The following is a 561643-nucleotide window of genomic DNA, read 5'->3' on the forward strand; positions in this document are numbered from 1 at the left end:
CATGGGCGGCGGCAAAGTGGAAGCCTTAAGGACCGCAATACGCCTTAGGGTGTTGCGTCCTTTTCCTAGTCTGCACCCAAACACACTGATCTGCCCCCCCCCCCCCCCCCCCGCCCACTGATCGCCCACAGCACCCCTCAGACCCCCCCCCCCCTGCCCACCCCCCAGACCCCTGTTTGCACCCAATCACCCTCCTAATAACCCATCAATCACTCCCTGTCACTATCTGTCAACGCTATTTTTTTTTATCCCCCCCTGCCCCCTCCTGATCACCCCCCACCCCTCAGATTCTCCCCAGGACCCCCCCCCCCCCCCAGACCCCCCCCCCCCCCCTGTGTACTGTATGCATCTATCCCCCCTGATAACCTGTCAATCACCCCCTGTCACTGCCACCCAACAATCAGCCCCTAACCTGCCCCTTGCGGGCAATCTGATCACCCACCGACACCAATAGATTGCCCGCAGATCCGACATCAGATCACCTCCCAAATCCATTGTTTACATCTATTCTCTCCTCTAAACACCCACTAATTGCCCATCAATCACCCCCTATCACCACCTGTCACTTTTACCTATCAGATCAGACCCTAATCTGCCCCTTGCGGGCACCCAATCACCCGCCAACACGCTCAGATTGCCCTCTGACCCCCCCTTATCAATTCACCAGTGCATTAATTACATCTGTTCTTCCCTGTAATAACCCACTGATCACCTGTCAATCACCTGCCAATCACCTATCACCCATCAATCACCCCCTGTCACTGCCACCCATCAATCAGCCCCTGTCACTGCCACCCATCAATCACCCCCTGTCACTGCCACCCATCAATCAGTCCCTAACCTGCCCTTTGCGGGCAATCTGATCACCCACCCACACCATCCGATCGCCTGCAGACCCGCAGTCAGATCACCTCCCAAGTGCATTGCATCTGTTCTCTCCTCTAAACACCCACTAATTACCCATCAATCACCCCCTGTCACTGCTACCCATCAGATTAGACCCCCATCTGCCCCTAGGGCACCCAATCACCCGCCCACACCCTCAGACCCCAGCCCTGATCACCTCGCCATTGCATTACTTGCATCTATTCCCCCCACTAATCACACCTTGAGACACCCATCAATCACCTCCTGTCACTACCTGTCACCCCCTAGCACACCTACCCATCAGATCAGGCCCTAATTTGCCCCGTGTGGGCTCCTGATCACTCGGCCAAACCCTCAGATCCCCCTCAGACCCCCTTCCGATCACCTCCCCAGTGCATTGATTGCATCTATTTTCCCCTCTAACCACCCCCAGAGACACCCATCAATCACCTCCTGTCACCCCCCTAGCACTCCTATCCATCAGATCAGGCCCAATACAACCTGTCATCTAAAAGGCCACCCTGCTTATGACCGGTTCCACAAAATTCGGCCCCTCATAGACCACCTGTCATCAAAATTTGCAGATGCTTATACCCCTGAACAGTCATTTTGAGACATTTGGTTTCCAGACTCCTCACGGTTTTGGGCCCGTAAAATGCCAGGGCGGTATAGGAACCCCACAAGTGACCCCATTTTAGAAAAAAGACACCCCAAGGTATTCTGTTAGGTGTATGACGAGTTCATAGAAGATTTTATTTTTTTGTCAAAAGTTAGCGGAAATTGATTTTTATTGGGTTTTTTTCACAAAGTGTCATTTTTCACTAACTTGTGACTAAAAGTAAAATCTTCTATGACCTCGCCATACACCTAATGGAATACCTTGGGGTGTCTTCTTTCTAAAATGGGGTCACTTGTGGGGTTCCTATACTGCCCTGGCATTTTAGGGGCCCTAAACCGTGAGGAGTAGTCTAGAAAACAAATGCCTCAAAATGACCTGTGAATAGGACGTTGGGCCCCTTAGCGCACCTAGGATGCAAAAAAAAGTGTCACACATGTGGTATTGCCGTACTCAGGAGAAGTAGTATAATGTGTTTTGGGGTGTATTTTTACACATACCCATGCTGGGTGGGAGAAATCTCTCTGTAAATGGACAATTGTGTGTAAAAAAAAAATAAAAAATCAAACAATTGTCATGTACAGAGATATTTCTACCACCCAGCATGGGTATGTGTAAAAATACACCCCAAAACACATTATACTTCTTCTCCTGAGTACGGCGGTACCACATGTGTGGCACTTTTTTACACCCTAAGTGCGCTAAGGGGCCCAAAGTCCAATGAGTACCATTAGGATTTCACAGGTCATTTTGCGACATTTGGTTTCAAGACTACTCCTCACGGTTTAGGGCCCCTAAAATGCCAGGGCAGTATAGGAACCCCACAAATGACCCCATTCTAGAAAGGAGACACCCAAAGGTATTCCATTAGGTGTATGGCGAGGTCATAGAAGATTTTATTTTTTGTCACAAGTTAGCGGAATATGACACTTTGTGAAGAAAAACAATTCAAATCAATTTCCGCTAACTTGTGGCAAAAATAAAATCTTCTATGAACTCACCATACTCCTAACGGAATACCTTGGGGTGTCTTCTTTGTAAAATGGGGTCATTAGTGGGGTTCCTATACTGCCCTGGCATTTTAGGGGCCCTAAACCGTGAGGAGTAGTCTTGAAACAAAAATGACCTGTGAAATCCTAAAGGTACTCATTGAACTTTGGGCCCTTTAGCGCAGTTAGGGTGCAAAAAAGTGCCACACATGTGGTATTGCCGTACTCGGGAGAAGTAGTATAATGTGTTTTGGGGTGTATTTTTACACATACCCATGCTGGGTGGGAGAAATACTTCTGTAAATGACAATCTTTTGATTTTTTTTTTTTTTACACACAATTGTCCATTTACAGAGTTATTTCTCCCACCCAGCATGGGTATGTGTAAAAATACACCCCAAAACACATTGTACTACTTCTCCCGAGTACGGCGATACCACGTGTGGCACTTTTTTGCACCCTAACTGCGCTAAAGGGCCCAAAGTCCAATGAGTACCTTTAGGATTTCACAGGTCATTTTGCGGAATGTGATTTCCAGACTACTACTCATGGTTTAGGGCCCCTAAAATGCCAGGGCAGTATAGGAACCCCACAAATGACCCCATTTTAGAAAGAAGACACCCCAAGGTATTCCGTTAGGAGTATGATGAGTTCATAGAAGTTTTTATTTTTTTGTCACAAGTTAGCGGAAATTGATTTTAATTGTTTTTTTTTTTTCACAAAGTGTCATGTTCCGCTAACTTGTGACAAAAAATAAAATCTTTTATGAACTCGCCATACTCCTAACGGAATACCTTGGGGTGTCTTCTTTCTAAAATGGGGTCATTTGTGGGGTTCCTATACTGCCCTGGCATTTTAGGGGCCCTAAACCATGAGGAGTAGTCTTGAAACCAAATGTCGCAAAATGACCTGTGAAATCCTAAAGGTACTCATTGGACTTTGGGCCCTTTAGCGCAGTTAGGGTGCAAAAAAGTGCCACACGTGGTATCGCCGTACTCAGGAGAAGTAGTATAATGTGTTTTGTGGTGTATTTTTACACATACCCATGCTGGGTGGGAGAAATAACTCTGTAAATGGACAATTGTGTGTAAAAAAAAAAAAAAAAATGAAAACATTGTCATTTACAGAGATATTTCTCCCACCCAGCATGGGTATGTGTAAAAATACACCCCAAAACACATTATAGTACTTCTACTGAGTATGGCAATACCACATGTGTGGCACTTTTTTGCAGCCTAACTGCGCTAAGGGGTCCAAAGTCCAATGAGCACCTTTAGGCTTTACAGGGGTGCTTACAATTTAGCACCCCTCAAAATGCCAGGACAGTGAACACACCCCACAGTAGACACTTCAAGGTATTCAGAGAGGGGCATGGTGAGTCCGTGGCAGATTTCATTTTTTTTTTTTTTTTTGTCGCAAGTTAGCAGAAATGGAAACTTTTTTTTTTTTTTTTTTTTTGTGACAGTGTCATTTTCCGCTTACTTGTGACAAAAAATAATATCTTCTATGAACTCACTATGCCTCTCAGTGAATACTTTGGGATGTCTTCTTTCCAAAATGGGGTCATTTGGGGGGTATTTATACTATCCTGGAATTCTAGCCCCTCATGAAACATGACAGGGGGTCAGAAAAGTCATAGATGCTTGAAAATGGGAAAATTCACTTTTTGCACCATAGTTTGTAAACGCTATAACTTTTACCCAAACCAATAAATATACACTGAATGGTTTTTTTTTTTTTTTTTAATCAAAAACATGTTTGTCCACATTTTTCGCGCTGCATGTATACAGAAATTTTACTTTATTTGAAAAATGTCAGCACAGAAAGTTAAAAAAATCATTTTTTGCCAAAATTCATGTCTTTTTTGATGAATATAATAAAAGTAAAAATCGCAGGAGCAATCAAATAGCACCAAAAGAAAGCTTTATTAGTGACAAGAAAAGGAGCCCAGAAGGTAGTCATTAAAGTTAGCCTAGGAGTAATACACTTATGAGATAAACAAATGTATTTATCCTCCTACTTTTTAAAATGACTTGTTAGATATCTCATGCTTTTATTTTATATTTAAACATTTTGTTTTTGTCTCTGCTTAATGGCAGCCTATTACATGAACTTTTTCTATCTTCCCCTGCCCTCAGAAGTTGTATTCTGCCAGGAAAACTTTTTATGGCTGCAATTTGCTTATCAGTGAGGTTTACTATATTCCTGAAGGTACAGACAAGACAGAAGCTGTCACTTGCATACCTGAAAATTAACTCTTTCAGGCAAAAAATAATAAAAAGAACAAATACAGCCTAGTTTTTAACCTGCTCCCGATCGGCGATGGGAGTGTGGCACTCACAGGACCGCGTAACGCTAAAAGGCGTTCTCACTCCTCTTGAGATTAGCAGGGAACGAGCACTCGCATGAGCGCACGTTTCCTGCAGACAACACGGGGGCCGCCCCGATCAGCCTGCCAGTCAGCGATCGGAAGCTGGCAGGCTGATTTAATGAAAATAAAGGTAAAAAAAAAAATGTACAGTGCTGCGGTCTGTACATCGCTGTACAGAGAATGGCACTGTCCCTCTGATGGGCTCACAGTCTAATCCCTATCATAGGCATATGCCTATGTATTTAAAGGGATACTTAAGTCAATACAAAAAAATGATTTTTACTCACCTGGGGCATCCTTCAGCCCCCTGAAGCTGTATGGTGCCCTCGCAGCTTCGCTCCGATCCTCCTGTCCCCGCCGGCGGCTGATATAGCGGCTGGGAACGTGGAGAATCACTCGCGTTCCCAGCCTGTCGGCGGCTGTTGCCGAACCCGGAAGTAGCCGCCGGCGGGGACAGGAGGATCGGAGCGAGAATGCGAGGGCACCATACAGCTTCAGGGGGCTGAGGGATGCCCCAGGTGAGTAAAAATCATTTTTTTATATTGACTTACGTATCCCTTTAAGGTATAGTGTATGGGTCATAGTGTAGGGCCCATTTAGGGGGAGGGTGATTAAAAATGGCAAAAGAAGGCTTATTAAAACAAAAAAAATCGCTCCAGCATTCAGATACCTCCAAATGAAATCCCTGTTAGTGACAAGAAAAGGAGGTAAAATTCATTTGGGTATAAAGTTGCATGGCCGAGCAGTAAACTGTTCAAGTTGTGAAGTGCCGTATTGTAAAAGAAAACGCCTGGTCGCTAGGGGGTATAAACCTCTGGTTCTCAAGATTAAACATATGCAAGTACAGTACAAAACATATCTCATGTCACATGTTGCCTCAGGTACACTTTAAGAATCTGAGAGTTATCCATTTACTTTTAGTGTCCTTGCCTTGTAACTTACTATCCCTGTCTAACAGAGAGAAACTCCGACCAAAAATTGAACTTTAACCCAATCAGTAGCTGATACCCCCTTTTACATGTGAAATCTATTCCTTTTTACAAATAGACCATCAGGGGGCGCTGTATGACTGATATTGTGGTGAAACCCCTCCCAGAAGAAACCCCTCCCACAACAAAAGTACGTACTTTTTTTGGCAGTTTCCTGTCTGTGAACCTGCCAAAAACCGAGGTCATTAAAAGCGATACAGAATATACAGCTATTATAGTGGATTGAAATGCATCAAAAAGAAGCTTAGCCAAGTCTCAAGAAGGAATGACATAACTGAGATAGAAAGCAAACCTCAACACATTTTTTAAGAATATTTTTTTTTAAGCTTGTAGCAAGAATAATAACAATTAGCTCCAACAGGGAGCAACCATTAAAGAAAAGAATGATCCCAACAAATAAGAAAAACAGATATTAAAGATACAGGATGATACAAAGTAACTATTTAGACATCTAAGGGATATATCCATAATTATCTACATAGTACCTTCAGTGAGCCAAAAATGTAGTGGACATTGGTCATGGGGTGAGGGCATCTGCTGTAACCATGTTTATATCCCAAAAGTCCCAGATCTTCTCAAATACAGTGTTATTTTTAGTTGCTGTAAGATAATCCATCTGTCTTATGAATTCTATCTTAGCTCTGACTTTATCTATAGTGGGGAGGTTCTCGGATTTCCATAGTGCAACTATTGATAATCTAGCCGTCACTAGGATGGTGTTTGCCGTTTTTTGAGTTGCAACTCTGGTATTAGAAAGAGGAGATCCCAGGACAAGGACCCAAGGATCTAAAGGTATTTCTTTGCGGATCGTCTTATGAATTAAATCTCTAACATTTTTCCAAAAGGATCTAAGTTTTGGACAAAACCAGAATATATGTTCTATTGTACCAATACCCCCACAACCTCTCCAACACTTCTCGGAAACTTCTGGGTAGCATTTATGGAGAAATGCAGGAGTACGGTACCAGCAAAAAAGTATCTTATAGATGTTCTCTTTTATGGTGATACACATGGACGTTCTACGTGCATTTTCCCAGATCTTCAACCATTGTGAGAGGTGTAATTCTTTTGAAAAAGCTTTTTCCCAGTAAATCATATATCTATGTCTGGGAGATGTTTCAAGATTGGGTATATTTATAGTATCGTAAAGAATTGTGGTCAGTCCTTTCTGTCTATCTGTATTGGTTGTGAGAAGCTCAAAAGTAGTCAAGGGCTTCAAGGATAATGACCTGGATATTGAGGTAGCAAAATACCTTATTTGCAAGTAATCAAACAATCTGTCAGGAGGTATCGAGTACGAGTGGACCAACTCATTAAAAGGAATAAAGTGTAGACCTGTGGATGAGCATAAATCTTTAAAAGCAATAATGCCATGATCGTCCATCTCAACTGAAATTGAGTAGAGAGGGATCGAGAGAATTCAGGGACTACTACAAGCGAATCCAATGCGATTTCACCTTCACTAATCAATCTGACCAGTGTTGTGTCTCCATGCTCTGAATGCAAAAATCAATTGAATGATATGTGTAAAGTAGCCGATTCCTGTCCGATCAACCGATATCTTGCATCCTGCTAGATCGAGTAAGCTGGTCGATTCGACATAGCAGCCACTTTTAATCGATTGGGAATTCTGGAACACACTTGATTCCTTCTTGATTCGATAAAATAATCGAATGGTGGAGCGTACTGCAAAATCGCTAGATGTATGGGCACCTTTAGTGAGGCTGTCCTAAGGAAGATAGAGCAAAGGATCACAGGGACAATTAGATCTTAGAAAAGGCCACAAAACAACTGCTTCATGTGACATTTGTCATTACTACTTTCTTTTGGAAGGATATTAAATCGTAACCACTCTTACAGTAAAGAACCCTTTTTCTAAACAGGTGCTAAAATCTCCTTTCCTCCATGTGCAGTTTGTCCTTTTCGTCCTTTGTACAGACCTAGGAATAAATGCTCATCTACTTTTACATTGCACTTTGATGTAGTTAGGTAGAAGGGTCACCAAGCAAAATAAGCTTGTTTTGTGTGTTGTTGTAGTATGTGAGGCCTTATAACCCCTTAGTTACGTTAGTTGCTCCTTTCTGTACTTTGCCCTTTCCAGTAGTAAGCTGCCTAAAACTGTATCCCATACTCCAGTTGTAGCCCTCAAATGATTCATACAGTGTAAGCAGGATACTAGTATTTCATGTCTTTATTGTGTATTTTCTGCATCTCAGAATTGTATACACGTTCGCTACTGCTTGACTTTGAATACAGTTGCTTAACTTTATTTAAGAGGAACTCCAGTGAAAATAATTTAATGAAAAGTGTTTCATTTTTACAATAATTATGTATAAATGATTTAGTCAGTGTTTGCCCGTTGTAAAATCTTTCCTCTCCCCGATGTACATTCTGACATTTTATCATTACTGCTGGAAGGTGATGTCAGTGGAAGGAGATGTTGCTTGCTTTTTTGGCAGTTGGAAACTGCTGTAAACAACTATTTCACACAATTCAATGAGGTTCACAGACAGGAAACTGTCAGGACCATGGTCCTGACATCACACCGTGGGAGGGGATTCACCACAATATTAGCCATACAGATCCCCCTGATGATCAGTTTGAGAAAAGGAAGAGCTTTCTCATGGGAAAGGGGGTATTAGCTACTGATTGGGATGAAGTTCAATTCTTGGTTACGGTTTCTCTTTAACTCATGTTCCCAGGTCTGATACTCCCAATGGTAATCCTATTTCGTTTATATATTGATATGCCACAGGCATGGCCAACATGCGTGACCTTACATTTATCAAAGTTAAATTAATTTTGCAATTTGCCTGCATATTAAGCCATGCTGTCAAGATTTGTTTGTAGTATGCTACATCCTACTGAGTGATGGTAAGCCTACATAATATTGTCATCTGCGAAGATGGAAAAAGTACTTTGTATTCCATCTTTTGGGTCATAAATAATTGACCTGGTTCTGAGCCTTGTGGTACCCTACAAGGCCCAATGTTGTTTATGTAAAATTAAATTCTTGTGGGGTATTATATTTTGTAAAGCGTCTCTTTGGATAACTCCAGTGTACAAGTAATGTTTAGCTTACAGGTTTATAGTTTGCCATTTCTGTTTTTTTTTTTTTTTTTTTTGTTACACTAGTTTACTCAATAGCCCTGCCACTGAATTCCCTGGGGGGAGGAGAGGGGTTTGCTGTCATTCCTTTTCAATTGTATAGCCTTTTTATCAGCTCAGAGATAAATAAACCATGTTATATAAGATTGTGTAGGGAAGAGAGTGCAGAGACTTCTTTTTACCTCATGAGGAATCAAGTGGTATCTAGGTATCGATGCCATCTGGGCGTGGTGCCTTTATCTATCTTGATTTTATTTACTAGTGATGTATGGGCAACAACTAACAGACAGAGCTCGATCGAAGATTTGATTGGAGAGAGATCTTTTGGCTTCCTGTAAACCGCTGGCCAATTCCTGATTGATTTTAGCATTAAATATCTCAAATTTGCAGCTTCATGGTGTGGCCTCCACCACTGTCCCCCTGCAAATGTTAATATGCCTATTTATTGTAATCTCTCCAGCTCCCGAGACAGCTCTCAATCTCTGTCGTCTCTGAGTGCTACAGTCACACGCAGTCACCACGTGGTACCACATCCATGCCTGCCCATGGTGAAGCAGCAGACAAGACCAGGAGTCGCCGAAGCTGAAGCAAGTGAGATTTCAAACGTTCAGGCATTGGGGGCCTGCACATTTACATTTGGGGGGACAGAATCTGGAGGTCCATTGCTTTCGTCAATCATGATATTGCACACAATTACCGCAGTGCACCTGATCTATCACGTCGGACTGAGATTTTTTAGCATGTTTGATTGATACATTATACCGATTTCAGCCTGAAATTGGTCGAAACATCGATCGGGCATGCTTGTTGCAGTACCGAATTTTTATTTATTTAGATTTTTCTTTTCTCCATCTGATTTGATAAAATTATCAAATTAGATGGTCGATCGGGCTACAGTGTCAGTAGATGTATTAAATTTAGTCATCTTCCCTACAGAGAAATCTTGGAGTATTGAACTTTTTATCTGTTCTCTGCGCTCAAAAGAGTTTCTCAACCACATGCCTTTAATCGGCTATGAGTGAGAGTAATGCTGGGAATACACGTTTCGTTTTTGCCTTCGTTTAAACCTTCGTTTTGATTGTGCCTTTTGTCCTTTTCGATCCCGAAATAATCGACCGTACGGTTAATATCACCACCCACAATTTCGTTTTTTTTTTTCGATTCTGATGGTTTCGTTTTTCCAATGATCGAAGGCTGCAAAGAAACGAAACGTAGTACAGGGACGGACGGCATAAACGAATATATAATCGATCTGAACAGCCATCAAGCCTACCAATGGCTCGATTAGATTGATAAAGAGAGATAATATCAAACATGTTCGATCACTAGTCGTTCGTTTTTGGGGTCTATTAATCGAAACTATAATGAGATTATGACTATTTTCACATACGTTTTCAACACTCGATTCGTTTACCGAACGAATCGAAGGCTAAAACGAAGGCAAAAACGAAACGTGTATTCCCAGCATTAAGGTGCCAATATATTACCGGTACTCGCTTCTCCTGCTCAATCAACCATTTCGTTTTGATCCTTCTATCAGATTGGAGAAGAATCAATTGTGTTTCTTACTTCTTGAGGAGGTGCTTGATCAGATAGGAGACATGAGGAGGACTCTGCTGAAGGCTTACAATCTAGAAAGAGAGGTAGCGACATCAGAGTTCAGCGTTCAGCTGTGGGTTTAGAGCACCAGTGAGAGGGGGTAGGCCAGTGTGAAAAGGTGCATTTTGAGGGCCTTTTTAAATGGATCCTAAACTGAGAGGGATATGGATGTTTCCTTTTAAACCATACCGGTTGCCTGGCAGTCCTGCTGATCTCTTTGGTTGCAGTAGTGGCTGAATCACAGACCTGAAACAAGTATGCAACTAATCCAGTCTGACTTCAGTCAGATCACCTGATCTGCATGCTTGTTCAGGGGTTGTGGCTAAAAGTATTAGAGACACGGGATCAACAGGAGAGTCAGGCAACTGGTATTATTTTAAAAGGAAAAATCCATATCCTTCAGTTTAGGTTCCCTTTAAAGATGTTGAAGGACGGTGTGACCCTAATGGGGGAAAGTAGGGAGCTCCATAGTGTTGGAGCAGCTCTTGAGAAGTCCTGGAGGCATGCATGGGACTGGGTGATGCAAAGGATGGTCAGGCAAAGTTCTTTGGAGTGAGCGGCTAAGTGTGTACTTCTGAGTAAGATTGGAAATGTAGGTCAGGTAGGTTTTGTGGACAGATTTGTAGGCCAGACACAGTATCTTGAATCTGATTCTGGACTGGATAGGAAGCCAAAAAAAAAACTCATTCTTATTTTCTACAAGACTCTCTTGAAGACATCTTACAGTGTTTTTTTTCACAATGGCAATATCTTCATACCTGATCAAAAGCTCTGTGACTTTTCCATTTGTCAAAAAAATCTTGAGCCATAATGTCTGTTTATTCTGTTGTTAGTGACTCATGGTTTAGATAACTGTGCTTCAGTTTTTGAGTAAAAAGAATCTCTTTATCAGATAAAACACGCTTCTGTTTATCTTAAAAAGATTATCAGAATTTATAGCGTTCAGGCGCAGCACTGTGGGTTTCATGCGTTCCGGCTCTTGCATAAATGTGCATGGCACCCAAACAGCACCCCAAGGACTTAAAGAGGAGCTGTCAGCTATACTATCTAAAAACACACACACGCTTTTTTTTTTTTTTTTTTTTGCTCTATGTACATAACATATGTATTGCACTGTCCACGTCTTGATTACAATGAGTTTTATATAGTAAATAAAGAGGGAACTGTTTCAGGCATTTGCCATTTTGGAACGCCTGTGTCTAAAGCCAATCCTAATGTCATTTCCTCCCTTACTTTGGGAGGAGGGCGGCCAATGCAAACACAGGCAGTCTTCAGACACTCCCACTCAGCTCTGCAATAGAAAGTGCATTGTCATTGTGTGACTCAGTAGCTTGAGAAGCATGAGAAATATTGGCAATCAGAGAGGAACAGAGGTGTGGGCAGAGCTGGCGCTACCATCAAGGCGAGGGGGGCAATTGGCCTCAGAGCCCAGGGGGGCCCCCCAAGCCTGACTCGCCTTCACAATTTAAAATGTTAATTTCTCTGGCTGGGCTGCCAGGTACCGCGGTCGTTGGCTGAGCAGGCAGGGGAAGGAGAAAAGGCCTCCCTGAGTGCTCCAGCCCCCCCCCCCCCCTCCCCAATATGCAGAGTGATGCCAGCGGAAGCAAAACTCACCTGTCTGCATAAGCGTACGGAGAAAATTTTCCGGGGCGGGGGGCAAAAATGGGGGGTCATAGTCATGTGCGCCGAGCCGGAGAATGGGCGTGGACATGATCAGCGGATTGAGGGTGTTTACTGTTGCCCTGGGTGTGTGCGTGTTGCTCAGTTAGAGGCGGAAGTCGCAGAGCTAAATAAGCATCTCGCAACACTGAGAAGCATACACAACATGGAGAAGAGCTTGGATCTCACGATCCAGACACTGGATGGAACCGTTGAAGATGAGGAGGGTGGAGTACAGCCGGACCAAGAAGCAGAGGCAGCCGCTAGTTGGGTCACAGTTAGAAGGGGTAGGGGAAAAAGTGGCAGGGAGGCTAGTCCCGAGTTGTCCCTCACTAATAAGTATGCTTGTTTGCGTAATATTGGGGAGGATGATTCAGGAGTAGCAATGCTGCAGCAGGATGTGCTCCTTAGCAACCAAGGGGCAGACTGCTGTAACGAGAAAGGGAATAGGAGTGCAGCTAAGGCTAGACAGGTACTGGTGGTAGGGGATTCAATTATTAGGCGCACAGATAGGGTAATCTGTCGAAGAAACCGCGAATGCCGTACAGTCTGTTGCCTCCCGGGTGCTCGGGTTCGGCATGTAGCGGAAAGAATTGACAGATTACTGGGTGGGGCTGGGGAAGACCCGGCTGTCATGGTACACATTGGCACCAATGACAAAGTTAGTGGGAGATGGAAGGTCCTCAAAAATGATTTTCAGGTACTTGGAGATAAACTTAAAGCAAGGACCTCCAAGGTGGTGTTTTCTGAAATACTGCCAGTGCCACGTGCTACATCTGAGAGACAGAGGGAGCTTAGGGAGTTAAATAAGTGGCTGAGAAATTTGGTGTAGGAAGGAAGGGTTTGGGTTCCTGGAGAACTGGGCAGACTTTGCAGTCGGCTACAGGTTCTACAGCAGGGATGGGCTGCACCTTAATGGGGAGGGTGCAGCTGCATTGGGGGAGAAGATGGCTAAACGGTTGGAGGAGATTTTAAACTAGGATCTGGGGGGAGGCGGGAGGATAAAGTCTCAATACGTAGACAAGATGAGGTAAAAAGACAGTGGGAACCTATCATTATGGAGGGTGGAGAGGGGGGTGGGGACAGTGTAAAGATTAAGGAGGTTGGTAAAAATTCAAGTAGCCAATTTCATGTAAACAAAATTGGTAAATGTGGTGGTAAAAATATAAAGTGCATGGTAACCAATGCTCGGAGCCTTGCAAATAAAATAGACGAACTAGAGTTCATTCTGAATGACAAAGGCTATGACATTGTGGGAATAACCGAGACATGGATGGATGAAAGCCATGACTGGATAGCTAATTTAAAAGGATACAATGTGTTTAGGAGGGATAGAACAGGGAAAAAAGGTGGAGGGGTTTGTCTCTTTGTTAAGAATTCTCTTACAGCTGTCCTCAACGATGAGATGGAGGAAGATTGCGAAGATGTGGAGTCCGTTTGGGTAAATATTCATGGTGGAAATAAAAGTTGCCAATTGCTTATTGGGGTATGCTACAGGCCACCTCTTATTAATGAAGCTGCAGAACTGCGATTACTACAGCAGATTGAAAAAGCTGCAGGTAAAAATGAGGTCATAATTATGGGCGACTTCAACTTTCCAGACATTGACTGGAGTATTGAGGCTACCCATTCTGGTAAAAGCAGCAGATTTCTGGCAGCACTACAGGACAATTACTTGACTCAAATGGTAACTGAACCAACTAGGGGGAATGCGTTACTGGATCTGATCATTTCTAATAGACCAGATAATGTATCAAATGTGCAGGTTCAAGAACATTTGGGAAATAGTGATCACAACATGATAACGTTTGAGCTGGTGACTGATAGGCCACGGGGCAGCGGGACCACTAAAACTATGAACTTTAGAAAAGCAAAGTTCACTCAAATTAGGCAGGCACTAAGTTTGGTGAACTGGGATAATGTACTACAAGGGGAAGACACTGAAGGGAAATGGCAAGCTTTTAAACTTATACTCAATCAATACTGTAGTATGTATATCCCATATGGAAACAAAATGTCTAGGAATAAAAAAAGGCCTCTATGGATGAATAGAAAGGTTAAAGATAAAATGAAGAGGAAAAAGAATGCCTATAAGGTCTTAAAACAGGAGGGGACAGAGGCTGCACTAAGCAATTATAAGGAGTGCAATAAAAATTGTAAAAAAGAAATTAGGCAGGCAAAGATTGAAGCTGAAAAACAAATCGCTAAGGATATCAAATCTAACCCAAAAAAGTTTTACAAGTACATTAACTCTAAAAAAAGAAAGGTTGACTGTATAGGACTCCTAAAGGATGAGGATGGGAACTCAATGGTGGATGACCAAGGTAAGGCAGAGTTATTAAATGCTTTCTTTGCTTCTGTCTTCACAAAAGAAACAGCACTGTTGCAAACTACAGAGGCGGAAGAGTCTCAATCTTCTAACTGTAATATTAAATACTTAACGCAGGAAGAAGTGAAGGCAAGACTAAATAAATTAAAAATAGACAAGGCACCGGGCCCGGATGGCATGCATCCTCGGGTCCTAAGGGAATTAAGTTCAGTTATAGATAAACCCCTTTATCTTATCTTTTGTGACTCTCTTGCAACTGGCAGAGTCCCAGTGGATTGGCGTACAGCCCACGTTTTCCCATTATTTAAGAAGGGCAAAAAATCTGATCCAGGAAATTATAGACCTGTAAGCTTAACATCAGTTGTATGCAAACTATTTGAGGGGTTACTAAGAGATACTATACATGACTTCATAGTAGAAAATAATCTTATTTCTCAGCATCAACATGGGTTTACTAAAGACAGGTCCTGTTTGACTAACATGCTCAGCTTTTATGAGGTAGTGAATGCTAATATGGATATTGGGAATGCTGTAGATGTGATATACTTGGACTTTGCAAAGGCCTTCGACACTGTTCCCCACAAAAGTCTGGTGCAAAAGTTGAGGATGCAAGGACTGGGGAAGAGTCTGTGTTCATGGATAGGGAACTGGCTAATGGACAGAAAACAAAGAGTTGTGGTCAATGGATCATACTCAAAATGGGAGACTGTTAGCAGTGGGGTCCCACAGGGGTCTGTTCTGGGTCCAGTGCTCTTCAATTTATTTATTAATGACCTAGTAGATGCAGTAGTGAGCAATGTTGCTATTTTTGCAGATGATACAAAATTGTGCAGAATCATTAACTCTCAGGAAGATAGTGTCATATTGCAACAGGATCTGGATAGGATGGCTATATGGGCACATACATGGCAGATGAAATTCAATGTTGACAAATGTAAGGTCATGCATTTTGGACGTACTAATGGTCTAGCACCATACAAAATAAATGGGATACAGTTGGGGACATCAAACTTGGAGAAGGACTTAGGAGTACTCATTGACAACAAGTTAAATAATCGTACTCAATGCCAAGCAGCTGCAGCTAAAGCTAACAAAATTTTGGGATGCATTAAAAGGGAAATAAAAACTCGAGATGCTAGCATAATATTGCCCCTGTTTAACTCTCTAGTAAGGCCACATCTGGAATATGGAATTCAGTTCTGGGCACCACATTACAAAAAAGATATTGCAGTTTTAGAGCAGGTGCAGAGACGAGCAACAAAATTGATGCGTGGGATGGAAGGTCTCACTTATCGAGAAAGGTTAGATAAACTGGGTTTATTTAGTCTAGAGAAAAGACGCCTTAGAGGGGATCTAATTAACATGTATAAATACATCAGAGGGCAATATAATAGCTTGGCGGGTGAGCTTTTTGTCCCTAGGCCTTCTCAAAGGACTAGAGGACATGATCTGCGCATGGAGGAAAAACGTTTTAGCCATTTATTTAGGAAAGGGTTCTTTACAGTAAGAGTGATTAAGATGTGGAATGCATTGCCACAGGAAGTCGTTATGGCAAACTCTATACCTGCATTTAAAGGGGGCTTAGATGCTTTCCTTGCGTTGAAAGACATGCATGGCTACAATTACTAGGTAATGCCTAATGATGTTGATCCAGGGATTTTATCTGATTGCCATCCGGAGTCGGGAAGGAATTTTTCCCTTTAGGGGCTAATTGGACCATGCCTTGTAAGGGTTTTTTCGCCTTCCTCTGGATCAACAGGGATATGTGAGGGAGCAGGCTGGTGTTGTACTTTATACTGGTTGAACTCGATGGACGTATGTCTTTTTTCAACCAAAATAACTATGTAACTATGTAACTATGAACCATGATGTGGGTGTGGTCACAGGTGGAGCCAAACTTACATGAACTTGGCAATGGCGGGACATTAGACTAGGGCTATGGTAGGGATTAGATTGTGAGTGCCTCTGACACAGGTGCCCCCCAGTTTAGTTAGTGACAGGGAAACTTAAGCCATGCCCCCTGTGTGGCATTAAGCCACACCCCAGATTTTGCAGGAATGGTGCCAGTGGGTGGGAGAAGGTGACAATGGGCAGGAGGGGGGTGCCAGTGGGTAGGAGGACGGTGCCCGTGTGTGGGGAGGGCAATAGAAAGGCAGAGAGAGAGCGCGCAACTGCAGAGAGACATAGCCAAGAGGAAGAGTGACAGTTGAGAGTCAGAGAGAGAGACAGCAAAGCGAGAGAGAGAAGAAAGACAGAGAGGGACAGCAGGGAGGCAGAGAGAGAGAGCAAGAGAGAGAAAGAGACAACAGAAAGAGAGACAGCAGAAAGAGAGAGAGAGAAACGGCAGAAAGGCAGAGAGAGAGACAGCAGAAATGCAGATGGAGACAGCAGAGAGAGAGAGAGGGGGGGGGGGAGAGGGCACAGAGAGGGAAAGAGAAACAGCAGAAAGGTGGAGAGAGAGAGACAGCAGAAAGGCACAGAGAGAGAGACAGCATAGAAGCAGAGAGAGAGCACAGAAAGGGAGAGAGAAATAGACAGCATAGACACAAAGAGCGAGCGGAGAAAGAGAGACAGCAGAGAGAGAGCGTGCAGAAAGTCAGAGAGAGAGAAAGGCAATGCTAAATGTATTTAGTCCTGCCAATAAAGCTTTTTTGGATTTGGAGAGAGAGACAGCAGAAAGGCAGAGATAGAGAGAGACAGCAGAGAGAGAGAGAGAGTTGAGAGGCAGAGAAAGAGAGACAGCAGAAAGGCAGAGAGAGTATAGTTGCCCCCAGTATAGCTAGTATAGTTGCCCCCAGTATAGCTAGTATAGTTGCCCCAGTATTAGTATAGTTGCCCCCAGTGTAGGTAGTATAGTCACCCCCAGTAGAGCTAGTATAGTTGCCCTGTATTAATATAGTTGCCCCCAGTGTAGGTAGTATAGGCGCCCCCAGTATAGCATAGTTGCCCCCAGTATGGGGGAAGCTTGGAAGGAGGGACAGCGAGGGGGGCCAGACCCCCCCCCCCCCCCCACCTCCCTCACCTTGGTCCCCTCCTTCTGGTGCTCCCCCCCCCCCCCTCCAAATTAGCAGCGGCAAACAGAATCGAGTATCAGCGGGCGAAGAGGAACTGCCCACCTTCTTCCTGCATTCCAGGTGATGGCGCGCAACGTCATCATCATGTGACACTGGTTTCCGACTTCTCTGCCGCTCACTGTGCTTCCGTTAATCAGGAAGCACAGAGCAGTGTAGAAGGCGGTGACCAGTGTCACGTGACGATGGCGCTGCGTACCATCGCCTGGAACGCAGGAAAAGTGAGTAATTCCTCTCTGCCCGCTTCTGTTTGCCGTTGCTAATTTGGAGGGGGGAAGCGCCAGAAGGAGGAGACCCAGGTGAGTGAGGTGGGGGGGGGGTCTGGCCCCCCTCCCAGCTGTTGTTTCCACTGCCCTTCCTTTTGTGTTGCTTCCTCTTCCTGCGGGTTTGAGTGGCTAGGGCGGGGGGCAGCAGCTGGCCAGGGGGGGGCGCATGTCCCATTTTGCCCACTGTGCGGATGCCCATGCCTGTCAGCACAGTCGGGAACTTCTGCAAGTCTTCTCCTCCTCCCACAGTTTCGTGTCTCCTTTCTGCTGCCCCCTAGTGGAACCTGTTATTACTGCACTACTGAAGGAGTCAGGGAGGAGATGTGGACTGTGGGAGAAGACTTGCAGAAGTTTCTGGCAGCGCTGAGAGGTATGCTTTATCACTTCCGATGCCATCACGCTGCATATTGGGGGGACTACCTAAAACAGGGGGACAGCTGGCTATCTGAACTAGGGTAAGGCTACCTAATACTTTTGGGCACATCTAGTACTGGGGGAGGCTTGTGGGCACATTTTGCCATATGTACTGTAGGGGACTATGTAATCCTTGGGAGTGCATCTGGCTATAATGGGGGGAGGTTTTCCAGTCCTGGGGACACATCTTATTATATACACTGGGGGGCTGCCTAATACTGAAGACACATCAATCTATACTGGTGGGGGGGCTACCTAATCTATGACCCACATCTAGCTATCTATACCTGGGGTGGAGCAATCTACGGCAGTAGAGTGATTGGGGGGGAGGGGGTCAGGGGGGCCCCCAAATTACTTTTGTCCCGGGGCCCCATAGGAGCTTCGACCGGCCCTGGGTGTGGGAGAGGAAAACAGGAGGGAAAGAGGCTTCCGCCAATCAGGCTGCAGTCTGAGAGAATAGTAAAGAAGCATAGAAAAAAAGACAACCCAGCATGCCCTGCAATTTCCTTTGTGCGGCAAGGTACCAAATAGGAGCCAGGTAAAGTGGGGAATGATCTTTTATCAACAACAAAAGTAAGAGTGATTTTTTTTTTTTTTCACTTTTGGATTGCCTGGTTAGCATCATTATTACTTGTTTACCAGATTAAAATGATTTTATGCCTGACAGTTATGCTTTAAGGTACTCATACATCCAGCGATTTTGGCAGCCGATTGACCAATAGACATATCTCTCTCTGGTCGAATCTGATCAGAGAAAGATCTGTTGTCCGTCATAAACTGCAGGCCGATTCCCGATCTCTATCAGCATGAAATCTTTTGGCAATCTGCATCATGACATCACCTCACTGCACCCAGCCGCTGTCTCTCTAATAATATATATGCCCCCTACATTAATACTTTACCATCTGGCACTGCGTCCGGACCCCATGCGCAATGCATTGGCAACCACCTGGGGCACAAATCCGGAAGAGTGCGGTCACAGCGGCGGATGGCGGCAGGTAAAGTATTAATGCAGGGGTACATGTACATTAGCGGGAACGTCTAGGTGTTTCAATCATGTTCCTCATTCACGATTACCGCACGCTGTCATCACCGTGCACCCAATCAAGCAGGTCGGCTTGAGATTTTCCAGCATATGCAATAGATACATGCGACCACTTTTGGACCAAAATTGGTTGCATCTTCAATCGTGCAGGTTTTTGGCTACACCAATTTTCATCCAAATCGATAATTATCAAATCGGATGGTCGATCAGCCGCCAAAACCGCGGATGTATGGCCACCGTTTCTATTGCTGTGACAATTTGCCCTGCCTCTCTACTGGTGGCTTGGTGGCTGCATTGCTCGTAGTATTATTATTATACATTTTTATTTATTTATATAGCGCCAACATCTTCTGGAGCGCTGTACATAGTACAAAACAAATATTGGGGAACAAACCTACATGAGAAATTCAAGACACTGTATAGTCATGACATTCAATAGTAGAAATACAAATACATACATAGTTAATGTGTAGTTTGAGATATCTCTAAAGTTGATACATGTTCATATGGTAAATTACAACAGTATGAGAAACACTAGGAGGAGGTCCCTGCCCTTGCGAGTTGACAATCTAGAGGGTAGTGGGGAGGAAACAATAGGGAAGGAAACACAGGGGTTAATGGGTGAGGCAGTGAACCTTTAGTGCTACCTATAGCAAATTATAAGCTTGTCTGAACAGGTGTGTTTTCAGAGTGGGTTTGAGGGTTTCCAGATTTGGAGCATGACGAACAGGTTGTGGGAGAGAGTTCCAAAGGAGAGGGACAGCCCCTGAGAAGTCCTGGATGCGAGAGTGAGAGGAGGTGACCAGTGTCTGGGCGGAGAGGAATCTGGAGATTAAAGAGGAAATGTATGGAGGTGACAGCTTGTGTAGAGCTTTGTATGCAAGCATGAGAAGTTTAAACTGGATCCTTTGGGCAACTGGTAACCAATGGAGGGATTGGCAGAGAGGGGCTGCCTCAGAGGATCTGGAAGAGAGGTGGATGAGACGGGCAGCAGAGTTTAGCAGGTATTGGAGAGGTGCCAGTCTGCTTTGCTGGACCAGTTGTGGGCTAGTGCGCATGCACTCCTGTATCTTACTCCCATGGCCAGGAGCCCAACCCGGCATTGCGCAAAACGTTCCCGGCCATGGGAATGAGATGGAGGAGAATTACAGCTAATCAGGTAAGTAATGAATAGTTCCCGTCCAGCTCCTCTCTAACGACCTCACCTGGGTGACGATGGGATGTGGGAGGAGTTTGGACAGCATTCAGACTGTTGTGTTCTTAAAGCAGAATATAACCCTGCATTTCAACTTTGCTCTAAAACATTATTTACAGCATATTATATGCAAAAAGCATTTTTTTTTTTTTTACTAGACCAGCATTGGAAGGTTTAAACACAGAGGTTTAAAGTTTTTCGTAGAGAGATATGCAGAAGTTCAGATTGTTACATTCTATTTAGTTAAATGTATCTATTGATAAATGTTACACACTCTTTGGCTGTCCTCCAAGCTCCTTCTCAGTCAGAGAGAGTGAGTCACATTCAACACTTAGATACATTTATGTAAACAAAATGTATCTATGTCAGCTTCCAATGGGTCTGCAGAAATCTCCAGGAACTTTAAAGCTCTGTGTAACCCTTCCAATGCTGGTCTAGTAAAAAAAAAATGCTGGTTGCATATAATATACTGTAAATAATGTTTTAGAGCAAAGTTGAAATGCAGGGTTATATTCCGCTTTAAATAAATAGCATTCATCTTTGACGCAGGAAAACAGTTTTGCAAATCCATCAAAGCCAGATAGTAAAAAAATGGTTTATGTGCAATACACAACACTTTATGCCTTGTCATCCCCAAATCACCATATTGTTCACGTAATATACATTAAAACACGTGCATGAGTTTCAATGAGTTTCAGTATATCTATACTGATAGATTTGTAGGTTTAGTTTAACTATTAGGAATTGAGGTCTGAATTAAAAGAAAAAAAAATTACAAGCATTACTTGTAGTTTAAACCAATCCCATATGTGATGAGAAATCACTGAAATATTTGGTTTGAGGTAAGTTCCCTCTCTATCACTGGCTTCAGTCCTGCCAAATGAATGCCAGTAGCATGTGTTAATTTCAGAATAAAAAGGCTTGCTGCCAATGCTGCAGTATTTAGAAGTGCTGACTTTGCTGGTGAACAAGTCCAAATTGGCAGCTACAAAGGCAGGGAGAAGTTCATGCTTGCTTTAAATCTGAACAGCTATTATATCCAATTGTGTGCTGTCACACAGCCAAAATATCATCCTTACATCTCCCACCCATCGTCTTCAGTTACAATATATTTTTTTAATCAGCATGTAAAAATTCATATTCATGTTTAAAAGAAAAACAAATGTATTTGTATTTTATTAAACATATTTATATAGGAATTAAAGGATAAGTAAACTTGTGTGTCTGTACCTTTGCTCCCTTCCTTTTTACCTTCCACCAGAGATCAGCAACAAATGAAATAGACCTTAGTCAGTCCATCCATTGTGATTGCTGTGATATAGATGGAGAAACTGACATCATGGCCACTGCAGTTTAAGGCCATCTAACCCAACGTGTTTAATTTTGCTGAATTTTTGATACAATAACATTTGTACAGTACGGTTTGCAGTGTATTCGATTTATTCAATGCCATGCTTAGCAAAATATATTTGTGCTATGGGTGTAATAGTTTCTCATAATAATGATATGTAAGGAATTCTCCCTCAATTCTTCCATTGTCAAAACGGTAGGGTCGTGATTATCTAGCATAGGCGGAGATTGCCTGATGCCAGATATGTGTCATTTCCTGTTGCTTCAGAGTTCAAGCAACTGGGGTCCTTCCTCTAAAGGCACGTACACACGCCATACTGTAGCAAAGAATGGGTCCGTCTGACCCTCCCGCTGGGCGGACTTTCCGCCGACAGCAGCACATGTGGACACGCTGCCGGCAGACTGATGAGACTGTTTCTGAAAGATCCGCTGAGTCCTGGTTAATCGGGACTCTACTGTATATTAATAATGTATAGAAAAGGAATCACCTTTTGCTCAAGCTATAGCTTCTGTTTTAAGATTGTTAGCTGGCAGACCTCCAGTAATGCATCTTAAAATGTTATAGCCTGAATGTACTCAGCCCAGCAAGAGGAGAACATGTCTAACAGCATATTGTAATGTTATAGCCAAACTTACAAAATCAGTGTCAGCACAAGGTCAATTCACACTTCTACCTAGTGGTAACATGGGATATAGTAGAATGTAATACATTATACCTAAATTTATGCTAATTATCCTGATAAGATGACTCCATCAATAGATACTGCAGGACCCGCATACAACGCGCTGGAGTCAATCCCCTGAGTACGGCCCATCAGGTCAGGGCCAATCAAATCACCCCTGATCCGCCTGGCCAATCCCGTTCCTCAAGCGTGTGTTAGAACACGGCCACTCGCTCACACGTAACTCTCCGCAATGGATCGCAGCGCTAGAGGGCGCATAACCATCGTAGGAGTGGCATGACATTATCAGAGGGAGGCCAATGGGCTAAACCAGGGGTTTCTTAAACTTGGTGCCGCGGCACCCTGGTGCGCACCAAGCACCTCCCAGGGGTGCCTTGGCATTCATCCTCATCATCTGTGCGTTGCCATCAGGTAATGCAACCACATATTGATATACAATGTGGCTGCATAAACTTCCAGTTAACCTTTGTGTTTAAGTTGGACATCAGAGGATAGGTAAGGAAATGTTTGTCCTGCTAAAGGGGGTTACTTACAATCTGGAGTGGGTGCTGCCTAAAAAGGGTTATAACAGCATTTTAGTAGTTGTTGTTGCCAAGGGGTGCCTTGAAAAAATTTTAAAGTCATCAAGGGCGCCCTCACCCAAAAAAGTGTGAGAACCACTGGGCTAAGCTCAATGTAGGGGAGGAGCCCTCAACCCCCCTGTGCCTCCCCAAGCAGTGAAATAACATCGCCCTCAAGCCACTCCGCCAATCCTCAAGCGTGCAATAGATCACATCCACACGTACTGCTCCTGATTGGAGCGCAGCGCTATAGAGTGCAATGTAACTATGTGAGCGGTATAGCATCATCGGAAGACAGACCAATAAGCAGGAGCCAATGTATAAACATAGAGGAAAATAGACATAATAGCATGTAAAAAAAAAAGAGAGGCTGATAGGCGACACAGGGGGTATGAGGATATAAACAAATTAATATGCAAAGTGATTTGTGCAAAACAATTCTCCTTCTACCTGGTCCGCTGTCAGTTTACAATTAAAAGTAAGAATCTAAAATAAAGACAGAACATAGCATAAGTAGATAAACATAGAAGCATGTAGTACCAAACAACAATCAGCCACTGCCGACAGTCGACATAGGAAACTATACACAAAAACGAAGGTCGTATTTCCTATTCAGATCACCAACCCCATATGTCCCCAATTTTTGGATCCAAACGGCTTCCCTTTTCAATAGGGCACAATCCCTATCACATCCTCTCCAATAACTAGGTATACCATCTATAGCTGTGATCCTCATCTGTGAAATGAATGCCTGTGCACATGAAAATGCTCCGCCACAGCTACAGTACCGTTTTTTCCCCTTTCCCTGATCGGGGTCCCTTCCCTCGTCTTTCTAATTATCCTGGTTTCAGCATCATAAACCCTTCCTATATGTATATATTGCTGTATATTGGTATGTACTGTACCTTCAGCCTCCGTGTGATATTTATCCTATGCTATTTAGTTAGCAGTCTTCTCCCCCAGAGAACTCTAGGAAACCAGGGACTATATTAACCACTTGAGGACCACAGTCTTTCTACCCCTTAAGGACCAGAGCCTTTTTCTCCATTCAGACCACTGCAGCTTTCACGGTTTATTGCTCAGTCATACAACCTACCACCTAAATGATTTTTACCTCCTTTTCTTGCCACTAATACAGCTTTCTTTTGGTGCTATTTGATTGCTTCTGCGAGTTTTAGTTTTTATTATATTCATCAAAAAAGACATGAATTGTGTCAAAAAATGACTTTTTTAACTTTCTGTGCTGACATTTTTCAAATAAAGTAAAATTTCCTATACATTTGAGCGCGAAAGTTATTCTGCTACATCTCTTTGATAAAAAAAAAAAACATTCAGTGTATATTTATTGGATTGGGTAAAAGTTATAGCGTTTACAAACTATGGTGCCAAAAGTGAATTTTCCCATTTTGAAGCATCACTGACTTTTTCGACCACCTGTCATGTTTCATGAGGTGCTAAAATTCCAGGATAGTATAAATACCCCCCAAATGACCCCATTTTGGAAAGAAGACATCCCAAAGTATTCACTGAGAGGCATGGTGAGTTCATAGAAGATTTTATTTTTTGTCACAAGTTAGCGGAAAATTACAGTTCGTGACAAAAATAAAAATGGAAAAAAGTTTCCATTTCTTCTAACTTGCGACAAAAAAAAATGAAATCTGCCACGGACTCACTATGCTTCTCTCTGAATACCTTGAAGGGTCTACTTTCCAAAATGGGGTCATTTGTGGTGTGTGTTTACTGTCCTGGCATTTTGGGGGGTGCTAAATTGTAAGCACCCCTGTAAAGCCTAAAGGTGCTCATTGGACTTTGGGCCCCTTAGCGCAGTTAGGCTGCAAAAAAGTGCCACACATGTGGTATTACCGTACTCAGGAGAAGTAGTATAATGTGTTTTGGGGTATATTTTTACACATACCCATGCTGGGTGGGAGAAATATCTCTGTAAATGACAATTTTTAGATTTTTTTTTTTTACACACAATTGTCCATTTACAGAGATATTTCTCCCACTCAGCATGGGTATGTGTAAAAATACACCCCAAAACACATTATACTACTTCTTCTGAGGACGAAGGTACCACATGTGTGGCACCTTTTTGCACCCTAACTGCGCTAAGGGGCCCAAAGTCCAATGAGTACCTTTACGATTTCACAGGTCATTTTGCGACATTTGGTTTCAAGACTACTCCTCACGGTTTAGGGCCCCTAAAATGCCAGGGCAGTATAGGAACCCCACAAGTGACCCCATTTTAGAAAGAAGACACCCCAAGGTATTCCGTTAGGTGTATGGTGAGTTCATAGAAGATTTTATTTTTTGTCACAAGTTAGTGAAAAATGACACTTTGGGAAAAAACTATAAAAATCAATTTCCGCTAACTTTTGACAAAACATAAAATCTTCTATGAACTCGTCATACATCTAACAGAATACCTTGGGGTGTCTTTTTTCTAAAAAGGGGTCACTTGTGGGGTTCCTATACTGCCCTGGCATTTTACGGGCCCAAAACCGTGAGTAGTCTGGAAACCAAGTGTCTCAAAATGACTGTTCAGGGGTATAAGCATCTGCAAATTTTGATGACAGGTGGTCTATGAGGGGGCGAATTTTGTGGAACCGGTCATAAGCAGGGTGGCCTTTTAGATGACAGGTTGTATTGGGCCTGATCTGATGGATAGGAGTGCTAGGGGGGGTGACAGGAGGTGATTGATGGGTGTCTCAGGGGGGGTGGTTAGAGCGGAAAATAGATGCAATCAATGCACTGGGGAGGTGATCGGAAGGGGGTCTGAGGGGGATCTGAGGGTTTGGCCGAGTGATCAGGAGCCCACACGGGGCAAATTAGGGCCTGATCTGATGGGTAGGTGTGCTAGGGGGTGACAAGTGGTGACAGGAGGTGATTGATGGGTGTCTCAAGGTGTGATTAGTGGGGGGAATAGATGCAAGCAATGCACTGGTGAGGTGATCAGGGCTGGGGTCTGAGGGTGTGGGCGGGTTATTGGGTGCCCTAGGGGCACATAGGGGTCTAATCTGATGGGTAGCAGTGACAGGGGGTGATTGATGGGTAATTAGTGGGTGTTTAGAGAACAGATGTAAACAATGAACTTGGGAGGTGATCTGACGACAGGTTTGCGGGTGATGTAATGGTGTGGGTGGGTGATCAGATTACCCGCAAGGGGCAGGTTAGGGGCTGATTGATGGGTGGCAGTGACAGGGGGTTATTGATGAGTGATAGGTGATTGACAGGTGATCAGTGGGTTATTACAGGGAAGAACAGAAATAATTAATGCACTGGCGAATTGATAAGGGGGGGGGGGGGGGGGTCTGAGGGCAATCTGAGCGTGTGGGTGGGTGATTGGGTGCCCGCAAGGGGCAGATTAGGGTCTGATCTGATAGGTAACAGTGACAGGTGGTGATAGGGGTGATTGATGGGTAATTAGTGGGTGTTTAGAGAAGAGAACAGATGTAAACAATACACTTGGGAGGTGATTTGACGGCGGGTTTGCGGGCAATCTAATGGTGTGGGTGGGTGATCAGATTGCCCGCAAGGGGCAGGTTAGGGGCTTATTGATGGGTGGCAGTGACAGGGGTTGATTGATGGGTGATAGGTGATTGGCAGGTGATTGACAGATGATCAGTGGGTTATTACAGGGAAGAACAGATGTAATTAATGCACTGGCGAATTGATAAGGGGGGGTCTGAGGGCAATCTGAGCGTGTGGGCGGGTGATTGGGTGCCCGCAAGGGGCAGATTAGGGTCTGATCTGATAGGTAACAGTGATAGGGGGTGATTGACGGGTAATTAGTGGGTGTTTAGAGAAGAGAACAGATGTAAACAATACACTTGGGAGGTGATTTGACGGCGGGTTTGCGGGCGATCTAATGGTGTGGGTGGGTGATCAGATTGCCCGCAAGGGGCAGGTTAGGGGCTGATTGATGTGTGGCAGTGACAGGGGGTGATTGATGGGTGATTGACAGGTGATCAGGGGGGATAGATGCATACAGTACACAGGGGGGGGGGGTCTGGGGAGAATCTGAGGGGTGGGGGGGTGATCAGGAGTCCCCAGGGGGCAGTTTAGGGAATTTTTAAAAACAATAGCGTTGACAGATAGTGACAGGGAGTGATTGATGGGTGATTAGGGGGGTGATTGGGTGCAAACAGTGGTCTGGGGGGTGGGCAGGGGGGGGTCTGAGGGGTGCTGTGGGCGATCAGGGGGAAGGGGTGGGCAGATCAGTGTGTATGGGTGCAGACTAGGGTGGCTGCAGCCTGCCCTGGTGGTCCCTCGGACACTGGGACCACCAGGGCAGGAGGCAGCCTGTATAATACACTTTGTATACATTACAAAGTGTATTATACACTTTGTAGCGGCGATCACGGGGTTAACAACCCGCTGGCGCTTCCGAACGGCCGGCGGGTTGTCGTCGCGGGTGGGCGGAGCCAGTTGCTTTAATGACGCAATCGCTCCCCCGGCATGCCGAAAGGACGCAACGCCCTTGGGCGTATTGCGGTCCTTTCGGCGTCCACTTTGCCGCCGCCCATCGGCTGTGGGCGGTCGGCAAGTGGTTAAATTCACTTTTTCTCCTAGGAGATATTTTTTAATCTTCTGTTTAAAATGACTTTTCAGCTCTCTACAATTGAAAAGTAGCAACATTTTCTTGCTTGCTGGTGGCTTAAAAGGCATTGTATTGATGAGATGTAAAAATATCACCCAGACGAAAAACCAAACGGCTGCCTCTGTAACAATTTTCCGTGCAGTTTTTGCGTTCACGTGTATGTGTGTACACATGCTGATGTCAAAAGTACTGGAAAGAAAAGAGGCGGGGGCATCTGCTTCTACGTCAGCTCCTCATGGTGCCCCACCCCACCAGTACTTGCCAGGTTGTGCTCCCCAGACCTAGAACTTCTACTCGTGAACTGCAGGCCAGCATACTTACCACGGAAGTTCTCCTCCTATGTCCTTGTCGGAGTGTATATTCCCCCTGATGCGGACGCCAAATCTGCCCTGAATACCCTAAGTGACACCATCTCGCAGTGGGAAATATCCCTTCCAGACTCACTGTTCATAGTCATGGGAGACTTCAACAGGGCAAATCTTCGACAAGAGCTGCCACGCTACCATCAGCATGTTGCTTGCCCTACCAGAGGCCTGAACACCCTCGATCATTGCTTCACGCCACTGAAGAATGCCTACAAGGCTATCCCTGGAGCGCCCCTTGGCTCCTCTGACCATTGCCTTGTTCATCTCATCCCCACCTACCGGAGGCTCCTGGAATCGGCAAAACCGGCCGTGAAGTCCTCCAAGGTATGGTCAAGTGAGGCCAAGCTCCACCTTCAAGCCTGCTTTCATTGCACAGACTGGGAGTCCCTGGCTGCGTCAGACCTGGACGAGTGGGCGGTCTAACATCACCTCATACATCAGCTTCTGTGAGGCCTCCTGCGTCCCAACCAAATCCTTCAAGGTCTACCCGAATAACAAACCGTGGTTCTCCCAACAGGCTACGGCTACTGCGGAAACATAAAGAGGCGGCCCACAAGGCGGGAAACCAGGAGGAATTCAGGAAGGCAAGGAACGCTCTGAAGCGAGAGCTGAGGGCCGCAAAAAAGGAGTTTGCTGTGAGAATGAAGCAGAACCTGCGCTCGAACAACTCACGAGCTGTTTGGCAAGGGCTCAAGGCCGCCACCAACTACAAGCCTCCCCCGCAACATGCTACACCCAGCCCTGAATTAGCTGAGGAACTAAGCAAATTCTACTACAGGTTTGAAAGGCGGGCCGAGCCTGGGAGCCACCCACCACCTCCCTCCCCCCTCCCTGCCCCCATGCACAGTGACCCAAGTGAGGACCCACTCTCTCTGGAAGTGAGGGAGGCAGACGTTCGGAACCTCCTGTCCACGCAAAGTGCCAGGAAAGCCTCAGGACCCGACGGCGTGTCCCCAGCCTGTCTCAAAACCTGTTCGGAGCAACTCGCCCCCATCCTCTCTGCCATCTTCAGCAGGTCACTGACAGAGGGCAGAGTCCCTGCTTGCTTCAAGAGGTCCACCATCATTCCGGTTCCTAAGAAACAAGGCATCTCCGACCTCAACAACTACAGGCCTGTGGCCCTGACGTCCGTTATCACGAAGTCCCTAGAGAGAGTGGTCTTATCCACCCTCAAGCTATCCACCTTGCCCCTACTAGACCCACTCCAGTTCGCCTACAGGGCAAATAGGTCCACAGATGATGCTCTGAACATCTGTCTGGAATACGTCTACAACCATCTAGACAGGAAGGATGCGTAAGCCAGAGTACTGCTATTAGACTTCAGCTCGGCATTTAACACTATATGCCCACGCACCCTCCAGAATGTTCTGGCCACAGTTGGGGTCCACTCAACCCTACGCCTATGGATCACTGAGTTTCTCTCCAACAGATCCCAAGTTGTCAGGCTGGGGGACATCTACTCACGAGAAGTGATAACCAACATAGGGGCACCCCAGGGCTGTGTCCTGTCCCCGCTGCTCTTCTCCCTTTACACAAATGAGTGCAGATCCACGGTAGACTCTGTCAAAGTCATAAAATTTGCGGATGACACCACCATTGTTGGCCTCGTCACCAAGGACAACATCCAGGATTACCAGCAGCAGGTGGAAAGACTATGTCACTGGTGCAAGGAGAACAGCCTGGTGCTCAACTCGGCCAAAACCGTCGAACTTATAATTGACTTCAGGAAGTCTGCCCCTACCCCACCTCCCATCTACATTAATGGCACCGAGGTGGCCAGAGTGCCCTGCTGGGCACCACCATCTCCAGCGATCTTAGTTGGAGGGCGAACATCACGTCAACCCTACGGAAATCCCAGCAGAGACTCTTCTTCCTCCGCCAACTGTGGAAGTTCGTCATGGCGCAGGACATTCTAACATGCTTCTACACTGCCACCATTGAATCGATTCTCTGCTCCGCCATCTTGGTCTGGTATGCGGGAGCCACCGCCAGTGACAGGCACAAACTACAGAGGATCATCAAGTCGGCGGAGAGAATCGTTGGGAGACCCCTGCCCCCACTTGACCACCTGTATAACACAAGATTGCGAGCCAGGGCTCTGAGGATTGCAGGTGACCTCTCCCACCCAGGCCACTGTTTTTTCACCCCGCTTCCACTGGGTAGGAGACTCCGGGCCATCCCCACCAAGACCACCAGACACAAGAACTCTTTCTTCCCTATGGCCGTTAGCCTCCTGAACTCCCTTAGCATTCTACCACCCCCTATCAGCGCCCTTCCACCTGCATAGGAGCGGTAGACTTCAGCAGTGTGCCTTTGAAAGATGATTACAGAGCCATATGTATATCTGATGCTGAGTGTGTATTTGTGTATGTTTACTGTTATTTTATTTTACTGTTATTTTCCCGCCTTTCTCCCTATGTACTGCTCCTATGTACTGCTCCATTGTGCCAAACCCAATTCCGGGCCTGACCCAGTCATGCTTGGCGAAATAAAGTGATTCTGATTCTGATTCTGAATGGCGATGGGAAAAAAAAATAGCTTACGCATGCAAATTCGCATTAAAAAAACACCTGCGAATGCGCATAGGCATGCAAATCTGCAAGCTTTTTTTTCTCTATGCGGATTCACAAAATATAGTGGAAATGGGCCCTAAATCTGGCTAAAATGTGCTTCCAGCTTTCTGTGACGTTTCCCTTGGATAGCAGTGATTTCATTGTTACTGTCTGAGTTAGGATTGTTATGCTAAGGAGTGTTTATGTTTAACATTCCCTTTCAACTTCTTTTACTGTATTCATTTGTCAATAAGTCATGTATGCTCATGTTTAATTGTCATTTTATTTGCATAAAATGTTTGTAAGGACACCAAACTTAGAAAACAATGTTTGGTGGCCCTGTTGTAACCTGCATAGATCATTTTGCTGCGTACGTGCCTAAGCTAAAGAAGTTCAATTGTGTAACAACTGTATAAAATGTGTGAAGACTATTTTTTTAGCATCACTTTGCTTTATAAAGATTCTTATGGTCAACTATGTATCATAGACACAGAATGCTGTTGGACTGACTATCATTCCAAAGCTCCATTTTAACCCTAGTGATGTGCCTGCTGCTATCTGTCACTAATTTCTCAGCACCAACCTCCCCCCAAATCCTTTGCAAGGTCATCAAGTGATGAAGTTTTGGAGAAGTCTTGCTGAAGGATCTAGTATATTTAATATTTTTCTTTCATTTCCCTGTCAAGCTCTGCTTTTGAGGACTGTCTGCAGGTGCATCCCCTGCCACTGTCTTGGAATCAGCTCCTGTCCATGTGAAATTTATGGCATGCACACCACACTGAGATCCTCTTCACAGAAACATTCACCAATCCAAACATCTCCCTCCAATTTGCCATGGAAAAGATAGTTGAAAAAATTTCAAGTAGGCAAACAGGGTGAGCGCTGTTACATATTTTTACTGTTTCATAAAAAGGTGCTACGAGAATAGCATTCTTCAAGCATAGGCGCTTTGCAACTGGTATCAGGTAGAGGCACCACATCCCACATGTGCATACAGAGGATAAAGAGGGGTTGTTGAGAAACTGCCACTGTTTTAGGGGTGATATAATGGCTGCATACTGATTGCTCTTGTTATGGGGGTGTATAGGAAGGTTGTTTGTTTGTTGTTGTTTTTTTGCTTGTTTGTTTGTTTTTCTAATTGTTATCAATTTTTAGTCACCATTAACTTTTTGTCAGCATCGCACCTCAGGGCAGATTCAGTAACTCGCAGTAAAATTGACGTGCACACACCACACGTAAAGCATACTGCCATTTGCGCAAACTGCATAATGTATTTAGCAAACAGTGTAACCCAAGTTATATGCATAACGTCCACATTGCTTGTATAATGTGCGTTACGCTATATGTGTCACTGTCACGCACATTGTACAAACAACGAGTGTGTTATGTGAATATGTAACATGAGTTGATCTTTTTGTGTAGCCCTGTGCGATTTGCATAAACTCTGGTAAACTTTTTGTGCACTGTGTGCCCATGTGCATATTGCCACTGTTTAGTTGAATCTGCCCTGTGTTTTTTAATTGAGAGTTTAAGTAGCAAAAGTTTTTTTTTTAGCAGCGTCTTAATAAAAAGAAAAAAGAAATGCACTGGTAGGCTCAGCAACACCAAAAGACCTGGAAGACCACGGAAAGAAAACTGGTTGATGACCAAAAAATTATTTCCTTAGTGAAGAAAACACCCTTCACAACAGTTGGCCAGATGAAAAACACTCTCCGTGTGTGTGTGTGTGTGTGTGTGTGTGTGTGTGTGTGTGTGTGTGTGTGTGTGTGTGTGTGTGTCAACAATCAAGAAAATACTTCACCAGAGTGAAAACAGAAGGTTTACCACAAGATGTAGACTATGATACATGCAGGGCCGGTCCTAGACTTTCTGCTGCCTGAGGCAAACTTCTGAGCATGCGCCCCCCCCCCCCCCCACACACACACACACACACACACACACACTTGGAAGGAGCACACAGCACAATTTTCACCCTTAGTATAGGTAGTTAGGAGGTAGTTAGGTAGCCAGGTATAGGTGCCCCCTGTATAGGGTAGCCAGGTATAGTGTCAAGTAGGTGCTAGTCGGGGGGCCTGAAGTGATATTTAAATAGTGGCTGACTAGGTGGAGGGTGGCTGCCCTGGAACAGGGCCAGGGATGGTGGCCTGGCTGCCATGGGGGCTGGTGGATCTGAGTCGGTGGCAGAGCTGACAGTGGTCGCAATGGTAGTGCGGCTGAGAGTGGTCGGAGCTGGTGGTGGCCATGATGTCCTGCGACAGAGAGAGGGTAAGAGAGAGAAAGAGGGAGGGAGGGAGAGAGACAGAGAGAAAGGGGAAGAGGGGGAGAGAGAGAGACAGAGAAAAAGAGAGGGAGAAAGAGAGAGAGGGAGAGAGGGGGGAGAGAGACAGAGATACAGAGAGAGGGAGGGAGAGACAGAGGGGGGTAGAGAGACAGAGGGGTGGATAGACAGATGTGGTGGGGTAGAGAGACAGAGGGGGTGGGGTAGAGAGACAGGGGAAGGTAGAGAGACAGGGGGGGGGGGGTAGAGAGACAGAGAGGGGGGGGTAGAGAGACAGAGGGGGGGGATAGAGAGACAGAGGGGGGGGATAGAGAGACAGAGGAAGAGAGGGGGGATAGAGAGAGAGAGAGAGACAGAAAGGGGGGATAGAGAGAGGGGGGGGGAAGAGAGGGTGAGAGACAGAAAGGGGGAAAGAGAGGGGGGATAGAGAGAGAGGGGGGGTAGAGAGAGAGGGGGGGATAGAGAGAGGGAGAGACAGAAAGGGGGATAGAGGGGGGGATAGAGAGAGAGAGAGAGAGAGCGAGAGAGAGAGAGAGCGCAAGGGAGAGACACAAAGGGGGAAAGAGAGGGGGGAGAGAGAGAGAGAGAGAGAGAGAGACAGAAAGGGGGAAAGAGAGGGGGATAGATAGAGGGAGGATAGAGAGAGTGGGGGGGGGGGGGGGGAGAGAGAAAGAAAGAACGAAAACAAACAAACACACACACACACACACACACACACACACACAGACACAGTGAAAGAACTAAGGGAGACATCACAAATCACACACACCTCCTCCCCCGACACTTGCCCGGACTCTCTGCAGTCTGCTGGCTTAGCTGCATCCTTTGATCTTCCGAGATTGCTTCCTGCTGGCTCTGGCCTCAATCCCTCCTTGCCCCACGCAGCTCACTTCTCTTCCAGCGGCATGCTCTAGTCCCCCTTAACCCCCGGCCCGAGCTCCATTCAAACACTGCTGGGGGCGGAGCTACAGCGGCTGAAACAGTGACTGAGGCTCCAGCAGCAGCAAGACAGCAAAGGTTATAGTCAGCGGTGGTGATGGCAGGCAGGGGGCAGCGGGCAACCATCTCGCTCTGGCGAGCAGGGGGCAGCGGCAGGTCATCATACTGGCAGTGCTCTTCAAGACGGGCGGCAGGCAGCGTGACTCCAATCGCTTCCGGATTCTGCCTTCGTCGGGCACACCATCATCGTGATGACAGCTTAGCCAAACAAGGACTCACTCAGAGGCTGCATCTAGGGTGGTGGGCTGAAGTTCACAGCCTAGAAGGTCCCAGGGGTCCAGTCCAATACAGGCGGCAAATGCCAGACGCACTCACTTCCTGTTTCTGCCCGGTGCCGCCCCCCCACATCTGCCGCCTGAGGAACCTGCCTCACTCCGCCTCATGGGCGGGCCGGCCCTGGATACATGCACTACATGATACATACGTAGACATATGACTATGGTAGGCATTAAAGTGTGAGCCCCTCTGAGAGACAGTAACAAGACAATATATACTCTGCACAGCACTGCATAATATAATCAGTGCTATATAAATACTTAAATTAAATAGAGCCATTGGTGAGCCTCAAACGGGAAGGCCAGATTAGAGTTTGTCAAAAAACATCTAAAAAAACCTTCACAGTCCTGGAACAACATTCTATGGACAGATAAGACCAAGGTCAACTTGTACCAGAGTGATGGGAAGAGAAGAGTATGGAGAAGGAAAGGTACTGCTTATGATCCTAAGCATACAACCTCAACAGTGAAGCATGGTGGTGGTAGTGTCATGGCATGGGCATGTATGGCTGCCAGTGGAACTGGTTCTCTTGTGTTTACTGATGTGACTGCTGACAAAAGCAGCAGGATTAATTCAAAAGTGTTTCGGGCAATAGTATCTGCTCATATTCAGCAAAATGCTTCAGAACTCATCGGATGGCGCTTCACAGTGCAGATGGACAATGACCTAAAGCATACTGCAAAAGCAACCAAAGAGCTTTTGAAGGAAAAGAAGGGGAATGTTATGCAATGGCCAAGTCAGTCACCTGACTTGAATCCGATTGAGCATGCATTTCACTTGCTGAAGACAAAACTGAAGGGAAAATGCCCCAAGAATAAGTAGGAAACAGTGGCGTATCTACCGCCCCTGCAGCCCCTGCGAGCGCAGTAGGGCCCGGGGGACTAAGGGGCCCGGCGGCTGCCTGTTTATATGGGTCAGCACGCAGTCACTTGCCTTTGCTTTGACGCAGCCACACAGGGCGCACAGTGATAGTCGCAGAGGCAAAGCAGCATGCTCGGTTCTGCTTCCTCTAATCACCGCTGACTTGTCACATTTACTGCCCCCCCCCCCCGCAGCACGTGGTGGTTCAGGGAGAAGAAAGATGCAGGCAAAGCTGAGACTGGAGGGAGACAGAGGAGAGAGGGCTGCCTGCAGTCGGACTCCCATGTGTAAGTATCACAGCAAGTTATTACTTCCTGCTAACTGCTGTTGGAGCTGATGGCTTCTCTTCTCTGAACTCGGCTGGGTGCTTCTAGGATAGCGCTCTCATGTCTGAGGCAGAGATCAGTGAAGAGTACACATGACTTCTCCAGGGAGGCTGCTGACCGGAGTTTCTTATCTCATGCACTCTGGTGTCAGATGTCGCAACTGGAAGACAGTCTGTGCGGGGTGAGCAGAGGGATATCATGGGCAAAGCTATGCATCATCCCTGCACCCCACAGTATAGTGTAAAATAAGGAAACGTTAAAGTGATGTGACAATAGTCTTAATGTGTAACCTGTCCCCCCAACCCACCAACATTAATTATTTCTGACACCTAACCCTGACTTTGTTAGCGCCCATTCACAAAGATGGTTCTCGGGCTGTAAATTTCAGCCATGGCGTTCGTTGTTAAGTGCTACCACCGTTTTGCGTCGGGTTTATGCAAAAGCAATACATATTTGCTCCTATTTTTGCGTTGTCTGCTCCAGTGCTTATCTGATCCTGGAAGCAAAATATTGCCCCAGGATCAGTTTTCCATGTCCACCTGCCAGGGAGGGGGGGAAATGCCACACTCCACTGAAAGTCGCTAAATGCTTTTATGCAAGCATGCAGAAAAGCATTTAGACGAGAAGTCGACAGAAGCCAGTGTGAACTAGTCCTTAAAGTATACCAGAGATCAGTCATACTTACCGTTTTATACATACCTGGGGCTTCCTCCACCCCCATAAGCCTGGACCACTCCCACGCCGCTGTCCTCCGCTGCCCACAGCTTCGGTACTGGGTCCCGTTAGTTCGCCCAGTCTGCGCAAGAGGAAGTGCGCTCTTTACATATCTCTCCGGCGGCCGCTGGAGAGGTACGTAGAGGGCGCACTTCTCTTGCACAAGACTGGGCCGCGACTGAACTATTGAGACCCGATACCGGAGCTGGAGGCAGCCGAGGATGGCGGCGTAGGAGCGATCCATGCTCATGGGGCTGGAGGAAGCCCCAGGTATGTATAAAACGGTAAGTATGACTGATCTCTGGTTTCCTTTAATACGTGACCATAATTACCTCTCCTCACCTATAATTCACCCCCCCCCCCAAGAAAAAAGGGCAGGCAGGCTTTGACGCTGCCACTCTCCCCCAGCACACACGATTTAGCAGAGCAGTGGCATATAATACTTTACCTGATTCCACCAGCGGGAGAGGTTCTCTCCTTTACAGTGTAGGTCACTGCATTATATAATGAAAATATAATGCAGTGACCTTTATTATATATAATATGCGGGTGGGGGGGCCCATCCAAAAATTTTGCAGGGGGGCCCAGTGATATCTAGTTACGCCCCTGGTAGGAAATGAAGACAGATGCAGTAGAGGCCTGGCACAGCATCCCCAGGGATGAAACCCAGCGTCTGGTGATGTCTGTGCGTTCCAGACTTAAAGAGAACCAGAGATGAAGCACCCTCATGTATTTTATTACATTTATCAGTGGGAACATGACAGTAAACACCTACCCTGCTTTTAGTTTCATTGTTATCTGCTTAATTAGTCTATTAGCAACTGTGATAAGAATCCACCGACTATTCAGTCGAGGTTTGACCTGGAATCATTATAGCTGAGTCACTCTTCTGTGGAGTCCTTTCAAGCCCAAGCCTCCCCCCTCCTGGCTTAGATCTTCTGCTTTGCATACTGAGAGCTGTGATGACTGGGAGGGGCTGCTGCTCCTGAGAGAGAAGCTCTGTGGCTGTAATATGATCTCAAATCAAATCAAAGATAGCTTTATTGGCATGACCAAGATTCATACAGGTATTGCCAAAGCAAGGGGAAAAAGGGGGACATGGGAGGGGGTGGGGTAGGGGGACAATGGCTAAGCAGTCTGTGGACATTTTTAGGTTTACAGTTCCGTTATGCTCCTCTCAGTCTGTGGCATGCTGTGACATAGCGTGCAGCTATTCTCACTGTGGATTCCTCTTCTCCCAGTAGGATATATGTTTTTCTCTCATCTTCTAGTGTGAGAAAGTCTGGGAATAGTTCCGACAATTTCTTAAAGTAAGTGTCCCTGGTTGCAGTATATTTGGGGCAGTGCAGCAGGAAGTGGCTTTCATCCTCAAGGGTCTTCTGCTCACAGTGTTGGCATAGTCTCTCCTCCCTGGGTTTGTACGTCTGTCTGTGTCTCCCAGACTCTATTTCGAGGTTGTGAGCACTCAATCTGTAGACACTCAGGATTTTTCTCTCTTGAGAGTTTTGCAGCTTTTCCAGGTATGGGGCCATTTTATATTCTCTTTGTAGAGACTGGTATATGGTTAGCTTTTGTGACTGTTTTATTTCACTCCTCCATTTTTCCACATAGTCTTCTTTGCTCTTAGCTGTGGTGTGTTTTATCTGGACTTTTGTTATGACCTGTGGGCCGGGGGTTGGAGGGAGTATAGAGCTGACCACGACTTTCAGTGCACACGGCTTTTCTTGGTCTTCATTGTGCAGCATGGCTTTGTAGTGGGGTGAGTCAGGGCTGCTGCTCTGTAGGTGGGCCCAGAAGGACAACACTCTCTTCTGTATCTCAAGCAGTAATGGGAATCTCCCCAGCTCAGCTCGGCAGGCATTGTTTGAGGTACTCCGATGGACATGGAGAAGGTGTTTGCAGAACTCAAGGTGGAATATTTCTGTTGGGCTGGATTCCCATTTTGATTGGTCTGGGTAGGTGGTGGGGCCCCATACTTCACTTCCATACAGTAGGATTGGGGTGATGACACTGTCAAAAACCTTCAGCCAGACCTTTACTGGTGGTTTGAGGTGGTACAGTTCTTTCCTGATGGCATAGAATGTTCTGCATGCTTTGGCTTTTAGGGCCTCCATGGCTGACTTAAGGCTTCCTGATTGGTTGATTTCCAGACCAAGGTAGGTATATTTATCGGTTCTGCTGATTTCACAGTCATTGAGTATAAAGGATGGGCTCTGGGCTGACCTGTTTTTCCTCTGGAACACCATGGTTTTGGTTTTCTTTAGATTAATGGGGAGTGCCCATGTTGTGCTAAATTTCTCCAGGATTTCTAGGCTGTCTTGTAGACCTTCTTTAGTTGGTGATAGCAGTAAGAGGTCATCTGCATACAGTAAGAATTTTACTGTTGTGTCATGCAGGGTGAGTCCTGGTGCTGGTGAAGCCTCTAGGGCTGAGGCTAATTTGTTGATGTATATGTTGAAAAGTGTTGGACTCAGGCTGCAACCCTGTCTTACCCCCCGACCCTGTAGGAAAAAGGTGTTCTTTTCCCATTTACTTTCACACTGCACTTGTTCCCAGTGTATGAGCTCTTTATGACATCATATGTTTTCCCTCCTACTCCGCTCTCTAGGAGTCTCAGGAACAAACCTGGATGCCACACTGAGTCAAAAGCCTTGTGCTCTGTGTGCACTAGATTCTCATAGGAATGAAACTGCAGTTATTATCAGTGACACTTCCTACAGGCAGATCATACCAAAATGAAAGCACATAGATGAAAGGCTGCATTTAGCCTAGATAGCAGCATAGTGTCATATAGCCTAGACAGCACATCCAGAACAACTCATATAACCCGGAAGGAGAAGGGATATGAGCCGGCGGCCATATTTGATTTTTCCTGGAGCAATAATGGATAAAAAACACTAAAAAAGGCACACCAGAGCGGCAAAATTATCAGGTAGAGCATTTATTCTTTACAAGCTATCAACTGATATGTTTATTTTGTGTGAAACGTTCATCTCTGGTTCCCTTTAAGGCTGTAATTGACTGCAGATTTGCAACCAAGTATTACAAAGTTAAAGTTTGATTTATGATTATTATTCTGTCCTATTACTTTTGCTCTCTTAACAAGTGGGAGGTCCATATGCAAACTGTTGTAATTCCTACACTGTTCACCTGATTTTGATGTAAATACCCTCAAATTAAAGCTGGCAGTCTTTGGTTAAAGCAAATTGTGTTGTGGTTGTGTATGGAGCCAAAAATGTTAGAATTGTGTTGATGTCCCAATATTTATGAACCGGGTTGTATATATAATTTTCTATTGGGGCAATTTGATTGCAGGAGGCCTTTAAAAATGTCCATTCCAAAGTATTGATGGTATAGGAGGTATACTAGTTGCAGTTGCTGAGGGCATCAGCCCCAGTGTGCTGGGAATGTACTAGCTGATTGGATATTTTGATATACAGTACACTTTGCAGACATACTAGTCATGCTGTTATTTGCTACTCTTTTATCTTTCTCCTCCTGTTTCCCTCCCCCCATCCCTCCTCCTGTTTCCCCCCCATTCCCTTTAGATTGTAAGCTTGCAAGGGCAGGGCTCTCTCCCCCTTTTGTGTCTTGGTAACCATTATACATTTTATTCATCATGATAATTTTATCACTGTCATTACCAATTCTATAATTTGTATTTTGTATCATTCTTTGTATTTTGTCACTAATTATATATCTTGTATATTGGTGTACACCATTGTCTGTATTATTATGTACCCCATGTTTGTTTCCTACTTTGTACAGCGGCACGGAATATGTTGGCGCTTTATAAATCAATAATAATAATAATATGTGATATGATACTTTATTGTGACTGTATGCTTTTTCTTGAGCAATAATTTGATGTGGCAACAGTTTCTGTGTACATTTTGTTGGAATGTTTTCATACTCTGTACATTGCAGTTGTGCTAGCTGTATAGATCACTATATTTTAAAGAAGCAGTGTAGTGACATATAATAGAATGCAGTAAATTATTCAGGAAACTCACTTTTATGCTAATGTTTCCTGGTCTCAGATTAAGAGACACTTACTATATTTACTGCTGTATATTGGAATGCAGCTCCACCTTTCCACCTAAGTCACAACTGGGTACACTAACTTTGGATCTGTTTGCAACTCCATAGAGTGTAAAAGGATGCCACTTCTTGTCCCTTCATTAGTCTCACCTGACAGAGGGATATGATTATTTTACCATGTCTTGGCCCAAGAATTTCCTATGGGCCTTACCCCCCCCCCCCCCCCCCCCCCCCAAAAAAAAAATATTATTTGCCAGAGCAGGTGTGGGTTGTGGTCGCAAAAGCAAGAGCGTTTCCTACACCTTAGTGACCCAGTACTGCATTGAGTCTAGCTGAATTTTCATTGAGAGGTGCCTTTTTGCCCACAATCACTGAAACAGAGCCTATTCATACACCCAAAAATGTTTTGCTTAAAGCGGACCTGAGATGAAAAAACTAACTATAACAAGTAACTTGTCTGTATAGCTTATCTAAAGTTTAGATGGTTTACACAGCAAATCTAGCTGCAAACAGCTTTAATAGAATGTGATTCTTTCTTCCTGTGATATGACAGCAGCCATGTTGTTTGTAAACATTACACAGAGGCAGGCTTATCTGCATCTTGAGCAAAAAAAAAAACCTAATCCCTCCTCCCTCCTCCCCTCTGCCTCTGAAACCTCTGGCTAGTAATACCTCCCCCTCCTCCTGCCCAGACTGAGCTCCCATGAGCCCTTGCTACTGTCTGAAAGTGCCTTGGCTCTCTGAAAACCTGTGGGCGTGGCTTGTTTAGTTTATAGCAAATTAGAGTATTAAAACAAAAACAAAAAAGTATTTGGATTGAGGAATGCCCTATAAACAATAGGAAAGGAACACAATTATGCAATGAGTAAAAGTTCATCTCGGATCCACTTTAACAACATTGGTATGCAAGGGAATTCCTGAGAAAGAAGGGGTGCTTAGATAAAGTATTCAACACTTTCATGCATAACAGCAACTGGCAAACAGACATTTATCCAAAATACAGAAAGGTCTGTTATTGGTGCAAAGAAAGGAACATACCCATTTTTTGATGCACCAGTGGTCCTTCACTTTCTTCAAGATTTTGACATCCAAGAAAGGGAGATTGCGCTCCAAATGGCACCAACAAATCACCAGGGGCTCGCAGCTACAAAGTCACCGTCTCTTTGATACACCAATTTCAGCCAAACACACTGCGCTCCTCAATCGTGTTACCCCCACTACAGAGGTTACACTGATCAACCCTGGAAAAAATTCAAAAGCTGCACATAGTGCTGAATAACTTTGAGTAAGGGTCAAGGGTCATCTTACTCAAACGTTATTCAGCACTATGTGCGGCTTTTGATTTTTTTCCAGGGTTGATCAGTGTAACCTCTGTAGTGGGGGTCACGTGATCAAGATTTTGACAGGTATCTATCTGTCAGTTCTATAAAGTTTCATATCTTTTCTGTCAGTTTTTCTCCCCCTGTTTAAAAAACACCTAATAACATATTTAAACTGACACTGAAGTGAAAAAAAACGTATAACATAATAAATTGTGTGTGTAGTACGGATAATTAATAGAACATTAGTCGCAAAGAAAATAGTCTCATATTTTTATTTTCAGTTATATAGCTTTTTTTTTTATAACATTGCATCATTCTCTAATATTTTCAGTTTACAAAATACACTCTGCTTTTTAAATGATGAAACAGAGCAGAGGTAATGAACTTTTGAATGTCCTGGCAAAAAAACCTTAAAAGAAAATATCAAACCAAGTGTTATAAAATGACAATGTACAAATAATGTCTAAGCAGCTGTGTGAACATTTTTTTTCTACTTTTCATGTTAAATATCAGAGGCAACAGCTGTAATTCACTGTGTGGAGGATTTAGCTCTATTGGGACAAATCATTCTTAAAGGGAAGGTCCAAGCAAAAAAAAAAAAATGAGTTTCACTTACCTGGGGCTTCTACCAGCCCCATGCAGCCATCCTGTGCCCTCGTAGTCACTCACTGCTGCTCCAGTCCCCCGCTGGCAGCTTTCTGACCTCGGAGGTCAGGGCCGAATTGCGTACATTTTTACACATTCCCGCTAGTGCAGGAACATTAACACATACATTTTTACGCGTTAGTGGTGCAACGCATACATTTTTGTTCCTGCACTAGCTGGAATGCGTAAAAATGTATGCAATGTGGCCCTGACCTCCGAGGTCAGAAAGCTGCCAGCGGGGGACTGGAGCAGCAGTGAGTGACTACGAGGGCGCAGGATGGCTACATGGGGCTGGTAGAAGCCCCAGGTAAGTGAAACTCATTTTTTTTTTTTTGCTTGGACCTTCCCTTTAACCACCCTGGCGTTCTGATTAAATCGCCAGGGTGGCTGCGGGAGGGTTTTTTTTAGATAAAAAAAAAACTATTTCATGCAGCCAACTGAAAGTTGGCTGCATGAAAGCCCACTAGAGGGCGCTCCGGAGGCGATCTTCCGATCGCCTCCGGCGGCAAGAGATAACACGGAAGGCCGCAATGAGCGGCCCTCCGTGTTTCGCTTCCCTCGTCGCCATGGCGACGAGCGGAGTGACGTCATTGACGTCAGCCGACGTCTTGACGTCAGCCGCCTCCGATCCAGCCCTTAGCGCTGGCCGGAACTGTTTGTTCCGGCTACGCTGGGCTCGGGCGGCTGGGGGGACCCTCTTTCGCCGCTGCACGCGGCGGATCGCTGCGCTGCAGCGGCGATCAGGCAGCACACGCGGCTGGCAAAGTGCCGGCTGCGTGTGCTGCTTTTTATTTGGTGCAAATCGGCCCAGCAGGGCCTGAGCTGCAGCCTCTGGCGGTGTTGGACGAGCTGAGCTCGTCCAGACCGCTCAGCAGGTTAAAAGGGGTGTCTGCTTCAATGCAAGCCAGTATTGTGTTTTTGCATATCAGCCCACAGAGTATTTTTCTCTGAAAGCAAAAAAAGTATGAACAGCTGTGGTGTTACAGACAATTGCAAATGTTTATAACAAGTTACATTTCCTTCAGTCAGAGACATAGGACTTTCTCACACACACACAGGATTTACAGATGCACTGTGAGGGAATTCCCCATCTCCTCATGGCTCACTCTGCGATCAGATTAGAGCACATTGCCGTCAGTTTAGAGTGAAAGGAATTTGATACAGTAAACAAGAAATAAAAATCTGAAATGTATACATTATTATTTACCAGCACTTCAGGAACTCTCTCAATCCCAGGTTAAAAAAAAAACATGTTAATCAATGGTGTTCCTTTAAACAAACAAGAAACAGTGAGAGACAGGTTGAGATACTGTAAGTGCTTCAGAAAACAGCACTGTAGCCAACCAAGTTGGGTTAGAGAGCTAAGGGAAGCTCTTTTGCATATAACTAAAGTGATGTTTCTTAAAGGAAACCAGAGACAACCTGTAATAAAAATATTATACATTCTTTGGGGCTCCCTCCAGCCCCATGCGCACGAATCACTCCCACGCCGCCGTCCTTAGCCTTCTGTATCGCCAGTACTAGATTCCGTAACCTCGGCCAGTCACGGCCAGTCTGTGCAAGAGAAGTGCGCCCTCTACGTATCTCTCCAGCAGTCGCCGGAGAGATGCGTAGAGGGTGCACTTTGTCTGTACTACGCATACAAATCATTATCTTAAGTTTATTTTCACTTCAGATTATGTGTTTCTGCCAAGAGACTAAAGGGACCCATACACTGGTCGATTTCAGCCATTGATCGATCAATCGATTATATAGAATCAGTCAATCAGAAATCGATCCTATCAAATCTATCGATCGATTTGCAGCCGATGTCGATCAATTTGATGGATTTGATCTATCTGACAGGATGGAAAATCTAGGTCGATCTGCTGCTGGTAGCAGATCCATGGCCCATAGAGTTGCATTGGATCTAATGGTCCAATAATGCATTTAGATAGATTTCCAAGAGTATGAGACTTACAAGAGGTCTTTATTAAAGATTCATTTATGTGCAGTATGCTCAGGCCTTCACAGGTCTTAGAACATTATAAACTCTTGTTTCTGTGAACATCAAATAAAATAATGGAGAAAAGGCATTTGACTGCATAGACACTAAGGGCTCATTGACACCTAGGGCATTTTGAGGTTTTTTTGAGCGCCGGCGATTTTAAAATCGCTAGTGCAATTAATCCTTATGGGATAGTTCATATCAGCACACTTTGTCTGCTTTCCGCTCAGCAAAGCGCTGCATGTACCATTTGTAGGACGTTTTTGCTACAATGGAAGGTATAGGAAAAGCGCAAAAAGCTCACAAAATCGCTTTGTGCGGCGATTGCGTTCGCACTTTTAAGAATAAATACATTGTATTTATTCTTTTCCGGGTCAAAGAGTTCACTTCCTGACTTGCAACCGGAAGTGAAAAAATAGAATCGCTCTGCAAAAGCGCTTTGAAAAGCAATGTACACTAAATCATAGTGCGCAGGTAAGTGCCGGGTGGGGGAAAAAATTACAAAATCGCAAAACGCCCGTTTTGATTTTAGATGTGAACAAAGCCTAAATGGTCAGTTATCGCTGGTTACCTTTTATTTTGAAAGGACACAGGGGTGGAGAAGAGTCTCATTTTTTAAGTCTGCTTGATGGACCAAAGTGGTTCCAAGCCCCTAGCATCCCCTAACACTGGATGAAGAAAACAATCCATACAGGTTACAAGTCAATGGTACTATCTGGGGATAAAGTCAGTCCTGTATGCTGTCCTGAAATATTTTCTGGAAACACCATGACTGGTGAAGCTAAGTAGGTCTATAGTAATGAAATATGCTCTTTATTTTTGCACTGAAGTTAACTTTTTAAGTGTAAGACTTGGATCACAGTGGGGCGTTGTAGTGAGATGTAACAGCCACATTGTAACATAGAATGTCACACTGCTATGCAACACCTATGAGACATTCACAGTGCAGCCGGTGCAGTCTAAAGGTGGCCACACACGATACAATAAAATGATCCAATTTTACGGTAATTCTATAAAAACGATCGGATCTCCCGAAAAAATTGAAAGCTTTTTTTTCATTTGACTGAAAAATCCGATCGGATTTCCCGTTTTCTTCGATTTTTATCTATCCGGAATGCCAGATATTTTCTGTAATCTTTCTAAAGATTGTATGGTGTGTGTTAGATTGCTAATTTATTAATATACACACCCTAGCAATTTTTTCAGAGTATCCAATCATTTTTATCATAATTGGGGGAAAATTGAACATAGGTGTGTGGTACATTGGTCATATTTTTGAAATGTTACAATCAGTCAGAAAAATGTATTGCAATTCTTAAATTGAACAGATATTTAAAAAATTGTATGGTGTGTGGCCACCTTTTAAGGCCTCTTGCACACTACATGTGATTCCATTTTTATCTGATCCGATTTTTGATTCTGATTAAAAAAATGTACTGCATGCTGCTACGTTTTTTTAATCGGGATCAAAAATCGGACGCATAAAAAAATCGGAATCGCATGTGTGCAAGAGGCCTAACATTGTGCGGCATCTCAATGCATTGCATGCAGTGCGTTACCGCAAAACGTGGGTGTTAACAGTGTCAGTGAAGCATACTTTTCATTGACTTTATGCTTCCCAGTATGCCATGCAATGGGCGGATGATGTTCGGTGTGACCTTTGCATTCTGTTGTGTTCCTGCTTTTAAAGGGAATGTCCACTGTGAACCTAGCCTAAGCTGTTCCTACTGCTATTGGTTATGAATCAGTTGTCTGGTGCTTTCATGGAAATGATATAATCCTCCAATCTAGCCAATTTATCTCTATGGGGACCTTGGTAGGGGACCACCACAGTTTTATTTTTGATGAAATATTTATTTCAGTAAAACATATTTTTGGTTGTATTTTTTAATGGACTGAGTTATGCAGTCAGGCAGTCAGACACCATCCTGTCACCACAACACAAAATGTTTTTCAAATTACAGCCCAAAGAGCTATTTACATTTCTGCAGTGTGTGCAAGCAAGAGCTCACTTAGTCTGTGGTAACAATATAATTATGGTAGGTTAATCTCTTGTATTTCTCAGATACAAGCAGAATCATTGTGAAAATCCTTGCATGGATAAACGGATATACAAAAGTATTGTACCATAACTTTGCCTAGTTCTATAAAGACAAGAGTTTGCTTTCTTTATTTAATCAATATTGTGTACTCATAATGAAACTACTAAAGGCCAGGATTTTTGTATGTCAACAAATATACAGTATATGAGATTCCCTTTTTAAATGTGTTGTCATGTGTTGGCCAATAATTGGAAGTACAGTGGGGTGGTGCTCTGTGTCCTATGCTCTACTGTAAAGAGGCACTACCTCAAACGCATGAATGGGATGCAGGCCAACGGGGGCATGGCTAGGCTCCTAAGAGATCCGGGGCACTTTTGGGCACTCCAGCTGGAAAATGGGTGTAGCCACGCACAAGAATTTGGGTGTGGTCATGGGTGGAGCCAAATTTACATGAACGTAACAGTGGTCTAAGTAGGCCTGCCCCTCTCCATTAATACAAAAAAACAAAAACAAAATGCAGCATATCACATAAATAGGCAGTGTCACTTAAACATAACTAGGCAGAGTTACCTGGCTTTTTTGCTGGCTGGTCTGGCTTTCTGCTGGGCGGGCTGGCCTGCTTCCAGGTTATCTGGCAGTAGCCCATAGCATTCCCTGACCTTCTAGTGTACCCCCATCCCATGCTCCCACAGGTCTCTCATTGAGGCACCACAACTCTCAGCATGCCTCCATAGTACAGCTCCCTGCATGTCCTTTATAAAGGCATCACAGCGCCCAGCATGGCACCACAGCACCCAGTATGCCCATATCGAGGCACCATAGCACTCAGCATACCCCAATTGATCCACAATAGCTCCCAGCATGCCCACCATTGAGGCACCACAGCTGACTCTTCCTGGGGGACATCCAGGGCACGTGCCACTGATCTTTGGGGCTAGCAACGCCCCTGCAGTCCAACCTGCCTGTCTGTTAATTGTATATTACTCTTATAGGCCCATATGCAATTCACTTTTTCACCTGAGTTTCTCCGAGGTCAGTGATCTGCAAACTTGGCTTTCCAGCTGTTAAGGAACCACAAGTCCCAGTGTCCACAATGCTTTGCAGGAGTCTGACAGCCACAGTCATGATTCATAAAGGCAAATGCATTGTGGAACTTGTAGTTCCTTAACAGCTGGAGAGCCAAGTTTGCAGATGACTGTCCTAGGTGATATATTCACAACTTGTCATAAAATGCCTTTTAGGCCACCAGCAAGCAAGAAAATACTCAAAATAAATTTGATAGTGCTTGTTCACCAACTTTTGGGTACTTTTTCAATTGTAAAAATGCTGAAAATTGAGTTTAAAGAGAAGATGAAAATTATCTCCTAAGAGAAAACTCAGGTGAAAAAATGAATTGCATATGGCTCATAGGGTCATATGCAATTCACTTTTTCACCTGAGTTTTCTCCTAGGAGATAATTTTCATCTTCTTTTTAAATTACATTTTCAGCATTTTGGAATTGAAAAAGTACCTAAAAGTTGTTGAAAAAGCACTATCAAATTTATTTTGGTTATTTTCTTGCTTGCTGGTGGCCTAAAAGGCATGTTATGACAAGTTGAGAAAATATCACCTAGGAGAAAACTTGGGAGAAAAAGTGAATTGCATATGGGCCATAGAGTTTTAAGAAACTGTCTTGAATGCACTCTTCAGTGACATCACTCCTCTAGTTTTAGTACTTTAATAATCACCAATTTCAAACCCTAAGACTTGTAGAAAAGTTTATATAGTTCAAGTCAGTGATGCTGTTTGATGAATTCCTTGAAAGTCTTACTAATACACAATTAGCAAATCTGTATTTTTCATAAATGTCTGGTCAACAAAGTCAAGGGAGGAGTGGTGGTGGACATAGCACACTATAGCAAAACTGGGTCCTGGTCTTCTACATGAGACAGATATCAATGACATGCAAATAATACCAGCAATAGACTGATATTACTAGTGGCAGGCAAATATCAACAACATGCAGACATTAATAATTGCAGATGATTGTAATGACATACAGACATTACTACTGAAAGGTAAGCCCCATCTCGGATCAAATTCGATTGATCAATTAAATCCAACATGTCCGATCGGGATTCGTTCGGTAGTGTGATCGATTTGTCATTGTTTTGCAATGACATTCAACCACACTATCGAATCGAATCCCGATCAGACATGTCAGATTTAAACGATCAATCGAATTCGATCCGATCGAATCGCACAACGAATTGTATCATGTAGATGGGGCTTTGGATGTCAACAAAAGACAGATTCCACCAAAAGGCAGAATCTCTAGTGAAGATTCCCCAGGTTGCACTCCAACCTGACACTCTTTCTGTCAGTAGATAATCTAAAGGCTCTAATGCTGGGAGTACATTATAAGTTTTTTCAGCAGATAGATGGTTCAATAGATAATTTCCAACATGTCCGATCTTATTTTCGATCATTTTTCTGATCAATTTCTCATTGAATGGAAATTGATAAGAAAATCGATCGGAAAAATCGATTGAAAATAAGATCAGACAGTAAATCGACTGAAAAATCTCATTGTGTGTTCCCAGCATTACACACGTCCAAACAATCTACCTAACCATCATCTAAACATAGGCCTTAATTCACCAAGCTTTATCAAACACTTTATCAAATGTTTGATACATTACCTCATGGGTAAAATCTAATTTTGAATTTACTAAGGTGTCATAGATTTATTGAACATTTTATCAATAAAACATTCGATAAATACAGTGGGATGCGAAAGTTTGGGCGACCTTGTTAATCGTCATGATTTTCCTGTATAAATGGTTGGTTGTTACGATAAAAAATGTCAGTTAAATATATCATATAGGAGACACACACAGTGATATTTGAGAAGTGAAATGAATTTTATTGGATTTACAGAAAGTGTGTAATAATTGTTTAAACAAAATTAGGCAGGTGCATACATTTGGGCACTGTTGTCATTTTATTTATTCCAAAACCTTTAGAACGAGTTATTGGAACTCAAATTGGCTTGGTAAGCTCAGTGACCCCTGACCTACATACACAGGCGAATCCAATTATGAGAAAGAGTATTTAAGGGGGTCAATTGTAAGTTTCCCTCCTCTTTTAATTTTCTCTGAAGAGTAATAACATGGGGGGTCTCAAAACAACTGTCCAGGAATCAGTGACAAAGCTAAAGCGGCACAGGGGCTGGATCTTTCAACAAGACAACGACCTTAAACCCTGCTCAAAATCTACTAAGACATTCATGCAGAGGAACAAGTACGACGTTCAGTAATGGCCATCTCAGTCCCCAGACCTGAATAGAATTGAAAATCTGCGCGTGAGTTAAAGAGAGCTGTCCATGCTCGGAAGCCATCAAACCTGAATGAACTAGAGATGTTTTGTAAAGAGGAATGGTCCAAAATAATTTCAACCAGTTATTGGTACCTGCAGGAATCGTTCAGAGGCTGTAATTTCTGCAAAAGGAAGATCTACTAAATATTAATTTTATTTCTTTTTTTGTGGTGCCCACATTTATGCACCCGCCTATTTTTGTTTAAACAATTATTGCACACTTTCTGTACATCCAATAAACTTCATTTCACTTCTCAAATATCACTGTGTGTGTGTCTACTATATGATATATTTAACTGACATTTTTTATCGCAACCACAAACGATTTACACAGGAAAATCATGACGATTAACAAGGTTGCCCAAACTTTAGCATCCCAATTCAAAATTAGATTTATCCATGGGGTAACTTATCAAACGTTCAATAAAGTGTTTGATAAAGCTTAGTGAATTGAGGCCTTTGTCTGTTGGAAGACAGTTGGGCGTGTGTACAGCTGGCAGACAAGACGACCAACTGATAACAGATGGTTTGCCAGATCCATCCAGTGGATCAACCTGCACAGTTATCTTGCAGGTTGGCCACATGTATACAAGTAGTTTGAACATATTTGTTTTTGAATGCAGACACGCTGTGCAGTTTGTCATTTAGCTTGCAGATATAGTATTAAAGTGAGTTGGTTGTTTAGTTGGTATAATTGGCTAGTGCCGGAATTTAAAAATTACGATACAAACAATTTAATTCGGGCGTAGGCAATAGCCCAAACTCGAATTACACATCCAAGTGAATAGTTAGGTTGTTGGTAGGAGAATAGCTTAGAAAGAGAGCGGAGTTAAGCTAAATCAGGGAGAGCCGTCTTTTGGCTTCACTATGCACCGGAACTTGCCTCCACCTTTTTGATATGTACACCAGACCGGGCTTCATGCCACCAACCAGGCCTGAGGGCTCGTTTCCACTATAGCGAATCCGCATGCGGGCACTGCATGCGGATTCGCATACTTAATGTTAGTGGATGGGGCTGTTTCCACCTGTGCGGCGGCGGCGGCGTTTTTCGGTGCGGGGAAAATCTGCACAACAGGGTCGTGCAAATTCGCGTGCGGCAGGAATGCGGGCGAATCGCCGCTAATGTATTCAATAGGGAAATCGCATGCGGCTTTGTCATGCGGATTTCCCCGCGATTTCGCATGCGATTTCGCATGAAAGCCAATGGAACTTAACACAGGCAGTGACATGGTTAAATTCGCATGGCTCCTTGCCATGCGAAATCGCATGCGAAATCGCGGGTAAATCTGCATGCGGAAACGCAGCCGCATGCGATTTCTTCGGCGGTGGAATCCAGGCGATTCCGCGCCGCTACAGTGGAAACGAGCCCTAAGGGAAACCAGCAACGGCTATACAGTCTTTTTAACTCCTATCTGTATAATTGTACTTTTTGAGTCTTCATCTCATATCTCAAATTTTAACTTGCCATCTTTTCAGGTTTACTTTCCTAATTAAACAATAATGTGCCCTCCTCTCCTCACTCCTTGTATTGTGAATATTGAACTACCTGGTAGTGCAATTTTTTTTTTTAGAGTTGGTTCACAGGCTGGCTGCAGGCGGCTCATTTCCTAATAGCCAAATGCTTTTCTGCTACTGTACAGAAAACCACTGGACATTGTTTGCTATTATGGTAGAGAACAGAGGCGCCAAAAGGATAAAAACAATATTTAAAAGTTTTAAAATTATTGCTTAGGAGGCAGTGGTGGACTCACCTCCCACAAGCAGACACAACAACTGTGTATTCACAAAAGGGACATTTATTGGTATACTCCAAATAAGGTTGCAACGCGTTTCGCAGGTCAAACCCGCTTCATCAGGCAATTACAGGAAGGAGCACACAACAGCAGTATGTCCAGATAGCACCTGGCGCCTCAGTCTGAACTGAGGCACCAGGTGCTATCTGGACATACTGCTGTTGTGTGCTCCTTCCTGTAATTGCCTGATGAAGCGGGTTTGACCTGCGAAACGCGTTGCAACCTTATTTGGAGTATACCAATAAATGTCCCTTTTGTGAATACACAGTTGTTGTGTCTGCTTGTGGGAGGTGAGTCCACCACTGCCTCCTAAGCAATAATTTTAAAACTTTTAAATATTGTTTTTATCCTTTTGGCGCCTCTGTTCTCTACCATAATACTGATTGTATCCACCTTTGGTGGAGGGGGATACCCCTTCTTGTTTTTCAAGCCTACAGAGAGCGACTTCTTATTCCTGAGTGAGGACAGGCTAATCTCCTCACCTGCCTACACAGTGGTTGCCTGGAGGTAACCCTGGTTTGTGAGTATACAATTCATACTCTTTCTAATTATCCAATTACCTTGACATACTACACCATATCGGGCTCTCGGTTCTCTCTTCTTCATTGTTTGCTATTGATTAATTGTTGTGATAGACAGTAACCATTAACACTGTTGACACCAGAAGCTGCATGTAGCGTTTAGGAAATTCTGACTAGATGACGGCAATTGACAGTAAATGATGTGAGATGAATGCTCCCATCCATCTCGATAAGCAACACGGCAGATCCCGAGCAATAGACGACAAGGATGGATGCCCTTGAAAAAGGGGAAATTGACTTGTATTGTTTATTTGTGTATGCTTTTTTTTATCTAACATATAGTAGACTGCTAGTGATCTGATCGCTGATATTTTACTGTACATTAACCGCTTCCTGACAACGCTAGTTGAAATCTTCACCCTGCTTGGGATCTGTTACCCCTGCCAGGGCATAGATTTCCCCGCCAAATGCTTCCGTTGCTTCTCACTGTTTGCACCACTCTCCCGCCGCTGCTGCTCACTCTCCCTGCTTTCGGTATGACAGCAGAGCTCCATCCGCCGGGCAGGAGCCGATCTCTCACAATGCAATGCTATCGCGTTTCCTTGTATGTGTGCAGCTTGCATGCAGATTTAAGGCAAATCGTATGCAGCTTGAAATTGTACAAGAAGTGAAAATCATTGGCCCTATTCCAAATTGTATTCAATTTGCTGGTGAGCCAGAATCATTAGCATCTCACTGATCATCTCTAGTGCTAATTGTGGTCAGTATATGTGCCAACAGTGCTCAGCAGACATACTGTACATGCCAAAATGGCGCTGGAAAGTTTGGGGCGCAGGGCAAAGCCAAAAAGTGTCTCACCCTGCTTCGGCAAAAGTCCCAGTGTCATTAACTATTCTTCCCCTCCATGACCCCATGGATTCAGGGGAAAGACGTAATTCGGCTGCCGGCTATTGCTGGTGGACGAATTATGCAGCACATGGTGCATCCAAATTCCCCTGCACCGTTTTGTGCTGTCTCGGCTCAGCAAACCTCTCCAATTTATTTCCATGAAATTTTAAGCTGGAGCACTAAGAAATTGTTTAGTCTTCTTGATTTATCTTCATTTCCCAGCACATGTAATACTGGACGGTGTTGTGGCGTTCCCAGAATCCTGTGTTTGGATAAGAAGCAGATCTGCACTGAAACGTGTCTTTTCTGAAAGCATGACTCATCAGAAAACCCCCAGCAGCAGGGGGGAAATCAATGGCATGAACTGTATCTTCTACATACAGAAAATAAGCCCTAGTCTCTACACTTCATTGCAGCAAAGAAGATATTGGTTTAGCCTGAGAGGAAGAAAAGACAAACTTTCATGTATTTGAGTTATACATTTTTATGTCCCAAGCACTGACTTGGCCATCTGTAAGAAAATTACTTTTCAATCTGGTCAGTTCTAAGAGTTGTACCCATCTGATTAGATATGTCCTATGGGCATAACTAGAAGTGGCTGGGCCCCATAGCAAATTTTTCTCTTGGGCCCCTCCACCACCAGCGGCTCCTCCCAGGGGGGATTGCTTTGGCGCCCTAAAGGAGGAGGGTAGGAAAGGAGGATGCCACTTGGGAGGAGGGGCGAGGAGGGTGCCACTGGGTGTCAGGAAGATGCCAATGGGTTGGGAAGGAGGGTACCACTAGGTGGGGAGGTGGGTGCTACTATGTGGGAGGAGGAGAAGGTGCAACTGTGTGTGCCAGTGGGTGGGGAGAATAGTGCTACTGGGTGGGGGGAGAGGAGGGCGCCACTGAATGGGGAGGAGGATGCCACTGGGTGGGGAGGAGGGGAGAGCAGGGTGCAATTGTGTGTGGTGGGGAGGGTGTCACTGGGTAGGGGGAGAGGAGGGTGCCATTGGGGTTGGGAAGAGAGGAGGGGAGGGTGCCACTCCGTGGGAAGGATTGGAGAGGAGGGTGCCACTAGGTGGAGAGGAGGGGTGAGGAGGGTGCCACTGGGGTGGGAAGGAGGGTGCCACTGAGTGGGGAGGAGGGGAGAGGAGGGTGCCACTGAGTGGGGAGGAGGGGAGAGGAGGGTGCCACTGGGTGGGGAGGAGAAGGTGACACTGGGTGGGCACTATATTGCCTTTCTCCTGTGCAGGTGAATAATCTAGTGATGCAGGGAGGGTGTCGACATTTTCCCCCCCTCCTTCCCTCTCCATGGGCTCCCCCCTGCAGAGTACAGGAGCAGCTGTGTGGTCATCTCTCACCTGCTGCATGCATCCCAGCTGCCACCTCCTCTCTACTTCTCTCTTTTTCCTGTTGGGAAACAGGAAATAGAGAGGAGCCGATGGCTGGGACGTTTATATTTTGTTCTTTTTGCCAACAAGGTGGTCGTTTTCTCAGTAGTACAGAGCAGTATGCCATTGACATCCATCCTGTGAAATGAGATTTGAGAATTGTTGAGAATTCCTCATTGTTCTTTTTAATTTAGAAGGAAATTTTACTTTCACTTTCATAATATATTTGTCATACATACAGATGGGTGCCACAACAGTCTTTTTGCAGTTATTAAAAATCATCTTTCCACCTCAATCTGGAGACAGCTAAAGGCTGGTACACACTTTCAATTATGATTGACAATCATTGACCCAATTATATGTTCCTGTGGTATGAGTGTTTACCTACACAATTTGCTCATAGTATTCAATATCTGTTGTCCCTCATACTACATAGAGAGGGTAACATAATTGAAAGTGTGTACCAGGCTTTAGTATGCATATAGACATCCAATTTGTATTAACCAATCTCACCATCTCCATCTAGTGCTATGACCAACAGATTTTGAATACTATGAACAAATTGTGTAGGTAAGCTCTGGTACAATATAAAAGTGGTAAAATCGGCCAATCATTGTCCAATCAAAATTGGATGTGTGTATTAATTTCCAATTTTGTCCCCATTGAGATTTCCTCTCACTTGCTGTCCTTTGTGATACCTGTAAGAGTGTCTGAAGTGTCTGAATTTCTCCCCAACAGGACCTAAAAAGCAATATAAATCCTACAGCAGTTCAATCGTTTTCCTGCTGTCTGCATGCCTAACAATGTTTCTATAGAATAAAGCATTGTTGGGAAGTTGTTTTAATTGTGAGATGGGCTAAAAGTTGGAGTTCTCTTTTAGCTGTCTAATTTCTTTGTAAGCAAAACAGCCCCATAGAAGCAATGACAACAAGGTCAAGCCGTGATAAGGCTTAGCAAATACGCAAATGACAACCTTTCCTCTTTCCCTTATGTTTGTAAGAAAAAAAGTATTTGAAAGCAGCCCAAGACATACAAAGCACAATTTATTCTATCCGCTGAGAGCAAGTCACATGTCTGTGGCAAACAATTCTAGCTCAGTGCAGAGAGATGTACTCATTAGATATTATACACTCAATTATAAACCATGGGGTCAACAGGAGTTCAAGGCTATATTTGTGACCATATAAAAGACACATCAGATATTTGAAATTCACCTAATAGACATTTTTGCAGGATAGGTATAAATAAAACAAGGTGACGTACCTACTACGTATATCTAATGCTGGGAATACACGGGTCGATTTTGCCGCTTGATTCCGCGCCAGTTTGTTTTCCGCGCTCTATTCTGCAGGCGATTCTCTTATCTTCCATTCGTTTTTGTTATCTTTCCCATTGTTCCCCATGCAGAATCGAGTGCGGAAACGATCGGGCATGTCGGAAATGATCTATCGAGCCATCTATATGGCGCAGGATCTTACCGTGTATTCCCAGCTTAAAATGGGATTCGAGATGGTAACTCTCTGTAAAAACAGAACAATTTCAAAAGTAACATTTTGTGGTCTGATATATTTCTAGTTGTCCAGTTTATTTGGAGTATCCAATAAAATTGTTTTGACTGAAAAATCCACAGTCGTATGTTCTGCTTGGAGGAGGTAAGTCCACTACTACCTCCTCTATTACCAAGATGGGTTTTTAAGTTCTTTTAGTGTTTTTTATCCTGTTGGCGCCTCTGTTATCCTATTATCTACATCAAGTCCACTCTTGGTGGAGGGTTGTACCCTTCCTTCTTCTAGTACAGAGAGCGACTCAGGACAATGTCCCTACCTGCTTTGACAGTGGTTGCCTAATTGGTAACCCTGGTTTGTGAGTATTAAATTAATATTATTACTCTTCCAATTATACATTACCAGTACATACTACACTATATTGGGCTCTTGGTGTTCTCTCTTTCTCTCATCCTTTGCAAGTCTTTGAATATTGTCCAGCATAACCAGGCTACATGTAGTGAATATGAAAAGTTCGCATGCAAACTCTGATATCTGCATAACAGAAAAAAAGTATTTGGTAGCATGTAGAGTTGAGCCGAAATTTTAGTAATTTCGCATTACTAAAATTACGCATGCGAAATTTGCGATTACGATGCGAAATTACGGTAGCGTAATTGCCATTAAAATCGTAATTGAAAATACCGTAAGCGTAATTTTCAACGCGTAATTTCGCGTTTCGTTCATGCCGTAATTTCGCATTAAACGCTACCGTAATTTCGCGTTAAACCGTAACGCTCCGTATAATATAAAAAAGCCGCCGACTTTAAGGGTTAATAGCAAAGCCCCCTTAAATGCTAAGAGCCTCAAATTTGGAGAATATATTAAGGAGATCAGGAGGAATAAGAGGAACAATTTTTTTTCAAAAAGACCTTATAGTTTTTGAGAAAATCGATGTTAAAGTTTCAAAGGAAAAATGTAAACATTTAAAAACCCGCCGACTTTAACGGTTAATAGCAAAGCCTGCTTAAAGTTTAGGAACACCAAATTCCCAGGGTATATTAAGGGGATCAGTGGGAATAAGAGGAAAAATTTTTTTTTTCAAAAAGACCTTATAGTTTTTGAGAAAATCGATTTTTAAGTTTCAAGGGCGAAAATGTCTTTTAAATGCGGAAAATGTCAGTTTTTTTTGCACGGGTAACAATAGTGTAGTATTTTCATAGATTCCCCCAAGTGAGTTTTACTTACTTCGTTCTGAGTGTGGGAAATATAAAAAAAAAACGACGTGGGGTCCCCCCTCCCAGACCTCTTTAACCCCTTGTCCCCCATGCAGGCTGGGATAGCCAGAATGCGGAGCACCGGCCGCGTGGGGCTCCGCACCCTGACTATACCAGCCCGCATGGTCCATGGATTGGGGGGTCTCGGAAGGGGAGGGGCAGCCAAGCTTTCCCCTCCCCCTCCGAGCCCTTGTCCAATCCAAGGACAAGGGGCTCTTCTCCACCTCCGATGGGCGGTGGAGGTGGAGGCCGCGATTTCCTGGGGGGGAGGTTCATGGTGGAATCTGGGAGTCCCCTTTAAAAAGTGAGATTCCTGCAAATTGCAATGATAGTCTATGAGATCTGCAGATCATCATACACACCTGATTTAACTGACATTTATCTGCAGATCAAGCAATCATCTGCAGATTTGAAAATCCATCCTGGTGGATCTGATCTGCAGATGAATGTCAGTTAAATCATGTGTGTATGATGATCTGCAGATCTCATAGACTATCATTGCAATTTGCAGGAATGGATTTTTGGCAGGAACAGATCTTTTGCAGATACTGATCTTTTGTGTCTGTACAGCATCTGTGTGTGCAGCATCTTGCAAAGATTTTTTTCTGATGTGGAGTTCAGCTCCATAGAAAAGACTGTGTAGAGTATGGCTCTTATACTACAGGAAGGGTGGTAAGATTGGTCTGTGATCTATCATTTTCAAAAGACTATGGTCTGATGTGTGTATGTGGCCTTAGAATTATCTGCAATTATATGGTTATTGATTGCCATCCTCACCTGGGCCATATCAGATCATAGTTAGGGTAGCTGAAAGACATGAATATATGCGTGTGACTGCAGTTGCAGTCACCACCAGGGCCACCATCAGGTGTGTGCAGGTAGTACTCTTGTACTTTGTACAAGGTGGGGAGGCACAAAGTTTTACCTTATATGGAGGAGCCAATAGTGGAGCTGAAGTGTACCTTATGTGGGCCTACAATATTTCCTTTGACTCTAATGGCAGCACTGCATGCATGCAGGCACCTTCCACAGCAGGAACTTTTTCACTTTTTCAAATACATCTAGGAAAGCTTGGGTTTATTAAAGAATAAGGTTCTCTCTGTAGGTACATGCATCCTATATAATAATCTACCTGTGTCCGTGCTTTTAGGCCAGCGCATATGTGCGGCATGTGTGCAGACTATAGACAGCACAGGAGTATGGGTGCAGGGGGTGGGCGTGTGCATTGCAGCATGCATGCGCATCGAGCCCGTTGTGTTGTACGGACGTGTATGTGTAGCAGCCGCATACGCGTAGTGGCCGTGCACATGCCCGCTGACCATGCGGGCGATGTTGCATCGGCGGAGGTGAGGGGGGGAGGGGGTTGTGAGGGGCTTAGCAGCCAAGGGCCTAAGGTCTAGTGTAATTATAATCACACTGCTGCTAATTTTCTTACTTCTAGGCACCTGTGATAACGCTAATGTAACCCAAGTGAGGGCTGAACTATTTTGACTATTTTCACAATCAGTGAACACTTCCTGTAAAAGTTAAATTGCGCACACACAATAAATATATAATTAAAAAATAATAAAATGAATCCTTTCCAAAAGCCTCCTTCCCCCCAAACACTTATTTTAAAAAAGGGTCCCTAAGGCAACTATTTATTTATGTATTTTCTTACATGTATGTCATGAGGGTATATTACTGTTATTTTACTATGTAAGGGCTTGTAATTATGGAATGGACAGAAAGAAAAAAAAACAGAAAAAGTACACCTATATTTCCAAATAAAATATTGTTGCCATATATTTTTATAGGGACATAATTTAAATGGTACAAAAACCGTGACAAATGGGCAAATAAAATATGTGGGTTGTAATTATGGGAGCATGTTTTATTTTAATACTATAATGGCTGAAAACTGAGAAAGAATGATTTTTTTTCCATTTCTTTTTGTATTATTCCTGTTAAAATCCATTTAGAATAAAATAATTTTTAGCAAAATGTACTACCCAAAGAAAGCCTAATTGGTGGTGAAAAAAACAAGGTATAGAACATTTTGTTGTGATAAGTGGTTATAAAGTTATTGGTGAATAAAAGGGAAGAGCGCTGACAGGTGAAAATCGCTTTGATCCATTAGGGTAAAAACCCCTTGAGGTGCGTACACACATGCGACTATAGTCGTTTGAAACTATCGTTCCCCGATCGTTTCAAACGACGATCGTTTAAAAAAAAGCAACCAACGATCATTAAGTCTAACGACGGACGAGCTAGATCGTTAAAAACGAACTATCTAACTTGGCGGATTTTTTCCAACGACGATCGTTTGCAAAAGTAGCACATCGTTGGAAACGGTCGTTCGTACTAGGCTTGACATGCGCATTTCGCTATTTCTCCATGAAACTTCTCATTTTTATGCGCAAGCGCAATAGTTGCTTTACGTGATGTACCGTTCGTTGTAACGATCAGATCGTTACACACATTTAAAAACTAACTTTACTTAGGTCGTTCTTTCATCAATTAAAAGTTTGTTCGTCGTTCACAACGAACGATCGTTGTAGCATGTGTGTACGTAGCATTGGGGGTGAAGTGGTTAAAGGCTGCAGCCTACCTGAGTATTGTTGCTGACCATGTCCATCCCTTTATGACTTGATAACCGCAGAGTACCAGTCTTCTACTTTTCTTATGGCTACATCCAACAGGATAGTGCAGAATGTCATAAAAGCTCACATAATCTCAAACCAATTTCTTGAACATGACAATGATATCACTGTATGTGTTGGAGTGGGATATTCACATCATAGATGTGCAGTCGGTAAATCTGCAGCAACTGCATGTCATTATGGTCCAAAATCTCTGAGGAATGCGTCCAAAATCTTGTTGAATCCATGCCATGAAGAAGTAAAGCAGGTCTATAAGCTTAATGGGGTTCAACCCGATACTAGCAAGGTGTGCCTAATAAAGTGTAGTGCATTCTACGATTTATATTTGCATGGACCTGAAGCAGTTTATCAGCAACTGGTTAGATGGCTGTCTGATCTGGATCATATTAACAGACAGGTCCAGGAGCTTAACAACGGCTACCCAGGCCCTCAAGCGAACTACGAAACTACCATTCTCCAGCTCCCAATTACATAGCATTAATTTTCCTTGGGTGATTGTATTCAGACTGTGAATCTTTATGCATTTTCCTTTCATTTTTCCTGTCTGCTCTATTTTGTGTCTTTTCTAAGTCTCACTTTTGTCCCAAGGATAGTTATAATTCAAGCACTACAGCCTCAAAATTTTACAATCTTTCTTGCTTTATTTTATGTGTATTTGAGTTCTAAGAAAGCCATATACCCATGTACCCTTTACAAGCCTGTGAATATTTTTAGCGTCTTTTCCTAATTTGACCACAACTTCCCAAAATAACAGTTGGCAGTCCTAGCTGGTAATTTTCTTGTCTGACTTGAAAACGTGGTGTATATGTAGGTGTGAGGTTTTGCTTCTCATGGCAGCTAGCTAAAGTCTAAAATATCATATTTAGGTAAATTATTGTACTGCATTACATACCAGAATCATAAAAAGAACGAAGTAAAAAAAACTTTAGTTCCCATGTATTTCAGGATTTAAAGCCTTCATTGTGCTTTTTAATGCATATTGATTTGCATTAATTAGTACTGAACAACATCTAGTACATTGTGCATCTGCATTCTTTGCATTAAGAATATTTTAACCCTTTCCAATACTGTGTCGGACTATGTCTGACAAGGTCTTTTTCCAGCATAGGTCCAATGTCAGATATAATCCACCATAGGAAAAATGGCTGTCGCTTGAGGGTGCTATTGCTGGATAAAACCCAGCACAATGTCAGCCCCTTTAGAGCAAAGAGTTGGGTGCATTTGGGCTAATTACTAAAGGCAGGAACGTCATTTCCAGATCTAGTCCTGCATAGCCTAGTGTCACCCGCAGCACACAGGCTGGCTCCAGGTCTGTAGTGTGAAAGGGCTTAAAGGTGAAAAAACACAGCCACCACTGCTACAATCCATTATTATGTCTTCAGCTCATAAGCAGACAAATAAAATGACTGGGTGAAATATATGGCAAATAAGGATTGGTGTTGGTAATTGTAAAGTTATGCAATTGGAACATAAGGATATACAGCTGAGCGGTTACATTAAGTAAATGGACTCTGTGTCTTTGGTCTTTGTAGGCAGGGCAGCCATTGGGGGGGGGGGGGGGGAACTGACACTGCAGTGAGGGGCCCAGGGGGCCCTGTGCCCCCCCCCCCCCCAAAAGCTCTGGAAGGGCCACATGTGCTGGCTGCAGGCCTGTGGCTCACTAACCAGCACACCACGTTCCAGCACTGAGAGAAGATTGACATCAGCACTTGAATGTGGAGAGCAGATGAGTGAGCCCGCTACTGGCTACGGACTACCTATACTGGGCCACCACCTATACCTGGCTACCTATACTGGGGCTGTAACCACCTATACCTAGCTACCTATACTGGGGCACCACCTATATCTGGCTACCTATACTGGGGCACCACCTATACTTGGTTACCTATACGGAGGGCACTACCTGTACCTGGCTACCTATACTGAAGCGCCTATAGCTTGCTACCTATACTGGGGGCACCTGTACCTGGCTAACCTATACTGGTGCACCACCCATACCAGGCTACCTGTACCGGAGCAACACCTATAGTTGAATACCTATTCTGGGGGACACCACCTATAGCTGGCTACTTATACTGGCTACCTATACTGGGGGCACATATGCCTGGATATCTATACTGGGGGCACTTATACCTGGCTAGGGCAGGGGGACGAGCTGAGACAGAAGAGGACAAGAGGCAACACAGGGGGACAAAAGAGGCACAGGGAGAAAAGAGATGAGACGGGAACATGAGGTCACACAGAGGGACACCAAAGAGGCACAAACTGAGGTGAGACAGAGGGGGACAAAAGAGGTACAGGAAGAAAAGAGGGTTTACAAAAGAGAATGGATAAAGGATAAGAACGGACCTTCAAGTCCCTATCTCATTTGTTAACCGGGGACAACCTGTATTTTGCTAGTATTTGGCTCCACCCACAGCATGCCATGGCCACGCCCACTTTTTTGCTGCATGTCGCCATGCACATTTTTTGCCGCAGCGCATTTCACGCACAGATACGAGAGTGGGGTGGCTAGTGGGCGGGCAAAGCAACCAGTGGGTGGGTCCAGGGAGGGGGGCCAGGCCTGATAATGTGTGAGGGGCCCCAAAATTTCTGATGGCTGCCCTGTTTGTAGGTTACAGATTCAGTAATAGCATGCAGTGCTGATCCGCAGCTACTGAAGTTGGAAAGATTTTTCTTTGTTTCCCAAAAAAAGTTAGAATTCTGAGTTAAATGTAAATAAAACAGAGTGCAATGTTTTGCAAATATTTTAAACCTTATAATTACATTTCAAATAGCATCCCAACATTTTTTGGGGGGAACTTTGTTGTATTATTCAAGGGGGTGAGATGGAATTTTTCTCTTAGACAAAGCATTAGTGGGACCACACTTTATTAATGGGCAACTAGTAATCAGCTTCAAAATGCATCACACTAAAATGTCTTTTAAATGTCCTTGTTTTGACTGTATGGAATCTTAATAGAAAATCCTCTACAAATGTAATGATGCAGCTTGAATTTTATGATTTTATTGGGTTCCGGTTTTGTTTAGTGCTGCAGAATGATGCAAGCCTCAAAAAAAGCATTGTTGAATTTCCCATCAGAGCTTCCCATTGGTTCACTGAACTTACAGGCACTGCCGTAAGTTCTGGTAAAAACACTGTCATTTTATTCTGAGAACTCAAACCTAGGCAGCAATAGGTAAACAAAGGTTTACTTTAGGACTTCAAAGTACAACTCTTACTACCAAAACCAATAATGGTTGAAAAACATTGGGATGCCATTCATAATCATCTACAAAACAGTGAGGGTCCTTTTACACTATGGTGTTTCGGTAAGCTTTTTTTTACCGCAAGAGGCCACTATATTAATGAAAGTCTATGGAGACTTTTATGGCACAAAGTGGTGCAACAACAGTAAACGTAAACTGTGCGTTACCGCATGATCCATGCCTACCACACAAATTATGCTCTAATGCAAGTCTATAGCGAAGCAGTCAAGTGTAAACCACGGGCAAGGTGTGGCACAGTGCTCATGCGTGGACTGAAGGGAATCCCTGTGACATACTTCCTGTCCAGAAGGGAGTACATCACCTACCGGGGTGGCTTTTGCATATGACCCTGTCTGCGCACTCTGTCGCAGGGTCATATGAAGTAAGGATTCATGGGGTGTGGTGTTTCTGTGTCAGGCTCCCCTACCGTGGGATCATTGCACCGCACATGTGTAAAGGCAGCCTCAAATGCCATTGATTCAAACTATTCAAACTCTGTACGCACCCCTACATAACACAATCTATGTACAGGAGTACCTGAAAGTGAGGATCACATGTATACAGTAAGGCTTAGTTCACACCAAAAATTGAAAATCACTAGTGCTTAGCTCTTGCAATTTTGCAAAGCCATTTTCAGAACGATTTTTGAATGAATGTGCATTTTTACACATTCATACAAGCTTAATTGCTCCAAAAAAATGCTACATGTAACGCATTAGCGAGTTTAAAGGAAAGGTCCAGGCAGATTAAAAAAACAAAATCCACTTACCTGGGGATTCCTCCAGCCCCTGGCAGCCATTCTGTGCCCTCGCCGCAGCTCCAGAGGCTCCCGGTGTCCTCTTCTGCAGAAGCCAACCTCGCCAGGTCGGCTTCCTGGTCGGCTTCTTGTGCATTCCACCGCATAGGTCACATGGTCTGGCAAACGTCATCAGGATTGTACTGCGCAGACGCAGAACTTGGCGAGGTGGGGGCTTCTGCAGCTGAGGACACTGGGAGGCACAGGCGAGGGCACAGGACTGTTGCCAGAGGCTGCAGGAAGCCCCAGGTAAGTGGATTTTGTTGTTTTTTTATGAGTTAAATTAGCCAATCACTTTTTAAATTAAAGCATTTGAGAAGCGCTCAAAAGTGCTCTTGATGCGAACCAGCACTTATTCTCTACTACAATGTGCAATGAACTGTATAGCAAATTAATACAGCTGCCAAACTTAAGTACGTAACTTAACTAAATAATAGTTATCGTAAGCAATATATTATAAACATATATACATTTCTATAGATTAATGTAGTAGTATTATCTCTAAAAAACAATTATTAATAATTGAAGATATTTTATTATATGTATTGCGCAGTCCTAGTGAATTCGGTTATCTTGATAAACTGGATGAGTTGCTTGTTGTGTGTTTATTACCGCAGTAGGCTATAATTTGTCGTGCATGGGGCATGGGGATTCTTCCGTACCATTATGCTCCCTTCAGACTTGTAACTGCAGCAACACAGTGTTTATGTGAACAACTTGCCAGTCATCGTGACACATCTGGGCTGATGTTAGCAGCTGCATCTTGCTCGTCTATAGGACATTATAATCTCTTATTGTTATTATATTTACTCTTCTTATCTTACACATAAAAGTCCAAGATCAGGCACACTTTTATGTAAACCATGGAATACACCATAATAAAGGGGTTAGGTTAAAGAGGAACAAAAAAAAGGTTGCTTATTGCAGGAAGAGGAAGGTGATGATAAACATAGGTTTTATAAACACCAGGGTGTGGGAGTTAAATGCTGTATCCCAGTTATCCAGAACTCAACTAACCAGAAGTCTCAACCAACCTTTCGGCAGTACTCATAGTGGCCAACTTTTTAGGCTTTTTGTAATCTATACTGTGATAAAAGACTAGATTCCATGGTCCTCACAAGGTTAATATACTTTCAATTACTGTATTAATAACAATGAATTAATAACAATAACAGTAATTACCCACTTAAGGACCACAGGCTTACACTCCCCTAGTGACCAGGCAATTATTTACATTAAATGCTCTGCAGCTTTAACAGCTCGCTGCAGAGCCATACATCTTAGCACACAAATAGATCTTACCTGCTTTTATTTACACTTATAGGCCTTCCTTATTGTGATGTCTGATCGCTGCTGCGATCATTCGTTTTAAAAAAAATGTTTTTAAAAAAGCCTTTAAAAAAAATAAAATACTATAGTTAACCCTCCCTCCTCCCCGCCTAAATTGGCCCTAGGCAGCGATCGTATATCTTCCCCTCCTCTTATAGGTATCAGCCTATGAAAGGGGCTGGCAAGCTGTTCACGAAGCTCCACATGCGCGCGCTTGTTCCCTGCTAATCTCCGCCCCCAAGACTTGATGACAATCAGCGTTAGATGGTCCTGGGGTAGCCACCCTGCGGCCGCCAATCGGCGTTAGGTGGTCATAAGGGGGTTAACGTTCAGTCTCCAGCAACCAGAAAGCACACTTATCCGGCATCAGCCAACTCCCATGGGTGCCGGATAATGGGGACTTTGCTGTAGTACATTTTCACCTATTTTTTGGTACTTTTTCAGTTGCAAAGTGCTGAAAAGTTATTTTAAATAAAAGATGAAAAATTATATCTTTCTCCTGAGTTTTCTCCTAGGAAATAATTTTTCATCTTCGATTTATAATAATAACTTTTTAGCGCTTTGCAAGGAAAAAGTACCAAAAAGTAGGTAAAAAAGGTACGATCAACATTATCAACCCGAAAGGAGGAAATGCTGTAGTCATGTGACTGTGAATTGGAACACAGGGTGGGATGCGCCGTGGGACGGATTAAAGCAGAAGGCTCCTGGGTAAGGTTAACCCTTCCGCACCATCACTGCTCATCACTGTGTGAGTCACATGGGCCACGGCCAGTCGCAGCGGCTCTCCCCGACGTGACGTAGGCATGTGATGACAGCGCAGTGACCGAAGCAGTCGGGGGGTATGGTCATCGGAGCCCCCAAGTTACTTTTGCCTCAAGGCCCCATTAGAGCTAGAACCAGCCCTGTTTTAATGATCAGTTTGGGGGCATGAATGCTGCACAGACATGCTTTTCAGCTGGCTAAGAGCTGCCTATATTAAGAGGTGAGACAACTGAACATAAGTGAGTGGTTTCTGGGGCTGCCCTGGGTAAACAAAAACACAATGGGGCATATTCACTAAATAGAGGTAAAATTGCCATGGGCAGGCCAGGCAGCCTTACTTATGCCAATTGGGCAGTAACGCAATATGTGTTTTCTAAGTAATGTGCGCTTTACTAGTATACCACATGGTACGTAACTGGTGTAAGTAATAGTGAAATCGCTGTGCGCTTTGTACGCACTGTAATTTTACCTCTATTTAATGAATATGCCCCAAACTGCTCATTTCTCTATGTTGTTTAATGACCCAGTGTGGGAGTCGAAATCCTAAGGGGGAACCATCGTCAAGTTTCGTTCAGGGCATTGTGAAACCTAAGGCCGGTCCTGCATACAATCAAACTGAAAGACGGTTTGCCATTATTCGCTGCAAAGCAGAATAACATTCTCGGCCAACCTGATCTCTCGCCGATGCATTGAGGTGGATCAGGACCGCTGTACACCTGCTAGAAACATCTATCTAGCCTGTGTACAAGGCCAAGCCCTGGGCCGCCCATGAGGCAAGGTGAGGCAGGTTCCTCAGGTGGTGGAAGTGAGGGTGCGGTGCCTCCCGGCTGTAGGTTAGGGGGGCACCGAGCTGGAGGGGATAGCAGCCAGGAAGGGGGAGCAGCAGGCAGAGCAGTCACCTGGGGTTCCCACATCCGTGCTCCTCCTCTAGCTATTTGCTCAGTAATTTCCATCAGCCAGGCAGTGGGGAGAGCAGACTCACCTACTTCCTGGATCCACTGCTGCATTCCACCACTCGCGTCACTTCCTGCAATGCCGCCCACTGTAGTACAGCACGAATGGGGGAGCCCCAGGTGAGGGGGGGGGGGCACCGTCCCCGCCGCTGTGCCCGCTGCTCCCCCTTCCTGGCTGCTACCCCCTTACAGGCTACCTATACTTGGGGGCAATTATACTACCTATGGTGGAGGGGGGCAGCATCCTCACAAGTTTGCCTCAGACGACAAAAAGTCTAGAACCAGCCCTTACAAGGCCTAAACCTTATTGTATGATTCTGTGTTATGAGGTAAAGTTTATAGGACCACTAACATCTTGCAATTTCCCCCAGGTTCACAGACTTACACACCTGCATTCTTTAGTAGCTGAATAAGAAGCAGAATTCTTGAGTTAGGCCTCTTTTCCATGGACAGCTGATAGGCAGTGAAATGCCTCTCAAACTCTCACAACTGCTTGCTGCTGCCTGGCAAATGCTTGTTCAGCAAACAGTTTAACTGTTCATGGAAAAAAGGCCTTAGAAAAAATATACATTCATGTGTCCTGAGGGACTCAATATGCATAGACTATAAGAAAAGTCATTGAAGAACTGGGTGACAACATTGCTCGGCAGAAACAGGATTATACATGCTCAGTCAGTTCATATCCAGGCTCCAGTTAATTACTGCTGTGGTGTTTGTGGTGTGTGTATGTATAATAGAGCGATGGATTCTTATATGTTTATGCTAAAACAGTGAGAACTCTAGCCACTGTCTCTAGTCACAGGGATCGATCCAGTCCTCTGAAGGAGATTAATATTGTATGTGGCATGAAGAACATGCATAATTTCATCTACTAATGTATACTGTACACTAGGAGCCAGCTGCATTATCCTTGTTATTTTGCATGCTTTAAAGAGACTCTGTAACAACATTTTCAGCCTTATTTCTTCTATCCTATAAGTTCCTATACCTGTTCTAATGTGGTCTGGATTACTGCAGCCTTTTCTAGTTGCACTGTCTCTGTAATATATCTAATCTTTTTTTTGTCAAGCTTTGTCGACCCAGGGAGGAATGGGCTGCCTCTGTTGTAATGAATACAAGTTAAGCATGCCCCCTGCAGGTTCTGTGTGCTTTGTTTATTTGTGAGGCTGAATGTGGAAGGGAGCTGCCTGTCACATGCTGAGAAACTGTGAGTCTCCCACACTGGAGTGCAGATAATTCACTATGTAATAAAAACTTATAGTATACAAGCGGCGGAAATGGCAAAGAGGGATCCAGGAGATCACAGTGACTAGATTTGTACAATAAAAAACATACCAATCAGACAGTAAAGATTCTCTTTAACAACTATCATTTAAAACATTGTAAAATGTAAAATACATACAGTATAAATGTACATTTCTCCCAGAAATTACCTTCGTTCCTATGTCTCTGTCCCTTACAGTAGGCAGTGAAAATCTAACAGATCTCTCGGACTAGTCCATTTTCTCATGGGGGATGCTCAGTTATTTATTTACAAAAGCACTTACTGAACTGCAGTTGCTTAGTCCAACTGCTGCAATAGTGTGCAAACGAGAGGGGAAGCTGGCTGACATCTCTGTATAGATCCTTTCCAGACAGTGCTTTTGTAAACAATAAAGATAATACTCCTCAAAGGTCATGACTGGTCCAGAATATGTCACTTTTTACGAACTACTGTAAGTGACAACAACATAGGGAAACGTAAATTATAGTCTATTTTACCCTGGGAGCAATGTACAATCTATATATATTTTACATTTCATGATAGTGGTCCTTTAAGAAGTTTCCTCGGTACTTATCCGTTAGCCGGGCGCATCCTCTAGGTGGCGACAAAACTCCACCAGAGTTACATCTTTCCCTACTATCCATGTCGGCCTGGAGGGGGAATAGTAATTAGCGCCACCTACCGGATGCGCCCGGCTAACGGATAAGTACCGTTTCCTCTTTTTTTACTGTAAAAGTTATTCTTGGGATTTTCTTAACAGCCTCCCCCCCCCCTCTCCCCCCCCCCCCCCACTATGATTATAATATAGCGATAACAGTTAATAAGCAATTGTGTAAATACATTACTGTACTAGTAGTGAAAAGCTTGCCTCTTTGGTTTTTCGCTTTTCTTTGGAGGTTGGGAGTTGCATTTTAGGCTGACTCTCTCACCTGTCACACATTTTCCAGTTGTATTGAGTCTTGATTGTAATGAACAGTTGTGTGAGATTTTGTTCCTTTTTTTGATATTCTCATACAAGTCTGTGTATTCTCCTCTGACATCAACAAGGCATTTTCCTCCACACAACTGCCACTGAGGGCTGGGACTGACTACGGGCATGCAAAGCGCCTGCGATTTGCATAATCGCGGAAGCGCCGTGATTTCTCAGAGCGACTGCAAATTGGCCACCACTATAGCCACTGGTGTGATCGCTCTGAAATCGCTACCAAACTGCTGCAATCAAATGCTGGTAGAGGGACCACCCCCATCAGGATCCACTAGCAAAGCGTTTTGCTGAATGCCAGCGATCGACAAGTTCTGCCAGAGCGCACCTAGTGGCTCCCAGCCCTAGCTGGATATTTTCTTTTTTTTTTTTTCAGACCATTTTCTGTAATTCTCAGAAGATGGTTGTACATGAAAATCCCAATACATTAGCAGTTTCTGAAATACTCAATCCAGTCCTTCTGGTGCTAACAACCATGTCATGTCCCCTTTGTACCCCATTCTAATGCTTAGCAACTTGTCTGAACCACGTGTAGATGCCTAATTGCATTGAGTTGCTGCCTTATTATTGGCCGATTAGCTATTTGTGTTAAGCTTTTGAACAGGTGTACCTAATAAAATGGCCAGTGATTGTATAAAGACATTGAGGCTAGAATCACAGTGGGACGTTGCGTTTTGATGCAACGTTAATGTCGCAATGCAAACTTACAACGCAACGCACCCAAAAAGTCGCTACGCAGCGTTGCCAACGCGTACAGCAGACACAGTAGAAAATACAGGCAATGAAAAGTATGCTTCCAAGTCATTACTGTGCAAACAGTCCAACGCAGCTAATGACGTGTATAACGCATTGCATGCAGTACCTTCACTTACTGTGCAGTAAAATGCCTCAAACTCTCACAACTGCTCACTGCTGCCTGGTAACTGCTTGTTTCTGCCTGGTAACTGCTCACTGCCGCCTGGTAACTGCTCACTGCTGCCTGGTAACTGCTCGCTGAGCACACAGTTCAACCTACCGTGGAAAATAGCCCTTATTTAAACAAAAATATATTAAAAAGTAAGTCAAGGTCAACTGATTTTGATCAAGGGATTGCTCAAATAATTTCATTTCCTAAGGCCTCTTTTCTACGATAGGCAGTGAAATGCCTCTCAAACTCTCACAACTGCCTGCTGCTGCCTGATAACTGCTCGCTGCTGCCTAGTAACTGCTTGTTGCTGCCTGGTATCTAGCAGTTACTAGGCTCACTGCTGCCTAGTAACTGCTTGCTGAGCACACAGTTTAGCAGTCAGTGGAAAAAAGGCCTCATTTAGGTGGGAGTGCATAGGCAAACGCAGGGGGGGATTACAGCTGCCCAGAATACCCCAGCAGACCGGGGCCGGTGCAGTGTCTGGGAACAGGCACAAGTTGAGACACCAGAATATCTGCAGGCATCCTGCAGCTAACAGCACTGCCCCCTATCTTTCCTTGCTACAGTTGACTTTGGATGGAGCAGCAGGGTGTGTACAGAGCATGGAGCAGCAGTGTATGCACAGAGCATGGAGCAGCAGTGTATGCACAGCGCATGGAGCAGCAGCGTGTGTACAGAGCATGGAGCAGCAGTGTGTGTACAGAGCATGGAGTAGCAGTGTGTACAGAGCATGGAGCTGCAGCGTGTGTACAGAGCATGGAGCAGCAGCGTGTGTACAGAGCATGGAGCAGCAGCGTGTGTACAGAGCATGGAGCAGCAGCGTGTGTACAGAGCATGGAGCAGCAGCGTGTGTATAGAGCATGGAGCAGCAGCGTGTGTACAGAGCATGGAGCAGCAGCGTGTGTACAGAGCATGAAGCAGCAGCGTGTGTACAGAGCATGGAGCAGCAGCGTGTGTACAGAGCATGGAGCAGCAGTGTGTGTACAGAGCATGGAGCAGCAGCGTATGATCAGAGCATGGAGCAGCAGCGTGTGTACAGAGCATGGAGTAGCAGCGTGTGTACAGAGCATGGAGTAGCAGCGTGTGTACAGAGCATGGAGTAGCAGCGTGTGTACAGAGCATGGAGCAGCTCTGGGGAACTTAGAGTGCTTCACTTTCCCCTTCATTACCAACGTCGGCTGTCCTCATTATCATCTGTATCCAAACTGCTCCTGATCGATCCTGTTGTCGATCGGGAGCAGATCAGACATTTAGGTAATAATTGTCAGATCCTGTCTGTGGGACAGGAAATTGCATTATGTGTACCCATCATGATGTCTTACCATATTACTATACTGTATTGTGCGTGGCTGAGGGAGACCTTTCAGGAAACCCCCCTGTTGAAAATCCTGGGTTTGCCCATGGAGTGGTGGGCAAATAAGCATGCAACATCTAATTTACATGCTTGTTCAGGGTCTATGGCTAAAAGTATTAGAAGCAGAGGATCAGTAGGACAGCCAGGCAACTGGTATTGCATAAAAAGAAATAAATAGCAGCCTTCATATACCTCTCACTTTATTTGTCCTTTAAAGGGAACCTGAGGTGAGAATGATATGGAGGCAACCATGTTTATGTCCTTGTAAACAATGCCAGTTGCCTGGCAGTCCTAGCATATGTAGCGTCTGAGTCAAAACCCTGGAACAAGCAAATGGCTAATCCAGTAAAACATGAGTCAGCTGAGTATGCTTGTTCAGGGCCTATAGTAAAACGTATTAGAGAAGTGGCAGGTAAGTGAAAAATGCTCACTTTTGTAAATATATGATTATATTGCTATATAAATGAAGGCGCAATCTGGGCACATCTATAAAGGTCAGCTGAACGGGTAATCTTCTGAATTAGTAGCATCCCTATGTATTTCTGAGGACAAGCAAATCCATACTGCCCAATCTGCCCATGCCTGTCCACATTTGTGCATGACCAGAATGGGCAGGTGAGAAGTTCCAATGATTACTCAAGAGCTAGCCACATCGGAGATGGATTTGGCTAATGTGTTATATAAACATTTGTTTGTGTGGTTTTTTCGCAGGCTGTACAGAATAGATGTGACACTGACCACACAGGAACGATTGGCGGTAATTGCCTTCTTCTCTTCATGCAGCTGGTGAGTAATTACCAATGGATTGTCTATACCAGGGGTGCCCAATAGGTTGATTGGATTGGACTACTGGATAGATCACAATACCGATTAGCAAGAATACCAAAGTCGCATCAGACACCGAGTAATACCACCAAAATGGAGCGAGTGAGAGGATCAATGGCCTGTCAGTGCTGCCAGGATATCCCCCAGGCTTTGTCACACAGTTGCTTCTCTATGACACCCTCCAGTAATGTCTCTCATTACATGTGCTGCTGGAAGGGTCATAAAGATGAGACTGTGCGACAGAGCTGAAGAGGAATCCTGGCTGTGCAGACTGGCACATCTGTCTATGCTGGGGGGATGATAATACTGTGGGGACATTGGTTATGCTTGGGTGGAGTGCTGTTAATACTGGGGGCACATCTGTCTATGTTGGGGGGTGGGGGTTAGTAGGAGAATACTGGTTGCACATCTGTCTATGCTGTGGAGGGGGCTGATAATACTGGAGGCACATTTGTCTATGCTGGGGAGAAGGGCTGCTAACACTAGGAGCACATCTGTCTTTGCTGGGGAGAGGGGCTTCCATTGCTGGGGGAACATGTGGCTGTCTATGCTGGGGATGGGGACTGATAATACTGGGGGCACATCTGTCTATACTGGGTAGGGGGCCTGCTAATACTGGGGGGACATCTGTCTATGCTGTAGAGGGGGGCTGATAATATTGGTTGCGCATCTGTTAATGCTCGGGAGGGGGGCTGATAATATTGGTTGCACATCTGTTAATGCTCGGGAGGGGGGCTGTTAATACTAGGAGCACATCTGTCTATGCTGGGGAGGGGGCACTACTGGCTACTTTGCTGGGAATTAGGGTTACCTATGTGGTGGATATCTTTTTTTTCTTGGGCGGGGGGGGGGGGGGGGGGGGTAGGTATATCACTTCGACTCATTTTTTAAAGAGACACTGTCAAAGTGAAAAACTTCCCCTGGGGGGTACTTATCTCGGGAGGGCAAAGCCTCGATAGGCTTCCAGGGGCTTTGCCCTCCTGAGATAAGTACCCCCCCGGGGGAAGTCTACCTTCGTCCCACGGCAGTGGCGGCCCTGGCCACCTGAAACCACAGCCGACAAGGAAAGTCGGTGGCGCAGGCGCAGCAGCGGCTCCTCAATGGGCTTAGCCGGATATTTCCATCTGAGGCCGAGCGGAGGGTCGCTACTGCACCTGTGTTGGAGCCAAGAAGTTAACTATTTACATGCCCGCCATAAGAATCAGAATCGCTTTTATTTCGCCAAGCACGACTGGGTCGTGCCCGGAATTGGGCTTGGCACAACAGATGCAGGGCATATACATAGAACATAAGAGACATCAGGACATAGAACATAGTAGACAACATTCCATTGCACAAACATAACCATAAACCACATAACATAACCATAAACTACAAGCTTCCCTCACTTCATCGCCTAAAACATAACCATAAACCAGTGTTTTCCATAACCGGGTGAATTACATGCCTAAAGTCAGCATGGAGGAGCAGGGGCAGCCTAAGGGGGGAGAGCATGAGCAGAGTTTATCGCGTTCAGCAAATTTACCACTGAGGGGAAGAAGCTGTTTTTGTGTCTCGTGGTCTTTGTAGCGATGGACCGATATCTCCGGTACCTCCGCCCCACGGGGAGCTGACTGAAAAACTGGTGGCCAGGGTGGGAGGGATCGTTTGCAATCTTCATTGCTCTGGAGCGTAGTCTGGCCTGATAGAGGGAGTCCAGGGCAGGAAGTTGGTTCCCGATGATCCTTTCCGCTGACCTGATGACCCTCTGTAGTTTGCGTCTGTCGCTATCGGTGGAGCCAGCATACCAGACAAGGATGGAGGAGCAGAGGACAGATTCAATGGTTGCGGTATAGAAGTTCCTCAGGAGTTTTTGGGACATGCCGAACTTCCTCAGTTGGCGGAGTAAGTAGAGCCTCTGCTGGGCTTTTCTCTGGGTGGAGACAGTGTTTGCCTTCCACTTCAGGGTATTGGAGATGGTGGTGCCCAGAAGGCGTACACAAGGCACTCTTTCCACCACCATCCCTCCAGTGTGCAGTGGAGGCGGGGTGGAGGCGTGCTTCCTAAAGTCAATGATAGCCTCAACAGTTTTTGCATTGTTGAGGACCAGCTTGTTCTCCCTGCACCAGTGGCAAATCCTGTCCACCTGCTGGCGGTATTCCTGCTCGTCATTGTTGGAGATCAGGCCGACTATGGTGGTGTCATCAGCAAATTTTATTACCTTGACAGAATTTGCCGAGGATCTGCAATTGTTTGTGCACAGGGAGAACAGGTATGGTGACAAGACGCAGCCTTGTGGGGCCCCTATGTTGGTGATCTTTGGCTGCGAGGTGATGGAGCCCAGCTTGACAACCTGCGATCTGTTTGTGAGGAAGTCATTGATCCACAGTTGAAGAGTGCTAGTGCTGGCACCATGGGATGGAGGAGGACGGGGGGGGGGGGGGGGAAGCCTTAATAGGATCCAGAGGCTTACCCCTTCTGAGGTAAGTACCACCCAGGGGACATTTTTAACTTTACAAATTTGGGCACCGCTCATTTATACATACCTGTGACAGAAAAAAAAGTAATCTGTAGTACAACTGGAAAAGGTGGCTGTAATACAATGCAGGAGCTCCCCCTGATGGTGAAAAGTGGAAAGAACGCTTCTATCATTTGTAGTTGGTTTTGTTTGTATAAGCTCAGATAAATGGTTATACTGTGTATACTGGCAGTGTCAAGCCAGTATTGAAAAACAAAGCAAATGCATATTATTAATCAGAGATACTTTCAAGCAACCTGTATGAGATTTACCAATGTGTCTGCTGCAGAAAAAGTAACAAACACACTTTGGATGATTGTTGCCTGAAATAACTGTTGACTGATTTGAAAGAATCGGTATACAGAGATGCTGCTAAGTCCTTGGGGGATGAGCCTGTTTCATTGTGCAGAGAGGAAAATATTAGGGCCTGTTTCCACTATTGCGAAAATCGGGCTGAATCCGCAGTTTCCCCGCAGGCAAATTGCACAGGGAAACTCTGCCATAGGTAATAATACTCCCGCCAGCCAAATCATTTGCCCTTGTGATTCGGCTACCATTGCAGCATTTATCTGTGCAGGTGGCAGCGATTCCCATAGCCGTGCATGGCACAGCTTCTGGGATTCATCTGCGTACTCACAGACCAGGAAGTGCCGCTGCAGGTCTCGCAACCGTACGCAGCGGCTAGTGGAAACAGGCCCTTAGGCAGAGGCATCATTCTGCAGGAGCTTAACCACTTCCCGACCGCCGTATGTACAATTGGCGGCCGGGAAGTGCACCCCGCAAGGACCGCCGTATTGACAATTGGCGGCGGTCCTTGTAGGGGCATGGGCGGAGCGATCGCGTCATCAGTGACGCGATCCTCCGCCTCCGCCTGGCGCCGCTCACCCGCCGCAACATCCCGCCGGCCATACGGAAGCGCCGGCGGGATGTTAACCCCGCGATCGCCGCATACAAAGTGTATAATACACTTTGTAATGTTTACAAAGTGTATTATACAGGCTGCCTCCTGCCCTGGTGGTCCCAGTGTCCGAGGGACCACCAGGGCAGGCTGCAGCCACCCTAGTCTGCACCAAGCACACTGATTTTTCCCCCCCCCCTGCCCCAGATCGCCCACAGCACCCATCAGACCCCCCCCTGCCCACCCCCCAGACCCCTGTTTGCACCCAATCACCCCCCTAATCACCCATCAATCACTCCCTGTCACTATCTGTCAACGCTATTTTTTTTTTTATCCCCCACCCTGCTCCCTGCCCCCTCCTGATCACCCCCCACCCCTCAGATTCTCCCCAGACCCCCCCCCCCCCAGACCACCCCCCCTGTTTACTGTATGCATCTATCCCCCTGATCACCTGTCAATCACCTGTCAATCACCTGTCAATCACCTGTCAATCACCCATCAATCACCCGTCAATCACCCCCTGTCACTGCCACCCATCAGCCAGCCCCTAACCTGCCCCTTGCGGGCAATCTGATCACCCCCCCACACCAATAGATCGCCCGCAGATCCGACATCAGATCACCTCCCAAATCCATTGTTTACATCTATTCTCTCCTCTAAACACACACTAATTACCCATCAATCACCCATCAATCACCCCCTATCACCACCTGTCACTTTTACCTATCAGATCAGACCCTAATCTGCCCCTTGCGGGCACCCAATCACCCGCCCACACGCTCAGATTGCCCTCTGACCCCCCCTTATCAATTCACCAGTGCATTAATTACATCTGTTCTTCCCTGTAATAACCCACTGATCACCTGTCAATCACCTGCCAATCACCTATCACCCATCAATCACCCCCTGTCACTGCCACCCATCAATCAGCCCCTAACCTGCCCCTTGCGGGCAATCTGATCACCCACCCACACCATTAGATCGCCCGCAAACCCGCCGTCAGATTACCTCCCAAATGTATTGTTTACATCTGTTATCTTCTCTAAACACCCACTAATTACCCATCAATCACCCATCAATCACCCCCTATCACCACCTGTCACTGTTACCTATCAGATCAGACCCTAATCTGCCCCTTGCGGGCACCCAATCACCCGCCCACACGCTCAGATTGCCCTCAGACCCCCCCCTTATCAATTCGCCAGTGCATTAATTACATCTGTCCTTCCCTGTAATAACCCACTGACCACCTGTCAATCACCTGCCAATCACCTATCACCCATCAATCACCCCGTCACTGCCACCCAACAATCAGCCCCTAACCTGCCCCTTGCGGGCAATCTGATCACCCACCCACACCAATAGATCGCCCGCAGATCCGACATCAGATCACCACCCAAGCGCAGCGTTTACATCTATTCTCTCCTCTAAACACCCACTAATTACCCATCAATCACCCCCTATCACCACCTGTCACTGTTACCCATCAGATCAGACCCTAATCTGCCCCTTGCGGGCACCCAATCGCCCGCCTACACGCTCAGATTGCCCTCAGACCCCCCCTTATCAATTCGCCAGTGCAATATTTACATCTGTTCTCCCCTGTAATAACCCACTGATTACCTGTCAATCACCTATCAATCACCCATCAATCACCCCCTGTCACTGCCACCCATCAATCACCCCCTGTCACTTCCACCCATCAACCACCCGCTGTCACTGCCACCCATCAATCAGCCCCTAACCTGCCCCTTGCGGGCAAACTGATCACCCACCCACACCAATAGATCGCCCGCAGATCCGACATCAGATCACCACCCAAGCGCAGTGTTTCCATCTATTCTCTACCCTAAACACCCACTAATTACCCATCAATCACCCCCTGTCACTGCTACCTATCAGATTAGACCCCTATCTGCCCCTAGGGCACTCAATCACCCGCCCACACCCTCAGAATGCCCTCAGACCCCAGCCCTGATCACCTCGCCAGTGCATTGCTTGCATCTATTCCCCCCTCTAATCACACCTTGAGACACCCATCAATCACCTCCTGTCACCCCCTAGCACACCTACCCATCAGATCAGGCCCCAATTTGCCCCGTGTGGGCTCCTGATCACTCGGCCAATCCCTCAGATCCCCCTCAGACCCCCTTCCGATCACCTCCCCAGTGCATTGATTGCATCTATTTTCCCCTCTAACCACCCCCTGAGACACCCATCAATCACCTCCTGTCACCCCCCTAGCACTCCTATCCATCAGATCAGGCCCAATACAACCTGTCATCTAAAAGGCCACCCTGCTTATGACCGGTTCCACAAAATTCGCCCCCTCATAGACCACCTGTCATCAAAATTTGCAGATGCTTATACCCCTGAACAGTCATTTTGAGACATTTGGTTTCCAGACTACTCACGGTTTTGGGCCTGTAAAATGCCAGGGCGGTATAGGAACCCCACAAGTGACCCTATTTTAGAAAAAAAGACACCCCAAGGTATTCTGTTAGGTGTATGACGAGTTCATAGAAGATTTTATTTTTGTCAAAAGTTAGCGGAAATTAATTTTTATTGGTTTTTTTTCACAAAGTCATTTTTCACTAACTTGTGACAAAAAATAAAATCTTCTATGAACTCGCCATACACCTAACGGAATACCTTGGGGTGTCTTCTTTCTAAAATGGGGTCACTTGTGGGGTTCCTATACTGCCCTGGCATTTTAGGGGCCCTAAACCGCGAGGAGTAGTCTAGAAAACAAATGCTTCAAAATGACCTGTGAATAGGACGTTGGGCCCCTTAGCGCACCTAGGCTGCAAAAATTGTCACACATGTGGTACCGCTGTACTCAGGAAAAGTAGTATAATGTGTTTTGGGGTGTATTTTTACACATACCCATGCTGGATGGGAGAAATTTCTATGTAAATGGACAATTGTGTGTAAAAAAATCAAACAATTGTCATTTACAGAGATATTTCTCCCACTTAGCATGGGTATGTGTAAAAATACACCCCAAAACGCATTATACTACTTCTCCTGAGTACGGCGGTACCACATGTGTGACACTTTTTTACACCCTAAGTACGCTAAGGGGCCCAAAGTCCAATGAGTACCTTTAGGATTTCACAGGTCATTTTGCGACATTTGGTTTCAAGACTACTCCTCACGGTTTAGGGCCCCTAAAATGCCAGGGCAGTATAGGAACCCCACAAATGACCCCATTCTAGAAAGAAGACACCCAAAGGTATTCCGTACGGAGTATGGTGAGTTCATAGAAGATTTTATTTTTTGTCACAAGTTAGCGGAAAATGACACTTTGTGAAAAAAAACTATTAAAATCAATTTCCGCTAACTTGTGACAAAAAAATAAAAACTTCTATGAACTCACCATACTCCTAACGGAATACCTTGGGGTGTCTTCTTTCTAAAATGGGGTCATTAGTGGGGTTCCTATACTGCCCTGGCATTTTAGGGGCCCTAAACCGTGAGGAGTAGTCTTGAAACAAAAATGACCTGTGAAATCCTAAAGGTACTCATTGCACTTTGGGCCCCTTAGTGCAGTTAGGGTGCAAAAAAGTGCCACACATGTGGTATCGCCGTACTCGGGAGAAGTAGTATAATGTGTTTTGGGGTGTATTTTTACACATACCCATGCTGGGTGGGAGAAATACCTCTGTAAATGACAATCTTTTGATTTTTTTACACACAATTGTCCATTTACAGAGGTATTTCTCCCACCCAGCATGGGTATGTGTAAAAATACACCCCAAAACACATTGTACTACTTCTCCTGAGTACGGCGATACCACATGTGTGGCACTTTTTTGCACCCTAACTGCGCTAAAGGGCCCAAAGTCCAATGAGTACCTTTAGAATTTCACAGGTCATTTTGAGAAATTTCGTTTCAAGACTACTCCTCACGGTTTAGGGCCCCTAAAATGCCAGGGCAGTATAGGAACCCCACAAATGACCCCATTTTAGAAAGAAGACACCCCAAGGTATTCCGTTAGGAGTATGGTGAGTTCATAGAAGATTTTATTTTTTGTCAAAAGTTAGTGGAAAATGACACTTTGTGAAAAAACACAATTAAAATCAATTTCCGCTAACTTTTGACAAAAAAATAAAATCTTCTATGAACTCACTATACTCCTAACGGAATACCTTGGGGTGTCTTCTTTCTAAAATGGGGTCATTTGTGGGGTTCCTATACTGCCCTGGCATTTTAGGGGCCCTAAACCGTGAGGAGTAGTCTTGAAACGAAATTTCTCAAAATGACCTGTGAAATTCTAAAGGTACTCATTGGACTTTGGGCCCTTTAGCGCAGTTAGGGTGCAAAAAAGTGCCACACATGTGGTATCGCCGTACTCAGGAGAAGTAGTATAATGTGTTTTGTGGTGTATTTTTACACATACCCATGCTGAGTGGGAGAAAGATCTCTGTAAATGGACAATTGTGTGTAAAAAAAATTAACAAATTGTCATTTACAGAGATATTTCTCCCACCCAGCATGGGTATGTGTAAAAATACACCCCAAAACACATTATACTACTTCTCCTGAGTACGGCAATACCACATGTGTGGCACTTTTTTGCACCCTAACTGCGCTAAGGGGTCCAAAGTCCAATGAGCACCTTCAGGCTTTACAGGGGTGCTTACAATTTAGCACCCCCCAAAATGTCAGGACAGTAAACACACCCCACAAATGACCCCATTTTGGAAAGTAGACACTTCAAGGTATTCAGAGAGGAGCATGGTGAGTCCGTGGCAGATTTCATTTTTTTTTGTCGCAAGTTAGAAGAAATGGAAACTTTTTTTTTTTTTTTTTTTTTTTCACAAAGTGTCATTTTCCGCTTACTTGTGACAAAAAATAATATCTTCTATGAACTCACTATGCCTCTCAGTGAATACTTTGGGATGTCTTCTTTCCAAAATGGGGTCATTTGGGGGGTATTTATACTATCCTGGAATTCTAGCCCCTCATGAAACATGACAGAGGGTCAGAAAAGTCAGAGATGCTTGAAAATGGGAAAATTCACTTTTTGCACCATAGTTTGTAAACGCTATAACTTTTACCCAAACCAATAAATATACACTGAATGGGTTTTTTTTTATCAAAAACATGTTTGTCCACATTTTTCGCGCTGCATGTATACAGAAATTTTACTTTATTTGAAAACTGTCAGCACAGAAAGTTAAAAAAATCATTTTTTTGCCAAAATTCATGTCTTTTTTGCTGAATATAATAAAAAGTAAAAATCGCAGGAGCAATCAAATAGCACTAAAAGAAAGCTTTATTAGTGACAAGAAAAGGAGCCAAAATTCATTTAGGTGGTAGGTTGTATGAGCGAGCAATAAACCGTGAAAGCTGCAGTGGTCTGAATGGAAAAAAAGTGGCCGGTCCTTAAGGGGTAGAAAGCCCTAGGTCCTCAAGTGGTTAAATAGACATTCCCACAAGAACATTAGACGTTAGATATTGTAACCAGCACTTTGCATCACCAAATTACCAACTCAGCAATGGGGATACACCTGCACACATTCTAGACGTTAGCTCTGATGAATTATCATTTCAGGTGACCAAAATCTGCAATATGTACATAACTTAAGACTGCATTGTATAAAACCTGTCCTACCTCCTTACAGACTAGTTTTGTGAAACTATTTTGCAGAGAAAGAGAAATGGGACTGGTTTTGGACGATGCTGAATAATAACATCTGCTTCTAGGAGGCCTCCTAGAAGTATTTTATTATTATTAGTATTATTTAGTATTTATATAGCGCCAACATATTACGCAGCGCTGTACAGTGTATATATATATATATATATATATATATATATATATATATATATCTCTTATCCCTAACTGTCCCTCGAAGGAGCTCACAATCTAATCCCTACCATTGCCATATATCTATATTATCTAGTGTAAGTACTGTAGTCTAAGTACTGTAGTCTAGGGCCAATTTTTAGGGGGAGCCAATTAACGTATCCGTATGTTTTTGGAATGTGGGAGGAAACCGGAGTGCCCGGAGGAAACCCACGCAGACACGGAGAGAACATACAAAATCTTTGCAGATAGTGCCCTGGCTGGGATTCGAACCAGGGACCCAGCGCTGCAAGACGAGAGAGCTAACCACTACGCCACCGTGCTGCACTGAAGTAGCAGGGCAGCTGCGAGCATGTAGGGCTGTCTCCCTACATGGTGCAGGCTCTCTTCTCTCTGGATAAGTGGTGACCTTCACCTGGCTCTTTCATTCCTTTGCAGCAGCACTTTATATCTCTAGCACCTTTACTGAATACCAGGAGCTCAATGCAGAGTATAGCGCGCAACGGGCGCTTTTACTCACCTCCCGGGGGATCCAGACGTCGGTAGCCCTTCTCCTTCCTGTTCTCTGAGGCTCTGAATCACTCTGGTGAGATCTCAGTAATTGATCTCACTACAGAGTTACAGCGCCACCCAGAGGATGGAGGTAAAATTGCAGCACTGGAGCCCGGGGAGGTGAGTGAGAGCAGAGGCTGCTGCAGAGACTCTGGTGGCATGATTTTTTTTCCTGATTTTAGGGTCTGAAAGGTTTTAAAAAGACCCTAAAATCTAGAAATAATCATACCACTAGGGAAGTTAAACCATCAGCAAACAAGAAAATTCTCAGAATAATTTTTAGGTGCTTTTTCATCCACTTTTTGACACCTTTTCAGATGCAAAGTGCTGAAAAGTGGTTTTAAAAATAATTAGAGAAATTATCTTTATGCAAAAAGGATGCCGGGGAAATTTGGGCGCCCAAAGACCCGATAGTAGAATATCTGTAGATTTTACCTAGGTTTTACTACCTAGGTAGGAGTGCAGAATTATTAGGCAAATGAGTATTTTGACCACATCATCCTCTTTATGCAGGTTGTCTTACTGCAAGCTGTATAGGCTCGAAAGCCTACTACCAATTAAGCATTAGGTGATGTGCATCTCTGTAATGAGAAGGGGTGTGGTCTAATGACATCAACACCCTATATCAGGTGTGCATAATTATTAGGCACCTTCCTTTCCTTTGGCAAAATGGGTCAAAAGAAGGACTTGACAGGCTCAGAAAAGTCAAAAATAGTGAGATATCTTGCAGAGGGATGCAGCACTCTTAAAATTGCAAAGCTTCTGAAGCGTGATCATCGAACAATCAAGCATTTCATTCAAAATAGTCAACAGGGACGCAAGAAGCGTGTGGAAAAACCAAGGCGCAAAATAACTGCCCATGAACTGAGAAAAGTCAAGCGTGCAGCTGCCAAGATGCCACTTGCCACCAGTTTGGCCATATTTCAGAGCTGCAACATCACTGGAGTGCCCAAAAGCACAAGGTGTGCAATACTCAGAGACATGGCCAAGGTAAGAAAGGCTGAAAGACGATCACCACTGAACAAAACACACAAGCTGAAACGTCAAGACTGGGCCAAGAAATCTCTCAAGACTGATTTTTCTAAGGTTTTATGGACTGATGAAATGAGAGTGAGCCTTGATGGGCCAGATGGATTGGTAAAGGGCAGAGAGCTCCAGTCCGACTCAGACGCCAGCAAGGTGGAGATGGAGTACTGGTTTGGGCTGGTATCATCAAAGATGAGCTTGTGGGGCCTTTTCGGGTTGAGGATGGAGTCAAGCTCAACTCCCAGTCCTACTGCCAGTTTCTGGAAGACACCTTCTTCAAGCAGTGGTACAGGAAGAAGTCTGCATCCTTCAAGAAAAACATGATTTTCATGCAGGACAATGCTCCATGACACGCGTCCAAGTACTCCACAGCGTGGCTGGCAAGAAAGGGTATAAAAGAAGAAAAACTGATGACATGGCCTCCTTGTTCACCAGATCTGAACCCCATTGAGAACCTGTGGTCTATCATAAAACGTGAGATTTACAAAGAGGGAAAACAGTACACCTCTCTGAACAGTGTCTGGGAGGCTGTGGTTGCTGCTGCACGCAATGATGACGGTGAACAGATCAAAACACTGACAGAATCCATGGATGGCAGGCTTTTGAGTGTCCTTGCAAAGAAAGGTGGCTATATTGGTCACTAATTTGTTTTTGTTTTGTTTTTGAATGTCAGAAATGTATATTTGTGAATGTTGAGATGTTATATTGGTTTCACTGGTAAAAATTAATAATTGAAATGGGTATATATTTGTTTTTTGTTAAGTTGCCTAATAATTATGCACAGTAATAGTCACCTGCACACACAGATATCCCCCTAAAATAGCTAAAGCTAAAAACAAACTAAAAACTACTTTCAAAAATATTCAGCTTTGATATTAATGAGTTTTTTGGGTTCATTGAGAACATGGTTGTTGTTCAATAATACAATTATTCCTCAAAAATACAACTTGCCTAATAATTCTGCACTCCCTGTATAGCTAAACATAACCCTATTCTCACACTGTACTCTCCCTCTACCGATGCCTAATCTTAACCACCCCCCCACATATTTTTCAGGCCCTGCCATAGGCACCCACTGGAATACTGGAATCCCAATAAACATTGCGTGATATTTATCGGGCACCCCAATTTCCCCTCATTGCCGGTATTTCAATGAGCGCCTGTGGCCGCCACTAGCAGGGCTCCCAGATTTCCTATCACCAGAGAAAAAGTGAACTGCATATGGGCCCATATGTCACTAATGGAGTTGTCAGTGAGGTAAAGTTCAGTCACATCTTCTGAGTTTACAATCAATGGGAGGAGACATTTTCCTTTACAAAACTAGAACCATTGTAATGTAATCTCATTTGATCTTGAAATCATTATTTCGTCTGAACAGTATGATTGAGCAACAGGTTTTCTCCCCTCCTGACAGAGACTCTGCGACAATATGACAGCCCTTTCTCCCGGGCTGGTCTGATGGACGACTGGTGACAAGCTGTTTCTGACCCATTTGGCTCCCCAGGAGAGGTAACCTTTGTCATCCCCACATACATACACATAGTAACAAAGTGATTCTATTGGCAGGCTGGAAGTGATAGGTAGATTCTATTAGCAGTCTGATAATAATCATTTTATTAGCATCAAGAAGTGATAGGTTGATTGTAGTGGCCAGCAGGTAGTGATAGGAAGATTGTACTGACCAGCAGGTAGTGATAGGAAGATTGTACTGACCAGCAGGTAGTGATAGGAAGATTGTACTGACCAGCAGATAGTGACAGGTAGATCATAGTGGCCAGCAGATAGTGATAGGGAGATTGTAGTGGCCAGCAGGTAGTGACAGGTAGATAGTGGCCAGCAGGTAGTGATAGGGAGATTGCACTGACCAGTAGATAGTGGCCAGCAGGTAGTGATAGGGAGATTGTACTGACCAGCAGGTAGTAATAGGGAGATTGTACTGACCAGCAGGTAGTAATAGGGAGATTGAAGTGGCCAGCAGGTAGTGATAGGAAGCTTGTATGTAGTGGCCAGCAGGTAGTGATAGGTTGGTTGTAGTTTTCAGTAGGTAGTGATAGGTAAATTGTAGTGGCCAGCAGGAAGTGATAGGAAGACTGTAGTGTCCAGCAGATAGTGATAGGAAGATTTAGTGACCAGCAGATAAGGAGAGGTAGATCATAGTGGCCAGCAGGTAGTGATAGGGAGATTGTAGTGGCCAACAGGTAGTAATAGGTAGGTTGTAGTTTTCAGTAGGTAGTGATAGGTAGGTTGCAGTGGCCAGCAGGTAGTGATAGGTAGGTTGTAGTTTTCAGTAGGCAGTGGTAGGTAGGTTGTAGTGGCCAGCAGGTAGTGATAGGTAGGTTGTAGTTTTCAGTAGGCAGTGTTAGGTAGGTTGTAGTGGCCAGCAGGTAGTGATAGGTAGGTTGTAGTTTTCAGTAGGCAGTGGTAGGTAGGTTGTAGTGGCCAGCAGGTAGTGATAGGTAGGTTGTAGTTTTCAGTAGGCAGTGGTAGGTAGGTTGTAGTGGCCAGCAGGTAGTGATAGGTAGGTTGTAGTTTTCAGTAGGCAGTGGTAGGTAGGTTGTAGTGGCCAGCAGGTAGTGATAGGTAGGTTGTAGTTTTCAGTAGGCAGTGTTAGGTAGGTTGTAGTGGCCAGCAGGTAGTGATAGGTAGGTTGTAGTTTTCAGTAGGCAGTGGTAGGTAGGTTGTAGTGGCCAGCAGGTAGTGATAGGTAGGTTGTAGTTTTCAGTAGGCAGTGGTAGGTAGGTTGTAGTGGCCAGCAGGTAGTGATAGGTAGGTTGTAGTTTTCAGTAGGCAGTGGTAGGTAGGTTGTAGTGGCCAGCAGGTAGTGATAGGTAGGTTGTAGTTTTCAGTAGGCAGTGTTAGGTAGGTTGTAGTGGCCAGCAGGTAGTGATAGGTAGGTTGTAGTTTTCAGTAGGCAGTGGTAGGTAGGTTGTAGTGGCCAGCAGGTAGTGATAGGTAGGTTGTAGTTTTCAGTAGGCAGTGGTAGGTAGGTTGTAGTGGCCAGCAGGTAGTGATAGGTAGGTTGTAGTTTTCAGTAGGCAGTGGTAGGTAGGTTGTAGTGGCCAGCAGGTAGTGATAGGTAGGTTGTAGTTTTCAGTAGGCAGTGTTAGGTAGGTTGTAGTGGCCAGCAGGTAGTGATAGGTAGGTTGTAGTTTTCAGTAGGCAGTGGTAGGTAGGTTGTAGTGGCCAGCAGGTAGTGATAGGTAGGTTGTAGTTTTCAGTAGGCAGTGGTAGGTAGGTTGTAGTGGCCAGCAGGTAGTGATAGGTAGGTTGTAGTTTTCAGTAGGCAGTGGTAGGTAGGTTGTAGTGGCCAGCAGGTAGTGATAGGTAGGTTGTAGTTTTCAGTAGGCAGTGGTAGGTAGGTTGTAGTGGCCAGCAGGTAGTGATAGGTAGGTTGTAGTTTTCAGTAGGCAGTGGTAGGTAGGTTGTAGTGGCCAGCAGGTAGTGATAGGTAGGTTGTAGTTTTCAGTAGGCAGTGTTAGGTAGGTTGTAGTGGCCAGCAGGTAGTGATAGGTAGGTTGTAGTTTTCAGTAGGCAGTGGTAGGTAGGTTGTAGTGGCCAGCAGGTAGTGATAGGTAGGTTGTAGTTTTCAGTAGGCAGTGGTAGGTAGGTTGTAGTGGCCAGCAGGTAGTGATAGGTAGGTTGTAGTTTTCAGTAGGCAGTGGTAGGTAGGTTGTAGTGGCCAGCAGGTAGTGATAGGTAGGTTGTAGTTTTCAGTAGGCAGTGGTAGGTAGGTTGTAGTGGCCAGCAGGTAGTGATAGGTAGGTTGTAGTTTTCAGTAGGCAGTGTTAGGTAGGTTGTAGTGGCCAGCAGGTAGTGATAGGTAGGTTGTAGTTTTCAGTAGGCAGTGGTAGGTAGGTTGTAGTGGCCAGCAGGTAGTGATAGGTAGGTTGTAGTTTTCAGTAGGCAGTGGTAGGTAGGTTGTAGTGGCCAGCAGGTAGTGATAGGTAGGTTGTAGTTTTCAGTAGGCAGTGTTAGGTAGGTTGTAGTGGCCAGCAGGTAGTGATAGGTAGGTTGTAGTTTTCAGTAGGCAGTGGTAGGTAGGTTGTAGTGGCCAGCAGGTAGTGATAGGTAGGTTGTAGTTTTCAGTAGGCAGTGGTAGGTAGGTTGTAGTGGCCAGCAGGTAGTGATAGGTAGGTTGTAGTTTTCAGTAGGCAGTGTTAGGTAGGTTGTAGTGGCCAGCAGGTAGTGATAGGTAGGTTGTAGTTTTCAGTAGGCAGTGGTAGGTAGGTTGTAGTGGCCAGCAGGTAGTGATAGGTAGGTTGTAGTTTTCAGTAGGCAGTGGTAGGTAGGTTGTAGTGGCCAGCAGGTAGTGATAGGTAGGTTGTAGTTTTCAGTAGGCAGTGTTAGGTAGGTTGTAGTGGCCAGCAGGTAGTGATAGGTAGGTTGTAGTTTTCAGTAGGCAGTGGTAGGTAGGTTGTAGTGGCCAGCAGGTAGTGATAGGTAGGTTGTAGTTTTCAGTAGGCAGTGGTAGGTAGGTTGTAGTGGCCAGCAGGTAGTGATAGGTAGGTTGTAGTTTTCAGTAGGCAGTGGGCTCTATTTACAAAACTTCTCATAAATGACTTATCACCTAATTGATAAAAAATAACCAGCACATTTATAAGCAAAATAATCACTCAAAGTAAGTTGATCCTGATTAACTTCATTTAAATATTACTTTTCTTACCTTATCTATATTATATTTTTGCTCTTTGAGAGCTTAGAAATGTAACATAGATAAGGTTTTGAAAACAGAGAAAGACAGGTGAACAATCTTTGTGAATCATGCCCAATGACAGTTAAGGTGGCCATACACTGGTCGAACTTCTGAACTTCCTGTCCAGGGGAAGTTTAAACAGTAGAGGTCGCTCTACTGTTTAAACTTCCTTCCGGGACAGGAAGTTCTGTGTAGCTCTGGAGCCCGAAGCGGAGAAGAAGACCAGGGGACTCGCGCTGGCTGGAGCAGGTAATGTATTACCGCTGTATTGCGTCAGTCGTTGGGCATTTGAACGCCGCTAACGACGCACTCCCGACCCGCCGGCAACAGAGAAAAATCTTCCGCACGTATGGGTCGACGGGAACCATTGATTTCGGACGGAAATTGATCGTTCTGTCAGCGGTGTGCGCGGCGATTTCACAGCCGTTTCGATCACTGTGATCGAAACGGCTGTATATCGGTGGGAAAATCGTTAGGTGTATGGGCCCCTTTAGATCATAGTGGCCAGCAGGTAGTGATAGGTAGGTTGTAGTGGCCAGCAGGTAGTGTTAGGAAGACTGTAATGGCCAGCAGATAGTGATAGGAGGATTGTAATGACCAGCGCTCAGTGAAAAGACGGAGCTCAAATTACTTTTATAACACTGTCATTCGGCCGCCAGCTGAATTACATAATTCCCCACTATCCATGGCAGCCTGGAGGGGGAACAGTAATTAGCTCAGCCAGCACTTGTGCAGGAGCAGGGTGAGACGCTTATCGGCTTTACCCTGCACCCCAAATTTCCCTGTGGCTATCTCATAGGTATGCATATAGATAGTGCCCTTGCCCAGATATAAAACTGGTAGCCAGTGATGCAAGGCAAGTTTGCTACTATTTTTTCTTGAAAGTAAGAAACATGAATTTCATTAAACATAGTGTGCAGTTTTTCATTCTGTATCTTGCTGCAGTATAAGAACTTGTAGGTTTTTTTTGTCTTTTAACATGTTCACAGAAGGTTGTTCCAGCTCAGTGGCCTGTCAAGTTGACAGTAAATGCTATGGAAACCATTTTGGGAGGATACATATTACCACTGGCAGTGCTATAACAAAGTGGAAACTAGTTATGACAGAAAACTGGTCGAGATGTGGCTTTCATACAAAGCAACCAGAGTTCTTACCATCCTTGGGATTATTTCATCATTGGTAAGTTTCCCAAAACTTTGTTATGCTCACAGTTATTGTACTATAATATGTTGGTGAGTAAAATGAACTGACACACAAGCACCATTGTACAGTTTTTGCATAGAAACAAGATCGAAAGCCCCATCTACACCATACAATTTTTTGTCCGATTCGATTCATTGATTCGATTCAATCCCACATGTCCGATCGGGATTCGATTCAACTCAATTTGCCATTGCAAAACAATGGCAAATTGAATCGAATCGAATCCCGATCGGACATGTTGGATTGAATTGAATCAATTAATTGAATCGAATCGGACAAAAAATTGTATGGTGTAGATGGGGCTTAAGTCTCAATACAGGTCTCTGACTGAGCAATACAGTATTTGTGCAAACCACCAGTCCTTAGTAGTGCCAGAGACTGTGTATTGAAAATAATTAGACAGTGATAAGATCATAATGATTACAAACGTTCAGTAAATAGTAATTAGACATGCAATGTCACATATCTCTCTCTAATCAAAGAAGCGCATGAAGTTTCATGGGGCTGAACATTGCATACATAAGTTTTGTTCTTTTATTTTTTTGTCATTCTAAAGTTAACTGGAAATATATATTGTATATATATTCCAAAGCAGTCAATCTAGTCAGCTCATACAGGGTTGGTGTATTGATTGGCAGTAGTAAAGTAGTCCTAGCTCAGGAATCAGTGTGGGTGGGTTCTGCCAGGAGAAAAAAAAACAACTATTGTCAGGATAGCTTAGAGGAGGACGAAGACACTGCTGTGGGCTTGTTTCATACTCCGGAAACAACGAAAGTGAATCCAAGGAGAGAGGATTCCCCTCACTACGCGGTCACTTTAAAGATTGCTGGTCAGACATATTCATCTCCATGAATATGAATTTACCATCTGTCAGCTGCCTGTGTGAAAGGGGCCTCAAAGCTTTTCCGATATTGTAGTAGTTGTGGCTCTATCCTGGGTAGGAGAGGGTGCACTTCCTCAAGCAGGCACACCACACCCGTAACACAAAGTGGCACTTGAGAACTGTAGAAAGAGGCACACTACCGGCTACAGCATGTGTTTAACATGCAATGTCTAACGCACTACATTTTTCAGGCATTGCCCTGCTGAATTATCTCAAATACCTTATGTTTTAGAGGGAACCTGAAGTGAGAGGTATATGGAGGCTGCCATATTTGTTTTCTTTGCAGCTCCTTTTACACTTACTGTATCTACTGCATCATCCCGCATTACGCTTCCCCGCCACATGGGCCATGCAAGTCTATAAAGACTTGCACACACTTAAAGGGGAACTGAAGTAAGAGGTATACGGAGGCTGCCATATTTATTTCTTTTTAATCAATACCAGTTGCCTGGCAGCCCTGCTGGTCTATTTCTCTGCAGTAGTATCTGAATAACACCAGAAACAAACATGCAGCTAGTCTTGTCAGATCTGACTTTAAAGTCTGAAACACCTGATCTGCTGCATGCTTGTTCAGGAGCTATGGCTAATAGTATTAGAGGCAGAGGATTAGCAGGGCTGCCAGGCAACTGGTATTGCTTAACCACTTCAGCCTACAGCGTTGAAAATCTTAAGCATCCGAGCAATGTTCACCTCCCATTCATTCGCCAATAACTTTATCGTTACTTATCACAATTAATTGATCTATATCTTGTTTTTTCCGCCACTAATTAGGCTTTCTTTGGGTAGTACATTTTGCTAAGAGCCACTTTACTGTAAATGCATTTTAACAGGAAGATTAAGATAGAAATGGAAAAAAATCATTATTCCTCAGTTTTTGGCCAATATAGTTTAAAATTAATACATGCTACAGTAATTAAAACCCATGCATTTTATGTGCCCATTTGTCCCGCTTATTACACCATTTAAATTACGTCCCTATCACAATTTATGGCGCCGATATTTTATTTAGAAATAAAGGTGCATTTTTTCAATTTGCGTCCATCACTATTTATAAGCTTATAATTTTAAAAAAATTAATAAGATACTCTCTTGACATGTATATTTAAAAAGTTCAGACCCTTAGGTAACTATTTATGTAGTTTGCTTTTTTTTTATTGTAATTTTTTTTATTTTTTTTTAAATACAAAGATGTATTTGGGTAATTTTAGTTTGGGAGGTAAATGGCTAATTTTAGATGTAATATAATGTATTTTTTTATTTAATTTAGGTATGTGGGTGCAGTTTACTATTTGGCCACAAGATGGCCACATTCAAAAAATTCCTAGATGCGAACGATCTCGCATCTAGGAACTATAAGAAGAAGGTGATGTTTCCTGGGGGCAGAAATACCGCGCTCTCTGATGAGAAAGCGTCGGCATTTCTGCCGGAGACTTAGATCGGTGAATGGGAATTATATTCCCATTCACTGATCGGGGGGGGGGCAGCGGGAGGCAGCGGGAGCGCGCGCCCGATCGCGCGCACCACACGGCTGCAGCAGCAGTGCCCATCTGGACGGATATATCCGTCCAGATAGGGCGAAGTGGTTAAAAGGAAATAAACATGGCAGCCTCCATATACCTCTCTCTTCAGTTCCCCATTAAAGGGAGTCTGAAACGATTAAAAACAACAACAGATATACACCTAAGAAGAGGGAAGGCTCTCTGGGTCCTATAGAATCTTCCCATTCCTCTCCTGGTCCTCTTTTTCCACCACTGGCTCCTCCATTAGTAGTCTCCAACCGATGGGTCAGAAACCACTCTCTGCCACTGCGGTAGGCTTCAGAAGTCTTCATGAACACTCATGCTCCCGAAGACTTCTGAAGCTTGCCGCGGCAGGAGATTTGAACGGAGGAGCCTGTGGTGGAACGAGAGGACCAGGAGAGGAATGGAAATAGGATTGGATGAATGAAGCACTAAGTGTAAATGACGGCAGCACAGTGTGATGCGGCGGACCAATGGGAATCCCAGTGATGTGCCCAGCAGGGAGTACATCACTGAGCACGGGGTGGCGCTATGCATATTACCCTGTCACCCCATAGTGGTGCAGGGGTCATATGAAGGCTGGTTTCGTGTAAAACCAACCTGTTGCTTGGCAGTTCTGCTGACCTGCTTGGCTGCAGTAGTGTCTTAATCAAACAACTAAAACAGGGATGCAGCTAATCTTGTCAGATTTTTGTCAAACAACTTATCAGCATGCTTGTTCAGAGTCTACGGCATAAAGTATTAGAGGCAGATGATCAGCAGGACAGCCAGGCAACTGGTATTGTTTAAATTGAAATAAATGTCAGCCTCTAAATCTTTCTCACTTCAGGTTCCCTTTAAAGGTGTGTACACACCTATGATGGATGATATCGGCTGCCTTAGCCGACTAGTCGTGTGTGTATGAGGCTTAAAGGATACCTGAGGTGACATGTGACATGATGAAATCATGTGTATGTGTAGTGCCTAGCACACAAATAACTATGCTGTGTTCCTTTTTTACATCACGTGTGTAAGTGGCAGTTTCTGCCCGAGTCAGGACTGGGTCAGACTACAGTGTGACCCTCACTGATAAGAAATTACAACTATTAAACACTTTCCTAGTAGAAAATGGCTTCTGAGAGCAGGAAAGAGATAAAGGGTCAATAGTTCATAGATTTTAGCTCTGACATACTTCAATGAATGTGTCATTGAGCAAAAACAAAAAAACAGTAAAAACTTGAAAAGTAGATTTAAATATAAAATAAAACTGTGGAATATCTTAAAAGGTCATTTTTAGGAGAAGGAAGATAGATACAATTGTTTATTTCATTCGTTTATTTTCACCTATGGTGTCCTTTAAAGCAGACCTGAACTCAGAACATCCTCTCTGCTCTAAAAGATAAGCAACAGCACAATAACCTTTAAAGAAAAACATTTCTTTGTTACAGCTGATACAAATCCTGCAATAAATCTGCACTGTTTCTACTTTCTGATTCATGGAAGCCGACATTTTGTTAACATCCTGTGTTTACAAATGATCTGCTGTGGCGGTCATGTGACACAGGGGAGAGATCAGATTACAACTAGTGATTAGACACAAATGAGGGGGAATTAAACAGGCTAAACTTGGTAAATACATACAGGGTGCATTTCTCTGTCTTCATTCTGTCCTGTGCAAGAGTTCAGGTCCACTTTTAGAAGGCAAATTACACTCATTGTTAAATCCACTGTTTTTTTTCTCTAGTCAATGTTACCTTTCAGATAAAGCCGCACTTACTTATTCAGGACTTTGTTCTACAGTATCTGCTGTGGCCCATGCAGACTTTTCTGGATAATTCCTATGACAGTCATTCATCTTACTCCCACAATCCACCACTTGTCACAGAGCAAACACAGGTAATCCAGTTCATTCCCTTTAATTTGGTACAATAAGGGTTTTAAAAGTTTAGTACTCATTAAATTTTAGCATTGCAATGTTATGATTAAATAATAACATATGGAGTAAAATAAATGAGGGGTCTATATATAGAACTGTAATATTATTTAGCAACATTACTGGTCCTCTTATGTTCTCTCAGAGGCTACAGGAGGCAGTTCTTACTGCCCAGTAACTGCGAACCTCAGGCTAAAAAGAGCCTCTGGATCGTGCAGAGCAAACTTTTTGGACCAAGGGCCTTATCACCGGTCTTGAGATAGCTAAGGGGCCAAACTAGTAAAATGTAACTTTTTTTTTTCTGATTGCCCCTAGGCACACAGTATGTCTATTATAGTTTTGTCAAATAAAATATAGTATATTCTGGCGTATAAAACTACTTTTTAACCCTTGAAAATCTTCTGAAGTCAGGGGTCGTCTTATACGCCGGGTGTCATTGATGCCGGGTGATACGCCCTAACCTGTTACTGCCTCTCAGATCTCGCTGCTGAGGACTGTAGTGAAGCGGTGCAGGCGCACATGTACGAGATCTGAGAGGCAGAGAAGGAGGCAGGAATAGGATACAAAGGCAGGCCAGAAGGGTGAAAGAGGCGTGTTTTATAGGCACAGCATGATCTATTCTTGATAGACAGGTAGCACTGACCAATCCAACCAGTCAATCGCCTATATACTAGGTTCCACATACAGTACAGCACCAGTATCTGTTCATACCAGTATATGTTTTTTTTAATGTTTATTTGGTGTGCGTTGGAAGAGGGGTAGTCTTAAACAGTGAGTATATCTCAAACTATATTTTACCTGGAAAAGTTGGGGGGGGGGGGGGGGGTCATCTTATACGCCGGACTATACGGTATATCTATGGAAAATAAACCATATTACATGTGTGCTGTCAATATGACCCCTTCAGTGAGCAGGTGAAAAAAAGTCAATTTTTTTACACTAACTGTAACAGCGCCATTGTTTGTTTGCATAACCATTTCACAGCAGGGACCCTCTGAAAATATTCCACAAGCTGGGACAACACTAAATGCCTTTCAGTTGTGACGCGTGCATTTGTTCCAAACTATGCACTTTTTCTACCATGATTCCCAACACAAACAACTGGGTCCCCTGCATGAAATCGCAAAGTATCTGTGATTATCATAGGCTGTCAGCAAATGCTGGAGGCCTGTGGTGGTTGACGCGCACATTAACTTCTTGCCGACCGTGTCACACCGATGGGTGTGGATGCGGCGGCAGCCCCAGGACTGTCTAACGCCGATTGGCGTAAGGTCCTTGGGGTCTGTTTTGCACACGCTGATGCTTCCCAGCGGCGATCGCAAAAGACGCGAAACAGCCATCTGTTTAGTTAGTACAGCGCTGCAATCCATGGCAGTGCTGTAATAAAAAAAAAAAATTACATTTTTATTATAAAAATAAAGAAATAAAATTGACAAAAAAAAAAACATTGGGGGAGCGATCAGATCCCATCAGCAGAAAGCTCTATTGGTGGGGAGAAAAGTGGGGGGGGAATCACTTGTGTGCTGACATGTGCAGCCCTGCAGCGAGGCCTTAAAGCTGCAGTGGCCTATTTCTTGAGAAATGGCCTGGTCTTTAGGGGGGGTCTAATGCTACGTACACACATGCGACAACGATCGTTCGTCGAGAACGACGAACAAACTTTTAATTGATAGAAGAACGACCTAAGTAAAGTTAGTTTTAAAAGGTGTGTAACGATCTGATCGTTAGAACGAACGTTACATCACGTAAAGCAACTATTGCGCCTGCGCATAAAAATGAGAAGTTCCATGGAGAAATAGTGAAATGCGCATGTCAAGCCTAGTACGACCGACCGTTTCCAACGATGTACTACTTTTGCAAACGATCGTCGTTGGTTAAAATCCGCCGAGACAGAACTTTCTTTTGTAGCGATTTGGCTTGTTCGTCGTTTGCCTTAATAGTCGGTGGTTCGTTTTTTGTAACGGTCGTTGGTAAAGATCGGGGAACGATCGTTACAAACGACTATAGTCGCATGTGTGTACGCACCTTTACACTGCAGTCCTTAAGTGGTTACAGCATGCACCACACAGGAAAAATCATCCACGGACTCGCAATGCAAGTGTGGTCCCAGCCTAAAAATGATTACTGTTACTGTCTGTAACAGTGATCATTCGCTAAAAACAGGCACAGATTGGCTCAGGAAACATGTTCCCTTGCTCCAATCAGTGCTGCCTAGGGAGTCATCAGGAGTGTGCGTGTATGCATGCACAAGAGCGTATGCGCACACACATGCACCAGCAAGAGCATGTGCACGCAAAGGATTGCCATTACAATTGCACATATACACCCGTGCGATCCTGCGCAGCAGCGAAGCTACAATGATGTAAGACTTGCGTCCTTGCATGGATTGGGGTAAGAAAAGACATGAGTCTCACGTCTTATTTCAGTAAGGGCTGTTTCACACTGGGGAGTTGATTGCGCTGCGTTTGCTGATCGCCAAGGATCGGGAAACCGCTAATGCAGTGTCTTCTTTTGGGAGCTTTCACACTGCAGCATTGCAATAGGAGCTGCATTCATAAAAGCAATACAGAATTTTAGGAACAATCATGCTACAATTCTCATTGTAGTGAAAGTTTTACCCACTGCAGACTTTGCATAAAAATTGCAATTACTAAAACTTTAGCAATTGCATTTTGTGTGGGTGTGTGTGGGGTTATTTTGCTGAAAAATTGCAATCGCCAAGTTCTACACAGCTCTGCTGTGCTCTCTTCATTTGCCCCTCCCTGTGGTTTCTCAGAGTGTGGCTCAGAGTTACTGCTCCACACGACTTAATAAGCACTGGCAATTTTAGTAATTATTGCATAGTGGAGGGCAAGGTCCATGACAGAAAGTAGAACTTAGAAATAGCCAGCAATGACATGTTCTATGTTTATTCACTCCAAGTGTATTGTATTGGTAATTTGTTGAAGTTTTGTCACCTAAATAATATGTATATTTTTTAATACAAGATGATTAATGGACAAGTAAATAATAAACACAACATTGTGGAGAAGGATTTCGTAAATGGAAACATGGATGACACGTGTCCAGTATTTCAGTTGATAAATAAGACGGCATCCAAACAGGTTTCCTGCAAGAGGGTGGACTTTGCTCCTGGATCCTGTCGCATAATGAAAACCATTTTTAAAGAAAAGCCGGCAGACTGCAGACATCAGCAAACTCACATTATCTGTCAAATCAAGGTAGGAGTTGCTTTTTATTTATTTATTTTGATACAGTTTCTAGAGTTTTCAACTTATATTGACAGATGTGAAAGATGGCTTTAAGTGTTAATTAACTTTTCAGTTTATAAATTTAAAGGAAAATATGAAATTTGAACATTTTGTTAACCTTCCTCAAAGCCTGAATGTTTACTGTTGCATCTAATAATTGCAGTTTATAACAGCTAAGTAACAGTTTAAAAAAAAAAAGTTAAACCCCAAAACAGTTTAGAGCATACATGCCAAAATACAGCCCTCAGAGCCATTACATTTGGCCCTCAAGCGGTTTCCCCGCTTTGCATTATGTTTGGCCCCCTCAAGACCACCAGGGAAGCTACGGTATATTGGAGGTGAAGCCCTAGAACACCAGGGAAGCCATATAAGGGGAAAGCACTAAACACTAGGGAACTGTATAGGGGAGGGTGAAGGCCTCTAGACACCAGGGAAATGTATAGGAGTTGGAGGGTGGCCATTAGACACCTGGGAACTTCAAGGGAGGAAAGTGGCCAGTAGACATTGAGGTTGGCCTCTAACTAGGTGACCGTGTACAATTTTGGCCCACTTTGTATTTGAGTTTGACACCCCTGGTTTAGAGGGAATCTTGAGCCGAAGCTGGGGTTCAAAGAGAGATATTTACCTAAAGAGAGGAAAGCCTCAGCATTTCTAAGGAGGCTTCCTTCCGTGCGCTGATGTCCCCCCTTAGTCAGCGCGGCTCCCCTCCACATCGGGGACGTACTTCTCTCCTGTTACGAGTGCGGACGTGCAGTAGCTGTGTGAGCGCTGCCGCACCACCCACAGTTGATTGTTTGCTTTCAGTTGCATGACAAAGCACAGAAATGCTCCATTAACAGTTGCTCGTATGCTTAACTACCCAAAATGATTACACGTGATCACTGGTGGAAGCCAATTACCTTGGTGTACAATGAAGAAGGCGATTAGTTACACATGACTGAGTTTACAAATATTTTTAGGAGAGGGTGATTATACAGTAATTCATCTTTGTAATTCAGTTTTTCTCTGAACTGCAGGTGTTAAATATTTCACTGGGTTGTATTGCATTTAATAAATACAAGTGTAAAAATATTGTGCATGCCTCTATTTCAGGCTGCAAAATAACAAATGTGAATATTTTGAAAGTGTCTTGTTTACTCACTGAACCTGCACAAGACCAGTGTTACCTAAAGCACTAAGTGCTTCATTTAAGCTTACGAAGAAAGCAGTGGAAATTTACAATGTCAAACTGAACAGCAAGCCGTGGGAAATACACACAAGTGTTTGATAGCAGTGCATTTACTTCCTGTCAACTGCTCTCATGGAACTGCAGGGCAAGTGCAGGCAGCTGCAAGCATTTGGTATTGGCAGGGGGTGGCAACCATTTACCACAAGTACATATAAGCAGCTAGACATTACATTAGTAGGTTTTCTGCTAGGTTGTATTGACACCATTTCTACGACTAACGCGGACGTATGGTATCAAACGTTGTCTCTCAATTATATCACCTAGCAGATTTTGCTTGTTCCCTGGTTGATCATGGCTGAACCGCAAACCCGACACCTACGTGAAGTAACCCTTAAACTATGTGCCTCCTTAGATTATATATGCTGCAATAACTGGGACACATAGGCAAATAAAATGTGTGGGTTTTAATTATCGTAGCATGTATTATTTTAAAACTATAGCTGGGTCCCTGGTTCGAATCCCAGCCAGGGCACTATCTGCAAAGAGTTTGTATGTTCTCTCCGTGTCTGCGTGGGTTTCCTCCGGGCACTCCGGTTTCCTCCCACATTCCAAAAACATACAGATAAGTTAATTGGCTCCCCCTAAAAATTAGCCCTAGACTACAGTACTTACACTACATAATATAGACATATGGCAATGGTAGGGATTAGATTGTGAGCTCCTTTGAGGGACAGTTAGTGACAAGACAATATATATAAACTGTACAGCGCTGCGTAATATGTCGGCGCTATATAAATACTAAATAATAATAATAATAATAACTATAATGGCCGAAACTGAGAATTAATAAACTTTTTCCATTTTCCCCCCTTTGTTCATTTCTCCTTAAATTGTGTTGCTTAGCTTTCAAATCCAAAGAAGCCATATGCATCCTGTCATCATGAGATCTGCAAAAAGCTTTCTGTTGTATCGGTTGGACTATACATGGCTGATCTAGGTGTCTACAAGTGGCATAAACTAAACTCAACTGGAGAACTTGAAACATTCATTAATTCTGAGCTGCTTAAAGATTACAAAACCAACTATCCAAACAACGGATTCTGTGTAATTCAGTGCATCACCAGCAGAGGAATATCTGCATCACAGCTCCTCATCTTACCACCTACAGTGCACCTCGGCCGCACACAAATGAGGACAACGCACAGGAAGAGGCCATTATTAAACGTTAATATCTTGTTACTAGATTCTGTGTCCAGGCACCATTTCTATAGATCTTTACCAAAAACCATACAAGAGTTTAGATACCTGAATAAACAGCACTTTAGCAGAGGACATGTTTTTGACTTTGAACTCTTTCAGGGGATAAAAAGTCAGACGCTGGAATCCCTACAAGCTCTTTTTGAAGGGTACAAACATTTCCCATCCTCATTTCATACTTTCAAAATGCCTCATAAGACTGTAGAGCTAAATGAAACCCTTAATAAATTCAAGGCGTATGGCTATGAGACACTTTATGTGGAAGATATGTGTTGGCGTTTTGGATGGGGGCTTGTTAAAGAACAAGGGGCATTGAATGTGACTGCGTCGTTCCCAGAGAGAGTAAAGCAGTTTAATAAAGCTGTTCGGAGAGCTGGAATTGATAGGGTAGATGTTACTCACAGTAGCTGTATAATCCTTCAGAAAAACAAAGTAAAAAATAATTTCCATGGACCGGGCTCCATCTGTTACAATGGCATCCACCAGCACACCTATCTTCTCCAATACATGGAGTACTTCATAAGTCGCTTCTCAGCTTTAGCCAGACCCACCTTTACCTTCATAATGTTGGACACAGCCCACGAGGACACTGGGATCAGGATAAAGCAAATGGACGAGGATCTAAGTAGGCATGTATCTTTTCTGGCACAACAAGCTAATACAGTATCCTTCATACTTTCAGACCATGGAAATACTTACGGTCGGTTTCTTTTAGCATCACCTGAATCTTATGTGGAAATATTCCATCCCTCCTTTTTTATGATTGTACCAGATTCTGCATCCAAAATCCTGGGATATGCAAAGATGAAGACATTGTATAGAAACCAACACAGGCTGGTCAGCCTCATTGATGTACATTATACTTTAAAAGGCCTCCTCCCTTCTGTTAAGAAGTTTAATGTTAAACCTCAAAAATACAACGTGAACTTTGATGGACTTTTGAGCCCTATATCGGCATCTAGAAAATGCAGTGACATACCAAGGCTACACCCCAACCTCTGCATCTGCCAGGGCTCCTATACACTGGAGGCAAACTCCTCCTATTACGCCTTATTTGCCGAGTTTGCTCTTAGCTCTCTCAACAGACGAATTGTGGAACAGCAGAAAGAGGACAGAAGTATCTGTCAGACACTCTTAGGCACGAGATTTGGTAATGTAAAAATAAGCACTGACAATGGTGCTGGAAGCACTACTATCTTATTGGACATTTATGTTAAATCATCATACAATAACCAACATAATGAGGAGACGTTTGCAGTTACAATGCTTTTTGATTCAATGCCTCACCGGGAGGGCATCCTTTTTTTAGGCTACCATAGACTAACACCTTTCAGTATATACCAGTCATGTGCAGACCCTAATGTTGACCTACAGCTATGCATTTGTGAAAGGCATCAAGCACTTGCAAAGGCCGAAAATCCAAATCAAGTTCCCGAGATGGTGCTATGGACTAAGACTTCTACTGCCCCTGTCCATAAACCATGTCTGTTTTTGAATACAAGAAACTACACTGCAGGTGTGGTACTAACCATTTCCAATACATGTTTGGATAGGAAATACAATATTGTTTTTAATTTCCAGAGTATTAACCTGTTCTCTTCTAGCAAGATGCCTGTGAAACTAAATATTGGGCAAATAATAGAACATTTGCTTGTGATTGGAATTAGAAAAAAAGTGGATGTACCGTGGAGGTATAAATATACTTTGAAATTCAGATTAGTCAATAGCCAGCACTAAGGGCCCATTGAGCAATGGAGACCGGTACAATGCATCTCACATGGGCCCTTATCCAATTCACTACTTCTCCTTAGTTTTCTCCCAGGAAATACATTTCTATCATATCTAAAAATAACTTTTCAGCACCTAGTCATTTAAAAACTACATGGGTTTATGGTCTGCTTGAAGTGTACTAGAGCTGAATAAAAGAAAAAAGATTTATACATACCTGAAGCTTCTTCCAGCCCCATCCGCTCGGATCGCTCATGCGCCACCGTCCACCTCTGTCTGCAGCTCTGGTACCGGGTCCCATCACTTCTGTCAGTCACGGCCAGTCTGACGTAAGAGAAGTGCGTTCTTTGTGTATCCCTTCTGCAGCTGCTGGAGAGATACGTAGAGGGCGCACTTCTCCTGCACAGACTGGCTGCGGCTAGAGGAAGTTACGGGACCCGGTACCGCAGCTGCAGACAAAGGTGAACGGTGGTGTGGGAGCGATCCGAGCGGATGGGGCTGGAAGAAGCCCCAGGTATGTATAAAATCTTTTTCTTTTTTAGCTCTGGTTCTCTTTAAGATGCATGCATCCATGGTTGTGTACAATTTAATGGATATGAAGAAGAGCACATCTCCACAGCTGCAGCATTCTGTTAGTTGTTTTACAACTCATTCAAATATGCATGAGCTGTGCACAAACCCATTGGTTAATATGTTTCTGCATTGCATTCACACCACACATAGCGCGTATGAGCCCTTTAATGATGTAAGAGCAGTGCCAGAGCACACAGCAATGAACAGCTACAATCATTTACACAATTATACAGGGCATAATCCCTGGTACAGTATACTGTCATCTTACTGACATCATTGTAGATTAACGCTGGGTAGACACGTTACGTTTTTTCCTGCGATAGATGGATCAGATAGATAAAATCTGTAATGTCCGATATTGCTCCCGATCGTTTCCTCGCTCCATTTCTCATAGTGGTGAATGGAAAAAGATAAGAAAAACGAATGAAGATAAGAAAATCGAGCGCAAAATCGAGCGTGCAATCGTGCCAAAAAAACGATCGGGAGGCTACATTGCACGAAAAAACGTAAAGTGTGTACCCAGCGTAAGTCCCAAAGCAAGTGGCTTCAGGCCAAATACAATATGCTCCATTAACAGCACAAAGCAGAATAGGACGAATCAGAATCAGATAGGATAATGCTGCTTTACAACATGTTATACACTAACACAGGGGTCCCCAACCTTTTCCGGCCCGGGGACCACTTACTGATCAAATTTTTCTCCGGGGCCCGGGAGGGGGGGGGGGGTGGTGGTGATATTGCGCGCGCGACCTAGTGGACAGTGTCATGCGCAGCGGGTTACGGGGGGAGGGGCTGGGGTGCGGCGGCATAGCTAGCATAGTTGCCTCAGTATAGGGAGTTTAGTTGCCCCAGTATGGCTAGTATAGTTACCCCAGTGTAGCTAGTATAGTGCCCCAGTATAGCTAGTATTGTGACCAGTATAGCTAGTATAGTCCCAGTATGGGTCGGTAGTGCCCTAGTATAGCGCCCAGTATAGCTAATATAGTGTCCAGTATGGGTAGGTAGTGCCCCAGTATAGCTAGTAAAGTGCCCAGTATAGTGCCCTAGTATGGCTAGTAAAGTGCCCAGCATGGCTAGGCTAGTATCGTTACCCCAGTATAGCTAATATAGTGCCCCAGTATGGCTAGTATGGTTACCCCAGTATGGCTAGTATAGTGCCCAGCATGGCTTGTACAGTGCCCAAGCATGGCTAGTACAGTGCCCAAGCATGGCTAGTACAGTGCCCCAGCGTGGCAAGTATAGTGTCCCAGCATGGCTAGTATAGTGTCCCAGCATGGCTAGTATAGTGTCCCAGCATGGCTAGTATAGTGTCCCAGCATGGCTAGTATAGTGTCCCAGCATGGCTAGTATAGTGTCCCAGCATGGCTAGTATAGTGCCCCAGCATGGCTAGTATAGTGTCCCAGCATGGCTAGTATAGTGTCCCAGTATGGCTAGTATGGTTACCCCAGTATGGCTAGTACAGTGCCCAAGCATGGCTAGTACAGTGCCCCAGCGTGGCAAGTATAGTGTCCCAGCATGGCTAGTATAGTGTCCCAGCATGGCTAGTATAGTGTCCCAGCATGGCTAGTATAGTGTCCCAGCATGGCTAGTATAGTGTCCCAGCATGGCTAGTATAGTGTCCCAGCATGGCTAGTATAGTGCCCCAGCATGGCTAGTATAGTGCCCCAGCATGGCTAGTATAGTGTCCCAGCATGGCTAGTATAGTGTCCCAGCATGGCTAGTATAGTGTCCCAGCATGGCTAGTATAGTGTCCCAGCATGGCTAGTATAGTGCCCCAGCATGGCTAGTATAGTGCCCCAGCATGGCTAGTATAGTGCCCCAGCATGGCTAGTATAGTGTCCCAGCATGGCTAGTATAGTGTCCCAGCATGGCTAGTATAGTGTCCCAGCATGGCTAGTATAGTGTTCCAGCATGGCTAGTATAGTGCCCAGCTATAGCTAGTATAGTGCCCAGTATGCGTAGGTGGTGCCCCCGCTTCTGTTACCTTATGAGCGGGCGGGCGGCCGCTTCCGGATTCCCCCATGCGCCGCTCTCCTTCATGCATACAGTACTATCTCCTCCTATAACAGCAGCGCGTCTTGTGTCTGCTGTAAGGAGGGAAGGAAGCGGTGGGAACCGCTGCCCCTCCTCCTTCCCTCCTTACAGCAGACGCAAGACGCGCTGCTGTTATAGGAGGAGATAGTAGAGATGCGAAGTTCGGATCTTTTCAATGATCCGGATGATTCGAATCGGATCGATGAAAAGATCCGGATCTTTGATCCGAATTTCGGATCATTTTACAAGAGAAGCATTCGGGGGTGAAATGACTAGCAGGACAGGAGAAGGGGAGGGGGGTGGACACACAGAGAAGGGGAGAAGATGGACAGAGGGCAGGGAGTGGACAGAGAAGGGAGGAGGGACGAGCAGAGAGCAGAAATGTTTGTTTGCACGCAATACCCACATGCTGCAATCATATTTCACCTATATGTTCATCTGTATACTCCCAACTCCCATTCCCCAAAGCATTCCCAGAAGTAAAGTGCAGCTGTTTAGAAGCAGTGCATTAGGAGCATATTGCACAGCAATTACAGTGCCTGCCCTGTCCTAGCCCAGCATGCTGCCTGTAACGTTACTGAGCTGTGCCAAAAGTTTCCAATGTGTTCACTGTGCACAACTACGGAACAGACAGCCTATAATGAGCAGCACATTTCAGCCAGTATGTGTGCTCTACACATATCTGGCAGTGGCATCCATGTCCCCTCTCTCTCATCTACCTGTGGCTGTGCAAGGCTGCCTCCCCTTCAACAGAGCGATCCATCTCTGCTCTGCTTCCAGGACCCCGCTGCCCGCTGAGAGGGGGCGTGTCGCTCCTGGCCCCGCCCCCTTTTCGATCCGAATCACTCATTTTGAGGATTCGACTCGGTGGTTGGGGACCCCTGCACTAACATATAGCCCATGCCTGACAGAGCCTGCCCACATTCTGCTCTAGCATCCTGACCTGACCCAAACCTCTGATGTTCATTACAAATGTTACTTTTACCTAGATGAGATCAGCAGCACCACTACATGCAAGTTTGAAATCAGGAATAAGTATGTCTATAAAGGTGCCCACACATTAGTCAACACTAGCCATTCTCCTTCACTAATCGATCACACATGTTGCCGTTTTTGTGTTTTTCTGTACCGGTGATTATGCATGAGCTGAAAAATTCTGTGTCGATCAAAATTATGTGAACCTCAGCTGAGGTTCCTTTACAATTGACCAATATTTCCATCCTGCTTGATCAAGAAATGTTGTTGAAGCAGAATGAAACACAGCATTTCTTCTTTGCTCTAAAATATTATTTACAGCATACAGTATAATATACTAACAATTTTTTTTAGTAAAACAGCATTCAAAGGGTTAAATCATAGGAGTGACTTTTTCTCCTGCAGGGGCAGCTGCATCGAACTGGTGATAACCTTATCTTGTGTTTACATTCTTCACAACATTTTCTGACTGTGCAGAAACTTGTGCTAATGAGTCCTGAACTGAAACACTATTCACAAATCATTACTGGGTGCATTTACAATAGAAATACAACAGTTATGAATAAAATGCACCAGCAGCTTTCAAAGTAAATAAACTGAACTTTGGGAACTTACAATTTCTAAATGAATAATAATACTAGTGCACAAAAGCAAATATGATAATTGTTTGGGTTATAAAAAGTAGGAAAACACATTTTTATACTGTAGAATATTTTGGCAGAGTTTAAAACCTCTTTAATTCGAGCAGCCATCGGCCAAGTGCATTGATCGAGCATAATGGAATACGTTCAAATCTTCTCAAATTGGGACGTAAAAATTGAGTAATATATGAGCACCTTAAAGGACAATTGAAGTAAAAAGAATATGGAGGCTGCCATATGTATTTCCTTTTAAATAATACCAGTTGCCTGGCAGCTTTGCTGATCTATTTGGCTGCAGTAGTGTCTGAATAACACCAGAAACAAGCATGCAGCTAGTCTTATCAGATCTGACAATAATGTCAGAAACACCTGATCTGCTGCATGCTTGTTCAGGGTCTATATCTAAAAGTATTAATGGCAGAGGATTAGCAGGACAGCCCGGCAAATGGCATTGCTTAAAAGGAAAATATGGCAGCCTCCCTCTAGCTTCAATTGTCCTTTCCGTGTCAACTTTGGCAGCTTCCAAAGTTTTAATACCCAAAGTGAAGCACAAATTCATCAATATTTGATCGCGTTCATTTTATTTACAGACTGGAGAATAAACATGCTGATTTATACAGTTAGGCACATTGTAACATTTCCATGAAAAAGTATATAAATAGTACATAAAACTCTATATAAGTAAACATTATGAAATGTACGTTATAATTACAATAAACTTACTACTATTTGGTCTATAGAAATTATTTATTTTTAAATACTGCTTTCAAGTATTATCTAGAAAACTAGCTTTTATTTCTTTGAAAATACTTGAAAATTTTTTTACTAGCAAATGTACATGCATACCATGTTAAGAAACATGTATACCGTGGTAAAACATATGATATTAAAATACTGTCTTTACAGTCTTTATACCCGCCCAGAAAATAAAAAAAAGCAGTTTATGTAACTGCAATTGGCATCCACTGGAGCTGAGAGCGGACAAGCTCAACATAAGTAAGCTACTAAAATGCAGCTCTTGTTGTTTAAACATTATTAACTGGAATATAAACAGTCCTGCATCAGGGCTTCAATCACCGGAGAGATCACTGGACTCTAGGAGACCGATCCTCTATGGTGCTCTTCTGCTTGCAGTCGTTTTAGAATATACAGAATTACTTGATAGCAGAAAACATATTGCTCCTGTAACAGAAACAAAAAAATAATTAATGCAGATGTTTTTGTGAAGGGCATCAATGTTGTTCTGTGAGGTTCTGCTTGTTAAAGAGGTGAGCTAACCACTTGAGGACCACAGTGGAAAACCCCCCCTAAAGACCAGGCTAATTTTTGTGAAAATGGCCTCTGCAGCTTTAAGGCCAAGCTGCAGGGCCGCACAGCACAGCACACAAGTGATTCCCCCCTCCTTTTCTCCCCACCAACAGAGCTCTCTGTTGGTGGAGTCAGATCGCCCCCCGGATGTTTGTTTGTTTATTTTTAACTAAATGGTTTTTTTTAATAAATGTTATTTTTTTTTATTTTGATATTTTACCCCCTCTCTCCCCCCGCCAGCCAATCCACATGATCAGCTGTCATAGGCTTCAGCCGATGACAGCCGAGACACAGGAGGGGACAGCGCTGCTGCTGATCGCAGCGCTGTACTATGTAATTAGCAATCGCCGCTCGGAGACTGAAGGTGGGGCGGAGCTTCGCCCCCCAAACCAAGGATGTGCGCAATCTCCTGCAAACTACAGCCCCAGGACTTGCAATCACCGCTCGGAGACTGAAGGTGGGGCGGAGCTCCGCCCCTGAGCCGGAGATGCGCGCAATCTCCTGCAAACTACAGCCCCAGGCGTTAGGTGGTCCTGGGGCTGCCACCACGGCCACGCCCATTGGTGTTAGGCAGTCCCCAGGTAGTTAAAAGAAACCCCAGGTCAGAGGTATATGGTGGCTGCCATATTTATTTCCTTTTAAACAATACCAGTTGCCTGACAGTCCTGCTAATATTTCTAGTCAGTAGTGTCTGAATCACACACCTGAAACAAGCATGCAGCTAATTTGGTCAGATTTTTGTCAGAAACATCTGATCTGCATGCTTGTTCATGGTCTATTGGTAAAGTATTAGAAGCAGTGGATCAGCAGGACAGCATGCATTGTTTAAAAATAAATAAATATGTCAGCCTCCATAGGTCGCTCCAGCTCAGATTCCCTTTACGGTACAGTAGATCTTGTGCAAGAAAATGAGCTTCTAAATAAGTCAGGATGCTAAATACACCTATATCAATGATCTCAACAATGTACCAGCTATGCTGATGTGAAGAGCTAATCTGACCACTTTCTGTTTACAGTAGGATGGCTGGGATGATTTTAGCTAACCTTGTACAAAAGGCAGTGATTAAAAAGTGATATGTCAATTCACTAAGGCTGTTACCACACTGAAAACTAAAATTAGACTAGTGAGGTAAATTACCGACTTTTGAAGTAAATATAGGTTTCTGTTTTCTAGTGTGACAGAATACATAAATATTGTCTTTCTGAAGTCGGCAGTCTCTGATAATGTTAAGCTACAATACTCATGTGATATTTATTACATACGGTAAACTTAGCAGAGGGAGTCTAATGCTGGGAATACACAATGAGATCTTTCGGCAGACAGGATGGCTCGATAGATACCGGTACATTTCTGGCAAGTCCGATTTGATTTCGATTGATTTTCTGATCACTTCTCTACAAATCGATCAAAAACATGATCAAAAATCAGATTGGCACCGTCAGAAATTATCTATTGAGCCATCTATCTGGCGAAAAAAACATTGTGTATTCCCAGCATAAAGATGCTCACTAATAATAGTTTTTGTGAACGATTCTTTACTGTGACCAGATCTATTCGAATTGTAAATAAAAAAAAAAAAGTCAGCAGTTGATTATGATAGATAAAATAGAAATCATATGGTGGATTGTAAATCACCAGTTTATAGATCTGCCTGATGAATTTGTATGATCATATCTGGTTTCATGGAAAATAAAACTGTACCCTTGTTGGATAAATAAATCATTTCCAACGATTATTTAAAATGGAGAAAATGGATGAGCTAATAAGAACACTGAGGAGGAAAGGGGGGATAACAGAAAACACAAGCAGACATTTTCATCTATAATATCGGAGTTCTGGCTGCTGATATTAAAATGTATATAGTATAAAACTAATATGCTTGATCTCTTGCACACTTTTGGTTTAATGAAGGGAATGTCAGGTTTATTTTAAACACCTCAATCCTGGTTTCTGAATGTTTCCTTGTAGTCCTTGTCCTATCACACGAAGCAGCACAGTGGAGCACGCTTACTTGCTTCCAGCACTGGCTTTCCATGTTCTCTCCTCTTTGTCTCAGCCACTTGATGTGCAGGGGATCTCCATCTGGCACAGGCACGGGCACACACACACACACACACACACACACACACACACACACACACACACACACACACACACACACACACACTTATGCAGCATAGCAAGTGGCAGTATTGAAAAGGAGAGGAAGTGCTGGAAGCAGGTAAAAGTGTTCTGTACTCCACACATTGACAAGGGGTGCTAGAGAGAAAAAAGTAACATGGGGAAGTGGGGCAGGCTCCCCTAAATTCCACAGTTCCCCCTGGGTATACATTGGTGTGCGTTATTGCATTACGAAATAACACATACACTTTCAACAGGTGTGATCCCTCCTTAACAATACGGTAGCATCACTGCGGTTTATTTGGAGCATAATAAACTGCTGAAGGAGAATACAGACCAAAAAAGTGGAAGCACCCTGTAGTGATGTACAATACTTGTTTAGACTTTTATAAAGGAAGGTCTTATCGTGTGTTAAGCAAATGAGTGATATATTAGTTGCTGTCTCAGCCACAGGAGTGTAGTACTCAGAACTGCTTCTTAATGATAAATTTTGAATTTTCCAAAGTCATTATTTGATACTTACATTTCAAAAATCTGCTAAATTGTATTCAATGGTTTTTCCATGCTGAATTGTTTTGGACCCCAGAAATTATTTTAAAATGCTAGCAACAGTGAGATTTACAGCCAGCACCCACCAGAAGGATAGCATACTACTGCGTGGCAATCTCTGCCACTTGCTGCTTTTATCTTAGGGACAGCAGTAGTGAGAAATGTGTGTTAGAACTTGTAGTTACATCCAGCTGCCAGAAATGATGTCATGCTGTCCCTATGGGTTCTCTGTTAGGCTGAGCACACATAATAGAGGGCTTTAGCTGAGGGTGAAGCCTTGTGGTCTAGTGGGAGGCTGCAGATACTGTAACTACTGCCAGGCACTGGGGCTCTCAAGAGGTAAAAGCACCACAAGCTGAATAGTCAGTGCTCACATAGTGATATCAGAAAGTAATCTGCACTAACATTTTTGCCTTGCTTTACATGCAACATTCTCTTTAAAGGCAATGTAAACTAGTGTTTTCATATTTGATGTAGAGTTAAAGGAATGTTTTAAGAGTACATTATTATTTTAGCCAGTAAATGAGAAATACACAGTCCCCTACTTACAAACAACTCGAATTACATTTCAGAAACACAAAGTTGTCTTCATGTACAAACTAAACAATACATTTTTTTATGATGTATTTTTGTTGTTACATGTTCTAGTATTGTATAAACCAGCCTTTCTCAACCTTTTTACTCTGGAGGAAGCCTGCAAATACTTTTTGGATCCCAAGGAACCACTGCATTTATTTTGCAGGAGGCATGGTCTTTAAAAGCTGGTGTGGCTTTTTCTGTCACTACTCCCTATTACAGTGTCCTTCATTATAATGTCTCCTTAGGCTAGTGCTTTTTAGTAATGTTCTCATTATTCTTCTTCTGAATTTGATACTTCTTTTTACAGTACCCCCTATTATAGTGTTCTCTCTATCACACCTAACCCAACGATGGAGAAACATGCGAAGGAATCCCTGCAATGTACTCAAGGAACCTTGGTTGAGAAAGCCTAGTATAAACTGTTATAATTAGTATAAAACACATTAAAAGCACATTAAAAATAATGTACAGTATAAACAGTTTATACTCCGGACCCCAAAAACATAGTTTACACTGTACTTTATTTGTCAAAATCCAATGTTGTCCAACATTGTTGTAAATCATTTATCCTTGTTTCACCAGACTTAAAGAGACTCCGTAACAAAAATTGCATCCTGTTTTTTATCATCCTACAAGTTCCAAAAGCTATTCTAATGTGTTCTGGCTTACTGCAGCACTTTGTAATGTCACAGTCTCTGTAATAAATCAACTTGTCTCTCTCTTGTCAGACTTGTCAGCCTGTGTCTGGAAGGCTGCCAAGTTCTTCAGTGTTGTGGTTCTGCTATGAACTCCCCTTTCCAAGCCCCTATATGCACACTGCCTGTGTGTTATTTAGATTAGAGCAGCTTCTCTCTTCTCTCTTATCTTTTACAAGCTGGATAAATCGTCCTCTGAGCTGGCTGGGCTTTCACATAGTGAGGAATTACAGACAAGGGCAAAGCTGTTTGCAGGAAGAAAAGAGCAGCCTGAAACTTCAGTGCATGAGAGATGCAGGAGGAAAGACACACACAAATGATCTCTTGAGATTCAAAAGGAAAGCTGTATATAGCCTGCTTGCGTATGGATGTATTTTCTATGTGTGGACATACTGTACATCAACCTACTTCCTGTTTTGGTGGCCATTTTGTTTGTTTATAAACAAACTTTTTAAAACTGTTTTTAACCACTTTTAATGCGGCGGGGAGCGGCGAAATTGTGACAGAGGGTAATAGGAGATGTCCCCTAACGCACTGGTATGTTTACTTTTGTGCGATTTTAACAATACAGATTCTCTTTAACACAGGACTAAATTTACAAGGTAATTCAACTTACAGTCTCGTGGAATGGAACCTGTGTGCAAGTAGGGGATCAACAGTATTATAAAGGAATGTTTCTTTTTGACATAATTGTGTGCATTCAGGGGACAGCTCCAGACCACCAGAGTGCCCACAACCTCTGCCTTGCACTCTATACCAATGTGAGAGGCTGGATTTATGGTCTCATCAAGATGTGGTATAGGAGTATGGTCACATGGGGAGAGGGCGGGGCTAAGCTGGACACTAATAGCCACCACATCTACAAAAAACACACACACATTTGGCCACCCCAAGCATCCACAAATGTGTACAAAAATTCACATCTGAATGTAAATAGATTCTGTGCATTGTTGTTTTAACACTTTACTTTACCTCAGTCTGTATCATTCCATGTCTATGAAGCCTCATTGTTCGAACCAGGTCTGATATATTAATCTAAGAAAATAAAGACATAAAAAATGTCAATCAAAAATGCTGTCTACTGACCATCACAATTTCATTTCTTTTTCTAATAAAAGGCTTGCTGTTGAGCAAGAACCTTTGCATGCTTAGCGTATACTGTATTACAAGCAAAATGAAAACAAGCCCTCCAGTTTAAAGTGCAAATATATTATTGACTGATTTAGCATTTCAACTTATGAAAAATAAAAAAATCAATTTATAATGTTTTTTTCTTTTTTCTGTTCTGTTATCCTTAAACTAAGGTTAAAGCAAACCTGTGGTGTGAGAAATGATTCCCAGGCTGTTGTGGTGCGTTCTTTGTAGAGGAATGAGGGTGTGAGACAGCATACATTGAAAAAGGGCGATGCAGAAATTTGGGCACTAGGTGAAGCCACTAGTAGAATATCGTTAAAATTACCAGTATTCTACTATTGCGCTCTGGCTAATACAGACAGTAGAATATCAGTAAAAATTACCGATATTCTATCATCACTTTACCTAACCCTCTTCACACACTAACCCACCCCTCTACCCGCTCCTAACACTAGCCTAAACTCCCAACCGATCGCTCTGCCAATATCTGCGTTGGTGGGTTGAATGGGAGCTTTTCCATGCCTTCTCCGGAGTCCTAACTGGGAGGGTTGAGAAGCAGCAACCCAGTCATAATTCCTCCCCTCAGCCCGAGAAAAACAAACATCTGTCAAAAACAGAGGAAGATGCTATTACAGACCAAATGACTAATTACAGTATTTACAGATTTTTTTTTTAATATCTCAGACTTATAACGTCACATTTGTGGATATCAGGGAGTGCGTAATGAAAGCTGAGGGTGAAGGTGGAGATGGACTTAAAGTCCTGGGGAATACCTCCTATTTTAGACATAACCCAAATCCCATTGTATTTTTTACCGATACTCACCTCTAAATCTCTACTGATTAGTCCCAGCAGAACGTCTATACATATGAGTGTGCCTGAGCGGCCGATGCCTGCACTGCAGTGAGTGATGATGGGGCCACTCTTGTAGATGTGCCTCATGTAGGAGATGAAGGTGAGGAGCTGCTTTGGGTCAGTGGGTGTGTCATGATCTGGCCATGCAGTAAAGTTCAGGTGAGCTATATGTCGTACTTCTCCCCTCTGCAATAAAATGATAAAGGTATTTCATTAACTCAAAGCAGACATTTCAAACATTTGTTTACTTCAGCACAGATGAACATTCACTAATCAATGTCATAATATTTAAACAGCCAGTAGTTCACAATGGCATCTAGCAACCCTTACATTGTGTACAAAAGTAAATGGTTGATTTACACTTTCATTATGGAAGGGCGTGACAGTAAGAATGGATGATCAGCACAAAGTCTAACCATGAGACACGAATGTAAGGCTAAAGAACACAGCAGTACCACAGCATATGCTGCAAGAAAACAGATCAATACAGTACAGCTTCTATGTGTAAGACACATATACAGAACAGAGAGTCTTCAAATTATACTTTCTTTGGGTTGAATGAGCTGTAAAGCATACCTGAACTGACCCAAAAAAACAAAAACAAAACAAAAACGCTTTGGCAGAGAATAGTAACCGTGCCTGCACAGAACGCTCCCAGCCATGTCTGCCGTGCACAGCTGTTCGGGAGCGTAATCAAAAAGGTGCTCAGATGGAACAGAGCATGTGATGTTATTGCAACTGAGCCTAGACCCAGATTTTTAAAAATAGTGAAAGCTGCATTATGGAGATGAGGCAAAAAAAATAAAATCTGAGGGGCCACAAAGATTATGGGTGGTGAGGGTGTTTCGGGGATGGCTGTAAGTCCCAGGTAAGGGTAAATCGGGGTTTTTTGTTTTCAAAAAAGCAGCTCAAAACTGGTTTTAAAGAGTCAATATACTTATAGTTAGGCATGTTTACCCAAATCTGGTACTTAAAGCAGACCGGAACTGAGAACTTCCTCTCTGCTCTGCAGTGTGTCTACTTAGTACATTTATGGAAGCAGACATATTGTTAACCCTCCTGGCAGTAACCCCGCACTTTGTTAGCTGCGTGTGCACTCCGATCGCCGCCGCTCTGTGCCGATTAGCCCCCCCAGATCCCGTGCGCTGCCTGGCCAATCAGTGCCAGGCAGCACTATGGGGTGGATCGGGACTCCCTTTTGACGTCACGATGTCTGTGACGTCATCCCGCCCGTCGCAGGGGAAGCCCTAATGGAAATCCCGTTCAGAACGGGATTTCCGGACGGGCTTGATCGCCGGAGGCGATCGAAGAGGGTGGGGGGGATGCCACTGCACAGCGGCTGTATATGATTTAAAAAAAAAATTAAAAATAAACTGCTGCGCTGCCCCCTGGCGGTTTTAAATAGACCGCCAGGAGGGTTAACATCCTGTGTTTACCAATTAGCTGCTCTGCCGTGGCAGAGGGGATTTCGGAGCTGCCACAGATGAGGGTGAATTAGACAGGCTAAACTCTCTAAATACATGCAGCGTGCATTTCTCTGTTTTTTTTTCTGTCCTGTGCAAGAGTTCAGGTCCACTTTAAAGGGGTTCTGTTGAGCTTTAAAAAACAAAAACTGCCACTTACCTGGAGCTTCTATTGGCCCCCTGCAGCTGGAATGTCCCGCGCCGTCCTCTTCTGATGTGCCGTTCCCCGACGCCAGCACCGGTGTAATTATTCACTAAATGAATTCTTCACTCCCGCGCGCGTCAGCGGGAGCTTACTGCGCAGTACAGGAAACTGTACTACGCCTGCGCAGTAAGCTCTCGCTGACTCGCGCAGGAGCAAGCTTGCGCCACACTTCTATTTGTCTAGTTAGTCGAATAATTACACCGGTGCCGGCAGCGGGGAACAGCGCATCGGAAGAGGACAGCGCAGTACATTCCAGCTGCAGGGGGCAGATAGAAGCCCCAGGTAAGTGGCAGTTTTTGTTTTTAAAAGCTCAACAGAACCCCTTTAATAAAAATGTTTAAGAAGCACATTTGTTAACCAAGACACGCTGTAACTAGCTTACTATCAGTATAAGTACAGATCAAGAGCTAATGCTGTACATACTGGTAGTGATATGCAAGTATCTCAAAAGGGGCATAAAATCAATAATACAAGTGCAGTGAATTACATATCAGGTCTGGTTTTTAGCACTTTTAACTTAGGTGCGAGCAGGCTGACACTTTAAAAATGTGTCCACAAACCTGAAGCAGCTCAACTAAAGGCAATAACAGCTAGTTCTGCAAGAAAGGCTAGTGCTTGGCTCAGCATCATCATGCCGTTTAGACTGCAGGAGGGAAGAGGCTGTGCAGAGCGCTACTGACCAGACACTAAAAATTGGTGAACAAAATAACTGACCTGAATATCTTGCAACTCCAAGATCCGTAGCACGAAACTTTCCAGTTGTTGCGTTTTCACCAACGTCAAATGCAGTTCATTATTAATCCGTGAAGGTCTATCTGGTTCGCTGGGCCAGTATCTCTGACACTTTATCTTCCCACCTTCCACTTCCTGGGTCATCATGGCAATCACAGATGAATTCTGTTCCCATACCATTTGCCAGAAATCTGGAACTGTACTGGGGAGAGGTCCTTGGCATGCAATGTAAGTGAATTCATCACTGCCAACAGGCATCTTGATAAAGCTTGCATTGATGTAGCCATCCTCTGCTCCAAGAGGCACCCTAGTGGTATCATCTAGAACAACACACGAAAGCAATAAAATCATTCAGCCAATAAATGTGTGTCTCTGGTATATATGTATCATACGCAAATATACATGATTATTATGTATTCATATTTTTCTGGCATTTACCACAGCGTTTTGTAGCGTACATAGTCAGGTAACTAACTCTCAGAGAGAGGGGGGAGAGCAACACACAGAGAACATCGTATCCTGACTCGATTTTGCACCAGAATGCTATCCGCTACGTTCCTGTGCCGCCCATGCATGCTACATATACATATTAACACTTTGAGCACCAAAACCCCTCACAATGACTTGTTACAGACAGCAATAAAAATTCTGCTGCTAACATTGAATACAGGAAATAATAGTTTAGAATAATTGTAATGATTTGATTATGCTGTTCAACAATGACAAGCATATCCTCCCTGAAAAGTACAATCACTATACTTACACCATATGTAGCAGCAATACTTTGTGAGGTCTCAGATACTCGTCTGACACTTGTGTGATCATTAGAAATATCAAAAACTGACCAAATCAAGGTCCTTTCCATTCTGATCTCAATACTGATCACTTTTGGTCAGTTCACGAAAACAATCAAATAGACTGCTCAACTGAACTAAAAAAAATAATCCAGGTTTGCCCAATTTAACTCAGGCGTACAAGTCCATAAATGTCCTCAGACACTTGGATTTCTATATGACTAATATGAGTATTGTTATTTCACTGATTTATAAATGGTAAACATAAATAATAGCTAATAGAGCATGTAATTAAGATAAAGAACTAAAAATAGCAGGAACCTACATGGTAGTATGTTCTTGTAGCGATTTTTCTTTTTGTTATCTCTGGTTTGTCCAATGAGGCATTCATCAACTGGCTTTAGATCCTGAAGATTCTGCAGAAACACAATGACAGTTACTACAAGTGGACAGTACAACATAACTACAGTATATAGCAGCTGTTACTTCATGAGTGCACAACAAGTATAGCTAGCAATACCTCATACAATCGTGATTGTACAATATAGTCCTATTTTACCAAAGTAAGTATTATGTAAACTGACAAGTATTCTTTTGATAAGCCTCCATACAACAAATATGTGGTAAGCTTGGGAAACATTATACAATCAAGACTATATAGTGTATGGGCAATAAAATAAAATCAAAGATCACACTATTGTGTGCAGTTTCCATTTTCAGTCATTTTACAGAGCATGTGTCAAGTTACACACCTTGTATGATCTCTAACTGGCAATGTAGCTACAAGACAAAAGTCATACAGCTGCATACTGGGGACTTACAGTATATACCTTATGAGTAAATGTTTCCTTTTATAATTTTATTTTTACATCTGTTCCTTGGTGTGACAAGATGTTCAAAGTATTCCTTAAAGTGGACCAGAACTCTTGCACAGAACAGAAGGAAAACATAAATGCACTCTGTATGTATTTAGAGAGTTTAGCCTGTCTAATTCCCCCTTATCTGTATCTAATCACAAGTTGTAGTTTGATCTCTCCCGTGTCACATGACTGCCGTGGTAGAGATGGCAGGTAAGCTCATTTGAAAGCACAGAATGTTAACAATATGTCTGCTTCTATGAATCAGGAATTAGAAACAGTGCAGATTTAGTTTAGGATTTGTATCAGCTGTAACAAAGAAATGTTTTTTGTTTAAAGGTTAATGTGCTGTTGCATATTTTTTTTAAACAAAGAGGGTGTTTTGAGTTCAGGTCCGCGTTAAATAAATTTTGTAAACAGAAAATTTGGATTGTTTTGCACAAATTATGCTGTTTTCAGGACATATTCATTTTTATTACTGTTGAGTCTGTGTGAAACCCTACAGGACTGACTCATTGTTTGAACTTGATATGACTATTGTGAAAACACTGGGGTAGATTTATGAAAACCGATGCAAGTAAAACGAGCAAAACTGGTGCACCAGTTTTGATAAATCTGCCCCACTCTGCTCTCAGGGAAATTCTGAAGCAGACATAGCCTGGTAGTGTATTTTCTAAATGCAAAATAGCAGCACATTCTGCAGCTTGCAAGCAACATGAAATGGTGTTGTGCATTGATAAAACAGTTATTTAGGAAGGTATCACAAGGCAGAGATGAGATGTGGAGGAAAGTTTAGTTCAGGTTTGTGTTAAGCCTCATCTAGCAAAGGATACGAAGAAGACTATTAAGCTCTGACATAGAAAAAAGACTGTGCACTGTTCTATATTTGTAACCTAGTTAATTAATAAGCCAACTCATGGTTTCCAAAGTATTATAAGGCAGTGAAGAGTAACCACTCAAAAGCAGTCATCGTGCAATAAAAGCAACAACAGAATGTACCGTATCTTTGGACAACAACACACTTTGGGATAAATATCAGAAATGCAACTTTTTTTTTTTTTTATTCCACCTTGAAGTGGAACTTCAGGTTAGAATATATATATATATATATATATATATATATATATATACATATATATATATATATATATATATATATATATATATATATATATATATATATATATATATATATATATATATACATATATACATATATATATATACATATATACATACATATACATACATACACACACACACGCACACACACAATACAGTACAGACCAAAAGTTTGGACACACCTTCTCATTCATAGAGTTTTCTTAATTTTGATTAGACTATGAACATTGTAGATTCACACTGAAGGCATCCAAACTATGAATTAACACATGCGGAAGTATCGTACATAACCAAAAAGTGTGAAACCTAAAAATATGTAATATTCCAGGTTCTTCAAAGTAGCCACCTTTTGCTTTGATTACTGCTTTGCACACTCTTGGCATTATCTTGATGAGCTTCAAGAGGTAGTCACCTGCAATGGTTTTCACTTCACCGGTGTGCCCTGTCAGGTTTAATAAGTGGGATTTCTTGCCTTATAAATGGGGTTGGGACCATCAGTTGCGTTGTGAAGAAGTCAGGTGGATACACAGCTGATAGTCCTACTAAATAGACTGTTAGAATTAGGGCGTTAGGAGGACCTGTCACTTTTCTGTTAGCTGGTAATGCATAAAGCTCTGCTCCCACACTCAGCACCTCACCCCAGGAGTGGGCCCTCTTAGTCTGCAGGTCGTGGGGCTTGTGTCCCTGCACTAGACAGTTAAACCATAGGGGCAAGGCTTAGATTAGTACAAGCTGTGGTCTGACTCTTTACAATTAGGATACTTCTGGCCTCATGATAGTGACAATGTATCACAGGGAATCCTAGTTAGGAGAGAGGTCCATCAAGCCTCACAATAGTCATCCAATAGTGCAAAACTTCCACACGGCTCAACCCTTGCAGGATAATCAACTTTTTTTAATTGAATGTACTGTAAATGCAGTAATACAGCATAGTAACCAGCACAATGTTTTGGGCCTTGTGCACTTCATCAAGTACTTGAACACAAAGCCCAAAACATTGTGCAAGTTACTATGCTATATTACGGCATATACATTCAATAAAAAGTTGGATATGTATCCTGCAAGGGTTGAGTACTGTGTGAAAGTTTTGCACTACAATCTGTGATCCCCATGGTCACTGGATCTAAGGTGTGCCTAAACTGACTTCAGTATAACATATGCAAGGGTTCCAGATGTCTAATATTAGCCCGGTTACTTTGACATGATAGGTTTATTTTTAATTAACTAGTCTTCAGCAAAAGAGGATTTCCTCCATAAAAAATATTGAAAAGATAAGAAGATGATAACTTGAGGCACACCGTGCACACAGCCATATTTACCTCTAGAAATCAATCCTGAAAATCCGCTTACATAAAGTTCCCATACTAATCTCTAAGCTTAGCTGTTCATACTGGCTGTATAGAGCCTTACCTCAAACTCCTTGGCAGGAGCACCCTGGTCAAGCATGCTTCTTATCTGACGTATAACCATCTTTAGGTTGATTCCTGAATAGCGGCCTGTAGGCTGCACTTTGACAAGCGGAAGAGATGAGAGTCTCTCATTTGAAATACTGAAGGATTCTGTAATTAAAAGAAAAAGACAAAGATAATGTTCATAGGTTTACAACAGACATTCTTGTACCCACATTTCTGAAATGCTGTGATCCTGAGGGGATAGTAAAACTACTATCTTCAGGCCCTGACTGGCAATACCATAATAAACTCCAAATGAAATTCTGTTTGTTCTACAGACTGAATGTAATAAAGGGAACCTTATTTAAAACAAACACATGATGTACCCAGGCCTGGATTAACCTCACTGGAGCCTAAAGGCACAGATGTCTGGCACCCTAGGCTTCATGAACCTACAGACCCACGTCCAACCGCACCACAAGTGTGCTAGCTGACCTAGCTGTCACTTCTCCCTTACTTCCCTTGCCAGTCATTAGTAGTTACAGGTATCCCTTAGTATTAGGTAGCCAGAAGTAACCTCAATATTAAGTAGCTAGAGGTGTCCCCAGTATTAGTTTCAAATAGTTTTATTGACAAAAGTGGTGTCCCCAGTATTAGGTAGCCAGAGGTACCCTCAGTATTAAATAGCTACAGGTACCCCTTAGTATTCGGTAGCTAGAGATGCCCCTGACTGAATGGAGATCTCGTCAGTGGAATGCCAAGAGAAGGGTGAGTAACCTCTCATGAACTCTGGGTTAGGAAGGAGGGAGCGAGGTGCTTGGGGAGGGGAGTGAGCCACCTTTCTATCATTAGGCACGTGCCTACAGTGCCTTATGATAAAATCCATCCCTGGATGTACCTACAAATGATTACATACTTACCTCTCCACCATTTTCTTCTAACAACGATCCCTTCCAGTTCTGACAAGATTTTGTCAGAACTGAAATATATCATTTGCTGTCAGTTATAACTGAAAGGACAACTAATGTGCAAGATAATGTCAATGTTTCCCTCAAGTGGGAGATATTATAATTCAACAATGTGCTGACCTGGAAGCTGTAACAAGGTCATTGCCATTTTTACGGAGGATGGAGAATTCCATCAATCAGAGTGGACAAACCGGACACGGGAGAGGAGAAAAAGATTGAAGAGTAGACTACGGGAAGTAAGTATGACCTGTGTATGCTTGTTTTGAATTTTAATTTTCAGTTCAGGTTTGGTTTAAGTAAAATAATTATAATAGAACAAATCTCTAGTTGTAATGTGTGATTTTTATTTGAAAATAAGTGTCCTAATTATACATTGGTGATAGACACCTCCTGGCATTGCAGCGAATCACACATTAAACTTCAGCCAAATTAAGAAAGGACAAAGGTTATTTCGCAATATATATCATTACCAACTGGCCAAATGGGATCACTTGGCTGAGCAAGGACAGTGTAGAAGAATATCACACCGCGGTGACAGATTCATCTGTGCCAGATGCGCCATTGTATGAAAGAACGCGCACAAAGGCGTACTGCGGAGTACCCTTCAGCAGCCCCCCTCACATTCGTTGTTTCTACATCACAGGGGCACTGGGTCAGGAAACAGGACCATCATAGAGCCATAACTGTCACAGACATTCAACATGCCAGGTCCACAGAAACACAGGGCTATATTGTCCTCTGATTCAACTCCGATATATATAATTCCATGTTGTGACATAATTTGAGGAATATTTTAGTGCAGCATGGCCGCACTGGGGCGGCGCTCACAGTGATTAACCACTTAAGGACTGCAGTCATAAAACCCCTTAAGGACCAGAGCCTTTTTTTTCCATTCGGACCACTGCAGCTTTCACGGTTTATTGCTCAGTCATACAACCTACCACCTAAATGAATTTTACCTCCTTTTCTTGTCACTAATACAGCTTTCTTTTGGTGCTATTTGATTGCTGCTGCGAGTTTTACTTTTTATTATATTAATCAAAAAAGACATGAATTTTGTCAAAAAAATGACTTTTTTAACTTTCTGTGCTGACATTTTTCAAATAAAGTAAAATTTCCTATACATTTGAGCGCGAAAGTTATTCTGCTACATGTCTTTGATAAAAAAAAAAAAACATTCAGTGTATATTTATTGGATTGGGTAAAAGTTATAGCGTTTACAAACTATGGTGCAAAAAGTGAATTTTCCCATTTTCAAGCATCTCTGACTTTTCTGCGCACCTGTCAGGTTTCATGAGGGGCTAAAATTCCAGGATAGTACAAATACCCCCCAAATGACCCCATTTTGGAAAGAAGACATCCCAAAGTATTCAGTGAGAGGCATGGTGAGTTCATTGAAGATTTTATTTTTTGTCACAAGTTAGCGGAAAATGACACTTTGTGACAGAAAAAAAAAAAAAAAAACGTTTCCATTTCTTCTAACTTGCGACAAAAAAAAAATGAAATCTGCCACGGACTCACTATGCTCCTCTCTGAATACCTTGAAGTGTCTACTTTCCAAAATGGGGTCATTTGTGGGGTGTGTTCACTGTCCTGGCATTTTGGGGGGTGCCTAATTGTAAGCACCCCTGTAAAGCCTAAAGATGCTCATTGGACTTTGGGCCCCTTAGCGCAGTTAGGCTGCAAAAAAGTGCCACACATGTGGTATTGCCGTACTCAGGAGAAGTAGTATAATGTGTTTTGGGGTGTATTTTTACACATACCCATGCTGGGTGGGAGAAATATCTCCGTAAATGACAATTTTTTTATTTTTTTTTACACACAATTGTCAATTTATAGAGATATTTCTCCCACTCAGCATGGGTATGTGGAAAAATACACCCCAAAACACATTATACTACTTCTCCTGAGTACGGCGATACCACATGTGTGGCACTTTTTTGCACCCTAACTGCGCTAAGGGGCCCAAAGTCCAATGAGTACCTTTAGGATTTCACAGGTCATTTTGAGAAATTTCGTTTCAAGACTGCTCCTCACGGTTTAGGGCCCCTAAAATGCCAGGACAGTATAGGAATCCCACAAATGACCCCATTTTAGAAAGAAGACACCCCAAGGTATTCCATTAGGAGTATGGTGAGTTCATAGAAGATTTTTTTTTTTTTGTCACAAGTTAGCGGAAATTGATTTTAATTGTTTTTTTTCACAAAGTGTCATTTTCCGCTAACTTGTGACAAAAATAAAATCTTCTATGAACTCACCATACTCCTAACGGAATACCTTGGGGTGTCTTCTTTCTAAAATGGGGTCATTTGTGGGGTTCCTATACTGCCCTGGCATTTTAGGGGCCCTAAACCGTGAGGAGTAGTCTTGAAACCAAATGTCGCAAAATGACCTGTGAAATCCTAAAGGTACTCATTGGACTTTGGGCCCCTTAGCGCACTTAGGGTGCAAAAAAGTGCCACACATGTGGTACCGCCGTACTCAGGAGAAGTAGTATAATGTGTTTTGGGGTGTATTTTTACACATACAGATGCTAGGTGGGAGAAATATCTCTGTAAATGACAATTATTTGATTTGTTTTACACACAATTGTCCATTTACAGAGAGATTTCTACCACCCAGCATGGGTATGTATAAAAATACACCCCAAAACACATTATACTACTTCTTCTGAGTACGGCGATACCACATGTGTGACACTTTTTTGCAACCTAGGTGCGCTAAGGGGCCTAACGTCCTATTCACAGGTCATTTTGAGGCATTTGGATTCTAGACTACTCCTCACGGTTTAGGGCCCCTAAAATGCCAGGGCAGTATAGGAACCCCACAAGTGACCCCATTTTAGAAAGAAGACACCCCAAGGTATTCCGTTAGGGGTATGGTGAGTTCATAGAAGATTTTATTTTTTGTCACAAGTTAGTGAAAAATGACACTTTGTGAAAAAAACAATAAAAATCCAATTTCCGCTAACTTTTGACAAAAAATAAAATCTTCTATGAACTCATCATACACCTAACAGAATACCTTGGGGTGTCTTCTTTCTAGAATGGGGTCATTTGTGGGGTTCCAATACGGCCCTGGCATTTTAGGGGCCCTAAACCGTGAGGAGTAGTCTTGAACCCAAATGTCTCAAAATGACCTGTGAAATCCTAAAGGTACTCATTGGACTTTGGGCCCCTTAGCACAGTTAGGCTGCAAAAAAGTCACACATGTGGTATCGCCGTACTCAGAAGAAGTAGTATAATGTGTTTTGTGGTGTATTTTTACATATAACCATGCTGGGTGGGAGAAAAATCTCTGTAAATGACACATTTTTGATTTTTTTTTTACACACAATTGTCCATTTACAGAGAGATTTCTCCCACCCAGCATGGGTATGTGTAAAAATACACCACAAAACACATTATACTACTTCTCCTGAGTATGGCGATACTACATGTGTGACACTTTTTTGCAGCCTAGGTGCGCTAAGGGGCCCAACGTCCTATTCACAGGTCATTTTGAGGCATTTGTTTTCTAGACTACTCCCCACGGTTTAGGGCCCCTAAAATGCCAGGGCAGTATAGGAACCCCACAAGTGACCCCATTTTAGAAAGAAGACACCCCAAGGTATTCCGTTAGGGGTATGGTGAGTTCATAGAAGATTTAATTTTTTGTCACAAGTTAGTGAAAAATGACACTTTGTGAAAAAAACAATAAAAATCCAATTTCCGCTAACTTTTGACAAAAAATAAAACCTTCTATGAACTCATCATACACCTAACAGAATACCTTGGGGTGTCTTCTTTCTAAAATGGGGTCACTTGTGGGGTTCCTATACTGCCCTGGCATTTTACGGGCCCAAAACTGTGAGTAGTCTGGAAACCAAATCTCTCAAAATGACTGTTCAGGGGTATAAGCATCTGCAAATTTTGATGACAGGTGGTCTATGAGGGGGCAAATTTTGTGGAAATGGTCATAAGCAGGGTGGCCTCTTAGATGACAGGATGTATTGGGCCTGATCTGATGGATAGGAGTGCTAGGGGGGTGACAGGAGGTGATTGATGGGTGTCTCAGGGGGCGGTTAGAGGGGAAAATAGATGCAATCAATGCACTGGGGAGGTGATCGGAAGGGGGTCTGAGGGGGATCTGAGGGTTTGGCCGAGTGATCAGGAGCCCACACGGGGCAAATTAGGGCCTGATCTGATGGGTAGGTGTGCTAGGGGGTGACAGGAGGTGATTTATGGGTGTCTCAAGGTGTGATTAGAGGGGGGAATAGATGCAAGCAATGCACTAGCGAGGTGATCAGGGCTGGGGTCTGAGGGCGTTCTGAGGTGTGGGCGGGTGATTGGGTGCCCGCAAGGGGCAGATTAGGGTCTAATCTGATGGGTAACAGTGACAGGTGGTGATAGGGGGTGATTGATGGGTAATTAGTGGGTGTTTAGAGGAGAGAAGAGATGTAAACACTGCACTTGGGAGGTGATCTGATGTCGGATCTGCGGGCGATCTATTGGTGTGGGTGGGTGATCAGATTGCCCGCAAGGGGCAGGTTAGGGGCTGATTGATGGGTGGCAGTGACAGGGGGTGATTGATGGGTGGCAGTGACAGGGGGTGATTGATTGGTGATTGACAGGTGATCAGTGGGTTATTACAGGGAATAACAGATGTAAATATTGCACTGGCGAATTGATAAGGCGGGGGTCTGAGGGCAATCTGAGCGTGTGGGCGGGTGATTGGGTGCCCGCAAGGGGCAGATTAGGGTCTAATCTGATGGCTAACAGTGACAGGTGGTGATAGGGGGTGATTGATGGGTAATTAGTGGGTGTTTAGAGGAGAGAAGAGATGTAAACACTGCACTTGGGAGGTGATCTGATGTCGGATCTGCGGGCGATCTATTGGTGTGGGTGGGTGATCAGATTGCCCGCAAGGGGCAGGTTAGGGGCTGATTGATGGGTGGCAGTGACAGGGGGTGATTGATGGGTGGCAATGACAGGGGGTGATTGATGGGTGATTGACAGGTGATCAGTGGGTTATTACAGGGAATAACAGATGTAAATATTGCACTGGCGAATTAATAAGGCGGGGGTCTGAGGGCAATCTGAGCGTGTGGGCGGGTGATTGGGTGCCCGCAAGGGTCTAATCTGATGGGTAACAGTGACAGGTGGTGATAGGGGGTGATTGATGGGTGATTGTTTTTTAATTAGTGGGTGTTTAGAGGAGAGAATAGATGTAAACAATGGATTTGGGAGGTGATCTGATGTCGGATCTGCGGGCGATCTATTGGTGTGGGTGGGTGATCAGATTGCCCGCAAGGGGCAGGTTAGGGGCTGATTGATGGGTGGCAGTGACAGGGGGTGATTGATGGGTGGCAGTGACAGGGGGTGATTGACAGGTGATCAGTGGGTTATTACAGGGAAGAACGGATGTAAATAATGCACTGGCGAATCGATAAGGGGGGGTTTGAGGGCAATCTGAGCGTGTGGGCGGGTGATTGGGTGCCCGCAAGGGTCTAATCTGATGGGTAAAAGTGACAGGTGGTGATAGGGGGTGATTGATGGGTGATTAGTGGGTGTTTAGAGGAGAGAATAGATGTAAACAATGGATTTGGGAGGTGATCTGATGTCGGATCTGCGGGCGATCTATTGGTGTGGGTGGGTGATCAGATTGCCCGCAAGGGGCAGGTTAGGGGCTGATTGATGGGTGGCAGTGACAGGGGGTGATTGACAGGTGATCAGGGGGGATAGATGCATACAGTACACAGGGGGGGGGGAGGGTCTGGGGGGGTCTGGGGAGAATCTGAGGGGTGGGGGGTGATCAGGAGGGAGCAGGGGGCAGTTTATGGACTAAAAAAAAAAATAGCGTTGACAGATAGTGACAGGGAGTGATTGATGGGTGATTAGGGGGGTGATTGTGTGCAAACGGTGGTCTGGGGGGTGGGCAGGGGGGGGTCTGAGGGGTACTGTGGGCGATCAGGGGGCAGGGGGGGGCAGATCAGTGTGTTTGGGTGCAGACTAGGGTGGCTGCAGCCTGCCCTGGTGGTCCCTCGGACACTGGGACCACCAGGGCAGGAGGCAGCCTGTATAATACACTTTGTAAACATTACAAAGCGTATTATACGCTTCCTATCCGGCGATCGTCGGGTTAACAACCCGCCGGCGCTTCCGATTGGCCGGCGGGTTGACGTCGCGGGTGGGCGGAGCCTATTGCCGGCGGATGCGTGCGCATCCCAGCGCGCGATCCCCGGCCAGAGAGTGCCCCAGGACCTGACGCCAATCTGCGTTACGTGGTCCTGGGGCTGCCACTTTGCCGCCGCCAATATGAAGTAGGCGGTCGGCAAGTGGTTAATACGCAAAGGTGGATACACCTTTGAAATTGTTAATGACTCTTCAAGCTGGTCCACAGCCTGAGATATCAATCCCCTAGACAGGGAAGCTGGTAAACCAGGAATGATTGGTACCCACGATTTCAGCACATTATGACAGAGCATAAAATGTTGGTTACATAAAGTGCCGAACATCCATGGAGTTGCTTCTCCCCAAGGCAAGGGATCATCTCTCCTTACAAGATCCACTCACAGTAAATAGAGGGTTAAATATGTGGATACAAAGGCTGTCGAGAGTCCTTGCTTGCCTATCCATATACCATCAAGGATTTGGGTTTTAATCTTTGGATGATTACCCACAAAGTTATATATTCTGTTTGGATTTACAAACTCCAAAGGACATGGTAATTCTAAATACTGCTCAGACTGTATCCAGTTGTTTTCACTTTTGATCCCTATTATTTTACTACTAGTAACGTTGGCCTGTTTAAAAAACGGGCTAAGTCTGTCGGCACTCCTCCAGGCGCCCGCCCGCCGCTCATGCACACGCCCGCCCCTTCTAAGCCCCGTCCTCCCTCCACTCTACACAGTCTCTGCGACCCTCCCTGCACGGAACACACACACACACACATGAAGTCAGGCACAGGGACGCAGAGACACTTGCATATTATTATAGAGGATATCCAACAGTTCATTGCTAGATACTTTGACATTTTTCTGTACTCAGTTTTATGCATTATTATAAAATAAACTATTAAAAATCGTTTGTCAAAGTGCTTATTCTGAATAACTCCACAAAGAGTCCTGCTTTTCGGAGAGAAAGTTACCATAACTGTTTTTATTGATATTGTTATATCTTGCTATCTATAGAAAGGGTGTTGAAATAACTCTTCTCCTACAGGACTAGCTAGAGTTAGATTTGCGTATTCGTACACTAATGCAAATTGGTGGTAGCTTACCTGATCTCTAAATTAAATAGAATATTGTATCGATTGTACATACAATCGACATTGTATTGTGTGTGGACTCACCAACTAATCAAAAAGGGTACTTTGCCTGCAGTGGTGAATGCCTTCAGAATTCCCTCAGGGTCTGAGGCTGAATGGTTAATTTCGGTGAAGAGAACAGGAACTGGAGGGTGATGTCACAACCCCCAAATTGAAAACTGAAGAACATGAATTGTGGGTGGATGGGGGGCTGACCAAAAGTCAGCCTCCTGAGTTCCAGGAGAAGTATTTTTAGCATCAAAGATGCAAATATATTGTATATATTAGAAATCAAGCCCACTTCATGTATAAGTCAATCTTTTACATTTTGACCCCTTAAATTAAAGTACTCAACCCTTGCAGGATACATATCCAACTTTTTATTGAATGTATAAGCCTGCTCTCTTCAGCAGAGAGCCAACAAAGCACATCTGTACAGGGATCCCTGGAAATCGGTCACCTGAAGTGATACAAAACAATTTGGAGCAACAGAAATCAATGTTTTCTCTGAAATAGTATTTACATAATGATCTTTACCTAGCAGATCCTTGTGTACTAGCTGCACACAGTTGTCATTGCTTGTTGCTTCGATTTCTTGTCTCCCTATGTATTGGCGACCAAGCAGTCTAGAAAGAAACAAAAATATAATGCAAGTTCCTTAATTGTGAAAAATCATTAAAGTTGAACTCCAGTTCAGTGTGAGCAGAGCTTATTTAATATTTTATTTTGTGTATGAGATCCGTGGTTACCTTATGGCAAATAACCTGTCAACTTTAGCAGCCATTTCCTATAGCGTCAATTTCCAGAGCTGCAGGGTTCTTAGGGAACTGCCTGTGCCCTTCTAAATTGGAACTTTGAGGGCTTGTTCACACTATGGGCTTGATTCAGAAAAGGGTGCTAAGTGTTAGCACGCCAGTGAAAAGCCACTTTGCATGTGCTAACATGCTTTGCACGTGCTAACTAGGGTGCTAAGTAGTTAGCACATGCGAACTACTTAGCACCGTAGTTAGCACATGTAAACTACTTAGCACCGTAGTTAGCACATGTAAACTACTTAGCACTCTAGTTTTTTTTTTTAAAAAGCAGTGTTCATTCAACAACTAACTTTTCCAACAGTCTGTAAAACAGTCTGACATCAATTATTAAATCCAACAAAGTATATAGCTTCAGCATCAATTATCACTGTGGAAGATGAGAGGTATTGTTAACAATAATATAATGATCGTCACATAATATTTAAAGCTCAGATTGAATTTAAATTTCCAAATATTCTATCTTTTACAAGATCATAATTAGCAAGACCAGGGGTATCTAACCATGGAGCTTAGCACCCTAGTTAGCACGGTGCTAATAGTAGTTTGCATGTGTTTAACTATGGTGCTAAGTAGTTTTGTATGTGCTAACTACTTAGCACTCTAGTTAGCACACCCAAAGCCTTTAGGCGTGCTAACTGGGTTAGCACCGTTTACTGAATCGAGCCCTATGAGCGTTTCTGATTTTTTTTTTTAAGCGCTGGTGAAGCTCAGGGAAAAGCATTCTATAAATCGCTCAGTGCTTGCAATAGTACTGGCGATTTACAATGTGAACAAGGCCTAAAAGCTGGAAAATGCTAAGTCAAGTGGCAGAAGACCCACCAACAGAATGTATGGTTAACACCTTTTACTTTTAAGCCAACATAATTAAATGCAGAACCCTTATTTGACATAAACCTTTATCATGTAGGCACTCTACATAAGGTGGAGACAAGATGTACTGCTAGAGCAAGACATTTATTGGGATGATTTTTTGGCAACTGGGGGACAGTGAGGAGCAGAGCACAAGTGAAGCTGCAGACCAAACCCAATGTAAATCCATGTAACTACTGGTGGGCGTTTTGGCACCTATGGTGTAGCAGGAGTCAACTGATGGGAAGAACAATGGTTTTGGCCGTTGCTCGAGAGTGAAGTGTACAAGTATGGACATGGGCAGTGGCCTCTCCAATAAAACTGCATTGTCATCTGAACAGGAAATGGAGCTTGAAGAGCCAGCAGCCAGGCATTTTAACTTTATGAAAGCATGGGAGGCCGAACTAGGGCTTTCTAAATATTTCCTTATGGAACAAAGTTTTAACAAAAAAAATAATAATTTCCTAATGAAATCCAATAAAATGTTCCTTTTAAAGGTGGCCAAACACATATTAATCAGATTAGCTGACATTTGCTAGATTTGGCAGTTCTAATGAAATCTAGTAAGTATTAATTATGTTTTGGAACATGAACATTCCAATAATTTCTCATGACAAAGAAAGCGTGTATGGACTACATGAAAGGAATCTTTATTGTTCTACATGCAGTGCTTTCATTTTATTGATACTATTCACAGTTGCATAGCCCTGCTTAGTCATTACAGTTCTATAAGAACTGGAGTATGATTTTCCTAAAAGACCGGGGCTCTATATTTATCAATATATAGGTTTTACCTTACCTCTCATTCCTGTTGCTGTAAGGTCCCATACCATTCATTTTAACTGGCTACAAATAAAGAAGTGCCCTGGTTATTAACGTGGAATATAAAAATGTACATTCATATTAGCAATTTTACATTTCGCCAGCATACCACCCGTTTGGTTAGATATTCCTTACATCTAGCCCAAAATATTGGCAGCAAACCTATCTATGCTCTGTTTGTTGTATGTGTGCATTTGGGGTAATAAGTAGAAAAATACACTCTAAGGTCTTAATAATGAAAAATAGAATTTTAATTACATCAGAATTACTCCCTCCGCTGACACTTCTCTCTCTGGCCCTTATTCAATTCACCTTTCCGCCAAAGTTTTCTCCTAGGCGATCATTTTGCATCCTTTGTTTAAAAGAACTTTTCAGCACTCTGCAATTGAAAAAGTATCTAAAAGTAGGTGAACAATTGCAGTCAAAATTATTCTGAGTATTTTTTTTGCTTGCTGGTGGCTTAAAAGGCATTTTATTGATAAGGTGTGGAAAGATGACCTAGGAGAAAACTTAGGAGAAAAAGGTAATTTAATAAGGGCTTCTCTTTCTAAAAAAAATAATAATAAATAAATAAATAAATAAAAAAAAGATATGTGCCATACCCCATGTCCTGCCTACTTAGGCATCAGTAATGATGTCACTTCAATAAGGCAGGTAGACAGATGTTTAGACAATTATTAAATTGCAGAATATGGACCAAAATTAGGTCACAAAGGTATCATAGTGGTGGCTGGATAGTGTAATGGTTAAGGGCTCTGCCTCTGACGTAGGAGACCTGGGTTCGGTAAGGAGTTCTTTGGGCGAGACTCCCTAACACTGCTACTGCCTACTGAGTGCACTCTAGTGGCTGCCTCACAAGCGCTTTGAGTCCGACAGAAGAAAAGCGCAATACAAAAAAAAGGAATTATTATTATTATTAATTATTATACCATCAACAGCGATTTATTTACATTTTTCCAACTGCAGGTGCACGCATACAACAGGGATAACAGGACTGCAATTTTTAGACAGTTATTTTGCTAGCCTTTTACCAACCCTTTCTATGACGCACTCGTTGTTGGAAAACGTTGATAACAGGTAACAGGATTACTAGCCAATCGGAGCATTCCATTAGTAAGAGAGGTTCTGATTGGGGTCACCAAAATCTCAGGGATTCTGTCTATCAGCTCCCACACTGCACACAGTAGCACACAAGATGCTGGGATGTTAAGACACATCTTGGCACAAGGATCTTGCCGTGAGTATCTCTATTTGTAAAGTAAAATGCATTTTACAACTATTTCACTAAAATGTGCAATGTTTCACTACGATGTGTTTTTAACGTTGAGACAAATTTCTGTGTCCTGATGAAAAAATAAGTAAACCAATAAAACATTCTTGCTTTAATGAACTCATAAATCCTGTATTGTAATCACATATCTGCGTAAGAGGTTCCAGAACGGAATAATGACATTGTGTATACCTCTGGAGAGTCATCCGGCAATGACGAACCATCACAATCTGTGTCCTCTGCTTTCTCATCCAGGTCTTCCTCATTTGCATCCTCTGTGTAACAAGAATATATGAGAAATCTGCTGTTGGAAGCACAGTCGACTGCAAAGATATATTGAAATGTATGGCTATTCAGAGAAATCAGAGTTCTAAAAATTACATAAATTACGGATGTCAGGGGTCCTGATGTAGGTGGAAACTAAGCAATGTTTTTTTTAAAAAGGTTTCAGTGGCACACCACCTGATTCTTGAATGTAATGTTCCATCATTAAATGATGGGAGGGAAAGATTAAAGCCTGCCAAAAGGCTACTGGCTTCAGTATACAACAGAGACACGTGTACAAGTACCTAAGTAGTGTTCTTCTGAAAGTGCATTCTGACGGCTCAACTGTAAAAGATTCTGCGTTTGTTCATGAACAACATCAAGCAAAGACTGAATGACATCATTCTGATCCTCTTCATCATCGTCATAGTTTTGGTTGTCTCTTGCAAGAAACTCAGGGTCTAATAAAAGGAAAGTGTAAAAATATCAGAAATCTAATGCCACTGGTTGCATGCTTGCACATTCTTTTGCTAAGCAAATTAGGTAAATAAAATTTGGTCTGTATGGGGTTTCTAGTTCCCCCCACAATGCAAAATAATAATAGAATAACACCTATAATATAAACAACATCAGATTGCCACTTTTTTGCTCTCCACTTTCAAAATCTTAATGCCTCTATTATAAAGACACATTTATAAAAGTTCAATCAAATGTTGTTACCTGATGATTAGTCCTTTGTGTGCAATAGCATAATTCACCAAAGACAGCTTTCAGAAGCCCTATTCACTTGAACAGAATAGTGTAGTTGCAGGGGTGGCACACCTTACCCTTAAAGAAAGTGGGTGTTGCGACCTGAGGTGCCAAGCCAAGCCACCAAGAAATCTTGCAGTCAATTGTAAATTCAGGTTAGCACACCAGTCTTGTGAATGCAATAATCCTTTTTATTGCTCCATCAGCACATATCATGACAATTGTTTCGGAGCCACTGAGGGTCCCCCTTCTTCAGAAAGTGCACTTTCAGTGACCTCGTAACAATTGTGATAATATGTGCTGATGGAGCAATAAAAATAACTATTGCATTCACAAGACTGGTGTGCTAACCTGGATTTACAATTGACTCACTCTCAAGTTGCAGCATGAAGCTAACTGAGTTTATTTGCAGCACTTAAAGTAAACCAGTGCCGAGTTAATAGGAATAATCAATACTTACCCAAGGCTTCCTCCAGCCCCGTAAGCACGTGCGAGCCCCTCGCAGTCCTCCCGTGGTCTGCCGTTCAGCCACGATCAGCCCCGGTAACAGGCTCAGTCGCGTCAAGTCGTGGCCTTCTGCGCATGTGCGGGAGGTCCGCGCATGTGCAGAAGGCCACAACTTACCGGGGCTGATTGCGGCTGAACGGCAGACCACGGTAGGACGGCGAAGGACTCACGTGCTTATGGAGCTGGAGGAAGCTCCGGGTAAGTATTGATTATTCCTATTAACTCAGTTCTGGTACACTTTAATAATTTTTCAGGTGTAGATCTGTAGAAAACTAGCAAACAGGATGCTTCAAACAAACATCACCGTTCTCCATTCTTGTATATGTTACGGCCAGAACCCGAAGTTTGGCCACTTCTAGTTCTGGCCGGCCACTTCGGGTTCTGGCCGGCCAATGTGCGAAGTGGCCGCTGCGCTGCGGATAATGTTAGAAACGGATTGATTCCTGCGACATTAATGTATCTTCTGGCCGCAGCGCAGCGGCCAAACGTATAACCACTTAGTTAATTTGTTGCCATTAAGCCGGCGGCAATGTAACAATTCAAGCCGCCGGCTTTTTATCTGCCTCTCTCTCTCTCTCCTCTTATGGCCAGCCGGCGGGGGACACGCATGTCCCCGAGAGTCGTTCGTCGCAGCAGGAGCAGCAGAGCGGGGAGGCTGCAGACATTGCTTCTGCCAGCACCCACTCTGCAAGAACGGCAGGCTACCCTGCCGCGACGAACGACTCGGGGGGGACACTCGTGTCCCCGCCGGCTGCCCATAGGAGAGCGAGAGAGGCGGGGGGAGGAGAGAGGGCGGGGGGGGGGGGGGGAAGGAGAGAGAGGCAGAGAAAAATCCGGCGGCTTGAATTGTTACATTGCCGCCGGCTTAATTGCAACAAATTACCTAAGTGGTTATACGTTTGGCCGCTGCGCTGCGGCCAGAAGATACATTAATGTCGTAGGAATCAATCCGTTTCTAACATTGGCCGCGGCGCAGCGGCCACTTCGCACATTGGCCGGCCAGAACCTGAAGTGGCCGGCCAGAACTAGAAGTGGCCAAACTTCGGGTTCTGGCCGTAACATATACAACATTCTCCACTTACAAAGTAAAGAATGCAATTTAGTGAGCAATAAGGTGGCAATCATACAGATGACAACTTTATTCAAGGGTCATCCAGAAAGTAACAGCCGTTTGCTTTTATCTGCAACACAAGGTATTTTTTCTGTGTAATTAAACGTATCTCTGTCAGGTTAACCTCATCTCTCCCTGCACGACTTGTCACTTGACTGCAGAACCCCATCAGCATTAACATGAACCCCCATCAGCTCCTGCTACCCAGAAATTAGCAGAAACTTACACATTTGGAGATAAGGTATTGTATGATACAAAGATAATAGAACTTGGCTTCAAATTGATGCAAAAGCAGCAGGATATAATCTCCAAGGAATTGTATGCGCTTGTTGCTGTTACTGCTTTTGGGGTGTTGTGTCCTTCATTCACAATTCTGGTCAGTTTGGGCAGGAGTGGTGTACATGTTAAATGATGCCAACCGGTAAACCTCTCTTATGCTGGGGATACACGGTATGTTTCTGTACCATGTATCGACCAGCTGATCCGGCCAGCTGATAATATTCAGCTGGCCTGATCAAGCCGCTCGACCCCCGCCAGCTCAATTCCCGCCGGCGGACAATGGCAGGCAATCGAGCAGCTGATAAGGAGTGCCAGCGGGGACGAGCGGCAATCGATCCACGTGGACGAGCAGTGACGCGGCGGGAGTTGATCCGGCGGCTAATCGCCCGCCGGATCGACCCGTGTATTGCTAGCTTAAGGAATACCTATTACTATGCTGATGTGATTAACTCCACTTACCTAAGTTTCCATTACATTTGTCTAAATTGGACGTGTCTTTTGGCATAAGCTCCCGGGCTACTTCAATGTGCAGACGTCCCTTTGCATTTCGCAGACAGGACACTGCTTTACTGTGTGTAGCTCCATGCAGGTTCTCCCCATTTACCTGTAAAGCAAATACGCTGTTAGTGAATGAGGTTGTAGGGCTTATTCATACCATACCAACCTGCCATCAGTGTAACCTTGCACTGGCCACAACCAGCCCAGTATAGCAAAAAGCCCTCTGCTAAGAAGCCCTTCATTGCATGCAAAGCACTACATGGTGAAAATGCAGCATGAAATAACTGGGGCTAAAGCACTAAGGCTGGAGAACAGCAGAGGAACTAACATTTCTGCTAATATGTGCTAAATATTTCACATTTCCACTGGGACATATCACAATGTAATAAGGATTACGAAAAGGTTAGTTAATTCGAATTTGCACCATTGCAGTCACATAAAAGCACCTGACACACATTTTTAATAAACGTAATCAGGCATTACTGACAAAAAAATGGTCCTCACTGGAGGTGCTACACATGACTGCAATACAGTAGTACATCCAGGGGCGTAATCAAGGGGGAGCAGCCACTGCGACCGCAGGAGGGGCCAGAGGTGTGGGAGGGTCCCAACTGCTAATCTTCCCTTTCTCTGATACTCCAGATCAGGTGGTGTTGTGACTACACATATTGTAGCTGTGAAGATGCTGATGGCCACACTTGTTTTATGACACTTGTATGATAAACCCCCATGTTGTGAGGGTCACCGAGGGAGGCAATTTAAGGGTTGTGAATATTCAGAGGGGGGGGGGGGGCATCACAGTGTTACTGGTGGGCCCCATAATTTGTAGCTATGCCCCTGATACATCTGTTCATTTACTAACATTACAGGAAGCCAGCTATGTTCTGATATGAACCATGTGAAGGCTTGCACTCTTCTGTAACCTAACAAGCTATGAAAAACCCAGCTGAGCTTTATAGAAAGGTACTTCGGTTTTCCAGTGATCTCCATGGATTTCCAGTCTTAGGAATCAACACCAGTGGCCCTGGTGTGCAGCAAATGCTCTGCTTTCATTCTTACACCTAGTGAAGATGTCTGGTGTCTATGCCGCTATGCTATAGGGATCGATTAGCATTATAGAGAACCACAGCAAGCAGAACAATGCAAACACACAAAGACAAAAAACAAGCAGTCATTTTTTAAGCATAGCGCTTCAAGGGCACACAGTTAGTAGCTTTATAAAGTGTCTCAAAAAGATCTCCAGAAAGTATCACCACTGCTATAAAGGAGGTTCCTTGTGTGACAGAAGAAAAAAAAGAGCCCCTTTTGTGACAAATCTCCCCAACTATATCCACATTTATCAGATATCTCTGGCAAGAAAAATCACAGAGGCAAAGTAATATTATCCAAAGGCATGGTGTCACTAACCACTGACAAAAAGGGAACACATCTAAACCATGTTGGTTCAGTGAGCTAGAATTGAATTAGTTCTCGTATGCTACAAAGGCTAATGCTGGGAATACACGTTAAGTTTTTACTTTAGATAGATGGGTTCGATAGATAAATTCCAACCTGTTGGATCTGGTCGATTCTACTTTCGTTTCGATTCTCCTCATTCAAGTGAATGTAATTGATAAGAAAAGATAAGGAATCGAGAGGTGAATCGAGCAGTGAATCGAGAGTAGAATCGATCGAAAGCGAAAACGACGGCAAAAACGAACGCAAAAACGCATCGTGTATTCCCAGCATAACACTTTAATTAGGCCACATGGCCACTGTGAGAGAGCAGCAGAATTCTGGGAGGGTGAAAGGTAGGATAGCAGAATAGAGGCTGTGGCAGCAGAATTCTGACCACACAAAAAAAAAAGTGACTCCTCCTAGGCAATAAAGAAGGCAAGGCCAAGGGAATAAGCCTTACAGCCACTGAGGTAAAGGTACTTGCAGGTAAGGATGTAGTTTACAAGGCTGTAGATAGACAATGTAGTTGGATTATCCTACTTCAGGTGAAAATAAAAACTGCATAGACCTAAAACAGTGAAATCATAACTTGGCATTTAAATCTATTTGCTGGAACTATGAAGAAGTTTGCTATTGACTACTGGAAGCTTATAGCCATTAGCAGGATGTTGAAGGTATAGGCAAGCATACTAATTCTAAAAAAGAGAAAGTGGGGGGAAAACAGGACTTCAGAATGGTTACCTTAAGCACTTTGTCTCCAACCTGTAAGCTCCCCTCTATGTCAGCTACACCCCCAGGGCTGATGGATTTCACAAATATACCATATTCACCTCCTACTAGGGAAAATCCCAGTTCTCCAGAGGCAGGCTTTTCCAAAGCAACATGAACTATGCCAGCCTTTAAGGGCACACAGAAACATAAGCAGGTTTAGATTATGGTACTTACTATACAGTTGTAGTCAAGTCTAGCGTTATTTACATGATCTGAATAAAGGCAGCAAACTGATTATGCTGACTCTAGTAAGCCACTATGTTTTCAATTAACAAAGCCTTACCCCATGCAGTAATAAATAAAACATTTTGTGAAATGTCAATTCCCAAAGGTTGTTACCGCATGGGAAACTAAAATTACCAACTTGTGGGTGAATACCTGATAAATGTCAATTCACAAAGAATAGAGCATGCGGTAAGACAAGTGAGATGTTCGGTATTTTACCTCCAGTCTGGAGCTGTCGGTAGGATAATAAACAGCTACTTGGAAAGGTTATAGAAGGGAGGAAACTGAGCAGAGGAAAGGGAAAAACTAATTCAACTATTTAGGAAAATAAGAATGTTAATAAAAACATATTCCCCTAATTTCACAATTATGTAGTAATTAAAAATGGTTTAAAAGATACTAATGGTTTCCAGCTTATACAAATGTTATGTTAATTTTATGCACCTTGGACTTAGACCTTACTTGTCAGTATGATAATAAAACAATGCTATCTCTATCACATCTTTCATCCATTTTCCATGCACTGGAGTAATGAATCAGATACAGAATCAAATATCATGATTCCTTTAAATATTGAATGAAATACCACAGAATTTCTTAAAAAATACAGAATGAAATACTGCATGAGGTAAAAAATCCTAGTGAATAGTCATGCACTTTTTCGGTAAATTACCAAACTATTACCACATGTGTTAAAATCTTCGTGAATTCGGGAAAAACACCAAATGCGGTATTTTACAGACTTTTTTTTAATTTATTTCTTTTTAAATAACAAGTCTTACCGAATTGATGCCTACATATAAAGGTAATGAGTGTGGATCTTAACTACTACTGCTGTAACTGGCCCAGGTGATGTGGGCCCATAACCTATATATTTCCCAGTGTGCAAACTGATGGCTACACAAACGCATCAAATTTACTTGACATATCCTGCACCATCCAACAACCCACAAAGAAATCCAAGGATAATGTGGTAAACACAAACACACCAAGCATAATACTGATTTGTAGTTTGTATAACAACTAAAGCTGCATCATACGACTCTGAAAGGATTTGATTTATACAACGTGTGTTATTATGAAGCAAGTATAGCATAAAGCAGCTACCTCTGTAGGATATACATCAGAGTTGTCTTCTATTCGCCTGAACCGCTCACCACCAGGATAGCCTACAAGCAATAAAACAACAAGTCTATTGGGACATATACAAGGATTATGTAAAACATTTATACTTTCATTGTTGCCAGTTTCTTTAGTGCTGAACTGCATTAAGTGTTGTTCTCTAGGCAGGCCTCACAAGAAAGGAGACAAGGGAGTACGGTGATCCAAAGCCCAGATCTAGGAGGGGACCCAAAATCATCAAACATTTAAAGTGGCATGAAACTCTGACATAACATTCAATAAAAATGTGTTTTCTACTTTTTATTATTCATACAATTATATTTGCTTTTGTTCACAAGTAATATTGTCTGTCTACAAATTACAAGCTTCCAAAGTGTAGTTTTTCTTGCCCTGAAATCTGGCATTGCATTTTATTCCAACTGCTTTTTATTATATATTAAAATCTTCTAATGAGTTGTTCTGAACCGTATGTGTGCCTGAAGCAGAGACAGCTTCTCAGAAAGTGTTTTTTACTTGTTACATTCAAATGTATCAACATTGGAATGTAAATAAAGATACTGTTATCTCCAGTTTGGATGCGGATTTGAAGCTGAATAGCAGGACAAAGTGCTTTGTTTAACCATTTCAGTGACGTTCTGCTAAAACATTTGCTGGGAAAGCAGCTTTAAAGCTGTGAGGAATCTTTTAGACCAAAGTAGAAATGCTGACTTTCAGATCACTTTAAGAAGTAATTCTCATTGAGAGAACTCTGTTAATCGGAGGGCAGACTTCACTGCACAGCAAACATCTCTGGTAGAATGCAGGACTGTGGGCGTTCTCTGTTCTTTATTTTCACTTACATATAAGAAGCATACTGTACGCATGTAAGATATGATGGTTTCTATTGCACACAGAAAAGGTAACAAGGGTATTGCCAGGCATTATGCCAGACTTACCATTGACTTTGATCTTTGTATTTGAGTGGTTTTTATTTCTTTGAACTACAGGATTTCCATCTCTAGATAAAAAATAGAATTTGAGAAAATAAATATTGCTAAAACATATTGTGAACAAAGAAAAACCTTCATTACCCAAACTAATTCAAAATGAGATTAATTTAGCGATCGCTCCTGTATTCCTGTCTACCACCTCTCTAGCTATTCCAGATCACATCGTTCTGCCTGTCCTCTCAGATTTAAACAATACATGTATTTATATTCTATTTAAATAAAATACCACAGACCTACATCATTTTTTTACAAATGATATTGTTAGGCAGGGCTTCAGAATAATAAAAATAGTATATCGTACATATTGCCTGGCTTGTTCCTTTCCGCAATTCCACATTTACTACAATGATAAGTTATGAGCTGCTAATTTCTGTGTCCATATAATACTTTGGTGTGGCAATTTGTGCTGTTAATAGCATGCAAATAGTACCTTTTAATTAGTATACTCTAAATAAGACACAGTGTATGATTTGTGAATTTTGCCACATGAGAATCCTTTGAAATCAAGTAAACTAGTTCATTCAGTGACAACCACACTTGTGTCATTTATTATTTATTTATTTATTGTATTTATAAAGTGCCAACATATTACGCAGCGCTGTCATGGAGAGGATTGTATGCAGTTCACACCCTCCTCGATCATGTGGTGTTTGTTTAAATTTCACAGCTGAACCTATTCTGCAATAATAAAATAAAGCATATTTACCAAAATCAGTGCAAGGAAAGTTGGAGCAAAACTGTTGCAAAGGTGGAGCCGTTGCTGAGAGCAACCAGTCAGAATCCTTTGGCATCTACTACACTTCCACTCCACTTTTGCTCCAATTTTCCTTCCATTGGTTCTCATAAAGTTGCCCTGCTGTACATACAAATAACCTGCTGTACATACAAATAACAGAAAAATGCCCATGAGAACACACAAATCGTGTTACCTACCTATATTAGTATCCCAAGATGATAAGCGTAAAATGAAAGGTTACAGACAGTAGTTCATTACCTTGTGACCTTTAAAACAACAACAGGATGAGCTGCTTCAAGGGCACGTTTTGCTTCATCTAGTGTCATGTTTAAGCTGCTTTCTCCATTGATATAGTGGATGATGTCTAAAGGTTTAAGGCTTCCTTCTTGATCAGCAACTGATCCTGGTTTAATACTGTCTATGTAAATAACCTGTGAGGGGCAATTGGGGCCTCCAGATAAAGACAAACCTGTATTAAAGAAAAAATAGACTTTTTAAATGACATAAGATAGAAAACATATGGGAATAGGAGTAAACCATAGATCTTGATTTGTAAATCTTACCTAGATTGCCTTTGTGGCATGTCAGAGTCACATCAGACAGGAGATGAGCAGGCACTTGAGGCTTGGGAATCTCCAAGACCCGGCCAAGCACCAAACGGACAGTTTTAGGTGCAGCTCTCAGTAGATTTACTGCTTCTGTATGGCTCACGTTTGATACATCCACGTCATTAACCTGCAGCAGCATACAGACATGACATGAGCTAACATTTGTAAAGTGTTTTTATTCCTTTGGACTTAACATGCATGGGCAAGTTAGGAGAGCTGCAGCCTTTCAGAGAGCATTGGTAAGCTGTGCTTGTGTGTAACCCAGTCAAGATCTGCTATCCCTGACATAGGCCAGGGTCATCTCCTAATGCAAGAATCCAACTAAGCTAACAGTATGTGTATGCAAGATAGTATCCAAATTGTGAATTAATACCCAAATTCTAGCCACTGCCTTACATCGCCGTCTATTCCCACTGCTAAAACAGCAAGAAGAGTATAATCACAAAAAAACATCAAATCACAAAAGCATAAAATCAGGGCACTTTCTTATTAAGACATCCATACTGCTCACTAGTACAGTACAGATGTACGAAAGCAGAAAATCCAGCAGTCGCCATATACTAACTTTAATAAGTCTATCGCCAGGTCTCAGTCGTCCATCACTCTTGGCGGGGTCTTGGATGATGTCATGAACATAGCAGCCAACACAGTCATTGGCTTTGGTCACTGTAAAGCCCAGGCTCCCTTTTTCTGATTTAGTAAGAGTTACATGCAGCTCCACCTCCTAATAAAACATGAAAAGTTGGTCACATTATTATTATGAATTAAATTAGAACTTTTAACTAGAACTTTCCATTCCAATCATTCACATTTCTTCGTATAAAAAGTTGTATAACAAAATTACATTCGTGATCCAATCTGGAAAGCATTAAGTCTTGCACCCTATTAAATAAAAAACAGCTTTAGCATGTAGAGTAATGGTAAGTTTACTCTGTATCAGTTGTGCAACAAGACAATAGATCTCCAAGGATGATCTAATTACAGGACAAATGCCTGACCATGCACAAGAACAGATGCTTTATATCCATATTTTGGTGCAGAGCTGCGCCAATTATTTGGGCGCTACAATAGGCTGTAATGAGGATTACGGCTATAGCCGCACTCCGTGACTAATTTGAGTGCCGGCAATTGCAGGAGAGCAAATTAGAAAAAAAAAAACTAGGCAATTTGCCCGCCGGCAATAGCCGGTGCCCGAATTACGTCCCCCATCCAAGTTGCTGGAATTCGGGGGAATAGCATTAACGCCACCCCAGACTTTTAGCAGGAGCAGGATGAGTCGTCTTCCGGCTTCACTCTACGCCGAAATTTGGCTGGCTCCCTCTACTACAGTATATCTATGTCCTCTGTGACGTCATCTAAGCCACAAGGAGGCAGATATAAGTCTTGTAGCTGAAGCACAGCTGTGCAGGATTGGGTTTGCTTCTGTGCACACCTCCGGCTCTATCTGCTTCAGCACTAATTGGTGAAAGCAAATATATGTTCCCTGAGACAATAAGCTTGATTTTTACCAATAAAAATACTTTTGTTTTCTCAGTTCATAGTGAAAAATACACACTGTAGCATTATTTCAGAATCAAATATCCTCACCATAAATTGTGACAGGAGCGTAATTTGTGTGATAAACAGTAGAAATAGCCAAACAAAATTTGTGTTTTTTATCTACAATAGCGCTTTTTATTTTTAAACTGTAATTGGTAAAACTGAGAATAATGAGTTTTTTCTATTTTTTTTCTCTTTTTCCTATTAAATGCATAGAAAATAAAATTGTTTGAGGGAAAAAATGTCATTCAATAAAAGCCTAGTAATTTAGGTGTCATAAGTAGGGATAACGTTATTGCTGATTAAATAGGGACATAGCTAAAATGTCAAAACTGCTCTGGTCCATAAGGGGAAAACAAGGTCTGGATGTCAAGTGGTTAAATGTATGCTTTGTATTGGCTGCAGGCATATACACGACTGCCACAGGCCTTATCTTGAGGAAGTAACAGCGCTAGCCTAGGAAATGCAACTAGAGTGATCACTAAATTGCCCTAAGCAAAAACCTTTTTCTTCTGGTTTTGGATGTTTTCTTCTTTCAGATTATTTCCCTCAGTCCTCATGTTCACATAATTCTGTACCAATAAAATCCAGGGTTACCCACTTCCTGCTTATCACTACTGAAGGGGGGTCTCAAAATTTTCCTAAAGAGTTATCAAATGAATGACAGTCAACAACTCCTAAGCAGGTTCTGAGGAGAAACTGCAACTGCTCAGCGGGTGTCACGCTTGCAAAAACACAGAGCTAAAACTCTGAAAAGTGGTCATAGCTTTTCCACTATACTCAAGATGAAAACATTTTGCAGGAGTTTCGTTGAAAATCTGCCATTCCCGATCGATCCCTTCTTTAGGGCCCTTTTACACTTATTGCAGTCCGTCACTTCATGTGACGCAAAGCGCGCTGCATCTTGTCGCAGAAGTAGTGATATTGCTAAGGGGCTATTACATTGAGCACGTGCTGGTCCCGTTGTGACGAAGCAAGAGTAACTGTGTATCGTGCACGTTTCACCCGGAAGTGATGCATACTTTCATTGGAAAGTATGCCTCACTTTATGGTCGCACCGCAGCATTAATGTGCAGTGTAAATTTTTGGGATTGTGGACAGGAAGCTGTGATAAAGCAGCAACTGAGATATTCTATGATTAACAGAATGAATACGAGTCAACGTTGTTCATCCTTCCATGTTTGTAGAATTATGCTGTAGCAATTCAAAGGAAAAGGCTACTAGCTATGCTTCTGTCTTCAGATTTAGGGCTGGTTCACACTTTATGCACTTTCGGGGCGCTTACTGATCAGTGTTAGTCCTATTACTGCACATTGCACAGTCCTATTACAATGATACCCTATTTTGGGTGATCCCACTGCAGCATTGGGAATTGTATAAATAATTGCAGTTGCACTGCATGCCGCATTTTTGGAGTGATTTCACTTTGAAGGAATGTGCAAAATTAAAACCCTCCCTCAAAAGTGCTTGGAAAATCAGACTGCAAAATTGCAATCAATTTGCAGTGTGAACCAGGCCTTAGCGAGACAGAAGAAGTGACAACTTACTGGCTCATAATCCTCCAGGTCTTTTAGCCCCAGACTTTTGAACGATGAGTCACCAAGCAATGACTTGGAATCCAGCTGGTAAGCATCAGAAGGCAAAAACTGAGGGACGTTGTCACTGGGACTGGGGGTTACATCCAGCGATACAGGAGATGGGGGATTACTGGAAATCAAAAATAAACACCCTCATTAAGAAATACAGAAACTTTATAAAATATAAGACCTTGAAAAACAGGAAGAGGAATCAACGTTTTCAAATAAGTCCTTACAGAGGCACTGTAGTAACATATAGTACAATTTAGTCAATTATTCAGAACACCCATTTTTATGGTAATTTTCCTAGTTTCAGCATCACAAACACATTCTTTACCATATATATTGCTCTAAATTGAATGTAGCCCTGCTGTCCCAGTGATGTTAAGTTTAGCCGAGGCTGATGAGCTATGCGGAATTCAAGCCCACCCAGCATACTGGGAAACCAGGTATATTTTGTACAGGCTTCAACACTCAGTAACCAAATATTCAGCAGAGATCACATAATAGGACTAAATAGGTTGCTATCTGTTATAGTTTTGAAATGTAAATTGGGGAGAGGAAAGATTTTACAATGGGCAAACACTGACTAAATAATAAATGAATATGGTAAAATGTAAGCAATTTTAATCAATCTGTTATTTTCACTACAGTTCCTCTTTAAGTAGTATTGGCACCCTGGCAACTGAGAACCTAAGTGATGAAGGGGAAAATGTGACCTTACAAATTACTACATACAAAGGCCCATCATTTTTGTGCCTACCACTGATCCTTTATGTTAGGTACGGTTTTGGTACTGTAACAAGACTACATGTGCAAACGGACCAGAAAAGTGTGACTAAAACTCTGTGATGTTTCGTCTAAGGGTCGGTCCACACTTCTCCCGTTCCAGATTGAATCCGTGTCAAATGGATCAGTTTTTCTGAAAAACTGATCCATTTGACACAAATCTGATCTGGCTGGTAGGGTACGTTCTGCACACGCATCGATATTTACGCATCGCTGCTCACCTCTCGCCACTACCGCTCGTCCCACCGCTTGGTTCCTTCCACAGCCTGGAGGCCAGCAGAGGCGTGGCTTTCCAAAGGCTGCAACAGGCCAATTCTGCCTAGCAACAGGGAGAATTTTAATTGGTTCAACATGAACCAATGAGAATTCTCTCTGTTGCTGAGGATTCCCATTGGTCTATTGGAACCCAAGGGAGAATCCGCATGCTTCTGTTTGCCTCCGGACTCTTCGGAATGGATTGAGCGGCGGTGATGGATAGCCGGATGCGAGAGTATGATGTCCCTATGGGATGCGGCCGAAACAGGCGATGCAGATGTGGTGACTAGCCTAGTGAGAGCGGACAGTGTCTGTTCTCATAGGCTTGAATTGGACACGTTTTCCTGTCCAGTCTGGGAAAAAGTGCAAAATCTGGACTCTCCACAACGTTTTCTTTCCGTGCAGCACAGATCCGTGTGCGATCCGTGTTTCTACACGAGTGGAAGCGGGTCCTATTTTTAATAGGATCCGTATCCTCCGTTTCTGCAGAACTTTAAAAACGTATCCCACGGATACGTTTTTAAAACAAGTGTGTACCAGCCGTAAATGACGTGTGGGTTATTTATACTGACTTGCCAAATACTGCTTCAATGTCACACAGCTTACCTGTCATCAAATTGTGGCTTGTATGGTGTCTGTTCTGGTGTGTAGAAGCTGGAGCGCACGGTTTCTTCTTGGAGATCAGAGATATCACCCTGACCATGGAGTGGCACTCCTGAGGGAGTTTGGTACACTGTAGCATTCCAGGCTTGCATCTCTTCCTGTATTGGTATAAAGTCTTCTTCACCAGTTCCACTGCTGTCACTATAGCTGTCTCTCCTAGAAGGGTTCTTCAGTCTCCGAGCACTTATATCTGTCACCTCTTCATTCTCATCAGAGCTGTCACCTCGTTTATGTGACAAGTGATCCGTGCTACCCAAGCCACTTTGCTTCTCTTCAGGTAAAGTCTTCTGTGGGGTATTTAGTGGTGTCTAGAAGAATTAAGATGAACAATAAGATTAATATAAATACTGTTTTAGTAAGCATCAACATCAGGTGATGAAGACAGCCCCATCTACTTCTAAGGTGGTCAGCAGAAGTGCCAAGCAGTGCGCAGCACTGCCAGGGGGAACTTTCTTATGTTCACAAATATGGAAGAATTATTACATTTTAGTGTTGTTAATTTTTACTGCTAGATATATGTTCAGGTGGCCACACAAGTTATGATTTTTCTGTTCGATTTTACCACAATTCAATGAAAACAATAGGTTATAAAGAAAAATAGAATTTTTAAAAAATATTTGACTGAGAAATCTGATTGAATTTCCAGCTTGTTTTCAATTCTTTTGAAGCTCAACACACACCATACAATCTTGGTTGTACAGATTTACCAAATATATGTAGTAGATGGGCCAACAAATTCAAAATACCTTGAATGATTAATTGGATAAGCTCTTATACTACATGAAAGTGGTAAGATTGAACAACCAAGATTGTATGGTGTGCGTTGAGCCTTAGATTGATTTTTCTTAGTCTATTCAGACCAGCTTTACTAAGAACTTTATGATGTGTGATAGATTGTCAAATTGTATTCAACCTGAATAAATTGTATGTAAGTATTCAGTACATACCAAATTGTGTTTATTGTTTGTACAAACAACAAAAAGATGAAATTATGAAAGTGTGTATATAAAAAAAAAAATGTCTCGCTCCATCCACCATTGTCGTGTTGCACCACAGACTGTCCAGTAGTTGGTGGATGCTTTAGTCCAGGTCTGGGAGGAGACCCCTCAGGAGACGATCTGCCACCTCATCAGGAGCCTGCCCAGGCATTGTAGGGAAGTCATATAGGCACGTGGAGGCCACACACACTACTGAGCCTCATTTAGTCTTGTTTTAAGGAGATTACATCAAAGTTGGATCAGCCTGTAGTGTTTTTTTCCACTTTAATTTTGAGTCTGACTCCAAATCCAGACCTCCATGGGTCGATACATTTGATTTCCATTGATAATTTTTAAATGATTTTGTCAGTGCCCTTAACTATGTAAAATAAGTATTTAATAAGAATATTTCATTCATTCAAATCTAGGGTGCCTTATTTTTGTGTTCCCTTTATTTTTTTGAGTAGCATATAATGAAATATAAGGCTATGTTAACATTGGGAGTTGCATTCCCTGTGATAGCGAAAATGTAACCACGTGTTATCCATGCATTGCATATGGGGGCATATTATTACAGTGCCAGCAGTTAGGCGCAGGGCGAGCCAAATGACGGCCCTCCCTGCTGCTGCTTAGCTCCCCAGTGGCGTTAAATACTGTTCCCCCTTTGAGTTGTAGCAACTCGGAGGGAGATGTAATTCGGGGTCTGGCAACCACCAGAGCCCTGAATTACCGTTACACGGGGCGTGCAGCATAACATTGCTATAATGGTGCCCAGCTTCGGCGCTGGAATTAACTCATCCATTGCATACAGTCAATGTATGATTCATTGTCCCCGCTAACATGCGACTTTTGGGGTAATGCACTGCATGTTGTGCATTAGGTTGCCGCACACCGTTATACCACACTAATCGCACTGTGAGGGTTGCATCGGTGGTGCACTGCAGTGAGGAAAGCTGTGTTACAATGGGATCATTACTCTTCACTGCTATGCTCCAGTGTCAATGTAGTCTAACTGTATTGTACTTGGTTTATATGTTAATTCAATATATAGAAATTGATAGATATACAGAGATGTTACATTTGAAAATATTAAGAATCAAAATTATTAAAAGTTGAGTAAGATAAAGGTTTTCAATCCAACCAACTATTGAGCGGTTTACAAAAATTTTCCTGAAATTGCAGCAATATTGATCACACCTGTGTGTTAAAATGCACAATTTCTTCAAGACCTCCATACTAAAAACTAAAGGTTTCCACACAGGTTACATTTTTTTTCCTGATTTGACCAATCTTATTGTACAGACCTGGCCAAAAGTTTTGAGACTGTCAAAAATATTGGAAATTAGAAAAGTTGGTGCTTAAGTTTTTATAATAGCACTTTGCATATACTCCAGAATGTTATGAAGATCAGATGAACTGCATAGTCCTTTGCCATGACAATTAAATGAATCCCCAAAAAACCTTTCCACTGCATTTCATTGCTGTCATTAAAGGACCTGCTGAGATCATTTCAGTAATCGTCTTGTTAACTCAGGTGAGAATGTTGACAAGCACAAGGCTGGAGATCATTATGTCAGGCTGATTGGGTTAGAATGGCAGACTTGACATGTTAAAAGGAGGGTGATGCTTGAAATCATTGATCTTCCATTGTTAACCATGGTGACCAGCAAAGAAGCGCATGCAACCATCATTGCATTGCATAAAAATGGCTTCACAGGCATGGATATTGTGGCTACTAAGATTGCACCTAAATCAACAATTCATAGGATCATCAAGAAATTCAAGGAAAGAGGTTCAATTCTTGTTAAGAAGGCTTCAAGGCGTCCAAGAAAGTCCAGCAGGATCGTCTCCTAAAGAGGATTCAACTGCAGGATCGGAGTGCAACCAGTGCAGAGGTTGCTCGGGCATGGCAGCAGGCAGGTGTGAGCGCATCTGCATGCACAGTGACGTGAAGACTTCTGGAAGATGGCCTGATGTCAAGAAGGGCAGCAAAGAAGCCACTTCTCTCCACAAAAAACATCAGGGACAGATTGATCTCCTGCAGAAAGTAAGGTGAATGGACTGCTGAGGACTGGGGCAAAGTCATATTCTCTGATGAAGCCCCTTTCCAATTGTTTGGGGCATCTGGAAAAAGGCTGGAGAAGAAAAGGTGAGCGCTACCATCAGTCCTGTGTCATGCCAACAGTAAAGCATTTAGAGACCATTCATGTGGGGGGTTGCTTCTCATCCAGGGGAGTGGGCTCACTAACAATATTGCCAAAAAACACAGCCATGAATAAAGAATGGTACAAAAACACCCTCCAACAGCAACTTCTTCCAACAATCCAACAACAGTTTGGTGAAGAACAATGCATTTTCCAGCACGATGGAGCACCGTGTGATAAGGCAAAATTGATAACTGAGTGACTCGGGGACCAAAACGTTGAAATGTTGGGTCCATGGCCTGGAAACTCCCCAGATCTTAATCCCATTGAGAATGTGTTGTCATTCTTCAAGAGGCGGGTAGATAAACAAAAACTAATTCTGAGAAACTCAAAGAAGTGATTATGAAAGAATTGGTTGCCATCAGTCAGGATTTGGCCCAGAAGTTGATTGAAAGCATGCCCAGTCGAATTGCAGAGGTCCTGAAAAAGAAGGGCCAACACTGCAAATACTGACTCTTTGCATAAATCTCATGTAATTGTCAATAAAAGCCTTTGAAGCGTATGAAGTGCTTATAATTATATTTCAGTACATCACATAAACAACTGAAACAAAGATCTAAAAGCAGTTTAGCAGCACACTTTGTGAAAAATAATATTTTTGACAGTATCAAAACTTTTGGCAGGACTGTACAATCAGATTGGTAAAATCAGGAACAAAATGTAACCTGTGTGACAACCTTTAGTTATTAGTAAAAAGAAGCCTTGAAACATATGGCAAAGCCCCAAGCATAACTCTCTTCTTACCAGCATCACAGAACTGATTTCTGGCAGTACACCAGTTGGTGGTCTGCACATCAGGAGAGTAACTTCTGGAGAGGATCCCCTCAGAGCTGACACCACTTCCTGAAGGAAAAAGTAGAAAGACATCAATAGTTTGCATTTGCTGCCCAGCAGGTAACTGTTAAGAGCTGAGCACTCTGTATGCGTTTTCCAATGCTGACGTACAGCGATGGTCTGTCAGGGACACATTATAACCATTTCACATATACATACATTATAACCATTTCACATGCAGCTTACCTGCTGTGTACGTCCTTTCAGCGAGGCTCCATTCACCTTCAGAATAACATCACCAACATTTATTTTGCCACACTCAGAAGCAGGCTGGCCTGGGAACAGCTTCTTCACTCGGACTACGCTTAACCCACCCTGGCCTTGAACGAGGTTTTCTTCCCGGGAAAAGCTAAACCCCAGTCCAGAGCTGTTCTTCACTAATTTCACCTCATACGTGTTGTCTGGAACAATAAAAAAGTAATATTCTCACAAAGCCAGCTGCTAGCCAGATGCTTAGTTAATATAAAATCAAGATGAAAGACAGGGACAAAATACAACTAAATTCCACGTATCCAACAGTATATGCAAATGTGTATCTGAAACAAAAGGTCCATATTTCTGGATGAGCAATATTAAAAGGAACCTGAAGCAAGAGGTATATGGAGGCTGCCATATTTATTTTCTTTTAAACAACACCAGTTGCCTGTCTGTCTTCCTTATCTTTCTGGCATCAGCAGTGTCTGAATCACACACCTGAAACAAGCATGCAGCTAATCCAGTCAGAGACATCTGATTTGCATACTTGTTCAGGGTCTATGACTACAAGGATTAAGGTAGCCATACACTGGTCGATTTGCCATCAGATCCGACCAACAGATAGATCGCTCTCTGATCGAATCTGATCAGAGAGGGATCGTATGGCTGCCTTTACTGCAAACAGATTGTGAACCGATTTCAGCCTGAAACCGTTCACAATCTGTGGTGGTGGTGCTGCCGCCGCTCCCCCTGCCCGCATACATTACCTGCTCCGGCCGGCGCGACACCAGTCCCCAGGTCTCCGCTGTCTTCTCCGCTCTGGTATGGTCTCCGGGTCCGGCATGCTTCACTTCTTCCTGCCCGGCAGGAAGTTTAAACAGTAGAGCGCCCTCTACTGTTTAAACTTCCTGCCGGGCTAGAAGAAGTGAAGCATGCCGGACCCGGAGACCAGACCAGAGCGGAGACGGAGCAGCAGTGACCGGGGTGAGTCGCGCCGGCGGAGCAGGTAATGTATTGCCACTCTATTGCGTCGGTCCTCGGGCACTCGAACGCCGCTAGCGACGCGCTCCCTACCCGCGGGCGATCAACGGTAATTTCCCGCACGGAGCGATCGACGGGATCGATCTATTTCGGGACGCGTGAACGATGTGACAGCAGATTCGATCCCAGTGATCAAATCTGCTGTCGATCAACGGGGAATTGGCCTAGTGTATGGCCAGCTTTAGAGGCAGAAGATAAACAAGACAGCCAGGCATCTGGTATTGTCTATAATCAAATAAATATGGCAGCCTCCATATCCGTCTTACTTCAGATGTTCCCTTTAAAGCACACCGAACACAAAATGAAAAGTCTTTATTTCACATATAGTTGCTGGAAAAAAGAAAAAAAAACACTGCTCTGTGTTTCTGTGCTTATTTAGCCAGATCAAAATGTCTAATTAGTTCTCATCAGCAACTGTGATTAGACTGCAGGAGCTCTGCTGCAACATTTTCCCCATACAGTAAACACTGATGCTTAACCGTTTCAGTGCTCCCTGCAACGTGAAACCAAGTTCAAAATTCAGGTCTTTTTACGATTTCCATAAATTGTGATGATTTTTTTCCCCATAAAGGTTATTCATGCTGTGGCTTATCTTTTATGGCAGAGAAGAAGTTCTGAGTTTAGTTCCAATTTAAGGCAATAAAGGAAAATGGATACTGTAATTTGCTTATATAACAGCCAGGGCTGGAGAACAGAGCAGAACATTGATTGATCTAGCAAACTTGAAATGGATTTTTAACAAAGAAATATAGATGGTAAAAATACACAAACTTTGCCTAGATTGCAAACTTTTCCCACCTCAGTGCAGATATATATATTTTGTCACTACTCAATCACTGCTTCCTCATGTTCTCCTGCTTTGGTAAATCATGCCTTAGTCTTTTAAATTAGTAGCAAAGCCTTTTCAGTTTTTTGGAGACAGCAGAGAAGAGATGCAAACTGAATCAAGTTTATTTTGAGGCATGTGCTCACACTAGAGAGATTACCTTTGCTTTCTGTTGCCTGTGACATGTGAAGAAGTGAAGTCCAATGGCAACATAGACAATAATAACAATGCTGTTTAGTAGTGTTGGGAGGAATTTCTAAGCTTTATATTAGGTTTCCAATGCCTGCATAACATTGGAAAGACTAGTTCACTATCTGCTACCACTGATTCCACAGGACGTCAGGGGAAATTTCCCAAAACAGGGGTAGCAATAACTTCCTACAAGAGGTTCTAACACTTAAAACCTTCAAAAACTACAACAAAACATTTTGTCTGGAGTTCTGCTTTAAGACTACAATAACATACCTCTCGCAGCGTTAAGCAAGTTTTTCATAACATTCATTTAGAATGTTAAGTCTGTGTGTGTGTATATGATGTGGTTTCGTAACACTTTCAGAATTTGTAAATAACAATTGTCAATGACCACTAGAGGGCAACAAAGCACACACCACAGTTAATTTCAAAACCACAAGTTTCATAGAAGACACAGCCCAAATAATGGAGAAAACAGCCTAGCAGAACTGCCAGTATTTCCACTAACTTGACTTTGTAACACTAAGTTGATTCTTTTCAGACATATCTAAAAATATTACAATTACAACAATCTTGTGTCAATTTATGCTCCAATATAAACCCCTGGTCTACATTTGTAAACATTCTGGTAATTCATTTAGACCACCAAATATGGGCCCCCTGGACACAGCATAGGCTGGTGAATGGGAACACGTAAACTAGGCACAATCTGGGGTTTAGATGGGAAGAGAATGGGTGTAGATTGGAGGGGGGAGAGTCTATAGAGTGAAGGGCAGACTGTGACGCACAATAGGGGGGTGATGATTGGATGTGGGGGAGGGGTGTCTATAGAGTGTAGGGCAGACTGGATTGGGAAGCACAGAATTTAGGTGGTTAAACGCAGCCATACATATAGGATTTATTTTAAAATACATGACTCACCAACAAACACAGTGTAATGTAAATGTACTAAAATTTAAGACACTCTTCATGGTTTTGTTTTTGTCTTTTTTACTAGTGTTGTCCGGATCATGAACGATTCGGATCTTTGATCCGAATCTATTTTGTGAGTCGAATCATCAAAATGAGTGATTCGGAGCGCAAAGGGGGCGGGGCCAGGAGAGACACCCCCCCCCCCTCAGCGGGCAGCGGGGTCCTGGAAGCAGAGCAGAGATGGATCGCTCTGTTGAAGGGGAGGCAGCCTTGCACAGCCACAGGTAGATGAGAGAGAGGGGACATGGGTGCCACTGCCAGATATGTGTAGAGCACACATACTGGCTGAAATGTGCTGCTCATTAAAGGCTGTCTGTTCCAGTTGTGTACAGTGAACACATTGGAAACTTTTGGCACAGCTCAGTAACGTTACAGGTAGCATGCTGGGCTAGGACAGGGCAGGCACTGTAATTGCTGTGCAATATGATCCTCCTGCACTGCTCTAAACAGCTGCACTTTACTTCTGGGAATGCTTTGGGGAATGGGAGTTGGGAGTATACAGATGAACATATAGGTGAAATATATCTAAAGCATATTACTACAGCATGTGGGTATTGCGTGCAAACAAACATTTCTGCTCTCTGCTCGTCCCTCCTCCCTTCTCTGTCCACTCCCTGCCCTCTGTCCATCTTCTCCCCTTCTCTCTGTGTGTCCACCCCCCTCCCCTTCTCCTGTCCTGCTAGTCATTTCACCCCCGAATGCTTCCCTTGTAAAATGGTCCGAGATTCGGATCAAAGATCCGGATCTTTTCAATGATCCGATTTGAACTTCGCATCTCTATTTTTTACTGGTTTTTGGGAGTGTTCTGATTGTCTGTGTTATCCAGTCTTCACAGCTGGACACACCTCTCTGTATCCTCCCCTCTCCCAACTGATGGTTGCACATGGCACAGGCAGTAAAACTGCACAGATATTGGCGTTAGCAGGGGACAGTGGGGTTTGGCACAAGGAAATTATTAATTTGTAAATTATTATTCTTATTATTGATTTATAAAGCGCCAACATATGGCACTGTACAAAGTAGGAAAACAACAAGGGGTACATAATGATACAGACAATGATATACATCAAATAGGGACACTGGTACAAAATACAGAGCTGGTGATTACAATGACAGATGTAACATGATGAATAAAATGTATAACAGAGTGCAAGCTATGAAAAGAATAACAAATTCCAAAACACAAAAGGGTGAGAGAGCCCTGCCCTTGCAAATGCAATCTAAAGGGATAGGGGTGGAAAAAGAGGTGGGGTAGTATAAAATAATCATATGCCTTGAGGCAGTATTTAGGTTATCTAGTAAGGACTGCAATTTGGCCAGAGGTCAAAGGGAAAATTACCTAAAGTAGAGCATATGCTTGTCGGAAAAAGGATTTTGTAGGGAGCATTTAAAGTGAACTGAGCACCTTTTTTTAGCACTCAGGACAGTTCTATAGCACATGAAAAATGCATGCCAACAATCTGTTTCATTATAAAAACAAACTTTCATTTTACCTTGTATTTTACATTCAAAGTAGTTATATTAGCCTGTTTCAGCAGGCCTGCCCGTCCGTCCCCGGAACAAAGATTTCAGGCAGCTAATTGTTTTATTCAGCTAATTGCCAAGAAGTAAACAATACCCTTTCATCAACAAAGGGGGTGGGTAATTAGGACTGTGTCTTCAAAGACATTGTGTGTGTCAAGATAGATAGCATCTCTGACTTTTGTAAATAAGGAATGTGAGAAGGGGAGGGGGGAACATGGCAGCTTCTATGCCAGGAGAAATTCCAGTGAAAGAGAATGTGCTCAGTTCCCTTTAAAGATTTCAGAGACACGTGAGAAGTCTTGTATATGTGAATGCGAGGAGGTAATTCTAGAGGCGGACAAAAGAAGCTCATGTGCAGATCTGAAATTGCGGATGGGTTAGTATCTGAAAACTAGTGAGGAGATGTATGGGGGAGAGAGATTGTGAAGAGCTTTGTAGGTTAGGGTTAAGAGTTTAAAATGGATCCTCTCGGTAATTGGCAGCCAATGAAGAGCTTGACAGAGAGGAGCAGCAGAGGAAGACCGAGAAGAGAGATGAATGAGACGAGCAGCCGAGTTCAGTACAGATTAGAGTGCTGCCAGTCTGTTAGTTGGTAGTCCACCAAGCAATAAATTACAATAGTCCAAGTGAGATATAATAAGAGCATGTACTATCATTTTAGTAGTGTCCTGAGTAAGAAAAGGTCAGATGCAGGATATGTTTTTGAGTTGGAGAAGACAGGAGCTGGTTGAGGAGTGAGCGTGAGGCAGGCATGGGCTTTCGAGTAGTAAACTACTCAAATTCGGAATTCAAATGAAGTCTAATGACTGCACGTGTGACCGCGGGATGGGGGGTTTACTTACCCAGAAGTCTGCGGGACGTCTGCGTTTCATTACGTGTCATAGGTGTAATGGAACGCAGCCATCCCGAATACTTCTGGGTAAGTTAACCCCCCCATCCCATGGTCTCATGTGAAGTCATTAGACTTCATTTGAATTCCAAATTCAAGTAGTTTATGTAATGATCCGCTCAGCTGGCTGCACAGGCAGACAGCTGTTTGACCATTCCTTATGTCTGAGAGATGCAGGTCTCTGGAAAAGAGACCTGGCTTCATCTTGCAACTTTCAGAGTTGCTTTGCTGAGGGATTTGCATACATGCAAATTGCCCAGCTGTCTCGTTTGAGGGCTGGCAGTATAAAAGCCTTCTGCTGACCAGAAGGCTTTGCTGGTCATAACGGTTTGTTAAATACACTCCTGGAGTGTCAGCCTTCCCTGTTGGATTGTTATAGGTATCTTAGAGTAATTCTGGGGACTGCACTAGGCAGCTCCTCTAGTGTAGTTAGCCTGCTTATCTGTTTTGTCTATGTTGCCTCTCTGCTGTGATTGTCCTGTCGCCAACGGTGGTCAATAGGAAATCGTTCTGTCTGTGGGTGCTAACCAGTGCACTGGTTGCTACTGGTAGCCCCTTCTGTTTCATCTGTCTTACTTGGATCGCACCAGCCTCTAGCGGTAGCGGCTGTGGATCCTTCTGATCTGCTTTCTTGGAGTATAGCTGGAGCAGCAGTCGCCACCGGCTATCTCATCTGCCTGTCTTGCTTGGATCGCACTAGCCCCTAGCGGTAGTGGCTGTGGATCCTTTTGATCTGTGTTCCTGTCCCTGAACCCGGATCGCACTTGCTCTGGCGGTAAGAGCAGTGGACCTTTCCTATCCTGTCCCTGAACTTGGATCACACTCGCTCTGGCGGAAAGAGCAGTGGATCTTTCCTATCCTGTTTCCCGGTCGTCTGTCTGTCTTGTCTGATACGAACGCTTGCTGTAGGCTAGGTGAGGTAACCGTTAAGCAAGCGCTCGCGTTCTCTGTTTCGTGTTTGGGTGGCGGGGGTTAGTTAGGCGTGCTTGTCTCTGTTGCGCTTAACGTGTGGAGATCGCACTGTAAACGTGTTCGCTGTTGCGAATGAGTGCGGTGTTCGCGTTTAGTTAGCGCTTGTTATTTTCCTTATCTTCTCATTGTATGAATTGCTGTGCCTTTGCTACTCTCGTGCCCTGTCTTGCTTTAGCCTTGTGTCACCTCTGGCAATCGCCTCTCTCGCGATTGCGTTCCTACTTCGTATCTGCTGTTGTGTGTCCACCGTCGCAGGTTGGTGACTAGATTGGTGCACACACATACATTCCTCCTCTGTGCTTATTCTGTCTTGTGTCACTGTTAGCAATCGCCATCTCTTGCGATTGCCTTCTCACCTGATCTTCATGGTTGTGTGTTCATCGTCGCTGGGTGGCGACTAGATTGGTGGACAAACATACACTCTGTCGCTTTACTCTCTTTCTTTAAGGGCTATCTTGCCCTGCGTTCTTCCCTTCGTACAATCCCTATCTGGCGTCTGTGGCAGGGCAGAGGATCTGTTCCTCTGCACTTCACAGCTCCATCTGCCGACAGGAATTTCCCTCTACAGGTGCGTTGCACCTTTTGCTGGGTTCTCTCAAATTATACGCTTGTGGAGGATTTCCACAGTGTCAGCGGCAGCGCGCGTCCTGTGCGCTGACCACAGAGAGAATTCCACAATCGTTACAGTTTACTACTCGAATGTTCATGCCTGATGTGAGGAATAAATGAGAGAGAAGAATCAAATATTACTCCTCCTAAGCACCGTGCTTTGTGAACTGAAGTTATAGAACATTCATTGTTCTATAATTTATCATTATATCAGGCAGAGAGGTGGACAGACATGGTGGAAAGATTATTAGTTCTGTTCCATTCATATTAAGTTTTAAGAAAAAAAGAGGACATGAAAGAGGATATAGAGGACAGGCAGTTGGGACCACGTGTAAGGAGGGAGTTAAGGTCTGGTGCCGATTGGTACAGTTGTGTAACATCTGCATATAAGTGGTATTGAAAGCCAAATGAGATGATTAAGTTACCAAGTCCATGCATGTAGATGGAGAAGAGGAGGGGATCGAGGACAGAACCTTGAGCCTTGGAATTGGTTACTTTTGGCTATGAGGATCTATCACTGTCTCACATGGGAGCAAAAGCAGTAGCATAAGGATGACTTTTGGATTACAAGTTTATGTTGTTAGTGGTTCATTATACTGCTGCATTCTTTACTACAACATTTGCAATATACTGCATTCTATGGAAATATACATATTTTAGTGTTACTAAATGTTAATTGCAAATTTATTACACTTTTTTCTTTCACGCTTGCACTTTTTTTGCGTTGAATTTCACTTTACAAAAGCAATGAAATGGCGAACAGGGTCTTCCAATGGTGCAGACTATAAAGCTGAAGTGGAGAGAAGACAGAGAAGGTGGCAGGCGGACCCCTTGACATGCACTAAGAGGCACCTGCCTAGGTTGCCTGGTGAATGATCCTGGCTGCTCTGCCTCAGGTCCAAGGGCCCCAGTGCAATCGCAACCTCTGCATCCCTTATTGCTACGCCACTGGTGATGTCCTATGTGCAGTGGCTTAGCTAAGGAGCTGTGGGCCCTGATGCAGGTTTTACATTGGGCCCCCCCCCCCCAAGCACTCTATACATAACAATTGATACGGTGCACCAAAACCTGCCAATGACAACTACAGTGTCAGAGGTGCAAGAAGGGAATGGGGAACAGCTTGTTAATGATTACCACTATTCAATGTATCCATAGAAGTGATTATTATGAGTACAGGACCAATAAAGAGCTAATATTACACTTGAGGGAGGGCCACAAGGGCCCTGATGCAGTTGTTACCTCTGCACCCCCTATTGCTACACTACTGCCTAAGTGATTGCCCTGTACTGACATTGGCAGCTATCATTCTCAGATTGTGCTTTTGGAAGGATCTTTGAAATATATAAACTTACCATTAGTAACAAAACTGTATTCTTGTGGTCCAGAAGCCTTTTTGTCTGACTGTTTGTTACCCTCAGCTTGACTGGGTGTTGTGCTCTGAGGAGTGACTGGAGCATGGGCTTTACCTGACGGTAGCTGGCCTTTCTCCAGCAGCAGCGTTACCACCTGCAGAAATAAACAATGTGCAACTTGGATCAAACAATACAAAAGCACATTTTCAAGTCCAAGCAAGTGCTGATTAATATTCATTTTATTTTAAATACAATTAATTGCATAAACTGTTCTTATACATTTTCTATAGCCTCACTGTAGCTGAAAGACAACATTGTCAGTGCCAACATCCTGGTTCAGTCAGGCTTAATTTACTACACTATCATCCTAAGGAATCTCAGGCAATAGGAACAGATGGAGAACACAGGCGACCTCACAAATGTGACAATGCTCATTTAAATGCCAATAAGCATTTGACTTTGTAACACTAAGTTGATTCTTTTCAGACATATCTAAAAATATTACAATTACAACAATCTTGTGTCAATTTATGCTCCAATATAAACCCATGGTCTACATTTGTAAACATTCTGGTAATTTATTTAGACCACCAAATATAGGAAATTACTTATATTCAGTAACAGAATCAGCTTGCAGCTGGTGTGGCATATTGGCAATACCCAGTTGCAAAGATACCCAGATGCACTCTAGGACAGGTTTTCTCAACTCAGTCCTCATGTACCTCCCAACAGTGCATGTTTTGTGAAAATCCACAGAGGTAGTTAGTGAGCTCTGCTGAGTTTGTGGTGCTGTTAGGGATACGTGAGGACTGAGTTAGGAAACCCTACTCTAAGAATATTTCCATCCCATCTACTTAGCCTAACCTTCACCTAACCACTTTCCTATGCATAATCTTCTCTCTTTTCTTCGTCCATACTAAGGAACCCTGAAGTAAGAGGGATATGGAGACTGCCATATTTCTTTCTTTTTAAGCAATGCACATTGTCTGGCTGCCCCGTTAATCCTCTGTCTCTAATACTTTTAGCCATAGACCCTGAACAAGCATGTAGATCAGGTGCTCTGACTGAAGTCTGACAAGATTAGCTGCATGCTTGTTTCGGGTGTGTGATTCAGACACTGCTGTCTAGAAAGATGAGCAGCAGGACTGCCAGGCAACTGGTATTGTTTCAAAGGAAATAAACATGGCTGCCTCCATATCCCTCTCACTTCAGGTTCCCTTTAACCCTATGCAAAACCATTCCTTGCAGCTATCATTCCTTTCCCAATAGCCTTGACCTTTGTTAATATCCCAAAACCCTAACTACCCATTCTGCTTTAACCTTCCCCAACTCTAATCTTCCCTTTGTGGTGATACTTAATCTCCTGTTGTAGCATTAACCCCATCTTCCTTAAAATTCAACCCTATACTTATCATAAGTTAGACCCTGGTCCCTTGCTGTCCTACACTTAGCATTGGCTTCTCTCACTAGCATGGCCCTCCCCCACCAGTGACCTGGTTTCTGCCTATCAGTGCAGCCTTATTTATAGCATCCACAACCCAATATGTTGTTGACCAGTAAAAGCTGACTAGGAAGAAATCATTTGTTCCTACACCATGATAATACGATTTGCATTGTATATAATGTAACTGTGGATATGGAAGAATAACACGCTTGCAAATAAAGCCCTCATCGAACGTTTAAAATCTGGCCAGCTTGGTTGCCAATCTCATGTCTGTTGGCGCCCAAGAATTCTCCCAAATGAAGACTTTTCAGGAAGCTGGTGATATATGTGCCGTCTCTCTCTCTAGTACAAGCAGGAAGACTTGCTTGTATATGCAGCCCCCAATGTATGCCCTGCAGGGATGGGGGATGGGCCACAATTAGCAATCTGAGTTCTACATTTAATTAATGAGGCATGCAAGAGCATTTGCACTAGAAAGAGCCCCTCAGCTATGCACAATGCTAAAAGACAGACATATATATTATTAGACACAATTATCTGACTTACACTGATATTAGCATTTAAAGTGATACAATATGGGTGGATTTTTTCTTGGCTCTACCTAAAAAGGTATTCACTAGCCTTAGAGTATATTTACAGTATAAGATGAAACTTCCCTCGGTCTCTGTAAGTACATGTATGAAGATATACAGAGGTATAATTAAACAAATCACCCAACACTGCAATTCATGTTCAAGGCCTTGTGCTATATCAAGATATACCAACCTAACGAAACCCATTTTTGCCCAGTACACTTGCTTAGCTTAATCTGTGTAGAAAAAGAAAATTGTTTGAAAATCTTACCTGGCCAGTATTTCGTAAGGTCTCCACGGCTTGTTTATGCGTGGCGCCTTCCAGGCTGGTTCCATTAACAGAAAGAACGCGGTCACCTTGGTTAGAGACAAACAAGTTGTAATGCCCTGGTAATTACATACTACATCAAAATCCATGCATTCCTGCATCCTAAGGATTGTAAGCAGCTAAAGAGTTAAAGCTGAACTCCAAGCAAACCTCTACAAACAGGTGAAATATTTAAATGTGTAATGCTTCACCAGCAAAATAATTTATAATTGAAGTCATTTACTCAGATGACACCATTGTTTCCTAATTTGGCTTTCCTGGTCTTGACTAGTCAGTCAGTGATATTCCTGCATTGTGCAGTAAGCAGACAATGACAGAGGGAGATCTGTGGTATCCCCCACCAATGTAGAAAAAGGCACTCCACAGGCTTCAAACTTGCGTTTGTGTTTATTGAGCAAGACACACTACATGTTACGAGTCAACTGACACTTGAGGAAGGGTCAGTTGACTCGTAACATGTAGTGTGTCTTGCTCAATAAACACAAACGCAAGTTTGAAGCCTGTGGAGTGCCTTTTTCTACATTGGTGGAGTATACGTTTGGCAGGAGTGGTGGACCTGCAGAGAAAGAGCACCGGTATTTGCTACCTACATCAGGTTAGCTGGATCTGAGCACCAAGGAGATCTGTGGTATGCCTGGTACACACCATGCAATTTTCCGTCAGACAGATGGGTCGAATCGATCATTTCCGACAGGTCCGATTTGATTTCCGATCGTTTTTATGATTGATTTTCGGATCACTTCTATACAAAATCAATCAGAGAAATGATCAGACATCAGATCGGACCAGTTGAAAATAATCGATTTGATCCATCTATTTAATGGGAAATTGCATGGTGTGTACCAGGCATTAGGAAGTAGTGAGGGTAGCCTGACAGGCTATTTTACGTAGAAGGAAGTGTGGAATATGAGAATGGCTGAACATAAGTATAAATTGTTTTTTAAAGGAAACCTGAGACAAAAGGAAAAAAAAAAAGAAACATACCTGGGGCTTCCTCCAGCCCTCTTCAGGCTGATCGCTCCCCCACCATCCTACTGGGCTGCCTGGATTCTTCGCTAGCTACCCCGGTAATTCCACCAGTTGAGGCGTACTGCACATGCGCAGCCTGGCTGCGTGCACCCCAATACACTCCCATCATAGCAGGCGCAGGTGCAGAATGCTCCTGGCCATAGGAGCATGAAGGGGTGGCGCTCTTTGCCGAACTGCGCCTGTGCCAAGTTTCCTGACCCACCTAGCGGAGGATCGCAGTGGCCTGGGATGACAGGGAGGAAACTATTAACCTAAAGGGAAGGAGGCTGTAGGAAGCCCCAGATGGGTATATTTTTTATCCTTTTGTCTCAAGTACACTTTAAATAAAAATGAACTGTATAGTTAAAGGGCAACTGTCCGGAGAGGGATATGGTAGCCATATTTATTTCCTTTTAAACAATGGAAATTGCCTGGCTGTCCTGCTGATCCGCTGCTTCTAATACTTTAAGCCATAGACCCTGAACAAGCATGCAGTTTGGATGTTTGACTTAAATTTGACTGCATTTGCCACACACTTGATTTAGAAACTGCTGATGCATGAAAGATTAGCAGGATAAAAGGCAACTGGAACAGTTAGAAAGAAAAATAATGGAGCCTTCATATGTCTATCAGGGCAGTTGTCCTTTGATTGTGTTACTGGAGTTCTTCTTTAGTGAGTCACATGTGGCACGATGAGATAAACATGAGTATGTACAGTCCCAATCCTATATAGAACTGGAAGTATTACGTTTAATGTTTTTCTCACAATGGATAAGGAAATAGGTATGTTAAAGACACTCTCTCTTCAGTGGACTGCAGACTACAGTGCAACTCTCGGTTGATAAATAATTACAGCCATAAATCTTTTGCCTGGAAGTGAAAGCACCTGATTGCAGGGAATAGATAAAAATGGTCAATAGTTCCAGGCTGTTGCTCTTGAACACCTAAAGTAACCATACACATCAATTTTCCAGTTTGATTACAAGCAGATTCAATTACACTAATTGGACTTTCCAGGGGAAAAGATTTTTGCTAGATTAAATCGATTGATTTTCTGCTGATTTTGACCTAAATTAAAATCAATCAAAACTACCGACTGGACATGAGAAAAAAATTCTGACAAACATAGGTGGGCAAGCATTGGTGATCAGTGGGCCATAGCACCGCATTGCATCAAACACTGCAATGCAATTCTGGAGTTTTATTGATTTTCAATAGATTTCCTGTTGAAATCCACTGGCTATCAATGTGCTGTGGTCAATCCACTACTCTACTCTGATTCTGGATTGCAGAGGGACCTTTTGTTTAGACAAAAAGATCAGGTGGCACTTGATATGTATATGTCTAACTGAAAAGATTGTCATTCAGCTGAGACAATAAAACCATTAAACATATGTGACATCACACACTAGCGCCCACGTATATGCCAACGACGACGTATGGGGACTGGGGATGGAGCTAGTGGGGGACGTGGACAGGTAAAGTATACTGCACCAGGCACATCTTACATTAGGGGGGACAGTGCGGGAGGTGGCGGATGCGACGTCACAAGGCAGATTTCCAAGATTTAAAGTGTACCTGAGATATCTATATAAAAAGATTCTATACTCACCCAGGGCTTCCTCCAGCCCCATGAGCACTGATGCGTACCTCACTGTCCTCCCCAGTGCCTCTGTTCTCCTGGTAATCTCGCTCAGTCGTACCAGTCTGCTCTTCTGTGCATGCACAAAGGAGCTGACTGGTGCAGCTGAGCCAGATTACAGGGGCTGATACCACGGTAACGGAGGCACTCGGGGGGACAGTGAGGGGTGCATTGGTGCACCTGGGGCTGGAGGAAGCCCCAGGTGAGTTAAAACATTTTTTTTATTTGGAATCTCAGGTTTACGTTAATGCTGAAATCGATGGGGAATCGGCCTGAAGTGTATGGGCAGCCGACAGATCTCTCTCTAATCAGATTCAACCATAGAAAAAACAGGACTGCACAAACTCAACCTCGTCGTGTAGCCTGCAAACTGCAAAGCAGGAATGACGTCACAAAGGTATCAAATCAGTAAAAAATGTAAATCATGTGTCATCACTCAGCAGGCTGCAAAAATATGACAAACTTTATTGTTGGAAAAAACACACACTGGGATAAGCCCCGCCCACCTACGCGTTGCGCCCGCCTTCTACGGGCTTCAACTGGGTGTACATGGTTACAGTGAGGCACTTCCCCTTGTAACCAGCTACACCCAGTTGAAGCCCGTAGAAGGCGGGCGCAACGCGTAGGTGGGCGGGGCTTCAACCCGCATTTTGAACTGGAGCTACCCGGAGTGTCCATAGCCGGTTACACCCTTGGCATTGCATGCGTGCCGCTGGAGTCCTGCCGACCGGAGACCTCTCTTAACAGATTGAGGTCCGGCAAGGGAGTGAAGATTCCTGCTGTGCGCACAGCTACGTCCAGAGGAGAATATAGGGAAGAAGAGTGGTGAGTCCCGCGATGCGGGTGAAGACTATCACTAATCCCTTGTTGTTATCTCAGGAGCCATTGGTGGTTACCCTGGTCTAGTAGTCTGACACTTTCCGGACAGCCTGCATCTCCGCTCCGCTTGCTTCTTTCCCTGCAGGGTAGAACCTTGTCCTGGTACCGGTACCCCTGTATGGATGGATGGTTGAGTGAGTGTGTGTGCGGCTTGTCTGGGCACGGAGCGCTCCAGTTGTTTTAATTGGTTTTATGGCTTATCCCAGTGTGTGTTTTTTCCAACAATAAAGTTTGTCATATTTTTGCAGCCTGCTGAGTGATGACACATGATTTACATTTTTTACTAATCAGATTCAACCAGAGACAGACCTTTCCTTTGGTCGATCTGCTCATATATCGGCTGATGTATGGGCACCTATATACATGGTATGCAATATGACTAAAGTACAAGTGCACTGACAAATTAATGATTCCAGAAACATACCCTTTTGTATTCTGCCATCAGATTCAGCTGAACCTTTAGGTATGACAGCTTTGACATAGATTCCTCCATGTTTTACACTGGTATTTACGCCACCCTAGGTCAAAAACACAAAGACATTAGCATGGACAGCAATGTGCAGTTTCCGGTGGATCACACATCACATGCAGTATTCCACAATGCTGTCTCAGAACACCAAAACCACCTTCAAAAGGCCTCAGCTCTTACCTGTATAGTGAGATCCAGAATGTCTGTGCCCATGTTCTGAAAGGTGGTTTTCAAAAGTTTTTATAAAATGATTATTAACATTAATTACCATAGTTCTGCACTGAAAAAAAGTCATCAAACCAATGTTCTTATTACCGTATCTTTGCAAATTCAAAATGTTGAAGTACAAATTAAAAATTGTAATGATAGCTGCTATCCATCATGTGTGGCGTGATGAAGGAGTGAGTGCAGGACCATTGCTGTCTTATTGAGATACAAAACTCCTGCAATTTAGTGTTGGCTTGTTTTTAGTAGGGTGGGATGGCTGAGGGTCTTTGGGGGAATCTATGTGGCATTGCCAACTCAAAGTTTGTTTTGAATTGCTGACTGAGCACCAGTACTTTAAAATACTGCAGTTCTCTGGAATTTTTGTACAGCAGTTCCCACACAGCAAGGAGGTTCAGCCAAGAGGCCATAGGATGGTGCACTCCCTACATTTTCTAATTTGTAATACTCATAACTACATTTCCTTTTTTTCTATTATTACTTAATTTCAGTAAATAGATAACATAAGGGCAAGAGCTATGGGACAAAAAGGGTTAGGGTTATATGGGGTTGTAGGTTTACTGGGCCCCAGGTGGTGGCACCAAAATGACATGGCCACTATGACTGACACAAAAATAGAGGTGCCCTGATCATAATTTGACAAGATCATTAGGATGGACCCAACTGCTGGCCGTAAGATGCAATCAATGTAATACAACCTTCCTTGATAAAAACAAACCAGAGCAGGTTCTGAGATAGCATAAAAAATCCTAAAAGGTCCTACCATACGTTTTAACGACCGCTTAACACAGGATGGCGGCCGCAGAGTGGCTTCCTCGTTCCTCGATTACGCCATATGGCGTGATCTTGCGAGTAGAGAGATTTAGAGGGACCGAGCGCCCAATGAGTAAACACAGGGGCCCACATCTATCCGCCTGCCAGCCACGATCGGAGCTGACAGGCTGCTACTTACACGATAATTGATTAAAAAAAAAAACATGTGTACAGCACTGCCATCTAGAGCAGTGCTGTAAAAAGAACAGCCATGTCAGTTAACTGTCCCTCTGAGCAGCTCACAGTCTAATCTCATACATAGGTATATGCCTATGTATGTATAGTGTAATTATAGTTGTCTTGAACTAATTTGGGGGGGAAGGGGAATAAAAGAAATAGTTTTTTTTTTAATATCTTTCATAAATATGAAAAAAAAAATCCAAATCGCAGCAGCAATCAGATACTTCCACAAGAAAGCTCTATTTGTGAGAAGAAAAGGAGTTAAAATTCATTTGGGTGCTAAGTTGTATGACTGGGCAATAAACTGTTAAAATTGTGAATGCTGAATTGTAAAAAAAATGGCCTAGTCACTAGGGGGTATAAACCAGCTGATCCTACTTAGGGGAGGACTTATGGTAGGATCAGCTTTTTTTTTTATACTAATAATTTTGGCAGCATTTGAAAAGATGCGAGTGTGACAGTCTGACAATACTTTGGGGCACAGTCAGCAATAACTTGGAGGTTTCATACATCCCGAATACAGGAGAAGATAGGTGCTAAGCAGCTGATGTATGTAAAATAGAACAAGGAAGTCTCTGGAGCACAGGCTCAGTCAAAGTGTCAATAACGCTTCCTACTGAGGAACATATAAAACACTGCAACTTGAGGATAATTTAAGATTTTGTCCAATATGTCTTGCTCCAATTTTAATACATCAACTGGTCTCTTCAATCAATGGTCACTGACGTTTTTAGGTCTTTTTTGTTGCTCACATTAAATTTTCTTTAATATAAGACAGGCCCTCATCCATGTGCAGAGTAACAGAATGAGCCAAGGATCCCCCTCTTCACTTTTTCTCTTGTTACTGCTCTCTGTGTTCCATCAGTAACTGAGAGAGCAGCAGCAGTGAGCAGATAAATGCTGGCTGATAGAAGTCCTGCTAAGTGGAAGGGACTAAATGAAGTGGAGGATCTCTGTCCACAGATTAGGATCTGTGACACTCTAAAACAATATAATACAAATAAAAGTAGGGGTGGCAAAATATCACAATTTTCAATATAGTGTTATTTAAAGGGTCAGTACATCTAAAGCACAAGCTGGCTTATACATCCCTTCTATGGATATTATTTAGATACAGAATTATCTTTGCAATCATGATATTAGCATTTTTGTTCTAGTTTAAAAGGGTGATTTGTAGTTTTGGATAGTGAGGACTTTTACTGCTGTATGTGTTCCTGTCTTGGTGAGTTTCCCTGGCTTCCTGTCCTTCAACAGTTATTTTAACTGCACCACAGTAAGAGGGGTATATCAAAAAAGTGGTGCCAGGGAGATTTGGGTGCAGGTTAAAGCCGCTGGAATAATATGAGCAATGCTGGCAATATTCTACTATTGGCCACGGGATAATTGTGATAAAAGGATATCGGTGATTCTACTGATCTTTTGCTACTGCTTTACCTAACCTTCCTCTCACACTAACCCCTTCCCCATCTACTCCTAACCTGCTGCTATCTAAATCTAACACTAACCTACTTCCACTAACCTTCCCCCATCTACTCCTAACCCTAACCTGCTGCTATCTAAATCTAACACTAACCTACTTCCCACTAACCCTTCACCCCATCTACTCCTAACCCTAACCTGACGCTATCTAAATCTAACACTAACCTACTTCCACTAACCCTTCCCCCATCTACTCCTAACCTGCTGCTATCTAAATTTAACACTAACCTACTTCCACTAACCCTTCCCCCATCTACTCCTAACCTGCTGCTATCTAAATCTAACACTAACCTACTTCCACTAACCTTCCCCCATCTACTCCTAACCCTAACCTGCTGCTATCTAAATCTAACACTAACCTACTTCCCACTTACCCTTCACCCCATCTACTCCTAACCCTAACCTGACGCTATCTAAATCTAACATTAACCTACTTCCACTAACCCTTCCCCCATCTACTCCTAACCCTAACCTGCTGCTATCTAAATCTAACACTAACCTACTTCCCACTCACCCTTCACCCCATCTACTCCTAACCCTAATCTGACGCTATCTAAATCTAACACTAACCTACTTCCCACTAACCCTTCACCCCATCTACTCCTAACCCTAACCTGACGCTATCTCGTCGGGAGAAAAAGTGAAGAAAAGAGAGAGCGAGTTTGCAGCAGTATTGTAATCCTTGAATTCCTTATATTCTATATATCCAGCATAGTTTTTTTTTTAATCTCATCGGTCACTTGATATCTGATCATTGTCAATTTGTTATCTGATTTACTCATTATCCCTTAGTTGTTATACAGTTTAACTATGCTCTCATAACCCCCTTTAAGCTGACAAAGTCAAAGTACATAAAACATGTAGTATTGTGCTAGTAATGTATTGTTGCTTCACTTACCTGGTTTCATCTGTTGGAGGTAAGCCAACAACTACTGTATATACTCGCGTATAGGCTGAGGTACTCACTTTTCCATCAGAAACCAGGACAAAGTGATTGACTCGCATTTAAGCCCCTCCATAGTAGTCAGATGTGCCCTCAGTACAAGTCAGCTCCCATCCCCATAGCCAGATGTGCCCCAAGGATGATACAGCTGTGTCTCAAGAAGCCACTAGATGGCGTCACAGATATGAGGCACAGTGATTGCCACACAGAAAGAATACCCAATCATTGCACCGGTGAAACGTTGCTTGCATGCTCCGCCCCACAATCCAGGGGACACAGGTAGTCTTGAGCAGCGCACTCTGCACACTATGTTGCAGGGGATGGGGAGCACGGACAAGGCAGGGAGCGAGCTGGCAAGAGCAGGATCACTAGTGCACGAGCCTTACGATCCTCTCTCAGTAACAAAACCTGCTCCACTAAATCACATATAAGCCGAGGGGGCAACTTCTTAAGCACCTTAGTTGTGCTGAAAAATTAGGTTAATATTGTATGTGAGCATACTGTATAAGGTACATTGAATTGTAATGATTTTCACCACTTTACAAATATTGTGTGCCTCTGTTTTATTCATTGTGCTAGGTACACATGATGCAATTTTCTGACAGATTTACTGTCAGATCGATCATTTCCAACATGTCCAATCTGATTTCTGATCGATTTTCCATAGACGTGAACGGAAAATCAATTGGAAATCAGATCAGATATGTTGGAAATAATCGATCTGACAGTAGATCTGTTAGGCATGTTGGAGGCACAACTTTCATGGATTTTTTGGACTTCTTATATGTTTGTGGTTACCCAAATAGGGATGCAGGGCCGGCTTTAGGGGGGGGCGAGAGGGGGCAGAGCCCCCTCAAACAGACTCGTTGCCCCCTCAAATCAGAGCGGCTCTCGCTCTGCCGCTGCGGCCGCTTCCTGGTCCTGCGTGGAGCGCAGAGCGGTCATGTGATCAGTCACATGACCGCTTCTTCCTCCGACGGCTCTCCGAGACGAGTCTCGGCTGTGACGCAGGCAGTGTGGCGACATTAAGAGCCGCCCCGCATAGAGGAGGAGTCGACTCTCTCAGAGAAAGAGGAATTCTCCTCCTCTGAGAGAGTCGACTCCTCCTCTATGCAGGGCGGCCTCTTAAGGTCCCGCTCCCGCCACTGTGCCTGCGTCAGAGCTAGCTGAGACTCCTCTCGGAGAGCAGCACTCGGCAAACTTTTTCAGCCAGCATATTTGTCCGCCCGCCTTCTGCTACCCGCCGCCATCTGACTGCCACCCGCCTCTCCAGACACTGGCTGTGGCAGTGTGGCTGCGCAGTGTGCTGTGCCAATTGCATTGGCATTTGGCAAAATCGATCAGAGTGCTGCAGGTCTGGTGTGCTGTGCCAGTTCAGTTGCCAGTGACCAGTCCAATAGTCAGCCTGGCTGGCAAATCCGATAATTGCCTCATTTAAGGTCAATCAGTGTCACTGCCAGAGTGCACTGCAGCCTTTCTGGCAAATCAATAGTTCAGAGTGCCTCATTTATTTTGTGTGCGTTCTTTGCCATCTGCTGCCACCTCAGGCCCTCTGCACAGCACTGTAATTGTGCTAAAAATAAAAAACACGCAGCATATTAGCATTTGAAGAAAATTATTTCTGACTGTGTTACACCTGAGAACATTTTTTTCAATAATCTGCAGTGCGTGGCAGAACTGTATTTGTGGTTAAAAAAACACGCAATATCAGTATATTAGCATTTGACGAAAAATATTTCTGTGTTTACACCTGAGAACATTTTTTTGATAACCTGCAGTGCGCAGAACTGTATTTGTGGTAAAAAACACCACGCAATATCAGTATATTAGCATTTGACGAAAAATATTTCTGTGTTTACACCTGAGAACATTTTTTTGATAATCTGCAGTGCGCAGAACTGTATTTGTGGTAAAAAACACCACGCAATACCAGTATATTAGCATTTGACGAAAAATATTTCTGTGTTTACACCTGAGAACATTTTTTTGATAATCTGCAGTGCGCAGAACTGTATTTGTGGTAAAAAACACCACGCAATACCAGTATATTAGCATTTGACGAAAAATATTTCTGTGTTTACACCTGAGAACATTTTTTTGATAATCTGCAGTGCGCAGAACTGTATTTGTGGTAAAAAAAACACCACGCAATATCAGTATATTAGCATTTGACGAAAAATATTTCTGTGTTACACCTGAGAACATTTTTTTGATAATCTGCAGTGCGCAGAACTGTATTTGTGGTAAAAAACACCACGCAATATCAGTATATTAGCATTTGACGAAAAATATTTCTGTGTTTACACCTGAGAACATTTTTTTGATAACCTGCAGTGCGCAGAACTGTATTTGTGGTAAAAAACACCACGCAATATCAGTATATTAGCATTTGACGAAAAATATTTCTGTGTTTACACCTGAGAACATTTTTTTGATAATCTGCAGTGCGCAGAACTGTATTTGTGGTAAAAAACACCACGCAATACCAGTATATTAGCATTTGACGAAAAATATTTCTGTGTTTACACCTGAGAACATTTTTTTGATAATCTGCAGTGCGCAGAACTGTATTTGTGGTAAAAAAAACACCACGCAATATCAGTATATTAGCATTTGACGAAAAATATTTCTGTGTTACACCTGAGAACATTTTTTTGATAATCTGCAGTGCGCAGAACTGTATTTGTGGTAAAAAACACCACGCAATACCAGTATATTAGCATTTGACGAAAAATATTTAATGACAGTCATTGAAGGTTTGTCCAAACTTTTGGTCTGTGCTGTAAATTTTTGGGGGATACACTACAGCAGAGCTCAAACTTCCCCGGCAGACCTTTAACACCACTGTAAGGTCATGACATGTATATTTGGCCCCACCCATGACCACGCCCACGGTCTGTTGCATGACCACGCCCCTGCAAATTTCTGTCTGCCCCCTCATATGTGCCTGTCTAGAGCCGGCCCTGTAGGGATGTGTCATTTTACTCACTTATCTACACAGCAGCTACCTCAGAGATATCCCTGCTTTATTTAACTCTGTAATTCTTCTTTTGTTTTGAATACTACACTAGACTGTCTTTCTGTGTTTTTGTGTCTTTTTGGGAATTTCCTCAATATTCAGATATTAGAGGTTATAATCATTGTCAAGTAACATCTCAGGCCACACCCTATCATGTCTGAGAATATGAGGAAATAGCGGATACATGTATTGCATATACCAGTGATGAGTGGAATCTAAAATTCTGCTGAGCTATTAAAAGTTCTCTAGTCAATATTATTTTGTAAAAAAAAAAAAAACACAACTTGTGCTTGTAGGTTTACTGGTCCTTTAAAATAAAACAAAAAAATAATTTATACTCAGAGGAGCAGGACGCACACAAATATAAGTAACAAAGTAAGATGCTATAAAAGAAAAAACAATTAGTCTAAAGGTGGCCGCGCACACCATACAATATTTAACATTCCTTTTCAATTCAAGATTTACAATCAATTTTCTGATTGATTGTAACATTTTAAAGATCTGAGCAATGTACCACACATGCAAGTTAAAATTTTCCTCAATTATGAGGAAAAAAAAAAAAAGATTGGAAACTCAGAATTTTTTTTTCTGTACAAACAATTGTTTTTATTGAATTGATGTAAAATCAGATCATTTTATTGTATCGTGTGTGGCCACCTTTAGATGGATATGTATGTAGATCATTCCGATGATAAGAAAAGTTAGTGTGTTAGCAGTTTGTCATCAGTCACATACTGAAAGGCACAAGTCTCTGGGAAAACTAATAGACAGATGGACAAAAGAAGGCTCTCTGAAGTGCAGGTATGAAAGGAATGTCTGTGCCACAAAAGGCTTCATTATACCAAATGATCGATAACAAAGATAACCCAACAAGGAAACAAGATATGAAACAGCTTAAGAGCAAATAAAGGCAACAAAACAGTAGCAATCCAAAGATTGCCTAACAAATACTCAGGCTAGTTGCTGGGAAACGTATAAGCTGAAAACGCACACATCCTGAATTTAAAGCACACATTTCTGTAGCAGAAGTTTTTCAGCTACAAATAAGCAGAGCACATGAAAAGGAAAGGATTTGCTGTAAAATTCTTCGACCAACACAGTACATACTAGACGTAACTTTATCATATATAGGAATTAAGGAATATGATGAGACTCTCAAGCTAAAAATATAATAAACTGGTTTCTGGATTTTTTTCACTCCCATATAATGTTTCGTACTTGCATACCAAGGAAAAAGACAAACAAACCAAAACTATAACAACTATGTATGTATCTGGCGATGTATGGGCAGATTGACTAAGAGACAGATCTCTCTCTGATCGAATCAGATTGGAGAGATCTGTTGGCTGCCCATACACCACAGGCCGATTCCTGATCGATTTCAGCATGGAATCTCTTGGGAATCTGCCTCATGATGCCACATCCCCCCCAGTTGCCTCCTTTCTCCCAAATGTTAATGCTCTCTCCCCCCCCCCCCCCTTTGGTGCCCATGCATTGTAATTTCACCTGTTTCGGCTGTTGCCACTGTCCAGCTGCTCCCGGTCTCCTCCGTTAACTCCTCTGAGCGCCGCATGGAACCACCACATTGTGAAGATTATATCACCTGGCATGTGTGTGAGGTCACAAACACAGGTGCTTGGCGGCACTTGGGGGCAACAGAGGACAAGACTGGGAGGCTCCACAGATGGAGCAGGTAAAATTTACACTGCACAGATAACGGGAGGGTGGGAATCACATTTAAATTTGTGGGACAGTGGCTGGGGGTCTGTCTTCAGAATATCATACGCCGTTACCAATTTGTACCTGACTGACCACGTCAGAACAAGATTTTCCAGCTTGTACAATCAACACATTTGACTAATTTCAGCCCAGAATCGGTCGATTCATTGATCAGCCATGCTTGCTGTGGCACCGATTTTAAACTGTTGAATCAGATGCTCAATCGAGCTGTAATATTGCTAAATGTATCAGATGCTCAATCAGGCATTAATATTGCTAAATGTATGGCCACCTTAACTCTAGACAAATCTGCTTACACTGTTGTGAACCTACCCCAATGTGCACATTGCTTATCAAAGTTGATAAGGAAGCGCGAAGGTAGCCATACATCTAGCAATGATAGGCAGATTCGACCAGGAGACAAATCTCTATCTAATCCAATCTGATTAGAGAGAGATCTGTCGGCTACCCACACACTGCAGGCCGATTCCCAATCAATTTCAGCATGAAATCTCTTAGGACATCTTGCAGCATGTCCGACCGATTAACGTGACCAATTTGGGCCCGAAATTGGTTGCATCGCTGATTTACATCTAATTACGATTACAATAATCAAATCAGATGGTCGATCAGAAGCCAAGTCATCTGATCTATGGCCACCTTTAGCTGCTACACATTTTTGAACAGTACTGACTAAAATAAGCCTGAGGTATTAAGCAGGCAGGATATTTAACAAGAATGCTGAGGCCATTATCTAAATTAGGTGACACAGATCAATAGTTCAATGGCAATAACAACAACGGAGTTGGCTTATGCAATTGATCAGTGACTGAATCTGTGTATACAGTCATAACCTACTTGATTGTGTGCACATAATTGCTCTGTCATGAAACTAATGTCTATATCTTGTTACCTCCTGTGCCAATGTAGACTCCGTTTGTCCAGTTAATAATTTGTGTTAAAACAGTGTGAACATAAAGTAATGGCAAAATAACTTAAGTGGACTGATGACAATACATGTTAACTAGTACACTGCATGCAGAAGCAAAAAAAGCAAAAGAAAAACACAAAACCTTGTCAAACAGTACCGTGACACTTATTCCCAAGCTGTCATCCTTCTTGCCCAGCACAACTGTGAAGACATCTCCAGGTTTGAGGGGTGACATCTTACTAGTATAAAGTTTCTGAGCTGGCACTATTAAACTTGATTCCTTTGTAGAACAATAGAAATGAAATAGGATTAATTACAATGAAGACATCTAAAAATATATACCATATCTACTACAGTAAATGTTCAGAACCTTTTTGGCCATCCTTGGTTCTTGGCTATTTGAAGAAGTAGCCTCATCCATATCAGAGTCTCCTCTGTCAGAGTAATCTGTGGAGTCACTAAGACCTAATCGCTTCCCTCTTCCTTTTCGGTTCTCTGCTTGCACTTTTTTCCTGTCATTGGACTTCATGTTGACTAGGGGAGAGCTTTTGGCAGACTGTGACAGAGGTATTGTCTGCTCCTTTGAGAGATTCCTCATAAGTCCATTGATGTGACTGTTGGACAGACTTGCACTCTCTGTTCGAGAGTCCTGAGAGCTCAAACTTCCTTCTCGTTTCCCAGCAGAAACTCCAGATGAACTTCCTGAAAGAAGTCTTCCATGACCTTGGAGCTTTCTGTGCTCTTCTGAAGAAGACTCAGCTTCATTGTCTTGACTGGAAGAGGGTCCACGAAGTAAGCTTTTTGATGCATTAAATTGTTCTGCAAAAAAATACAGGGTCACCATTATGGATATGGACATTATATCTCTATAGAGTGTGTATCATTTATGAAATGTCAATTATATTACCACTTTATTTCCTCTAATGCTTTTGTGCTGTGGTTGGGTTATGTCAATAACTATGTCCTGACTTCCGTTGTCCTTTATTACTTACCCACAAAACACAGGTATTATATACATTATTTACAATACAAAAATAAAACAGTAATCCCCAAGTATGAAATATGATGCTAATGCTTTGTAGGTGTTTTTACTCTTCTATGTCAATAGTGGTAGTTGTGGGCTACTGGGCTATACGAGAGTGTCCCCATAAGTGTCGTCGGCCCTCCACCCCTCGTGGGCAATGGACTAATTTGCTGGAAGTAGCCACTAGGTCGCATTCTTGTATAAACAAATAGGTTAAAAAGCGCTGCATACAAAATTACAAAACTCCATAAAATTCCGCTAATCAGTACATAAATCCGCCAATTATATGGCCACACAAAGTTCATCTGAAGCTGAAATTACTAGCCAATTATGTGGCAACACAAAGTTCATCTGGAACTGAAATTGCTAGGGTTCACTCCCCCCTTCAGGTCCCCACTCACTGGATATGGCGGCCTATTTGGGCCCGTCAAGCATCTGAGGTATTGGCCACCTCACAGCCTCTCGATCCAATGTCCATCTTTCGTGTGTGGGCTAGATGTCATCAGCTCCAGTGCAACCCGGTACCAATATTAGCACCATGTGGCTGCCCCCGGCTCACACAACATTCTTCTGCACGCTCAGCTCCGCCTCCCTCCACCAGCCAGTGTGATGACAACCTGCGCGGCTCTGCCTCCCGAGTCCTCTGGCCTTCCGATTCGCGATTTCCGATTATTCCGATTAGCAATTTCAGCTTCAGATGAACTTTATGTGTGGCCATATAATTGGCGGATTTATGTACTGATTAGCGGAATTTTATGGAGTTTTGTAATTTTGTATGCAGCGCTTTTTAACCTACTTGTTTATACGATTGAATAGCTTGCACACAGCTGGGTAGCGCTCTACTTGTGATTTAACTATTTTATAAGGATATTGATGCCCATTAATGGTAATTAGTGGTTGAGCGCTTATCTATTTGTTTAAATTGGTCGCATTCTTAGACACCACTAGTGACAGGAAAGAACAGGTGGCACTGCATAGGCAAGGAAGAGGTAAGCTCAAATAGGAATTTCAGATGGTAGCATAGTCAAAGCTCAGGCTGAGATGAGAACTGGCAGCAGACAGATATAATTGGAGCACAAGCAGAGGCTGATGCAGGCAGCTTAAAAGCATAACTGGGTACTGGGTACAAAGTCAGGGAAGGCAGCAGACGTGGCGCAAACAGTAACAATCCAGGGTCAGGGCTGGCAGCAGACTATGTTGAAGAGATCACCAGCTGATGACAATAACAAGGCATATAGATCAGAGAGTCGTCAAGGAGGCCAGGTCAAACAAGTGATCAGGACTTTAACTGGCTGGCAGGATTAGCACACTAAGCTGACAGAATAAACAGCTCTGGGCACGAATCAAGGAAAAATTTGAGTTTTGGTGCATACTTTGTCATGCTTACATCTGAATTCACACATGCAACCTTTACAGACTGGTGTATGCGTGTGCCAGGAATGCTGGCATCAGTACCAGTAAGAAGAGTACTGGTGAGGGTGTGCTCATAAAGATGAAGTTGCTGGAACCAAGGAGAGTGGTGTGGGAGGCAGCTATTTTCCTAAAAGGTCCTTACCTGCGGGTATCAACATGTCATTCATGTGAAAAAAAACAAACAATTTTGGTATATTTGATTAGATTTATTAACCAGCTCGCGTTTTGATAAATCTCACTTGGGGAAGCTAGACTGAGCATTTTTGATTTTCCATATGTACATCAGTAAAAATTACCACATTTATTTAATATCAACATGCATACCTTGTAAATGTTTTTCCTTTGGTTGTGAGACCAGGAGTGTGACATCTTCCGGTGAGCTCTGAAGAATGTTTAATGCTGCCTGATGACTGACACCCTCTAAACTCACGCTATTTACTGATATAAGACGATCTCCTATACAGAAAAACAAACAAATTAGAAACTAGTCCACAAGATGGGTATTTCACTTCCTAATCAATTGTTCATTATTTTGAAACACCCACAAACAAAAACTGATTTGTGTTCATCTTGCAGGAACTTCAAGTAACATTAAAACAATACATAGACACAGAAAATTTGTATTGCGCTTTTCTCCTGGCGGATTCAAAGCGTCAGAGCTGCAGCCTCTAGGGCGCGCTCTATATGCAGTAGCAGTGTTAGGGAGTCTTGCACTAGATCTCCTCACTGGATAGGTTTTGCCCGGTTATCAAATACTTATTTCACTCAGTGCAGATAAATCAATTGTTTACTTTATACATTTTCTGATTTTTTTTAAAATGCTCTCTTTCTCCATTACAACAAAACTACTGTAAAAATTACAAACTTAATTTTGTTTTAAGAGGGCTAGCTTACAAATTTTAGAAGGGGAATAAATAATTCTTTCCCCCACTGTTGCTGTGCCTTTTTGCCTCTGCTCTCCTATCAAACTGTATTTATTATTATTTAGTATTTATATAGCGTCGACATCTTCCGCAGCGCTGTATAGAGCATATAGTCTTGTCACTAACTGTCCCTCAGAGGGGCTCACAATCTAGTCATATATATATGTATGTCTGTATTGTGTAGTGTATGTATGGTAATCTAGGGCCAATTTTAGGAGGAAGCCAATTAACTTATTTGTATTTTTTGGGGATGTGGTAGGAAACCAGAGTGCCCAGAGGAAACCCACACAGAGACGGGGAGAACATACAAACTCCTTGCAGATGTTGACCTGGCTGGGATTCGAACCAGGGACCCAGCGATGCAAGGCGAGAGCGCTAACCACTATGCCACCGTGCTGCATTTAAGCATAAAAAAGGAGCATGTAAAGGAGGGGGCTGGGGGTGCAAGGCGAGAGCGCTAACCACTATGCCACCGTGCTGCATTTAAGCATAAAAAAGGAGCATGTAAAGGAGGGGGCTGGGGGTTGATCATGGGAGTACATGTGCTCAAACTATTTGTGTGCTTAATCATGGCAGGGGCAGCCATCAAATTTTGGAATGGTGATGTCGCTAACAGGCAAGGCAAGGGCATGCTTACTTGTAGGGGCGTTGCTAGGATCCTAAGAGATCTGGGGCACTTTTAGGCACGCCAGCTGGAAAATGGATGTGCACACGCAACAGAGTGTGGGTGTGGCCATGGGTGGAGTCACATTTACATAAACTTAGCAGCAGTCTAAGTAGGCCTGCCCAGCAAAATGTTAGATGAAGCAACCCTCTCCATTAATACAAGGGGAAAACAAAAACAAAAATGCAGCATATCACATACATAGGCAGTCATTTAAACATGGCTAGGTAGTGTTATCTGCCAGGTAATCTGTCAGTCCCCCCCATAATCTTCCCTGAGCTTTTAATGGACATTCCCCCATGCTCCCATGGGCCTCCCACTGAGGCACCACAACTCCCAGCCTGACCCCATAAAGGCATCACAGCACTTAGTATGGCACCACAGCACCCAGTATGGCCACATAGAGGCACCACAGCACCCAGCATAATCCCGACCGATGCACCACAGTTCCCAGTTTGTCCGCCATTGAGCCACCACAGCAGACTTTGCCTTGGGGACATCCAGGGCACCCCAGAATAGATCCAGGGCACGTGCCGCTGATCTTTGGGGCTAGCAATGCCCTTGCTTCCCTGTAAGTCACTTGGAGTTTCTATTTCTCAGTCTTTAACACAGGCTAGGTATAGTGCTACACCTTGTTCACGCCTTCATCACATGAACCTGCATGCCCACCATGCAGGTTTTCCACATAAAAACTTACACTGCCTAGTACAGAATACTGCCACAGGGCTGTTAACAAGCCAACCCCACCATTGCCACATGACTCCAATCCTTTGCTCACTCTACTGTCTACCTATAAAGTGGAGATTCCTCTTCAAAACTGGCATGCGAACATTCAAATCTCTACACAACCTAGGCTCTGGATACCTGAAGGTTTGTTGCAACTGTATCACACCAACAACCTCAGACCATCTAGATCTTACAACTTGACCACCGCCAAAGTCCAACTCAAAACCTTTGGAGACGGAGCCTTCTGCCATGCTGCCCCTACCCTTTGGAACACATTGCCACACCCAATCACGACAGCTCCAATCATGGAGGTGTTTAGTTCAAAATCAGAAAGCCACCTGTTTACTCTGGAATTTTCCCCCGTAACACCTCACAAACCGCAACTATGTACTTATCTGAGACAAACATATGCGCTTTGGGTCCTATGGGAGAGAAACACTTTACAAATGTTTTGTTGTTGACACACACTGAATTATTTTAGTGTGCTGGACCATTAAGTTCCACTCAGAGATCTGGGGGCCCCAGGACAAGAATTCTCCCCCGTGGGAACATACAGCAGAAACAACCTTACAGAAGTTACAACAGTCATTCCTACCTGGTTTCAAACGCCCATCCACGTCTGCAGGTCCACCTGGTGTAATTGAGCTAATAAATATGCCAAGGTCTAGTTTTCCTGTTGTCTCTCCACCCATAATCTGGAAACCTGAGTTAAACATGAATAACAGTGAGAAAGTCAATGAGCCAAAGGTGAAACCAGAGGCAAGATTCATCAAACAACACTATGCTGAGAGGGGGTATGATTGTAATTACCGTATTTTTCAGACTATAAGATGCTCCTGACCATAAGACGCACCAAGGGAAAAAATATATATACTAAACCTGGTGCATCCATGGTGAAGGGGCATCTTGTGGATTATGCCCCCTTGTACCTCTTGTGTCTCCCTGTGTCCTCTGTCTCTCTTGTGTCCTCCTCTATGCCCCTTTGTGTCCCCATGTGTCACCCTCTGCATGGGCACAGTACAGGGAGTCCCCAACATTGCAGCAGGTTAGAGGTTCCTATTGGCAGGCATTTACAAGTCAGGAACCCCCTGCATTTGGACTATAAGACGCAGTGACTTCCCCCTCCTCACTTTTGACTTATAGTCCAAAAAATACAGTATGTATTATTCAGTGCTACAAATATCGTAAGTTAGCACTATCAATTCACATTGCAATACAATTTTGCAGTATAATGCTGGGCATATATATACTAGATGTGATGAATAATATTGACCTGCTATTGATAATTTATCACATTCCTACAGTGACCAGTTAGATATTAAATCCAATCTCAACAGAAACCTTACTGAATACTTCTCTCCCTGCCACAGTCACAATCTTTGTACTTTTCACTGCAGCACAAATCTATAGAGCTCTGCTCTTGTGCTGTTCAGCTTGTTTTGAGCATTTTTTTAAGCTTAGTGGGAGCGGTAAAGGTATTTTATCAATGAAATGTGACACTATCTCTCACTGGTTCAGAGTTTTTGTCTCTACCATCCATCTCTACCCAGACGATCCCGTACTAACAAACATGTTCAATTCTGGGAAGTGGTTTGTAAGTTAAGTCATGTACTATACATACTGGTATGTATGAATAAATTATTTACTTTTGAACCTTTCCTCTGGATGTGGGCACTCAGTATAAACAATGTTTTTTTTTCAGTTGTTTTCAATGTGCTGTAATGGTTTTTAAAAAGTTCTTTACACAGCTAAGTGAAATCTGCACCGTTTGCAGCCTCTTACCTCTGACAGAACATATATTCTATTTCAATAGTGCTAAGGGTTAATGACCAGTGCTCCCCTTGCACTAGTAATGGTAAAATCGCCGTGAGCTCCCAGCGCATGCCAACTTTACCATGAGTCAGGTCTTTTCAGGGCCTGCTCAGCACCGTGCAGTGCCTGGGCGTCACCATAGACCATAATATTAATTACGGCTACAGCGGGGCAGGCAGAATTGCTACAAAGTCACTGTAAACCGAGTGCCAGCAATAGCTGGACCCCAAACTACATTTCCAAAAGGACAAATTAGGCAATCAGAGGAATATATTTTTGTTATTCCCCTAGATTATCTAGCGCAGGGAAAGCAGTTTGTCGGCTTCTCCATGTGCCCAAATTACAGCTGGCCAGAACATACAGTACATACACACGTTACTGCATCCGACTCAAAGAGAGCAATGAATAGAACTTACTTTAAAGAGTAGGACAAAACCAAACAAAGCAAGGTACCACACTCTGCAATGAATGATATGGATCCAACTGCCTTAAATTGATATTTCTCTATATATAATAGGTGCATACAGTAGGTACAGTAGGTGACCTAATACCCTTCCTCCCGTTGCAGCTACTAGCATTATAATGCTAGTTGGTTCTTTTTTTTTGCTTTATAATGTATTCAGTTAGCCAGTAAATGGTGTCATCTTTATTCAAAGCTTTCAGTATACTCCATGGGGCAGATTTATCAAGATCCGTGCAGGGAAAATTGTGGCCCAGTTAGAGGAAAAGTGAGGCAGCTGCTATGAGCGACCAATCAGGAGCCTTATTCTATGATTGCGCACCAGTTTGCATTTATTCTGCTCCAAATTTTCCATGCACTCATTTTTATACATTTGCCCCGTAAGAAGCTTTTGAGAAGCGCAATAATCTGTATTAAAGAAGAAAAACACTTGCTAACTCACCAAGGTCATACTTGGGGTCCTTCTTTAACTTTACCAGAGTGATCTCCCTCTCAGGTGTAGATGCAACCATTGTACTGTGTAGGGTATCTAAGGACAGAGTTAATAAAAAAAAGAAATGTTCAGAAAATAGAAGGAATAACCAGAAAAGCACTGAAGATCTTTCATGACGTACATTCAAACTAATTATGAAAGTATTTTTGTACAGTTAATTAGCCTTCATCTTAAAGCCCGCTTTGTTTTCATTCTCTATATATTTTCCTTTATTGTTTCCTTTACGTACACAAAAACATGCATAAATATGTAAAAAATGGAAACATCTTCATTAAAAATGTAAATGTCTCTTGTGCTGTATGAGTTTTTGCTCAACACTGCTAAATAAGGAAAAACAGACTTCTCTGTGGTTTGTCTTGAAAAGCAACCTTTCAGCAAGAGTGGTACAGGACTGCATGATGCTATCCATCAGCATTGCACAATACTTCAAAACAAACAACTGCATCATAAATTAGACCCGCACTCATTTACAGAAAACATATTGCATTATTGTATTTATCACAAAGTATTCATTAAATAACTTACGAGGCACTTACCAAAAATGCAGTGTATCTGTATTACTTAAAGGGGCACTATAGCGAAAAATGGTAACATTTAAAATATGTGCAAACAAATAAGAAGTACGTTTTTTCCAGAGTAAAATGAGCCATAAATTACATTCTCCTATGTTGCTGTCACTTGCAGTAGGTAGTACAAATCTGATGTGACAGAAGCGACAGGTTTTGGACTAGTCCATCTCTTCATATGGGATTCTCAGCAAGGCTTTTATTCTTTATAAAGATATTCCCTAAAAAGGATTTAAGCAATGATGCTGGCCACCTACCTACTCGCTGCACAGTTTTTTGGCAGTTGGACAGAGCAACTGCCATTCACCAAGGGCTTTTGAAAATAAATAAATCTCTGAGAATCCCCCCATGAAGAGATGGACTAATCCAAAACCTGTCGCTTCTGTCAGATTTCTACTACCTACTGTAAGTGACAGCAACATAGGAGAAAAGTAATTTATGGCTCATTTTACTCTGGAAAAAACATACTTCTTATTTGTTTATAAGAAAAAGACACCGAGAGCCCAATATGGTGTAGTATGCTCAGGACAATAGTGGATAATGTAATGTGAGAAGGTTATACTCAGTAAGTCCACCACTGCCTCCCCAGCATATTTTAAAACTTTTAATTGTTGTTTTTATTCTGCTGGCGCCTCTGTTCATCAAAGTCATCTTATTTGTTTATGTTTGCACATATTTTAAATGTACAATTTTTCGCCATGGTGCCCCTTTAATTTACCTCTTTATCTAAGATACAGGCATGTGAGCCCCCAGTATGTACATTATAAGTTGTTACACTGTGTTTATATACATAGGAAACTTGCGCCACTGTTTGTGCTGGCCGTGAAAAGTTTGTCCGAATTTTCCCCCTCAGTTTCTACAGTGTGGATTTACTCTGTACAGTACACTCATAATTACCCCTTTATTCATGTGCTGCTGGTAACATGTCCAAGCACCGAGTATGGAGAATAGACAGCAGCCAACTCATTTTTGCAGCACAAACAGTGCACAAGATACACTTATACACAGAATAAATGTAAAATCAGCAATGAAAGTAGTACATTGAAAGTACACTGCATTATTTACCCGGGCTTCATTTAAATTTATTGTAAGCTATACAAGTACACTAAAAACCTGTTCTCAGAATGGAAAGATTCTTTGGAGAAATCCTTGATGCTTGGACAAATTGAGGGTAAAAGAAGAAGACGGCAGAGGCAAAGATGGACAGACAGTATATGTGAAACTATGAACATGCCTATGCAATAACTGAAAGAAGCAGTGACTGACAGAAATCTCTGGCGTGCAAAAGAACATATGTTCACAAAGAGTTAGAGTCGATTAAACGAATGAAGAGAGAAAGGCCTGTTCACACAGTCAGCATGGCTGAGCATTGCGTAGTGCTCAGTATAACTGAAGGCTACAGTGGAGCACAGAATAGTGTAGCCTAATTAAAAACAATTGTAAAGGGTCACCCGTTTCCCCACCTCAAAATGGGCCCAGATGCATTTCCTATTTAATTACTGCACTGCATTGTGCGCAATGCGAATAGCACCCACTTAGTGATGAGGGAAGAGCAGGCAGGTGTTGGAAAGAGACACGCTCAGCGGTTTTTACTTCAGCATCTGTACAAGTCCTTACACTTTATTGTTTTTATGTTTGACAATACAAATTTAAAGTGCACTTCATGTTAGACGGAGCTGGAGGAAAAGAAATGTGTTGCACAAGAAAAGAAATGACCTGTAGACAGAAAGGGGAAACATTTGTCTGTACAGAGAGAGAGAGAGAGAGAGAGAGAGAGAGAGAGAGAGAGAGAGAGAGAGAGAGAGAGAGAGAGAGAGAGAGACACACAGAGAGAATGTGGAGAGGAGGAATGTTTTGCAAAGAGGGGAAGAAAAGGAATTGAACCCCTTTCCCCTGCAGAAAGTTCCCTTAATAAAGTTTACAGATTTCATATTGCCATGCTGATTGCACACCATAGCCCTTATCCAGTTCACTTTTTTGCCTAAGTTTTGTCCTGGGAGATAGTTTTTCACCTTCTAAAATTTTTATTTTTTTTCCTGTTTAAAATAACTTTTAAGTACTCTGAAATTGAAAAAGTACCAAAATGTAGGTGAAAAAGTTCAGTGAAAATGACCAGTATGCTCTGTATTTTCTTGCTTGCTGGTGGCTTTAAGGGCATTTTATTAACAAGGTGTGAAACTACCAGCATAGAGAAAACTTAGGAGAAAAAGTGAATTGCATAATGACCCATGTGGGGTGCCTCAAAGCAGACTGCATTGCATTCAAGTGTCTACAAACCCTAATATATATGAATAGAACTGCAATATTTTCTTAGGAAGAAGAGTCATGTTGCTGGTGAACCAGTCCTTTCCCCCTATACCTTCACTGCAATGTATTTTAGCTTCTATAAATGGCTGATAGCTACATAAATGCTATGTATATGTATAGACAGTTGTTTCAGAACATGGGAAGGGGATCCCTCACTTGTGGCCAGTGTATCCCCTCCACTACTCAGGCTTGTAAGTATTAGATTTCTCTAATTTGTATTATTGGCTAGATATTGAAGTGCACCTCCATTCACAGGACTGGAACAGCGGGCATGGGTGGGTAATTACCATACCAAAAAGAGAGGAGTTGGAGGGGCACATCCTGCAGTTTTACACTGTGTGTTATTAATAGGAGGAAACTTTCCTAGCAGCTGTATACGCTGATATTGGAAATCTGTCACAACTGCTCTTTTAGGGTGAAACAAAGTTTAAGTTTTATGTTTACCCCTTTTGCCTTTTTCATGGAAAGGGCACATTTGCAGATGGTCCTGGAACATGACTGGGCAAAATGTTTTAACTTTAGTGCCTCCCATACTCCTCCTAGAAGGGTCGGAATTTAGTTTAAGTCTGTAAAAAGACTCCTAAATACCTGTATCTTGGTGGCTGTGTCATGGCAGACCCTGCATAGCGGAATATTGGGAGAGTAGGTATTGCTGAGCTGCTCACCGCACCTTCCAATCAAAATGCAGGAGGATGTCGTGGCTGAACTATCAACTTAAGCCCCTTCCTATTAGGAGCCAGTGAAAAGGCTGGTGCTGACAGCATGAAGGGAACAATTTGGATGGACAAACTGTGAGTGTGCCTGAGAGAGCCTGTCCATCATTAGATTAAGCTACAGAAGCACCACAGGAATAGTTAAGATTTGTGCTGCAAACAAATGCGGCAGCAGAAGAGAAGGATTAGACTAAAAACACTTTTTGCCAGAAAGCAGCTTAAACTACTGTTCTTCTGAGGCAAAACGTAGTCCTAATGCATGACAAAACACCAGGTGAAGGATGCAAACATGTGGTATGTGTATATAATGCTGAGCTGACAGCTTAAAACTCAGTTCCAAGGGTTAGTCACCAGTGTCAACTGTGTGTAGAACTACAGTCAATTGTTCTCCTACACATTCCTGTAAGTTCTAAATAGAAACTCCTATTTACAGTATTTATTTTCTTAAAAGGGAGGGGGCCCGGAAAGGGTTAATAGTTTTTGTTTCATTCTCCTGCAGCGTTCAGTCACTGAGCTGTGCTAGTGAGCTCTATACGTTGTCAGTTGTTGTTCTGTCTATGAATGCAGAAGACTGAAAATAAAGTTTGGTGCTTACAGATTGAACTGGATGTTATATTATTATGCAACAAGGTTACTTCCACAATTGCTTAAAGTGACCACATAGGAACACTGTGACTTTCACACAAAGCACGTTACTTTGCGCCACAGGCAGGATAGCCATTTAGTGAATGAGGCGGTCAGAAACAGGTTTTTACCTGTGTGCTATGCCAGACTCTAGTTACAGTAAGTTTGTTGCCACTCACTGGATTAGTCAGGTGTTTGAAATGAGTAAAGGTGCATACATGTATCCAATTTTGATTGGCCAATCACTGACCAATTTTACCACTGAAGGCCAACAGAGTTTAAATACTATGAACAGATGGTGTAAGTAAGCTCTCATAACACATGGAAGTAGTAAAATTGGCCAGTCACTGGCCAATCAAAATTGGATGTGTGTATCAGGCTTATATTTTGGAGATGCTAAATTGGATGCAAAGTAAAATGGAAAGATTATTTTCATTAATAATATTACATTACAGGATGGATGTTATTATCAATAACAGTAGAATTCCCCTTTATTTCAGACTGACACTTTGGGAAGTGTATTTAAACTCATAAGAAAGGCTAAGTATTAACTGTAATGCATGTATAGCTTAATAGTGAGGCAGGTGGTGGTGTGGATTCCTGCAAAAATGTGACCTTGTAGACTGGTCATACAGTCCGGCATCCAGCAGCCATGCCTAGTTTACTTCTACAGAACAGTAGTGCTCATTGTGCTAGATAGAGTGAGCCTCAGATGAGCGCTAAAAACACCAAAGGTCTGCACATTGCTTTCCAAGCTGACTTCAACTGTTATGACCCTCGAGACCAAACTGTGACTGTACTTCCAGCAAAAAACAAAACTAGCATTTTACACACAAACTTTCCAAAGGCAAGTATAGTGTTCTGGAGCAGAGCTGTGCTTACAAATTAATCTAAAGCGCCTACAGATTTGAGGGACCCATGATTTGTTCATTCTAGAATGGATTGGGCTATCATTTTCTGCTTGCATGTTCTCTTCTGAGTGTGAGGGCCAAGGGAAACCTATCAAATGATGAAACACTACAAAAACAAATGAACATAAAGGGCCTGATTCACAAAGCTTTTCTGTTAAATTGTCTCACCTTTCTTATTAACTCACTCTCTCCTTAAAGGACTTAACTCACGATTTAACTCTCCTTAACTGACTTAAATCATGGTTTAGCTCTCCTTAACAGACTTAATTAATTGTATAACTCTCCTTAACTAACTTAAAGGGAACCTAAACTGAAAAAGTATACCAGTTGCCTGACTCTCCTGCTGATCTTGCGTCTCTAATACTTTTAGCCACAGCCCCTCAACAAGCATGCAGATCAGGTGCTCTGACTGAAGTCAGACTGGATTAGCTGCATGCTTGTTACAGGTGTGTGATTCAGCCACTACTGCAGATAAAGAGATCAGAAGGACTGACATGCAACTGGTATTGTGTAAAAGGAAACATTCATATCCCCATTCCCTTTAGACTGTAAGCTCGCAAGGGCAGGGTTCTCTCCCCCCTTTTGTGTCTTGGTAACCATTATACATTTTATTCATCATGTTAATTTTATCACTGTCATTACCAATTCCATAATTTGTTTTTATATCATTCTTTGTATTTTGTCACTAATTATGTATCTTGTATTTTGGTGTACTCCATTGTCTGTATCATCATGTACCCCATGTTTGTTTCTTACTTTGTACAGCGCCACGGAATATGTTGGCGCTTTATAAATCAATAATAATAATAATAATATCCCTCTCAGTTAAGGTTCCCTTTAATTCATGGTTTAGCTCTCCATCTATTTATCTCATGAATTCTCTCTCCTTATTTCTTTATCTCCTGCATTAGCACTACTTACAGTTTAGGTGAAAAATAAGTAACCTTTGTGAATCAACCTCAATGCGTGCTATAGTTACAGGTTATGAATCAAGTGGATGATAAGTCAGTATTAGGAGCATTTGTAGACTGCTGCTGACAGAAATGTACACCGGCAACTCACTGGTGTGAGACTTAACCTTATCGACGGACACAAGGAGCCATGGAAAGATGGATTGGCAAAGTAGCGGGAGGGTCTACAGCTGTTTCACCCTGTCACAATGCAGTACTGCATCATGACAATGTGAACCAGCTGTAGGCCCTCTCACTGCCTGGTCAATCCCTCTATTTTACAGGCTAGGTCAGTTACGATTGGGAAAAATTTGGGGTGAGGATAGGATTAAAGTGGACCTGAACTCTTGCACAGGACACAAGGAAAACAGGAAGAAATGCATCCTATGTGTTTTTAGAGAGAAGAGCCTGTCTAATCCCTCCTCATCTGTAAATAATCAAAAGAGTAATTTGATCTCTCAGCTGTGTCCGCACAGAAATTCTTCAGTCCTTGGCAATTACAGCTAACATTCAAACACAGGATGTTAACCGTTTGTCTGCTTCCATGAAAGCAGGAAGTAGACACACTGCAAATTTATTGAAGAAGTTCTGTAAGCTCTAACAAAGAAATGCTTTTCTTTAAAGGTTATTGTACTGTTGCTTATCTTTTAGAGCATAGAGGAAGTTCTGAGTTCAGGTCCACTTTAACTAGAGTCCGGAAGATAGATTAGAGATAGCCATCATACAAAGAAGGAAGGTTATGGTTAGGCAGAGGAGAGGGAATATTAGTGTTCTTGTACTTGAGTGTGCTTAAATTGTCTCAAAATGGTGCCCTAATCAATACAACAATATATGTGAACACCAATATGAAAACACTTTAAGCACCCTTTCTATTATACAAATGTATATTTTTTATATGAAATACTTCAGGTGGTATCCTGTAGTATCTAGCACCAAGATATTTAAAGCAGGCCCATCAAGTCCTGTAAAGCGAAAAGTGATGGTATTGTCATGGTTTTCCAGCACATTCTACAGATCCGCCATCAGATTTTGAGCTGGGTAATTTGTACGCCAACAAAAATGTGATTCATCTGTCCGGGCCACTTTTTTCCACTGCTCCATGGTCCAGCACTCATATGTCTGTTTGCAAAAGACAACCTCTGGATATAAGGCTGACCACATGCACTCAACTTCTTTGACTAGGACGAGGCCTGATCTGAGTGGAACTTGGCCTGATACTGCTGAATGGTCCTGGCCACCGTGCTGCAGATCCGTTTCAGGGTGTAGATCTTTGTCTAGCCTAGGCCATCTTTTTGTACAGCAATAAGTCTTCTTTTAAGATCCTCAGAGTTCTCTTGCCATGAGGTGCTTTGTTGAACGTTCAGTTACCAGTATGAGAGAGTGTGAGCGTGATAACACCAAGTTTAATACACCTGCGACCTAACACTAACCTCTGTCATGACTTCGGGAGGGAAAGAATTTTGACATTCTTCACTTTTGTTGCCAGCGGTTTAGACATTAACCCTTCTGGCGGTATAAAAAAATCCGCCAGGAGGCAGCGCAGCAGTTTTTTTTTGTTTTTGTTTTTATTATATCATGTAGCGAGCCCAGGGCTTGCTACATGATAGCCGTTGCTCAGCGGCATCCCCTCGCCCGCTTCGATCGCCTTCGGCGATCTCCGATCAGGAAATCCCGTTCAAAGAACAGGATTTCCTGGAGGGCTTCCCCTTGGCGACGGGGCGGGATGACGTCACCGACTTCGGGACGTCATTGGGGGTCCCGAACCACCCCTCAGCGCTGCCTGGCACTGATTGGCCAGGTAGTGCACGGGGTCTGGGGGGGCCGCACGGCGCGACGGATAGCGTCGATCGAGCGTGGGGCGGCGGCGATCGGTGTGCTGACGCAGCTAGCAAAGTGCTAGCTGTGTTCAGCAAAAAAAAAAAAAAATTTAAACAAATCGGCTTAGCAGGGCCGGAGAAAACCTCCTGCGCGGCTTACCCCGAACTACGTTCGGGGTTACCGCCAAGGAGGTTAATAGCTGTGTGTTGAGTTATTTTGATGGGACAGCAATGTTATACAAGCTGTACACGGACTACTTCAGTGTTGTCCCATGACAAGATAAAATATATACAAAAATGTGAGCGCTGTGGCCACTTTTGTGAGGTACTGTATACATTTTTATAATGACCTGAAGCAGAGCGCATGAAAGAATCAATAACAGTCCAAGAACAGGAGTACAGTTTGGCTCAGTGCCATCATGCTGTTCACATTGCCACGAGCTGTGCATAGACAAAGGGCTCTGAGTAGACCTCAGCCTGTAGCCATCGTGCTTTAACCTCCCTGGCAGTAAGCCCGACCTGCACTCGGGCTAGCCGCCGGAGAGGAGCACATGGCCCCCGGAGTTTGTTTTTTTTTAATATAAAATTTGATCTAACTGCTTAAGCTAGCACTTTGCTAGCTAATGATGCCCCCCCAAGTCCCTCCGCTCTCCCCTGATCACCGCCGTTATACGTACCCCCCAGGGATCCCACGATGGTGCAGCCTCCCAATCAGCTCCAGGCTTCGCTATGGGGAGGATCGGGACTGCGCATGATGTCCGATCATCGCCATAGCGATGACTGAAGTTAAAGGGTGAAGATGCGGCTCTCGCGGGATCGCGAACAGGTAAAGATTGCCGGTGGCGATCAGGGGGATCAGAGCGGTGCCAGGGGACTTGGGGGCCACAGTTAACTAGCAAAGGGCTAGCTTAAGCAGTTAGATCAAATTTTATTTAAAAAAATCCTCCCACGGACGGAGAATCTGATACTGCGTATCACCAGGGAGGTGAAGAAACAGCTGATGTACTAATACCTTGGGCTTTGAGTAGCAACTCCCATTTAGTGTCAATGAGCATTGTCGTACTTCTTGATAAGCTAATGAAATGTTCTTTAAAACCAACTAAGAAACCAATCTATAGATGACCAGCCGTTTATGTTTTTGGATTAGAGAATGTGTGAAATAACTGCATGAAGTCACATTTGAAGTACAACCACCATTGAGCTAGGTCTTGCACAGATAAACAGAAGATTGCTTAGCTAAAGATGGAAATGATTAACAGTGAAAATTGTAATCTGTGATCCATCAGGAATCAAAACGTGTTTGAGAAGAAATAGTAAAGCCACAAGAATGTTAACAACTGCACACAGAACATTTTTATATTCCAGAGAGAGTCTGAGAATGGCCCCCATAAGTCGTGATCTCGCCTATTCCGTCACTTTGATATGTCCATACAGAACGACAAATGGTTCCCAGTACAGGTGGGCGCTTCCACCGACATTCTTTTTATACAGTCATGAAAGGCAGAAGTTCAGTATATTCTACTAGTGTTTTCATTTAATTTTACTACCTGACAGGAAATAAACTCATCTGCGCAATTCTGGAAGGTTTCACACTCATGTTCAGCTTACAGGAAAAATAAATATTCCTGGGGTTGATAGGAAGTGCTGATCTTGACACTTCTAGGATTTCACCTAGTGGAGCTGGTCTTGAAAGCGGATAACAGCCAGTTGGGCTGTGCAGCACATGTTACTCTGTTACATGTTAAAGGGGTTATTTAAAGGCCACAAATTTAATGTATGTGGAAATGGAACAAAAATAATCCGCTGAGCTCTATAATCAAAATAAAGTTGACATTCCATAAATCTATGTCTCAAATGAGCCTATAGATGTGGCTTGGTTGCTAAAGTTAACTAAACACAAAAACTAAAGTATAGGAGCAACTAACCGTGCATTGATCACATTACTAACTTGTACTTCATTAAGTCAAAAGTACGGTACTTAATTTTTGAATTTGGTTGCTTTCAGCTCTAAAGCAGATGTCTTGGTAATAATTCACAATGAAAGAATATATGGTGAGATAAGTTAAAAAAATGCATTTATTAGCAATGCATAATGTTTTTGCATTCCACCTCTATGGCTTTTGCAATAAAAATATTCAAATTGTCTGGTTTGGTTGGGTTTTGTAGTACAATTTCCTACTGAGATGACAGTGCAGTTTTACCAGAGAAAATACTGTCCATAACACTGACATATGGCAGGGAGGGGGCACAAGACAGTCTTTTCCTGTTAGTACAGATCACCTCATGCACTGTACTTCTTCCCTGGGGTAAAAAATGTAACTCTTTGTGGCCAGCAATGCTGCTATGGCTCAGTCTCCAAAATAAGAATCTGCATAGCTTCAGTGCTGGCCAAAAAGGTTAATATGCCAGCAACATAGGGAGGAGCTGGACAGTGAGAGCTGGTCACCAGTTGGGAAACACTCTCTCTGCTTCCAGCTAAATGGATGCTGAAGGGATCTGTGGATCAGACAACTGACTCTTCCAAACTAAACTTTTTATTGAGAGGTGATGAAGAATTTTAGAGATTTGCAAAAACTTTTAATATGGTCACACGTGGATGGCTTATGTACAAGTTAAAGTGGACCCAAACCAAACTTTTTTTAATTCAAAATATTTAGTTGCACCACTCTGACACATTCAAAGATAAATAAACACTCCTTCAAGCCTATGAGCATTTCAGTGCATGTTTTTCACCCTACTCTTTGCATTACTAGGGTTATACAGGTGGCAGCCATTAGCAATTCCTCCTTTGCTGGACACCATCTACTCCACCAGTTTGCCGGATTATTTGCCGGCAATATGAAAGGAAGGGAGTGGTTTCTCCAATAAATGTAAAATATTTTATATTTGTCATCATGCAGCTGAAAAAAGGCTGCTATTTATTATTATAATTTAGAAAATAGATTTTATTTCTGAAATCTTGTATTTTTAGTTTGGGTCCACTTTAAGGTCTGTTACTTTAGAAGTTCTAGAGAGCTGAGAGAGAACTATTAGGTGAATCCATAATAAATAAAAAAAGGACCAGGGTGTATAAATTAATAAGTGTTATGGAGGATTTGATCACAATATGTATGTACATGCAGAATATACACACACAAAAGGTCCACACAGAAAATGACAGTGTCCATATAGCAACATTTTAGTTGCAGAAGCCTAAATATATTCAAAAAGTTAAAACTGTGCATGTTGCGTTGCTCAATGCGCTATGACCTAGGTTCTCAACGTGTGATATGCATTCCCCAGGGGGTACTTCTGATGGTTCCAGGGGGTACTCGGGCTTGATATACTTAAAGGATACCCAAACTGACATGTGACATGATGAGATAGACATGCCTATGTACAGTGCCTAGCACACAAAACTATGCTGAGTTCCTTTTTTTCTTTCTCTGCCTGAAAGAGTTAAATATCAGGTATGTAAGTGGCTGACTCAGTCCTGACTCAGACAGGAAGTGACTACAGTGTGACCCTCACTGATAAGAAATTACAACAATAAAACACTTTCCTAGCAGAAAATGGCTTCTGAGAGCAAAAAAAAAAAAGATAAAAAGGGGAAAATCTTATCAGTGAGGGTCACACTGTAGTCACTTCCTGTCTGAGTCAGGACTGAGTCAGCCACTTTCATACCTGATATTTAACTCTTTTAGGCAGGGAAAGAAAAAAAGGAACACAGCATAGTTATTTGTGTGCTAGGCACTGTACATACACACATCTATCTCATTATGTCACATGTCAGTTCGGGTATCCTTTAACCAAGAATAACAAATTTAAAGTTTTAGAAAATGATAACTCTTATTTAAAACACCAAATAGTATTTTAGCTAATTAAAAAGCAATAGTAAATGCTTGGAAATTGTTTATAACCAATCATGTGCTATGATTAACTATATATTTGTCAATCGGGTACTTGTGATAATGTTTACTATGCTAGGGGGTACTTGGTGAGTACAGGATTTTAAAGGGGGTACATACCAATAAAATGTTGAGAAACACTGCGCTATGAGATGTATCTAAGGCTATGGAAACACACTTACTGGATATAATTGGTGTCAGCAAACCACTGCACAGTACAGTAAGTAGAAAATGATGATGGCCATACAGTTGGCATCTTCCGAAACAAGTCAGTAAGGTCAGCCTCTGTTTCTGTCTTGCTAGACTGACAGAGGAACAATCTTCTCTTAAAGTGAACCCAAGGTGATATGGAGGCTGCCTTATTTTTTCCCTCTAAAATAATACAGTTGCTGTTCTCTTCTGACATCAGTGGCGCCTGAGTCACAACCCTAGTCAGAGCTCCTGAACGACATGCTTGTTCAGGGTCTATGGCTAAACATATTAGAGACATAGGATAAGGAGGACACCAGGCAACTTGCACTGTTTAAAATGAAATAAATATGTCAGCTTCCGTATCACTCTCACCTCAGGTTTCCTTTAAGTGTTATAATTTTCTGATGGGTTTGGCCACTTTTATTGCTATATAGAATGTTACTGTAATGCTTGCTGGTTGCATCCAACAATAACATGAAGTACATGCTTATATTTTTGTATTAATGGGCAAAAGTACTTCAATGGTATTTGCTATATAATCTTGATTTGTTTTTCTGTAGTTCTTGTTGACTGTCGTTATGTGGTGTTCGTATGCATATTATATAAATGAATGGAAAAAAATACAATAAACTAAAATAAAATACTTTCTGTTTTATTATAAACAATGTTCTAATACTGCAAACCATCTTGAAGCTGTGGGTGTAATATATTTACAATTTTTAATATTATAAGTTTTATATTGCAGTTAAAATAAAATTGTGCAAAGATGACGCCAACAAGAAAACAAGGCGAAGCTATAGTTGCTCTATATACATATTCCAAGTGCTTTCACATACCATTTCCTTTATAAAGGCTGGGGGAGGCTGGGCTTCCAATGCTATGCATACTAACACCTACAATATGAAAAGCCTTTTATTACAACATAATTAGGAACAGAAAAGTAAATATGGCATTGGGCAGTAAATAACAGTTAAACATGTTGCTGTGAGAACTGAGCATGCTAGTTACAGTGCCCTGAAATAATACTGTGGCTGCAGCACGGTGGCTAAGTGGTTAGCACTCTTGTCTCGCAGCGCTGGGTCCCCGGTTCGATTCCTGTCCAGGACACTATCTGCATGGAGTTTGTATGTCCTCCCCGTATTTGTGTGGGTTCCTTTCAGGCATTCCGGTTTGCTCCTGCATCCCAAAAACATACTGGTAGGTTAGTTAGCTTCCCCCTAAAATTGGATCTACTCTGTGGTAGGATCATTCCGTAATAATGTGAGTTGCTTCCAGGGACAGCTAATGGCATGAATTCTATTCAGTGTATTCTTTAAATTGCTGCAGAAAATGCTAGAGCTATAAAAAAAGCATAATGATAATAGCAGTAGTGCCAATAGCAGTCGTTTCTTTGATTTACCCCTGAATCTGAAGTCTGGAATGTGCACCTACATCACATCTAAATTATTTGATTAGAAAATTTCACACTGAGGAGTAAGGAGGTAAATCAAAGAAAATGTGTCTTTGTCCCAAGTATGACGGAAGGCACGGTATTTATGTCCTTGCACCCAACACTTGAGAGGTTTTTAATGGAGACCTTAACCAAGATGAATACCGAAGCAATTTCTAAAAAGCAATAAAGATGACATTTGGTTGGCTGTCATGCTAATGTTTTGGTTTCATCAGTTTTAGCCATGCGTTTGCATCAGGTTTAATAAGAACACCTGATTTGCATACATGCTCAGTACTCAGTATACATGCTGAGTATATAGACTCAGAGTACTAAAGTATCCTTCAACAGAAATGGTACAGACTAACCAGCAAGCTCATGGTGACCCAGGAGTGTGTAAGGGACTACAATGGTCCTAAAAGCCCCCTTACAAAGATGTTAAGAAAAACTAAAGTTTGCTTTCTTAAAACATAAAGAATTTGCAATAATTCAGGTTGGAGTGAGCTTGAGATGTCTCCCAGAGCAACACTGCTGAATATATGCAAATTAACCATAGTACCCTTAGAAGCTAAACACACCTCCAGAACCGCTGGAATGCAATGATGTGTCAGCTTGTTAATTTGTACAGAGCCATATGCATGTTGGATTATTATGGCTCTGTACAAATTAACAAGCTGACACATCATTGCATTCCAGCGGTTCTGGAGGTGTGTTTAGCTTCTAAGGGTACAATGGTTAATTTGCATATATTCAGCAGTGCTGCTCTGGGAGACATATCAAGCTCACTCCAACCTGAATTATTGCAAATTCTTTCTGTTTTAAGAAAGCAAACGTTTGTTTTTCTCAACAGAAATGGATAACTAGAATACCAGTTGCTATTAATTACAGTTACAACCTTTTTCTTTTCTCGAATACAGAAATAAAAGTTGCAGTGAAATGTAACTACTGGAATAATTGCAAGTCAGCTCAGCTTTGCTCCCTGGCTGCCCATATGATTCCCCTTCTCTTGTTGTCTTATTTTGGGAAATACCAGTCAAGTTTGGTGACCAACAAAGCCGACAGCATAATTTTTCAAAATGGAGTTAGCAATGGCTCTTTCAATATTCCTCTTTCTACAGGTTTCCTTAAATGTAGTGTTTTGTAAAATGCTCAATAGTGTAGCATCTCAGAATATGCTGGTACTATAAACATCCATGACACCCTCTGCAGTGTCAGAGAAGCTCTTAGGCCTCGTTAAGATCATTTAGCGCAGATGGCTGTGCGATCAGAACTCAACGCGTCCGATCACACGCCATCTGCGCTACAGATCTAATCATTCACTACAGTTATGGGATCTGCACTGCGATTCCCGAAAATGCATGCAGCGCACTGCTAGCGCATCACTCTGCTGCGCAGCGCATATGATGGGGACGGTAGAAGGGCTGTCTATGCCCTTCTAGCGTTCTTGTGTGTCGCACACTATACACGCTGCCAAAATGTGCACGGCAGCGTGCATAGTCTGAACGAGGCCTTAGAGTTTTATTTAAAAATGAGCATATGTTCCATCCCCCTATACTGTCATCAAGTTAGGAAACTGACTTCTCCAAAGGGTCCACTGTAACTCACACAAACCCAAACCTATAGAAACACTTCAACCATGCTGATTTAGGTATCTCTGACCAGGGCCGTTTGTAGGCACAGGATGATACCTAGTAGGGCACCATAGAGCTAGTGTTAACATTGTGCTTTAGGAAATCATTATGCACAACTGTTCGTTACATTAGGAAAGGTATGGATGGTCATTTTACCAGCTAATGGTCGCTCATGAATAACATAACAAACAAAGCCTGAGTAGCATAGCAATGGTGTGGCAGATCCTAATTAAGCTGCTATTTTTTTTTTCAGAGTTGGTCTGTATTGATTGTTTCAGCTATTGTGGATTTTTAGAAATATATCCCAAACTGTTAAGATCAATCCAGGCTATACATAGAACAGTGTAAATGTTTTAGTGGCTACATAACCCTTATAATTCTAGATAAGGTTTGTTATGTGGTTTCTGTGAATAGGGGCCAGTGAAGTGTATCCAGCACAGAAATAATTTGTGTATCCTATCAACTTATTCTTGGTGCCAGCAAAACTAATGCATGCTATGATTGTCCTAGGGTAGGCAAAGGTGCCTTGCTAGTGGCACCAAAATGGCCAGAAATGGTCCTGTCTCAGAGTATAGCTAACACTGCAACTGCAAAGTGTTTTTATTTTAACAAATTAAATAGATTTTGCATCAAAACTATGTATATTTTTATGAGGAATATAGGAAATATTACAAGTGACAGTTTCATTTCTGTAGCTCTGCCTCCTGTTTTGACTGACAAGCTTATAAATCAGAAAAGTATGTTACTTTACTGAAGAAGAAGCATATCTGACAAAACACCAACCCAGTCTACAGGTCAATGTAGTACCACAGCAGTAGTAGTAATGAATACCACAGCAGTAAAACAAGTTTTCTATAGAAAAAATAAAATACAGAACAGTTAAAAACTGAAATTGGATATTTAAAAAAAATGAAACAATTCACTTGTAATATTTCATAGTTGAGATATAATACATAGAAAGGATAACCTGTATGTTGAATACCAGTGTTTTGTGACCACGGAGGTGGTAAAAGCATGGCAGACTTTACAATAGAGCATTAATTTCACTTTATGTAGTTACAATACACTCTCTGTAGTTACTAGTAAGACACAGGTTTAGCTTGGTGAACCTAATGATTCACAGAAAGAGTAACAAAGCTGTGCATTATAAGTCACCTGTGTTCTCAGAGCTAAGCTCAAATGAAAAGCCATGTGCAGCTATGGTGGTGTGAGGAGAGAAGATAATGCTTCTATTGTCTGGCTGCTGCAATTTATGTCAAAGGCCTCAATTCACTAAGCTTTATCAAACACTTAATAGAACGTTTGATAATTTACCTCATGAGTAAAATCTAATTTTGAATTCACTAAGGTGTTATAGATTTATCAAATGTTTTATCAATAAAATGTTCAATAAATCTATAACACCTTAGTGAATTCAAAATTAGATTTTACTCATGAGGTAAATTATCACACGTTCTATTAAGGGTTTGATAAAGCTTAGTGAATTGAGGGCAGTGTAGTAATAGTAAATTACATTTTTACTACTGACCTACAACATAGGCGTGACCACTGTCGTCCATAGATGAGGAGTCTGACTCGAGTTTCCTTGAATCAAGGTTTCTATTAAATCCAGAAAAGGATTTTGACCTACACAAAAGAAAAGCAGGTTATGTAGATTTGTACTCAATCACTGCCAAGAGGTAAAGAAAAGAAAAGCAAACAGAGGATTTCTGCTTTATGTTAAATAAGGCCTAGTGGGTAACTCAAGGAAGATACTACTTGGCTGGGTTGATAAATGAAAACACATTTGATACTGAAGCCTAGGATTACATTGAGAACAGTCCAGTAATTTGCCCCAGTCAAGTATAATTAACGGAAAAGTTGTGATGCCGAGGAGATGGTTTCTATGCACGGTTTATGAAAGGTACTAAAGTTGTGTTATGAAACACTGAAATTATGTTTCACTTTAAACACATAATCATAAGCAGAAAATGTTAAAAAGTTGAATAAGCTAGCAAAGAACACAGTTATAGTTCACCTTTAGGGCAGAGGTACCCTTGGAGCAAACAGTTTCTATGGCCATGCCTTGGGAATTGCTCAGGCTACACTAATCAGAAGGGCATTAGGGCTCACTGACCTCTTGGTGGGCCACTCGACTAGACTGCCATCTATCCAGCTGCTTCCTCTGCACTAGAAACTGTATTATGGCAGACTGTTTTGAAGAAGATTAAGAGTTTGATGAACTCTTGAAGCAGCACATTGCTAGTCTTTCCTGGTTAGGCTGTGCCAAGCTCAGTCAAATGCAGAACAGGCATAGGTGTTGTGTCCGTAACCTTAGTAAGTTGCCACCTACATATATAACTTTACCATGACATTAATATGTAAGATTATATGTCAAGGTGTCCATCAACAATACAATATTGACTGTGCAATGCTACCAAGTCTTTGTAGTAGAAATGTAAACGAGTCGAATATACTTTGAACGCATACTTTAGGTAAAACAAAAGTTTTACCTTGCTATTAAAAACAAAGTTTGCCTTCTTAAAACAGAAGGTATTTGCGATAATTCAGGATGGAGTGAGCATTTGATATCTCCCACAATGCATCACTGCTGAATATGCAAATCATCCTTTGTTGTCCCTGTAAGCTAGCCACACCACCAGAACCGCTGGAATGCAATGATGTGGCAGCTTGTTAATTGTACAGATCCACAGTAAGGCCTCGTTCACATCAGGGCCGTTTCTGTGCACTTTTCACAGCGCATTGCCCTGTGCGATCAGCAAGGTATTTATTTTCCCATGTAACTAAATGTAGCTGGTTCACATCTATGCGCTGCGCTGAGCAGCGTTACAAAAACGTAGTGCTGCATGCATTTCTGTGCTCTGAGCTGTAAAGCGCACATCAATGCAAGTGAATGGGTGCGCTTTTTTTAGCGCACAGAAGCGCGTACAAGGGCATAGAAGCGCATGCGTTTTTTACCCCTAATTGAAGAAAAAAATACATTTACATACAAAAACAAAGTTTTATTGACAACTGCTGCTGCTACAGTAAGCAAAACGTGTTTTAAAGAAGCGCAGCGCAACGCACAGAAACGCGCACTAAAGCGCGCACAAGCGCATGAGTTTTTTACCACGCGCTTTCACACGTTTTTCAGCGCAGCAGATGTGAACGAGGCCTTATCCAACATGCATACAGACTGTTTCGGATTGGTTGGTACTCATCAGTGCATGGCATGGATTAATGTGGCTCTATGGAGTGGATAGGTCAGCAAATGATGAGTTTTGAGCATTTTCAGCAGTGATGCATTGTGGGAGACGTCAAATGCTCACTCCTACCTGAATTATCGCAAATACCTTTTGTTTTAAGAAGGCAAATTTCTGTTTTGCACAACATTTTAGTAAGAAGGGCTTTTTGGTCCTTTGTAGCCCCCTCACACACTCCTGGGAGTTCTGGTTCACCATGAGCTTGCTGGGTAGTCTAATACTTTAGGTGAGATATGGTAAGATTGTATAATTGATGAGAACTCCAGAATGCTGAAGCATTTTCAGTAAAGACGGCAATTGCAATAGGAACTGTGAAAATTAACTTGACTTGGCTTTTCTTTTTTCCATGCTATTTAACCACTTAAGGACCGGGCTGTTTTTTGCTTATCTGTGCTGCGTGGGCTCTCCAGCCCACAGCACAGATCAGCAGTGAGGCAGGGCGACCAGACTTCCCCCCCTTTTTCCCCACTAGGGGGATGTCCTGCTGGGGGGGTCTGATCGCTGCCGCTCCGTGTGGCCGAGCAGCGATATTCCGCCTCGCTCCCTTTCCCTCCCTCCCCTCCTTGCTGTGGGTGGCACAGGACGGCGATCTGTCCTGCGCCGCCTCTGATAGGCTTCAGCTTCTCCTTTACGGCACTGCTGCGCAGCAGCGATGTATGATGTAAACAGCGGGGATTTCTTCCCCGCGTGTTTACAATTAGCCTGCGAGCCGCGATCGGAGGCTCGCAGGCTGTTCATGGAGACACCCTCCATGAACTGACATGGAAAGGCCGCTCGTACGAGCGGCCGTTTCCATGTAATTCCACTTACGACCTGCCGCCGCCTATCTGTGTTAGGTGGTCGTTAAGTGGTGACACTGAAGCGAAAAAAAAAAATTATATAATGAATTGATTGTGTAGTACGGATAATTACTAGATGATTAGTAGCAAAGAAAATATTCTCATATTTTTATTTTCAGTTATATAGTGTGTTTGCAGTTTACACACTACTCAGCATTCTAAATGATTTTTTCAGAGCAGTCTTGTGAACTATTGACCTGTCCTCTGGCAGAGAAAAAGACATTTCTTCACTGACAGTTGAGATAATAAACTTCAGAAGACAGTCCTCTCCACGACTTTAAAAGTTGTAGAGCTTAATGGCTTTTTTGCATAGAGATAACAACTGGAGTTTCTTAACTCTTCCTGTACTGGAAACAATTAGACTTTTGTCTCTGATCCTAATGTTTTACTTCTTAGCTGTACCACACATACAAATAATTGTATCATAATTTTTTTTCCGCTTCAGTGTCTCTTTAAGCAGTGAAACAACACACCTGCAACACCCTGTAAAATACATACTTTACTGCCTTCTTTAAAGAGAAGGGTCCTGAAGCTTATTACTCCCACGTGTGCAAACATCAAGGCCCCAATGCATCACTTTCAAACAGTGACAAAGGCATGCAAATAATTTGTTATTGCTTTTGGGAGCCAGGCTTGCATTCAGAAGCACTCTATACGTAACACTTGATACGGCGCAACAAAACCTGCCAAGGTCATCTACAGTGTTAGAGGTGCAAGAAGGGGATGGGGAACAGTGTGTTAATGATTACTAACATTCAAAGCATCTATAGAAGTGATTATTACCACCACAGGACCAATAAACAGCTTATACTTTGGTTTAGGAAAGGCCCCATGGGGCCCCTCTGCCTCAAGGGCCCCGATGCGGTCGCTACCTCTGCAACCCCTATTGCTACGCCCCTGCTTCACAGACATTCTGCTTCACAAATTAATTGCATATCTTACACTTATAACCTGTAATCCAACTCTAATAATATAAGGCTGTTCACCATATATGTCATAACCATATGTGTAGTGACATGCAATCTTTCTATAAGAACAATGTGTACTTACTCAGTGAGTCGTCCGAAGCCGGTCAAGGACTCTGTATCTGATTTTGGCATTTGATGAAAGGATGATGCTTGACTCATGAGTTCTTCCAGTGTGTTTGGGGGATTCTCCATTCTGGCATTCAGCATTCTCCGCTGGGGTGACTGAGCAACCTGACTGAGGTCATGATAAGATTTGCTTATAACTCGTGGTTTGTCCTCCCACGGGGTTTTCATTCTCTTGTCTTTTGTCCCATTGCCTATGTGTGTTTGAAGGTTGGATAGGTCTGAGCATGAGAGTCTCTTGAGAAGATCAGGCTGGATGGATACAGGTCGCACTGCCATACGATTTAATGTGCTGCTAGCCAGGCTGGTTGTGCTAATGGCTCTAGCCATGGACAAGCCTCGCAGAGTGTCTGCTTGAATGTTCAGGCTCCTCAGAGATGCTCTTTCTAGTGGAGAAAGCAGATTTCAGAACCAGATTACAAATGTTTTCCTGTCATACGGCATTGACCAGTTCACACCTAGATTCCCCATTGTACTACATAAGAATTACAAGCTCCCTGCGACATAACTTTCATGACCATTATTGACACTTCTTTGGTCAAGGAGTCCTTTGTGAATGTTGATGAACAGGTCTTGATGTGACAAAATGTGTGTGTTCTTTTTTTTATTTTTTTAACAGATTTTTTCAATAGTGCTCCTTGAAGGACACAATCCTTCATGCTGATCCCCATTCCCTGAACAGTGCCAAATGTCAACAATTTTTTCAAACTGTTTCAATTTTCATGATATTCATTTCTTATTTATGTATTTAAGTATCTATATAGCGCCGACATATTACGCAGCAATGATATGCAAAGTCAGCAAAATAAATTACTTCAGTAAAATAATTAAAACTAGATAGAATGCCAGCCAGTATTCAGTACATTAGATTGCTTGGGCCGTATACCAATCTACTCACATGGCAAGAAGATTGCATTGCCAGACCTCCCTTTATGTATTAATATGTGCCAAGTAAGAATTATTTGCTGGATGGAAACATTTGCCCCATGGTTTATTTTACATGTCTGAATACTTCATTGTTGGTTTGGTATAATAAGCAGCTTCCTGTGATTACTGTGATACAATTTCATGCTTGACACAGATTTTTCCATTTTGGCAGCTGCTATCTGGAAACTGAATTCTATTGGTAGCTGTGGGAAATCAGACTATTCTTATGTACTGCATTTTGGAAGATAGGACTGCACCTAATTAAAATCTCTGAACTTTAAAGCACAGTACTCAAAATAAAAAAGTGATGACGGAGAACAGAGAGCTGGGCATCTTTATGCTCACAGTGGTTCTGTAAAACTCAGCCTACCCAGACATCTGAGACCACATACTGGATGTCACATGCTTTCACCACTTTTCTTCCGTTTTTGTTTGTGTCCACTGAGTTTTGAGTAATCTTCATGTAAAATCTACCTAGCAATGCTCTGCTCAATGCATGTCATTGTATAAATCGGGTTAATTTCTAGAGCTTCCATCCAATTTTTTTTTTTTTTCTTTAGAGGAGAGACTGAAAAGTAATCAGACTATGATCCTTATTCAATTCACTTTTTCTCCTCTTCATAAAATAAACCTGTAGTGAAAAAGGTGCCCCTAGGGGGTACTTACCTCTGGAGGGGTAAGCCTCTGGATCCTAAGGAGGCTTCCATTGTGCTTCTCAGCATCCCTCAGCACCCAACAAAAATCTGCCGACGAGCTTGTCGGCAGTGCGGGCTCAAGAACCATAACAAGACTCTGAGGCACCTTGCGCAGGCACACTTGCGGCTTTAGCTTCGGGCTCAGGCAGAAATAGCTGAGCCCGGTTGGGTCTGCTCTACTGTGCATGCACGAGTCGTCTGCGCCTGTGCAGTAGAACGGACCAATAGGGCTCGGCTATTTCCGCCGGAGCCCGAACAGCAAGCCGCAGGTGCGCCTGCGCAAGGCATGTCCCAGGCTTGTTATAGTTCTTGGCAGTTGGTGGGGTGCTGATCGGAATGATGAGAAGGACAGGTGAAACCTCTTTAGGATCCAGAGGCTTCCCCCTCCTGAGGTAAGTAGGCCCAGGGACTTTTTTATCATTACAAGTTTACTTTATAATAGCTTTTCAACAATCCATAAATGAAAAAGTAACAAAAAGTAGGTGAAACAGTACTGTCAAAATCATTCTGAGTAGCTTCTTGCTTGCTGGTGGCTTAAATTCATTTTATTTACAAGGTATGAAAATATCACCTAGGAGAAAACTTAGGAGAAAAGTGAATTGAATAAAGCTCTATGTTAGAAATGCAGAGATTCACCTTCTGGACTGAGCTGTGGGAAAACACATACTAAGACAAACACTTTCATTCCAGTGCAGGAGACTTGGGCGCAGCAGTGAGTAACTTCGGCGCCGTCAGAAGACAGAGATGAAATTACTTATAAAATATAATTCGGCCTCCAGCAATTGCTGGAAGCCAAATTATTTCATTCATCACCATCCTGGAGGGGGAAACATCGATGGGAACTTATGCAGGAGCGGGAAAAGCCATACAGGCTGTATCCCGCGCCCAAGTCTCCTGCGCCGATTCCTCTCGTACGCTACTAGGACACATTTATTGACACTGATGCGCAGGAATCTGAAGCAAAAAGGGAGCGGTACCCCATAGGAATAAATCATGTGTCTGCCACTGAAAGCATAAAGATTTCTAATTGGTTGTGCTCTGGGAAACTACTCCATATTTTCTGCCGATTTTTTTGGATTAGTTTTGATAAATCTATTAAACCATCTTCCATTTTTCTCCCTGGAGTCCTAGCTGGTGAAATATACAACTGAATCAGTATCAGCCACTAGTGGACACTACAGTATCAGTGTTAGTTCAGTGTTAGCAGCCCATTTACAGTATGTCTGATCAAACATGGGGAGGATGGAAGAAATATTTTTTATAATTTTTAAAGGAAGTCTTTTGTAAATGGAGATTCATTACTGTTCAAAGCAACTTTAGAAACTGAGAATACACATATGGCTCATACACAGAGTATGCCTTATCATCAAATGCGGTCTAATCTATGGTTTGTTACCATATTCTCATTCCCCTGCTCGTGATTTCACATGGGGAAATGTAAGACAGTATATGAGAACAGCTCAGTAGTTCTCAGTGATGAAGCCCATTTAGTCAGCAGAGAGATAAAATGAAGTTTTATTTTGGAAAGATTCGCAGACAATGAAGCCTTTGTATTGTGAAAGGCCTTCCTAGCAGGTGGAAGAAGTTGTAAAGCTGGCTCTGATCTTGAGAAAAGAGGCTGGAGAAAGTACATGGCGACTCACCAATCTCCTGATTCTCCTGGCTGCTCTGCCTGGCCCGCATCTGCAGCTGGAACTTGTGCTGTGAGGAGCAGAGGTGGAGGAGGTATTGGCAGGTTTTGCTGCTGTCTGTTTGGAAGACATGTTTGATGCCGTCTGATGTGTTCTGCAAACTTATTTTTTTCTTCTACAAATCCAAAGACAAATAATTCAAGATGCTATTGTTATTCATGGAACAAGAAAATTATGCACTCAATATACTTCCTGATAAAGAATGACTGAAACCCATTATATTCTGCGACAATGCTTTCGCTCTTCTGTATTTTTCATTCACCTTTTATATATCACCAGTCCAGTCATATAACATGAGAAAAATACTTTCACTTTAGTTATTGTGTATACTTGGGTATAAGCCAATCCCAATATAAGCAGAAGTACCTAGTTTTATCAAAGAAACCAGAAAAAAGTGATTGACTGGAGTAATATCCCCCTCCACAGTATAACTAGCCACATGTGCCCCCCCTCCCCCCCCCATGAGGTAACTCCCTCCCCATTATAACTAACCAGCTGTGCCCTCAATATTAGGTAACTTCCTCCCTAGTATGTAACTAGCCAGATGTGCCCCCAGTATTAGGTAACCCCCTCCCCAGGCTAGGCGAAGCAGGGGCACTTGGGGAGGGGGGGGGGAGAGGAGTTGGGTGGGGCATGCTTGTATGGGGGCACACCTCTGAACAGCAGGTGGCTCGAGTATTCGATTTTCTTTTTCAGCACATTTTGGGTGCTGAAAAACTATGCTTATACTTTATATACAGTACTAGAAATTCAAACGGCATTGACTACTTCATAGGAATTTAACATATTTATCAGAAAACCTTTTAATATGTTTTTCTGGTGTGGTGACTTACTACAGCAAAACATTGTTTTTGGTCTATAAAATACCTTCTGCATCAATTCATAGAACTAAAAATAGTCAATGAGGAGTGAATGATTCCGGCTTGCATGCAGATGCATTGCTAACTGTATGCAACTTGGCGTTGAGTCAATCACATGCACTCCCTGACAATTTGAACTGGCTCAGTTTCAGATATGGGAATCTATAAACTGGCTCTGCTGGTATTTTATTTTTTTATTTATTCGATTTTGCAGTTTGTTTGTTTTTTAAACATTTTTATTGATTTTTTAGATGAACATACAAGTATAATAACCTTATACAGGAGTACAAATATATAGAGAAGCTGTAGATGTAGGCATGTCAACTTGCACCAATTTTACAGCTAACATAACTAAACCCTTCCCTTAACCCCCCTAATCTCTCCCACTCTGATGTTCCTTCTTGCAGAAGTATCAAATAGCGATATAGAGCCAAGCATAGAATCTCAGCATCCAGGAAGATCTCAGTGACATCTAGAAGCAAGAGTATCAATCATTTGTTGGATTTGGTCGTCTTGAATGTGGCATTTCCAGTTTGCCTAATGTCCCTAATAGATCTACATTACAGTACCAGGAGGTTAAACGAAAAGGAGACATGAAATCGTGTAGCCTTGGTCCCTTAAAGGGATACTGTAGGGGGGTCGGGGGAAAATAAGTTGAACTTACCCGGGGCTTCTAATGGTCCCCCGCAGACATCCTGTGTTGGCGCAGCCACTCACCGATGCTCCGGCCCCGCCTCCGGTTCACTTCTGGAATTTCCGACTTTAAAGTCTGAAAACCACTGCGCAGGCACAGACCCTACTGGGCCTGCGCAGTATGCTCCTGGTGACATCAGCAGGAGCGAGGACACAGCAATGCAGGCGCAGTGGTTTTCAGACTTTAAAGTCGAAAATTCCAGAAGTGAACCGGAGGCGGGGCCGAGCATCGGTGAGCGGCTGCGCGGGCACAGGTTGTTTGAGGGAGACCATTAGAAGCCCTGGGTAAGTTCAACTCATTTTCCCCAGACCCCCCTACAGTATCCCTTTAAATGTGTGTTCAATAAATGGTCTCCATTTTTTAAAGAGCGACTTGGTTTTCTTTTCTTTATGGAGCAACGCCTCCTATCTATCCATGGAAAGTAACAGAGAGTTCTTCTTGTAAGCCCCAGATTGTTGGGGTTGATGGGTAAATCCAGTGATTGTAAATTGTTTTGCGTGCTGCAATCAGTATAATATGAGCTAGGTCAGAGGGTTTAGACTGTGTTGCGGTTGTTACAGTAGGAGCTGCCTCATAATTAAATAAGCACAATAGAGGCTCTTTTAGAAGCAATTTACCACATATCTTTTTAATAATTTTTTTGCACTATTTTTAACACAAAACTGTTTTTAATGCATACATTATTTAAAGGGCAACTGAAGTGAGAGAGATATGGAAGTTGCCATATTTATTTCCATTTAAGCAATACCAGTTGCCTGGCTATCCTGCTAATCCTCTGCATCTAATACTTTTAGCCATAACCCCTGAACAAGCATGCAGCAAATCAGGTGTTTCTGACATTATTGTCAGATCTGAAAGATCAGCTGCATGCTTGTTTCTGGCATTATTCAGACACTATTGCATCCTAATAGACCAGCAGGACTGTCAGGCAACTGGTATTGTACAAAAGGAAATAAATATGGCAGCCTCCATATATTTCTCACTTCAGTGGTCCTTTAAAATGATCTAAAATACATTTGAAATCGTTGCCCAACTGGAGTCAAAATACATTTGAAATTTTTGCTGACCTGGAGCTAAGTAGCAATAAAACCAAAACAAATGTAGGTTTAGACAGAGTGAGCTCTGTCAGGTTTTTTATTTTTATGCATCTCTGCTAAACTTGTCAGTTACTTTCCACTACCTGGGTTACATTGCAGCACTATGGCCAAAGGTTTAAATGCGGGCAGGGACACTATCTACATGGAGTTTGAATGTTTTCCCTGCATTTGCATAGATTTCCTTCAGGTCTTCCAGTTTTCTCCCACATTCTCTTAACAACAAAGAGGGACAGCGAGTGACAGAACCTCTCAGAAGTGCTGTTAATCCAGCAAGGCACAAACTTTGCATACAAACACTCCGGTAGTATTTATTTACCTGTGTAATGCCTGGTACACACAATGCAATTTACAATCAGATTGACAGTTGAATCGATTATTTCCAACAGGTCCAATCTGATTTCCGGTTTTCTGATCAATTTTGTATAGAGGTGATCGGAAAATTGATCAGAAAAACAATCATAAGGCTCCATGCACACTGCAAATCCGATTTGCGATTCTGATTTGCGATTCAGATTTTCCCTAGATGCTATCAAAAGAAAAAATGCAGAAAAAAACGCAGCATGCAGTACAAACATTTTTTTAAAAAAAAATCAGGAATCGGAATCGCATGTGAAAATCGATTAAAAATCGAAATCTGAATCGCATGTAGTGTGCAAGAGGCCTAAATCAGATCGGACCTGTCGTAATAGATTCAACAGTAAATCTGATGGACAAATGCATCATGTGTACCACGCATAAGAATGTGGACTGTATAATAGGGGCAGATGTTCTAATTAAAATATCCAAATATCAACTGTATTAAAAGTTAACATATAAACTGTATAAATGTCTTTCTCTGTAGTGGAAGCTTCAGTGCGACTTTCCCTACAGATAACAAGACATTTGAGTGCAGTGAGAAGAGCTGTGAAGCATACACTGTAATGTGTACATAAAGGACGAGCCTTGTTATGATCAGTGTGTGATGACCTATACACACATCTGCCAGACAGCTGCATCAGCTCATGGCAGCTTCTATGCAGCTAGAGCCGGAGACATGACTCATACCTGACCAAAGAGCTGAAATACGCTTACACCAGTGAAACCAAGCTGAAGCACAATACAGCACTTACTGTGCCTACTTATTTAAATATTTAGAAAATGATCCCAGAATATCTGGTGTATTAAAACAGAGAAACACACAGAGCCCACAGAAGTGATTACCAGCACAGTGCGGGAACCAAACATTTACAGTGCCTGAGAGGTTAGGAGGACTCTTGCCTAGCAGTGCTAGCTCTCAGGTTTAAACCGTGCCTACGACACAATCTGCATGGAGTGTGCAGTCTTTCCTCATGTTTGTGTGGGTTTTCCCTGGGTTCTCAGATATCCTCCCAAATCCCAAAACATATTGGTAGGATAGCTGGTTACACTCAAAATGGCCCTGAACAGTAAGGGACAGTTTGTGACATGAATTGTTCTTTGTACTCTGCAAAGTGCACTCTTATTTAACCCCTTGGTGATAGACTACTGGTAAACTAACGTTCTGTATTTTATGGATATAAGCAGCCATGTGCTCTCATCCCTGATTTCTGCTTTGGGCTAGATGCTAGACATGTACCCAGAGTCTTGATATGTGGACAGTAATCAGTTTTAGCCCAGCACCTTACCACTATTAAAGTGTACCCGAGCCAAAGCTTGGGTACACATCATCAGATAGTTACCCAAAGAGAGGCAAGCCTCAGGATCCTATTGAGACTTCCCTCGGGAGTCTGCTGTCCCCCTCCCCCCCACCAAAGATTAGCGACAATGCATTGTCACTTATCCTATGTAGACCGCGCAGCTCCTCTTTGGCATTCATGGCCGTGCAATAGCAAACTGAGCCCGCCACGCATGCACTGTAGCAGGGATCCAGCTGCTCCATGCCACTGCGCATGTGGGCTCGAGCGGAAGAGGAGCCGCATGGCCACAATGAGGGGTCTGCGATCACCATCAGGGGCACTGCGGACCACTGATGCAAGCTTCAAAAGGATCCTGAGGCTTCCCTCTCTGCAGGGCTATTATTCATTTTGAACCTGAGCTTCAGCTTGGGTTCGCTTTAATTTCACCTATGGCCCTATGTAAAAGGATAATGCATTATTCTCATACAGCATCATTCACATTTCACATTATTCTAATACAGCATCATTCACATTTGGTGCCCTTTCTTCCACATGCCCTTTTTCAAATGAATGTGAATATACACATTTACATCTGCTATGATGGATCATAAGAAGAGGTACTAAGTGGTTATATTTAAAGAGGTTATGTATGAAGTACATGTTATGGTTATTTCTTACGTTAAGTTGTTTAACCCCCTACTTCTAGACAGTGGGTTAAACAACTTAATACTATCTTAAACTGGAAAAACTAGAGCATATGCATAGGGGTAATGGAGCTTGGTTTGAAAATGTTTGGAACAAATGGTTGGATACTCCTGAGGTTATCTTTTTTTAATTTAATTAGGGGAAGACTTTTCGGATGAGGAATGGGTGTGTGTTCTTTTCTCTGTACATTTCTTTCTGCTAACATATTCATTGTGTGTAAATTGGATTCTACACGTTTCACATCTACATTATCCTCTCTCTTGTAATACTTTGTAAGGATGTATAGCTATATATTTGTGCCTTGAATTGATCAATAAAACGTGTTTGATTAAAAAAAATAAAGAAAATTAATTATGCATATCTGTGATATGTATTTTGCTGATAGTTCATATTTGCTGTCTAAAATTCATCAATAAAAACTGTATTTTAAATTTTTTATCATGAAGGCTTAATGGTCAAAGCTTCAATTCAGTGTGCGCCAGACACTGTAGGATCTGAAGTAAACCATAGATGATGCAATTGCCACCGTATAAGACGCTCTGGAATATAAGACGCACCTAGGTTTAGAGGGCAAAAATCAGAAAAACAAAATATATGTACTAACCCTGGTGCGTCCATGTAAATGTTCTCCCCAAATGGTGTCCTCCTGTGTCCCCCTCCTTTCCCCAGTGTGTCTCCTTCTTTCCCCAGCGTGATTCAGTGTGTCCCCGGCTGCCCCTGTGAGTCCCCCCGTGTATAAGTAACAGAGTAGCAACAGCGTGTCTTACCTAATCCATGGCTTTCAGCAGGCATCACAGACCTATACTCTCCTGCACGGCTCCCCCTAGTGACGACTTCTGCTGACGACGCAGTCAGCAGAAGCAGACACTAGAGGAGCAATATGGGACAGGAGAGGTCAGTGATCCCCGCTGGAGCCTTAGATTAGTAAAGAAATGCTGCTACTTATACATGGGGGAGCAGGAGATATGCTGGTCGGAGCAGAGACACAAGAGGGGAGCGGAGACACACAAAGGGGGGAGAAGACACAGACAGAAACAATGCAGGGAGTCTTTGACGTGGCGGGGATTCGTATTTGCGGGCGTTTGTAAGTCGGGCATTCCCTGTATTCACTGTATAAGACGCAGGTACTTTTTCTCCCCATTTTTGAGGGAGAAAAAGTCTGTCTTATAAGGCGACAAATACAGTACTTGCGAGAAGCAGATAAAGAATACATCAGTGTACAACCTACAAAGGGTCTGAATGCATCTATGATACATCTTTTCTCACAAAAAAAGAAACAAAAAAACCCCAAATGCGTAGCAATTCCAACAGATACTCTAGTATAAAACTTTACTAAAAGGAAAGGTGTCATTTTCCAGCTGGATTGTACCCAGAACGTAAAAAGCACAGAATTTGGAGTGGCAGATGTATGAAGGGTTCAGTAATGAGATCAGCATAACTAGTATAAATGGGGTGAGAGATTACAGTGCAAGTCTTGCTGTGAGGTTACAGATCACCATTGAATCCACAGAAATAAAGAATAAAAGTGCTTTGAAAATGTAGTTCTTTTGATTCTCAGAAAAGAACGAGGCATGTAAATGAATGCTAAATTCTCCAGTTTGCTTACACTAGAAAAAGGAGGTTATGGGACACAGAAAAGTCACAGCAGGGACTCTTTAGCCAAAAGTCTTTGTATACAGTTCTGGGTAACAACAGCCTTTGTGTCCTGTGTATAGAGAGTATGCATATTCATTGCTGGCATCAGTTATATCATACTTACAGTAAAAGAAATCTTCTTTGTTTCTCTCCATGGGAATCGCAAAACTGAAGACCGTGTTCCATTGTGAACCTCAAAGATGAGGACCCCCTTTGGGCACACCCCAAGAAGGATTCCAGTCTGGGACTTCTTCTCTGGGAGCACTCTGTGGAAATGCACCCCATATTCAGTAAGCCTCTGGCACACCTGTCAGAAAGACAGAACGAAGATAAGCAGCAGGTGTTATATATGGATCACATTATTCTACTTCTATCTCATTCTACTACTTCTCTAGGGATGTAATTGGCTCATTCAGTGACATAAAGGAGCAAGGCATTCTCCAGCAACCAATCAAGAACCATCTTGACCTAATGTGAGCAGCCATGATTACTGACTGCGTACTAGAGGTTTCACCTGCATTATTTACATCATCAATCACGAGTAGTCCGGTTGCTGTATTCATGTCTGAGTGTAGAGGGTGCAGTCTTGTTAGGGGAACACCAGATGTAAAAGCATAAATACACCCCTGTGGACAGGCAACTCACGTTTTGCATAGACCTACAAATGGTACACATTCATCCAATTTAAGCAATAAGGGATTATGGGTTGTGTTTCTTTTTGATTTGAAACATGCACATTACAAAATGCAAACACAAGCAAAACAGCATCCAAAAGACATGCAAACACGCAGTGCCGCCGCCCCTGCTACAGAGCGTAACACATTACCTGCTTTCGGCAGCAGGACAAGCCCTCTTCACTTCAGCCATGTGGCTCTACATGACATGCAGAGACTGGAGCAGCAAAGTGGAGAGGACATGTCCTGCTACCGGAAGGAGGTAATGTATAACGCTCCTCTGCCTTTCTGAATTACGTACTGTATCCCCCCTCCCCCCTCACCGTGATGGCAGGGATCTGTGCGAGATATTGTTATGCACCTGCACACACTTACAAATACACAAATTGAATGATTAATATAAAAAAACACAAACTCAGCATTTCTCAGAAGGTATTTGTGTTTTATAATATTAAAGTGTCCTATGTTACGACAGAATAAAAATCCTGAATTTGCCACTGTCATAATGAAATGTATATGTTTACCTGTTTCCTCCACTGTACTATAAGAGTGCAGGGCCAATGACATGAATATAGTGTTGTAAGACATTCCATAATTTACCTCACTTTACATTCATACAATCCACAATTGAATACTAGAGTGACCTACAACATTTCCAGCACAAATATACAGTAGCAAGAAAATGTGAACTTTTTGGAATTATATGGATTTCTGCACAAATTGGTCATAAACTGTGATCTGATCTTCATCTAAGTCACACATATAATAAAATATATTTCCATGTTTTTACTAAACACACCATGTAAACATTCATAGTGCAGGTGCAAAAAGTATGTGGACCCCTAGACTAATGACATCTCCAAGAGCTAATTGGAGTAAGGTATTAGCCAGCTGGAGTCCAAACAATAAAATTAGATTGGAGGTGTTGGTTACAGCTGCCCTGCCCTATAAAAACCCCACACCAGTTTTGGGTTTGCTTTTCCCAAGAAACATTGCCATGTGTGAATGATGCCTCGCACAAAAGAGCTTTCAGAAGACCTACGATTAAGACTGTTGACTTGCATAGAGCTGGAAAGGGTTATAAAAGTATCTCCAACAAGCCTTGCAGTTCATCAATCCACAGTAAGACAAATTGTCTATAAATGGAGAACGTTCAGTACTGCTGCTTTTCTCCCTAGGAGTGGCCTTCCTGTAAAGATGACTGCAAGAACACAGCACAGACTGCTCAGCGAGGTGAAGAAGAATCCTGGGGTGTCAGCTAAAGACTTACAAAAGTCTCTAGCATATGCTAACATCCATGTTAGTGAATCTATGATACGTAAACACTAAACAAGAGTGGAGTTCATGGGAGGATACCACAGAGTAAGCCACTGCTGTCCAAAAAAACATTGCTGCATGTTTAAAGGTTGCAGAAGAGCACCTGGATGTTCCACAACAGTACTGGCAACATATTCTATGGACAGATGAAACCAAAGTTGAGTTGTTTGGAAGAAACACACCACACTATGTGTGGAGAAAAAGAGGCACAGCACACCAACATCAAAACCTCATGCCAACTGTGAAGCATAGTGGTGGTGGGGGGCATCATGGATTGGGTCTGCTTTACTGAGTCAGGGCCTGGACGGATTGCTATAATCAAAGGAAAATGAATTCCAAAGTTTATCAAGACATTTTGCAGGAGAACTTAAGACCATCTGTCCACCAGCTGAACTTCAGCAGAAGATGGGTGTTGCATCAGGACAACAATCCTAAGCATAAAAGTAAATCAACAACAGAATGGCTTAAACAGAACAAAAGACGCCTTCTGCAGTGGCCCGGCCACAGTGCTGACCTCAACCAAAACGAGATGCTGTAGCATGATCTCAAGAAAGCAATTTACACCAGACATCTCAAGAATATTGCTGAACTGAAACAGTTCTGTAAAGAGGAATGGTCAAGAATTACTCTTGACCGCTGTGCATGTCGGATCTGCAACTACAGGAAACGTTTGGTTGAAGTTATATTGCTGCCAAAGGAGGTTCAACCAGTTATTAAATACAAGGGTTCACATACGTTTTCCACCAGCACTGTGAATGTTTACACGTTGTGTTCAATAAAAACATGGAAACATTTAATTATTTGTGTGGTATTAGTTTAAGCAGATTGTAATTGTCCTTTGTTGTTACTTAGATGAAGATCAGATCACATTTTGTGACCAATTTGTGCAGAAATCCATAATTCCAAAGGGTTCACATACTTTTTCTTGCTACTGGACAGTAAACACTAACAGAGATATGTGCTTACCTTTAAGAATTCAAGCTCTGCTTCCTTCTCTGAAGCACCAGCGTATGTGCTGTGTAGCCTGGACAGCTCTTCCTTCAAGTAGGAAAGGTCCATTTTTTCAATTACTCGAGCAGGAAGATAGTGTTCCAGCTTAAAATAGGCCAAACCATGGACCTGGGACAGAGAGAGGTTTGTTATGTTACACTTCCTGCAACAAGATTTTACTGCAGAAACAAGGAATACAGACTTTTGTGGATTTTGTGATTTATATACAGTAGAGTCTCCTTTATCTGGCATGGACGAGAATTAGCTGATGCCAGATAAGTGTGCTTTCTGGTTGTTAGAGACTGAATGTTAAAAATAGACCTAGCTAATACAGTACCATACCCCACTCTATATATGACATATCCACAAGTTCTTTCCACCAATACTGCACAATAATTCAGACTTTCTTTGCATATAGAGACAATACATCAGTGAGTACATACTTCCTGTTGGTAATCTCCGTACTCTGCCTGAAGAGCCAGCGATGCCAAGAGCAAGGCAGCTTCATCATCACAGAACAACCTCTCTTCTAGGATGTCTTTTCTTTGCTGCAGGTAGTACTGGTGGCAAGTGAGACTGTGTCTGCATAGAGTTACAGATAGAAAAGAGAATTTAATACAAAGCTTAAATGACAGTATAACAAAAGTATACAGAATGCAGATGAAAACATGATCTAATGCTTAAAGTGATATGTAATGGGTCAATGTGATCTTAGGTAGTAGGGATACTTAGCAGGCCATCTCAGCAGCTCTGTCTGCAATGACTGGTGGGACTTTGCAGAAAATCCAACTGCAGACTTATCAGATGAAAATCAATCTACAGACTAGCATGCCTCTTGACATTACAAGATCAATTACCTTTTAGGAAAATACCAACAATTTGAAAATAGCCTGCGAAAATATTTTAAACCCGTACCCAATAATACAAATCTTTATTTTCCAAAGTTTATGGTCTACAAAAAAAACACCACTCAAGAAGTATATCTTACTTTTCAATTTATGGAGACAAGTAGTTTATTGCTGTAGCAACATCAGTTTCGTAAGTTGTAATTAAAGCCAGGCAAAATCTCATGATTAAACTTTTTACATGCCGGTGGTACCTCTACCCAAATAAAAAACTAAACATCTGAAGCAAGGCAACACTAGAACATATGTTGATATTTGCTATTCTGTGAGTCCTAGAATCAAAAGTCTCAGACTGCGGCAGCTCAGGTAAAGTTCTGAATTGTGGTTGAAGAATAGAAAATTATAACACAGATCTGGAACATTACTCATACTGGCAGCCCCATCAATTATAATGAGTAGTGTTTAAACTCCCCGCCAATCTCTTCCTTAAAAATCCCTCATTGACCCACGTATCTGTTAATAAAATCACTCATGACTCATATGCTAGGTACACACGATGCAATTTACATATAATAATCAATCTAACAGATTTACTGTCCAATCGATTATTTCCAACATGCCCAATCTGATTTACAATCGGGTTTTTTCAATCAATTTTCTGTTCACTTTTGTGAAAAACCGTTCGGAAAATAAATAAAAAATGAGATTGTGTGTACCTTGCAATAGACCTTTGTGCATCTGATCTTATTGGAAAAAAGAATCACCTGAGCTGGATTTTGTTGTGCAGATTACAATTGTCCTCTACATGTATGCACAGTCCAAACACAAGTGCAGTCAATAGGGCCATGCAGGATTACCCATCAAAATCCAGAAAGTGCCTACTGTCCAGTCTTTGGACCACTACACTATCTGCTGTAACCACTACAGGCAGAAGGCATTAGCAAATCAGTCATGAAAATCAGTAACTGTTCTTTATAGAATCTGATATTTTACTATCCTATTAACTGAATTAAAATAAAAAATGTACTTACTGGATAAGGCTGACATCATCAACAAAAAATTTAATGCGGAAATACAAGGTGAAGTTAATAGTAGATTTCCTATTTTTCTTAGGTTCCTCTTTCCAACCTTCTGGAGCAACTTTCGACAGTTTCATGTCAAGATCAATAAAGAAGAACTCGTTCTCTGCAAAACAGGAGCAATCATTGTTAATAACGTGTAAGCTGAACTCATTCTCTGCAAAACAGGAGCAGTCATTGCTAATAATGTGTAACCTGAAAAGAGCAGTGAAACAAAAAGCTGATGCAGCAAACAACCAGATGAACGTGGCAGTCAGCGTACATTTAGTTCAGACGTTAATGAGTTTGGCGCAAGCTGCTGATAGTAGTGATGTCGCTATTTTTTCTTATTACTGATATTATACTATGTAACACTAAGCTCGCTCCAAACGATAATCTTAACCTATCCTATTCTTTACCTCTCACACTCACCTTCCCATTCTCAACACCTAACACTAATCCCACTGCCCCCAAGCTTACCAATCTATAGTAGTGGAGGTAAGGGCCGCTACAACCACCCTAGGACTGCCAGGTGGGAGCCAGGGATCCACAGTCTTTATGAACCAATTCGCAGAGAAAAAGATCCCGCTACACCGGATAGCAGTAAAAACATCCAATTCTTTATTTAATGCATCACAGGACAAACAGGTGCAGGCTCACGCATGTCAGAGCTCTCAAAGGCTCCTTAATCATAGCCAATCTATAGTATCTGCTTGGCGATTGTCGTACTGTTGTGCCACCACTTGCCGAGACCACTTGCCGAGACATGCCTATTGTCGTACCGTTGCAATGCCACTTGCAGAGTCGCGCCAATTGTAAACACCCCCTCCCGATGCACCATAGCTGCAATTAACATTGCCGGCTATGGTACTGCCAATAACCTCTGTACAATATAGCATTATTATCCTGCTCTATAAATCTGAGGGAGGATGGCAAATCTTTCTGCTCAGTATACCTTTTGGCTTACTATGTATTAGGGCTGGTTCAGACGGACATTTGTGCGGCGTCGCGTTTGGGGGCGTTGTGGCGGCTGCGCGGTCAGGCTTCCAGTAGCCGTCGCGTTCCGATCGGTCGCATTTTTTCTTTAGCCGTCGCGGTTGGCCATCCCCTGGAAGCTACATGTTGCTTTAAAGGGCAGCTTGAACGCTAGCGAAAATCGGGACCCGAACGCTGCATTCGTGTAAACGCGTGTAAAAGCTCGGTGTAAACGCTCTCATTCACTTGAATGGGAGCGTTTAACGCCAAGTCCCGAATGCTGGCGGTAAACGTCCGTCTGAACCAGCCCTTACTTGATAACTGTATTATGTAAGGCCTTGCACAATTACACTCCTATAAACATCAAGATTGATGTATTGTCAGCTTTCTTTGCAGTACATTTGATTTGTTGACAAATATGTTCATTTTCTCACGGCTTCTTAAAGAAGAACTGTACTGAAAATAAACATAAACTTTCTTATTTTTTTACAAATGTTACTTCTATTTATACAATAAATTACACAGTCAGTGTTTGCCCATGGGAAAATCTGTCCTCACCCTTTCCTCTGCCCGATTTACATTCTGAAATGTATCACAGGTGGTGACATCTTTACTGCTGTCAGCTCTGTGGAATGTTTGTATACTTAGTGCTTCTAACCCAGTATAAAAAATACATGGTTTCCCAGAATTCTGCAAAGGTAAATAGCCTAGGCCAGGGGTCCACAAACCTTTGGACCGCATCTATAAGTAATACAGTTTGTGAGTGGGGGGCCAGTGAAAAAGCCTCAGGGGCCGCAATCGGCCTGCGGGCCTTAGTTTGAGGACCACTGGCCTAGACTGTGACATCACTGGGGAGGCAGGACTACATACCAATATATAGCTATAGCAAGTGTTTCTGAACCAGGATAATTAACCTAAAAGTGGATATTCAGAACAATTTACTGCATTCTACTATATGTCACTATAGAGCCTCTTTAAATATCGCATTGTCCAGCCTTATCCTTTTAATTCTATTTAGGGTTTGGGCTAGTTCACACTGGGTGCTTTTTTCTGAGTTTTGCTGATCGCTGGCACTCAGCAAGGCTCTGCTGCTAATGTATCTCTATCGATACATTCACACTGCAGCGTTTTTGATTGCGAACAAATCGCAAATGCGCTGCATGCAGCTCTTTGGGGGTAATCGCGCTGTGATTCTTGTTCTATTGAAAGGGAACCACAAGCGCAAATCGCGGAGAATCGCAACATTTTGCCCATGAACCACGATCGCTGACCCAACCACGATCGCGGGCAAGCTGCGTGCAAGTGCCGAATGTGAACCAGCCCTTACACATACCATCTAAGATATTGGCCTAGATGTAGGTATAGATGTCCTCCTGCATAAGCGAGTTATGACTGAACTTATGGCTTACATATTATTACTCATATATATTATTACTGGTGGCTGGATGGTGTAATGGTTAAGGGCTCTGCCTCTGACACAGGAGACCAGGGTTCAAATCTTGGCTCTGTCTGTTCAGTAAGCCAGCACCTATTCAGTAGGAGACCTTAGGCAAGTCTCCCTAACACTGCTATTGCCTATAGAGCGCGTCCTAGTGGCTGCAGCTCTGGCGCTTTGAGTCCGCCAGGAGAAAAGTGCGATATAAATGTTATTTGTCTTGTCTTGTACTGCCTTACTGACCTTTATCTTTGTTTCTCGGTTATTGCATTTTATTCAGTAAGTGTACTTCAGGTAGTGTACTTCAGGTTTCCTGTATTATGCACATTTGCAGAATGGTGAATATCACCCTACAAAACTGATCTATTACAGAGGATTTTCTATCAGGCAATATATTGTGACTCAGTTATCAGGAACGCTGTTGTAGCTCTACTATAGTGAGTGCCATCAGACTCGTGCACAGTTTTAAAGCACACAAAATAAATATTGTACAAAGATTGACGTTGCCTCTGTCCTTCAACATTCCTAATCAAAAAATATCTTTCAAAATGCATACTTTATCATTTATATATATATAGTTATTTGTAACCAAAGCTTCAATGTTATATTACACATAATTTTTTTTAACAGAAAGTACTGAAAGTAAAAAGAAAAATAGGTTTTAATATAAAAGACACTGTAATAAAAACATGCAATGTAGAGTGTTCTTACAACTACAAGGAAAGACCCAAACAGCTCCCCTTACCTTTCAGCAATGCTAAGGCAAATAAATGGTGCTCAACAAGTCCAATGTGGGCCACAACCATGTCAAACACATCCTTACAAGTAGACTTGGTGTCACATGTTAACTCAAGTCTCTGTCCACTGAGAAGAATTATGTTGACCTTCCGACGAACCTCGTCTGTTTTTCCTTTCCTGTCCTAAAATAATAATAATTAAAAAAAATGTAAGCCTTAAAGATGACCAATAACCAACAAGAGTGACTGAAACTCGTGTTAAAAATTTCAAGATTTTACTTAGATTCTTACCAAAATTGATGGTGGGAGATCCAATGAGATATAAGGCTCAACTGTCATTTTTACAAATTCTGGTCCAAAAAAGTTCTAAAAGATAAAAGATGTGGATTCCTGGGATTTAACATCATTGAAGCAAACCTACCATCTCAACAGCACTTCTTAAACAACTAAAGTCACAACTGCTATCTACGGTATATCAGGACATACAAAATACCGGTTATTTGACAACAAAAAAAAACAAAACACAGTGAATCCAAACAATTGAAAAATAATCAAAGCAATGGGTGATCCTTAAAGCTCAAGTTTGGACACAGGCCCGGATTTACATCACAGGAGCCTATAGGCACAGATGTCCTGGCACCCTAGACTTCCCCCTCCATGAATCTACAAATCCCCACAGAACCGCACTGCAAGTGTGCTGGCTGGCCTAGCTGCCACTTCTCTCATACTTCCCTTGCCCAGTGTAGGTAGCTACAGGTGCTATTTAGTATTAGGTAGCCAGAGCTATCCTAAGTATTAGGTAGCTAGAGGTGCCCCTGACTGAAGGGAGATCTTGTCAGTGGAATGAAGAGACCCAGCTGAGTTACCACTCATTTACACTCTCATCAGGGCTCTGCATGGGTAATGCAGGAGGGAGGTACTTGGGGAGTGGAATGAGCCGCCTTTCCATCATCAGGCGCCTGTAGGCACGTGGTAAATCTGGCCCTGTTTACATGCATTCAATAACATTTTAGATTAGTCAATTGGATATGCAGCGGGAAAGTGATTTATCTGACAGATGAAGTTATGCCTCCCTACTCACTAGATATGGTCAGTAAGATGCAAATAATTCTGGTTTGCTAGACGTTTTTTTTCAAATTGCATGTAGTTTGAAACTGATTCAATCAAATGCACTTCAGCCTTTTACACACACTAGATAGAAGTCATCTGAAGCTTCCGGCAAACAGAAGATGACATTTGTAAAACAAAAAAAATGTAGCTAAACATCAAGCGACCGATATCGAGGATTCTGCCTGATCCAACTGGCGGACCAACTCAGACGGCTATTGGGTAGATATTGCGCAGTTAGCTGGTGTGTACAAACCACTCAAATGACATTGTTCCAGAGTAGGCGCGGATATTGATATTGGTTGAAATATCAGTATGTGTGGACAGCGCCATTTAAACTACTGTACTTGTCATTTCTTTTTTTCTGAAAAATGTAATTTGAGCATTGTCGCTTGTTTGTGTGCATTGACATTTGTAGTGGACCTTTTAGTAAATGTTTGATTAGTACAATTGTAAGTTACATACAGATTGCATTAAAGTGGACAATAATATAAAAGGATTTATACATACCTGGGGCTTCCTCCTGTCCCCTGTAGTCTGTCAGCTCCTTCAATGCCCACCTGGTCCCCTCCGTTGAGTGGCCGTTAGCCCCGGTAAGACTGCAACTGCACTTGTGCAAAACGCTCCTGTGTGCAATCAGGGTGTGCACACAGCTGGGACAGCACATGCGCAATGGCCTGCAACCTGGCTGACTCCAAAGCGGAGCAACGGAGGCGAGTGGACCGACACAGAGGAGCTAACGGACTAGAGGGGGCTGGAGAAAACCTCAGGTAAGAATAAATCATTTTACTTTCAACTTCAGGCCTGAATCATTTGCAAATCACTGACCATCTCCACTATTCACTGACCATCTCCACTGGCGGTCAGTCACTAGTAAAAAAGCATGGCTTTATGGGAGGGCCAGGGTAGGTGAGCAAGCGGAAGTTACTGAGATGGAGATGAGGATCGGTGGCTTTTCTTAAACCTGGTGACAGACCTGGCAAGCTCACTTAAATATCACTTAGTAGCAATAAACATTATGGTTCTTTTTATTTGATGCAAATGAGAATGATTGCAGTATGCACTTTACTAGATGCAAACCTTATCATTACGCGTGAAAATACAGCACTAGCCTTACTAAAGGTGCCGTGCTAACATGGGTGTAGTGCAAGTGCAATGGTGCCACCTTATCATTACCATGTCCAAATAAAAAAAGAAAATGATATGTAAGCGGCTTAATATATAGATGATACGCTATTATTCTACCAGTTTATAGCATTTCACAAATACACACCTTTCACTTTTTAGGATAAGCACTTATGTTTAACAAGAAAAGTATATAAAGCCAGGAGAATAAAAATACCCTCAGTTTTCTCTGCGTCATGGCTGTTTCCATTGCAATTTCCCGCAGAGGATCCCTCGTTATGTCCAACATGGATGCTCCGGGCATGTCACCCGAATACAGGTTCATCCGGGATTGCTTTAAAGCCATTCTGGTTTGCATTTGAATCATGTCTTCTTCTTGTCGCTTCCGCATTTCTTGACCGATATGGGCTCTGTCTGAAGGGCTTTCATACTGGTGACTACAATACATAAAGGTGTCATTTATAACAAATCAGAAGACTAAAACTAGACAGTAGATAAACACTATCTGAATGTGCCGATACATTTTTATTTTTTTTTTATTTCGAGTTTAGGCCACTGTCCCACACTTGCATTTTTAGCTGGGATTTGCAGATCCGTGGGGATATCAGAAGTACATAGACTGCACTGTCAGATGTCCCCATACATGTGCTGCAATTCACCGCAGAATCGTAACACATGGTTGACAAGAAAATACGAAAACACATTGTGATTTCCATTCATTGTAATGGAATTGCAATCCCACTGAACGGAAGTACTGTGCGTTGCCTCTCCGTTATATCGCCCCCGATAGAATGACCCTCTGTTATATTGGCCCTACTAGTCCTGCTCGCCCTTGCACAGCTGGCAGTACAGTGCAGTATATTTATTTGACTTCCTGCTGACTCACAATTCGCTTACTCCTGAGTCCCCCACATCTGCTCTGCACTCTACCGTGGCCTCCTAGCTTCTGTGGGTAGACCAGAGATGACAACAGTTTACCACGGGGAACTATATACTTGTGTAGTAACAGTTATAATTTAAGATTATTGACTTACTACATAGAGAAGCTATTGGATGAGAATCACACCAACCTAACTACTAAAAAAAAGTCAGTCCCTATTTCTCATTAAAGCCATCATGGCGTTTGTGCAAAAGCAGTGTATCTAAACAGAAAACATGACTGCTGTCAGTTATGTTATGGCCAAACTAAATATAACGGATAAATATGAAATCTGACATTACAAACAAGCTAGAAAAAAAGTAGAACTAGAAAGATGTGTTGGAGGTAGAGCGCCGTGGATAGCCTAACCCTGACATACTGTAGATTAGTCTGCTCAGGTGAATGAATAATACCTTCCAGAATGCTTCGATTCCTCCGCTCCAGTGAGGACTCCAGCAGAATCATAGCGTTTTAACCCTTCAGATTTTCTACCTGGTACACAAATAACAAAAGTCATTATGAGCCTGAGAAAAAAAATGTACACAAAGTATTTGTCCTTCTGCTACCTGTACACCTCATATGTTGCATGCGTCACCATTCACACCACTGTATACTTGCAACTGTATTTTGTAAGGCAACATTGAATTACTGTGATGCCCAGCCGCTCAAATCTAGGCACAAATCTTTCTAAGTCAATTCCACTGTGCTGGCGCTGTGCTCTGCATTTTATCCAGGTGGTGGTGGTGGTGGTGGTGGTGAGGGGGAGGGGGGGGGTCATGTTATTGTTAGTTTTAGGTCGTCTTAACCGGCAAGAACGCATTCAGTATCAGGCAATCCCCACCTGTGCCAAATAAAATAGACTCTGCTGTATCCCTTTCCCCCTCCTTCCCCATATCCCCACCACTGCTGAAGCAAATTTCTTACTATCGCACCCACTCCCAATGTCAGAGGGCAGGGACTTTGGACACATTCCATCTAACGGTTTAGTATGGTTCTCGCCATTTACAGTTTGGTTAACCCTTCTGGGTAACAAGTAAAGATTTGGTGTTTATCATAATAGTTATAAATTGTTGTTGAATAACTCTGAATGCTCAACGGGTGATCACTTTTATTTAACTTATTTTGATATTATGTTGTGATCTCTAATACCACTTTAGTTTAAGCTGTATAATGCGTTATTCCTCATAATTTAATTGTATAATCTTGAAAACTCAATAAAACATATTGCTAAAAAGATAGACTACTGTAAATAGCTGAAGCTCCTGTGTCAACAAAAAAGTAATACGTGGGCATGCTCTTTGCTAATCTAACAGATGGTATATCTAAACTGTGCCTGGGTTTGGCATATGAATTACAGTTCTTAGGGCATGGACTATTGTGGAGTCTTGAGCATTCCTCAGTTCAGCATTGCTTGTGAACAGTTTTGCCCAATTAATGCAATAACCATATTTCCATGGTACACTGTCTTTATCTCTTCCCTCCATTTACATGTGAGTTTCCTCATGTTTGTTATCTGCACAACCCACTCTTCCTAATGTTATTTACAGAAGACCATCAGTTTTTCCACAATGCTTGCCTTGGCCCGTAGAGCCAATTTAACACCGTTTTTGATGACCGATCCTACAGTATTATCTGAAATGTTTACAAACAACAGCAAGCCTGTGTGGGAAAGTATGTACAGTGCCCCAGGCATTACTAAAATGAATGGGGCTATCATCAATCAAAATATTTGTGGCACATTCTCTGCATGAGGGCAAACAAAGCATGCTTTACCAGAATCAGTCTGAAGGACTGTCAGGTAACTTTACTGAATTTAATGGAATTAATAAAATTGCTAATTGTTTTCCAATATTACTTTATAAATTATTTAGTCAAGGTTTGCCTATTGTGAAATCTTTCCACACCCCGATTTACATTCTCAAATTTATCACCTTTAGTGCTGGTGAGGTACATTACTGCGGAATGTTTGTTTGTTGTGTATTCTGAAGAAAGCAGAAAATACACCTGCTCTCCCAGAATGCACTGGGTGGAGAAGAGCACATAATAAACAGCTTAGGATAAGCCTCAGAGGGAGGGCAGGGCAACATACAGCATATACAGCAATATATAACAGTAGGAAGTGTTTCTGATGCTGAAACCAGGATACTGAACATAAAAGTAAGTGTCCTGAATAACGTAATCTATTGTATGTCACTAGAATTCCTCTTTAATTTCACTGCTATTGAAAACTCCCCTTTGACAGGTCAGTCCAGAGAGAATTGATGGCTCAGATACTGGCACGTAAAGTGGATTGTGCCATCCGCTGGCTACCTGTATCTATATGGAATGCTATCTGCTATAGGTTCCTGCCAGATTTCCTCTCACTCGGATCAAAAAGTGAGAAGCCCTTACAAAAGTTCCACCATCAGAATTCCTTAAATCTAAAGAAAAACTGCTTGCTGGCTACAAACTTTTGTAGTTTTAGGTGGACTCACATTTTAAAGTTTTGTCCACAATATACCGGTAGATGCTTCAGTTTCAGGTGGACCACACTGTTCTGTTACTTATATCTTTGTAATGTGAGGGATAAAATATCTGTCCCAAATTTCACCTATTTGTTTTTGATAAGTTTGGAGGGGTTATTCTTAAGGGTCACAGTTAAGAAGAAGCATAAATAAAGGGTTATTATTAGGGTGAAGGTTACATTTAGACATAAGGAGGGGATAAAGTTTAGAGTGGAGGTTAAGATAAGGTAAAAGGAAGGGGTTTATCTTAGGGGTGGAGGTTAAGATTATGGATCAAGAAGGGTTTAATCTTAATAGGGGAGGGAAAGGTGGTTTTCATTAGAGGGGATTGGCTAGAGTTAGCTAAGCGACAGCAGGAGAAACTATGACAGTGAAATCAAAACACCAAAGCGGCAGCAAAATTACTGCACTGATTATTCATGAAAGGAGGAACAGTGCATATGCATTGTGCTCACTTCAAACATCCAATCATGTGCCAAGGAATTCATTAATCTTGGATATTTTAAAAGTGAACACATGCACTTCTACTTGCATCTGTGAATAATCGCAGCCATGAGAAAGAATAAATGTAAATTATTTTATACAACTACATCTAAGTGTACCAGTCTCATCTACTACTATTGCAGCTTAGTAGCAACAGAAAAGCAGCCTATAATTATGGACAAAATTACCTATGAAGATACTGGTAAATGTCTTCTATAAATTGCATTTCCTCATCTGCATAAAACCACTGTCAGCACTATGGAGGATATGAGGTTACAAGCTTTGCTCCACCTAAAATTCTCCCTTAACCACCAAAATAGCCCGTTTGTGTTGCATGTGTGTGAATCAGGGTAGTTGTAAATGAGAACACGTGCAGTACAGCCTTCTGCGTGATCACATGGCTTGGGGACCAAGGTGAGACAAGAGTCACGTGAGACAAACTAGGAATTAAAGGGATTGCAATTCCCAGTGTTATTATTAAGCAAGAATGCATGTAAAGGAAATTCAGCAGTGGCACACATTTTCCAGGAAACACTGCTGAGTTTTTCTGCCCCTCAATAGAACACAAAGAAATGTCTCATTATGTGTCACCTGACATGGAAAACCAGACATTTGTATTAGATACCATCATTGTTTAACACAATTAAAGCAGTATAGGAGCTGCAATCCCATTATGTAGTTACATGGTTAAGATATTGGCTGCCATAATATTTTCATTTAAAGTGAACCTAAACTTAAAAAATACTAACTTACCTGGGGCTTCTACCATCCCCCTGAAGCCACCCTGTACCCGCGCTGTCACTAAATGATGCTCCAGTCCCCAACAGCGACCCTCTTCCGGCTGGCCGTCTGGTGAGTCGGCGGCCACAGTGCATGTGTGGCCGTGGGCGCGTGCGTCAGCATTCTGCGCATGAGCAGTACAGGTTTTTACGTACAGCGCTTGCACATAGCACTCCCGCCCACGGGAGCACGATCAGGAGGCGTGTGGACCAGGGCGGCTGGTAGAAGCCCAAGGTAAGTTAAAAAGCGTTTTTTTTTTTTTTTTTTTTTTAGTTTAGGTACACTTTAAACAATACCAGCTGCCTGGAAGTCCTGCTCATCTCATTTCTTCCAGCAGCAGTCACATGACCAATGCAGAAGCACAGATTATATGGCCACTTGTACAGTTAGAACTATTCAGGCTAAACACTGTCTGAACCACAGCCTGACCACAGTCTCAAGTTCTTCTTCACTTGAAGAGACCACATGGTCACTCCACCAGCTGCTGCCAGTAGCATAGATTCTAATTTTCACATTAATGCTGGATACACACGTTGCGTTTCCGCGTTCGATTCGCGTCGATTCGATTATTTCCGAGCGCATTTCGATTATTTTTAGGTCGAATGCCAAGTATGGCAAATCGACCTAACGATCCATCGAACCGCGAATCGGACATGTTGGAAATAATCGAATCGACGCGAATCGAACGCTGCATCGACGCGGAAACGCAACGTGTGTATCCAGCATAACAGGGGAAGTATCAAGCTATGTCTTTACATTATTCATGTATCATACACAATTAATTTGACATGCCTTAAATTAAGGCATAGTGCCTTATTAGATATACAAGTACCTTACCTTGTCTATATTCTGGGTCAGATGACACAATTGATGGGCTTTCACTAGAAGTACTATAGGCATCACTATGAGACGACCTGTGCAATCTTCCGGGCTCTAAAACAGCAAAAAGTAGCACAAGTGTCATTTGAAAGAATTACGTAGGAAAGTTCAACAGTTTTCAGCACGTTAGCAGTGTTTTATGACTTTCCTGATATGAACATTATTTATTAGTACAGGTCTATAGAAACACTAATGCCAGCCTTCTTAGAGAGATGACCTGTCAAAATCACACAAGTCATTGTGGAGATACACTATATTCAGTAGTGGTGCATTGTGTTTTAAGAAGGAAAATGTCACCAAGCTGTGTAGTTACTGTAACTGTATCAAATTACAACACTGTTTTTAAAGTGAACTTCAAAGAAAATAAAAACGGAAGCTGCTATTGCTGGAGTACAAGATTCTATGATTGCCATGGATTCTGTCTTGACCTGGGAGGAGTATGCAGTTGGTGTAAATTCCAATCTGGCATGTCTTGTTTAGGTCGATGATGTATGAGGTTCATCCTGAAACGCCTACTTGTGCTTATCAGCTAATCAATGTATTCTTTTTGTTCTGTTTTGTTTTGTTCTTTTGTGTTATTTATTTTGCATTCATCAGGTTAATCTCTTCTATCCTTGCATCTCTTGTCACATGACTGAACACCAGTAACTGTTTGTTCAGCAGTATTAACAAAGCCCCTCCTCAATTCCTTCAATTTATAGGTCATGGAGCGTCATACTACTACAACAAGGGGATCAAAAGATACAGTGGCTCATATGTAATTAACTTTTTCTCCTGAGATTTCTGCCTTTCAAGCCAACAGAAAGCAAGAAAATACTCAAAATAATTTTGATAGTACATTTTTACCAACTTTTTGCTACTTTTTTAGTTGAAAAGTCCTGAAAGTTATTTTAAATCAAATACAAAAAATTATCTACTAGGAGAAAACTCAGGTGAAAAAGAGAATTGCAAATGGGCCATTGTGTCTACAAAATTTTCCCCTTATTTACTAAAATAAATGGCTAAAAGTTTCCAGATAACCCTCATATAAACAGTGAAACAAGAGAAAGGTGAAAATTTCAATTATCACAAACCTTCAAAAATGACTACTTGCTAACAAAATATTTTCTATGCAGTCATGTTTCTTTATACCAGTGGTCCTCAAACTAAGGCCCGCGGGCCGAATGTGGCCCCCTGAGGCTTTTTTACCGGCCCCTCCCACATAAAATGTATTATAGATGCAGTCAGCTACATCTTTAAATATTGGTGGTCTGCAAATAGAATGAACCCAGAAAGCAGTAATTCGCTGGTTTCCAATCAAATTCCACATCAGGTGACACTGGTGTCCAATTGGACTGCAGGTTGTCATCTGGGTATGCTTCACTGTCTGGCCCACAAAGACTTCTACATAATTTTATGTATACTCCGGCCCCCCGGCCCCCGACCCAAAACGCTTGCTTTATACGGTGCTGTGTACAGTCTCAGCAGAAGTTTTCAGGTTTTATAATCAAGCCAACTTAGGAAGGGGTTTGAGCTCTATTGGCTTGCTGCAAGAAGAGCAATGATGACCCACCCTAGCTGGGTGAGAGGATACTGTAAGAGCACCAAGTGAAGCCACTTGTGCTAAAGTAAACCTGTCACTATAGGAATGTGACTTTGCTCCAAGCCACCTTCATGGAAAAAGTATGCCAATAAGGAGAGTAAGAACAAAGTCATAAACATGATCAGCAGACACAATGTTTTTTTTTTCCCCAGGTGGGTGATTTAGAAAGTCTGTGATTCAGATTTGTATCACAGCCAAGAAAATTGCAATTTTTTTTTAGAAGGAATTAAGCAATAGCTACTTTTCTGCTAAAGTACTTCTCTTATTATACCTTTCACTGGTTTATAACTGCACAATACTGGAGAAAATAAAATATCTATGGAAGACAACTGCTGCTGGCCTCCGAAGACAAGAAACTCAGTTTTGTCAGTATTTAGTTTAAGCCAGTTTTTATTCATCCAGTCCTGAAGCTCAGCTAAGCATGTGTTTATTTTATGTAAAAACAATGCATTTACCAGAACGCATTAAATGCAAAAGTGGATGGAAAATGCATCTTATGTTATCAATAGGATGCATTTACACTGTCAAGCAGAGCGCAAACTGCCATGGGGGTCTATAGCGATCTTCACGATTGCTTCCACAGTGATCCGACATGACAGTGCATTGCAGGCAGTCGCACGTTGTTAAAGATAGTTTAAGAAAATTTTAAAAAACAATGCTGCACAATATCAAGAAAACCAGCATTGATCACAAAAATCGTGTTGTGGATACGGACCTTAAAGAGACACTTAAGCGAGAAAATAAATATATATGATATAATGAATTGTATGTGTAGTACGGTAGAAAAAAAAAAGTCTTGTAAAAGTAATACCTACTGATAAAATTAAATAATGCAAGCTTTCTGGGACCTAGTCCCCTATGTGTAGTATGGATAATTACTAGAACATTAGTATTTTAGTATTAAATTAGTATTTTCAATTATATAATTTTTTTTGTTTTATAACTTTGCATCATTCTCTTATATTTGCAGTTAACACACTACTCTGCACTCTGAATGATTTTACAGAGCAGGCCAGTGAACTTTTGAACTGTCCTCTGCAGGAAAAAAAACAATACATTGACAGACACTTGAGATAATAAGCTTCAGAAGCTCTCTGCGATTTTGAGTCGTAGAGCTCAATGGCTCTTTTGCAACTGGAGATTCTTAACTCCTCCTGTACTGGAAACAATATTAGACTTATGTCTCTGCTCCTAATGTTTAATTTCTTAGCTGTACTACACATACAAATCATATTTTGTTTTGCTTCAGTGTCTTTTTAAGGGTAGACAGTTTGGTCTAGAATAGTTACTTTGGCACAAATAACTGTGTGGACATGAGAAAAAGGTGTCAGAACAGTGCCTACAATAAGCACGTGAGTAACAGAATTGGACCATAGAGCAATGGAATAAGATGACCTGCTCTGAGAATTTTTATTCTGCCTCCAGACTCAGATTTCAGTCCAATCAAGCATCTGTTAAGGCCCATACACACGTCGGATTTCCACGAACGACGGGTCATTTGAACGTCCCGTCGTTCGCCCGCTAAATCGTGCGTGTGTACAGACTGTCGTTCGCTTGATAAGAGTGAGTTTGAGCGATCAAACTCACTCTTATCAAGCGAATGACAGTCTGTACACACGCCCGATTTAGCGGGCGAACGAGGGAACGACGGGACGTTCAAACGACCAGTCGTTCGCGGAAATCCGACGTGTGTATGGGCCTTTAGGTGTGCTAGAAAATGTAGCCCAATCCTTAAAGGACCTGCTGCCAACATCTTGGCGTCGGGTACCAATGGACACCTTCAGAGGTCCTTGGTTCATGTTACAAAAATAATAAATAAGGAAGACAGCAGTGTTTAAACAAGTAGAAGAATTAAGCAACGGTACAGCGTGGTTGAAAAACAAAAGGCAGATGGTAAATGTCATGGGCAATGAGGATTAGTGAGCTTTTCCTGACGCTGCATGGTGTATAAGGAATAAAGGAGCACAGATGACAAAGGTTAATTTGTCTAATCATGCAGTCTATCCCAAATGGCCTAAATCAGCACTTCTTAAACCACAGAGGAGAAAAGCATATTTACACATTAAACTCATATATACAACATGTCACCACTGAATAGAGCTCGATACTCAGCTGAGCATGAGAAAATCACAGCTAGAAGCATCTTACTAATGAGTAAAAAAACAGTGCTGTTGTGAAGAAACAGATTTATGTTCCCAAATTCAAGTCTCTAAAAGTGCCCATACACTGGCAGATGGCCACCTGATTCAACCATCAGATAGATCCCTCTCTAATCAGATTCAATCGGAGAGGGATCTATTGCTTGCAGTGCACTGCACAGATTTTCAATAGATTTCAGCAAGCTAATAAAAATAACTATAACTTTGACTATTGCTCTTCGCCAGGTTTTTTTTCAGACACAGATTATGAGGGACGTCTGTACAGACATTGGTGAAGGATGGAATGACCATGGAGCTTGTATTACGTCTTTAAACAGAAAAATATTGAATGCGTGTCATGCGTTTTCAGGCAAATTAGTTGTGATCCCTGGAAAGGAGCCAGAGCGTTTAATAATCATGAGGGCTGTATGAAAGGAAACCTCAGGAACCTCTAAACATAGCACACGTCGACAGCATATAGACTAAACTACACTACTCGAGTTCCATTATTAAGACCATTCATTTCTGAGGTAAAAGCAAGTGGTTCTAGTGTAAGAGCAAAGGTTATAAAGGGGAGAGTGAGCATCCCGGTCTAGTTACTCTTTGTAGGTTGATGACACGGGAGACACAACTATAAACTTTAACTTTTGAGCAATGGGCAAGTTGTATAATGGTGCAACCTGTGGGCTGCTACAATTACTCTAGTGCCAACAATATTGTGAGTGGTTTGAGCAGGGCTGTGGAGTCACTACAAAAACCTTCCGACTCAGCTCCCTTTATAGCCTATGATGGCGCCGGCTGCGCCCAAATTTTCCTGCGCTGAAAAGGACTGCTCTGTCGACTCAGACTCCTTAGTCAAATTTTTACAAATTCTATGGATTGGTTCAAAAATCATCCGAATGACTTCTCAGTTTATTGAAGCCACCAACTCAGACTCCAGGTACCCAAAATGACTCCAACTCATCCACTCCGACTCCACAGCCCTGGGTTTGAAGATCCCTAAAAAGTCTTCTGATACTGAAGAGCTCTTACGAGGCATAAACCCAGATTTATCGGTATGGACTAGTGTGTGAATGACCCTATTCAACCTCATGGCTAGCAGTTTGACCAGGATTTTGATACTGCATTGTAGGAGAGATAGGCCAATAAGAATCACATTTGTGGGGGTCTTTACTCAGTTTAAGCAGGAATTTATAAGGGCTTGTTGCATAGTTGGAGTAAGATATCCTGCATTAAACAGGGTATTGTACATCTCCAGAAGTAGGACCAGAAACTGGGAGTATAGCTTCAGCATAACTTTTTTTTTTAATAATCTAAATAAATGCTTAGTAACACAGCTAAAAAACAATTCCTGGCGTTTCATACTTGTATATTTAGTTTGGATTTTTTATATCAACATTACATTTGGTGGTTTTCCCAGATCAGCCTAATGGTGGCCATACATGGTACAATTTTTCCTTTTTTTTTCGACTAGATAATTTAGTTCGATTATTCCGTTAGATCGAATATAGAGATTTTTCCTGCTTGTCCGATCAGATTTTTCTCGAAAAAACGGGATGATCGTTCGAATTTCTTGATAGAAAAATAGATTGTTAAAGAGTCTGAAGCGAGAATAAATCTCGCTTCAGACCTCATAGATAGCAGGGGCATGTGTGCCCCTGCTAAAACGCCACTATCCCGCGGCTAAACGGGGGTCCCTTCACCTCCAAATCCCCTCGGTGAATCGGGGGAGTGCTTCCTGGTTGGGGCAGGGCTAACCGCCGCAGCCCTGCCCAACGCGCGTCTGTCAGCGCGTATCTCCGCCTCTCCCCCGCCCCTCTCAGTCTTCCTTCACTGAGAGGGGCGGGGGAGAGGCGGAGATACGCGCTGACAGACGCGCGTTGGGCAGGGCTGCGGCGATGCGCCGCTGATAGACACGACTGGAGGCAGGGCTGCAGCCGTTAGCCCTGCCTCCAGGGAGAGTAAATATACGACCAATTTTACGACCAACGATTGCAGGGGTGGGTTTGGGGGTGAAGGGACCCCCGTTTAGCGGCGCGATAGCGGCGGTTTAGCAGGGGCACACGTGCCCCTGCTAACTATCAGCTCTGAAGCGAGATTTATTCTCGCTTCAGAGTCTCTTTAAGGATTACCACCATTCAAACATAGATAGAAGTGAGGAGTACCAGCATAGCACCAATGAAAAGCCAATACAGCAGGTACAGGCGGGCCCTTTGGTGGGTTCCACTGGTCGAGGGGCCCCAGTGTGGTAGCAACCTCTGCTAGTGTAAAGTACTGTTAGGGTTAGGACTAACTTTAACTCACTTCTAAAGAGAAAATATTGCATAAACACACTCATCGCTGAAAGAATGACAAAAATTGAAACTGTAACTGCCTTTCTCTCTGCATTGGCACTGCTTCAAAATGTGGTGGCAAATTTCACCTTTTTTTCTGGCACTTTATTTAATACACCAAACTTTCCGCATTGCTAATTAATGCAACTATACTACCATACACATACAAAAATGTGAGACCCAACTAGAGCTTTAAAGTAATTCCAGGCTGAGGGAGGACAACAGGACAAGTTGAGATGGAACTTTAAAAAATACTGATATTCTTTATGAGTTGATCCCTGATCTTATACCCTTGGTGTATTACTTGGCCTGTATATGCATTATAAGTGCCAGTGAAGTTCCACAGGAACATTTTCCATACTCTGTGTTCACTGCTTTCTGACATGTGCCTAACAAATAAACATTTCAAAGCTGTAAAAGTCATTCTTGCAGAGCCTCGCCTACACAAGATGGAAGTGCAAGAACCCGGCTGGATTTCTTTAACTTTCCCCACCCAGGCCAGACACTATCAAAGTGATGGAACTATCAGACAACTGGATAAACTAGATACAGGGTGGGTTAAACAGACACACCTCTCATAAGCTGTGGCAGACAGCAGCATTGCCTCCAGGGAAGAAGACTTTTGAATAATTTAAGTTAGCAGATTTATTTTCGTAAACTTTAAAATGGCTCTTCAAAAAATAAATTGTGGTACTTTTATTTGTATTATGTGCGTCTCATGACTTCATAAGGCAACAAAATGCTGACATCAAAAAGACTCCAATGTGTTACTTATTTCATTTTGTTTAATTAAATAAGATGTACTAGAAGAGAAAACACCAGCTGTCATACAAGTGTGTGTCAGCAAGCCTTCTGGCCATATGTCCCCATCAGCTGATCCTATTAGTCACTGACTTATTTCTGATAGTGATTGCTGTGTGCATCTACACTTCCTACCTTAGAGTGGCACAATCGCTGGGGTACCCCCCAGGCATCCTACAAGTTCTTGCAACAGAAATGTAACTCAGAGTGCTAGATTTATTTTTTATTTTTGAATACGTTTATTAAACAAAAAGTAAAGTAATTACCATCTGCAGAGGAAAACAAAATATATTTTAGTACTGGATAGCACGGGAAAGGATTACAACGTTTTCATTGCTATCTGGCTCCAAATATGGAAGAATTTTCATCATTTCCTGTCATGACAGGAAGTGGGTAAGTGTCTCTCAAGAAAGGCAAAACAGCAACAAATGTAACCCCTACAACTTTGTATTGCTCTCTCTCACACCATTTCCTAGACTGCCAGGATTCAAATGGAGATCCACAGAGGTCTGAGCAACAGGAAATGTGAGGAAGATAGATAGGTAGCAAAAGCCCCAAGGAACGCCTAAGACTATTCACACCATCCAAAACAGGAAAATAAAACTATAGCTTTTGGCTTTAATCTCAGATTACTTGCCTAATATTATTGCTGCAGCCAGCATTTACCATGTACAACTAGGCATAGCATCACACCCTCCATATGACAAGTGCAAGCGTAATCTCTTCTACATAATACATGCAGGCATCACATACCATTTATAACAAGTGCAAGACATTATGTAATAAGGCGGTGCAGACATTATGTCCTCCGCAAAACAAGTGCATGTATGAAATCCCTAGCATAATAAATGCATACATCATGACCTCACAAACAAGAGTATTTGCAGGGGAATGTTTTTAGTCAACTGTGAGTCAAATGAGAAGCAATGAGAGGAAAACAGATGTGAATGCAGAACTGCAGCTGAGGACTAGGATCTGGAGGAGCAGGTAATAATGCACAACTATATATACTTTACTGCAAAAATACCGCACTGGGATCAGCTGCCTCTTCAGCACCTACTGATAAATTCACAAATACAGTATAAAAACTACATGCTGGACGGATATTTCTGCAGACATCAAATATATATAAGATGGTCAGGAAGAGATGTGACTGATTGTATGTTCTCTGAGAAGCAGAGAAGAAAATTGTCAGCGCTATGTAAATGTGTAAAATAGACACCAACAAAAAGCATCTATAATCGGTAATGCATATAGATTCAATTCCTATCTTAAATCCTAGCCTGTCACGTTGAGTTATTTTTTTAAAATGTGAATCATAGCCGTCCTGTAGTCTAATAAAGAAACTATAATATAATGAAAAGGAATGCAGAGGTACAGTTTACAATCAGGAAGAAGAGAGGTTACCTATAGAAATATCTTAAAGGACACCTGAAGTAAGAGACATATGGAAGCTGCCATATTTATTTCCTTTTAAACGATACCAGGTGTCTGGCAGTCCTGCCGATCTTTCTAGTTGCAGTAGTGTCTGAATCACACACCTGAAATAAGCATGTGGCTAATTCAGTCAGAAATACTTGATCTGGATGCTTGTTCAGGGTCTATGGCCAAAATATTGGCAATACTGCAGCTAGGATATTGTGAGCATTGGCACAAAGTAACTGGTTTTTCTGTATATACAAGAAAGTGATGGGCTAGTATTTATAAAAAAAAAAAAAAAGGGATACACTCATAAATGCAAGCACTATATATAAATGATCAGAGCACCTATACATTATAACCACATTTAAGTTTCTAACATACTTACAGTATAAGAGTCAACTAGTAGGCTTACACATCAACAAAAAAGCGCTAAACCTGCAATAGTTTTGAAGCCAGATCTGAAGGCGTACTTATGAAATCCAGTTACCAACAGAAGAAAAGTCCTTACCTTTCCTCCTTGCACGGGCTTCTTTCTTGGAACACTTCTGCCTAGCATTCTGTACTGGGCTACCTTCTCTTCTGTATGTCATCTGATAGGAGATGCTGTGCATATTTGTAAAATTAAAACTGTCTACCAAAATGCATCTGCCTTATCCCATTCTAGAGTGTTCGGCCAAACACTGTTGTAAACGTCAAAGCAGAAACAGCTTACGGCAAGTCATAAACACCACACCACTGAAGCTAGTATATAACTATACATATGCTTCATTCTCCTTACAAGTCCACAACACTGTATTTTCCTTCCACACCTAAACATCTATTTTACAGGTCAACTAGAGCTACAAGTATTTATTTCCTATAAGGTGCAGTTCCACATGAAGAAAAATGACTAGCTTACAAAGAGATCATAGTTTTCCAGGAGGAGACACCCAGAATTAACTTTACAGTCCATAATGACTAAAGCCCATTGTTAAATTATCATCTTTGACACATCATACTTCATTACAGTGAAAATTTCAAAGCCTTCTCAGGTGACGTCCTCCAAGGTGCTTTCATTGAAGTTGGATTGCAAAATCAAGAGTAGGTTATATCAGAGCAGAATAAACTTTTACAAAAACATTAATTATCCAAGTCATTGTATGCAAGCCCAGGCAGGACAGTCAATGAGAACTCCTCCCTTCCCAGTGTGAAAGTTTACGCACTTGAAGAGTGACTTAAAGAGAACCCGAGGTGGGTTTAAAGAATATTATCTGCATACAGAGGCTGGATCTGCCTATACAGCCCAGCCTCTGTTGCTATCCCAAACCCCACTAAGGTCCCCCTGCACTCTGCAATCCCTCATAAGTTAGCCTATCAAGAAGCTTCTTTCTGCACAGACAAAACTAGGTCCTTAAAGAGACACTAAAGCGAAAAAAAAATTATGATATTATGATTTGTATGTGTAGTACAGCTAAGAAATAAAACATCAAAAAAGATCAGATACATCAGTCTAATGGTTTCCAGTACAGAAAGAGTTAAGAAACTCCAGTTGTTATCTCTATGCAAAAAAGCCATTCATTTCTACGACTTTCAAAAGTCGTGGAGAGGGCTGTCTTCTGACTTTTATTATCTCAACTGTTTACTTTTTCTCTGCCAGAGGAGAGGTCATTAGTTCACAGACTGCTCTGAAAGAATCATTTTGAATGCTGAGTGTTGTGTAATCTGCACATATTATAGAGTGATGCAATGTTAGAAAAAACACTATATACCTGAAATCAAAAATATGAGAATATTTTCTTTGCTGCTAATCTTCTAGTAATTATTCATAGTACACAACCAATTCATTATATCATATATTTTTTTTCACTTCAGTGTCTCTTTAACAGAGTTCCTACACAGGAAAACCCATTTGTGATTAGAGTGTTGTGACTACATCTTCACAGAAAGTCAAAGAGCTGAAACATAGTCATATCAGGCTGCAATTTCCAGACACTGACTGCAGTCAGATCAAGGTATCAATCAATGAAGTTGGAAACTTCCCATGATCAAGATTCTCACTGATGCTTCAGTGTCTGTTAAGTGCTTCCCTAGCCTCTCTGCAAAATGAAAACAAGAGCTGCTCAACCAAACTAAGCACAAAGCAAGTTGACTAGGAGCCAGGGCTCAGTTGCCATGTAACTGAAATGCTTGCGCTGAAGTTATTGGCGAACGGGTTGTGGATTGAGCCAGAGCCGAATAAAGATTATAGAGGGGCCCTAGGCAGAGCACTGACTTGTAAACTCCCCCCCCCCCCACACACACACACAATTTTCCGCAATTCATTATATTGCTGTACAGGCAGTCTGGCTTTTATCTGCAGGCTGCACTAGCACTATCAGAGAGCTGTGTGGTCCCCAGATACCAGAATTAAGTACAAAGTATCTAGTAGTCACATGTCCCAAGATTAAAGAATAAAGTAGTCACATGCATAAAGATAAAATAATTAAAGTGGTATGATACTCAGCATTTCCTCTCTGTTCTAAAAAAAAATATTTATAGCATAAAATCTACTACTACAAAAAAAGAAGAAAAAAAAAAATTGTAACAGAACAGCATTCAAACAGTTAAACACAACACTTTGCTCTTCAGTAGAAAGTTCCTTAAAGTGGATCTGAGGTGAACTTTTACACATTGCATAATTGTGTTCTTTTCCTATTGTTTATAGGGCATTCCTCAAGCCAAATACTTTTTTGTTTTTGTTTTAATACTCTAATTCCCTATAAACTAAAAAAGCCACGCCCACAGGTTTTCAGAGAGCCAAGGCAGTAGCAAGGGCTCATGGGAGCTCAGTCTGGGCAGGAGGAGGGGGAGGTGTTACTAGCCATTGATGGCAGAGGGGGGGGGGGAGGGAGGAGGAGAGGGGATTAGGCTGATAGCTCAAGATACAGATAAGCCTGCCTCTGTGTTATGTTTACAAACAACATGGCCGCTGTCGTATCACAGGAATAAATAATCCTATTCTATTAAAACTGTTTGCAGCTAGATTTGCTGTGTAAACCATCTAAACTTTAGGTAACATATATAGACAAGCTACTTGTTATAGTTAGTTTTTCATCTCGGATCCGCTTTAAGGTTCTGGCCTTATATGAAGAGGTGATAACATCTTTTATTTACATTTCTCTGCTGCTACAATTAGTATATAGCCAGCAGCATGCTAAAACAAAAATGTTGATAAGTAGATGGAGAAAAATGGAAGCTGGCAGTGCTGCAGGTGGTCAATTTAATGTCGTAACATAAAGGTACAAACGTGCAATGGTGTAACAAACATGCAAGTTACAATTGATGAAGCACATACCCTGTGAGAAGAGGCATAGGTGGTGGTGGGTGCTGGGCACTGATGCCTGATGGCCGTTTCGCGCTAAACAGCGCTTCTACGGAGGCTACAAGCATGTGGGCAATGGCTTCTGGTTAAATATCGTCCAGAGCCAGCGTGTGACATCACTTCCGTTGGTAGCGCCGCCCAAAGTTCCGCAACGTATGCGCGTACGCATTGACGCATGTACGTCACCGCACATGCGTCACATGCGTACAAAAATCCGCATAGCGCCACAAGTGTACGCATGCCAAATGGATGCACGCGTACTGCATTATTATGCATGGCGTATGCGGAAAATTGGTTGCACTACAGGGAGAGATTCTCCCTCTAGTGGCCAGAAAATAGATGGCACCCTGTCCAGCCACATCCACACCTCAGGCTAAGGTTTTACACAAATCAAGTTTTCTTCCTGCCCATGTGACCCGGACCCTGCCCTACTCCCAGTTCCTCAGGTTACGCCGCAACAATGCCAACGATGCGGATTTCCGCAGTCAATCTGAGGAACTGGGAGTGAGGTTGTTAGCTAGAGGATACAAAGAGCAGGAGATTCAAGAGGCCTTTACTAAAACCGATCATAAGTCAAGATCAGATCTTTTGAGGAGGAAATCAACAAACTCTTCTATACAACAAAGGATTCCTTTTTCGTTTGGCTACACAAACATGGCCGACCATGTAAAGAAAGTGATTCAAAGAAATTGGGACATCCTGACTAGAGACCCTATCTTAACCACTTGCCGACCGCACACTCATAACGTGCGTCGGCAAAGTGGCAGCTGCAGGACCAGCGACGCAGTACTGCGTCGCCAGCTGCAGCCTAATTAATCAGGAAGCAGCCGCTCGTACGAGCGGCTGCTTCCTGTCAAATCACGGCGGGGGGCTCCGTGAATAGCCTGCGGGCCGCCGATGGCGGCTCGCAGGCTAGATGTAAACACAAGCGGAAATAATCCGCTTTGTTTACATTTGTACAGATCGGCGATCCCCGGCCAATCAGCGGCCGGGGATCGCCGCCATGTGACAGACCACATCCTGTCACTGGCTGCACAGGACGGATAGCGTCCTGTGCAGCCCGGAACACCAGGGGGAGGCAGCAGGTAGGAGAGGGAGGGGGGCTTTGAGGTGCCCCCCCCCCGCCACCCACAGCAGGCAGGAGAGATCAGACCCCCCCAGCACATCATCCCCATAGGGGGGAAAAAAGGGGGGCGATCTGATCTCCCTGCCTGCACCCTGATCTGTGCTGGGGGCTGCAGAGCCCACCCAGCACAGATCAATCAAACCAGCGCTGGTCCTTAAGGGGGGGTAAAGGGTGGGTCATCAAGTGGTTAAAACCTATTGTGGCTGAAGGACCCCTTTTTTCGTTTAGAAGATCACCCACGATAGGCTCCATAATAAGCAGAAGCGAGTTTAGATCGACAAGTGGAAGCGATTGGTTGCGGGAGGGGGGGCCCAAGGGGAACCACAGGTGTGGCCACTGCAAGTCGTGCTGCCAGATGATGGTGGGTTGCCAATTTCATATTGGCCCACTTCGACGCACTGTGCGGTCGTTTTTTACTTGCCAAACACGATATGCTGTGTACACAATGTGGTGCCCCTGTGGAAGGTTCTATATAGGGGAGACTACAAGATCAATGAACGATTTAGGGAGCATTTTAATTCATTGAAGTCTGGAAAGGGTTCCCCAAGGGTGATTCAACATATGCAAGAAAGCCATGGAAATGATCCCACGAAATTGAGGTTTGCAGGAATCATCCATGTCCCACCTCTGTCTAGGGGCGGAGACAGGGAAAAAGCGCTTAAAAAGGGAAGAGGCAATACTAATCCTACAGTCAGAGGCTATGGGACCTTTGGGCCTCAATGACTATACTGATCTATCTTGCTTTTTGGACCCCTAAACTCCCTTTGCCAGTTGTAGTCATACATGTACTATACAGTTAATTATGTTTAATGGTTCTTTATGCTGTCTTTAGTAATGAACGTGGTACAAATCCACTGATTCACCCAACCTCTTACCTTATCCATGTTTGCTCAGCCCCAGGTGCATGCTCACCTAGGGACGTGGGCAATTTTATTGTCCCTTCCATTTTTGCCCTCCATGTTCTTTCCTGCACCTAGCGTATGCACTTTAATGTAACGTATTAAAAAAGCACAAATAAGGCTTTTGCCTTAATATGTCCACCAAAGATTTGAATAACACTGTTCAATCACAGCGACAGGGTTACTCATTTTTCCTCTTTGTATTCAGGTCTCCTGATCCTAACATTCACCATCTTGTCCCTACTCCCTATTTTTTCCCCTTTTTATTTTCCCCTCTTTTCCTTAGCCTGAGGTGTGGATGTGGCTGGACAGGGTGCCATCTATTTTCTGGCCACTAGAGGGAGAATCTCTCCCTGTAGTGCAACCAATTTTCCGCATACGCCATGCATAATAATGCAGTACGCGTGCATCCATTTGGCATGCGTACACTTGTGGCGCTATGCGGATTTTTGTACGCATGTGCGGTGACGTACATGCGTCAATGCGTACGCGCATACGTTGCGGAAGTTTGGGCGGCGCTACGCGGCGGCGCGAAACGGCCGTCAGGCATCAGTGCCCAGCACCCACCACCACCTATGCCTCTTCTCACAGGGTATGTGCTTCATCAATTGTAACTTGCATGTTTGTTACACCATTGCACGTTTGTACCTTTATGTTACGACATTAAATTGACCACCTGCAGCAGTGCCAGCTTCCATTTTTCTCCATCTACTTATCTGCATCATTGTCAGCTTGAGCACGCATCAGTGGGTGTCCAGGAAACAAGGAGAAGGCATATTTGCTAAGACCCTCACATGTCTACTGCATGATCTGCATTGAGTGGTATTTACCTGTAGTGCCAACCTTCTGCTTCCTTTTACTTCTTAAAACAAAAATGTACTCAGCTGAGAAGCAGAGAGAGCTGAGAAATGGTCACTAGATAGATTTTAATATATGAATACAGCAGCTATGAATGAAATGCAATGGCAGCTTTCAGAGGAGATAAACTGTAGTTTGGGAACCTGTTACCGTATTTGTAAACAGGCAACATTACTTGTACACAAAAGCAAATATGGTAACTGAATGAGTAACAAGTAGTAGGAAAACACATTTTTATTGAATGTTATATCAGAGTTTTATACCCCGTTAAGTAGTTGCGTTACACCAGATGCCCACAGTTTCTATAATTAAGTAACTATGTGCCTGCATATACAAGTGGTAAGTAGTTCCATTCCTTCTGATAAAAGAAATAAAAATCAAGTAGTCTCATGACCCCAGATACAAATATTAAGTGTACAGAAGCATCCAGGAAAAAAATGAATTGCTGTACTCACATGACTCCAGATAAAATAAGTAGCCAAGAGCCCACATATTGTATACAAAATTAAGCAGCCATATTACCCCACATAAAAGAATTAGGTAGCCATGTGTCCCTAGATATCTGTATTAGGTAGCCAAATGTACTCCCAGCTGGTTAGCAGTAGTAAGTAGGGTTGTGTGTCCCCCCTGATAGTAGTATTCAGAAACTAGATGTGCACCTAGACAATGTTAGGTTGCCACATTTGTCCCAATAGTTAAGCAGGATTACTCCTTTGAATCCCTCCCTGAAAGACACACAGATGTGCCCTCCAATTAGTGGTATTAGGTAATCCACTCATGCTATATCTGTTGCATTGCAGAATATTTCAGCATGTCAATTCACTGCCCATACGATACTGTGGGACGGCTCATATCTCTGTATTGTAACGGATCACGTTATTCAAACTCGCTGCATGCAGGCCATTGGAGCTCACACACATTTTAACATATTACCCATTAGGTGTTTGTGGGCATGCCGAGCTTGGGCACCACTGTCAGCTGGCACCTGTTTCATGGTCATAGCAACTGTTCTGGAAATTATCAGCTTAAAGGAAATGTCCAAGCAAAATAAAAAAATGAGTTTCACTTACCTGGGGCTTCTACCAGCCCCATGCAGCCATCCTATGCCCTCGTAGTCACTCACTGCTGCTCCAGTCCCCTGCTGGCAGCTTGCCGACCTCGGAGGTCGGGGGCCGCATTGCGTACATTTTTACGCATTCCCGCTAGTGTAGGAACATTAACACATAGATTTTTACGCATTACTGGTTCAATGCGTAAAAATTTACGCATTGAACCAGTAACGCGTAAAAATGTATGCATTAATGTTCCTGCACTAGCGGGAATGCGTAAAAATGTACGCAATGCGGCCCCCGACCTCCGAGGTCGGCAAGCTGCCAGCAGGGGACTGGAGCAGCAGTGAGTGACTACGAGGGTGCAGGATGGCTGCATGGGGCTGGTAGAAGCCCCAGGTAAGTGAAACTCATTTTTTTATTTTGCTTGAACCTTCCCTTTAACACAGAAGCTACTGGCTACAAGTGTAGTTAGGAGGGAGGAAAGGGCTTCATCATTAAGGGGATTGGTTGGGCTTGTGCAATCACAGAAAGAGAAACACTGAAAACAGACCAAGGAGTCAATTCATCAACTTTTGTGTGCCAATTCATCAATATTTTCACAGGTGCGGTAGAAGTTCGGTAATTTCCCAAACCCTACTGTCGGTAACAGCAGAAGAGTACGAGTTGTCTGTGTTGTTACATCTGTTCTCTGGGCAGAGAGAGCAATACAATAGTAAGAGGCATCCTGACATCCCGTTAGTTGTGCATGTTTTATTAAACTGCCTCTGCTCGCTCTGAATTAGTCTCTCATAAAATTTTATTTCTTTGCCACAGATTAGATGAACGTCCAAGAAACTAAATCCCCTGCTTAGGGGATTTCCCCAGTAGCTACTCTGCATCTTCAAACAGGAACGGATCTTCAAACAGGAACGGAAGAGGTTAAATTGCCAAAGGGAAGCAGGGGAAGCGTCTTGTTATTTCTCTCTCTGCTCGGCCGGTAGGAAAGCAGGTCCCATCGGAGAGGGCTTTGGACCCATTCAAAATCACTTGCAGGAGACAGGCTGTTCCTAATGGCTTCTGCTCCTGTCAGTCATAGGGAATTGTCTCTGCTTCTGTGAGTTTTGTGAGTCCCCCACTGATACCAACAGAGGAGAACTGCAGGTATTCACCCAGGGCTTTACCGCATGCTGTTGATTAATTGACATTTACTGACATTTCGATAATTTATCTATTGGTAATTTACCTCATTGCTCGGTAATTTCAGTTTTCCATGTGGTAACAGCCTTGATGAATTGACACTTTCCTAAGTAATCGCTAAAAACAGCTGTTTTCAGCATTATCGAATGCGGTACTGCTTGGTGAATTGACGCCCAAGAACGGCATTGCAAACCCAGAGTAGCAGAGTACCGTGATTGCACTACCAGTACTCCTACAATACAGCTGTAAATATTTTCCTACACATACATATTTACAGTAGAACAAAAGAGATGTAAAGCTGGCACTGCTGTGAACGCTGAATAATTAGTATAAAAATGTATAAAATGTCACAAGTGCAGGCTTGCAAAAAGGATCAATACAATGGTGCACATACCAGAGTGAGAGGAGGCACGATGATGGTGGTGGGTGCTGGGTACAGGATGCCTGACGCCCGTTTCGCGCCGAATGCGTTTCTACAGAGGCTTATCAAACAACATGAAGTTGTTTGATAATTGTGCATTTAGGCCTGGTGCACACCAAAACCTGCTAGCAGATCCGCAAAATGCTAGCAGATTTTGAAACGCTTTTTCTTCTTTTTCTGTAGCGTTTCAGCTAGCGTTTTGCGGTTTTGTCTAGCGCTTTTGGTATAGTAGATTTCCTGTATTGTTACAGTAAAGCTGTTACTGAACAGCTACTGTAACAAAAAACGCCTGGCAAACCGCTCTGAAGTGCCGTTTTTCAGAGCGGTTTGCGTTTTTCCTATACTTAACATTGAGGCAGAAACGCATCCACAATCCAAAAAATGCCTCACCCAGGCATTTTTCGTTTCTTCAAAACGCCTGCCGCTCTGGTGTGCACCACCCCATTGAGATACATTGACCAAGCAGATCCGCAGCCGCAAGCGGATCTGAAAACGCCCAAAAAGCCGCTCGGTGTGCACCAGCCCTTAAAGTGTAACTGTCAGGCATAAAATCAATTCTTTATTATTATCTGGGAAACAAGTAATATGGATGCTAATCAGGCAATCCAAAAGTTAAAATCTCTATTACTTTTCTTGTTTATAAATGATCATTCCCCAGTTTACCTGACTCTTATTTGGTACATTGCCGCACAGAGGAAGTTGCAGGGCATGCTGGGTTGTCCTTTTTTGTTTCTGTACATTAGTTAAGTCTGAGAAGCAAAAAAAGACAACCCAGCATGTCCTGCAACTTCCTTTTTGTGGCAACGTACCAAATAAGAGTCAGGTAAACTGGGGAATGATCATTTATAAACAAGAAAAGTAATAGAGATTTTAACTTTTGGATTGCCTGATTAGCATCCATATTACTTGTTTCCCAGATAATAATAAATAATTGATTTTTTATTTTATGTACGACAGTTACACTTTAAAGACTTTTGTTGAGCGTGTGTATGAACCTTTAGACTTCAACGAGAGCATCTGACGTGCATGCTTGTTTAGGGTTAGGGTCTATAGCTAAAAATGTTAGAGGCAAAGGATCAGCACAACAGCCGAGCAACTGGCATTGTTAAAAAGGAAATAAATACTGTAATGCCACTCTCTCTTTCCCTCTTATCTCAGGTTTCCTTTAAGAGCTGTATACTCTTTCAGATCACATGACTCTATTAAAGCACACCTGACATTAAAAAAAAAAAAAAAATAGATACTGTACTTACCTCAGTAGAGAGAAGCCTGTGGATCCTCCAGAGGCTACTCTAATCCTTCTTGAGCCCACTGCTAGTCGACCTGGCGCACTGACAGTCCCCGCCTGCGCACTGACAGTCCCCGCCTGCGCAGCAACATGGAGCCACGCATTCCCGGAGGATATTGCCGTGCATGTTGGGCTCTGTGCTACTAAACAGGCCGTCAGTGCACCTGCGTTCCTATGCGGACAGGAGCGTGGCCGCACAAACCTATTTGACAAGTCCTTCTCGAATAGGTTTAGAGTAGCGTTTCTTCAAACCTGTCCTCATGACCCACCAACAATTCGGCAGGGGTCACACTTGCTTAAAATCGCATGTGTTTCCCGTAATGCAAAAACGCACATATTGCTTCCCTAAGGGCAATCGCAGGGAAGGGAAGGTAATGTGCGGTTCCCTGCAGGGTGAAAAAAGAAATACCAACACTGCTGTCAGCCAAGACCGCAGATTAATCTGTGATAAAACAGCAACCGGACTCAAGTGTTTTGTGGAAATCCACACAGTAACGAACGAGACATACCACCATATGTAAAGTTACCTGCAAAAAATGCACTGTTGGTGGGCCGTAAGGACTGGTTTTGGAAACACTGGTTTAGAGGGTTCCATTGCTGGAATGGCGAGCTCTAGGGGATGGGGGAAGCCTCTCGATTATCCAGAGACTTTTCTCTAGTGAAGTGTCAGGAACCGGCCCGCGGCACGCCTGCGTATACGGTTCCCGACTGCGGGTTTGACCAGATTAAGCGGGGAACAGCCTTATTTAAGCTACAAACAAGGCTGGAACCCCTCAAACACTTCCCACTGCCACCACTAGTGTTGCTAGACACGTCCCCTTAACTGTCGAGGGCTAAACACGCAATCTGCGTTTTCGTATTTGGGTCAGCTTTGCGCTTAGGCCGAATACGAGAACGCCACGCACCCACACACACAGTACAGTTGTACAGTAACACAGCACAATCAGACAATGATTTGTAAAGCAAGTTACACTGTCGTGCAGCAAAACCACTAACAGTCGTTCCGAACGATACTGTTAGACTTCCCACTCGGCTGTCGAGCGCAGAAGTGCCCCATACACACAATGCAATTACAATTTCATATGGTAGTGTTGCTCAAACATACAATTAGGCACGGACTTATACACAGCTACACTGCAGTCTCCTCTAGGCTATGAGTGTTAGTTTAGTACCGCAGAAGTCAAGCTTATTAAATAACGATTTAATATTCCATAAAAACATAGAACAATGCAGAAAATAATATATACAGAAGATGTACAAAAAACAAAGTAAAAAAGTTACAAGATAAAAGTTACAAAAATACACACACGGATATTTGCGTAAAAATAAAAATGGGGATTAAAAATGTTACCAACTTGAAGGTCTAAACGTTGTCGGCAGGAGCATGCCGCTTGTTCGACCAGAAGTCGAGATCATCTCTAGCTATGCGCTATCTCCAAGAGAAGATAGTTACTAGGTATCTGCCTCTGCTTTTTATACTCTGAAATGTCCCCTGGGGCATTTAATGTCCAGCCCCCAGGAACTAATGCAGTTTCCCCGTTTGTGACATCACCGAACGCTTGTCATAATCTTTCCTGTGATATGCAAGCTTCAAAGGGTTCCTGTTTTAGCTTCTTGAAGGTTGCAGAATTCAATAGGTAAGATTGTATCCTACCAGACATCAAAAGACTTCCTCCACATTATTTCCTTGGTTAAAGTGTATTTTAGCACATACATGAAAAGATTGCATTCTGGTTACAGGTAGCAGTTTGCCTGTAATTGCCTGTAGGCAGACGCAGACAATCACACCTGGGGCAGCAGATCAAAGTGACTGCTAGTGGCCTAATGAGCCGCTTCCTTGCCTATTGAAGGTGACTGGTAACGAGGTTCCCTTTTGTCTGTCTATTGACACCCACACACAATCACATTAACAGTCCATGAAGCTAGCTGCCAATACCTTCAAGCCATACTGGCTGACATCCACCTCTGAAAGATATACAGCAGACATAAAAACGATAGAATATGTTTATGTATTCCTAACATCATCAGCATCAGCAGCACCCCAATATATCACCACAGTAAGCATCCAACCTTTCATCCAAATTTGCCTTCAGGTGCACTTTAAAAAGAAGAATACTATATTTAGCTGTAGAAATCTTGTTCCAAAAGTAAAAGGTAAAATATGTGCATTCTGCTATCCTCTGGTATATTAGATGGTTTAAGTTGGCCTTTATAAAATACGGCAGTAAAAAATGCTGCTGATTTGAGCAGGTAATAAGGCACGTGTCCAGTATCCATGTAATTTTCATGTACGCAAAATAAAAATAACCTTGCCTTTGAAGATGATCACTGTGTTTCTAAAGACGGGGATTACAATAATTTACTTAAAATCGTCAGAGACAAAAGAGTCGCTGTACCAGATGAACAAATGAGCACTGACTGTCAGGTTACTGGGTGCTGGTTCATCAGGGTGTAGCAAATTACTACTCCCACACAAGACAAGTCAGCAGCACAACATCACATGCTAAACAGTTTGAGGCAATTCTAACCATTTACAATCTACCCAAACCCACAAAACTAAGTTAGGAATAATAACACTTATGTGTTCAAAGTTGTGCATGCTGCTAGTGAGGAGTGATATTATCATAAAACTACAAGTCTATACTTGAAGTAGGCGGGGTTTTATAATCCTATTTTAGAGTACAGAAACATTGTTTTCATAGCGAGCCACTTAATTTATTGTAAATGAAAGACACCTGAATTTTGTAACTGTGTCTATTTGATATATTTATGGGTGTGCATTTTTTTTTTTTTAATGTCATGTGAGTTTGGAGCTCCATCTGATGGTTTGACTGCCAAGTTTTATAAACAGAAAATGTTCTTTTTGAACTCCTATGTGGTAAAGGGAAAACAACATGGAATAGGAGACAGCTAGCAGCAGTTCTGATTATGCTAGATCTTTAACTTCTCATACTCTACAGCATACCTATGGTTGTGATAAAAGCACAGTTGTCTCTAAGTACTTGTTTGCAAAAAGTATACCCTAGTATCTGGACAGTGTACTGGTTAATGTCTTTGGCATGGGAGACCAGGGTTCAAATCCTGGCAGTACCTATTCAGTAGAAGTCCTTGAGCAAGACTTCCTAACACTGCAGGGTGGCCCCTTGAGCGCTCCCTTAGTGGCTGCAGCTCTTAAGAGCTTTAAGTCCAACAGGGGAAAAGCGCTATACAAATGTTAGAATTATAATAAGATTATTACCAAAATACTTGTTCTTCCTACAAAAGATGAAGTGACAGCCACATTTTCCATGGTCTACCCACTCAACAAATACTCTAAAGATGCCCACTAATGATACAGCCTTTATTGCACAATCTTACCAAATCTAAGTAGTAGAAGAGTAAACTGAGTGAATATACTTTGAAAAAAAAAATACTCTGGGCTCTTTGGTTTCCTCAGACCTTTAAAACATACAATCAAAATGGAAATGTTCCCCCATAAATGACCATAGACTAGGACCATGGCATGGTTTACAGTGTGACCTACTCAGAGCCAGTTAGGTCCTGGGCACTCTGTCTAGCTGCTGTGCAGATTTAAGCAACATTCTTCAGTGTGCAATATGCAATATGCAGGGGCATCAGAGAATGCATAGACAGCACTGTCTGATGGGGACACTTCTGCACTGTGCAGCAGTGACAATGCACTGCTCCATACATTTCGTGCACAGTACAAAGCCATCCCATTCAGTATAGTTGAATGGGGTCTGTGCTGCAACAGACAGTAACGCAAGTGACATGTGAGTGTGTGAAATGCACAGCCACCTGTTTGGCAGGGCAAAGCAGCAGTGTGCTCAGGCCCCCGTGTGTCATGACAATATACTCTATTATCAGGAAATGTGCAATATCTTGTCTTGCCTGCTAGCAGTATGTGTTAAGAATCTGTTGGGTTTCCACTGCCCACCAGTGGGTGGCCTACTGCAGGCCCTAAGTAGGCTTGTACATGACAGTTTCACTTGCAAGTAATATCAGGAGCTTGGATAATTGCTAAGTCACACCTCCCCACCCACACGTGCAGCTCATTAGTCTGAGGGTTAATTATACAGCACCTGTGGACTGTCTAAATAGGCGCTCCACCTAACCTGAATCCTTGCCAACATATTCCATCGCTAGGCCCAGAGCACAGCCAATTTCTGAAAACCTATTCTTGTTCCCTTTTAACCCGTTGATTTTGTACCTCAAACTGTTGTCTCTAGCTGCATTTGGCCATGAAAAAGACTTTAGGTCATTTTGCTGGGCTTGTGATGATGGTTCACTCTGTGTATGCAACCTCCTAATTCGTACATAGGAACTCATTTTCAATAAACTGTTATGTTCACTATTAACTGTTGTACTGTCTTCCATACACTGCTGCAAAGAGTGGCCGTCTGCTCCTTGCATGTGACCTCTATACAGCTCTGAAGAAAATAACAACAACAATAATATTTTTATAGCGCTTCTCTCCCTGGGGACTCAAAGCGCTGTGACGCTGCATTATGCAGTCTCAAAGGCTCGGGAAAAGAGGCGAGTTTTTAGCCTTTTTTTTTAAAGCTGTCCAGAGAAGGAGCCTCTCGTACTGATTGTGGAAGTGAGTCCCATAGAGTAGGGGCTGCATAGGAAAAGGCCCGAGCACCAAATGTTAAGTGTATCCTGGGAATAACCAGATTCATCTTGTTGGCAGAGCGGAGGGTGCGTGGAGGGGCATAACGTTCCAATAGATCCGCTATGTATTTGGGTCCCATGTGGTTTAGAGCCTTGAATGTCAGCAGGCAGCTCTTAAAATTGATTCTCCATTTACTGGCAACCAGTGAAGAGTTTGCAGTACTGGGGTGATGTGTGAGCTGCGGGGGGCATTGGCTAGGAGTCTGGCTGCAGCATTCTGTACTAGTTGTTAGGGGCGCAGAACCTTATATGTAGATCCGATGAACAGGGCGTTGCAGTAGTCTAGGCGGGAGGATACAAATGCATGAACCAGGGCAGGTAGGTCTTCAGCTGGGATAAGTTGTTGGATTCTTGCTATATTTCTTAAATGGAAGAAGAAAGACTTGACGACAGCTGATACCTGCTGTCTGAGTTTTAGATTTCCATCGCTAATCCTTACCCACTGTTAAACATTTCAGGATACCACCATCTTAAAAACTCAAACATAACCTCACAATACGCAAAATGCATGCTAAAAAACCCGCAGAACGATCCTGGGAGAGGTGCTCTGAAGAGAATGTGCAATCTTGGAACCAGATGCCAGCACCTACAAATAAATACATAATAATAACGGTGGGAGGGCTTTTAATTGAACCCACTAAACCCAATATCTATTAATGAGTGGATGTAAGGAAGCAATGTGGTACTTCATTAGCAATGTCCTCTCACATCTGCATCTGCTTTCCTGGCAATTTCAGCATTCAAAATGCAAAGTAACAGCCTGCATTATTAACATTCTTTATGATAGGCTCCATTAAGTGAACATTTGAATTGAAACTGCATAACACCGCAATAATTACATATGGATATAGCATGTATCTATGTTATACATGCCACTTTGAAACATGATGCTGCTAAGGATTTCCTTCCCACTTCAATTTGCAGCTTAGTTTGAATTTCTGGAAGCTGAGGAAAAGGCCATTTTCATATTTTTGCCACCTTGGCAACAGTACCATTTTGGTGTACAGCACAAGCTTGAATATCCATCTCCCTACAAGGGCAATTTGCTGCACTTGACAGGTATATTAACTGTAGCATCTTGTCACATTATCCTGATTTATCTGAGGTCAGCTTGGATTTCAATGCATGTCTAAGAGGTTTATTTTTCTTCTTTTTTGTAACTTTGGACTAATAAAATCACTATCACAGGCTGTCAATCCCAGCAACAGTTAGAAAATGGATGCAATTGTTCGTAATAATGCAAATCTGATCAAGGTAAAATCTGGAACATCATTTACCCTAAAACTTTGCAGGATTTAGAAGTAAACTAAAGAGTACTACTTATGCCTCATCTTAAGTGAGCTTTCCCTTTAAAGCAGTACTACCTCGCTAATCCTCACCCACTGCTAAACATTTCAGCCTACCACCATCTTAAAAACGCAAACATAACCTAAAAAAAAAAACGCAAAATGCATGCTTAAAAAACCCGCAGAACGATCCTGGGAGAGGTGCCCAGAAGAGAACATGCAATCTTGGAACCAGGAGAGCCACAAAAACTTTTTAAGGGGAAAAATTTACACTTTAATATATGTGAGGAGGCCATTAGTGATGACCCCACTTCTCAGATCCACTTTAAAGCGTAAGAAAACTGATGCAATTATTTCTACTAAATTGCGCATCTGATCAAGGCAAAATGTGGAACATTATGTGCTAAAAAATCTTGGCTTTAGAACTAAACTAAATAGAATTATTGTTCTTATTTAACTATTGTTCTTATCTAATTCTTATCTATTGTAATCCCGATCCAATTCAATTTATTTTTATTTTTTAACAAATCAATTTTTATTTTTCCAATTCAATTTTACGCTTAAATTTTCTCCTAGGAGATAATTTTTATCTTCTGTTTAAAATAACATTTCAGTACCAAAAAGTAGGTGAGAAAGTAATGTCAAAATTATTCAGGCTGGATTCACAGTGGTCATTTGCATAGCGCAGATGTTAAAATGAGTGTGAACTGGACAAGGACTTTATGCTGGGTACACACGTTACGATTTTCCACTCGATTTTCCCAAACGATCGTTTTTCCGCTTGATTCTCTTATCTTTGCTCGTTTTTCTTATTTTTTTCCATTTACGTCTATGAGAAATTGAGCGCAGAATCGATCGGTAGTAACATGGGACATGAGGGATTTTATCAATCGGATGCATCTATCGGACGGAAAATCGTAACATGTGTACCCAGCATTAGGCCAGTTGCACACCTAATATTAGCAGTGCAATGCAGTGTAGGCACCGCTTATGACCCTGCCTTATCTGCCTTCATATGACCCCTGCGCCACGGTACAGTGACAGGATCATATGCACAGCCCCCCAGCTAGTGACGTATGCCCAGGAAGTACTTCACTAGAATTCCCGTCATTCTACGCATGCACGCAATGTCACATGGTGCTCCTGTCATGCATACTTACTGCATTACTGCATAATCCGTGCTGTAGGCATAGATCAGGGGTCTCAAACTCAATTTACCTGGGGGACGCAGGAGGCAAAGTCAGGATGAGGCCGGGCCGCATAAGGGATTTCACAATCAGCAGCAAAGCCCCCCCCCCCCCCCTCCCACCATCCCTTGCATTGATTTTTACTTCAAAATCAAATTCACACTGAAGCAAACTATTTTGCCTATTTTACCTTATAGTTCGCTTCAGTGCTCCTATTACAAGTAATCCGCCATGTCCCCGCCACAAAACGAGGGCTGCAGAGCCCCCAAATCGCCCAAGGGGCAGTCCACCGGTATTTCCTGAAAGGGGCAGAGCTTTCAGCTTCAGCTCTGCCCCTCCTGACGTAAATTGTGGCGCATCGCCTCTGCCCGCCCCTCTCACTCTTCCTTCATTCAAAGAGAGGGGCGGGGAGAGGCGGCGATCCGTGCGGCGATTGACGTCAGGAGGGGCAGAGCTGAAGCTGAAAGCTCTGCCCCTTCCAGGAAATGCCTGTGGATTGCCCCCCGGGCAATTTGTAGGCTCTGCAGCCCTCGTTTAGCGGCGGGGATGCGGCGGATTACTTGGGAGCACGGAAGGGAACTATAAGGAAGCTTTTGCCAGCGCAGGCCACAAAATATTGTATCGAGGGCCGCAAATGGCCCGCGGGCCGCGAGTTTGAGACCCCTGGCATAGATCATGCAGTAATGCATTGCAGACTTTGCATTGGGATTGCAGAGATTTTGCTACTTCCAGTGCACCCCGTCGCATCGTCTGAACTGTGCAAGTCTCCATAGAAATGCATGGCTCTTGCAGCCGGGAAGCGTCAGGGAAGCATGCCACAGATGAGCAGTCTGCAAGTGTGCAAGGGGCAACATACAAAGCCTGCACGCTCCTTTACCTCCTGGAGTCAGAAGGCTCCCTCCTCCACCACAGTTCTAACCCCCCTTCAATGCAAGCCCAGTGTGGCATGCAGCAGAGACCAGCAGACAGTGAAACAGGAGAGCGACTCACCTAGTAACCAGAAAGTACTTACTTCCTGCATGGGAGCCAATACCAGTGGAACTGCTGTCCTGTCTCACTGTCTGCAACTCATTGCTGATCTCAGGTCTCTGCAGCATGCAGCGAGAGGGATCCAGAACTGTGGTGGAGGAGGGGGCCACCCGACACCAGGAGGTAAAGGAGCAGCAGCCGGGGAGGGAGGGAACAGGCTAGCTATCTAAACTAGGATCACCTACCTGGCTAACCTATACTGGGGGCAACTATACCTGGCTATCTATAACTGGGGCCTCCTATACCTGGCTACCTATACTGTGGAGGCACCTATACTTTGCTACCTATACTGGGGCATCTATACCTGGATAACCTATACTGGGGCACCTATACTTGGCTACCTGTACTGGGGCTCCTATGCCTGGCTACCTATACTAGGGGCACATATACTAGGCTACCTATATTGGGGGAAATATAATTAGAGGCAGGTAACATTTTGGACCTACTGGAAATGATGTAGAGTTCTCATTGGTTTAAATACTATTTTGAAGCAATCCTGTTTCTTCTCTGGCTGTTGCTTTTGTTACAGGTTATACAAAGGGAAGCAACCTGCCACGTTTTTCCATGTACACTTTCCCGAAAGCAGAACAACCTATCAGTTGCCTGACAAGGTTAGCAAATAAGAGTTTTTACAACTGCAAAGATTGGGCGGACATATTCTAACTTGAAAGACACACAATCTTTTATTAATGGCAGCAAGGACTTTCAATACACATGAATGCACTTCATTGCTTGTTTGTTATCCCCTCAGGCAATCCAATATTCACAATCTGTACTCGTTTTGATAACATCCAAAGCAAAAAAAAAATGAATAAAAAATAAAAATCAGTGCATACAATGAAATAAATTTGACTACATGTATTACTAAAACCGGGATAGCAAAGTTAAGGTATAATTTGCATAAGGACAAACAACAAACGCAGACTGTGAGATGGATTAGTCTTTAAGCAGGTTTGATAACTTCAATATAAGAAATGAAGATAGGCTTTGAGTATTTCTTAGGTTAGTTTGTGTTAAATCCATGACAAAGCCAAGCTGAAGTAACAGCACATCCAGAATGTTCAAATTTCACAAGTTGAACATGTGAAAATCTTCATGTTTAGCTTCACATTTAATTCACTGCTTCCTCTTTCCTTTCTGCTAAGCTGATTGTGAAGTTTGAGAAACAATCTCCTGGCTTTAATGCATATGTGAGGTGAGGTATACTGAAGAGGAAATCTATGGCGTATACTGAATATTCATGTCTGAAATAATGCTATTAGATTGCCTTGTCTTCGTTTTTACAAAAAAAAAAAAGGTGTCGAGTTCAAAAGGTCACCTGATGCTAAACAAAATGGGGCTACTTCATCCCTTAAAATATAAAATTCACAAAAATTGCAATATACTTGGAAAGTATTTGGCCAAAGCCTGCATGAAATGAAGTGACCAGGAGGGGCAGATGGAAACTTAAGGTAAAAGGTTTTGGGACCCCCGTTAGGATGGGGAAAAATATGACTGACAAAACAAGACAGTTGACAAAATGGAATGATTTCACCAATTCTTGACGTGGACAAGACAACATTCAGTTAGACTGACCTTCTATGCTCATAGCTTCTCTTAACACTTGTAGCTTCTTCTGTTTCTCTCTTATCCTGCCCAGGGCACTTGAAATTGCGACAGAAGTTGGCACATCTGGCCCATGTCTAGCTTGTTCCATCTTCTGTTGGATCAAAGCTTCTCCTGCTTCACTCACCCGTCTCAGGTCTTTCATTTTAGCAGTGGATGAGGTCCGCCCATTTAGAGCTTCAGAAAAACAAGGCAACTTGTAGGTGTCTACAGCGGAAAAGTCTTTCTCTGTGGCTCTGTTGGTAACAGATGGCAAGTCAAAAGAAGACACCCAGTTTTTCCTTTGGGCGTGGTCGTTGAGTTTGTTCCCTAACTGGTTGGGCCTGAGATCGTGATAAGCATAGTAAGCATTTGTAGGATCATCATAGCCAGAGCTGTGATCCGGGGATGTGCAGTAGTCATCCTCGTCTTGTTGGTCTTTAAAAGCAAGAAACCCCATAGATTTACTGAGGCCTCTGTTAAGAAAGTTTGGCTGTGAGACTTTACTGTAGTTGACATCAGGCCCATCTTGCACTGAACACCCTGAAAAATTTAAGTATGACATATCCAAATTAAGACAAAAATAAGCATAGTTGTGAATGGAAAATATTTTCTTTTAAGAATTAACTTCCACAAATGCTTCTTGTAGTGATCCTGAAAAAATGAAAACCTACATTTTACGAAAAAAATGGTTTCTGTCTGTAACAGGAAATACAAAACAAAATTATTACTGGCTTCAAACAAACTATTTTTTCCACCCAAAGAAAGGCTGCTTTACTGGTTTCTAAGTCTTTCAAAATGAAATCCTGCCAGAAAGAGTTTGTGACAATGACCAGTTTGGTATTGCAGAATTAATTCCAACACAAGATCTGTCTATAAGTGTAACCGCCTTGGACACTCACATAGACAGTCAATACATAGATTGTACTCTAGATTGTAAGCCTTCGGGCAGGGTCCGCCTCCTTTTGTGTCCTACCTGATCATGCACCTCCATTGCTGTGAACCCATGCTATGCATTTGAGTGAACTTAACTTGCCTAATCTCCATGCTCCCATCCAGTGACTGACTAAGCATTACCTTGTACTCATACTGTGCTGCGTGATCTGATTTTTCTTGTATTCCTGTATTGTCATATTGCTGTATGTCACCCCTAAATATTGTCTGTAACCTAAACTAATGTCCAGCGCTGCGTAATATGTTGGCGCTTTATAAATACAATAAATAAAAAATAAATACATGGTCAGAGCAATAATACTGATAACATGCAGTAGCTACAGATAAATTAATCTTTAGTTCACATGGCACCAACACGTTATTTGGCATTGTGTTATAGATTAGTATTGGTGTACATTACAAAAGTGAAACAAAAAAATAGGAAACAGGAAATTGAGAGGACTCTGTTTAAACTTAAATAACTACAACACCATCCTTTTCTTAATTCAAATCTGGACTTTATAAATCCATCTATGATTTACATTGTTGGTCACTGTTGCTTTGTAGGTTGAGTAGAACCCACTACAGAGTGCAATTTGATATCCTATTACTCAAACAGTTACTCTCTTAACAACAGAATAAAATCTTCAACATACTTTGTATAAAAAAAATGCAAGATACCAATATCTGATAACTCTTCATAGGTCAGCGGAGCTGCTGAAAGGGACAGGGACATTCCTTCTCTCTTGGTCTTCTAGAATACAATGCGTCACTGCAGTAACTAACAAGTTAACAGCTTGGAAATTTCAAACAAAAGAGAAGGGAAGAAAAGAAGGGAATTCCTTGCGCACGTATTATAACATCGCCGGCGAGTTGGGTGCAGGGCGAGCCGAATGTGAGCTCACCATGCTGCCGTTCAAATTCCCGGTGGTGTTAAATACTATTCCCCTTCCGAGTCGTAGCAACTTGGTGGGCAGGGACGGATCTAGACCAAGTTGCACCTGGGGAAAGGTCAGGTTTTGTTGCCTATGCTCTTATCCCTACTGTTTATACATAATTTGAAAACTCAATTCTCACATGTAATCTTAGAAATAGGGTGGCAATTTACTGACCCCTATTTGTGGCAATCTCCCCTTTCATCCACCTCCGAGGGTGGCAATTTACTGAACTCCCCCACGTGGCGACCCCCCCTTCCTGCAGCCATCCCCTGCCCGGTGTAACTATACATACCGAGCCTTCGATCCTGCGGATGTCACACAAGCTCTGCAGCTCCTTCTTCTCTGTCGGGACACAGACGCGCGGCTTAGTGACGTCACCAAGCAGAGTGTCTGTGTCCTCGGCAGGGAAGACGGAGCAGCAGCGCAGGGCTTGTGTGACATCCATCCGCAGGATCGAAGGCTCGGTCTGTATTACACCGAACAGGAGATGGCTGCAAAGGGGGGTCACCACAAACGGGGGTTTAGTAAATCGCCACCCTCAGATGTGAATGAAAGTGGTGATTGCAACAAACAGTAGTAGTAACAGTCAGTAAATTGCCACCCTTGGAGGGGAAGAAGGGGGGGATTGCAACAAGAAGTGGGGGTCAGAATAATCGCCACCCTCGGAGAGGAAGTGGGGGGATTGCTATACACAGGGAGGGGGGGGGGGAAATAGAACAGGGGGAATGCTGCAGAGGAGCTAGAGATCTCCCTGCTGGTAATGACGAGTCTCACTAAGCCAGACGCGCCACGCTCCCGCGCCCACCTATCAATGCTGCTAACTGCCAAGTGTTTATTTCCCCATCCAAATTTTGCCGCCTCTTTAAGAATTCAACGAACTGCGCCTGGGGCAAGAGACCCGCCTGCCCCTCCCCCCAGATATGTCCCTGTTGGTGGGAGGAGTAATTCGGGGTCCGACTGTTGCTGGAAGCCCAAATTACCCGTGCTAAAATCCACCTACTTCCAATCCCTTTCTCCAGAGAGTAAACTTTCAATTGCAACTTTAAACTTTTTTTTTTTTCACACACAATACACTAAAAGACTGCTGTAGAAAATAAAGTTTTCAAAGTGCAAGTGTACACGTTTAATTACACTTAGGAGGGTTAGTTTTTTAAGTATCTAGAGCACTAGGACCCAGACTGACCCCTTATGTAATCTCCACATCTGCCCTGTTACTAGCTCTTATGGCCCGTACTCACGGGCTGCAGAAGTGGCCTGTCGCCAGCACACGTGAGCGTGTGGGCGACAGGCCGGCGACAGCTCCTCGCCAGGTCCCTCCGCGTACACACGCGGAAGAGGGACCAGCGGCGAAACGGAAGCTGTTGCCGACGTTCCTCCTCCCCCCGCCGGAAGCTCCATTTACCACAATGGAGGTTGCTGTCGCTAGTCCGCGTACTCACGCGGACTAGCGACAGTTGCGGGGGAGGTGCGGCGGCGACTGTCGCCATGCGATTGAAAGTTTCAATCGCATGGCGACATGAGCGACGGGCGACAGTTCGGGGTGCGCGCGCGACGGCCCATACTCACGGGCGACCTGTCGCCACAACACGCGCGCGCCGCGTGTTGGGGCGACAAAAGTCCCTCGTGAGTATGGGCCATAACTTTGCAGTCACATAATTTACATCTGACCAGGACCATGCCTAATGTGCGCATATATGCTTGTGTCACTGTAAAGTTCTCACACCAATATTAGTATTTCAAAATCTTGCAAGGAAGTGATTTATAGCAAACAAAACAGTAATGTTTAAATGTGTACCATTCAAAATAAACCCAAAATCTAAAAACACTACGAAACAGAAGGAGCCAGAGTAAGAGCATGAGCTGTGGCATTCCTATCCATCGCATCACTTGTGCATTGGTTGCACTATTACATGGGCTTGGAGAAAGACAAAGTATTATTGTAGTAGTTTTTACAAGCTCTCCCACATGACATTCACATTTCATAATTGGATGAACTAGTTTAGATGAATTCAAGTATTTTTATATTTTTTTGTTTTATCTATTCCCTCCCAGCATAATCTGGAAATGCTAGCATGGATCCACAGAATGTTTGTCAGGCATTACTAGTGGAGGCAGCATCATTATATGTCATACAAGAGTTCATCTGGGAACGTGTTTATTGCGTCATCTGTATTCTTGTACACATTTTATAGGCTAAAGATCGGGACCTTTAGCATTCACTATGGTTTGGTACTCGTAACAGCGACCCAGGGGTCTTCCACTTTCTTTGTGTGACCGCTACATTAACCTTCTTCGCAGTAATCCCGAGTCAGGCTCTGGACAGAAATTCACAGCTCAGAGCAGTAACCCCGAGCTGGATCCATGGGAGGTGAGTAATGTGCAGGGCTGCAGCAGATCTATCTATGGTATGATTTTTAGGGTCTAAAGGCGTGTAAAAAAAATAGCAATGCTTTCAAACCCTAAAGTCCAGAAATACTCAAACAATTTGAATAAAAGTGCTGAAAAAAAATCTATCAGATATTCAGTAAACAGTTGAGGTTTAAAGTCTTATACATCTTGAATAGTTTACTTACCCTTCTGTTGGATCAATCTTGGTCTACAAGGTCCCAATTTAAGCATTTAAACTAAATCAAAAAGGGTAAACTGAGGTCACTAGGAGATCTCCAAGTACTAGGATCTGGAGGGAATATTACATCTGCGACCCTTTCTTACATATGATGATTACCCAGTATCAGCAGACAGGTTGTCCTATGATTAGGACACATGCTTTCAAATGAAGGATGTAGAAATACTCCGATTCTTCGTGAGACTACATATGCTGTGCAGATCTATAAAATTATTTTATGGTACAACGATATTTCCAGTTCAACTTAAAGGGACTCCGAGCAGTGCAGAAACTATGGAAAGATGCATATCATTTTAAAGCTCTCTTTCTCCTCTTTCCGAAGATATATAAAACGCTGCCCTATGCCTTTTAGTTTTCGTTATTTTCGCGATTGAAATTGCCGCGGTCGCGATTTCAATCGCGAAAATAGAGAAAACTAAAAGGCGTAGGGCGACGATTTAGGTGTCGCCAGAAAGAGAGCTTTAAAATGATATGCATCTTTCCATAGTTACATTGTATTACACAGGGCGACTTTTTCCTGCTGAATGGAGTAGCTGACACTGGGGAAAGTGTCGCCCTGTATAATACAAGTAACTATGAAAAGATGGATATCATTTTAAAGCTCTCTTTCTCCTCTTTCTGGCGACACCTAAATCGTCGCCCTACGCCTTTTAGTTTTCTCTATTTTCGCGATTGAAATCGCGACTGCGGCAATTTCAATCGCGAAAATAGCGAAAACTAAAAGGCGTAGGCTGGCGGTTTATATATCATTGGAAAGAGAAAAAAGAGAGCTTTAAAATGATATGCATCTTTCCATAGTTTCTGCACTGCTCGGAGTCCCTTTAAAAATAACAACTTAAAACAGCAGTAAATGCCATCAAGGTTAGAAATGGTATATATAACCATATTGAAAACCTTTAAAAAAAATACTTAAATACACTATCAGGCTTGCTAAGCCTTTATACTTCTAGGCAAACACCTGGTGAGTGCTTCTGGTATTCTGAGCTGGGAAAAGTTCAAAGAGACAATGAAGTGAACTATTTTTGCCAATTTTACCTTATGATTCACTTTAGTGCTCTTATCACAAGTAATCCGCCGTGTCCCCGCCGCTAAACAAGGGCTGCAGAGCCCCCAAATCCCTGGGGGACAATCCGGCAGGCATTTCCAGGAAGGGGCAGAGCTTTCAGCTTCAGCTCTGCCCCTCCTGATTTCAATCGCGGCGCATCACCTCCTGTTCCCGCCCCTCTCACTCTTCCTTCACTGAGAGGGGAGGGGAGAGGGGGCGATCCCTGCGGCGATCAACGTCGGGAGAGGCAGAGCTACAGTTGGAAGCTCTGCCCCTCAGCGCAGCAAAATCCACGACCAAGTTGGTCGTGGATATTTGCAGAGGGTTTTGGTGGCTCTGCAGCCCTCGTTTAGCAGCGGGGACACGTCGGTTTACTTTTGATAAGAGCACTGAAGCGAATCATAAGGTAAAATTGGCAAAAATAGTTTGCTTCAGTGTCTCTTTAAAGAGACTCTGTAAGAAAATTTTCAGCCTTATTTCTTCTATCCTATAAGTTCCCATACCTGTTCTAATGTGCTCTGTCTTACTGGACCCTTTCCTAGTTGCACAGTGGCTGCTCTCTTTGTCAGCTTTGTCGGCTCAGGCAGGAATATGCTGCTCTGCTGTGATAGGTAGAAGCTATACACACCCTCTCCATGCTCCCTGCAGGCTCTGTATGAGTCAGAGACCGAGCTTCTCTCAGCCTATCACATGCTGGTTAGCAGCCATGTTTTTTGATTGTAAACACTGCCTAAAACTGGTAATTACAAGCCAGGATTGCAGCAGGGAGTGGTAGAAACAGCAAAGAGGGGCGTCCAGGAGAACATCATGAATAGAATGGTATGCTTTTTATTGTAAGAATTTTAGAGTACAGATTCTCTTTAAAGAAAAGTGTCTGATACCTAGAACGAAATGCTTCAGATATGTACAACTGTGGCACTGGATCTACATGTTGGTATGCAATGGTACGCTTTCCAATTGCTCACTGTTTTTGAGAGGCAGTGTTTGGAGAACCCTTCTGGTAAAGTCCTTGATTCACACTCTCATACCCCTGATTCCAATTATAAAGATCACTATGTTAAGAAGTAGGAGACAGATCTTAAAGGAGAACGGAGCGAGGAGGACTGGCAAAAAGTGTGGAACACTGTTTCCCATATTTCATTTATTTATTGTATTTATAAAGCGCTCACATATTACACAGCGCTAACAGTGAGTGAAGCCTTATTTAAAGTGCTCATGTGATGACTGATTGAAATTTCAATCACTATCAATCGGACAGGACAGAAAATCTCAGCTGACTGAGGTCAGGGCAAGCGCGGCTGTAGACTGACAGCCCATAGTGTTGCACTGCAATTAAAGGTCAGCTGTAATGAGAGGTATATGGAGGCTGCCATATTTACTTCCTTTTAAACAATACCAGTTGCCTGGCTATTCTGCTGATTCTCTGCCTCTAATACTTTTAGCCATAGACCCTGAACAAGCATGCAGCATATCAGGTGTTTCTGACATTGATCTGACAAGATTAGCTGCATGCTTATTTCTGGTGTGATTTAGACACTTCTGCAGCCAAATAGATCAGCAGGGCTTCCAGGCAACTGGTATTGTTTAAAAGAAAATATATATAAAGGAAATATGGCAGCCTCCAAATTCTGCTCACTGCAGTTGTCCTTTAAGTGATTTGCAATATTATTTCCACTGAAACTGATGTGCAGTGTAAGATAGGAATAGAGTCTTCTCTGATCATATTCCCATTAGAGAGGAATCGATTGTTTTCCACATCAGGATACAATCTATAATATAGTGTGTGGCTAGTTTAACAGGAGATAAACCTGAAGAATAGGGTTAATTGCAAAGATTGAGGCTTACGCATTGTGGTGCTAGCATTAGTTTCCCAAAATGGACACTTGTGTTGACATATTCTGATTCACATGGCAAGTAGAGCTGTCTAAGCAATTCAGCTATGTTATTTCCTTGTTAGACAGACTGTTACATCCAGGTGTTTGCAGAGTTTGGTAATCAGGACTCTGCAGTGACTTGATATAATCGGTAAGGTTACTGAATCACTTCCCGACATTACTCCACATAACTGAATTGCATTATTTTTGTCTGACACAGTGACTTGCCTCATTTCACAGCTGTCCAACACACAGGCAACATTGAAGTGCTCACCTTGTAAACTATAGAAATTCATGGATCAAAGAGGACTTACTCCACATGCATCACTTAGGTACAGAGCACTCAGAGCAGCCAAGCAGGTAACCATCACACTAAAGGTGCCCATTAACAGTACAATCTCCATAACGATAGACCAGATCAGGTACAGTTAATGGTGCCGATTGAAGACAAACAATTGTTTTAGCGATTATTCCATCAATGTGAATTTCCAAACGATTATTTTGGTCTGATCAGATTGCGTATCATTTTCACCTCCATTGGTGGGTCTGAAAGCTCATTTCCAGTCAATCACAATAATCGGATCAGACGGCTGATCATTTGGGAAATTGGATCATTAATGGGCACCTTAACACAACACAAGCCAATCAACCATCATACTTACTCAGCACATTAGCTAGGGTTAGGACATTATGGACAAGGAAAATAGGGTCTGTTTATAATTGGTTGGCTGGTGTAAAGCAAAAGTTTATCCATATCTCTGCCTCTCAAACCAATACTGAGGCTTCAGCATTAGACCTTACTGTGGTCTTCTGCGGATTCCCCTTACTACTTAGGGCACATTCTCACCAGCTTTGATGGAAACATGTGATGTTCTATGTATTGTGCGGACATGCATTTTACACACATTTTAGAGGCATTGCACACCCATTCAACCAACTTGGTTTTGCATTCAGTGATCCCAAGGAAGGGATGCAACACACCTACCAAAACAGTCCCAGGTGGATGTTATGTATTGCTACATGTTGCACATGCCTTTTGCCTACATTAAAAAGTGCAACAAAATGAGTGGGGACATATCTTGATAATAAGAATTAAGGCAAAACTAAATCTAGTTACTTTCAGATTCTAGATGACTGTACTTAAATTGTGGGTGTATTAACACCAGTTCTCAACATACATGACACATTCCCCAGGGGTACTTGTCCTATGTTGCTGTCACTCACAGTAAGTAGAAGAAATCTGACATTACTGACAGATTTTGGACTAGCCCATCTTCTCATAGGCGGTTCTTAGGGTTTTCTTTATTTTTAAAAGCACTTAGTGAATGGCAGTTGCTCAGTCCAACTACCAAAAAAAAAAGTGTACGGTAATCAGGGAGGCTGGCCAGCATCTTTGTATAAATCTTTTTCAGGGTCTTTATAAAGAAATACATTTTTTCTAAATGTCTTTATAAAGAATAAAGGCCATGCTGAGAATCCCCCATGAAGAGATGGACTAATCCAAAACGTGTCAGTAATGTCAGATTTCTACTACCTACTGTAAGTGACAGCAACATAGGAGAAAAGGAAATTTATGGCTTATTTTACTCTGGAAGAAATGTAACTCTTATTTGCATGTGTATTAAATTTTAAGATTTTTGCGACAGTTCCTCTTTAAGGGAAATTTTCCCATGTTGGGAGGTACTGGTTAAAACCTAGTTTTTCTGGGGGTTATGTAAAAATGATGAGACATGCTGTCCTATGATGCGGACAACATATGTGGTCATTTCCTGAACAATACGGTTTCTATGGATATACAATGGGATTTTTTTTAATAGAACAATAACTGTATTTTTGGTTGAAGTCATTTTAATGGTGGCCATACATGGTACAATTTTTTCATACAATCTTACCATTTCTATGTAGTATAAGGGTAAATTAAGTAATATATACTGAAAAGGATAATTTAGGCAGTTCCCTTATACTACATAGAATTGGTAAGATTGGATGAAAAAAATTGTACCATGTATGGCCACCTTAAAATGTTATTTCACTTTCATATTCAGTAGCTATGACATATTTCACTGCTACAATGGATACAAGAGTAAGTTATGGGAAACCAACAGGATTTTCTGAAGTGGGGTAAAAGGTACCTAAATTAAATCTGTTAAAGAGGAACTCCAGTGAAAATAATGTAATAAAAAAGTGCTTCATTTTTACAAGAATTATGTATAAATGATTTAGTCAGTGTTTGCCCATTGTAAAATCTTTTAAATCCCTGATTTACATTCTGACATGTATTACATGGTGACATTTTTACTGTTTGCAGGTGATGTAGCTGCTGCATGCTTTTTTGGCAGTTGGAAACAGCTGTAAACAGCTATTTCCCACAATGCAGTAAGGTTCACAGACAGGAAACTGTCAGGAGTACGTACTCAGAGTTTCTTGTGGGAGGGGTTTCACCACAATATCAGTCATACAGCGCCCCCTGATGGTCTGTTTGAGAAAAGGAATAGATTTCTCATGTAAAAGGGGGTATCGGCTTCTGATTGGGATAAAGTTTAATTCTTGGTCGGAGTTTATCTTTAAGATGGTCGCACAGCACACCTGTTAATTTGGCACCGCCACAGCCCACAATGGTTATGGCAGTGCCATAGCGGTAATTTAGATGCCTGATGTACAGAATTGACTTAAAAAAAAAATTTGAAAATTGCACATGCCAAAAAATCAAGAACATCTTCACCTTAGGATAGTGAGTAAAGACATACAAATTACATGAATATTTTATCGTTATACAGTCCATTTTAAACAAGTTCATTTAAAAACAAAAAAGTGTTTTGTATTTCAGCCAACTGTAATATTCAACAGCTGCTTATAAATGTAAAGTACCTTTCCCTGCTCCAATGACAACAGCCAACTGTTTGGTAGGCAGGATTTTGCAGAATTCTTGTCACTCTGTTGGGTCAGTATTCCTAAAGCTCTATAGCATGGTTAACAGAAGAAATATGGATGCTAAGAACTGACTTGTCCCTACTTTTAGAATCTTGAAACAGATTACCGTAAGTACGGTACTTGATTATACCACCAAATCCAAACCAGAACAAATTGGAGGAGATCATAAAATCTTTGCAATGAATATAGATGAAGTGATCAAGATGTTATCTCTTTGTGGGAAGGGAAATTACTATAGTGGTAGTAACAGGACCCATCTTCAAATCTTGACATCCTGCTATGATTCTTACTACAGTTAAAGTGGAGATACAGTCTGGCATAGTCTTTACAACTCATTATTAATACAGTTATCCTATCAGCCTTTGTTCTGAAGTAAAACTATCGCCATTCACCCTTCCCAGTGTACAGCTCTGCTAGTCCTGGAAGCAGACATACTGGAATCACATCCTGTTCATAGAGCTGGGCATGAGAGAAAGAAAGTAGCTTGTTGCTCTGGACAGCTGTCATCCAGATAGGCTTCCTGCTTGGTTTGTATGAGCAAACAGTGTTATCTACCACTCACAAGGAAAAAATTCCTGGCAGCAGGGTTAGCCGAGTGTGGAGCGGTTTCCTGTCAGCACAGATAAGTGATTAGGCTGCAGGAGATAGTAAAAGTAAGACTTATCAACCATCTCAGGACCATTTTTTCATATATATAGATATAGGAGTATGGCCAATTTTTTTTTTTATTATTATTTTTTTTTTTTAGGCAAGCATACACTGCATCAATTTACTCAGTTTTTATTTAGATGTTACATTTATTAAAAATATTAAATGGTACTAAAAATATATTACAAATAAAAGTCCTTTCAAATCTATTGTTTTCTTGATCGAGAGAGTTCAATAATTCCAGCAGGATGGGTAAGTGCAGGAGGGGGAGGAAATAATTACGTAGGTATTGGGTTCTGCTTAGTATCAACGGAAGTCCTCTTTGCAAGTGACAGGCAATTCTGAACCAATTCAATTCCTCCCAACCACCATTTGCAGATAACAGCCCCCCCCCCCCCCCCCCTCCCCATAAGTCAAGCAGTAAATGCAGTGGACTTATGGCATTTGTCCATTTCATCGAGGTGGGCCAAATGTGATACCTGCTGCAGCTATGCTGTCAAATCCACAGTGTATTTAAGTGTAACTGTACAAACAGTGTCTGGACTAGAGCTCTAATGGTTCTCCAACTGTTTAAAATAACCTATACATGATATTTTAAAAGCAAGAAGTTTTAAATCAGGATGATACCATTTATTGGCTAACTACAAATGAATAAGAATGAACAAGCTTTCGGCCTTGCAGCCTTCGTCAGGTTTACATCCTGTTGATATTTTAAAAGGGTGAGTCAACCTAAAACCATTTATTTCAGCTATGGTTAAACGCAGGTGGTCTGGCAAATGAAAAATTTAAGTTACTGAAATTCTGCGTTTGAGCTTCCTCAGCTCCACAGTAGGTGTAGCCTCTCTGGAAGTGACAAGAAACAACATACCTGAAGGAAGACCTTTTCCTCTTAGTCTATCACGAATTGCTTGACTGCGATCAGGCTCACTTGCTTTATTGCCCACTTGGTCAATCTGTGGCGATAACACATATGGATTAAAGATAGAACTATTACCATGCAAAACCATATGCTCACTCATACCTGTAAGTCAATTCTGCAGGTAGTAAACAGCTGTTTTAGGCTAACACAGGACCAATGCCCTCTAATCCAGACCCCAATACCATACACCTAGAGATGTTGATTCTTAGGCAATTCAAACAGATTAGCAAGGCAGGATGGAGTGCACACAATTTTCAATTTAGGCTGAAGTCTCACATCATACACATAGCAAATAAAGCAATCTCAGTCAGACATGCAATCATAGAAAAGAGAAATCATAAGAAAGAAACCTGTTTAACCTATTCTGGACCACGGTAATAGAAATCTGTGCCCTGTTTGTGGCTGCTTATTCCTGCCAGGGCGCAGAGTTCAATTACCGTGCTCACATGGATCCGCTGCTCCCACCGATCTATCCCTCGCCGCATGCCCCTCGCTCTACCGCCGCTATGATGTCAGAGCTCTTTAGCCGGTCAGGAGCCAATTTCATTGGCTCCAGCCCCCATGATCACTGTAAGCCAATCCCATTGGCTCACATTGATGACAGGGTCAGGAGCTAATAAAATCAGCTCCTGACCGGCTCACAGAGCACTGCCGTCGTAGCGACGACAGAGCAAGGGGCATGCGGCGATGGATGAGCGGAGGGTCTGTGTGGCGATTTGTCGGTAAGGCGTGCCAGCAATCTCTGGTCCTTAAGGGGCCAGAGACTGCTGGTGTGCAAGTGGTTAAGTTTTTCACAGGTTTGCTTTCATTCACAGGATATGGACACAGGGTAACTGACAGTTGTTGGACTGAACTTTGATTGGTTGTGGCCTAGGCACATAGATGGGCTGTATTTATACAAGCACTTGACAGTGGTACACCAACTGCCTCCTACTGACCTTCTGGGCACTTGCAAGTGTGCAGTTCAGCCATATGTACAAACTGGCCCATGCTTTGTTTATAGATAATTCCAGCACTTGGACACCTGAAAAAGGGGCTTGTTGCCCAGCTCAAGCATGGACCTGATTGGCTTTCTTCGGAAAGCCAGGCCGGATCGGGTCAACCCTACAGCGTGTAGCACAGACCCAAGTGGGCTAAGCCATTTCCACCAGAGCCCAAGCAGGACAGTGCTAGTATGCATCCGCAGGGAGGCCACTATTCGGGGGTCCCAGCGCTGGAATGGGCTGACGTAAGAGGACAGAGGAAGCATCCTTAGGATCTAGAGGTTTCCGTCTCAGGTAAGTATCCATTTTTTTCCTTTATAAAAGTGACAGGTTAACTTTAAACGACTGGATCTCGACCTGGATTTATGTAATTATAGCTTGATTTATTAGTAGCACAGCCACTAGATAGCGCGACGTTTCGGCACGCAGGCCTTTATCAAATGCTGAGATAGCATTTGATCAAGGTCTGCGTGCCAAAACGTCATACTATCTAGTAGCTGTGTTACTAATAAATCAAGCTATAATTGAATAAATCCAGGTCGAGACCCAGTCGTTTGTTCTTTTCACATTGGATTTTGACACCTATTGCTGGGATCCAGGTGTTGGCTGGTTGACTCCCTGGTTGTGAAAAGATTTGTGGTCTAAGCGATTGGGCAAATCGTTTATTTCTAGGTTAATTTTAAAGATATGCTTGATTGGCATAGTGGATTTTTCATAGATACGATTATAAGTTAGATTCGGTCATTTATTTATTTATTGTATTTATAAAGCGCCAACATATTACGCAGCGCTGAAATGCTGTGGATCGATTGAATATGAACTTTTCTTTCGATCTAAGTGATCTTATTGAAAATATGATTGCTCGCGAAAAAAATGCACCATAAATGGACACCTATAGGGATGTGGGAGGAATCTAGAGCACTGGGAGTAAACCCATACAAACACTTGACCTCAAGTGGGAATACATCCTGGGGTCCAGGAGTTGCAAAGCCAAAATGGCCATCACTAATTGTAATCGCCATACAGACACACATGCTTAGGTCACTGCCACAATATGTATTGTCCTATGGAAAGTGGAGACTTAAAAGGAACCTGAGGTGAGAGACATATGGCAGCTGCCATACTTATATCCTTTTAAACAATACCAGGTGCCTGGCATCCTTCTGATTTTTCTAGTCAGTAGCGTCTGAATCACATGCCTAACACAAGCATGCACCTAATCTTGTCATACTTTAGTCAGAAAGATCTGACCTGCCTGCTTGTTCAGGGCCTTGAGGTAGTGGATCAGCAGGACAACCTGGCAATGAGCATTGTTTAAAAGCAAACAAATATGACAGCCTACACTTGGCTCATCTCATGTTCCACTTATTCTTCCAGAGCAGGAAGAATAATGCTTCATACACACTTGAGATAAAAGTCTTTGGAAAATGCAAGATCACAGACCAATTTTACCCCCTTCCATGTAGTATGAGAGCCATACTCTGCACAGTCTATTCTATGGAGCTGCACCTCCCATCAGATAAAATCTTTTCAAGATGCTGCACACAAAGATGCCCGTACACACTCAAAAGACCATTATCTGCAAAAGATCTGTTCCTGCAAAAAATCCATTCCTGCAAAATGCATTCATAGGCTATGAGATCTGCAGATCCTCATACACACCTTGTTTAACAGACTTCATCTGCATACCTGGCAATCATCTGCAGATCTGAAAATCCATCCTGGTGGATCTGATCTGCAGATGATCTGCAGATAATTGTCTGTTAAACCAAGTGTGTATGAGGATCTGCAGATCTCAGACTATGAATGCATTTTGCAGGAATGGATCTTTTGCAGGAATAGATCTTTTGCAGATAATGATCTTTTGAGTGTGTACGGGCATCTTTGTGTGCAGCATCTTGCAAAGATTTTATCTGATGGGGAGTGCAGCTCAATAGAATAGACTGCGTAGAGTATGGCTCTCATACTACATGGAAGGGGGTAAAATTGGTCTGATATCTTTCATTTATCTTTCAAGTGTGTACACACCATAACTGCTGCAAGATAATTAAAAAAATCAGCCACATAAATACAACATGGCCAGCTGCTTTTCACACAAGCATGGTAAGATAGAGAGCAGCAGAGATGACTATTCAGACATTGGATTTATCCATAGTAATCATGAACCATCATTTTAGGCCACCGTGTGATATTCCAGAAAACAGTGCATCCAAAAGAGTGGAGAAAAAAAGAAAAAACACACATAGTGCCTTTACCGTAAAGGTTTTTTTTAATGTTTACTTTCTGCACTGCCCACACAACTCGAAAACATGTTTCATTAAGTTTGAATAAATAATAAATTGTAGTGCATAGCGACAGTATCATGTATCCTTTGTTAGGGGTAGCTACAATAGCCTGTTTCTAATCTCTTGTGAATCAACTGCTAAGCTACATGTGCTCTTCCATAATTATAGCTAATTATATATAAAGGAAGCTTCATGCACGTGAAAGTATATCTATAGAAGAGGCTATAAAACCAAACAGCAGGTGGAATATGTTTTGAACACAACACGTATGCCAATTAATGGAGTACTACCAGATTATGCAGTGCCCATTTTGGGTGTTCCTGTTTAAGTCCTAGTGTGAAAATTTGTCAACATGAGGAAACACGATACATGTGATGACAGGGGTGTCGCTGCCTGCCTCAAGTGCTTTTGCTAATTACTGGCCACGCCTAAAACACATCCAGCGGTGTCTGTGGTGAGCTAGTGGTCTGTTTCAGGTGTACGTTTAGCGCTGCCGCATGGGCTGGACACACTTAACTACAGACAATCCCAGGACACATGCTCACTTAAACCCTCCCATAGCGCCTAAAACAAACCCCTCACCAAATGTCTAAAACCAATCCCCCCACCTAATGCCTAAAACGCAAACCCCCATGCCTAAAACTAATCCCCCGTTCTAATGCCCAAACCTAACCTCCGCCTCCGGCACAATATCGGCTACTCTGCTACAAACCTATATAGTAGTGGATTGGTTACTAATCTCGTCATCAGGCACACAACTCACATCTCACACATAGGCTATTACAGGGATTCCTAATCTGGGTGTTGTGACATATTTATGTGTCCAAGCAGCTTCAGGTATGTACTCCACTCTGCCTCCACCTACGCAGTTTGTAGTCCTATAGTATAGTAATTACTATACGAATCCAAAAAATTGGCTAACAAAGTCTGCATTCATGGACACATTTTTCCTGATGGTCGACTGAGGTGCGCAAATGCAATCTAAATTATAAGTCAGGCAGTGCGTTCATATATTAAAATTGCAGAAACAGTCAAATTGTATGCAGTGCAACACAGTCCTGCTATATGGGGGGAAACAGTGCCCCCCCTAGCCATTCAATTGGACAAAAGTTTATTAATTAGTTAGTTGTTCTTCTATGACGATCTTTTAGCTTGGTTAACACCTCCACCACACCAAATATTGGAAAGGGACTCACCCTTTACTGAGACCCCCAATTAGGTCTCAGTCACGCCTTGGGGTTATTCCCGTGTCACCCCAGACCTCTACGATCTTAGGCTCTTTGTCCCCACTATTGTCTGTGCGCCTATTTGAAATTGGCTGCCGTTCATTGTGACTACGCTGATCGAAAGAGCCCTCCGGAGGCCGCCGATACGGGGGAGAGCACGTTATAAAACTCATGCTAGATTTTTACTGAAGGATATTTTAAGTGAATTAAATTTTAAAATTTTAACTGTCAAAACAGTATTAGGCTATGAGGAGTTTTTTTATTTGGAGGTAATAACCAAGCAGCTGAGGCCAATTTCAAATAGTCGCACAGAACAGTGGGGACAAAGAGCCTAAGATCGTAGAGGTCGGGTGTGACTCGGGAATAACCCCAAGGCGTGACTGAGACCTAATTGGGGGTCTCAGTAAAGGATGAGTCCCTTTCCAATATTTGGTGTGGTGGAGGTGTTAACCAAGCTAAAAGATCGTCATAGAAGAACTAACTAATTAATAAATAAAATTTTGTCCAATTGGATGGCTAGGGGGGACACGGTTTCCGCCCACATAGCAGGACTGTGTTGCACTGCATACAATTTGAACATTTTTCATAGTGTATACTGCAAAAATACGTCCATGAATGCAGACTCCAGCGGCATTTTGTAGTCCTACACTTACTGCTATGTGACCATGAAGAATGGACGGTGCAGGTCCAGACTGGGGAGTGTGAAGAGAAGGAAAGGCGGAGCCAGAACTCTGCAGTTTGGATGCTGATCTTCAAATGGCGAGTAAAGGAGCTCTGAACCCTCTATATGGAAAGGTTGTGGCTTCCCTCGGCAGGCATATTTAGCAAATTTTATAAGAGCAGCCCCCCACTATGCCAGCAGCCCCAACTGTGCCAATAGAAGCCACTTATTATCTACCACTGTACCAACAGCAAGAACCACTGTTTAGCAACCAACATTGTGCCATCAGGCGCAGCCACTGAGTAGTAGCCGGCACTAACTAAAAGCCACCGCTTTGCCAGCAGAAGCTGCTAATTAGAAGCCACCACTATGCCAGCAGCAGCAGTCACTGATTAGCAGCCGCCATTATGCTAGTAGCAGTAGCAAATGATTAGCAGCTGCCACTATGCCAGCAGCAGCCATTGATTAGCAGCCGCCACTATGCCAGCAGCAGCAGCCATTCATTAGCACCCGCCACTATGTCAGCAGCAGCCACGGATTAGCAGCCGCAACTATTTCAGCAGCAGCCACTGATTAGCAGCTGCCACTATGCCAGCAGCCGCCACTGATTAGCAGCCGCCACTATGCCAGCAGCAGCAGCCATTGATTAGCAGCCGCCACTATGTCAGCAGCAGCCACTGATCAGCAGCCGCCACTATTTCAGCAGCAGCAGCCACTGATTAGCACCCGCCACTATGTCAGCAGCAGCAGCCACTGATTAGCAGCCGCCATTATGCCAGCAGCAGCGGCCACTGATTAGCAGCCGCCACTATACCAGCAGCAGCAGATATTGATTACCAGTCGCCACTATGTCAGCAGCCACTGATTAGCAGCCGCAATTATGTCAACAGCAGCAGCCACTGATTAGCAGCCACCACCATGCCAGCAGCAGCAGCCACTGATTAGCAGCCGCTACTATGCCAGCAGCAGCCACTTATTCACTATGCCAGCAGCAGTGTGTCACAGAGATCTGAGGCGTCATGTGTCACAACTTAAAAAAGGTTACAAATTACTGGGCTATTAGATATCAATCTGGACAAACAGAAAACCGTACTGCTGTATAATTTCTGTGAGTGGAGATATGGTACACTTTCAAAGCACATTCCTCTTTAATAATGCTACAGTCATAGGTCTGGGCAAACTGAACAGAGAATTCTATCAGCCTGTCAACAATATATTTAGTGGAAATAATCTGTGTTTACGTCTTTGCCAGGAACATTCAATAAACTGCCAACGTAGCAGAAAACAAAGCAGTATTTAAGAGATCAGGAGTCAGAGTGTTCACATGCTCTGGACTGGAACTATTGTAAAAACTCTTACATTATTCAAGCTGAAAGTGGCTGCCCTGGGAGAATGCAAGTGAAATTAGCAGTAGTAGATTGTAGCAGTAACTAGCAGTAGTAGACAGTGCTGTGGAGTCAGGACAAATATCTTCCGACGACTCAGTTTATGAAACCACGACTCCAACTCCGGGTACACAAAATGGCTCAGACTCCTCGACTCAGACTCCTTAGTCTAATACTTAACAGAGCTGTGGATTTTGTACAAAAATCATCCGACTCCGGGTGCCTAAAATTGCCTCGACTCCGACTCCTTGACTCCGACTCCACAGCCCTGGTAGTAGACTGTATTTTTCGCTCTGTAAGATGCACCGTTTCTTTCCCAAAAGCAAGGGAAAATGTCTGTGCGTCTGAGTAATACATATTTTGGCCAATGCATCCCCCCAAGTCTCTCTGGCATCCCCAAGCTAATGTCGATCCCCAAGGCCCTGGCAGAGTAAATTATAGGAGACCCCTCCCTTCTCCAGCCATCGCGCTCCATCTTGTGTCCTATCTACTGGCTTGTATCGTCACTGGGTCACTGTGTGTGAGAGGACACCAGCAATAACACAAGCCAGGAGATAGGACACAGGAAGAAGGACTTGGAGCGAAAGCTGGATAAAGTTTACTGCACTCTGTAGGGGAGGCAGGGATTGACATTAGCTGAGGGATACATAAGAGCAGTCGGCAATACCACTGTGAGTGGAAAGCCGGTATAAATACTTCTGGTAGTGTGTTTTGAGATGAAGGAGGTATTCTTAAATGTGGCAAACAGTGATCCCAAAATGCTGCTTTTGGGGTTGAGGGGTGAGATTACAACATCCAGAAGAGCAGTCCTGTTGTGGTGCATTTTATGTTTCTATGCCAGGAAAATTATAGTTCTACATTGGATTCGTCCAGCGGCCCCTGTGGTGGGTGAATGGGTGTCACTGGTTAACGCCTCTCTTCCAATGTGCAAACTCACATATATGCAGAGAAATTGTACTGCACAGTTCGATCGGATATGGTCAGCCTGGCAAGCAAACCTCAAGGATCAAGGACTTGACTACGAGACAGCTAGTAGATAATGCTGTATAGGTGAAATTACGTATTTTTGTACCTGTAATTTGCTTATTTTGTACCTGGAGCAGACTGTGGGAAAAGGCGGGGGGTTAGGGGTGGGGTTCTGTTGCTGTTTATATGTAAAACTCACTAAAATTTATTGTAAAAATAATAAAAAATGTGGCAAAGAGTAACAGAATCTCAGCACTCCTGCTAAAAAAAGCATCAATGGCCATTTATTCAAGAGAGTGCAAGTGTTAAATATTTATCTGGTGACACAAACACAGTTTTCTTATTCTTTATTCCAGTGATAATGTAAAAAGGATGCACTCCCTGTACTGCTAATAAGACATTCCTGAATCTGACTCAGACTAAGAATGAGGCTTGGTCTATCCGTAGCTGCACAATGTCAATCAGAACACTGGCCATAGTTTCTAGATGGAGCTGCTGAGCTCTGCCTCATAGAAATCCACCGTCTGCTCTCCAGATACCCAGGCTCAACTGTGATATAAAACAAAGCAACAACAAATCTGACACCACTAAAGAAATATTCCACAAGAGTGAATTACCCGCACTGTAGACCAGATAAATCTGCACATGTTGGAGAAACCTGAATTAATTCCTTATTTACACTTTATAAGTCAATAAAATACACTAATAATGTTGACAGCAAAATATATACATTTCATTTTTGAAGTTTTGTTCCTGACTGGACTTTAGAGGACACCTGAAAGGAAGGGGGATATGGAGGCTGCCATATTTATTTCCTTTTAAACAATGTACATTGCCTGGCATCCTGCTGATCTTCTGCCTCCACTTTTAACCATAGACTCTGAACAAGCAGATCAGATGTACGACTGGATTTGCCATATGCTTGTTTCAGGTGTGTGATTCAGACACTATAGATGCATGAAAGATCAGCTGGACGCCAGGCAACTGGTATTGTTTAAAAGGAAATAAATAACGCCACCTCCATATCCCTCTCGTTTTAGGTGACCCTGAAAGAACAAACAAATTCAAGAGAGTTTAGCAGTAACCTTAAAACAATGTTTAAAGTCTTGCCTTTTAAAATTATACCATTTTGTACATGTTGTTCATGGAAACATTGAGCAGATCCTACATTACAATTTCAGCCACTGTATTGTAGCAGATGAAGAGAGAGGCTATTGTGAATGGAGGGGTGGAGCTGGACCCTTAGCCGTCAGTCAATAGAGGAGTACTATAAATAGCGGCCATTTGGCACATTTTAAAACCCATTTGTGGTCAGTCTCTACAAGATGGTGTTAATATCTTTATTCAATGTAGCTACTCTCTGTTTAATAGCTGGTACTGTGACTTTTGCATTTTACTTTTACTCTGCTTTAATAAGGCATGTTGACATACACTCCCAGTAACATCAGAAAATCTGACTCAAAATAGGCATAAATTAATAAATGTAAGCATACATTAATTACAGCAAGAAGGCATCTTGCAGCAACAGTTTGTCGCCAGCCTGTACTCACCCCAGATAGGCTTCCTAGCACTAGCTTTACCAGCTGTTTGATGTAGTAGAAGGAAGGTGCGCAGTTACTGTTGCGAATGTGAGCACTGCAGCCGTCTAGTACAGTTCGTGTAGAGAGTCTTGTCAAAAACTGATCTTCGCACATATCAAGTAAAATGCTGTTCAAACGTTCTCCTAGCTTAATAGGCTGGAAACAAAAGGAAAAACAACACAAAGAATAAACTGCTAGAAGGGATTACATTCAGAAAATAAAACATGCATTCTGGTCCACACATAGAAATAAGAGTGCTGCCATTGTGTTCTTGCTAGTTCTTAAGACTGTTATGCTCATCCTATGTCAGTGAGCATGAGCAGTTATACACAGAGTGATATTTTCATCTTGCTTCAAGTCAGGGACTCTCTAGCGTGTGATGTCACACATGCACCCACGTGTGGCGAGTGTATGTAAACGGAGGACGGAGCCAGCGGCAGACACTGACAGGTAAAGTATGCATGCACTGGAGGGCAAATTTTACAGTGGGGGGGCAGCACTGGAAGTTCCATTGCGTACATCGCTTGTCCTGATATCGCACACTGTTACTGCCACGCATCCGATAGAGCATGTCGGCGCTACATCTTGCAGCATGTCCAATCGATACGTGCAATAAATTTCTGACAAAATTGGTCACATCGCTGATCAGGCATGCTATTGGCGACACAGATTTTCATCCGATTATAATAATCAAATTGGATGGTCAATTGGCCACCAAGTGGCCTGATGTATGGCCTAGTTTACTAGAGTTAAACCTCAAGACAGAGCTTAAAAATGTGCGTCAGCTTTACTGTGAGAAAAGCCACTTGTGCAACCCTACCCCCAGTTGGTGCATAATAAAGGCCTTACTTAGCCCCCTTATGCAGAGTTAGCATTGGAGAGAAGTCAGAAGATTATAATTGCCTCCATCAGGTGCCATCCTGTGTCTTCTGACTGCTTGCAATAACTCTGAAATGGGGTATCATGTGATTTACTGTCACATGACCTGGTGCACTTGCAAGAAGTCTGCACCATGTACAATCCAAGGCAATGTCTGCATAGGGCGGAGGGCGATCTTCTGGCATCAGATGTGACACACGTGCCATGTGTGAAGCGCAAATAGAAGAGGAGGAAGTGGAAAACAGATGGGCACTGTGCGGTGGGTGACGTAGAGAGGGCTGCACATTTATACACTAAGGGGAAGAGCGTCGGGGGGTTTCATCGCTCGTCCAGATGTCCCTCGCTGTAACCACCGTGCAGCCGATCGACCACACAACGGCCCAACATCTTGCACCATGTCCGATCGATACCTTCAAGCGATTTCGGCCTGAATTTGGTCACATTGTCGATCGGCCATGCTCTTGGCGGCACAGATTTTCTTCAAATTTGATAATTATCAAATCCAATGGTCCATCGGCCGGCAAGTCGAGTAGTGTATGGCCACCTTAATTGTTACAGCTAATGTAAGAATAGTGCCAGAGGATGGGCACTGAATCTACAAAACTAAAAGTTTATAAGTAGGTTAGTAAGGTTAGCCTCCTTACCTCTCCAGTAATAGGTTTGCTTTAGAGCAGAACACAAACCAAAAAACAATTTATTTTAGTTTTTCATAAAGTGAGAAGAATTAAAATCTCTGTTGGGTGTGCACTGCTTTCTGTAACCCCCAGGGCCGAGTGAAGTTGCCATGGAACCCACAGGCAAAACTAACCTGAGGCCTCCCTCCGCCTGATGGCCCCCAAGCTGGCTGTCCACCCAGATCATGCAAATTCTGTATGCAAATGTATGCAGTTTAAAAATAGGCCAATGGAAACCCATCAAGGTAAACTCTGACTAGTTGATTTTCAAGATGCATACACAATGTGCATAATCCTACATCAACTCGGAATTATTTGTGCCTCATTTATCATCCCTATTGGCAACTAATGCATTGACTTCCTTGAGGCTATGATAAACAACTGATTTGGTAATGGCTGCTTAATCATTTAAAAAGGTCTTTGACGTTTTTTTTTTAACAATAATCGATTCAATTTGATCCAATAAAAAAATTCCAGCTTTTGCATGTGATGAAATCATTGCTTTCAACTGAAAATTATCACATTTATTTCATCTTTTATCAAATTAATAATCTATACAATTACAATCTGAACATGTTTGGCCAACATTAGTATTATCAAGTACAAAACGTAGCTTTTAATTCCAATATTTTTTTAGCAGTCAGACAAGACAAAACACAGTAAAAAGTAATTGAATCACGCTTTGTTTGACATGAATAGCCTAACGCATGTTTCGTGGCTTTTAACATAGCAGCTTCTTCAGAGGCATAACTTTACAAGTTCACAGATTGTGACAAAGGATGGCTAAAAATATAATATACAGTACAACCTCATTATAGTAACCGCCAAGGGATTAGGAAAAGTGGTTTACTATATCAGAAATTGTCCTAGAAATAGCCCAGTATGCCCTGGTACATTCTCTGCTGCGGGTACAGTACAAGCACAAGCACTTGCACACTTGCACCTTGACTACAAGGCTAAGTATACCTTAGGGCTGCAAAGCCAGGCTGGACAAATCACTAGCACAGTATCCACGGTCCCTTAAAAATCGCAGCTGTCACTGAATATAGGCAGCCACTCACTTCTTGGAAGTGGCTCCAATACCTCCGTGGGCGGCATTTGCAGCAAGTGTCCTGCAAAAAATTTTCTGTTCACACTTGAACCAATCATGAAGCCTCACTTCAAAGTGCAGCCAATCATAATAAGTCACTCACATTTGTGGCTTATTACAGATGCGAGTGGCTCCGAAACCTCCGCTGGCTGGACTTAGCTCTCTGCTCTCAACCGTCTTTAATTTTGCAGCGAGTAGGCCCGCTCTGATCTGCACTACAAGTGAAGGTAGCCTGTACTGCTACCGGAACCTCACAGTCCACGTCACAGCCTCATACGATAGTGGATGATACTAAAGTTGCTACTTGCTTGCTCTGCACAATCTGGGAACTTGCAAAGTTATGCCTCTGAAGAAGCAGCTATGTTAAAAGCCACAAAACCTGCATTGGGCTAATCATGCCAAACATAATGTAATTCAAGGACTTTAGTGTGTTTTGCCATGTCTGGCTACTAAAAAAATATTTTAATTACAAACTACGTATACTCGATTTGTTATTAGTGAGCCCATAAACGTTCACTTTGTTTTTTGTTTCCTATTGTATACTGCTTGATAAAGGGGTGGATGACCTACGGACTGTTTTGATTTTATAGAACAACATTAGTATTGTAAAGCAGAAAGTTTAACCTTTATAAGGTTTATAATAGAAGCAGTAGAGTGTTGTACTGTGTCAGCCATCAGTAAAAGCAAAACTTCAAAACTTTTAGGGTTTATAATGGTGTTGCTCTTGTACCGTTTTAGGACTTGTTCAGACAGACGTCTGAATCAGTCGCCCACCACAACCCATCATCTTGTTGCAAATGCTTTCCTGCAAGCGTTCAGAAAAGCATTTGTAGGCTTCACGTGGCGATTCAGTCTACGCAGAGTTTTTCTTCCCGGCAAGGGGACAAGGAAGCATAAACCACGCTGAAAGCAACCTGTCGCTTCCAGGATCGGCTAAGTACCGCGCAGATGATGGCAAAAACTGGGATCGGAACGCAACAAACGCACAGTGTTTAAAGGGAAGGTTCAAGCAAAATAAAAAAATGAGTTTCACTTACCTGGGGCTTCTACCAGCCCCATGAAGCCATCCTGTGCCCTTGTAGTCACTCCCTGCTGCTCCAGTACCCCGCTGGCAGCTTGCCGACCTCGGAGGTCGGCGGGACACATTGCGTACATTTTTTTTTTTTAGTGCAGGAACATTAACACATACATTTTTACGCGTTACTGGTTCAATGCGTACATTTTTACGTATTGAACCAGTAATGTGTAAAAATATAAGTGTTAATGTTCCTACACTAGCGGGAATGTGTAAAATGTACGCAAAGCAGCCCACCGACCTCCGAGGTCGGCAAGCTGCCAGCGGGGGACTGGAGCAGCAGTGAGTGACTACGAGGGCACAGGATGGCTGCATGGGGCTGGTAGAAGCACCAGGTAAGTGAAATTCCTTTTTTTATTTCGCTTGGACATTCCCTTTAAGTGACATTGTTCACCAATGCAGAACTGTCAGTCTAATCCAAGCCTCTCTTCCTGTGCTTGATAACAATTATACAAACTATGGATCAGGGAAAAAAATTAAAAACCAACAAAAAGTTAACTTTGCATCACTGGTTTCAGAAAAAAAATTAAAGATTTAGGTGGATTTCCACAGTAATTGTAATGCATGTGAATTCTTAGGAAAACTTTAAAATAATACTTAGTTGACTGACTACAGCTTACCTGACTCTGTGGTACTTCATAATCTGCTCCCCAGTACAAAGTCATCCCAAGAGAATAAATGTGAATCTGCAAGAAAGCAGGAGAAAACGATGTCACAAGCTAATGTCAAGCATGCTGTTTCATGTGACAACTAAGCAGCTGGCAAACAACTGTCTGGACAGTTATATATTATAAACACTCCCGGTACAGTATAGCTACTTGAAATGTGTCTTCAGGGACTTTATCTAACCTAAAGGTACCCACACTTTTTCGGCTCGTGAGCTACTTTAAAAATTAGCAGGTCAAAACGATATTCCTATGTACAATTTTAGGAGCACAGTTGTATATGCAGAATGGAAAATGTAGGGCGGTCGGGATCTACCATGAAGTGCTTTGCGATCTACCAGTAGGTCGTGATCTACACAATGGGTATCCCTGCTAACCTCTTAAAAACTGCAGAAATGATATGGATCGACTATAAAAAAAATAAATTAAAAAAAAGTGAAATACTACATATGTACTCCGCTGTAAAGCTAACATTTTCAGGTACAGATCACTGTGATCACTTGGTAAGGAGCCAATGAAACTGGCTCCTTACCGAAAGGCAAAAGCTTGACAGCCGAATCTGCGGCCACTGTAAGCAGCGATTAGCTCTGAACCGCAGAAAGCTGCGGAGTATAATCTATGCCACATTAGAGATAGAGAGTGGCAAGTGCAGCATAGATTCTCACTCCCACGACCCTGAGCCCTTAAAGGAATACTGTAGGGGGGTCGGGGGAAAATGAGCTGAACTTACCCGGGGCTTCTAATGGTCCCCCGCAGACATCCTGTGCCCGCGCAGCCGCTCACCGATGCTCCGGCCCCGCCTCCGGTTCACTTCTGGAATTTCTGACTTTAAAGTCAGAAAACCATTGCGCCTGCGTTGCCGTTTCCTCGATCCCGCTGATGTCATCAAGAGCGCACAGCGCAGGCCCAGTATGGTCTGTCTTTGTGCAGTACACTCCTGGTGACATCAGGGTAAGCGAGGACACGGCAACGCAGGCGCAGTGGTTTTCTGACTTTAAAGTCAGAAATTCCAGAAGTGAACCGGAGGCGGGGCCGGAGCATTGGGGAGTGGCTGCGCCAACACAGGATGTCTGTGGGGGACCATTAGAAGCCCCGTGTAAGTTCAACTCATTTTCCCCCGACCCCCCTACAGTATCCCTTTAAGGTACACAGAGAAATTACATTCTAAAAGCCAGCATGGACGAAACAAACATTATTGCTTTCAAACCTGATCTGACAGGATGGATAATTCCCAAATGGGGAACTGAGGTGAGTCACCAAGTCATGGCCACCTGACAAGAGCGAATGGAGAAAGTCCATGTACTGCAGCATCTGCTAACTACTGGCAGAGGTTTCTCAGTAAAGTGATGTCAGCTAGTACAGTTTTAGAAAGTATTAGACTGCAGATTCTATGGGCTATAAAATGGTGCTTGTTGTTCTAACATTTGCAGACTTCAGCTGCTATATTGCCAGCTTTAAAGAAGTAGAAGCAATGGCAGAACTTCAGCACTCTGCTCATTTATAATCCAATTAGGAAGAGTATGACAGAGAAGTCTGCAAAGCTGCAATTTAAAATAGTGGTACTATTAGGCCAACCTCCTGGCTATATAGTCTGGATAGGTGTGGCTGAAATCAGAACTGTGACTGAACTAAGCCAATCTCTCCACAGCAATGACCAGGGATTTCTATTTACAGCACAATTTCACCCCACTTCAGAATAACGTATGAAACATGTTCACATTTTATTAAACTACAAAACAACAAAACTTTTCTTTGAAAGCTGCTGTGCATTGTAAATCTGCCTAGTGCAGCCAAACAAGCTGTGGCAGGGAACAGTTATAGTTACCTGTTCCGGATAGCTGTTACTTCCTTCACTGGTAGCTCTGACTTCCAACAAGTCTTCTGGGCCCCAATCACATCCGATCACATGATATGACATGATTGGAATCCAAGAGACTGTATCAGAGTTACAGCGGCATGATGGAAGAGACTCTGCCATCACTGGGGGGCGCTGTAACACTGACATGGTCTCCTGGATGCCAATCACATAATATTATGCGATTGGAATCAAAAAGACACGTCGGAATTATATCGCCGTCATGGTGGAGGAAGAAGAAACCGATCCAGCTGTCCAGACAGATAACTATAAAAGCTCCCTGCCGCCCACTCTGCCTAAGCCTGCCAGGCTGGGGAAGGCACACTTCCCCAGCTCCAAGAAAAATTCGGCCCGGCAGCCAAATAAAGTTTTACTTAATTTGGCTGCTAAAAGGTTAAGAAAGATAGCAGTAATATGAACCACAAGTGCTGCAAAATATTTAGGCATATAGCAAGTCATTTAGGCTTGGTTTACCCCATCTTAACGTTTAACAGACTGTGCAGTAGATTCAAAATGGACGAGTTGAAGAATGCAATAATTCATCTGATAAATGGCGTGGATCAGTACTGGAAAAGTGGCGAATCCTGCAATAGACTCTGGAGTGGCACAGAGCAGGGTGACCATAAGGCACCAGGAATACTTCAGGGGGCTGGAGGAAGCCCCAGGAAAGAAAAAGGGATACTTTTGTTTTTTTCATTTTATGTTTCCTTTCATCCCATTCAGTAGCCAATACCCCTTTCTCACAAGAAATCTGTACCTCTACTCAAATAGATCATCAAGGGGCTCTGTATGGCTGACATTGTGGTTGAAACCTCTCCCACGGAGTGATGTCAGGACCATGCTCCTGACAGTTTGCTTCTTGTGGACCTTGTTGCATAGTGGGAAATAACAGTTGTTTCCAACTGCCAAGCATACAGTATTCTCCATTTACGGAATGTCCGTTTACTGAGTTCTATGAGCAGACATCGACTTCATTTATAAATGAACATCGTAAACAAATAAGCAATTTTATTCACCGCGCTATTTTCACTACAGTTCCTCTTTAATTAGGTGTATTTTAAAAAGAACTGTGCCATTAGAGCAATTTAGTTTCTGCAATAGCACTGTTTATTATTATTTACAGCTAATTTAAATTGGCATCTTCTTTTGTCCAGAATCCCTTTTCTCTTCCATGTTTAAGAGCCATAATCCATCAGATAAGATAAAGGTGGCTCTTCCTATACTCACTCCACTGTATTTTGGCTTTTGATGTTATCAGGGTGGGCCATATATATATGGATACACCTTAATAAAATGGGAATGGTTGGTGATATTAACTTCCTGTTTGTGGCACATTAGTATATGTGAGGGGGGAAAAATTTTTCAAGATGGGTGGTAACCATGGCGGCCATTTTGAAGTCGGCCAATTTGAATCAGTTTGTTTTTTCAATAGGAAGAGGGCCATGTGACATCAAACTTATTGGGAATTTCACAAGAAGAACAATGGTGTGCTTTGTTTTAATGTAACTTTATTCTTTCATGAGTTATTTACAAGTTTCTGACCACTTATAAGATTTGTTCAATGTGCTGCCCATTGTGTTGGATTGTCAATGCAACCCTCTTCTCCCACTCTTCACACACTGATAGCAACACCACAGAAGAAATGCTAGCACAGGCTTCCAGTATCCACAGTTTCAGGTGCTGCATATCTCACATCTTCACAGCATAGACAAATTGCCTTCAGCTGGCCCCAGAGATAAAAGTCTACGGGGGTCAGATCGGAAGACCTTGGGGGCCATTCAACTGGCCCACGATGACCAATCCACTTTCCAGGAAACTGATCATCTAGGAATGCTCCGACCTGACACCCATAACGTGGTGGTGCACCATCTTGCTGGAAAAACTCAGGGAACGTGCCAGCTTCAGTGCATAAAGAGGGAAACATATCATGTAGCAATTTCGCATATCTAGTGGCCTTGAGGTTTTCATTAATGATGAATGGCCCCACTATCTTTGTACCCCATATACCACACCATCATTTTTTTTGTTCCAACAGTCTTGGAGTATCCAATGTGGGTTAGTGTCAGACCAATAGCGGTGGTTTTGTTTGTTAACTTCACCATTCACATAAAAGTTTGCCTCATCACTAAACAAAATCTTCTGCATATGCCGAGGGTCCTGTTCCAATTTTTGTTTTGCCCATTCTGCAAATTCAATGTGCCGATCTGGGTCATCCTTGTTGAGATGCTGCAGTAGCTGGAGTTTGTAAGGGCGCCATTTGTGAGTAGCTAATGTCCGCCGAAGGGATGTTCGACTAATGCCACTCTCCAGTGACATGCGGCGAGTGCTACGCTGTGGGCTCTTGCTGAAAGAAGCTAGGACAGCCACTGATGTTTCTTCATTAGTGTAAGATTTCATGCGTCCACATTTTAGCAAATCCAACACTGAACCAGTTTCATAAAACTAAGCAAGCAGTTTGCGAACTGTAGCATGGGAGATGGGTGGTCTCGTAGGGTGTCTTGCATTGCAATCTGCTGCAATGACCCGGTCACTGCATTCACCAGACATCAACACAATAGCTATCCGCTCCTCACATGTTAATCTTGGCAACATGTCAATGGCTATAAACAAAGAAAAATTTGTAAATAACTCGTTAAAGAATAAAGTTACGTTAAAACCAAGCACACCATTGTTTTTCTTGTGAAATTCCAAATAAGTTTGATGTGTCACATGACCTTCTTCCTATTGAAAAAACAAAAGTTGGATTCAAAATGGCCGACTTCAAAATGGCCGCCATGGTCACCACCCATCTTGAAAAGTTTCCCCCCCCTCACATATATTAATGTGCCACGAACAGGAAGTTAAGATCACCAACCATTCCCATTTTATTAAGGTGTATCCATGTAAATGGCGCACCCTGTACTTTGAAATGTGATTTCCAAAAGGCTCTGAGCATATTCAAAGCCTTGACTGGAAAGGTCACAACTGACTTTACACAATGGGATCAATTTTCTGGCAAACCTGATCACTTTGTAAAGACCCCCACAAAGCTGATAAACTGCCCCAAACTGTTTAGAAGTTTACTGATCAATCAAAAGCATGATTGGGTGATTTTCATTGAGCAGCCGAAGAAGCAGCGGTGGGGTACCGGCAGCTTCACAGCAAGACATACAGAATTGACAAGCCTGCAATTAATCAGTTCTTCATAAAAGTAAAATCTGATAAAGATTTAAGAGTAAATAATGCTGAAAACTAATTTCTGATTGGGGAGTAGTTAATCATTTGCTTGATTTGGCTATTAGCCCCTGCCAAAACTTGTACTTTTAGTTCTGGAGAGCAACAGTGGCTAAATGATGCATCTTTGCCTTGTATAGCTAGAGCGCCAGGTTTAAATGCAGGACGTCTACTGTACAACAACAACAACAACAAATAACATTTGTAAAGCGCTTTTCTCCCATGGGACTCAAAGCGCATAAGCATTGCTCCGACCATCGTGGTACAGAGGAAGAATTTTATAAGTCTGGAAATGCCAGGCTAAACAGGTGTATGTAGTTTTTGTATGCACTCCCCATGCTTGAGCAGTTTTCTTTTAGTTTCTTCCTACAAGTCAAAAACATACTGCTAGGTTAACTGGCTCCTCAGAAAAAAAAAAGAAAAAAAACATAGCTATAGAATGTAGTAGAGACATTAGCCTGAGTCCCCGTAAAGGAACAGCTACTGATGTGAACTGCGTAATATGCGTTGCGTAATATGTTGGCGCTTTATAAATACAATAAATAAATAAATAATAAACTGTTCAAAGTTACAGAGTGCTCTGTACACCTGTTGCTCTGTTCTCAGTGATCGGTCACTGGGATGGCCTTTTTTACCCTCAAACAACCTCTGCAGGACAAAAAGATCCTAATAGGACTATGGTAGGGATTAGATTGTGAGCCCCCTCTGAGGGACATTGAAGTGACAAAACGATGTTGGCGCTATATAAAATACTAAATAATAGTAATAGTTTTCTATCTTTTTTTACCCTATGCTAAAGTGAAATAATACACCTTGGCTATATATAGTCTCATCTGTATTAGCCGGTAATGACTTAACTAAATTTAGGACATACACTATACACCTCCTGTGTTATTGTGCATTTATTTATACTGAGATATTGGTGCAAGGAAGGGAGAGTCTTGGGGGTAGAAGAGATAGCGTATTTGCGTCACTCCTACAAAGCACTTCATAGGGAATTGGCTCGCCAACTTCGCTATTGTATAGCTAAACTAATGTGTGAAGTCAGCTCGACATTTGCATTATGGAGCTGTAAGAGCTGGGAATCCTCTCATCTTCCAGGAATGTTAATCCCATGTGTTATCCTACTTTTGTGTTTGTATAACTGAAGGCCCAATCCAACCAGCACAGTTCAGCTTCCTGCGCTCAACTTGTCAGCTGTGTCAATTACCCTAAATGAGAGCTCAGGGAAATAATGCAAAAGAAAACTTGTCATCACTTATAAAAAACATAACGTTATCAAGTTAGAAGGCCTTGAAGAATGTTAAAGGCCTAGTTCAGCCTCTCATTTTTTTTATGCACGGTATATAAGGAGAAAAGGTCCACCAAATAGTAATACTGCGAGTAATAAATACATTTACAAAATACACACATTTATTAAATCATAATATCCAGGCAAAAATAAATAGGATACCCTCCCACACAACATTAAAAACTTACAAACAGATCCAACACTTATCGTACAAAACTCCTCATACAATACAATACTCCACACCTAATAAGGATCCTATAGAACTTCCTGGATGTTGACTGCTCCAATGCACCTTTATTGCCTGTAGGCTAGTGACACATTCTGTTGCTGTGCAGGGGGAGGAAGGCCGACAGTGCAGCACACAAGTGATGTCACACAGCGGGGGGGGGGGGGGTGTTGGATGAGCAGGGAGAACAATGCTCTTGACCAGCTCTTTGCCAAGTTAATTCACTGGGCTGATCGGTGGCTAAGGCCCCGGGGGCATAGGGGGTCACTGTACATATGCTAGATTTGGTTTCATCTAGTGTGTCTACACAGCCTAACTGAAAAACCTTTTATACACAGAGTTAGGATAACTTGTTATATCCATTAGAGCCTAGGTTCTCAACAGGTGGTGTGTGTATTCCTGGGGGTACTTGGGCTGGATTTAGGAGGTACTGGAATTGGGGGGAGCCTCATTACTTTCCTACGGGGCTCAGGAACATTTTGGGGGGCAGGAGGGGTCGCAGCATGAGGGGAGAACATTGTACATTGGCAGGGAGGAGGGACAGTCCCCCCCTCCCTCACCTCGGGCTCTACCCTTTGCACTCCCCTCCAGCATCTATTACTGGCAGCAGCTATACATACCTCCATCCACCGCGGAGGTCTGCGATCTCTAAGTGCTTCACGCTACTTCCTGTTTAAACAGGAAGTAGCGTGAAGCACTTACAGATCGGAACCTCCGGCGGTGGATGGTGGTATGTGTCCTGCCTGCCGCTGCTGCTGCCAGTGATAGATGCTGGAGGGGAGTGCAAAGGGGAGAGCCCGAGGTGAGGGAGGGGGGACTGTCCCCCCTCCCCACCGATGTCCAATGCTCTCCCCTCATGCTTCAACAACTCCTGCCCCCCCCCCCCAAAGCAGCCCTGAGCGGGCACCGGGGGGGGGGGGCAGATTCTTGCAGGGGGGCCCGGTGACTTCTAGGGTGCTGCGGGGTGCTGCTGCTCTGATCCCCTGTTCACATGGGATACACCATCTCCTCCATGGACTGCCACAGCTTCTAACTTCTAACACCCAAAACAATGTATGCCGGGAGATATAGTCATGAATAGGAATATCTCTCTGTACTCCCATCCACGGACTACATCTCCCGGCATGTATAGTGGTGGCGGCGTGTGCACAAAAGACTGCCTGGAAGTTATAAGCTGAAAAAAAAAATATTTAGACGGTGCTCAGTTTAAAATATACTAAATGTTGCATAAATGAGCCTGAATAAGTATTTTCAGTTAATTAAAAGCATAGAATTTTTTTTTAAGGAATGTACGTGAAAATATTGAGTACTCTTAACAAATACAGTATATCTGTAATAAGGGGTACTTGAGATGTTGCATTCACAATGTGGGGTACTCAGCATTCCCTACTATTGTTAAGGGGTACGCGTTGTAATAATGTTGTGAAGCACTGCATTAGAGTACTGAAATAAAAACACAACTGCTTAGAACTGTGTGTTGTTATATGAGAAAAATAGAGAGATCACACAGCTTCCTAATAAAATGAAATCCATCTAGTCTAATCGAGCGTGTTCATGGAGCGCACTGAAGGTGCAGTAACCCAGTAAAATTAATTTTCAGGCTGTTCTGCTGCAGACAGCCTCCGGCAACCTATGGCTGGCTGAGTATACAATTCTGGCAAACTGAATTGGAAAATACGACTGTGCTTACTAGGATTTCAGTATTGACTCATTTATGTGCCAACATGTGTTTGGAAAACGTTAACAGCAGTGACAACGACATGTTATAATTCTTGTTGGTACATATTTTGGAAAAAACAGATTGCAATTTTGTGAACTGAAATGAGAAATCAAGGAACTGAAGCAAAGCAAGACACATAAACAAGGGAGGATGTGAAACTAAAATGGTAACTCAAAAGTAATGACAGCGGGAGAGTTCTACATTATAAAGTGAGATTTTATTTTAGTAGCGGGGATCATGCCTCTAACAAAGGCAGCATAATCACTTAGCCTGCGTGGTCTCTGTGTTGTGTGTGGGTTTCCTACCAAACCTTTCGTTTCCTCTCACAGATCAAAAAAAAGGCCGGCCACATAGATTAACTAGAGCAGACCTGCTGTGCTTGTAACTGAGGAACAGAAACATTGGCTTTAGTGACTTTGCCAGGACAACAGAGTGTGTCAAAGTAAATATACTGTATGTAGAAAGTATTTACTAATCAGCACTCAGAAAAGAGGCTGTTTCTTGTATAAGCTCACATATCAATAAACTGTTTACAGTATGAGGCCAGAGAGGAGGAAGATGGAGGTAATCGCTGTTGAGTTCCCCAGAAAAGCCAATCACAGGCAGCATTGATACAAGGAAAAAATATATCTTCCCTGCATTATAAAAACAATAAATAAATGAAATGTTGGGTGGCCCCTCTTCTTTGGAACTCTCTCCACAGCCTGCCAGTCATGCTTCGAGCCTGGAAACCTTGAAACGTACTCTAGAACACACACCTTTTCAGACAAGCTAATAAGTTGCTATAGGTAGCATTATTTTGTTCTATAAACTACAGCCAGTAGTCACTCAGGGGTTTTTAATATTGTGACATATATACTAGATTTCAATAAGGATTTCCTCACTTCTCTACGTTTTTATAATCATTTTCTAGAACATTTACATTTCTACAAATACAGTCCTGTTTTCATTGAGCAACTGGCACAGTAACTGCCCACAAACTTCCTACCAGAGGCCCGGCAGCAGCCAGCGCACCCATCGTACCAGTAGACACTCTGCACAGTTTATTTGTTACAACTACAGGTGACGTTTCTAGTTATATCACTATCTACAGTGAAAATTGTTATACTTTTTTGTATATATAATCACTTCAACTGAGCAATTTTTGACCATCCTTACCTATTTACTATCAAATTAAGAATATTGCACACAGTATCTCAGATTAGACACCAGGTATTTACATACAGTTCATTTATATACTGGAAATTTAGCCTGCTCCATTAACGGGCACTAGGTGGCCTCCCACCATACCGTGCATGCACAGCAGTGTTCTCCCCAGGATCTTTTAGCTGGGTGCTCCACCCGGCTAGATTTGGTGACCACCCGGCTGTCATCTGCTCACCTCCTCACTTCCTCCTATGCTGTAAGCACAGTTGCCCTGCATTTTCAACTCGCCCCACCCGGCAACTTTTTCATGCCACCCGGCTACTATTTCATGCCACCCGGCTGGAAAAAAATTCTGGGGAGAACACTGCACAGCCCTAGGTAAGATTTCTCCACGTGGGTTCACCTTGCTGGGATCCACGTGCTGCATGTGCTTACTTCCTGGTCTCTTGCGTTCCATCCATAGTAACAATTTGAACACCCTCACCCTGGGAACTCTATAGCCTAGAAACTGCCCTGATTGCATGTTATATATTTAAATCACCTAAAATGTTTATGCCAACGACTGGGCCATTGCCACGCCACAGAAGGACTGTATTGTGACAGTTGTTGTGTAGTGCTGTTGCCACCACTACAAAACTACACCATATACTGTAAACAGGATTGAAGATCTCTGGGATGTGAACCTACCAGGTGATTTTTATTTATGGTAATCTTCAGTGCATTGTCAAAGTCCAGGGCTGCAACAAAGGAAGAGGCGGCGGAGCAGGACCACTGTGCAGACAAGACAGCTAATTTCAGTGCTGCATCGATTATTTGAGCGCCCCCATAGGCCTTAGTACGAAATACAGCTAAAGTGGGGCTCAGTCATTAATATGGGTGCCAACAAATTAGCAAAAAAAAAAAAAAATTAATTCAGTCGCCGGCGATAGCTGGTAACCAAATGACGTGTCCGCACAGAGTTGCTAAAACCCAGAGTGGGAGTAGCATTTAGCGCAGGCAGAAGTTTGTCTACAGCAGGGTGAGCAGTCTATTGGCTTCAACCTGCACAAAATCTGCCTGCATCATTTTTGAATGTATGCTGCGTCAGGATGCCAGGACTCTGCACCAGTTGATAAGGGTCAGTTTTAAAAATTCTGGGGCACATGTGCCCAAAAATGCCAAACTATTATTGGTCGAAACTCAACAAATAGCTGTTGATTCTCAAACACTAGACTAAAAATGTTACTCTTGCATGACTGACCATTTTCAAATCTTTTGGCTGATAGTGATCACTAACAATCATCGTACAATGCAATCGAGAACGCAGTAAATCATGTAAATGATGGGAAAAATAATGAGGCAAAAAACATGTTTAAAGGCTTGGATTGAGAATGGGGAGGTGGCTGCTGATAAAACTGACTGGAGAGAAACCGTGAATTAAGCCAAAGCTGAAGGTGTATTACTTGCTTAGAATATTATTCAGGGTAATTGACACAGTTGACAATTTGTTTTTAAGAACCACGCACGCACGCACGCACGCACGCACGCACGCACGCACGCACACACACACACACACACACACACACACACACACAAACACACACACACACATTTTGTCCACTTTATTTGAAATAAACAAACAAGAACTGAGCAGAGGCAGACAGGAAATTATGAATGTAGATCTTGAATCTACTTTTTATACTGCAGCATTTTATTTAGAGCACACAGTACTTGTTTTGTTATCTTATCTCAAAGCAATTCAATAGTATTCAGTATAGTAGTGGGAAAACAAATGACAATTACTTTATATTGGCATTCCTGCAATACTGGGCATCATATGAAGAATGTATTTTTGTTAAGTAATAGCTATTGACCGGCAGTGTCAGGTACACACCTGGCATTGCCTTTGTTAAAAGTTCACCATTACAAAAAAAATGTACAATCTACAAAAACACATGTAGCTTTGGTCACTGTAAACTGCAATGTGACTTTTCTTTTGTGTTGCTGTCACTTATAGAAGGTATTATTAATCTGACAGCTCAGAACCGCTTTCTGACAGAAAAAGACTGATACACTGTTTACATGCAAAAAGGGCACCCGAAATAGCCACTAATGGGTAAATATTAGTACATTTACCAATATTCTACTTTACAGCGCAAATTTCAATACTAATATATCGCTAAAGGACACCAATATTTTACTAAATTTAAACCTAATCCTATTCTCACACAGAACCCTTCATTTACAAATGCCTAAAACTAACCAAATCCCCACACCCCAATGCCTAACCCAAACCATCCACCCCCTCTGCTGATGGCTCCCCTTTCCCCTCGACGCCTAACCTTAAAAGACACACACACACACACACACACACACACACACACACACACCTCTCCCCTACCATGCTTATCCTTACCTTAACCCCCAAACCCGCAGCAAAAAAATTAAAATATCAGAGTGAATGTTTTGGGTGCAGCCATAGGTGCCCATAGCAATATTGGCTACTGTGGGAAATTTATTGACTGGTTTTGCCATTGTATACCTTATATACTCGCGTATAAGCCTAATTTTTCAACCTTTTTCACTGGCTTATATGCAAGTCAGTGGAGCAGAACAAATGGTGGAGCAGATTTTGTTACTGGCAGAAGAGCATACTACTGATCCTGCTCTTGCCAGCTGGTTTCCTGTGTTGTCCGTGCCCTCATCCACTGCAACATGGATGCAAAGTGTTCTGCTCAAGACTGTGGGCCCTGACTTGTGGATCAGAGCGTTCCAGCAACATGTCAATGGTGCAATGATCGTGGATTCTTCCTTCGTGGCAATCGCGGTGTCTCATATCTATGACACCATCTAGTGGGGTCTTGGGACACATCTGTATCATCCTTGGGGCACATCTGGCTATGGGGAGTGGGGCTGACATACTGGGGACACATCTGACTACTGTGGAGGGGGCTTATACACAAGTCAATCACATTTTCCTGGTTTCTGAGGGAAAAGTGGGTACCTCACCTTATACATGGGTCAGCTTATATGCAAGTGTATACGGTACTTCCAAATCCTTTATTGTCACATAGATTTAAAGCTAAGAACAAATGACCTAAGCGTTATCGATTTGCTTAAAATCTCATGACTAGTGCTCTGTTTACCAAAAAGGGATTAACTCCTCTTGCGAAAATGTAGGAATGGGGTGCAACATTTCTGAGAAAACGCAGATGTATGTTGGAGAAGCGTTCATGCAAATGTTTTCCCATAAGTGGTTTTACACACAAAAGGTTTCACTTTGTAAGTATTGAGCACTTAGTAGGTGAACAATAAAGTTTGATGTGCTGCACAAAGGAGGGTTTCTCATGGAAGAGTCACTAAATTACACTGCACATTTTACTGCTCTGAGATTAGACAGTTTATATAGCAGACAGAGAGATAATAACACACTTATATATTTATTGCAGTGTGAGTAAAGCTTTATGTCAAAAGTATCTCACTGCAAATTTACTACTGCATTGCTGGAATTCAGCTTATTGCTTGTATTAACTGTTGCATTGCTGAGACTGCTGCTGTACAAGTATATCTGTACAGATGGAATGTTCTGTAAAAGACCCAATAACAACTACAATTATGTTATCTTTAAGCATTTATCCAAGCATCTGCCGTTATCCAAGCACAAGACATTGCAGCCACTTGAGAATCACCCACATGTAACATTGTTGACTTTGTCTACCCTCTGAACCATCTAGCATGTATTGCTACTGAAACTCAGTATATAGTAGAATGAATAAAAATGGCTGCACTTGCTTTAAATGTAGTAAATGTGGTGGTATGATATGAATATTGTAGGAGACTTTCATCACTGCAGGACTTTTATAGCTACATTTTTTCAATATATTTACGAATTCTTTCCTAAGGGCCCTTTCTCACGAGCTAACACATACACGAACCCGATTTTGAGCATGCATTACGACGCACGGCATGAAGATGGGAAGTTGCGATTTGACGTGCATCAGTGCGCTAATTCCATTTCACCAGAGGGGAAAATCGATTGAGTCGTGCAATTAAAAAGCCCCCGGAGGCGTTACAGCGTAACACTATGGATCACTTTAACCAATGTGAGCGGTATCATGAAAGTCATTATGTTACCTTTCTTGTCGCATTCTACGTGCGGTGCGTCAGAATGGATGGCACAGCACTTAGTGGGAAAATAACCGAATGGCAATTTATTTTGTCACCTACAGCACAATCGTGTCTGGAGGAAAGTTACCTTCTCGATGTCTGCAAGAGAAGACAGCGACTTGCTCTGCAGCACCTCAGGTGCAGTGAAGGCACGCAGATCTTGGTTTGATACATTTTCATCTGTGAAGGACACGCTTCCAGAGGGCATCAACAAGAGAGACCAGGGGGAGATGATAAATCCAAGAGCCGCCGGATCAGCTGCACAAAAACAGAAAGCAAGAAAAAAGGGGTTCACACAAAGAATATCATTATTACAATGCAAGTGGAATAAACTCATTTGCATCATTCCTGTTTATATAATTTTAGGTTATTTGGAGTCTTGAATTTTTTTTTCTGGATAGGTTCATCAAAACCAAACTGCCTAATAAATCCTTACATCCTTACATGCTATCCCACAATAGATTACTTTTTATCTATAGGTGTTTTTTCAACAGTCACATACATTTGTTAAAAAACTGTAGATTAAATTCTTCTATGCAGCGTTGCCAGCGTTGACATACACTGAATAAGGACATGAATCTGAACAACACATATTCTACAACAGGAAATCGCAGAGAGGTATTGAAGTATAAAATACCAAATTTGGTTCGGCACTCTATCCTTGCAGGTGCAGCAACAAATGTTGGCATCCACAAATTCCAAATCAAAGTACTGGTCTGCATACGGATCGATAATCCATAGGCTTATATGTATGTACGTACATACATACATACATACAGTACATACAGTACATACATATATATATATATATATATATATATATATATATATATATATATATATATATATATATATATACATATACATATACATATACATATACACATATATATATATATATATATATATATATATATATATATATATATTTATTTAGCAAGAAAAAGTATGTGAACCCTTTGGAGTTACATGGACTTCTACACAAATTGGTCATAAAATGTGATCTGAACTTTATCTAAGTTACAACCTCAGCCTAAATAAACACTGTCATTAAGTTACATTAGTTATGTTAATTAAAATACATAGGTAATATAATCTCTTACCCACCCTGTTTTAAAAGTAAAGGCAAATGTTTGTGAATTCATGGGGGCAGCCATCTTTTTGGTTGAATGGAGGTGACAGGGAGCATGAGACACAGTTCCAACTGTCCAGTGTCCTGATCACCCCTCCCAGCTGCGCACACTAGGCAACAAAAACAGCAGCATCAGAAATCCCATCATGCTTTGCACAGCATCAGGGAAAAAAATACCCAGGCAGATTTCTTTGATGGGGCGGAGCTTAGCTTCTGTGCAGCTAAAAATGAGGCTTGGGTTCAGAAGAACAAAGTTCTGATGCTGTAAAACTGTTAAAGAAACACCAAGCCATTGTTTTTCTTGTGAAATTCCCAATAAGTTTGATGTGTCATATGACCCTCTTCCTATTGAAAAAACAAAAGTTGGACTTCAAAATGGCCGCCATGGTTACCATCCATCTTGAAAAAGTTTCCCCCCTCACATATACTAATGTGCCACAAACAGGAAGTTAATATCACCAACCATTCCTATTTTATTAAGGTGTATCCATATAAACGGCCCACCCTGTGTATCATGCAGTAAGTCCAAATCCAGACCCTGTTTTGGGGCCAGACCCGGTCCCCTTTGTGAATGCACAAGACTACATAGCATTCATGACCACATTTGGAATAGTGTTCAAGCAACTGGAGTCTGGATCTGGTAATCAATTTTACCAGCCTGGCCGCTGACTGTCCTAGGCCACCAAGAAGTGTAAGCATATCTAAGCAAGCAAGCAAGGTATAGCTGAGAGAGACTCTGTTACATTTCTGACTGGGCCTGTAGATGAGCACAATGGAAGGTTACAAGAAAGCCTCCCTACTACTGATATAGAAAGATCCTTTGTACATTGGAAGTGCCACAAGTGAGACTGGTACACATGGTACTGAAGTCTGCCACATTGTACATTAGTGTGCTAGGAGCACTGAGATCTGCCAACAAAACATACGTCTGCCATAGGGACTGAAGTTCATCACTGACAGAATATCAAACACTGTCTGACAATTCCTATCATTGTTGTGCAATAACACAGTTCCATTTGTTTGCAATGTTCCTACAAACTGATGGGCACCCAGGTATTTTTCTTTTTTATATAAAATCAAGTGGCATGCGCCCCTCTCTGCTCAGAAAAGTCAAGAAACCACCATCAGTGCCTGGAAGATTTGTATTGAGTGTAACCTGTAGTGACCTAGCTGGGCTGCAGTAAAAATGTGTCTAATGAGCAGCCATAAGGGTCACATCAATACGGATTACTGTATTTGGAGCTGCACCAGCTGACTTAAAGAACGTATTGCATCATCCTAAGTAGTTTTTGATAACAACTTGTTTGAAAAAAAATTATAAATCACACAGTATTTTGGTATTGAATACTAGACTATAATAAAGTGGAAAAAAAACACCATTACTTTTATTTGCACAAAGCCAACAGTAACCAGGGCCAAAAACCAATATATGCAATAACAACAAACTAAAATGTGAGCAGTGTGTACCCCTGCCACACCACACACACACTTTCAGGGTTGAGATTAGGTGCGATCATGACATATGGGTGGGTATCGTTATATAGGTTTTGTACTGCAGCATGTTCTTTGTATATTCATGATTAATTTAAACTGTGTCAACAGTGACTAAGCATTTCAGCGTCACAGACCATGGAACAATTTCTAAAATTACACTGCTTTTAAAAGGATGTGCAGCCTGAAGTTTTTTGTTTGTTTGTTTTTCAAAGCTGTCAATCTAATAAAGTGAACCACTACTTATCTAAGTGCAAACGCATTAAATTAATAAATACCATCTGTTATCATCCAAACAAGCATAGGTGTGGTTAATGCAATCGTTCAGTTCTATAGAACCTATGTTCTCAAGCAGTGGTATTCGTACCACAGGGGATACTTCTGATGGGTCCATATATACTTGGGCTTGATGTAGTGGAGTATAACAAATGTAGAGTTTTAGAAAATTGGAACTGGAACTCTACCACCCGGAAGTCTCAACTAACTGTCTGTCAGGGGGGAAGCTATGGGGGCATGCCTCTTTCATTTTGCAAAGCAGCGTGCAGCAGATGCAACTAATAAAAGCTCCGAACAGCAGTCCTCTTCACTTCTACAGCTGCCTGCTGCATCCTCTTACGGCTCCTGGAGTGTCATTTGACCCACATCGGGTCCCATGCATGCATCAAGTGCCATACAGAGGATGCAGCCAAACAGCTACAGGAAGTAAAGAGAACCGGTGTCTGTAGCATTTGTAAGCGGTTTCCGCTGTGCGCTGCTGTGCATTTGCTATGTGGGGGGGGAGGTTAAAAGTTACATTTAAGCCAGGCAATCCCCACATGTGCCAGATACCCGGGACGTACTGTAGTATTTTCGCTAATTAAATGCAATAGTAGGTGCCTGGAAACTGTTCCAAAACAATGGCCCTGTGCAGTACTATTATTAAATATATCTGTGTAAATGGGTACTTGATATCATCCCTACTAAATATCAAGGGGTATTTTATGAGCACAGACTTTCAAAAGGGGTACATACCAAAATAATATTGAGAAACACTACTATAGAACATACACAACACATAATCATACACATATCCTGCTGAAGACTGCTTCATAATCCCAGTATTTTCAAGAATTTCAAAACACAGGCAGGGAAATCCTTAATCAGAAAATGCATCCTCACTAGTAAAAAAAAAAAACGCGCAACAGTTCAAAGTATAAAAATAAAAAGTAAAACCCCTTATCCAAACCAGTTTTCTGGAACAGCATTTCACCAGAAGTGTATTGCTAAACTGAAGGGATCTCAACCCTAGTGTATTCCATTTTAGACTTCCACTGCCCTGTGTGCTCTTGAACAAACAAGTTTTAGATAGTTCAAATAAAGTTTTATTCCCCGCTTGCAAGATAAAGACATACATGCCTGGGTCAGTTCAATCCACTAATTTATGTATCGTCAATATTTATATTCCACCTGAAGCTCCGATTCAGGCAGTAACGGTGCTAAAAGTCAAATCAGACATCGCTCACACACCCAGTTCATATGGGCTGGAGATTTCAATATTGCCCCAAACCCCAGCATGGATAGGTCTCACCAAATTGTTACATCCAAGCAACCTCAGCAAGCAGTCACCTTAACTGGCCTTTTGTAGTCAGTCCTACTGGTTGACACTTGGAGAGAATTCAATCCTCATCAGAGAGGGTATTCATTTTATTCCCATGCACATAGGACATACTCGATCATAGATGCTGCGCTTTTATCCTCTAGTCTAACCACATCTGACCCTTTACAGAATTTGCCGATTATTATACCAACCTGTATTCTTCCCATCAAACCTCCAAGGATACCCCTAGAATAGATGCCTTCCTCCATAATACTGCCACTCCATTTCTTAGACCGGATAAAGCTTCTACCCTTAACATGTCCGTTACACACCTTGAGATCGATGCAGCGATCAAACACTTGAAAACCGGTAAGGCGCCTGGCCCAGATGGCGTTACAGCTATATAAGAAATGCCGCAAAACACCGACACCCTTTCTTATACAGTTATTTAATTTCATCCTCAATGGCAAGTAGCGATGAGCTTCCGAGTAGGAAGCTACTCGAATTTGGAATTAAAACGAGGCTTAATTTGTCTTGCAGGTTGTCTTGCCACTACCTCTTTTCCCTTGATACTAATGTCTCCTATGACTGATAGTCCATCACATTGCCTAGTACAATCTGTAGCTTTTATAATATGTTCTATATGTTGTTATTGATGCGTCCCAATGGGCCAAGTTTAGTCAATGATGTGATGATTCATATGCAATTGACTGCTGTTCAATAAAAACTTTTCGAAACTAAGACATAACATGCCGAAATCAGCTGCCCCAACAGGTTAATCAACTGCAATGGTGGGTCCAGGGGGCAGCAAAATGGACTGGCACAATGGTTGTTTTGTGATCAGGCACAACAGGGGCAGCTGCATCTCATTGGCCAAGTTACACACATTGACCATCTCTACTTTCTAAAAGACACTGCTATTGCAAGGAAAAGCAATATTGTTGGTGCAGCGTATGGAGAAGATGGGGGTGACCAAGCAGTAAAAGAGAGATCTGGAAAGCAATGGGAAATCAGTTGCCGATCTGACAACTATTACAGCTATGAAACTTTGGCATGCAGTGTTCTCAGACTGTAAGGTCTGACTCTAATTTTCTCTGAATCTAAAGCCAATACACAAGCAGCACTTTACAAGCTCCTATTCACAAGACAGAAACCTACAAGAATACTTTTCACAGAGCACAATTAGAGCTAGACTGTGGGATACAGTCAGGTCTGGCAAGAAGATTATAAAAACTAACTATGAGGGGATGGGGTGACCAGTTAAATACTGCACTGCAGATGATGGTCTTTGCTGGTTCATTAAAACTGGTGGAACCTCAATAGAGAACTGGTAGTTGAGAAGGAAAAATCTATACAGTGACTGAGAAGAAGCAGCTGAAGTTAAGTGATGTAGCAGAACCAGGAGACAGTCCAGATAACTATTCTGTAGGTAGACTTACATCTATTGCCTGCCCATACACTGCACGGTGGGTTTCCAATCGATTTCAGCATGAAATCAACTGGAAATTGTCCTGCTTCCGCCCCTTAACTGTATATGTGTGCCTCCCTTCCCGTACAGTGTCTCACCAGTCTCATGCCGGCATGAATCCTAACCTCCTCTGGTGTTTGGCGTCACCACGAATGCCTGTACATATGCTGGTGTCACATGGTACAGATGCTCGTGATGACACCAGACACCGGATGAGGCCAAAATTCATGCCAGCATGACAGACGAGCTTTCCCAACTGCACATACACTTGCACTAAGGGGACACTGGGCGGTAGGCCTGCCTGAAGGATCAATCAAATTTAAACCAAAATCGCGATCCCCAAGATCACGATTTTGGAATTGTCAAAGCGCTGATTTCCGCGATGACTTAATTTTCGCATGGGGAAGTTTAAAGAAGCGGCTTCAAACTTCCCCTAAGTCCCGAAGTGCGCGACCCACAGCATCAGCAGTGTTGCACATAACTTTTGCACGAGTGCAATGTTGTCCATCCTATCTCGCCATTTGCCAGCTCTTGTGCACGGCGTACTTCCTGGTTCCTGTATGTCACATCACATACAAGCAGTAAATCTTGATGCACATAGCTGGACTCGTGCACTGCAGCAGTGCTGGACATACCGTCCAGCACTGCTGCAGCTTGGGGGACAGAGGGGGTGCAGAGAGACACAGAGAAGATATAGAGCGGGCACAGAGAAACACGTAGCGGGCTCAGAGAGAGACAGAGAGACCCACAGTGGGCATAGAGAGGCACAGAGCAGGCACAGAGAGGCACAGAGCAGGCACAGAGAGACACAGAGGGGGCACAGAGAGAGACAGAGAAAGACACAGAGGGTGCACAGAGAAACCCAGAGGGGGCACAAAGAGTGACACAAAGAGGCAAGAGAGAGACCCTAAGGGGGCACAGAGAGAGGCCCATAGGGGGACACAGAGCAAGGCCCATAGGGGGGCACAGAGCAAAGCCCATAGGGGGGCACATGGAGAGACACAGAGGGGACACAGACAAAGGGCGCACAGTGGGACAGAGAGGTACAGAAGGGGAATAAAGCTTGATTTGAAGGAAATCGTGAATCAAATCAAAATTGTGATTTCAGACAGAAATCACTCAACTCAATTTTTTCCTAAAATCGTTCAGGTCTGCTGGCCAGGGTATGTCAGTTGTCGGGATATTTGACACCGTTACCGCCATGCACCCGATCAAAATATCAATTGGATGGCCATGTTGCCGTATCCATTCTCCGTTCTATTGGATAGAAAAGTTGACTGTCCTGCAAAATCAAGAGCTGTATGGGAGCGCTGAGTGCTTGGGAAAAAAATGTAGTGGCCTAATGCAATCTCCAGTTACTGACATCAATCAAACTTTTAGTCATCAACCAAATACATACATTCACATCCATCACCTACAAAGAAAAAGTTCTAATTAGGAATAGAGCTTATGCTTAATTATTGGTTGTTACCAATACCGAATGACATCATCATCAACCACAGGCATACTATAATCACACTGATTACCTACAAAGAAAAAGGGATCATAATTAGAACTACAGCTTCATTGGCTTTTAGCAGACAATCTATAAACAGTCAAAAGGGCAGGGATGTCTCATAACTGCTGTAGGTTTTATTAAATAAGGTTTGTAGTAATAATTGTCACATTCAGGTGGTTTACCATATCTGCAAGTGTTTACTCTGTATAGCACCAAGTAAAATGGTGGTGCAGTATAACTTTATAATAACAATAATAGTACTAAGGCATGTGTAACAACAGTGACATCAGAGATGTAAAGTATTAAAGTTACAACTGCCTTAGAAATGATTTAGTGAACTCTCATCTTTTGTTGCACCTCTCTGATTACTCAGTGCAAGATTAAGCATGCCTACTAAAACAAGTGTTTCCGCCTGTAACAAAGTGCCAGTTATTGCACGTAGCTAAGTAGGCGGACTGAGTAGACCAGTTTGGGTTTGGCAATTCTGAATGATATACTACTGCGTAGCATCCATACAGCTGTCATCAAATAAAACTGCCCTATAATCTTTTTGTGTACTAAGAAATGTTTACTGCTGCAAAGTTTACGTTTCCAGTAAAATACTAACATAATCTTGCTAAAGATTGGTACTTTACTGATATATTATGTTTGAGAAATTAGTAAAATTGATAAATGCATTAAAGACTGTTCCACATTAGAATTTATGTCAAAAACAAGACCACTGGCTCAGGCATATAGATGAAGCATAAATGCAAATTGCTTTATTAGGAACAGCATGTAGCCCTTTTCCACTAGGAAGTACGAGCAATCGCGCTGCGTTGTGATCACGCAACCTGCAATTTCCACTCGCATTAAAGGCATTGGGAAAGGAGCACGATCACACCCAAAATCATGCATCCCAGTGATTGGGATTCAGGCAAAAACAAATAGAGGAAAATGAGGATTGCGATTTACCTGTAGACAGCAGTGTTGTGACAATCGGCAAAACAGCTGCGATCTGCCTTTTTAAGCAGATCGCAGTTAGTGGAAAAGGACCATGAGAAGCACTTCTCAATACACCAGCCATAAAACTCAGATGCACCTGGACCAGATCCTCAGTCACCACACGGTTTTAAAGCTAGTTAAGGGATTTATGTGACCAGACCTACAGCTAAACTCACCCAGGCATCACAAAAGTCCAAGTAACTTAGGGATGACTTAAAGATGGTAAATGAAATCCCAGTGTTACCATTCCTCTATGCTCCGGCATCCAGTGTGATCAGTTATACACAAGACTGCCACTCTCCTTTGGTGCTAAAGCCTGGTACACACTTCCAACTACTGTCACTCAACACGATTCCCCAGGAAACAGTTTATGACCGAGGCTGCACAGACACATACCCTAGCTTGCAGACTAGCGACACATTCTGTTACTATGGAGGGAGGCAGATGGATGATGTGCAACGAAAACAGAGGGGGAAGTTTAGGAGAAAAAATGGAATTGAGCTGCAGTCAGGCAAGATAATGCAGCATTCCGGCTCTCTCGCTGTCTTATCAGGTCTGGCATACACACACTAGCTTCTCACCTGAGATGGTCTTTAGCAGCTGCCACAGAAGAGTTCGACCTTAGTCTTGCCATATTACCAGCATGATTGTTTCAGGTGTGCAATTCAGAAACTGCTGCAGTCAAGGGATTTGCAAGACTTCCAGGCAATTGGTATATTTTAAAAGGTAATAAATATGGCAGCCTCCATATCCCTCTCACTACAGTTTCCCTTTAAAGGGAATCTGAAGTGAAAATAAACTAATGATAAAAATGACTAATAAAATTATATAATGATTTGTATGTGTAGTACAGCTAAGAAATAAAACATTAGCAGCAGGGATATGAGTCGAATATTGTTTCCAGTATAGGAAGAGTTAAGGAACTCCAGTTAACTATGCAAAAGAGCTTCTCTGAGCTCCACGACTTTCAAAGTTGCAGAGAGCTGTCTTCTGAAGCTTATTATCTCAAGTGTCTGTCACTGTATTTAGTTTTTTTTCTGCAGAGTAAAGTTCAAAAGTTCACTAGCCTGCTCTGTGAAATCATTCATGCTGAGTGTAGTGTGTAAACTGCAAATATTAGAGCATGATGCAATGTTATTAAAACAAAAAAAAACATAGCTGAAAATAAAAATGAGACTATTTTCTTTGCTACTTATGTTCTATTAATTATCCGTACTACACATACAATTCATTATATTTTTTTTTCGCTTCAGTTTCCTTTAACTATGAGCTCATGTGGACTTAGCTACCACGCAAAACATAAAAGAAAAAAAAATACAGGTATAAAATCTAGGTCATAAACCTAATATCATAATATCATTAAAAAAAGCTAACTTATAAAATGAAAAAGATCCCACCTTTCCTTAGCAGCTCCTGTAGGCTTTCTGCACTTTGGTTTAGTACAGCCCATATTTCCTCTTCTTGTAATGGTCCCCCTCTAACTTCCAAAGCTTCAGCAAGTGACACATGCATATTACCTGGATGAGGAAGGAGACAGACAGGTTAGTAAATCGCCGCACAAGCAGAGAGAGCAAAATCTCCAGTGTTTAACAATCAGCATTGAAACCAAATACAATAAAATCTGGTGTGAAAACAAAGCTCTGTTTGGCATCTGTAGACCATCTGAAGAACGCTGATAAAGTGCTGTCTGGGCTCTGTGTATGCAGATAACGTGACAGTGAGCAGGTAATAGGCTTGACACATTTTCGGTTGTATAAATGAATGTGGAGAAGATAGCCTGGAATAGTCGTGGACATCTGTTTCATTATCAAGGACATCCGCTTATGCAACACTTCACTATGTTCTCAGAACAATGACGGGTACCCCAGCAACAGAGCTTCTCTGGAGAGCACAGCATTTATAACAACTCTGTCGCAAATGCAACATTTGCATCAATTGCTGGTGCAGCTGTTGCACTATTGTAGGCAGCTGCAACAGGAAAAAAAAATGTACAAAAAAAAATAGAATAAAAACAAGGATGGGTGTGGGTGTGTGTATGTGCACTAGCACGGAGCCACTCGTGCACAAGTGGCTCTGGCTTACTGCACAGATGCAGTTGTACTCACACAAGTGCAGCAAGGCATGCTTGTGCTTGAAGAGGAGACCAAAGGACAGCGAGGGAAACCGCTTTACTGACATGGTATGATCTCATATGATCTGAAAGTACGAAAACTGCACTGCTGAGCTGGAACTTTGAGTCCTACCTCAAAAGAATGACATTCTGTGAAGGGAAGAACAGGATATGGAATGTGTGGGAAAACGTTGACTGAAGGTGGACAAGAACTTCAACAGGAAGACAAACACAAGATTACACTAGCAGACTAATGACTCAACATTTGATTGGTAGCAGTGGGTTAAAAATGCTCTCAAATTAGGCAATGACTTTTGTAACTGTTAGTAGATCATTCTCTTAGAGCTACAATCAGGACTTTGCCCTATTACAATGTAAGAACATCTGCAAACCAGATGCTGAAAGCATGGTAAAGCGTTTCTCATCTTTCTCTGAAATAACCCAAAAGTAAAGAAATAAGCTTCCAAAAATATTACATTGTAAATATATAATACTGATAGCCACAACATTCATTAAAACCCACTGAGAGTTTGAACTTTTTTTTTTCCGTCAAGGGCTGGTTTCTTGTAGTTTATGCATTGGGAGCAGGAAAATGGCAAAACAGAATTTTGAAATCAGATCATATTTGACAAAGGTCAAATTTTGAAGGCTACATGACTAATGGTGTGTACACATTTGAAAGATTAAAGATCTTAGACCAATTTTACCACCTTCCATGTAGTATGGGAGCCATACTCTACATAGTCTATTCTATTGAGCTGAACTCCCCATCAGATAAAAATCTTTGCAAGATGCTTCACACAAAGATGCTGTACACATGCAAAAGATCTGTTCCTGCAAAATGCATTTATAGTCTATAGGTGCGTACACACGCTCTACTAAAGAGGACGGGTCCATCAGACCCTCCCGCTGCGCGGTCGTTCTCCCGGCAGTAGTGCGTGTGTACAGTCTGTCTGCGGACTGATGAGACTGATTCTGAACGATCCGCTGAGCGGATCGTTCAGAAACAGCCTTAACAGTCTGCAGACAGACTGTACACACGCACTACTGTCGGGAGAACGACCGCCCAGCGGGAAGGTCTGATGGACCCGTCGTTCTCTTTAGTAGTGCGTGTGTATGCACCTTAAGATATCTGCAGATCCTCATACACACCTTGTTTAACAGACATTTATCTGCAGATCAGATTCACCAGGATGGATTTTCAGATCTGCAGATGATTGTCAGATATGCAGATGAACGTCTGTTAAACAGGTATGTATGATTATCTGCAGATCTCAGACTATGAATGCATTTTGCAGGAATGGATCTTTTGCAGGAACAGATCTTTTGCAGATACCGATCTGTTGCATGTGTACAGCATGTTTGTGTGCAGCATCTAGCAAAGATTTTTATCTAATGGGGAGTTCAGCTCAATAGAATAGACTGTGTAGAGTATGGCTCTCATACTACATAGAAGGTGGTAAAATTGGTCTAATGCTGGACATACATTGGTCGATGCGCCCTTATCAATCGAGCCGCTGGTGGCTCGATTGATAATTTCCGACAGGTCCGATTACCCGCCGGATCGATTCCCCGCTGATCCCGGCGGGCGGACAATAGCGGGGAATCGAGCTGAAGATAAGGAAGTTCCCGCGGGGACGAGTGGGAATCGATCCGGACGGCGGTGGGGAAGCGGCGGGTCGATCCGGCGGCTAATCGAGCCGCCGGATCGACTCGTGTATTCCCACCATAAGATCTTTCATTCATCTTTCAAGTGTGTACACACCATAAGGATGCATACATACATACATCCAATTTTGATTGGCCAATCACTGGACAATTTTACCACCTCCATTTGGTATGAGCACCTACCTACGCTATCTGTTCATAGTTTTTAAAATCTGTTGTCTCTTATGCAACATGGAGGTGGTAAAATTGGCCAATCAAAATTGGATGAAAGATGATCTCCAAAAGAGCAGGTGTTGTGAGAAAGCCCCCTGTCTGCAGTGGTTAGTATAAACTCCCTAGCTGCAGAGTGCACATGCTGACTCATCCACCATTCTGTGCTAATTAGCATGTGGTAAACCAATAGTTTAACTTAACCTGCATTGCTGACGCTTATCCTCTTTTGGAATGACTTATGAGACCTTACACCACAAGCAGGGTTTAATAATAAATAAAAGCATTATAAGTAAGCATAGAATGCTCTCTCATTACTGTGCTAATATACAACATCACGGCACTCATTTCTTTAACAAAACTATACAGAGGCTGAATTATCAATACCAGCGCAAAGATAACAAGTGGTTCACTTAGGTTAACCAATCAGAATTGTTGTTCCATTTAAAATCTGAAATATGACTGGTGGGTCTGGTGATCACTTCACCTTTTTACATGTCTTGATAAATCAATCAGCTGTACAGTGTAATAAAAACTCTAGCGTAAATACAGTGGGCCCAATTAAAATGTAATTATAAATGGTCTACTACCTTCCCCAAACAAAAATGTGTTCAGACTATGGTAGGGACATTGCATTAGGACAACAGTAGGGATTACAGTTAGTGAAGGGAATAATTTCACAGTCTTTAAACTACGGGCAAAAAAATGTCAACGCTATATAAATGCATGGTGATAAAACTAAACCCATGAAACAGAAAGAAGTTCTCTTAGCAGGTTATTGTGCGTAACGGTAATCACACAATTACTAACCTTCAGCAATCCTCTCAATTATTATGCATCTATATAGCGCTATATCATGTTCCACAAGATCGTAGAGACTAGCTCAGTTAATTGCCACCACTAACTGTACCTCATTGGAGTAACCAACCAGTATGTTTTGGGAGGAAACCCATGTAAACTGCCTGAGACTAGCTAAACATCTTTAGTCAGCTTTTAGTAACCCAGGCCAGACCTGCAGAATCACTAATGCTCTCCTAAGATATTCGGTCTTGGGAATCTTTAGTAAATCAGGCATTATGCCACAGCAAAGAATCAAAGTAGTCTGCGAAGGCAAAGTATGTATTTACAAGAAGCCCTACAGGTGGCAAGGTGTATGAATATACATGCACTTTCCTCTAGAGCTTGGGGATTTAACACCTGACTTTTGCTCAGCTCCTAAGTTGTTCAATTATTCAGTTTGATAAATTAGTGAAGCTACTCACAAAGTGCTATTGTGTGCTATACCTGACTATTTACACCAACAATTCTGTTCAGAACAAGAATTTAATGATTTTGATTAAAGCATGGAATATGACTATATTCATATGATCAAAGGAACAGGCATGCCAAGCTAACAGCCTCTTTGGAAAGAGGCCAGAAACAATAGCATATGTAAACCCGTGACCAGCAAGCATATGAGGAAACACCATAAGGTTCACATTACTCATAGGCAGAGAAAATAAAGGGGTCAAATTCAAGTGCAACCTGAAACTTATACCAACTGCTTGGCGCTCTGTTAGATCTTTCTATATAAGATCATTACTGGGGTCACCAATTGCATCTGTTTATTGAAAGAAGAGAGGACCCCCCCAAAAAAAAAACCAGATGGAGATGTGTAAATTATGACGACACTGCACAAAATCCAGCAAGATACTCTTAACTGATGCAGATATAGGTTTGCATGATTCAGTTAAGAAAGGCTGAACTGCAAAAAATAGCAAAGTGAGTTAAGTTTTTATTACTGATAAAAAAAAAATTATACACAAAAGCCTTTGTCAACCCATTCTCTACCATAGAGGCTGGTATTTCCAGAGAGGCTGAACCAGTCAGGTTGATGTCCCACTGTGTGTCACGGTCCTTAATAGGGTGGGACTTTGCAAGGGTATGTTGGTGGAAGGGGGGGGGGGGGGGCAGAAATCGAAATTTCACATATGTTTTAGTAGGTCTCTAGGGAAACTTATGGTGGAATGTGGATCCACTGGTCAGATCAGAGGATCAGTGAGAGGTCACAGGCAAAAGTCAAATTAACTACTTTAGCCAGTTCAACAGACCAATAAGAAACCCTGGTGAGGAACCCTGGTGAGGTTCAGGAAGAACACTCCTTGGTCAAAATCCACAGAGCAAGGGATAGAGTGCAGCCAGCAGTGGGAGGGGGTGTTACAACGCCAATCACACTTTCATTATAGCACAGATGATTGCAACACTTTGGACAGCTTGGGGAGATCAATGTCATGGAGCTTCACCATTAGTAGCCAGGAGACCCATCCAACTTCTGAGCAAAAGAGGTGTGGATAATGATATTTTCCGTTACTTTGAAAAACGTGCTGTGCAAGGGACCAGGAAAAGGTGGGGAGGGATAGCTTAAAGGATTCCTACCCCCTTCACAATTCAGATCTCTATTTTAGAGAACGCAGAGCTCATGATACCATTGCTTGTGTCTTTCAGTCCTGTCCCAGACTCAGACCAGAGTTTTGATCTAAGATTTTAGGACTTCTACTTGTTGAAATATAGTTGCATGCAGTGATTCTTGGATTGCTTTACGTCACATTTCTATGCAGGCTTGGACAAAACATCAAACCAAGTTGCTATCTATCCATTTGTAGCAGCTATACAATGTATTGTTCATGCCTGGAAAAAACCTAATGCGGTAGCAGGTAAGGCTTGCATGGATAATTTAATGATTCATGAAAGTATGGCAAGTATTCTGCTAGATTGACACCAACGATTTGAGAAAGTCTGGGGCCCCTGGCAGGCATACATTGGCATAACATGAGTTCCATTACAATCTGGGCACCTAAAGACCTAGCCTGCAGCATAGATTAGCAAGGTATAGTCCTGGGGATCCAGGATTAACTCGCCCTCCTGAAGGCCCATACACACGTCGGATTTGCGCGAACGACGGGTCGTTTGAACGTTCCGTCGTTCGCACGTTTCCGCATGAAATCCGGCGTGTGTACAGACTATCGTTCGGGAGATAAGACTGGTTACCAGCGATCCGCCCGGCGGATCGCTGGTAACCAGTCTTATCTCCCGAACGATAGTCTGTACACACGCCGGATTTCATGCGGAAACGTGCGAACGACGGAACGTTCAAACGACCCGTCGTTCGCGCAAATCCGACGTGTGTATGGGCCTTTATTCTCTAAAATCTCAAGCTAGAAACCCTTTTGTTGTACAGCTGTTCATTTGGGACACCTTCTCCTGCAGAAGGAAAAAATCTGCAGGCATTAAAGAAAGCTTAACGAAACCAATAGGAATTGTTTATTAATGTGCTTAAAAGCAGAATCCTGATGTTCAAGTCATGTGTGTTTTATTGCACAAGTGGAATATGTTAAAGGGCCAGGTCAATTCCTATCACAACTGGCATCACAATCAACTGCATAAGCCAGTAAAGTGTATGCTGTGTAGGGTGACAATTTTACTTGAATCAAGCAATATTTTTGCTCCCAGGATTGAGAAGGGCCCAGGGTGTCTATACTACAATCATTTCCTCTGGAAGGCAAACATGCATTGCAGTAATCATGTGTTCTCTATAAAGAACTGTGTGACATTACTATACAAGCACAAGACATAAAAATAGTTAATAGCAAGTATATCACAGCTTAACCATTTTCTCCACCGCTACAGTAGATCTACGTCCTCTGTGACTTCATCTTAAAGGGAACCTTAACTGGCGGGGAAAAAATAATTCACTTACCTGGGGGCTTTCCCAAGCCTCCCGCGCCGGTCCTTCGGTGCCCTCCGGTCTCCCTCCGCCGCTAAGTTTCGTTTTCGGACGACTGCCAGTCGTCCTCGGGCAAAGCGTCATCTTCTTCCGCATTCCCCGTCATAAAGAGCGTCGTAAAGAGTGTCGTAAAGACGTGGAATGCGGAAGAAGATGACGCTTTGCCCGAGGACGACTGGCAGTCGTCCGAAAACGAAACTTAGCGGCGGAGGGAGACCGGAGGGCACCGAAGGACCGGCGCGGGCACAGGACGGCTGCAGGAGGCTTGGGAAAGCCCCCAGGTAAGTGAATTATTTTTTCCCCGCCAGTTAAGGTTCCCTTTAAGGTGCCCATACACTGGTCGATTTCAGCCATCGATCGATTCTATGGAATCGATCAGAAATCGATTCTATCAAATTCCCAAACCGATTTCAATCAATTTCCTCTATCGGACAGGATGGAGAATCTAGGTTGATCTGCTGCTGGCAGCAGATCGAGGGCCCATAGATTTGCATTGGATCTAATGATCCAAAATGCATTTAGATCAATTTCCAATAGATTTCAGAATGAAATCTATTGGAAATATATTCCTAGTGTGTGGCACACATCAGATAGATTCCTGTCAGATTCGACTTCACAGGCATCTGACACGAATCTATCTGATGGTCGAATCTGCTGCAAATCTATAAGTGTATGGCTACCTTAAAGAGACTCCGTAACAAAAATTACATCCTGTTTTTTATCATCCTACAAGTTCAAAAAGCTATTCTAATGTGTTCTGGCTTACTGCAGCACTTTCTGCTATCACAGTCTCTGTAATAAATCAACTTATCTCTCTCTTGTCAGACTTGTCAGCCTGTGTCTGGAAGGCTGCCAAGTTCTTCTGTGTTGTGGTTCTGCTATGAACTCCCCCTTCCAGGCCCCTCTATGCACACTGCCTGTGTATTATTTAGATTAGGGCAGATTCTCTCTTATCTTTTACAAGCTGGATGAATCCTCCTCTGAGCTGGCTGGGCTTTCACATACTGAAGAATTACAAACAAGGGCAAAGCTGTTTGCAGGAAGAAACAAGCAGCCTGAAACGTCAATGCATGAGAGATGCAGGGGGAAAGAAACACACAAATGATCTCTTGAGATTCAAAAGGAAGGCTGTATACAGCCTGCTTGTGTGTGGATGTATTTTCTATGTGTGGACATGCTGTACATCAACCTACTTCCTGTTTTGGTGGCCATTTTGTTTGTTTATAAACAAACTTTTTAAAACTGTTTTTAACCACTTTTAATGCGGCGAGGAGCGGCGAAATTGTGTCAGAGGGTAATAGGAGATGTCCCCTAACGCACTGGTATGTTTACTTTTGTGCGATTTTAACAATACAGATTCTCTTTAAGCCACGAGTCAGTAGATATAAGTCTTGTAGCAGAAGCAGCGCTGTGCAGGATTGGGCTTGCTCCTGTGCACATATCTAGCACTATCTGATGCAGCACTAATTGGTGAACGGGAATATATGTTTCCTGAGCCAATGGGATTCATTTTTACCATTAAAAATACTTTTATTTTCTCAGTTCATAGTGAAAAAAACACTTTGTAGCATTATTTCAGAATCAAATATCGTCACCATAAATTGTGACAGGAACATAATCTAAGTTTTGTGATATTCGGTAAGAATAGCCAAACAAAATGTGTTTTTTATCTACAGTAGCACTTTTTATTTTTAAACTGGAATTGGTAAAACTAAGAAATAATTCATTTTTTTTCTATTTTTTTCCCTTTGTTTTCCCATTAAAATTCATAGAAAACAAAATTGTTCAAGGGAAAAAAATGGCATACAACGAAAGCCTAGTTTGTCTTGAAAAAAAACAATATATATTTCATTTCTGTGTCATAAGTAGGGATAAAGTTATTTCTGATTAAATAAGGACATCGCTAAACTGTCAAAACTGCTCTGGTCCATAAGTGGGAAACAAGGTCTGGATGCAAAGTGGTTAATAGTACAAACATCAGTATAAACATCAAATCAGTGTTGAATTGCAAGTTGTATCAATAAACCATAAGAAAAGCTCAACACTGGCAAGTGAATGAAAGAAGTCTGGTAAATGAGATGGGAATCCTGACATAACTCGTCGTAAACCATGCAAACAATCATATTGTAAACAAAGTGCTTTCTCCTGCTATTCAGCTTCACACCCGTATCCAAACTTCAGATGAAAGTATCTTTTTTACTTGTTAAACAAAAATGTATCAACACTGGACCCTTACACTGTGCACTGAAGCCAGGAAGAGGTCTGCGATGTACACAAACCTATGCTTGTTCCTGAATCATGGGTGGCAGTGTGGTCTGGCCTGATTTATTAGCAGAGGTTTGTTGTATTCTTTCTGCAGCCTGGCAGTAATGTTGGATTGTGAACACACAGGTTACACGTGGAGAAAAGCCACTCAGGTACCAGCAAACAACAGATGAATGCTGTTCTGCTCAGGCCAGTTACATTTTGCAATCCAGCAATAATGCTTTCTGTAAGTGGCCAAACCCAACAAAAAGCAAATACATACTGTACCTGGGCAACGCCGGGTCTTTGGCTAGTACATAAGAGATGGCCATGAGAACAACTAATTATTAAAAAAAAAAAAAAAGAGCTTCCACTGCACAGCAGCACTGTAATATGCATCTCCTGTCACTGCCCCTGAAACCCTCTGTACTTCCTGAGAAAAGCTAGTTTCATGTTCTTCCAGGTCTCGCTACGTTGCTCACGGTTCTATTCCAATACTGTAGTGAAACCACCCATCCACATTGCATGTTCAAGTAGAATTTAATACATTTTCAATTTTAGAACACAGCACTGGTACTGTAAAGGGTACATATTTATATTACAAACTGCATACTTACCTGCTATAAGCTGCTCAGCCTGCGGTTTTTTAATTAATTGTAAGAGCCTTACCCTCCAGTGAGTAGCTTGCTGAGAAGGTAAACTGTTCTATTGGTAAAATATTCTTACTATTCTGTGAATGTGATCCTTTCTGCTGTGCCTCATTGTACCCTTCTGTTTCAGTTTCCTGCACAGGCAACAAGGGCAGTGCAATGATATTGCTCATAACCCCCAGGGTCTCTCAAACATCACAATCAGGCACAGATGCTGCCCAATTCTGCACCAAAGTGTTTCTTCTTGAGGATGGTGCCAGGCCTGCCCTGCTTACCCTGCTAACTCTTCCCTTATCCTCTTTCACAAACTATGAGAAGACCAGGGGGAGCAACGCTAAATTTCACCACTAGCGTCAGCATGCACTTGGTCGGGCCCCTAATGACTTTACCTGCATCAGCACTCCAAAGCAAGAGAATCTGGGCAAAGTGACACTTCATGATTTATGACAGGTACGTCAATACTAAATGTTCAAAAGATGTGTAGAAGTACAGTGCTTACACGCCAACAGGAAAATAAACACAGAGAAAAAAGTCTATTTTTTTTTAGTAGTATAAAGTATGACTTAAACAATCCATGTGATATTAATGTATACAGTTTAAAAGTAATGTGTATAGGTCTGGAATACTTGCAAGCGAAAGAATACACCCTAAACCACAATTTCCCATACAATAAAGAGACATTATGCAGAAAAATAAAGCAAAAACCCAATGAGTCTTTGGTCATGACATAAAAATGTACGACTTCTAACCAAGATTGTTATTGTAGAGAAATGCAGCCTTTAGACTGTTCCCCACAGCTCCCAGCTCCCTGGACCATTACACAGATTCTTGTGGTCACATTCAGTCCGGAAGCCGAGAAAGTAAGGAAAACAGAAACTCAGCAAAGAGGAAACTATAGTAAAAGACGTATCTCACCTCTCCAACCATTTCTTAAAAGCACATTAAGCTGAAGTCTCTTTTTTAATGCTGACCGAGCAACCTGGGGTTTAAGATCATAACAAACGTCTATATTCTTACATACATATCAGACACAGAAATTACTTACTTTTTTTTTTTTTCGACAAGTGTGATTGTTAAAGGGACCTTCCATACTGACAAATCGCTATCACAATTGCTGTGAGCTGCGATTTTGATTTTCATTTGTTTTTGGGAATGCTTTTTGCCATGATTACAGGTGTGATTGACAGGTATGATTATGAATCCCGACGTGAAAAAGGAAGGAAATGGGACATCGCAAAGCAAATCGCATAGCATCGCATTTGCTACACGATTTGCATGCACTCCCATTCATTGTAACCTAATTGTAAATACAGGCAAACTGTAACATGCACTGCGCTTGCGACTGGATTTTAGACCGATCGCACCACTTTGTACTGGGCACTGCGATTATTACGTCAATCACAGTGTCCTTGGAAAAATGCATGCGCTTCGACAATCAGATCAAAATGCATGCAGTGAGGAAGGGCCCACAAAGGATCAAACCATACCCCATTCTGGAGTATTATTTTAATGTAAATTGTGTTTTAAATTATTGAAACACTTTAGGGGCATTCAAAACGCTTAATCTATCAGGTTTTTCAGTTTTTTTTTAAAGCCGCAGAAATGTCTTTACTTTTACTATATATCTTGTAACTAGTCCAAATATGCTTGGAATAATGTGTGCTGATAAAAACATGCATTCACATAAAGATGCTGGAATTTAAAGTCTTTGCTTAAGAAAGCTTATGATTATTGAGGCTTTAGAAATAGGACAGTCTTGGTCTTTTCTTCCCAGGCGCTTTAGGAATTTGTCTGGAATGTTTGAAATAAGTAAGTGATCGCTTCTCTGAAAAAGGAGAGCCAATCAAGAGGAATCAGGTTCACCCTGGCCTTGTCTGTGAAGTCACCACAGGAGGACTGCACTGCCACAGCACACACTCCACCTGTGAAGTCTTGCCAAGTAAACCAATGTTCACCTTAATTGTGCTCTTCATAATTACATTTCTTATATGGAAATATTCTAATAATTAAACCGGTATTGCATTCACTCGGTACACCCAAAAGTTAACCATTAATTCTGGAACAAGATTTAATATGATTAAGAAAACAACAATTTGTGTGTACTGTCTATCTGAAAGTACAATGTCTGGCCATACACAAAACTATTTACATTTTGGGAAATAGGGTTGAGCTAGCCAAGTATTTAAATGGTTAAAATGTCTACCGATGGATATTTAGTGGGTATCACTTCGCTAGTGTTCAGCTTTTGCCACTGGAATATGGATGCATACATAAACTTATTTCCACACATTTTTCAACATTTAATCATTTTCTTATCCGTTTTAAACTTGATGAAATGACCTTGAATTTCCTCATAGCAGTGGATGCCAAAGAGAAGCTCATCAGCAACTAATTAAAGTCTATATCGATTTAAAGCCTGAATACTAGAACAACACTAAAGGTGGCCATACACTGGTCGATGTGCCATTAGATCGACCAGCTGACAGATCCCTATCTGATCGAATCTGATCAGAGAGGGATCGTATGGCTGCCTTTACTGCAAACAGATTGTGAATCGATTTCAGCCTGAAACCGATTCACCATCTGCTGAGCTGCTCCTGCCGCCTGTCCCCCCCCCCCCCCCCCCCCCGTATACATTACCTGATGCTGGCTCCCGGGCATCTTCTCCGCATTGCACGGCTCTGTTCCGGCTCCATTACGGCGCTTCCTGTGTTACTCCGTGACCATGAAGTTCAAATAGAGCGCCCTCTATTTGAACTTCCTGGTCACTGCAGTGACACAGGAAGCGCCGGGATGGATGGAGCCGGAACAGAGCCGTGCAGCGTGGAGAAGACGCCCGGGAGCGAGCCTCAAGTAATGTATACTTGATCGGATCGGCCGCCGCTAGCGACGCGCACTTTACCCGCGGGCGATCGAGGGTAATTTCCCGCACGGCGCGATCGACGGACCGATCCGATTTCGGTCGGAAATCGGATCGGCGGCTGCGTTTACCGCGAACGATTGGCAGCAGATTCGATCCCAGGATCGAATCTGCTGTCGAAACGGCCGGGAATCGAGCCAGTGTATGGCCTGCTTAACAGTATCTAATCTTTTAAGAGATTTTAACAAACAATAGAATCTCATTACAGTAAACGCTGATATAGTAAACCTCTGGCTATAGTAAACTCAGTTACCAGGTCCCAATGAACCTGTATAAAGCCTCATCTACACGAGTAGATGAGGCTCATCTACACGAGTAGATGAGGCTGAGATCCAGCGGCTCGATTAGCTGCCGGATCGCCTCTTCCGCGTGCCCGTCGCGTCCCCGCTCGCGCCGCATTCGATTCCCTGCTCGTCCCCGCTGGCGCCGCTTATCTTCCGCTCAATTCCCTGCCATTGTCCCCTCGCGGGGAGCGAGCAAGGAATCGGCGGAAGCAAGATCCGTCCTGTCGGATCTTATCAATTGAGCCGCATCAGCGGCTCGATTGATAACGAACATCGCGGCCGCATCTACGCGTGTAGATGCGGCTTTAATTAGCAATGTATAACCAATCACGATATAGTAATATGGTATAGTAAACTACTTGACCAGGTCTCTTGAAGTGTACTTTAAAGGGCAACTGGAGTGTGAGGTATAGGGAGACTGCCATATTTACTTCCTTTTAAGCAATACTAGTTGCCTGGCTACCCTGCTGATCCTCTGCCTCTAATACTTGTATCCATAGACCTGAACAAGCATGCAGCAGATCAGGTGTTTCTGACATAATAGTCAGATCTGACAAGATTATCTGCATGCTTGTTTTTGTTGTGATTCAGACACTACTGCAGCCAGAGAGATCCGCAGGGCTGCCAAGGAACTGGTACTGCTTGAAAGGAAATAAATATGGCAGCCTCCATATACCTCTCACTCAAGTTTTCCTTTAAGGGGTTTTTACTCTACAGCTTTCTAAAAGCCTAAGTGATCACTGTGCCCTGGTCAGCAACTGCATGATGTTAGAAGGGGCTACCCCTTGGCTGCAACTGGGAAGAATGAACTGTAGGAGCAATGGATGAACACCTCTGTCACACAATCCACCCCATACACACACTGCACCCACTAACTCACATCCACCCACATATTCAACACACATAAGAGTACATGCAGCTAGACCACCGTGAGTTGGGCACTAGATGGTGCAATGATATTACCAATATTATACTAGCAACTAACCCGGTCTCCCTTCTCACATGAACCCTCTGCTCCTAGTGCCCAACACTAACATCCCTCCTAGTGATTAACACAAACCTACCCCTCAATAATACCCAACATTAATCCTGGCACCCAAAGGATCGCTAGTTGTAGCTGACCGGCTTAAGCCATTGTAGCCAGTGTAGTTGCCAATCGGCTACTATCTGCAATGAGCACCTAATTATCAATAGTTTACACAATCCCTTGCACCCAAATGAACTGATCCACATCAAACATACATATACCACCCTCCCCATCACTGTGACTAGAGTCTAGATACTCCACCGCTCCACGGGCACACTGCCAGCACTATATCCATCAATACATAGTGGCCATTATCAGTGGACACTGTAAACCATTACGATGATCATACACTGTGATTTCCCCCCGCAGATTCAATCACTTTGATCCTATCTGTTGAAAATCGATGCCTTAATATTGCTGCCTGATCATAATTTTCTTCAATTTCCGGTTAAAATGATTGGCATCACAGATCGGACAGGATGGTACATGCCTACAGCCCTACCCCCAGATCATACTGCTCCCCAGAAGCCCTGCATAATGGCAGCATAGCGCACTCATATTCACCTGTCCGACCAGCACGCTCCCTCCCGTGTGCTTCAGTCATCTCTCGGTGCCCATGTGGCATGTACATACTCACGCAACACCGCCGGGCAATCATCGGTTCTGGGGGAGCGGCACTGGTATAGATTTTTCATAGGATTTCATGCTGAAATCTGTTAAAGATTGATGTGCAATGTGTGGCAACAATCTAAGATGTCGATCAGAGAGAAATCTATCTTTTGGGCACGTTGGGTGATAATCTTCCAGTGCATATGACAAGCTTTAGACAGAGGCAACAGCAACCACTCGTTGGCACTAATCCATTACACAGGTAGGATTTAGAAAAAGTTAAAGACACTTGGCACTCCATACAAACTCCAGCAATAATAAAGGGGATTCCAGATTCCAACAAAAGTAACTAACCACTTTGGCTCTATCGCCACAGGCGTCGGGTAGTAAGTTCAACTTCCCCAAGTATGATATGAGGATGGAGCCCTTTTTCTTGACAAGAGGGCTTCGCAAAGAGTGGGAAAACATTTAAACCCCTCCTTGCTGAGCCCCATCCCTTCAGATCATGGACCATGTGGGCTGGTATTGTTCAGGTGGCACAGCCCCACTCTGACTGGCTAAACTCTTGTGGTAACAGGAGCTTACTTGGAGAGGGTGGTGACAATACTCATTTAAAAAAAAAAAAAAAAAAAAAAGATTAGTTCAAAATGTGTATATTTACACACACACACACACACACACACACACACACACACACACACACACACACACACACACACACACACACACACACACACACACACACACACACACACACACACACACACACACACACACACACACAATTCAGATGGTAAACTTCATTATGTGCATTTCCATTCAAATGGGCACAAAACAACCTCTTCATTAACAGACTTTGCTTGTGATAGGTACTGTTCTGTTATCCTGAAAACTATTGCAGTCTTCAACCTGTCCATTTTGAGACTGCTGTCCGGTCCTACAGCGGGCATACTGGGATCTAGCCCTAGCAGTAACTTGATTATCACAATTTCAGAATATGGTGAAATAATTTCAAGCAATAATAGGCTATTGGATTTAAGCCAAACCACATAAAAAGGACTGTTATTTCATGGAGTGTTACATCAGCTAAAAACAGGTGGAACTTTGCAATACATTCTTGCTTTCTGAACATGTATTAGAGACGATGACCTGCAAATACCTTATGTAAAGAATGCAAAACTGTAATTTATCAAATTAAAAGTCAAGATTGTCAATACTGGGAAGAAGTGAGAAAATACCCAAGTGGTAAATAGACAGTTTTCAAAAGCAGTCGTCATTTCCAGCCACTTGAAAGTTGTATTTTTACATGACATTTGCTTTTCTAGAACGACTCAGTGTAAAGGCACTAATACATTATAACACGCAACTACAATGCAACCACAAGACGCTTGAAGCTGTCATTCCTAGTGAAATAGCTAAACTTGCATGGCAACCATAAGAAAATATTTGGATTCAGCTTTGGGAAACAGAGTGATGTGTTTTATTCCGGATATTTGTGGCATTAAGATAAAGCACTGATAATAAAAATGTTATAGGAAAGAGAAACAAAATGCAAAGCCGCAAAAGCTACAATGGCATTGTATGAAAACAAACCCTGTAACTGGCAGATCCAATTCAGTGCTCCTTCTGCAACGTGCATCTCAAACTTGCCAGTGCTCAGCATACAGGGGGCACCAGCAGTACCCCGAGACACACAATTGTAAATATCAAACCAAAACCTTAAAGAGGAGCTGTTAGGTATAGGGTCTCAGAGAAAATAAACACATATATCAGTAGCTAAAGATTGGCTGTACTTACATTACATATGCATTTCACTGTCCACGTTTGGATTTCACAAAATTTGTATATAGTATATGCAGAGATAGATGCTCCTGACAGCTCATGGCAGGCTCCATGTTTGTGAAGCCAAATGTGTCGTCATGTCCTGCCTGCTTCTGATCACAGATAAGCTGGTTCTTGAACAACACGGTGTGCAGTGAATATTAATGAGCCATGTGGCTAGGAACAATAGCTGACTCCTGCAGTGAAACTCTGCCCCGAGATTTATCAGTGTTTCGCGATGGACTGATTAGAAGCTCCTGTACCGTCTCATTAGCAGCCGAGGGGAGGGCCCCAGAATGCTTTGCAGTTTAGCTGCGGCTTGCGTCTTTATGGGTCTATAACAGACTAAGATAAGCACACATCAAAGGTAACTGAAATGTTTATCTTCACTAATGGCTTTTGAGCTTCCTTCTAAACTGTTTAACACAGGAGAATAGAGGTTTAAATTAGCTTCTGCAGCCTGACAGTTACTCTTTAAAATAGCTATACTTTTTACTGCAAATAAAGGCTCACACAAAATGAAGTGAAGACAGACTGTAATCATACTGACTGCACACATCATTTCAAAGCAATGTGATTTTTGTAATAGGCTGAGGCACAAAATAGCGGTAAAAACTGTTGTGTACAGACTGCGCATGGCAATATTACCCTTACTACCGCCAGCAAATACCGCTAGTTACACTACTAGCGTAATCCACGGTACTCAAGTTGCACCACCGCTGTTACGGTAAAGATAGTTAGTAATGCATGTCACTGTAGCATTGGTCGCGCTACTCTAGTATCGTGAGTCACGTTGATAGCGCAACTCCCGGTACTTGGTAGTGTTATTATTTATTGTATTCATAAAGCGACAACATATGCAGCGCTGCACAACAGATAAATGGGTTAACATACAAGGAGTTCACAACAAAAAAAAGATCATGCAAATGTCTTTGATAACAGTAGTTCAGTGTCTTGTGTCAAAATAGAGTCTGTTCTAGTCAACAAGAGGTGTGTAAGACATTGAGATTGAATAATCCAGCAGGAAACACTAGGGAGGAGGGCTCTGCCAGAGGTAATGCTGGGAATACACCATTAGATAGTTTGGCAGATAGATGGTTCGATAGATAATTTCCAACAGGTCCGATCTTATTTTCGATCGTTTTTCTGATTGATTTGGAAATTGATAAGAAAAACAATCGGAAAATTGATCGGACAGTAAATCTGCTCAAAAATCTCATTGTGTATTCCCAGCATAAGGGTAGCACGGGTAATATTGCCATGCGTAGTCTGTACATGGCAGTATGACCACTATTATGCTCAACAACCCCACAGACACTAATGATAAGCTGGATTGGCAAGTACAAATTCTGAGAAAGGGCAAGATAGTACACAAGAATGAAGGGGTCACCTAAGTTAGTAAAATATTTACATTATGTGGCAGAGCAGTGGAAGATGGAGCGGGCGGCTATCAAAGAGGCCGATACTCTGTCAGAATTACCTGGCAACATTGCCACCTAGCAGCAGCCAGCAGCCTTTTTTCCTATACAGGACTATGTCCGACTTTGTGTCCGACATTAGTATTCTCTAGCATAGGTCCAGTCTGACATAGGATTGGAAAGTTAAACTACTACGATCAGATTTCATTTAACATCTAAAACCAAAGTTGGCACTGCCAGTGGTATATCAATTTACAAACCAAATCCCCTGTATAGAAACCAACCAAAGGTTTTTTTTTTTAAAAAAAACAAGCACGTTGAAAAGTATACTGAAAGCAATAAAAGGTTAATCAATCAGCCTGTGGCTTGAGGGAGTGACTTTTTGTGGATTGGTTGCCTATATTGTTAAAGCGGCATAGCTTTGATTTAAATCATTTAATGACAATGAAATATGGGGATTTAAATCTATGAAACTTAAGAGTAACAGTACTAAAATATAATAGATTAAAAGTATGGATTCTACTGGCTAATGTATTATTCATACACTATTTGTACGTGGGGATAACAGCTATTAATCATGCAGGAACGCCTTTGTCTGGATGAGATGAATCATAGCTCTTAATAGAGTTTGGATATATTTACAAAACAACACTCCTACGTGTCAACTAAGTAACCTTTTATTAGCAAACTTATCAATGGACATTACTATTTTATACACACACATATATTGCGGACACCCTTCACATGGAACTCTAGAATCAATTTATCTGAGGGGATGCAGAATCATTTCTCAGTATGTTTTGCTGTTGTGGGGGAAACTGGTGAAATTCCACCCAAGCATGGGGAGAACAACCAAATCCCATGCAGATACTGCCCTGACAGATGCCGAACCTGGGAACAAGGCAGATGTGCTAACTACTTTGCAGCAAGATTTATGCAGCCATTTATTTAATCATCTGTGTTGCCAAAAAAGGACAGCGGTGTTGTTATAGTAGGTTACTTTTTGAAGGACATCATGAGAGAGAGAAGGTGGGCAGGGAGTCGCATCATGATTTGCCTGGATCATGGCAGAATAATATGGCTTCTGGGGCAAAGTCTATGCAGCTGTCTTTGCAGTGGGGTCTGAAATGACTATTACATTTAGATTTCTGCAGTGTGCGAGGCATGCTTATTTTAATAGGTTTTTTTTTTTTCATGATTCAGGCTACTTTCCCACCAAGACGTTGCGTTTTATGGGACGTTATGGTCGCCTAACGTGCCCCTAACGCAACGTATGGTGGTGTTGAAGTTGGACGTCAGCTTGAGCTGTGTTATGCAGCTCTCAAAGCAGCCGCTCGAGGTTAGTGATAGGAAGTCCGGATCTATTTAAGGATTTGGATCATTTGAATCGGATCATTGAAAAGATCCGGATCTTTGAACCGAATCATTTTATTAGGGAAGCACACTGGGTGAAATGACTAGCAGGACAGGACTTTCCCTGCACTGTACATTCTGTATGTTCCGGTTTCTTCCAGACAGACATCCACTGTGAACCGAATCTTTCATTATGATGATTCGGATGATTTGACTCACAAAAAAAGATCCGGATCAAATGAGCGATTCATTCATGATCCGGACAACACTACAGTCCCACCACGAGTCACCACAGTGCAGTGAATATTAATTATCCATGTGGCTGGCTGCGGAGATGGAGGGGAGACCAGAACTACTGAGCCTGCGCAGTACAGCCCGGAGGACGTCCGATGACATCAGCGCGCCGGCGTGGAACGCACCATGGAGCGCAGAAGAGGCCCGACCTGGCCGCCGGCCTGGCCAGGTCGGGTCGGCCACCGGAGACCACCGGGAGCCTGCGGAGCGGCACCGAGGGCACCTCCTGCCTGCCACGGGCTGGAGGAAGCCCCAGGTAAGTGGAAATGGATTTTTATTTTTTTTAGATAGTTAAAGGAATACTGTAAGGGGGGGGGGGGGGGACGTCCTCTGCCTGCGCAGCCACTCACCGATGCTCTGGCCACGCCTCCGGTTCACTTCTGGAATTTCAGACTTCAAAGTCTGAAAACCACTGCGCCTGCATTGCGGTCGTCGCTCATGCTGATGTCACCAGGAGCGTACTGTACGGGCACAGACCATAGTGGGCCTGCGCAGTACTCTACTGGTGACATCAGCGGGAGCGAGGACACGGCAACGCAGGCGCAGTGGCTTTCAGACTTTAAAGTCTGAATTTCGAGAAGTGAACCAAAGGCGGGGCCGGAGCATCAGTGAGTGGCTGCGCGGTCACAGGATGTCTGCGGGGGACCATTAGAAGCCCCGGGTAAGTTCCACTCATTTTCCCCCGACCTTCCTACAGTATTCCTCTAAGGTCAAAATACAGAACACTTCAGATTATTTGCTGCAAGAGACTCCAAAAGACGAGTAGGGCCAGTTATAAGTACAAAGAATAACAAAATGTTAACCACGATATGACGGCATCGAAAACCACACAATCTCTGCATAAAATTAATACTCTTTGTATCCCAGGAAATGTCCTCTACCAAGGGTGTACCCAGGACTTGTGCATGAATTTCAACATCTCCCTTATAAAGTGGGTCTCACATTTACATACTAATTAATCCACTAAACGTATTCCCTCAACGCTCACCCTCTACTGTGAAACTGCTGGAGAACTGCTTCTGACCAACATCTACTTAAAGGGGAACTTCAGCCTAAACAAACATACTGTCATCAAGTTACATTAGTTATGTTAATTAGAATAGATATGTAATATAATCTCTTATCCACCCTGTTTTAAAAGAACATGCAAATGCTTGTGATTCATGGGGGCTGCCATCTTTGTCATGGGGGCAGCCATCTTTTTGGTTGAAAGGAGATGACAGGGAGCAGGAGACAGTTCCAACTGTCCTGTGTCCTGATTACCCCTCCCAGCTGCACACACTAGGCTTCAAATGTCAAATTCAAAATGTCAAAAAAAAAATTGCACCAAAACAGCAGAACGAGAGCAACAACATCAGAAATCCCATCATGCTTTGCACAGCATCAGGGGAAAAAAGCCCGGGCAGTTTTCTTCTGTGCAGCTAAAAATGAGGCTTGTATAAGAGAAACAAAGTTCTGATGCTCTGCAACTATTAAAGAAACACCAAGCCTTTTCAGTGCTGCTGAGTCGATTTTTAGTTCGGAGGTTCACTTTAACCATTCCTGTTTATAGGTAAAAGACATCAAATTGCACAGAACCCTAACGTTTCCAGGTAGAGTGTTTTTACCGCTGAGACAATAAAAAGGCAGTAGTTTTAATCCCATATTGCTGTATGAAGAGCATTACTAATTTTCATTCAGCATATGTTTACCGTAAGCGAGAACGTAAAATATTCTGGTGCAGCCATAGACTGCAATGTTAATTGCAGCCATAATAGCACCTGGGTTATAATTTGGGCATCAGACGTCATTGAAACTAAGGGTAATCGGCAGGTGGGGAGGATTGGTGTTAGTAGAAGGTGGGGGGAGGGGGTAAATGTGTGAGAGGAGGGTTAGGTAAAGTGCAGTATTGCCAATATTCTACTAGCAGCTTCATGTAGGGGCCCAAAATTTCAAGCAACCTTTTTAAATGTATGCGAAGAGCTGGGAAAAAGGCTTTAATAAGGTATAATGGGTTATTTTGGTACCCCAATTAGTAGTGGCTGGATAGTGTACTGGTTAAGGGCACTGCCCTTGACATAGGAGACCAGGGTTCAAATCATATCTGTTCCTGTTTAGTAAGTCAGTACCTTTTCAGAAAGGATTCCTTGGGCAAGACTCCCCAACACTGCTGGTGGCCTATTGAGTGCGACCTTAGTGGTGGCAGCTCTCGTGCATTGAGTCCATCAGGAGAAAAGCGCTATACAAATGTTGGCATTATTGGTGCTTTGCACCCCAGATGTCTGTAGCAATAAAAGCTGAATAGTATTTTAATTTAAAAAAAAAAAAAAACAACAAAAAGAAGAACAAGAAGAAGGAGAAGCTTCAGCCTTTATAAATATCACTGACCTTATGTTTCACCCTTGTGAATGTGAACTGGGTTTTATCCTGTGTAAATAGATCTGTCTGTGCAATGGTAAAAGTTGGTATGAAAGTTAATTTGAGCATTACATCTTATTGATGGGGTTAGCACCATTTATCTGTCGTTTCCCTACTCAAAGTCATGAACCAAGAGCTATCAGTGGAATATACAGTACACCTCCTAAAAGTAGCATTTGGACATTCAATGGTCATGTAAATGTTAGCATGTGTAGTGCAGCCTATATTAATCCATTATGCTGTATGTTGGCTCTAATGCATAAAAGCAGGCCAAGGTCACTGCTGCATGGCACCTGAATGGGTCAAGTCTATACAGGAGCACACATTTAGCTACATCATGGCCATCCAACTCTAGTCCTCAAAGGCAGAGGTCCTAGCATTTTTCGCACAGCTGAAATGAATCGATGAGACTAAATTAGGAAAGGTGTGATTGATCATGTAGAACACATTTCTACCTTTCTCAGCCCGTCCTAAACACTGGCATGGCTATGGCCCTCTAGCACTGGAGTTAGACAGCCCTGAGCAACATGGATCTTTTAACCCCTTTAAGTGTCATTACTTATCTATTCTTTATGATGAACAAAGATCTCACCAGTTCTAAAACCTTTGATGATTTTTAGAACTTCAGCTGGAACGGTTGCATATCGTGTTTGCTAGCCGTTTAGGACTTCAACATTTAAACCTAAGTTACCTGAATCCAGGTTTGTTGGTTTGATGTCGGCATAACATTTAAACGTTGATTTAAACCATTATGGGTCTACACAAACTTATGTTCACACTCAACAGCAACAATTCACCAATGTAGGCCCATACACACGGGGCACAACTGTCGCCACAAACACGTGGCACGCGCATGTCTGAGCGACAGTTGATCTGTGTGTATGACGCGCGCGTCACGAACTGTCGCCGGATAGTGAAGTTGCCGTGCGATTGAAAAGTTCAATCGCAGGCAACTTCTGTCTCCGCAACTGTCGCTAGTCCACCACGCGTACTGCATGTGTATGCGGACTAGCGACAGGAGACAAACGCAAGTGAATAGAGCATCCGGCCGGGGGATGCTACCTTCACAGACGGCTTCCGCCGCGTCTCTGCCTTTCTGGCGAGACGTGTGGATCTGGTCTCCCTGGTCTCTCAGCTGCATGCAACAGGGGACAGTTGTGCCCCGTGTGTATATTAGCTATACAATGTTAATGTAAGGATTTCCAACTGTAATTTAAGAAATAAGTATAGCCTTACCATTGTTGCAACACAGTGTCATTCATTATGTGCTGTTAATCAGTTGTGAAAGGCAATGTGTTGCTTCTGACTAGTTTTCTGTTGGCATGGCTGGAGAGATTTTCATTCAGTTCTTTGGAAAAGTGCATGACTAACCATCCTAAGACTGATAACAGCCTGCCTATCAAGCCAAGCACAGGAAATGGCCTGAAAAGATTTGGAATGTTCATTCTGGGAAACCTGAAATTCCTCTGGTAACTTCTGAAATGCTTTCATTATGAAACATTATTGAACAAAACTGCAAACGGCTTATCTTTGTTAACCTGTGCAAACTCGCAATGTAAGTTGAAAGCACACTGGCCAGAGAGCTATACAGTGGCTGCGCTCTAGATCTCTGTAAAGAAATAAAACCTATTTCCCAATCTCATGCACATCTAACTGGTTAGAATGCTTCAACGACATTATTCTGCAAGTCTAGAACTCAACAACCAGAATGCTGTCTGGACAGCCTCCGCATGTATTAATAGCTAAGCAAAGAGCTTAGGTGAGGCATGTGTGGAGTCTCCCCTTCTGCAGAGAGTGACTGGAAGCATCAGTACCAACCTCTTTCCCAAACAGCTGCTTGCTGATACATGCAGAAGAAGAGATGGGATTTTACATCTCTGCAGAGGATGGAGCTAGGATCAAAGCAGACAGAGGTTGGTTACGGTGAACTGAAGATACTAAAGGCACAAATGCATGCAGGATAACTGTTGGACCTCTGGGCACAAACTCGAAGTGCAATGATGCAGTGCACAATGGGGCAGTTTCCAGTAAGGGGGAAAATGTGCACGTTTATCACCGTTTCAAGTTTTCTTGTGTCGGATATTTAAATAATGTCTGGGGCAGCTACACACATGCTAGATTCTCTGCTTAGATGGCCCCAAATAGCTGCCTCAGCTGAGTTTTCTAGTACATGTACAGTACAAGGCCTCCACAGCATCCAGGTAGGACCTACCTGGATTCTTCACTCCATTGCGGTTCCCCACTGACCTGTGGCTGACCAACCCATCAAGCACTTTAGCTCCTCAGCATCTTGGCTCCCTTTTCCATCTGCAGGAACCCAGGACCTTGAACTGCAACAGAGGTTGTCTACATCACCTACTCTCCTTCCAATTATGTTATGGTTAATGAATGGTTGCTGTGATTGTCCAACTACACATTTACCAGTAATCCAGTCATCTGGCAGCTCCCAACAATCTATCTACTAGGAAGAGTAAAAAATGGAACCACCTCTAGGAAAAATTAACAAGGCTAATGGTGTGTTGTGGCTTTGGAACTAGTGAAGGGCTCTAACACCATACGCATTTACAAAAGAGTTAATTATTAGTAGTACTAATGAATACACAGACACGAAACAGTTCAGAGCTAAATTCCAGACACAATACAATGCATGTCACCATCATCCTCTTTCCCTTCCTCCGAGCAGTAGTTAATCATCCATAGAACCTTAGATCTATTTTCACTGCATAGCCTACAGGTACAAATCAAGTCAGACTCTCCAAACTTTCAGCATTTCATCTGCTTAGAGCACAAGGAAGCGACTACTGTAAATGCATATTACCACAGTAAGACTGACAGTGGAAACTCCTTAATTACAGCCCTTTACAATGAACTTTTTCAGTACAGGTCAGCTGTAACAGAGTCTTGTGCTCTCACAGGTAGAATTCACAATGTGCTACTGCTGTATTTATGGAATACTGTACTGGTTCAAGTGCCTGCAAGTGAGGACAAGCAAAAAGAGATACCCAGGGTCGCTGTGGGTGATGATGGGTTATGGGAATCTGATACAATAAGTGTACCTTATGCTGGGAATACACAATAAGATTCTTCAGCAGATTTACTGTCTGATCAATTTTCCGATCAATTTTCTAATCAATTTCAATTCACTTCTATGATAAATCGATCAGAAAAACGATCGAAAATAAGATCGAACCTGTCTGAAATTATCTATCGAACCATCTATCTGCCAAAAAATCTCATGGTGTATTCCCAGCATTAGAAGAAAAACTCTGCAGGTATTTAAACTAAGCAAACTTTCCTATCATTTGGTGGCAGATAAACAATGCAAACTCAGAACAGAAGTTTGCTCAAGTCCCAAATACAAGTTTCAGTTTCACTGGATTAGGCAGGTTATCAGTGCAGTGCATATTACATTATACATTGCTCCATACAAAAGACTAGTGCTGAAATCATGGTACAAACACAGCTAATAAGCAGAACAAATACTACAGCTATTGCTGTAGATCAAATACATAAATTCAGATGTTCAATATGGGCGGGCCTTTTCAATTGAAAAATCACAATATAAAAAAACAGGAAAATTGCAAGAAAATTGTAGTTGTTTCTATATGTTCTTGCACTCTCGTTGGCAACATTGACATTCATGGTGCCTACTCTTTTGTCCTAGATCAGAGTTTAGACTGTATATGCTCTATGATTGTTCTACTGATCAGGAAGTCAGGTCTGTAGAATGCAGCAGATTGCACCGTATGTAGAAAAGGCTGTTACATTTTGTGTACAGTAATTCAATACAGCAGAGTATGCTAGGGAAGAATGCTATATTGTGTATATTTATGTGCACTGACAAATCTGAATGACTAATGACATCCAGGCTGATAGTGCTTCATGTATACACCCTGCACACGTTCATGCCGCCATTATCACACAATCCAATGGGTTTACAGTGCAACTGCGAGCAAAATCATGTTGCAATAGCATCGTACTAATAAAAACGATCTGGTGTGATTTCCATGAGTGTAGCAGGATCTAGCATTTTGCAATCCGCAGGCGATCAGAATCGGATGGCAAAATTCTGCTAGTGGAAAAGAGCTTCAGGGCTCTTTTACACTACATGCAATTCCAATTTTGATGCACTTTCAAAAAGTCCTGCATGATGGGTTTTTATTCTTGTGCTGCTAACATCCAGTGAAAACCATAAAATGAAGAAGAAACATGTAAGAAGTCTGGAGAACATCAACTGATGCTCTCAATACTTGTAATAAACCTCAATCCTATGTTAACCCATAATAATAAGTGATTGCAGGAAAGTCTTACTTAGGATTAATTTATAACAATGTCAATATTTTATATGAAATGGTTCTGGTATTTAAGCTGTATTTCCCTGGAACAGAGGTTTGCCCGGACTTTTTACAAATGTTGTCTATCTACACATTTTTCCAGAGTATCCTAAAGGGATTTCAGCTCTTCAGATTCTTTAGGAATATCACATGACAAAGGCATTAGTTTTCCTGCAAACTATTGGCAGCTTTATGAGTAGCGACTTCAGACAAATCATAAAATGTAGCGATACATAGTCTGAAACTACTGTTTGTGATGAGATCTGCCTGAACTCCTTTAACCATTTATGATGCTCATACATTACTCGATTTTACATGATGATCGACACTTTGATCTGATAACTTTATAGAATTGATGCTGCAACATGCCACATAATCTTTCAATTAAGTTCTGTCTAAAATCATTCTAAAGGATCGATCGGTCATGCTGGAAAATGTCGGTCACAAGGGCTTGATCAGGTGCACTGCAGAAACAGCATTAGATTTCCCAACCATCGATGGTGTGGAGCAAGGACAGAGAAGATGGAGGCCCTCATATAGGCGGGGAGCAGCCTCCTGTAGGTAAGTGGATGCTCGCTACCTTCCTAAAGACCCACACCATTTACAAACCTCTTTCAAGGGGATGTTGGTCTGAAAGACTCCTATTAGACCTACCGGTAATGGAGTTTCTAAGCGTATTCCGGGACAACAGGAGATCCTTTCCCTCCTCCGGATCTGGGGAAACCATAATCAAGAAGGATTAAAAGCTCCCGCCCTACCTCATCCCTCAGTGCATTTAATAGTAGAACCGACAAAAAACCACCGGAAATGAAGAGAGAAATCTATACACCAACAAGTGCTCCATACTGACACCCCCATAGAAAGGTGCCCTATAGACAGGGCCGGGTTATAGGCGTTGTCCCGGAATACGCTTAGAAACTCCATTACCGGTAGGTCTAATAGGAGTCTTTCTCTAATCGCATTCCGGGACAACAGGAGAGATAGACAAGAAGTCTTTTAAACAAAAAGACCCACCTAGGGAGGGATCACTGCCTGGAGCACCTTTCTGCCAAACGACTGGTCTTGTTGAGACAACACATCCACTCTATAATGCTTGATAAACGTAGATGCCGTCGACCAGGTTGCTGCTTGACAGATCTGTTGTATCGTTGCCCCTGCTCTTTCCGCCCACGATGTAGACAAAGAACGTGTGGAGTGGGCTTTAATATCATTCGGTATAGGACAATCACTATTTTGATAGGCCAGAACTATGGCATGCTTAATCCACCTGGCTATTGTCTGTTTCGATGCCTGCTGACCCCTATTCTTGCCCGTGAACAGTATAAACAGATTACTAGACTTCCTAAATTCTCTAGATCTAGATAAATATACCAGAAGTGTACGTCTTACATCCAAACAGTGGAACTCCCTCTCTTTACTATTGGATGAATTGTTGCTAAATGATGGCAAAATAATCTCCTGAGAGCGGTGAAACTCTGAAGAGACCTTAGGAAGATAGGCTGGGTCTAACCTTAGTCGAACACAATCGGGACAAATAATTAAGAACGGATCCTTAATGGACAATGCTTGCAAATCCCCTATTCTCCTTGCCGACGTGATAGCAATCAGGAAGGCCAATTTAAAGGAAAGTAGTTTGATGTCGATCTCCTCAATGGGTTCAAAGGGAGACCTCATAATGTTGTTTAGAACCAACGACAGATCCCACTGTGGGAAGATCTTCTGTTTAACAGGAGTCGATCTTTGAATAGCCTTAAAGAAATTCCTAACTAATTCCTCCTGAGCTAGGTGTCTATCTAATAAAATAGACAGGGCCGAACACTGAACCTTCAAGGTGCTAGGCGCAGGGTTCATTTCCCAGCCATCCTGAAGAAAATCTAATACTGAGCTAGTTAATTCCCTGTTTCTATCTTTAGTAGCACACCATGCCAGAATAGCTAAACCCGAATATACGAGATCCTGGGGGGTAGGCTCAGACACAGTTTCTTTAATCTGCTCCGTAGCATAAACCGCTTTGAGTAACTCAGAAGATTCATCTGGGGAAAACAAAAATCTAGGGGTTCGGACTAACTGCTCTGAGTCCGACTCTCCAGATTGAACCTGCTCCCCCTCCTCTAAAGAAATGATCTCAGACATGTCTTCCCCCTCCTCCTCCTCTTCCAAATCCTCCTCCCCCTCTCCCCTCAAAACATCAGACATAGCGGAGGGACGTGATGGAAACCCCGAAGGGCCCGGGAGAGAAACAGAGGAAGGACCAGGCCTAACCTCTGCGGGTGGAGGGATAAAGGACTCCTTAAATTTATCCAAGGTGTCCTGCATTTTAATGTTAACTGACTCCATAACTCCCTTTAAAATGCTGGAAGTCTCAGAGGCTATCAAGGCATCTATGCATGTCTGACAAGCGTTTTTTAGGGGCCTCAATAGGAATCTTTACACTACAAAACCCACAACGTTTGTATTTCCTTTCCGGGGCTGTAGTTGAAGTTTTGGGCTCAGATTTTGCCTATAAATGGAGAATGAAAGACAAACCACTGAGTCTTAATTCAGTCTAAAGAAGATTAGAATAAACCTCCTCCAACGGAGGACTCACCCCACCAGAAACTGTTGCTGCCGTTTGGGGCTGAGGCTGGCTGGAAGACTTTGTCCCCTGCTGTGTGTCCATGCTGCCTCCTATGCACGGAAGACGCCAGCCACTCTTCCTCTCTGGGTCTTCCGTATTTAGAGACCTCCCCTTCCGCCGCATGTGACGTCATCACGCTCCTCGAAATACTCCGGCGTCTGACGTCACGACCTCCGCAGTTACGCCTCCCGGAAGTCCTTGCGGCCGACACACGCGCCTAGCTCAGCCGGCGTTGCGTGCGGGAGGCCGGGGAGCAGCGCTGTTCCATACCCTACTGAGGCGCTCTCTCCCCCACTGGAAACCTGGGTCCTCCGAATCCCCTCTGGAACCCCTCTCGGACCTGGCTTCCACAGAAAAAAAACCTCACCCTCCGGTAAGGTAAAAAATAAAAAATGGGAGCTTCTTCTTGAAGGTGTTTCCTGGAGGGAAACACAGATGAACTGAGGGATGAGGGAGGGCGGGAGCTTTTAATCCTTCTTGATTATGGTTTCCCCAGATCCGGAGGAGGGACCGGATCTCCTGTTGTCCCGGAATGCGATTAGAGAAAAGTTTGTAAAATTTGGTGCCAAGCTCCCCTTAAAATTAGCCAGCAGTTTTAGGAGGTAAAAAAATACTGTCCTTCTAACACTTGTGCCGTGAATAGGTGCCAACTGTACACTTGTCCCTCATCCCTACAGACCAATCACAACTGGAGATGGGGAGGATGCATGCACACAAGCCAAGAAATTACAGTTAAGTACATACTGTATATCTGCTATGGCTTACTACCTCTATGGAAACGTCAGATGCTTCACAAGTACACAGCACAGATTGGTGCACTCTTTTTCCTACTTTCTTTTCCGGTTTACACTCATGCACATTAGAAGCTCTTGAGGGCTACATAAAATGGTGTGAAGGGCCAAATTCTGCCCTTGGAAGGCAAGACAAACATCTATGGAATAATAACTTGTTAATAAGGACAGTTTCCTCTTAATATTAACTTGCTGTGCTTCTTGAGGCTTTATAGCACATCAAATAGTCTGTGGTTACAACAGGGGTTTGGATTTGTCCTGTACCTTTTCAGCATTCATATGTGTACACAGCAGGAGCATTAGCCATAAGATTCGGCAAACATATAGGCAGTTTTAATGTGATCCAGTCAAAGTGAACTAAACACAGAAGCTGCCATGGCTCAGACAGTGTCCTGAGACCCATGAATATAAGTTGATACAGATGTCGTGTTTCTTGCCTTGCTAAATGCACTATAGTCATTACTTTTAAACTCAAAGCTGACTTCTAAACTCAAAGTAACTTCTGCTCTGTAAAAGGGATGCAAATATTTTTTTTTTTTACGTCAACAGAGAAATTGTCACAAAATGAAAGCCACATGGGAGAACCATAAGAACACCATGTGACAAATGTCTTTAAAAACACAAACAACATAAAGTGCCTTTTCTCATGTGAAACTGAATTCTTCCAGATAAATAACAAACACGCACAGTTAGCAGGGCTGTGGAGTCGGTCCAAAAATCCACCGACTCCGACTCAGTTTAGGATTCCACCGACTCCACGACTCCGACTCCTCTAATTTGCATATTACAATTTTGTTGATTAAAAGTATGTAACATGAAATTCGTCTCTTAACTGCCAACGCTTAGGAATTTTACAAGACAACTGAAGTGAGAAGGATATGTAGACTACTATATTTATTCCCTTTAGACTAAAACTAGTCCTTGGTAAGAGTACTTGTAAAAGGTACAAACCGGAACAAAGAACATCTATCAGGCCCTAGGCAATGTAAGTGTGGGTACATGTAAGAATGATGTGCAGGTACTCTGCAGGGGAATGAGGAGATTGTAAACAGACAACACCTCTGTGTTCAATGTGCACAGCATTCTCAGTGGATTCCCTGCAGCTCTGTGGAGAGTGCATATGTAGAGTATAGTACTACTGTGTAACAAAGTAAACCTGAGACAGATGAAATTAAAGTTTTATACATACCTGGGGCTTCCTCCAGCCGCCTTCAGGATAATCAGTCCCTCGTTGTCCTCCTCCACCACCTGGATCTTCTGCTATGAGTCCAAGTACTTGAGCCAGTCGGGCGTAGTGCGCATGCACACACTCCGCCGCCAGGAGCATACTACACCTGTGCAGCACTATTGTGCAGGTGCAGAATGTTCCTGGCTGTGGGAGCGGCATGCGGCCGGACAGCGCTGACTGGCTGAATTACTAGGACTCATAGCAGAAGATCCGGGTGGTGGAGGACAGCGAGGGACTGATTAGCCTGAAGGGGGCTGGAAGAAGCCCCAGGTATGTATAAAACTTTACTTTTCATCCGTCTCAGTTACCCTTTAATTTGTAGTTACCAAACCAAAATTTTAATAACATATCAAATTATTTGATTTCATCAGCAAAGGGAGTGCATACATTTGCATAAATCAGCATCAATGCAGAATTATTTCCATCTCGTTGACCATCACTATTAGTGACACAGCTACACATCAGGCTTTATTCTTACAGCATAGATGTTATTTAGTATATATAAGAGATTCCTGTGTACACATCATATATACAGTCACAATCAGATATGTATATCTGACCTTAAAAATACGGGGACTGCTTTATTGAAGCAGCACAAGTAACTCATTTTGATTGGTTTATTTCATTTTTGTGGACTAAGCACAGCTATTACTGTATATATACTGTATATATACACATTATTTTTAATGACTATTATCTTAGAAATAGAACATTTTATCATATTTTCTATTTTAATTACAGTTACAAATTCATTAGGAGTCGGAGTCGGTGCATTTTTTCCCGACTCCGACTCCAGGCACCCAAAATTGCCCGACTCCACGACTCCGACTCCACAGCCCTGACAGTTAGGACCAGTTTATCAGCATGAAATACTGGGTAACAACTACCGTAATTGGTCCTAAAATATTACTGAACATCTAGATGAGCAGTAATATTTTAGGATTAATCAGGGTAGTTTTGTTACCAATGGAATCAGCTGTATCTGCATGATTCCATGCAGATACAGCTGAATTAAAGTACCAGTATAGCCAGACTTGTCCAGCTCTAACAATATTTTCTTTTTAGCCAGGTCACCTATTATAGTGAATATGTATCATACACTTTCCTTGCATCCAAAACTCGGGCAATAGAAAACTTCTCTACAGCTAAAATAAACTGAAAACAATTATTTTATTTCTAGATACCCTATTTAACCACTTCCCGACCGCCGTATTGACAATTGGCGGCCGGGAAGTGCACCCCGCAAGGACCGCCGTATTGACAATTGGCGGCGGTCCTTGTAGGGGCATGGGCGGAGCGATCGCGTCATCCGTGACGCGATCCTCCGCCTCCGCCTGGCGCCGCTCACCCGCCGCAACATCCCGCCGGCCATACGGAAGCGCCGGCGGGATGTTAACCCGACGATCGCCGCATACAAAGTGTATAATACACTTTGTAATGTTTACAAAGTGTATTATACAGGCTGCCTCCTGCCCTGGTGGTCCCAGTGTCCGAGGGACCACCAGGGCAGGCTGCAGCCACCCTAGTCTGCACCAAGCACACTGATTTTTTACCCCCCCTGCCCCAGATCGCCCACAGCACCCATCAGACCCCCCCCCTGCCCACCCCCCAGACCCCTGTTTGCACCCAATCACCCCCCTAATCACCCATCAATCACTCCCTGTCACTATCTGTCAACGCTATTTTTTTTTATCCCCCCCCCCTGCCCACTGCTCCCTCCTGATCACCCCCCCACCCCTCAGATTCTCCCCAGACCCCCCCCCCCCCCCATGTACTGTATGCATCTTTCCCCCTGATCACCTGTCAATCACCTGTCAATCGCCTGTCAATCACCCATCAATCACCCCCTGTCACTGCCACCCATCAATCAGCCCCTAACCTGCCCCTTGCGGGCAATCTGATCACCCCCCCCCACACCAATAGATCGCCTGCAGATCCGACATCAGATCACCTCCCAAATCCATTGTTTACATCTATTCTCTCCTCTAAACACCCACTAATTACCCATCAATCACCCATCAATAACCCCCTATCACCACCTGTCACTTTTACCTATCAGATCAGACCCTAATCTGCCCCTTGCGGGCACCCAATCACCCGCCCACACGCTCAGATTGCCCTCTGACCCCCCCTTATCAATTCACCAGTGCATTAATTACATCTGTTCTTCCCTGTAATAACCCACTGATCACATGTCAATCACCTGCCAATCACCTATCACCCATCAATCACCCCCTGTCACTGCCACCCATCAATCAGCCCCTAACCTGCCCCTTGCGGGCAATCTGATCACCCACCCACACCATTAGATCGCCCGCAAACCCGCCGTCAGATTACCTCCCAAATGTATCGTTTACATCTGTTATCTTCTCTAAACACCCACTAATTACCCATCAATCACCCATCAATCACCCCCTATCACCACCTGTCACTGTTACCTATCAGATCAGACCCTAATCTGCCCCTTGCGGGCACCCAATCACCCGCCCACACGCTCAGATTGCCCTCAGACCCCCCCCCTTATCAATTCGCCAGTGCATTAATTACATCTGTCCTTCCCTGTAATAACCCACTGATCACCTGTCAATCACCTGCCAATCACCTATCACCCATCAATCACCCCCTGTCACTGCCACCCATCAATCACCCCCTGTCACTGCCACCCATCAATCACCCGCTGTCACTGCCACCCATCAATCAGCCCCTAACCTGCCCCTTGCGGGCAAACTGATCACCCACCCACACCAATAGATCGCCCGCAGATCCGACATCAGATCACCACCCAAGCGCAGTGTTTCCATCTATTCTCTACCCTAAACACCCACTAATTACCCATCAATCACCCCCTGTCAATGCTACCTATCAGATTAGACCCCTATCTGCCCCTAGGGCACTCAATCACCCGCCCACACCCTCAGAATGCCCTCAGACCCCAGCCCTGATCACCTCGCCAGTGCATTGCTTGCATCTATTCCCCCCTCTAATCACACCTTGAGACACCCATCAATCACCTCCTGTCACCCCCTAGCACACCTACCCATCAGATCAGGCCCCAATTTGCCCCGTGTGGGCTCCTGATCACTCGGCCAAACCCTCAGATCCCCCTCAGACCCCCTTCCGATCACCTCCCCAGTGCATTGATTGAATCTATTTTCCCCTCTAACCACCCCCTGAGACACCCATCAATCACCTCCTGTCACCCCCCCTAGCACTCCTATCCATCAGATCAGGCCCAATACAACCTGTCATCTAAAAGGCCACCCTGCTTATGACCGGCTCCACAAAATTCGCCCCCTCATAGACCACCTGTCATCAAAATTTGCAGATGCTTATACCCCTGAACAGTCATTTTGAGACATTTGGTTTCCAGACTACTCACGGTTTTGGGCCTGTAAAATGCCAGGGCGGTATAGGAACCCCACAAGTGACCCCATTTTAGAAAAAAAGACACCCCAAGGTATTTTGTTAGGTGTATGACGAGTTCATAGAAGATTTTATTTTTTGTCAAAAGTTAGCGGAAATTAATTTTTATTGGTTTTTTTTCCCAAAGTGTCATTTTTCACTAACTTGTGACAAAAAATAAAATCTTCTATGAACTCGCCATACACCTAACAGAATACCTTGGGGTGTCTTCTTTCTAAAATGGGGTCACTTGTGGGGTTCCTATACTGCCCTGGCATTTTAGGGCCCCTAAACCGCGAGGAGTAGTCTAGAAAACAAATGCTTCAAAATGATCTGTGAATAGGACGTTGGGCCCCTTAGCGCACCTAGGCTGCAAAAAAGTGTCACACATGTGGTACCGCCGTACTCAGGAAAAGTAGTATAATGTGTTTTGGGGTGTATTTTTACACATACCCATGCTGGGTGGGAGAAATTTCTATGTAAATGGACAATTGTGTGTAAAAAAATCAAACAATTGTCATTTACAGAGATATTTCTCCCACTTAGCATGGGTATGTGTAAAAATACACCCCAAAACGCATTATACTACTTCTCCTGAGTACGGCGGTACCACATGTGTGGCACTTTTTTACACCCTAAGTACGCTAAGGGGACCAAAGTCCAATGAGTACCTTTAGGATTTCACAGGTCATTTTGCGACATTTGGTTTCAAGACTACTCCTCACGGTTTAGGGCCCCTAAAATGCCAGGGCAGTATAGGAACCCCACAAATGACCCCATTCTAGAAAGAAGACACCCAAAGGTATTCCGTACGGAGTATGGTGAGTTCATAGAAGATTTTATTTTTTGTCACAAGTTAGCGGAAAATGACACTTTGTGAAAAAAAACTATTAAAATCAATGTCCGCTAACTTGTGACAAAAAAATAAAAACTTCTATGAACTCACCATACTCCTAACGGAATACCTTGGGGTGTCTTCTTTCTAAAATGGGGTCATTAGTGGGGTTCCTATACTGCCCTGGCATTTTAGGGGCCCTAAACCGCGAGGAGTAGTCTTGAAACAAAAATGACCTGTGAAATCCTAAAGTTACTCATTGGACTTTGGGCCCCTTAGTGCAGTTAGGGTGCAAAAAAGTGCCACACATGTGGTATCGCCGTACTCGGGAGAAGTAGTATAATGTGTTTTGGGGTGTATTTTTACACATACCCATGCTGGGTGGGAGAAATACCTCTGTAAATGACAATCTTTTGATTTTTTTACACACAATTGTCCATTTACAGAGGTATTTCTCCCACCCAGCATGGGTATGTGTAAAAATACACCCCAAAACACATTGTACTACTTCTCCCGAGTATGGCGATACCACATGTGTGGCACTTTTTTGCACCCTAACTGCGCTAAAGGGCCCAAAGTCCAATGAGTACCTTTAGGATTTCACAGGTCATTTTGAGAAATTTCGTTTCAAGACTACTCCTCACGGTTTAGGGCCCCTAAAATGCCAGGGCAGTATAGGAACCCCACAAATGATCCCATTTTAGAAAGAAGACACCCCAAGGTATTCCGTTAGTAGTATGGCGAGTTCATAGAAGATTTTATTTTTTGTCACAAGTTAGCGGAAATTGATTTTAATTGTGTTTTTTCACAAAGTGTCATTTTCCGCTAACTTTTGACAAAAAATAAAATCTTCTATGAACTCACCATACTCCTAACGGAATACCTTGGGGTGTCTTCTTTCTAAAATGGGGTCATTTGTGGGGTTCCTATACTGCCCTGGCATTTTAGGGGCCCTAAACCGTGAGGAGTAGTCTTGAAACGAAATTTCTCAAAATGACCTGTGAAATCCTAAAGGTACTCATTGGACTTTGGGCCCTTTAGCGCAGTTAGGGTGCAAAAAAGTGCCACACATGTGGTATCGCCGTACTCAGGAGAAGTAGTATAATGTGTTTTGTGGTGTATTTTTACACATACCCATGCTGAGTGGGAGAAAGATCTCTGTAAATGGACAATTGTGTGTTATAAAAATTAACAAATTGCCATTTACAGAGATATTTCTCCCACCCAGCATGGGTATGTGTAAAAATACACCCCAAAACACATTATACTACTTCTCCTGAGTATGGCAATACCACATGTGTGGCACTTTTTTGCAGCCTAACTGCGCTAAGGGGTCCAAAGTCCAATGAGCACCTTTAGGCTTTACAGGGGTGCTTACAATTTAGCACCCACCAAAATGTCAGGACAGTAAACACACCCCACAAATGACCCCATTTTGGAAAGTAGACCCTTCAAGGTATTCAGAGAGGGGCATGGTGAGTCCGTGGCAGATTTCATTTTTTTTTGTCGCAAGTTAGAAGAAATGGAAACTTTTTTTTTTTTCCTCACAAAGTGTCATTTTCCGCTTACTTGTGACAAAAAATAATATCTTCTATGAACTCACTATGCCTCTCAGTGAATACTTTGGGATGTCTTCTTTCCAAAATGGGGTCATTTGGGGGGTATTTATACTATCCTGGAATTCTAGCCCCTCATGAAACATGACAGGGGGTCAGAAAAGTCAGAGATGCTTGAAAATGGGAAAATTCACTTTTTGCACCATAGTTTGTAAACGCTATAACTTTTACCCAAACCAATAAATATACACTGAATGGTTTTTTTTTTATCAAAAACATGTTTGTCCACATTTTTCGCGCTGCATGTATACAGAAATTTTACTTTATTTGAAAAATGTCAGCACAGAAAGTTAAAAAAATCATTTTTTTGCCAAAATTCATGTCTTTTTTGATGAATATAATAAAAAGTAAAAATCGCAGGAGCAATCAAATAGCACCAAAAGAAAGCTTTATTAGTGACAAGAAAAGGAGCCAAAATTCATTTAGGTGGTAGGTTGTATGAGCGAGCAATAAACCGTGAAAGCTGCAGTGGTCTGAATGGAAAAAAAGTGGCCGGTCCTTAAGGGGTAGAAAGCCCTAGGTCCTCAAGTGGTTAAAAAGATCTGCAAAGGAACATAACTACTTGGTTGTCTGGCAGTTCACCATCTCAACTGATGCTCATTGAGCGCCTTCCCCCCCTTTTTTTTTTTTTTCATTCTTTTTATTGTTTTAAACCACACAACAAACAGTCAGTTGAAAGAAATTAGAGTGAAAAATGAAATTGAAACAGGCTGATCACAAGACCAATGACTAAATTATTGAATAACATCCAAGTATTATATTACAGATAGGCAACCAAGATAAGATATTATAACCATATACATTATTTGAACCACCAGAGATTTGCATAAAAGAAGTTACAGACAGTCCACAATATTTGTATTGACATCTAGATTAGCTAGAATAGCTGATTTATTGTTACGTAACCAGACACCCTATACCTTAGAAAATTTTGATTCAGGCGCCCTCGCTAACCAGGTCAGTCAATATAATGGTAAGGCTGAATTTATTTGCGGTTTCCAAAGAACTAAGGAAGGCTCAGAGGACTTTTTCCATTCTAAAGCTATGGATTTTTTGGCATAAAAAAATAATCTTTCCAATATTTTTTTATTTCTACTTAAAGGCAAATCATCTAACATTCCCAAGAGACAAGACTTATATGAGAAGACCACAAGCAGACCCAGCTCCACCTCCATAAATTGTAAAATTTTAGTCCAAAAAGAATGTATAATGGTGCAGTCTCATATCAAATGTTTCAATGTGCCTTGGCTATGCCCATACCTCCAACAGGCGTCACAAGAATCATTGGAGAATTTAGAAATATTGGGGGGAGTATAATAGGTCTGAAGAATCCAGCACAGTTGTATAAGTTTATCTCTGGAGCTAATTACAGTTTTCATGTAGGACTCCTCAAAATTTTGCCGTCTTAAAGTCTCCTCAAAATTTTGCCACTCAGATACCAGAACATCTTCCCCTCGTACCTCCTAGCCCAATCTGGCCTTGACTAATTTTGGACCATGTTTATATTCCAATAGATTGGAATAATATCTTGAAATAAGCTTATCAGAATCTTTATTTAAGAACCATTTTTCAACAGTGCCTGGAGATAAAGCAACAGTGAGACTACCAAATTGTTGATCTGCTCAAGGATGTGCTCCTTAGCAACCAAGGGGCAGACTGCTGTAACGAGAAAGGGAATAGGAGTGCAGCTAAGGCTAGACAGGCACTGGTGGTAGGGGATTCAATTATTAGGCGCACAGATAGGGTAATCTGTCGAAGAAACCGCGAATGCCGTACAGTCTGTTGCCTCCCGGGTGCTCGGGTTCGGCATGTAGCGGAAAGAATTGACAGATTACTGGGTGGGGCTGGGGAAGACCCGGCTGTCATGGTACACATTGGCACCAATGACAAAGTTAGTGGGAGATGGAAGGTCCTCAAAAAGGATTTTCAGGTACTTGGAGATAAACTTAAAGAAAGGACCTCCAAGGTGGTGTTTTCTGAAATACTGCCAGTGCCACATGCTACATCTGAGAGACAGAGGGAGCTTAGGGAGTTAAATAAGTGGCTGAGAAATTGGTGTAGGAAGGAAGGGTTTGGGTTCCTGGAGAACTGGGCAGACTTTGCAGTCGGCTACAGGTTCTACAGCAGGGATGGGCTGCACCTTAATGGGGAGGGTGCAGCTGCATTGGGGGAGAAGATGGCTAAACGGTTGGAGGAGATTTTAAACTAGGATCTGGGGGGAGGCGGGAGGATAAAGTCTCAATACGTAGACAAGATGAGGTAAAAAGACAGTGGGAACCTATCATTATGGAGGGTGGAGAGGGGGGTGGGGACAGTGTAAAGATTAAGGAGGTTGGTAAAAATTCAAGTAGCCAATTTCATGTAAACAAAATTGGTAAATGTGGTGGTAAAAATATAAAGTGCATGGTAACCAATGCTCGGAGCCTTGCAAATAAAATAGACGAACTAGAGTTCATTCTGAATGACAAAGGCTATGACATTGTGGGAATAACCGAGACATGGATGGATGAAAGCCATGACTGGATAGCTAATTTAAAAGGATACAATGTGTTTAGGAGGGATAGAACAGGGAAAAAAGGTGGAGGGGTTTGTCTCTTTGTTAAGAATTCTCTTACAGCTGTCCTCAACGATGAGATGGAGGAAGATTGCGAAGATGTGGAGTCCGTTTGGGTAAATATTCATGGTGGAAATACAAGTTTCCAATTGCTTATTGGGGTATGCTACAGGCCACCTCTTATTAATGAAGCTGCAGAACTGCGATTACTACAGCAGATTGAAAAAGCTGCAGGTAAAAATGAAGTCATAATTATGGGCGACTTCAACTTTCCAGACATTGACTGGAGTATTGAGGCTACCCATTCTGGTAAAAGCAGCAGATTTCTGGCAGCACTACAGGACAATTACTTGACTCAAATGGTAACTGAACCAACTAGGGGGCATGCGTTACTGGATCTGATCATTTCTAATAGACCAGATAATGTATCAAATGTGCAGGTTCAAGAACATTTGGGAAATAGTGATCACAACATGATAACGATTGATCTGGTGACTGATAGGCCACGGGGCAGCGGGACCACTAAAACTATGAATTTTAGAAAAGCAAAGTTCACTCAAATTAGGCAGGCACTAAGTTTGGTGAACTGGGATAATGTACTACAAGGGGAAGACACGGAAGGGAAATGGCAAGCTTTTAAACTTATACTCAATCAATACTGTAGTATGTATATCCCATATGGAAACAAAATGTCTAGGAATAAAAAAAGGCCTCTGTGGATGAATAGAAAGGTTAAAGATAAAATGAAGAGGAAAAAGAATGCCTATAAGGTCTTAAAACAGGAGGGGACCGAGGCTGCACTAAGCAATTATAAGGAGTGCAATAAAAATTGTAAAAAAGAAATTAGGCAGGCAAAGATTGAAGCTGAAAAACAAAAATCGCTAAGGATATCAAATCTAACCCAAAAAAGTTTTACAAGTACATTAACTCTAAAAAAAGAAAGGTTGACTGTATAGGACTCCTAAAGGATGAGGATGGGAACTCAATGGTGGATGACCAAGGTAAGGCAGAGTTATTAAATGCTTTCTTTGCTTCTGTCTTCACAAAAGAAACAGCACTGTTGCAAACTACAGAGGCAGAAGAGTCTCAATCTTCTAACTGTAATATTAAATACTTAACGCAGGAAGAAGTGAAGGCAAGACTGAATAAATTAAAAATAGACAAGGCACCTGGCCCGGATGGCATGCATCCTCAGGTCCTAAGGGAATTAAGTTCAGTTATAGATAAACCCCTTTATCTTATCTTTTGTGACTCTCTTGCAACTGGCAGAGTTCCAGTGGATTGGCGTACAGCCCACGTTTTCCCATTATTTAAGAAGGGCAAAAAATCTGATCCAGGAAATTATAGACCTGTAAGTTTAACATCAGTTGTATGCAAACTATTTGAGGGGTTACTAAGAGATACTATACATGACTTCATAGTAGAAAATAATCTTATTTCTCAGCATCAACATGCGTTTACTAAAGACAGGTCCTGTTTGACTAACATGCTCAGCTTTTATGAGGTAGTGAATGCTAATATGGATATTGGGAATGCTGTAGATGTGATATACTTGGACTTTGCAAAGGCCTTCGACACTGTTCCCCACAAAAGACTGGTGCAAAAGTTGAGGCTGCAAGGACTGGGGAAGAGTCTGTGTTCATGGATAGGGAACTGGCTAATGGACAGAAAACAAAGAGTTGTGGTCAATGGATCGTACTCAAAATGGGAGACTGTTAGCAGTGGGGTCCCACAGGGGTCTGTTCTGGGTCCAGTGCTCTTCAATTTATTTATTAATGACCTAGTAGATGCAGTAGTGAGCAATGTTGCTATTTTTGCAGATGATACAAAATTGTGCAGAATCATCAACTCTCAGGAAGATAGTGTCATATTGCAACAGGATCTGGATAGGATGGCTATATGGGCACATACATGGCAGATGAAATTCAATGTTGACAAATGTAAGGTCATGCATTTTGGACGTACTAATGGTCTAGCACCATACAAAATAAATGGGATACAGTTGGGGACATCAAACTTGGAGAAGGACTTAGGAGTACTCATTGACAACAAGTTAAATAATCGTACTCAATGCCAAGCAGCTGCAGCTAAAGCTAACAAAATTTTGGGATGCATTAAAAGGGAAATAAAAACTCGAGATGCTAGCATAATATTGCCCCTGTTTAACTCTCTAGTAAGGCCACATCTGGAATATGGAATTCAGTTCTGGGCACCACATTACAAAAAAGATATTGCAGTTTTAGAGCAGGTGCAGAGACGAGCAACAAAATTGATGCGTGGGATGGAAGGTCTCACTTATCGAGAAAGGTTAGATAAACTGGGTTTATTTAGTCTAGAGAAAAGACGCCTTAGAGGGGATCTAATTAACATGTATAAATACATCAGAGGTCAATATAATACCTTGGCGGATGAGCTTTTTGTCCCTAGGCCTTCTCAAAGGACTAGAGGACATGATCTGCGCATGGAGGAAAAACGTTTTAACCATTTATTTAGGAAAGGGTTCTTTACAGTAAGAGTGATTAAGATGTGGAATGCATTGCCACAGGAAGTCGTTATGGCAAACTCTATACCTGCATTTAAAGGGGGCTTAGATGCTTTCCTTGCGTTGAAAGACATCCATGGCTACAATTACTAGGTAATGCCTAATGATGTTGATCCAGGGATTTTATCTGATTGCCATCTGGAGTCGGGAAGGAATTTTTCCCTTTAGGGGCTAATTGGACCATGCCTTGTAAGGGTTTTTTCGCCTTCCTCTGGATCAACAGGGATATGTGAGGGAGCAGGCTGGTGTTGTACTTTATACTGGTTGAACTCGATGGACGTATGTCTTTTTTCAACCAAAATAACTATGTAACTATGATCTAGTTGCATGACGAAGCTAATAATATAGAAATCGAGAGTGTGCTGGAAGGGAGAATTCTAACACCATCTGGGACCATGATTTAAATTTATTGTTATGAAAAAGATGATTGACATACTTTCCCACTCTCTTTATCCAGAAACCCACATCTTCTAAAAGTAAAAATTCAAGCAGCTTTGGATTATTCCAGAGGGGGGCACTCGATTAACAATTAGACCCATCATCACCCACCAATTTTTGACATTTATAATAGAGCTTAAGAGAATATTTTAGAATACTGATACCTTCATTTGTAAACATTTCTCTCCTATAAATGATATTACACAAGGTTTCGTAAGAATATGCCATGTCCGCCTCTGCATTCATCGAAGCATCGTCTCTTATATTATGAAGCCAACGATACACATAAGTAAGTTGAGCCGCATAATAATATACAGGTGGTCCCCAGTTAACAAACGAACGATACACATAAGTAAGTTGAGCCGCATAATAATATAAAGGTAGTCCCCAGTTAACAAACGAGATAGGGACTGTGGGTTCGTTCTTAACCTGAATCTGTTCTCAAATCAGAACCGTGCCATCTCTGTCCCCTGTACCTCCTCTGTGCCCCCCTGTGCCTCCAGTGTCCCCCTCTGTGTCACCTCTGCACTCTGTACCTGCTTATACAAGTTTAAGTTTTAAGTTTACTTTCCTCCCCCCCTCCGGTGAATTGTATAGTTTTTAGGCCTTGTGTGAACCAGCACAGGGGCTGTACCATGGACAATCACATTGTGTTTACTGTGCTGGTTATCCTATGCTAATGTTAATTTAGCCTAATGCCGCCATCATTAATCAATCTGTAAAAACAAAACTGAAGGATTTTTTTTTTTCCCCAAAAAAACTTTATTTTCTTTGCAGGAAATGCAAGTGAAATGCTGTTGTAAAGGCATACAAGTAAATGCATATGCCTGGAACACGATTATGAATTTTTCGTTACTGATATAACACACATGATTTTTAATTCCGATTTTCCATACTAGCACACTAAGTTAAAGTCCTGCTAATCCTATAATATTCCTCAGCTGAAGTACATTTTCTAGTGTAAACAGATAAGAACAGTTCTTTACTATGCACTGAGGATGCTTAAATTGTAAGCAGCTGTAACTAAGTGAAACACATTCCAAAGGTGAAGTGTACAAGAGTCACTTATGTCAACGGTTTAACTGTACTATTAGCGAGTTGTAAATCATCAGCTGATGAGAACAGACATAAAAATGAACAAGACAAAGTAAGTCATCCTAGAAGCCAGGAATTTTAGTAAACCTACCACACCGAAATGTACTTTACATGAACTCATTTTGTTCAAATTTCTCCAGGCCATAATTACCACTGTGAGCTGCAAGTGATTTCATGCCTGTTACTACAATTAAAATCATATTAGGTGTATCACTGGGCTTGTAGAGGATCGTCTGGGCAAAATAATATTGAACACAATAATATAGATAACTAAAGGTCAGTTACGGTACTTTCAAAACTACATACAGATATTTTTTTTTCTGGTGAGATCAGGTAACAATTCTATATATATTTAAAAGCCTCATCAAAGCTCTGGGACCAACCCTGCTCTGTGGATCAGCAATCTGCCAAGATGGATTTCCCGGTTGATCAACTTTGTGTGCCGTCCCAACAGAAGGTCTGTAGCTTCTCCTCTCCCCTCTAGAGGCAAACACAGCTCTCACTCAGTCAAGTCAAGCAAGCATGTTCATGCATAGGTCTGTCATCATTCTTATCAGATTGTGCTTCATCAACAATCACCTCACAGCTCTATATCAAGTAACCAAACTTCAGTCCAAAAATTCATATAACATAAAATCATCACTATGCAAGCCATTGTGTAAGTGGATGACATTAAATTTTTAATTTTATTCCATAGCTGCTAGAACTTGGTCGTTAAGATGCTGGAAACCATGGTAACAGTATACAGTTTGATGTAAAAGACTTTCCAGAATTCTCCTCCCGGTGGCATTGGTTTAGAAGACTGCATAAAGCAGGAGGTTATTCCATGCATCTCTTAAGGCCTACACCCACCAAATTTTTGACAAACTTTTTTTTTTTTTACGTGGTATCGCGCAACATAGTTTAACAAAAATTTGTTAAACGATGTTGACTGATGTATGCCACCCTTGGCGATCGTTCGTCTTTAAAAGACCGAAAGATCCAATTAAGTAATTGAGGATCAGACAGGTCCGATTAAGTCATTGAGGATCGTTCCGATCTTCATTGATTTGTGTGAGTTTGCCACGACTGTGTAAACGATTGCTTACACAATCGATCGCTTATGCCACAGCAAATTATTGCAGGTGCAGCCAGATGAATTGGGGAAACGATCGTATGTCGGCGGCAATCCCCGAAGCATCTTGCTGCATCTGCCAGTGGGTATTCAGCTTTATTCACTATTGTGGTTACGTGTGCACTGTGGATGCACAACAACACATGGAAGCCAAGGCCGAAGGATACATACAGTGCAAATGAGCAGTCACAGGTCCATCAGCGTACACAAGGTTGTGAAAGTACTTGGAATGAACACTTCGATGTGGGTTTAAGAATTATTTATTTTTAGCTATTGATTGTTTTGAAGATTTGATTCAGGTGATCACCTTATCAGAATCTGATTTATAGATACTGGCATGGAATGGTCACACAGAGATTACACACACACACAAACACACACACACACACACACACACACAGTTAATTGTGCACAGCCACAGTCATGTAACAATCCTTGGATGTCAACTGCAAAATCCAGCTTTTCATTCTTTCATCCTGGTAAGGACTCAGAGTCGTAATTATCGTCCTGCCCATGATAACACATTTAAAGAGTATGTAGACAGGCTCTCCCACAAGAAAATTATAGGTTTCCAGTCTACTTACGTTTAGTATCTTGGACAGCTGTAGAGGCAAAACCACATCTTCAGCGCTGCATGCCGATTGGACAATCATTGCCTAATGACCATGCATAGTTTTCATGAACAACATAAACACACTCAGTTAAAGTGAACCGAGCACCTTTTTTTCACTCAGGACATTTCTATAGCACATGAAAAATGTATGCCGACTATCTGTTTCATTATTAAAATAAACTTTAATTTTACCTTGTATTTTACATTCAAAGTTGTTAAATTGGCCTGTTTGAGCAGACCTGCCGACCGTCCCCATCCGCAGAAAGTTCAGTAACCTCTAATTGTTTTATTGCGCTAATTACCAAGAGGTAAACCATGCCTTTCATCAGCAAAGAGGGTGAATAATTAGGAGTGTGTTTTCAAAGCATGGCTTTGAAAACACACTCCTAATTATTCACCCTCTTTGCTGATGAAAGGCATGGTTTACCTCTTGGTAATTAGCGCAATAAAACAATTAGAGGTTACTGAACTTTCTGCGGATGGGGACGGTCGGCAGGTCTGCTCAAACAGGCCAATTTAACAACTTTGAATGTAAAATACAAGGTAAAATTAAAGTTTATTTTAATAATGAAACAGATAGTCGGCATACATTTTTCATGTGCTATAGAAATGTCCTGAGTGAAAAAAAGGTGCTCGGTTCACTTTAACTACTTCATCTCCTATGCACTGAAGTGTAAAAGTGGCCATACACTTATAAATGGCCACCAGTTTCGACCCTGTCAGATTTCATCTGACAGGGATCTATCTGATCTGTGCCACACAATAGGAACAGATTTATATTTCAGTATGAAATCTATAAAAAAAAGACTGCAGCACTACAATGTTCAATCTAGTGCAGGGCTACGGGTCATTGATCTGCCGCCACCTATCTATCTCTTCCGTATAGCAATCACCAGATTTTAATGATTTTGGACGAAAATCAGTTGAACGATCAAAGCACCCGCTACATTGATTTCTAGCAGATTAGAGCAGATTAATTGAATTGAATTGGCCTAATAACAGGAAAAAGTGTACAGCCACCTTAAAGGCAGCCATACACTGGTCGATTGCCACCAGGTCGACCAACAGATAGATCCCTGTCTGATCTAATCTGATCAGAGAGGGCTCTAATGGCTGCCGCGCTGCACACAGATTTTGAATCTGTAGAGCTGCCACCTGCCTTTCCGCCCCTGCTCCCCCGAGCCAGCAGCAATATATCACCTGTCCATCAACGCGAGTCCTCGGGTCCCTGCAGTCCCTTTCTCCGGCTGGCCTTCTTCATCTTCACTTCACTTCCTGTCCCGTCCTGTGAGAAGGGGGAAGTTCAGACAGTAGAGCGTCCTCTACTGTTTGAACAGCTGAATCTGCTGTCTATCAGCTGGAAATCGAATGAATGTATGGGCACCTTAACTCCAAGTTGCAGACAATCAGCCAACTTTGTTTTAAAAACTGCAGCAGGGAACTTTGAAAAAGTAGAAGCATATTTCAGTAGCCTCAGCTATGTGTGCTAGAAGTTATTTTCTAACAGAGTTTTGTACAGATCCCCTATTATAATGAGCACCACCTGACATGGCACTCTCATTATACACAAAGATCTTTATGGATTGAAAATCTGTTAATAAGATTACACAGACTTTGCTTTTATCCAGTAAAACGAGTCACTGGTCAGCAATAGCGAAGCCAATGGAAGATTGCAAAGATTTTGTCATAATGACAACAAAACAAAGATTTCAAAAGTTTTAGGGTCTGTTTGTACTACACATTTTTGGGGAACTTTTTCACATGTGAAAATTAGATCTGGCAGGTGAAGTTAAACAATCGGTTCACTTATATCGAATGTATCTTGCCGCTTTTCTCTATATCAGGTTTATGGTTTCCCCCCCCCCAAAATACATATTATGGACACTGCAGATGTGCACAATTTAATGTATAATTTACTGTACATGGAATTGTGTAACTAAATGCAAACACTAATACATAGTACTAATGCCTGGTACACCCTGCAAGTTTCCCAGCTGAACAACGGAAATTTCCAGTTGCTCGATAATTTCCAGCATGTCTGATCAGCTTCTGATTGAGAAAGCAATTGATTTTGAGACCAGCCTCCAGCAAAATTGATCCTGCGCAGGCGCACTAGCGGCTCTTCGTTTGGGTAAGGCGGAAATAGCCGAACCCGATTGTATTCACTCTACTGCTCAGACGCAAACAAACAACAAACACAGAACATTTATATCACGCTTTTCTCCTGGCGGACTCAAAGCGCCAGAGCTGCGCTCTATAGGCAGTAGCAGTGTTAGGGAGACTTGCCCAAGGTCTCCTACTGAACAGGTGCTGGCTTACTGAACAGGCAGAGCCGAGATTCAAACCTAGATCGCCTGTGTCAGAGGCAGAGCCCTTAACCATTACAGTATCCAGACGCAAAGGACTGCAGTAGAGCGGATCCGATCGGGTTCGGACATTTACGCCTTAATCCGAACGGAGAGCAACTAGTGCGCCTGCGCAGGATCGCAGTAGGTAAATATTTACCTCGCCGCGGTTCGTGGGGCTGCAGCTCTGGATTGCCGGGACTTCAGAGGATGGGGAAGCCTTGTTAGGATCCAATGGCTTCCCCCTCCCAAGGCAAGTATCCCTCAGAGGGGTTTTTTTTTGTTTATTAAAGATTTTCTTTAAATTGCATCTTGCTTATACTGCTGTATATTGTATATTCTATGTCTGAGTCCTGCATGTGCCAAACCTAATTTCGGGCACGACCCAGTTGTGCTTAGTGAATAATAAATTATATTCCTAATTGGTAGTTCCTGCAGGGCACTTCTTGCTTGTTCCTCTTGCCCCTCTCTATAGTATGAGACAAGCTGCATGGCTAATCGATGGTCATTCATCAATTGCCGCTTGAAACAGTGACAGAAGATTTGGTATAAAAAGACTAGCATGTGAACTCCAATATCATATTCACAAAACTAGGGTATCCATAAAGAAACACAGCCATAAAGGCTCATACCCGCCAAACGTTTTTACGCTAACGATTTTTCATGGCGGACGATTTTGTGCGATATCGTGCAACATCGTTAAAAGTTTGGTAAATGATATTCAATAACAGACAATTGCGTGCATAATGATTTGCTTTGAATGACCGCCATGATGGATCCAATCATGCACAGTCGGAACGATTGCCATTGACCCCTGCGCTAATTACCACGATCATCCAATGACACGTTTGCAACTGTTGCATGTAACCACGTCCGCAATTGTGGAAGAGGGATTGGGGAGCGATCTTTTGTTGCCGCTTATCTCCCCGATCCATCTTACGTGGTCCTCTGGTGGTCTTCTGGTGGTGTAAACAAGAAGGCTGGCTCCTCAGGCTGCAGTGCTTCTTGCATCTCTGCTCTAACACATCACTGCAAATCAGGCAAGTCAGAATAATCAATGTATTCCAGGTGAATGTCTTAGAAAGCATTACAGCAAGAAAATCATTGTTGTAGCCAGGAAGTCAGTGTTTTTGGAAGGAGGGGAAAAAAAAACCCAAAAAAAACAGCTTCAACATTTTACTCATTACAGGTTTGCTTTACACAGCTCAGAGCTTAGAAAAAAAACTGCCTCTTAACACATCCAAGCACCACCATGTTATCAACAAAAACAGGCACAGATCTGCACTAGGTTTCCTAGTGAATACAGACACTTGATCTGAGACACTAATAATTAGGTTTCACAGAGACATAGCAATGCAAATTGATTTCTACATAAAATTACATAGTGGTTCCTATGCTTGAGTAATCCATGAAGGGCTGCCAAATAACGTAAAGGGACATTCGACCTACATCAAAATAGTAGCTTAGTAGCTGTATGCGCATCACCATACAGTACACACACACACAAAAAAACACAACAACCTCCTGCTATATACAATCTGCATTTCCAATTGATCGTCGTATATTATTGCACTATGCCCATGCTATATATAGAGACATATAGTTTATACATGGAAGATCTACGGATGTCTACACAAACAGACTGCATTCTGTTCATCAAAAATCCCTGCCATGCTGAGCATGTTGTAAACATGGGTATAAACTACCTTACAAACAGGACTTTGCTTTAATCATGCCAATATTGCACAAATCACAGAGGACAAAATGCTCTTTATCAGTCTTAAAGAGACACTGAAGTGAAAACAAATATGATATAATGAATTGGTTGTGTACTATGAATAATTTATAGAAGATTAGCAGCAAAGAAAATATTCTCATATTTTTATTTTCAGGTATATAGTGTTTTTTTCTAACATTGCATCATTATATAATATGTGCAGATTACACAACACTCAGCATTCAAAATGATTCTTTCAAAACAATCTGAACTAATGACCTCTCCTCTGGCAGAGAAAAAGAAAATTGTTCACTAACAGTTGAGATAATAAAAGTCAGAAGACAGCCTTCTCCACGAATTTGAAAGTCGTAGAGCTTGATGGCTTTTTTGCATAGATATAACAACTGGAGTTTCTTAACTCTTCCTGTACTGGAAACAATTAGACTGATGTAAATAAATAAATAAATCTGATTTTAATGTTTTATTTCTTAGCTGTACTGCACAGTCAAATCATAATATCATATTTTTTCTTCCACTTTAGTGGCTCTTTAAAAAGGGAAATTCACACACTTTTACATAGAGAAAAAAAAAGGTACCATTCCGTTAGCCTGGCGCAACCACCAGGTGGCGGTAATTACTATTCCCCCTCCAGGCCGCCATGGACAGTAGGGAAAGATGTAACTCTGGTGGAGTTTTATCGCCACCTAGTGGATGCGCCCGGCTACCGGAAAAGAACCGAAAAAAATGCTGTCTCTTCAGTTAATGTCTCTTCATTATTATTATTTAAAATGTATATATTGTATTTATCTATGTGCTCAGACAAATGTGCATATGTTGCTACAGAAACTATACTTGAAGACTGCCTATTTCTAAGTGTAACTTATCTACAAACAGCTATCCAGGTCAAGCAAAACTGTTTTTTCCAGAAGTAAGCGACCATTTAAGTGTGTGACTAATGGATAAATTAAAAGCACAAGTTGAACACACAGAATAAGATACAATGGCAGCTTTCCACAGAAACCGTACTGCACAGAACAGACTTAGGAACTGGTTTCATCATAGTTAAGACTAATGTTGTACAGACCTGCTGAGATTTGGTTTGATTTGATCATTTGCAAAGATCTGGATCATTCATAGATTCAGACCCAATTTAAATGGACTTTAAAAGATATTGGGTTTTTGAAGCATGTTGGGCATGGAAATAGCACCATGTGGAAGTAGGAAAAAACTGAGAATCAAAACGAGGGCAGGTGAGCAGCATTCCATGGTGAGGTCTGTCAGAAAAATAGGAGCTTCAGACAAAGTTATTAAGGTAGGGAAAAAGTAGAATGCTCTTCCAGCCCCCAGTAATAATTGAGGGCCCTCCCTGGATCCTGTTTCTCTGCTGTCCCCTCCTCTACAAAGGACCGTAACTGTTCCTGTGCAGCCCCGACTGCTCACATCCTCAATGGAGCCTCCATGGCTCAGCACGTTCTGTGCATGTGCAATTGCAAATTGTACGAACTGTGCATGCACAAAATGTTTCAGGACACAGGACTACAATCAAGGAGGGGTGTGCAGCTGGGAAAGTGACACAATGGAGCAGACCGGGAGAACACTAGGGACCTCAGATACTATGGGGGGCTGGAAGAAGCCCCAGGTAAGTAACACTCAACTTCTTTGCCCACCTTAATGTTTTCTGGTATGAAACATGCCTAAAGATATCACTTGCTCCTCTAAAGACACATTTCTGTCCAGGTGACAACCACAAAAGTAATTTTCAGTGTACTGATCCATATTCAATACAGGAATCATTCAGCTGTGACAAGCTTACCAAGCTTTCATTACTTTAACCAGATGCTTGCTAGCAGTTTAATTCAGGCCCTAGTGAGCAAAAAAAATATTGTGAAACGTTTAGGAGTGTTTTGCAAGGCAACTGCAGGTTTCAGCAGCATTTCAAACCTGAGTCAAGTATGTACTGTAAATCCTAAGCTTTATCCACCTTTACAGAGCTGTGAGTCAGTGCTGTCTGCGTTATCCTGCATTTCCATGATGGATTTGAATACAACATATTTCATTGAACCTGTTGGCCTTGCATGTTTTAACACCCCATTAAAGACAGTAGAAGAGCAAACGGCGATCTCTGGGTTCCTGCTTTGACTGCACAATGTCAGCGAAAGGAAACCTTCCATTTCAGCTGCAAAGAGGTTCACCACATGGTTGTGGACTACACCCTATGATATTACCATGTTGTACACACATTCCTTGGGGTATTTGGGTTGGCTTTTAGGAGTACTAGTCATAGTCCATATATTGCAGTAGTTTGTTAGACTATTGGTGTATGCCTTAGCACTTGTCTAGTCAAGTTTTATTTGCACCTGTTCTTGTAAATAATATTCAATATTCCATCAGAACTGCAATTGCAATATGTTGAATAAATGTGTTATTTCATAACTCTGTCTCTCTTCCTACTGGGCAAAGCCAGTAACTTATCAGCACCCCCCATATGGTTATTTTAGCAGCATGTTGTCATAAATAGAGATGGCCTGAACTGTATGTCGGCGAACGGTACCCGGCGAATTTCGGTGGTTCGCGTTCGCGGAGAACCGCAAACTTTTCCGGAAGTTCGATTTGCCCCCATAGTGCATCATTAGGGTCAATTTTGACCCTCTACATCACAGTCAGCAGGCACATTGTAGCCAATCAGGCTACACTCCCTTCTGGAGTGCCACCCCCCTTATGAAAGGCAGGCAGCATCAGGCATTGGACTCGTGTGCCTGCAGTAATTAGAGAAGGGAGAGCTGCTGTGCAGAGACCTGTGGACAAAACAAAAGGCAGAGGCAGGCCACCTGGCAGGTCTGTTCGAGGTCGCGCTGTCGTAATTTTGTGCGGCCCTCGACCAAAGTACAGTGTTCAGATGAAGGCACGTGCCATCAACGCCCAATATTGTCAGGACGTAGTTGACTATTTAACACAGATCACCTCGTCTTTCTCAGCTTCCGCACGGAAGCGAGACATATCTTCCTCCTCCTGCTCTGATTCTGGCATCCCACTTAACCCTCAGTCGGCGCCACCACCAAAGTGCCATCACCCCAGGGTTCGGCGGTGTGGAAATTTTTTTGTGTGTCTGCCTCAGATGAGAGCAATGCCATCTGTACTCTCTGCCACCGAAAAATGCATGGGGACAACTACCTGCGTGGGGACAACTACCTTATGAAGGCACATGATTACAAAGCACAAACTGCAATGGGATGACCACCTGAGGAAAAGTAGCACACAAAAGCACAGCCACACACCGCAGTGGAAGATACCAGGCCGCAATTTTTTCTCAAACAAAAGGAGATACCTAAACTGTACCGTGATGCTGGAAGGCAAGTGGTGACATCTCTGGCACACAGTGTTGGGTCAAGGGTCCATCTGACCACAGATGCCTGGTCTGCAAAGCACGCTCAGGCCTGCCTGAAGACTAAGTCAGTCCCCACACACAGCATCTCTGTCTGCACGCCGTGTGACTGCCTGCCCCAAGACTAAGTCTCTGCCCGCAGGCCGGTTGACTACCTTCTCCGCCCCCACTAAAAGGGTCCAGGACTCCAGGTGGATTCCTAAATTTTTAAGGCCGCTATAATAATTTTTCTGGTGCGTGTACATGCCTGCCTAATTTTTCTGGCTGGGGGCACACCCACAATAATAAGGTCGTTGCTTCATTGTGGACAGACCAAATTTGATCAGCTGAACAGTCACTGTTCTGTCATTCAGCTACCTCAGCCCGGGGACCATGTGGGCTGGAAAGCCGCCATCACCTGCACTCTCGTCATGGTGCGCACCAGTCCAGCACGACCGTAATTACACAAACAGCTGTTTGCAGTGCGTTACACAGTGAGTTTGGTGTGTCAGTGTGAATCAGTACTCTAATTACACTCCCTGATTGATGTATCCACATGCAAGATGTTTTAAAGCACTTTAGGCCTGCAATTTAGCATGCAATGTGATTTCTGCCCTTAAAATGCTGCTTTGCGTCAAATCCCGATTTTTCCCCAGGACTTTTGACGTCTATCCCACTCATCCATGCCCCCCTCCAGGTGTTAGACCCCTTGAAACATCTTTTCCATCACTTTTCTGTCCAGCATAAGTGTTTCTAGTCTTCAAAGTTCGCCTCCCCATTGAAGTCTATTGCGGTTCGCGGAAGTTCGTGTGAACTGAACTTTTGCAGAGTTTGCGCGAACTGAACTTTTGCAGGAGTTTGCGCGAACCAAACTTTTGCAGGAGTACGCGAACCTAAAATCGGAGGTTCGGGCCATCTCTAGTCATAAAACCTTCGGCATCGCTGATGCCATCATTTTCCTAAAACAAAACAAAAACACTCAAATATATGTGAAGCACTCAAAATACATAAAACAACTGACACCAAACTGGAACCTTTGCTATGTTTTCCTTAACTTTCTAAGTAGGAGGTAACTCAAGAATGATTAAATAAAACAGTGGCTAGACCTATGACATTCCCAAGTATTACAGACTAGACAGATTTTGCTTCAGGGTTTACAATTATGAATGTGAATTAAACAGTGGGACATTTTTATGAGCATAAGCATTGCACTACTCTGAGCGCTTGTGGCTTCATTTTTCATAAACTGAAAAAATTAAATAGCATTTTCAAAGAGTTCTATTCTTTTTCAGTTTTCAGCTGATAAAAGGTAAATGTTTATGTGCAAGTCAGGATATGTTTTTTTGCAGCTGATTTGCAGATTAGCAGAGTTGTCATGTCTGCTGTTATCTGAATCTTATACAATGCATCAACTTCACTGTGAACAGCTGCCCAAAAATATAAATAGTGAGGCAAGCAACTAAAATGGAGAAAAAAAAAAACTTGGCCATAATTATAGAGCATCTATAAACACACTCCTAAGCTTCTGTCATCCAAAACAATCACTTGTGATCATTTTGGGTGACAATCTGATGATATCTGTAGAGGCACGTGTTCTCCACTCTACAGCATGTGCCAAGTAAGCATGCCAGTACAAGCAACACTGTGCAGGCTGAGGACAATGCTCTAATCACGCCTGATTATTAGACAAAGTCTGTATGCAGCTTAAAGAGGAACTGGAAACAAGGATTCCCAGTCAGTAGCTGATATCGCCTTTCCCATGAGAAATCTTTACCTTTTCTCAAACGGATCATCAGGAGGCTCTGCATGGCTGATATTGTGGTGAAACCCCTCCCACAGTGTAATGTCAGCACCTAGGTACTGACATCACACTGTGGGAGCCTCGTTACATTGTGGGAAATAACAGCTGTTTCCAACTGCCAAAAAATGCAGCATCTCCTTCCAAAGACATCACCTGCCAGCAGTAAAGATGTCACCATGTGATACATTTCAGAATGTACAGTAAATCCGGGAGAAGACACATTTTACAATGAGTAAACACTGACTACATAATTTATACATAACTATTGTAAAAAATAAGCACTTTTTTTCATTACATTACTTTCACTGCAGTTCCTTTTTAAAGGGGTATTGTCACCATAACAATCAAATTTCAACAGCAACTGGTCTGAGTGTATTAAGTGATAAAGAAGCTAATCCTGCATTCAAAACTTTCAAAACTTTTTCTGCTGTTATGTTTGGAGTTATTACATACTTAAGGAGCACTGGCCCTTTAATAGTCAGTGCCAAACAGTTGAATGCTGGGTTTTTTTTTTATCTAGAATATATTCCTCCTCTTCCATTTATTTCCCTGCCTAGCCTATCTGAAACTTGATCCCCCTGCTCACTTGTGTTTACAAGCAAGGCTAAAGTGACTCAGCGATTGGAGAAGAAGACTGCAGTTCCTAGTATACACCTCAGTGGGAGTGTCTGAAGACTCTGGGTGGAGGGCAGCTAATATACAATGAGCAAGAGAAGGGAGGGGAAAACAAGAGTCAGGGAGGATATGATGTCAGTGTTAGCTTAGCAAGATAGCCACTGCCTAGAATAGGATTTTCTGCTTTTCCTTTATAAAATTCACAGGAATCATTATATTGATAGCACAATACATCTGTTATGTAAGTAGAACTAGTATTTATCTACTTATATACATGTGTTTTTTATTTCTAGTTTAGCATGGGTGTCGCTTGTTCTTTAAAGGAGTTCTGTGGGGGTGTGCTGCGGGTAAAAACAGACACTTCTCTGGGGCTTCTATCAGCCCCCTGTAGCAGTCATGTCCCACGCCGTCCTCCTCCGATCTAACACAGACGAATAATGCGTGCTCCCATTCGCGTCATCAGAAGCTTACTGAGCAGGTACGGTATGAAGGTTTCTTCATGCTTCCGGTGACACGAGCGGAAGCTAGCAGGTGCGCAGCCACAGGCGTGTAACCACAGCTAGAAAGCATGCCGCGCTAGACCGGAGCCGGAGAACGGCTTACCGGAGGAGGACGGCGTGAGACATGACTGCTTCAGGGGGCTGATAGAAGCCCCAGGTAAGTGTGTTTTTACCTGCAGCACCCCCACACAGAACCCCTTTAAAAAGGAGAATTCTATGAAGTTTCTTTGGATTATGAATGGACTTCTTTGCTCTTAAGGGCCGGTTCACACGGACACTTGGTGGCGTCCTCCAGCCTTCCGCTCTGCGTCGTCACGTTCGGGGGCGGCGCCGGGCTTTCTGCAGCGATCTTCGGCGTCCCGACATGGGACATGAAGACACGATGGTGAATTGCATGCGGCTTCTAGGGTCGCCTGAAACGACGCAGTAAATCAGAATTGGAAGGTCGCATTTGCGCAATCGACGCTCCCATTCACTTGAATGGGGATGTTTAGCCGATGAGTCCCGGACGCTTAGCAGTAATCGCAGCCAGGCGTCCGTGTGAAACGTCCCTTAACCTCTCTAGCGGTATTGACTGTTATACACGTCCATACAAAACATGCTGTGAACAGTATTGACCTGCATACACATTAATACTCTACTGCACTCGATACTAGACCCTTGCTTGAGAATCAAAATTAAGGCAAAATGACACATTTTGGCAAGTTACAGGGGAAAAAAAAAAAAAAAGGTTATGAAAATTAATTGGATCACTTTTTGCACAGAAATCCTAGGAAAATTTAACGCTATGGAGGTTAAAGGCTTGTACACACAACTATTCCTCCCAACTTGGTCTGCTGGACGACAGTTGGGCATGTGTACAGGTGGTGAGCAACTGATAACAAGCGGTTTGCCTGATCCAACCAGCGCATCAACTCACACGACTGTTGGGCTGATATTGTGCAGTTGGCCATGTGTGTACATGCCGTTCAAACAACTTGTACTTGTCTTGAATGCGGCCATATCATGCAGTCTGTCGTTCCACTTGTGTGCGCAGTATGTAAATGAGTTGTTCGTTTAGTTGGTTTGGCTGTGTGAAAATACAGGTTGTGTGAACGGGCTGTAGTGCGGTTGAACAAGTTGTCGGGTTGGTCGTGCACTTTGTTGGGCATGTGTATGAGACTTAAAAGTTATCAGGAGCAACGACTGTCGATACTGCCTAAGCTATCGTTCTAGTCAATTCAAACTCTGGAAAAGCCCAGAACACACTTAGGTTTCAGGCAGTGGTTTAGGAATAATTACTGGCAAATACCATAAACAAAAACCGTTATCAATGTTAAAGGACCACTACTGCAAAAAATAAATAGTGAAATTTAAAATTCATGTTAACATACAAATAAGATGTACATTTCTTCCAAAGTAAAATGCACTACAAATAGTGTTTTCCTATGCCTGTGTTACTTAAGGTGCCCATTAACGGTACAATCTCCCGATTGATCAACAGAGTTGATTGTGCCACTCAACAAACAATGTAATGATCGTTCCACGATACATTTTTCAGACCGATTCCACTGATCATTACTGGATCGGTTATAGTTTTTTTCTCCGTTTGTGGGGTTGAATGATTGTTTCCAACCAATTACAAATTTCGGGTTGGCTGGTCGTACAGTTAATGGACACCATTAGGCCCCAAACCCACTACGAGCGGTTTTAAGATTTCAGAAACCACTCTTGATTTCCAAAACATGGTAGTCCCACAATTTTAAATGTGATTCTAAAGGCAACTGCGACTTGACACTGTCTGCAGCCATTAAATGCAATTGCTCCCAAAATGCTGCATGCAGCGTTTTGCGATTGTAAATGCAAGTGGAACAACCCCCATAAAGTTCCACTGTTGCAAAGCATTACCAATTGCCAGCACTCCGAAAGCACTGCTGGAAATGCTCCAGTGGGGTCCAAGCCTTACAGTAGCTAGTAAAAAAAAAAAAAAAAAAACCGACAATTTTTGGACTAGTCCATGTCCATATGGGGTATTCTAAGGCCGGTTTCAGTCTGCAAACTGGTGGTGCGGCAGCCGCGCTGCACAAAACAGGCCTTCGGGGAAAACCGTGTCACTACAGAAAATACGCTTCTGCACATGCGCACCACAGCGTTGCGTCAGTAATTTTTTTTTTAAATCCCCGCGTCACCATAGACTAACAAGACTTCTTGGCCGCCGTAGATCTTTTCTCACTATGTCTACTGCGGTGCAATGGACAATATCATCGCATCACAACTCGATGCTAGGAAATTCCCATGGGGCTATCACATTGATAGCGGTGTGCCACATTCCGTTGGGGTAACACACAGCATACAGTGCATTTACAGGGCACTAAGCGCATTTTCAGTGGCAGCAAGCCATACTTTCACTGTACTGTTTGCCTCGCTGTATGGATGCAATGCAACTTTTTTGGCTTTGTTGCAATCTTATTAGAAGGCAGCGTGCACAGAGCCTCCCCACAAAAGGCACTTCAAAAAGTTGCATATTTTGCAAAATATAGAAAGTATAATGAATTTAATTTACTGTTCTATTAAAGGAAGCCTAAAGTAATTTCAAAAAAGCCAATTTAATTTACCTACGGTTTCTACATGCCCCATGCAGCCACCCTGTGCCCAGGCCATGACAAACCAATCCTCCGGTCCCCCACAAAAAAACACTTTCGTTCCCAGCGACTCAGCGAGTTGATGGCCACTGTGCCAACGCATCCTCGATCATGCTCCCATTCCCAGGAGCATCCTGTGCATGCACAATACAAGAAAAACTCGTACTGTGCATGCGCAGATCGCTCCCAGCGACAGGAGCATGATCGAGAACGCACATGACCAGGGCCTTGCAGGAGCAGCGGTCATCGACTCGCTGAGTCACCGTAAACTAAAGTGGGTCTCTGCAAGGGACTGGACGATTGGTTTGTCATGGCACGGGCAGAGAGCAGCTGCAGGGGGCTGGCTTTTTTATTTTTTTTTCATTACTTTAGGTTTCCTTTAAATGCATATAAAAACACTGTGCCTGTCCTTGAACTTAGATGTACAGAGCAGCATAATATGCTGGTGCCTTACAAATAGCGCCTTACAATAACAAGAGCAAGAACAACAATACAGTATAAATAAAAAGAGCACAAATTGGCTAGTCCAATCACCTCCACAGCTCCAGTTTGTGACAAAGAGCTTTGCTACATTTAAACCCCTTGCACTTCATTATATTATTTGCAAAGCTTCTTTACTGGCAGATGTTCAATCATCCTATGAAATTCTGCTTTCTCAAATAAATCAGATCTATACACTGCAAGCTGTAAAGACTTTGCCAACAATGAAACGGACAGCACGTGTAGATAGCAATGGTAGCACAAAGTCAAATAATTGGGTATTATTTTACAGAAATATATAAAGATAAGTTTACCGTACATAAGAATGGACTTTTATTGTGTGTAATTAAAGAATTAGCTGGCTAAGACATAATTAACATGCACCATACATTTCTACAATCCACATGGTAAGAAAATGATAAGTTGATGCTTCACATTTCCCCTAATGTTACATTATGTTTACATGTGGCAGTAGAGTATTGTACCTTGTTAGCCATCAGTAAAAGAAACAAGTTTTGAATCGGGATGATACTTATTTATCGGCTAACTTAAAAGAATAATAGTAAGCTTTCGTATATGTGCAGCCTTCAAACCTGTTCTTTAAAATAAAGATGTTCTATAAAGATGTTAGAACAAACAGCTATATAGAATATATGTTTTGGTTCTTTCTATTCCAGATATTTAAACCGAGCTGGGAAGATGACTTTTCCTCACAGCAAAACCTCTGAGAGAAAAATAATAAGGAATATTCTTTTTTCTTCAGATGTACTGTACAAAGCTGACTTTATCCATTTAAGCAACCCATAAACTTCATAGACCATGGGCATTATTCACAAAGCTTTTTTCACCCGTTTTCCTCTGTTTTCATCTTATTTATGTTACGTTTTTAAGCTCCTAAAGGGCAAAATTATAATATAATTAAGGTAAGAAAAGTAAAATTCAAACAAAGTTAATCAGGAACAACTTACTTTTAGTTATTATTTTCCCTGTAGATGTGGTGAAAGGTTATTTTTTATCAATTATGTGATAAATAAGTGATTTAAGAGACGCGTCAGCAGACATTGTTCTGCAGTGTCTACAGACTAGGTTCTCAAAGTGCGCCATGTGTATCCCAGAGGGGGGGGGGGGGAGGGTGTTGGTTCCAGGGGGTACGGAGGCATGATGTACTTAAATAGGTATAGCAAATTTTGAGTTGATACATCCTATATAAACAGGAACCCCAATTTAGTACTTTAGTAAACGCTTGGAAATGGTTTAGAACCAATAACCATGTACTACAATTAAATATAGCTTTGTCTAATAGTACTTCTAATCTGTATTATGCCAAGGGATACCTGGTGAGCACAGGCTTCCAAAAGTGGTACATGGCAGTAAAATGTGAGAAATGCTGAACTACAAGGTAGTCTGCAGATGGTAGGCTAGCAGTATGTGCATGCCAAATTACCAACTACAAATTAAAAGTCAAGTCAGAGGTGGCCAAATCAATATGGAATTCAGGCACCAAGAAAATCGTAATATTCGAGATAACCGATTTCACTCACACTCATGGCAGGCAGGCAGGCAGGCAGGCAGGCAAGCCAAGCCAGTTTTTCGTGCACCACCCTGTACATCCAAAAATACACTGACTGACTAGCAGGGCCGTGGGAATCTGAGTCAGAGCAATTTTGGGTTACCGGCCTGAGGTATTATAAGACAAGGAGTCAGATGATTTTTGTACAAACTCCACAGCCCTGCCAGGGGTGTGGAGTTGGAGGTTTCATAAGCTGAAGAGTCAGAGTTGGATTCCATTGCAAAATGCTGAAAATATATGTTAAATTGAAGATAAAAAATTATCTCCTAGGAGAAAACTCAGGACAAAAAGTTAATTGCATATGGGCTCAGGTGTCATTTCTGCTGGCTTTCATTTGTACTTGTTGCAAACAGGTACAAATGGAGGAAAACTGGTACATCATTTAAATTTTAAAGTAAAAGTTGACAAAATAGAGAGATCAGGAACCCTGGCTACCTAGAATTTGTCCACCCATGTTATAAAACTATCTACTCCATGATTTCCTGTAGTCCAGCTACTCCATGACAGTAGTAATATTACTGCGCAGTATTGCTTAACCTACAATGTTCGTTCTACTGACAACAAGCAACTCAGTTTAGGCGCCAAATGATTTGTCCATCCCTGCCAATACACATTTTTGTCATGCAAATTTTAGTTGTCCGCGCAGTACGTCAATGTGTGTTTATTTATTTACTACCTCCAACATATAGTGTTGTATTGTGATAAAGTATGTATGACCTCTCTTACTGACAACAGGTAGGAACAATAGTCTAGATCACGTGCTCCTTGGCATACTATCTCAGTGCTATGTTTTGAATCCGTAATAATATCTCAGCAAGAAAGTATGGGCCGTTGCAAGAGTGAGGTGTGTAAATATACAAATGTGCAATATAGGTGCACACCACTGTAAATGGATTATAAATGGCTAAATACTGCGGTCTAGGAAACCAAAAGGTAAGTATACAAAAAAAGAAAGAAGTATGTTCCCTTAAATAGCCCCACTGATGTATCAAGAGGACACATCAAAAAACAAGTCGAAACCTATAAGACAATTAAAAATAAATGCAGGGACCAGGAGGATCCATACTGCACACAGTAATGGGTATCAAATTATTAGCAAGCTAGGAAAATGACCTCGCCTGCAAGGGCTTATAAATCCCTCACAGAAGTATGACCCGTGTCACATGGTGAATAGTAAAAATATTGAATTATAATAACACATAAATGGCCCTATCGGCCACGCAATGCTATAAGGACAGCACACTTTCTTTGATGGAATCGCCTCCCCACTGCCTTTGCTTCATAGGGTTTGTATGGTACAGCCTTGGGTAATATGCCCTTACAGGTTTGCACTGCCATTGCATTGGGTTTCCTCACAGAATTTTGAATATATGTGTGTATTTAATACTATTTCCATTATTGTTTATGCACAAGCACTTTGTAACTTGTAATTCTTATTTATGTGTTGTTGCACCTTATTATAATTCGATATGATTACCATTCACCATATGACCCGGGTCCTACTTCTGTGAGGGCCTTAATTTGATATCTGTTCCTGTATTTGTTTTTAATTGTTTTTATAGGTTCTGACTTGTCTTTGGATGGCTATGTTTAATAAAACTATACCTCTTTGAATATATGCAAATGGGTGGAACTTGAGATATTTCAGGTGTCCTCTTGATACATTAGTGGTGCCATTTAAGGGAACATACGTCTTTCCTCTTTTTATGTAAAAATACACGCACCCACTTCTACATGCCTCAACGTCACCAAGCTCACTAGGCTAAAAAGATTAAAGTAAACGCAGGTTTACTTTAATTATCATGGTAATAAATAACCTACCATAACAATGAAAAACAAAAAAGCCACTGTTCAAACCTTAATAATTGCCAACGAGAGATCATATTCTATGTCCAACCCCTTAGGATGCAACACACTGAAGCAATTGCACATTTCTATTCCACCCGGTCTAATTTTGGATCCCTAATTCTAGATACACACGACGCAATTTTCTGACAGTACCATTTTCAACATGTCTAATCTGATTTCCGATCGATTTTCTGTTCACTTCATTGAAAAATCGTTAAATAAAATCAAATGGAATACAGATCGGACATGTTGGAAATTATCTGACAGTAAATCTGTCATAAAATTGCATCGTGTGTACTAAGCATAACTGAAGCCTGGTACACGCCTTTAACCGTGATTGGCCAATCTCCAATTAGTATGAGAGTTGCCTTTAACTCCTGATGAAGCCAGTAGGTGAAACTAGTCAAAAAGGAAATGAGTGGCACCTTTTCTTTTCAATTTGTTTGGATTGTGTTACAGAGTGTGCTCTACTTTTGGAATTTCCTATGCTATAGGGCCCCATATGTGGGTTTTACTTTCATTTATTTTATGGAACTATTGGATATTTTCAGATAAATTAAACGGTTTACACTTTGATCGATTCTCCTATTTATTCTTTATATAGATTGAATGTATTCAGTGAATCAGTGTATGGGACACCCACATTCTGACCATTAGAGACTACATGGAAGTGTGGAAGTGATAGAAGTTGCCTGAAGTGTACATCTTACCAGCTAAAGCCTTGAAGTTCGGGCACTAACTGGCTGGTAAGCCTCTTATTTACTTGGTGATGGTGATTATTCACTGAAGTCTGATGACACCAGGGTGTTTTAAGATAAATGCTAAGAACTGTGAAGCGTTGATCAATCTATTTGCTAGTATGAGAGTCTACCTACACAATCTGCTCATAGTATTCAAAAACGGTTGGCCTTCATACTACATGAAGGTGGTAAAATTGGCCAATCCAAACTGAAGGTGTGCATCAGGCAGGGAACCTTAAGGGTTGTGCCCACTCCAAATTCCTCTAAAATGCTAGCATTTGCAGAGAAATTTTAACAACCACCAGCGCTTTCCAGAGCAATTGCGGGAACTGTGATTTTGGGCCCTGCATTCCTTGAATTAAAGAGAATCTGTATTGTTAAAATCGCACAAAAGTAAACATACCAGTGCGTTAGGGGACATCTATTACCCTCTGTCACAATTTCGCCGCTCCTCACCACATTAACCACTTAAGCCCGAAGGGTTGACATTTTTTTACATCCGAGCAACTTTCACCCCCCATTCATTTGCCAATAACTTTATCACTACTCATCACAATTAATTGATCTATATCTTGTTTTTTCCGCCACCAATTAGGCTTTCTGTGGGTGGTGTATTTTGCTAAGAGCCACTTTACTGTAAATGCATTTTAACAGGAAGAATAAGAAAAAAATGGAAAAAATTCATTATTTCTCAGTTTTCAGCCATTATAGTTTTAAAATAATACATGCCTCCATAATTAAAACTCACGTATTGTATTTGCCCATATGCCCCGGGTATTTCACCGTTAAAATTATGTCCATATCACAATGTATGGCGACAATATTTTATTTGGAAAGAAAGGTGCATTTTTTCCGTTTTGCGTCCATCACTGTTTAGAAGCCCATAATTTATTAAATCATATTGATATACTCCTTTGACATGCATATTTAAAAAGTTCAGACCCTTAGGTAACTATTTATGTTTTTTTTTTGTTTTTTTTTATTATTGTAATTTTATTTTTATTTTTATTTAAACTTGTATGTGGGTATTTTTTGGTGTGGGAGGTAAACAGGGTTTTTTTTTTAATATATTTATATGTTTACTTGTAAAACTTTTTATTTTAGGTGTAATTTGCTATTTGGCCACAAGATGGCCAGAATCAAAAAGTCCTGGGAGCGATCGATCTCGCTCCCAGGCAGAAGAAAGGAGACCAGAGCTCAGAAAAGCCGCAGCGTCTGAAGAGACGCTGTCGGCTTTTCTCCGGGGGGGTCCGATCAGCGAAAGGGATTTATAATCCCTTTCACTGATCGGTGGGCTAGCGGCCAGCAGCGGGGGCACGCACGGGGGGGCCCGCGGGAGCGCGCGCGACCCGCGGGAGTGCGCGCAGCCCAACTGGACGAGAAATCTCGTCCAGTTGGGCTTAAGTGGTTAAAAGTGGTTAAAAACTGTTTTAAAAAGTTTGTTTATAAACAAAACAAAATGGCCACCAAACAGGAAGTAGGTTGATGTACAGTATGTCCACACATAGAAAATACATCCATACACAAGCAGGCTGTATACACCCTTCCTTTTGAATCTCAAGAGATCATTTGTGTGTTTCTTTCCCCCTGCAGCTATCTTCCACTGAAGTGTCAGTCTGTTTCTTCCTGCAGAGCGCAGACAGCTCTGCCTGTATGTAATTCATTAGTATGTGAAAGCCCAGCCAGCTCAGAGGAGGATTTATCCAGCTTGTAAAAGATAAGAGAGAAGCTGCCCTAATCTAAATAATAAACAGGCAGTGTGCAGAGAGGGGCCTGTAGGGGGGAGATGCATCACAGAACCACAACACTGAAGAACTTGGCAGCCTTCCAGACACAGGCCGACAAGTCTGACAGGGGAAAGATACATTGATTTATTGCAGAGACTGTGTTAGTAGAACGTGCTGCAGTAAGCCAGAACACATTAGAATAGCTTTTGGAACATGTAGGATGATAAAAAACAGGATGCTATTTTTGTTATGGAGTCTCTTTAAATCACTCCAAAATTGCTGCAGGCACCAGGATAGTGATTTTGGCAAATTGCCATCGCTGCTGTGAAATCCCTGCGATAGGTTTATATTGCCCAATCGCTTTTGGATTCACGAGCAATTCCTAGAAAGCAGACCCCGGGCCTAATTGTGATACTATATGATTTTTATCAGAGACAGGAGATGGAACCTCATGTTCTATCAAATCATTATAAATCAGCCGTTTACCAGAGGAAATGAGATTCTGTCCTTAAAACTCTGCATGGTCTTACTAATATATAATAATCCTTTTCTAGGTAATTATCCTTCCATAATTTCCAATTATTCAATATCATCATCATCATCATCATCGGCTAGTTCCAGACAATCATGATTTCTTCAGCGTAGCCGGTTTGAAGATTCAGAGCAAACATCATCAGTTGCCACAAAAATAGTTAAAAATAAACTAAAAATGCACATTTGTAAGTTACTCGATTAAACTTTAAATTAAGGCTGACTGAACAGGACTAGAAGGTCATTGTTAAACTTTTGCATGCAAAAGCTCAAACATATGCAGCCAAACTGAATTATGTGGAAGAAAATGTGAACGTTATACCGGTCTATAAAATGCATATCAAAAACAGACCAACATTAGATTAGAAGAAAACTTGGAACTTAATTAAAATCTCTTAAATAAATATGCCCGTGTTCCTCAACATTTAAAAGTTGGCTGAGTTCTACAGAGCTTTATATTGCATTGAGCAGTACAAAGCTGAAAACATGCAGATCAATCTTTGATCGTGTTCCGGCTGAAATCTTATTAAATATTGTGTTGTACAGGTGATAATGCAGGTAAGCTCTCTATAAGAGTAATTCTGTTCTTTTATCTGGTAAGCCAGACATCATTCAGTATGTGGGCTGCCTCAGAAGCAATCTAAACAATTAAAAAGGAACTTGATGAACATAACATATGATTTTTTTTTACAATATTTTAGAAACTACTGTATTTTGTCAGTTTTGCACACCGTAAAGTCTTTCCTGTTCAGTAAGCTAACACCTATTCAGTAGGAGACCTTGGGCAAGACTCCCCAACACTGCTACTGCCTATAGAGTGCACCCTAGTGGCTGAAGCTCTGGTGCTTTGAGTCCACCAGGAGAAAAGTGCAATATAAATGTTCTGTGTCTTTCCTCACCCCGAATTACTGTACATTCTTAAATTTATCGCAGATGGCGACATCTTTACTGCTGGAAAGTTGCATCACTGCAGAATGTGTGTTTGCTGTTGTTCAAAAGTGAGCAAATGCAACACCTAGGCCCACATGAAAATCACTTTTTCTTCACCTGGGAGATCATTTTTATTTTATTTAAACAGATACATACAGGGTGCATTTCTTTCCTTCTGTCCTGTGCAAGAGTCCAGGTCCACTTTAAAATAACGTTTTATAACTTTGCAATTAAAACAAGTACCAAAAAGTAGGTGAAGAGGTATTAGCTAAATAATTTTGTGTATTTTATTGCCTGCTGGTGTGCCTTAAAGGGAATTCTATTGTCAACGTGTGAAAATATTACCTAGGAGAAAACTCAGGAGAAGATGTTAACTGCATACGGGCCCTGGACTTTCAGAGTGTACTGGCATTTTGACATCATAGCCTAGGCAAAACATAACTGGGAGGGTCGGGGGAGATACCAGCATACAGAAATATATAGATATGTGTTTTTGATGCTGGAACGAGGATAATTTATGTAAACTTGGGTATCCTGAATAACGTATTACATTCTTGTATATGTTGTTATGGTGCCTCTTTAAGTGAGAACATCAGATATGTACTTCTGTGATCAAAAGTTGTCTTAACAGCTTCCCCTTTACAAATTACAGCTCTTCACAAGGTAAATAAATAGGAGCTGAACAAGTTTTCTGCACCTCTTCTTATTTGTAGCTCACACCGCAGCGTTGCTAAAACAGTAGATCTCTGGAGAGTACTACACAGGGATCCAATACTCTGTTTACTTAAAGATCCTGGCGTTACTAATGGCAAACAGCCACATAACTTGCATGTGATAAACTAAAGCTTGACAACACACTTGCTTCTAAACTATCAGGTGCACATAAACACCACATTCATCATTTTTTTCTCAGTAAGGAAGATTTCAAAGCTGTGTTTCACAGAGAAGGTCGATCCGTGAAGTAAATGCTGCAAGTCAAGCTATTCCCCTAACAAAATGCAGTACTGTACTTCTGTTAACCACAGTCAAAGCAGTTAAACCCTTGGGCAACTCAAGAAGTATTCCATCACTGCAGAACACCAAACAATGTCAACCACACATGATTAGAATGTTCCTGCCCAGTCAAACTAACAAATGCAGAGTATTCACATGCTGAATGTATACAGGAATGTAAATAAGTACAGAGATCAAGGGTATAGGTTAGTGTAGTTGGCAGATGGTCACACAAATGGTCTTCTTGAAAGCATCCAATTAATTTTTGAATGCAGGGCTGTAAAGCAGTTGATGAAACCCCATAACTCCCTGAAGACTTAACGTTATCCGATGTGCTACAGAATATAAATTAGCCTAGAATATAACATGTGAAGATATCTGGAATTACAGTGCTGCCCATAATTATTCATACCCCTGGCAAATTTTGACTTAAAGTTACTTTTATTCAACCAACAAGTAATTTTTGGATGGGAAATTACATAGGTGTCTCCCAAAAGATAAGAATGTACAAGAGGCATTATTTTTTGGGGGAAAAAAATTCTCAGCTTTTATTTACATTTGAGCAAAAAGTGTCCAGTCCAAAATTATTCATACCCTTCTCAATAATAAATAGAAGAGCCTTTATTGGCCATTACAGCAATCAAATTCTTTCTACAATTCCAAGACCAGCTTTTCACAGATATTTTTGCCCATTCATCTTTAGCAATGAGCTACAAATCTTTCAGGTTAAAGGGTCTTCTTGCCATGACCCTGATCTTTGGCTCCCTCCACAGTTTCCAAATTGTATATTTATTCAAGTCAGGACTCCAAAATGTTAATGTTGTTGTCTGCTAACCATTTCTTCATCACTTTTGCTGTGTGTTTTGGGTCATTGTCAAGCTGAAATATCCACTTGTGCCCAAGGCCAAGTTTCTCTGCAGACTGCCTGATGTCTTTGAGAATCCTCACGTATAGCTGTTTTTTCATGGTGCCGTTTACTGTGATTAGGTTCCCTGGGTCCATTGGCTGAAAAACACACCCAAAACATTAAGGTTCCCACCACGTTTGACTGTGGGGATGCTGTTCTTTGGGTTGAAGGCTTCTCCTTTTTGAAATAAACATCATTGTGACCAAACAATTCAATTTTTGTTTCATCTGTCCATAACACAAAAGACCAGAAGTCTCTTTCTTTGTCCAGATGAGCATTTGCAAAGGTCAAGCAAGCTTTTGTGCGCCTTATCTGGAGAAGTGCCGTCCTCCTTTTTCTGCATCTGTGGAACCCAGCCGTGTCTGTTGGATTGTCTGCCTTGAGACATTGTCACCAGCAGAGCCCATATTCACCAGGATGGTCTTGGTGGTGATCCTTGGATTCTTTTTCACCTCTCTCACTATGCTCCTTACCAGCACAGGTGTTACTTTTGGCTTCCGACTACGTCCTCTGAGATTTTCCACAGTGCGGAACATGCTGCGGTTTCTCACCAGTTGAGTTGATTAAAACAACTGTTCTCAATTATTCAGGGTAATAAGGATGATTTAGAACATCTTGGACTATTTGGAATGGTATAGAACTTTGGATTTTCCCCCAGTTTGTGACAATGTGTAAAGCTGAGAATTTTTTTTTCCACAATAATGCCTCTTGTACATAGTCTTATCTTTGGGGAGACACCTATGTCATTTCCCATCCAAAAATTACTTGCTGGTTGAATACAAGTAACTAAGTCAAAATTTGCCAGATGTATGAATAATTATGGGCAGCACTGTATTCATCTCGACATAAAATACTTGACATGACCACATGACTAAGTCATTTTTTCCCTCCAATGTAGAGTTGATGTAGGTCATGTGGCCAGATGGCGCTATGGCTACACATCTATACCAGAAAGTACAGGAGGATAAAATAAAATAGATCACTGCCCTACTATTTTGGGATGGCTCAACCAAACACAAATGCAGATTCTACAATCAGCCAAGTGATGGCTAATGAAAATTTACAGCTATTCCTGATTACGCTTATGGTGCCTATTAATGGCACAATTTTCATTGAAAAGTACTGTGGAGATTATTTAGTTAGAAAGAAAAGATCGTATTTTATCCACCTACACCATTAAAGTGGTCTTAAAGCCAGCATTTCTACTTTGCTGTAAAAGATTCCTCACAGCTTGAAAGCTACTATCCCAGAAAAAAATTCTAGCAGAACATCACTAAAATGATTAGGGGCCGTTCACATTACAAACGCGGACGGCCATGTATGCGGAACGCAACGCATGCGAACGCACGCCATCCGCGTTTGTATGCGTTGCGTGGCTGATCCCATCACTGAAAAGTGAATGGGACAGCCGCACGTTTTTGCAAAAAATGCGTGCAGCATGCGTTCCCGGACCGTACTGGTCCGGAACGCATGCAGTGTGAACATCAGACAGTGCACTCTATGCACTGTCTGATGTCGTGCTTGTCTGCCTCCTGCACGCGTTTCCAAAACGCGGCTGGAAACGCGTGCAGTGTGAACGGGCCCTAAACAAAGTGCTTTCTCCTGCTATTCAGCTTCACACCCGCATCCAAACTTCAGATAAAAGTATCTTTTTTACTTGTTAAACAAAAATGTATCAACACTGGAATGTAAACAAACACTCTCTGAGAAACTGTCTATGCTTCAGGCACACACAGTGTTCAGAATAGCTCATTAGAAGATTTTAATATATAATTAAAAAAAAAAAAAAAAACAGTTATAATAGAAAAAGAATAAAATGCAATGCCGCTTTCAGGGCAAGAAAAACTACACTTTGGAAATTTGTAATTTGGAAACAGACAATATTAGGTGTGCACAAAAGCAAATATGATAATTGTATGAGTAATAAAAAGTAGGTAAAAACATTTTTATTGAATGTTAAGTCAGGGTTTCAGCCCACTTTAAAAGAATCCAACTGGCATCGTATTTATGGAATCAACTTACAATCGTATCTATGGAAAAATCTGCCGTGATGATCGACCATTTTATTTAACCTCCTTAGCGGTAACCCCGTGCTGGACACAGGGTAAGCCGCCGGAGGGTGCCGCTCAGGCCCTGCTGGGCCGATTTTCATAATTTTTTTTTTTGCTAGATGCAGCTAGCACTTTGCTAGCTGCGCCAGCACCCCCATCGCCGCCGCCGCGCGCCCGATTGCCGCTATCCGGTGCGCCGCGTGGCCCCCCCCCCCCAGACCCCTGCGCTGCCTGGCCAATCAGTGCCAGGCAGCGCCAAGGGGTGGATCGGGTCTCCCAATGACGTCCCGACGTCGCTGACGTCATCTCGCCCCGTCGCCATGGCGACGGGGGAAGCCCTCCAGGAAATCCCGTTCTTTGAACGGGATTTCCTGATCCGGCGGGGCTGGGGGGATGCCGCTGAGCAGCGGCTATCATGTAGCGAGCCCTGGGCTTGCTACATGATTTAAAAAAAAAAAAAAAAAAAAAAATTTAAAAAAAACTGCTGCGCTGCCCCCTGGCGGTATTTTTCATACCGCCAAGAGGGGTAAGGAAATGAGTGATGATACAATTGTTCAGGATTGATTGCTCACACCAGATTTTCCATTTCAAATAATGCCATCTGAAACTCATCTAACATCCGAAGGATCCAGAGGCTTCTCCCTCCCAAATTAAATACCCCCAGGGGCTCTTTTTTTTTTTTCTTACGGATGCTCTTTAACATTACTTTCCTTTCCAGAGATAAAATAAAAAAAAATCAATATTTGAGTATTTCTTAATAAAGAACTGAGTATTTAATGGGGTGTACTGATTTTTTCACACACACTTTTTTTAAAATTAAAACTCCCTCTTGATTGAATGTCAGGGGGAATTATTGCTTTATAGAAACATTTAACATTCAGATAAATGCATAACAATATAAATAAGATAGAAGAACAATGAGGATAATAAAACTAGAGTAAAATGTGACAGGATGCAGTAAACATGTGCAGAGGCTCAAATAGATTAACAGTATTTTGGAATGACTACAGAAATACTGCCACTAGAATTAATTTCCCCTTGATGGGCACCAGATTCAAGCGGACGTGTATTCAATAATTTTGCCCAAAGCAATAATTATACCAACACTGCATTACCCAACACAGAATACTATCAACTGTGAAACACTCTGGTGATAGACATACTGTAACATTTACCAACATGTCAGTTTTGGCTGCTTTACTCTTGGCCACTGAAGTCCTTTTGAGGCAATACATGTTGTAGCACTGTGAAAACCACAACATTTTGTCAGGCAGTTGAACTGCTCGTGTGCTCTGCAGTCTAGGAAGAGATATTGTACAGCATTGTGCTATGCTGTACATGTCTGCATACTATATCATTTGTGTCAAGGAGAGGACACGAAAACATGCAAAACAGACACAAACTACAACTTGTTTTTAGGACAAGTGTAAACATCCGTGCTTGTGGCTAGAAATACAGTATAATCGCCTCAGTTACATCTCTCAAACAGGTAGCCCTTAAGACACACCGGGCCATATGCAATTCACTTTTTCACCTGAGTTTTCTCCTAGGAGATAATTTTTCATCTTCAATTTCAAATAACTTTTTAGCACTTTGCAATGGAAAAATACCAAAAAGTAGGTCAAAAATTACTATAAAAATTATTTTGAGTATTAGTTAGCTTGCTGGGGGCTTAAAAGGGGTTTTATTTTAAGTTGTAAAAATCACCTTGGTGAAAACTCAGGTGAAAAAGGGAATTGCATATGGCCCACCATGAGAAAAACAGATGTGCATCTTCTGTCTACCTGAATCTAAGCTGCTTATTTGAGATACTGGTAAAAGACCTGGCCTATAGATATACTCACATCAACACTGTCTAAGGGAACACATATGTTGTGTAGACCCTAAAGGCTTGTATGTGTATTATTATCAAATTCTACAAAAGTGATAAAAAAAAAAAAAAATAAATAAAAAGGACTACATCTCCCAGCTAGGAGCATGCACTGCTGCTGCAAACAGTTGCAGCTGTGGGTTCTATCTGAGGAAACCGGCACAGCACATAAAGGCTCCCTGCACACTGCATGCGATTCCGATTCTTAATCGGTTTTTACATCAAATTCCGATTTTTAATCGTTACTGCATGCTGCGTTTTTTCCTCCGTTTTTCTGTTGATTGCATTCAGGGAAAATGGGAATTGCAAATCGGAAATGGAATCGCAAAACGGATTTGCAGGGAGCCAAAGACTGGTTTTAAGGGAGCAGGCCCCCCGTAGGCAATTAACGTTAGTCACCCCAAAGGCCACACCTGCGCAGTTACAGAGCCACTCTTATAAAAGAGTGGCCTCGGCTTTATGCGCAGGCACATCTGTACTCGAGCAGGTGCAGTACAGCCGCGCTTGTACACAGCGAGGAGTGCAGTCACACAAATATATCCACCAGGCTGTTGGATTTATTCCAGGGTTCCACCAACGGCAACAGTGGGGTCCAGGAATACGTGTAAAGTCTCTGCAGAATCCAGAGCCTTCCTTCTTCTTAGGCAAGTACCTTTTTTTGTTTTTTTATACAGCCTCAGGTACACGTTAAGGATTTGGTACAGTACAAGTTTTTTTCTTTGATGCTGTCAGATATTGAAATATACACAATGAATACAAATCCACAAGGGAGCGCCTAGGAAGTTTTATCTTCCTTTCGCACTTGCCTCTTTGGGCTTAGCTCTAATAAAGGGCCTTGTGTTACTGTATTCCTTCTGGCCCCATACTATGACCTTCTGATCTTATTTATGGTGTTCCCATCTCAACAATACTAATACTGTTAACTGGGAAATAATAGATACTATTCAGTGCGGTTATAAGGATTAGTGCCTTAAAGAACTCATGTTTATACAATTTATTTACCAGAATATATACCAAATCTGCACTAAATAAATACAGCAGTTAGCTCTGTGTTACATTCACAGCAATAAAAACTTCCACCAAATGTCCCGATTTACAAGATATTTGTACAGCATATTTCACTGTATTTCTCAGCTAGATTTACCTTGTTAATTTGGAAGAATGCAGGACTGCGGCATTGAGAATAGTGAAAAGCAGACAGGAATAGGATAATGGAAAACGCATGGAGTGGAAAATGTATCTAGAAAACATTTGGAATTGATCTTTCCCATAAAATGAAAGGCTAAAAAAATTCAACCTTGGTTAAGTTTATGCTTCTCCATGAAAATAAGAATGTTCAAGCACACTGTGCATAATTGCCAAAGGCAACTGCAGCCACTACCCAAGAGGATGACTGGCACTCATTGACCCCTTCTGAATTTTCCCATTCATTAACATGAAAACATGAACAGTTACACAGCCTGAAAATACTGAAAGGGCTGATCCAGCACTTTTGTATTTCCTTTAATGTGGCACAATAGTCCTGTCAAAGTGCATATACAATACAGTAGAGTCTTGGTTATCTGGCACCAACGGGGATTGGCTGATGTCAGATCAGTGTGCCTGGTTGTTTGGTTGCTTGAGATTGAATGTTACCATCTTTCCCCAAATATAAGACACTGTCTTATGTTATTTTGCGGGGAGAAATATGTGCTAGGGCATAGTTCCCCAACCCTGTCCTCAAGGCCAAACAACAGTACATGTTTTGCGGGCAACCAAAAACATACACAGGTGGGGTAATTAGTGTCTCAGCAGAGCTCCTTAAAGAGACTCCGTAACAAAAATTGCATCCTGTTTATCATCCTACAAGTTCCAAAAGCTAATTCTAATGTGTTTTGGCTTACTACAGCACTTTCTACTATAACAGTCTCTGTAATAAATCAATGTATCTTTCCCCTGTCAGACTTGTCGGCCTGTGTCTGGAAGGCTGCCAAGTTCTTCAGTGTTGTGGTTCTGTGATGAATCTCCCCCCTCCAGGCACCTCTCTGCACACTGCCTGTGTGTTATTAGATTATGGCAGATTCTCTCTTCTCTCTTATCTTTTACAAGCTGGATAAATCGTCCTCTGAGCTAGCTGGGCTTTCACATACTGAGGATTACAGACAAGGGCAAAGCTGTTTGCAAGAAGAAAAGAGCAGCCTGAAACTTCAGTGCATGAGAGATGCAGGGGGAAAGAAACACACAATGATCTCTTGAGATACAAAAGGAAAGGTGTATACAGCCTGCTTGTGTATGGATGTATTTTCTATGTATTTTCTATAACCTACTTCCTGTTTTGGTGGCCATTTTGTTTGTTTATAAACAAACTTTTTAAAACTGTTTTTAACCACTTTTAATGCGGCGGGGAGCGGCGAAATTGTGACAGAGGGTAATAGGAGATGTCCCCTAACGCACTGGTATGTTTACTTTTGTGCGATTTTAACAATACAGATTCTCTTTAACTCCCTCTGTGCATTTCCACAAAACATATACTGTTGGTGGGCCTTGAGGACAGGGATGGGGAACACTGTGCTAGGGCTTATTTTCGGGGGAGAAGGGGCTTAATCTTTGGAGAGGGGTAGACACTAAGGGCTTGATTCACAAAGCCGTGCAAACTGTTTAGCACGGGTGTGCCAAACAGTTAGCACGTGAAGTGCCATTCGCGGACTTTTGCCACGATTAGCGGCAAATTGCGCGCACAAAAGTCTGATCAGGCGAATCGCGGCACTTTGCGCGTGCAAAAGTCTGTGAACGGCACTTCAAGTGCTAACTGTTTGGCACACCCGTGCTAAACAGTTTGCACGGCTTTGTGAATCAAGCCCTTTGTGTATGGGGAGGTGTGAGGTCTCTTACCGCACCTCCCTTGCGGCTATATCCCCCTCCGTTCTAAGTAACTTCTCCGATGTCAGCGGTGGCATAATATTCCAGCTGTGAGGGCGCCCTTTGTCCCTCACGCTGACACTACGCCGTACGCTTTGCCGGCTCTGCGCAGGCGCTCCCCTCTTGTCATAACCTTGTGTGCCTGGAATGCATCAGCCAGGATCATGATTATGATCACTCTATGATCGAATCTGATCAGAGAGGGATCATATGGCTGCCTTTACTGCAAACAGATTGTGAATAACGTGTCCCTGCTCTCTCTGCTGTCTTCTTCTCCGCACTGGGCTCCGAGTCCAGCTGGCTTCACTGAACTTCCTGTCCGGGGAACAGTAGAGGGCGCTCTACTGTTTAAACTTCCTGCCGGGACAGGAAGTTCAGTGAAGCCAGCCGGACTCGGAGGCCAGCGCCGAGAAGAAGAAAGCAGAGAGAGCGGGGACAAGCGCCGGCGGAACAGGTAATGTATTGCAGCTAGCGTCGGTCATCGGGCATTCGAACGCCGCTATCAACGCACTCCCGACCTGCCGGTGATCGAGCAAAATCTTCTGCATAGACGGTTTGACGGGAACGATTGATTTCGGACGGAAATTGATCATTCTGTCAGCGTTTGCGCAACGATTTCACAGCAGATTCGATCACGGTGATCGAATCTGCTGTATATTGGCAGGAAAATCGTTCGGTGTATGGGCCCCTTTAGGCATCTGTGAATCGCTGTGGTAAATCCGGCTTTCACTGACACTGCTTGCAACTTCTAGAAGTCAGCTGTAGTTTCAAACCCCTTAGAATTCAATGTTCTATGCTTTTCAACTAAACTGCAGTGATTGTAAATACCTTCAATTGCTTTCTGCAAACATGTAGGAGGTTGGAGGATGTTGATTGCAGGTGTTTGAGAAGCTGTTAACAGCACTTAACCATCTGCATGAACCAAGCTTGAGGCAGAGATCACACTTAAAGAGAACCTGAACTGAAAATAAAAAGTCAAAAATAACCATACACAGGTCATACCTACCTCCTGTGTAGTCTACTCCTCAATCTCTTTCTCCTCTCCTGCGTCCCATTTGTCCTCCGTGATCAATGGAATTCTCTGTCCTCCATTTTAAAAATGTCCATTACCCCATAACAGCTTTCTGGTCAGTACACTGTTAAACTGTAATATCACCCACTCGAGCCATAGGGAAACATGGACATTACCTTGCACATTCAGTTGTAACTGACAGCAGCTGATATATAACCGACAGCAACTGGTATATTTCAGTTCTGACAAAATATTGTCAGAACTGGAAGGGATTACTGCAAGAAAATTGTGAGTTTCTCAGAGGAACTGATGGTGAGGTTAGTATGTAATATTCATTTGCAGCTACATCATGTGTTTATTTTAAATAATTTTACTCGCTACAGGTTCCCTTTAAAGAGGAACTCCAGTGAAAATAATGTCATTTTTACAATAATTATGTATAAATAATTTAGTCAGTGTTTGCCCATTGTAAAATCTTTCCTCTCCCTGATTTACATTCAGACATTTATCACATGGTGACATTTTTACTGCTGGCAGGTGATGTAGCTGCTGCTTGCTGTTTTGGCAGTTGGAAACAGCTGTAAACAGCTATTTCCCACAACGCAACAGGGTTCACAGACAGGAAACTGCCAGGACCATGGTCCTCACAGTTTCTTGTGGGAGGGGTTTCACCATAATATCAGCCATACAAAGCTCCCTGATGGTCTGTGAAAAGGAATATATTTCTCATGTAAACGGGTGTATCAGCTACTGATTGGGATGAAGTTCAATTCTTGGTCACGGTTTCTCTTTAAAGGTGCCCACTAATGATGCAATCTTTTTTGTACAACCTTACCACTTCTCAGTAATATGAGGGACTACCTAAACTATTCATTCAAAGTATTTTCACCATCAAGATTGTATCATTAGTGGGAACCTTAAGAGAACATGCAGCTTTCTCAATGGGCTGGTTCATATTTACTGCAGTTTCTGCATGCAGGAATAAACACCCTACTATATGCATTACTTTTCCCACGTGCTGCACGCATTTCCCCTTGACAATCATGACCATGGATTTTAAAACGTAGATTAATGTGCATGGTGTAGAGGAAAATGACGATTGCAATTCCCACATGAACTAACTGTGAACCCTCCCTGATGCGAGAATCAGCCAGGCTCCCTTCTATTGTGGTTTGTGTGGTCATTTAAGAACAGCATCCAGAATCAAAAATCACACCTTCCTGCTCCTGTAGCCCACGGTGACTATAGTGTGCATATAGCCTATACTGTATGTTGAGTAACTTGTTAACAGAACATGTATGTGATAATGTAAACATCTTTCATATGTCCATGCAGGTCGTACAGCACGAGTGGTGTGTTGAAGCTGACCGCAGTGCACATATCGTATACAAGCCCTAAATAATATGAAGGAAATGTACTTGCAGCACAACATAAAATGGGACTGAACTTGCAACACATGGTTCTAAACAAACTTAAAATTTTATCAAACGTTCTCATAGGAAATAAAAGTGAGGCATTTTGCTTCCTTATTTATTTCCGTATTACTTGTCCCACGCCACACAATTCAGAACATTTAACAATGCAGTATCTTCTTCATACTACATAAGATTTAAAAGCATAATACGGTATTTAACATTGTGACAAGATGGCATAAAGGGAAACTTTTTCACATTTGTGAATACAGCAATGACTAATTGTGGTGGGTGTGTGGTAAAGGAGTTCAGACGCAGCCTCAAAGATCAGCAAAAAAGGAAGTTCCAGTATACAGAAAAATCACACATGACTAAAAAGGTGTGGGTGATTTATAACAATTAGTGACCAACAAGATATAATGCAGTTAGTGTTGCAGCACATTTTTATGCTTCCCATTTGGTATCGGTTGAAAAGAGCGCCTGAGCTGCCTGTATGAAAAGGGCGCCACCATAGACATCAATGTTATTTCTGGAAATATGGGTTGTAGAAAAGGGCGCCCGATTTTTGATATAGGCTACAAGCGGGTTCCCCTTTGTAGCCCATATTTTTTCGGCTACAAGGTTTTCGGCTACAGTAGGGTGCACCTTTGTAGCCCATATTATTGCCTTTTTTTGTAGCCGAAGTTTTTATATGGGCTACAAGTGCTGGAAGCCGAATTATTTCATCCCTCCACTATCCATGGCGGCCTGGAGGGGGAATAGTAATTAACACATCCCAGAGTTTTTTTGTAGCCGAAGTTCTTATATGGACTACACCAGGCGCCTTTTTTTTGTAGCCGAAGTTTTCATATGGGCTACACCAGGCGCCTTTTTTTTTTTGTAGCCGAAGTTTTTATATGGGCTACACCAGGCGCCTTTTTTTGTAGCCGAAGTTTTTATATGGGCTACACCAGGCGCCTTTTTTTGTAGCCGAAGTTTTTATATGGGCTACACCAGGCGCCTTTTTTTTTTGTAGCCTTTTTTGTAGCCGAAGTTTTCATATGGGCTACACCAGGCGCCTTTTTTTGTAGCCGAAGTTTTTATATGGGCTACACCAGGCGCCTTTTTTTGTAGCCGAAGTTGGTATATATGGGCTCCACCAGGCGCCCTTTTTTACAGGCGCCCTTTTCATATAAACCCTCCCATTTACCTACAGACAGATTTTTAGTGCCCAAGTCAAGCACAGCATCTAAAGGTGGCCACTAACGGTCCAATTTCTAGCGAAACATCGTTCGAGCGATCAGAAATTCTGATCGGATTGGTTGTAAATCTCCATTAGTGGACACGATCGATTATGAAGGAGTGAAAAAAAATGTCACCTGAATAAATTTTCGTTGAACCAAAATTTAGATTTTCTTGTTGGTTGTGATAGATAGGAAGCAAAGATTGGTTCGTTGATGATGGTATAGTGAATGATGTATTGCAATATTTCACTTCCGATCAGAATTTCTGATCGCTCAAACGATTTTTCCCTAGAAATTGGACAGTTAGTGGCCAGCTTAAGCACAGACAGGAAGTCATTGGTTACAAAAGGCCAAGTAGCACATTTCTACTGAGCTGATTTCTGAAGGTGACTTCTACTAAAAGTTAGCTGCCAACAGAGAAATTGCAGGAGACATACATTTTGAAAGAATTTTGTATGAGGCCCTGTTCACAGTGCATTCAGTTGTATTGCAGAATAATTCTGCATATTAACTCACTGCCTATATCATTCTAGGGGCCTGTTCATAGTACTGCGGTGTAACTGATCTCATTATTCTAACTGCATGCAGGCTTTGTATTAAAGCCTATGTCCAGTCTACATTGCAGTTTACAGTCAACGCCTGCATTATGCAACTGACCACTGTGAACCTAGCCTCAAGATTTTGATTACATAGGTAATTAACCGCCATGGAAAAACTTAAGTGAGGAAGCTCACTACAGGTTAGATACATAGCTAAGTAGATGGAAGGCTGTGGATACCATACAGCCTTCCTGGTTCTCAGTCCATCATATCCTTCCTGTGGCATCCCCCATTGAAGTTATGCAACTGACCACGTATTTGGTATTCCTTGGCATGCGGCATGAATGTGCTTGTCTTTGGAAGTACTCGAGGACGCAAGAACTTTCCAAGGCTGCCTGAGGAGTGAAGAAAAGCTATTCGACCTAGCAGGACAAATAACTTCAAGGGAGGGTGGTGCATGAATGACGGGAGATGGATCCACAACTGTCGAGTTTCCTCACTCCAGGTTTCCTTTAATTGTTTGAGTGCTTATATTAAAGCAGGGATGTGTATTAAAGGAAACCTTAAAATGGGCAATTACTTAACTGGGGCCATCAATCTGTGCTGGTCCGTATAGCCGCTGTACCCCTCTGAACAGCTTATGCGTGGCCCTGTGCCGCACACATCCTCCTCCTTGCTCCCCTGGTCAGGAAACCTTTGCTCTCAGCTGGGCAGTGGCCAGATGAGCCGCCCGGCTTACAGAAGGGAATTGTGGAGGAACGGCGTAGCCCTGTATCATGGATAGGGAGCAGGAGGACTTCAGGGTGCTGGAAGAAGCCTCAGGCCAACTGGCCAATATTTTCAGTTAAATCTCCCTTTAAAGAGAAACCGTAACCAAGAATTAACTTCATCCTAGTCAGTAGCAGATACCCCCTTTCCCATGAAAAATCTTTACCTTTTCTCAAATGGATCATCAGGGGGCTCTGTATGGCTAATATTGTGGTGAAACCCCTCCCACAGTTTGTCAGGACCATGGTCCTAACAGTTTCCTGTCTGTGAACCCTGTTGCATTGTGGGAAATAACAGCTGTTTACAGCTGTTTCCAACAGCCAAAAAAGCAAGCAGCTTCTCCTTCCAGCAGTAAAAATGTCCCCATATGATAAATGTCAAAATTTAAATCAGGGAGAAGAAAGATTTTATAACAGGTAAACACTGACTAAATCATTTTTAGATAATTATTGTAAAAACAAAACACTTTTTATTACATTATTTTCACTGGAGTTCCTCTTTAAATAACATAAAATAAGGCTCTGACCAATAATGCTTCTATTACTGATCTTTTTTCTGCTCCTCCGACTTACAACATTATCTACTTCTTCTGCTGAGTAGTGTTGATGTAATCAAATTCGACCCAAATACATGAGTTTGTTTTAATTCTGGAAATTCTGCCAATATTCAGGTCTGCAAGTTCTGGTGGTAGACGTAGGCTCTCACACAATGGCATGGTTCACCGTTCAGTGACTGGGAGAAAAGGGGAAACTGATCGCTATCTTGCTAGTGACAGGTGTCCCGTTTGGTGCCTGTAGATCACCTGAAATTTGGCCAAACCCATCACTTTGATTGAGTGAGACATGGTAGTGAGTAAACGGTGGTGCTAGATAGTAGCCGCTGTGAAGTAGTAGTGTAGTGGAATGGAGTTGAAGAGGAACTCCAGTGACATATAGTAGAAAGTTAATTTTACGCAGTAAATTTAGGACATTTAACGTTAATTATCCAGGTTTCAACATCAGAAACACTTCCTGTATCTATATATATTGCTGTATATTGGTATCGTATGTAACCTCACCCTCCCAGTGATGCTTACTATGAAGAATTCTTCTCCCAGTGCATACTTAGGCTTGGAACCCACTAGCAGTACATTACTAAGCCATTTCTGAGCACGTGATTTGATAAGCTCTTGCTAATGTAATGCTATGGGTGTGATCCCACCTGAGCGAGGTGATTTTATAAAAATCCCCCATAGCATTGCATTAGCAAGCGCTTTTCAAATCTCTAGCGCTTAGAAAAGGCTGCTAGTGGGTTTGAGCCCTTAGAGACCAAGTGGCATTTCAAATCACTTCAGAACACACAACAGAAAAACATTCTGCAGTGATGTACCTTGCCACCTGTGATACATTTTAGAATGTAAATCAAGGCGAGGAAAAATTTTTCTTTTAGGGCCCGTTTCCACTTGAGAGAATAAGCAGTGTTTCCATGCATTTGAGTCACACATGGAGACACTGCCTACTCCAGCAATAGCATGCCATCCTAGTTGCATGCTGATGGAATTCTGGACAGCACGCATCAGTTTTTCCTTTGACACATTTGAATTCCTATAGAAATGCATGGCATGGCTACAGGAATCCGGATGTGTACTCACATCTCTGCAAGTGTTGGCTGGAGCAAGACGCACGTCAGCTCAGTGGAAACCAGTCCTAAGTACTGTCAATGGAGAAGGTTGCTACTACTAATTATCCTTGAAGGACTACGGCTTGGTTCACACATATATCTCTACATTTCTGGTTTAGTACTGCCCTGTCAGTTATACATCAGTTTTCTATCAGTTGTACTTGACTGGACCAGAAATGTAAACCTTTTATGTGTGAACACACCCAGGTGCTCCACCCTGCTAATTTTGGTGAGCACCCGGCTGTCATCAGCTCACCTCCTACTATGCTATAAGCAGTGTCGGACCGGCCCTGCATTACCCCATCAATTTCCCACCCAGCTACTTTTCCTGCCACCCGGCTTGACAAAAATTCTGGGGAGAACACTGACACCCATAGAAATACTTACAAAGCTGATAGGACCAGACGAGATATGTACAGATTTATGTGTGAACACATCCATAGAAACACACAAAACCGATGCAAACTGTAAAAAACTGACAGGACTGGACACCTTTTCATGTGTGAACCAAGCCTACTTGTATTTTCACTGTTGTGGGGACTGAGGACACATTCAGGATTTACTTCTCCAGCAAGGTGTCCATAGCTTCAGGAAAGGGACTCTTCATACCTTGACAGATTGTGAAGCACTAAATTGAGTGTAGTAACCATTTGTCAACAAACAAAAATACCTTGTAAAGACTGTGTAATATGGTCACAGCTATGTGGCAATTTTCACAGCCAAGTCATGGTAAGGCCTGGGACCCACTAGAGCACTTTCAGCGATCAATGCTTTCCAGGAATTGCCAGCAATTCCAAAAGAGCTGTGCTAAGAGTGAATGGCCATGATCACACAGTAACCACGGTAATTTGCCAAAAATCACAACCACCCTGCATGCAGCATTTTCAGAGCAATAAGGGAAAGCAGAGCCCAAAATCACTTTCCCTGAAATCTATACATATTATAAACATATATTGTTTTACCACTTTGCACCACTCGATAGCCATCAGAATTACAATTGTAAATGTAACAAGGTACGTATACATATCAATCAAATGTGAATACCATAAAAGAAGAAGTAGTAGTAGTAGTAGTAGTAGTCTTACAAAAATACTTAGGCCCCGTTTCCACTATCGCGGTTTCCGCCGCGATTCCGCAGTTTCCCCGCACATGAATCGCACGGGGAAACTCTGCCATAGGGGATAACGGCGCCGTGGCCGAATCGCTTGCGGGAGCGATTCGGCCGAAACCCCCCACAGAATTCGCGGCGGAGGCTGCGAATCCCATAGCCGTGCATGGCACGGCTCATGGGATTCGCCTGCGATCCCGCCCACCCGCTCAGTGCCGGCGTGCGTCTGCGAGACACGCCGCACTAGTGGAAACGAGCCCTTAGTGTCTCCAGTGATTTCTTCTGACCTTCCAGTAGCTCCTAGCGGCTTTACGGCATCCATGCATGGCTCCCGGCATGTCACGTGACCAGATGTGAGTCAGGTGACACACCAGGAGCAGAGCATGGAGAGCGCCGGAAAGCCGATGGAAGCTACAGAAATGTTGTAAGACATCGCTGGAGGCTCGGTATTTATTTATTGCTGCACGAACGACAAGCAGCATTTCGATCAATACTTTCCAACATGTCCGATCTGCTTCTGTTCGAGAAAGTGAATGATTTTGAGCTTGGGATCGGTCGCAGGAAATCAGTAAGCTTTTTTTTTTTTTTTTTTTTATGCCCAATCTAATCCATTTTCTCGATCAGAAATAAAATCTGAATTGAAAATTGTAGGGTATGTGCCAGACCTTAAAGCCTGCCCAAGCCATAATCTATAGCTAATCTATTAAAAGTTCTATGCATACATGCCTACCTAAAGGCTGTGCTTATACGGAGTGGTGCACTGGCCAGCCGCCTGCAGCGAGCACGAGTATACAAGCAGACGTATGGGTAATGCTCTCAAGTGGCAGCAACACAGGCTTCAATAAACTGGGTAGGACACACACAACAGGGATAGAGGAGGCACCGGCTGGGACTAGGGATAACTTAGAATGCAGTCATTATTTAGGATATCCACTTTTAGGGTAATTATCACGGTTTCAGCATCAGAAACACTATATATTGCAGTATGTTGGTATGTGGCCCCACCCTCCCAGTGATGTCACAGCCTAGGCTGTTAAGCTATGTGGAATTCTCCTCCCAGAGCATTCTGGGAGGCCAGGCATTATTTTCACTTGCTTGGGAATTCTCAGAAACAAACATGCCGTAGAGATCACCTGACAGGACTAAAGATGTCGCTGCCTGTGATAAATTTCAGAATGTAAATCAGGGTGACAAAAGATTTTATAATAGGCAAACAGACTACACTTATAAATGGATATTGTAAAAAGAAAAAAAAAAAAAAAGGATTAATTTTTACAGTCACTAGCACCCAACTGACAACGTAAGCTATACAGAAGCCAGACATTACTGGTTATGTTCACATACCATAAGAATAGTACAAAATGATGAAAATGAAAGGCAGACGTCGACGTCTCTTCTGTTTTTATGAGCCTTGCCTGGCCTCTCAGTCAACCACAAACTTTGCACTCATTCCTCATTGTCATGAACTGCAGCTCCATTCTACACTTTAGCTCACAAAGGCACTGCATTCCAGTCTGCTGGTAATCTGATTAAATTGTGCCACTGTACAATCTAAAAGGATCTGTGACCAGGAGTAAAACAACGACAGACCATTAGGGCTCATTCACCCTAGGTGAGTTGCAGTGAGTTTTAACGCACTGCACATAGTGTGCGTTTTATAAGGGAACATGAAAGTCCATTTACACTACAACAGTGAGTTGCTGTTCAGTGCATTTCGACTTGTCCAGAGTTAAAACTCATGGAAATGCATGGAAATATAAAGCAACTCACAAACCCATTGTTTGTTACTATACAGAATTTAGTTAAAGTTGCTATTTAAAGCAGGAAGGACAGTCTTACTATCCCAGGGGGAAAAAAACACATATATAAGTAGATAAATACTTGTTCTACTTACATAACATATGTATTGTACTGTCCACATTTTGCTTTCAATGAACTTTAGGCAGTAAAAGAGAAAACTGTTCCAGGCACTTTCCATCCCTCTGACCGAAGCCAATCCTGATGTCATTTCCTCCCTTACTCTTTTTTTCTCTCCTAGAAACTGCACTGTCATATCTAGCTTGATTTGTAAAGATGTGGGCACAGCATAGATCGTCTTTCAGCAACTCACTGAACTGCCCTCAGCCAGTGAGGAGCAGGAATGTGGGAGGGTTGATGAAAAACTTCCTTGTCATTGCCAATGTACCAAATAGAGGCAGGCTGACTGAGAAAAAATGTATTGCAGCAGAAACATTTCTGATTAGATTAAAGAGCTTGCAATGCAGTGTAAGGTTGCAGGCTGCATAATAAACACAGAGCAGTGGGTAAATGGAATTTGATTTTATGGCTGACAATCCCACTTTAAGAATAAGGAAGGAGGGTTTCGCAGGTTCCCACAGAATTACAAAGCTTTTCTGACTGTTCATATGAAGTAGGAGCTGCTTTTACTATTAGCAGTTTGGGGGTTGTAGTAAAGTTAAATATCATGAGACAATTAATATACCCCTTCTCAGTATCTCAGGGACTAACAACTGGCTTTTGGATCAGTTCGTGTTTCAACAGTATTTGTTCAACTTTGGTCCTTTTTCACATGGATGACTGAACTATGCGCTTGCTGCACAATTCATCCGCTGATATCCCAGAGATCTACGTGCCAACCAGTTTCTACATAATGCAACCCAATGGCAGCATCTGTATCTACAGTGGGATGCAAAAGTTTGGGCAACCTTGTTAATCGTCATGATTTTCCTGTATAAATCGTTGCTTGTTACGATAAAAAATGTCAGTTAAATATATCATATAGGAGACACACACACAGTGATATTTGAGCAGTGAAATGAAGTTTATTGGATTTCCAGAAAGTGTGCAATAATTGTTTAAACAAAATTAGGCAGGTGCATAAATTTGGGCACTATTGGCATTGTATTGATTCCAAAACCTGTAGAACTAATTATTGGAACTCAAATTGGCTTGGTAAGCTCAGTGACCCCTGACCTAATTACACAGGTGAATCCAATGAGAAAGATTATTTAAGGGAGTCAATTGTAAGTTTCCCTCTTCTTTTAATTTTATCTGAAGAGTAGCAACATAGGGGTCGCAAAACAACTCTCAAATGACCTGAAGACAAAGATTGTTCACCATCATGGTTTAGGGGAAGGATACAGAAAGCTGTCTGAGAGATTTCAGCTGTCTGTTTCCACAGTTAGGAACATATTGAGGAAATGGAAGACCACAGGCTCAGTTCAAGTTAAGGCTCCAAGTGGCAGACAAAGAAAAATCTCGGATAGACAGAAGCGACGAATGGTGAGAACAGTCAAGAGTCAACCCACAGACCTGCACCAAAGATCTACAACATCATCTTGCTGCAGATGGCATCACTGTGCATCAACCATTTGGTGCACATTACTCAAGGAGGTGCTGTATGTGAGAGTGATGCAGAGGAAGCCCACAGCACAAACAGAACCGCTTGAGGTATGCTAAGGCACATTTGGACAAGCCAGCATCATTTTCGAATAAGGTGCTGTGAACTGATGAAACTAAAATCGAGTTATTTGGGCATAACAAGGGGCGTTATGCATGGAGGAAAAAGAACACAGCATTCCAAAAAAAAAAAAACACCTGCTACCTACAGTAAAATATGGTGGTGGTTCCATCATGCAGGGACTGGGAATCTTGTCAAATTTGAGGGACACATGGATTCCACTCAGTATCAGCAGATTCTAGAGACCAATATCCAGGAATCACTGACAAAGCTGAAGCTGCACAGGGGCTGGATCTTTCAACAAGACAACGACCCTAAACACTGCTCAAAACCGACTAAGGCATTCATGCAGAGGAACAAGTACAACTTTCTGGAATGGCTATCTCAGTCCCCAGACCTGAATATAATTGAAAATCTGTGGTGTGAGTTAAAGAGAGCTGTCCATGCTCGGAAGCCATCAAACCTGAACGAACTAGAAATGTTTTGTAACGAGAAATGGTCCAAAATAACTTCAACCAGAATCCAGACTCTCATTGGAACCTACAGGAAGCGTTTAGAGGCTGTAAATTTCTGCAAAAGGAGGATCTACTAAATATTGATTTTATTTTTTGTGGTGCCCACATTTATGCACTTGCCTATTTTTGTTTAAACAATTATTGCCCACTTTCTGTAAATCTAATAAACATTTCACTTCTCAAATATCACTGTGTTTGTCTCCTATATAATATATTTCACTGACATTTTTTATCGCAACAACCAACGATTTATACAGGAAAATCATGACGATTAACAAGGTTGCCCAAACTTTCGCATCCCACTGTACAAGTGTGTCATCTGTTGAAAAACAGTGCAATTACTCTGCAGCAGATATCCTCATTGAAACCTGCTGCGAATGCGCCCACAAGTAACCGTGGAGCTCTGACCGGGGCATGTGAACTTTTATTCAGATCGTCTGTGCTGTGAATAATTACTGCCATAGCCAAAAGCAGCAATCACTGATGAGAAGTTGAAAAAAAGAGTCAAGCAGTTTACCCGGTTCAGCACCGCAGTCCGAAAATCTCATGCATCCGAGCAACGTTCACCTCCCTTTCATTCGCCTATAACTTTATTGCTACTTATCACAATGAATTGATCTATATCTTGTTTTTTCCGCCACTAATTAGGCTTTCTTTGGGTAGTACATTTTGCTAAGAATTATTTTTTTCTAAATCTATTTTAACAGGAAGATTAAGAAAGAAATGAAAAAAATTCATTATTTCTCAGTTTTTGGCCATTATAGTTTGAAATTAATATATGCTACCGTAATTAAAAGTCATGTATTTTATTTGCCCATCTGTCCCGGTTATTACATCGTTTAAACGATGTCCCTATCACAATTTATGGTGCCGATATTTCATTTAGAAATAAAGGTGCATTTTTTCAATTTGCGTCCATCACTATTTATAAGCTTATAATTTTAAATAATATAATAACATATTCTGTTGACATGCATGTTTAAAAAGTTCAGACCCTTGGGTAACTATTTATGTTGTTTTTTTATTGTATTTTTTATTTTATTTTTTAAAAAAAATGTGTATGTGGGTAATTTTTAGTGTGGGAGGGAAACTGCTAATTTTAAATGTAAAATAATATTTTTTATTAAAAATGTATGTTGGTGCAGTTTACTATTTGGCCACAAGATGGCCACAGTGAAAAAAGTCCTGGATGCGAACGATCTCACATCCAGGAACTAAAATGCTGGGGAGAAGTTTCCTGGGGGCAGAAATACGCTCTCTGGAGAGAAAGCGTCGGTATTTCTGCGGGGAAGTTAGATCGGTGAATGGGAATTATATTCCCATTCACTGATCAGGGGGCTAGAGGCGGGCAGCGGGAGCATGCCCGATCGCGCGCACCAGCCTGCGGCAGCAGCGCCTATCTGGACGAGCAAGCTCGTCCAGATAGGCCGAACTGGTTACAAAACAAAAAAAAAAAAAAAAAAAAAAAAAGGTTTAAATAATTTTATTATTTATTGTCATGCAAAGTGTAAACAATAATAATTAAGTACTTTACTACCTGTAGCAATCAGATGCGATTGTTAGGGCTACAGTTCAGGGACCCAATGCTGTATAGATGCATTGCTATGCTGTTGCCTAGTGATCTATCTGTACTGCACTGGGGTCCCCAAACTGTGCACCCTAAGGATCGCATGCAATCGCTACAGACGAACAGGCTGGGGATAATGGTGTGCTATACGTCCAACTTGTAAGGAAATATGGCATGTATGGTGATGTTTTAATCCGGTAAAATGGCAAGCAAATGATTTTCATTGGGTGTTATAATGGTTTCTCCCGACAAGGTGATGTTTGTGACTGCCAGGCAATGGAGTGATTGTGTGGTGCCGTTTTCCATGTGAAACTGAGGCACACAAGTGCATCTATCTCATCAGCCCTGACATCCAATCCTGTCACATGGCTCGCTCTTTCCCATGCCTATTGCTGCATTCATGTGTAGTAGTTTCACCTAGGCAACACCATTACGTGTGATGCCTGGGCCTGAGTCGTCAGCATGCTGTGTCACATTATTGTCCAGCCAGTGGTGTGTGAAGAGGCTGAGTATGCTGAAGACAAAGTCACCCTCTACAGTGCTCTCTTTCTACATTTCCTCCAACTTTTCTCTACAACCTGTATCATTTCCAGTAGTGTTCAGTAGTCTACAGCACTGAAACTTGTCATTAGCATAAAAGAAGAAGTCCCAGTCATATTCTTTACTGAACTTATTCTTTGTTATTGTGAGATGCTAAACTTGCAAAGGAGTTGCTAGTCTATCCACAAACAATTCTAGGATTTAGGCCTGGAACTCACTAGAGCGCATTTTTGAGAGTTTATGGAGCTCTTTAAATCTCTAGCGATTTCCCTAAATGCTCAGTGAATGTAAATAACTGTAACAATTTACACAGTAGCGACACCCAATGTTCCAAAATGATTGATTCCTTTTAGAAAATAATCGATTCCTACTATACACTGCACATCAATTTCCAATAAATTCCAGCAGGGCATCTATTGAAAAAAAAAAAAAAAAAAAAAAAAAAAAAAAATAGATCAAACTGCAGAGTTGCACTGTTCGAAGGCCATCAATCTGCCAATGCTCTTGCTCCGCCCCGAGCACTATGCACAGATTGTGTAGGTAAGCTGTACATGAAAGTGTTAAAATTGGCCAATCAATATTGATCAGGCAGTGATTGATTACTATTCTACACTTTGTCTCAACAGATTTCAACAGAACATCAAACAAACTGCAAATGGTTTAAAGCCAGAGATTTCAGAGGCGGGGGGGAGGGAGGATTAGGTTTTTTTCACAGGCTGAGTGCTCAAGATACAGATAAGCCTGCCTCTGTGTAATGTTTACAAACAACATGGCTGCTGTCATTGTATTCATATTCTAATAAGCTGTTTGCAGCTAAATTTTAGACAAGATATATAGACAAGTTATTTGTTAGTTAGTTTTTGATCTCGGATCCGCTTTGAAGAGATTCTGTATTGAAAAAAGGGCCCCTGGGGGGTACTTACCTTGAGAGAGGGAAGCCTCTGGATCTGATTAAAGCTCCCCTCGTCCTCCTCCATCCCGCGGTGGTCTCGCTAGGCCCTTCCAAAGCGACAGCCGACAATTTGTCAAGCTGTGTCGCAAACGAAGTAGTGCCGGCAATATTTACCTTTCCCGGCTCCAGCGCAGGCACAGTAATGGCTCTCAGCTCGGATCAGGTGGAAATAGCCGATCCCGAGCCGCTCCTGCGATGGAGCCGAGAAGGTTAATATTTACATGGCCGCCATTCGATACAGGTTTTCTTTAACAGAGAAAAATCACAACCTTCAACAGAAGCAAATAACTATACGAGACTATAAAGTCTAAAATAGTCATAGTATATGCATGGTGTACTTTGCAGGGTTTTCAGTTCAACTCATCATAGAAGACTGTGTGGTGAATTATGGCATAAGCCCCGCCCCCTTGCAGCCTAGTGTTGTGGTACACTGCATCTCTAATACAGAGAGTGCCACTGCACACAGCTTCAAGGAGGCGGGGCGAAGAGACAGAAGTCGGCACACAGGGGTTCTTCAATGATGAATTAGACTAAAAACACTGCCAAAGTCATAACTTTTTAGAAGTTGCATAGCATGTCTATTTTAGATGTTATATTCACTTGTCAATTTTCCCAGCAGATTAGATCACTGCCTGCTGGTGCGCGTCTCCAGTGTCATCTCTCCATCCCCGCCAGGACATCTATACCCATGACCTGACGTTACATGACTATGTACATGCCATGGGGTTAAAGGCACACAGGCAGCGATTTCAAGCTGAAATCTATTAAACATCTGTTGGCAGTGTAGCAGTAATATTAATATAATATAACTGTATTAATGAATAATATGGTCAGTGTAGCAGTAATAGATCCTTTGCCAGTTTTAGGCGAAAGCCAACATAAGGTCCATACCACCATCTTTTTTGCGACATTGCGCGATATTGTTTCACAAAAATTAAATCATTAAATTAAAGAAGTCCGACTACCCACAATGATTGTTCTTTTTGGATGACCATCATGACAGACCATATTGCGGATGATTTCTACTATAGTCAATTTGAACGATCGTTTGATCGATCTTACGATTCTTATTCATTTTCGCATGTTGAGATTTTGAAAGATGGATCGGGGCGTTGAGAACAAGAACACACAAACTTGATGCAGATAGTGTCCTGGTTCAGATTAGAACTAGGGAACCAGTGCTACATGACGAGATCCACTATGCCACTGTGCCAAAGGCCTACCAACCAACTAGTCAAAAACAACTTGCACCAGTGTGGCTATAGTACGGAGACTTCTGATTAGTTACTACAGTATACTGTGTTTTGTTTTGATCTGGTAAATGAATAAAGGTGTGTACACACATTAAATCTTAATTGGTCAATGTTACCACTTCTAGTTAGTGTGAGGGCCAACAGATTTTGAATCCTATTAACAGATTGTGTTGGCAAGCTTTCATACACCATAAAAGTAGTAAAATTGACCAATATTGGATGTTTAGCAAGCTTAAGGATATTAGCATAAAACTTTTTAGAGGGCTCAATCAACCCCAGTCTGGATCCACAACTGTGATTGGACGGTTCAACAGTATTAAAGCAACCTGGAGTATTACAAGCTGCTACCCCATTAACTGATAGAATACAGAGAACCTAAAAATGATAACGATGTGCTTGGTCCTTCCTGTTTCTCTACCTGTCAAAATTCTTAAAGAATTTATAAAAAATACATTTCCCCAAAACACCCAAACATTACTTATCAAGGTAAAAAAAAATGTAACGACTTGTATAACAGCAAAATCACAGTTGTGATTGCCAATTATTCTTTACTATGGAAACAAATCCTTTATTAGCTACTCTCCACTTTGCCCTTGTTCACACTGGTAATATCACTAGACTCTACAAAGACAGCAAAGCTTATAAGAGACTGGACTTCAATGGTGTTGGGTGGACTGTAGAAGAAATGTTTAGAACCACATCCAGGAGCAGGCCTGCAAACACTGCAACACCTCCAGGCCACTGCTGCTGCAGCATAAGGGCAGCACAGACCTGAAAAGATGAGATTTCCCAGCCCATTATGTGCTAAGCCTGGAAGCACAGCTAGGAAGGAGCATCTGGCTTCAATCTCCTTTGCTAAGGGGCTCTGAAGGTGTTGACTGGCTGTTTTCTAGGCTCCCTCTAAATTTAACACATTTTGTGCCAGTGCTGACCAAACTGGCTATCAACTAACATGGAAAGCAAGAGATCAGGCAACATGATTTCTGTATGTATGCAATTGAAATCTGCACATTAGAAGCATGTATATGATGAGACCATAACAGAACAAGCAACAAGTGTTCCATGTTATTGGTTTATCCAAGATGGGCAGACAACTTCCATGCTACTTTATGTTGCGGTGTTTCTAGTCACATGAGGGTGATTGATGGTCAGACAGGCTTACCTGTTGCTGGGGGGTCTCCTTCAGTACATCAGTGCTCATCTGCTAAACTCCCCGCTTTGTGAAGATCCCCGCCGGTGTCAGATTACTCGCTAGAAGTTAGAGTGAGACGAGAGTAGCAGCAGCAGTAAGATATGAACACATCCAGCAGCAGGGAATGATGAGCAGCATCTCCTGGCGGGGCCTCCGCAGAGTCAGCCTGTATACACAGCACAAGGGCGCACACAACTTTCCGGATCACACAAAGTGCAGGCGCCGCTCAGAGAGGGAGACGGACCAGGCTTCTTCTACCCCAGCTTATCTCGCCTACATTCCATGTCCAGCCGCCACTCTCCCCTCTTTGTTGCGTTGCTTCTCCTCTCGAAAGTGCTCCAGTACAGAACTGGATCTTGTAACCATTGTAACAGGGACGCGCAGCCTGCCTATCACACTGCTCGGCTCTCCCTCTGACTCACTGCTCTGTCTCCCCCTCCTACTCCTCCGGCGACCCTGCGGCTCACTGCTGCCACCTACAGCTCATGCCCTAACTGGCAAACCATAGGCTGACTTTACTCATCATTTACAAGTGGGGTTCTCAAACCCCCATTTACAGGAATACCTTCTGAAAGTACTAATCCCCCTTCCTCTACCAAACACAGTATTAATATTTCTGTACATCTATAAAATTGCTTCAGAATAACTTTATTTTGAGGAAAACAAGGAAGGCCGCTGACTCCTTATGGTTTGCCTATTATTCACATACACCCTCATAGGATATACTTTTTCATCTTCTGTTTAAAATTTCAGAATTCTACAATTGAAAAAAGTACCAAAAAAGTAGGTAAAAAAAAGTACTGCATTGTCAAAGTAATTCTGCGTATTTTGTTGCTGATGACGTAAAAGGCATTTTATTGACAAGGTGTAAAAATATCACCTAGGAGAAAAGTTAGAGAAAAAAGTGAATTGAGTATGGGCCCCTTTTTTTCTCCTAAGATATCATTTTTCATCTTCTCTTTAAAATAACTTTTCAGAACTTTGAAAGTGAAAATGAACTAAAAAGTTGGTGAAAAAGTATTGTCAAAATTATTTTGTGTATTTTCTTGCTTGCTGGTGGTTCCAACGGCATTTTATTGACAAGGGCCCATATGCAATTCACTTTTTCTCTTGCGTTTTCTCATAGGAGATCATTTTTCATCTTCTTTTTATAACTTTTCAGCACTCATTATTTGGAGTATTTTCTTGCTTGTTTGTAGTTTTAGGCCTCTTTCACAGTAGGACGTTGTGGTTTGATGTGACGTTAAAGTTGCAACGCAAATTACAACGCAACGCCCAAAAAACAAGTCGCACTGCAACTTCATGCCCCCTCGCATACAGTAGAGCATACAGGAAATGAAAAGTATGCTTCCAAGTCATTACTGAGCATGTGCAAACAGTCCAACTCAGCTAATAACGTGTATAACGCACAGCATGCAGCACTTTCTAATAATGCTACACGTTACACACAAACACAATGGCTATCATTCATAAAGCATTTCCGCATGCGGAAATGCTTAAAACAGCTGACTTTACCGACCGGTTAGCAAAGTCAGCATTCATAAAGCCTCATTCCGCATGGAAAAATGACACTACCGAGCAGAGTGATAAATCACCGCCTTGTGCGGTGATTATCGGAACAAATGTAACAAAATGTTCATTCATAAAGATCACCGCAAGCGGTGTGAGTTTGGAAAGTACCGCTCCCTCTGATGTGGCGATACCAATGTAAGTGAATGGAGACACACAGACCTCCCAGGCAGCTGCAGCAGAGCGGAACACGGAGAAATGTATCAACTCGGCAGCTTCCGTGTCTCCGCAAGCCTACCGCCTGCCTACCGCCAGCTTAGTTCGGGGAATCTCCGCACTGCTTCCGCATATGGATACTTTTCTATGAATGCCCACCCAGAAGTCTAAATATCCGCCAGCGGTGTTTTCCCGCACTGATTCTCTTTACCGACAGACTGTTCATGAATGATAGCCAATGTGTGCAGTGTGAATGTCGCACAGACTTAGTATTGCTGTGCGTTAGTCTGCGTTGAAACATTTTCTAATGTGCGAATTTAACGTCCCACTGTGAAAGAGGCCTTAAAGAGAACCTGTACTGAGTAAAATTATTTAAAATAAACACATGAGGTAACTTCAAATGAACATTACATACATACCTCGCCATCAGTTCCTCTCAGAAGCTCACCATTTTCTTCTTACAGTGATCCCTTCCAGTTCTGACAACATTTTGTCAGAACTGAAATATATCAGTTGCTGTCAGTTATATATCAGTTGCTGTCAGTTACAGCTGAGAGGAGAACTGATGTGTCCATGTTTCCCTATGGCTCAGGTGGGCGATGTTACAGTTTAACTGTGTGCTGACCAGGAAGCAGTTATGGGGTAATAGCCATTTTCAAAATGGAGGACGGAGAATTCCATTGATCACAGTGGACAAACAGGATGCGGGAGAGGAAAAAGAGATTGAGGAGTAGACTACACAGGAGGTAAGTATGACTGTGTATGTTTATTTTGACTTTTAATTTTCAGTTCAGGTTTTCTTTAAGGACATTTTATTGACACTTTGTAAAACAATCACCTTGGATTAATTAATGGCGCACAGTGTTGCCGCTAATCCATTTGCCGCTTATCGCTATTTAACGTTAAAGCCTTATTGTTATTTAGTGTTAAAGCCTTATCGTTATTTATGGTTAACACACAGAACCCTCTCTGTACCTATCCCTAACCCCTAAACCCCCCCGGTGGTGCCTAACCCTAAGACCCCCCCTGGTGGTTCCTAACCCTATATTGTACTGTAACTATACCTAACCCTACTCTCACACAGAACCCTCCCTGTACCTAGCCCTAACCACCCCCTTGGTGGTGCCTAACCCTAAGACCCCCCTGGTGGTGCCTAACCCTAAGACCCCCCCAGTGGTGCCTAACCCTAACCTTGACAGTGTTACATTAAATCCATTCACCGTTTTGCAGTTAAATAACGTCTGCAGTTTGGCTTATGTAGGGCGCTATTGATAAATAACGTTAGTGTGTGCCACTATTGATAAATAACGTTAGTGTGTGCCACTATTGATAAATAACGTTAGTGGGTGCCGTTTTTCTTCTTTTTTCCCTGTGCGCCATTATTATGCAGTACTAACGATAAATAGCGATAAGCGTATCTTTTTAATGCGGCGCCATTTTTATGCATAGGCACTGTGCGCCATTATTCACTGATCCCAAGATAGATCCCTCTCAGATCAAATTTGATCATAGATGGATAAAATCCTTCCACACACACTAGAGATGGATTTTTTAATAGATTTGAGCATAAAATCTATTAAAAGTCTATTAAACTACATAACTGCTCGATGCAATGCAATGTAGTGACGTGCAACATGATGGGACATCAATCTACTGATTGATTGGTGGGGCTGGCACAGATTGTATGTATACAGACATGCGTATGTATAATGCCAAGCACACACATAATTAGGCTGTGTTTCTTTTTTCCTCTTCCTCTTTTTCTCTGCCTAAAATCGTTAAACATCAGGTATGCAAGTGACAGTTTCTATCCAGGTCGGACTGGATCAGACTATAAAATAACCCTCACTGATAAGTAATTACAGCCATAAAACACCTTCCTGTCAGTAAAGTGCTTCCTGGAGCAGGAAAGAGATAAAAAGGGTCAATAATTCATACATCTGAGCTCTAGCATACTTCAATGAAGCATTGAGCAGAGACAATGAAACAGTAAAACTTAAAAACTAGATTTAAATATAAAATAAAACTGTGGGATACCTAAAAAAAAAGTGATTTTTTTTTTAGGAGAAGGAGGATAGATACAATTGTTTTTCTCATCAGTTTATTTTCACCTTGGATGTTCTTTAAGTGTATGGCCACCTTTAACTGCATCCACCCCTCCACTGACTGGCCTTTACTTCTCCACTGTTTCAGGAGGCAGGTTGAGAGGCAAGCCAGCCACACAACAAGGCTGTAATTTAACTTTTTCCTTTTCTAGGCCCACTTTCTTGTGGATGAGACTCTCCATATTTAAGCAGGCATATTTCCCAGACTACATAATTATTTAACATACCTCCCAAATAAAATAATTAGGCAGTATATCCCATACAATATAATTAAGCACTGTGCCCCCAAACATAATTAGGCACTGTGTCCCCAAACATAATTAGGCACTGTGCCGCTGAACATAATTAGGCACTGTGCCCCTGAACATAATTTGGCACTGTGCCCCCAAACATAATTAGGCACTGTGCCCCCAAACATAATTGGGCACTGTGCCCCCGAACATAATTAGGTAATGTGCCCCCAAACATAATTAGGCACTGTGCCCCTGAACATAATTAGGCACTGTGCCCCCAAACATAATTAGGCACTGTGCCCCCAAACATAATTAGGTAATCTGTCCCCTCAAACATAATTAGGCACTGTGCCCCCGAACATAATTAGGCACTGTGCCCCTGAACATAATTAGGCACTGTGCCCCCGAACATAATTAGGCACTGTGCCCCTGAACATAATTAGGCACTGTGCCCCCGAACATAATTAGGCACTGTGCCCCCAAACATAATTAGGCACTGTGCCCCTGAACATAATTAGGCACTGTGCCCCCAAACATAATTAGGCACTGTGCCCCTGAACATAATTAGGTAATGTGTCCCCAAACATAATTAGACACTGTGCCCCCAAACATAATTAGGCACTGTGCCCCTGAACATAATTAGGCACTGTGCCCCCAAACATAATTAGGTAATCTGTCCCCTCAAACATAATTAGGCACTGTGCCCCCGAACATAATTAGGCACTGTGCCCCTGAACATAATTAGGCACTGTGCCCCCGAACATAATTAGGCACTGTGCCCCTGAACATAATTAGGCACTGTGCCCCCAAACATAATTAGGCACTGTGCCCCCAAACATAATTAGGCACTGTGCCCCTGAACATAATTAGGCACTGTGCCCAGAAACATAATTAGGCACTGTGCCCCTGAACATAATTAGGTAATGTGTCCCCAAACATAATTAGACACTGTGCCCCCAAACATAATTAGGCACTGTGCCCCCAAACATAATTAGGCACTGTGCCCCTGAACATAATTAGGCACTGTACCCCTGAACATAATTTGGCACTGTGCCCCCAAACATAATTAGGTAATGTGTCCCCAAACATAATTAGGCACTGTGACCCCGAACATAATTAGGTAATGTGTTCCCAAACATAATTAGGCACTGTGACCCCAAACATAATTAGGCACTGTACCCCCAAACATAATTAGGCACTGTGACCCCGAACATAATTAGGCACTGTGCCCCTGAACATAATTAGGCACTGTGCCCCCAAACATAATTAGGCACTGTGCCCCCAAACATAATTAGGCACTGTGCCTGTGTATGGCCACCTTTAACTGCATCCACCCCTCCACTGACTGGCCTTTACTTCTCCACTGTTTCAGGAGGCAGGTTGAGAGGCAAGCCAGCCACACAACAAGGCTGTAATTTAACTTTTTCCTTTTCTAGGCCCACTTTCTTGTGGATGAGACTCTCCATATTTAAGCAGGCATATTTCCCAGACTACATAATTATTTAACATACCTCCCAAATAAAATAATTAGGCAGTATATCCCATACAATATATTTAAGCACTGTGCCCCCAAACATAATTAAGCACTGTGCCCCCAAACATAATTAGGCACTGTGTCCCCAAACATAATTAGGCACTGTGCCCCCAAACATAATTAGGCACTGTGCCCCCAAACATAATAAGGTAATGTGTCCCCAAACATAATTAGGCACTGTGCCCCCAAACATAATTAGGCACTGTGCCCCCAAACATAATTAGGCACTGTGTCCCCGAACATAATTAGGGACTGTGCCCCCAATCATAATTAGGCACTGTGCCGCTGAACATAATTAGGCACTGTGCCCCTGAACATAATTTGGCACTGTGCCCCCAAACATAATTAGGCACTGTGCCCCCAAACATAATTAGGCACTGTGCCCCTGAACATAATTAGGCACTGTGCCCCTGAACATAATTAGGCACTGTGCCCCCAAACATAATTAGGTAATCTGTCCCCTCAAACATAATTAGGCTCTGTGCCCCCGAACATAATTAGGCACTGTGCCCCTGAACATAATTAGGCACTGTGCCCCCGAACATAATTAGGCACTGTGCCCCTGAACATAATTAGGCACTGTGCCCCCAAACATAATTAGGCACTGTGCCCCCAAACATAATTAGGCACTGTGCCCCTGAACATAATTAGGCACTGTGCCCCCAAACATAATTAGGCACTGTGCCCCTGAACATAATTAGGTAATGTGTCCCCAAACATAATTAGACACTGTGCCCCCAAACATAATTAGGCACTGTGCCCCTGAACATAATTAGGCACTGTACCCCTGAACATAATTTGGCACTGTGCCCCCAAACATAATTAGGTAATGTGTCCCCAAACATAATTAGGCACTGTGACCCCGAACATAATTAGGTAATGTGTTCCCAAACATAATTAGGCACTGTGACCCCAAACATAATTAGGCACTGTACCCCCAAACATAATTAGGCACTGTACCCCCAAACATAATTAGGCACTGTGACCCCGAACATAATTAGGCACTGTGCCCCCAAACATAATTAGGCACTGTGCCCCCAAACATAATTAGGCACTGTGCCTGTGTATGGCCACCTTTAACTGCATCCACCCCTCCACTGACTGGCCTTTACTTCTCCACTGTTTCAGGAGGCAGGTTGAGAGGCAAGCCAGCCACACAACAAGGCTGTAATTTAACTTTTTCCTTTTCTAGGCCCACTTTCTTGTGGATGAGACTCTCCATATTTAAGCAGGCATATTTCCCAGACTACATAATTATTTAACATACCTCCCAAATAAAATAATTAGGCAGTATATCCCATACAATATATTTAAGCACTGTGCCCCCAAACATAATTAAGCACTGTGCCCCCAAACATAATTAGGCACTGTGTCCCCAAACATAATTAGGCACTGTGCCCCCAAACATAATTAGGCACTGTGCCCCCAAACATAATAAGGTAATGTGTCCCCAAACATAATTAGGCACTGTGCCCCCAAACATAATTAGGCACTGTGCCCCCAAACATAATTAGGCACTGTGTCCCCGAACATAATTAGGGACTGTGCCCCCAATCATAATTAGGCACTGTGCCGCTGAACATAATTAGGCACTGTGCCCCTGAACATAATTTGGCACTGTGCCCCCAAACATAATTAGGCACTGTGCCCCCAAACATAATTAGGCACTGTGCCCCTGAACATAATTAGGCACTGTGCCCCTGAACATAATTAGGCACTGTGCCCCCAAACATAATTAGGTAATCTGTCCCCTCAAACATAATTAGGCACTGTGCCCCCGAACATAATTAGGCACTGTGCCCCTGAACATAATTAGGCACTGTGCCCCCGAACATAATTAGGCACTGTGCCCCTGAACATAATTAGGCACTGTGCCCCGAAACATAATTAGGCACTGTGCCCCCAAACATAATTAGGCACTGTGCCCCTGAACATAATTAGGCACTGTGCCCCCAAACATAATTAGGCACTGTGCCCCTGAACATAATTAGGTAATGTGTCCCCAAACATAATTAGACACTGTGCCCCCAAACATAATTAGGCACTGTGCCCCTGAACATAATTAGGCACTGTACCCCTGAACATAATTTGGCACTGTGCCCCCAAACATAATTAGGTAATGTGTCCCCAAACATAATTAGGCACTGTGACCCCGAACATAATTAGGTAATGTGTTCCCAAACATAATTAGGCACTGTGACCCCAAACATAATTAGGCACTGTACCCCCAAACATAATTAGGCACTGTACCCCCAAACATAATTAGGCACTGTGACCCCGAACATAATTAGGCACTGTGCCCCTGAACATAATTAGGCACTGTGCCCCCAAACATAATTAGGCACTGTGCCCCCAAACATAATTAGGCACTGTGCCTGTGTATGGCCACCTTTAACTGCATCCACCCCTCCACTGACTGGCCTTTACTTCTCCACTGTTTCAGGAGGCAGGTTGAGAGGCAAGCCAGCCACACAACAAGGCTGTAATTTAACTTTTTCCTTTTCTAGGCCCACTTTCTTGTGGATGAGACTCTCCATATTTAAGCAGGCATATTTCCCAGACTACATAATTATTTAACATACCTCCCAAATAAAATAATTAGGCAGTATATCCCATACAATATATTTAAGCACTGTGCCCCCAAACATAATTAAGCACTGTGCCCCCAAACATAATTAGGCACTGTGTCCCCAAACATAATTAGGCACTGTGCCCCCAAACATAATTAGGCACTGTGCCCCCAAACATAATAAGGTAATGTGTCCCCAAACATAATTAGGCACTGTGCCCCCAAACATAATTAGGCACTGTGCCCCCAAACATAATTAGGCACTGTGTCCCCGAACATAATTAGGGACTGTGCCCCCAATCATAATTAGGCACTGTGCCGCTGAACATAATTAGGCACTGTGCCCCTGAACATAATTTGGCACTGTGCCCCCAAACATAATTAGGCACTGTGCCCCCAAACATAATTAGGCACTGTGCCCCTGAACATAATTAGGCACTGTGCCCCTGAACATAATTAGGCACTGTGCCCCTGAACATAATTAGGCACTGTGCCCCCGAACATAATTAGGCACTGTGCCCCCGAACATAATTAGGCACTGTGCCCCCAAACATAATTAGGCACTGTGCCCCCAAACATAATTAGGCACTGTGCCCCCAAACATAATTAGGCACTGTGCCTGTGTATGGCCACCTTTAACTGCATCCACCCCTCCACTGACTGGCCGTTACTTCTCCACTGTTTCAGAAGGCAGGTTGAGAGGCAAGCCAGCCACACAACAAGGCTGTAATTTAACTTTTTCCTTTTCTAGGCCCACTTTCTTGTGGATGAGACTCTCCATATTTAAGCAGGCATATTTCCCAGACTACATAATTATTTAACATACCTCCCAAATAAAAGAATTAGGCAGTATATCCCATACAATATAATTAAGCACTGTGCCCCCAAACATAATTAGGCATTGTGTCCCCAAACATAATTAGGCACTGTGCCGCTGAACATAATTAGGCACTGTGCCCCTGAACATAATTTGGCACTGTGCCCCCAAACATAATTAGGCACTGTGCCCCCAAACATAATTGGGCACTGTGCCCCCGAACATAATTAGGTAATGTGCCCCCAAACATAATTAGGCACTGTGCCCCTGAACATAATTAGGCACTGTGCCCCCAAACATAATTAGGCACTGTGCCCCCAAACATAATTAGGTAATCTGTCCCCTCAAACATAATTAGGCACTGTGCCCCCGAACATAATTAGGCACTGTGCCCCTGAACATAATTAGGCACTGTGCCCCCGAACATAATTAGGCACTGTGCCCCTGAACATAATTAGGCACTGTGCCCCCAAACATAATTAGGCACTGTGCCCCCAAACATAATTAGGCACTGTGCCCCTGAACATAATTAGGCACTGTGCCCCCAAACATAATTAGGCACTGTGCCCCTGAACATAATTAGGTAATGTGTCCCCAAACATAATTAGACACTGTGCCCCCAAACATAATTAGGCACTGTGCCCTTGAACATAATTTGGCACTGTGCCCCCAAACATAATTAGGTAATGTGTCCCCAAACATAATTAGGCACTGTGACCCCGAACATAATTAGGTAATGTGTTCCCAAACATAATTAGGCACTGTGACCCCAAACATAATTAGGCACTGTACCCCCAAACATAATTAGGCACTGTGACCCCGAACATAATTAGGCACTGTGCCCCTGAACATAATTAGGCACTGTGCCCCCAAACATAATTAGGCACTGTGCCCCCAAACATAATTAGGCACTGTGCCTGTGTATGGCCACCTTTAACTGCATCCACCCCTCCACTGACTGGCCTTTACTTCTCCACTGTTTCAGGAGGCAGGTTGAGAGGCAAGCCAGCCACACAACAAGGCTGTAATTTAACTTTTTCCTTTTCTAGGCCCACTTTCTTGTGGATGAGACTCTCCATATTTAAGCAGGCATATTTCCCAGACTACATAATTATTTAACATACCTCCCAAATAAAATAATTAGGCAGTATATTCCATACAATATAATTAAGCACTGTGCCCCCAAACATAATTAGGCACTGTGTCCCCGAACATAATTAGGCACTGTGCCCCCAAACATAATTAGGCACTGTGCCCCTGAACATAATTAGGCACTGTGCCCCCAAACATAATTAGGCACTGTGCCCCCAAACATAATTGGGCACTGTGCCCCCGAACATAATTAGGTAATGTGCCCCCAAACATAATTAGGCACTGTGCCCCTGAACATAATTAGGCACTGTGCCCCCAAACATAATTAGGCACTGTGCCCCCAAACATAATTAGGTAATCTGTCCCCTCAAACATAATTAGGCACTGTGCCCCCGAACATAATTAGGCACTGTGCCCCTGAACATAATTAGGCACTGTGCCCCTGAACATAATTAGGCACTGTGCCCCCGAACATAATTAGGCACTGTGCCCCTGAACATAATTAGGCACTGTGCCCCTGAACATAATTAGGCACTGTGCCCCCAAACATAATTAGGCACTGTGCCCCCGAACATAATTAGGCACTGTGCCCCCAAACATAATTAGGCCCTGTGCCCCCGAACATAATTAGGCACTGTGCCCCCAAACATAATTAGGCACTGTGCCCCTGAACATAATTAGGCACTGTGCCCCCGAACATAATTAGGCACTGTGCCCCTGAACATAATTAGGTAATGTGTCCCCAAACATAATTAGACACTGTGCCCCCAAACATAATTAGGCACTGTGCCCCTGAACATAATTAGGCACTGTGTCCCCAAACATAATTAGGTAATGTGTTCCCAAACATAATTAGGTAATGTGACCCCAAACATAATTAGGCACTGTGCCCCCAAACATAATTAGGTAATGTGTCCCCAAACATAATTAGGCACTGTGACCCCAAACATAATTAGGTAATGTGTTCCCAAACATAATTAGGCACTGTGACCCCAAACATAATTAGGCACTGTACCCCCAAACATAATTAGGCACTGTGACCCCGAACATAATTAGGTAATGTGTTCCCAAACATAATTAGGCACTGTGCCCCTGAACATAATTAGGCACTGTACCCCCAAATATAATTAGGCACTGTGACCCCGAACATAATTAGGTAATGTGTTCCCAAACATAATTAGGCACTGTGCCCCTGAACATAATTAGGCACTGTACCCCCAAATATAATTAGGCACTGTGACCCCGAACATAATTAGGTAATGTGTTCCCAAACATAATTAGGCACTGTGCCCCTGAACATAATTAGGCACTGTACCCCCAAACATAATTAGGCACAAGTGTTTAGGGTTACCTCCTGTATAAATAAAAAAAATAAACACACCATCTTCACCTTCCAGCTCAGCTGTGTCCTGCAGCCCCCTCGTGTTCACTAGGGAATCTCCTATGCTTCCGTCCAAACTATTGTAAAGTTCTGAGCGATGCAGCAACACACATCACTCTGCTTCACCCAAGACTGACAGTAAAGCAGACCTGAACTAAGAAGGATATGGAGGCTGACACATTTATTTCCTTTTAAAAAAATACCAGTTGCCTGGCAGCCCTGCTGATTTTTTTGGCATCAATAGTGTCTGAATCACACACCTGAACCAAGCCTGCAGGTAATCATGTCAGGTTTTTGTCAGAAACATCTGCTCTACATGCTTGTTCAGGGTCTATGGCTAAACCTGTTAGAGACTGAGGATCGGTAGGATGGCCAGGCAATGAGCATTGTTTAAAAATAAATAAATATGTCAGCCTCCATATCTCTCTCTCACTTTAGGTCTCCTTTAAAGACAAGTTTGGCATGCAGAGGATTGCTGCTGCCTGACAAGCAGGATATCGCCAAGTAGGACTATTAAGAGTGCGTACACACATCCAATTGTACCCCCTTACATGTAATACATGATTTTGAATACTATGAACAGATTGTGAAGGAAAACTCTCATATTACATGGAGATGGGGAAATTGGCTAATCTTTGGCCAGTCAAAATTGGATGTGTGTACATATCCTTACTTCCACAGTAGGGGTCAAGGCACAAGCACTGAATTATTAGCCCTCATGATGTCACTGCCACTGGCTTTCTGCATGTGATGAAGAAAGCCAGTTACAAAGGGGCTGATTTATTCACAAAGGAGCAAAATAAACTCAAACATAGTGCAGTTGCCCTAAGCAACTAGTTAGATTGTTGATTTTATTTACCAACTGAAACCTGATTTATTACTGTATACAACATGCTTTATTTTTTTCCCAGAATCCTTCCTCTTTTTCAAAATAGAAAAAAAATCTCTGTACAGCTGTGTTTGTCAGGAGCTATGCACCTCTTCTTAAGGTGGCCACTAATGGTCCAATTTCTGGCGAAAAATCGTTTGAGCGATCAGAAATTCTGATCGGATTGGTTGAAAATAATCTCAGTTAATGTGCACAATCGATTATGAACGATTATAAAAATAGTCGTCCGATTGGGTTTTAGTCAAACCAAAATTTGGATTTTATTGATTGGTTGTGCTAGATAGGAAGCAAAGATTGGTTCGTTGATGGTGTAGTGAACGATTTTTCTTCCGATAAGAATTTCTGATTGCTCAAACGATTTTTCGCTAGAAATTGGACCATTAGTGGCCACCTTTAGAAATATAAGGTCACTAGAACCTGACCAGTTTCCAATGAATAGATCATGATCTTAGGCTAGGGGCCCACTGCTTTCTAGTAATTGCTGGCGATTCCAAAAGCGCTTTACTGCTAAGAGAGAATGGCCATGATCACATAGGAGTGATTGGGATTTGCTGAAATCGCAATTGCTCTGCATGCAGCATTTTCAAGTGATTTCACAAGGTAAAACAGGGCCCAAAATTGCTTTCCCTGAAATCTCTCGAGAAATCGTTCCGCTGTTAAGTGGCAAAATCGCTTTTAAAAACCGCTAGCTGGTCCAAGACCTAACAGTTACTCACCAACTACTTCATGTGAACTAGGGACACTACTGTAATGCCGACATGCTAGGCAATGTAGTCTGGAATTTATGGCTCTTCCTACTGTGGATGTCATGTGGTCAGAACAGGATCATCCACAAGGCAACCTAGGCAACTGCCTGGGGCCTAGTGGGCATCAAGGGGCCCAGCTGCCATCTTCTCTGACCACCCTCCCACCTCAGCTTACCAATAGAACTATAGAGGGAAGCGAAGGCTAGTACCTTGCCATGGGCCCCATTCCAGCTTAATCCTTTTCTGCACATGGTCAGTCACCTGACTGACCTGCCTACTGGCTGCATCCAAAGTGGTAAGGAGTTGAACTGCTTTTTGTACAGCATATTTGGTTAATGAAACAGGTATTCTGTCCAGCACTATATATATTGTTCATATTCACTTATTACCCTGATTGCTATTAGCATTTACCTTGCTCAGGTTTCACATTTGCGTTTAGATGGGTGTGTACTTGGACCTGATAGTCTGTCTCCCCTCTGGCAGCCAGAGAAGGTGTGGTGGAGTTCTGAGGTGCTTATGATGTGAAAGTCAGGGTTGTAAAACCTGCCACTCTCACACATGAGGCTTATGGCATCCACACCATAATAACAGCGACATATATTTATTCTGAGTTTTGCATGCATAACTTGTACATTGTTACCTAATACACTAACACATCTTGTTTTTCATGTTTTTTCAGTCATCCCTAGTATATTGTGTTTCTCAGATTGAGTTGCAGAGTTTCTGTAAAATGTTAATGTTTGTTTACTACCATAGTTCATATTGTGGAAGCATCTCAGTCCCTAATATCTCCTGTAATATCCCTCTTTTTGGCCTGATGTACTGATGTATTTGTTTACCAATGTTTGGCTATGGTGCCACAAACCCTAGTTCAGTAATCCTTATTTTTTAATGCATATCATTGTAAACTTGCATTAAATAGAAATGCAGAAAGATCTAATGCAATTAATGCCTGTGCTTGCAAGAAATATATTTAAAATACTTGGTGGTGGGCATCTGCAGTTCCGTATTGCCAGAAGAATGTGACTTCCTTTCTCTTTTTAGAGCAGATAACCTGAGCCTAACCACCTCCAGCTTGTGCTTAGTGAAACTGACTCTTTGTGGCCAGCACTGCAAACACAGGTTCACTCTGCTCAGTGTGTAACCAATCACATAATCATTAAACTCCTCCCACACTCTCCCCTGTGTATTTATTAAAGACATGTGTACCTCTCATTAGCCTGCTTTGCCTATAGTAACAAACCAATTCTCACTTTTAATGTAACTCTTTTTTAAAGATAGTGTCGTAACAATAGTCCCTGCAACCCCAACGACTTGGTGAGGGGGGGGGGGGGGGGGGTCTCCTTCTCTTTGTGTAAAGTAAGCACATAGACCACTGTTTTATTTACCTAATCCACACTGCATCAGGTTGCCTCTTCCTCTGGTAATCTTAGTGCTGAAAGCTGAAATCATCTGGCTCCCAATGCATGTCATGTCATCTGGAGCCTCAGAGGGGCAGCATACAGCATCCAGCTTTTGGGTGGAGGAGACCAGTGCTCCCTGTGCTTTTACTTTGTCCAAGAGGATGAGAGAAGCAGAACATCTGGCCATTACGGTGGTCCGTGCCTAGGAGTGGGGGGATGGAGTCCATTATTTTTAGCTGTAGCTTTGCAATTTAGAAACTTTTTATTATTATTATAATGGACAGGATGGGTGGGGTTCACCACAATACTTCTGCTGGGGTGCCTGGGCCTAAAGTATAAAGTCACTGGTTTGCGTGTGGGACACAGGAACAGGGAGATAAGGCTCTACTGAAAGGTAGTGTTGCTTTACTGCCCACAAAGAGCTAATTTCTCAGCAGAAGGAGGAGGTGGGTGGGCCCAGGTATTTAAATATATTTTTTGAACAGACGTGCAGTGCACTAAGGTTTGTGCCCTCGAAATGTGTGTATCCAAATGTATGAGACTGATCTAAGGCTTTACATTGCTTATTTCTAAACAGTAATAAAAAGGAAACTACATGAAGGTAAAAATGGCTAGCATTCAGTGGCATAGGAATCACCATAGCAACCACAGCAGCTGCTATGGGCCCATTGCCCGGGGGGGGGGGGGGCCTGTGTGAGTGGCCAGAAAAGAGAAGAGACTAATTTATCCCGGCTCCACCGGCAATCGCCCATCCACAGGCATCCCCGTCTCCATGGCTACCGCACCCCTTCTCCTCTTATGCCTTATAATTTTTTGTGGGGAGTGGCCCAAACAAAATTTTGCTATGGGGCCCCATTATTTCTAGCTAGACCTCTGCTAGCATGATTGGAAGAATGTATTTTGCTCTTTTCACAGTATCCGTGACATTCAGTTTGGTGGGGACATGTTTCTTGTCAAGATATTGTTATTGAAGAAAGTGTTCCTCTTTCTTATCTCAGAAGGCTGGGGGGGGGGGGGGGAGGAGGGTATGCTTTGGTGGGATTTAAGGGATTTAAACATTATTTTTAGCTGTAACTTTACAATTTAGAAACTTTTTTTTTAATTAGTATATTGGACAAGCAGCAGTGCATGACAGAAGAGAGTGTTATAATACCCTGCACATGCTATTCGCAGTCACATTATGCTTGGCTCAGATAGTTTAAGGGCGGTACGTTATACTTAACGAGCGCTCCACTGAACCCGCCTGGAGCCAAGTTAAGTATAAAGAAGCGCTCTTTAAACTATCTGAGCCAAGCGTAATGTAACTGCACACACTATGGCTGCATAGCGTGCGCAGAGGATTATAACACTTGATGCTGTTATTAAACTGCACTGCTGTAGCAGCACAGCTTAGGGCCGGTTTCCATTACAAAGTGATGCGAATGCGGCTACCTAGTCGCATCGCATCACTTCCGCCGCCGGCCGCATCACTTCCGCATCTCCCGACGTGGAAGTCAATGGAGGAGATGGGGGGCGGATGCAACCGTGCGAGAATCTGCAGCATGCTGCAGATTCTCAAATCGTACCACACCGCCCCGCACAACATGCATGCAGTGGAAACTCTTCCATTGTGTTTCAGCACACACGCGGTGCGAGGCAGCTATGTAGCTGCATCGCACCGCTCCTAATGGAAACGGGCCCTTAGTGAATCAACCCCAAATTGTTTTAACATTCAGATTAGCTTCACCAGGAAGGCGGAGGCTGGGGCTGTCCTATCGCTACAGCCAGCTGCTGCTTATTAGAAATTGCAATTTGTTAATCTAATATTCTGCCTCCTGTATGGTGCTCACTGCCATACTAATCAAGTGTTTTTGTACATCGTTGAAATGCCTACCAGGGATTTGCAGACTATATTCCTCTGTGGTCCCAGGTGATTTGCAGCTGCACTCCTGTCCCATCTTGGCATTTTGAAAAGGGAAATTAGAAGAAGGGAGGCAGCAATCCCTGTGCCATAAAAAAAAAAAAAAATAAAAAAAAAACACCAATCATGTTGATAATTTGTTTTGTATAGTTTCAACATCAAGCATGACAAGTAACATTGCTTAGAAGAGGAAGTCAATATCACAGACCAAAGTCATTTCACATCTAATTTATTTTAAAGGAGAATTCCTAAAAAGTGTAATAATCATTTATACATGCTTGAAAAAGAGGTGCCAGTAAATTTGGGCATCCAATTACGGCAAGTAGAACATCATAAAATTTACCGATATTCCACCTGTTAAATTGGCAATTACGATAGTAAAATATTGTTATCATTTACAACTATACCTAACTCTATCCTCACACAAAACACTCTCTATACCAACACCTAACCTTAAACCCCCTTCCCAGGACTCTCCCCCCCCCCCCCCAACGCCCTCACCCCATGCCTAATCTTAAACCCCACCCCCCAGATGTCTAATCTGATCAACCATCCGCACCACCCGCCCTCCCCTACCCTCCGCTGCAATTTTGCTGTAAATAATGATAAGTATCCGGCTAATTGCAGATGCATTTTTCATTGCAGACGGCCCCAGCACCTGCTAGTAACCGGACACTCTGGGGTGCCCAAATTTCATACTTATACCTTTAACATAATGACCTAGTCTCTCTCTAACTAGCTGCAAGGATAAAACGGTTATCTTCAAATCTTCAAACACAAAAGGATGACTTAGGAAAACAGCTTGTGAGCACATTCCATTTACAGCATCTCACCCCAGGATTATAAAATGTTTCCAACAGAAGAAATGCTGTTTTCAGCCTTATTTCAAAGCAGTACTAAAAGATTCATAACAAATACATTGGGGCATATTAGGTGGATCATGGATTTGTCCTGTACACTCCTAAAGAATGCTGGCGGTTCGAGTCAGGTCATCTCGGCACCCGCTCGGAGCCACACAGAGCCTGATTTGGACACTGCAATAGCCAATAATGTTAATTACAACGATAGCAGAGCTACCTGGATTCCATTAAAATTACTGTAATTCATGTGTTGGCAATAGCCAGATCCCGAATTACACATCCAGAGGACAATATTAGTTAATCAGTAGGGGAATATACTTAATATATTCCCAGAGATTACCTAGCGCAGGGAGAGCCATAATTTGTCTTCTCCCTGCGCCCAAATCAGCAGCGTCCGGAAGATACTTACGCCTGGTTGTTGTCCAACAAGCTAAAAGTATGTCACTGGGAGCTTCCCATTTTCAATTCAATCAAACTGTCAGTCAACATGTTAATATCAATGGTGCTACAGTATTTACTATGTTAATTGAAGAAAATGCTGGTAGTTAAAGGTGACTCATGCATGCTTACACAGTAAAACAGTACAGAGTATATATGAAAACAAAGTATAAAATGCAAAGTGGATAGCAACATATGAGATCAATTAAAGAGTCTTCATTGGAAGCTATGTGTAATTATACTATTAACATTGCATGTTGCGTCTTTAAGGGTGTTGACAGTCTTCTCTGACTATTTGCATTGATAATGTTGACATGTGGAAATATTCATGAAAAAACTGTATCTTAATAACTACCATATTTCACCGCGGAAAGACCAAATTTTGGCACCCATGTTTTTGGGGTAAAGTGGAGGTTGGCCTATTCGCAGGGAACATACCACAGGTGAAGAGTGTGTGTGTGTGGGGGGGGGGCTATGCTGAAAGCAGTTTGGAGTGTGACACACAAGGCAGTGAACTCCTCCTAGCCCTGCTCACTTGTTTGGTTCGAATCTCTGGTTGTTCCAAATTCGTTATGCTGAATTTCAACACTAACATTATTCAGCACCAATCACATGGAATCTTTAGCCGTCACTGCTATTTGACAGGTTACTGGCTACAATAATACTGTCAGGTATCCTTGGTGACATTACTGACCAAACTTGGTCAGTAACTTCACCTGGGATTCCTGTGGGTAATTTTAAATTCCCTGCTGCAGGTAACTGGAACATTTTTGCATGATATTTTTAAATGTGCTTTTTAAGAAAATACATTCTTATAAAATGTAATTAAAAACGTAACACTGGGCTTTAAAAAAAATGTGGATAAAATTTCAGTCTGATCCACTACAAACAAAGAGAAGGACAGCAAAATGACCTCTTTCCCCAAATAAAAAAGTTCATATGTGAATGAGGGTTACTCAGAGCTGATAATATCATGCACAATAAGGGAAAGAGGCGCCCTGATTGGAATAAAAGCTTTTAAAACCAGTTTAAAAACGAAAAAGAAAAATGAGAATAGGAGGCTCCCTATGCTACATGATTTCTGTCATTTGGCACTGTATTGGCCTGAGGAAGCGGGCTCAGACCCGCGAAACGCGTTGCCTGTGCTCAAATAAAAATTTCGTCATTAGAGATTTCGTCATTAAGGTAAGATACCTCATTTTTCTTTTTCGTTTTTAAACTGGTTTTAAAAGCTTTTATTCAAATCAGGGCGCCTCTTTCCCTTATTGTGCATAGTTATACCCCCGTACATGTTTGTCCGAGGGGTGGTGACAGAACACCCGTTGTTTTACCACGGTTAATGTTTTGTCCATTCTTTTTCATCTAAGAGAGCGACCGCAACCAGGTCCGTCCAGGACCACCCCGAGTGGAGTCGGGTTTATGGTCTCCACCTGCTTCCTGTGGTCGGTTGCCCCTTGCAACCCTCCTTTGTGAGTAGCCCTTTCAATCAATTGATTTCTCCACACACCTACTATTGACATACTGCACTTTCGGGCTCCCTTTTTTGTCTCCTGTATTTTTTTCCATAGGGTGCCAAGACACCCCAACGACGACTGATAATATCATACATTTTGTATTTCGTTAGCTCAAAAAGAATGATTGAGCTTTATATAAACTTTTCAGACAGCTTTTCAGCACCTCAGCATTATTAGTTAGGATTACAAATTTCTAATAGCACAGGAGTTTTCTGGGGCTAATTAGATTTAGAAGCTGATTTATTAGTTGGCAGATCTGGAAGCTAATTCAATCTAACCTAATGTAGATTCCACTTGCAAATTCAAGTTAATGTAGTGCTGCCTTCTACTCTTACATACAGTCTCCAGACGGGAATTCCTGTATATACAGTCCCCAGAATTTTACTCCAACATACATATTCCTCAGATTTTAACTCCTTCATACACTGTTATAACCCAAATTTAATGGAAGAAAAAAAATAAATAATGTATTGGGCAAACAGAGATTCTTTCTCAGCAGTCCTCCCAACAATACACCCATGGTATTAGCTGGAAGGCGGCACCATTGGGGGAGCAAGTTGTGCCAGTCTAGCCACATCATTTTATGAGCCTGTTAATTTGTGGTTGTCTGGGAGGTTATGACAAGGGTTGTAGAAGGAGCAATGGCCTGTGGCTGTGTGAGGTCATAGGGTCTAATGCTAATTGCTATACTTCCATATTTATTGGATGTGTGCTCAGATTACATTGCGTGCTCTATAATGCAAATGTTCTTCCTTTTTTGTTTATCTGTTTGCCTTGCTGTAATCTATTGTCTCAATCTTAGGACACTAATTTGAGATTACGGTATTGAACAACATGTTTCTTCAATAAAGTAGAAAATGTGACCTACAGACACTTGCCAACAATCTCTACACAAGTGTGTAATGTGTGAATCAGCAAGTTCCTTTCACTCTCATCATGCTTCTTTGCGCATGCCATACATGTTAAAAGGAATACGAAGTGTACCCGATAGTAGAATATCAGCAAAGTTACTGATATTCAACTATTTATTATTACTGTCAGTAGAACATCAGTAAATGTACTGATATTCTACTACTGCCTTATCCTTTTTTCACACTAACTTCCCCCCTATGTATGCCTAACACTAACCAACCCTCCCCCCCACACCTACACCTAACCTCCTCCCCTACCTATACCTAACTCTGGCCTCCTCCCCCCTATCTACACCTAACAGTAACTTCCTCTCTACCTACATTAACACTAGCCTCTTCCCATCCACATTACAACAGAGAAAGAACATGTGTGCATCAACCAAGTGAACCTGACAAATCTGGCTTTGCAAATTTGGCCTATTGGCTAATCACGAGACATTGCTCATGCAAATAAGCATTTGCTTTCGCATGCCTAAATATGCAGGGTCAAAAACCAAAAACCGCAAAACAATCGCCCTGCGGGAATTAGTTCATGCTATACAGCACTATCCAGGGGCGCCACGAGGAGGCATCCCATTGCCCCCATACAACCGGGGGCCGCGGGGGTCCCAGGCACTCTCACCGCCTGGAACCCACACAGCGGCACCCCGGAGGTGGAGGCTGGGGGGTGCAGGCGATCTCCCCAGCGTGGCCAGCGCCGGGAAGAGCCGCCCGCACACACCTCCCAAGATTAAAAACAGGCACTTACCTCAACGTCCATTGCGTTCTGCTATGTGCGCATAACCTGGGCGCGACACATAAGGGGCGGACAGGCGCAAATAGCCTGCTCCAGGGCTCTCACCTCCTAAAACAAGCCACTCACTACCTGCCCTCAGAAAAAAGAAATGCAATGCTAATTACAACAGAGAAAGAACATGTGTGCATCAACCAAGTGAACCTGACAAATCTGGCTTTGCAAATTTGGCCTATTGGCTAATCACGAGACATTGCTCATGCAAATAAGCATTTGCTTTCGCATGCCTAAATATGCAGGGTCAAAAACCAAAAACCGCAAAACAATCGCCCTGCGGGAATTAGTTCATGCTATACAGCACTATCCAGGGGCGCCACGAGGAGGCATCCCATTGCCCCCATACAACCGGGGGCCGCGGGGGTCCCAGGCACTCTCACCGCCTGGAACCCACACAGCGGCACCCCGGAGGTGGAGGCTGGGGGGTGCAGGCGATCTCCCCAGCGTGGCCAGCGCCGGGAAGAGCCGCCCGCACACACCTCCCAAGATTAAAAACAGGCACTTACCTCAACGTCCATTGCGTTCTGCTATATGCGCATAACCTGGGCGCGACACATAAGGGGCGGACAGGCGCAAATAGCCTGCTCCAGGGCTCTCACCTCCTAAAACAAGCCACTCACTACCTGCCCTCAGAAAAAAGAAATGCAATGCTAATTACAACAGAGAAAGAACATGTGTGCATCAACCAAGTGAACCTGACAAATCTGGCTTTGCAAATTTGGCCTATTGGCTAATCACGAGACATTGCTCATGCAAATAAGCATTTGCTTTCGCATGCCTAAATATGCAGGGTCAAAAACCAAAAACCGCAAAACAATCGCCCTGCGGGAATTAGTTCATGCTATACAGCACTATCCAGGGGCGCCACGAGGAGGCATCCCATTGCCCCCATACAACCGGGGGCCGCGGGGGTCCCAGGCACTCTCACCGCCTGGAACCCACACAGCGGCACCCCGGAGGTGGAGGCTGGGGGGTGCAGGCGATCTCCCCAGCGTGGCCAGCGCCGGGAAGAGCCGCCCGCACACACCTCCCAAGATTAAAAACAGGCACTTACCTCAACGTCCATTGCGTTCTGCTATATGCGCATAACCTGGGCGCGACACATAAGGGGCGGACAGGCGCAAATAGCCTGCTCCAGGGCTCTCACCTCCTAAAACAAGCCACTCACTACCTGCCCTCAGAAAAAAGAAATGCAATGCTGGGGAGATCGCCTGCACCCCCTGGCCTCCACCTCCGGGGTGCCGCTGTGTGGGTTCCAGGCGGTGAGAGTGCCTGGGACCCCCACGGCCCCCCGGTTGTATGGGGGCAATGGGAAGCCTCCTCGTGGCGCCCCTGGATAGTGCTATATAGCATGAACTAATTCCCGCAGGGCGATTGTTTTGCGGTTTTTGGTTTTGACCCTGCATATTTAGGCATGCGAAAGCAAATGCTTATTTGCATGAGCAATGTCTCGTGATTAGCCAATAGGCCAAATTTGCAAAGCCAGATTTGTCAGGTTCACTTGGTTGATGCACACATGCTTTTTCTCTGATTATAGTACTCTTCCCATCCACACCTAACATAAAATCCCTAATCACCGCCACAATCCTCACCTCCTGATGCAAAACCACTGTCCGTAGCAGCTATTGGCCTGGCACCATACCACGGCCACTATGTATAGTCATAATGCCCACCTGTAAAACTGCACTGCTCGCCTTCTGCCCCGGCTGTAGCTGCTGCAATTTGCCCAGTGTACTACCATTGCTGTTACTCCTATGCACATCTGGGGTTCAAAATCACGCTATAGGTGTTGCATTACCGCTGCCACTGTAGCCACGGTATGTTGGGCCTGCTCCCAAATTACTCCAGAAATGCTGCCATAGCCAGTAATTGTATCAGGTCTTATGGTGGTGCCAAATTTACCAGGTGCACACCGTGTCTTAATTACCTGCCCTGCTTCTTTCTTGGCATGCAGCTAGCATTTGGATTGCTTGCACACATATCTTCTTTAGTCAGGATGCAGCTAAATATGAGTTTGTGCAAGTATGGGGGCAGTGGATGCCTAAGAAGTTCATTAGAACTACCAGTTCCAAAATTGCACTTACACGTCTCTGAGTATGCGTTTTACCATTTCTAGAATACATTCTACAAATGGGGATTACATATTAGTACATGTAGGAGGAGAATGTGTGATGCTGACACTGATTTGTGGCCAGCCACATTAAATACATTGGTTTCTGTAGGGCTGAAATCCCACAGTCTTCTATTATTGGTAACTAGCTGATGGCCTGGCGTTGCCCAGGTATGTATTTGGCTGGTGTCGGCTACACCCACTTTTTCTAACCCTAAAGGTGCCCATACATGGTACAATAAAACGTTCAATTTTCCTGTTTATTCAACCAAAACGATTGAATCGAATGAAAGTTTAAAATAATCTTTTTTTTCGATCAAGAAAAAAGAATTGAATCAATGGAAGGAAAAAATCTTTATATTCAATCTAACAGAATAATTGAACAAAATTATGTAATCGAAAAAAAATGAAAAAAATTGTACCATGTATGGGCACCATAACACACAAACACTCAATGACCAAGTTTGTGAGCTTTGGCATCAATAATTTGTTTATTCCCATAGAAAGTAAACAAATCAGATTGGTGGTTTGTGACTGCACCCCGCTCTAGCATTTGAACCCCAGTCACCCAATGACCAACTGTAGCAGGTTTAAGGGATCTGCTATTAACAGTGTAAAAATGGCAGCAATTCAAATATTTCCCTTGAAAATCAACAGGTGAATTTTGATTGGCTATTATAGGTAGAGATGTCGCGAACGGTTCGCCTGCGAACGGTTCCAGGCAAACTTTGGGGGTTCGCGTTTGACTGCATCAGGCGAACTTTTGCGGAAGTTCGATTCGCCCCATAATGCTCTATTGAGCAAAACTTTGACCCTCCATATCACTGTCAGCAGACACATTATTGCCAAACACACTGGTCTCACTGCTGTAAGCCCTCCCACCCTCCCTCCTTCAAGCAAGGTCCTTATACCATTTGACTCAGTTGTCTGCCTACACTAATTAGTTATAGGCAGCTGCTACAGAGATTTTAATTAGCCTCTTGTGGGTCTCCTCCCTCCTACCGGAGGCCGGAGGGAGGAGGGTCTCATCTGCCAGGGAATTATCCTATTTCAAAAACCAGTATACATCATACCATGGCTGGGAATCGAACCCAGATCCCACTGTGTGGTGGGCAAGCACACTAACCACTGTACCACTACAGTAGTAACTGAAGCTGGCCTAAAATTTACCATTTATTCTCAATGCAATAGAAACATTAGGTTGCTTAAAGAGAACCTTAACTGCGAGTGATATGGATGTTTCCTGTAAACAATACCAGTTGCCTGGCAGTCCAGCTGATCTTTGTGACTGCAATAGTGGCTGAATCACACCCTGAAACAAGCATGCAGCTAATCCAGTCTGACTTCAGTCAGAGCACCTGATCTGCATGCTTGTTCAGGGGCTGTGGCTAAAAGTATTAGAGACACAGGATCAGCAGGCGATTCAGGCAACTGGTATTATTTTAAAAGGAAAACTCCATATCCTTCTCCATTTAGGTTCCCTTTAAGGATTTGTAGCATAAAATCCAACTCACATTGGCTGGGATTTGAACCTGGGTTTCACTGTGTGGTGGGCAAGCACACTAACCACTGTACCACTACAGTAGTAACTGAAGACAGTTAATTGCAACCTAACTAGTCAAATCAACAATTTATAAAAACAAGACAATGCGGTAGTGTGTCTCAATGTTGAGGACATGAAGTTCTTAGCATAGATCAGTATAATCAGATAACAAGGGCAAAACTGGAACAATTCAGTCATTAGTTTATTATAAAACTATACACAAAAATACACATGGGGTTGATTCACTAAACAGCGCTATTTCATAATGCGCGTACAGCGTAACGCTGTGTGTGCTATCGGCATAACGCACAAGCGCTATCAGCAAGTACGGTAGAGCGCATTAATTAGATAGGGGTTGGTAGGGAAATAATCAAGAGCGGTGTTTTTTTCAATGTGCCTAATACTTTGCGCCATTAAAGAATTACGTGCATTATGTGTTATTAATTTAAATAGTGTGTAGTTTAATAGTGTATGCTTTAAAAACATAGCAAAGTTAGCATTCATTACCTAACATGCACTCATCCAGATAAACCTCAAACGGTTTCATCACTGAAGGAAAATTTAAACAAAAATATTAAAAAACAAATATTAACATTTGTCCAGGACTATTCATACTTTTTAAATGTCATAAATACTAATTTATGTGATCAAGCACATTCGAGCATCTGTAAAGGGCCAACAACACAGTGTAAATACATGTTCCCTATGGGGGGGAACCTGGGGTGCAGGAGGAGGGAGAGGCAACTTGGTGTGCAGCAGTGCAGATTCTCCTGTAGAGCGCAGGGGCCCTGGGCCCATTGTCCCCTTTACCTCTATGTCAGCTCCATCACACACTGTGTTCCAGCTTCACAGTGTCCCCAACAGTGTGCTGCAGCTTCACAGTGTCCCCAGCAGTGTGCTGCAGCTTCACAGTACACAGTCATTACACAGCACACAACACAAGTCACACTACACAGTATCCACATGTTACAATGCGTACAGTGATATACAATTAATAAAAGTTATGGTTGCTAGGTATTGTACATATGACCAACACAATTTAATTACTACTTAAAAAAAAAAAAAAGAAATAAACAGAGGCCAAAAACAGCTGAAAATTGTGAAGGACACATACAAACAAATAACACTTACTTGCCCAGTCTCAAACTATTCTGAAGCAAGTGCTGTTGAGCAAAGCTTATATAGGCAAACAGCTGACAAATGTGACGCGCGTACACTTCTACTCGCTCAAATTAATGTGCACTATCAGTTTAGCGAACAATGACGTGCGTAATTCATGTAGCGCTATAGCGCTATTCAATAGCACTATTTAGTGAATCAACCCCATTGGTTCAAGCAGATAAATATATCGGCTAGCTGACCAGATTGATTGGCTAGAATAAGTAAGACATGAGAAATGGATAGAATGTCTAAAGAGTTCAAATACAGTACAGTGTTTGGAGTCCAGTAAAATGATAAAGTCTTTGCGCTGAGATAATCCAAAGTATTGTCCCGCTGGCCTGTTGAGTGATGGAATTCGACAACAGATGTTAGGGCCAGTGCACACAAAAAAATGCTAGCGGATCCGCAAACACCAGCGGTTTTTAAAGCTGTTTTTTTCAGAGCGATTCTAGGCATGTTTAGAGAGATTTTCTAAACATGCCTAGCGTTTTTTAAAGTGTTTTTGTGTAGCAGATTTTATATTTTGTTACAGTAAAGCTATAACTGAACAGCTTCTGTAACAAAAACGCCTGGAAAACCACTCTGATCTAGCGCTTTTCAGAGCATTTTTCCACTTTCCTATACTTTACATTGAGGCAGAAATGCCTCAGAAATCTCAGAAATTCTGCAGGACCTGAGTTTGCGTTTGGGGGAAAAACAAGCCACTCTGGTGTGCACCAGACCATTGACTAACATTAGCCAAGCGGTTTTCTCCCCAAAACCCTTTTTAAAAAATGCTCAGAACCGCTCTTGTTGTGCACCAGCCATTAAACAATGGACGCTGAGGTCTGAGTGCCTCAAACTCTTAAAGACCTTGTTCTAAAGGGTGGGGTTGACATAAGAGCTGATGCCTGCCCTAAAGGAGGGGAAGTTCCAAACCGCTTACAGAAAAGACAAAATCTGGCAGAACACGATTGTTCTGCGCATGTCCAATCAAACACAAGGACTGTGCGAGTCCGCAGATATGAGACATGAGGGCTATTACAGGAGTGTTAGTACAGTGTTTCTTCAAACCTGTATTACACCAAGTTCTGCTAAGTCCAGTTGTCCGTAAACTTCCCAAAATGAGGGTCAGGCTGAGTCCAATGACCAGTGCAGTTTCTAGGCTAAAATGCACCCAGGGCGAGGGTGTAAAAATTGTGCCCCCCCCCCCCGGAGCAAGGTATGGGTGCCCGCAGTATAGGTTAGCCAGGTCTAGTTTCACTTAGTATAGGTCCCCCCAGTATAGGTAGCCAAGAATAGGTACCCCAGTATGGGTAGCCAGGCATAGGTGAGCCAGTATAGTTGCCCCCGCTATAGGTTAGCCAGGTAGGTGCCTCCAGTATAGGTAGCCAGTATAGTTGCCCCCAGTATAGGTTAGATAGGCAGGCGCCCCCGGTATAAGTTAGATAGGTAGGTGCCCCAGTACAGGTTAGCTAGGTGGGTGCCTCTAATATAGGTAGCCAGAATAGTTGCCCCCAGCATAGGTTAGATAGATAGGTAGGTGCCCCCAGTATAGGTCATTTAGGTAGGTGTCTCCAATATAGGTAGCCAGTATAGTTGTCACCTGTATAGGCTAGCTAGGTAGGTAGGTGCCCCCAATACAGGTTAGATAAGTGCCCCCAGTATAGGTTAGATAAGTAGCTGCCCGCCCCAGTATAGGTTAGATAGGTAGCTGCCCCCCAGTATAGGTTAGATAGGTAGGTGCCCCTCAGTATACGTTAGATAGGTAGGTGCCCCCCAGTATAGGTTAGATTAAGTAGCTGCCCCCCTTCCAGTATAGGCTAGATTAGACAGGTGCCCCCCAGTATAGGTTAGATAGGTAGCTGCCCCCCAGCATAGGTTAGATTAGGTAGGTGCCCCCCAGTATAGGTTAGATAGGTAGCTGCCCCCCAGTGTAGGTTAGATAGGTAGCTGCCCCCCAGTGTAGGTTAGATTAGGTAAGTGCCCCCCAGTATAGGTTAGATTAGGTAGCTGCCCCCCAGCGTAGGTTAGATTAGGTAGGTGCCCCCCAGGATAGGTAGCTGCCCCCCAGTGTTGGTTAGATAGGTAGCTGCCCCCCAGTGTAGGTTAGATTAGGTAGGTGCCCACCAGTATAGGTTAGATAGGTAGCTGCCCCCCAGTGTAGGTTAGATTAGGTAGGTGCCCCCCAGGATAGGTTAGATAGGTAGCTGCCCCCCAGCGTAGGTTAGATTAGGTAGGTGCCCCCCAGCGTAGGTTAGATTAGGTAGGTGCCCCCCAGGATAGGTTAGATAGGTAGCTGCCCCCCAGCGTAGGTTAGATTAGGTAGGTGCCCCCCAGGATAGGTTAGATAGGTAGCTGTGCCCCATAATGGAGGGGGGAAGCACCGTAGCCGCGGGGAGGGCAACCCGACCTCTCCCTCCCTCTCCCGGGCCGCCCTCGGTGCTCCCCCCTCAGATGTATAGTGAGCAGCAGCAGCCAGGGAGGGAGCGCTGTATACAACATACCTCCCTGGCTCCAAGCGCTGCTCTCTCGTCGCCGGTCTTCTCCCATCTGCCTACACGCGTATACATACGCTGCTTCCGGCTAAACAGGAAGCAGCGTGTGTATAAGCGTGTATGCAGAGAGGAGAAGACCGGCAACGAGAGAGCAGCGCTTGGAGCCAGGGAGGTGAGTTGTATACAGCGCTCCCTCCCTGGCTGCTGCTGCTCACTATACATCTGAGGGGGGAGCACCGAGGGCGGCCCGGTAGAGGGAGGGAGAGGTCGGGTTGCCCTCTCCGCGGCTCCGGCTCCCCCCTCCATTACAGCGCCCCCCTCCAAACAGCGCCCAGGGCGGTGGCACGCCCCGCACGGGGCTAGAAACGGGCATGCCAATGACCTCTGCAAAGATGGGCAACCTGGCAACTTCCCAACCCATGAAATATGGAGAAAATATGGACATTATTAATCCATGGGTTACAGGAGGGTCAGGAAAGCAGCTGTTTGGACAGATAAGATCGTCCTTCTCTTAGCTCTGTACAGGGCTGGATTTGTACTTTTTACCACCCAAGGCCAATATCACTAGACACACACACACACACACACACACACACACACACACACACACACACACACACACACACACACACACACACACACACACTTTTATTGATCCCAGTAATAAATGTATTTAAAGATTCTTATTAACAATGCAATTTTATTGAACAACCAACCTTCTGATTGATTGGATTGGACAGTGTTGATGGTGCCAATCGACTACAAATGATCAATTTGTCAATCGTTTAATCAGTCTGTTTTGTGGATTGATTACATCTGAGATGATTGCATACTCCATTTATGGGCCAAATAGGTGCTTTCTGCTCTGATAGGTTGGAGCTGGGTGGACTTGAGAAGTGGCCAGTGGTGACGATGAGTGACAGCCCAGGTCACGGACAATAAGCTGCCCATGTTTGCCGCACCCTTCATCCTCAGACACTTGCCCGACTGCTGCAGTTCACATTTGGCAGGCAGCTTGACTGCATGAGTGTTCCAGCCCGCCCCTTGCTTCCTGGTTCCCTAGGCCATGGCCTTTGAGGCCTTGCCTGAATTCCGGCAATGGCTCTGGAGCTAGGTGTGAAACCTGCAGACAGCATTCTTCCAGGTGTTTATGAAAGTTATGGCATTGTTACACAGCAGGGGTACTTGAACACGAGTGTATTGCACCCTTTGATGCTGGCTAGCGAATTAATTATGTGAGTTTTGTATGCCAGCTGGGCAGAAGAATGGATTGGGCCACAAATGACCAAGGACTGTTTGCTAAAATGACACTGCGATTAAAATATATGTGGTTTTAAAAATAAAATGATGTATTCGACTATGAAATATGGTAAATGTGTTACAGGTTTATCCTCACATCATGGTTGTGTAGTGCGGGTAGCATCTGCCATGCATGTGTCTGTTAGCCCCAGGGGCTACTTATGGCAAAATACCAATACCCCCTTTAATAAAAGGAGGCCTCCAGATGTCCACCTCCTCAGTTCAAATGCGTGAAAGAGTACATCAGTACACCTGACCCATTCCCCCAAATGGTTAAAATAACATACAAATACCTACACTTTGGAAAAAAATTATATTCTTTAAAAAATAAATACTTAGCATATCGTAGTGATTTCATGGCGATGTCCTCTGTGAGCTTGATTGAAGAGCTCCCGCCTGTATCGCCACAGTCGCAGTGTCAAAGTGAAAGCAGAAGTCTGCAGTTCTGTTAAATGCAAACATCACTAATAACAATGGCAGCACGTTCATTTTTGTTTTGAATACCTATAGAAATGCTGTGTGTATTTAAGCATATACATTTTTATACGCCTTCGTTTATTTCTGGAGAAAATGCTTGACTTCCATTCATATACTATTGCTTTGTAGAAAGCTAATGTGAAAAATATCAAGGATTTGACCTTTATTTGTATAGAAAGCTTTTGGCTTGGCCCAAGACCAGGTTACATTAGGAAAACTGTTCAGCTCTCAGCAGGAAGCAATTTGTACTGAACTATTTCCTCTGCTGTTGAAAGCAGAAATAGGTTTTTGGGCCTACAAAGCAATGAAACTGTAGAGGCAGCAACTAATCAGATGGATAATGGCTACTGCACTTGAACAAAGAGTGGTATACACAACCTTAAACAGTACAAAGTCTTGCTTCTTGGAAAAACGTGATTTTTTTCCCCCTAGGTCAGCACATTCACATTTTTTATCCATTTGCTTGACTAGGTTATTTAGAATTTAAACAAAATTAGATTACCATTACACATGAATGAACATTGTGATAACCCAAATGGCATGTGCTGAGATGGCCACACACAGATTTGTTTCATGGTTTCTTAAATGTTTTTTAAATAATTATTTTTTAAGTTTATTTAAATGTAATTTCCTTCCACTCCCAATCATACAGTCAAGTTCTGTCAGATTTTGATTGCTTACTTTTTTCCCTGTAGTGGTCCTTTAAGCATTGTCAGCAGGCAGTTACCAACAGTTAACAATCACCACCCGAGAACAATGGAATTGACCAGAAATCAAAGGAACTATCCAGCAGACAGTGGGAAAAGGGAGACGCATAAGCACCTCCTAACAGCTCTGATGCTAATACAGTGCAGTGGGGATAGAATGATGATGACAATAGAAAAAAACAATGTGCCTAATCAAAGTAGGGTTGGGGTCTACAGATTCTTTTTCATGATTTTGCTTTGAGGTAGAGGTGAGCATGGGGATGGGGACAGAGGTAAAGCAGTGGTAATATACCACCATTATGTGGAATATGAAGAATGGAGGGAGAGATGGGCATGGGAATGGGGACAGAGGTAAGGCAGTGGTAATACCACCATTTTGTGGAATATGAAGAATGGAGGTAGAGATGAGCATAGGGATGAGGACAGAGGTAAGGCAGTAGTGATACCACCATTTTGTGGAATATGAAGAATGGCGGTAGAGATCAGAATGGGAATGGGGACAGAGGTAAGTCAGTGGTAATAGCACCATTTTGTGGAATATGAGGAATGGAGGTAGACAATAGCATGGGGTTGGGGACATAGGTAAGGCAGTGGTAATACCACCATTATGTGGAATATGGAGAATGGAGGTAGAGATGAGCATGGGGATGGGGATAGTAAGGCAGTGGTAATACCACCATTATGTGGAATATGGAGAATGGAGGTAGACATGAGCATGGGGATGGGGATAGTAAGGCAGTGGTGATACCACCACCATTATGTGGAATATGGAGAATGGAGGTAGAGATGAGCATGGGGATGGGGATAGTAAGGCAGTGGGGATACCACCATTATGTGGAGTATGGAGAATGGAGGTAGAGATGAGCATGGGGATGGGGATAGTAAGGAAGTGGTGATACCACCATTATGTGGAATATGGAGAATGGAGGAAGAGATGAGCATGGGGATGGGGATAGTAAGGCAGTGGTAATACCACCATTATGTGGAATATGGAGAATGGAGGTAGACATGAGCATGGGGATGAGGATAGTAAGGCAGTGGTAATACCACCATTATGTGGAATATGGAGAATGGAGGTAGAGATGAGCATGGGGATAGTAAGGCAGTGGTAATACCACCATTATGTGGAATATGGAGAATGGAGGTAGACATGAGCATGGGGATGAGGATAGTAAGGCAGTGGTAATACCACCATTATGTGGAATATGGAGAATGGAGGTAGACATGAGCATGGGGATGGGGATAGTAAGGCAGTGGTAATACCACCATTATGTGGAATATGGAGAATGGAGGTAGAGATGAGCATGGGTATGGGGACAGTAAGGCAGTGGTAATACCACCATTATGTGGAATATGGAGAATGGAGGTAGACATAAGCATAGGGTTGGGGACATAGGTAAGGCAGTGGTAATACCACTATTATGTGGAATATGGAGAATGGAGGTAGACATAAGCATAGGGTTGGGGACATAGGTAAGGCAGTGGTAAAACCACTATTATGTGGAATATGGAGAATGGAGGTAGACATAAGCATAGGGTTGGGGACATAGGTAAGGCAGTGGTAATACCACCATTATGTGGAATATGGAGAATGGAGGTAGAGATGAGCATGGGGATGGGAATAGTAAGGCAGTGGTAATACCACTATTATGTGGAATATGGAGAATGGAGGTAGACATGAGCATGGGGATGGGGATAGTAAGGCAGTGGTAATACCACCATTATGTGGAATATGGAGAATGGAGGTAGACATAAGCATAGGGTTGGGGACATAGGTAAGGCAGTGGTAATACCACTATTATGTGGAATATGAAGAATGGCGGTAGAGATCAGAATGGGAATGGGGACAGAGGTAAGTCAGTGGTAATAGCACCATTTTGTGGAATATGAGGAATGGAGGTAGACAATAGCATGGGGTTGGGGACATAGGTAAGGCAGTGGTAATACCACCATTATGTGGAATATGGAGAATGGAGGTAGAGATGAGCATGGGGATGGGGATAGTAAGGCAGTGGTAATACCACCATTATGTGGAATATGGAGAATGGAGGTAGAGATGAGCATGGGGATGGGGATAGTAAGGCAGTGGTAATACCACCATTATGTGGAATATGGAGAATGGAGGTAGACATGAGCATGGGGATGGGGATAGTAAGGCAGTGGTAATACCACCATTATGTGGAATATGGAGAATGGAGGTAGACATAAGCATAGGGTTGGGGACATTGGTAAGGCAGTGGTAATACCACTATTATGTGGAATATGGAGAATGGAGGTAGACATAAGCATAGGGTTGGGGACATAGGTAAGGCAGTGGTAATACCACTATTATGAGGAATATGGAGAATGGAGGTAGACATAAGCATAGGGTTGGGGACATAGGTAAGGCAGTGGTAATACCACCATTATGTGGAATATGGAGAATGGAGGTAGAGATGAGCATGGGGATGGGGATAGTAAGGCAGTGGTAATACCACCATTATGTGGAATATGGAGAATGGAGGTAGACATGAGCATGGGGATGGGGATAGTAAGGCAGTGGTAATACCACCATTATGTGGAATATGGAGAATGGAGGTAGACATAAGCATAGGGTTGGGGACATAGGTAAGGCAGTGGTAATACCACTATTATGTGGAATATGAAGAATGGAGGTAAACATGGGCATGGGGATAGAGACAGAGGTAAGGCAGTGGTAATAGCACCATTTTGTGGAATATGAGGAATGGAGGTAGAGATGAGCATGGGGATGGGGATAGTAAGGAAGTGGTAATACCACCATTATGTGGAATATGGAGAATGGAGGTAGAGATGAGCATGGGGATGGGGATAGTAAGGCAGTGGTGATACCACCATTATGTGGAATATGGAGAATGGAGGTAGAGATGAGCATGGGGATGGGGATAGTAAGGCAGTGGTGATACCACCATTATGTGGAATATGGAGAATGGAGGTAGAGATGAGCATGGGGATGGGGATAGTAAGGCAGTGGTGATACCACCATTATGTGGAATATGGAGAATGGAGGTAGAGATGAGCATGGGGATGAGGATAGTAAGGCAGTGGTGATACCACCATTATGTGGAATATGGAGAATGGAGGTAGAGATGAGCATGGGGATGGGGATAGTAAGGCAGTGATAATACCACCATTATGTGGAATATGGAGAATGGAGGTAGACATGAGCATGGGGATGGGGATAGTAAGGCAGTGGTGATACCACCATTATGTGGAGTATGGAGAATGGAGGTAGAGATGAGCATGGGGATGGGGATAGTAAGGCAGTGGTGATACCACCATTATGTGGAATATGGAGAATGGAGATAGAGATGAGCATGGGGATGGGGATAGTAAGGCAGTGGTGATACCACCATTATGTGGAATATGGAGAATGGAGGAAGAGATGAGCATGGGGATGGGGATAGTAAGGCAGTGATAATACCACCATTATGTGGAATATGGAGAATGGAGGTAGACATGAGCATGGGGATGGGGATAGTAAGGCAGTGGTAATACCACCATTATGTGGAATATGGAGAATGGAGATAGAGATGAGCATGGGGATGGGGATAGTAAGGAAGTGGTGATACCACCATTATGTGGAATATGAAGAATGGAGGTAGAGATGAGCATGGGGATGGGGATAGTAAGGAAGTGGTAATACCACCATTATGTGGAATATGGAGAATGGAGATAGAGATGAGCATGGGTATGGGGACAGTAAGGCAGTGGTGATACCACCATTATGTGGAATATGGAGGAAGAGATGAGCATGGGTTTGGGGACAGTACGGCAGTGATAATATCACCATTATCATAGGCAAACATGGGGGAGGGGGGATTACAGCTGACCAGAATCCCCCCTCAGACCAGGGCCAGTGCAGTGTTTGGGGACAGGGACAGTGTTGGAGACACGGGAATATCTGCAGGCATCTCGCTGCTCACAGCACCGCCCCTCCTTTCTTACATTTGTATGGAGCAACAGCAGTGTGTGTACAGAGCATGGAACAGCAGTGTGTGTACAGAGCATGGGACAGCAGTGTGTGTACAGAGCATAAAGCAGCAGTGTGCGTACAGAGCATGGGACAGCAGTGTGTGTACAGAGCATGGAACAGCAGTGTGTGTACAGAGCATGGAGCAGCAGTGTGTGTACAGAGCATGGAACAGCAGTGTGTGTACAGAGCATGGAACAGCAGTGTGTGTACAGAGCATGGAACAGCAGTGTGTGTACAGAGCATGGAGCAGCAGTGTGTGTACAGAGCATGGAGCAGCAGTGTGTGTACAGAGCATGGAGTAGCAGTGTGTAAAGAGCATGGCACAGCAGCATGTGTACAGAGCATGGAGCAGCAGTGTGTATACAGAGCAAGGAGCAGCAGTATGTGTACAGAGCATGAAACAGCAGTGTGTGTACAGGGCATGGAGCAGCAGTGTGTGTACAGAGCAAGGAGCAGCAGTGTGTGTACAGAGCAAGGAGCAGTAGTATGTGTACAGAGCATGAAACAGCAGTGTGTGTACAGAGCATGGAGCAGCAGTGTGTGTACAGAGCATGGAGTAGCAGTGTGTAAAGAGCATGGCACAGCAGCATATGTACAGATCATGGAGCAGCAGTGTGTGTACAGAGCATGGAGCAGCAGCATGTGTACAGAGCATGGAGCAGCAGCGGGTACAGAGCATGGAGCAGCTGTGAGGAACTTGACAGAGTCAGGTATGAGCACAGCCCTGTGTCGGACGGGAAATTGCATTATATGTACCCAGCATGATGTGCTACCATATTATTATACTGTATTATGCTTGTCTGAGGGAGACCTTTCAGGAATCCCTCCCCCTTGAAAATCCTGGGTTTGCCCCTGATTATGTGGAATATGGAGAATGGAGTAAATGTGTTCCTAGAGACGAGGATTTACATTGTCACTCCCCCATCACAATCTCTTCTCTTTTCCTTATATTTAAAACAATAACATTATTAGTATCGATTTAATGCTGCCCCATCCTAATGCAGACCCGTACTTTAGGGCTCCATCATGCACAGTTTAGGAATGGTACAGCCAATCAGGTTTGTAAATATCCCAGCAATTGTAATACTGGCTGCTCCCTGTTGCTGCACTATTAATTCCTTTGAATGTTTTTTTTTTAAGGCCAGAACTGAAAAGTTTTACTTGATAATAACTCCAAATTGTGAGCTGGAAACGACTGCCTTTTGTTGAAATGTATGCGTTATCCTGTGTATCAGATCTCAGTAATGGTTCATATGCCATAAAAAACATAATTTATCCAGTTTATTGTCAGCTGTTCGGAATGAGTTAATATGTCTTAAACCACTGAAAATGATACTTTGGCAAAAATGAAATGCCATGCAAGCCCGTAGTTCTATGGTTAGAAAAATCTAACAGGCATGTGATTTAGTTCTGAAATATGACTATACATTAAGCTGCCAATAAACTCGAAATTTGGGATACTTAGATTAAATAGTCCTGAGACAGTTCTTATAAAGACAGTAGCAGAGTTTTTTTTCATGGCTGAACAAGACCTGGTATAATGTGAGACGTTCTTCTGGGTCCTATTTTTGAAGCTGGCAAAGTGACATAACATATACTTAATTTAATGGAAAATACACAGGAGAAACACTTTCCCAGCTGGGCAGTGGATCCTCTTTGTCACCTTGGGGTTATGCAATTGTCAGTCCATTGGTGACAACTGATAAGGCCATTAAACTCTTGAGGACTGCAGTGTTAAACCCCCCTAGCGACCATGTAAAATGGGTCACTGCAGCTTTAAGGCCAAGCTGCAGGGCCGCACAACTCAGCACACAAGTGATCCCCCCCCTTTTCTCCCCACCAACAGAGCTCTCTGATGGTGAGGTCTGATCGCTGATGGTGGGGTCTGATCGCTCCCCTCATGTTTCCTTTTTTTTTTTACAAATATTTTTTTTTTTTAAATAAAAACCCCTATTTCTTTAATACTTTTCCATCCCTCCCCTCGCCAGCCTATCACCGCCGATCGCTTCTGTGTTCCCCAGGGGGACAGCCGTGTCACAAGGCTGTCCCCAGTACAGCGCTGCTGCAGATCTCAGCGCTGTACTATGTAATTAGACGGTCTCCTGAGCGGTGATCGCTGCTCGGAGACTGAAGAAGGGGCGGAGCTCCGTCCCTGAACAGGAGATGCGCGCGCAGCCTGCACGTGATCTCCTGCAAACTGCTGCCCTAGGACTTTACACCGATCAGCGTTAGGCGGTCCTGGGGCTGCCGCCGTGGCCACGCCCATCGGCGCGATGCGGTCGGCAAGCAGTTAAATTTTAGGGGCAGATTTATTTATTTTTTTGTCTGACGCAGTGCAGGAAGATTCATGTTTACTTCTGTCATGCAGAGCTAGAGTGTTTTTTTCTTATATAGGTATCCAAGCTCATCCAGATCACTTAGTGCCCTATTTCACACAGTTAACACAGTTAGAGTGACTGAAGGCTGCCATATGTATTTCCCTTAAAACAATACCAGTTGCCTGGCAGTCCTGTTGATCTTCTGATATCCGTAGTGTCTGAGTCACAACCCTAAAACAAGCATGTGGCTAATTCTGTCAGACTTGAGTGAGAGCACCTTAACTGCATGCTTGTTCAGGGTCTATGGCTAAAAGTATTAGAGACACAGGATCAAGGAGAAAGCCAGGCAACTTGCATTTTTTAAAAGTAAATAGATATGGCAGCCCCATATCACTCTCGTTTCGGGTTCTCTTTAAAAGTGAACCTGTACTGAAGGAAAATAAGTCAAACCAGACACTATGCACTCATTAATCACAGATCACACTTTTCTAGTGTATTTCCCTAGTGAATATGCTTTCACATAAATGTGGAAACTACTCCCTCTAGCGTCCAGTTATTAAATAGCAATGCTAACACAGGCATTATACCAGCATTTTTCTGTAAAATAATTTGTCTCCTCCACCCATGAAAAAGAGAGATGACTGGTTAATTTCTTTCTAAGGGCTTGTTCACATTTCAGGTGAGCAATGATCCTGTTTATTTTTACTGAATAGGCAGAGATACACTGCACACAAACATGTGCACTGCTGGGAGATCATAATGTGTTGCATAGCAGAGCAGCACAGTAGTGGGAAGATGTTGTTGTCTATGCATTGTCTAATGTCCTTGCAGATTGCACTTTATGTACTCTCTGTTTTACCACATTGCAGAGCACATAATGTAAACAATCCCCTTTTTTGTCAACTCTTCCTAAGCTAGATAACACATGTGTGAGTGTGCTCCTTTACTTCCAGCTTGGTTCCTTCCTGATCTTTAACGTTTTGGGGACCAACGTAGTTTGAATCTACGTCCAGCAGGTGGTGCTGCCGCCCTGACTGGAAGCAGATTCAATGTCCACGCGATTGTGCGAATGAACCGTCCCGACACGATCGTGCGCACAGGAGAGGGGAGATTAAGCTGTCATAGGACAGCTGACATCTCTCCTCAGTGATCAGAAGCCATCTCGTATGGCCTTCTGATCACTTGATCACTATGATCGCCGGCAGATCATAGGGATCACTTACAGAGCTGCGGTGGTGGGGGGGGGGAGGGAGGAAGAGGATCCACTCACCTTCCTGCCGTTCCTCCGACGATCGGCTCTCAGCTCTGGCCGGCATCTCCACTGTATTGACGCTAAGTGCCGGGGTCCCAGCTTGATGAGGTCATCAAGCCGCAACCCAGAACTTAGCGCCAGTATGAGCGCGGAGGCCAGCGAGAGCGGAGGTGTCCACAGCTGCTCCTCGCTGGAGCCTGGCAGGTGAGTAAAGGCTGCTGGCGAAAGGGGGGACATCTAGAGGCAGGGGGGACACACAGCCCAGCAAACCCCAGCAGGGATCCGGCTTCCTGACCCCCCCCCCCAAATGCGCCCCCCGCATGTAAAATGCCTGGTCCTTAAATGGGGGGTAGGCAGCTGGTCCTGAAGGGGTTAAAGTGACCCGAGATGACAGATTCACAGTTTTTTTTACTTACCCGGGGATTCCTCCAGCCCCATAAGCATGGATGTGTCCCTTGCAGTTCTCTTGCGGTCTGCCATTTAGTGGTAATCATCCCTGGTATCCGGCTGACGGCATGCGCAGAAGACCCCGGCTGACGTCACTGAGCCAGATACCGGGCTGATTGTCAGTAAACGGAGACACGCGGGAGGACGGCATGGGACGTGGTTTGCTTATGGGACTGGAGGAAGTCCCGGGTAAATAAAAAAAAATGTATACTGTACCATCTCTGGTACACTTTAAATCTGAGCGAGCCTTAGAGACAGACAGTGTTATGCAGTGGTTACGGTGTAGCAATGGGTGGTGGGGACCATAGCTCTATGTGCTGTACATACGACAAAGTGAATTAAATTTTGGTTAATTTTTGGTTGGTTATTAACTACAATGATAACCAATGGTCACAAAATATGTATATATGTTTGCATTATGTAAGTTCTCCTAAGAGTGATGACAGAGGGTTGAACCCTCTGCATTGTCATTATACAAAGGACTCAATTCACTAAGAGCAGGCTGGAGATAATAAGGAGAACTGCGGTGGTTCAGCGGGCGGCGGTTCTTCGGTGCGGCCGGGCGTGCGGCAGGCGCGCGGCGGGTCAGCGGGCGGCGTGCGCGCGCGGCGGGTGCACGCATGCGGGGTGACACTACGGCGGAGAGTGGGAGGGGAGTGGAGGAGAGGGGAGGTGGGAGGGAAGTGGAGTGGAGTGGAGGGGAGGGGAGGTGGGAGGAGAGGGGAGGTGGGAGGAGAGGAAAGGGGAGGGGAGTGGAGGAGAGGGGATGGGGATGGGGATTCGACACAGACCTTGAGCCCGTTTTTAAACGTGCTTAGGTCACCTAGTTATGTATAAATGATTTAGTCAGTGTTTGCCCATTGTAAAAGCTTTCCTCTCCCTGATTTACATTGTGACATTTATCACATGGTGACATTTTTACTGCTGGTAGGTGATGTCACTGGAAGTAGCTGATTTCTCATGTAAAAGGGGGTATCAGTTACTGATTGGGATGAAGTTCAATTCTTAGTCACGGTTTCTCTTTAAGGATGAGAGCATCAAAAAAGGCACAGAGGTAAAAGATGAGGACAGCAGTGGAAGATATTTATAGAGATAGGGAGAACAGAATAGAGCACACATGGTTTGCAGGAAGAGAAAAGCAGCAATAGTTTAAGGTTAATAGTGGGTTATGGGGTAGCTGGGGGAGATGTGTGCAGCAGGGGGACACACAGTGTGTGTGTAGCAGCAGGGGGCCACTCAGAATGGGTGGGGAGCACACATGGGATGGGTTGGAATGCAATGGGAAGAAACATAGATTAGAATGGGGAGTAGCACAGGGCACAAAGGATGGGTGAGAAGCAGCATGGAGACATATAAGACCAATGTGTTATTTATTTTCTGAATTTATCTAAAACCATAAAATCTCTTCTGTAGGGGACACCTGGTTCAGAGTAAGAGAAGAATTCTATAGACCCTATAGTACTCTCTATTTTTACAAACATGGGGAAAATATAGGCAGACTGTTGTCCACTTTGTCAAAACATACCCAGACAAATAGAAAACCTATAACGGTTAAAGACAGACAGGGAACCTTAATTCATCATCCGGCCAAAGTCTGTGAGCTTTTTGCTGAATACTACCGAAACTTATATTCTTCCAATTCTAATCCACAATCTGATCTCAGGGCCTTTTTAAGCAAATTAAAGCTTAAAACCCTCAATCAAGAGGAATGTGAGACGTTAAACGAAAAAATAACAATTGCAGAAGTCAAAACTGCCATCACCTCATTAGCTTTGGGCAAAGCACCAGGCCCAGATGGCTTATCCGCAGAATATTTCAAAATATTAAAACAAGACATAGTAGCCCCAACTTTAGTACAGGTCTTCAATGAAATTATGCAAACAGGCAAATACCCCACTACGGGCCACCTAGCCCACATTAAAATCATACCCAAAGGAGGAAGAGACCCACATATGGTCAGTTCTTTCCGCCCAATCTCCTTAATTGATCTTGATGTCAAACTCCTATCAAAAATTTTGGCAAATAGATTGGCAAACATTATGCCACGCTTAATACACCCAAATCAAATGGGATTTACTAGAGGGAGAGCCGCAGTCTCCAACATTCGTAAATTTTTGACAGTCCTTGAGCAGGTTAAAGCCTCTCCTGTTTCACACCGATCAGCTGCCATATTAAGTATTGACGCAGAAAAGGCTTTCGATCAGGTAGAGTGGGATTGGCTTTTTGGGGTACTTGGAAAACAGGGATTTTCCGGGCCTTTTGTCAATGCGATTCAAGCTATGTATGCAAAGCCCAAAGCACAAATTTCATTACCAGGCTTTCTCTCTAAACCGATAGAACTAAGAAGAGGAACAAGACAGGGCTGTCCGCTTTCACAACTTCTTTTTAATTTAGCCCTAGAGCCTTTGGCAATTTTACTTAGAGCACGGCTAGGGGGTATAGCTATAGGGGACAAACTCGTTCAACAAGCCCTATTTGCGGACGATATTTTGCTGTTTTTATCTGACCCTACCACACAAGTTCCAATAGCCCTACAGACTATTCAAGAAGTAGGAAAATTCTCCGGCTTTATGATAAACAACACAAAAAGTGAACTTTTGCCCCTCTCTTCTAGAGCAGACCTTACAACTTGGACGTCTTTGGGGGTCAAATTGACCACCACTAAGATGAAATATCTGAGTATCCTCTTCTCTAGGGACCCTACCCAGCTATACAATTTAAACTACACACCCCTGATAAATAGTATAAAGTCTCAACTGGAAAGATGGCAGAATCTGCCTTTGGGCTTTGCAGGAAGAGTTGCATTGATTCAAATGGTCTCTATGGGAAGACTCCTATATCCACTACAGACGATCCCCCTCCTCCTGAAGCACCGGGATGTGACACTTTTAAATTCACTGTGGTCCAGGTTTATATGGAAAGGAGGAAAACCCAGAATTGCAAGAAGTACCCTAGCCCTTCCAAAAATACTAGGAGGTTTAAACCTTCCTTCTATAAGAGAATACAACCTGGCTTCCCTCCTTAGACATGTACATGACTGGATCACAGGAAATGAATGTTACTCTAATACTAAACTAGAAAGCGAACAAAGCCAACCTTGGTCACTAACAGGTCTCCTTCATGCTCAATATATAAATTTACTTTTGAGGCTAAAACATAACACAGTTTTTAGAGATACAATTGCCACATGGAAGGAAGTTCGAAAAAAGTGCTCCCTCCCCTTCAAAATGTCTAAATATCTTCCTCTTTGGGGTAACCCAAACTACCCTCCTAGTATTCAGCAAAAAGAATTTGCAAGGTGGGATGATAAAGGCCTGACAACTTTAGGCAACATGTTTGATATACAAAAAGGCAAATGGCTATCATTCTACGAGTTAAGGCAAAAATATCAACTACCCCCTAGTGACTTTCTCTCTTATGCACAGACGCGTTCAATGGCTGCTCAAAATCTCTCTTCATTAAAATCCATCATGATCCCCACTAAATTTGACGCACTCCTCAAGCCAGGAAATACCACTCGCTCTTTGGCAGATTTTTATCAGGCCCTGAAGGAGATAGATAACAGCAATACCTCGGCCAAAGCTATGAAAAAATGGGAGCACATCCTGCAGGAAGAAGGAGTGGGGGATCACATACTTGCAGGAAATATGACAGTTAGGAGGGTTATAAAAGATGAGAAGTGGAGAGCATCTCATCTTCTGTTCATACACAGAGGAAAGTTTGCTTTCAACATCAAATATAAATATCCCCCCACTTATTACAATCCTTGGTGCCCTAAATGTAGGGCTCAAAATGCAGATTTACTTCATTGTATGTGGGAGTGTCCCATCATTCAGATCTTTTGGGGCAAAGTGCTTAGATGCTAATACAATGTGTAAGAAAAGAATAAAAAAAAATAGGCTTTTGATCTTGTTTAACTACTATGCTACTGCATCGGCTGATCCTGTATGTGCCCCTTCACATTTATACCACATAATTTTAATAGCTGCACGTCGGGCTATTCTATGCAACTTGATTGACTCTAAACCCCCAAGTATAGAAATGCTCAAAATGGAACTTTCATATATATTTCAAATGGAACGTCTAAATACTCTACAGGCCAAGAAGCAACACACAAAAACTTTCTTCAAAACCTGGAAGAACTTTGTAACTCGACAATTTACAACGCAACAGATTCAAGCTTTAATGAGAGACTTTATGTGGACCTCCTGGTATTGCCTTGAAGATTTAGGAGACAATTTGGGACCTCTCAAAGTTACCTCTAGACGCTAATTTTTGGTAATAATTTATTTCCATTTCTAGAAACTTCATAGTACACGGTGACTCGTAGGGTGGAAAGGGTGGGAAGGGTGGGGAGTGTGGGATAGGGGTGGGTTTACTGCTGTTTTTGGGGAAGGGTAAAAAAAAAAAAAAAAGAGGGAAATTTGTGGTCTTTTTACTCACTGTACTTATTACCTTGCAATTTTAAATTTATGATGATGTTAATGGATACGATGTGAGAATACCACACAATAAAAATTTGTTTAAAAAAAAAATCTCTTCTGTAGACTATTCATTATTACTAGTTGTATTATTGGACATACATTTATACTTCATAGGGGTGAACATGGGCTCCCCTTTTTCTAAGTGTATTTTAATCTGCTACTTCAGTTGGCTATCAGTTTCAATAGATAAAGAAAGAGTGGTCTCTTGGGAGTAAGGGGCTATGGGGTTACTTACGGGGTATACCCAATTGTTGACAGAAGGCCTTCCAGCAATTCTAGCACTCTAATACTAACTGTGCATTCTTTATGTGTTGCCACAAGGCAAAAAAGGAAACTGCTATAGCTATTGAATGGCACTTTAGTTCTGTAAACAAATGATTGATAAGTTCTGAAATAAATATAATTTTGTCTCGTTGAAGTCAGTAGCACCATTGTTCTGGATTTCTGCATGATTTCTTTCTTTGAATGAAAGCTCTAGACACTATAAATCACACATTACTAGGCAGGTTATTTCAGCCCCTACATATAAAGACTCTAGATCAGGGGTAGGGAAGCTTGGCTCTCCAGCTGTGATAAAACTACAAATCCCAGCATGCATTTGCCTTTATTAATCATGACTGTGGCTGTCAGAATGCATGTGGGACTTGTAGTTCCTTAACAACTGGAGAGCCAAGGTTCCCTACCCCTGCTCTAGATCTATCAGCAAGTTAGATGGTCTCTCTATCAGCTGGTTGAAGACAGAGGTTAAGGAAAATCTCAGCTGTTCTAGTGGAACAGACTCAGGAAGCCCCCAGAACCTGATATGTCTCCAGTTGTCTAGGCTTTTCATTTCAACCAACTTACAGTTATGCAGAGTTGAGACATTCTTTTTGTATATCACCCCACACACATATATTATGTCTTTAATGTTTCTTCCTGATACCTGTTTCTGGCATGCCTTTTAGAACATCCAGCACATTGTCAGTCCACAGCTAGCTGGGGAAGATGCCATATTGGGAGGCTCAGAGATTTAAAGTGATGGCATCTGTGGGCTAAAAATTTCAGGTAGTAGTTTTGCCCAGTTATGTGCGATAATGCTTTTGAGATTTGAGTGTTGTTTGGAGCTAGCTGGTTTTCTCTATTTTAGGTGTGGTCTGCTGTTCTCTGGTGAATAGACAGGAACAGGCCCGGATTTAGGGAGTAGGCCGCCTTTCCATCATCAGGCCCCTGTAGGCACGTGCCTACAGTGCCTTATGGGAAATCCGGCCCTGGACAGGAAGCTGGGCCAAAGATCTTGGTTCAAGTGGTCATTTTTCTTTAGCCCCAATGCACATATATTGAAAGACAATGAAGAAATCAAGTTCCATCAAAATCTTCTTCTCAAAACTGGTAATCAGTTCAGATGCAGATAGCATTTTAAAGAGCGTTTTAATGAAAACCTAGATATCTTTGTTTTTTTAGTAGCCTTATTGTTTATAGCTTCTTTAATACTTTGAGATTGCAATTTTGAACCTATAATCTCTTTTAACTGTATTGAAAATGTCTTTTAGGTTGATAACAGGAAAATGAGGATAATGATTTGAAAACAATAACAGGAAGAAATAGCACCTGAGCTTTATCAGTTAATGGTACACAATAATTCCATTACTCACAGGCAGTTTATAAGCAGCGAAGAAAATATTTTCCAGACTCATTCAGTTTTATACTGTAGATAGATGTGCTATTCCAAGTTATTTAGTTCAGAGATGCAGCACATATGCTGGGACAAAAAGGTGTTTTGACAGCTCGGATAATCAGGGGACAGCTTCAGACTAAAGCAACTTACCTCCTACTGTTAGCAAATCATAACTCATTACCTGCCAGGACTCCCCGCAGCAAGGAGCAGCATGACTACCTCTCAGGTTTTATATGCTTCAACTCCTCACCTGTCATTACTCTGTTACAGCAAGTAAAGAAAGCAGCCTAGTGTATAGAAAACTTGCTGCAGTAATAATAATGAAAGCCAAACTCCAAGCGCTGTTCAACAAATCAGCACTTAAACCACATGAATCTTCTAATATTAAAACTCCAAGTGTCTGGAATCTTTCAGTGACCAATCACCAACAGTAATAAAAATCAAGGCGCACCAGCCCATGCCAGCCTGAATCACAAGGCTCCAAATAGTTTAGAATGGATTCCCCAGAAGATATCTCACATCTGTGGTTCATGGTCAGATTTCCAATAAGTCTGTACAGTGAGAATTGAATTGCACTCGGCACTCAGGAAGTGTATCAGTTCTGTGGATCGCCCTCCAAGGAGACACCTGCATGAAGGCTTTATGGGGCAAGCCAAATGACGTGCAGCCGGGACATATGGGCGGAAAAACACTCCATGTACATTGAGGTAGACCGGGCACTGTCACTTGTATGCTTTATTTCCTCTATAGCCATACACATAGATTTTCTTCATATAGCAAGTACAATACATCTGCCATGCAAAAAGGATCAATCAAACCTTGTAGATCTGGTGCTGGGGTGCTGGGGATGATGGTGACCACGGGAAAGAAAAAGTGGACGGCACAACAGCCGTTTCACGCCTGACTGGCGCTTGTTCACGTGTGTGTCATTGGCGGTTCAACTCCTGGCCAATGTATGAGAGTTGGCTTTTGACATCCTACAAATCCCTAAGCAAGCTCATTTTTCTCTTGGATATATCACAATGGTACATGCTAGACTGGCTTCAGCATGTAGCATTGTAGTGTGTTGTGTTGGTGGTATAATGGTTAGGATAGCAACCTACCAAGTGGTAGGCCTGGGTTCGATTCCTGGCCAATGTATGTGAGTTGGCTTTTGACATCCTACAAATCCCTAAGCAAGCTCATTTTTCTCTTGGATATATCACAATGGTACATGCTAGGCTGGCTTCAGAATGTAGCATTGTAGTGTGTTGTGTTGGTGGTATAATGGTTAGGATAGCCCTGGGTTCGATTCCTGGCCAATGTATGTGAGCTGGCTTTTGAAATCCTACAATTCCCTGGAAGACAAGACCCTCCTCCTCCGAAGGGGAAGGAGGGAGCTGTTGTGGGGTGCTATATAAGGAATAACAATCAGCCAGGAGCAAGCTAACAAGCCTACAAGAGCCTAACTAAGCTCTTCCTAGCAGAGTCTTTCAGCAGCTGTCCCTTAACTAATTACTGTAGGCAGACGAGTGAGTAAAACGTCTGGAGAACCTTGCCTTTTATAAGGGGGGTGGGGGCTCCAATAGTGAGTGGAGTGTGATTGGCGACAATGTGCCTGCTGACTGTGATGTAGAGCCTAGGTTCTCAACGTGTGGTACGTGTACCCCAGGGCAGAGGCGGCCTTAGAGTATGCGAGGCCTGTGGCGAGTGTCACATGCGGGGCCTAGAGCCATAAGTGTAGGCCATATACCGTATCGCCACGTTCATGGGCTTGTCCGCCTTTAATGCAGCACAGAGTTAAACTGTAATATCACCCACTTAAGCCATAGGTAAACATGGACATTACCTTGCACATTCAGTTGTAACTGACAGCATCCGATATATTACTGACAGCAACTGGTATATTTCTGTTCTGATAAAATAGTCAGAACTGGAAGGTATCACTGTAAGAAGAAAATGGGGAGCTTCTGAGAGGAACTGACGGTGAGGTAAGTATGTAATATTTATTTTCAGCTACATCATGTGTTTATTTAAAAAAAAAATTTCTTAGTTCAGGTTCTATTTTCCATAGCTAGCATAGTTGCCCCAGCATAGGGAGTTTAGTTACCCCAGTATAGCTAGTACAGTGCCCAGTATAGTTAGTACAGTGCCCAGTATATAGCTAGTACAGTGCCCGGTATATAGCTAGTATAGTGCCCCAGTATAGCTAGTACAGTGCCCAGTATATAGCTAGTACAGTGCCCAGTGTATAGCTAGTACAGTGCCCAGTATATAGCTAGTACAGTGCCCAGTATATAGCTAGTACAGTGCCCAGTGTATAGATAGTACAGTGCCCAGTATATAGCTAGTACAGTGCCCAGTATATAGCTAGTACAGTGCCAAGTATATAGCTAGTACAGTGCCAAGTATATAGCTAGTACAGTGCCCAGTATATAGCTAGTATAGTGCCCCAGTATAGCTAGTACAGTGCCCAGTATATAGCTAGTATAGTGCCCAGTATATAGCTAGTACATTGCCCAGTATATAGCTAGTACATTGCCCAGTATATAGCTAGTACAGTGCCCAGTGTATAGCTAGTCCAGTGCCCAGTGTATAGCTAGTCCAGTGCCCAGTGTATAGCTAGTACAGTGCCCAGTGTATAGCTAGTACAGTGCCCCAGTATACAGCTAGTACAGTGCCCAGTGTATAGCTAGTACAGTGCCCAGTGTATAGATAGTACAGTGCCCAGTATATAGCTAGTACAGTGCCCAGTATAGAGCTAGTACAGTGCCAAGTATATAGCTAGTACAGTGCCAAGTGTATAGCTAGTACAGTGCCCAGTATATAGCTAGTATAGTGCCCCAGTATAGCTAGTACAGTGCCCAGTATATAGCTAGTACAGTGCCCAGTATATAGCTAGTACAGTGCCCCAGTATAGCTAGTACATTTCCCAGTATATAGCTAGTACAGTGCCCAGTATATAGCTAGTACAGTGCCCAGTATATAGCTAGTATAGTGCCCCAGTATAGCTAGTATAGTGCCCCAGTATAGCTAGTAGAGTGCCCAGTATATAGCTAGTACAGTGCTCCAGTATAGCTAGCACAGTGCCCCAGTATATAGCTAGTACAGTGCCCAGTGTATAGCTAGTAAAGTGCCCACTATATAGCTAGTACAGTGCCCAGTATTTAGCTAGTACAGTGCCCAGTATATAGCTAGTACAGTGCCCAGTGTATAGCTAGTACAGTGCCCAGTATATAGCTAGTATAGTGCCCCAATATATAGCTAGTATAGTGCCCAGTATATAGCTAGTACAGTGCCCAGTATATAGCTAGTACAGTGCCCAGTATATAGCTAGTACAGTGCCCAGTGTATAGCTAGTACAGTGCCCAGTATATAGCTAGTACAGTGCCCAGTATATAGCTAGTACAGTGCCCAGTGTATAGCTAGTACAGTGCCCAGTATATAGCTAGTATAGTGCCCAGTATATAGCTAGTACAGTGCCCAGTGTATAGCTAGTACAGTGCCCAGTATAAAGCTGGTACAGTGCCCAGTATATAGCTAGTATAGTGCCCAGTGCCCAGTGCCCCAGTACATAGCTAGAGCTACGGTCGTATACAATAATGATGCTCCCCCAGGCAGCCCCAGTGCCCCACCCAAATTTACTAATTAGTGGCCCCTCAAATAATCCTACCTAGTACGGTCCCGTCGGTCCGGACCGGTATCTGCTCTGCCTGCGGCTGTCCTCAGTGCCCTGGCCTCTGCAATATGTCTGGCCCGGCGGCTGCTGCAGACAGTGGCTCCCTCAGTGAGTCTCTCAGTCCTGGTCGGGGTAGGTCGGGCTGCTGCGGGGTGCGCTCTCTCTGCACATGCATGTGACGTCAATCATGACGTCACTCGCAGCGCGCACCCAGCAGCCGGAGGGAATGCCAATGCGCTCCGCCTCCACACATACAGGAAGAGCATCAGGCCGGCCAGTGAGCGATCGGCGGCACAGCGGTGGCGGCGGCGGCCGCAGCAGCAGTAAATATTAAATTAGGCAGGCTCTGAGTGCCGGTGCGCGGGGCCTCTTCAAGCGCGGGGCCTGGGGCGATTGCCCCAGTTGCCCCCCCCCCAAAGGCCGGCTCTGCCCCAGGGGGTGCTTCTGATGGTTCCAGGGGGTACTCGGGCTTCATATACTTAACCAAGAATAACAAATTTAGAGTTTTAGAAAATGATAAATCTTATTTAAACACCACCAAATTAGTGTTTTAGCTGATATAAAGCAATAGTAAATGCTTGGAAATTGTTTAGCACCAATTATCATGTACTACAATTAAACATATATTTATCAAGGGGTACTTGCGACAATGTTTACTATGCTAGGGGGTACTTGGTGAGTACAGGGTTTTAAAAGGGGTACATACCAATAAAATGTTGAGACACACTGATGTAGAGGGTCGAAGTTGACCGTAATGAAGCATTATGGGGGCGAACCATACTTCCGCAATAGTTCGCCTTCGCTGGCGAACGCGAACCACCCAAAGTTCGCCTGGAACCATTCACGGTCGAACCGTTCGGCCCATCTCTAATCTTACCTAATAGATATACACATAATAAACTGTTGTTGCTAAATACACATTCCAACATGCCTGCAAGGAGAGTAGCCCTTTTTGAACTCATGTATCTTATCTTTTATTACTCTGTTTTAAGTGTGATAGTTCCAATGGACTTGCAGAGTGATCAACATACAGAAATATAGTTGCACATATAGTTGACAATTGCACAATAGTTGACATATTGCAAATTCAGAATTCAGATAAAATTCCCAAGTCCCAAGCTTATTTTGGTATTTGTAAAGCTCATATTTTTTTTTTTATGTTTTCTTGTTGTAACGATTGGTGTCAGCACGCAGAGAGAATCTGATTATTGGTGATCTGCAGTATTACCAAGAATGCAGATATACACCCGATTATTGATGATCTGCAGTATCACCGATAATCAGATATATTGCTAACCTCTGGACACCTATGGTATGTGAGTGTTTGGTGTAACAGTAATACTTTGAGTAATGCACCTGCTGAGCAGGTGATAAGAAGCAGCCTGGAATACTGCTTATGCTGACACAGGAACCTTCCAACAGCCTGAGATTCTCCAAGGGGTGGAGTCAGGCTGAAGGTAGGAGGAACCTGCGCAGGAGTGACACCTGAAGGGTGGATGTCACTAGCAGGTCAGGAGACTATCTCTTAAGGGAGAGAGATAGTTCCCAAGGTAGTAACAGATATCAAACAATGGCTAGTCTTGGTGTGAGGTCCATAGTCTCGACACCCTGGAACTAGTCTGAAGTATAACACAAATGATAATACAGTTCCCTAGTCTTGGGCGTGAGGTCCTTGGTCTCTACACCCTGGAACTAGTCTGGAATATAACACAAATAATAATGCAGTTCCCTAGTCTTGGGTGTGAGGTCCGTAGTCACAACACCCTGGAACTAGTCTGGAGTATAACACAAATGATAATACAGTTCCCTAGTCTTGGGTGTGAGGTCCGTAGTCACAACACCCTGGAACTAGTCTATAGCATAACATACGAAAGTAATCTAGCTCAGTGTGAATTCCCAGGTCCTCCCGGTTCTAACACACTGTAGGATCTGACTATGGTCTGAAGGCTTCCACGTAAGTGTTTGCAATGGCAGACAACCAGCAACTGGCAAGCATGCTGTATAAACAGCTGCTGGAGTCTGCCGCCCCACCCAAGCCCCTCAGCCAATCATGAGTCCAGCAGGAATCAGCTGATCCTCCTGATCAGCTGACACTTCCCCTGCTGGTATAAAGGTCCTGACATCTGGGCCGCGCGCGCGTAGTTCTCCATCTGCCCATGTGAACTAACAGAACCAGCCACACCACCCGCACGCCGCCGCGTACAAACCGCCGCGTTGGACGCGGAAACAACCGCCTTGCTGTCAGTACCCGCGGCGGCTTTTCCGCGTTCTCTCGTGGTGCCAGGCGCACGTCTCCGCATGCCAGCCGCTGTGCTGGACGCGGACTCAGCCATCCTGCCGTTAGTACATGCGGTGGCTTTTCCGCGTTTCCTCACACTTGTGTGAAGAGATACTATTTATTGTTTGGGTGTTTTTTTTTATTAACAGGTGTATTGCTTAAGGTTGCCCAAGCCCAAACTTCGCAGTGCCTTTAACTTTAATTTTAAAAATAATGTGGGTGATTGTTTTTATATAATAAGCATACATCGTTGGAAAAACAATTATATATTTTACTTTAATTAAATTACAGCATCCCGCAATGAACTCATGGCTTTGTATGGGTGAAACATTCTCCTGAAAATGGAATAGTACACTTGGAAATCATGGCAATTACTGTGTCTAGTCATGTGAGACAGGCAGGATGAAGTTCAAGCGAGTTTCAAGGTTCATTAGCAAGCAATACCAAAAATAATTTCCAATTGTCTGCCCTGGTTTCTTCCAAAACTCATTTCTTACTTCTTTGCAAAGCTAATAGCTGAAATTGAAAATTAAAAATAATTCGATAGGCAGCAAGATGCCCAACTTCTTTTCCCTTTAAGTAGATTTATGTTACGGTTTTTGAAATTTGTTTTTGCTCTGTTTTTATGGGAGAAATCTGCTGTAATGAAAACAACATCCTCATGACAGTGACTCAACTGATATGAAGATGCAGCACTGGCTATCCTTCTCATCACACATCTGAACCTGCATGTTTTACACAGGGCACAGCTGAAAGTGGTCAGTCCAGTCACAACACAGAATTACTGCAATCAATTGCTGGGGCTTTTAAAGATTACAACAGGAAAAACTGCTATAACATATAGAAGCAGAACTTTCTTCTGATTTATAACTAGTGTTGGACTAACGTACCCGGGGCCCAACTGGGAAGGGACAAAGCAAGCTTACCATCCATGTCTTTAGCATTGTCACAGGAAGTGAGTTTGATTTAAGAGGTAGCAACAAGCGCTCAGCCTAGAAGCACATTCAGTGCTCCATTAATCTTCCTATTGGTTATTGCTGCATTATTACCGTGTTATTGCTGAGTTATTGCCAACAAAGCACTGCTTGGATCCATCCTAATGCTTTTGAATGGCCTTTTCCCCCTTTGCTTTATCACTTCATTTCTCTGTTGACCTCAGTTTTAATATTATTTTTTATTTATATAGCCCCAACATCTTCTGCAGCGCTGTGTATAGTACACAGCAAATAGTGGGGAGCAAAGGTACATGAGATGTCAAATCTATGTACAATCAGGACAATACAATCAGCAATACAAGTACGAATAAATACATAGTTAATGTGTGATTTGAGACATCACCAATACTGGTGCTTGTCCATATGATAGCTTACGGCAGAATAAGGAACATTAGACTGAGGTCCCTGCCCTTACAAGCTTACAATCTAGAGGGCTCTTGTCAATCTAGAGGGCTCTTTGACAGGGCTTTATAAATACCACAATAAATAGCCAGGCATGAATTAAAAAGCTGTAGAGATATGTAGGGATAAAGTGATATTGATCGAAGGTTTACAGTTGGGCCCCTAGGTGTGAGTTTATGGCAGAGAAAAATAGCTGTAGATAACAATATGAAAAGAATCAGGTCTAAAGCCTAGCAAACATGCATGAATTAAGTTGGGTGAGGTGGCTGATAACGACCCCTTCAACTGTTAGTCAGGCATGTATACAGTGGCTCCTGAGCCCAACCGCTGCCCTGCAAGTAATCCGCCTGACAGATCAACTTGGCTGAGCAACTGCCAACTTCTTTGCACATGCCACTACTATGCCCACTTCATGACATCATGCACACACCGCTCCATCATGCAGGCGCTGCTCCGTCATGCATGCACCGCTCCGTCATCCCTCTGCCCCCCACCCCACATTGCAACAGGATGCGTTGTCAGCTACAGAGGTGACATGCATCTGTACAGGCTGGCTAGCCATGTTGCCCTATGGGATTTGGTCCCAATCCCCGATGGGCGGTATGAGCTAAAGGTGTGCACGCACCTTAAGCAGCATGGCAACATGAAGTGCTAGTTTAAGTGATAAGAAGTTGTATAATGTTAATGGCTGACTGATTGGAAGCTTATGCTGGCCTGGCTGATTCTCAGTCTTTGTTGGCTTGTTTGCTTCTGGGCTGATGTTGGTCTAGCTGATTTTGGCCTATTGTATTCTGCTTTATTATGGGTACATGTTGACCTATAGGATGGTGTTGGCTTGACTATTCTGATGCTGTACTGGTCACTGGCCAGACCTGACTTTGCTAAGTTGGCTACCGACCTTTTAAAGTTCCTTGGTCTGGACAAGTTACTGGCTGGGCTTTCCAGGGTTGGTCAAAATCCTTGTTTCATGTTGATATTTCTGGGTAGCCACTTACTTTGCTAGGCTGAAGCTGGCTTTGCTGGGCTGGTCACTGACTTGGCTTTGTTATATTACTCACTGGTCTAGCTCAGCTGGGATGCTCAATGTCTTGGTTTGATAGGCTGTTGCTGACTTTATTGGTCTGATAAATGGCTGGATTTCACTTTTCTTTTCTTGTCCTTTCTGGCTTTAGTTTGTTGCTGATGGCTTGGCTTTGTTGGACTAGTTACTTTCCGGCTTTTCCTAGGCTGATTATTGGACTTGCTTTGCTGGGCTGTAGCTAGTCACACTATAAATGACAAAATTCAGGGGACTTTGAACTGTTCTAACACAACGTGTGCTTACCATAATATCTAGGCAATCTCTGGCCAGAAGCGCTTTTGAAAAATGACCTGTCCTTGAATATGAACACTGGGAAGTATTGCCATTCCTATATAAAAAAATGTAAAGGGGCCAAATGACTTCTTTACTAGCGTATTACATGTTGGATGGATTACAGACATCTGTCCAACAATTAAAATCGCTAGAACGGCTTTGATGATATTCAGACATTGGTAAACAAGAGTAAGTAAATCTTGGCTAGGATCATAATGAGTCAAATATGTTTATAAATTCTGTGTAAATTTTGTGGAAAAAATATATTAACAAACACAGGGTCACTAATGACCAGCCCAGAAATATCAACATGAAACAAGGCTTTTGACCAACCCTGCAAAGCCCAGCCAGTAACTTGTCCAGAGCTCTGACTTGGGCTATTTGCTGGGGGCCATTTTGCTGGTGGGGGGTGCACTATGCTCATTGTATATATGTATAGCACTTTTTGAAAAAGCCGTAGGGTGAAACATGTTAAAGAACATTATACAACCACTTTGTAAATAGCACTATCACTCCTCTATATGTCCTCCTGATATGTATATGTAGGTGATGGTTTGTACTGACTACAGGCAGCATCTGCTAGCAGTCTATACGACAGCTGACTGAATGTTAGTGGCTACAACCATCTCCTATACCAGCAGGGTTCTAAACCTCTATGTGGAATAGCTACACCACATTATATGTCTTATTGTGGGGGCAGTGGCGTTCTGTCCATTGGGCGCACAGGGGCGCCACGCAGCGGGTGACAGGCGGGGATGGGGGTGTCAAAGAAGCCAGCCCAGCCTATCACAGATTTTAAGCCAGCAGTACATGCTCCGCCTCCCTTCTATTCATTGCATGTTGGCAGCCGGCTAAAACCCCTTTTGGCCCCGCCTCCGTCACCTCGGCTGTCAGTTCAGCCGTCTTCCGGAAATCCACCTTCAGCGGGAAGCCGCTCAGGGCTGCACGTGGGACGCACATGGGATCTCTGCCTTGATCCCCACCACGGCTGCTGCTGCTGCCACCCCCGCGGCACCGCAGCACCCTGGGACCATCACCAGACGCCAAATGCTTCCAAGGGAAGACTTGCTCTGCTCCTCCTTCCAGGCTCACGGGGAACCCAGAGGCGGGCCCATCCATGCTGCAGCTCCTCCACCGCTGCAGCCATGACAACTAGATGCCGCCTGCCTGCCGCTTCCTTGTGGCTGCTCATCTCCCGACAAGCTGGGCCACCCAGGTACACCTTTGGTGAACATTACAATGTGACACTTCCGCTGGACAGTGCACCTCTGTCTCTCCCTCCGTCTGTCTCTCCCTCCGTCTGTCTCTCCTCTGTCTGTCTTTCCCTCCTGTCTGTCTCTCCTCTGTCTGTCTCTCCCTCCTGTCTGTCTCTCCTCTGTCTGTCTCTCCCTCCTGTCTGTCTCTCCCTCCTGTCTGTCTCTTCTCTGTCTGTCTCTCCTCTGTCTGTCTCTCCTCTTTCTGTCTCTCCTCTGTCTGTCTCTCCTCTTTCTGTCTCTCCCTCCTGTCTGTCTCTCCCTCCTGTCTGTCTCTCCCTCCTGTCTGTCTCTCCCTCCTGTCTGTCTCTCCTCTGTCTGTCTCTCCTCTTTCTGTCTCTCCCTCCTGTCTGTCTCTCCCTCCTGTCTGTCTCTCCCTCCTGTCTGTCTCTCTCTCCCTGCTGTCTCTCTCTCTATCCCTGCAGTATCTCTCTCTCCCTGCTGTCTCTCTCTCTCTCCCTGCTGTCTCTCTCTCTCTCTCTCTCTCTCTCTCCCTGCTGTCTGTCTCTCTCTCCCTCCTGTCTGTCTCTGCTCTGTCTCTCCCACCTGTCTGTCTCTCCCTCCTGTCTCTCTGCTCTTTCTCTTCCTGCTCTCTCCCTCCTGTCTCTCTCTCTCTCTGCTCTGTCTCTTCCTCCTCTCTCTCTCTCTCTCTCTCTCTCTCTCTCTCCCTCCTGTCTATCTCTCTCTCTCCTGTCTCTCCCTCATGTCTATCTCTACTCAGTCTTTTTCTCTCCTGTCTCCCCCTCCTCTCTCTCTTCTCTGTGTCTTTGTCTCCTCCTCCTGTCTCTCTGTCTCCCCCTCCTGTCTATCTCCCTCCTGTCTCTCTCTGCTCTGTCTCTCCCTCCTGTCTCACTCCGCTCTCTTTTCTACCTGTCTCTCCCTTCTGTCTCTCTCTCTCTTTCTCTTCCCTCTCTCTCTCTCTCCTGTCTCTCTTTCTCTTCCATCTCTCTCTCTCCTGTCTCTCTCTCTCCTCTGTCTCTCCTCTGTCTCTCCCGCCTGTCTCTCTCCCCATCTCTCTCTGCTCTGTCTCTCTTTGCTCTGTTTCATTCCCTCCTCTGTCTCTCCCTCCTGTCTCTCTGCTCTGTCTCTCTCCTCTTTCCCTCTGGTCTCTCTCCCTCCTGTCCTCTGCTCTGTCTCTCTCTCCTGACGCCCTCCGCTCTATCTTCCTTCTGTCTCTCTGTGTGTGTGTGTGTGTACACCTGGGGGTCACTCAGTCAGAATTACATTGGCCATATACAGGGGAGATCTAACTGTATACACTGGAGATCTGATTATATACGAGGGATCTGACTATATACAATGGCTATGTACAGGAGGATCTGACTGTATACATTGGCTATGTACAGGAGGATCTGACTGTATACATTGGCTATATATAGGGGAGGATCTGAATATATACGCTGGCTATAATACTAAAGGGGGGGTCTGACTATATACAATGGCTATATACTAAAGAGAGATCTGGCTATATATACTGTAATTGGGTATAATGTTAGTTCCCGATCCTAAATGGGGGGTTATCTAGCTACCTATACAATAAATGGTGGAGGTCATCTGGCTACCTGCGCTAAAGGGGGGTTATCTGGCTACCTAATAGCTGTCACATTATATATATTTTGGCAAAACACTGCTGCATCATATGCATTTTGTAGGGAGACACTGCTTATTGTGGCTATACTACACTACCTATACTGGGGGCAACAATTCCAGGCTACATATACTGGGGGCACCTATACCTGGCATTACCCGCCGTGGTGTGCTTAGCATGCCACACTCCTTTACTTTTTTTTTTGGGGGGGGGGGTGTAATTTAAGACCCAGCACCGGGTGTCAAATGCCCTAGGTACGCCACTGTGTGGGGGATAAGCCAAGACCTCCACACTCGAGGTTTTATACATTAATTTGTGAATCTTGTTAGGCACGATTAAAGTTGTGTTTCCTTTACTGACCATTGGGTCCAATAATGTGGAGCTAAATACTCCTATATTTGTACTCAAAGGGCTGGTCATTAGTGACCCTGTGTTTGATTATATTTCCCTGGTATATTTTCTCGGTTGTGTGCATCAAAAAATATATTAACCAGCAACAGTGAAAAGTGCCTAAACTACTTAGGCTGATACAAGTGCAAGTAAAAAAATTGCTGACTTCACAGGGTAGCTGGTAGAGTTCCATGCATCATTCCCTGTTTTAGCTCCCTGCATCATGATCGTACTATTCCTAATCATTATTACTGATAAAATTACTTGATACAAGGAAAGCACCCAACTCTTTTACCTTCCTGGCGGTAAGCCGGAGGTGAGCTTGGGCTATGCCGCGCAGGAGGATTTCTCATGCCCTGCTGGGCCGATTTGCATAATTTGTTTTTTTGCAACATGCAGCTAGCACTTTGCTAGTTGCGTGTGCACACCGATCGCCACCACTACCCGCCGATTAGCCGCTGCTCGCCGCATCGATTTCCTGATCGCAGATCGCTGGAGTGGGTGGGGGGATGCCTCTGCACAGCGGCTATGGCACATGGCTCGCTACATAGTTTAAAAAAAACCCACTGCTGCGCTGCCCCCTGGCGGTTTTTAATAGACCACCAGGAGGGTTACATTCATGCCAAATACAGTACAATTCGGCATTACTAAATCAGAAGGTATTTGCGAGTATTCAGTTTCACATGAGCCAGAATTAATCATCAAAATACATAATTTCAGAACCATAAATATGCAAATAAATAATGTATTCCCCTTTATGTCATTAAAATGCCATGTGTCCAAAACTGCTGGTTTATAACTTACATATAGCCTTATAATCCAACTTGTAGACTGTTCTTGAAAAACCAAACCAGTATAAGCTGCACAAACTGCAATTTATTGGCAATTTAATAAAGATCCATGTGTTATAATAAATAAATAATAAACAAAGAGTCCTATACATTAGAGGACCACTATATATATATATATATATATATATATATATATATATATATATATATATATATATATATATATATATATATATATATAACAATTAGATTCAGGACACTGTAATGGGAACATCAACACTGAATTTACAGTGTCCAGAATCTAACTGTTATATATACATATAGTGGTCCTAATGTCCTAATGTGTTAATAACACATGGATCTTTACTAGTTCTTATTATCAGCGCTTGCACCTGCATACAGACCATGTAATGTTATCAATAATCTCTATTGCTTTTGTGCAGGGGTCTAGTCCTGAAAAAAGAGGTGAGTGGACTCACCCTAACGCACCAAAAATGGGCGTGGTTAAGCATAGCGTGGGCGTGGCTATGAGTGGGGCCAAGTATACATGGCCTTAGCAGTGGTATAAAAGGTCTGCCAGGGGAAGTTTGGGCTCTGTCGTAGTGTATCCCCAAAAAGTAGATGTAATTTGACAGCATTTCACCAAAAATACACATAATCTGGCAGTGGTTCCTCCAAAATACAGATAATATGGTAGTGGTTCCCCCAAAATAGACAATCTGGCAGCAGCAGTTCCCCCAACATACACATAATCTGGAAGCAGTTCTCCAAAATACGCGAAACCTGGCAGTGGATCACTAAAAATACATGTAACACCCAAAATACATGTAATCTGGCAGCAGTGGTCCCCCAACATACACAATCTGGCAGCGGTTCCCAAAATACACGTAATCTGGCATCAGTGGTTCCCCAAAAATACAGATCTGACAGCAGTTCCCCCAAAATAGGTACCCCCAGTATAGCTAGCCAGGTCTATAGGTGTCCCCAGTATAAGTAGCCATGTGTATAGTTGTCCACAGAATAGGTGGCCAGGTGTAGAGATGTCACCAGAATAGGTAGCCAGGTGTATAGATGTCCTCAGAATAGGTGGCCAGGTGTATAGATATTCCCAGAATAGGTGACCAGGTGTATTGATATTTCTAGAATAGGTGGCCAGGTGTATAGATGTCCCCAGAATACGTAGCCAGGTCTATAGGTGTCCCCAGTATAGCCAGGTGTCCCCAGTATATGTAACTAGGTGTTCAGGTGCCCCCAGTATAGCCAGGTGTATAGGTGTCCGCAGTATATGTAGCGAGGTGTATAGGTGTCCCCAGTATATGTAGCCAGGTGTATAGGTGTCCCCAGTATATGTAGCCAGGTGTATAGGTGCCCCCAGTATAGTCAGGTGTATAGGTGTCCCCAGTATAGCCAGTCTATAGGCGTCCCCAGAATAGGTAGCCAGGTGTCCCCCCAGCAGGAGGGGAGCAGCGCAGTGGAGCAGAGCAGTGAGGAAGGGCAGACGTCTCCCCCCCCTTTCCTCACCTTGGGGCTCCTCTTCCTGGCTCTCCCCTCCAGAACATTTGCAGCGGCGGAGGCTAGCAGCGGGCATCAGCGGGCGGGACTTACCTCCTCCTCGTTCCGGCGAGTTGAAGCTGTGCGTGCCGCTAGTCTGGTCTAGTGAAGACCAGAGCAGCGGCACGCACAGCTTCAACTCGCCGGAACAGGAGGAAGAAAGTCCCGCCCACTGATGCCTGCTGCCAGCCACTGCCGCAAATGTTCTGGAGGGGAGAGCCAGGAAGGGAAGCCGCAAGGTGAGGGAAGAGGGGGGGGGGGGGGGAGACATCCGCCCTTCCCCACTGCTCTGCACAACGCTCCTCTCCACTGCGCTGCTCCCCTCCATATATGATAGGGTGGATGACGTCCACTCTCCAAAAAAAGTAGATGGACGTCGTTAATGCAGGACTCAACCCCTGCTTTTGTGTTAAAACGGGATTGTCACCATAAAAATCAAATTTCATCAGCAACTGGTCTTAGGCCTGGTGCACACCAAAAAACGCTAGCAGATCCGCAAAATGCTAGCAGATTTTGAAACGCTTTTTCTTATTTTTCTGCAGCGTTTCAGCTAGCGTTTTGCGGTTTTGTGTAGCGGTTTTGGTGTAGTAGATTTCATGTATTGTTACAGTAAAGCTGTTACTGAACAGCTACTGTAACAAAAACCGCCTGGCAAACCGCTCTGAAGTGCCGTTTTTCAGAGCGGTTTGCGGTTTTCCTATACTTAACATTGAGGCAGAAACGCATCCGCAATCCAAAATCTGCAGCAGCCCGGGAGTATGCGTTTCTGCAAAACGCCTCCCGCTCTGGTGTGCACCAGCCCATTGAAATACATTACCCTAGCGGATCCGCACCCGCAAGCAGATCGCAAACCGCAGCGGAAACGCTCCGGTGTGCACTAGGCCTAAGTGTGTTAAGTGTTAAAGATGCTAATCCTGCATTCAAAACTTTCAAAACTTTTTCTGCTGTTGTGGTTTGGCGTTATCACATACCTTAGGAGCACTGGCCCTTTAATTGCCATTGCCATCAGTTGGCAAAACAGTTGCATGCTGGGGAAACTTTTTACCTATAATATATTCCTCCTCATCCCTTTATTTCCACCTCCTTCTAATGATATCAGACAGTGCACTTCCTAGTGTAGACCTCGGTGGGAGTGTCTGAAGACTCTGGGAGGAGTAATGTAATGAATACACCATTAGCAAGAGGAGAAAAAAAGAGGGAGGGAGGAAATGATGTCAGGATTAGCTTTATTCTAAGGTAACCAAGATGGAAACTGTCTAGAATAAGGCCTAGTGCACACCAGAGCGGTTCGGCTGCGTTTTGCGATCCGCTTGTGGCTGCAGGTACGCTAGGGTAATGTATTTCAATGGGGTGGTGCACACCAGAGCGGGAGGCGTTTTGCAGAAACGCAAACTCCCGGGCTGCTGCACATTTTGGATTGCGGCGGCGTTTCTGCCTCCAATGTAAAGTATAGGAAAAGCGCAAACCGCTCTGAAAAACGGCAGTTCAGAGCGGTTTTGCAAGCGTTTTTGTTACAGAAGCTGTTCAGTAACAGCTTTACTGTAACAATATCAGAAATCTACTACACCAAAAACGCTTCACAAATCCGCAAAATGCTAGGTGAAACGCTACAGAAAAATAAGAAAAAGCGTTTCAAAATCTGCTAGCATTTTGCGGATCTGCTAGCGGTTTTTGGTGTGCACCAGGCCAACGAGTCTCTGCTTTTCCTTTATAAAATTCACAGGAATCATAATGTGGACTTTGCAATACATCTGTTATGTAAGTAGAACTAGTATTCATCTACTTATATATGTGTTTTTGATTTCTAGGCTAGTATGGGTGTCACTTGTTCTTTAATGGCTGTCTTTGTCTCCATCACTGCAGAATATGAATTGATGTAGCTCAATAGTTGGACTTGGTATACCTTCCTAAAACAGAAAATATTTGCAGGTTGTCAGAACCAGAAGTAACCCCAATAACTGCAGCCTTTGAAAATATTTTCTTAAAATCCCTGAAAATTTGTTAACATAAAATAGTTTGTTAATTTGTTAACATAAAATATTTCCTACAAAAATGAAAAAATAATAAAATATTTCATGCAAAACAGCCTGAAATAATTGTTGACATGTTGGATTTTGTGTCTCAGTAATGCTAAAAGCTTCAGGAGTGCTACAAAGCAGTGGTCTGCAATGAATGCCTGACTTTTGATTTAAATGTGCATGCACGGTCCGGAAGTGTTATGTAAGTTACCTCTGGCTCATGTAAAGTTGGATACTTGCAGATACAGATGAGCAGGTGAAATTTCTGAACTTGATTTTGCAGCGAATGTTTACTTTTCACATAGCAAAAATGTTGGGCAGTTGCAGCCAAATTCACAATTATTTCACATTTGCATTGAAGCATGCTTATGATTGCGCTTTGAGATTTTTTTATACAAAAAACAACCTTATAGATCACCTGCTGCATGGTGAAATTAATGAGACCAAAGCTGCTGCAAACCAACATTGCACTGGGTTTAAAATGATTATTATTATTATTATTTAGTATTTATATAGCACCGACATCTTCCGCAGCGCTGTACACAGTATATAGTCTAATCACTAACTGTCCCTCAGAAGGAGTTCACAATCTAACCCTACCAGAGTCCTATGTCTATGTATGTATCATTTAGTGCATGTATTGTAATGTAGGGCCAATGTAGGGGGAAGCCAAATAACTTATTTGTATGTTTTTGGGATGTGGGAGGAAAACGGAGTGCCCGGAGGAAACCCACACAGACACGGGGAGAACATACAAACTCCTTACAGATGTTGACCTGGCTGGGATTCAACCCAGCTGCCCCAAAATGCAAATTTTCCCTTATAAAATTTTTAAGGGACCCTGAGCAGGTTCTAAAATCAAAATTTTCACTGGGCCTTCCTCCAGCCCACCATAGGCCGCTGTGTCCTCCTGGCTCCTCTCCTGATCCCGCTTGTCAGCTTCGTTATTGTACGACTTCGGACTGAAATTATCAAGGCTGCTTCCCGCTTGGCCAATACATGTCATCAAACCAGCCAGCTACATGTCATCACTCTGGCTGGCATGAGAGTCCTGCACATGCATGGTTCAATATAGGAGAACCGCGCCTGCACAGGACTCTCACGCCGGCCGGTGTGATGACGTGTATCAGCTATGCGGGAAGCTGCCCTGATGACTTCAGACCAAAGTCGTACAATAATGGAACCAACAAGTGGGACCGGGAGAGGAGCCAGGAGGACAGCGGGGGACCTCGCGGCCTATGGTGGGCTGGAGGAAGCCCCAGGTAAGTGGAAATTTTGATTTTAGAACCTGCTCAGGGTCCCTTTAAAATCAGTTTTCTCAAAACCTACAAGGTCTTCTCACTGTGACCCTGAAATACATAGCAAATCTGGTGACAATAGAAACCCACTTCAGTATGTCACTGCACTGGTTTAAAAACGTGTTTGCAGATTCTAATTTTAAAACTATATGATATTTTTGAGAAATGATCATACCATACCAAATTTACTGTTGATGTTTTATGGGGGATTTGAAATCAACCATGAAAATTGGCCCATGGGCTTAAATGCAAATTTGCAAAATGGCAACATTTTCACAAAAATATTGCAAAACTGGTTTGGCCACATTAGCTCATCCCTACTTGCAAATACATTCTGTTTTAGGAAGGTTAAACTGAACTTGCATAATGTTTGCAGTTTGGATTGCTTTTTGCCCATAGTGGTTCTGGCTCTCCATATCCTAACTGGTTTAAATTCAGTTACTGAATTTGTCATTTCTACTCTGTGTGAGAATTATTTCCACATCTTTACCACTCTCATCATATTATTTCCTATAATGATGACAAAATATGTAGTCCTCTGCATGGAAGAGATGTTTCTTTTCTATATATATGGAAATCTAGTGTCTCCCCTCCAACCAGAGTATAGTTTGTAGAGAGTCTACTGCCTTGGGCTCTATTTGGTCTTCTGGACTGTCCACATTGTTTAGCATTAAAATAAATGAGATATCTATGTAAGAAATGAAGCACTATTAATGAGCGTTTCTATGATAAGTGAGAGGTCTGAGATATTTTGTATAATGATCACAGGGCGTATTTAGCCTCCTGTATAGAGCAGAAGTTGACAGGCGTTCACTAGCTGTTTTCTAATGCGAAAATAATGCATGACTGCTTCACTTTTTAGCCTAATCTGATTATTAACACTCCACACATTTGTAATTGGTTGCTAAAATTAGTGTTCATCGTCTGACATGTCTTTTGGTCAGAGCTGTTCTATTTGCACATTAATGAGGTGTCTGCTACAGTTTGCTTCTTTGTTTCCTTTGAGACAAATAAGACGAGAATTGAATATTTCTATGTCACTGTATGTTGACATTAATGAGTAACTACAGGCAAAGTAAATAATGTTAGAACTATTTCCTGTGGAGCAAGACAAGCTGGTGCCCCAACTACTGTGCAAGCCATCTGGTCACATGGTGGGGATTCTCCAATCACCAATCCTCTTTCCACAATCATGAAAAGGGAAATACATGGGAATTCCCATGTCACCAAATAAAACAGACACCTTAATAACATAGCTGTTTTGGATACATTTGTATTCTTATCAAAGAAAGCCTCTTGATGATGGAGAAGGGAAGAGTATATCCATTTCCCATTGTGGGTGGGGAGCCAGTGATTTGGTATAATGTTAGTGTATTGAGGAGGTCCAATAACCCAATATTCTTATATTTTACAGCAGGGGATACTTTCTTCACAGTAAATTGAATAATCGGTGAAAATGTAATATAGTAATAGGAGATGACCTGCTCTCTAAGCATGCAGATGAGGAGCTTTACTTGAATCCACAAGCAGATAACACAACACAGAACTGTCAAGCTTTGATATTGGGAACAAAACTAAAAGAGAACTGAGCTAACAAACTGAAAGTCAAAGTAAAACATGCTGAATTCTAAGAAGCCTCAGCATTCCCTTCTATCAGTTTTTACAAATAATCCTCAGTGAGCCCCAGGAAGCTTTCTTTCTTGAACTTTCATGTGAAGCCGTTATTTCCTTCATTAGGCTAAAAGCTGGTGTTTCGAGTATGCTTACTACATACAGTACACAGGCTTCTTAATTTAGTACCAGTAGCCAATGTATATATACTTATAGACAAGTAATCTGTAATTTTATTTCTGTAAATGACTAATCAATCAGCTTCTGGTTTCTGGGGTAAAGGTTTCAGACCTTCTGCCTTCAGTCTCTCTGAAGCCTACTCAGCTGATCCTAAACTAGTCATATTATTATACAAAACCTCTTCCCAAAGAGAGTTCATGGAGAAACAATTTTTCCATCTGATTAGGAGATTGTTGGTTTCTAACTGGATGCTTATGATTATGTAATCATGTCTCATTCTGGTTTCCCTTTTTCATCCCATGTAGGAAGCAGAAGGGAGACATGATTACACAATCACAGCCAATCAATCATAGACTTAAACCTCATAAACATGCTACTCTAAACTTGGCAGAGGCAGCCGGCCAAAGCCGTCTCTGCCAAGAATCTAGCGTGTGTACAGGCATGAATGCCAAATAGCACTCATTGCTGTTTGCTTGCCACCTGTCTAGTCAGCCTGTCTTGTCCACCAGTCAGGCCAGCCAGTCTTGTTAGCCAGTCCAGTCCCAGTCTGTCCTGCCATGCCAGTCCCTCTGGTCCAGTCTGCCCTACTTTTCCCTCCAAACCAGTCTATCCTTCCAGTCCCTCCAGTCCAATCCACCCTGCTAGATCTTCCTATCAAGTCCATACTGCCAGTCTTTCCTATCCAATCCATCCCTCTTGTCCAGTACATTCTTCCAGTTCTGCCCGATCTGTATGTCCTGGATGTCACTTCTGTCCAGTCTGTTTTGCCAGTCCCTCCTGTCCAATTTGTCCTGCTAGTCTTTCCTGTTTGCCACAAAGGACAACTCTTTTAGTCAGTCCTACTCTGTCCATCCTACATTGCAGGCTTCACCCCTTCTGTTCTTCCCATCATCAGTGGGGCAATCCCAGGAGTGGTGACCTTGTGGCAACCGGACAGGAAAGTAGTCCATCGTCTTCTGCAGGGTGCTGTGGTGAATACCAGTGGTCACATTACTCCTCGCCCTCTTCACTTGTGTTTGGACCCACGAGGCCCTGACAGCACCTACAATCTTTTTGAGATAAGAAAGAAGGACACCTTTAATATACGTTCTGCCACACAACTGAACACACCCCCACCACACCCCTAATCACATTTACCACAAATAATTCATATGCAAAAAAAAGTTTTATAATACGGATCATACTTATCCTTTCTATCATCATTAATTTTACTTAAAGAGACACTGAAGCTAAAAAAAATATGATATAATGATTTGTATGTGTAGTACAGCTAAGAAATAAAACATTAGTAGCAGAGACATAAGTCTAATATTGTTCTCAGTGCAGGAAGAATTAAGAAACTCCAGTTGTTATCTATGCAAAAGAGCCATTGAGCTCCACGACTTTCAAAGTCGCAGAGAGCTCTGTCTTCTGAAGCTTGTTATCTCAAGTTTCTGGCACTATAGTGTTTTTTTTTTTTTTGCAGAGAAGGGTTCAAAAGTTCACTTGCATGCTCTGTAAAATAATTTAGAATGCTGAGAAGTATGTAAACTGCAAATATTAGAGAATGATGCAATGTTATAAAAAAAACTATATAACTAAAAATAGAAATATGAGAATATTTTCTTTGCTACTACAGTAATGTTCTAGTAATTATCCGTACTACACAACCAATTCATTATATCATAATTTTTTTCTGCTTCTGTGTCTCTTTAACATGAAGAAATATATACATTTAAAGAATGGTAATGGAGTTTAAAGTCCATTAAGCACATTTTCTGAAGAAAAATACATATATTTACATACTGTACATCAGTCCTGAAAGAGGGACAAATGAAGAAGAAAGAGGCACAAAAAGGTTTGGTTCCCAAAGAGGGCATGCCTCTCCAAAAAAGAGACAGTTTGGAGTTATGCTTGATAACTATACAGTAGCAATAAAAATACGTGAACCATTTGGAATTCCTGCACAAATTGATAATGACATCTCCAAGAGCTAATTGGAGTGAGGTATTAGCCAGCTGGAGTCCAATCAATGAGATGAGAGTGGAGGTGTTGGTTACAGCTGCCCTGCCCTATAAAAACACATAAAAGTTTTGGGTTTGCTTTTCCCAAGAAACATTGCCTGATATGAATGATGCCTCGCACAAAAGAGCTCTCAGAAGACCTACGATTAAGAATTATTGACTTGCATAAAGCTGGAAAGGCTTATAAAAGTATCTCCAAAAGCCTTGCTGTTCATCAGTCCACAGTAAGACAAATTGTCTATAAATGGAGAAAGTTCAGCAGCTTCCGATACTCTCCTTAGGAGTGGCCGTCCTGTAAAGATCACAGCAAGAGCACAGCACAGAATGCTCAATGAGGTGAAGAAGAATCCTAGAGTGTCAGCTAAAAGCTTACAAAAGTCTCTGGCATATGCTAACATCCCTGTTAGCGAATCTATGATACGTAAAACACTAAACAAGAATGGAGTTCATGGGAGAATACCACAGAGGAAGCCGCTGCTTCCAAAAAAACCCCAAAACATTGTTTCATGTTTAAAGTTTGCAAAAGAGCACCTGGATGTTCCACAGCAGTACTGGCAACATTTTCTGTGGACAGGTGAAACCGAAATTTGAGTTGTTTGAAAAAGAAACAAACAGCACAATTATGTGTGGAGAAACAGACACGGCACATGTACACCACAACACATAGGACAAGCACCATCAAATTATCAAAAGGCTTGTAGATGCCTAATCACAGTAAGTTGTGTGCAGAAAGGCCACTGCGTGTGGGTAATACAATAAAAACATGGAAACATTTAATTATTTGTGTGGTATTAGTTTAAACAGACGGTGGTTGTCTATTGCTATGACTTAGATGAAGATCAGATCACATTTTATGACCAATTTGTGCAGAAAGTCATATAATTCCAAAGGGTTCACATACTTTTTATTGCTAGTGTATGTGCAGGACTGATTTATATCGACAGACATGTCCGATTGTTAATCAGCTTAAAAATCAGTTGTTCCACTATCATTTACAGTCAGTTGACAGAATTCACTCTCGTTGACAGAATTCACTCTCGTTCACTCTCGATAAACCATTCATACATATTGGATGGGGGTTACCAGCATAGCCGGCCTTTGACCTGAGCAACCGCAGCAGTCGCTCAGCGCGCCGGTTTCCAAGAGCGCATGTACACAGCACAGTGTCGCCACTCGTCACCCCGCTCTTGCTCTCCCCGTCTTCTCAGCTCCGCTCCATCTGTGTTTAGAGCAGAGCTACAAAAAAAATGGCCACCAATGTCCACAAATGCGGACACCAGCAGCCATTTCCTTGTAGCCCTGCTCTAACTACACCTGACTTCCTATACTGGGGGCACCTATACCTGGCTACCTACCTATACTGATTCTGAGGGCATTTTTTTGGGGGGGTGGGGGGGGGTGGATGCACTGCGGCTATAACGCATGGTGCACATTGTCGGTGCTGTGCTATCATTCCAAATTGAGGGGGGGGGGGGCTAACCGTCCCACTGATTGTTTTATTAATATTCCTAAAATATTCTAGCCTTTATTTTTAAGTGTATTCAGGATAATGCACTCTTTTCATCCATTTTGTGGTTATTAGTATTTTTCTGTTATCTGTGCATTTGGCGTGATGTTTCACAACTTCAAAAAGGTTGGGAACCACTGTGCTAGGATGTAAATCAGGAGAAAAGGTGGATTGCATATGGGCGTGTGTGTGTGTGTGTTTGCAAAGAGGATGAAGGGGGGGGGGGCACAAAAATCAGGTTTCGCTCAAGGCACCTGATTAAATTGATCACATGCTTCTGAATGAATCCTTCGTGAGAAGTTCTGTAAAATAAATGATCATGTCTGGGGGGACCCTGGGCGGAGACAGTCATCTCTCTCTTCTTCCTTCTTCCTTCCTTCCAATCCTTTCTTTCTTTCTTTCTTTCTTTCTTTCTTTCTTTCTTTCTTTCTTTCTTTCTTTCTTTCTTTCTTTCTTTCTTTCTTTCTCTCTCTCCTACAGCATAGTGTAACTGAAAACTGTAAAGTTGTGTTGAGTGATATTTTACTGTTTGTACCCTTCTGTAAAATACTGCTGACATCTAATTTGTCAAGATACATTGATTATCCAATGATTTCTATCTGTAAATGCACTATGCTGTAATGCCTCTTTATAAAAAAAATCAATAAAAACTGTTTAAAATAAATAAATAAATAAAAATAAATGATCATGTCAATTCTTCATATGACTTTACTTGGAGCTTGTTCACACTAAGGGCGCTTTTTTATGCACCAGCGATTTTGAAAATCGCCCTAAAAGCGCTTGTGCAATGATTCCCTATGAGAGTGTTCACATCTGAGTGGTTCGATTATGATCAACTCACCAAAGCGATGACTGTACCAGCTTTTGGGCGATTTGCCTATAATGGCAGGTATAGGAAAATCACAAAACGTTTGAAAAAGCACTTGGCATAGCGATTTCCCAAGCTCTTTTAAGAATAAATACATTGTATTTATTCTTTTACGAGTGAAAGAGTTCATTTCCTGACCGTCATGAAGTGAAAAAACAGAATCTCTCTGCAAAAGCGCTTAGAAAAGTGCTTTATAAAAATCACAGCGCACAGGTAAGTGGCGGGAGGCGCTAAAAAGAATCACAAAAAAATTGTAAAATGCTAGTGTCAGCAATTCAGATTTTAGATGTGAACAAGGCCTTAGAGATGACAGCAAGTTTTCCTGATCTGATAAGAAATGTTAGTTTTTTTTGTTTTGTTTTTTGACAAAGTTTAACCACTTTACCCCCACCCGTACGGATTTCTCTGTCCCTTTTTCCATCCTTTTACCCCCAGGGACGGAGAAATCCGTACTTCTCATGCTCCCGCCGCTGCCCGTGCTCCCGCTCGCTCTAGCGCGCACTCCCGTTCGCATGCACGCGCCGCCCGCTCGCCCGGAGATCAATGAACGAGAAAATCCATTCCCGTTCATTGATCTAAGCCCCACAATGATCCGCTGCTTCTCCGATAAGCAGCGCGATCATTGTGAAAAAAAAAAGTTCCCAGCCTCTTTGTACTTCCTAGGACGCTTGCAGGTCGCATAAACAAAATGTTACTGTGGCCATCTTGTGGCCAAATAGTAAAACTACACCCTAAAGTATTTTTCACATACAAATACATTACTTATACACAAAAAATTAACTCATTACCTCCCACACTCCCCATTTTTTTTTGTAATTAAAAAAAAATAAAAACATGTACAATTAAAAAAAAATGCATAAATAGTTACCTTAGGGACTGAACTTTTTAAATATTTATGTCAGGAGGGTACAACACTGTTACTTTATAAACTATGGGCTTGCAATTAGGGATGGACGCAAAACTGAAAAAAATGCACCTTTATTTCCAAATAAAATATTGCCGCCAAACATTGTGATAGGGACATAATTTAAATGGTTTTATAACCGGGACAAATGGGCAAATAAATTTCATGGGTTTTAATTACAACTAGCCGACCCGCGGCGTAGCATACGCCGCATAAGAGGGTAGAGGGCAGGGAGGGGGTATTGGGCACAGCGGCGGGGAGGGGGGTTGGACCACCCCTCAACTGGGTCCCCCATGTGTGCTCTACCTCCAGCTTAAGCTCAGCAGGAACCCCCCCTCACCTGGGTCCCCCATGTGTGCTCTACCTCCAGCTTAAGCTCAGCAGGAACCCCCCCCCCCTCACCTGGGTCCCCCATGTGAGCTCCCCCTCCTGCTTAAGCACAGTAGCAGCCGCAACTATTTGTAAAAGGCAGCGGGCGGGGATGACTCACCTCTTCCGTGTTCCATCGTGCGTTCCACTGTTGTCACTTCCTGCAATGCCGCACACTGTATTGGTGTAATTTGCCTTTTTAAAACAGAAGGAAATCTGCAATAATGCAGCTATAAGTGAACATTTGTGGTTACCCACAATGCACGGCTGCTAAATATGCAAATTGCCCCTTTTCCTCCTTGGTAAGCCAAGCAAGCATCCAGAGCCACTGGTGTATAGCAAGCATATAGCTTTAAATTTTACACAGTCATATCAAACCCACATGTAGACAGCCTGTTTCAGACTTTTGGTCCTCATCAGTACATGGCAGGAATAAACATACATATATCCAGGCACATCGCCTCTAGTTAGGACATTAAATAAATTATTAGGGAAAGGGAGGTGCTGAAGGGGGTGTGGCTAGAAACAGCAAAAATCAATTAACCATTCGCACTCTCACATGCAAATGTTCAAACAAATGCATTCACAGATTTACTCATCCAGGCACAACTGTTATCCCTACAGCTAAATTAAAAGCCAGGGTTTTAGTTCACAGAAGAATGCATTCTTATGCTTAGTCACCTATACTGCGTAGAAGTACCCAGGTAAACATAGGTGTCCTAACTCTGGCCCTGTAACATGCATAGTGCAAACATGCAAACACATTCATTGCATCAAACCTATCAATGGATTAGGAGCACACATCCTAACTTCCTCTCCTGGGAAAGACAGTGCATCTTACCAATCGCACAAGGGAGCTAACGATATGTGTCCATGTGCACCATGCGCATACACCAGCATAAGCTGTCTGCATGCTGACAAACATACAGGGGAAGGGGGGAGTGCACCGAATTGGACCCTAGCCACAGGGGTCAATGATAAGAATAAACATACATATATCCAGGCACATCGCCTCTAGTTAGGACATTAAATAAATTATTAGGGAAAGGGAGGTGCTGAAGGGGGTGTGGCTAGAAACAGCAAAAATCAATTAACCATTCGCACTCTCACATGCAAATGTTCAAACAAATGCATTCACAGATTTACTCATCCAGGCACAACTGTTATCCCTACAGCTAAATTAAAAGCCAGGGTTTTAGTTCACAGAAGAATGCATTCTTATGCTTAGTCACCTATACTGCGTAGAAGTACCCAGGTAAACATAGGTGTCCTAACTCTGGCCCTGTAACATGCATAGTGCAGACATGCAAACACATTCATTGCATCAAACCTATCAATGGATTAGGAGCACACATCCTAACTTCCTCTCCTGGGAAAGACAGTGCATCTTACCAATCGCACAAGGGAGCTAACGATATGTGTCCATGTGCACCATGCGCATACACCAGCATAAGCTGTCTGCATGCTGACAAACATACAGGGGAAGGGGGGAGTGCACCGAATTGGACCCTAGCCACAGGGGTCAATGATAAGAATAAACATACATATATCCAGGCACATCGCCTCTAGTTAGGACATTAAATAAATTATTAGGGAAAGGGAGGTGCTGAAGGGGGTGTGGCTAGAAACAGCAAAAATCAATTAACCATTCGCACTCTCACATGCAAATGTTCAAACAAATGCATTCACAGATTTACTCATCCAGGCACAACTGTTATCCCTACAGCTAAATTAAAAGCCAGGGTTTTAGTTCACAGAAGAATGCATTCTTATGCTTAGTCACCTATACTGCGTAGAAGTACCCAGGTAAACATAGGTGTCCTAACTCTGGCCCTGTAACATGCATAGTGCAGACATGCAAACACATTCATTGCATCAAACCTATCAATGGATTAGGAGCACACATTCTAACTTCCTCTCCTGGGAAAGACAGTGCATCTTACCAATCGCACAAGGGAGCTAACGATATGTGTCCATGTGCACCATGTGCATACACCAGCATAAGCTGTCTGCATGCTGACAAACATACAGGGGAAGGGGGGAGTGCACCGAATTGGACCCTAGCCACAGGGGTCAATGATAAGAATAAACATACATATATCCAGGCACATCGCCTCTAGTTAATAATACAATACAATACAATAACATTTCTATAGCGCTTTTCTCCCATAGGACTCAAAGCGCTTAGGCTCTCTCAGATTCAGTAATTAGTAGGATGAAGTATTCACACAACAAAAGTTATATTTCTGCAAATGCCAGACTGAACAGGTGGGTTTTCAGTCTGGATTTAAACACGTCCAGGGATGGGGCTGTCCTGATCTGTTGAGGTAAGGAGTTCCAAAACGTAGGGGCAGCATGACAGAAGGCTCTGGGACCAAAAGTTTCCAAGTGGACTCTGGGTATGACTAGATTATTAGAACCTGTGGATCTGAGAATGCGGGGATTGCTACGCAGCTGTAACATATCTTTCATGTATCCAGGGCCTAGATTATTCAGGGATTTAAATGTCAGTAGGCCGATCTTGAATAGGACCCTCCATTCTATATGTTGCCAGTGCAGGAATGCAGGACTGGCATTATGTGGCAGTGACGGGGTTGGTTGGTTAGCAGTCTGGCAGCAGTATTCTGTATCAGCTGTAGGCGGTACAAGACCTTTTTTGGAAGGCCAGTGTAGAGAGCATTGCAGTAGTCCAGTCGGGATGTGATGAAGGCGTGGACTAAGGTTGGCAGATCTTCTGGGGGTATGAGGTGCTTGATTTTTGCAATGTTCTTCAGGTGAAAATAGGATGATTTCACCACAGCAGAGATTTGAGTTCTGAAGTTTAAATCCCCATCAATTAGAACTCCCAGGCTACGCACATGATCAGAGCTGCGTAGATCCGTGCCTCCTATTCCCAGTGGTAAAGACTGCAAGTAAAGTTGTTTTGATATCATGCTCTGCCCTCCAATCAGAAGGACTTCAGTTTTGTCTGCATTTAGTTTCAGCCAGTTGTCATTCATCCATTGCTGTAGTTCACGTAAGCAGGCGTTTATAGTTAGAGTTGGGTCTGTCACACCAGGCTTGAAGGAAAGATATAGTTGGGTGTCGTCTGCATAGCAGTGGTATGTCAGACCATGTTTTTGGATTAGTTTTCCCAACGGTAGCATGTAAATCGTGAAAAGCAGTTAGGACATTAAATAAATTATTAGGGAAAGGGAGGTGCTGAAGGGGGTGTGGCTAGAAACAGCAAACATCAATTAACCATTCGCACTCTCACATGCAAATGTTCAAACAAATGCATTCACAGATTTACTCATCCAGGCACAACTGTTATCCCTACAGCTAAATTAAAAGCCAGGGTTTTAGTTCACAGAAGAATGCATTCTTATGCTTAGTCACCTATACTGCGTAGAAGTACCCAGGTAAACATAGGTGTCCTAACTCTGGCCCTGTAACATGCATAGTGCAGACATGCAAACACATTCATTGCATCAAACCTATCAATGGATTAGGAGCACACATCCTAACTTCCTCTCCTGGGAAAGACAGTGCATCTTACCAATCGCACAAGGGAGCTAACGATATGTGTCCATGTGCACCATGCGCATACACCAGCATAAGCTGTCTGCATGCTGACAAACATACAGGGGAAGGGGGGAGTGCACCGAATTGGACCCTAGCCACAGGGGTCAATGATAAGAATAAACATACATATATCCAGGCACATCGCCTCTAGTTAGGACATTAAATAAATTATTAGGGAAAGGGAGGTGCTGAAGGGGGTGTGGCTAGAAACAGCAAAAATCAATTAACCATTCGCACTCTCACATGCAAATGTTCAAACAAATGCATTCACAGATTTACTCATCCAGGCACAACTGTTATCCCTACAGCTAAATTAAAAGCCAGGGTTTTAGTTCACAGAAGAATGCATTCTTATGCTTAGTCACCTATACTGCGTAGAAGTACCCAGGTAAACATAGGTGTCCTAACTCTGGCCCTGTAACATGCATAGTGCAGACATGCAAACACATTCATTGCATCAAACCTATCAATGGATTAGGAGCACACATCCTAACTTCCTCTCCTGGGAAAGACAGTGCATCTTACCAATCGCACAAGGGAGCTAACGATATGTGTCCATGTGCACCATGCGCATACACCAGCATAAGCTGTCTGCATGCTGACAAACATACAGGGGAAGGGGGGAGTGCACCGAATTGGACCCTAGCCACAGGGGTCAATGATAAGAATAAACATACATATATCCAGGCACATCGCCTCTAGTTAGGACATTAAATAAATTATTAGGGAAAGGGAGGTGCTGAAGGGGGTGTGGCTAGAAACAGCAAAAATCAATTAACCATTCGCACTCTCACATGCAAATGTTCAAACAAATGCATTCACAGATTTACTCATCCAGGCACAACTGTTATCCCTACAGCTAAATTAAAAGCCAGGGTTTTAGTTCACAGAAGAATGCATTCTTATGCTTAGTCACCTATACTGCGTAGAAGTACCCAGGTAAACATAGGTGTCCTAACTCTGGCCCTGTAACATGCATAGTGCAGACATGCAAACACATTCATTGCATCAAACCTATCAATGGATTAGGAGCACACATCCTAACTTCCTCTCCTGGGAAAGACAGTGCATCTTACCAATCGCACAAGGGAGCTAACGATATGTGTCCATGTGCACCATGCGCATACACCAGCATAAGCTGTCTGCATGCTGACAAACATACAGGGGAAGGGGGAGTGCACCGAATTGGACCCTAGCCACAGGGGTCAATGATAAGAATGGATGTGCCTGGATATATGTATGTTTATTCTTATCATTGACCCCTGTGGCTAGGGTCCAATTCGGTGCACTCCCCCCTTCCCCTGTATGTTTGTCAGCATGCAGACAGCTTATGCTGGTGTATGCGCATGGTGCACATGGACACATATCGTTAGCTCCCTTGTGTGATTGGTAAGATGCACTGTCTTTCCCAGGAGAGGAAGTTAGGATGTGTGCTCCTAATCCATTGATAGGTTTGATGCAATGAATGTGTTTGCATGTCTGCACTATGCATGTTACAGGGCCAGAGTTAGGACACCTATGTTTACCTGGGTACTTCTACGCAGTATAGGTGACTAAGCATAAGAATGCATTCTTCTGTGAACTAAAACCCTGGCTTTTAATTTAGCTGTAGGGATAACAGTTGTGCCTGGATGAGTAAATCTGTGAATGCATTTGTTTGAACATTTGCATGTGAGAGTGCGAATGGTTAATTGATTTTTGCTGTTTCTAGCCACACCCCCTTCAGCACCTCCCTTTCCCTAATAATTTATTTAATGTCCTAACTAGAGGCGATGTGCCTGGATATATGTATGTTTATTCTTATCATTGACCCCTGTGGCTAGGGTCCAATTCGGTGCACTCCCCCTTCCCCTGTATGTTTGTCAGCATGCAGACAGCTTATGCTGGTGTATGCACATGGTGCACATGGACACATATCGTTAGCTCCCTTGTGCGATTGGTAAGATGCACTGTCTTTCCCAGGAGAGGAAGTTAGGATGTGTGCTCCTAATCCATTGATAGGTTTGATGCAATGAATGTGTTTGCATGTCTGCACTATGCATGTTACAGGGCCAGAGTTAGGACACCTATGTTTACCTGGGTACTTCTACGCAGTATAGGTGACTAAGCATAAGAATGCATTCTTCTGTGAACTAAATACCTGGCTTTTAATTTAGCTGTAGGGATAACAGTTGTGCCTGGATGAGTAAATCTGTGAATGCATTTGTTTGAACATTTGCATGTGAGAGTGCGAATGGTTAATTGATTTTTGCTGTTTCTAGCCACACCCCCTTCAGCACCTCCCTTTCCCTAATAATTTATTTAATGTCCTAACTAGAGGCGATGTGCCTGGATATATGTATGTTTATTCTTATCATTGATCCCTGTGGCTAGGGTCCAATTCGGTGCACTCCCCCCTTCCCCTGTATGTTTGTCAGCATGCAGACAGCTTATGCTGGTGTATGCGCATGGTGCACATGGACACATATCGTTAGCTCCCTTGTGCGATTGGTAAGATGCACTGTCTTTCCCAGGAGAGGAAGTTAGGATGTGTGCTCCTAATCCATTGATAGGTTTGATGCAATGAATGTGTTTGCATGTCTGCACTATGCATGTTACAGGGCCAGAGTTAGGACACCTATGTTTACCTGGGTACTTCTACGCAGTATAGGTGACTAAGCATAAGAATGCATTCTTCTGTGAACTAAAACCCTGGCTTTTAATTTAGCTGTAGGGATAACAGTTGTGCCTGGATGAGTAAATCTGTGAATGCATTTGTTTGAACATTTGCATGTGAGAGTGCGAATGGTTAATTGATTTTTGCTGTTTCTAGCCACACCCCCTTCAGCACCTCCCTTTCCCTAATAATTTATTTAATATCCTAACTAGAGGCGATGTGCCTGGATATATGTATGTTTATTCTTATCATTGACCCCTGTGGCTAGGGTCCAATTCGGTGCACTCCCCCCTTCCCCTGTATGTTTGTCAGCATGCAGACAGCTTATGCTGGTGTATGCGCATGGTGCACATGGACACATATCGTTAGCTCCCTTGTGCGATTGGTAAGATGCACTGTCTTTCCCAACAGAGGAAGTTAGGATGTGTGCTCCTAATCCATTGATAGGTTTGATGCAATGAATGTGTTTGCATGTCTGCACTATGCATGTTACAGGGCCAGAGTTAGGACACCTATGTTTACCTGGGTACTTCTACGCAGTATAGGTGACTAAGCATAAGAATGCATTCTTCTGTGAACTAAAACCCTGGCTTTTAATTTAGCTGTAGGGATAACAGTTGTGCCTGGATGAGTAAATCTGTGAATGCATTTGTTTGAACATTTGCATGTGAGAGTGCGAATGGTTAATTGATTTTTGCTGTTTCTAGCCACACCCCCTTCAGCACCTCCCTTTCCCTAATAATTTATTTAATGTCCTAACTAGAGGCGATGTGCCTGGATATATGTATGTTTATTCTTATCATTGACCCCTGTGGCTAGGGTCCAATTTGGTGCACTCCCCCCTTCCCCTGTATGTTTGTCAGCATGCAGACAGCTTATGCTGGTGTATGCGCATGGTGCACATGGACACATATCGTTAGCTCCCTTGTGCGATTGGTAAGATGCACTGTCTTTCCCAGGAGAGGAAGTTAGGATGTGTGCTCCTAATCCATTGATAGGTTTGATGCAATGAATGTGTTTGCATGTCTGCACTATGCATGTTACAGGGCCAGAGTTAGGACACCTATGTTTACCTGGGTACTTCTACGCAGTATAGGTGACTAAGCATAAGAATGCATTCTTTTGTGAACTAAAACCCTGGCTTTTAATTTAGCTGTAGGGATAACAGTTGTGCCTGGATGAGTAAATCTGTGAATGCATTTGTTTGAACATTTGCATGTGAGAGTGCGAATGGTTAATTGATTTTTGCTGTTTCTAGCCACACCCCCTTCAGCACCTCCCTTTCCCTAATAATTTATTTAATGTCCTAACTAGAGGCGATGTGCCTGGATATATGTATGTTTATTCTTATCATTGACCCCTGTGGCTAGGGTCCAATTTAGTGCACTCCCCCCTTCCCCTGTATGTTTGTCAGCATGCAGACAGCTTATGCTGGTGTATGCGCATGGTGCACATGGACACATATCGTTAGCTCCCTTGTGCGATTGGTAAGATGCACTGTCTTTCCCAGGAGAGGAAGTTAGGATGTGTGCTCCTAATCCATTGATAGGTTTGATGCAATGAATGTGTTTGCATGTCTGCACTATGCATGTTACAGAGCCAGAGTTAGGACACCTATGTTTACCTGGGTACTTCTACGCAGTATAGGTGACTAAGCATAAGAATGCATTCTTCTGTGAACTAAAACCCTGGCTTTTAATTTAGCTGTAGGGATAACAGTTGTGCCTGGATGAGTAAATCTGTGAATGCATTTGTTTGAACATTTGCATGTGAGAGTGCGAACAGTACATGGCAGGGAGTGATACGGCTGTATGAGATAGGGCTTGGACCAGTACAACAGAGTAACCAAGCAGCTCAGGGTGACCCAAACCACTCGGAATGTATAGGGGGATAAAGGGTACCAAAAAGACCTCCTACTAAAAAAAGCAAAGCTTGGTGTAATTTGCCTTCCTAAAACAGAAGGAAATATGCAATAATTCAGCTATAAGTGAACATTTGTGGTTACCCACAATGCACTGCTACTAAATATGTAAATTACCCCTTTTCCCCCTTGGTAAGCCAAGCAAGCATCTAGAGCCGCTGGTGTATAGCAAGCATATAGCTTTAAATTTTATGCAATCATATCAAACCCACATGTAGACAGCCTGTTTCAGACTTTTGGTCCTCATCTGTACATTGCAAGGATTGATATGGCTGTATGAGATAGGGCTTGGACCAGTACAACAGAGAAACCAAGCAGCTCAGGGTGACCCTAACCACTCAGAATGTATTAGGGGATAAAAGGGACCAAAAAGACCTCCTACTATAAAAAGCAAAGCTTGGTGTAATTTGCCTTTTAAAACAGAAGTAACTATGCAATAATTCAGCTATAAGTGAACATTTGTTATTACCCACATTGCACCACTACTAAATATGCAAATTATTCCTTTTCACCCTTGGTAAGTCAAGCAAGCCTATAGCTTTACATTTTACACAGTCATATCAAACCCACATGTGACTAGAGATGGGCCGAACGGTTCGCCGGCGAACGGTTCCCGGCGAACTTCGGTGGTTCGCGTTCGCCTCCCGCAGGCGAACGTTTCCGGAAGTTCGGTTCGCCCCACAATGCACTATGAGGGTCAACTTTGACCTTCTACATCACAGTCAGCAGGCCCAGTGTAGCCAATTAGGCTACACTAGCCCCTTGAGCCCCACCCCCCTTATATAAGGCAGGCAGCGGCGGCCATTACGGCCACTCGTGTGCCTGCATTAGAGAGAGTAGGGCGAGCTGCTGTCTGTCTCTCATAGGGAAAGATTAGTTAGGCTTAGCTGGCTGCATACCTGTTCAGTGATCCTGCCACTGCATACCTGTTCTGTGAACCCACCCACCACTGCATACCTGTTCAGTGATCCTGCCACTGCATACCTGTTCTGTGAACCCACCCACCACTGCATACCTGTTCAGTGATCCTGCCACTGCATACCTGTTCTGTGAACCCACCCACCACTGCATACCTGTTCAGTGATCCTGCCACTGCATACCTGTTCTGTGAACCCACCCACCACTGCATACCTGTTCAGTGATCCTGCCACTGCATACCTGTTCTGTAAACCCACCCACCACTGCATACCTGTTCAGTTAACCTGCCACTGCATACCTGTTCTGTGAACCCACCCACCACTGCATACCTGTTCAGTGATCCTGCCACTGCATACCTGTTCTGTGAACCCACCCACCACTGCATACCTGTTCAGTGATCCTGCCACTGCATACCTGTTCTGTGAACCCACCACTGCATACCTGTTCTGTGAACCCACCCACCACTGCATACCTGTTCAGTGATCCTGCCACTGCATACCTGTTCTGTGAACCCACCACTGCATAACTGTTCTGTGAACCCACCACTGCATACCTGTTCTGTTCAGTGGACCCGCCACTGCATACCTGTTCTGTTCAGTGGACCCGCCACTGTATACCTGTTTAGTGAACCCGCCACTGCATACCTGTTCTGTTCAGTGAACCCGCCACTGTATACCTGTTCTGTTCAGTGAACCCGCCACTGCATACCTGTTCTGTTCAGTGAACCCGCCACTGTATACCTGTTCTGTTCAGTGAACCCGCCACTGCATACCTGTTCTGTTCAGTGAACAGTTTGGTGTGTCAGTGTGAAGCAGTACCTTAATTACACTACCTGATTGATGTATACACATGCAAGATGTTTTAAAGCACTTTAGGCCTGTCATTTAGCATTCAATATGATTTCTGCCCTTAAAACGCTGCTTTGCGTCAAATCCAGATTTTTCCTGGGAACTTTTGGCGTGTATCCCACTCCGCCATGCCCCCCTCCAGGTGTTAGACCCCTTGAAACATCTTTTCCATCACTTTTGTGGCCAGCATAATTATTTTTTTTTTCAAAGTTCGCATCCCCATTGAAGTCTATTGCGGTTCGCGAACTTTAACGCGAACCGAACCTTCCGCGGAAGTTCGCGAACCCGGTTCGCGAACCTAAAATCGGAGGTTCGGCCCATCTCTACATGTGACTGTAAGGCTTGGTGGTGTATTCTCCACAGTCAGCATGCAACGCATGAGCTGGCGTGGAGGAGGTACACACACCAGCACAAGGAAACAGGCTATCCCTAGTATAGTGGAGGGGAGGACTGACTCCAATAGGAGATTGTGGCGCACAGAGCCGGTGCAGATCTGACAGCCACAAACAATGCTTTTGTTATAACGTCTCAGCGCAAAGTAGCGCTGAGCGCATAAACCAGAACTGAGGAGATCAGGACAGGTAGACAGAATGAACGCTTGCTAGCTAGCGGCTACTTAGCGACAGCAAGCGTCCAAAACAAGACAGACTGGAATGAGGCAGCCAATGCGATTGCAGCGATGGCGTGCCTCACAAAGACAGGACAGGATAGTCAGGAAATAGCAGGATCAAGATAGATGAACGTAACACAGACAAATATACAATAAGTATGTTTTCCTAGCGTATTACAATTACAGCTATCAATGAAACTATTTGTTACGTCTGACTAACATATGTATATATCGGCAATGAACCGATATATGACATAAGCAGGAACGCTGACTAGCACTGGAGCAATACAGAGAACAGGGCTCAGAAGGATTCGCTATCTCTTCGCAGAGATGAACGCAATCCACAAACGGTAACAGGACAGGATTCAGAAGGATTCGTTATCTCCTCGCAGAGATTAACGCAATCCACGAACGGTAACAGGACAGGATTCAGAAGGATTCGTTGTCTCCTCGCAGAGATGAACGCAATCCACGAACGGTAACAGAACAGGATTCAGAAGGATTCGTTATCTCTTCGCAGAGATGAACGCAATCCACAAACAGAACCAGGAGCAGGGTAACTGCCTCAGCACGGGTGGTCACGGTACGCGCAACCTACCAAAACGTGCTGGAAAGCTGACTAACTGCACACAGGATATAAACAGTTCGTGTACGTATACATCAGCGACACTGATGTATCAACGTAACACAAATACAAGGAAAATAATAAACGTGCTGGTATGCATATATTGGCAATGAACCAATATATGATGCAAAGACCAGCAGAGTATCTTTAGAACAAGAAACACGATCGAGGGCTGAAGCGACAGCAAGACAGGCTTAAACTGAAGCTATGAAAACCCAAGGAAACCCTGCAGGAAGCAGATCTTTATACTGAGGTCATCCAATGGGAGCAGACATGCAGATTCCCACACAGGTGAATGATAATCAGTCACAAGCTGACAGCAGGGAAAGGCCGACAAAGCTATGCAGCTTGCATGAAAAGAGATCAGAACTACCTGAGCTGCAGCACTACTACTTCCAGCAATGCCTGCTGCAGCAGCGATCATTACAGTACCCCCGCCCTTAAAAGCGGATTCCAGACGCTTTTCAAAACTGAAATTCCCAACAAAACAGTCTGACTGATAATTCATGATGACCGGGACAGCCCGGCAAGACCGAATTCCAGAATCAGTCCCCACAAGACTGGACCCATCAGAACCAGAACCTACAGAACCATGCCCATCAGTACTACAAGCCCCAGTGTGACACCCATCAGAACCATGATTTCCAGAAGAAAGCCCTCCGAAACTCCCTGAGCGATACTCACCGCCTTCCAGGAACCGTTCAAAAACGCCAAAGCCTTTGCAATGCCCACCGGGACTGTCTTTACCAACACAAAACCCACTGTTGAACCAGTCCAAGGCACCAGGACAAGTTTTCTCAGAGACCTCCCAGAACACCTTGAAGCTCCAAAGAGATCCCCATAGGTCAGAACGCCCCTTAGGCTCACATGGAGAACTATCAAGAACCCCTATGGAACCTAGGGCAATTCCCGAGTCAGGGCCACAAGGACAAACATCAAGATCAGGGCTTTCAGGGACCATAACCATCTCTGGGCATGCAGGCAGACTGGCAACATCAGAACATGTTCCCACTAAGGAAGCATCAGAGCACGCTAACACCTTAGACACACTTGGGCATTCTGGCACACAAAGAACATCTGGGCACACTGGCACAAGAGAAACCTCTGGGCATGTCAAGGAACTGTGAGCCTCAGGGTCAGCCAAGACAGGACCAAAACCAGGACTGGCCAAAAAAAAATCATCATGACTAGACTTCGCAACTACTGGACTTTTACACGAGAATGCAGGATCAGACTTAGATGTCGCTGATTCCAGCAAAGTCAGTAACAAATCAGATTCAGGGGCACTAACAAGACAGGACAAATCTTCTGATGTATGCACTGAACCAGATAGGGACTCCACAACTACCTCTGGACTGGACAGAGACTCATCTAATACACTGGATTGGAGCTCATGAGGCGCTGCAGAACAAGTCAGTATTGCAGCAGCCCCCACTGGACTAGGCAAAACTGAGGAATTCAAGGTTAAATTTACAAACAACACGAGCTGGATAATCCCCAAATGAATTTATTGACAATAGTCTAAAAACACAGAGTTCCAAACATGCACCTTCAGCAGCACCTCATAAATCAATCACTCCTGCTCACCTTACACACTGAGAAGGGCCCTTCTGTAAAAAATGATAAAAACCTCCTTAAAAAGTAGGCAGTGCAAAATTCCTCTCTATATAAAAAAGATAAAAAGCTTTTCTAACTGGCAAAAATCTCCTTTTGGCCGTTCTGACAGTGATAGTAACAATGTCCTTATCAAGGGCGGATTTACATCCAACAGTTTGTTGAGTGCACGCTCTACTCCAATGTATAGGACGTGGTGCACAGACAGTTCCTTGTCAAGAAATGACAATTGTATGCACGGCGCTTACAAACAAGCTGATGCCCAGACAGGTTGTATATAACTCACGTGTCCCCACATGTCCTCATAAGTCACAGGTATGGATCGTATTCCTCCATTCACCTCACAAGCCGTGATAGTGACAACAGCGGCTCCGGAACTTCGTTTCACGCCGGCGGACTCGTGTAGGGCGCGTCACTTCCGCAAACAAGACTCTGCGGGCTGCTCCTAGTACTTCCGCCCAACTGGGCTACGCTGGGCTTTGCTATACACGGTGACGTCACCTCAAGATTGATGAACTTTCCACACGGGCAGCAGCTGCGCGCACACTGCTAGCCCAGTTCAGATCTTTATAGTCTAATCGCCCACAGACTTCAGCAATAGCTCTCCACCTCACCTCTGATTGATTTATGAGGTGCTGCTGAAGGTGCATGTTTGGAACTCTGTGTTTTTAGACTATTGTCAATAAATTCATTTGGGGATTATCCAGCGCGTGTTGTTTGTAAATTTAACCTTGTTTTTTGTGGAGAGGGGGTGGAGGGATTCCCCCTTATAACACGCAGCGGAGCAGTAGTTTTACTACTGTGTTGGATCCCCCATTGCGCTTGGTTTGCCCATATACAAAACTGAGGAATTCCCTGGACAGGAAGGGGACTCTGGAACCTCTGCCACAGCGGCCAGAGAACCAGAATCTTTCAGGATACAGGGCTGGGTTTCAGGAACACTCATCAGACCGGACTGAAATTCTGAGATTTCTATTATTTTGACCAGAGAATCAGAATTATCCATGTTACAGGGCAAGACTTCTGAAACATTCAGAGGATAGGGCTGGAGTTCCTCGGCTGTTACAACACTGGAGAGGGACTCAACAACATTGGTTAAATCAGACTGTATACAGGGCAAGGTATCTAACACACTTGCTGACGAGGACAGTATTTCAATGGCTTCTGCTTTGCTGGGCAGAAATTCATCAAGTTTTATTAGAGCAGACTGTAATTCCAAAACAGCTGCTAGACAAGTGAATATTACTGCAACACCAACTGAGGTAAGCAGTGCCTCAGACTCCTCTGCTAGAGGGTTTGAAGTATCCAAAGTACTGGGTGAAGCATAAGACTCTGCGACCACAGCTTCACTGGACAGGATCACTGAACAGTCCATATTGCAGGGCAAAACCATGGAAGCACCTGCTGGACAGCATAATAATTCTGTGACCTGAGTTTCATTTGAGAGATCTACTGCACAATTCATGGTACAGGGCAAATTTACTGGAACATTTTCTGAACAAGGTAATAATTCTGCGATTTCAGGTTCACATAGCAGATGCTCTGAGCTATTCACGAAACTAGAGCGAGGTGTAGAAACAGGAAGATCAAGACACTATGTTTGCGCATCTGAATCACCATTCATTTGTAAAATTGGAAAATTCAGATGCTGGGGTTCTGAGGTTTCTAGACAGGATTGCTGGGACTCGGAAACTGATGTAGTGCATCTATTGGCATCTGCTGGGTCAGACAGGAGTTGAACTTTATTAACACAGGTAATTTCTGCAGAAGTGTTTGCAGAGGCTGGCAAGATTTTTCTGGTGTCTGTTTCACTGAACAAAGAGTCATGAGTACTGGCTAGGCTGGACTCGGAAGTCAGCAGGACCTCTGGATTCTCTGCTGAGAAATTTGCGCAGGGCAAGGTTAAGAATGTATCAGTGGCTTCTGTTTTACTGGTAAGTAACACTGAGTTATCCATGGTACAGGGTGGAATTGCAGGAACTTCAATTTCACACAAAAAGAGCTCCGAATCACCTGCTGAATCAGCCAAAGGTGCTGAAGCAGGCGGGTCAGAACGCCAAATTTGCGAATTCGGAGTCACATAAAAATCATCCAAAATCAGTTCCCACACATCAATCAATGGAGCCACAAAGTCATACCCACACACACCAGTTTTTATTAGGTTATAGGCAGACTTAATGCATGCATTCAATACTAATTCACTTTTTGCACTGTAAAATTGACAAAATGAACTTGAATCATTCTTCCATTCATTGACCAGAGCTTCCATCTCTCCTTTCTCAAATGGAGGATTCCAAGCATACTTAACAGGCAGATCATGGTTTGCAGATATGATTGTAGCAGGGACATATATTGGGTTAATTAGCAGGTGATTGGCAGATTCCTTATTCCTAAGAATCTCCAATACCTGTAGCAAGTGCTGAACTGTAGTGTATGCAAACTTTCCTTGCTTCACAAATAAGTTGATTTGTTCAATACTCTGTAATATCTCCTCATAATCATACTCAGATAATTCTTTTAAACAAAAATCTTTATTTTCCCTAGCCAGGGAGGAAAGGTAATTAGTAGTTTCATAAGTCCATTTAACTCCCCTGAAAGACAATTGCATTTCATTATCTGTTAATGGCAGAATCTCATTATAGGTCTCAGTCGCTAAGGATAACGACTCTGCAGATCGGACACGTTTCTTAGAACGTTTGCGTTTTGCCTTTGACCCTGCTGTTTTTGGTGATTTATTCAAGGCTGCAGGAAAATTATCAGTAACACTTTCTGCTTGCTGAACATTTTTGCAAGCAATTGAAGGAGTAGCTGATTGGCCTGCTGCCAGGAGTTCATTAAGAGGAAAAGGCAATGGATCTATGCGCAACCAGTTATGGATCACAAACGCTAGAAATTCCAGCGGTCTCTCTTTCAAATCGGAATGATTGAGAACATCAAATGCCCACTGGAATAATTCCCCTTTAAACAAAATATAACTTAGTTGGAGTGCCCAGGTTGAAACAGGAGTCGCTTGGAGATCAGGATTGGCCAGGAACCTGGCACATTCAGAGAAAAACTCATTTTCTGTTTCAGAGCTAAGTTCTTCAAATTTCTTAAAGGAACAGGAACCATAATTAACAGTTTCATACTTTCTGGGAATCCCCCCCACAATGGGGATTGGTAATGGGGTTTTCATAATGTAAGGCTTGGTGGTGTATTCTCCACAGTCAGCATGCAACGCATGAGCTGGCGTGGAGGAGGTACACACACCAGCACAAGGAAACAGGCTATCCCTAGTATAGTGGAGGGGAGGACTGACTCCAATAGGAGATTGTGGCGCACAGAGCCGGTGCAGATCTGACAGCCACAAACAATGCTTTCGTTATAACGTCTCAGCGCAAAGTAGCGCTGAGCGCATAAACCAGAACTGAGGAGATCAGGACAGGTAGACAGAATGAACGCTTGCTAGCTAGCGGCTACTTAGCGACAGCAAGCGTCCAAAACAAGACAGACTGGAATGAGGCAGCCAATGCGATTGCAGCGATGGCGTGCCTCACAAAGACAGGACAGGATAGTCAGGAAATAGCAGGATCAAGATAGATGAACGTAACACAGACAAATATACAATAAGTATGTTTTCCTAGCGTATTACTATTACAGCTATCAATGAAACTATTTGTTACGTCTGACTAACATATGTAAATATCGGCAATGAACCGATATATGACATAAGCAGGAACGCTGACTAGCACTGGAGCAATACAGAGAACAGGGCTCAGAAGGATTCGCTATCTCTTCGCAGAGATGAACGCAATCCACAAACGGTAACAGGACAGGATTCAGAAGGATTCGTTATCTCCTCGCAGAGATGAACGCAATCCACGAACGGTAACAGGACAGGATTCAGAAGGATTCGTTATCTCCTCGCAGAGATGAACGCAATCCACGAACGGTAACAGAACAGGATTCAGAAGGATTCGTTATCTCTTCGCAGAGATGAACGCAATCCACAAACAGAACCAGGAGCAGGGTAACTACCTCAGCACGGGTGGTCACGGTACGCGCAACTTACCAAAACGTGCTGGAAAGCTGACTAACTGCACACAGGATATAAACAGTTCGTGTACGTATACATCAGCGACACTGATGTATCAACGTAACACAAATACAAGGAAAATAATAAACGTGCTGGTATGCATATATATTGGCAATGAACCAATATATGATGCAAAGACCAGCAGAGTTTCTTTAGAACAAGAAACACGATCGAGGGCTGAAGCGACAGCAAGACAGGCTTAAACTGAAGCTATGAAAACCCAAGGAAACCCTGCAGGAAGCAGATCTTTATACTGAGGTCATCCAATGGGAGCAGACATGCAGATTCCCACACAGGTGAATGATAATCAGTCACAAGCTGACAGCAGGGAAAGGCCGACAAAGCTATGCAGCTTGCATGAAAAGAGATCAGAACTACCTGAGCTGCAGCACTACTACTTCCAGCAATGCCTGCTGCAGCAGCGATCATTACAGTGACAGCCTGTTTCAGACATTTGATCCTCATCAGTACATAACAGGGGTTGATAAGGCTGTATGAGATAGGGCTTGAACCAGTACAACAGTGTAACCAAGCAGCTCAGGGTGACCCAAACTACTAAGAATGTATAGGAGGATAAAAGAGACCAAAAAGCCCTCCTACTAAAAAAAGCAAAGCTTGGTGTGATTTTCCTTCTTAAAACAGAAGCAAATCTGCAATAGTTCAGCTATAAGTGAACATGTGTGGTTACCCACAATGCACTGCTACTGAATATGCACATTATCCCTCTTTGCCCTTGGTTTGATATGACACTACTTCTTCTTCTTGCTTGGACGAGCCCCTTCTTCTTGCTTGGACCGGCCCTGGGGGCAGGGCACTACTTCTTCTTCTTGCTTGAAGGTTGAGGCACTTACTCTATTATATATATAGATAGCATGCATTATTTAAAAACTATAATGGCCGAAAACTGAAAAAATAATGAATGTTTTCCCACATTTTTCCTATTTTCCCATTAAAACATATTTAGAATAAAATAGTTCTTGGCATAATGTCCCACCTAAAGAAAGCCTAATTGGTGGCGGAAAAAACAAGATATAGTTCATTTCATTGTGATAAGTAATGATAAAGTTATAGACGAATGAATGGAAGGAGCGCTGAAAGGTGAAAATTGCTCTGGTGCTCAAGCTGTAAAACCCCTCAGTGGTGAAGTGGTTAAGACTGTGATACCGTCTGATAAATCGCCCATGATAATGGTGTAAATAATCCAGTGATAATCACAGCTCTCTTACTTGCTGTCTTCAGCAAACTGTTTTTTTAGTAGTAAAACATACTAAGCTATTCTCTTTTACTGTAGAAATTAAGTGATGTGCATCATTTAAATGCATCTGGTTAACTTAATTGCTGTTGCTCCTGGCTTGCCCTGGAAAGACAAGACATCATACTATGTATATTCACAACATAGCTAATTATAGAATGCATTTATTATAAACTTAGCTCTGCAGCAAGTGTACATCAATCAGCACATTACAAACTCTGCTCCAAATCATCAGTAAAATAAATGACTTTGAGATCCCTGCTGAAATAATTACCTTGGCATATAAAAGCAGGCAGTGGGCTTAGTCCTTGATGCCTGTAAATAATTTATGTTTTGGAAAGTCTTTGTATTTCTCTATGAAAAAGGCTCATGTTACTGGTGTTCATGTGCCTGTCAGTGTCTTAAGGGCATCTTTCAGAAAGAGTAATGTATTCTAATGGATATGTCCTTGTGCACAGAGACCCACATTTCATATAAAGCTTTGTGTAGTATGGATTAAAGTGCACACAACAACAAAAGATGTGAAACTCCTTTTCCTTAGGTCACAGATGGGAGCATGTTTTATCATGGACTTCTTACATCAGCTTTTTATTATTGGTTCTCTAGAGCATAACCCCAGAACAGATCTATAAGTATGCACTTTGAAATGGTGTTTTGATTCTTGTGTTGCAAGTTAGAATGTATTGTGTATGTAGAGTTTAAATCATTCAATCCGAAGGCTAGGGCTAACTATGTCCCTAATCCTAGTTACAATACTCTACTGCTACTTCTGGTCTTGTAGGCAGTCTATTTCACATCACTTGAATGGGGGCATAGTGTAGAGCACTGTCTTCTGATGAGAGTCCCAGATTTGACTTGGCGCCAAGACACACTGAAGAAACCATCACTTGATCCCTCCTTGCTCTTCACCACATCCCCCTTCTACCTTATGCTTCCAAACTTCTTGAATGCCCAATCTACAAGTGATTGCCCTAGTATTACCGTAATGGTAACACTGTAGCCAGGTGAAGTAGCACGGAGCCCACAGCTCTGGCTTACGGCGCATTTGCGGGCGGGCTCAGTTGGCTATTGTGCGGCCATGAATAAGGAAGAGGAGCTGCATGGCCCTGATCTGATTAGCGACAATGCTGGGCTCAGGGACAGGGGACATTAGAATAGAGAGGGAAGCCTGAATAGGATCCTGAGTATCTGATTTTGTGTCCGAGCTTCGGCTTGGGTACACTTTCAGGGGATCATTTGAATTTCAGCTTCTTTTCTTCCCCAAGCCTGTCCTCAGGTTACACTACAATGCATGTTTTGTTAATTTGATATGTGCACATGTGAAATAATAAATATCTCAGTGGTATGGAATTAAATTGGGTTTCAATCTAGTACTGACATATTTAAATGACAATGTATTGCAGCAGCTTAACTAATGCCTTCATATGGCACCACCCTCCTCTCCTTCTAGTGCACCATGCGTCCTCTTTCATGCCTGATGCATTCCAATGGCTACCACACAGTCTGGGCACTTCCACCTATACTTTGTACCACTGCAGAAGGCAGAGGGTTGACCAGGCTTGTATTACATGGGTGAGTCGATCACTCATTTCTATGGCAGTGGAAAGACAAAAAGGTGAAGTCAAAAAGTGAAGAAGATTCATTGTGCGTAAGCTTTTCATTTTAATGTTCAGATTGCCCTCATCTATACTTCTATGTCTACATCTATGGATGGAGATCCAAAAATGATGTGCTGTTGTTGAGAAATAGTTGTAGAAACACTTGCCTTCAAAATACTACTTCTGAGGTGTAATCATAACATTTATGACAATTAGCACCAGCAAGATCTGGGGCACTTGGTAGAAGACTATAAGCACTTGCACCTGAATACAAAGCAATCAGAGCCCCTGATGGCAGCTAGTGAAAAAGGTGTATCAAAATAAGGAAAATATGCAAAGTCAAACAAAGCAAACTGATTATTTTCCATAGAGTGTTGGACTGTATGAGCATGCACAGAACTCCACCAGTAAATATTTAATTGGATTATTTGTACACAGCCTACTGAATGTGAGCAGATGTGCATGATTACATACTTATTACATTTGATATAGTCCAGGCATACACATCATTCTCTGGTTGCAGAATTACAGATTTCTTGTGCAAATACAGTCATTGGTATATAATACTCTTTGTTAAAAAAAAAAGAATAATCTCTTCAGTTCAGCTGTATACAGTCAGGAGTTTACCTACACTTATGTAGGCTGATTCACACTACAAGAACTTTTTAAGAGCTAGAGGGTTTAAAAGCTCTCGCTAATGCAGTGCTATGGGGGATTTTTTACAAAATCACATTGATCCAGTGAGAACACACATATAGGATACCATTAACAAGAGCTTTTAAAATCATAAAGCGCTTAGAAAAGCTCTTGTAGTGTGAATTAGCCCTTAGGCCTGGAACCCACTGCAAACCGCAAACGCTAAACGCAACCGCTAGCAATTTGTAACAGCGGTTTGCAAGCGGATTCATGCGCGTTTGCGGTCGCGTTTTGCAACATTGTATTTTTTTGCCCAGCGGGTGCGTAGCGTTTTGCGGTTTGCGGTTTTATCCTGATTGGTCGTGTGAATAATTTTTCATTTTGTTACATTGCGCTGCACCGCAAAACGCTAGCAGAACCGCTCAGTTTAGGTTTTGCTGAGCGTTTCCACTAGCGTTTCAATACTTTACATTGAAGCGCTAACGCTCCCAAAATGCTGCAGGTCCTGCGTTTGCGTTTCTGAGAAACGCAAACGCTCCTGTGGAAGTTGCCCCATCCATTAACATTAGCACAGCGTTTTGGCAAACTGCTAGCGTATCGCAGTGCTGCCAAAACGCTGCTAAAAGCGCTCCTGTGGGTTCCAGCCCTTAGGGTGAATTGTTTAAGGGCTTGTTCACACTATAAGAGCTTTTCTAAGTGCTTTGTAATTTTAAAAGCTCCTGCTAATGTTATCCTATGTGTGTGTTCTCACTGGAGCGATGTGATTTTGAAAAAATCCCCCATAGCATAGCATTAGCTAGAGCTTTTAACATTTCTAGCCCTTAAAAAGCTCTTGTAGTGTAAATCAGGCGTAATGATAGGAACACACTAAGCAGAATCGCATATGTGTTTTCCATTATGTGCTATGGAAAACACATATGCGATTCTGCCTAGTGTGTTCCTACCCTAAAGCTAATTTGATAACCTCTTCACAGAATACTGACGGACTGTTTTGGCATAGCGTGCTTTTCCACTTGCTGCAATCTGCTCGAAAAGCGGATTGCCTGCATCTTGCAACACCATCACAAGTAACATGTAAATTGCGGTGCTGTTTTTCTATAAGTGAAAATTGATTTTCTTTGAATCGCAATTGCTGGCCTGTGCGATTATTGGTGCGATTGCGCTTTGTACCTGACAGTTCACAGCACAATCGCGGCAAGTGGAAATTGAAGAAAGCACGGTTGCATTGCAGGACGACTTTGCATGCAATCATTCTTCCTAGTGGATAAGCACCCAAATTCCTAACGACAACTACCGGTAATTTGCACAGGCTAAAAGTATTTTTTTCTAACAATGCTCACAGACCTAGTATTTTATTTTTTAACTGACTTTGGCCTCGATTCATCATTGTCTTTGCGATAGCTTTTTCCAGTTCGTTAAATTACCGAATTCGAAGTTTAGCGATTTCTGGTTGTATTCATCAAGGTTTTTCCGCATTCGGTGTGAATTCGATAACAATGCGGTAACCATTCGGTAATGTGTCGATATTTCCATTTTACATCGGTAATTTAACACCAGGCCATAAGATTCCCGTGGAATTGTGGGTAAAAAGGCAGTCCTTTGAACACCACATAGCAACATTCCGAATAGGGCTTAACACCTGGACCAGGATTCTGGAAGTGGCTTGGGACAATCCCACAATTTTGCCAGCTATGGCTTGATAGGAGCCTTTTCTGAAAAAAAATGTAGTGCAGCTAGCAATTTAGTTAACCCTGGCACTGCCTGTGTTCTTTCACAAGATGATTCAAGAGAAATGCAGATGTCCTGGTATAGCAAATAAATCCATTCTCTTGCAAATTGATGTAGTTCTAGACCTTATTCTTGCCCTTCTGCGCCTTTGAATCACTCTCAGCTGATACCTAACCACTTCAAATGGCTCCATCTTCTCTGTCAGCAATGATCTGACAGGAATAACGACAGAGCAGTGAAGGAGATAACTAATATTAAATTTAATGCTAAACCACGCCCATTTTCATTTTCATGAATTGCACTTTCCTTCGTTTTACCGCATCATTACCGAATGATTACAGAATGCTCGCTGACTGCTGTAGATAACTTTGATGAATCCTGAAATCAACTTATCGAGTTCAGTATTTCACCGAGCTGTCGGTTATTGATTCGATAAGTCTTGATGAATCGAGGCTTATGTCACAATTTCAGTGAGTCAATAGTTTGCATACACTCTGTTAATATTTGGTGCAGTGCCATTAAATAATTAAATTTCAGCCATATATTTCGGGTAGCCTTCTCCTTCCTACATTAAGCCCTTTTCTCCAGATAGTACTGGTGTAACAGGGACAGGTTCATAGGCGTATGCTTTTTCAGTTCTCACAAATATTAATTTGGGTTGAGATCTGGTACATGCCGTGCAACACATACCTCCACACAGCTTCTGAGCTTTGATATCATGGGACACTGGGGAGCCGTATGGAGGTATCAGCACAGAAACTGTGCGCTGTCTGCTGTGGAAAGGAGAGTAGGCCCAACATGGCACTAGAGCAGGTAAGTACTCTGGAGGAGTAATGCTGCTGCCCATATGCAGGGGGATGGGGAAGTTAGGTTGGCCATACTTATTACTGTGGGGTGAGTCAGGTATGCTGGAAGCTCATGTTGGGGTGGGGGGGGGGGGGTGTTAGGGGGAAGCATTCATGTTGGCCACACTTCCTATATAGGGGAAAGGTTTTTTTTTATTGTATTGGCCACACCTGAAGTACAGAGGGGTGGATATACTGGCCTCAAGTGTTATAGAAGGCATTTAGGAAAGTCATGCTGGCCACCCGTGCACGTGTGGTGGAGAGGGGGAGATAAATGGTAGAGGCGTGATACTGGCTACAGTTATGGGTGTGTAGGAGTGACAGCAACACTTGTTAAAGCACAGCTGAACTGAGAGGGATATGGAGGCTGCCATAGTTACTTCCTTTCAAACAATACCAGTTGCCTGGCAGTCTAGCTGGTCTGTCTGATATCAGTAGTGTCACAAAACCTAAAAGAAGCATGCAGCAAATCCAGTCAGACTTTAGTCAGAAACATATGATGTGCATGCTTGTTCAGGGTCTGAGGCTAATGGGTTAGCAGCAGGACAGCCAAGCAATTTGCATTGTTTAATAGGAAATAAATATGTCAGCTTCCATATTCCATTTACTTCAGATGTCCTTTAAAGGGAGGGGAATGCTGGCCACATGTTGTTTGGGGGGAAAGAAGGGGTTGTGGTGGTCATACTTGGTTATGGCGAAATAGTGGCCATTAATAATGATCCTAGTTTGCTAATTACGAGTACGCAAAATTTCACAGACATTTTGTAACGATCGGTGTCAACACACAGAGAGAATCTGATTATTGGTGATCTGCAGTATCACCAAGAATACAAATCTATACCTGATTATGGATGATCTGCAGAATCACCAATAATACAGATATAGCGCTAACCTCTGGACACCTCTAGATATATATATATGGTGAGTGTTTGGTGTAACAGTATGACTTTGAGCAACCCACCTGATGAACAGGTGACCCTAAGCAGTACAGTAGATACTGCTATGGAGGGTACAGAAACCTTCCAGCAGCCTGAGACTCACCAAGGGGTGGAGTCAGGCTGATGGTAGGAAGGACCAGAGAGTGAGTGACACCTGAAGGTGGATGTCACTGACTGATCATGGAGACTATCTCTTAAGTGGAGAGAGATAGCTCTCGAGGTCGGGCAAGCCAGGTCGGCAACACACAGACAGATAAAGTACAAAGACAGAAGGCTGATTCGGTATCCAAGTCAGGCAGGGTTTGGCAACGTGATATCAGATATGCGTGGTACCGAATCAGAAAGCAGAGGGATAGTCAGGAAAGCAACAGGTCATAACAAATAACAAACAATGCCTAGTCTTGGGTGTGAGGTCCGTGGTCTCTACACCCTGGTACTAGTCTGATGTATAACAGAATGATAATACAAGTTCCCTAGTCTTGGGTGTGAGGTCCGTGGTCTCTAGACCCTGGACCTAGTCTGAAGTATAACAGAATGATAGTATAAGTTCCTTAGTCTTGGGTGTGAGGTCCGTGGTCTCTACACCCTGGAACTAGTCTGAAGTATAACAGAATATTAACACAAGAAATCTGTCTCAGTGTGAATTCCCAGGTCCTCCTGGTTCAAACACACTGTTGGATCTGACTAAGGTCTGAGTGCTTCCACGTAGTGATCACAACGGCAGACAACTTGAGAGTGGCCAGCAGTAACCATATATTGCGCAATGCTCTCTGGCGCCACCCTGAAGTGATCAACCAATGGTTACCAGCTCCGAGGTCAGCTGACCGGCCTGGTTAGCTGATCCCTCCTTGGCTATCATAAAATTCCTGCCTTTCAGCGCGTGCGCGCGTATTCCTAAACCTGTGTGAACTAACAGGCTCAGCCACACTAGCTGCACGCTGCTGCGTGCAAACCACCGCGCTGGACGCGGAACCAGCCGCCTTGCTGTCAGTACATGCGGCGGCTTTTCCGCGTTCTGCCATGTCACTAGATGCACGCTTCCACGTGCAAACCGCCGCGTTGGACGCGGAATCAGCCGCCTTGCTGTCAGTACACGCGGCGGCTTTTCCGCGTTCTCTCACACATTTTTGCAATTACGCCCATACATAATTACTTGCATAATCCATTCGTAATTTTGTGTAATTTAGTGGTTAATAGAAAAGCTATCATCACCACAACTGCCACGTAAAGGGAATAGTGGAAACAAGTCAAGAAAATAATTTTTCAAAAAGACTTTGTAGTTTTTGAGAAAATCAATCTTAAAAATTCAAAGGAAAATGGTTTTAAACTCAGTAAAATGTATTTTATCGAATTTAATAAAACATTTTTCCTTTGAATTTTTAAAATCGAAAAAAAAAAATACAAGGTGTTTTTGCAAAATTAGTTTTTTCACTCATTCTAGTACTATTCACCTTAACATATATAGCAATTATGGTGACGATAGCATGTTATGAGGGCTTCGCTATTAACTGCTAAAGTCGGCAGGAAATTGCTCGAAGATAATAGAAAATTGCGTTTACTAATTACAGATACAAATGAAATTGATTACAATTTTGCATCGCTATTAAGAATTACATTGGGAAATTACGATTATGTGAAATTCATGCTCATCAGTATTGGTCACACTTGTTATTGGGGTGCTGTGATGGCTGTACTTGCTATATATGGGGAGGAATGTAGGAGAGCCACATGGTTTGTAGTTATACCCCTGCATGCCTCCTTTATCTTTGCTGCAGGAGTAAGAAAGAGACAAACATTTTGAAATCTGTTCAATACAGTATATTCTAAAGTGAGCCTGAGGTGAGAGTGATACGAAGGCTGCTATATTTATTTCCTTTTAAGAAATTCCAGTTGCCTCACAGTCCTGTCAATCTTCTTGCAGCAGTAGTGTCTGAATCACTACCCTGAAACAAGCATGAGGCAAATCCAGTGAGATTTGAGCACCTGATCTGCATGCTTGTTCAGGGTCTATGGCTAAAAGTGTTAGAGACAGAGGCCCATATGCAATTCCCTTTTCCTCCTGAGTTTTCTCCTATGTGATAATTTTTCATCCTCTTTTTAGATGATTTTTTTTTACCACTTTGTAATTAAAAAAGTACCAAAATGCAGGTGGAAAAGTGGTATCAAAAGTATTTTAAGTACTTTCTTGCTTGCTGGTGGTTAAAAAAGCATTTTATAGACAAGTTTAAAAATATCACCTTGGAGAAAACTCAGGAGAAAAAATGAATTGCATATGGGCCAGAGGATCAGGGGGACAACCAGGTAATTTGCATTGTTTAACCACTTCACACCTAGACCTGTTTTCCCATTATGGACTAGAGCAGTTTTGACGTTTTATCCATGCCCCTTTTTTTGTGAAAAACATGCCAAGACTATTAGTCAAAATCTAATACTTTTTTGTTGTGGAATACATTTTTTTCTTTTGTAATATGGTAATCACCATATAATACTTAAGGGAAATTCTTATATGGTGATCACCATGTTACAAATTATGGTTTCCCCAAAAAATGTATTCCACAAGATAAAAAGTATTAGACTTTGACTAATACTAAACAAAAAAAAAACGAAACTTCTGGGATAAGACACTGTATAATAATATAAATAGCACTCCTTGAAGCTGTAAATTTATATTAGTTACTAGTGGCAAAGTCTGTCCATTTACTAATGGGCACTAGGGAACTGGAGCGCACCAACCAAAGCCACGTGCCGCTTGTGCCTGTGACCCCGACCTACCACCCACACACGGCAAGGACCTACCACACACCTGTCTGCAACTGCTGCCCGAAGCCCGCCCAGAGGCGTGTGTCACGCATACTCGCCAGATGCACGGACGCAGGAACACAGGAGGATGCAGGGACAGAGGTATTATTATATAAAATAGGATATTATGATTACTGTACTGATATTAAGGAGAATCGGAGACGGAAGGAAAGAAACGTTTTATACATACCTGGCGCTTCCTCCAGCCCCCTCCAGGCTTATCACTCCCTCGCCCCCCTCCTCCACCTCCTGGATCTTTTCAAATTGGCCACGGAAAGTCCTTCCATCCGAAGCGCATTGTGCATGCGCTGACAAGTTGCGCATGCCCCATCACGTACTACTGCGCAGGCGCAGAACGCTCTCAGTCACCGGACCACCATGGGGGAGAGCGTGCGGCCAGACTGCACCTGTGACAAATGGCCCCTATTTTTCGCGCCAGTTTCAGAAGATCCAGGAGTCAAAGGTGGGCGTCGAGGGAGCGACAATCCTGGCGGGGGCTGGAGGAAGCCCCTGGTATGTATACATTTCCCCCCCCCTCCCCGTCTCAGGTACACCTTAAGGTATGATTATTGCAGCCCATAGTTTTAGTTTTCATTAGCTTTATTTTCATTAGCACAAGGCTTATCCACTTCCCAACTGAGGGGTTTTACCCCTTGACCACCAGAGCAATTTTCACCTTTCAGCGCTCCTTCCATTCATTCGTCTATAATTTTATCATTACTTATCGCAATGAAATGAACTATATCTTGTTTTTTTCGCCACCAATTAGGCTTTCTTTAGGTGGGACATTATGCCAAGAATAATTTTATTCTAAATGTGTTTTAATGGGAAAATAGGAAAAAATGTGGGAAAAAATTTATTATTTTTCAGTTTTCGCCCTTTATAGTTTTTAAATAATGCATGCTACTGTAATTAAAACCCATTAAATGTATATGCCTATTTATCCCGGTTATAAAACCGTTTAAATTATGTCCCTATCACAATGTTTGCCGCCAATATTTTAGTTGGAAATAAAGGTGCATTTTTTTCAGTTTTGCGTCCATCCCTAATTATAAGCCAATAGTTTATAAAGTAACAGTGTTATACCCTCTTGACATAAATATTTAAAAAGTTCAGTCCCTAAGGTAACTATTTATGTTTTTTTTTTAATTGTAAATTTTTTATTTTTTTTTAATTACAAAAAAAAAAAAATTGGGGAGTGTGGGAGGTAAGGAGTTAATTTTTTGTGTAAAACAAGTTTATTTGTGTTTAGAAAATGGTTAGGGTGTAGTTTTACTATTTGGCCACAAGATGGCAACATTACAAATTTGTTTCATGCTACCTGCAAGCGTCCTTCCGGACTCTTGCAGGAAGTAGAAAGAGGCTGGGACTTTGTTATTTTTTCACAATGATCGCGCTGCTCAGCCGAGCGGCAGCAGGTCATTGCGGGGCTTAGATCAACGAACGGGAATGGATTTTCCCGTTCGTTGATCTCTGGGCGAGCGGGCGGCGGCGTGTTTACTAGCGGCGGGCGGCGTGTTTACGAGCGGGCATGCGGACAGCGGCGGGAGTGCGCAAAGTACGGATTTCTCCGTCCCTGGGGGTGAAAGGATGGAAAAAGGGGCGGAGAAATCCGTACGCGCGGGGGTAAAGTGGTTATAGTATGGCAAATGTGTTTATAGCCCAACTACCCCCCCCCCCCCCAACAAAAAACACACACACTCTTTAATGCTGACTAATTCAGCACTGCCCTGCAATTCTACCTTTATATTGTGTAGTTGTGTTTATGACCTCTTTTTTGCTTCCAAGTGTTCACCCCCACTTTGCTAAGATCGCAGCTCGGATTTTCATTTAGATTGGTGCAGAGATTTCAAAGCATGAGTAAAACAACTCCTGTGGTGGGTCCCAGCCCTAAGAAACAGTATACACTGCAGTTAAAATGGCAGGAATTCAGTATGATTCTGCCCCAATTTTTATAAAAAAAAAATTGAATTGGACTTGAAACCCATTATGTAGCACATACAGGAACCTACAATCTGACACCGTATTCCATTATAATAATTGTTGTGAATTATTTATTGCAGAAGAACTGATATTGGTATTAGAGTCAATTAGCAGCTTGATCATCCACTAGTAAACATTTTTTTGAAAGCTAAAGCAGAGCATAAACGTATACCACAGGTTACAGCGGTCAAAAACCGGTAATTGCAATGGAAAATACAGATTGTGTCTTTTATATAGTATATCAGAGTAACAAAATAAAATCAAGTAGGGGTATGCTAATGTCAGCCAGCACATAGCTGATATATGATAGAAATTGCCTTTCATTAAAGGGCACATATCTTCCTCAAGGGTGCATTTAATTATTCAAGAGAATATCCTGAATTATTATGCTAAGATACTGAACTTCAATATGTAAAGCAACATGAATCATTCAGGGTATAATTAAAAAACATTAGAAAGCATATTTCAACAAGATGGATATAAACAAATGTTAAAAATATGTATGTATAGGCTTGTAAGACGTAAGGATAAAATAAAATTATAGCTCAGTAATAAAAAAGAAAAACAAAATATGAGTAAGTTACCAAAAGTTTTTGTTCCTGATAGGAAATATCTTTTTAAGATCATTTGTAGTGTTATTTGCAATCTTGCATCTTACTATGGAAACTGTGCTATAGCCACATAGGGCTCGACCTATTGACTTTTTCTCCTAAGTTTACTCCTAGGTGATATTTCACACCTTATCAATAAAATGCCTTTTAAGCCACCAGCAAGTAAGAAAACACTCATGATAATTTTGACAGTACTTTTTACCTACTTTTTGGTAGCTTTTCAATTGCAGATTGCTGGAAAGTTATTTTAAACAGAAGATGAAAATGATCTCAAAAGGAGAAAACTTAGGAGAAAAAGTGAATTGGATCGTGCACATAATCTTCTATTATCTGAAGTGGGCCCTCAGATGTGCACACCACCACTTTGTCCAACCTCTGGTCAACCCCTGGCCACAAATTACATCCTAAAATAAGAGGGCAGAATAATTCCATGCCCTCTTTTTAAATTAGGCAACATCAAATAAATGAAACTGGCCAATTACAATGCAGAAACTGTCCTGCTCTTTCAGGTAAGGATGTAGCAGCTTGCCACAATACACTGTGCATTACAGTGATGTGTTTTGTTTTTTTTGCAAAGGAAACTTTGCAATTAAAGAGAGACTAAGGTTGGGGGGGGGGGGGGGGGCAATAACATACGTTATTACACAGAGGACAGTATGGGTTGGATTGAGCATGATTATATTATAGCATTGTTTTTCCTTTAAGTGTGCATGTAAAATGTAGCTGATAAAAAGAAACTTCAATCAAAAATTTGCTTAGTAATTTGGATATGTGTAAAGACCTATTGGCCCGTATGCAATGTACTTTTTCTCCTTGGTTTTCTCATACGTGATATTTTCATTCCTTGTCTATAAAATGTCTTTTAAACCAAGAAAATACTAAGAATAATTTTGAATAGAATTTTTTTCACCTACTTTGTGGTACTTTTTTAGTTGCAAAGTGCTTAAAATTTTTTAAAGCGAAAATGAAAAATTATCTCCTGCTATCTCTTTTCCTAATTGGAGTGTTCTACACAATCCAAGTAAGACATTTTTAATTTTTAATTTTTTTAATTCCTCCTTCCTATCTGTTGTGGAGACAAGGAATCTGAAGCAATATTACCATCCTCGTTGTATGTGTTAAAGGGGCATTATGGCGAAAAATTTGAAATATGTGCAAACATAGACAAATAAGAAGTACGTTTTTTCCAGAGTACAATGAGTCATAAATTACTTTTCTCCTATGTTGCTGTCACTTACAGTAAGTAGTAGAAATCTGACAGAAGTGACAGGTTTTGGGCTAGTCCATCTCTTCATAGGGGATTTTCAGCAAGGCTTTTATTCTTTATAAAGATATTCCCTAAAAAGGATTTAAACAATGATGCTGCCCAGCCTCCCTGCTCGCTACACAGTTTTTTGGCAGTTGGACAGAGCAACTGCAATTCACTAAGTGCTTTTGAAAATAAATAAATCCCTGAGAATCCCCTATGAAGTGATGGACTAGTCCAAAACCTGTCGCTTCTGTCAGATTTCTACTACCTACTGTTAGTGACAGCAACATAGGAGAAAAGTAGTTTATGGCTCATTTTACTCTGGAAAAAAATGTACTTCTTATTTGTATATGTTTTGCACATATTTTAAATGTTAAAGTTTTTCGCCATAGTGCCCCTTTAACCTCCTTGGCGGTAACCCCATGTGTGACACGGGGTAAGCCGCCGGAGGGTGCCGCTCAGGCCCTGCTGGGCCGATTTACATAATTTTTTTTTTGCTGGACGCAGCTAGCACTTTGCTAGCTGCGCCAGCACCCCGATCGCTGCCGCCGCGCGCCCGATCGCCGCTATCCGGTGCGGCGCGCGGCCCCCCCCCCCCCCAGACCCCTGCGCTGCCTGGCCAATCAGTGCCAGGCAGCGCCAAGGGGTGGATCGGGTCTCCCAATGACGTCCCGACATCGGTGACGTCATTCCGCCCCGTCGCCATGGCGACGGGGGAAGCCCTCCAGGAAATCCCGTTCTTTGAACGGGATTTCCTGATCGCCTATCGCCGGAGGCGATCGGCGGGGCTGGGGGGATGCCGCTGAGCAGCGGCTATCATGTAGCGAGCCCTGGGCTCGCTACATGATTTAAAAAAAAAAATTAAAAAAAACCTGCTGCGCTGCCCCCTGGCGGTATTTTTCATACCGCCAAGGGGGTTAATGATTGTTGGGTTCTCTGAAATGTTCGTCTAACTTTCAACTGCCCATTTACTGTGTCAGTTTGCAAAAGAACAAGAAATAAGACTTCACAAAGACAAAGACATCATGACACATGGGATTCTGTTCTGCAGTTTTCTCTCTTATGGAAAATGTTGTTATAGGTTAAGTGAAGGCTCTGTCACCCCATCACCAATATCACATGACTTTAGATGGTCACAGCTGGCCAATAGCAGCACTTTAAAGAATAGTTGAGGTAAGAGAAAAAAAATAAAGTTTTTACTCACCTGGGGCTTCTCCCAGCCCCTAGAAGTCTATTGGTGCTCATACCGTTGTTCCACTCTTCTGCAGGTCGCCGCTTCGCTCTCTGTAAGATCACAACCTGCGGCTGGGTCAGGATCTAATGCGCATGTGTGGAACAGCAACGTGAGCAACAGTAAACTTCTAGGGGCTGAGAGAAGCCCCAGGTGAGTAAACTTTTTTTTTTTTATCCTTTAACGCTTGGTTCAGATGGATGGCGTTCAGTGTCTGTCCACGTCGTGTACCACCGGGATCCACCACGTCCCACATCGAGATGAAAGGGAGCATATATCTCATTGTATTTCCTGTTCATTGACATTAATCGCACAAGTGAACACATTTTCTGAGACGCTGTATGTAGCTTCTAGCGTCTGCAGTGTTTGCAGTTCCATATCCCCCTAGGGGCTCAAAACATGACAAGACGATGAACTGAAGGCACACAATGCCAAATACATTTCTGCTAGGCATCAGAAAAGCATGTGAGCATGACAAGACAAGCTGCTAGCAGGCGGCCACATGTACCCGCCCTAATGAGGTAGTAAGTGGAAGGCTAGGTTTACAACTCAGGTCTAAAGTCTCACTCCACACGCATATGAATAAAGGCAGTTTTAGAGAAATTAAAATTTACATTGCCATCAGACATGTAACAACCACAAGATGGCAACCTGTTTTCACAGGTCTGCTTTACTTCACAGGATTTGGACACACATTCACTTTAAATATGTTATGCAAGAATGCTTGATAAATTGACAGAAATAAATACCAGTTAACAAACATACATTATGATTTTAATTGATGACTCAGAGCAAGCAAAGATGTTTCTGCATTATTTGTCATACAGGTGAAGCCTGGCAAAATGCATGGTACAATGATCATAACCAGAAAGGCATACACTTATTATACATTGATTGTGTGATCATGTGTCGCTTCCTCATCCTGTTTTGCCTTACGCAGAAAGCAGGCATGGTATATGATTCCGAAATTGCTTCCAGTTACTAGAAACTTATAAATTAGACTGACAAATGAATGACATGATGCACAGAAAATAGAAGTGCCACCCTAATCACAGATTTCCAAATCAGTGAAACGAATAACAAGTTACCGTATATACTCGCAAGCAAGCCGACCCGCATGTAAGCCGACCCCCCCACTTTTACCCCAAAAAACAGGAAAAAATGATTGACCCTCATGTAAGCCGGGGGTAGGAAACGCTGGCCGCGTGATCCCCCCAGTATGTCCCAGTATAGCTAGTATAGTGCCCAGTATAGGTAGGTAGTGCTCAGTATAGCAAGTAAAATGCCCCAGTATAGCTAGTATAGTGCTCAGTATAGCTAGTATAGTGCTCAGTATAGCTAGTATAGTGCTCAGTATAGCTAGTATAGTGCTCATTATAGCTAGTATAGTGCTCAGTATAGCTAGTATAGTGCTCAGTATAGCTAGTATAGTGCTCATTATAGCTAGTGAAGTGCCCCAGTTTAGCTAGTATAGTGCTCAGTATAGCTAGTATAGTGCTCAGTATAGCTAGTATAGTGCTCAGTATAGCTAGTATAGTGCTCAGTATAGCTAGTATAGTGCTCATTATAGCTAGTGAAGTGCCCCAGTTTAGCTAGTATAGTGCTCAGTATAGCTAGTATAGTGCTCAGTATAGCTAGTATAGTGCTCATTATAGCTAGTGAAGTGCCCCAGTTTAGCTAGTATAGTGCTCAGTATAGCTAGTATAGTGCTCAGTATAGCTAGTATAGTGCTCAGTATAGCTAGTATAGTGCTCAGTATAGCTAGTATAGTGCTCATTATAGCTAGTATAGTGCTCAGTATAGCTAGTATAGTGCTCAGTATAGCTAGTATAGTGCTCATTATAGCTAGTGAAGTGCCCCAGTTTAGCTAGTATAGTGCTCAGTATAGGTAGGTAGTGCTCAGTATAGCTAGTAAAATGCCCCAGTATAGCTAGTATAGTGCTCAGTATAGTGCTCAGTATAGCTAGTATAGTGCTCAGTATAGCTAGTGAAGTGCCCCAGTTTAGCTAGTATAGTGCTCAGTATAGTGCCCCATTATAGCTAGTATAGTGCCCCCAGTATAGCTAGTATAGTGCCCCCAGTATAGCTAGTATAGTGCCCCCAGTATAGCTAGTATAGTGCCCCCAGTATAGCTAGTATAGTGCCCCATTATAGCTAGTATAGTGCCCCCAGTATAGCTAGTATAGTGCTCAGTATAGTGCCCCATTATAGCTAGTATAGTGCCCCCAGTATAGCTAGTATAGTGCCCCCAGTATAGCTAGTATAGTGCCCCCAGTATAGCTAGTATAGTGCCCCATTATAGCTAGTATAGTGCCCCCAGTATAGCTAGTATAGTGCCCCATTATAGCTAGTATAGTGCCCCATTATAGCTAGTATAGTGCCCCATTATAGCTAGTATAGTGCCCCATTATAGCTAGTATAGTGCCCCATATAGCTAGCATAGTGCCCCAGTGTGGGTGGGTAGGTGCTGTCCCTCCCCGCTCCCCCCGCGGCCGCCGCTGCTATTACCTTAGGCGGCGCCGCTTCCTCTATCCCCGTCCTCCTCCGGTAAGTTCGGTAACTCATTCAATTTCACAGCAGCGCGCCTCTCGCTGCTGTGATGATGAGGAAACCATAGAGAGCGGCTTCCTGTAGCGCGATGCCCTTACTATGGGAACCGCTCTCTATGGTTTCCTGCGTCATCACAGAAGCGGGGGGCGCGCTGCTGTGAATGAGTTACCGGAGGAGGACGGGGATAGAGGCAGCGGCGCCGCTTAAGGTAATAGCAGCGGTGGCCGCGGGGGGAGCGGGGAGGGACAGCACCTATCCACCCACCCATGACTCGCAAGCAAGCCGACCCCCCAACTTTTGGTCCACTTTTGGTGGGTCAAAAATTCGGCTTGCTTGCGAGTATATACGGTATTCACATACTTCATGATTTATTATTTACGGCAAACATATACTATCGAATATTGATTGGATATGTCTATTCTATGTTCATCCACTGAGGGAGAAAGTGGTCTAGTAGCTATGGTGATGTGACTGATATTAGACAACATTTTTTGAAATGTTGTCCAGTTTATATGGGTGCAAGGTGGTAGACCAGACAAACGATCAAGATCAAGCAGATATCATCAGAGCAGGATCATCCACCAGGCAACCTAGGAAGGTTCTTTGAGCTTAGTGAGTGTCAAGGTGACCACCTGCCACTTTCTTTGACCTCTCTTCACTTTAGCTTACCAAAAGGACCACAAATAGGCCCAAAATCTACTACCATGCCTTGGGCCCCATTGCATCTTATTACAACTCTGAATATTACTGTATATATACTCGCATATAAGCTGACCTGTGTATAAGCCAAGGTACACACTTTTCCCTCAGAAACCAGGAAAAAGTGATTGACTCTTGTATAATCCCCTTCCCAGTATAGCCCCCTCCACAATAGCCAGATGTGCTTCCAGTACAAATCAGCCCCCCTTCCCATACCCAGATGTGCCCCAAGGATGAGGCATCTGTGTCTGAAGATGCCACTAGATCGCGTCCTAGATATGAGACACAGTGATTGCCACACAGGAAGAATTCCCAATCATTGCACTTCTGACACGTTGCATGCACACTCTGCTCCACAAGCCAGGGGACACAGTTAGTCTTGAGCAGCGCACTTTGCCCACCATGTTGCAGGGGATGGGGGACACAGACACAGCAAGGAGCCAGCTGGCAAAGAGATCACTTGTGCAAGATCCTTACACTCCTCTGCAAGTTACAAAACCTGCTCCACCATCCATGCTGCTCCAGTAACATGCATATAAGCCGAGGGGGTAACTTTTCAGCACATTTTTGTGCTGAAAAACTAGGCTTATATGCGAGTATATAAGGTATATGTTTACTTGATGTGCCACTAATTGCACGCTGTATGCCTACCTTTAGGGCCGGTTACCACTATACCAGTGTGCATCTTGTGCGATGCACGCCAGCACTCGCAGTGATGCAAATATGTGTCTGATTCCCTGTAGCCGGGCCATGCACAGAAATAGGGATTCTGATGTGAGCTGCAATAAACTGTAGTTCGAGGGACATCCAGAAAGTAACAGCTGTTTTTTTAATTAATCAATTAATACATGCTGCATCTTCAGATTTCTCCTCATTATCACCTCCTTCGTTTAAGCATTCATCATATTTTTATAAGGTTTTCAATCCCTTTGTTGTACAGTAGTAGCGTCACATTTCTCTCCTATGGGTTTTAGAAATCCATATATCTCTATTTCATTTCTATTTTTTAAGTCACAATAGACATAAAATGAGTCTAAACACAAGGTGCTGTCCATTTACTGATGTGCAGACATATATGTGGGTGGTGTAATCTTTTAAACAGAAAATGTTGGATAGAAATGAATCACTGTGATCAAAAAGGACTGATGCCACCTACGATTACATGCTAATGACTGAGATCACTGTGGTAATGAATGAGATAAAGTATTTGTCATTCTCTCAGGATAGGATTTATTTGAACACGTGATTCATTATAAGAAAAGACCAAAAACAGTTAGAGACGTCTGTCACCAGAAATAGAAGGTAGACATTCAAGAAAGTGTTAGTCCTAATTTTAATTTGTAAGGTTTTTGCCTCTGCATGGAGTGTACATTACTGAAACTGGCCCTTTTCCCCACTATTGGGCCTGTACTATTCATCTTTTCATGTTTATGAAATATTGGTAGAACACAAGGGTATGCTATGCTGCTTTTGTAAACTTTATTTTGTACCACTTTTTTCATGCTGCGCATAAGTGAGCGTGCACTTGGCTGTTTAAGAAAAAGTGTGCACCACAATTACACCACAGGACACTTACTCTGTAAATGATGTGGGCCACCTGCCACCTATGCAGATACAGAACTATTCTTGACAATGAATAGTGAAATATGCATGCATGTACAGCAGTCTTTTCAATGGAGTACCAAAATGTTATTTTGAATTTACTAATATTCTTTTGAAAAATGTATTCTTCTTTTATCTTTTCAGTTCCACTTAAAACACCCTTAGGACTATAGCTTTGTACACATGCTAGATGGAATTATCTAGAGCAGTGATGGCTAAACTTGGCACTCCAGCTGTGACAAAACTACAAATCCCCTCATGCCTCTGCCTCCCTGAGTTATGCTTAGAGCTGTCAGAGTATTGCAAAGCCTCATGGGACTTGTAGTTCCACCACAGCTGGAGTGCCAAGGTTAGCCATCACTGATGTAGAGTGTGTACAGGTGTCCTTGAAGTTGCTTAGCGATCTGATGGATAGTTCTTGCACTCGCCCTTTCTGCTGGTAGTTGCTCCATCATGCTCCTCACCATTTTATCTCCTTTCCTCTTCATAGCAACAGTACGTGTCACTGGGCTGCTGCTGATGCATGATGTGTCTTTATATGCTTCTGTGGAGAACTGTAGCCAGGGCTGGATTTAGGCCAAGGACACCTAGGCCATGGCCTACGGCACCACAAGAGCAAAGACACCAAAGCAGCAGGCTAAACTGGTGCAGCATTTGTAAGCTTCTAAACTGCTGCAATGCAGGAAAATCAGAAGAGCGCCTGACCCCGGTAATCTGCTGCTAGCCGCCTGTGCAGCAGCCACTTTGCTCTTTGTGCATGTTTGCATTGTGGCTGGCGGCTATGGACTTAGGCAGCATTGGAGACAGAGAGGAAAAGAAAGCTTCTGTACTGGAGACGAGTGGAGAAATGAGTGACATGGCTGGCTGCTGTGGTGTGAATACGAGCTGGCTACTATACTGGAAGGGGGGAGTGGGAAAATGAGGGATTAAGAGAGTCATCTGGCTACCTATGCTGGAGGGAAAGGGGGGGAGGGGTAATCTGTCTACCTGGAGGGAAGGGTCAACTCACTACCTATACTGAAGGAGGGCGGCTGGTAACAGTGGCCTTGGGCGGTAGAGAGTACAAATCCAGCCCTGACTGTAGCCCTATTTATTGTTACCCCATAGCTATAGGTGATAGTATTTGGGCATGTGTATGCTCCTTTAGTCTTAAAGGAAGCCAGAGATGTCAATAATGAGTGTATTTATACTTATGTAAGACTGAGGAAGCAGGAGGAAGTAAATTATATATAAAAATACAAATTTTATTAATGACCAAAATACAAACATATATAATATAAATCTATTAAAAATTGACCAGAACACACAGGTGGGCCACCATATCCAGGCCAGGTGAAAAAATGTGGGGGATCCCCCCAAAAAAATATTGATAGTGCGCAATCTATCAGATATCTTGATACAGAAAAAGGGGGAATAGCTCCTAGCAGGTAACATTAAAAAAGGCCTTTGAAAAAATTATTTCATTGGTTTTAAAGGCCAAGTATTGAGGACCTAAAATGGAGAAAAAAGACATCCTAGTAGGGAGCACAAATGTATCAGATTCCGGCTGTGTTGCTGCAGTATCTCCAGTGGTTTGTAGAGTCAAAAGTAGTAGCTGGTAAGAGTTTCAATCCATCAAAGTAAAAGATCTTACTGCATATGCTGTCACAAATTGTACGCGTTCCCTCCTACTTGATCCGCATTACCGCATGCGGACGCGGGGGAAACGCTATGCGTACATGCGGAGATTTGGACGCACAGCGCCTCTGCCTCCTACCTGCATCACGCGTTGGTGCGTTGGGTGTGGCCATGGGGGGCGTGGCAGCGTCCTCTGGCCGCTCAGCGCCATTTTAGGTCGGCTCCTCTCTCCCACAGGCAGCAAAAACATTTTTGAGCCTGCCCTGATGATGCTGGTATCCTTACCAGTGAAACCGGTTGGCTTCCTAGGGCTCTCTTTCTGACCAGACACACTTGGGGTGGCAGCACATGGGCCTCCGTGGATGGACTTCACATTGATCTGTCATTCAGATGAGTAGACCTCAATGATATGCATTTCTGCTGGTGACTTGAAAACGGCCTCCTAAGGAACAACTACTGTTTATTATATGATCATTGAAACATCATTTTTGGGATGCACCCATATCCTGTTGCTTGCTGGAGCTTTGAGTTTGTTTAGTTGATGCTGCTGAAGGGGTGACCTTGGCAGACTGTTCTATGAGTGAACTGTATCCACTTTATTATCACATCATCTATACCTGCATATGTCTGTGGTCTAAACATGTGCCTGTGAGCTTTGAGTTTGTTTAGTTGATGCTGCTGAAGGGGTGACCCTGGCGGACTGTTCTATGAGTGAACTGTATCAACTTTATTATCACATCATCTATACCTGCATATGTCTGTGGTCTAAACATGTGCCTGTGAGTTCGTCACAGAATGTGCTTCTGATTGGTGCACTAACTTTGGTGAACTACCTGTCACTCCTGGGGCCTGCGGACATGCCTGGCCTGCTGTGAAAATTTTGTTTACCAGCCCGAAGTGCTTGCCACATATAGTGTGTACCAATTAATATACCTTTGTGCACTTGGCCACTGTCATAGCCCTCCAGTGAGACAGCCTGCTTGACCTGTAGACCTACATACCAATCCTACCAATTTGTGACAGCATATGCAGTAAGATCTTTTACTTTGATGGATTGAAACTCTTATCAGCTACTACTTTTGACTCTACAAACCACTGGAGATACTGCAGCAACACAGCCGGAATCTGATAAATTTGTGCTTCCTACTAGGATGTCTTTTTTTTCCATTTTAGGACAAATGCAGGTATAGATGTTGTGATATTAAAGTTGATACAGTTCACTCATAGAACAGTCTGCCAGGGTCACCCCTTCAGCAGCATCAACTAAACAAACTCAAAGCTCCAGCAAGCAACAGCATATGGGTGCATCCCAAAAACGATGTTTCAATGATCATATAATAAACAGTAGTTGTTCCTTAGGAGGCCGTTTTCAAGTCACCAGCAGAAATGCATATCATTGAGGTCTACTCATCTGAATGACAGATCAATGTGAAGTCCATCCACGGAGGCCCATGTGCTGCCACCCCAAGTGTGTCTGGTCAGAAAGAGAGCCCTAGGAAGCCAACCGGTTTTACTGGTAAGGATACCAGCATCATCAGGGCAGGCTCAAAAATGTTTTTGCTGCCTGTGGGAGAGAGGAGCCGACCTAAAATGGCGCTGAGCGGCCAGAGGACGCTGCCACTCCCCCCATGGCCACACCCAACCCACCACCGCGTGATGCAGGTAGTAGGCGAGGGGCGGCGGCAGAGGCGCGATGCGTCCAAATCTCCGCATGTACGCATAGCGTTTCCCCCGCGTCCGCATGCGGTAATGCGGATCAAGTAGGAGGGAACGCGTACAATTTGTGACAGCATATGCAGTAAGATCTTTTACTTTGATGGATTGAAACTCTTACCAGCTACTACTTTTGACTCTACAAACCACTGGAGATACTGCAGCAACACAGCCGGAATCTGATACATTTGTGCTCCCTACTAGGATGTCTTTTTTCTCCATTTTAGGTCCTCAATACTTGGCCTTTAAAACCAATGAAATAATTTTTTCAAAGGCCTTTTTTAATGTTACCTGCTAGGAGCTATTCCCCCTTTTTCTGTATCAAGATATCTGATAGATTGCGCACTATCAATATTTTTTTGGGGGGATCCCCCACATTTTTTCACCTGGCCTGGATATGGTGGCCCACCTGTGTGTTCTGGTCAATTTTTAATAGATTTATATTATATATGTTTGTATTTTGGTCATTAATAAAATTTGTATTTTTATATATAATTTACTTCCTCCTGCTTCCTCAGTCTTACATTGGTCATATTGAAAAGTCTCAGACTTGTGGAGGATTATCTTTAATAGGAATTCTTTAGGACCCATTTGTCTAAATTGTATTTATACTTACCTGGGGCTTACTACAGCCCCATGAGGTGCGTGCCGTAGGGCTTCCTCGCTGTCCTCTCTGGCCGATCCGTTCTTTTGCTATTCCTCTGGTAATCTGGCCGGCCTCACTTTTCTGTGCAGAGAAAGGAGAAGAGAAGGGGCACTCCTCTGGTGCATTAACCTTTTAATTAATACATTTTTCTTTAAGTTACACTTACAGTTTCTGGATAGAAAAAGCGTGTCAGGCCTGCCTGCGGGTCCTCTCTGTCTAGGCCATGCGCACACCACAAGGCGCACTCCTGCAGCTTGCAGAGTTCTGTGCCTCTGCAGTAGTACTTCACAGGCACAGAATGCTACCGGGTACAGGAGAGCATCAGGGGCGCGTGGTCGGACCAAGCATGCGCAGAAGTGCACAACTTGCCCTGACTGGCCAGATTACTGGGGGGGGGGATAACAAGTGAACCAAGCGACCGGATGCCGAGGGAGCCCACACACCCCACGGGGCTGTAGGAAGCCCAAGGTCAGGGCCGTTTCTTGGGCAGTGCGGGAAGGGCGACCGCACTGGGCGCAGACCAGCAAGTAGATGAAGGGGGGCGCAGGCAGAAGGACATTACCGCTAGGGAGCTGGTGACGCGCGGTGCAGCCAAATGGAAGAAGAAAGAAGATTACCAGCGCGATAACCTTCCTTGACTCCTCCTAGGCTGCCTGTGTCAGACTTCAAGTCATCATCACGTCACCACCCTGTGATGACACCTGATGTCTTGTAGCGGTACTGCAGGCTGTGATTGCGCGGCACCCATGGAGGAGTCGGCTTTCCGGGCTCTCCTCGCCTGGGTGTTTTCCTGCTTCCTCCTGGATGAGCAGCTGGTCACTACAAAGTAGGCAGATCTACTTGTGACCTGTGGCTGTGTGACTGTCCTTAAAGAGAACCTGTACTGAGTAAAAATATTTAAAATAAACACATGAGGTAACTTCAAATGAACATTACATAGTTACCTTGCCCCCAGTTCCTCTCAGAAGCTCACCATTTTCTTCTGACAATAATCCCTTCCAGTTCTGACAATATTTTGTCAGATCTGAAATATATCAGTTGCTGTCAGTAAAATATCAGTTGCTGTCAGTTATAGCTGAGAGGAAAACTGATGTACCAGGTAATGTCCATGTTTTCCTATGGCTCAAGTGGGCGATGTTACAGTTTAACTGTGTGCTGACCAGGAAGCTGTTATGAGTAATGACCATTTTCAAAATGGAGGACGGAAAATTCCCTTGATCACAGTGAACAAACAGGATGCGGGACAGGAGAAAGACACTGAGGAATAGACTACATGGAAGGTAAGTATGACTTGTGTATGCTTATTTTGACTTTTAATTTTCAGTTCAGGTTTTCTTTAAATAGTAAGGGTTCCCGAGTCTACGGGGGTGGGAAGAAGGGGGCGCAATTTTTACACCCTCGCCCTGGGTGCAATTTAGCCTAGAAACGGCCCTGCCCAAGGTAAGTATAAATATATCCATTATTGCCATTTCAGGTACACTTTAAGCCACTGCAGCAGACACTTATTAGCCATTGATGTTTCTGATTACACAGATGCTTTTTCAGGGTTTCAGCTTACTGAAACTAGTGTTTCACCTGCAGCAAAGGTCATTGCATTGAACCTTTTTCTTACAAGACTTCCACAGTGAACCTTCAACAATGTAGCCACCACGAACCATTCCCGGGAACAGCAAACAAACCCTAATATTTAACTAGCTAACTAGTTACATAGTAATTTAGGTTGAAAAAAAACATACAGCCTTCAACTTCAACCAGAAAATAAGGTACAACACCAGCCTGCACTCTTGCAAATCCCTATTGATCCAGGTATAAAAAAAAACCCTTACAAAGCCAATTAGCTCCAAAAGGGAAAAAGATTCCTTCCTGAATTCAGATGGCAATCAAATAAAATCCCTGGATCAATACCACCAGGAATTACCTGGTAGTTATAGTCATGGATTTCTTTCAACACAAGGAAAGCATCTAAGCCCCCCCTTAAATGCAGATAAAGAATTTGCCATAACTGTTTTCTGTGGTAATAAATTCCACATTTTAATAATTCTTACTGTAAAGAACCCTTTCCTAAATAAATGTCTAAAACGTGTTTCCTCCATGCGCAAATCATGTCCCCTAGTCCTTTGCACAATCCTAAGGGAAAAAAATCGAATCTGCCAAGCTTTTATACAGCCCTCTGATGTATTTATGCATGTTAATTAGCTCTCTTCTAATGCTGCGTACACACTGGCGACTACGGTCGTTTGAAACAGCTAATTAACGATCGTTCCGCCGACAATCGGGGAAAAACTTTACCAAACGATCATTAACACGAACGACAAAAGAACGACATCGGGAAGATGGAAATATCCAACCTGACGGATCGTATCTACCGACAATCGTTACAAAACTATAGTGTGTACAGACATCGGCCGAGAACGATCGTTACAAGGGCCAATGCGCCTGCGTTGAATTCTGCCCAACTTCAGTACTTCCTTTGTAGCGCGGCCGTAAAGATTGTTACATTGCTCATTTCAATTAAACTTTGTTTTCAAGTTAACAATCATATATTTGTATCTATTGTAACTCCATGTCAGTGTTTTTTTTTAATTTTATATAAATATGTACGCAACATTTCCTTCTGATCGTTCTTTTCTGCGAGAACGATCGTTAAAATGTGTATGATGATCGCTGCATCCCATCGTTGCATTCCAATCTTTCCAATATCTTTCGTCTGGTAACTATCGTTCCTTGCAAACGATAGTTATCGCAAGTGTGTTCGAAGCATAAGGCATCTTTTCTCCAGACTGAATAAGCCCAGTTTATCTTGTCTTTCCCGGTAAGTGAGACCATCCATCCCTCTAATTAATTTTGGAATACAGTAGGAAAACCGCTCTACCTCTTCTACCTTGGCAAAGGTGCTGGAAACCAAGTTGCAAAGGCTGGAACACAAATTGAGATGAAGTCTGCACACCCGCAGGTTTGAAAGTCCAAGGGTTTTTATTATTTCAGACTCACAGATACAGCAAATATTTGCTGTATCTGTGAGTCTGAAATAATAAAAACCCTCGGACTTTCAAACCTGCGGGTGTGCGGACTTCATCTCAATTTGTGTCCTTCTAATTAATTTTGTTGCTCTTTTTTGCATCTCCTCTAAAACTATAATATACTTCCTGTAATGCGGAGCCCAGAACTGAATTCCAGATGCAGCATCCAAAGTTTTTATTTCCCTTTTTATACATCCCAAAATGTTATTAGCTTTAGCTGCAGCAGCTGGGAATTGAATACAATTACTTAACTTGTTGTCGACGATTACTGCTAAGTCCTTCTCCAAGTTAAATGTTCCGTTTATTTTGTATGTTGCTAGACCATTGGTGTGACCATTGGTATGATCAAAATGCATGAGTTTACATTTTTCAACATTGAATTTAATTTGCCATTTATGTGCCCATACAGCCATCCTGTCCAGATCATTTTGCAATATGTCAATATCTTCCTGAGAGTTGATAATTCTGCACAATGTTGTATCTTCTGAAAAAATAGCAACATTACTTTCTACTTCATATACTAGGTCATTAATATATAAATTGACGAGTATTGGTCCCAGTACTTACCACTGTCTGATCCCACTGCTAACAGTCACCCATTTTGAATATAACCCATTGACCACAAGTGTTTGCATTCCGTCCCGTAGCCAGTTCCCTATCTATGCAAACAGACTCTTCCCCAGTCCTTGCATCCTCAACTTTTGCACTAGACTGTTGTGGGAAACAGTATTGAAGGCCTTTGCAAAATCCAAGTATATCACATCTACAGCATTCCCAATATCCACATTAGCATTCACCACCTCTTAAAAGCTGAGCATATTAGTCAAACAAGAACTGTCCTTAGTAAACCCATGCTGATGCTGAGAAATAAGATTATTCTCTGCTGTAAAGTCTTAGTTAAACATAAATAAACAATATATACAAAACCAATGAATGCAGGACAGAAACAGGATTAAAAAAATTGTCAGGAATGATCAGAAGCCAATAATCAGAAACTGAGAATCAGGATCAGAACAGGAGTACAGTAAACCCTAGCAACAAACAGAAGCAAAAAATTATCTGAATATCTGTCAAAGACCAAGAAAGGGTAAAGTCATTTAGTAGGAAATCTGCAGGTGTGTTCATGATACACCCCAGGTCCAAAATGCTTCCAGCAGATTAAAAAGGGCATTGCAAGGTTCTGACCCCAATCTCCATGTTTCAGGCATTAGCTTATTTAAAGAGTTGCTGTAGTTAAAGGAATACTATTGATACCCAAGTGTTCTAAAATGACAGTGTGCAAATAATGTCTAAGTAGCTGTGTAAACATTTTCCTACTTTTAATGTTAAATATTAGAGGCAAAAGCTGTAATTGATTGAGGGTAGGATTTAGCTATATTGGGACAAATCAATTGCAGAAGGGGTGTCTGCTTCAATGCACAGCCAGAGTTGCATATCAGACTACAGAAAGTAAATATCAAACATATCAAACTCTGAAAGCAAAAACAGTATGAAAAGCTGTAACAATTAGTTACATTTCCTTCAAACAGGTCAGTCAGAAACACAGGACACAGGAGCTGCAGCTGTTGGGAGCTCTCTTCTCTGTCACACACAGAGCTACACAGAGTTAACCGGTTCAGTCCGAAAATCTCATGCATCCGAGCAACGTTCACCTCCCATTCATTTGCCTATAACTTGATTGCTACTTATCACAATGAATTGATCTATATCTTGTTTTTTCCACCACTAATTAGGCTTTCTTTGGGTAGTACATTTTGCTAAGAATTATTTTCTTCTAAATCTATTTTAACAGGAAGATTAAGAAAGAAATGAAAAAAATTCATTATTTCTTATTAGTTTTTGGCCATTATAGTTTGAAATTAATATACGCTACCGTAATTAAAACTCATGTATTTTATTTGCCCATCTGTCCCGGTTATTACACCGTTTAAACGATGTCCCTATCACAATTTATGGTGCCGATATTTCATTTAGAAATAAAGGTGCATTTTTTCAATTTGCGTCCATCACTATTTATAAGCTTATAATTTTAAATAATATAATAACATATTCTCTTGACATGCATATTTAAAAAGTTCAGACCCTTGGGTAACTATTTATGTTCTTTTTGGTTGTTTTTTTTAATTGTATTTTTTTTTAATAAAAAAAGTGTATGTGGGTAATTTTTGGTGTGGGAGGGAAACTGCTAATTTTAAATGTAAAATAATATTTTTTTTTATTAAAAATGTATGTGCGTGCAGTTTACTATTTGGACACAAGATGGCCACAGTGAAAAAAGTTCTGGATGCAAACGATCTCGCATCCAGGAACTAAAATGCTGGGGAGAAGTTTCCTGGGGGCAGAAATACCGCGCTCTCTGGAGAGAAAGCGTCGGTATTTCTGCTGGGAAGTTAGATCGGTGAATGGAAATTATATTCCCATTCACTGATCGGGGAGCTAGCGGCGGGCAGTGGGAGCGCGCGCGGGGGCGCGCCTGATCGTGCGCACCAGCCGGCGGCAGCAGCGCCTATCTGGCCGAGGAAGCTCGTCCAGATAGGCCGAACTGGTTAACTGATCAAGTGTGAGGGGAATTTCCCCTCTCCTCATGGCTCAGTCAGCCCTCAGTTTTGGCGTCAGTAAAGTTTGAATGTATTTTGATAACAGTAAACAAAGAAGTTGCTACTAAAATGTATACACCAGTACTTAGCAGCACTTCCGAAACAATTCCTGTGTCAATTGAAAAAAATATGTGAATCGATAGTATTCCTTTAAGAAAATAATGATAAATAATTTTTTTTTTTTTTTTACAATATTACTTTATAAACTATTTAGTCAGAGTTTGCCAATTGTAAAATGTAGTCTCACTCTCATTAATATTCTGAAATGTCTCACAGGTGGCACAATTTTTGTGGAAATAAATTTTTATTGATTTGTATTATTTTCTTATGTAAAAGCACAACATATACATAAATCCAACAAATCACCTCATAGTCGGCCAACCCTCCTCTCCAGCCCCCTCCACAGTAGTCGCTGCACACAGTACTAAAGAAGACAGAGGAATTCTGTCATAGAAAACCGTTGGATAAAGGGTGCAATCAAAAAAGTTACATGTCAATTTTAAACATGGATAACCATCTTATTGAACTTCTTATTTGAGCATCTATTTTTGTACACATTGTTGTATAAAGATAAATCTGTATTAACCAAGGTTTGAAACTCTACTTTTTCCACTTTGGGACAATCGATCATTTAGCATAAAACAGAAGTGGCTTGGCCAAGAATAACTAACTTCCGTTCTGAAATTGAAATAGCTTCAAATCTACCAAGGAACATGGCTTTAGAGCAGGGTGTCAAACTCAATAACATAGGGGGCCAAACTGTACAACATAGTCTAAGTCGCAGGCCAAATTGTTTATTAAGATTTAACATTTATTGAACAATCTCAAACTGAGTGACGTAACTATAGTGACCATGGGTGGTCTGCTCCTCCCAATCTGCAGAGTAGTGTAGTGGAGCAGTTTAAACTTCTTCAGGTATCCTCTGATTTCCCTGACAGCCACACGCTCTATGCTGCATACACCAGGCTCCTGAGGCATGTCAAGCGATTAGGAGAAGTAAGTATGGAAACACAGAGCATGCGACTGCCAGGAAGAACAGGAGAGGCATGGTATCACTGGAGCATGCAAACATTACACTTCTCCGCTGTGCTATTCAGCAATGTGGGGAGATATTGTCGGATGGGGGAAGGTGTGTAAGTGTGTGTGTATGATTTACCAGTTACCAGGGGGGAGGTCTTCGGTCCAAGGAGGGGGCTTCGTGCTAATATTGTTGGGGAAAGGGAGGTCCAGTGGGTTATTGCTGTACCCCAGTTAAAACTGATAACGTTTCAGTCAGAAAGACTGTTAGCAGTGGGCTCCTTTGGACTGAAAGGCAGTGTGCTTTCTTCCTTTTGCTGCTTACAATGGACATTGGAAGCTCTCAAGGGCCACATGAAATAGCAAGAAGGAATAGCAAGTTTGATAACTGTGCTTTAGCTGTATATGGATGGTAACTGAGCATGAATAAGGTTGACAAGAACATCATGGACATTAGTTCAAAAAGTCTGAATCTCATGGCATGCCCAGAATATCTGGAAGAATTTTGCACCTGGTTCCCCACATCTCCAGCACATATCTTGCCCAGTATTCCTCATTTTCGACAATCTATAAGTTGTAATGTGTGTTTGATAAAGGTATTTATGAGTGGTGGCACCATCTTTAATACTGGCAGGTGATCTCTGTGGAGTGTTTGCATAGTGTTCCAAAGCCAGTGTAAATAATACCTGGTCTCCCACAATGCTCTGGGAGGAGAATTCCGCATATGTGAACAGTCTATGCTAAACATCACTGGAAGGGCGGGTTTACATACAATATACAGCTATATGTTGCTAAAGGAAGTGTTTCTGATGCTTAAACCAGGAATAATTAACATAAAATGGAGTATCCTGAATCATTTACTGCATTGTTCTATAATATGTCACAACAGTTCCTCTTTAAGTTGTCATAACTCAAATTTCTGTATGGAAGCAGGTCACACATCTCAGAGGCCAGTAACCTACCCCCTGACCACAGCTTTGTTCAAGTACTTTGTTCTGTTACTGCTTTGAACTCTAATGTTGTCTTTGGACTCCATACTGTCACAAATCACTCAACATTACAATCCCAGGTAACATTGTCAGTTCATGGCTGCCAGCGGTTCCCCAACTGAGGTCTGAAAAAGCTGATGTGCCAGACTTCTTAAGATACATGGTATGCTCTTAATTAAGCAACAAAGACCTTGCAAAGTTTGACGGACGACCTGAGAACTGCAGAAGCTGGAAATTTACTATTGGACTGCAACAGTAGACCTTGGCATCACAGTTGGTAAAGAACTTGATTTACTGATCAGATGGCTGGGTTCCCAGTCTTCAGAGCGCATCAAGAGGCTTAAAGCTATTCATACTGACAGTTCTGCTGCAGATTTCAATATCACTTGGGAAAGATATTAATACAGTTTTTGCAGACCAGAGGCTATTGAAGATGACTGCAAGTCTTCCTTAACCCTCCTGGTGGTCTAATGTTTTCCGCCAGGAGGCAGCGCTACATGATAGCCGCTGCTCAGCGGCATCCCCCCGCCCGCTTCGATCGCCTTCGGCGATCTCTGATCAGGAAATCCCGTTCAAAGGGCTTCCCCCGTCGCCTGGAGGGCTTCCCCGTCGCTATGGCGATGGGGCGGGATGACGTCACCGCCGTCAGCGACGTCGTGACATCTTTGGGAGTCCCAATACACCCCTCAGCGCTGCCTGGCACTGATTGGCCAGGCAGCGCACGGGGTCTGGGGGGGGGGGGGGGGGGGGCGGCGCAGCGGAGCAGATAGCGGCGAACGAGTGTGGGCCGGCGGCGATCGGTGTGCTGATGCAGCTAGCAAAGTGCTTGCTGCGTTCAGCAAAAAAAAAAAATTAAGCAAATTGGCCCAGCAGGGCCTGAGAAAACCTCCTGCCAGTAAGGTTAATATATCTGAAAGGGACAGTCAGAAGTTTCAAAAACAATGATCTCCTCCTTGCACTCCATTAGGAATGGCTGATCCACATTTGTAAAGTAAGATGGAGGACAGAGCAAGAGAGAGAAATAGAAAGAAGATAGAAGAAAAAGAAGTGAGATGAGGCAGAAAAAAAGAGAGGGGAGAAGTAGAGGAGAAGGGTGTAACATGGAGTAAAGGATGGAATGATGTAGGGGAGATATGGAGGAGAGGGCAGAGACATGAAGGAAAGAGAGAGTGGGAGCGAGAGAACAACACAAGCTAAATGGAAGAGAGAGGGGTTAAAAAGAGGAGGAAGGGACAAGAAAGAGGGGAGAAAGAGAGTGAGAGTGTGGGTGTGAAGCAGGGGTAAAAGACATGACGCCTTACCTACGTGAGCGCACGCAGTGTCACTGTGCCTGTGCGGTATCTGTCTGTGTGTGACAGGTGCACATTGTAATACCCATTGCATATACCTACCTGTTGTTCACTGTGCACCCACCCACCTACGTGAGCGCACGCAGTGTCACTGTGCCTGTCCGGTACCTGTCTGTGTGTGACAGGTGCACATTGTAATACCCACTGCATATACCTACCTGTTGTTCACAGTGAACCCACCTACCTACGTGAGCTGAGCGCATGCAGTGGCACTGTTCCTGTCCGGTACCTGCCTGTGTGTGACAGGTGCACATTGTAATGCCCACTGCATATACCTACCTGTTGTTCACTGTGCACCCACCCACCTACGTGAGTGCACGCAGTGTCACTGTGCCTGTCTGGTACCTGTCTGTGTGTGACAGGTGCACATTGTAATACCCACTGCATATACCTACCTGTTGTTCACAGTGCACCCACCCACCTACGTGATACCACTCCGTGCATGCCTGTTAACTGCACTTGTGTGACTGCACATTGTATTAGTTAAGTCAGTGCATACCTTTCACTTCATCCCCCCCCGATATGGACAAAACGAACAAAACAAATAGAGGCAGAGGTAGAGGCAGACCCAGAGGAAGGCCACCGAGCAGGTCTGTGCGAGGTCGTGTTGATGTGATTTCGTGCGGCCCTGGCCCAAAGTACAGTGCTCAGAAGAAGGCACGTCCCATCAACTCTCAAGATTGTCAGGACGTGGTTGACTATTTAACACAAAACACCTCATCTTCCGCAAGCCACCAGCGCTACTACAAGCACCACAGCCGCTGCATTTGACACTTCGCAGGAGTTAATTGGTGGGGAATTAACTGATTCACAGCCATTATTGTTACAACCAGATAAAGGCGCTAATCAAGTTACACCACCTCATCTGTCTGAGTTAGGCGGCGTCACTATGGATGTAACGTGTGAGGATGAGGATGATGAAGTACCTGCTGTTGGTGCAGTTTTGGAGGTGTCTGAGGCAAGCAAAGCTGGGCACGATGATTATGATGATGACGATGATACGGATACTACGTGGGATCCTAAGAGACAAGATGACCAAGGGGACAGTTCAGAGGGGGAGCCAGAGAGGAGTAGAAGGAGATGAGTTGCTGAAAGAAGCAGGGGGAGCTCGTCATCAGAAACAGCCGAATGTCACTGTCCGGCGCCAGCCAACATGCCCTTCAAAGTCAGCTGCTGATGCTACCATCGTGCCATCACCCCAGGGGGGCTCAGCGGTTTGGAAATTTTTTAGTGTGTCATTGTAAGGAATAGCAGAGATGCCGCCGCTGAGTCTAGCAGCATGGCGGCTATCTCCGCGTGTCAGCCTGCGGCCTATGCCGCGCGGTTACATGCTCAGGTTATGCCTCGTCCTTCCATTGCTCACAGGCTAAGAGCTACATGCGCGCGAGCAGAGCGTCAGGACCTTTATGCAGCTAAGAGGGGAGTCAGCTGATCATGCGGTCAGCTGACTCCAGCTAGCATCTGGATTGGCTGGGTAACTGGGGCGGCGCTGTGGAGCATGTTGAGTATATATAGAGCAGGTCTGTCAGTAGCTCCGCGTCTGCTGTTGCGAATGCTATAGTGTGTTAGCGCTCAGACCCCAGTCAGATCCCAAAGTGTGCTAGAACCGGCCGGAGCCGGGGATCCACACTTAGCTAGATTCTGTTGATAGCTTTAAAGTACTAGTGCATTGTTTATTTGTTATGACCTTTTGCTTGCTCTGACTATTCTTCCGTTTGTCGATTCTGTACCTCAGCCTATCAGATTCACTGCATTAAAGGAAAAGTTCACCACTACACTGCAAGCTGCCAGAGACAGTGCTGGACCCTTAGTTGCTTAATCCAGCCAGTAAGTAGTAAGAAAGGTCTGCAACGATGTCTCTTCTCAATGCTCAATTTTTATTCAGGACATATCCTCATAACAGTAAAAAAGCACAGCTGACATGTTTTGGGACAGACATGCCCTTAATCATAGCTAAAAAACACAGCTAATCTCCTCTGCTTTTGTAGGTAGTGACAAACCAGGGCGGAGCACAAACCACTCCTCATAAGGGAGGGGCCAAAGGCAAGTGTCATGCTCCACGCATATGGAGGTCACACCATATACAGACACATGCTTAAACTCTAAAAGCCATACAAATAAAGCATAAAAACAAGAGTATAGAAAAAACAGAAAAGGAACAACAAAATGGAGTCACACAAATAATATGGAGACACATGCAGAGAACCAGATACACACTATGATGCCTCAACAAATATTCACAAATGAGAAAGTGTGTGTTAAACTGTCACCAGAGCCAGGTCCCACCTTGCATTTAGTCCCTTTGGGGCTCTGGTTCCAAGACGGAAGATCCATAGGGCCTCTCTTTTACGAATTAATGACAGTAGATCCCCTCCTCTCTTGGGTAGAAAGACCCTCTCTATGCCCTGGAATGTAAAACCAGACATGTTACCCCCATGTAATTCCAGGAAATGTCTCGCTACATTTGAAATATTACTAGTGGACCAAGAGGCCCCCAAATAATGTTCCGCTATCCTAGCCTTTAAGGGTCTAGTGGTGCAGCCCACATATTGTGTGGAACATAAAGTACAAGTTACCAAATATATAACATTTTTGGTGCTACAATTGATAAAGTGTTTGATGGAGGTCCCATAACCATTTGTAAGTGACCTAACTGTCTGGGTGTTGTTATGAACCACACAATAGTGACACGTGGGGAGTGCACATTTGTATGACCCCTTAGTCGAGAGCCAAGTGGTGGTAGTCGTGCCGGAACCAAAAAGGCTAGGGGACAAAACACTACCGAGAGTGGGCGCACGCCTGCTGGCAAAACGAATGCCTTTCTGTAGATAGGGCCGTATATCGTCATCACCTTCCAAAATAGGTATGTATTTCTCAATGAATCGCTTAACATTGCAGAACTCTGAGCTATAATTGGTAACAAAAACAGGTCTCCAAAGGCACAACCCCACACCAGTTGGCTCCTAGGGATTGACAGAGCTCGTTGTCTACCCCTGTCGATCATCCACTTGGGGTAACCTCTGTCACGTAGACGGTCCTCCTCTATGTGGAGCTCTCGCGACAGGGTCCCTTCATCCGAGCAATTCCGGCGGGCCCGAATAAACTCTCCCACCGGAATTGCTCGGATGGTATGGCCTGGATGGCTACTATTAGCCTGCAGGGTAGAGTTTCCTGCACACGTCTTTCTAAAAGTCTTAGTATGGATCTTGTTAGAACCAGGGTCGCCTACAAGTGTGAGATTCAGGTAATCAATAGACTGTTGTTGCCAGGTATGTGTGAAACTCAAATTACACTGATTATCATTTAGGGATGTCATAAAAGTATCCACTGAGGTCCGATCTCCTTTCCAAATGACCAAAATATCATCTATGAACCTACCATACCACGCAACTCTGTCCCGAAGGCGTCCCCCACCCCCAAAGATGTGGAACTCCTCCCACCATCCCATGTAAAGATTGGCCAGGGATGAGGAGAACTTAGCCCCCATGGAGGCCCCACACCTCTGGAGGTAGAAGACGCCATCGAACATACAGAAATTGCGGGTCAGGAGGAATTCTGCGGCAGCACAAATAAACACCCGAAGGTCAGAGGAATATTCTGAATACTTCTCTAGATGATATTGTATAGCCGTCAGGGCCAGATGGTGCGGAATGCAGGAGTACAAGGCCTTGACATCTATAGTAAGCCAACTACAACTATCATCCCACCCAACTCCCTCCAAGCTTGCCAACAGATGTTTGGAGTCTTTTAAATAACCTGATAGTCTCTGACCAGGGGTTGCAGCATAGAGTCCACCCAATCACTCAGGCGCTCCCCCAAGGACCCTATCCCAGCAACAATGGGTCTACCCTCGGGAGGAGCGCCTGGTTTGTATATCTTGGGGAGATGGTGAAAAATGGGAGTAATGGGGTGTGTAACACCCAAATAACCCGCTCATTTTTGTTCTAAAACCCCCCGACTCTCTCCATATCTAAGGAGGCTGAAAAGTTGTTTTTGGTATTCCTGTGTAGGATTTCCTCTTAAACTGGTGTATGTAGTGGGATTCTCAACCTGTCTCAGGGCTTCAGCCCTATAGTCAGACGTATTGAGGATAACCACCGCCCCCCCTTTATCCGCATATCGTATAACGACACTTTGGTTCTTTTGCACATTCTTAATAGCCTGATGTTCAGCTCTAGTAAGATTAGATTTAGGTAGTGCAGATGGTGTGGCAGCCAGCTTAATTAACTCTGATTCCACCATGTCCTGAAAAATTTCCACAGGAGGTGTTCTGGCCGTTAGTGGATAAAAATTGGGATTTCTAATCCTGACAGGCTGTACATCAGCTACTGTAACCATGCCTGTGCTTTCGGACACCAGAGAGTCTAAGGTCCATTTAGCACACGTGTCCTGGAAATTTCCAATATCGGATATGACAGCCCCAACTTCCCTGTGTACTCTACCTATCAGTTTTAAAATATTTCCTAAGAAGAATATTCCTAATGAACTTATTCACATCTAATAGAGTGTTAAAGACATCAAAATGATGCGTGGGTGAAAAGGACATGCCCTTGGATAACACTGACAATTCTGTTTCCGTAAAGGTGTAATCAGAAAGATTAACAACATTAGTTGGCACACCAGAAGAGTGACCCTTATGTTTACCTTTAGTATGTCTTATTCCCGCCCTTCTGGTTCTCCTCCTCTCCTGTCCTTGTTGTAAAATTTCTTGTGTCGCTTGAAGGAGGGGGGCCTGTTCTGTAAGTTTTTTGGCAAAGAGGTTTGGACCTTCTTGATGGATCGTGCACGTATGGACTCATCCATGACATTAGCATTCAGGGTGTTACCCCTAGGCATAAGAGGACTACCTGAGGGTTCTCTATGTAAGTCATTGTCATTTGAAAAAATGACCCTTCTTCTATTCCTGGACCGTGACCTGCGTATAGTGGTGGCTGGGGATTTAGGGGGAGCCTCCCACTTACCCCACTGGTATACCAGATCTTGTTCATAATCATTAGTGTCACTGATATACTTTAACCTTTTAGTTTCGGTAATAACAGCTTCTAATTTAGAAATATTCTCCTGTAACCTTTCATGTAACTCATCATACTGCTGTAATGTGTTAAATTTCGATAAGTTTTGTGTTAATTCAGATATTTTCACTCTAATGTCCACAAGTTTATTTTCCTCATATTTAATGATAAGTTTCATTAATTTCAGTGAACAGTCCGTGAGTAGAGTGTTCCACTCAACCAGGAACTCTTCACAATACGTTGTGGTGGGAATCTTTTTTATACGGAGCCCCCGTGGGACCATTCCCTCCGCCACATACTGCTTAAGTGTGGACAGGTCCCACCACACCTTGGTTTCTTTGCACATTAAAGGGAAGGTCCAAGCAAAAAAAAAAAATGAGATTCACTTACCTGGGGCTTCTACCAGCCCCATGCAGCCATCCTGTGCCCTCGTAGTCACTCACTGCTGCTCCAGTCCCCCGCTGGCAGCTTTCTGACCTCGGAGGTCAGGGCCAAATTGCGTACATTTTTACACATTCCCGCTAGTGCAGGAACATTAACACATACATTTTTACGCGTTAGTGGTGAAACGCGTAAATTTTTGTTCCTGCACTAGCTGGAATGCGTAAAAATGTATGCAATGTGGCCCTGACCTCCGAGGTCAGAAAGCTGCCAGCGGGGAACTGGAGCAGCAGTGAGTGACTACGAGGGCACAGGATGGCTACATGGGGCTGGTAGAAGCCCCAGGTAATTGAATCTCATTTTTTTTTTTTTGCTTGAACCTTCCCTTTAAATCTTCCAGTTGTAAAAAAGAAGTTCTAAGGCCCACTTCCGGTTGTGCAGCACATACATCAGATTTCCTAGAGAACACTGCTGTGAATTTAGTATAGAGATCCGGATTAGAGTCTAAATCTGCCATAAGAATAATGTGTCTTTCATGCTGTGGGGGATATTTATCTTTACATGGGATGGTGGGAGGAGTTCCACATCTTTGGAGGTGGGGGACACCTTCGGGACAAAGTTGCGTGGTATGGGAGGTTCATATATGATATTTTGGTCATTTGGAAAGGAGATCGGCCCTCAGTGGATACTTTTATGACATCCCTAAATGATAATCAGTGTAATTTGAGTTTCACACATACCTGGCAACAACAGTCTATTGATTACCTGGATCTCACACTTGTAGGCGACCCTGGTTCTAACAAGATCCATACTAAGACTTTTAGAAAGACGTGTGCAGGAAACTCTACCCTGCAGGCTAATAGTAGCCATCCAGGCCATACCATCCGAGCAATTCCGGTGGGAGAGTTTATTCGGGCCCGCCGGAATTGCTCGGATGAAGGGACCCTGTCATGAGAGTTCCACATAGAGGAGGACCGTCTACGTGACAGAGATTACCCCAAGTGGATGATCGACAGGGGTAGACAACGAGCTCTGTCAATCCCTAGGAGCCAACTGGTGCGGGGTTGTGCCTTTGGAACCAAACTTCCTGAGAGACCTGTTTTTGTTACCAATTATAGCTAAGAGTTCTGCAATGTTAAGCGCATCATTGAGAAATATGTACCTATTTTGGAAGGTGATGACGATATAAGGCCCTATCTAAAGAAAGGCATTCGTTTTGCCAGCAGGCGTGCGCCCACTCTCGGTAGTGTTTTGTCCCCTAGCCTTTTTGGTTCCGGCACGACTACCACCACTTGGCTCTCGACTAAGGGGTCATACAAATGTGCACTCCCCACGTGTCACTATTGTGTGGTTCATAACAACACCCAGACAGTTAGGTCACTTACGAATGGTTATGGGACCTCCATCAAACACTTTATCAAATGTAACACCAAAAATGTTATATATTTGGTAACTTGTACTTTATGTTCCACACAATATGTGGGCTGCACCACTAGACCCTTAAAGGCTAGGATAGTGGAACATTATTTGGGGGCCTCTTGGTCCACTAGTAATATTTCAAATGTAGCGAGACATTTCCGGGAATTACATGGGGATAACATGTCTGGTTTTACATTCCAGGGCATAGAGGGGGTCTTTCTACCCAAGAGAGGAGGGGATCTACTGTCATTAATTCGTAAAAGAGAGACCCTATGGATCTTCCGTCTTGGAACCAGAGCCCCAAAGGGACTAAATGCAAGGTGGGACCTGGCTCTGGTGACAGTTTAACACACACTTTCTCATTTATGAATATTTGTTGAGGCATCATGGTGTGTATCTGGTTCTCTGCATGTGTCTCCATATTATTTGTGTGATTCCATTTTGTTGTTCCTTTTCTGTTTTTTCTATACTCTTGTTTTTATGCTTTATTTGTATGGCTTTTAGAGTTTAAGCATGTGTCTGTATATGGTGTGACCTCCATATGCGTGGAGCATGACACTTGCCTTTGGCCCCTCCCTTATGAGGAGTGGTTTGTGCTCCGCCCTGGTTTGTCACTACCTACAAAAGCAGAGGAGATTAGCTGTGTTTTTTAGCTATGATTAAGGGCATGTCTGGCCCGAAACATGTCAGCTGTGCTTTTTTACTGTCATGAGGTTATGTCCTGAATAAAAATTGAGCATTGAGAAGAGACATCGTTGCGGACTTTCCTTATTACTTTCTATCACATTTACGTTGCCGACCCTGCTTGTCCCTGACGTTGAATCAGTCTTCCGCTCCTGTACTGTATCTGTCCGCTTGTTGCTAACTCTGCCTGTCTGACCACGCTACCTGCATCAGTGGGCTCTGCCACTGGTGAGGGAATCTAGTTTTCTACACCTACCTCTCAGGTGTAGAATACTGCTGCTTAGTCTGTGATACCCGCCCTTCAGGTATCCACAGGCTGCAGTACTATCTGTGTCACTTGCTCCTAGACTGCAGTACTGTCTGTGTCACTTGCTCCTAGGCTGCAGTACTGTCTGTGTCACTTGCTCCTAGGCTACAGTACTGTCTGTGCTCCTAGGCTGCAGTACTGTCTGTGTCAACTGCTCCTAGGCTGCAGTACTGTCTGTAACATATACCCCTTGGCTGCAGCACGGTCTGTCTCATCCACCCATAAGTTGAGCGCTGGCTGCAGCACACTCGGGGTCACCCGCTCCTCGGGTGAACTCTCTCATCAGTATTACTGTTACACCAAACACTATTTACCATTGCTTGTCCAGTGTCAGGCTATACTAGTATTATTGGTGATTCTGCAGATCACCATATAATCAGGTATAGCATCTGTATTATTGGTGATACTGCAGATCATCAATAATCAGAGATCTCTGTGTGCTGACACCAATCGTTACAGAACAGCAGACCAAACATTATGGACGCACTGCGTAGTCATGTTGAAGTCCTGACTACCGCGGTAAACAATATTTCCGGGATGATCATTAACTAACAAAACCAGGTTTCACAACTATCTGGGGCAGTTCAGGTACTTCAAACAGCCGTTGATGCAGTGCGATCCCCTCCAGTCACGGACCTTCGTATGTCCGTACCTGAAAAGTTTTCTGGCCATAGATCTGACTTTCAGAATTTTAGGAATCGTGTATTATCTTATTTTGTGTTGAGGCCTAACTTGTCAGGATCAGAGCACCAGAGGGTAACATTTATAAAAACCCTCTTGTCAGGATATTCACAAACATGGGCATATAGTCTTCAGGCAGGGCATGAGGCTCTATCATCAGTTCAGGAATTTTTTAGGGGCATGGCCATTATATATGATGATCCGGATATTGCTTCCACCGCTGAATGGAAGCTAAAGACCCTGCGTCAGGGCCGAGATCCGGTAGAGGTTTACGCAGCAGAGTTTAGGAAGTGGGCTGTGTCAGCTAGATGGGGAACATATGCATTGCTAGACTGTTTCCTGTCAGGATTGTCTGATGCAGTCTCTGATTTGATGTTAGGACATCCTGAGCCCGAATCTATAGACGAAGCAATTTCTTTGGCCGTGCGGGTAGATCGCCACCTGCGCTACCAGAAACAGACTCGTGGTAGGAATGCTATAAGATCTGTCTCCTATGCCTCCTTTTCACCCTCGTCACCTCCAGATGAACCGATGAAAGGATCTGTCTCCTACGCCTCCTCTCCACCCTCGTCACCTCCAGACGAGCCGATGCAAATCAGACACGCTGGGTTGACGCAAGTGGAAAAGAATCTCAGAAGGTCATAAGGATTCTGTCTATACTGTGCTGAGGAGGGTCACGTTGTCCAGAATTGTCCTAAGAAGTCGGGAAAACACTGCCGTTTAGGTGTAGTCAGAGGTAATACCCTAGGCGAGCAGTGTTTACCTCTAAATGATAATCGTCTGCACCTTCCCTGCTCTATCACGTGGGAAGGTCAGACTTTTCCCACAGAAGCCTTTATAGACTCTGGTTCTGCGGCTAACTTCATAGATTATGATTTTGTAAAAAAAATTGGGAATTCCCTTGCTCCTGTTAGACCGACAGATTTTGGTCACTGCAGTTGATGACTCTCCTTTGCAGAGTAGACAACCTCTTTCTCAAACCCCCTTGTTGGTGTGTAATGTAGGGGTGCTACACAAAGAGAGTTTACAATTTTTTGTCCTGCGCATGACTACTTCTACCATCATACTTGGGATGCCCTGGTTGCAACTCCACTCCCCTCAGATCGACTAGGCGTCAGGTCAGCTACAAAGCTGGTCTACCCATTGTCGTCATCATTGTTTGGAGAGGGTTGCTGTTTGCGCCACCAAGATTCAGGTTAAAGGGGTACCAGTGCAGTACGCAGAGTTTGCGGATGTCTTCTGCCCTAAGTCTGCGGATAAACTTCCGCCTCACCGGAGTTATGATTGTCCCATAGAGTTAAGAGCTGGTTGTATGCCCCCTAGAGGCCATCTCTATAATCTGTCTGGGCCTGAGAAACTGGCAATGCAAGAATACATTAAGGAAAACTTGGCCAAAGGCTTTATCCGTCCTTCCCGGTCACCCACTGGGGCTGGGTACAGAAGAAGGACGGAGGGCTTAGGCCCTGTATTGACTACAGAGGTTTAAATATGATCACGGTGAAAAATCGGTACCCGTTGCCTTTGATAGACGATTTGTTCACACAAGTGACTAATGCCAGTATCTTCTCCAATTTAGACCTGCGAGGGGCATACAAGCTGGTACGCATTAGGGACGGTGACGAATGGAAGACGGCGTTCAACACGCCCGACGGGCATTACGAGTATCTGGTTATGCCCTTTGGGTTGTGTAATGCTCCTGCCGTCTTCCAGGAGCTAATCAATGAGGTTTTCCGGGAGGTCTTGGGAAAATTTGTGCTTGTATATCTTGATGATATACTAATTTTCTCAGCTAACCTGACAGAGCATCGTAAGCATGTTAAATGTGTTCTTCAGAAATTAAGACAGAATTCACTTTATGCGAAGTTGGAGAAGTGCCTCTTCGAGGTCATGGAAGTACCATTCTTGGGATACATCATTTCCACGTCCGGACTTTTGATGGATCCCGAGAAGGTCTCTGCTGTTTTGGAGTGGCCTCAACCTGTGGGATTGAAGGCACTCCAAAGATTCCTTGGCTTTGCCAATAACTACAGAAAGTTCATCAAAGGCTTCTCCTCCGTAGTGTCGCCTCTCACCAGTCTTACAAAGAAAGGGGCTGACACATATCACTGGTCAGAAGAGGCCCAATCAGCCTTTGCCACTTTGAAAAGGTTGTTTTGTTCCGCTTCCATCCTGAGACACGTGGATGTCACCTTCCCCTTTATTGTGGAAGTCGATGCGTCTGAAATAGGGTTTGGGGCTGTGCTGTCTCAGTGCTCTGGTCTCCAAGGCAAACTGCACCCATGTGCCTTCTTTTCACGTAGGTTCTCTCCTGCTGAGAGGAACTGCGATATTGGTAATTGGGAGCTTTTAGCCATCAAATTAGCCTTTGAAGAATGGCGCCATTGGTTGGAACAGGCAGAACATACAATTACAGTTTATACAGATCATAAGAACTTGGAGTACATCGAGGGGGCCAAGAGGCTTAGCCCTCGGCAGGCTCGTTGGTCTTTATTCTTTTCAAGGTTCAGATTCATTATTACGTATACACCAGGTAGCAAGAACGTTAAGGCTATAGTGTGTTAGCGCTCAGACCCCAGTCAGATCCCAAAGTGTGCTGGAACCGGCCGGAGCTGGGGATCCACACTTAGCTAGATTCTGTTGATAGCTTTAAAGTACTAGTGCATTGTTTATTTGTTATGACCTTTTGCTTGCTCTGACTATTCTTCCGTTTGTCGATTCTGTACCTCAGCCTATCAGATTCACGTTGCCGACCCTGCCTGTCCCTGACGTTGAATCAGTCTTCCGCTCCTGTACTGTATCTGTCCGCTCGTTGCTAACTCTGCCTGTCTGACCTCGCTACCCGCATCAGTGGGCTCTGCCACTGGTGAGTGAATCTAGTTTTCTACACCTACCTCTCAGGTGTAGAATACTGCTGCTTAGTCTGTGATACCCGCCCTTCAGGTATCCACAGGCTGCAGTACTATCTGTGTCACTTGCTCCTAGGCTGCAGTACTGTCTGTGTCACTTGCTCCTAGGCTGCAGTACTGTCTGTGTCACTTGCTCCTAGGCTGCAGTACTGTCTGTGCTCCTAGGCTGCAGTACTGTCTGTGTCAACTGCTCCTAGGCTGCAGTACTGTCTGTAACATATACCCCTTGGCTGCAGCACGGTCTGTCTCATCCACCCATAAGTTGAGCGCTGGCTGCAGCACACTCGGGGTCACCCGCTCCTCGGGTGAACTCTCTCATCCGTATTACTGTTACACCAAACACTATCTCCCATTGCTTGTCCAGTGTCAGGCTATACTAGTATTATTGGTGATTCTGCAGATCACCATATAATCAAATATAGCATCTGTATTATTGGTGATACTGCAGATCATCAATAATCAGAGATCTCTGTGTGCTGACACCAATCGTTACAGTCGCCTGCAGATCAGAGCAATGCCATCTGTTCTCTCTGTCTCCAAAAATTGAGCAGTGGAAAGGCCAACACCCACGTAGGGACAACTGCCTTACGAAGGCACATGCAGAAAAGGCACAAACTGCAATGGGAAGAGCACCTGTGCAAAAGCAGCACACAAAAGCAAAGCCACCCTCCTCTTCCTCCTTCAGGTGCAGCATCTTCAGCAACTTTCTCCCTTACACCTTCACAGCCACCCTCCTTCACTCCGCGTCTGCCCTTGAGCGGTTCCTGCTCCTCTGCTCACAGCAGCCAGGTGTCTGTAAAGGAAATCTTTGAGCGGAAGAAACCAATTTCTGTCAGTCACCCCCTTGCCCGTCGTCTGACAGCTGGTCTGGCGGAACTGTTAGCTCGCCAGCTGTTACCATACCAGCTGGTGGACTCTGAGGCCTTCCGTAAATTTGTGGCCATTGGGACACCGCAATGGAAGATACCAGGCCGCAATTATTTCTCTAAAAAGGCGATACCCAAACTGTACCGTGAAGTTGAGAGGCAAGTGGTGTCATCTCTGGCACACAGCGTTGGGTCAAGGGTCCACCTGACCACGGATGTCTGGTCTGCCAAGCACGGTCAGGGCAGGTACATTACTTACACAGCCCATTGGGTCAACCTGGTGACCGATGGCAAGCAGGGAGTACGTGGCTGTGCAGCAGACCAACTCGTGACACCTCCACGGCTGACGTCCTGAAGCAGGCCAGGAAGTTGTGTGGGCATTTCAGGCGGTCTTACATGGCCATGGCACGCTTTGCGGACATTCAACGGAGAAACAACTTGCCGGTAAGACGCTTGATATGTGATAGCCCGGCTCGCTGGAATTCGACCCTGGTCATGTTCTCTCGCCCGCTAGAACAGGAGAAAGCCATCACCCAGTACAAATACAGTAAAAGGACACAATCTGGGGAGATGGGGATGTTCTGGCCCAACAACTGGACACTGATGCGGAATGCATGCAGGCTCATGCGTTCGTTTGAGGAGGTGACCAACCTGGTGAGTCGCAGTGAAGGCACCATCAGCGACTTGATCCCGTATGCTTACTTCCTGGAGCGTGCTGTGCGTAGAGTGGTGGATCAAGCTGTGGAGGAGCGTGAACAGGAACAGTTACGGGAGGAACAGTTGTGGGAGCAATTTTCATCAGAACCATATGTTTTCTCAACACCTGCGGCAGCACAGAGGGGGGAGGAGGAGGAGGAAGAGTTGTGTGGGGAAGAGGAGTCAGACTCGGATGATGAGGAAGGTGTTTCTTTGGAGGAGGAGGCGGCAGCAGAAGAACAACTGCAGCAGGAGTCGCAGGGGGCTTGTGCTGCTCGACGTTCCCGTGGTATTGTTCGTGGCTGGGGGGAGGAGGAGGACTTACCTGACGTCACTGAGGAAGAGCAAGAGGAGATGGATAGCACGTCTGGATCCAACTTTGTGCAGATGGCATCTTTCATGCTGTGCAGCCTGTTGTGGGGGCGCCGTATAAAAAAACCCAAGGGGAATGAGCTGATAAGGGTGGCCACGCCACTGGACTCTCGGTATAGGCACAAAGTGGCAACTATGCTTTACAATGCGTTTAAGGGTGATGTCACAGCACAATGGAATAAAGGTATCACTGCCAGTAATCCTCCTCCCATGTCCACGCAGGCAAGGACAGGACGCTCCAGCGATCTTATGGTGATATCGGACATGCGGACATTCTTTAGTCCAAAGCCTTGCCTTAGCCCTTCCGGATCCACCCTCCACCAACGCCTCGACCGGCAGGTAGCTGACTACCTGGCCTTAAGTGTGGATGTAGACACTGGGAGCAGCTAAAAACCCTTGGACTTGACCTGTGGCCAGAGCTGTCCCAATTTGCAATCGAACTTCTGTCTTGCCCAGCCTCAAGCATCCTGTCAGAAAGGACCTTCAGTGCAGCTGGAGGCATTGTCACTGAGTCAGTCTAAGTCGCCTAAGCCACAAAAATGTTCAGTACCTCACCTTTATCAAAATGAATGAGGCATGGATCCTGGAGGACTACTGCCTGCCCAAAGACTAAGTCAGTCCCCACACACAGCATCTCTGCCTGCACGCCGTGTGACTGTCTGCCCCAAGACTAAGTAGCTCCCCACACAGCACCTCTGCCCGCAGGCCGCTTGACTGCAAGCAGCGGCCGCTATAATAATTTTTCTGGTGTGTGCAGTGCACATAAATAGTACAAAAAAAGGCGTCTAGCGCTCCAATAGACCTTCCACTCCGCTTGTATAATCAATGGGTGACCATGGAGCCGCTCTCCATTAGGGTAAAAAGCAGACAAAAATGATCTAAGGAAGATACATAGAGCGCTCCATAGTGTAAAACCATACAAAAGTTTAATATGCGCAAGTAAAAGTGATACTCACAAGATAAAAGTTACAATATGGCTTATAGATAGCCTGCAGACACATCTATCCCTCTGATGGAGTGGGCACCGCCAGGCTGTGGCCAGCAGCGTGGCGTCCGATGTCCGGGAAAGTCCTCTCACTGGAGGGGGGCGTGTCCGCTGTCACTACGTGCCTCTAGCGTGATGACGCGTTTCGGCATCACTGCCTTCGTCAGATCACCTTGCAGTGCACATGCCTGCCTAATTTTTCTGCCTGCACTGCAGCTGCAACAACAAAACAAAAGGCATGTACATGTGCCAATTCCCCTTCGTGATCATTACCTTGCCGCGGTGAAGGGGCTTGTGTATTACAATGAAGCAATGACCGCTGGCTATGTGAGTGTCTCGGGGGGGGGGGGGGCACACCCAAGATAATAAGGTCGTTCCTCCAAATTTGATCAGCTGGACAGTCACTGTTCTATCATTGAGCTACCACAGCTCGGCGACCATATGGGCTTGAAAACCGCCACGGCCTGCACTCCGGCCATGGTGCGCACCAGTCCAGCATTGCTCTCATTACACAAACAGCTGTTTGCGGTGCGTTACACAGTGAGTTTACTGTGTCAGTGTGAAGCAGTACTCTAATTACACTCCCTGATTGATGTATACACATGTGAGATGTTTTAAAGCACTATGATTTCTGCCCTTAAAATGCTGCTTTGCGTCAAATCCAGATTTTTCCCCAGGACTTTTGGCATCTATCCCACTCGGCCATGCCCTCCTCCATGTGTTAGACCCCTTGAAACATCTTTTCCATCACTTTTGTGGCCAGCATAAGTGTTTCTAGTTTTAAAAGTTCACATCCCCATTGAAGTCTATTGTTCACGCAAATTGAACGTTTGACGAAGGAAATCGGAGGTTTGGGCCATCTCTAGTCACTAACACTAAGTGCTCAATGTCCTGAGAAAAGATTGCAGAGAGGGTACAGGTCAAGCTCTTGGCCACAGCTGCTGCGCACAGCTGTGGGGGAGCATGATATATGAGAGCATGGGGAGTGGACAGCACATGCTGTCCACTCCCCAAGTAGGCTTGTGTAGGTTTTTATGGTGGGGGTTAAAGCAGCAAGATGGAGAGGAGGCGGGACACAATAGGCAGCCTGGAGGTGTCTGGATATGGCAATGACATTGCTGATAATTGTTTTTAAATATTTATATATCGCTGACACAGAGTTCACTCATGTCAATGGGAAACTTGTGGAAATGATTTTCATGCATTAAATACTTAATTTTCCTTCACTTTCAACAGCTCATGTGTGGAATCTCTATTTATGCAAATGTGTCAGCTTACATGAGATTGATTTTAAGGCAGTGCTGATGAGGGTAGAAGAAAGTAACATGGAATGATAAATACAAAGGAAAGCATGACAAGGTGAACATACTTTGTCTTCCATATGGCAGCCTTGCTTAGGCTCTGACTACAGCATGACGACCAAGAGGCTACCCGCTTTGTCAAGGAACCGCATGATAAGATTTATTTTCATGCTTGTAACTATTGTGTGACTCTAAATAATGATTTATTATTATTATCCTTCTATGCTTTTCAGAAATAAGGATTAAGGCATGTTGGAAGCCTCCGTGGGACCAATTTACAGAATTTAGAGAAATTAACAAGCAGAGGAGATCGACAGCCGAGAAAGTTAATACTTTTTTAAAGAACTCAGTTTTCTATGAAGAAGCATGGAGATCCACCTGCAAGCAGTGTTATGTCTTTTTGTATATGTTTTGTACTGCATAGGTTTCTCCAAAGTATGTTTGTTAAGGGCCACATCTGGAATATGGAATTCAGTTCTGGGCACCACATTACAGGAAAGATATTGCAGTTTTAGAGCAGGTGCAGAGACGAGCAACAAAATTGATACGAGGGATGGAAGGCCTCACTTACCAAGAAAGGTTAGATAAACTGGGTTTACTTAGTCTAGAGAAAAGATACCTTAGAGGGGATCTAATTAACATGTATAAATACATCAGATGGCAATACAAAAGCTTGGCGGGTTAGCTTTTTGTCCCTAGGCCTTCTCAAAGGACTAGAGGACATGATCTGCGCATGGAGGAAAAACGTTTTAGCCATTTATTTAGGAAAGGGTTTTTTTTACAGTAAGAGTGATTAAGATGTGGAATGCATTGCCACAGGAAGTAGTTATGGCAAATTCTAAACCTGCGTTTAAAGGGAGATTAGATGCTTTCCTTGCGTTGAAAGACATCCATGGCTACAATTACTAGGTAATGCCCAAGGATGTTGAGCCAGGGATTTTATCTGATTGCTATCTGGAGTCGGGAAGGAATTTTTTCCCTTTTGAGGCTAATTGGTCCATGCCTTGTAAGGGTTTTTCGCCTTCCTCTGGTTCAACGGGGATATGTGAGGGAGCAGGCTAGTGTTGTACTTTGTTCTCTGGTTGAACTCGATTGACGTATGTCTTTTTTCAACCCAAATAATTATGTAACTATGTAATGTTTACAGGACATAATGTACAGCACTCAAATGTGCACAATGTTCATATTGTTGCATATGTTTTCCTTGTGTAGGTTCTTCTCCCAGGACTAGTTAACGAATGAAGATTATTTTGGTAAACGTTGCCTAGGTTTACTAAATGTATGTTTTTCTCTGTACAATACATGTTGATAGTGCTGCATAGGATGTATTTTTCCACACAAAGACCTCCTTTAAAAGACCCCTCTGGTACCTGACAGCACTGCACAAATGCTGTCACACTGTACCTCAGCTGGTGTGCCCAGAAAAAAAACTCACACACAGCTAGAGTGTGAAATCATTACAGGGCTAAGTGGAGAGGTGGCTGACCTCACACGAACTCAAGGCATGGAGTGATGCAAGTGACAGGGGCTGCATACTGCTGCCGAAACCTACACAAGGTCATTTCGCTTGTGCCATTTTGTTCACCGTCTTAGCCTAATTGTGTAGCATTTTGTTAGGCCACACCAGAACCTTGATAATTTACTATAGCATGGACATAGGATAGAGATCATTTGTATAGGTCTTCAGCTGATTCAGCTGTGTTATACTAATTACAGGAGCAAAAACACTCGCTCCATCACATGCTCATATGAGAAACACCAGCCCTATGGAACAGTACTCAGCATATGGTATAGGGCCTGTGTTTACTGAGATGCACTGCCAGAATCTACTTGCTAAAGCACAGCAGAGACATATGTACAAAAGGTCGGTAAACTTAACATGTGCAAAAAAGTGCACGTTAAGGTTACTGGGTTTACACAATTTATGTAGCCAGTTATGTAAATAGTATAATTTGCTTAACCCATGCAACGTAAGCATTGCATAGCCCCCAGGAGAGGACAAACCTCACAGCTAGGCTTCTTAACTAGAGATGAGTATCTAACAATGATCAAGCCTTATAACATCCTCAAACCCTTTGATCAGGCCACTAAATGTGCCATCTAGCCAAAGTGATGTCATCCTTCTTCCCTTCATGCTCCATTGGACCCTGAGTGGTCTGCTTGAAAGAAAAGGAAGTGAGGAAGACTGTGATCTGCTGTGGCAGTGCAAGACTGACAGGGTACTCAGTGAGCCACATGCAAGGACACAATGGAAGAGAAGTACAGAATAACCTGATAGCTCATGATCAATGTTAAATATGAAATTCATCTCTTTAGATCTAGAACCCCTGGTGCACAGTTAACTCATATATTTTACAGAGCCACTAAAATCCCATTTGCATAAAGCCTTTTCAGAGTTTCTCCTACTCATCAATGTATGGCATGGATTGATATGGCTTTATGAGACAGTGCTTCAACCAGAATTGTGAATTAGCCATGTAGCTCATGGTATCCCAAAACCGCTAGGAAAGTAAAGGGGCTTAAAGAGACCATAAAGCCCTTTTACTTATGCTGGATACACACGGTGCGTTTCCGCACTCGATTTTCTGCTCGATTCCCGTTGATTCGTTTATTTCCAACATGTCCGATTTGCATTTCGATGGATCGTTAGGTCGATTCGCATGCAAAGTATGCCAAATCGACCTAACGATCCATCGAAATGCAAATTGGACATGTTGGAAATAAACGAATCGACGGGAATCTAGCAGGAAATCGAGGGCGGGAACGCACCGTGTGTATTCAGCATAAAACAGCTCTGTACAAGTTACAATACATGGACTATATAATTATAACCATGTTAAAGTTAAGAGCTATGATAAGATCTTCACCAAGTAGCTTGATGCTCCTGTGACAACAGTTTCAAATATTATTTAGAGGTTTGAAGGGAGCCTATAGTAAATATTATGATACTTAAATAAAAATTTTTTTATTAGAGTATGTGGTGAAAAGTTATTTAAAAATTCCATTTACTACTTTTTACTGCTTTTTCATAGCTCCTCTCACTCTTGGGAAGCAACTTTCCCAACAGGTAATCCCCTCCCCGCTTCTAGCTGTCATCCTCTCTGGCCTCTCTGTGTATCCGTAATACTAGGCACATACTCATGGTAACATTTCCATTGACATGCTACACATTTTTGCCAACCATGATAAGGCAAAAGCTAATGTGGTGGAGAAGAATACATAGCCATTTGGAAATTAGTAGCTCGCCATAGTTGCTAAAGAAAACTTTAATACAATTACCTTGTATGCAAGATGAAACAAAACGTTGCCATTCTAACATTTTTTTTTCCTATTAGGAGACATTAACCACTTTGTCCTCCTTGACGTATAAAAACGTCAAGGAGGACAGGCGCGCTCCCGCGCGCTCCCGCAGCCGATCGCGCGCGTGCACGCGCACTCCCGGCCGCGGAGTCGGTAGCCACGGAATCAATGTATCGGGCTGGGGAGCCCGATCATTGATTCCTCTCCCCCGCTGAAAAAGCGACAGCTTCTCTCGGAAGCTTAGCTCTTTCTGAAGCTGTGTCCCTCTAAGCGTACATTGTACGCTTAGAGTGACGTCATGTAAAAAAAATCGAGATTGCCATCTTGTGGCCAAAATGTAAAACTACATGTAAATGCCCAAAAACATTACAATACACCAATATTTCCCCAAATAAAACACTTTTAAAACCCACCCTCCCAAAAATGCCCACATAAAATGTTTAATAAAAAAAAACAAAAAAAACATTACTATAAAAAAAACAAAAACACATAAATATTTACCTAAGGGTCTAAACTTTTTAATTATCTATGTAAAGATGAAATATTTCTCTCTATTTTTTTTTTATAAGCTTGTAAATAGTGATGTATGCAAAACGGAAAAAATGCTCTTTTATAAAATATTGTCGCGATACATTGTGATAGGGACATAATTTAAATGGTGAAATAACCGTGACAAATGGGCAATAACAATACATGGGTTTTAATTATGGAGACATGTATTATTTTAAAACTATAATGGCCGAAAACTGACAAATAATGATTTTTTCATTTTTTTTTCTTATTCTTCCTGTTAAAATGCATTTACAGTAAAGTGGCTCTTAGCAAAATGTACCCCCCAAAGAAAGCCTAATTGGTGGCGGAAAAAACAAGATATAGATCAGTTCATTGTGATAAGTAGTGATAAAGTTATAGGCTAATGAATGGGAGGTGAACATTGCTCGGATGCATAAGCTGAAAACGACTGAGATGTTAAGTGGTTAAAAATAGACATTTTTGTAACAAAATAAGACAACAATGTATAGATCCTGGAATACTCCCATGAATATAATTTCAAGAAAACAAAGAATTTTCAAATTTGTCTAAGCCTCTGCATATGGAAGCAAAGGAGGCCATTGAATATCATACTATATAAATTTTTTAGAACTGGAATTCTCACACTTTCAAAATAGTGCAGGCTGGGGCGTTCCTAGGGTCCTTGGAGATTGGGGGCACCTGTGTGCGCCGCAGCAAAAATGGGCATGGCCATACAATGAGTAGGCGTGGCCATGGGTGGGGCCAAATGTACATGAACTTAGCAGCGGTGTAAGCTACAGATAATGGGCCTGCCCATCAAAATATTGGATGGAGCCCCCTGTCCTTTATTTAGATAATTTACAATCAGTATAGGCATAGATCAAAGATGTATATGCACATAAAATTTTGATTGGTTAATCACTGACCAATTTTACCACCCCCATGCAATAAGTGGGCCAACAGACAATGCATTGGATGAACAGAGCTAAAATTGGCTAATCAAAATTGTATGTGTGTACCAGGCTTTACAGCTAATACTGTACATACTGAAAGTAGCAGGGATCAGCATACAATACAGCTGGTTTAAAATCAGTAAAGGCACAGAGTAATACCTTATACTGTACACACTGGAGGTAGATCAGCACACAGTGCAGGCACTAGAGAACAGCTTACAATCTAGAAAAAACAGGAGTGCTCCAGAGTGTGTTACCAAGGAAACCAGTTTATTCTAATTCAAGGTTCTACTTACATAAAAACAGTATAAAATTCACCTATAAGCGGTAGGCACATCCGCTAAAGCCCGGGGGGATGGATCCACACACGCTGTGGCCTGCAGCGTGGTCTCCGATGGCCTGGGAGTTCCGTCTCTCGGGGCAGTGGGCGGAGTCTATGCCTGTGGCTGAAAAGTCCATTTATTGATTAGGTGTGTTTGAATAGTGGTAATCATTAACAAACTGTCCCCCATCCCCTTCTTGCACCTCTGACACTGTAGTTGCCATTGGCAGGTTTTGGTGCGCCGTATCAATTGCTATGTATAGAGTGCTTGGGGGGCCCCATTGTAAACTTGCATCGGGGCCCACAGCTCCTTAGCTACGCCACTGGTGTGAACATATAACCTCGATAGCAGGCTGTGCCAGGTACAGGGCATAACGTATGTATTCCAGTGAACTGATTTCTGATTTCATGGACCAGAATGTGGGTGTGGTCACGGGTAGAGACAAATTTACATGAACTTAGCAATGGTGGGACATTAGATTATGACAGTGGTGGTGAACCTTTTGGAGGCCGAGTGCCCAAACTGCAACCCAAAAGTCACTTATCTATCGCAAAGTGGCATCAGTAATTTAAAATAAATACTGTACAAACGTTTTAACTCATACATGAACATTATGGAAAATCCAAGTTGAAAATAAACTGTGAAGATAAACAATTTCATCCATCCTACTCCTGAAAAAAATGTGTTCATTTTTTTTTAGAACCTCCCAGTTTTATTTTCTGTTTTAAAAAGCTAAAAAAGTAGGTTTAATGCTATTGTCTCATATGATAAGGATTCAGCTTTTCCCATAGTCTCGCAGTTAGCAATCATGTGACCCCCAACAAGACAAATTCAGCAATCATGAGGCCCCTATCAAGACAAATTCAGCAATCATGAGGACCCCAACAAGACAAATTTAGCAATCATGAGGCCCCCAACATGACAAATTCAGCAATGGTGAGGCTCCCAACAAGACAAATTCAGCAATCATGAGGCCCCCAACAAATCATGAGGCCCCCAACAAGACAAATTTAGCAATCATGAGGCCCCCGACATAACAAATTCAGCAATCGTGAGGCCCCCAAGACAAATTCAGCAATCGTGAGGCCTCCAACAAGACAAATTCAGCAATCATGAGGCCCCCAACAAATCATGAGGCCCCCAACAAGACAAATTCAGCAATCTTGAGGCCCCCAACAAATCATGAGGCCCCCAACAAGACAAATTCAGCAATCATGAGGCACATAAATAGACAGCATTTCACATAAATAGGCAGAATGCCCCCTTAATATGGTAGACACCTCTCACCTGGCTTCTGAATTCCCCTCTACTGGCTGCTGTGCCTGGCAATACTGTTTTTGGCTGGATTGGGGATGATGTGTGGGCTGAAAGGTCTGGCAGTGATGCTGTGGCCTGGCTGGCGGTGATGCTGTGGCCGGGTTGGCTGGCAGTGATGCTGTGACCTGGCTGGTGGTAATGCTGGGCTGTGCTTGGCTAGTTGAAGTAAATGCTGGCCTGAGTGCTGACTGGTGGTGATGCTGTGGCCATTTTGACAGTGATTCTGGGCTGGTTGGCTGGTGGTGATGCTGGGCTTGCTGGCCTGGATAGTTTAGGTAGTGACAGGTGCCCCCTATTTAATGTAGCCCCAGGAGTCCCCCAGTTCAAGCAGTGACAGGAGCCCCCCAGCTCATTTAGTGACAGGAGCCCCCCAGTGTACGTAGTGACAGGTGCCCCCCAGTTCAGGTAGGGACAGGGACCCCCAGTGTATCAGTGACAGGAGCCCCCAGTTTAGGTAGATAGAGACAGGAACCCCCCAGTTTAGGTAGTGATTGACAGGGACCCCCAGGGTAGGTAGTGAGTGACAGGGACCCCCAGGTTAGGTAGTGTGTGACAGGCGCCCCCCCTCCCCCAGGTTAGGTAGTGAGTGACAGGCGCCCCCCAGGTTAGGAAGTGACAGTGACAGGAGCCCCTCAGGTTAGGTAGTGAGTGACAGGGATCCCCAGGTTAGATAGTGAGTGACAGGGACCCCCAGGTTAGGTAGTGAGTGACAGGCACCCCCCAGGTTAGGTAGTGATTGACAGGCGCCCCCCAGGTTAGGAAGTGACAGGAGCCCGCAGGTTAGGTAGTGAGTGACAGGGACCCCCAGGTTAAGTAGTGAGTGACAGGGACCCCCAGATAGGTAGTGACAGGCGCCCCCCTTACCTTGACAGCCAGTGTGTCCCCCCTCCCTCCGGGCCCGCTCAGGGCCGTTTTTTGGGGCTGGAGGGTTCGTAGCATGAGGGGAGAGCTTGGTAGCACGTCAGTGGCCGTATCTGCCGCTGCCCCGCCGCCTGCATAACCACTATTCAATGCTCGAGGGGAGCGCAGAGGAAAGAGCCCGAGGTGAGGGAGGGGGGGGGGGGACCGTCCCCCCTCCCCGCCGAGTGTGGCCATAGCTCTCCCCTCATGCTGCGACCCCTCCAGATCCTAGCGGCGGGGCACCCCTGTGAATAGATTGGGGGCACCCTAGGACATATTGGGGGCACGGGCCCCCCTAAAATAGGGCTAGCAACGCCCATGGGCTCTCATGACTTTATCCACTTTATTCGAATCAAGCATAATGGCAAGGCAGGATACCCTTCATATCTTCATAATTATGCTAATGCACACTGCAGTGTGTATCTGGATCAACTCTAATGGTAATTAAACACCTTCTTTGTCTTAGGGCCTTTTTCCACTAGCATGAAAACTGGGCCGAATTCGCAGACAAATGCATGGGGAAACTTAGCCATAGGAAATAATGGCGCCGCTGGCCGAATCACTTGCCCTAGCTATTCGGCCTACATTGCCATCCGTTTCCATGCAGGAGGCAGCGAATCCCATAGCACGGCTTCTGGGATTCGTCTGCGTGCCCGCAGATCAGTAAGTGAAGTGGCGGCTAGTGGAAACGTAGCCTTGGCTTGGCATTGTGAGATTTTTACTTTCAAAGAAAGCTGCATTTACCATTAAAACAAAGAGCATAGGCATCCCCAAGGGGTGCATTTCTAAGTGACCAACTAAATCTGCAGCCACATGACAGAGTTTCTGAAGATATTAGAGTCTGCAGAACTTCCACAGGACCTCACTACTATGGACACAAGATTGGACTTGCTGACAATAGACACATTAGCTCGTATGCACTTTCTCCCCTGATTCTTCTCCTAGGTCTTATTTTCACACCTTGTCATAAAATGCATTTTAAACCACCAGCAAGCAAGAAAATACTCAACATAATTTTGATAGTACATAGCAAGGAAATGAGCAGCGCTACTTAAAAACAGACTAGTGCCTACCTGCAAAAGAGTGCAAGCCCCACTTGTGGGGTCGAATACACACCGAGCATACACATGACCTGTCTACCACTAGAGGAGGATGTTGGTTTCCATTAACAGCTTGCATGTAACCTATTAAGTACTCGTCCCTCCCACTGCGAAGAAGTCAATCCTCCATGGGAGGGGCCTAACACTAACTAAATCCTAACCTATGTATATGCATAGCCTGGGTGCGGCTAATCAAATAAAATCGAAAATTGAAAATTGAGCAAAAAGGTGGATCAGCGCAACACCAGGCCACCTCCGAATGGCCTCCATCAGAGATGCGCTGAGCCCCCCCAGGAACTACAAACGCACCTTGAACCCAAACAGAAGCTCTGCATATGCTTTTGGTGTATATGCAGAGCTTCTGTTTGGGTTCAAGGTGCGTTTGTAGTTTCTGGGGGGGCTCAGCGCACCTCTGATTGGAGGCCATTCGGAGGCGGCCTGGTGTTGCGCTGATCCACCTTTTTGCGCAATTTTCAATTTTCGATTTTATTTGATTAGCCGCACCCAGGCTATGCATATACATAGGTTAGGATTTAGTTAGTGTTAGGCCCCTCCCATGGAGGATTGACTTCTTCGCAGTGGGAGGGACGAGTACTTAATAGGTTGCATGCAAGCTGTTAATGGAAACCAACATCCTCCTCTAGTGGTAGACAGGTCATGTGTATGCTCGGTGTGTATTCGACCCCACAAGTGGGGCTTGCACTCTTTTGCAGGTAGGCACTAGTCTGTTTTTAAGTAGCACTGCTCATTTCCTTGCTATGTACTAATGTAATTCGTTTTTTGTCAGCTGCTCCCACTTAACAGCCATGCTTTTGGTGTATATGCAGAGCTTCTGTTTGGGTTCAAGGTGCGTTTGTAGTTCCTGGGGGGGCTCAGCGCATCTCTGATGGAGGCCATTCGGAGGCGGCCTGGTGTTGCGCTGATCCACCTTTTTGCATAATTTTGATAGTACTTTTTCACCAACTTTTGGGTAGTTTTTTTTAAAGAGAAGATGATCTCCTAGGAGATAACTCAGGTGAGAAGGTGAATTGCATATGGCCAATTAGGCTTATTATCCAGGCCTTGAAGGCAGTTTGAGAAAATAGAGCTGATGCAGAATCTGTGGCTGATCTGCTGCCACATGTTTTTGATGCAGGACACTCCACTTCAGTTCCTCCTAAATGACCACCCTGGTGACAATCGTTTGTACTGGAAGGACGCAAAAATTTCACCTGTTGCCTGAAATCGGATGGTAAGAAAACATAAAATATCACACTCACTCATAATACATGCCAATACAGTAAAATTGTAGTTACCACAGGTATGTTATTCCCACCTCAAGGTAATGTACAGGGTCTGTGGTGTATGTCTGTAATATATGTGTACTTAGTGTAATACAGGTAAACGCAACTGGATATTTAGGACACAGAGCCCCTAAACAAAAGTCACATCGTTTCTGAGGTCAATATCATTGCCAACAATATGCGTATTTGATCCAGCAGAAGCATTGGTCATCCAGTATTTTAGTCAAATGATACTAAGGCTTAGTTCACACATCAACTGATACCATACATACACCATAGCTGCCCTAATCACCTGCTACGTGCACTAAAAACTTGATGTGTGCTAACCCCTGGATGTATGGTAATGCATCCCCTGTCCATAAATATCGAGGGAGGATAAAATCTACAGCAGGAGAGTTGCTATATTGATATGGACTTGTTAGGAACTTTGAAAATGTATATTGAATGATGGACAAAAACTGGAGAGATGTATATTCCTGTTTATATGCTTTATTTATTTTTTATATATATATATCAATATGATTTTATAAAATTCAACAGATGAGTGTTGCGTATTATTTCCAGAGGTAAACCTGTGAACCTATAAATATTCTGTTTATAGTGAGCTACGCACCCACTACTGACTAATATTGATTATGACGACTTTTAGGCTGGCCCTTTAAGTAGTTGATAATCATTTAAGGCAGATATCGATAAGATATTTGACAAACTTGTGAACAGGCTGGTTGAGTAATTGTGCGTGTAGTAGGCCAAATGCAAAGCAAGACACCAGGGCAGTAGTGAGACAGGCAAAGGGTTGGCAGCAGAGCAGGTTCCCATCTAGGCAAGGGTTTGGCAACAATGTAGTTTCTCAGACAAGCAAAAGATAAAGTGGTTAGTTGGACAAAGCACGGTTCAACAACGGATCGGGTATTCACTTCAGCAGGCCAGGCTCAGCATTCAGGAACACAGAGCAGACAATTGGTCACAACATGGGAGAGCATACTTACACAGGACGAGCTGCAATACTTCAGCAACGGTTAAATGGTTCTCCCAAGGCTAAAGAGTACCTGAGATGGGATAATTGGGTGCAGTTATACTTACCTGGGGCTTTCTCCAGCCCCATGAGGTGCGTGGGCTCCCTCACCATCCTCTATGTCCGCTCTGTTCACTGGATTATTCCATCTCTGGTTCCCTTTAAAGAGAACCCGAGGCGGGGTTCTCACAACAAAATCTCCATACAGAGGCTGGCTCTATCCTATCGAGCCCAGCCTCTGTTGCTAATCAGATCCCCCCTAAATCCCCCCTGCGCTCAGCCAGACCCCATAAATCACAGCCGCGCTGTGCGGCTGTGTTTACCTTCCTAACGTTAGTCTCGGCGCTCCCCCCGCCTCCTGCAGAGCTCCGGTCCCGGCTCGAGTCCCTTCCCTCCAATCACCATGGAGCGAAGGGACGTGGGCGGTGACCGGAGCAATACAGGAGGCGGGGGAGAGCGGAGACTGACGTTAGGAAGCTAAACACAGCCGCTGCTGACACGCTGCATGTCGGCAGCACGGCTGTAATTTATGGGGTCTGGCTGAGTGCAGGGGGGACATAGGGGGGATCTGATTAGCAACAGAGGCTGGGCTCTATAGGCAGAGCCAGCCTCTGTATGGGGATTTTGTTGTGAGAACCCCGCCTCGAGTTCTCTTTAAAGGTCACTTGAAGTGAGAGAGATATGGAGGCTGCCGTATGTATTTCCTTTTAAACTATACCAGTTGCCTGGAATCCTGATGATATTCATGCATCAGTAGTGTCTGTATCACCCACCTGAAACAAGCATGCGGCACATCCAGTCAAACCTCAGACAAACATCTGATCTGCATTTTGGGTCAGGGTCTATGGCTAAAAGTATTAGAGACAGAGGATGAGCTGGATAGACAGGAAATCTGCATTGTTTAAAAGGAAATAAATATGGCAGCCTCCATATCCCTGTCAATTCTGATGTCCTTTAACCACTTGAGGACCACAGTCTTTCTACCCCTTAAGGACCGGCCACTTTTTTTCCATTCAGACCACTGCAGCTTTCACGGTTTATTGCTCGCTCATACAACCTACCACCTAAATGAATTTTGGCTCCTTTTCTTGTCACTAATAAAGCTTTCTTTTGGTGCTATTTGATTGCTCCTGCGATTTTTACTTTTTATTATATTCATCAAAAAAGACATGAATTTTGGCAAAAAAATGATTTTTTTAACTTTCTGTGCTGACAATTTTCAAATAAAGTAAAATTTCTGTATACATGCAGCGCGAAAAATGTGGACAAACATGTTTTTGATAAAAAAAAACCATTCAGTGTATATTTATTGGTTTGGGTAAAAGTTATAGCGTTTACAAACTATGGTGCAAAAAGTGAATTTTGCCATTTTCAAGCATCTATGACTTTTCTGACCCCCTGTCATGTTTCATGAGGGGCTAGAATTCCAGGATAGTATAAATACCCCCCAAATGACCCCATTTTGGAAAGAAGACATCCCAAAGTATTCACTGAGAGGCATAGTGAGTTCATAGAAGATATTATTTTTTGTCACAAGTAAGCGGAAAATGACACTTTGTGACAAAAAAAAAAGAAAAAAAAAAGAATCCATTTCTTCTAACTTGCGACAAAAAAAAAATGAAATCTGCCACGGACTCACCATGCCCCTCTCTGAATACCTTGAAGTGTCTACTTTCCAAAATGGGGTCATTTGTGGGGTGTGTTTACTGTCCTCGCATTTTGGGGGGTGCTAATTTGTAAGCACCCCTGTAAAGCCTAAAGGTGCTCATTGGACTTTGGGCCCCTTAGCGCAGTTAGGCTGCAAAAAAGTGCCACACATGTGGTATTGCCGTACTCAAGAGAAGTAGTAGAATGTGTTTTGGGGTGTATTTTTACACATACCCATGCTGGGTGGGAGAAATATCTCTGTAAATGACAATTTTTTCATTTGTTTTACACACAATTGTCCATTTACAGAGTTATTTCTCCCACCCAGCATGGGTATGTGTAAAAATACACACCAAAACACATTGTACTACTTCTCCCGAGTACGGCGATACCACATGTGTGGCACTTTTTTGCACCCTAACTGCGCTAAAGGGCCCAAAGTCCAATGAGTACCTTTAGGATTTCACAAGTCATTTTGCGGAATTTGATTTCCAGACTACTCCTCACGGTTTAGGGCCCCTAAAATGCCAGGGCAGTATAGGAACCCCACAAATGACCCCATTTTAGAAAGAAGACACCCCAAGGTATTCCGTTAGGAGTATGGTGAGTTCATAGAAGATTTTATTTTTTGTCAAAAGTTAGCGGAAAATTGATTTTTATTGTTTTTTCACAAAGTGTCATTTTCCACTAACTTGTGACAAAAAATAAAATCTTCTTTGAACTCACCATACTCCTAACGGAATACCTTGAGGTGTCTTCTTTCTAAAATGGGGTCATTTGTGGGGTTCCTATACTGCCCTGGCATTTTAGGGGCCCTAAACCGTGAGGAGTAGTCTGGAAATCAAATTCCGCAAAATGACCTGTGAAATCCTAAAGGTACTCATTGGACTTTGGGCCCTTTAGCGCAGTTAGGGTGCAAAAAAGTGCCACACATGTGGTATCGCCGTACTCGGGAGAAGTAGTACAATGTGTTTTGGGGTGTATTTTTACACATACCCATGCTGGGTGGGAGAAATAACTCTGTAAATGGACAATTGTGTGTAAAAAAAATCAAAAGATTGTCATTTACAGAGGTATTTCTCCCACCCAGCATGGGTATGTGTAAAAATACACCCCAAAACACATTGTACTACTTCTCCCGAGTATGGCAATACCACATGTGTGGCACTTTTTTGCACCCTAACTGCGCTAAAGGGCCCAAAGTCCAATGAGTACCTTTAGGATTTCACAGGTCATTTTGCGAAATTTGATTTCCAGACTACTCCTCACGGTTTAGGGCCCCTAAAATGCCAGTTCAGTATAGGAACCCCACAAATGACCCCATTTTAGAAAGAAGACACCCCAAGGTATTCCGTTAGGAGTATGGTGAGTTCATAGAAGATTTTATTTTTTGTCACAAGTTAGTGGAAAATGACACTTTGTGAAAAAAACAATAAAAATCAATTTTCCGCTAACTTTTGACAAAAAATAAAATCTTCTATGAACTCACCATACTCCTAACGGAATACCTTTGGGTGTCTTCTTTCTAGAATGGGGTCATTTGTGAGGTTACTATACTGCCCTGGCATTTTAGGGGCCCTAAACCGTGAGGAGTAGTCTTGAAACCAAATGTCGCAAAATGACCTGTGAAATCCTAAAGGTACTCATTGGACTTTGGGCCCCTTAGCGTACTTAGGGTGTAAAAAAGTGCCACACATGTGGTACCGCCGTACTCAGGAGAAGTAGTATAATGTGTTTTGGGGTGTATTTTTACACATACCCATGCTAAGTGGGAGAAATATCTCTGTAAATGACAATTGTTTGATTTGTTTTACACACAATTGACCATTTACATAGAAATTTCTCCCACCCAGCATGGGTATGTGTAAAAATACACCCCAAAACACATTATACTACTTTTCCTGAGTACGGCAGTACCACATGTGTGACACTTTTTTGCAGCCTAGGTGCGCTAAGGGGCCCAACGTCCTATTCACGGGTCATTTTGAGGCATTTGTTTTCTAGACTACTCCTCGCGGTTTAGGGCCCCTAAAATGCCAGGGCAGTATAGGAACCCCACAAGTGACCCCATTTTAGAAAGAAGACACCCCAAGGTATTCCGTTAGGTGTATGGCGAGTTCATAGAAGATTTTATTTTTTGTCACAAGTTAGTGAAAAATGACACTTTGTGAAAAAAAACCAATAAAAATCAATTTCCGCTAACTTTTGACAAAAAATAAAATCTTCTATGAACTCGTCATACACCTAACAGAATACCTTGGGGTGTCTTTTTTTCTAAAATGGGGTCACTTGTGGGGTTCCTATACCGCCCTGGCATTTTACGGGCCCAAAACCGTGAGTAGTCTGGAAACCAAATGTCTCAAAATGACTGTTCAGGGGTATAAGCATCTGCAAATTTTGATGACAGGTGGTCTATGAGGGGGCGAATTTTGTGGAACCGGTCATAAGCAGGGTGGCCTTTTAGATGACAGGTTGTATTGGGCCTGATCTGATGGATAGGAGTGCTAGGGGGGTGACAGGAGGTGATTGATGGGTGTCTCAGGGGGTGGTTAGAGGGGAAAATAGATGCAATCAATGCACTGGGGAGGTGATCGGAAGGGGGTCTGAGGGGGATCTGAGGGTTTGGCCGAGTGATCAGGAGCCCACACGGGGCAAATTAGGGCCTGATCTGATGGGTAGGTGTGCTAGGGGGTGACAGGAGGTGATTGATGGGTGTCTCAAGGTGTGATTAGAGGGGGGAATAGATGCAAGCAATGCACTGGCGAGGTGATCAGGGCTGGGGTCTGAGGGCATTCTGAGGGTGTGGGCGGGTGATTGAGTGCCCTAGGGGCAGATAGGGGTCTAATCTGATAGGTAGCAGTGACAGGGGGTGATTGATGGGTAATTAGTGGGTGTTTAGGGTAGAGAACAGATGTGAACACTGCACTTGGGAGGTGATCGGACGTCGGATCTGCGGGCGATCTATTGGTGTGGGTGGGTGATCAGATTGCCCGCAAGGGGCAGGTTAGGGGCTGATTGATGGGTGGCAGTGACAGCTGGTGATTGATGGGTGGCAGTGACAGGGGGTGATTGATGGGTGATTGATAGGTGATTGACAGGTGATCAGTGGGTTATTACAGGGAAGGACAGATGTAAATAATGCCCTGGCGAATTGATAAGGGGGGGTCTGAGGGCAATCTGAGCGTGTAGGCGGGTGATTGGGTGCCCGCAAGGGGCAGATTAGGGTCTGATCTGATGGGTAACAGTGACAGGTGGTGATAGGGGGTGATTGATGGGTAATTAGTGGGTGTTTAGAGGAGAGAATAGATGGAAACACTGCGCTTGGGTGGTGATCTGATGTCGGATCTGCGGGCGATCTATTGGTGTGGGTGGGTGATCAGTTTGCCCGCAAGGGGCAGGTTAGGGGCTGATTGATGGGTGGCAGTGACAGGGGTGATTGATGGGTGGCAGTGACAGGGGGTGATTGATGGGTGATTGACAGGTGATTGACAGGTGATCAGTGGGTTATTACAGGGAAGGACAGATGTAAATAATGCCCTGGCGAATTGATAAGGGGGGGGTCTGAGGGCAATCTGAGCGTGTAGGCGGGTGATTGGGTGCCCGCAAGGGGCAGATTAGGGTCTGATCTGATGGGTAACAGTGACAGGTGGTGATAGGGGGTGATTGATGGGTAATTAGTGAGTGTTTAGAGGAGAGAATAGATGGAAACACTGCGCTTGGGTGGTGATCTGATGTTGGATCTGCGGGCGATCTATTGGTGTGGGTGGGTGATCAGTTTGCCCGCAAGGGGCAGGTTAGGGGCTGATTGTTGGGCGGCAGTGACAGGGGGTGATTGATGGGTGATAGGTGATTGGCAGGTGATTGACAGGTGATCAGTGGGTTATTACAGGGAAGGACAGATGTAATTAATGCACTGGTGAATTGATAAGGGGGGGGGGGGGGTCTGAGGGCAATCTGAGCGTGTGGGCGGGTGATTGGGTGCCCGCAAGGGGCAGCTTAGGGTCTGATCTGATAGGTAACAGTGACAGGTGGTGATAGGGGGTGATTGATGGGTGATTGATGGGTAATTAGTGGGTGTTTAGAGAAGATAACAGATGTAAACAATACATTTGGGAGGTAATCTGACGGCGGGTTTGCGGGCGATCTAATGGTGTGGGTGGGTGATCAGATTGCCCGCAAGGGGCAGGTTAGGGGCTGATTGATGGGTGGCAGTGACAGGGGGTGACAGGGGGTGATTGATGGGTGATAGGTGATTGGCAGGTGATTGACAGGTGATCAGTGGGTTATTACAGGGAAGAACAGATGTAATTAATGCACTGGCGAATTGATAAGGGGGGGTCAGAGGGCAATCTGAGCGTGTTGGCGGGTGATTGGGTGCCCGCAAGGGGCAGATTAGGGTCTGATCTGATAGGTAAAAGTGACAGGTGGTGATAGGGGGTGATTGATGGGTGATTGATGGGTAATTAGTGGGTGTTTAGAGGAGAGAATAGATGTAAACAATGGATTTGGGAGGTGATCTGATGTCGGATCTGCGGGCGATCTATTGGTGTGGGTGGGTGATCAGATTGCCCGCAAGGGGCAGGTTAGGGGCTGATTGTTGGGTGGCAGTGACAGGGGGTGATTGATGGGTGATTGATGGGTGATTGATGGGTGATTGACGGGTGATTGACAGGTTATCAGGGAAGATAGATGCATACAGTACACAGGGGGGTGGGGTCTGGGGGGGGTCTGGGGAGAATCTGAGGGGTGGGGGGGTGATCAGGAGGGGGCAGGGGGCAGGGGGGGGGGGGGTAAAAAAAAATAGCGTTGACAGATAGTGACAGGGAGTGATTGATGGGTTATTAGGGGGGTGATTGGGTGCAAACAGGGGTCTGGGGGGTGGGCAGGGGGGGGGTCTGAGGGGTGCTGTGGGCGATCAGTGGGCGGGGGGGGGGGGCAGATCAGTGTGTTTGGGTGCAGACTAGGGTGGCTGCAGCCTGCCCTGGTGGTCCCTCGGACACTGGGACCACCAGGGCAGGAGGCAGCCTGTATAATACACTTTGTATACATTACAAAGTATATTATACACTTTGTAGCGGCGATCGCGGGGTTAACATCCCGCCGGCGCTTCCGTATGGCCGGCGGGATGTTACGGCGGGTGGGCGGAGCCAGTTGCCGGGGGAAGCGCGCGTCATCAATGACGCGATCGCTCCCCCGGCATGCCTAAAGGACGCGCCGCCTGAAGGCGTATTGCGGTCCTTTAGGCGTCCACTTTGCCGCCGCCCATGGGCTGTGGGCGGTCGGCAAGTGGTTAAAGGGATACTGTAGGGGGGTCAGGGGAAAATGAGTTGAACTTACCCAGGGCTTCTAACGGTCCCCCGCAGACATCCTGTGTTGGCGCAGCCACTCACCGATGCTCCGGCCCCGCCTCCGGTTCACTTCTGGAATTTCAGACTTTAAAGTCTGAAAACCACTGCGCCTGCGTTGCCGTGTCCTCGATCCCGCTGATGTCATCAAGAGCGCACAGCGCAGGCCCAGTATGATCTGTGTCTGCGCAGTATTTGTGCGCAGGTCACAAGATAAGTAACGGCAGTGAGGCCATAGAGAAGAGATACTGGATATGCGGTGCAGCTGAAGAGAGGTCTCTCCTGTATGCTCCATCGATCCCAACTCTGCATGGGGAGGAGGGAAAGACAGGAAGGGGGCAATTGGGGAGTGATGCGAGCCGCTTCTTCACCATTAGGCACCTGTAGGCTCTGGCCTCAGTGCCTATATGGTAAATCTGGCCCTGAACACCTGTATCTGCCAGCTGCCGGATCTAGGCAGGGAATTGACAGTGACACTCAGGCTGAACCTACTATTGTCTTCTGCTGACTTCTCAACTAGAAAAGCCCCTCTCCTGGACTTGATCTGGCATCTGGTACAGCCTCAAGGTCTGGTGATGTCCTGCATCATTGTATGAGTGACTGCTCTCTGACAAGGCATTTGGCAATAATTGTCTGTTGCCCCCCTTGTCATAATTAGACTCCACAGTGGTCAGTTTTGGTGTTGTAGAAGCATGCTACCAAGGTGGCCCCAAAATGGTGGCCCCAAGACCTGCTATTTTATCGGGCTCCCTGGCTCACATATTTCCATTTATAACCGCTGCTAACATGTTCTCGGTAGGGGCATTGCGATCATTGGTGGCAAAGGTGGTCGAAATATGGGGGGGGGGGGCAACAAAAACTAGTTTCGGTTAGGGCATTATGAAACCTAAGGCCAGCCCTGGCTCCTATCATATTCTCTGCTGACTGTAAATATCTGCAGGGACTGTCACCTCCTGCATCCTCTCGCATGCGTTGCAGCTTGTACCATCTACAGCAGCTCCAGCCCTCTCATGCAGCTCCTAGCACCTCCTCCTTCTCATCCTGTTCATTTCAAGCAGCTCAGCTCACTATCTACAACTCTTGCAATCACCATCTCAAACTTCTATCATCTACTCCATATCCTGATAATCCCTGCAGGTCTTGTCTTCTCTTGGATATCATCGCCTGCAGTGAACTTCTCCTTCAACTAATCTCCTGCAGTGACTGCCATCTTCTGCAGTAAACGCCACCTTCAATTATATGTACACACCTGACTAAGCCGGCCAATAACAACTGCGTGAGCCAACAGTCAGACGTGGTACAGCTGCCGTGACCCCCAAGCAATCCACCAGGCAGATTAACTAACCCACCGCATGATATTACACACATGCTGATCCATTCTCCCTCCACCCCCACATAGCAACAGAATGCGTCATCAGCTAAATAGCCTTAACTCTCCACCCCATAGACTGACTGTAGCGTAGGGCTAACCACAAACAGTATATGAGATTAGGATTAGATTAGGCCTATCCACGCACACACACAGAGCAGGAGATGTAGGGTTAGAGTAGGGCACTCATACCTCACACATGTATCTAACAGTAGCGTAGGGTTATTAGGGTGACTAGCACCAATTAGAGTAGGACAGAGTAGTGTAGTGTAGGACCCACCCTAAAAGAGTCTACCATGAGGTGGTGGGCAGGCTTACAATCCTATTGCCAAAAAGGTTTTACTTTTCACCAGTTGGATTAACTAAAAGACTCTTAATGCTTGGATCACTAAACGGAAGCACTGGGAATCGCCGGGAAACGTGAGCGCAATTGCCCTAGGAATCATTGCACACAGTGCTGCTGTGATTTTAAAGCGCTGCAGTGATTCCTAGTGGGTTCCAGTCCTAACTGCTGACATAAAAAGACTTTTTATCCAAAGTCAAGGAATAAAAGGGTGCGTACGTGTAACTTCACTTAGCATATTTATCTCTAATATTCATCACAATCTTTGTAATCAATCCAGACTGCCCAGGTTGTATAACATTTGTCAAATGTATCTTTAATCGTGAGGATAGTTTCTTCTATGCATTGTTATCCAGTTGATTACAAGGTTTTAGACTGCAGCGAATAGTGCAAAGAGACAAAAAGCCAGGGTGATAGGCCAATGCAAGGAATATTTTCCCTACATACACTACTTTAACATAAAAAGAGCACTGCCAATTTGTGCAATAACAATTAATGCTCAAGGTAACAGCAGGACTTCTCTGTGGAAAGTAACATTTTCTAATTTTCATAGAAATCAGTGAGCGCTTCTTATAGATAACACTGCGATGAACTTCTATATTATCAGGTACATAGGACCATCAGGAGATCCCCCCATCAGGTGTGAACTCACCAGATCAGAAGACCATCAGGCCAAATCGCGCATCTGGGGTATAGGCCACCCCACAGCCTCTCTGGCACTCCTCTCTCCACACGAGCGGGTTTCCCAAGTGGATGGTGCTGTCAGTATGACAAACAGAGACTCCTCATCGCGTAAAAGTCCATAAAATACTTTATTGCTCGTCTTCAAATAAACATCCAGATAATGTCCATAGGACACAACAAGGGTCACTTACAAGTATGCTCTATGCGAGCCAGTGGGAAATGCACAGGGCAAAGCCATATAAAGCTGTATATACAGGCTCCCTATGGTTATCAAACCCACTGTGCTGTAATGTGAACCCACAAAGTTACAAACTATAAAAGTTTAAAAGCGTTTCGTTGCTACGGCAACTCATCAGGGGCCCCTGATGAGTTGCCGTAGCAACAAAACGTTGGGCGGAGCTACGGCGTGACGTTACGCGTGTGTTACTGGTCGGACGCGGCTGGAGTTCACACGCTGCTGCTGCTGCTTTTAAACTTTATAGTTTGTAACTTTGTGGGTTCACATTACAGCACAGTGGGTTTGATAACCATAGGGAGCCTGTATATACAGCTTTATATGGCTTTGCCCTGTGCATTCCCCACTGGCTCGCATAGAGCATACTTGTAAGTGACCCTTGTTGTGTCCTATGGACATTATCTGGATGTTTATTTGAAGACGAGCAATAAAGTATTTTATGGACTTTTACGCGATGAGGAGTCTCTGTTTGTCATACTGACAGCACCATCCATTTGGGAAACCCGCTCGTGTGGAGAGAGGAGTGCCAGAGAGGCTGTGGGGTGGCCTATACCCCAGATGCGCGATTTGGCCTGATGGTCTTCTGATCTGGTGAGTTCACACCTGATGGGGGAATCTCCTGATGGTCCTATGTACCTGATAATATAGAAGTTCATCGCAGTGTTATCTATAAGAAGCGCTCACTGATTTCTATGAAGATTTGACTTTTGAATGCTTATACACATTATGCAGGAGCGCTCCGCATGACAGAAAGTTAATAGACTCTAATTATGTGTTTTAGATTTCACAGTTATTGAATTGCTCTTAGTCTGCCCGTATATACCAGTGGTAAAGGTTGACAATACGGCTCTAGCCGCAGTATTGTTTTGCATCAAACTGGTTGTTTGTATACTGAGCGCAGCTTTTTGTATACCTTGTGATAAACATTTTCTAATTAGTTACTACATGGTGAAAGTAATGAAAAAAATAACAACTTTTTAACTGGCTTTAATTGCAAACAGGGAATATATATGCTGCCTAAAAATAGGAGTCACTTTTCTGCTTAACAATTATAACATTTATCAAAATTGTAATTTCTCCCCACTTTTTTTTAACACTTTCAGGAAAATTCTCACACATGAAATTTAATTTCATATACACACACATGGCAAAGGATGTCATTATTCATGGACAAACTGCAGCCAGTTTACAGTTAAACTGCACAGTTATCAAGCAGCAACTGTTCATTCAACAGCCGATCTCCGAGAATAGAACAGTGCACGGAGCTTGGGTGGGCTGGTCGTTTGCGCAGGCGATTTATCCCTGAGTGCTGTGATACTTTTATTTCACAGCCACAGGAGCGCGCACAGGATGGGCAGAGAAGGCCTCAATTCACTAAGCTTCTCTCCTGTCTGTAACAATTGTGGAATTCTCTCCGTGATCAGCGCACAAGACGTGCGCTGACACTGCGGAAATCCTCCACAAGCGTATAATTTGCGGGAACCCAGCAAAAGGTGCAATGCACCTGTAGGGGGAAATTCCTGTCGACAGGGGGAGCTGTGGAGTGCAGAGGAACAGCTCCTCTGCCCTACCACACACGCCAGACAGGAATTGTACGAAGGGAAGAAACGCAGGGCAAGATAGCCCTGAAAGCGAGAGATCAAAGCGACAGAGGGTATGTGTGTTCACCAAACTAGTCGCCACCCTGTGACGATGAACACACAACCAGGAAGACAAAGCGAGAAGGCAATCGCCGGGGATGGCGATTGCTAACAGCGACACAAGACCGAATAAGCACAGATGAGGAATGTATGTATGTCTACCAATCTAGCCGCCAACCTGCGACGGCAGACACACAACAGAAGAAACCAAGTGAGAACGCAATCGCAAGAGAAGCGATTGCGGAAGAGAATGAGCACAGAGACAGATTGTATGTGTGTGCACCAAACTAGTCGCCAACCCGCGACGGTGCATACACAACAGCAGATATGAAGTAGGAACGCAATCGCGAGAGAGGCGATTGCCAGAGGTGACACAAGGCTACAGCAAGGCAGAGCACGAGAGTAGCAAAGGCACAGCAAATCATACAATGAGAAGATATGGAAAATAACAAACGCTAGCTAAACGCGAACACCGCACTCATTCGCAACAGTGCACGTGTTTATGCGCGGTCTCTGCATGATAAGCACAACAGAGACAAGCACGCCTAACTAACCACCGACAGACAAACATGAAACAGAGGACGCGAGCGCTTGCTTAACGGTTAGCTCACCGAGCCTCCAGCAAGCGTTCGTAGCAGACAAGACAGACACACGAAAACATGAGCAAGCAAGAGATAGGATCCACAGCACTAGCAAAAGAGGCTAGTGCAATCCAGGAAGACAGAACAGAAGGATCCACAGCACTAGCGCAAGAGGCTAGTGCGATCCAGGAAAACAGATCAGAAGGGGCTACCAGTAACAACCGTTGGTCCGGTTAGCACCCAGACACACATAACGATTTCCTGTCGACCACCGCTGGGACAGGACAATCGCAACAGACAAACAAAACAGATAAGCAATCCTAACTGCACTAGGGAAACTGCCTAATACAGTTCCAGGAATTACTCTAAGCTAATCTTCAACAAAGAGCAAGGCTGACACTCCAGGCGAGTGTTACACAGGAACTAACCCTTATGACCAGCAAAGGACTCTGGGAAACATAGCTCTTTATACTGCCAGTCATCAAAAGAGGCAGGTAAGGGATTTGCATAACGAGTGTATGCAAATTCCTCAGCAGCAGAACAGACCAGAAACTTGTAATGGAAAAACAGGTCTCTCTTGCAAAGACCTGCAGCCCACAGACTAGAGGAATGGTCAAACAGCTGTCTGCCAGTGCATCCAGCTGAGCGGATCATTACACTGTCTTTAATAGCGTTCCTAGAGTTATCACCATGGTGATAAGGCAGTGGTTCCCAACTTTTTCCAGGTCGTGACACATCACGTGAAACATTAAAATATCCGTGACACGTCACATAATGCCAAACATCCAGATATACATGACACATCATGTATGACAGAAAAGAGGGGCTCAGTAACAATCTGCGTATGCTGCAGGCATAATGAGGGACTCAGTAACAATCTACTGATGCTGCAGGCACAATGACGGGTTCAGTAACAATCTGCTGATGCTTCAGGCACAATGAGGGGCTCAGTAACAATCTGCTGATGCTGCAGGAACAATGAGGGGCTCAGTAACAATCTGCTGATGCTGCAGGCACAATGAGGGGCTCAGTAACAATCTGAGTGCTTGTGATTAATTAGTGCTTTCTGAGCGCTTTTTAAAAATCGCTCCTAGAAAGGTACTTATAGTGTGGCTGAGCCCTTAGGCTGCATTCACAGTGGTCAGTTGCATAACCCAGGCATTTTAATGAGTGAGAACTGCAGTGGAGACTGGACATAGCCTTTAATTCAAAGCCTGCATGCAGTGAGGTAGAATAACGCAATCAGTTAGAACACAGTACTGTGAAAAGGCCCATAGGATTGTATGGGCAGTGAAAAGACATGCAGAATTATTCTGCAATGCAACTGAGCACTGTGAACCTAGCCTACGGCTGGTTTCACACTACAAATTGGCATTAGCGTTGCAGTGCGGCTCGCCTGCCGCACCACACCGCCAAAACAGGCCTTCAGGGAACACCGCATTAGTACACAATGTTCCGTCTGGCATCCGTCCAAACAGGAAGTGACGTGCACTTGTGGTCACTTCCTGTTTCGGGTATGCAGAAGTGCACAGAAGCAATGCCAACGTGTTGCAATGCCAACGTGTTTAAAGAACTCTGCGTCGCCATAGACTAACATGACTTCCGGGCTGACGTAGATCGTCACAGGAGCCCAACGGTAACGTAGGTATGAGTTAGTGTCAGTTTGGGCACTTCCGGCGCAGCATACTGCAACGTGGGAAGTATGAAGTTCCCCATAGACTTTCATTAGGCTGCGGTAGCAGTGCGTCAATTTGCCGCACCGCCACAGTGTGAAAGGGCCCTGAGGCTGGATTCACAGTGGTGCAGTAAAATGTATGCAAACTGCAATGCAGACTGGACATAAACCTTAATTCAAAGTCTGCATGCTGCGAGTTAGGCCTGGTTCACACTTGCACAGATGGAAAACTGTTAAAACTGACTGGCGGACTCAAACTTGCGGTCCATATGGCGGATTGAACTGAAAGGAAAGGGCCTGGAGCTGGAGCAGGGTGTAATGTGGAGGGCCCAGCATGATAGGGTAGCCGTCCATGTTGTAGGTTAAGAGGAGGTGGTTAGTGGGCAGAGCGGAGAGGAGCGTAGCTTCCCGGGCCTAGGAGCAGGAAGGGGCTGAGCGTGGGGTGAGGAGATAGACGGGGGTAGGCGGGGTTTTAGTCAGACGGCAGGATAGGAATCAAGCTGGCTGGCTGCTCCTCGGGTGCGCAGGATGGATGGACTGGAGGACTTAGTTTCAAGGATCCGGGAGGAAGCAGTGGCCAGGGGACCTACGTGGGTGCAGGTACAGCTTGCCGCCATGGCCCCCAGCACGTCTGCACAGCCAGAGGGAGAGCGGGCAGAGGGCGCACAGGCGAAGTGGAAATCCAGGCCGCTGGAGCGGCTCAGCCCGGATGCGCGGCCAAGGTCCCAGCGCAGCAACGCGAGTCCTCATGCGGACCCTCCGGCGCCCCCGGCCAAGCATGCAAATGCTAGCGCAGGGGGTCTGCCGGGAGGAGCACGCAAGGAAGGAGAGGTTCTACCGGCGGTGCGCGACAGGTGTCTTCTTCCCCAGCACCGCTGGCGGCAGATGGAAGAACGAAAACGGCGCATGGCCTCTGCTCCTCGCAGAGGGCCAAGCAAGCCAAGCAGGTGGACAACCCTGCAACGGGCGCCGCTTCTTCCCAGGGCGCGGCGGCGGCCCGCACGCTGCAGCAGAGACATTCCAGGTCTGGAAAGAGGACCAAGAAGGGGAGTGCCGGAGCATCTACCCAGAGCAGCAGCCAGAGAGGTGGGAGCAGCCGGGAACAGCGCCGCCAGGACCAGGGTGGGCAGCCCAGAACCCAGGCTCAGGACACCGTGCAGCAGTCAGATGGAGATTCCTCGCAAGAGGAGGAGACAGATAGCGGCAGCGGATCCGGAATGACGGCTGACCAGGACGCCCGTCCGGCACAGCCAGGTGAGGCCAATAATGCCAATCCTTTTAGCAATTTGTTGTTTGGGTCTGTTGGGGGAGGTCAGGGGGGGGGGCAGGGATACCATCCCAGATCCCCTCAGCGTTGGATTTTTTGTGGGCAGGTTTGAGGGCCATGTCGAGTTTGCCAGTCCCACCGGTGGGAGCTTGGTCTGCTCCTTCCCAGGTGGCTAATTCACCCTCAGCTCCCCCGATAGCATCTGCCTCCCTGTGTGCGGCCCCGTCTGGTACCGTTGTTATCTCGGAGCCAGTTGCACCCGCTGATGCGGGGTTGTCGGGGCAGCCGGGGGTGGGGGCACAGGCATCCGCTAACCAAAGTGAGGGGGCATGCGGAGGAAGGGAGCTGGTTCGCCTTTCTGACGCTTCTCACAGAGAGCTGTACGTTTGTTTTATGGGTAAGTTGGGGTTACACTTAAAACAGGAAGTCAAAGAACGTATTTGTAAGGGGGAATATATCGAGATATTTTCCCTATTGCCTTTGGAAAAATTTAACTTAGACAAGGGTAAGCCAGCCGAAAAAAAGAGGGAGGAGGAACGGCGGTATAGGCTGATTCCAAGAACGTTTCAGAATTGGTTTCAGGTGTTCAGTATATTGGCGAGTGTAATCGGAGAGCGACAGCCAGAGTGCTGCTTGGCGTTTTTTGGGTACATGGACGCGATTGGGGATGTGTATCGTTCATACGACGGAAACGCTTGGCTCAGATATGACGAGCAGTTTCGCCAAAGTATGGCGGTTCGCCCGGATCTACGGTGGGATCATAAGGACATCGAATTATGGATGCGCCTTATGGTCCCGACTAGAGTGACACAGCCCTTTCACGGGCAGGCCAGCGGTTCCAGTTCAGCAGGACAGCTGGCCAGCAAGGGAAAAGGAGTGTGCTGGCATTTCAACGACGGGTCTTGTCGTTTTGGACAATCGTGCCGTTTCAAGCACGAATGTTCAGCCTGCGGCGGTACACATCCAGCTTCCAAGAGCTATAGGCAGAGAAAGGGTAAGCCAGCTGAGCCTACGAACAAGAGGGACGACGCCAGTGAGAGTGGAAGAGATGGAGCAGTTCCTCGGTAGATATCCGCAGGGTGAAGTGGCAGAATTTTTAGGAACAGGTTTTCAGAGTGGCTTTGTTATTCCCAGCAGTTGTGCTTTGTCATCAGAGGGTCCGGTTAGGAATTTGAAGTCGGCCCACGAGTTTCTCGGGGTTGTGTCTCAAAAAATGAACAAGGAATTGGCAGCGGGCCGTATCGCGGGCCCTTTCTCATATCGTCCATTGGAAAACCTGGTGGTGTCTCCACTGGGCGTTGTACCAAAGAAGGAACCAGGTCATTCACCACCTGTCCTATCCGAGGGGATCATCGGTTAACGATGACCTCTCCGCACAGGATACATCTGTGGTATATACTTCATTTGATGTGGCTCTGAGATGGGTGAAGCGCTTGGGTGGAGGTGCATGGCTGGCTAAAACAGACATTGAGGCTGCCTTTCGGCTGCTTCCAGTGCATCCCGATAGCTTTCATTTGCTTGGATGTTATTGGGAGGGTGAATACTTTGTAGACCGATGTCTGCCAATGGGATGTGCAATTTCTTGTTCATATTTTGAGAAGTTCAGTGGTTTCCTGGAATGGGTGGTTAGGGAGGTGTCAGGTGTGCAATCAATCATTCATTATTTGGATGATTTTTTGTTCATGGGCGCAGCAGATTCAAGGGATTGTGCTTATGCCCTCGCCACCATGAGACACGTGTGCGAGCGATTTGGTGTACCTCTTGCGGAGGACAAAACGGAGGGCCCAGTGACGTCTTTGAAATTTCTTGGCATCACCATTGACACTGTGGCCATGGAATGTCGGTTGCTGCAAGACAAGGTTGAGGACCTGGCGGCCGTGATTAAAGCTGCGTTGAAAGCCAAAAAAATTACATTACGGGAGTTACAGTCGTTGCTCGGAAAATTGAATTTCGCCTGCAGAATTATGCCCATGGGGCGTATATTTTGCAGGAGATTGTCACTGGCAACAGCGGGAAAGTCCTCGCCGCACCACCGCATTCGTTTGTCAGCAGAATTAAAGGGTGACCTTCAGGTGTGGGCCAGATTTTTGGAGGAATTTAAAGGACAACTGTAGTGAGAGGTATATGGAGGCTGCCATATTTATTTCCTTTTAAACAGTACCAGTTGCCTGGCATCTCTGCTGCTCTACTTGGCTCAATTAGACCAGAAACAAGCATGCAGCTAATCTTGTCAGATCAGACAAAAATGTCAGAAACACCTGATCTGCTGCATGCTTGTTCAGGGTCTATGGCTGAATGTATTAGGAGGCAAAGGATCAGCAGGGAAGCCAGGCAACTGGTATTTCTTAAAAGGAAGTAAATATGGCAGCCTCCATATACCTTTTACTACAGTTGTCCGTTAACAGGAAACCTTTGAGGATTCAACAGACGGTGAGTAGCAATGACCTGTAACTGTTCACGGATGCGTCGGGTTCGATCGGCTTTGGGGCTTTTCTGGCAGGATGTTGGTGCACTTCCGCCTGGGACGAGTAGTGGGTGGTTGCAGGCTTTACATCAAACCTGGTTCTGTTAGAATTACTTCCGGTTGTGGTGGCGTTTCGGTTATGGGGGCAGAGATTGGCCAACAGAACCATCAGGATCAACTGTGACAATATGGGGGTGGTGATGGCAATTAATAACTTTTCGGCATCATCCCCGCCAGTAATCAGTTTAATGAGGCAGTTAGTGTTGGATTGTTTGCGGTTAAATACGCATATTATTGCTGTGCATTTGCCTGGGGTTGACAATGTTATCGCTGACGCCCTCTCTCGATTCCAGTGGGCCAGGTTCCGAGCGGCTGCTTCTTCGGCGGACGAGAGTGGGGCAGACTGCCCATCGTCAGTGTGGAAAATTCCTTTCGCACAGTCTCTGATTTGATCAAGCAATCCCTGTCGGCATCGCCATGGGCAGCGTACACGTGTGTATGGGGCACGTGGGACGCTTTGATGATCCAAGTGGGCGGCTGTCGATCGCATGATGACAGGCTTTGTTTGCTGCTATATTTTGTGGGTAAATGTTTTTCGGAAGGTGTTTAGGCATCAACTATGTCCAAAAAGCTTTCTGCGTTAGCTTTTTGGTTTAAGATTAGAGGCTTGCAGGATGCTACAAAGGACTTTAGAGTCCGACAGGCGGTGAAGGGTTTTAGGGCAGGGGTGGTGTTTAGGGATTCAAGGCGACCGGTGTCTTTTGAGCTGTTAGAGAAGTTGGTGCGGGTGTTGGAAGGGGTCTGTTCGTCGGAGTACGAGGTAAGTTTGTTCAGGACAGGGTTCATTTTAGCATTCTTTGGGGCATTTAGAATTGGTGAGCTGGTTAGTAGCAGTAGGTCAAAAGTGGGGGGCATCCTCGCCACGGACGTTAGTGTCTATAACGATTCAGTCGTTATTCGTCTGCGGCACTCAAAAGCAGATCAAGCAGGGAAAGGGAGGTCCATCTCTCTTTTTCGGACGGGCGGACAGCTTTGCCCTTGCAGAGCTGTGGAAACCTTTGGGGCTGTAAGGCCTTTGGAGGCTCCGCAATTTTTGGCTCATAGAGATGGCACCTCCTTATCCAGATTTCAATTCATCTCCATTTTTAGAAAATGTTTGGGCCATCTCGGGCTTCCAGTGGACGAGTTTGCCTCCCACTCATTTAGAATAGGTGCCGCCACCGAGGCTTCCAGGTGGGAACTTAGTGAAAATATTATACAGGAAAATAGGTCGCTGGGAATCCTCCCGTTATGAATCATATGTTAGGCCACATTTAGTTTGTTAGAATCTTAGGTACTATGGGGCCCATGCTGTTAGACTTTTGTTGTTTGTATGTTGCAGGTTCACGGATCTTGGTGTGGATCTTCGGACACTCCTATGTCCACAGGGGAGCAAAGAGAGCCGATGTAAGGCCGGAAGGTCGGCAGCTCGGCTTCCCCAGGGAGCAGGTCTGTATTCGTTGGCTCGATTTCCCAGGCATGGTGTGGTCTAGGGTCATGCCGGAATTGCATAGATATTCGAGATTGGACAGGGCCCCGGATATATTAGTACTTCATGTTGGGGGTAATGACTAGTGTTGGACGAACAGTGTTCGCCACTGTTCGGGGTTCTGCAGAACATCACCCTGTTCGGGTGATGTTCGAGTTCGGCCGAACACCTGGTGGTGTTCGGCCGAACTGTTCGCGTTCGTCCGAACGGCTCAATTCCTGGCCGAACCTGGCCGAACAGGGCCCCTGTTCGGCCGAACAGGGCCCTGTTCGGCCGAATACGGCCCCCCTATGGTGTCGCAGGCATAAGGGGGGAGCATGCCCCGATCGCGGGGGGGGGGGGTCGGAAATTCCCCCCACCCCCTCCGCTAGCGCTCCCCCCTCTGCCCGCTTCCCCATACAAAAGTTTAAGCAAAGTACCTGTAATAGTGGATGGCCTGGCAGTGGCACTGTGGAGTGAGGAGGAGGAGTCCGGAGAGTGACGCGTTGAGGGAGGCCGGGCAGCGAGCGTGAGGTCAGAGAAAGGGCGGAAGTACCACAAGGGTACTACCGCTGAACCGCCCGCTGCCCGGCCTCCCTCAACGCGTCACTCTCCGGACTCCTCCTCCTCACTCCACAGTGCCACTGCCAGGCCATCCACTATTACAGGTACTTTGCTTAAACTTTTGTATGGGGAAGCGGGCAGAGGGGGGAGCGCTAGCGGAGGGGGTGGGGGGAATTTCCGACCCCCCCCCCCCCCCCCGCGATCGGGGCATGCTCCCCCCTTATGCCTGCGACCCCATAGGGCCCCCAAAAGCAGGATGTTCGGGAAGTTCGGGGTTCGGCCCGAACATGCCGAACATCTCGGCCATGTTCGGCGAACTTTCCCGAACCCGAACATCCAGGTGTTTGCCCATCACTAGTAATGACTTAGCTTCCAGATCCACACGGGCGATCGTAAAAGACGTCAAGTTTGACTTTATGCGGATCAAATCGTTGTTTCCAGGCGTGATCTTAGTCTGGTCTGATGTGGTGGCCAGGGCTTCCTGGAGGTTGGCCAGATCGGTTATAAAAATTAATAGGGCCAGAGTGAAGCTGAATAAAGAAGTGGCAACATTTTTCATCAAGAATGGGGGTTTGGCAATTAGGCATTTTGAGTTAGAGGAGGAGACCCATTTGTTCTTAAAAAGGGATGGTGTGCATCTTAACGAAATAGGGACTGATTTATGGGCCTTAGGCATCGAGGACGGGATCCAGCGAGCCCTGAGGTTGGGGGTCTCGCGGGTATGAGGTTTCACACCCACTTGTGGTGGAGGGGAAAGGGGTTCCGGAGGTCGGTGGTATTCAGTGGAGGATTGTCGCGGGATAATCCTACGAGAAGAAACGGTTCAGCGGAAATGTCGTTTAAGGGGGCGTGCAGTTGTCCCTGAGCCAGGGAACGCGGCGGGGGCCGGATCAAGGCTGCATCGCCAGTTTTGGAGTCTCATGGTTTCTCAGGTGGTGCCTCCGAGCCCCTTACCTCAGTGCTCAGAGTTAATATATGTTTTTGATGTTGAGAGTTATTTTGTATTAAAGTATGTTTAACTCTGTTTTGGTTAAATAAATGGGCTGCTTTGGCCGAAAATTTTATCCAATGCCAGATAGTCCATCTGAATTATTCAAGAATGATGTGAGGTATGTGGGGAATGGGAAACTGGGTAGGCAATACCGCTATCAAGGAAAGGGCCTGGAGCTGGAGCAGGGTGTAATGTGGAGGGCCCAGCATGATAGGGTAGCCGTCCATGTTGTAGGTTAAGAGGGGGTGGTTAGTGGGCAGAGCGGGGAGGAGCGTAGCTTCCCGGGCTTAGGAGCAGGAAGGGGCTGAGCGTGGGGTGAGGAGATAGACGGGGATAGGCGGGGTTTCAGTCAGACGGCAGGAAAGGAATCAAGCTCCCTCCCTCCCTCTCTTAATTTAGGTTGCAGTAGGTTCTTTGTCATTGCAGCAGGAGGGGAAAGGGGTTCCGGAGGTCGGTTGTATTCAGTGGAGGATTGTCGCGGGATAATCCTACAAGAAGAAACGGTTCAGCGGAAATGTCGTTTAAGGAGGCGTGCAGTTCGGCCGGATCAAGGCTGCATGGCTAGTTTTGGAGTCTCATGGTTCTCAGGTGGTGCCTCCGGACCCCTTACCTCAGTGCTCAGAGTTAATGTATGTTTTTGATGTTGAGAGTTATTTTGTATTAAAGTATGTTTAACTGTTTGGTTAAATAAATGTGCTGCTTTGGCCAAAAATTTTATCCAATGCCAGGTAGTCCGTGTGAATTATTCAAGAATGATGTGAGGTATGTGGGGAACGGGAAACTGGGTAGGCAATAGCGCTATCATGAATCCCTCTAAACGGAGCAACGTGAACAGATCCTATTGATTAACATAGAATCTGTTCACCTTCGTTAGGGTCTGTTCTGTTATGGTCCACTAAACAGACTGTTTTTAAGTCCAATGTGAACTGGGCCTTTGAATAACGTAATCCTTTACAAAGCAGTGCTGTGAACAGGCCCAAAGAATTGTATGGGCAGTGAGAAGATATGCAGAAATTTGCAACGCAACAGATGCACTGCTAACTAGCCCTCATGGTAGTTTTTGAACCGTCAAGTACACAGAGTTTTTAACTGGGTGCAGAAGGAAATGGAAAAATCATTAAAACCAGGTTTCTGCATCCATATTTGTAAATGATGGCTTCAAACTGGTATCTAGGGCTTGATTCACTAAGACAAATAGCACGCCTTATCTGAGTTAACACACCTTATCCGAGTTAACACCCCCCATGAAAGACAACATGCCTTATCAAAGTTAACACGCCTTATCAAAGTAGCATAGCGAGCGCTACGAACCCGCAGGGGCTCAGGGCAGGACAAGTGGAGCTCTCGTCATTGCCAATTAGCAGGCATAAGTTCGTAGTGCTCACTACGCTACTCTGATAAGGCATTTTAACTTTAAGAAGGCGTGTTAACTTTGATAGGGCGTGTTATCTCTGATAAGGTGTGTTAACTTTGATAAGGCGTGTTATCTCTGATATGGAGTGTTAACTCGGATAAGGTGTGTTAACTCTA

General features: G+C 43.2%; 1 protein-coding gene across 6 annotated transcripts; it reads right to left on the minus strand.

The window, feature by feature from the left end:
* Window positions 1-105108: 105108 nt before the first annotated feature.
* PTPN13 (protein tyrosine phosphatase non-receptor type 13) lies at window positions 105109-394549 on the minus strand. Of its 6 annotated transcripts, none has more exons than XM_068233482.1 (49): window positions 394110-394549; window positions 302885-303004; window positions 293427-293596; window positions 279697-279762; window positions 275329-275514; window positions 266222-266306; window positions 254350-254901; window positions 226121-226216; window positions 221930-222008; window positions 220815-221034; window positions 218657-218731; window positions 218374-218548; window positions 215192-215345; window positions 213759-213897; window positions 213292-213444; window positions 210459-210641; window positions 203662-203824; window positions 200356-200782; window positions 196753-196850; window positions 193001-193057; window positions 180147-180233; window positions 178028-178135; window positions 175444-175575; window positions 173053-173501; window positions 172840-172962; window positions 163329-163422; window positions 159319-159404; window positions 157032-157185; window positions 148646-148860; window positions 148370-148468; window positions 144388-144752; window positions 142708-142867; window positions 140187-140345; window positions 139577-139748; window positions 139272-139482; window positions 138224-138285; window positions 137274-137335; window positions 135912-136067; window positions 133695-133839; window positions 130894-131049; window positions 130517-130599; window positions 129032-129078; window positions 127106-127194; window positions 118333-118481; window positions 115269-115359; window positions 114132-114469; window positions 111720-111935; window positions 110733-110795; window positions 105109-105689 (listed from the first exon to the last, which is right to left on the minus strand). In XM_068233482.1, exons 2-49 carry the CDS (start codon window positions 302997-302999, stop codon window positions 105603-105605), a joined length of 7551 nt encoding a protein of 2516 aa, XP_068089583.1. In that variant the 5' UTR covers window positions 303000-303004; window positions 394110-394549; the 3' UTR covers window positions 105109-105602. The 6 variants fall into 6 exon arrangements, with proteins under 6 accessions (XP_068089583.1, XP_068089582.1, XP_068089588.1 ...); XM_068233481.1 differs by having other exon boundaries at window positions 172825-172962; XM_068233487.1 differs by lacking the exon at window positions 193001-193057.
* Window positions 394550-561643: the final 167094 nt, after the last annotated feature.

Source organism: Hyperolius riggenbachi, chromosome 1 (assembly GCF_040937935.1).
Source record: "Hyperolius riggenbachi isolate aHypRig1 chromosome 1, aHypRig1.pri, whole genome shotgun sequence".
Taxonomy (NCBI): Eukaryota; Metazoa; Chordata; class Amphibia; order Anura; family Hyperoliidae; genus Hyperolius; species Hyperolius riggenbachi.

Bases quoted from the DNA above. Each gene is read 5' to 3' on its own strand.
- PTPN13 (XM_068233481.1), bottom strand. From the start codon at position 302,999: ATGCATGTGTCACTTGCTGAAGCTTTGGAAGTTAGAGGGGGACCATTA. The intron at 148,469-148,645 runs GTAAGCTGCATG...TTTTTCCTTCAG, and splicing joins TGAAAGGACGTACACAGCAG to GAAGTGGTGTCAGCTCTGAG. The intron at 105,690-110,732 runs GTAAAGTAAAGT...TTTCTGTTACAG, and splicing joins ATGGAATGATACAGACTGAG to GAGCAATATGTTTTCTGCTA.